This window comes from Mesoplodon densirostris, chromosome 15 (genome assembly GCF_025265405.1).
Source record: "Mesoplodon densirostris isolate mMesDen1 chromosome 15, mMesDen1 primary haplotype, whole genome shotgun sequence".
Taxonomy (NCBI): domain Eukaryota; kingdom Metazoa; phylum Chordata; class Mammalia; order Artiodactyla; family Ziphiidae; genus Mesoplodon; species Mesoplodon densirostris.
Genome location: NC_082675.1, coordinates 66,535,623 through 67,034,689, shown reverse-complemented (window position 1 = coordinate 67,034,689; position 499,067 = coordinate 66,535,623). Strand labels below are relative to the sequence as shown.

Sequence of the window (499,067 nt, the reverse complement as noted above, 5' to 3'; positions counted from 1 at the left end):
CCCTTTCTTGATAGCTTCACTTTATTCCATCCATCTGCCAATATGCCCATTTCCCCTTCCTCCTTTCTCTTCTCTCTCACAGACATAATTCACATTATTAGCAGGGCATTTTTGCAGGCAGAGCTGGGACTATCAGCCACTTTCATTAACCTGTTTATTCAGTCATTAAACAAACGTTTACTGAGTGCCTTTCATGTGCCAGCACCATTCTGGATCCTGAGACTTCAGCAAGAACAAAGCAAACCCCTTGCTCTCATGGAGATTACATCCTAGTGGAGGAAACCAGGTAAGTGTTAAGTGCTATAGGCAAGAAGTGGCAGGAGTGCTATTTTATTTTTTATGTGATAGTCAGAATAGATCTCTTTGAGCAGCTGATATTTGAATGAACCAGCCATGTGGCTATCTGGGGGAAAAACATCCCAGGCAGAAGAAAGAGCCAGTGCAAGGGCCTTGGGGCAGAAGTCTGCTTAGTGCATATGAAGCATTGCATTTGTGCTAGAGTAGAGTGAGGAGAGAGTGGTAGAAGACTAATTGGAAAGGTAGTGGGGGCCAGATGATGTAAGGCCTTGGAACCAGGGTAAAGACTGGCCTTTACTTCTGTAGGAAGCTGTTATAGGGTTTTGAGCAGAGGGGCAACGTGATACGATGTACGAGGGTTGCAGGCTACCATGTAGAGAATAGACTTCAAGGAGACAAGAAACAAGGATTCAGTTAAGAAGTGATCACAATATCCCAGGTTAGGGGTGATGGTAGTGTGGTAGCCAGGCTCCAAGATGACCCCTAATAATTCTCGATGTAGAGAATGTACACACAGAAGTATGTGTTTATGCCCTTGTATAGTCCCCTTCCACCCTGAATCTTGGGCACTATGTAAAATGTGTACATTTACTGGTTAAAAAAAAAAAGGTAGAATGAAATCGACATGTTCATATTCCTAAAGTTCAGCATTATAATTATTTCCACTTCTTTGAAAAGTTCCCTCCAAGTTTTTTTTTATATGGATACTCATTTTTACATTGTAAATACACTGCCATGTTTCTTCACCTATCACATTTACAAATGGCTACATAATAGTCTACTGTTTGTCCTATAATTGATTAAACATTAGACTTTGAGTTTATTTCAAATTTGTCACTATTACAAATTTTTCTATACAACATTCATTTGAATTATTTCCTTAGAGTCATGCAGTTCCCTGGAGTGGGATTTTTGGGTCAAAGGGGATGAACATTTATATACTTTTGCTTTCAAGCACCACATTTGCAAAAGAAGTTTTTAGAGTTGCAGACTCTTTAGGGAAATGTTTTCAGGGCCAGCTGGTATTCTCCCTGAAGGTTTAAAATGTATTTAAGCAAATTGTTTGCTAGAATCTCTGAGAGGTTTTTTCTTTAACCTTTCTACCCATTCATCCACTCTTAACCTCAGCTCTGGGAATCTAGCTCCTCCTTTGGATCCTTTCGAGCCTCCCTGTGGCCAACATTAATCTCTAATCCAAAAGTGGGAGTGGGAGTCTTGGCCACAAAAAAAAGAAAAAAAAAAGACTATCATTGAAGTTTTGTTGAAAATCAACTGACCGTTAATATAAGGGTTCATTTCCAGACACGCTACTCTGTTCCATTAATTTGTCTGTCCTTACACCAACACAAAACTGTAGTGATGATCACTGTAGCCTTTAATAAGGCTTGAAATTGGTAGTGTAAGGCATCCAATGTTGTTCTCTTTTTTTCCCGCCCAAAATTGTTTTGTCTGTTGTAGTTTCTTTAAATTTCCATATAATTGTTAGGATCGTCTTGTCAATTTCTACAAAGATGCCTACTGAGATTTTGATAGAGATTGCATTGAATCTATAGATCAATTTGGGGAGAACTGCCATCTTAAACAATAATGAGTTTTCCAACCCATGAAGATCTATCTCCCCATCCACTGAGGTCATGTTTAAATTTTTAAGCAATGTTTTATGGTTTTCAGTGTGCAGGACTTGTGCCTCTGTTGTTCAACTTATTCCTAAGTATTTCTCTTCAATGCTATTACGAACAGAATTGTTTTCTCAAATTCATTTTAGGATTTTTCATTGTTAATATATAGCAATGTGACTGATTTTTGTATATTGAACTTGTGTCCTGTGACCTTGCTAAACTCACTTATTAGTTCTTGTAGGGTTTTTTTGAGATTGTGTAGGATTTCCTACATTCAGGATCATGTCATTTGCAAATAAAGACAGTTTATTTCTTTCCAATTTGGATGCCTGTTGTTTCTTTTTCTTGCCTTAATTGCACTGGTTAGTGCAATAGCAAGTATGATATTGAATAGAAGTAGAAAGCATAGACATCCTTGACTTGTTCCCAGTTTTAAGGGGAAACGCTCATTCTTTAACCATTAAGTATGATGTTATCTGTAGGTTTTTCATAGATGCCCTTTACCACAGTGAGGATGTTCCCTTCTCTTCCTGTTTTATTGGGAGTCTGTATATAAAGAGGTGTTGGAGCTTGTCAAATGCTTTTTCTGTGCCTGTTGAGTTGAACATGTGGTTTTTGTCCTTTTGTTCTATTAATATGGTAATTTTTCAGATATTAACTAACCTTGCATGTCTGGGATAAATGCCACTTGGTCATGGTTTATGGGGTTTTTTTTATTAAGTTGCTGCATTTCATTTGCTATTTTTTTTTTTTTGTCACTGTGTTGATCTTGGTCTGTTGTGTATCTTCCATCTAGGTCTCTTGTGATGTTGTCTGGGTCTGGTATCAAGATATTATCAGCCATATAAAATGAGTTGGAGAGTATTCCCTCTTCCTTTATTTTCTGAAAGATCTGTGAAGGATTGCTATTATTTCTTCCTCAAATGTCTGATAGAATTCACCAGGGATGCCACCTGGGCTTTCTCTGTGGAAAGATTATTTTTTATTGCTAATTCAATATTTTTACTGACTTGGGTCTAATCAGATGTTCTGTTTCTTCTTGAGTCAGTTTTGGTAATTTGTGTTTTTCTACAGATTTGTCCACTTCATCTAAGTTGTCTAATTTAAACACATAAAGTAGTTCATAAAATTTCCTTATAATTATTTTAACTTCTAAAGGGTCTGTAGTAATGTGCCCCTTTCATTCTACTTGGAATTTGGGGTTATTTTGCTACTCTGTGACCAGAAAATAACTGGAAATTATGGCCTCTCCATCCAGTGTCTTTCCCTGCCCCCAACCCAGAATAACTCTCTACCAGAGAGCATTGTACTTTGATGATTGAAGCAATGTTTAAAAACAAAAGTAAAAATCACTTATTGTTAAATTATGCTGTTTATCTTTTTCTTATTTTTATGTAAAGGAAACTAGCCTTCATCATACAGATGCAAACATTTTTTTCTAGTTTTTTTTTCAGAGCTATCATATCGGTTTGTTTTTTTTCCCCCCCAGATCAATACTAGTATCATTTGATTATCCCAGTAATATTTTCATTCAGATTGCATTGGGTTTATAAATTAGTTCAGGGATACTGTCAACTTTACAATGTTGCATTTATTCAAGAAAATCCACTAAACCTTGGTGAGAATGGTGGGAGTCCATGGCATTTTGGCCTGGAGCTGCCTCCAGACCCCCCTCAGCTGCATGGACCAGTGGTTCTATCAGGGCAGAGTAGGTTGTAAGGACCTCCCTGCAGCCTCACTGCCAGAGGGGGTTGACTTGATTGACAGCAAATTTGGAAAAATCCATGCTTGGGACATTGTCAAAACAAGAGCAATCTTGGTAGCAGTAAATCAGGGAATGCCAACATCACAGCTAGCTTGAGACTGTGATACTGGTGGGAGCAAGCAACAGACAGACCAGCCAGAACTTTCACAGGAAGATCTGGGGAACATGACAGCTATTATGGGCTTTGATAAGCTCCCACATATTCTTGGTGATATGGAAACTGCTTAGACAAAAAACTACATGCATGCTTATGAGAAACCTAGCAGGCCCTCATAGTCTACTGATCCTTGGCCACACGTGAGGCCTTGCACATACAAAAAGTAAAAGCTGGGGTGAATTTGCTAATGGCCTAAACTTTGAATGTGTTCCCCACCCCCTTACACAGATCCATCAGCAGAAGGTGGAAGCCTTACTAGCTCAATCACTTACTGACCACTGCGGTGACCCAGGGCAACCCCTGGGAAGCCATGCTTAAAACTAAAAAGAGGAATTTAAGAAAATGAGCAGAGACATCAATGTTATTTTTCCAGGTGGTATAAAGGGTCGAATGAAGTCAAGTATGTGTAAATGACTTGATTGACTATAAAATGTTATACATACGTGGGCATTATTATCGACTCCATTCACCTAGTGCAGGGAAATCAATAAGAAAAGATAACCCGGTAGAAAAATATACGAAAGACTTGTGCAGACACTTTGCAAAGGAGGATAGGAAGATGGCCAATGAACAGCGGAAGAGATGCTCAAAATTATTACTCATCATGGCAATGAAATTAAAACTACTGTGTGTCAGGAAGGGGCATATTTCCCCCTTTATCCATCTTGAGTTCTTGTGGCTGGACTAATAATAAAATTGACACAAGACAGATTAACAGAAGAAAAACAAACAAATTTTAATTCGTGCACACAGAAGTCTCATAGAAATGGGACCTAAGATGTGGCCAAAGCAGGCAGCTTTCGTATCTTTTAGATAAAAACAATACATTTGTGAGAAATTGACAGGACAAGGAAACTTAGGCATTGGGTGCTTAATTTGTGAAGAATCTAACTAAACAGAGTTTGGGATTGGGGTAGTAAATTCAAGAAGTAACAAGTTTTGTTTGTTTGTTTGTTCAGGCTTTGTTTGTTTGTTCAGGCTTCTTGGCCTGAATGCTGTATCTCTGGTGATAGGGTGTCCTTTTACCTCCAGATGCCAGGAGTACACCTGTTGTCGAACCCAAGTTCGTGTGCCTGATGCACAGTGAGGCCAAACAAACCGAAATGTTGGAGTTTGGAGCAGAGAAAGGTTTATCGCCGGGCCATGCAAGGAGAAGGGGTGGCGCATGCTCAAAAGACCCACACTCCCCAATGGGCTTCAGGGAGGCATTTTTAAAGGCAAGGTGAGGGAAGGGAGCTGCTGGGTGTGTGACTTGCTCATGCACAATTCTCTGATGGTGAGGTAACAGGGCCATGTCACAGGGGTTAACATTGTCAATCCTCAGACTCCAGTAGCTCTGGGGACAACATGCTCATGGTCATCAAGTAGTTAACTTCTTCCATTTGGTGGGGGTTTTAGCATCTATAAAATGACAGTTCTCCTGGCCCAACTGCTGTTTTTGTCACTGTGTTCACATTCTTTCAATCATTAATGCTTGAGCCAGGCTTTTGTGACTCGGGAGGCCTGGGAGACTACGGCTTTTCTACAAAGCAGAGGCAGGCAGAGGATATGGGGGCAGGAGTCTGTCCCAGGAAAGCCCCATAGGGTCCTGCTCACTTACACACCTTTCACATGAGAGATTTATTTCCTACTTTCAGGGGGACAGAGAGGTGGGTTCGATCTCCGGGGCCATGGGGTGCAGTGGCTTGAAGCAGAATCTTAGTTCCCTGACTGGGAATTGAACCCAGGCCACAGTGATAAGAGTGCGAGGCCCTAACCACTAGACCACGAGGGCCAGCAGGCTTGAAGCAGGACCTCTCTCCTTGATTTCTTTGAAGAAAGAATTCAGTAAAGAGACAGAGGCAGTGAAGCAGGTTAAGTGTTTATTAGAAGCAAAGTACGTGTGGAAGAACACACAGGCGGGCTTGGAGTGAGTCATGCGCTTTTGGGGTGGCTTAAATTGCTTATTTTGGGGAAGTTTTCTGGGTTCCCTCTGGCCAATCATCTTGCTCCGTGCCCATATTTGGTCTGACTCAGGGCCCTCTCTGATGTCCGTGCATATCTTTTAGCCAAGATGGATTCCAGTGCAAGGGTTTCTAGGAGGTTGGCAGGACATATTATGGGCTGGCATCCCTTCCCTTCCCTGACTCCTGAGGATATGTGGTCTGGGAGGTCTCCTTGACCCAAGAAAAATGTGGTCTCCTTATCTTTTACTCAATCAGAGTTCTGCTTCTGCTGTTATCTTCATTTTGAAGTGTCAACAGGAGACAAGTTCCAGCTGTTCAGCCTGGGGCCCAGCTATCTCCTGCCTCAGGTCAAAATGTCCCTCTTGCATCAGTCATTTCTTAACTAACTTTAACTCAAAACAATCAATATACCATTAAGTCATATGTTGGGATGGCCAGCCTTGGGCCTTAACACGGGCAACAACTCCACACACTCACCAAAGTGGGTAAAATGAAAAAGACAGGCAAGCATCAGTGAGAATGTGGAGCAACTGGAACTCTCATACACTGATGGTAAGAATATAAATGTAAACAATCACTCTGGGCTGCTAAAGCTGAAAATATACGTACACTGTGATCCAGAAATTCCACTCCTAGGTATTTACCCAACAGAAATGCATACGTATATGCAGAAAATGACATATATAAGATTGTCCACAGCGGCACTATTTGTAAAAAGACCTAAATTAGAACTAGTCCAAATGCCCATCCAGAGGAGAATGGAAAATATCAATACTATACACAATGTATATGAACAAACTTTGCTACATGCAACAGTATGGATGAGTCTCATAGCCACCCACAATGATGAGCAAAATAAGTCAGACATAGAACAACATGTGCTATGTAGTTCCACTTATGAAAAGCTCAAAAGCAGGCAAAACTAATTTTTGGTGTTAGAAATTAGGTAATTACCCTTTTGGAGAGAATGAGTGGAAGGGGCACTTGGTATTAGTGTTCTGTTTCTTGATTTGTGTGGTGGTTATTCAGTGTGTTCATCTTGAGAAAATTCTTCAAGCTATACATTTAAGATTTATCTACTTTTCTGTATGTGTGTTATACTTTCATTAAGAGTTAAAAAAAAACAACCTTCACAAAATAGCTACCATTGGTCATTGTGCTGGTTTCTGGAGGTTTCCACACTAAATCTAATGTTTGGAGACTACTATCATGTGTCTTACCATTTATTCTCCAGGTAAACACTTCTAATTTGTCCATCTACTCCAGACCCTTCATCATCAGTTTGCCCTCTAGTGGTCTCACCTCATTTTTCTAGGTTTGTATTGAAACAGGATGCTCAGAATTAGATAAAAGCAGTCCAGAAGAGGTCTGCAGAGCAGAATACAATGGGACCATCACCTCCTTCAATCCATGCATTATACTTCATTTAATGTAGCGCACAGGTGAATGTCCACCCTCTAACCACAATTGAAAAAATGTAGGCGTAATTGTCTTGTCCCTGGAAGGCCCTACCTGCCTGTTATAAGCAAGGTAGTGAGAAGCCACGTTTAATACTTCAGAGGACAAAGTATTTTCACTAACTTTATCACCTTCTATTTGCATATAAGTTACCAGAGTGCTAACTACTGGTGACTCAACTTAGTTATTAATGAAGACCTGGCAAAGCTGCTCTCTGGCAACACTTTGTTAACAGTTAATTTGAATTACTTTATACATTTATAAACAGCACTTCATTTCCTGAGTCATTCTGACTTTTTCCTTTTTCAGGTTGACCTTGCCCTCTATCTTTCAGTTCTAATTAAAAAGATTAAATAATGACCGCTAAACGTTACATAGGGCTTACCGAATACTAGCTACTACCCTACTGCTCTTTACATGTGTTTACTCATTTAATCCTCATGACATCTTTTTGAGGGAAGTACTATTATTTTCAGACCCATTTTACAGCTGAGGAAACTGAGACATGGCAGGTTAAGAAAACTTGCCAAGGCTACAAGGTTAGAATAAATATTTGATCTTTGTTCCCAGTTCCTGGCACAGAGCCCCTAAAGTCCTTGGGATTTCCTGAGTGATAGGAATGCCTTTTGTTTTCCACAAAGAGCCCCTTTTGATCACACCTGAGTTTATGCTAATAAGGTGACTTAGGCCCCTAGAAGCCTCAGGTTAGGGCTGGTCACCTGAAAGACCAAGTGATTAGAGGATTGGAACTTTTAGCCCCACCCAGAAAGGGGAAGGGCTCCAGAGAAAGGGGAGGCTAGAGACTGAGCTGCAAAGCAGATGTTTGATGTTCGGAAAGCTCTGGCTGGTGAACAGACGGAGGAGCTGGGAGGGGGGCGCCCTCAGAGAGGGCGTGGAAGTTCCCCCTCCCCCATACCTGGCCCTGTGTATCTCTTCTATTTGGCTGTTCCTGAGTTGTTTCCTTTCTAATAAACCAAAAAATGTAAGTAAAGAGTGTTCCTGAGTTCTGTGAGCAGTTCTAGCAAATTACTGAACCTGAGGAAGGGGTCGTAGGATCTCCTGATTTATAGCCAGTTGGTCAGAAGTACAGGTGGCCCAAGACTCGTGGCTGGCCTCTGAACTGGGGGAGCAGTCTTGTGGGACAGAGCTTTTAATCTGTGGGGTCTGTGCTAACTCCAGGTCGTTAGTGTCAGAACTGAATTGAATGGTTGAATGTTGGTGTCTGGAGAATCACAGAATTGGTGGCGGGTGTTGGAAAAAACCCCAGTCAGTGAGTGATGGTGCTGGCATTTGAAGGCCGTCTCATCTCAGAGCCCATGGCTTTCAGGCTCTCTGCTTTACTGCCTCCCCACAACAGGCAAAACTCAATGAATTACAGACTTTTAGAGCTTAAAAACCTACCACAGATACTTTAATTAGTTTACTTTGCAAATGAAGAGCCAGAAGTCCAAAGAAATCTCCTACCTATCTCTTGGTTCAGCACTTTTTCCGTTATATAACAGCATGATTTCTTACCAAAATCCAGTTTGTTATCAAAGCACCCTTAGTCACCAATATGCCCTTTTTCCAGGCTTGCAGTTCAGGCAATATATAGCATGAGACTATTTTCACTCCATTTCCATCACTTTGTGGTCTCTATCCAAACCTTGATGTTTGCTAACATAGCATTTTGGTGCAAATCCATCAAGTACATTTATGCATACACATTCCATAAATTACACAAGGGCATGAATATTTTTCCTTCTATAAACCATTCTTCTGATATTTTGATATATATAATATAATATATATATATATATAATATATATATCATATAAACTGGGCAAACAGCTTCTCAGAATATAGATGAGAGTTGCATCTAATAAAAAGAATAGTTTCCTATATAGAGAAGCCCCCAAGGTAACTGGAAAGGGTATTTTATCACACCTAGTACAGGTCACAGTAAAAGATGTGATTCTGTTTATGTCTCCTGTGAAGCTGTTGGCTGGATCTTGGGCTCTGAGAGCCAAAATTCCTCCAGATGTCAATTCTTTTGTCTAAAGTTCTAAGATGTGTGTTTTGGATAGAGGCTGAGGGTTATTAGCTTAGTGCTCCCAAGTATGGTTATGTGGGAATTTTATCTGAAATGACTTTGTAGACATGGTTCTGGGAAAACTGATAAAACAAGACAATTTCACGCTAAGTCTTTGCCCAAACGTGCCATTAATCAGCTGTGTGACCTTGGCAGGACTTTCTGGGCTACAATTCTCTTGTCTAAAAACTGAGGGGCTTCTTGAGCTAGAAGGGACCTGAGAGTGTGTCTAGTCCAAATCCTTCACCTTATAGACGAGAAAGTGTCTGGGGTTTGGTGACCTCACAAGCAGAACCCATTAGGAGGACTTGGATGCAATTAGCTTCTTTGGTAGGTGACCCAGGAAGCAGAAGAATGGGGTGGTCAGAGTAGCAGGGGAGGAACCAGGAGAAGAACGTGGTACAGGGTGGTTATCACAGTAGGCAACTGGGTCTTAATCCACTCGGGAGCCTTCTGAAGAAATGTGTAGGCCTCACAGGTATATATCCTGCTCCAGGTGGAGGCTGGGGCATTTATCACTCCCATCCCCTTTAGTTGAGGGGTGCCCCTACCGGCATTGACTTCCCCACCATAGATGGGAGGCTAAAGAGGCTGTGAGAAAGCCCTGGGACGATAAAGCAGAATGATGCAGGGCCTGCACCTGAGGCAGACCCTGGTGTCCTGGACAGAGCCATGGCTGGAATCTGAGAGGCAAAGGGAAACAAGGCCAGAGAAGTTATGACTTATGATTTGACCTGCAGCACACAGCTAAAACTATGTTTTTTTTTTGGGGGGGTGGCATATTTTCCAGGTGTGTGTATGTTTTCTTTCCAATTAGGCACTGTCGCTTAAAGCAGGTACCAAGTGTTAGACAACTCTGATGAATCCAAGCTTTCAGCAAAAGGTCTGCCCAGAGCAACCCCTCAGAAAATATTTCCTCATTTGTTCTGGGGGAAAAGAGGAAGGCTAAGTGGCCAGAGTGAAAGGGTGACCATAGAGCCTTCCTTCTGATTCTTCAGCACCCAGACCTAAGAGGGCCAAACAAGGCTAAAATGGGATAAGACCAGAGGGACAGCCCTGAAATGGCCAGCAGCCAGCGGAGCTGACAGGAGGCAGAGAACTGTGACGGTGAAGAGGCCAAGGCAGACCTGAAGCGGTGGGTGCTGGGCCAGAAGATGAGCCATCGGAGGTAGCAAGACTCAGACATTTCTACAGCTCCCAGCTCTGGACAGGAAATGGCTTTAGCTTCCAGAAGCACAGACATTGACATGGAACAGGCAAAGGCGTGTAAGGTGTTTGCGCTCTCTCTCCCCTCTGGAGGAGCTGGAATTCACAGACTCCCATCTTGACCATGCACCCAAGGCTGGTGACCATGGCTCTCATCTGCCTTTTTAAAAAAATTAAATTTATGACTTCCGGGTAAGATGGTGGAAGAGTGAGATGCGGAGATCACCTTCCTCCCCACGGATGCACCGGAGGTGCAGCTACACGTGGAACAACTCCTACAGAAGGCCTGCTGAGCGCTGGCAGAGGACCCCAGACCTCCCAAAAGGCAAGAAACTCCCCACATACCTGGGTAGGGCAAAGCGGAGAGATTCCCGCACAGAGGAGCGGTGCCGAGCGGCACTCACCAGCCCGAGAGGCTTGTCTGCTCCCCCGCCGGGGTGGGCGGCGCTGGAGCTGAGGCTCGGGCTTCGGTCAGAGCGCAGCGAGAGGACTGGGGCTGGCGGCGAGAACTCAGCCTGAAGGGGGCTAATGTGCCACAGCTAGCCGGGAGGGAGTCCGGGAAAACTCTGGAGCTGCCGAAGAGGCAGGAGACTTTTTCTTCCCTCTTGGTTTCCTGGTGCGCGAGGAGAGGGGATTAAGAGCGCCGCGTAAAGGAGCTCCAGAGACGGGCGCGAGTCGCGGCTGAAAGCGCAGAGCCCAGAGACGGGCGTGGGACGCTGGGGCTGCTGCTGCCGCCGCCAAGAAGCCTGTGTGCGAGCGCAGGTCACTGTCCACACCGGCCTTCCGGGAGCCTGTGCAGCCTGCCACTGCCGGGGTCCCAGGATACAGGGGCGGCTTCCCTGAGAGAACGCACGGCGCGCCTCGGGCTGGTGCAACGTCACGCCGACCTCTGCCGCTGCAGGCTCGCCCCGCACTCCGTGCCCCTCCCTCCCGCCGGGCCTGAGTGAGCCAGAGCCTCCGCAGAGGCTGCTCCTTTAACCCTGTCCTGTCTGAGCGAAGAACAGACGCCCTCCGGCGACCTACACGCAGAGGCGGGGCCATATCCAAAGCTGAGACCCAGGAGCTGTGAGAACAAAGAAGAGAAAGGGAAACCTCTCCCAGCAGCCTCAGAAGCAGCGGATTAAAGCTCCACAATCAACTTGATGTACCCTGCATCTGTGGAATACATGAATAGACAACAAATCATCCCAAATTGAGGAGCCAGGAGTCAGTGCTGTGCCTCTGAGGTGGGAGAGCCAACTTCAGGACACTGGTCCACAAGAGACCTCCCAGCTCCACATAATATCAAACGGCGAAAATCTTCCAGAGATCTCCATCTCAACAGCAGCACCCAGCTTCACTCAACGACCAGCAAGCTATAGTGCTGGACACCCTATGCCAAACAACTAGCAAGACAGGAACACAACGCCACCCATTAGCAGAGAGGTGGCCTAAAATCATAAAAAGTCCGCAGACACCCCAAAACACACCACCAGACGTGGACCTGCCCACCAGAAAGACAAGATCCAGCCTCATCCACCAGAACACAGGCAGTAGTCCCCTCCACCAAGAAGCCTACACAACCCACTAAACCAACCTTAGCCACTGGGGACAGACACCAAAAACAACGGGAACTACGAACCTGCAGCCTGCAAAAAGGAGACCCCAAACACAGTAACATAAGCAAAATGAGAAGACAGAAAAACACACAGCAGGAGAAGGAGCAAGATAAAAACCCACTAGACCTAACAAATGAAGAGGTAATAGGCAGTCTACCTGAAAAAGAATTCAGAATAATGATGGTAAAGATGATCCAAAATCTTGGAAATAGAATAGACAAAATGCAAGAAACAGTTAACAAGGACCTAGAAGAACTAAAGATGAATCAAGCATCGATTAAAAACACAATAAATGAAATAAAAAATACTCTAGATGGGATCAATAGCAGAATAACTGAGGCAGAAGAACGGATAAGTGAGGTGGAAGATAAAATAGTGGAAATAACTGCTGCAGAGCAAAATAAAGAAAAAAGAATGAAAAGAACAGAGGACAGTCTCAGAGACGTCTGGGACAACATTAAACGCACCAACATTCGAATTGTAGGGGTTCCAGAAGAAGAAGAGAAAAAGAAAGGGACTGAGAAAATATTTGAAGAGATTATAGTTGAAAACTTCCCTAATATGGGAAAGGAAATAGTTAATCAAGTCCAGGAGGCACAGAGAGTCCCATACAGAATAAATCCAAGGAAAATACACCAAGACACATATTAATCAAAGTGTCAAAAATTAAACACAAAGAAATCCTATTAAAAGCAGCAAGGCAAAAACAACAAATAACACACAAGGGAATCCCCATCAGGATAACAGCTGATCTCTCAGCAGAAACTCTACAAGGCAGAAGGAAGTGACAGGACATAATTAAAGTGATGAAGGAGAAAAACCTGCAACCAAGATTACTCTACCCAGCAAGGATCTCATTCAGATTTGATGGAGAAATTAAAACGTTTACAGACAAGCAAAAGCTGAGAGAGTTCAGCACCACCAAATCAGCTTTACAACAAATGCTAAAGGAACTTCTCTAGGCAAGAAACACAACAGAAGGAAAAGAACTACAATAACGAACCCAAAACAATTAAGAAAATGGGAATAGGAACATACATATCAATAATTACCTTAAATGTAAATGGACTAAATGCTCCCACCAAAAGACACAGACTGGCTGAATGGATACAAAAACAAGACCGATATATATGCTGTCTACAAGAGACCCACTTCAGACCTAGAGACACATACAGACTGAAAGTAAGGGGATGGAAAAAGATATTCCATGCAAATGGAAACCAAAAGAAAGCTGGAGTAACAATTCTCATATCAGACAAAATAGACTTTAAAATAAAGACTACTAGAAGAGACAAAGAAGGACACTACATAATGATCAAGGGATCGATCCAAGAAGAAGATATAACAATTGTAAATATTTATGCACCAAACATAGGAGCACCCCAATACATAAGGGAAATATTAACAGCCATAAAAGGAGAAATCGACAGTAACACAATCATAGTAGGGGACTTTAACACCCCACTTTCACCAATGGACAGGTCATCCAAAATGAAAATAAATAAGGAAACACAAGCTTTAAATGATACATTAAACAAGATGGACTTAATTGATATTTATAGGACATTCCATCCAAAAACAACAGAATACACATTCTTCTCAAGTGCTCATGGAACATTCTCCAGGATAGATCATATCTTGGGTCACAAATCAAGCCTTGGTAAATTTAAGAAAATTGAAATTGTATCAAGTATCTTTTCCGACCACAATGCTATGAGACTAGATATCAATTACAGGAAAAGAGCTGTAAAACATACAAACACATGGAGGCTAAACAATACACTACTTAATAACGAAGTGATCACTGAAGAAATCAAAGAGGAAATTAAAAAATACCTAGAAACAAATGACAATGGAGACACGACGACCCAAAACCTATGGGATGCAGCAAAAGCAGTTCTAAGAGGGAAGTTTATGGCAATACAATCCCACCTTAAGAAACAGGAAACATCTCGAATAAACAACCTAACCTTGCACCTAAAGCAATTAGAGAAAGAAGAACAAAAACATCCCAAAGTTAGCAGAAGGAAAGAAATCATAAAAATCAGATCAGAAATAAATGAAAAAGAAATGAAGGAAACGATAGCAAAGATCAATAAAACTAAAAGCTGGTTCTTTGAGAAGATAAACAAAATTGATAAACCATTAGCCAGACTCATCAAGAAAAAAAGGGAGAAGACTCAAATCAATAGAATTGGAAATGAAAAAGGAGAAGTAACAACTGACACTGCAGAAATACAAAAGATCATGAGAGATTACTATAAGCAACTCTATGCCAATAAAATGGACAACCTGGAAGAAATGGACAAATTCTTAGAAATGCACAACCTGCCAAGACTGAATCAGGAAGAAATAGAAAATATGAACAGACCAATCAAAAGCACTGAAATTGAAACTGTGATTAAAAATCTTCCGACAAACAAAAGCCCAGGACCAGATGGCTTCACAGGGGAATTCTATCAAGCAATTAGAGAAGAGCTAACACCTATCCTTCTGAAACTCTTCCAAAATATAGCAGAGGGAGGAACACTCCCAAACTCATTCTATGAGGCCACCATCACCTTGATACCAAAACCAGACAAGGATGTCACAAAGAAAGAAAACTACAGGCCAATATCACTGATGAACATAGATGCAAAAATCCTCAACAAAATACTAGCAAACAGAATCCAACAGCACATTAAAAGGATCATACACCATGATCAAGTGGGGTTTATTCCAGGAATGCAAGGATTCTTCAATATACGCAAATCAATCAACGTGATACACCATATTAACAAACTGAAGGAGAAAAACCATATGATCATCTCAATAGATGCAGAGAAAGCTTTTGACAAAATTCAACACCCATTTATGATAAAAACCCTGCAGAAAGTAGGCATAGAGGGAACTTTCCTCAACATAATAAAGGCCATATATGACAAACCCACAGCCAGCATCGTCCTCAATGGTGAAAAACTGAAACCATTTCCACTAAGATCAGGAAGAAGACAAGGTTGCCCACTCTCACCACTCTTATTCAACATAGTTTTGGAAGTTTTAGCCACAGCAATCAGAGAAGAAAAGGAAATAAAAGGAATCCAAATGGGAAAAGAAGAAGTAAAGCTGTCACTGTTTGCAGATGACATGATACTATACATAGAGAATCCTAAAGATACTACCAGAAAACTACTAGAGCTAATCAATGAATTTGGTAAAGGAGCAGGATACAAAATTAATGCACAGAAATCTCTGGCATTCCTATATACTAATGATGAAAAATCTGAAAGTGAAATCAAGGAAACACTCCCATTTACCATTGCAACAAAAAGAATAAAATATCTAGGAATAAACCTACCTAAGGAGACAAAAGACCTGTATGCAGAAAATTATAAGACACTGATGAAAGAAATTAAAGATGATACAAATAGATGGAGAGATGTACCATGTTCTTGGATTGGAAGAATCAACATTGTGAAAATGACTCTACTACCCAAAGCAATCTACAGATTCAATGCAATCCCTATCAAACTACCAATGGCATTTTTCACAGAACTAGAACAAAAAATTTCACAATTTGTATGGAAACACAAAAGACCCCGAATAGCCAAAGCAATCTTGAGAACGAAAAATGGAGCTGGAGGAATCAGGCTCCCTGACTTCAGACTATACTACAAAGCTACAGTAATCAAGACAGTATGGTACTGGCACAAAAACAGAAAGATAGATCAATGGAACAGGATAGAAAGCCCAGAGATAAACCCACGCACATATGGTCACCTTATCTTTGATAAAGGAGGCAGGAATGTACAGTGGAGAAAGGACAGTCTCTTCAATAAGTGGTGCTGGGAAAACTGGACAGGGACATGTAAAAGTATGAGATTAGATCACTCCCTAACACCATACACAAAAATAAGCTCAAAATGGATTAAAGACCTAAATGTAAGGCCAGACACTATTAAACTCCTAGAGGAAAACATAGGCAGAACACTCTATGACATAAATCACAGCAAGATCTTTTTTGACCCACCTCCTAGAGAAATGGAAATAAAGACAAAAATAAACACATGGGACCTAATGAAACTTCAAAGCTTTTGCACAGCAAAGGAAACCATAAACAAGACGAAAAGACAACCCTCAGAATGGGAGAAAATATTTGCAAATGAAGCAACTGACAAAGGATTAATCTCCAAAATTTATAAGCAGCTCATGCAGCTCAATAGCAAAAAAACAAACAACCCAATCCAAAAATGGGCAGAAGACCTAAATAGACATTTCTCCACAGAAGATATACAGACTGCCAACAAACACATGAAAGGATGCTCAACATCTTTACTCATTAGAGAAATGCAAATCAAAACTACAATGAGATATCATCTCACACCAGTCAGAATGGCCATCATCAAAAAATCTAGAAACAATAAATGCTGGAGAGGGTGTGGAAAAAAGGGAACACTCTTGCACTGCTGGTGGGAATGTGAATTGGTACAGCCACTATGGAGAACGGTATGGAGGTTCCTTAAAAAACTACAAATAGAACTACCATATGACCCAGCAATCCCACTACTGGGCATATACCCTGAGAAAACCATAATTCAAAAAGAGACATGTACCAAAATGTTCATAGCAGCCCTATTTACAATAGCCCGGAGATGGAAACAACCTAAGTGTCCATCATCGGATGAATGGGTAAAGAAGATGTGGCACATATATACAATGGAATATTACTCAGCCATAAAAAGAAATGAAATTGAGCTATTTGTAGTGAGGTGGATGGACCTAGAGTCTGTCATACAGAGTGAAGTAAGTCAGAAAGAGAAAGACAAATACTGTATGCTGACACATATATATGGAATTTAAGAAAAAAAAATGTCATGAAGAACATAGGGGTAAGACAGGAATAAAGACACAGACCTACTAGAGCATGGACTTGAGGATATGAGGAGGGGGAAGGGTAAGCTGTGACAAAGTGAAAGAGCGGCATGGACATATATACACTACCAAACGTAAGGTAGATAGCTAGTGGGAAGCAGCCGCATAGCACAGGGAGATCAGCTTGGTTCTTTGTGACCGCCTGGAGGGGTGGGATAGGGAGGGTGGGAGGGAGACGCAAAAGGGAGGGGATATGGGAATATATGTATATGTATAACTGATTAAATTTGTAAAATTAAAAAAAAATTAAATTTATTTATTTATTTATTTATTTATTTATGGCTGCGTTGGGTCTTCGTTGCTGCGCACGGCCTTTCTCTAGTTGTGGCGAGCGGGGGCTACTCTTTTTTGTGGTGCACGGGCTTCTCATTGTGGTGGCTTCTCTTGTTGCAGAGCACAGGCTCCAGGTACACGGGCTTCAGTAGTTGTGGCATGCAGGCTCAGTAGTTGTGGCTCGCGGGCTCTAGAGCTCAGGCTCAGTAGTCGTGGTGCACGGGCTTAGCTTCTCCGCGGCATGTGGGACCTTCCTGGACTAGGGCTCGCACCCGGATCCCCTGTGTTGGCAGGCGGATTCTTAACCATTGCGCCACCAGGGAAGTCCCCTCTCGTATGCTTTTGCTGTGCCACTAGATGCCTTCAGCGGTGAGACTCCTCAGAGCTGGGAGCAGGTTAGCCAGGGTGATGTGGAGAGAGTGGGGTTGAGGGAAAGACATCTTGTCCCTTTGTGTCTTCTGGACACTGAGTAAAGGGCGCTCCTTTGGTGGCAGATTTCCCTCTGCCTCCCCGCAGGACTTCAGTGGGTTTGGGGCTGATCAAGGACCACAAGGCGGCCATAGCACACACAGCTTCTGTTGGGTGGTGCTTGGACAGGGTTGCTGGAGAGGTTACTCCTCACAGCACAAGACCATCCAGAAGCCTGCAGAGATCAAGGGCCAGCATCCGGAAGGGCAGGAGGACAAGGGACCTCCCAGTGGGGAGAGGGACCGGGCAGGGGCTTACATGTCTAGGTGATGCTGCTCAACAGCATGGTGGGGATTCTCTGGGTGCAAGAACTCCCAGGGAGCCCTAGCATTTGGGGCCTTATTACTGCAAGGTCCTATCTCATCGACAGGTAATAGCTGTTGGGTGAGGTTTCATGGGGTTTGCAAAGCAGGCAGTCTCTAAATGGCTAAACATTTGTGTGTCTGGGCTGTTTTTTAAATAATTGGATGTGTAAAAACTTAAGTGTGACACTGACAGGCTTTTGAACTAACAGGTCTCCGCCTGCAGTGAGGAAGTACATAACCTAGGGGCTAAGACACAGAGGCCACGGTTGGCTGTTTTATATAACATTCTCTGAGCACCAGGAACCCAGCTATGCAGAACTGAGAGTTACTGTTCCCCCAAACAGACACCCTCCCTCCTCCTCACACGCAGGCACTTTTCCCCACTGCTCTGCCTGGACTCAGAGGGTCCACATGCCCCTTGGAATTCCAACCTTTCCTTCACCGTGAGCTCAACTCAAACAGCATCTGTTGTGTAGTCCCCCCGGACTCCCTGGCGGTGTCCTGACTCCTTGCTCACCCCCAGCTCTCTATTGCTCTTTTCTATCACAGGGTGCAGTTTAGCTGTGATAGGCCTGTGTCCACTACTAGACTATGAGCTGTTTGAGGGAAAGAGCCAGGTATGAACTGAACTGTGTCTCCCCAAAATTCATATGTTGAAGCCTTAACCCCCAGCGTGACTCTATCTGGAGATAGGGCCTTTAGCGAGGTAATTAGGTTTAATGAGGTCATAAGGGTGGAGCCCTAATCCGATAGGGCTGGTGCACTTATAAGAAGAGGAAGAGACACAGGGATTGCCCTCTCGTTGTGCACGAAGAAGCAGCCATGTGAGGACACAGCAAGAAAGTGACCATCTTCAAGCCAGGAAGGGAGTCCTCATCAGAAACCAACATGTTGGCACCTTGATCTTAGACTTCCAGCCTCCAGAACTGTGAGGAAATAAACGTCTGTTGTTTAAGCCACCCAGCCTGTGGTATTTTGTTATGGCAGCCTGAGAAGACTAATACAGAGCCCTATCTTTTTCCCCTGAAAATCTCTCACAGCACTTAGAACAGTGGTACATGGAAACCCCTTAACAAATGTTTGCTGAATTGAACTCTAGTCCTCAAATGAATGAGGCATGCATGGTGCTGGTGATGCCCTGGGTCTGGAATCTCTGACAAACCCAGTGGCCAGCCCTTCTCCTTGCACACTGTAGGAGAGAGACCAGCCTGCCAGTCTCCTCTGCAACTGAAATACCCACAAAGCTCTGAGACCAGAAAGTCTGATGCTAAGCCTCATTTAGCAGCAAAATCTGAGCTGAACAAGTATGAAACTACTTAAGATTGTCCCACTAGGTTTTACTACAGAACTATGAATGATTTTGACTACTGAGCACAACCCCAGCTCTGGCTAAATGCATTATAAGATTTATGGCTTAGGCATCTACTACATTTCTAAAATCTAAAGACTTCAGAATTCCAAAACATATTTGGCCCCAGACTTTGGAATAAAGGATTGTGGACCTGTGCTGTATAAAGGGGTTAGTACCAAGCCCACAAGTGTCAACTTGAGGAAGACCATGGGATGCACTGCTTATCCGGTGTGTAAGTAAACTGCAATGGCTCTTTGAACAGAATGAGAAATGACTAACCTAAACTGGGAAGTTGCTTGGTTGGAATTAAAACGTTGGTTGATATGCACGCTACAGATGCCGACATTGTTTTTGAGCAGCTTATTCCATCAGCCTACAAAATATGCTGAGTACAGTTTTAAAAGATGCACATTACCTAGGAAAATAGCAGCCGTGTAGTTTAAATTCCAATTGGCTTTTTATAAATTGTGTTTAACAACTGGAGAAATCAATAAAAATGAAATTATAAGAACACTCACAACTATTCATTATGACTATCAGCATTGCTACTACAAATAATATGAATAAAAAATTAATCTGCTGAATTTACAAAGTCAAGCATGTTTTTAGCAGAGCATCTCAAAGTGTTTAGTATCTAGACTCTACAAAGCCTACAATATAAGACTGACACTGTTTCTTCCCTTGAGGAGTTTATAGTCTTGTTGAAGGTCAAGACCCAGACACAAGAAATAATTGTGAACAGTACAAGGCAACATATAATCCAGTGCTGCATTAAATATAATTAAGTACGTGGAACAGATTTACTGCTAAGCCTTCTTAAAGGCTCCAGAATGCCTGTGCAGCTTCGGCTGATGGGAGGCCCCTGGTTGGAAGACAGGCTTAGAAAGTGTGTCTTGAAACTGCATTTGAATAGCAGTGCACTGCCTCTGCTTAGATTTTATGGGGTTTTTTTAAAAATTAATTTTTATTGGAGTACGGTTGCTTTACAATGTTGTGTTAGCCTCCACCGCACAACAAAATGAATCAGCCATACACATATAGATATCCCCTCCCTTTTGGACTTACCTTGCATTTATGTTTTTTTTTAAATAAATTTATTTATGGCTGCGTTGGGTCTTCATTGCTGTGTGCGGGCTTTTTCTAGTTGCGGTGAGCAGGGACTACTCTTTCATTGCAGTGTGAGGGCTTCTCATTGCGGTGGCTTCTCTTGTTGTGGAGCACAGGCTCTAGGTGCACAGGCTCAGTAGTTGTGCCTTGCGGGCTCTAGAACGCAGGCTCAGTAGTTGTGGCGCACGGGCTTAGTTGCTCCGTGGCATGTGGGATCTTCCCAGACCAGGGCTCGAACCTGTGTCCCCTGCATTAGCAGGTGGATTCTTAACCACTGCACCACCAGGGAAGCCCCCCATTTATGTTTAATTGGAGGATCTTGGAGGAGCCTTTGGCAAGTTGGAGAAAGGTGGTACCAGCTAAGTCATGCTTCAGAGCCACACCACTGCTGCTATGGGTTTTTGGCAAAGCGAAAGGTGAACTATGGCTGGGGCAATCAAGGAAGCTTCCAGGAAAAGTTGGCACTTGAGCTGGACTTATAGGTCGTGTGGACTATAGATGACCTGGAGAAGGAAGAGGATCTTTGGAGAGGAGTCTGCTGGGGGCAGGTCATAGTGAGAAGTGGACTCGACTCAACTAGAGAATCTGTCTTGGGGGCAGGAGGTCAGAGAGTTCTGAGGCAGACCAAAAAGTCCCATTTTCCAAATGAGAAAAAGGAAAATCTGCTAAACATCACCAGATTCCAATAGAAATGTATTGCCTTAGAATTTCAGTAACTGCACAACCAGCTTAGGCACGCTTCATGAGCGGACACCTCACCTCCTTTCCCACTAGGGGCACAGTCTTGGCGGTACGGATAACACCGTGTGACGGAATCATTTGGAATGTTGACCTCAGCAAGAGGAAGGTGCATCAGTACGTGACAGGCAGTGGGTGCCTGACAAGCCTTGGCAGCTTTGAGAGTTGGGGCCTGGGTGTTGGACTGACTTCCAAAACCATTTGAAAGGTCAGAGCTGAGGGCAGCAGGGGCAGCCCTCACCTTGACTGCTGGGGAATTAAGTGAGATGCTACAGGAAAGGGTTAGTGCTCAACAGACGGCAAGTGCTATAACTCAACATCAGAAGGAGTGCAGACCCAACACGTATCCTATCCTTCCAGTGAAATGAAGTAACTTCCCAGAAGCGCTCTGTTTCTATTCCAAGTCAAGGTACTTCTGGTCTGCAAGAAGAGCCTGGCTTTCTCGAGAATCTATCATCTTTCTAACACATTATTATTACTTAACAGTAACCGTTCGTACGTGTTTGCTGTTTTACAAGCATGTCCAGTTTTACTTGTCCTCACCATAGCCACAGGCATTTGACAGGGATTTTTCTTTCTTTTTTTTTTTTGTAACTGAGATATAACATTCATACAGTAAAATTTGTGAAGCACATGGTGTGGGGAATGTTTACACGTTTGCTCCTGTATAACCAGCAGGTCAAGATAGGGAACATTTCCAGAATCCTGGAGGTTCTCATGCCCCTTCCCAGTCAAGGCCCCCTCAGAAATAACCACTACTCTGATTTCTATCATCACCCATTAGTTTTGCCTGCTCTTGAACTTCATGTAAATGGAGTCTGCTATCTTCCACTTAACATAACGTGGATGTGATTCCTCCGTGTTCTGCACACATACCGATAGTTCACTCTTTGTCCTCGCTGGGCACTACTACATTGTCTGAATGTACCACAATTCATTTATCCATTTTCTCGTGGGCAGACATAATTAAACTAAGTTTACAAAGGAAGAAATTCAGGGCCAGAGTGACTTAGTCCCTTAGACCCTAAGGTCAGGCAGCCGGGAAGGTCAGGATTAGAACTGGAGCCATCTGTCTCCAAATCCAGGGCTCTTTCTAACGTTCCACTTTGGAGCGGCAGTGTTTTCTAGAACTTTTTTTTAAGGTTTCAGAATTTTGAACTACTTAGTTCAAACTGCTGAACTAAGGAGTTCAATCAAAAAATAAAAGCAAACAATAAAATCCCCATTTTGTTGGGAATCCCCATGTGAAAATGTAGGTAGGTACTCAGGATGAACACCATGCCCATGGCAGGCTTTGAAGAAATGCTTAATGGTCCCGATTCACATGGAAGAAGTCCTGGAGTGATGGATTCAGTCCTTCAGCTCTCTGTGTTTATAGTTACAGTCTGAGTGAGACAGGAGGAGGAGTACCACTGTTTCCCTACAGAACACTCTGCACATGGTTGGCTGGTCCAGGGTGTGTGTGTGTGTGTGTGTGTGTGTGTGTGTGTGTGTGTGTGTGTGTGAATTTAGCATGCTGGTAATCGTGAAATTCCAAAGTCCTGCTGTACACATAGGCACACACCTCTCCCTGCATCCCTGCATTGTAAACCCAGACACATTGCTTTTCCCCTGCAGGCCCCAGGCTCCCAGGACCTGGCTGTGGCCACACTTGCTCTTTTTTTCAAAGGGCTAACTGCAGAGTCTTGCTCCAGCCCTGGGAAGCCAGTGTCTGGCACCTGACAGGAGGAGAGAAGCTGGACGCAGCTCAGAGTGATTTGTGGGAAACTGGGATGGGGAAAATAGAGCCAGGTAAGGATTTAGAGCAATTAAACAAAATAACAAGTCACTTCTTTGTAAATGCTGCAAATCAAATCCTAAGTCTAGGGCCAAGAACCAGAGAACTTTCTGTTCAGCAAACAGGTTACGGAGGGAACCACTCAGACTGAATGTGCTTTCTCCAAAATGGGTGCTAAATACAGGGGTCTGCACTGTCAGGAAGAAGAGAGTCTTTTCCATTTATTAGCAGAGAAATTACATTTCTTGTAAGAGGTGTCACCCAAGCCACCTTGGCTTACAACAGTAAAACATTCAAAATTCAAGTTTTCTCTCTGGCAGTCGTGTGTCCACTTTCAGACCCCCTTCCCCCATGACATCATCTCTCCTCTCAGCCCAGCACCCAGTGGGCAGGGTCCCCCTCCATAACCGCCACCCCTGGACATGTCTGTCATGACTTTTTCTCCCACAAGGACACATAGCTACCTCCCCTCCCCTCATCCACAACCAGCTCTCCTGTCTCTCTTTTCTGACCCCAAACTCAACTGTTCTCATATGTACAATGCTCTCCCCTCACCAGAGTACGTTCTGGCAAAGTAACCTCTGAGATGGCTACCACCCAGGTTTGGACTGATATCTCCATGGACAAACCTTAGAGCTTCATGCCAGCAGGAGACCCCTGCAGCTGGGCATTCAGGTGGTTTCCAGTCTTTTGTTATTTCACATCATGCTGCCATGAACGAACTTATGAGCGTATCAGGAAAGTGTATCCCTAAAGTGGAATTTCTAGGTCAAAGGAGACGTGCATTACTATCTTTGATCATTATTGCCAAGCAGCCAGCAATTTTCCCATCCACACTACTGATTAACTTTAGAAGAGGAGGGGCTGATTGATGGGAGGATGTTATAAAAGGGAAGGATGAACCTGACCCTGTCATGTTTCTTCAACTTTAAAAGTATTAAAAAATGTTTATTGAGGTATAGTTGATTTACAATGTTGTGTTTAATTTCTGCTGTATAGCCCAGTGATTCAGTTATACATATATATATATATCCTTTTTCGTATTCTTTTCCATTATGGTTTATCACAGGATATTGAATATAGTTCCCTGTGCTATATACAGTAGGACCTTGTTGGTTATCCATCCTGTGTATACTAGTTTGCATCTGCTAATTCCAGCTTCCCAGTCCTTCCCTGCCCCACCCTCTCCCCCTTGGCAACCATAAGTCTGTTCTCTAGGTCTGTGAGTCTTTTTCTGTTTCGTAGTTATGTTCGTTTGTGTCATATTTTAGGTTCCACATATAAGCGATATCATATCCCTAGGTCCATCCATGCTGCTGCAAATGGCATTATTTCATTCTTTTTTATGGCTGAGTAATATTCATTGTGTATATATGTACCACATCTTCTTTATCCATTCATCTGTCGATAGACATTTAGGTTGTTTCCATGTCTTGGCTCTTGTAAATAGTGCTGCTATGAACATAGGCGTGCATGCATCTTTTCAAATTAGAGTTTTGTCTGGATTCTTCAAATTTTTGTATATGTTTCAAGTCATACTTTTAATACTAGAATATTTGTTGACACATCTGAAAGGATCAAAAGACACAAAACTAGACAAGTCGGCGGTGGTTACAACACAGTCATCGCTGCAGCCACACAATGTGTCAAGGTGTCTGTAAAAGCATGCAGGCCAGCCCGTGCTGCGTATGCTCTCCTGCTTGGGGTAGATCACTTGATTGCACCTTCCGCACGCTCAGCCTGCAATGTGCCAGCAAACGTGTTCGCTCATTTCTTACCTCTCAACCACAGCAAATGGCATCCTGTTCATGAAAGTGTGTCTCTCCAAACAAACATCAGTTTTACGTGGTAATCAGAATTCGGTGACCCAACAGTGACAGTTCACAATGCTACCTCAGTGTGGCATGGGACACTGATTAAGAACCACTCACCCAAAAGCCAAGCAGATCCCCCAGTGGGGAGCGGGGCGTATGGGAGGGTGCCAGCAGCGGGTCACAGGGATCTGACAGGTGAGGAACTCCCAGCATTGGGAATCTGGCAGTAAGATGTAGGCAAGTCCAGGCATCCAGGGGGAACTGCTGCAAATATTGGGACAAAGTCCTGAGACCTGGGCTTAAGGATGGGGTCACAGATCAAGGGAAGACTGTGGTGGGTGAGGCTGAGTCTCATCCCAGGAAAACCAGGATATGATGTAGGGATTGGGTAAAGATGAGGGGACTAGGACAAAACAAGGATTCGGTTCCTATAACCAGAATGTGACAAGGCTTGGTTGTAAGGAAGCATCCCAATTGCTGGAACCGGGGTGCAGTTCAAGGCAAGATGAGCATTTAAGACTGAGTTGGACTGTTTACTGACTTTGGGCTTCAAACTGGTGGCGGCTCCAGGGCCAAGCTTGCCTGCTGGTGGTAGCTGTGAGGAGTGGGGAGCCAGGAGCTGGACAGTTACTTCTGCGGCCACTTGTGGAATAAGCTTTAAGACCAACTTGAGCAGGAGTGGCAAAACACTTGAGTCAAAAGACGGCTCTGTACGTGAGAATTTTACAGCCTGATTTATGGAGTAACACATGTTGAAGGAGAAAGTAGACCGTAAACTTTTAACTAGAGATGAAATCCTAAATGATACGCCTTCCCACACTGCAAAGCTGCCAAGGCTGGGAGTGCAGATATTATGGGAGGTGCTGGCAGGTGGCTGCTGACAGATGGCCATGGAGAGGAGGAACCCCCTCTCATGCGTGGGCTTGCACAGGACCAAAACACCGGCAGTGTGATCACTGCTCAGTCGGTGCTGTCACGAGCCTGGACACTCTCCTTGGGGGAGGGGCTTGCCTGTCACTTTTTTGTCTCAGTGATAGCAAATGCCTGGCCCTATAAATCCTTGTGGAATAAATGGTGAAGACAAGAAGGAAGCCTTTGTCTCCAGCCCCATGTCTTTGTCTTCATGGGACAGAACAGCCACTGGACAAGGACATCCTGAGATGTCACCTTTTATGGGATGAGTTCTGTTCCCTTCAAAAAATGATACGTTGAAGTCCTAATCCCCCCAGTACCAAAATGTGACCTTATTTGAAAATCGGTTCACTGCAAGTGTGATTAGATAAGATGGGTCACACTGGAGTATGTCGGTCTTTAATCCAATGTGACTGGTGTCCTTATAAAAAGAGGAAAGGACACAGAGGGACACGGACACACTAGGGAGAAGGCCATGTGATAATGAAGGCAGAGATTGGAGGGATACAGCTGCAAGCCCAGGATGCCAGGTTTTGCTGGGAAACCACCAGAAGGTGGAAGAGGCAAGGAAGGGTCCTTCCTCCCTTACAGGCTTCAGAAGGCTCTTGGCCCTGCTGACACCTAGATTTGGGGCTTCTAGCCCCCAGAACTGTGAGGCAATACATTTCCATGGTTTTAAGTCACCCAGTTTGTGGTTCTTTGTCCTGGCAGCCATCCCTAGGGAACTAATACATCACCCAGACTACCTCTTCATGTTGGAAAGAACCAGAATTAAGTGAGGCTGCCCCTAGAAGAGAATAAAACAGCTTAACATTCGTACAAGGCGGGGGGAACAATAAACAAATACATATGGACAAAATATAATATGCTATACTGTGATAATGGCATAGAGAAAAATAAAGGGGGGGGGGCGGGACATGGAATGACAAGGGGCTGTGTAGGTTTAAATGAAGCAGACAGGAAAACCTCATGGGAGAAGCCCTGAGGAGGTGAGGGGGTGAAAACCATGGAGACGGAAAAGACACCCAAGGGAGACTGGCCGTGAGGTTTGCCAGGGCGGGCAGCTGGAGCGGAGCGGGGGGGGAGCAGAGACAAGGCCACTGCGTGGAGGACCCTGGCTGGTACCCTGAGTGAGACAGGAAGTTGTCAGAGGGCTGTGCACGAGCAGATCTAGGGGACAGAGGAGAGATTTGTGCGTTAGGAAGCGCGCAGAGGCGAGCAGGAGGCCAGAAGGAGAAGGATGGGGTCGCACCCCATGAGGACTCTGGGTCGGGAAAGAATGGCAGTGACGACTGGGCAAGAGCCAAAGAGCAACACAAGACTCAGAATCACAGGCATTAAAATGCAAACATTCACATGTGATGACTTGTTCCTGCCTTTCCCTTTACAGGTCTGTATTTTAATAGTAGATGCCTAGAAACACAAATCACCACCAGAAAAGGATGAATCATTTTCCCAGGACAGACCACAGGCCAAAGTATCTCTTAATAAGCTCAGAGGTGGTGGGAAAGGGGTGTTTTCTGCAAAGCTGGAGAGTATACATGTAGCTAATTTGAATGATGTGAAGTTTCAATATGAAAGGTGTTTTCTGCACTCTGACAGGAGTGCAACTTGTCTGTGCTCTGTAAACAGCTCTTGTTAAACTGGTAAAATTGGAAATAGCTAGAGGCTTCCTTCGAGTCTAATGTTCCATCTGGATTTGTCTCTGTGGGTCTTTTCAGCCACTGGACGCCCTCCCCCCACCAAGCCACAGAGGGCAGCTTGACAGTCATAATAGAGGGAACCTCACCTGGGTGCCTGCATTTTGTGTCCACCCTGACAAAAATGCTTCAGTCCCCAGGCAGAGGCTCAAAGCAACTAACATTTATTGAGCATCTACTATGTGAGGGACACTCTTCTGAAGTCTGGAAGTTCAGCAGTGAATAAGATGGACACGGTTTCTGCTTTTATGAAGCTTATATTGGTTGGGAGGAAAAGATAGACAGAAAATAATAAGAATATGAATAAGGCAATTTCAGAGTGTGAAGTGATTAAACGAAACGGGAGGGTGCTATCATAGGCCGGGTGATGAGGGAAGCCTTTCAGATTCGGTGTTATTTGAGGTTAGAAAAATGAGAAGCAACAACATTTAAAATAGATAACCAACAAGGACCTACTGTATAGCACCTGTATAACACAGGGAACTCTGCTCAATATTCTGTAATAACCTAAATGGGAAAAGAATTTGAAAAAGAATAGATACATGTGTATGTATAACTGAATCACTTTGCTGTACACCTGAAACTAACACAACATTGTTAATCAACTATACTCCAATATAAAATAAAAAAATTTTTTAATGAATATAAAAAAAGAAAAAGAAGAAACAGTAGACTTTCTATGCTACTATAAAAGTTTGCCCATTATAATTCTATAATGTGATGAAAAAGTATTAAAATCAATGGAATGTGGATGCCAAAAAAGAAAGAAAGAAAGAAAAATGAGAAGCAACAGCCTTGATGGTTGGGGGACCAGGACTAGGGTGTGGTGAGTGAGGCACTAACCTTGGGTGCAAAACTTAAGGGGCACCAAAAACTCAGTAATCATGATAAATAATATTTGTAAAAATCAAAATTCATGCCAAAAATCCATGAGGAGTGAAATTTCAAAATTTTAAATAAAGGTCCGACAGTGCTGGGCTGGGCCAGATTAGAGCCTGAGGCCAAAGGCAAAATGTGTGTCCCTATATACACGTTTTAATGTATTTCTTTAATGGTTCATTTTTTTTCCAGAGGTAGATTTTGAAACTATTAGTGATAAGTTTGCTTCATTAAAGCCAGATTAAGTAAAAGAGTATATTCTGTTTAGGGGATTGTTATAGTAAAAGGTTAAGTCAGCAGGCTTGGGGTGCTCAAACACTACACATTCCAAAGAAAGGACTGGTCCTTGATCAGCTCCTGGGAGATAACCTATAACAACTCATTTGAACATTGGTGTGCTAATTAGCCAAGACTTGGTTATTGATTCAGAGATGAATAGCAGAAGAACCTGTAGGCTATGTATGGGATGTGGCTTTTTCTGATATGCCAGCTGACCAAACCCTGAAATGTAAATTCGTGATAGCATATTATCTGGCTACCCCTAGAATTAAAATTCAAAATAAGTACATGTACTGAAGCATTTCAAAGTATATTAAAAATATTGTCAATCCCAGGTACCAAATAGAATAGAAACATATACAGTGTATCCATGCAGTGGAGGAAGGCTTCATGGAGAAGGTGGGACAGGGGGTAAGACCAAAAGCAGAGGTTTAGTAGCTCTGCTTTAGAATTACCTGGGAGTGTAAAGACCACACCCCTGGGAGTGTAAAGACCTCAGCTGGAGATTCTGGGATGAGATACAGGGATCAGCCCTTTTGAAGTGGTTCCTAGGTGATTCTAGCGTGTAGTCAAGCCCAAGAATCATGGTCTCAAAGGATGGGTAGGATTTGGAAGCAGACAGCATATTCCAAGCAGTTTTTATTAATTTACAGGGTTGTGTAATTAATACAAGCCCTGAACTCTATCCTTAGCCCACCCTCTGGTTCTGATTCCCTCTCAATCTCAGAACAGGAGAAAGTCTCATCTGGAATCAGACAGAAACTTGAGCCCCACAGTGAGATCTCGGTTTAATGGTTCAATTTTATTAACGGGCGAGAGGGGGTGAAGGGTATGTTTTGTGAGCAAGGCAAGTGGGTAGAGTTTGTGAGTGAAATTCTCTGCTACTCAAGCAGGACTCGTGAACCCCTATCCACTTCCTAGTTCTTCCCAGAAATGTCCAGGCCAAGAGCAGCTCAGCCACCAATCAGCAGTGTGACTTTGGGCAGGTCTGTCTCCGCTGGGAGCCTCAGTTTTTTCATTTGTAAAATGAGAAGGTTGGATATTGATCTCTTTAAGGCTCTTCCAGTTATGACTTTGGAAGATCAGAAAATTATGGAGTATTGAAAATGAGAGAAAAAGCAAAAATAAAACTAGCCGTTGGGAAAAATGTCCAGAAGGGGGCACAAGATGCTAGGGCTAAACTATACATGTCCCTGGGAATCCTCCGGAAAGGGATCCTTCAGCTGCTTACTTGAGAGCAAGTGACGGTGAGATGAGCAGTGATTGGAGGACTAGAGTCTCAGGGTTACGTTAGGGGGGGTTTATAGCCTGTGGGCATGCAGGTGGTTACATTGTGTTTACTCAGAGCCACACCACCTCATTTTTCTCCTGTTTCCTCTCCATCCAAACTCCAATAGATTGGTCACTCCATCCTGGGGCGGGGGGAGTGGGAGGGTCATTACAGTTATTTATTCAATAGCCCTTGGGTCTTGGAAGAGCTTCCATGACCAGAAGTTTTGGAGATTCTGGGAAAGTGTAAACTCCACTCTTTTCTCTCCCACTTCGCGCAAGAAAAGAACCCAACCCTTTTGCGGCAGAGTCAGGATGCCCAGTAGGAAGCAAAGCCTTTCATTCCATTTAGGATTAAAGTCAAGCTTTAAATGAAACCCCCCTAAAGGGAACACAGGACTTTGGGTCTCGCTGAGTGGTAAAGCATTGCTATCAAACCTTCCCACGGAGCAAGCTTTGACAGGGGGAGGTTTCTTCGCCTGAGGTTATCAATACAGCATTTGTGACAACAGCTCTAAACTTTGTTTGATGTCGTGAGCCAGGTGTATGGAGGGCAGCCACCAGGGCACAGCCACTGACTCCCAGGGGTGGTGCAGCTCACCCCCACCCAGTGGCAGAATCTACAGCATCCTTGGCAGTGATAATCCAGCCTCTGCTTGAATTCCCCCAGGGACCGCAAGCTCCCTTTTCCATGAGATGCCTCTCTTAGACAGTCTTTATTAGAAGTTGTTCTTCATGGCTGTGCAATATCTACCACCCAGACACTTCCTCCCTGTGGTCTGGCCTCCAGGAACCAGACCCAGCCTAATCCCTCTTTCACATGACAGATTTTCAAGTGTTTGAAAATAGTGTTTTTTTTGTTTTTTTTTTGGTTTTTTTGCGGTACGCAGGCCTCTCACTGTTGTGGCCTCTCCCGTTGCAGAGCACAGGCTCCAGACGTGCAGGCTCAGCGGCCATGGCTCACGGGCCCAGCCGCTCCGCGGCATGTGGGATCTTCCCGGACCGGGGCACGAACCCGTGTCCCCTGCCTCGGCAGGCGGACTCTCAACCACTGCGCCACCAGGGAAGCCCAAAAGGTTATCTTTAATAAACTGTCAGGTGACAATGACTTAGTTCCTCCTTCAATTTTGTTGATAACAGAATTGGAAACCACCTAACCTGAACAGAATGTGTGGTCCCTTCATCAGAGTCACTCACTCTCAACAAGGAAGTTTTCCAATTGTCCTTTGTTTGGTGCCCCGAAGGCTTTTGCTTCCCCAGGAAAGCACCACCCCACTATTCAGGAGGATTGAGAAATGTGTTTTCTTCTGCAAAGTGGGAGAAGAAGTGAGAAGGGCCATCTGAGATGAGCCCCCCAACTCAGGCTTGTTTTCTGGCAAAGTCGTGTTTAGAGTTGCCACTAGATATGGACACTTGGGATCTGGAAATTGATTTTCTTAAAACAAACTATGGACTAACAACTCCTTGAAAAGTCTTGGCATACACCGGTGGACCACAAACCCCAGTTTGAAGATGCTGCCTTAGCAGGTAAGAGCATTTGGGAGACCAACCTACCATGAAGGGCAGGAGAGCAATTGCTAGGTTGAAGTTCTTGCTAGTGAGTCAATCATCACAGGACGCTTTTTGTATGTGATTTTATTAGTCATCTATTGCTGCATAACAAATTACCCCCAAACTTAGTGGCTTCAAACAACACACATGTATTACCTCACAGTTTAATTTAGACACAGCTTTTCTGGATCCTCTGCTTCTGGGTGTATCACGTGGCTGCCCTCAAAGTGTCAGCTGGGGCTGTGGTTCTTCAAGTCGAGTCTGAAGACTTGACTAGTGCAGAATCTGCTTCCAAGCTCACGCACTGAGCTCTTAGGAGAATTCAGTTTCTCGAGGGTCTGAGGCAACCCTTAGTTTCTTGCCACCTGGGTCGCTCCATAGGGCAGCTCACAATATGTCAGCTTGCTTCATCAGAGCAAGCATGTGAGAAGAGCCAGAGAAAATTCCAGCAAGACAAAAGTCACAGTCATATAACCTAATCATGGAAGTGATGTCCCATCATCACCTTTGCTATGTTTTATTTGCTATAAGCAAATCATTAGGTCCAGCCGACACACAATTCACCTACTATTTCTTGAGTTCTATTTTGTGCAAGGCATTGTGTTAGGACATGCAGAGGATACAAACATGGGTCAGGTGTGGTTCCTGCCTTCAAGGCCCTGAGAGCCTAGTGTTGAGGAACCAGGGATATTAGCACACACATGGCACAGGCTGCAGTGAGGGGAGCTTCTTAAGTGCAGATGAATGTTTTGGAAGTTCAGAGTTCTTCCTCATTTGTATATGATGGAAAGCCCCATCAGGAAGGAGGAGGAAGGAGACCAAGGCACTCCCAATGGATGTCTTCTCTTTACTTTGAGACGCCATGGAGCACAGAGCAGTGTTTCTTAAAGTATGAGCTCTGTACCACTTGGGGTACTTATTAAACATGAGGACTCATGGTCCACATGTGGACCAACTGGAATAGCATCCCCTGGCATCCCCTTCATCCTGATACCCACTAACGTTTGGGAACCACTGGCAAGTGCTTAGGCTCTAGAGTGAGATAGAGTTGGGTTGAATCCTGGCTCTCTGACCTAGAACATCTCCCCCCACCCCCCAGCCTCACTTTGCTCATCTGTCAAACAGAGTTAAGGTCCAAACATCCTTTAAAATGTTGCTCTGAGGCTCAGACAAGATCACAGAAGTAAAGCACTTGGCAGGTTTCCTGGCACAAAGTAAGTTTTCAAATGTCTTTATTATTATTCAAAGGAGGGAAAGCCCATATCTGATTGTGGGGTTAGAAATCCACAAAGCTCTGGCCAAGAGTAATATACTCCTCAAGGATGTGATTCAGCTCAGTCAGCATGAATTTCAATTTGTGCCAGGTATGATGAAAGCCAGAAAGTTGGAACTGGGTTGGGGGTGGGAAGAAAGGATGGTAACATGAGTCGCAGGTTGGTCCGAGGGCCTAGCGGAATCGCTAACATTGCCTCTCTGGCAGGTGGAAAGGTGGGTCTAAAGGTTAGAGTTGGATTTGAGAGTTAACATTGCAGGAAGAGGTGAGATAGGGGGCATGGCTGAGAAGAAAGGTGAGATCTGGGAAATAGGCCACAGTTTTACTCAGGAACCAGGAAGAGAAAGCAGAAGGCGTGGTTAGCGAGGCTGGGAAAACAAGAGGAGAAAAAATGAGAGGACAAGGGAGGACAACAATGCGGGGAGAGTCAGTTACCACCCCATGCTTCAGAGGGAGAAGGCAATTTCAATAGGACGGGGCTGAGAGGGAGCGGCTTAGGAAGGAATTAAAGCAGTGACTCTTTTTTTTTTTTTTTTTTTTTTTTTTTTTTGCGGTACGCGGGCCTCTCACTGTTGTGGCCTCTCCCGTTGCGGAGCACAGGCTCCGGACGCACAGGCTCAGTGGCCATGGCTCACGGACCCAGCCGCTCCGTGGCATGCGGGATCTTCCCGGACCGGGACACGAACCCGTGTCCCCTGCATCGGCAGGCGGACTCTCAACCACTGTGCCACCAGGGAAGCCCAAGCAGTGACTCTTAACCTTGACTGTCATTAGAACCACCTGAAAACTCTTAAAAATCCCTTTGCCCAGGCAGCATCCCAGACAAATTAAATCAGAATTTCTGGGGGTGGGAGCCAGGCATTTGTCTTTGTAAAAGTGATTCCAATGTGCGAAAGGTGTTGAGAACCAGTGAATCTCATGGGACTGGGCAGTAAAAGCTGCCACTTCAACAATTTAGCCGGGAAGGAGAACAGAGGAAAAGTCAAGAGCCAGCTGAGAGGGAGAGTTGCTGGTGGAGAGATGGGACCATGATGGAGCACGGTGGTGAAGCCAAGGGGATCTGGAGCTGAGGTGCGGGTTGAGCCTTAGCAAGGAGTCTTTCTTAGTCTGAGAAGGAAGAATCCCCCAGGAGGTGTGAAGACACCCCGTGCTGAGCCCCACCCCCAGCCATTCTGATTGAGTAGGTCTGCAGTGAGGCCCCATATTTTGTCTTTCTAAAAAGCTCTCAGAGGGGCTTCCCTGGTGGCGCAGTGGTTGAGAGTCCGCCTGCCGATGCAGGGGACACGGGTTCGTGCCCCGATCCGGGAAGATCCCACATGCCGCGGAGCGGCTGGGCCCGTGAGTCATGGCCGCTGAGCCTGTGCGTCCGGAGCCTGTGCTCTGCAACGGGAGAGGCCACAACAGTGAGAGGCCCGCGTACAGCAAAAAAAAAAAAAAAAAAAAGTTCCCAGGTGATGCTGATGGCCCTGGAGGCCACACTTCAAGAATTATCAGAATATAGGGAAGGAAACTACTCAGACAGATTTTTGAGGGAGAGAGACATGATGGAATCCTTTCTGTTCTTGCCAGTGATATGAAGAGCTCCCTTTGAGATCCAAGAAGAGTTGCCCAAGCTTTGGTCACTGCATTTGTCAACACTGGAAGCACAATCCTTTAGAGTTATGGAGGAACTTAAAAAAATCAGATGCTGGGGTCCCACCCTTCACCAGTGGATTGGAGTTCCTCAGGGTGGGGGTCCCTTCCTTGGAACTGTTAAAGCTCCCCAGGTGATTCTCACTGAGGAGGCATGGTTGAGAAGGGCGGCAGGTGGGTTAAATGGGGATCCTACCTTCCAAGTGGGAAGGTCTTAAATGGGATGAGTCTAAGAATCACCTTTTCCCGGGAGTGGAGCTCCGGAACAACTATAGAGATGGATGCTCTGATTGAGAACCACTCTCAGAGGCCATCCCTCATTCAGGTACAAATGCCACCTCCAAAGACCATGTCTCCTCCTACAGCTCCTGCTCTCCCTTTACTGGCTCCTGCCAATTATTTTCCTTTTTGGCTGAAATTTCTACTTTTTGTTGGAAGTGGAAGAGGGAGTGAAGCTGCCAAGTGTCACTGGCAGAAGCGACAAAAGTAAATGAGATAGGGAGCGGCAGAGGGATTGAGAGTGTGCGTGAGAGAGAGGGGAGAAAATGTGAGGCTTCCCAGAAAAGCAAACAATTCTCTGATGGGGACGGCCAGGAGCCTAGCTGGAAGCTGTGCGTGAAACGCGCAAAGTGGAGAAGAGTTACGACTCCCACGTTCTGATCAGGATTTCAGCGCAGGGAGCTGTTTGGCAGAGACAGTCTTTAGTATATCCAAAACGCCTTAGTAACAGTCTACACATAACTGAATTTTAATAATGAAAATGTTAATGCCCACGTAAAACCCAGAGAAAAATGTATGGAGCCTTTCGGCCGCAGGCATCTCTCCTTTTTTTTCCTCTTCTCCCTTCGCTGGTGCTTCCTCCTCTTTTTTTCTGGTCTCCAATGGGTCCCCGCCCAGCCTCCCAGAGCGCAGTCTGCGCAGAGAGGGGGCGCTGCGCGGCAGGTGTCGGCACCCGGCGCGCACCTGTCCCGCGAGCGCCCGGTGTCCAGCAGGGGGCGGACGGCGCCTGCTCCTCGCGCGGCCCCGCCCCTGGCCGGGAGGACCTCGCTGCAGCTGGGGGCGCGGGAGGCGCGGCCGGCCCGGTCCCCGCAGGGCTCAAAGGCGGCGGCGGCGGCGCACCGGCAGCCGCCTAGGACGCGCGCCCGCCCTCTTCCTCCCGCGCCGCCTCCCATACCTGAGCGGGGAGCGGCGCCGCGCGGCCTCTCCCCCGCCCGCCCGCCACTCCTGCCCGGCCGCCGCTGCGCCGCCGCCACCGCGGGAGTAAAGGTCGCGCCGGCCGAGAGCGAGCCGGCCGCGGCGCCTCCAGGAAGCCGGCGGGGCAGGTCGGGGAAGAGAGAAAAGAACCGAGAAACTCTCGGGCAGCCCGGGAAGATGGCGCCAGACGGGCCGGCCGTGGACTGAGAGCCGCCGGGGCCGCGAGGAGCCGGGACCGCCGCCCCCGGGACACGAGCGAGGGCCTCCCGCTGGCCACGGGGTCCGGGCTCGGCCCGGCCCGCGGGGGTCATGTCGGTCAGCGAGCTCTACAGCCAGGTGAGTGCGGGCCGCGCCGGGCCCGGGGTACGGGTGAGGGCTGCGGGGTGGGCGGCTCTCTGGGGCGCCTTCTCCTGCGGCTCCGCGGGGCTGGGAGCGGCGGGGGACGCCTCTCAGGCTCCCCTCATCGCCGCCTCCGCGCCCCGAACTTCGGGTGGCGGAGAAAGTTTGGCTGTTCCGGGAGCGCCCCGCGGTGACCGCCCGCGGCTCCCGCCCCGGCCAGGGCTGTCCCCCGCTCCCCGACGCTCTGCCGTCGCTGTCCTCGTCCCGGCTCCGTCCGGCTGAGGTCCCCGAACTGAGGGGGTGTCCCCGCCAGCTCGGAGCCTAGGGCGCGGGGACCGCCCCCCGCGGTGGTCGCCTGCTCGTGGACCCCACCTCGGTGCTCTGCAGCGTGAGCTCCCGAGGACGACCCTCTCGAGTGCCAACGAGGGGGAACCCTGAACTTGGGGGTGGGGTATTCCTCAGTTTGGGGGTGGGGAGAGAAGGGGACTCAACCTGCTGTGAGGGGCGCGGCGGCTTTTGGGTGGGTAAGCAGTGGGTAAAGGATGCTCGAGGGATCTGGAGAAGAGCCCAGGGAGGCGCTTTCTTACTTTGCCGCGGGTGGGCATTTTGAGGCGGCCCCTCTGGGTGGGCACTCAGTGGGCTTCAGTCATTGCGGGAGGGGGTCGGAGTAATGCTGACTCGGGTGTGGAGTGTGGATTTCCAGGATGTCCTCAAGGTCAGAATGGATGCGCAGGGCTCCTTCATTAGAGTTGGGAACAGGTGCGGCCGCAGGACTCCCCGCTTCCGCAGCAGTTGCTGTGATTAAAGTTAGAGACCAGCCACCGCTTCCCCAAGCGCCCACAGCCGAGCTGCAGCCGCCCGGGCCCCCTCGGGTTTCAACTTGGCGTTGAGGGGCGGTTGAGGGGGTGAGGGGCCTTTAAGCTACCCCTCCCCCCTTAAAAAAATAAGTTTTGCATGGCCGTACACCTCATCCGCCGGTTTTTCTTCTCTGTGGCCGGGACACGTTTGATAGTGCTTCGTGCCCACCTCTTCGTTTGCGGAGGGGTGCGCGGTGCTCTCGTGGGTTGTGGGTGTGTGATTCCCAGGACTTGGGCCCGGGCCAACAGGTCTGGGCGGGGGAGGAAGAGCTACTTCCGCATCCTCACCTGGCGACTGCTCAGAGCTGCCCCCGCGCGTGGGCGAGCCCTTCAGCTGGGTGGGCTGGCCACCCCTTTTCGTTTGAGGAATTTTCGAATCCCTTCTTCCTCCTGGAAGGGGACAGGGCCGAGGCGGGAAGACGCGAGGTGGCAGTGTAGGGTGTAACCTGGCTGGGGGCGGGGTCACCATAACCTGGTGCACCTGCTCCGCCCCGACCAGGTCCCCTAGCAGCGACCGCTGATGAAAGACAGCTTCTGGGAGGAAAGGATGTGAGGTTCGAGCCAGGGGTGAAAACTGTGGCGTTTCTGGCTTTGGAAGAGCACCCTATCCCGTTTACCCGTGGGAGTCTTGGGAGGAGCCCTCGCAGTTGTTTCCCTGAAGCAGTTATCCGGAACCTCAGCGGGAGGCTGGAAACCAGCGAGGCAGGGAAGCTTTGTCACACTAAAGCGCACAAAGTATACAGAGTGCACACTCAGTATACCTGCAATGTATCATAAAGTACTTTATCAGACAGTAACTAATTGCTGTATTATATGAAGCTAATGGGCAATTGAATAAACCCTTAAGTTTTGGATCCCTGATTTTGAAAAACAAGAACACTGCGTTGCTTTTAAAGACAACTTTCAGGGAAAACACTCAATTTGATTTTTAGTTAGAAATGAGTATACTGCATGTTAATTATTAGGAATGATGAGTTAGGGGGAGTGTGAGCTAACGTTCCAGTGTACTTCTTTTTCTTCTTTTAAAAAAGTATTTATTTTGGCTGTGCTGGGTCTTTGTTGTGGCGTGCGGGCTCTTCATTGTGGTATGTGGGATCTTAGTTCCCTAACCAGGGATCGCACCTGGGCTCCCTGCATTGGGAGCACGGAGTCCTACCACCAGGGAGGTCCCCCAGTGTACTTCTTCTTGACTTATGGATATAGGGACAAAAAGGGTTCACGAGGAAGAGGTCTTGGAAAGGTGCTCAAGGTGCTTAAGAAAAAAAGTAGCTTCGTTGGTGTGAGCGTTTGGCATACTTAGTCCAAAAAGGGTCTTAGAATTTCTCCCTAAGGCCCAGGAACTGTACCTCACTGTTAATGGGTTTCTAGTTCTTAATCATTTCTAGGTTTATGAATCTCAAATTGAGATTCTTCTGTGGCCCACGCAGTAGCTTCCAACCAGAGCGCATCTTGAGCAGCTGTTACTTTTTCTGGCAGAGTTGAACACACTTATGCTTTACTACGAGAAGCAGTTGTGTTGTTTCCTAACCACTACCACCCCACTTGCTAGGCTGGATTCTCAGTATGCACATGAATCATGAATTATACAGAGAAATTGTGCCAGTGACTCAGATTAACTTTGTTTCTTGGGAGAGATGATTTGTTCATTTTAGTGTATTATCAAAATATCCAGTGTTCCTTTTTATTTTTAACTTGTTAGTGGGCTTTTCTAATGTGATGAACACTGGATCCAGGCATGCACTTTAACGTATTATGCATGATGGAAATAGTGATCTATTATGCCAACAGCATTTATGAGTGGGATGGAAATTTTAAAGCCCTTTATTGATTATACCTGTTGCTTTAGTGACGTGGTAGGAAGGTATTGTTACTGGAATACGAGACACTCATGTAAGTATATAAATTAGCCTGTAAGTACTGTAAATAGTTTTAGGTAAGAATTTGGTATATTAGTCTATTCCCAGTTACCGAAGAAAAGACTTTCTTCTCTTCCTCCCTCCACGTTAACTGTTTTCTTGCTCTTCTCTTTGTCTATCTTTTCTCTCCAAATGGAGGCTTATATGCTATGTGGATTTTCTTTTGGAGTTGATTTTAGTCATTGGCAAAGGGCGCTTCCCGTAACAAAGGCACTCCTGTTTTCAGAAGACCCAACACCTTGCCTTTGAGAAATTACTTTCTTTGTACTGAGGTTTTTCTCAGTGGGTAAAGAGAATCAGAGTCAATGCCAGAGGCTTTGAGGGTGATGTCAGGGTGAGTCAGCCTCATCCACCCTTACAGAAACGTGGTGCTGATGATGGGCTCTCTTGTCACAGACGGCACATATGTGACAAGTGTTAGTACTTTGCTTCCAATCCACAGGAAAAGACAATATTGTATAAATCACATTAGCCCAGGTCCCAGGAAGATTCCCAATCATGTGCAAGCATGGTAAACATGATTTGATTATGACAGATGCAGAAAATAGTCTGATTTTTAAAGTGTAAAATACATAACCTCTCTTTCAGGCTGAATGATACAACTCTTCTCTATACAAGGGTTATTCTGGATGAAAAATTTGAACACTGCTCTCTCAGATCATGAGGTTTTCAGTATGCTGCTTTGGTTCTAGCCAGCAGAGTGACTGGGAAATCACCAGGCTGAAACCAGCACCTTCCAATAATCCCTCTCCTGGTTGGTTTTTTGTTGATAGGTGGTGTTCTAAGCTGTGGATTTTTTGAGTGCTGCTAGGAGGTGACTTTACTAGTGGACATGCCCTTTGTGTGTCAATGATGGCTTTGAGCTCAGGGGCCTTTACGAAGGGTACTGTTTTGGGGCCAGTCCTTTGGAAAGTAGCACTTGGGCTGGTGTTCTCTAACTGTCCCTCACCTGCGCATCAGCTAATGCAGCCTTCTCCCAAGTTTCAGTCTGGAAGGCAGCAAGAGGCTCATGTTCCCTCTGTGCCCACCGGTAGAGACACGAGGACCTGGAGGCCAAGGGCAGCAGATGCCGTTAGTGCTCTTCCGCCTGCCCCGTGCTATCTGTCCTCCAGCGCACTGCCTGGCGCTTGCTTACTCCCAGCAGTCAGCACCTGTGTCACTGTCAGAGGTTCCCGGAGCCTGAGCATTGATGTCCCCCAAGGGGACAGTCCTTCAACCAATGGGAGTATAACAGCTGTAGCTTCCAGTACCTCCACCTTGGGAACAGAACAGCTCTCTGGTGAGGCCCACGCAGTTCCCAGAGCTCCCGTGCACCAGGTCTCTCCACTGGGGCCTCTTGGGAGAGCTTGCTTTTCAGCTGCTAGTTTCTTCCCATTTCCTTTCTGTTGATGTGCTCCTAATATTTCATTTCATTAGCTTCAGGATGGCCACCCATTAGAAGGCTTTCTGACAGCTCCAGGCCTGGTTGGAGTCTAAGTCTATTATTATGCTTATTTTGTTCAACAGAGAGATAGCATTCTCTGGCTGTTGGAGGACCTCTGAGTAGAAACTAAAGAGACATTTTAAATTCTGGCATGTGTGTGTATGTGTTTTCATACTGTCATTTTCTGTGGTACAAGTTAGCTATAAACTATACTGCTTATAATACATAAGTCCACATACTGTCCTCCCTAAGCGATAGAGTATTTGTCACTATCCGTACAGGATTGTCAGGGTAAACTGGGATGGGTTTGAAATACTAGTTGACCTCTGTTTTGTAATTCAGTAGCTTCCCCAAAACCACATTAAAAAGCAGCCCATTTTAAAGTGAGCGGAGCATGTGTGCCCTGATGTACTTGTCTACACAAGCACATTTTGCATTGTCATTGGACAATAAAATCTAAATACACAAAGTTAACTAACAATCCAACATGACCCGTGTGCCACGAGCAGAGAGCAGATACTCACAGTTACAGACGTTCTATAGAACCATCGGTCAGGTGGGCAGTGGGACATGAGTGGGCCCGGAAGAATGAATAGGCTTTGAATACACGTGGAGACTGAGAAGGGCACTGTGAGTAGGAGATGGTAGAGTGAGTTTGAGCATGGACAGCCATGAGTAGTAACTACAGTAGTATTTTAAAACTCTTATGAAAATCTTAGCCTTACAGAAAAGCTGCAAAAATAGCAGAGTTCCTGTTATATGTTTCCAGATTCCCGTGATGTTAACACCTCATAAGTAGAGTGCAATCATTGAAACCAGGAGATGAACATTTGTACAACACTATTAACTTGTCCTCAAGCCTGCTGGGAATTTCACCAGTTCTTCCACTACTCACCTTCCCTGGGCCAGGAGCGCACGTAGGATTCCACGTTGCATTTCGCATCACAGCTGCCTTGTCTCCTCTGATTGGGGACAGTTCCTCAGTTTCAATTTCTCCTTTTGACCTTGGCAATTTGAGAGTATTGGTCAGTTATTTTGTAGAATGAACCTCAATTTGGGTTTGTCTGACGTTTTCCCATGCTTAGATGGAGGTTATGAATTTGTGGCACAGAAGTGATGTGCCTTCCTCAGTGCACCATCTCAGGAGATTTGTGATATCAGGGTCTCATTACTGATGGTGTCACTTTGACCCCTTGGCTAAGGTGATGTCTGTCAGTTTCCTTTTCTTGAAGACTGGTATTTAGAAACTAAGATCTGGGTGCTAGGTGTGCTTATTACTGTTTATTAAATAGTCATTTAGGGAATACTGAGCCTAGAACTCAAATGTTTGATTATGCAGGCAAGGGAAGAAGAGTCATATATGACCTTGAAGTTTCCAGCTTGAGGATGGACAGAAATAAAAAAGTCGAGATGGGGCGAGGATAATGCTTGATAGTGACACGTTTAGTTAGGGGTGACAATGGTTTGTCTAAGTGGAAATATTTACATCTGAGGATGTATGAACGAGCTTAGAGGAGAAATGGGTTCTGGGGTTCTTGCAAATAAAAGATGCCTGGGTATTTGCTTTCCTCTAAGAAATGCAATTGTCTTAAAGCATGATTTTAATAAAGATGAGATCATGGCCTTGGCATGGGCAGTCTGGCCTCTTTGGTCCTGATCTTGCTGTGGACCACACGGGGTAGTGCAGTTACACATTATCAACTCTATGACACTTCGGAGCAGATACTTTCTGAGCCTTGATTGCTTAATCTGAAAAATTGGCATGGTACCTGCATTATAAGGTTATTGGAGGATTATGTGACCTGACATACGTGAAGTGCCTGCCTAGTGCAGTGTCTGGCACACTGTATGCACCTGGCAACTGTTCATCAGCTTATTTCCCCCTTCAGTCGTGATGCTGGATGGTGGCCTTTTCTCCTAACCCTCTCCTGCCATCCTGCAGGGGTATTGGTCATAAGGGGACTTGGCGAGAGAGAAAGGGAAGAATTGCTACAAATGCATAGCTACCTGAGCAATAGACACCCAAGGCATGGGGGAAAAGGTTCCTATCCCCCACGGCCCCCTGGGGAAGGAGAAAGAACAGTTTGAAAGAAGCTTGAAATTTAAGCTGTGCTTCCCGGTCTCCTATTAGAGCTTTAAAGGAAAATGAAAACAATTTTTCACCATGTTCTTTTATTATTTTTTTGTTAATACAAATGATTATTGAAACCATTCATACAATGCAAGAAAGACAAAGGCTCTGTAATCCCATTCCCAGACAGCTCCTCTTAACCACTGATGTATACTAGACTAGCACCCAGTGTCCAGTAGGGTAACCACATGTGACTGTTGAGCACCTGAGGTGAGGCTGCCCTAAGCTGGGATGAGTACACGCCAGATTTCCAAGATTGAGTACAAAATATGAATGTAAAATATCTCACATATGCTTTTTTATGTTGATTAAATGTTCAAATAATATTTTGGATATAATGTGTCTACTAGAAAATTTAAAATTCCACATGTAGTTTGCCTCATTTCTGTTGGGCGGTACTGCTTTAGACTTAGGCATGATGCAGTATATACTTATTTGTATGGCATGATCCTATTTTTTATTTTAAATCTTAATCTACGATGGCTTTTTTCCTCCCTGTGGCATATAAAGGCAATTTTACTATTTTAATGGCTGCATAATTGGGCACTGTATGGTTGTGCTGTAATGTTTTTAACCATTCCCATTTTGATGAACATTTAATTGGTTCCAATTTTTTGATATTGTGAAAAATGTTGCAGAACATTCTTGGAACCTTTCCATATTTTTAGGATAAATTCCCCAAGGTGGAATTCCTGGCATGCAGTTTTATGAGTCTTCATCAGATAAGGCCAGTAGTCTCCAGAAAAGAACTAGTCTGTTCCTTCACCCCTCCCAGGCACTGATCATTGTTTCCTCTTTTTAAATGGACACTGAACAGTTTATTTTTGTTTAAAGTTGACTTACATTGGAGGATTGAGCACGTTTTCATATGCTTGGTGTGTTCATTTGTAGTTTTCTTTGTATTTCCTCTGTTAAGACATTATTTATAACTCTGTTTTTGCTCATTATATGATTATACTTTTAGACATAGGAAGTCGTGGAAACCAGAATGTTCAGGATAAAATATTACAAATACATATTTTAAATAAGGCACCTTGGCATGAGTTTCTCCTTCGCTTGTTTGGAGCTTACGCATCTCTCAGCCCTACAATTGGAAAAGCACTGGTTATGATAGGTACCGTTTATCAACTGCTTTTGAGCCACGTCGTTTCTAAGAGCTGTGTGTTCACTCATTTAATAATAACACCGTGATGTAGGCACCCCCATCATCCTCATTTACAAATGACGGACCTCTGCCTTACTTGTCCAAAGCCACACTCCTCGTCTGACCACTCTGCGGCCTTCCACGAGGTTCTGTCCCAGTGATGGTGGGTCTGGAACATCATTTGTGCATAAAAGAGGCCCTAACATGGAATGTCCTTTCTACCAGCACTACCCTGCCCGCCAGCAGCGGGGAGAAAGGAGAAAGTTAAGTCTCTGAGTACAGAAAAAGGGCAGATGGTCTGACCCGTAGTTCTCCCCTCGGGGATCTGCTGCTTTGCCTTCCACCACCACACGCAGCCCCTAGACAGCCTGGTGCTTCTTAAAACTGCCCTACATTTAGGCAGAACCCTTGTTTTTGGCTCTCCTTAGGCCACGTAAGCCCCGAAGAAGGGTCACATCTTCAAAAAGGGGTAAATATAACAATCAAAAGGTGTACATGAAACTCAAGCAGTGTAAAATTATTTGATTTTAAATCTAACCCTCCTTCGTCCCAGGGCACTGGTCTGCTTTCCAGCACTTTCCCTGTCTCCATCTCTTTCTGAAGCATCTTCTTTCCTAGCCTGCTTCATGTCTGATGGGCGTTTCGTTCCCTTTCTGAGCTAAGATCAGGGAAGTAGGTCTGAGACTCCTGGAAGCTCTCTCCCATCTGCCCACTTAGCTGAAGGTTTTCACATTTATGGGTGTGCCCTGCTCACTTCCTATTGGCTGGACAGGTGTTTGGAAAATGAGCTCACCTTCACTCAGGATGTCAGCTTGACCATCAGAGACAAGGCCCCTTCCTCCAGCATATGAGGGGAGAGCCTTACAGGAGGATACCCAGGACCCAGACCATTGCCTATTACAACTTTAGGTTCTTATCAGGGACTTTGTCAAAGCACTTTAGAAGCTCCTCCAAGCAGGAGCATTTTAGGTTTGATATGAGGAGGAGGTCCTCAAGTTGTCTGGGTCCTGGTGTAGGTGAGCACTGGTATATCTTGCTAATTTGTTGTGGGAAGATCAAGCTTATGTATCTGAGCTCCAAGTTAATGGCATATAATGTTCCTCTTAAAGTTTATTCAAGGGCCTATACATTATTACTCTCCTTTGAACAATTCTAATAGTGACATGGCCCCTGTAGGCTTTTCTCTCCTTTGCTGAAGTTTGGGGAGGAATGAAGAGGCCCATCAGGAAAGATACTTAATGATTTTCCTGTAGAACTTTTGCCATTATAAAACTCAAACGTGTAGTGGCATGAAATCCTAAAAGGAACGAGAATACCCAGATGCCTTCTGCATGGGATTCAAAGGCTTGGCTTATAATCTCTTCGGCACTAAGCAATTCAGGTCCCCTGGCTTAGAGACTCCACAAGAAAAAAGGTTCTGGGCAGTAGGATGTCAGTTCTACTGTATTGTGACCTGGCTACTGTGTATGTGTGGGGTAGATGAAAAGGTAAAATATTTGAATTGGTAACTTGTGCTGTATTCAACTATCTTTGTGTGCCCTGGCCTTTCAGTTTAGACTCTGGTTTAATTCCCTTCTGCTAACTGCCCACCCGGACCCCAGTGCAGTCCCACAAATGATAAGATGCATGCTCAGAACACATTACCTGACTTCATATGATGCCTGGCTTAGGTACCACTTAAGGTGTTTCAGAGAGGAATCCACACAGAATTGACACCATTTTTATGAATTTCTGAAATCACCAAAATGAACAGTATTGGTGAAGGATATACATGAGATAAAATGAGTAAAAACCAGGGAATGGGGGAAAAGGCAACTAGAATAGTAGGTATCCGGGGAGGGTGGGGCTGGCGGGGGAACAGAAGTGGGAACAGCACTGTAAGCGGGCTACGAGATTTCCTGACGGGTTCATGGGTATTCATTTTATTGCTGTGCTTTATCAATTACATATTTAAAAAGGTGATTCTGCAGAAAGTTGGGTGAGTTACAAAGCCAAATTTAAAAAAGCTTTGAGATTGTAGGTAGTTTTAAAATGTGTTTCGGGCCTCCCTGGTGGCGCAGTGGTTGAGAGTCCGCCTGCCGATGCAGGGGATACAGGTTCGTGCCCCGGTCTGGGAGGATCCCATATGCCGCGGAGCGGCTGGGCCCGTGAGCCATGGCCTCTGGGCCTGCGCATCCGGAGCCTGTGCTCCGCAACGGGAGAGGCCACAACAGTGAGAGGCCCGCGTACCGCAAAAAGAAAAAAAAAAAAAAAAAAAAAAGAGGATTAAAATGTGTTTCACTGCGTGCAGTTGATGGTTGGGTGTGTATATTTGCCCAGCTGCTCTCGTTGAAGATGTAGGTTGAATCTTGCTCACATCCCTCACTTTTCCCAAGGTAGGGTTTTGCGTACTGTAAGGACTCAAGAAATGCCCTTGAATTGGTTTAAAGACCATCTGTGCTCCCTTCCTGTTTCCAGGCCATAGCCCTTCGAGGAAAGCCCTTTCTGCACCAAGGAACCACATGTACCGTCATGTTATCTGTCATTTTGGCTTAGAGTACCTGCTGGCAAGCCCATCTGTATCCTCTGGCACTTGCCTAAATCTATGGAATGTAGAGCCCCTGTCAGGAGATAATTAAATGTTGTTTTTCTTTTTTATTATTGTGCGCCAAGGCTTGGCACGAGGTATGAACGTGGGTTAACAGCAAAGCAACATTTGTGGATATGAACGCTAATATAACTGTCTTGTTTTGGAATATCCTAAATTCACACAATTTTGATCACTTATGTATTTTTTTGCTCTTACCTTCCTAAGGTTATCATTTACGTTAAAAGCATAATCATTTTTTTTCACTTAACTCAAGCTTTTATTAACAGTCTCATCGAGACTCATGGATATTTGCATGATTAGGTGGGAGTGAATATGGACTCCATCCTTCATGCGAGATCGAACAAAGCAGGCAACAGTGAATCAGGGAGGAAAAATCGGATCGAGTTTGTTTCAGTCGTCTTCTCTCCCACAGGAACAATAATAATACTCATAGTTTTCATCTGAAGAGTCATACCATCTTTTAGGTTCATCACTCGGCCAGCACCTGTACAGAGCCCTTTCTGCCTGCAGTGATGTGTCACAGCGCATGCATGAGGCAGAGAGGAAGAGCCCGTCCCTGCAAAGTAGTCTTTGACCTTGAGTTCTTCCAGTTCATTTGTTGTATGATTAAGTATTAAGGAGGTATTTGTACATTAAAAGGAGATAAATTGCTCTATCTTGTTTCATCAGATTTAATCAAATTCTTAATTTGCTTACACTTGCTAATGAGAGCTAATGTTTATTTGTGAAATAAGGAAAATGAATGTCTCCTTAGCGACAAACTAGTGTTTCTTTGCTATCAAGCTGCTTACTTTTTTAATGGTTATTTTACCGTGTATACATGTGTGTAACTATGTAACAAGCCTGTGTGCACCGAAATGGTAGGAATACCCTTAAAATGTGATTTTTATGATGAACACGTCAGATCCTACCTGTATGAATGCTGTTTCCTTCAGGATGTTCCCTTTGGCAGAGGTACAAGGATACTGGAGCTCATCAATACTTCTTCTGAAATTGGCTTCATATCTGATGATGCATTCTTTTTCCTTTGTATGGTGGCAAAATCTATGCCTGGAAGGTAGGCTTTCTTTTCTGGAAACATCCAAGAGTTATTCAAAGAACTAAGCCGGTTGAGTAAGGTAGGAATTCACTGACTTATATTTCTGTTACAGGCCAAGTGTGACTTGCAGGTACTGCTGACAGTTGTGTGTGGCCTCTTACTAGCTGTCCTCCTCAGGAGAAGTCGTTGGGCTTCAGATGCTCTCAGTGATCAATCAGTATAGAGCCTCCCAGGCTGTTAGAAAAATACTCATTTGAATGTAGCAGTTCTGGTTTTTTTGGTTAAAAACTTGAAGGCTCACCAAATTTTATAGTAACACTGATTTATAGTCCCATTTAAATATATATGTATGTTAACTTATTACATGGCATATAGTTGCCTCAGTGTTATGACAAGAATAATAACATTAATAAATACTTACTGATTTAAGAATCAAATGGAAAGCCCATTCCACCCAGTTTCCTAAAATGCTCTTTTGAAAGTAGATGGAAGGATGATCTTTTTTAAAAAATTTTTTAAATTTTTGGCTGCGTTAGGCCTTCGTTGCTGCACGTGGGCTTTTTCTAGTTGCGGCAAGTGGGGACTGTTCTTTGTTGCCGCGTGTGGGCTTCTCATTGCGGTGGCTTCTCTTGTTGCGGAGCATGGGCTTTAGGCACGCAGGCTTCAGTAGTTGTGGCGCACGGGCTTAGTTGCTCCATGGCATGTGGGGTCTTCCCGGACCAGGGCTCAAACCCGTGTCCCCTGCATTGGCAGGTGGATTCTTAACCACTGCGCCACCAGGGAAGCCCCCCCCCAAACTGCTTTTGATCTTCTTGGGTTGAAGCGCAAACAGGGGTATGCCTGGGGGAAGGAGCACTGTAGTTTTTTTAACACCCCAGTTCCCCATCTGTTCCTTCCCTTTCCCATGCTGCCAACTTCTAATAGCAGTAGTGATTCTGTCCTTGTGTGTTGAGTTCTGTATATAAATGCAGTGTTGTAGAGATGACCCCTCCCCGTGCCACCTGGTTCCCCTTCCCTTTTTCCCCCGGTCGTGGCCACTCATGGAAGCAGGACTAGTAAGGGACCTTCAATTAAAAACAAACAAAAAACAAAGGAAAGAAGGACATTCTGACACATGCTAAACATTGATGAACCTTGAGGACATTATGCTAAGTGAAATAAGCCAGTTATAACATGACAGATCCTGTGTAATTCCACTTACGAAGGTATCTACAGGAGTCAAATTCATAGAGACAAAGCAGAATGGCAGTTGTGGGAGGGAGGGGAGAGAGTTGTTTAAATGGATGCGGAATTTCAGTTTTGCAAGATGAGAAGTTTTGGAGATGCCTGATCGTGATAGCTGCACAACTATGTGAATGTGCTTAATGCCACCGAGCTGTACATTTAAAAATGGTGAGGATAGTAAACTGTGTATTATACCACAATTAAAAAAAAACTCCGGAGAAAAAAGGGCAGGGAAAATATGGTGGTCAACAGTATAACCTTTAGACTCGATAGACCTGGGTTTTGAGTATTGGTGTCCTGTCTGTGTCACCCTCGTACCACCCCCCCACCCCCGGCATTTACCAGCTGTGTGGCCTTAGACAGTTGCTCAACTTCTAGGCTTCATTTATCTGTAAAACAGGGGTAAGAAGCTAGTACAGCCCTCAGAGGCTTGTTGATGAGATAAAATGAGAACACGTGAACTGTATTAGTTGGTTCTAATCCTGTTGCTAGGAGAAGGTCTTGTCCTTGGGAAGCCACAGTCCAGTGCAGGACGGTGTGGGGTGAGAGCCTGAAGGGCTGGGAAGGTTGCTGTGGGTGCTGATTCACTGGTTCCGACTCCTGCATGTGGGGCGGCCAGCCTTGGATTGGGTCCTCTCATTTAGCAAAGCGCCAGCATTGGTGGAGAAGCTCTAGGGCTGTGCACATGCTTTTCCTCTTTCAGCTGTGGGGAAGGAAAGAACAAAAGGAGTCTTAAAGTCCTGGCTTTGTGGACCACCTATCACCTCAAATCTTCAACCCTAGCACTCCACACCTAACTGTTCTATAGCTTAAAATTGTGGGATGCCCCCGATCTTACCGGGAGGAGCATCCCACCTTGACACCGCTAACAGGATGCCTGTACCTATCTTTTGCTCTCCCTGGCACTTGGCGGCTGTCTATATCTATCTATTGCTCTTCCTGGCACTTGGCGTACTAGGCTATTTTGGTTGCAAGGGCACTTCAAGATGTAGGCTCTACTCTAAGGATGCCCTCTTAGGAACCAGGCTTAGCTGATCTGAGCAGCCTGGCCTCAGACATCAGCACAGTATTAGGGTACCAGAAAGGTGCTCACCCTTTCTGAGACTTCAGGGACCAGGTTATCCTGTCAGCAGCAGGGATGCATGTCCCTCCACACCAGTGCCATTGACGTGAGTCAGTTACTCTTGGCTCTGCCCTTTTCCCTGTCTTCTTACTTCTGCCTTGGATTAAACACCCCTTTCTGAATCTCCAGTTCCAGTTTAGATTGGCTGTACTATCTGCTGTTATTCCCGTGTCACTAATGACAAACGCTTTAAAGCTTTTGTAGAAAGCAGACTCTTGATTGGCTGTTCCTAGGCAGGTACACCTGGTCCAAAGAACTTCTGAAGATGCATCATCACTGGGAACCATATGTCTCCCTCAGAAGAGGCTGTGGATGTTACAGGCACTAGAGCTATGGTTTTTCCACTTACAGGTGCATCGGAATGACCCAGAGAACTAGCAAAAATGTAGATGCTGCTTCTCGTCCCTGTAGAGTAGGATTTGGGGGATTGAGCCTGGGATTGGTTTCGTTTTTTGCTAGGTCATGGCTATTTGTGGTACTTGGATCCTTCTGCTTGAGTTTCTAATCTGGCTTTTGACTATTGTCAATCCCTGCCTTGGTTTCTGGTGGTGGTTTCCACATCTGACCTGCTATTAGACCCTAAAAATAATGCTGGGATGTGGGCTTTAACATCTGCTATAATAGTCCAATAATAGACTTTTTTTTTCCTTTTTGGATTTTGTGTGTCTCCTCTGCTAAAAGTATTCTATGTCTTTTTTTTCTCCAAGTGCTTCCTCTACTTCCTCCCTCCTCCCTTGCCTCACATTCCTTAACCTTCTGTAATGCATCCTTAATAAAAGCTCTAGGGATTGCCCACTGCATTAATATCCCTGAAATCTGACCGGCAGTATGAAACCACTGCCAGGCTGCTAGGGTTACACAACACTCAGCCATGTAGAGAGCCCTTACTGAATGGGGCAGACGCTAAGGGTATCAGTATGAACTGTGCTCAAGTCGCAGCGTGAACCATCGCAGAAATCAGAAACTGCCTTAAATGCTGGCCACAGAATAATGTGTCCAGGGCTGTAAATAACTCCAGCAGCCCTGGAACTGTAGCCTATATCTAAAACGATGTAGCTAAGTGCCAGCCAAATAATTAGTTAGGCTATAATTGTTTTCCACTTTATCTCACTTAGTAAGTCAACTCTTGGCTTAATGCTGGAATTTGAAATCTCGCCTTAACGTTTCTTGTGCTTTGCCCGGGGCGGGGAGGGGGTCAGTGGTTGCAATTTCCTGATGAGCTATGCTTATGCATCTCCGTTTTTTCCTGTGAATTTACAGGGCACCTTAAGAAATTATAATTTTTCAGTTATTCGCTGTGGTAAACAATGGTTAGAATTTGAGTTCATGGCACTGAGATGGGAAGTTGGATCGTTTTCAGTCACACACTTTCTGGTTTAACAGCGTTACACAAGTGGGAAGTAGCACTGATGCTACTCTGTGCCAGTTTGGGCTGTGAACTCTGAGTCTGAAGCTTTATTTTGCGGAGATGTCCATTTTCAGCTCATCATGATGTCCAGAATTGCCCTCGCCCACAGCTGAAATGTCTTCCATTCTTGGTCTCCATTGGTTGGGCAGTATTCTGTAACCGATACAAGTATTTGAGACTCTTCTTGATGTCAGGCACAGGGCTGGATGTAAGAGGCACATGGTCCTCATTAACTTACAATTATATTCCATGTAATAAGCGCCATCCAGGAGTGGTGAATGAAGGAAGTGTCTTACCGAGAGGGCAAGAGTGGTAGGACGTGACCCCCGTGTAGTAGGAAGTTGTTGAGGTTCTTGGGCTGTCATGGCAGCTCTTAAGACAGCGGTTTAGGAGGAAGCCTCACCTCTTCCCTCCTGTCAGTCCCTCAACGGGCCCTTCTGTCTCCTGCCTCTTAGCGTGGGGAAGGGCATATCCATCCCCTGCCCCAGAACCACACTTCATTGGGTAGTGATGAAGCTCGGAATCGCATCACCCGGGGGCTTCCAGCCTCCAGAGCTTTTCCTTCTCTGAGCTGTGTCCTCTCAGAGCTCACTGGAATGGGAGCCCCATTTGTCCACTTGGAAGACTGCTTTTCCTCCCTCCAGCCTCAGGGGCTCAAGTCTGCAGGTAGGACAGCTGGTTGGATGTAGGGGACATCCAACCAGCTGACTGGATGGGAAAGGGTAGGGCTGAAGTTTGGTTTGTGTAGCCTTTTAAGATGGAGAAAACATCAAACGGTGATGTCAAAGAATGATTCCCATAAATTACCATGCCATTTGAGGAGGAAGGCGAAGATGAGAGTATATAAAATCCAAACAAACAGAATGTTTATAAGCTGTTATAAGGGTATGTTTATTGTACTCTTCTTTCTAGAACATAAAGATACAGTGTTACCCAAAGTATGGAAGAGTATTTGCATGAATCTTTTCAGAGCTGCCTCTAACGCTGAGCTGAACCTTTGCAGCTTATTCCTGAGAACACAGTTAATTTAGTATCAACTTGTATCCATAAAACTTGGATTATCTTGATTTATGTAACTGTTTTAGTTTTACTCTTTTCACATTGTTTTAAGTGGGTATCATACAAAGTTTTTTCAAAGCTTGGTGTTCATCATCTCCCTTAAAAAACAGTACTTTTAATCTTAACAAATAAGTGTTAACTATGGTTTGTCTGGTGCTGGTGCACTAACTTGACTTAAGGTGATTCAAACATAACCAGAAATACAGGCAAGAAACCTGTGCCAATAACTTTTTCACCTGGGATGATAAACAATGATCATAAGAGTGCACAGTTGTCTTCTAGGCAAAAAATTGTAGTTCCTTAAATTGTTGCAGCCTTTAGAAAAGGCTGTGGATTTTATGTACTATAGTGAGACTGCTATCACATTCACCTCTTTACAACCTCTTTCTTATCAAGACAATGATTTACAATAGTGAGTGTTCAAAATGGAAGTTTTGCAAAGTTCTGTGTGGACTTTGTGTGAACTGTGCCAGTGGTGGTTCTTGGTTGGCCGTCATGAAGGATCAGCCTGGATTGAGGATGAGGTGTGGAGGGGAGGGTGAATTTGAAGATGGGAGAAGACAGATGTCCCTTGAAGAGGACTGAGTCACGGTGGCACCATCCTAGAGCTTCGGTAAATCTGGCTCACGGATACACCGCAATATCAGGTATTCAGCATGTGTGTGGGCAAAGGCAAACAATTGCCAAGAAACCAGCCAACTGGAAAACAAAACAAAAAAATCAGTTGTGTGAGTCATCACCCTGCTTAGTGAGGATGTGCATTGGGGCGAGGGTGAGATGGAAGGAGGGAATCTGTTTCCTGAGGCAGCTCGGAGCCTCTCAAAGTGAGAGGCTCTGAAGCGAAGGGAGCCTCTTGAAGCATCTCACTGTGATGGACAGTGTGAGAGATTTTCAAAGGTGATTTTGGTACTGCATGATTTTTGCTTTATTGTTGACCTCAGAATCAAGCTTCCTCACCAACCCCCCAAGATGTGACTCCCCTGTGTTCTGATGTTGATGACATATTTTTAAGGGATCTCTAAATATAGAGCTAGAGGTAGCTGCCTAGAAGAGAAAAGTGCCTGGAAACTACGGCACATGAAGAACGGCTGCGGGGCCCCAGGCATAGAGGCCAGAAAAAAGGAGATATAATCCTGAAATGTATAGGGCTGTCGTGTGGAATTCATGTGTTTCCTCTCTGAGTTCATCTGAGGATCACAGTGATCATCAATGGGTATGTGCAGGGAGGTGAGTTGAGCTCGGGGTCCAGAAGCGCATGGCCCCCAGTAGTGCAATGGGCTGCCTTGTGTGGAAGTGAGGGCTTCATCTCTGCAGGTATCTTAGCAGGCTGGGCACCATCCAGCAAAGGATGCCACGGGGGGTGCCTTAGAATGGGAATTTGACCCATACGCCCTTAACTTCTTGCCCACCTTGAAAGGTGGCTAACAATGGCTGCTTCTTGGGAAGGAAAAATATAAAACTAAGGTGAGAAGGAATAATTGCAAATAAATAGTAAAAGGAAAGAAGGAGTAAGCCACTTGCGATTCCACTCATCTATAAAAGGAAACCTAAAGAAATTTGTTTTCTGATTTTTGTTTCTCTTAGAGAAATAGGTTTCCAACTCACTTGAATTTATTCTAAGAATGAGAATTACAAAGCTTTAATTGATTCAGTACAAAATAGTTTAAAATGTGCTTTAGTTCCATGTTTTGGTGGTGGTGATTCACTGGTGGGAGGTAGAAACGCAGTGTAAGAGGACCACCTGTTACCTTTCTTTTAGGAGGAAGCTGTGTGTAGGTTGCAGGTTTGGATGCATACAGGAAAGCGGTGAGAATGAATGAAGGAGATCAGAGGAAGGGCGATCAAGGTGGAGGGGGAGTGTGAACGTCGAGGTAGGTGGGCACAGTGTGGGCTCTGCCGTGGGCTGGGCTGGTGCTCTGTGGACCCCTTTGCAGAGAATATTGCTCTGGTCAGTCCTAGAAGAAAGGCAGCGTGTAGCAAAGCGGGGTCACATCCCCTGAGAGGCTGGCTGGGACCTGATTTGCCTTTTTCAGATGTCAGTTTCTTATAATGCTCTGGAAGCTGCTGATTTAGCTCCTACTAGTGACAGATCAAAGACGTGCTGATGTGGCGTGTCTGGCATGGCTGGCTGCCTTCTGACTCCTCTGGCCGTCACTCTGCTTGTCACTTGACAGGAGCCCTGGCAGGGGGCGTGTTCCTCTAGGAAAAGGGCCTGCTGTCTGAGGTCAGGTGTCTTCTGGTGTCGCAGCATGTCTGCATCAGGCACATCACTAGCACCCTGTGTGAGGCATTTGTATAAGCAACTGAAAGAGAAATATCTATGGTGAGAGGCACAGAGCCCAGTGTGGTGTGCTGGAGAGAGCACGGGACTGTCCGCTTGGAGTAATGCCTTATGTGACACTAACTGCCACTAAATAGTGGCACTTGCGATGACCTGCCCAAGTGTGACAGTGTCACGTATCTCTCTGGACCTGGGTTTCCTCACTTGCTGCAGGAAGGGCGTAGGACCAGATCTCTTGCGTTTCTTCCCTCTCTAAGATTCTGTGAAAGTGTCAATCTCTGAGTCCCGATCTGTATGTTTAAAAAATAACAATGCTGGGGCCTCCCTGGTGGCGCAGTGGTTGAGAGTTCGCCTGCTGTTGCAGGGGATACGGGTTCGTGCCCCGGTCCGGGAGGATCCCATATGCCACGGAGCGGCTGGGCCCATGAGCCATGGCCGCTGAGCCTGCGCGTCCGCAGCCTGTGCTCCGCAACGGGAGAGGCCACAACAGTGAGAGGCCCGCGGACCGCAAAAAAAAAAAAAACCCAAAAAACAATGCTGCCTCTTCCAGATTTTTTCCTGACCCTCTCAGAGAGTGAAATTGTTCAACCTGGAAGTATGAATTTCTGAAAGTGACTGTCTCAGAATGAAAGACCCTTAGGAGCAAAGTTGTTTGTTGCTCTTCCTTTTTCTCCCCATGCTCTCCCGTGGTCCAGTAGGTGGCGTGATCCAGTTAATCCTCCAGGGTTTAATCCTTAGGCCCCAGATCCAGGCGTCTTCCCCTTAACACCCAGTCTGCCTGCAGGTCCTGTTGACTCAACTTCCAAACAGAACCTGGAGCCTCACTTTTCACCCCCTCGCTACCGACCTGTGCAACCCCCAGGTCTCTGGCCTGGGTAGTGGCAACAGTCTCCTCACCGGCTCCCCTGCTTTTTCCTCTCTCTCCTTCCAGTCTGTTCTCCACACAGTTGTCAGGTCATTTTTGTAGAATGTCACTTGGATTCTGTCACTCCTTTGCTCGAAACCATCCAGCTGTTTCTCTTTGCGTTTGGAAGAAAATCCAACCCCCTGCTAGGCCTGCCTACAGGGCACAGTACGTAATCCGGTTCCTGCTTGTCCTGATGCATTAGTGTTCCGTCTTCCTCACTGGCTGGCTCCATCCCTGCTGGCCTCCTCCTTGTTTGCTCATTGAACACTGCAGGCTTCTTGCCACCTCAGTGCCTTTGCCCTGGTCCCTCTCCATTGATGTTCTCTCCCAGGTCTTTGCGCGGGTAGCTTCTCATCATTCAAGCCTCTGCTGAGTCAGGTCCTCAGACTCCTTCTCTGTCACCTACTCAATCCATTACCCTGTTTTATTTTTCTCTTTGTGCTTTTCAATACCTGGCTCTTTTGTTGGCTTGTCTTCCTTAACTAGATTCTGGTCCATGAGAACGGCAGTTGCTTGCTCATTGCTGAATCACCAGGGCCTAGAACATGTGTAGCACATAGAATGTGCTTGAGAAACGTTTTTTAAACAAATAAAATGACATTACACTAAAGATGGACTTTATAAAGTTATGCTGCAATTGGCCGACTCCCCTAACCTGTGTTACAGATTTTTCAGGATTAGAATGAGGGAGATGGACCCTACGACTTGAGTAGGAGAGTCCTGCTTGGGTACTGAGCCTGGCCAAAGCTCAGTGTGCTAGGACGCCCTGTACAGGAATATATTGGGAATTCCAGTTCCCTAGGCCTGGATATCAGTGTGCTTTCTCTTCTGGCCCAATCTCTTTGCCTTCATTCATTCATTCCCTCAAACTAACATGTTGGCATGTCCTAGTGCAGTTTTGCTTTAATGAGCACAGGCCCCCAGTGGTCGTTAGAATGAAGGTCTTTGCTGACTGAACAGATTTGAGCAGCCATCCTGGTTAGATCCCCTTTAGAACCCACGTGTATTTTTTGATAAATAGGCACAGGAGGAGGATCTATTGCTGCGTTTCCAAATCTAGTTTTGGATTTGGTTGTTAGACGAGGAGCCTCTTCTGGTTCTTCCCCTGTGATCTCTCTCAGGTTTGCTTCAAAGGTGAAAGGCGTGGGTCCGCGCTCGGCACTCACTGAACGGGAACCGTTTGTGATGGCTGGTTACCTGTGCAGGATCATCCACACCCCCGTTGTGACTTCTTCTTTTTTTTTTTTTTTTTTTTTTTTTTTGCGGTACACGGGCCTCTCACTGTTGTGGCCTCTCCCATTGCGGAGCACAGGCTCCGGATGCGCAGGCTGAGCAGCCATGGCTCACAGGCCCAGCCTCTCTGCGGCATGTGGGATCTTCCCGGACCGGGGCACGGACCTGTGTCCCCTGCATCGGCAGGCGGACTCTCAACCACTGCGCCACCAGGGAAGCCCCGCTGTGACATCTTGACAGCAGTTTGGTCTTAACACAACCCCTCCCCCACGCAGCCATGTGCCTTGGGCTGAAAAAACACTAGAACCCATGAGAATTCTAGACTTCTTGTCCTGAGAGATAGAAGCATCTTTCTGTTCAAGCCCGTTTGAAGCTTCTCGTAGCCAGAGCATCATGACTGATATACTGTCAGTTGATCACTGCCTTGTATGGTCCACTCTCTCCCATGGGCAGGATCAATCCACTCAGCACCTTCTGAACGTGCCTTGAGCTTTTCTGCATCCGTGCTGTATCTACCTGGAATATGCTTTCCCTCTCTAAGTTCATTCTTTCAAGACCAAGTTCAAACTTTAGCTTTTTCCATAAACCCTGCCTACTTCAGCCTAAAGAAAATCTGTTCTCCGTAATCTGAAGCAGTGACTGTAAGCGCTCTCCATCCGTAAGTGCTGTTTACCTGTCACTTGGTCTTGGCACTTGCTCAGATCTTCCTCTTACGCCTCTGCTTCTGTCATTGGTCTGCACTGTTGTTTATTTCTTGGGTGGCTGTTTAACTTTTTACGTATTTGCCTTATCTCCTTAACTTATCCAGGAGGACAGAGACCACGCCGAGGGCCTGACACCGTGTTATACATAACAGGCACTTGCTACTTGCTGATTTGAAGAGCAGGGCTGTATGGAGATGAGCAGCCAAGCATTTGCGATTCTGGTATTTCTGCAGAGTTTTGAAGGGCCGGGAACATTCTAACTGAGGGGGGACTGGCTGCCAGGAGAGTCTCAGGGAGGCAGGTGCGGTCTACTAGGGGGGCAGTATTTTTGTACGCCTTCACTTCTGAAACAGGAGCAAGAAGAGGATGATGGAGGAGTGCTGAATTTCCTGCACACTCTTCCATTAGGTAAAATGTATGCGTTTCTTCCTGCTTACTCTTTTCTGACCTCGTGTTCTAGCCTTTTACAATCTTTTTTTCAAACATCTTTATTGGTGTATAATTGCTTTACGATGTTAGTTTCTGCTGCATAACAAAGTGAATCAGCTCTACATATACATATATCCCCAAATCTCCTCCCTCTTGTGTCTCCCTCCCACTCAAGCCTTTTGTAGTATAATCTTAAAGCAAGACAGGAAATATTAAAAACTGATAGTGCTATTAACGACATACTGTGTGGTTTAGGTGAAAGAACACTGGATTGGCAGTCAGGGCTCAGAATTCTTGTTACATTTATGCCATTTCCTTGCTGTGAGGACTTGGGCCAGTGGCTTCATCTCCCTACACTTTGTCTGCTTACGTGTGAAATGGAAGCAGTTGGGTTTTCCTCACAGTACTGTTGAGAGCAAGAATGAAATGAAAATCATGGTACGAAGGGAACTTTAAAGAGTAAGGAAGGAGTACTAGACCAATAGGAGGCGTTATGAGGATAAAAGTGAGTTGTGATTAGAACAATGCAATACAAATTGATGGCTAGGAAATAAAGTTGAATTATAAATGAAATAGGTGTTTACAGACGTCCCCAGTTTATTGCCAGGTTAGATTCTGAAAGTTACTTTAAGTACAGTGTCAGTCTGTTCAGGCTGCTATGACCAAGTACCATAGGCAGGTGGCTTATAAACAACAGAAACTTACTTCTTTCAGTCCTGGAGGCTAGAAGTCCAAGATCGGGGTACCGGCATGGTCAGGTTCTGTTGAGGGCCCCCTTCCAGGTTGCAGATGGCTGTCTTCTCCTTGTATCCTCACATGGCAGAAAGAAGGTGAGAAAACTCTCTGAGGTGTCTCTTCTAAGGTACTAATCTCATTCATAAGGCTCCATCCTCATGACTGAATTACCTCCCAAAGGCCCTGCTTCCTTGTACCATCACTTGGGAGGGTTAGGATTTCAACATATGAATTTGGAGGGGATGTAAATATTCAGGCCATATCATTCAGCATTTAGGATCTTTCTCATAGAGACAGCGTTCTAAGTGGTGATCCAGTTGAAAAGCAAGCACTGAAAGCCTATTTAACTCATCCTATTTCCAAAGCAGGTGCTGCTGTGGTACACAGATTGTGCACAGAGCTGTTTCTCTGAGAAAATGCCTTTGAAGACGTCTCCTGTCCCTCTTTCATTGCCTGTCCGTCAGAGTCCTGCCTCTAACCTCACTCTTCGTCGTGCTGAGTGTGGGAACTCACCGGACTTTATTAAAAAAAATTTCTTTTTAACTTCTTATTTTATATTGGAGTATAGTTGATTAATAATGTTGTATTAGTTTCAAATGTACAGGAAAGTGATTCAGTTATATGTATATCTCTTCTTTTTCAAATTCTTTTCCCACTTAGGTTGTTACATAATATCAAGCAGAGTTCGCTGTGCTATACAGTAAGTAGGTCCTTGTTAGTTATTTATCTTAAATATAGTAGTGTGTACATTTCAATCCCAAATTCCCTAACTATCCCTCACCCCTCATCCTTCCCCCGGTAACCATAAGTTCGTTCTCCAAGTCTGTGAGTCTGCTTCTATTTTGTAAATAAGTTCATTTGTATCATTTTGTTTTAGATTCCGCATATAAGCCATATCATACCATATTTCTCTTTCTCTGTCTGACTTGCTTCACTTAGTATGATAATCTCTAGGTCCATCCATGTTGCTGCAGATGGCATTATTTCATTCTTTTTAATGGCCGAGTAATATTCTATTATATATATGTACCACATCTTCTTTATCCATTCCTTTGTCAATGGAAACTCACGCGACTTTAGGTGGAGATGGACCTGCTGTTGATTCTGGCCAGGCTTTCCTTAGTGCCTGTGGCTGCCCAAAACACACAGCTTCTCTGCTACCTTGTCCCTGGAGCAAATCACTGCTTTTCTGTTAGTTTTTGGTAGGTTTTTCAGTTAGTGATAATGGGAAGATAGGAATGGAGTAGTAGTTCTCTGCCTATTCAGTATGTTAGTCATGATTGCTTTGGTTGTGAGTGACAGAAAACCCTGCTGTCGTGACTTGAACCATCATGGGGTTTATTTTCCACCATGTATACCAAGAAGTGTTGAGGTGGGTAGCCCAGGGCTGATGTAGCAGTTCTGCCTGTTTTACTGCTCTGCTCTCTTTACTTACCTTGAGACTTCACCCTCATGTCAGCATGCCTGCATTGCAGGCAGAAAGAAGGTGGAAGGGTGAAAGGCAAAAGCTGCCTTTTTCTGTTTAAAAAATATATATATATACATATATATATATAATATTGATATATATAAAACTTCATTTTGAAACCATTTCAAACTTACAGAAAAGTTACGAGAATGATCCAAGGGATTCCTGTATACCTTGGGTTTCAAGTTTCACCAGGTGACCCAGTAATGTCTTCTATAGTAAAGTAAAGGGTTCAATCCAGGATTACATGTTATACCTGCTGCTCGTCACTCTATCAGTGGTTTCCTTCAGTCTAGAATGTTTGCTCAGTCTTGCCTTGGCTTCATGACTTGGACATTTTTGAAGGTTACGGCCCAGTCACTGTTAGAAAGGCCCTCCATTTGGGGTAGGTATTTTGGGCCAGATACTGTGATGACCACTGCAGCCTCTTGGGTGGCACATTTTGTCTGATTTGTCCTGTTTCTGGTGGTGGTAACTTGGATCACTTCTTAAAGAGCGTGTCGGTTGGGTTTCTCCTCCATGAAGTTACTTTTTTCTCCCTTTTGTAATAAATATTTTGTGGGAAATGCTTTGAGATGATACACATTTCTTTTTTCACCTGATTTTCATCTACTAATCTTATCGTCTCAATGTCTCTTACATTTATTTTTAATATTGTGGTTGCCACATGATGACTTGTTATTACCCTCATTCCTTCTCCATTTGTTTGTTGGCTTCTGTTGTAAGGAAGCGCTTTCTCTTCTCCCTATACATATCCACGTATTCACTTACCTGTATGGGCTTGTGAGCGTGTATTTTGTTCAGTGGGTTATAATACGTGATGGTCATTCATTTCGGTGTTTAGATTGTCCCAGATGAGGTCCATGGGTACTTCTTTACACTGACGTCTGTGTCCTCTTGACACATTCGCATCACTTTTCACCACAACACGTTCCAGACTCATTTTGTGTTTCTCTGCCCAAGCCCAGAATCAGCCATTTCTCTAAGGAGGTCTGGTTCTTTTAGTGGAGAGTGGCGCTTAAAAACCAATTTCTGGGCACTGAGTGGTTGCTCAGGAGTGTTGCTGCCCCCAGGTCCTTTAAGGAGGACAGAGCTAGGAAATGATTGTGTATACACACACAATCCCATACGCACATGTACACTTAGGTTGTTTTTTAATTAATTTATTAAGTTTTGGCTGCGTTGGGTCTTCGTTGCTGCGCATGGGCTTTCTCTAGTTGTGGTGAGCAGGGGCTACTCTTCGTTGCGGTGCGCGGGCTTCTCAGTGCGGTGGCTTCTCTTGTTGCAGAGCACGGGCTCTAGGTGTGCGGGCTTCAGTAATTGTGGCACGTGGGCTCAGTAGTTGTGGCTCACGGGCTCTAGAGCACAGGCTCAGTAGTTGTGGCGCACGGGCTTATTTGCTCTGCAGCATGTGGGGTCTTCCCGGATCAGGGCTTGAGCCCATGTCCCCTGCATTGACAGGCGGATTCTTAACCACTGCACCACCAGGGAAGTCCCAAGTGTTTTAACATAAATAGAAGTCCACACCAATACCTTCAAATCCAGGCCAGCCTTGCTTTCCATATTTGTACTCCCTTTCTCTGGGGACTTTGCTTCCAGAGTCTCAACCCTGGGCTGAGCCTGGCTGGAGGACCCCCACTCACTTGTATCTGGGCTCTGACTTCAGATCTCTGCTTGGGCCTCACGCCTTCCCTCTAGGCTACCTGCTTGTTCAGGCCTTGTGGCTTAACAGAAAATCTTTACTTTGAGATGACTGTGGATTCACATGCAATTGTAACAGATAATGCAGAGTGATCCTCTGTAGCCTTTAGTCAGTTTCCCCCAATGGCAGTGTCTTGCAGAACTATAGTACAATGTCACAACCAGTATTTTGTCATCGATACAGTCAAGATACAGGGCATCTCCATCACCACAGGGATCCCCTCCCCCGTCTCCACCTGCCCCCACCCCCTTTTTAACCTCTGACCACAACTAATCGGCTCTCCATTTATAATTTTGTCAGAATATTATGTGTGGAATCATACAGTTTGTAACCTTTTGAAATTGGCTTTTTCTCTCAGCATAATTCTCTGGAGATTTATTTATGCTGAGTGTATTGATAATTCATTCCCTTTTTATTACTGAGTATTATTCCATGGTAAGAATGTACCACAGTTTAACTGTTCACCCACTGAAGGGTATCTGGGTTGTTTCCAGTTAATGGCTATCACCATAAAGCTGCTGTAAATACTGGTGTACAGGTTTTTGTGTGTGTGAAGGTAAGTTTCCATTTCTGAGAAATGCCCAGAAGTATGGTTGCTGGGTTCCACGGTTGTGCGTGTCGAGGTTTTAAGGAACTGCCAGACGGTGTGAATGAGCCCATTTCTCCACATTGTCAGTATTTCAGGTTATTTTTTTTAAATAAACTTTTATTTTAGAACCATTCTAGATTCACAGAAAAATTGTGATCCTAGAGTTCGCTTGTACCCTGTTGCCTGGTTTCCTCTGTTAACATCTTGTGTTAGTATGCTACATTTGTTACCATTAATAAACCAGTATTAAAACATTGAAGTCTATACTTCATTCATATTCCCTTAGTTTTTACCTAGTGTCCAGGCTGGTCCTGGTGTAGCTGAGGAGCCGGGGGGTGGGGAAGCCCCAGCTTATTGCGGAGACTGCTGGGGAAGGGGAATTGGGGGAGGGGCCCCTAATGGGGGCAGCTGGCCCTTCCAACCTGAGAGACAAAGGAGATGTAGGGATATTCATGGAAGAGACGGACTGTCTTCTAAAATGCCAGGTGTCAGGAGTGTCCTTCCTTCCCCGAGTCTTCTGGAACTGCAGGCCTCTAAAAGGACCTCAGTAAATCACCTTGTCACCAGATTTCCCACTCTACTTCCTTAGCTGTTGAACAAGTTTGACTTGTAAGGATGAAGGCCCTTCGGTGTGTTCTGGCAGTTTGAGGAGAGGAAGGCAAATGGAGAGGTCCTGCCTTCGATGCTTTTAGAGATAGTAATGAAACCCAGAGGATCATTCTTAGCTGGGCTGGTGCCTTAGGGGTTAGCACTTTAATGAGCAATTTATCAATGCAGTGCTGAATAATTTAGAATTAACAAAAAGCCAGCCAAGGCCCCATGTGGTCCTTCATGTAAGTGCAATCTAAATACCATAGAACCTTGCTTTATGTGAAATTTTACAACTTTCGCTAATGGTTTATTTCTAAGTTGTTAGTTTAACCTAGAGTGTAAGCCCCCAGGGCAGCAGTGGCCTTTATACATAGGTTTTTACAAATGATAAAGTGGTTTTGCCTCACAAATGGGGCCAGATGGCAGATGGGCTTGGCTTTATTTATTTTGGAGACTTGAACATTCAAGTTATATATATTGCTTTAAAAAATCGAAAGGAGCCCTAGGCATAGGAGATAGTCTCTTGACTATGGGTCATTGCCTGTCTCAGCTGGGGAAGCAGGGGGAAAGAGGGCTTCTTGGAGGGCATCAGATTTCCAATGAGATCTTAAAGAGCCAATAGGATTTGGGTCAGAGGACAACAAAGAGGAAAAGCATTTCCATGACCTTTCATGGCGTAATCCAATTCTGATTTGTATAGCTATTTGCCTCCAAAGACTTATTTGTCATGTGCTATAGATCAAGCCTCTAGAGGTTGGGACAGTTGACAAATAATCTCTAGATTAAAGAGGGAGGTTGAATAGTATGGAACAGAATGTGGAACTGAGGGAGGGTGAATGAAACGGATGCCAGGGGTCCTTACACCCATCACATCGGTAGCTCAAGGCTTCTTGTTTCAGAGGTCAGTACTAGAAAGTCTCATACCTTAAAAAAAAAAAAAAATCATCCTCAGTATGTGGAGACGTGATACCAACACACTGCAGGAGGGCACAGTAGTGGCCTTTGAACTTTCAAACTGTGAGTGCATACAGGGCAGTGAAAGTAGAGGGAACCTTGTGCAATACACAGAAAGAATTTTCCTAAGAAAATATAGTAAATTCTTTGGTCTTTGTTCAAACATACCCACTGGGGCGTGCTTGCCAGGGTAGCAGTCACTAAAAATGTGCTTAGGGGATTTAGTTAACTTGTGTAGGTCTTTCATATCCTTTCCAGGGAGTTCTTCCTTTAAAACTTTCTTGGCTTCTTTTATATTCACTTAAAAGATTGAAACCATTGATGTCGTATATGCATTCAAGATTGGCAGTTCTTTCCAGATGAAATAAAACTTGAGATCCAAGATGGTGATCTTCATAAAGTAAAATGTTGCATACTTGTACTTGGTTTTGCTAAAGATGGAAATGCAGTAGGTTACACCTGGGGGGAAAGCTCCCGTGTCCCCCCCACCTTGAGTCCCTATCAGTGGTGTTTTCATGAGACATTTAACTCAATCTAATCTCCTGATGAGGAATGTTATGCAATCAAAATTCTGAACTAATAAGAGGTTTCTCTTGGTAGGGGTGGGAAGTGGGAGTAAGGAGGGAAATTTTACTTCATATTTTATGTACAAAGCAGTTCAAATTTTATTTATTTGCAATGAGCTTGTAATTCTTAACTTGGTACACTCTAATTTATTATAACTTTAACTTCTGTTTAAACATCAGGTTAAAAAAATTGAACAGATTTGCTTATACGTGTCTTTTCTGTGGCTTAACTGAAAGCTAAGCATGGCCATTTCATAAATTTTTTTTTTGTGTGTGTGGTACGCAGGCCTCTCACTGCTGTGGCCTCTCCCGTTGCGGAGCACAGGCTCCGGACGCGCAGGCTCAGCGGCCATGGCTCACGGGCCCAGCCGCTCTGCGGCATGTGGGATCTTCCCGGACCGGGGCACGAACCCGCGTCCCCTGCATCGGCAGGCGGACTCTCAACCACTGCGCCACCAGGGAGGCCCTCATAAAATAATTTGGGCTTCTGTGACCAACACTGCCCACTAGTCAGGTGAACACACCTGGGGGATCACTCATAAAATGTGTGGCCAGTAAGTCCTGGGGCCAGTGTGTGTTCTGGGGGAGATATGAATGGCATGCTACCTGATACCTGGCAAAAGGTAATGACTCCTCTGGTAGCTGATAAAAGGACAGTGACAAGTTGTGGTGAGAGTTGAACCATGACTTTGGGAGAAAATGTTTGCTTGTGGATGAACCATCCAAACCTTGGGGTGCAGGAGAGCCATCTGCCAGCCTTGCAGCTTGAGGGAACCATCTACTGCCTTCCATCAGCTGTCTCCTTACTCTGAGTGGGAGGAGGAGAGCCCGGCTGGTGCTGACTTTCCAGTTATTTTAAATGTTAATCAGTGGCATTCTGGTAGATGTGTGTCTCCTGAGTTGGTTACCAGTTAGCCTCCCTGGTCTGTAAACCTGCAGCCATCCCGTCTGGGGGTCCCCGTGCAAGGTGAGGGTCATGCCTGGCACACCAGAGATGCTTCAGAACTCTGCCAGGTACCTGATGAACCGCAGCCTCCTCCCGCCGCTACCGCCCCCCCCCCACCCCCGCCCATAGAAGGGCTGGGGGGACCTCCAGGGAGCAAAATACAGCTTGTGATACAACAGCGCTGAGTTGACACCTGGTCTTAACATTTCTTAACTCGGCTTTGGCTCCAACCAGAAGGTACATTTTGTATTTGTCCCTCTTGATAGAAACTAAATTAAAAAAAAAAAAGAAACTAAATTTAAAAAAATCATCACAGTTTGAAAATCTGGTTAATTTTATTAAACAGATCTAATTCCACAGGGAGCATTGAGTCACAGACATTCTGTATAATGTACATAGATACCTTATCGAGGGGACCTTTCCCTTAAATGGAAGTCCTGTTAAATGGGGCAGGGAGTGCTCAGCTGTCAGCTAAGCTACCTGTCTTCCTCAGGGGATTCACCAATTGCAGGTGGGATGTGTTGGCAGCTATGTTACTAGTGCCATTGGCCTGGCTAGGGCGTTCCTGCTTGAAGAGATTACCACCTATAATAAGGTGCAGACTTCAGAAGGCACATTTGAGGTCTGAATAGAGAGTGAAAGTGAGACCTAAGTAACTAACTCATAAAGATCACTAGAATACAAGTAGTAATGCAGAAGGTACCCTGCTTAGGAATGGTGAGTCCCCTGACAGCCAGCTTCTGTGGTCCAAGTCCTGCATGAGGATCTATTGGCTTTTTCATCTAACACCTAAAACCATCACTAAAAACCACCTTGTGGTTTCAGGCAGAAGAGAGACACTTAGTTTCCTTGAATGTTTCTTTGCCTTGAATGTTACACCTGAAATAGTGTGGACTATTTTGTGATGCTGTTTGTGTTAAAAATAGTAGGTTCTGTTCCTGCCCACACGGCTATCATATGAAGTTTATAGAATTCAGCTCTGGAAGGGACGTTAGAGGCCATCTGATCTGTGTTTTGGGATCTCAGAGTGCATCTGAGTCTGCACCATGCTCATGCCTCCTCTCTCCTCTTGTCCCTGTTATAAGCAGAGTAGCCACCTAGAGTCTAGGCCGGCTCCATGGGTTACTTGTTCCTCCTGCTGCAGCCTGAACGGTCCTGGTTTGTGAGAGGTGCCTGGTCTCTGCTGAATGAAGTGCTTTTTAGAAGGAGATGCTGACCGGACCTGGGACTCTGTTTTTTTTGTTAGGAAAGGTGCTCACAGTCCTATCAGAAATGCAGTGCAGAGAGTTTCCCAAGGTATCAGGCACCTGGGCTGCGGGTGGGGGACTAAAGATAATGAAATAAGATAGGAGGGGAAACTAAGATTATGTGCCCCAGGAGAGTCGTCTAGACCTGCTGCCAGGGCATCCCCTCCTCCCTTGACGTGATGGGTTGAGAAAGTAGAATGGCCTTGCAAATGAAGTGTGCAGGGCTGGGCCGACATTGGACATTGCTGGGGAGGGAAAAACCAGAACATGCGTGGGGCCCCTGCTTGCCAATCTCCTGGGAGAGTGGTGGGCACGCAGGGGAAAGACGTCTCTCTGGGTGAGTGGGGGCCAACCTCGTTAACCCCTCACTCTAGTTCTCCATCAGGGTGGATTAATTCTTATGCGTGACTTTTCCTCGTTTTGGAGAGTAAACAGGTGGGATGGGGAGAAAGGAGTAAATATAAGCAGGATTGGCTGGGCTTCTCATTCACTGGAGGTCTCACTACATGAGGTCTTAGATTATCTTGTGTCTTGGAAAGCTGACACCCTCGGTAGCAATCTGTTTCGGAGGATCTGCTGATTGCACTGCGTTCCACGCACTGTGTCCCATGAAGTCATTTTTGTTATTACTTACAGTTGCGTGAACACTGACCAAAAAATCATTGAAATGTGAAACGTGGTTGCCTCGAGCAGTTTGTAAAAGGGGATCTCTGCCAAGGGCCCTTTGCTTTGCCTGTGGATGTTGCTGTTAGTACCCGGACATGTGAGGGGGAGAAGCTGCCCTGGTGGAGCGGGATCAGCTGTGAGAGGTTGCACAGCCAGGAGACGCATCTTCCAGTCGCTTGGGTGGTGCCCTGCTGACCTCTGGGTTGCAGACGATGCCGCGTCTTGAAAGGCTGGCACAGTGCAGGGTCCGTGGACCCTCCGTGGTCTGATCTGATGTCCTCCAGCATCAGCCCATGAAGGGGTTGTACTTAAGGGGTTGATGTGATGTGGTTGAGGGCTTCTAGAATATGCCACAGATTTCCTGACGATCTGGGGTTTGCCTTCTCTCATGGGTTCCTCAAGGCTGTGGCTGAGCAGTGTTGGCAGTCGTATACTAAATATGCTCTTTAAAGGCAAGGCGTCCTTTATGGAAAGGCTGTCCTCACTAGGAGATTACATGGGCTTTCCAGATTGTTTAACAGCATATTAGACATTCTTCTGCTGTCCTTAACTTGCAGCATCAAAACTGGGCACAGGGATTCCTATTCTGAGTGGTGGTGACATTCATCAATATGCTAGCGCTTGGCAGGAACTTGCTTGTGATGGGGTGGTGAGGGGAGGTTCCGAAGGTGGTTTTCCTCTTGCAGTTGCTGTCGAAGAATGTTAAGTGCGGAACTGTTAGAACCCGATTCAAAGAGAGTTTGGGCCAGGCAGAACAGTTTCAGAAAGGCCCCCTGCCTGCAAGATGGACAGAATTTGAGAATGTGTGAGGCCTCTTTGCCAGGGGCAACCTCTCGGGAAACACTGCAGCTGGAAAGGTGGCCATCGGCCTGGCCTGCAGGCTACCTTGTATGTGGTCATTTCCATAAACCAAAAAAAAAAAAAAGAAGATGCCAAACCAGTTCAGCAAAAATCTGGTGGCCCTGCCCTTGGCTAGTTTCCTCAGCCTCCCAGCTTTCTCAAGTGGGCATCTTTTAATTCTGAACAAAACAAAACACTTCATGTTCTGTTTTTCCTTTAGAAACTTTCACCTCTGCCTTTGGTTTCGCAGCTGGGAGGGGCTCCTGTCCCAAGAGCTGTGTCTGACAGTGTTCTGGACCCCGGAGCTCTTGGCCTTTGTGTCCTGGTTGCCCCATGGCGGGGACTCTGCCCACAGATGCTTTCTGGGGTCACTGATGTCTCTACGTCAGAGGCTGAGGGAAGCTGAGGCGTCAGGGCTGCACGTGTGTTCTGCAGTCTGATTTTTTTGAGGGAGAGGTGGGATCTGATAAGAGCAGTGACTCTTGGGCTCCCGGAAACCAGGCCTTATTACCATCTCCTTCCTCTAAATCCCTTCCGTGTCTGTGGTCTCGTCACACAATTGAGTGTGTGGGTGTGTGCTCTTTGGGTGGGGTGAGAGGAAAGAGGGTTCTTTGTTTAATGTGAGTTCATCTTTTTTCTCAGCCAGATTGGGAGCTCCACAAGGGGGCAACCGTGACTTTTAGTGCTTTGTGCAGGACCCCCAGATGGTGAGTCCTGTACTGTAAGAGGGACACAGACAAAGTGAAGCATATCTTGAGGAGAAAGGCCGGGACGATGAGGGAGACAGGAAACCAAACCATGTGAGAAATGGTTGAAATGTTTCAGGGCTTCTTCTAGAGAATGAGTTCAGAATGGGCTGCTGTTGGTAGTTGGGTGTGGGCACTGGGTGTGGGCACTGGGTGTGAGCACTGTCTCCACATGTTCTGAGCTTAGCGTGGGACTGAGAGTGCAGTGGGGAGGGACGGGGAGAGTTGATGATTTTGAGGATTTACTCTGTGCCAGCCTTTAAGATCTGTCATTTCCTCTCCATGAGGTCACAGCTGTGACTAGTGGGTGAAAGTCTCAGGGAGAGAGATTCCAGCCCAGTCTAAGACATGACTCTCAGAAGACTGGAATGGTCTACCGAGCCGCTCCCTTGCACTCCCAGCACTGGGAGTGCTCACACGGGAGCTGGCTGGCCTTCCGTGGGGAGCGCACCCGCTCCATGGCTTGTCCACAGGATGTATTCAGTTAAGACCATTCTTTCCTGAGATAGTCCTTACTTTTTCAGACCCTACTGTTGCTTTTACTTCTGTCTTTACATTGGATATTCTTTTTTTTTTTTGGCATACCTCATTTTATTGTACTTCATAACTTCATAGTGCTACATTTGGTTTTTTTTGAATTTTATTTTTTTATACAGCAGGTTCTTATTAGTCATCCATTTTATACATATTAGTGTATACATGTCAATCCCAATTGCCCAATTCATCACACCACCAACACCCCTCCCCTGACACTTTCCCCCCTTGGTGTCCACACGTTTGTTCTCTACATCTGTGTCTCAATTTTTTCCTGCAAACCTGTTCATCTCTACCATTTTTCTAGGTTCCACATATATGCGTTAATATACGGTATTTGTTTTTCTCTTTCTGACTTACTTCACTCTGTATGACAGTCTCTAGATCCACGCACGTCTCTACAAATGACCCAATTTCGTTCCTTTTTATGGCTGAGTAAGATTCCATTGTATATATATACCACATCTTCTTTATCCACTCATCTGTCGATGGGCATTTAGGTTGCTTCCATGTCCTGGCTATTGTAAATAGTGCTGCAATGAACACTGGGGTGCATGTGTCTTTTTGAATTATGGTTTTCTCTGGGTATATGCCCAGTATCATATTGGCTTCTTGCACATAGCAATATGTATTTAATCTTCCTCCATGTCTTTTCAAGACTTGAGAGCTCATTTCTTTTTGGTGCTAATATTCCACTGTCTGGATGTACCACAATTTATCCACTCACTCTCTTAAGGATATCTTGGTTGCTCCCAAGCTTTGGTAATTATGAATAAAGCTGCTATGCACATTCATGTGCAGGTTTTCATGTGGACATAAGTTTTCAACTCATTTAGGTAAATACCAAGGAGCACAGCTGCTGAATCCTATGGCAAGAGTATGTTTAGGTTTTGTAAAAAACAGCCAAATACTTAACGTCATTTTCATCTACCAAACAAGTACATAAAGTTCACTGTTTCGCAATGTTAAGGCCCACATCTCAAAGTAAAGGTTATGCCTTTAGCTTTACTTACCTAGGTATAAAGTGCCCCAATACATTCTAGGAAAGAGTGTCCACACTGCATCTCAGTATACAGCGTTTCCATTTTGATGACAGAGCCAAAGGTTAGGAGTCTACCTTGACATCTCTTCCCATCACCTCTCCCATCCCAGCCGCTGCCAAGTTCCATCACTTCTACTCAAGTCCAAGTCCAAGTCCAAGTGCTATCTTTCACCTAAGCCATAACGACCCCCTGTAACTGATCTCTCCACCTCAACTCCTGCCTCCCAACCACTCTCCACAATGTAGCCAGAATGAGTAATTAAATCTATATTGAATTGTGCCCCTCCCCTCTTTAAAATCGAACAATTGATTCCCTTTGAATATAGGATAGATCCAAATTTCTTACCTCACCAAAAGGCCCTAAGTGACCCTACTTAGGCCTATTTCCCTATCTTCATATAAAGCCCCCTCCACTGTTATTTACAGCATTCCTGCCCCTCTGACCTTTCCTACAGTTCTTTCAACATGACAAGCTCTTCCCTACCTTGGGCCTCTGCACTAGCTTTTCCCTCTGCTTGAAATAGACTTTCCTCCCCAACTCCAACTGAGCTCCTTTCCCTCAGGAGCTTCTTCTCATCTCTTGCTTTCTAAATGAGGCCACCCTCTCAAATCTGAAATAGGTGCTCCTATTATGCTGTGCCATCCTCTTCTGTTTCACTTACACCACCCATCAAATTGATCATCTCAGATTTATCTGTGTTCTGACTTCGTGTTTGTCCCGCCCACTAGACCAAAAGCTATGAGGGTAGAAACCATGTCTGTTTTGTTTACAAGTGCATACCCAGTGCCTGATACAGAGTAAGCACTTAAGTGATGGTTGAGTTAAAGAACTGATTGAATAAATGTGGAACTTGGTTTTTTGGTTTTTTAATTCTCCATCAGAATTCACTAAAACTCTACAGAAGAACTTTGGAGATTTTACTATGTATAACAAAAGAAGTTCCCACAACTAAATGCTGGCATTCTCATAGGTGGAAATAAAGGGTAGCAGAAGCATATCTAATGTGGAAGGGTGCACACAAAGCCATTTCCCTGAGAACATTAGTTCTAGGGACCAGGGACCAGGAAGGAAGGGACCAGAAAGTAGTGAGTTCAAAGTCATCAGTAAGCGAGTTATATTAGTTTGATACGATAAGGTCTTCTTGGAGCCATGTGTCTAAAGCAGAAACAGTCTCTGGCATATCAGATACACAGATATTTACGGCACAAAAAAGGTGGGGAAAAGAAAGATCCCTGAGTCTCCCATTGGCTCACACGTGGGTACTGCCAAGAACCTCGAGACCCTCAAGCAAATTTGCCCTTTGCTACACCAACACCTCAGCTGGGCAGGTGAGCCTCTACTTCCTGCTCTTATATATTTAGACTTTCCACCTCCTTTTCTACGTTCTTGGCAAAGCCATTTATGACCCTTAGGAGCCAGAATTACGCCTTTCCCTTGTGTGAAGTTCTTACTATATGTACTGTTCACGCAATTTACAATTTAATCATCAATTACCTTTGTAAATGGACAAGCAGACTCCTATAATAGGGAATGTACCTGGGGGAGACCCCTCAAGATCACCTGGTCCGAAGTCCTCATTTTGAAGGGAAAATCCCAAGGCCCAGGGAGGTGACAGATTTAGCCAAGGTCAGAGTCCAGGGTTGAGAGCACTAAAATGGGAATGTCAGTTGCCCAGCTCCCAATCTAAGCCTGCCTGGTCACTGTCTCCCCAAGGAGTCAGTGTGCTCTGAGGAAGGAGCTATGTTATCAACCTCTTGGCCTATGGAGAAGCTTGCTGAATATCTGATGACTAGGTTAAGAATGATAATGTGTATGCGTCACCATGAAGTTCAGTTTACACATAAACATGCACCATGGTGTCTGCTCTTATCCTCACCATTACTCACATTTCCAGAGAAGAGCTGGCTGCACAAAGCACTGTCAGTTCCACAGGTCCTCTCATGCATGAAGACTAACAGCCACAGGAGACAAAGAGAAAGTTTAAACTCATTACCCTGGGTAGACTCCCAAGGAAGTAAGATGGGTTTGTCTAGAGCTGTCATTCACTTCTGAAAATAAACAGACCCTAGTTGAGATCCAGTCAGCCTCAGTCAGGTGAACCAAACCCACACCTAAGCACAGGCAGAGCTCGCCTGACCTTTGGAAAGACCTAAGAAATCAGGCACAAGTTTTGGTGCAACATATATTCCTCCCTCCCTATGTTGTCAAAAAAAAAAAAAAAAGATGCTTTCCTCTACTTTCTGACTCAGATATGTAATGATTTCAGTCCTTGCAGAAAACTTTTCATACATTCCAACCAGCTGGCATTTTCAAGGTGCTTCCACATGCTTATTATCCTCCTTGACCCCCATAACCATTTTCCAAGGCTGGGCCTAAACTTGGAACCCAGGAAACCTCAAGCAGAGAGAGGTTAAGTGCCATCCAGAGTCACCCAGCTCAACAGCAGCAGAGCCCAGGCTTCCAGCTCCCGGTTGCTCTCAGAGCCCAGCACATGGTCACATCATCTGGCTTCTCACAGAGGGATGAAATTGGGTCATCTGTAGAGATGTGGATGGACCTAGAGACTGTCATACTGAGTGAAGTAAGTCAGGAAGAGAAAAACAAATATTGTATATTAACGCATACATGTGGAATCTAGAAACATGGTACAGATGAACCGGTTTGCAGGGCAGAAATAGAGACACAGATATAGAGAACAAACGTATGGACATCAAGGGGGGAACACCGCGGTGGGGTGGGGATGGTGGTGTGCTGAATTGGGAGATTGGGATTGACATGTATACACTGATGTGTATAAAATGGATGACTAATAAGAACCTGCTGTATAAAAAAAAAACCAACAAAAAGCCAATATGAAAAGGCTTCATGCTGTGTGATTCCAACTATAAGCCATTCTGGAAATGCAAAATTATGGAGACAGTGAAAAGATCAGTGGTTTCAAGAGGTTAGTAGGAAGGAAAGGATGGCTAGGGCAGTGAAACTCCTCTGTGTGATACTGTCATGGTGGATACATGTCATCATACATTTGTCAAAGCCCATGAAACATAAAACTACTCTGTATGATATTGTCATGGTGGATACATGTCATCATACATTTGTCACATAAAACATTGAGAGTGAAACCTAAACTCTGGTCTTTGAGTGACGTTAACAACTGATGAGCCTGCGCTGACATGTGATGTACCACCCTCGAGAGGGTGTTGATCGTGGGGAGGCTGCGCGTGTGTGGAGGCAGGAGGCACATGGGAACCCGCTGTACTTTCTGCGCAATTTGGTTGTGAATCTAGAGCTGCTCTAAAAGTAAAGTCTATTTAAGGCGGTGGAAGGCATAGGAGATTGTGGTGCTTGTGTACCGATGGTAGATGTCTCCTAGAAGTTGATTTTAAATACGAAATATGTCTTCTTTTCATCCATGTTAAACAGTTCTGGGAGTCCAGTGGACTGGCTCTGGGTATTTGAGTTCTGGTTAATTTGACTTTGAATTGGAATAGTCTGAAGGCTCTGTTGAGGCTGTGGTCCCAGAAAGGCATGGAACCTCACTGGAACCTCTCTGTTTGTGCATGACCACAGCAGGTGCCATTTTATTCATTTATTTCCTCTTCTAGTTCCTCCTCTTGACCTGTTAGTATGAAAGGACTTGAAGTTAACTTTTAAAAACACATTAGGGACTTCCCTGGTGGTGCAATGGTTGGGAATCCACCTGCCAATGCAGGGGACACGGGTTTGAGCCCTGGTCCGAGAAGATCCCACGTGCTGCAGAGCAACTAAGCCCATGTGCCACAACTATTGAGCCTGTGCTCTGGAGCCTGCGAGCCACAACTCCTGAAGCCTGGGCGCCTACAGCCCATGCTCTGCAACAAGAGAAGCCACCACAATGAGAAGCCTGTGCACGGCAAAAAAGAGTAGCCACCGCTCGCCGCAACTAGAGAAAGCCCACGCACGGCAACGTAGACCCAACGTAGCCAAAAACAAAACAAAACAAAAAAACCCCACACATTAAACTTACCTCGAAGTTACCTCTGACACTGCGATCCTTCCTATTTCATAAAGCATTTTTAGATCTAGTTTGTCTCGGTTTCTGAGATTCTGTTTAGTGCTCAGAAATTCTACCTCTCATGAACTAGTCAGAGAGGAGATCACTTTTCTGATTGGTAAAAAGACAATTGCCAAGTTTTTTTTTTTGCGGTACGCAGGCCTCTCACTGTTGTGGCCTCTCCTGTTGCGGAGCACAGGCTCCGGACGCGCAGGCCCAGTGGCCATGGCTCACGGGCCCAGCGGCTCCGCAGCATGCGGGATGCTCGCGGACCGGGGCACGAACCCGTGTCCCCTGCATTGGCAGGCGGACTCCCAACCACTGCGCCACCAGGGAAGCCCAATTGCCAAGTTTTATGTAAACACACTTAGCTTTTTCCTCTTCCTTTTTGCACCTGCTCTGATAGAAGAAATAGGATGAAACGACTCACTGCGTGTATTGGGAGAGCCGGGCAAGGCAACTTAATGACTCTTCTCTGAATAATTTGGGAGCATCAGGACTCTTTCATTAGAATGTAAATAAACTGCTGGAAGGTGGTTAGAAGCAGTGGTGAGTGTACAAACATTAGGAAGATTTTAACTCAAAATATTGAGGGTGAGATGAGAAAACTTTTACTCAGGGATTACCAAGATACATAGCTGGTTGAATACAGGCACTTGTAGTCCTTTTAAATCTTGCCCTAATATGGGTCGTATTTTAAAAGATTGTAAGAATACTGGTTAAAGTTATATTAAGCTCTACTAATGAAGAGCTTTGTTTTAGTTAAAGGCTAAATTTATTTAGTTAAATATATTAACTAATATATGGAGTTAAATTTATACTAGAAAAGATAATTCTTAGCTCACTGTGCGTGCATGAAATGAAGTCTAGTTGTTTGTGCCACATGATTGCTTCTTACCTGGAGTGATTGCAGCTACTGTTTATGGAGTGTCTCCTCATGTCAGAGACGTATACATTGACGCATATAAATTTGGAAAAGTTTTTCTTTCTAACTTTTATTTTTTACATTCGTCTGTGAGTTAAAACCACTAGAAGAAGAGCTGCACTTGGGGTTAAGGTCTGTCTGCTCTACAGCAGACCTTTCCAGTCTATTCTGCTACCTCTTTACTGTGCTACAAGCAAAGTACTTGGAAGACAGACTTGTGAGTGCTGGCCTTATAAACCTAAGTGTACAACTTAATAGCTAGTGTCAGGCAGGGTTGTATTGGAACCACCTTGTACAGGTGAGAATTTACTCATTAATTCCAGGGCCTCAAACAGCCCTTGCTGTGACTAATTCCAGTCACTCCTACCTCACTGTGGCCTGTCCCAGTTAGAAGTGCTTATTAAACAAGCTAATGGATTATTAATCTGTGCTTTTGCTTGTTAAGCAGTTTGAACGAAATGCCCTCATGGTACTTCCAGATAATAGGTAACGTGAACTCAGACTGATGTTTGTAGACTAGAAACAAGGTACCGAGATGATTGAGGACTCTGCCCAAGGTCTTTGAGCCACACCTTGACTTTACCACTTGAACTCTGCCTGCTTCTCCCCAACATGCTGGCCGGCTCGGAGTTACCATTACTAATCAAGGAAGGCATGGTGGAGCGTTAACGGTTCAAATTTTAAGAACCAAGGGGGCCAAATTTAGCATACAGAAAGGGGACTGTTGCCCTCAGTGTCATGTGGTCGTGGATTGCCAGACGTTTCTTGTTGACTTTTTTGGGTAAGCTTTAAAATTTTTCACACAATCAATATAATCTGGTAAAAATACAAACAACATAGGGATCTCTGGAATAAGAAGTGAAGCCCGCATGCCCATTTCCCTCTTTTCTCAGAGGCAACCTCTCTAATTCTCCAGGCATGCACATCTACACACACACACACACACACACACACACACACACACACACACACACACGTGTGGAGGTTCCACATAAATAGGGCAGGCTTTGTGAGGTGCCCGCACACCCATGGGGCCCTGGCCATGAAGGGACCCTCGTGTTCACAGAGCCTAGGGAAGCTGACTGCCCTTGTTGGGGTTCAGCCAGGCCCTTGGCCTCACGGGCATCTTGCTGTACCAGCTGATCATGTGCTTCCTGACAGTGGGAAGGTACGGATGGTGGTGGAGATGTGCTCCAAGGCTGCAGGAGTTGGGAGGCAAGGATACTGTGGTCTTATACACAGGCTTTCCTCAAATCCCCACTCACAGGCTGACCTGGTTTTATTCTTATAAGGAAAACAAAGTATTTTTCCCAGGTTGCTGCTGTGCTTATCAGTTGCCAGAATATATTCCATCTTTTAGGAGTTTCTAATATTCTAAGTCCTGCATTATTATTAAGATAACATTTCTCATTGCACACGGGGTCCCTCCTAGCTTGAGAGTCACTATTTTGAAGTGAACACTTGGGGCATTATATTTTGGTGCCTTACATAAGACATCCTTAGTTTTAACCTCCCAAACAATGAACATGACCATACTCTTTTTACTGAAATTAGAGTGTATAAAATACAAATGTGCCATGTTATACTTTTGGGTAAGCTGGAATGTTAGGTGATTAATTTGTGCCAGAGGACGTTGATATTCTTGTGGAAGACCTAATCAGAAACTCACAATTACTTGATAGCCCTGACAACGAGACGACTACTTCAAATCTGCATTACCATGCTACTGGTAATAATTTTAGTTTGATTTCCTGCATTTTTATAAGGGAAATAAACTCTAGTTGCTGCTTGCCTCAGAGTGGAATCCAGAATTCACCCATGTATGAACAAAGGGCGTGAGTAACTTTCCGGTGTGACGTTATTTTTGTTTTTTAGTTTTGCAGAATACGTGTTTTTGAGGAACACCAACTAATATACATAGATTTTTTAAAAATAAATTTATTTATTTATTTATTTTGGCTGTGTTGGGTCTTCGTTTCTGTGCGAGGGCTTTCTCTAGTTGTGGCAAGCGTGGGCCACTCTTCATCGCGGTGCGCGGGCCTCTCACTGTCGCGGCCTCTCTTGTTGCGGAGAGCACAGGCTCCAGACGTGACGTGCAGGCTCAGTAGCTGTGACTCACGGGCCCAGTTGCTCCGCGGCTTGTGGGATCATTCCCAGACCAGGGCTCGAACCTGTGTCCCCTGCATTGGCAGGCAGATTCTCAACCACTGCGCCACCAGGGAAGCCCCTATACATAGATTTGATACCCACTCTATGTAGGTTTTAAGAACCCCAGTATCAGAACTTAGGAAATGATTATTTTAGCTTTTCTGAGTCTTAAATTCAAGGTATAAATCACAGTAAAAACATTTTAGGCAGGTTTCTTTGGTCATTTGAGCCTGTGGGTGGTGGTGTACAGGGATCACCTGTTCTCATGTGGTTCTTACCTGGGAAAACTTGTGGTGTCAAGACCTGTGGGCAGTCAGTCTTGTGGTAATTGGGGTAATGGATAATGCTTTAAGCTCCTTTCTGGTCTCAGTGCTTAAGGTTTTAGTGAAATCTGAAATAAAAATCGCTAAAAAGCCGTCCTTTGGAATCATGCTGAAAGCAGTGGCTCCTCATTTGCTAGACTATACCTGTCATCTGTCATCTCTCTCAATGTAGGAGGGGTGTCTTTCGTTTCTTAATCCAGACTCATCATCCCTGAATGTTCTGTACAGGTTCCAGTGAGGGAGTACTTTCTCTGTGGGTCAAGCCCTGGGACACCCAGGGAAGCCTCTGAGATTCTGTGAAGCAGCTTATGCTGTATGATTAAGCAGATGGCTTTAATTAATTGCCTGCCACCTCAGCAGGAAATGAGGGGGGGCTCAACCAGGACACGGGATCAGCGGGCTGTGCTTTCCACAAGGCCCTGAAAATCGAACTGCTGTATATAACGTATTGGTCTTCAGCTGAGGAATTGCGGCCCGGAGAGGACTTCGTCGTTATGATGACTCAGCTCTCCCGTGTACATAATTCTTCATTCCAATTACCGCTCTCAGCATACCTCCAGCTTTCTTAGATCAGAGGCCAGGGAGGATTTGAACTGGGTGGGTGTTCCCCTGGAACACGGGCTCTCTGGGGGGGGGGGGTTGGTTTGGTGCATCCCTGGAGCTGGAAGGTAGGCTGAGGAAACTGGAACCCAGGAGTTGGTGGGATTCAGAGTGGACCCTTCCCCAAAGAAGCTTAGCAGCTCCCCCAACAATGCCAGGTGACCAGGTCAGAGAGCTGATCTCCCTCACATCCCTTGAAAATTATGTACTCCAGTGGTCCAAAACAGAGATCTCTGACACAGTCCACTCCTAGCTCTTCCCAGGCTTTTTAAGAAATCAGGGTTTCAGAAGGGAAACGAACACATATTTAACTCTTACTAGGATCAAGTGTTTTCCCTGTGACGCCGAACATTTTCTTTTATTGGACTTCGCATATGTGTATAATTGTGGCAGGGGAAAAATAATGAACTAAATCAGCAAATACAATAGTATAGTTCAAAAAAGGAAAACAGTAATGAATTAACATTTTCAAGTCATATTAATGCCTTTTTTTACAAAAAGGAAGAGCAACACATTAAGAAACACTTGCAGATGAGTGGACCTGTGCGGTTCAGAGTATGATTTGCACGTGGAATGATGGCCTTGAGGTCACTCGAGCTGGATCTGACGGCAAAGCCCACCAGTATCCAGGAAGGCCTGGTAATAGAATTGTAGGATTATATCTTGAATCATGATCCTTGGGATCTAGGCTCTTCACGAGGGAGCGGAGACCCAGAAGGACTGACACCTCTGGGTGAAGTAGGGGAAGAACTGGTGGTGTCCAGTCCACTGTTTACAGGAAGAATTCATGGTGGGTATAGTGTGATGGAAATTCCTTATCCTTGGAATGTCAGGCTGGCATGCCAACCCAGTCTGACGTCTTGGCATGTTTCTTTATTGGAGCTGTTTTCACTGTGTGTGGAGGTATGGTGGGTGGGAGGGAGGTGGTGGTGGGGGGGGTTAGGAAGAACAATAAAGCAAAAGCACAGCTGAACCCTGGAATAAAAAGGAAGCCAAGATGTCTCTGAATCAGATCCAAGGAAAGACTGGAAGCTTGTTTTAGGAGGCAGTATCCAAGGCAGGCATCCAGGGGTCACAGGCAGGCCCCTGAAAGCTGAACGTGAAAATTTAACTTTAAAACCTGGTGCACCTACTTTCTAATGACTGTGAGCCTTTTAGGGGCACAGTGTATTCATATATGGAGGGCACCTGAAAGCAGAGGTGGGCAGGGGGCAGGGGGCTGTAGAGTCGTCGTAGTCTAGCTTTATCTCTGGTTATGGACTGTGGCATTTTTCACACCCATCAGTGCTGGTAACCGTTTCCACCTCTTGTCTACCCCACAGGATCCTAGGATTTGGCAGCATAGTTATTGAGTTCCTTAGGAGCAGATCCCTAAGTATTTCGTGTTTATGTGTCAGTGTGCCAGATATGCGAGAGAGATGAGGGATAGAGCAGGGCCTTTTCTAAAGAAGTTTCTGATCCTGTGGGGGAGATTAAACCCACAAATACAGGACTGTGTGCCAAGTGCTGTGACAGAGGCCTGCACAGGGCTCTGATGAAAGGTATCTCAATGAATCGAGCCAGGGAAGGCTTCCTGGAGGAGGAGACAATTGATCAGAGACTTAGAGGACACGGTAACTAGGCAGAAAAGGGAAAGGTGTTCTGAGCAGTGGGAAGAGCATGTACAGAAATAAGAAAGCAATGTGCACTCAGGGAAGTGGCAATGGTCCAAAATGTCTGGGGTCTCAGGGACGGGGGGCAAGAAGTGGTAACCAGTGAGGTGGGTGAAGTTGTTGGCACTGGGGTCAGAAAAGGTCTTGTGTGCTACCTAAGATGTCTGGATTTTACCTGAAGCAGTGGGGAGCCATAAATGGAACTTAGAGTCAATTTCATCACTAGGATGTAGGGTCCATGCGCATGGGGACAATGTTTGTTTGGTTGACAGCTGTATCCTCAGGGCCTTGAACGGTGCCTGTCACACAGTAGTTGCTCTGTGAAGACAGTGAACTTCATGAGCTTTGTATAGTAAACAGACCCATGTGCCGTGTGGTGGGTTGGAGGCGTTAGCAAGGGTGCTCATCAGGAAGTCACTGGAGTAATTCAGGTGACTCAGGAGGGAGCAGTAGTGGTGATGAGAGGAGAAACCTGCTTTGAGAGTGGTTCCAGGAAGACGTGCGGACTCACTGGGTGGGGCAGGTACAGGGAAAGAATCAAGGATGGCTCCCAGGATTCTGACTTGGACACTTAAAGAAGGGAACCCAGTGTGGGGAGGAAGAGGGGAGGGGGAGGGTGGTGAGTTGTTCGGGGCAGGTTGGGTTGAGAAGTCTGTGGAACAGCTGGTGGTCCTGATCCTTGGTCCTTCAAGCCTTTGGACATCCAGTTCTACAGCACAAGAAGGCACTCCAGGCTCGAAATGGGGATTTAGGGTTTCATTAGGGATGAGGTAGGATGGAAACTGTGTCTGTAAGCTGTCACTTCCCTGAGTGTGTAGATAGAGATAAGATGGCGACCCCCAGTGGAACCCTATGACATGCTGATGCCGGAGGACAATACGTGCAGGGGCCCGAGGGCGGGGAGCAGGTCGCGCTCCTGTTGAGAAACAAAAGCACGAATCACATGAAGTAAAAAGTCCACCCCTTCCCTTTCCCACCGTATACCCTCCCCAGAAGGAGCTACAGAAGACATTTTGTCCTGTATCCTTCCAGCTGTTTTCTGTGCCTAAACAAGCCTAAATATGTGTGCTTTTTATTTTTATCCAGACGGATTTGACTTCTGTAACATCCCCTTCAATTCTAAGAGTCTATGAGTCATGCAGAAAAGCATTTAGAGAGATCCCATAAAAATACAGGTTGAGTCTTATGGCTGAGTTAACTCAGATTTAACAGCCCTTGGTGAAAGTACGGAATTTTAAGTGTTCTCCAGAACAGCAACATCTAGATGATTTGGTGGTGTTTGTGCTTCTTCACTGAACACATGTGGACGCGGGGTGGGGAGCATAGCCCTCCACTCCGCTTCACTGCCTGGCTCCTTCCTACGTGCTGTTTGTGTTGTGGTGCACAGTGCACTGAGGTTGCCAGGCGAGCCCGGGCTCCTGGCTGCATTGAACTGAAGCGGGTTCACGCAGAAGGACTCCGGAGGCAGCGAGGTCACCCGAGGGCAGGCCCCAGGTGTGCTTGTTTCTAGCCATCTGTATCCCCATAAGAAAAGGGCTTTCCAGAGGAGTCCTTCTTCTTGGCCAATAAGACTCTGCCATTCACACTGGCCGTGTGACCTTGCGCAGGTGACTTCATCTCTCTGGGCTTTGGTTTTTCCCTATCTAAAATGAGAAGCTTTGGACTAAGATCTCTAAGCTTGTGTCTGGCACAAATATTTCATGACAGCTGGCCCATCTACCTGCTATAAGTTAGACCGAGTGAAGGTTGAGCATGAAAGTATATTGAAAAACGACCGCATACCATGTAATTTGCCCTCAGTAAATCATTATTTGAGCTACTGTCTTACATCACCTTTTCTACCTTCTAGGGAAGTGGTATGGTCATTTGTATAGCGGGAATGGCTGCTCCTTTAATTTAAAAAGCAAAGGAGAAGTTAAACAAATGTAAAGAGCCACGCAGAAAGTGTTTGGAAGTGTGTCGGGTTTTCGTAAATGGTTTCCTCCATCAATGTCAGAGGCACCAGTGAAGGCCAATGGTGTAACAAGTCTGAAGATTTAATTATAATGGCTTTTGAGTTTTTTTTTTTTTTTTTTTTTTTTCCTTTTTGCGGTATGTGGGCCTCTCACTGTTGTGGCCTCTCCCGTTGCGGAGCACAGGCTCCGGACGCGCAGGCTCAGCGGCCATGGCTCACGGGCCCAGCCGCTCCGCGGCATATGGGATCCTCCCAGACCGGGGCACGAACCCGTATCCCCTGCATCGGCAGGCGGACTCTCAACCACTGCGCCACCAGGGAGGCCCGCTTTTGAGTTTTTAAAACACCACCTTAGTGGAAAACCATTCATTTTTTTTCTCCCCTGATATGCCTTAGTATCCTTCAAATGACATTTTTTCTTTGTTTGCAGAAATCTTTTTTTCTGGGACTGCCACTGTTAAGTTAAATTCCAACCTCTATGACTTTGGTTAAGGCTGGCTGGATAACCTTTTTAGAGATTTTGTTGTTGTTAGAATACATTTTTTAAACAAATGGAAAAATACACTTTTTATGACAAATGAAATACGTTTCGAAAGCTCTTTCCGTCAACATTTTAAATTTAAATACCTCAATTTCGGGGATGATCCTAGGGGACTGCTGCTCTTAAAACCTTTAAAGACACCTGAAAGTAGGTCACTTTGTAGTCATTCTAAGTTTTGCATCCTAGCGGGAGCTTCAACTTCCCTCTGTGCTGAGCAAGACGTGAAAATTCCGCAGAAACTTTCTCCTGCGGGAGGTACTTAATTGCGACCTCTCCTGGAGTTCCCTATTTTAAGGTAACTAATAGGTCTGTTGAAAGTAAGTATCAAGCCCTGATGTGTCCTTGACACTGAGGGATTTGAGGGCCTGTGGGCTTGGGTCCTGCTGCCGGAATCTTTACCTGGTACTTGGACTCAACCAGCCCGTGCATGTGAAGTGATTCGGGGGAGAGGAGTCTTTGTCCTCTGAAGGCCTGGTGGATGTGTGTGGGGTTTGTTTGGATGAACTGTGTGCATCTCTTAGGTCCTTTCTAGGTGTGGCAAAGAGCTGTAAGAATTTATAATCCACGTGCTTCTTCTTGTAGACCCTTGTTGGTTATCTAACCTAGTGTTTCACTGGGTTGGAATACCAGCATCTCCCTTCGTCCCAGGCCGTGCTTATGTGTCACTGAAGAATCCATTTCTCTTCCCCTCAGTTCTCTTGAGGGTTGTTTCCAGGTTTATTTGCTACCGTTCTGCACGTATGTAGCTCATGCAGAGCATCTTCCAGAAACCTCTGCTATATTTCCCATTGGAGTCCCGTTTCTGGATGGGAGAGTGAAAAGTGAATGAATGTCATAAAGGCCCAAATTCCCATCACAGCTGTGCCTCTTGTCAGCTTCCGTTTGGGTGAGAGGGTGATCATATTGTCTGACTGGAGGATTGTTTCCTGAATGCCTACTGTGTGCTCAGCCCCAAGCCAGACTCTTGTGGGAGCAGCGACAGGGCAGAAGGTGCTGAGCAGATCACCTGAGGGCTCTAGGCGCATGCGTAGCAAACAGTAGGCCAGGGCTGCACACTGTCTTTCCCTTTTGCACATTATGTTTTGACTTTACCTCGTGTCCTTCCCATGGCACCTGTCAGAAAAGGCTCTTGCTGTTTGTGCTTTTAGATACCCTCTAAGGAGACCTTCAGGGATTTTCTGGACCTGGTGCTAACGTTTCAGAATTTTTTCATTCTTATTCCTAGCCTTCATGTATCCAGATAAATACTGATGTAACTAGTCATGTAGAATCCTTACCCCCAAATGGGTCAACTGCTCCATCTCCCCTTCCTGGGGCTGCTGTCAGCCAGGTACTGTCGAAGGCTGTGGTTCTGAGCCCGTGGAATGCTCACACTGCCACAGTGGTTCTTGTCTCAGTAGCTGATGCTTCCTCCTGAATCCCACCTATGGGGCCACTCCTGCCCTCCAGAGTTAGGGAGAACACCTGTCATATTCTACACAACAGCTCTTCAGGTGTTTTCAAGACAGAAAACAACCTTCCCAAGGCCCCTCCAAGCTATAAACCTGTCCATGGGGGCTTCCCTGGTGGTGCAGTGGTTGAGAGTCTGCCTGCCGATGCAGGGGACACAGGTTCGTGCCCCGGTCCGGGAGGATCCCACGTGCCGTGGGGCGGCTGGGCCCGTGGGCCATGGCCGCTGGGCCTGCGCATCCGGAGCCTGTGCTCCGCAGCGGGAGAGGCCGCAACAGTGAGAGGCCTGCATACTGCAAAAAAAAAAAAAAAACCAAAAAAAACGAAAAAGACACTGTCCAGTCCCCTCCACTATTCTTCACTTAACAGACCTTCACTACCCTCTCCTTCCTATAAGTACTCGCTAGTTTGCCAGTGACCTTCTTTATGTGTAGTTGGTGCTTAATGTGTAGTGCTCAGGGCTAGCTCCTGTTCCCTTGATGGATTGGAACAAGCAACATAAAACTTAATAGAAATGTTAAATGCTTCATTTAGGTTAAAACAGTTCCGTCACGCAAGTACCAAATTCCCCTCGGCTGGACTGAAGTCTGTGTGAAGAAGTGATGAGGTTTTAGTTGAGCTCATACTGAACTGAGTTGGTAATTCATCAGGAGTTTCTGTGATTCATCTTTTTTTCATTCTTGAAAAGAGACACTTACCTAAACATATGTCGTCTGGCGCTTGTCTTCACTGTGATTTCTTACAACTAAAATGATGATGTTATTTCACATGGTAAATCAGTACACTTGGACTTGTCGATGAAGGCGAAGTGGAGGGTACCTTGTTGCTGACTGTGTTAGACTCAAGTTACCACTTAAGCTCTTGGTACAGCTCTCGCCATTGTGTTGACTTATGTTGGAATAGTCTTTTGGAGGCAAGGGACTAATGACCTCCTGTGATGGGGCCTTTGGACATCTGGCACTGACATTGCAAAGCAAGGTGGACATGTGAAACCAAAACATTTATTTCTGCAACTGTTCCGCCTTACCCTTTGAACTCAGTAGAAAACATCCCCTATTCCTTGGTTTTAGCACAAACCCCAAACAAATAACATAGAATAACATAGACCCCAGAATTCCTACTCAGAACCCCTTCATCCTGTCAGAGACTTGGATGAAGCCATTGTTTCTTTGGTTGGGAAATGGATGTAGCAGAGTTTGGCTTGTTCACTGATATCTGGTGTTCCTCCCCTTCTGACCACCCGGTAGAATTGTACTTCCTCACCCAGGTGAACTTGGGCATGACCACAGGGCTTGGTTTGGCCAAGAAAATGTGAATGGAAGTAACTTGTGATGTTTCAGGTTGGCACACTTTGCCAGTCTCTTTTTGTCCCCTCTGCCATGGTAACCAGCGCTATGCCAGGTAGGAGCTGCTCTATCGGCCTGAATTCCAGAACGAGGCTGATGTAGATCAGAATCCCCAGCCAACCCATGATGAACACAGAGCAGAAGCAAGAAGCAAATGTTTGCTGTGTGCCAGTGAGACTTGGGGTGGTTTGTGACCACAGCAGAACCTAGTTTATTCTGATGGATACGTCAGATTAGCTAGCAGGCTTCCAGGTTAGCTTCCCCAAAGGTAGCTGGCGAACGACTCGGTGGAGTCCAGAGCAAGCTAAGTCCTGTTGGTGCTGGAAGTAAAATGGATTTCCCACAGAGAAACTATCATTTTAAAGAAGAAAAGGAATGTGGAGTTCTTTTTCCTCCCTCCCACCCTTCCTCCCTCCCACCCTTCCTTCTTTTTTTTTTTTTTTTTAGCTTCCAACTCATTGTCACTGCCTTGCTCTCTACCCCCTTTTAAAGAGAGGTGTGGTAGGGAACAGTGGGCTGGCTTCAAATCTAGGAGGCTGACTGGTTTCTTCGCTCTGTGTTAATGGGTCAGTATATCTGACTTTATGCCTGAAATGACAGTGGGCCGTTTCCCCTCTGCATGTGAACAAATTTAACCTTGCCCACAAACAGGTCTGGCTTTTGTCATGGTCAAACAATGTGATTCAGGGTAGGGGCTGGATAGTCCAGAAAGACCAGTATGATTTGGGGTGGGAGCTGCCCACATCTTAGGATGGGGTGTGGCCATGCCAGAAAGATCGAGAACGATTTAGGGGGGGTACTTTGAGCCATGCCCAGCGTGGCTGGAGATCAGCCTCACAGGCAGTTGTCTGGGGAAGACACCCTGTTTTCCTTTACTTTCACTCAACCACTACACGTGCAGCACATTTGACACCAGATGTGTAGGTTTTTTCCCCACACTGACCAATTCTCAGACAGCAGCTGGGTGTCCAGCAATTAAATTCAAGTCTGACACTGTCTACCTGGAGTTGGCATCAGATCCCACAGGTTAAGGGCTCAGTTCCACACGGCTGCCCCCACTTCAGACGCCAGTCTCAAGTGCTAGGTTGTGAGCTGTGCTTCTGACCAAACGGCTGTAAATCAGGTTTTCCACGACTCCCTCCTTGGGTTTGATAATTTGCTAGAAGGGCTCATAGAACTCAGGGAAACACATGTCCTGGTGTATTATAGAGAATATAATAAAGGATACAGATGAACAGCCTGATGAAGCGATATATAGAGTGAGATCTAAGAGGGTCCTGAGCACAGGAGCTTCTGTCCTTGTGGAGTTGGGGTACTTCACCCTCCTGGCACATGGATATGCCCATCAGCCCAGAAGCTCTTTGAACTCTGTGCTTTAGAGATTTTTTTCAAGGCTTTGTCATGTAGGCAGAGCTCAATTTCCAGCCCCCCTCTCTCTCTGGAGAACAGGAGATGGCGCTGAAAGTTCTAAGCTTCCAATTATGGCTTGGTCTTTCTGCTCACCAGCCCCCATACAGGAGCCCACTAAGAGTTACCTCATTAAAACAAAAGGTGGTCCCATCACTCAGGAAATTCTAAGGGGTTTAGGAGGAGCTCTGTGTCAGGAACCTGGGCCAAAGACCAGATATTAGGAACTGGTGGCAGAAACCAATATATATCTTTATTGTTTCACAGCAGTCAGTCATGCCTCCATAATGAGCCCCAGTAAAAACTCTGAACACCAGGGCTTGGGTGGCCTTCCCTGGTTGACAGTGTTCTGTGTATATCGTCACACGTCAGTGCCAGGAATGGAATGCAGTTGGTATTTCTCTGACTCTGCCCCACATGTCTCTTCCTTCGGCTGATTTTGTCTGTATCTTTCCCTGTAATAAATCCTAACAGTGAGGACAACAGCTTTCAGTGACTCCTACTGAATTATTGAATCTGAGGATCTTTGAACTTGCAGTTGGTGTTGGAAGTGAGGTTGATCATGTGGACTGTGTGTCCTCCGACTGGACAGTTGACCCTAATTCTTGGCACTGTCCCCTTTGCTTCATGACTCTTCAGGAGTTCATTAGATCCTATTTCTACTTCTCTGCTGACTGGAAAGGATCAGTTTCCATTCCTTTGAAGGCTGTCTGCTGTTTTATTTTATTTTATTTTTTTTTTGTGGTACGCGGGCCTCTCACTGTTGTGGCCTCTCCCGTTGCGGAGCACAGGCTCCGGATGCGCAGGCTCAGGGGCCATGGCTCACGGGCCTAGCCGCTCCGCGGCATGTGGGATCCTTCCAGACCGGGGCACGAACCCATGTCCCCTGCATCGGCAGGCGGACTCCCAACCACTGCGCCACCAGGGAAGCCCTGTCTGCTGTTCTGATTGCAAATCTCAGAAAGGAAGGACTGAGAATTTTCTGTGATCTTGGAGGATTTCCATCCTATAGCGGGTGTGACAATAGACACACTAACCACTCCAGTCCCTCTGACTGTGGAACAGCTTCACATGGGAAATAATTTGCCTCTATGTTGCCTGACAGACCCAATGACTGGATAACTCTTGTCAATTAAAAATTAGTTCCTGTGCATGAGGCATCACTTCAGTTTTCTTCTCTGTTTATCCCCTTAGCCCTGTGTTTGGAAAGCGTTCCTACCATTTTGTTTTAAAAAGAAGATAAATATGTTGCTTTCCTTGGGCATCTTGCAAATAGTAAGCAGTCACTCATTTTCCCAAAATGGTAACTAATAAAGATAGCCTAGAGAAAGCAGCATAAAGTCATTTTAAGTCTTCAATCTAGAACCAAATGTGAAATTTTTGGGTCTCTTAACAGTTATAGTGAACCTAAATGTCACACATAGCAAATAATAGGAGTGTAAAATTATACATCCAATAACCTAAGTTGATGCCATTTTCTTTGTAGTTCAGCTGATTGGCTTTTTAGTCTTTTTCCCTAGGGTGGTTTTAACTGTAAAAAAAAAAAAAAAACTGGAACTTTCTGAATGATCCTTCTCAGCAGAAAAGAATGGACTCCCATCAACTACGATATATGTTTAATTTATTATATTGATTCTTATTTATTCAATCTGTGTAATACATTTCTGTAGATTTCTTTACGTATATAGTTTCAGGAGCTGTGAAGAGAGTGGGTCAAGTCGCTGGCGGGCTGGGAGCAGTGGAGGTGAAAGGGAGCAGTGTCAGGTCAAGTTGTGTTGGAATCACCTTGGCTTTGCCTTGGAGCTGTTGGGCTGCATCTTCTCAGGAAAGAGTGAAGACACGGCATAGATGGGACTAGCATGGATCCTCACTTAAATCCAAGGCCCTTGTTACTTGCGTCTTGCCAGTGGTATGGTTTCAGGAATGCTGGGACCACTGTTCCTGAGGAGCTTCTGTCACTCACCTGCAATCTTTTCCATTGACAGTCTGTAACTTGGCTGCGTTTAGATCATGACAGTGAAGAAAGCAAATTCTAAAAATGCCAGGTTAAGCTGGAAATCATAGTTTGATGTTCATGGGTCATTTTTGATGAAGATCAAGAGTCTTGATCTGCTAGGGCCCAAACCAAGGGATTTTTTTTTTCTGGCCCCATATGGGCCCCCTTTATACAATGGCTGAGTCATCTTCATGCACTGTGTGAAGCTGGGAGAGGGTCCTGGCTACAACCCTGTGGATCCCTCTATACACCGAACACCCTTGGAACTAACATTGTCTCCGAGAAGAAGAATCAGAGGACAGGAACAGGGATTTTGAGAACAGCCTTTCCAAAGGCCCATGGACCTAAATATTTCCTGTACTCTGGTCTGCCCAAAATGCTGCTGAGAGTTCCTCAAATTAGCTAAGCATTTTTACATTATTATAAACAAGTTATTTGGGAAGGGTAACCAGGAATTTATTAGCATGCATTAACTTAGCTTGTTTATTGGTTGAGAACAGGGTCCTAGCAAAATGGAAATAAAAGGTACTTGTTGCGGGTGAGAGAGCTGTGGATCCACCCTGGGCTGGCCATTGTCATGGGCCTGGTGGCACAAGGCCCCTCACTTCTCAGAACTGATATCCCAGGTCTCTGAATGTTCATCTTTCCGAGGGAGAATGGCTGGGGTTTGGTATTTAAACAAATTAAAACAAATACAGGGAAACTTTTCCTCTGAACCATCAGGAAATAGAGTAATAGTTTCTTCATTTTATGGGCAACTAAGAGTTTACTTAGGCATCAAAGTGCTTCATAAACTTCATAAGCTTCATAAGCTTCATAAACTTTACTTTGGAGTAAATAGAGTTTACTGAGCATAATTTCACCTTATTTTGTTGATGACTCAGGATTTGTCCAAAAAACCCAATATTTCAGTGTGGTTTAGATGAGATTCCTTCACGGTCTGATGAGGGCAGGCTGGGCCTTTTATCCTTCTTCTAAATGGAACCAGAATTATTTAGCATTCTATTCCTGTGCTGTTCTTTAATTTAGTCTTCTCTTGAACTAACCGCTCCTCTGCAGTCTCTGGTCCTGCTCCCAGCAGCACGACTCCCATTTGCTGCCTCTCCTGTCCCCACTGGGTTTACTTCACGTGTTCCCTTTCTCTCCATAGCTTCTTGCCATAAACAGTTAGTTTCCTGGGTGAGAAAAATGGCAGGAAAGAATGCTGAATCATGACATCTCTTTTGTGGCAATAAATGACAGTTATTCAGCTCATTATGGAAAATATTCCTTTTAACACTGATGTAGTACTAAGTTACATGTAGAAATATACATGTGTACTTTTGACACATGTCTCCAGAGGCAATTTATTAATAGACAAATGGACAGGGCTGCATCTATCCAACTTCCTCATTTCCAGCTGAGAGAACAGGTGGAGTTTGGAAGAACAGGACCTTGTCTATGCTTCTTTACTTTTTGTGTGACCTTTGGTAGATGTCATTCTGTTATGCCAAGGCGGCTCTGAAGGTTCGTTCTATTTCCCAGTCATCTTTGAGTCTCCTAGGGCCTTGCACAGTGCTGGCACACAGCATGCTGAGGAATGTTTATTGAAAATGTGAGTGTGGATTTCCCCTTTTGGTGGATAAGACTAAGGGCCCTCCAGAGGCACTGGGAGTGCAATGGTATGTATATCTGCAAAATCTTTGACTGGTAGATAAACTGCCTTGTGGCCACTGTTCTTTTTGTAATTGCTTGAAACTTGTTTTCCCTTGAATTAGCTCATTCCAAAATATCGGTGCCTCTATTATAAAGAGCATCTTACAAGAGGCTATGAGGGATATAAAGGTAAGAATTAGCCTTCCTCCCAGGTCCTCACCACCCCCTCAAAGTGTTTTATCTTTTTGGGCAGATAAACTGTTGATACCAATTGCTGTAATACATGAATGCCTACAACAGGGCCTCTGAATGTTTTGGCAATTGAAGATGGAGAGATCGTTGTGGACTTGGGTAGTTTGGGGATGGTTCATGGAGCTAATTAAACACCTATGTGCCAGGCACTGTACCAGGGGCCTTAAACCTTTATCTCCTTTGATCTTTGCTCTAATCCTCCAAGGTAGGAAGTTTTCTTGTCATTTACATTTGAGAGAACTGAAACAGGAGGATATTAATTTCCCAAAGAGCCATAAGTGGCAGGGTTGGAATTTGTCTCGGACTCTAAGGCCTGTGTTCCTTCCGTTCTCTGCCCTACCTATTCTGGGTGCACTCAGAACTGCCCTTCACACACACACACAAACACACATGTGCACGTGCATACACACTGGCCTTCTGGAGGTCAGTTTTGAGCTCAGCCTTGGAGTATGATTTAGATTTGAATAGGCTGAGAAGAATGAGCAAGGGCCTTCCCAGAGTGGGGTTGGGGGGAATGTCATCGCACAAGCTTTCTATTTGTCACCTAATGTTTAATTGTATCCCACCTGGAAATTACAATCGCGACCCCATTTGATTCTTTCTTATTAATTTGCATGGATATAAAACACAAAAAATATAAATTAGTTGATGCAGTCCTTTCAGAGTCTGAAGGCAGATAGATAGTAATATAGGTGTAAGGCTTTCTTGGCCCCTAAATTGTGTATTCCAGTTGAAATGGTTTCTCTAGTTAAATGGCAAGAACACAGGAGGGTGTCTTCATGGACACGCTGTGTGACCTTGGGAGCATCACCTGAGTTATCGGTTTCATTCTCTATGAAGCCCCTGAATTAGCTGACCTTGTAAGGTCACAGATGAGAGGCCATGTGATGCTGTGGAAGAACCTTTCAGTGTGGGCTCTGAAGATCTGCTTTCAAGCTCTGTGACTAGATTCCTAGGATGATAATGAACATTATCTAGCTTATGGGGTTTTTGTATGGATGAAAAGTGATGACATGAAAGCACTTAAATGTAAATGCTGGCATACTGTAAAACTGTTAGTCCCGTCACAAACACCCACCAGAGGCCTGCTACGTGTCCTTAACACCTAGCACTGTGCAGCATTTCCTCCCAAATCCATGGACAAGGTATCCAAGTTATTTCATAGCAGTTTCTAATAGGATCTAGACGTTTCACAGCCTGCTTTTAAAATAGTGAGGCTAATGGTGTGTAAGGAGTCCAAGTTATTTTTAACATCCCCGCTATGTTTAAGAAATAAACAGAAAATTATCCAACTCAGCAATTCAAAAACGCATTCTCTCTACTATCTGAGAATGCTTGAGCCAAACTGAATTTTTAACACTGTCAAGCCCAGGGAGGTGGCTTTGGAGCAGCCTGGAATCCCTGTCCCTTTATCTAGTGGGTTCTAGTCTGCCGAGAGAAAGGTGTGTGTGTGTACAAGTGGGAGTGAAGTAAGCTTTAAGTGGGGTTTTGACTCTGGCAGAGACAGACATGATCAGCTCTTGGTATTGTTGAATTATCCATTCTCCCTTTGTCATTGCGCAGTTGCTGTCTTTTAGTTTCTCCTAAACTTTGTGTTCTGGCCCCACTTGTCAACTAGTGTGCCTTGAACAACCTCAAGCAGGCTTCCTTGAAGGGAGGAGAAAAGTGAAATTCGAAGGAAATGTGGCTATTTTGTTCTTGCCAAAGGGTAGAGGGAATGAGAAGAGGGAGATGGTTTCAGGAATATAAGGCAGAAAACAGACATGAGGGCAGAATTTTGCTGGAAACTTGGTCATGAGGACTGTTGTTCCCCTGCGTTTTTCTGGGTTGGTGTATAGATCTAAAGAGGGAAAGGGGAGGGCGTTGTCTTCTTGGAGGAAGGCATACTTTATAATCAGGCAGAACAATTCAAAGCAGCCTTTATAGTAGCTTCTAAGAACTTAATTCCAGAGCTCAGGGTCTGTGTCTAAATGATATATTGAATGCAAAGAGAGCTCCTGAGTAAGCTGCTGGAGGCATTGACTGACTCTAGGCATTAAGGGAGATAGTAAGGTGGCTGAGGCATAGTCTTTCCTTGCAAAACGCGTACAGTCTACGTGGGAAACAGAATTCAGGAAGAGAACATATGAGGGGCTTCTTGAGGAACTTCCAGGGCACTATTCCCCTTGGCAGGAAGCTGGGTTGTCTCCACCTTGACTTCTGCAGCCCATGCAGCAGCCCCAGGCAGGTGAGAGGAGGACCCTGGGCCAAAGCTAAGAGTGCTTGTGTGCAGGAAACCATGAAAACCCTGGAACACCAACCCCGAGGCTGCTACTTCTATTTATTCCCAAATCACTGTTTTTACTTATTTTTGCTTATATTTCTTGTCTCCTCAGCCCAAACCCTCTTTAAAGTGTAAACAGCAAAAAGGTGTGTTAGGTAATGTATTGACATAGTTCAAGTTTCCAGCAACTAAGAGGAATGTGGTGATACGTTTCTCTCCACCTTTATCCCCAGTCAGGCATTTCCTTTCTCTGGAGGTGACGGATGGGATCTGGGATCTCATTTCTTGGGGATTATATACACATACACACACATATGTATATGTGTGTGTATATGTATATCCTTATCTATATATAAAATATAGTATAATGTCTACTTTATATTTTATATGTAGATAAAATATGTCTCTTATCTATATAGATATCAGTTTGCTTGCAATTACATGTATATAATCTCTCTACCCCTACCCTTGAAAAATATTTATTTCTCCCATTTTCCCCACAGCTTTATTGAGATGTAATTGACATTTAACATTGTATAAGACTGAAGTGTACAGTGTGGTGATTTGATACACGTGCTGAGAAATGATTACTGCAGTAGGGTGAGTTAACACTTCCATCACCTCACATAATTACTATCTTTCTGAGAGCATTTAGGATCTACTCTTACCAACTTTCAAGTATACACTACAGTATTGTTAACTATAGTCACCATGCTGTCTGTACATTAGATCCCCAGAACTTATTCATCTTATGACTGGAAGTTTGTACCCTCTGATCAACATCTCCCCATTTCCCCTACTCCCCAGCCCCTGGCAACCACCATTCTACTGTTCCTAGGAGTTTGGTATTTTTGGATTCCACATATGGTGATATCATGTAGTATTTGTCTTTGTCTGAGCCTTCAGGGTCCATCCATTTTGTCAAAAATGGCAGGATTTCCTTCTTTTTCATGGCTAAGTAATATTACATTGTAATAATACACACACACACACCACATGATCTTTATCCATGCATCCCTTGGTGGATACTTAGGTTCTTTCCATGTCTTGGCTATTGTGAATAATGCTCAATGAACATGGGAGTGGAGATTATCTGTTCAAAATCCTGTTTTCATTTCCTTTGAATATATACCAGAAGTGGGATTGCTGGGTCATAAGATAGTTCTATTTTTAATCTTCTGAGGAACCTCCATACTATTTTCCATAGTGGCTCTACCAGTTTACATTCCCCCCCAACAGTGCACAAGGATTTCTTTTTCTCCACATCCTTGCCAACACTTATCTCTTGTCTTTTTTATAATAGCTATGCTAACAGGTGTGAGGTGATATCTCATTGTGGTTTTGATTTGTATTTCCCTGATGATTAGTTCCTTTTCATGTACTTGTTAGCCATCTGTATGTCATCTTTGGAAACATGTCTATTCAGGTTCTCCACAGATTTCTAAATAGGATTATTATTTTTTTTGCTATTAAGTTGTATGTTTTCCTCATATAGTTTGGATATTAACCCATTATTTGATAAATGGGTGGCAAATATTTTCTCCCATTCCATAGGTTTCCTTTTCATTTTGTTTCTTATGCAGAAACTTTTTAGTTTGACATAGTACCACTTATTTTTGTTTTTGTTGCTTGTGCTTTTGGTACATATCCAAAAAATAATGTTGCTAAGACCAATGTCGAGAAGCTTCTTTCCCATGTTTTCTTCTAGGAGTTTTATGGTTTTAGGTCTTATGTTTAGGTCTTTAATCCATTTTAAGTTAATTTTTGAGTGGGTTATGATAGGGGTCCAATTTCATTCATTTGTTATCAGTTTTCCTACCACCATTTATTGAAGAGACTATCCTTTTCCCATTGAGTAGTTTTGGCTCCCTTGTCAAATATTAGTTGATTGTATATGTGAGGGTTTATTTCTGGGCTCTTTATTCCGTGGGCTCTTTATTCTGTTCCATTGGTATATATCTATTTTTATGCCAGTACCAAACTATTTTGATTATTGTAGCTTTGTAATAAACTTTGACATCAAGTATGTCATGCCCCCCAGCTTTGTTCTTCCTTTTCAAGATTGCTTTGGCTATTCAGTATCTTTTGTGGTTCCATCTAAATTTTACGATTGTTGTTTCTGTGAAAAATGCCATTGGGATTTTGATAGGGGTTGCAGTTAATCTGTAGATTGCTTTAGGTAGTTAAGGAATTTTAACATTTTAACAATATTTTTCCAATCCAAGGACACAGGATATCTTTCCATTTATTCGTTGTCTTCAATTTCTTTCATCAGTGTCTTAGTGTTCAGTGTACAGAACTTTCACCTTCTTGGTCAAATTTATTCCTAAGTACTGTTTCTGATGGTATTGCCAATGGGGCTGTTAATTTCTCTTTCAGATAGTCCATTGTTAGTGTATAGAAACAATTGATTTCTGTTTCCTGATTTTGTATCCTGCAACTTTATTGAATTAGATTATTAGTTCTAACAGTTTCTGGTGGAGTTTTTAGGGTTTTCTATATATGAGGTCATGACGTCTGCAAACTCAGACAATTTATCTTCTTCCTTTCCAATTTCGATAACTTTTTTTTTTTCTGGCTAGGACTTACAGAACTATGTTGAATAGGAGTGGTGAGAGTGGGCACCCTTGTCTTATTCCTAATCTTAGAGAGGAAAAGATTCCAGCTTTTCACCATTGAATATGAGGTTAGCTATGCATTTGCCAATATATGGCCTTCATTATGTTGAGGTGTGTTCCCTTTATACCCAGTCAGTTAAGAGTTTTCATTATGAAAGGTTGTATTTTTGTCAAGTGCTTTTTCTGCATCTATTGATGATTTTTTTTTTTTTTTTTTTTTTTTTTTTTGCAGTACGCGGGTCTCTCACTGTTGTGGCCTCTCCCGTTGCGGAGCACAGGCTCCGGACGCGCAGGCTCAGTAGTTGTGGCTCATGGGCCTAGTTGCTCCGTGGCATGTGGGATCCTCCGAGACCCGGGCTCGAACCCGTGTCCCCTGCATTAGCAGGCAGATTCTCAACCACTGTGCCACCAGGGAACCCCTCTGGCTATTTTTAAGATTCTCTCTTTGTCTTTGATTTTTGACATTTTTATGTCTTGGAGAAGATCTTTTTGAGTTGAATTTGTTTGGGAATGTATGTGGTTCACGAACTTGGGTGGCCAGATCTCTGTCCAGATTTTGGGAAGTTCTCAGCCACTTTTTCCATTAAATTAGCTTTCTGCCTCCTCTCCCTCTCTTCTCCTGGGACTCCAGTATTTCCCAGGATGCTTCTGCTGATGGCATCCCATAGTTCACATAAGCTTTCTTTACTCTTTTTCATTTTTATTTCTTCTTCTCTGATTGGATAATTTCCAAGGTCTTTTCTTCTACCTTACAGATTGTTTTTTTTTTTTGCTTGATCCATTCAGCTGTTTATGCTCTTAATTACATTTTTCAATTCATTCTGTTCTTCAGTTCCAGAATTTGTTTGGTTCTTCTTTATGTTTTCTATCTTTGTTAAACTTCTCATTTTCATGTCCTGTTTTCCTGTTATCATTGAATTGTCTTTCTTGTATCTTGTTGTCTTGTAGCTCATTGAGCTTCCTTGAAATAGCTATTTTGAATTCTTTATCAGGTAAACGGCAGATTCATGTCCTTGGGGTTGGTTACTGGAAGGTTACTGTGATCCTTTGGTGTTATGTTTCCTTGGTTTTTCATGTTCCTTGAGATCTTAAGTTGCTGTCCTCACATTTGAGGTGGTAGTTACCTCCTTCAGTCTTTACTGACTTCTGGAGACAAACACCTTCTGTCAGCCCTGCTAGGGATTTTGAGGCTCTCAGAGCTATGGAGACATGTGCTCCACATTTCTTCCTCCCTCTTGTGGCAGAATTCTTAAGCTTATACGCCTTCTTATATCCTGCAGTGTTCCAGGACAGGTGCTGACAGCCTCCTTTCTGCTTCCCAGGGGCGGTGCTAGGGCTCAGATTGGTGGTCTGTCCCTGGCCTGCAGACTCGCTGGGTTTGAGTGGGCTCACTAGCCATCTACTAAAGTTTGCTTGCACTGCCATCAGGAGCGTGCAAGGGGAGCTGACCACGGGGTTGGGGTGTGCATGGGTGGGGAGTTTGGAGTGCTGGGGCTGCCTGTGGGCCAGTTGGCGAGATCCATGGGCAAGGTGTCCCCAGCGGCTTGTGGGCAGGCTTCTTAGTGGAGTCTGCAGCCTGGTGAGTAGGATCTGTGTCCCTTTAACGCCCTCTGAGAGTCCTATCTGCTGCTCTGCTAGTCTCTTCCTGCCTCCTAGACTTAGTGCTCTGAACGGGGCAGGAGAGAAATGAACCTCTTTGGAATCATCCCACACAGCTGGGGAGGCTGGATGCTCATGCATCTCACCCCCCATCTCATGGGAGAAATCATTGCTGGGCCTGTCCTTCTTGGCACTACGCTGTGCTGCCTTGGGAGAGGGTGATGTGAGTAAAGTCACACCGGTCCTCTTACCTCTCCAAAGCGTCCACATGCAGATTTGTTGTTGTTGTTGTTCCAGCGGTATGCTAGAACTTCTCCACTGGACTTTTGGATTTCCTTGACTGCTCTCATCTGCATGTGATTCTGCAGTGTTCTCCAGCGGTGGCTAGAGCCAGTTCATGGGCCACTTCAGGGTCCACAGCTGGGACCGAGGTCTGTAGGCTTATTCCCTGACACTTGGGTGGGTGACGCCTCTCCCAGGTCCCTTGGCTTATGGTGCTGGACCCCGCAGCTCCCACAAGGCATTTCTGTCTGTGGATGGATGGATGCCAGATTGTTGTTGGGGTGGGGGAGGGGGGGTATAGGACCAGAGGATATCTTATTCGTCTGTCTTGCCGATGTCACTCCTCTCCCTCCGTCTGCAGTCCCCATCTTCTCTTGTATGTTTGGCAGCTAAAGACACTGTAATATACTTGCTTTTTTCCCCTTAACAATGTATCTTGAAGATTCTTGCGTTTTTGTGGTTTAAAAATTCTTTTTTATGGCTCCATGTCAGTGGATCTCAAACCTGATGTGGACAGACTCACCTGGAGAGATAATAGTAAACGCAGGAGCCTGGGCTCCTGGAGTCACGCAGGGCCTGGCCCTTTCCTGTTGACCACGTTCCCCAGGTAATTCTGAAAAGGCCAGAGGCGGGAGAAGCACTGCTCTGTGGTCTTCTCTTGTGTGGCTGTGCTGTGAAAAATCAGGCAGTTGCCAATTTCTGGAAACCCTGAAAGGGTATTGGAGCTGGACTTTAACACACCAGGCAGTGGTGGGGAGGGATGGAGTGATTTATGTGTTTATGCAGCTACCCTTGGTTCTAGGTTCTGAGGAGCAGTGTAGGTTGTACATTCCTTGGCAGTTTCTACAGTTGTTCATACCTGCCTTCTGGGTTCCATTGCTGAGGTCCACAGCATATGAACTTTGAGTCTCTTCTACGTCTCTTTCCACCTCTCCTTCCCTTTCCCTTTCTTTCAGCCTCCCTTTCTCAGTTGTGCCGAAGGGATGCCACTCTCCTTCCCCCACTGCCAAGCACTCCTGGAACTCTTATTCCCAGGGCAGTGGTTGGAGGGAATTGTTGTAATCCCCCAAACGGCTCTTTTGTGTGACTGTAGAAAGTAGAAATAGGAATAAATGATTATTTAAAAAATAAGTGAAGCTTGGGAAATGTGATTAATGCAGTGGTATCAGGGGATTTACTGAAGCCGAGCATTTTTTTACATCCTTTTGAGTAACTATTCCAGGTTAACAGCTGGGTGTGATCAGAGCAGGTTGCTGTTCCTTGCACTGCTTTGTCCAGTCTCTGAGGGCCTCCTGCCTCGTGCAGACCTGGGGAGCCCTCTGGAGCATGGGGCAGGCCTGGTGTGGGATGTGAGGGAGGGATGGTGCTTTTCAGTTATCACTGAGTGTTGGACAGGATAGTAGAAGTCATCTTGATCTTTGAAGTTTTAGTTTCACTAACGGGAACCTCCTCTCTAATACCTGATAAGCAAGTATTTACATTTCTGAAAAGGCAAATGATGAAAATCGCAGACCATGGACCGGACTTCGCTCTCCCTTCCGAATTTCGTAATGGGTTATTATAGAGGATTCTGACACATACGCTTGCCATTGGTTGCTCACAGATACCTGGAGATGATGACTGGTGCTGTTGCAGGTTCTTTCAATACTTTGGACTAGAAAGGAGACTCCAACGTTAGTGTCACGCAAAGCAGTGAGCATTCTCCTGACCTCCTTTTTGATCTTGGTCTGTAGTATCTTCTTTGTGCTTATTTTTACCTTTGTCCAATTGAGCAGAGCCCCCACATAGAGAAAATAGAGAATAAAGAAAGAAGATTAGGCTTGTCTTGGGTTTGATGCGTCTCCTTTTGCCTGGGATATGGTGGTGCATTTTGGAGTGCTTTTAAGGGGGCGTGAATAAGGAATCACTTGAAACTCACTCCTCCTTGCTGAGGTTTTTGCTTTTTCAAGAAGAAAACAATTAAATCCTGGATTAATTCTGTCCTCAGCAGCATAGGCTGGTCTTGGAGAGTCTCCTTCAAGACTCGTTAAGAAATAACTGTGACCGTGGGTCTCTACAAATTAGTAGAAAACACCACCCCCAATTGATTTAGGTTAAGACTTTTAAATACATCTGAGTGACTGGCTGCACTTGTGGGTATAACCACGGTGCTGTGAGAAAGATGTGAAGGAAGAAAATGTTAATGATTTTAAGGGATTAAAAGGTGTTTACAGGGCTTCCCTGATGGCGCGGTGGTTGAGAGTCCGCCTGCCGATGCAGGGGACACGGGTTCGTGCCCCGGTCCAGGAAGATCCCACATGCCGCGGAGCGGCTGGGCCCGTGAGCCATGGCTGCTGAGCCTGCGCGTCCGGAGCCTGTGCTCCGCAACGGGAGGGGCCACAGCAGTGAGAGGCCCGTGTACCGCGCGCGCACACACACACACACACACACACACACACACACACACACACAAACACACAAAAGGTGTTTATAAAATTTACTTGCCCTTCAAGTTTTAGCTGAGGTACTTAAAGTTCCTGAGTTTCACACCCCCACTTAACTCCTTTTAAACATAAATTAATGCCTATTTCTTCTTGCCGTTTGCTCTATGACAGCTCGCATAATCTGTTACTGAGCAAATCTGAGCAGGCCGCCCTAGTCCCAAGAAGAGAGATGGTGAAGAAGGGGGATATGTGGCAGAGATAAGCCTCTTACTGGGTACAGTGACGTGAACATTAATGCTCATTTTCTTCCCCAGCCTACAGCAGACTGCTATTAGCCAGGCTTGTTAGTCCTAGGAAGAGCATTATCAATTATTAGCATTATTAATTGGCATTGAACCATTATGATGTGCGTCATATCACAGAACCTGACATATATATTAATCTTATACTCAGTCCTTTCAACTGTGGAAGGAGGGGAGTTTCTGTTATCTCTATTTAACATCTCAGAGAATTGAGGCCAGAGAGGTTTAGTAACTTGGATAAGGTCACACAGCTAGGAAGTAGCAGAAGCAGGATTTGAGCCTCGCATACACAGCCACTACATTCTTTTCCCCCAAGCATGTTCTGATGTTCACTGTTCTTATATTTCTGGAGGATTCTTGAAGGACAGCAGTGGACACTCTTTCAAAGCAGAAAGTGGATGGTGGTTTCAGGGATAGTTTTCTGTCCTTGATTTTGTGGGATAATATCGAGTCCTTGATTTTGTTCTTAAAGTGGAGAGGAGGTATTGGCATGCTAGGGGAGGGGAGAAAACAGGAAATGTGTTGTTTGCCAGTGCCCGCTGTGGATGCAGAAGCCCCTTTCAATAAAGAATTTTGAAAATTATTATTTGTTGGGGAACATGGTGTTGGTGGGGAAACTGCAGGTACAGAAGCTAAAAATGTTGTCTTCACAAAAAGTTCAGGCACAGATCTGATTGTGGACTGTGGTTGGTTTGGTATTCAGCCTGCTGAATAATTAGAGTGATTCATAGTTCATGCAGAGTGTGTGTTTGGAAGTCCAGCATTGCTACAAATGATAGAGGGGAGGTGGTTTTCCCCTGCTGTTTTGAAACTTGTGAAATGTCACATTATCACCTCCTGTCATGGTGACAAATAGGTTTCTGCACTGATCTCAGTATCCAGCTAAATGCTTTGAAATTGCCTGTTGCCCCATGGGTTTTGGAGCTACAAATGCTTTTAAAGCACTGCTCAGCCTACCTTTCTATCAAAGAATAGAGCACTGTGCTGAGTGCCATGGCAGTATTTCAATGCTTAGGGCCAGTGTCAGAAAGGAGGCTTATTTGGTGGGCGTTTACAGGAGGTGGCAGGTGGGCTGGGGGCTCAGCACCTTTTACTTTTCCGTTGACACTGATTTTGCATGTGGTTTGAGACCATTTCCCATAGGGCTTTGGCTGCCGGTCTTATAGTCCTACTGACATATTCAAAGATTCATGGTGCAAGTTGTGCATGAATGGAGCGAAATGTCTCTTGTAGCTAAAGCCTGGGTGTGATAGACAGGGAGTTGGAGGGTTGGAACTTGAAAAATACTGCTTTTTCAACATTAATATATTGTGATCAATTATGAGGACTCTCAGGTAATTTCTTTCCAGTAATAGTTAATAGAGCAAAACTTTTTTTTTTTTGGCTGCATGTGTTTATGTGTATCTTGATTCCATGTCATTCCCTTATCAGTATACTCAGGTATTTTAGGATGTTCTCTTGAGAGGGTGTGGGTGGGACAGTGTTAGGACCAGGAGCTAGAAATTGCTCTATCTCTGCACATGCCTGTGAGAGTCTTTCTCAGGCTGTGAACCTCACCTGGCATTGATGCATCCCTGGAGGAAAATAGTTCAAGCACTGCTCCAAAGAAGTAGTGTTCAGTCCTGTCTATCTCACTCTGCAGCTTAGTAATCGGTTGTAAATCGTCACATATGACAGTGGTGGGAGGAAGCAGGATGTGAGGGTAGGAGGAGGAAAGCAGGCATCGTTTGCTTTCTCCACTAGGGTTGTCCGTGAGGCTACAGGGTGGGAAGTAGGGAAAGGCAGAGGGAACAGGTGGGAGGAGTCACTGGGGTTGAGGCCTCCAGAATGAAGCACCAGGCCTTGCCCAGCACAGCATGGGGGTTATAAGGAAAAAGTGTTGGCCCCCAATCTTACAGTTTAGATGGATAGATCAGATGAACGTGTCAAGCAGCTGGTGATAAATTGATGCTAAGTTATTACTGAGCTGTGAATCAGAGTTGACCTGAAGGCACAGGGTCGAAGGCTCACTGCTCCATCGACAGGCTGGGGGTTTAAAGGGTTTGGGTCTGTAGCTCGTGGCATATGGGTTTGGGATTATGTGGGGTGGGGTGTATGAGAGTAGTTTCACCTGCTTTCATGAAGCGGGAGAAGTGCCTCCTGGACATGTCTGGAGGTCGTTTGCGCAGAAGTCTAGTAGTGGAGTGACTGAGAATTACCCATCAGCCCACTTGAATTTTCAGGAATTTGTGCTGAAAACGAGGACGGGTGATGGAAAACAGAAGACCTAGAAGTACTATTTCAGGTGGGCTCTCACGTGGTGCTGTGTATCCATGGCATCTGTGCATGTGGTGAGTGCCACAGCAGGGCCCTGGGAGGTTAGGGGTCACAGAGGATGCTGTCTGAGAGGGATTCACTGAGGTTTCTTGAGCTGGCAATAGCCCCTCAGCAGCCCTCACTGAGGGCTGACCTGTAACTGACTTTCAGAAGCACTTTCCTCTTGTGGGAATGTATGCAGAACCATATGTATCCTTGACTCAACCAAAGATATTGTCAACTCTGGAAAATTACTTATCACTGGGCATGTTAAGAGGACCCTAGAAAGAAACTTAAAAGATGAAAGTGAAGATTTCACACCATGACTTAGAATCTGTAATGTTGGAGCTAGGGAGAACCTTAAGTCATCTCACCCAATGTCCTCCTCTTACAAATGACAGCACTATAGCTGGAGGAGGTCAGATGACTTGCCCAAGGTCACAGAGAAGGTTAAAGGGCAGAGCTGAGACTACAGTCAAGGCTCACTCGTGGATCGGTGCTGTGGTCTTCCTCTTTATTGTGGTCCTGCATTCTTGTCCCGAATTCTTGTTTCTACTTTCGTCACTTGGAGTCGGGGGCAATGAGAAAATGCTCAGGCTTCTCTGGGGACACTAAAGGGAGGAGGCCGTCAGTGCGCCACAGGGTGGGGGAGCAGGCAAACCAAATGAGCATGACTGGGTAGGCTGGAGCCAGTGGCAAGCTGGGAGAGGATGAGCCTGGGAATAATTACGTGCGTTCCAACCAGTTTTTAATTGTGGTCTGGTGATTTCCTGTGGGGCAGTGTGGTAAGCAGGACACTATTCCCCAGGCTGAGTAGCTGGGTGTCTTTCAGAAAAGGACCTAATTGGTCATTTAATATCAACACATTCATTGGTTGACCATGCCGCCATTTAACAGTAACTTAAGGAATATTTGTATCTTTTTAGGGGTCATTAAAAGTAATCTTTGTTTTCTTATAATTTTAAGTAAGCTTTTTATAGAAATATATGCTTTTTCTGTCTACTTAGTGTGTCACAGGCAAGCGCAGGGGGCCTGACTTTTGCCTCTGATCCTTGGTGTTGGGGATAATACACTCCCAGCATGTCTGTTACCCAGGGGCGCACAGCCCAGTTCTTTCCCCAGTGTTGGATGTTTGGCAGTAGCATTTTGACCATCACCCAGAGTCTGCTAGTTGATGGGTGCATCTTAGAGGGATGTGCCTAAATCTCCTTATAACCCCCTGTAAAGCTTGGCCCTGAACAATTTCGCCTGATTTCTTCCTCGCTGTGAAGATGAGAACTGGATTCCATTCAGTATGACCGTGGTCTCTCCTCCTGTAGCCTGACTTTTTCTTTAGTATCAGGACTCCCTTTCAGGTCTGAGTTTCGATGCCGTCCGTTCTATGATTTAACACACTGAATGATTAATACTGGCCAGCATAGCTCTTTGATGTTTGTAAAGTGCCATGACCTACATCATCTCAGTTGATTCTCACAAAAAGCCCTGTGACCTGAGCAGAACATGCTTCTCATCCAGCACTTATAAGAACTGAAGGTTGGGGGCTTCCCTGGTGGCGCAGTGGTTGAGAGTCCGCCTGCCGATGCGGGGGACGTGGGTTCGTGCCCCGGTCCGGGAAGATCCCATATGCCGCGGAGCGGCTGGGCCCGTGAGCCATGGCCGCTGAGCCTGCGTGTCTGGGAGCCTGTGCTCTGCAACGGGAGAGGCCACAACAGTGAGAGGCCCGCGTACCACACACACACAAAAAGAACTGAAGGTTGGGGGAAGAGGTTTGCCCCATGCTCCATAGCTGGAACATGACAGGCCTGGGGCCCGGGCCCAGGGCTCCTGATTGCTGGGCAGAGTTCCTTCTGCCATGTAACTGTTCAGCTTGGGGTAGATGATGCCTGGCGTTCCAAACAGAGCGGGAGGGCTGCAGAGTCCGCCAGCAGCCGATGGACTGGGGCAGAGGGACAGGTGTGGAGGAGCCTCTACTCAGGGTCCTAGGGCCCCAGGGCAGCTGCAGTCAAGCCTCACAGAGATGAGTTCATTCAGGATTCCTGAAACGTTTGATATTAGCAAGCACGTCACAGTGACTTTATACAACTAGTCTTTTGCAAACTTGAGCAGATGAGAAATGTCCAGAGAGGGGTAGGTGGCATCCTGTATAGACGGTTTTGTTGGTTCATCTGTACCACTCTTCGGGCCGGCTTAGAGTTTTTCTCTAGTAGGGTGGGAGGGGTGACACACTCTGTGTGCTTCCCTATGACAGATAAGCCCTATAAGTTGTTTGTGATTTTAAAAAATCCGCTGAGGGTGCTTTTTGTTTCCTGATTTGTGTCAGTGCCCATCAATTCAGGTGAGGTAGATACCTCTGGTTCTCATCTCCTTGTCTCCTTCTGAAGGAGCCTTTGCCAATGCCCAGTAAGACCTTCTGTAGCAGCCACGAAAATGAACTGTGTATGTGCACTTATCAGGGTAACTTCCAGAAGCTACGGAGGTTGTCCAGACTCTCCTCTGGAAGCCTAAGGATGTTCTCAGGCATGAGCCATCTCTGTTGACGCTCATCCATCAAATTCTACACGGCAACTGGGGAATTATTCCCTCCTCCAGGAAGACTTAATTACAAGTCCAAGGGCCTTCTGCTGGATAATCATTAACCAGCAAAGCTCTTTGCTTTGTTGAATAAGTTCTTGAAAAAGTCACAGGAGGGCTTCCCTGGTGGCGCAGTGGTTGAGAGTCCGCCTGCCGATAGAGGGGACGCGGGTTCGTGCCCCGGTCCGGGAAGATCCCACATACCGTGGAGCGGCTGGGCCCGTGAGCCATGGCCACTGAATCTACATGTCCGGAGCCTGTGCTCTGCAATGGGAGAGCCACAACAGTGAGAGGCCCACGTACTGCAAAAAAAAAAAAAAAAAAAGTCACAGGAGAGTTTTTTTTTTTTTTTTTTTTAAGATGGGGCTGATGTATTTTTAATTGTACTTCCAGCATTAACCAACATTTTAAAATCAGATCACTGGGTAGCTGACAGCTGATTCCAGCCCAGCCTCTGAGCAGCCTGCCTGGCCCTCAGCCTCGCTGGGGTTGCATCTGCATTTCTGTTTTTGAGGAGCTGCTCTGGACATGCTGAGTGTTCAGGTGGTCTGGTGAGCTTTGTGCTGCTCATCTCCTGGGAGCTACCTGGGAGCTACCTCGGAGGGGTTTGCAGGAGGATGGCAGGCGGGAGGGGGTCATTGAAAAAAATTGGTTAGGTTTGGTTTCTGTTTTTCTGCTGAAAGAAGCATATCATGTTCATTTTAGAAAAATCAGAAAAGCCAGGAGACAAAATAAAGCCTCTCCTCTGACCTTTCTTGTTGGGAGAGGTTTCTGTAGTATTAGCCCTGTTTTTTGCCCCTTAGAGATGGAAGGTAGAGAATATTAGGTTGTACTTCAGCACTTTCTAAAGAGCACAGATTTGGGAGACAGACTGTTGCGTGGGTTTGAATCCCAGCTCCATTTCTTACTAGTGACCCTGGGCAACTTACTTCACCTCTTCAAGCTTCGGTTTCCTCATCTGCGAAATGGAGATGATACCTTCCAGTGCTGCGAGAATTAAAGGAGTTACTATGTGGAAGGCACTAGGCAACAGGACCAGACACATGGTAAGCTCTCAGAGTGCAGCTGTTATTATTACAGCTCCAGTATTAACTTGCTCGTGGATCATTTGTCTGCTTGCCCTCAAGTCGAATGGAGGATAACAGCTCCAGTGATTTGAGCTTTCTGCTTTATCAGAGTTTGATATTTCCGGTTCCCTTTCATATTCAGGCATGGAGCATTTATGGTCTCTTTGTTACAGTGGTTGTGCATGACAGAGACTTAACATAGGCAGAATCTTGCCCATGATAGAGTTCCCTGGAGGGAAGGGGATGCCCTGAGTTTGTGGGGTGACTGCTGTTATGGGTTTGTGACTATGGGGTTTCAAGCATCAGTTGCAGGAATTGCCCCTCCAGAGTGTCCTGCTTTGGCTACACCTCCCATCCCCTGGTCCCCACTCAACAGCCTTCACCTCCGCCCGCACAGGGCAAGACCTGGGTGTTTCCTTCAACATGGCTGAGTGTTCCCTGCCACCTGATCTCACCTGAGCTGAACATGACATCCCCGGCAGTAGTGGGGAGGCTAAGGGTGTGCGGCAGTGACTCATCCCTGAGATTTAGCAAGTTGTTTTTAGGCGCCGGGGCCTAAAAACAACTTGCTATGGAGGCGATTCTCTGCAGGTTTTGTCATTAAAAAACCTGCTTTTCCAGTGGACTACAGGCTGATTTGGTGCTTTCATCAGACTTTACACCAGGGCAATTTCCACTGGTGCCTGCCCCCTCAAGGGGCCACTTCCTGCCATGATGTTTTTCATTTTATCTTCACAGTCCTCCTCTGAGGTAAACAGCTTGGTTCTCCATTTCACAGATATGGAAATTGTGGTCCAGAGGGGCTGAGGGACTTAGGAAGTGTTAAGTGATCTCAAATTATTAGGTGCTGGCAGGTGGCCTTCTCTCTGGGCTGTTTGGCCTTTGTACCTGGGCAGGGAGTTGAACTGCTCCCAAGCTCTTGATTAAGTCACAGGGAGTGTGAGAGTCTTCCTGCTTTGAAAGGAGTAAGAGATTTCCTGTCAGCCTGCCCCTACACACTGCCATCTCCCTCCCTCCCTCCCTCTCTCTCTCTCTCTCACACACACACACACACACACACATCTCCTCCTACCTGGACAAATATAGTGGCCACCTTGCTGCAATCTTTGCTACTCTTATCTCTGTAAGATTCCTTTTCCTAAAGTTCAGCTTTTTTTGTGAATCCCAAGATAACAGCATCCTGCCTGTCTGCCTGCATGGAGGTTCACATGCAGAATCCACCAACTGTCCTCAGGTCACCTGGTCTACCTCACAATCCTCATTCCTCTGTTTGTCCCCTGTCCCCTTCAAAGCTACTCTGTCATGTCCTTCCTTATTCATTTGTTCCCACCATCTTGCCTTTTTTCATTCTGTTTCTTAGACTTCTGGAAACTTTCTTCCCCCTTCCTCTTTGCCAAGCCAATGATAGTGTATTTAGTCTGGGTTCTCCAGGGAAACAGAATCAGTAGAGGGGTGTGTGTGTGTGTGTGTGTGTGTGTGTGTGTGTGTGTGTGTGTGTGTAATAGGCTTATGTGATTAGGGAGGCTGAGTAGTCCCACGATCTGCTGGGTCCTGGAGACCCAGGAGAGCTGATGGGTGGTTCCAGTCTCAGTACAAAGGCCTGAAAACCAGGAGAGCCAATGGTGTATGTTCCAGTCCAAAAGCCAGCAGACTTGGGACCTGGGAAGAGCCAGTGCTTCCATTTGAGTCTGAAGGCAAGGAAGAGCAGATGTCGCAGCGCATAGGCAGTCAGGCAGAAGAAATTCGCTTACCTGGTCTTTTTGTTCTATTTGGGCCTTCAACTGCTTGGATGAAGCCCACCTGCATTAGGGAGGGCAGTCTGCTCAGTCCAACAATTCAAATGGTAATCTCATCCAGAAACACCCTCACAGATCACCAGAATAATGTTTGACCACCTATCTGGGCACTACGTGGCCTAGTCAAGTTGACACATAAAATGAACTATCACATGTAGTGATCCCTGAAGCCTCATTTAAATCCCACTTGCTCCACAGCATTTTTCCTGGCTACATGAGCTGACATTCGACTCAGCCTAGCTGGATTCCTCTTACTCTTGTTGACTCCACCAGAGCTCAGAATGAATGGCACCCACCCCTCCATTCTTCTTTAATTATTTTTTTCTGAGTATCTCTTGCCTTCTCCACCATGTTTGAAGGACAGATACCTAAGTTCTACCACTTTTGTCTTCCCTATGGGGTGGAGTGCTGGATCTATGCCAGTTGCTCAATCAAATGCTTGTTTCCCAATGGATGAAATGAAGGATACCGAATTTGCCTCCTGGGATTACAGACCACCATGATGGGTTTGGAGAACTTGGAATCTTTCTTCCTACAGGCAACCAGAGAAGGGATAGCCAGTATTTGGTATACCATAGGTATCCAAATGTTGTTGAGATGCTTGACATTTTCATAATGTGCTTTTGGATTGTTGTAGATTCCATGGCATGGTGGGGAAAACAGTAGACTCCAACCAGCTACATGATCGCAAGCAACTTGCTCTTTGCCCCATTTCCCATCTGTTAGCTGGAGATGGGTTGGTCTTGCCCCACCTGCCTCTTGGGTCTTGTGAAGATGGAATAAGGTAATAATGATGATGATGATAGCTAACTTTATTTTTATATATGACAAGCACTGTTCTTAAAAACACTTTTCACATGGAAACTCATTTAATTTCATAGCCCTATGAAGTGTATACGTTCCCATTTTTGTGACCAAGGTCTAGAAAGATTTAATAACTTGGTCAAGGTTACAAAGCCGGAGAGTGCCACGGCTGGGATTATAACCAGGAAGGCTGGTTGCACAGCACTCTTACCCACTGTGGCATGCCATAAGATTGTGTGGAAGGGCATTGGAAGGAAGCTTGAGAGCCCTGTGGCTGTTGTGAGACTCATTTGAGCAGGTCCTGACAATGACGAGTGTGTGACTGCTGTCTGCCGGGGAGTTTGCCAGGCCTGGTCCACGTATGATTTGAGAGCAGGAATGTGTGCAGCAGCTCTCATCAAGGCCGTTGGTCACCAGAATGACACGTTGGATTCGCTACAGATATTTCAGACAACTTGGGATCCTGCTGCTTCCCGGACAGTCTCCGCTGCAACTCCCCTGTGATTTGCCCTCTGAGTTCTGGTTTCACCTTTGTGGCCTGTGCCTCAGTTGAAATTAAACAACCACTGGTGTCTGTCTCCTCAGTGGAAGGAAGGCTCTGTCAGGGCAGGAGAGGCGAGGCTGTAGTGTTTACTGCTGTGTCCCTGGTGGCTGGTGTGGCACGTGGACAGGGGGTCCCCATCTTGAAAATGAACGTTACAGTAACGGGCCTCCCTAATAGAGTTGCTTTAATCGTGGTAAGATACACGTGACAAAATTTACCATCTTAACCATATCTTAATAATTTTTCATGGTAGAGTTTGGTGGCGTTAACTACCTTCACATTGCGTGCAGCCATCACCAACATCCGTCTCCAGAGCCTTTTCAGCTTCCCAGACTGGAACTCTGCACCCCTTACACACTAACTCTCTATTCCCACTTCCCCTCATCCCTGGAAGCCATCATTCTGCTTTTTCTCTTTAGGAATTTGCCTATTCTAGGTCCCTCATATGAGTGGGGTATACAATATGTGTCCTTTAGTGTCTTGCTTATGTTACTTAGTGTAGTATCTTCAAGGTTCATCCATGTGGTAGCATGTGTTAGAATTTCCGTTAAGTTTGGATAATTTTCCATGGTAGGTATTAGACCACTTGCTGTTTATCCATTCATCTGTCAGTGGACGTTTGTTTTTTTTCCCACCTTTTGGCTAGTGTGACTAACGCGGCTATGAACTTTGGTGTGCAAGTATCTGTTTGAAATCCTGCTTTCCATTGTTCTGGGTATCAACCCTATGAATAATCATAGGGTTGTTTAGAAGATTAAATAACCTAGTACTTGTAAAGCTCTTAGAACAGTTCCTGGAACACAGCAAGCGCTAAATATAAATATTTGCTAAATAAAATTCAAACTCTAGGTGTCCTCATTTATTTCGATGAATCCCTTAATTCAGGCAGTTTCTTTTCAGTTTACTATTTAGAAAGGTTTACAGCATCGTACCCTCGCAGAAAGGGGTAAAAGTAGTTTTGTGACGCCCTCCAAGCCCACCCAGATGGCCAGGCGTCCCTGGTGCCTGTTCCTACAGGAAGGAGTTCAGAAGGGACATGCCTTTGTCAGCCCCTGTAACCTCAGAGCCGTGGAGGCTGGGGGTGGAGGCTGGGTTTCTGAATGCTCCTGTTCTGTCTGCTCATCGGGTCCCTGATTTGAGGCTGGTTTCCAGCGCTGCGGTCTCTTTGTTAACCTCTGTCGTGTTGCCTCTTTCCTCTTTTAGTCTGGAGAAATTAAAGTAGGGCTTTTCCATTCTTACTTGGATGTCTGTAGTTTATCAAGAAGGCTAGTATAACATTCTTGAAGTAGGTTCACTTGAAGTTTATCTTTAAAAAGTAGCGTATACCATTCAAAATGATCAAGCAGCAGGAGAGATGTGCCAGAAGCAAACAGTGATATATGGAGTAAGTGATGGGAAGGACGCCATGGTAAAGGTTTGATACTCGGCTCATAGCTTTATGCATCTTCTGGATTGGAGATTTGCACAGGGCTTCCTTGTAGTTCATACATGTACCTTTCCTTCTGGTTTCAAAGCATTTTCTGGTTCTGTGGTATTCCTATCGTTCAAGAGAATGTTTTTTTCCTCTTTAATATTCACTTGAAAACAGAGGTGAGAAAAACGTCCACACTTTCCCTAAGCCTTTTAATAAACCAGAAGAAAGAACATGGTGATGGCTTCCATAATGTAAATGTTACTATGTCTTGAGGGCATAGGATGGGGCTGCGTGGTGCTTGGGACAAGATACCCAGTCTCCCCTGTGGGCATGAGTGTTCAACTGAAGAAGCCACATTTTGATGAAAATATGTTTTAGCACTTGTGTCAGAAAACTCGTAAAGAATCTCACAGTTTTACTGGGAAGTCTGTAAAGCTTTGAGAATAAAATTGTGGTTGCTAGAACCTCTGTTATCAAAAACCAGTTTAAGGGCTTCCCTGGTGGCGCGGTGGTTGAGAGTCCGCCTGCCGATGCAGGGGACTTGGGTTCGTGCCCCATTCTGGGAGGGTCCCACGTGCCGCGGAGCAGCTGGGCCCGTGAGCCATGGCCGCTGCGCCTGCGCGTCCGGAGCCTGTGCTCCGCAACGGGAGAGGCCACAGCAGTGAGAGGCCCGCGTACCACAAAAAACAAACAAACAAACAAAATTTAAAAAAAACAACCAGTTTAAGTAGGCAGAGGGGATATCTAGTGTTGCAGAATACAAGGAAATCTCATGGTAATCACAGGTCATAATGTGGTTTTGCTGAATTTTTAGATGGTAATTCAATTAAATTTACTAAGTAGAGCGAAAAGCGCAAGTAACATGCTATGGTGGAAGTGGTCTTACTTATATTTACACAGTTCACGGGCCAGTTACTCAAATGACTGACTGAGCTTGAATGGGAAAAAAAAAACACATTATATTCTGTGCATGGCTTATGTCTGTGTGTTGTGTATAGGCACAAAAAAACCCTACTTAATGATACAAATGGTCCACAAGGTGATGAGATACATGAGGGCAGGGATCAGTATTGAGCCCAGTGCCTGGCACACAGCAGACTTCCACTAGGTATTTGCGAAATGCCTGAACAAGCAGGGACACATTTACATCCTACTATTTGAAAATAGAAATATTTTTATCTTCCTATAGAGGCTTTAAAAAAATTTACTGAGGTGAAATTTATGTAATATACCGGTGACCATTTTAAAGTATCCAATTCAGTGGCATTCAGTACATTCACAATGTTGGGCAACTACCACCTCTGTCTGCTTCCAGAATGTTTCCATCACTTGTGAAGGAGACCATGTACCCATTTCTCCCTTCCACTAGCCCTGGCAACCACAAATCTGCTTTCTGTTTCTATGGATTTGCTTATGCTGGATATTTCATATAAATGGAATCATATGATATATGACCTTTCATGTCTAGCCTCTTTCACAAAACATAACATTTTCCACTTCCCTTGCATTGTAGCAGGTGTCAGAACTTCATTTCTTTTTATGGCCGAATAATAGTCCACTGTATGGATCTACCACATTTTGTTTATTCTTCCTCACCTGATAGACATTTGGGTTGTTTCCACCATTTAGGCCATTGTGCACACACAATGCTGCTGTGAACATTTGTGGAAGAGAATTTGAGTACGTGTTGTCAGTTCTCTTGGGTGTGTGCCTAGGAGTGGAATTGCTGGAGCATGTGGTATTTCTGTGTTCAGGTTCTTCAGTCAACACCAAACTATTTTCCACAGCAGGTGTGCCATTTTACTTTTGAATCAGCAATATATGAGGAATCTTATTTCTCCACATCCTTGCCAACACTTGTTTATTTTCTATTTTTTAAAAAGTTCTAGATATCATAGTGGATGCACATTGGTATTTTATTGTGGAATTGACTTGCATTTTAGGGCTCTGTTTTAAAAATAAGCAACACAAGGAAGAACCATATTTTTACTTCTCTCAAGGCAGACTTCCTGCAAGGAGTGAATTGTGTGATCAGGAGACATGTGATTTGGTGATGAAAATTGCCATGGAGTGAATGCCTTCTCTGTACCAGTATTCTAGTGCTTTGTGCACACTGTTCAGTTCTCAAATCACCCTTTTTTTAAATGTAAGGAAGCAGAGGCCTAGAGAGGCTAACTTATGTGTCTAAGGTTGCATAGCTGCTAAGTAGCAGCTTTGAGGTTCAATTCAGGGCTGCCCATCTGACGCTAAAACTTCCCAAGAGCTCATGCTCTTTCCATGGGGAGTTTGAATCTTGGGAGCAGGGAAAAGAAACTAAAGATGGTGTCCATTTGAAATATTTTAATGAAAAGCAAAGTCCTTACAGTCTGTGATCAAAAAGGACTGATGCTGGTGCTTGTTCGGGGTCCTGGGAATCTGCGGTGTCTGATATATTCGTGAGTTGCGGCCTCAGGTGCTGGTGTGTGCCTGGGCTGGAGGCTCCTGAAGAGAGTGCCTGCTTGTGTTTGTGGGGCTACAGGGTCTCTTTCTTGCCTCAGGGACTCTGTTAAGTAGAGACTTTGTAATTACATGGAAAGATGAGGATGAGGCAAGAATGCTCAATGATGAGCATAGGGCAAGCCCCAGCTACAGCCAGTTCTGAAGAACAACTTCCATTAGGTGATAGCTGGTTCTCAGTAAATGTTGGCTGAATTAAATTGAGTGCAAGTTCCTGAAAAAAATAAATATCAGACTGAATCCTATTATAAATGCACAGGAACCTGATGATATTTAAAAAAAGAGTCCTCTGGTGAATCCTGTTGTACATAACCCTTTGGATGTATCTTTTAGGTAAATCTGATTTTCACATGTTGTTTGTCTAGTGTGAGATACACCAGCATTGGGAATTTACTTAAAAAGGTCATTGATACCGTAACTGAACTATCTTACTATATACAGATAGTTCATGTATTCTAACAAAGTTTATTAAACCACTTTGGTGATGGACACTGGGGGTAAAGAAATAAGTGAGGCCTCAGGATGCTTATACATCTAGAAGGGGGGACGGAGATACAAACTGCAAACTACAGACCATGCAGGTACACTAGGGGTGCATACTGGGCACACACGGTGGGGGCTGACAGTGCCACTGGGAGAGTTCAGAGGGGGCTTCATGAAGGCACCTGCAGGGGAGCAAAGGGAAAGAACTCTCAGAACAGAAAGGCTTTGCAGTGTGGGGACCCAAACTAGGCCTAGAGGAATTTGAAAAGTCCCTGGGGAGAAGGGAAAGCATTTCAGGTATGGGGAGTGGCGAATGCAGAGGCCCAGAGAAGAGAACATACAGCTAAATTGCCAGTGGGTTGCTGCACTGGCTGGCTTTTGGGCTGGAGGGCAGGTCAGAGGTGGACAGCAAGAAATCCTCAGTTGCTGAGTCTGGCCTAGAAGTTCCTAAAATTTGTAAAGCAGAGCATGGGTCAGTGTCACCATCTGCTAGCTACTCAGGAAGTAGCAGTGCTCATAAACTATTCTTTTTTTTTTTTTTTAAATCATCTTTATTGGAGTATAATTGCTTTACAGTGTTGTTAGTTTCTGCTGTATAACAAAGTGAATCAGCTGTATGTATACATACATATATCCCCGTATCCCCTCCCTCTTGCATCTCCCTCCCACGTTCCCTATCCCACCCCTCAAGGTGGTCACAAAGCACTGAGCTGATCTCCCGGTGCTATGCAGCTGCTTCCCACTAGCTATTTTACATTTGGTAGTGTATATATGTCAGTGCTACTCTCACTTCATCCCAGCTTACCTTCCCCCTACCTGAGTCCTCAAGCCCATTCTCTATGTCTGTATCTTTATTGCTGTTGTGCCCCTAGGTTCATCAGAACCATTTTTTTTCTTTTTTTAGATTCCATATATATGTGTTAGCATATGGTATTTGTTTTTCTCTTTCAGACTTACTTCACTCTGTTTGACAGACTCTAGGTCCATCCACCTCAATAAAAATCACTCAATTTTGTTTCTTTTTATGGCTGAGTAATATTCCATTGTATATATGTGCCGCGTCTTCTTTATCCATTCATTTGTTGACGGACACTTAGGTTGCCTCCATGTCCTGGCTATTGTAAATAGAGTGGCAATGAACTTGTGGTACATGATTCCTTTTGAATTACTGGGTATATGCCCAGTAGTGGGATTGCTGGGTCATATGGTAGTTCTACTTTTAGTTTCTAAGGAACCTCCATACTGTTCTCCATAGTGGCTGTATCAATTTACATTCCCACCAGTGCAAGAGGGTTCCCTTTTCTCCACACCCTTTCCACCATTTATTCTTTGTAGATTTTTTGATGACAGCCATTCTGACTGATGTGAGGTGATACCTCATTGTAGTTTTGATTTGCATTTCTCTAATGATTACTGATGTTGAGCATCCTTTCATGTGTTTGTTGGCAATCTGTATATCTTCTTTGGAGAAATGTCTATTTAGGTCTTCTGTCCACTTTTGGATTGGGTTGTTTGTTTGTTTTTTTTGATATTGAGCTGCATGAGCTGCTTGTATATTTTGGAGATTAATCCTTTGTCAGTTGCTTCATTTGCAAATACTTTCTCCCATTCTGAGAGTTGTCTTTTCATCCTGTTTATGGTTTCCTTTGCTGTGCAAAAGCTTTTCAATTTCATTAGGTCCCATTTGTTGATTTTTGTTTTTATTTCCATTTCTCTAGGAGGTGGTTCAAAAAGGATCTTGCTGTGATTTATGTCATAGAGTGTTCTGCCTATGTTTTCCTCTAAGAATTTTATAGTGTCTGGCCTTACATTTAGGTCTTTAATCCATTTTGAGTTTATTTTTGTGTATGATGTTAGGGAGTGTTCTAATTTCATTCTTTTACATGTAGCTGTCCAGTTTTCCCAGCACCACTTATTGAAGAGGCTGTCTTTTCTCCACTGTATTTTCTTGCCTCCTTTATCAAAGATAAGGTGACCATATGTGCATGGGTTTATCACTGGGCTTTGTAACTGTTCCATTGATCTATATTTCTATTTTTGTGCCAGTACCATACTGTCTTGATTACTGTAGCTTTGTAGTATAGTCTGAAGTCCAGGAGCCTGATTTCTCCAGCTCCATTTTTTTTCTCAAGATTGCTTTGGCTATTCGGGGTCTTTTGTGTTTCCATACAAATTGTGCAATTTTTTGTTTTAGTTCTGTGAAAAATGCCATTGGTAGTTTGATAGGGATTTCATTGAATCTGTAGATTGCTTTGGGTAGTATAGTCCTTTTCACAATGTTGATTCTTCCAATCTAAGAACGTGGTATATCTCTCCACCTGTTTGTATCATCTTTAATTTCTTTCATCAGTGTCTTATAGTTTTCTGCATACAGGTCTTTTGTCTCCTTAGGTAGGTTTATTCCTAGATATTTTATTCTTTTTGTTGCAATGGTAAATGGGAGTGTTTTCTTGATTTCACTTTCAGATTTTTTATCATTAGTGTATAGGAATGCAAGAGATTTCTCTGCATTAATTTTGTATCCTGCTACTTTAACAAATTCATTGATTAGCTCTAGTAGTCTTCTGGTAGCATCTTTAGGATTCTCTACATATACTATCGTGTCATTTGCAAACAGTGACAGTTTTACTTCTGTTTTCTGATTTGGATTCCTTTTATTTCTTTTATTTCTTTGATTGCTGTGCCTGAAACTTCCAAAACTATGTTGAATAATAGTGGTGAGAGTGGGCAGCCTTGTCTTGTTCCTGATCTTAGAGGAAATGCTTTCAGTTTTTCACCATTGAGAATGATGTTGGCCATGGGTTTGTCATATATGGCCTTTATTATGTTGAGGTAAGTTCCCTCTGTGCCTACTTTCTGTAGGGTTTTTTATCATAAATTGGTGTTGAATTTTGTCGAAAGCTTTTTCTGCATCTATTGAGATTATCATATGTTTTTTCTCCTTCAATTTGTTAATATGGTGTATCACATTGATTTGCAGATATTGAAGAATCCTTGCATTCCTGGGATAAACCCCACTTGATCATGGTGTATGATCCTTTTAATGGGCTGTTGGATTCTGTTTGCTAGTATTTTGTTGAGGATTTTTGCATCTATGTTGATCAGTGATATTGGACTGTAGTTGTCTTTTTTTGTGACACCGTTATCTGGTTTTGGTATCAGGGTGGTGGTGGCCTCATAGAATGAGTTTGGGTGTATTCCTCCCTCTGCTATATTTTGGAAGAGATTGAGAAGGATAGGTGTTAGCTCTTCTCTAAATGTTTGATAGAATTTGCCTGTGAAGCCATCTGGTCCTGGGCTTTCATTTGTTGGAAGATTTTCAATCACAGTCTCAATTTCAGTGCCTGTGATTGGTCTGTTTATATTTTCTATTTCTTCCTGGTTCAGTCTCAGAAGGTTGTGCTTTTCTAAGAATTTGTCCATTTCTTCCAGGTTGTCCATTTTATTGGCATAGAGTTGCTTGTAGTAATCTCTCATGATCCTTTGTATTTCTGCAGTGTCCATTGTTACTTCTCCTTTTTTGTTTCTAATTCTGTTGATTTGAGTCTTCTCCCTTTTTTTCTTGAGGAGTCTGGTTAATGGCTTATCAGTTTCGTTTATCTTCTCCAAGAACCAGGTTTTAGTTTTATTGATCTTTGCTATCATTTCCTTCATTTCTTTTTCATTTATTTCTGATCTGATCTTTATGATTTCTTTCCTTCTGCTAACTTTGGGGTTTTTTTGTTCTTCTTTCTCTAATTGCTTTAGGTGTAAAGTTTGGTTGTTTATTTGAGCTTTTTCTTGTTTATTGTGGTAGGATTGTATTGCTGTAAACTTCCTTCTTAGAACTGCTTTTGCTGCATCCCAAAGGTTTTGGGTTGTCCTGTTTTCATTGTCATTTGTTTCTAGGTATTTTTTGATTTCATCCTTGATTTCTTCAATCATCTCTTGGTTATTAAGTAGTGTACTGTTTAGTCTCCATGTGTTTGTATTTTTTACAGTTTTTTTCCTGTAATTGATATGTAGTCTCATAGTGTTGTGGTCGGAAAAGATACTTGATACAATTTCAATTTTCTTAAATTTACCAAGGCTTGATTTGTGACCTAAGATATGAGCTATCCTGGAGGATGTTCCATGAGCACTTGGGAAGAATGTGTATTCTGTTGTTTTTGGATGGAATGTCCTATAAATATCAATTAAGTCCATCTTGTTTAATGTATCATTTAAAGTTTGTGTTTGATTATTTATTTTCATTTTGGATGACCTGTCCATTGGTGAAAGTGGGGTGTCAAAGTCCCCTACTATGATTGTGTTACTGTGATTTCTCCTTTTATAGCTTTTAGCATTTGCCTTATGTATTGAGGTGCTCCTATGTTGGGTCCATAAATATTTACAGTTGTTATGTCTTCTTCTTGGATTGATCCCTTGATCATTATGTAGTGTCCCTCTTTGTCTCTTGTAATAGTCTTTGTTTTAAAGTCTGTTTTGTCTGATATGAGAATTGCTACTCTAGCTTTCTTTTGATTTCCATTTGCATTGAATATCTTTTTCCATCCACTCACTTTCAGTCTGTATGTGTCCCTAGGTCTTAAGTGGGTCTCTTGTCGACAGCATATATATGGTTCTTGTTTTGGTATCCGTTCAGCCAGTCTATGTTGTGTCTTTTCATTAGAGCATTTAATCCATTTCCATTTAAGATAGTTATAGATATGTATGTTCCTGTTACCATTTTCTTAATTGTTTTGGGTTTGTTATTGTAGGTCTTTTCCTGCTCTTGTGTTTTCTGCCTAGAGAAGTTCCTTGAGCATTTGTTGTAAAGCTGGTTTGGTGTTGCTGAATTCTCTTAACTTTTGCTTGTCTGTAAAGGTTTTAATTTCTCCGTTGAATCTGAATGAGATCCTTGCTGGATAGAGTAATCTTGGTTGTAGGGTTTTCCCTTTCATCACTTTAAATATGTCCTGCCAGTCCCTCCTGGCTTGCACAGTCTCTGCTGAAAGATCAGCTGTTAACCTTATGGGGATTCCCTTGTGTGTTATTTGTTGTTTTTCCCTTGCTGCTTTTAATATGTTTTGTTTGTATTTAATTTTTTGTAGTTTGATTAATATGTGTCTTGGTGTGTTTCTCCTGGGATTTATCCTGTATGGGACTCTTTGTGCTTCCTGGACTTGATTGTCTATTTCCTTTCTCATGTTAGGGAAATTTTCAGCTATAACCTCTTCAAATATTTTCTCCGACCCTTTCTTTTCTTCTTCTGGGACCCCTATAATTCGAATGTTGGTGCATTTAATGTTGTCCCAGTGGTCTCTGAGACTGTCCTAAATTCTTTTCATTCTTTTTTCTTTATTCTGCTCTGTGGTAGTTATTTCCACTATTTTACCTTCCAGGTCACTTATCTGTTCTTCTGACTCAGTTATTCTGCTATTGATTCCTTCTAGAGAATTTTTAATTTCATTTATTGTGTTGTTCATCACTGTTTGTTTGCTCTTTAGTTCTTCTTGGTCCTTGTTAAATGTTTCTTGTATTTTCTCCATTCTGTTTCAAAGATTTTGGATATCTTTACTATCATTACTCTGAATTCTTTTTCAGGTAGCCTGCCTATTTCCTCTTCACTTGTTTGGTGTGGTGGGTTTTTACCTTGCTCCTTCATCCGCTGCATATTTCTCTGTCTTCTCATTTTGCTTAACTTACTGTGTTTGGGGTCTCCTATTCGCAGGCTGCAAGTTCATAGTTCCCGTTGTTTTTGGTGTCTGACCCCAGTGGGTGAGTTTGGTTCAGTGGCTTGTTTAGGCTACCTGGTGGAAGGGACTGGTGCCTGTGTTCTGGTGGGTGGGGCTGGATCTTGGCTTTCTGGTGGGCAGGGCCACGTCCAGTGGTGTGTTTTGGGGTGTCTGTGAACTTAGTATGATTTTAGGCAGCCTCTCTGCTAATGGGTGGGGTTGTGTTCCTGCCTTGCTAGTTGTTTGGCATAGGGTGTCCAGCACTGGAGCTTGCTGGCCATTGCGTGGAGCTGGGTCTTAGCCTTGGGATAGAGATCTCTGGGAGGGCCCTCACCAATTGATATTATGTGGTGCTGGGAGGTCTCTCGTGGTCCAATGTCCTGAACTCGGCTCTCCCACCTCAGAGGCTCAGGCTTGTCACCAGGCCGGAGCACCAAGACCCTATCAGCCACACGGCTCAGAAGAAAAGATGAAAGAAAATAAATAATAAATTTTAAAAATGAATAAAATCATATTATTAAAATAAATTTAAAGAGTATTATAGTAAACAAATTTAAATAGTAATAACAATATTAAAAAAAGAAGAGAGCAACCAAACCAATAAACAAGTCCAGCAATGATAACAAGTGCTAAAAGCTATACTAAGATAAATGTAAAAATCAGAAACTAGTTATTCGCAGACAGCAAACCCCAAGTCTACAGTTGCTCCCAGAGTCCACTGCCTCTATTTTGGGATGATTCGTTGTCTATTCAAGTATTCCACAGATGCAGGGTACATCAAGTTGATCGTGGAGCTTTAATCCGCTGCTCCTGAGGCTGCTGGGAGAGATTTTCCTTTCTCTTCTTTGTTCACACAGCTCCTGGGGTTCAGCTTTGGATTTGTCACTGCCTCTGTATGTAGGTTGCCCTCAGGCATCTCTTCCTCGCCCAGACAGGAGGGGGTTAAAGTAGTAGCTGACTACAGGGCTCTTGCTCATTCATGCCGGTTGGTGGGGGCGAGGGAGGGGTACAGTAGTTATAGGTGGACGGCGGGACGAGCGCGGCGGCAGAGGCCAGTGTGACGTTGCAACAGCCTGAGGCGGGCCATGTGTTCCCCTGGGGAAGTTGTCCCTGGATCCCGGGACCCTGGCAGTGGTGGGCTACACAGGCTCCTGAGCAGGAGGTGGGGATAGCGACCTGTGCTTGCACACAGGCTTCTTGGTGGCTGCAGCAGCAGCCTTAGCATTTCATGCCCGTCTCTGGTGTCCGAGGTGATAGCTGTGGCTCGCACCCGTCTCTGGAGCTCACTTAGACGGTGTTCTGCCTTCTGTGGGCACACGGGGAAGGAATCCCCTCTCCTCGCGCACCCCGAAACAATGGTCTTTTGCCTCTTAGGCAGCTCCAGACTTTTTCCTGGACTCCCTCCCGGCTAGCTGTGGTGCACTCACCCCTTCAGGCTGTGTTCACGCCGCCAACCCCAGTCCTCTCCTTGGTATCTGACCTCCGAAGCCCGAGCCTCAGCTCCCAGCTTCCACCTGTCCCGGAGGGTGAGCAAACAAGCCTCTCGGGCTGGTGAGTGCTGGTCGGCACCGATCCTCCGTGCGGCAGTCTCTCCACTTTGCCCTCCGCACCCCTGTTGCTGCACTCTCCTCCGTGGGTCAGAAACTTCCCCCTCACCCAACCCCCAGTCTCTGCCATTGAAGGGGCTTCCCAGTGTGTGGAAACTTTTCCTCCTTCACGGCTGCCTCCCACTGGTGCAGGTCCCGTCCCTGTTCTTTTGTCTTGGTTTTTCCTTTTTTCTTTTGCCCTATCCAGGTACATGGGGAGTTTCTTGCCTTTTGGGAGGTCTGAGGTCTTCTGCCAGCATTCAGTAGGTGTTCTGTAGGAGTTGTTCCACAAGTAGTTGTATTTCTGATGTATTTGTGGGGAGGAAGGTGATCTCCGCATCTTACTGCCCTGCCATCTTGAAGGTCCCCCCCTCAGCTACTCTTGTGAAGGTGGACCAACCTCAAGGTATTAGCTAGTAGGTGGACTCGCCTGAAAGCAGAGGCAGCCCCTTACCCTGGCACAAAGCATCCTCCAACACCCAGCCAAGCAGGGATGATCTCTGTCTCACATGTGAAGAAATGAAGGCTCACATGTGAAGTGACCTGCTTAAGGCCAGGCAGCCTACTTAGAGGAGGGCCTGGGCTGGATCCGGGAGCAGATGACACCAGCTGAGGAGGGTGGTGGCTGGTGGAACCAGCCAGGGGTGCTTCCTTAGGACGTGACCCATTGGGACCTCATGAGGGTTCTGTGGGTCCCAGCAACAAACTCCTGTTGCCCTGAGAAGTGAGTGGTCTCTCTCCTACCCACCGTCTTCTTCCGTTTCGTCTTTTAGTGAGTCAGGGAAGGGTTTCAGGAAACGGACTCCAGAAACCTAGACAAGCTCTTGCTTCTTGGTGGAGGGAAGATGATTTCCTGTTAAGAAGCTGTGTGGGGCTTCCCTGGTGGCGCAGTGGTTGAGAGTCCGCCTGCCGATGCAGGGGACACGGGTTCGTGCCCCGATCCCGGAAGATCCCACATGCCGCGGAGCGGCTGGGCCCGCGAGCCATGGCCGCGGAGCCTGTGTGTCCGGAGCCTGTGCTCCGCAACGGGAGAGGCCACAGCAGTGAGAGGCCCGCGTACAGCAAAAAAAAAAAAAAAAAAAGAAGCTGTGTGACCTTTGGGGCATGGACTCTGTATGAAGCCTGCCTCAAGCAGACCCGGCCTTCAAGCCTCCAGAAGAATGCTGATGGTGAAGGTCGGGAAGCTGACCAGTTTCGGACGTCCTGCTGTGTCTCCAGAAGGAAAGTCAACTGCAAAGCAATGCTCAATGAGCCTTTGTTCCTTCTCTCCATCATCAAAGTAGAAGTGACTTGCTTAAATATTTAAGAAATTTAGCAAATGTATACACATGCACAATATTGTTTGTGGAGTACACAGTGATATTTCTCATTTATACCTTTTTGAAGGCCCTGTGTGCTAGAAGCTAGATATTTTAAGAATTATATTTTTGGCGAACCCAACATTCATCTTCAGAGGTATGAGAAAGGTCTAGTCAACTAGCTCATATAAAATATTTCTACCTGTTAGAAGGCATCCAAAGCAAACTAAAGATTTTTGCTTTCATTGGCAATATCCTGACTAGCTAATCCAATTTTTTTTTTTTTTTTTTTTTTTTTGCAGTACGCGGGCCTCTCAGTGCTGTGGCCTCTCCCGTTGCAGAGCACAGGCTCTGGACACACAGGCTCAGCGGCCACGGCTCACGGGCCCAGCCGCTCTGCAGCATGTGGGATCTTCCTGGACCGGGGCACAAACCCATGTCCCCTGCATCGGCAGGCGGACTCTCACCCACTGCACCACCAGGGAAGCCCAATCCTGTTTTCTTTTAGAATTTTCTAAGAAGCCCTGGGAGAAGTAATTGAAAAAGATCAGAAGCGGAGCTCAGTGATGGGCCTGCCTTAAGCAGGCTGATTGATATTGGTGGGTTTTTTTCCCTTTAATACCCCCTCCCTTAGCGGGGAAAAGAAGATGTGTATAAATGCTTTAGCTGGAGATCAAGAGGACTAATTCTTTGCTGCTCGCTGACTCTGGGCCTTGGGGCAAGCCACTGCATCTCTGGGTCTTTCTCATCTTTAGAGTGAAGAGATTGTCCTTTCCGGCTGAGTTTCTCTGTGACCCTGTCACGGGAACTGGGCGGGCCATTGAGCAGAAAACTTCTGTAGCCCATGAGATTACTCTATCTGCAGCGACAGCAATCTGTGAATCCACATATAAAACATTTAGGGAGATGGAATGCAGCTGTTGGTGTAATGAGTAAGGAGAGAAAATAGAATTTGTTGAGGATTAAAAAAACTTAAAGCTGAACGATGTGAAAGCCCATAGGGTAATTGCTACTTGGCTGTATGTTCACAATTGGCATAAGTACGTCCCAAGGGCCTCTTGTGTGTTGGAGAACAGCACTCCTCAAAGTGGTCCCCTCTGCAGAATCACCATCACCCGTGAGCTTTGTAGAATCCAGCTTCCTGGGCCCACCTCAGACCTGTTGAACCAGGAAGTAGAGGGGATCCCGGAATCTGTTTCAACAAGCCTTCCAGGTGATTCTTTGTGCTAAAGTGAGAGAAACACTGTTCTGGAAACACAGCATTTGAGGAGCACTTAGGGGTCACATATACTTGTAGGGGTCATGCATACTTATAGATGAAGAAACAAGCCCAGGAAGGTCAGTGGCTTCCCAGGAAGGTCCATAGCTGACTCAGGCTTTGTCAGGGAGTTAATAGATGAGCTGCAGCCCAGGCCATTCCTCTTCCTAGTATGGTCTGTGACCAGCAACCTCAGTGGCACCTGGGAGTTTGTTAGAAATGCACATGCATGGGTCCCAGGCCAGACCTATGGACCAGAATCTCTGGGGGTTAGTATGTTTTATCAAGCCCTCCTGGAGACTCTGAAACCCTGGCACTCGTCTCGGCACTCTGCTCTTAGTAGTTGAGCACTTGTCACCAGAGAGACACTTTAAGTGCTAACGGCTGTGATGACCCTGTCTTGAGACTGTGTTATTGGGACTCAGATGGAAATATGTGGTCCTACCTACATATTTGTTTTTCTGTAGCAGCAGCCTAGGATCTCCTGGTCTCAGGGTGACCACCTGTCCTGTTTTGCCTGAGACGGAGGGGATTTCCCCAGACATGCTGAACTGGGTAAGTCCCAGACAAACTGGGACAACTGGGCATCCTAGCTGGTCTCAGGGTTTAGGGAAAAAAAGTTGGTTGTGTCCTACGGAGTTGGAATCATTTGACAAACATTTTCTTGACTGCATTGAGCGTAGGAGGCTGAGGTGGTAATAAAAAGGCCATTTTCATTAAGCCTGTGGTAATGTATTGCTGTCATTGCTGAAGCCCATTATCCTTTTCTTTCTTTCGTCTCCACATGGAAGCTGGCAGTGCAGGAGCACAGTTGTGGGGAGGAGATGGGACGGCCCAGCACTCATTTTTTGTTCCTTTTGTACAGTAAGTGGTTATCACGTGGCATGCCACGTGGTAGGGATATTATATAAGCCAGGGAGGGGCCTGTTCTGTGGGTTCAAGTCCAAGGCAGGGAGGGGTCTGAAAGAGGAAGGGATGTTCTTAGTAACAAAATCATTTCATTTGTCAGCTGAAGCTGGGAAGCTCTTGGGCATTTGCCAAGTGTAGCTTTTGTTTGTCTCCTGCTCTGCTGGGAGTGCCGGGGCCTACGGACAGAGCAAAATGGCCCTATTTTCTTCATGCACTTACATTTTTCTGGGCTTTTCAGAACGTTTAAGAAGCAAGTAGGTATTCTGATTCTCCCATTTTATAGATTATAAGGTTTTGGTTCTAGAGAGGAAGAAAACCAGACTCCCAAGGAGAAAGGGGGTGATGGTATACTGTTTAGAGTTATATAGTCCAAAGTTTTTCAGATTTTATTACTGATGTCCCTAGAGCTGTTTCTTGTACTGGGCTCAGGGATCATGGAAGCTTGCTCCTGATCCATGAGTGGGGCTGGAAGTGTCGTCCCAGGCCTTTGGAGACTGGTTTTATGCAAAGGTGTTTATTTTTTTAATTTATTTATTTTGGCTGCGTTGGGTCTTTTTTGCTGCGTGTGAGCTTTCTCTAGTTGCAGCAAGCTGGGGCTACTCTTCCTTGCGGTGCTCGGGCTTCTCATTGTGATGGCTTCTCTTGTTGCAGAGCATGGGCTCTAGGCGCGCGGGCTTCAGTAGTTATGGCACACGGGCTCAGTAGTTGTGCCGCACGGGCTCTAGAGCGCAGGCTCAGTAGTTATGGTGCACGGGCTTAGTTGCTCCGTGGCATGTGGGATCTTCCCAGACCAGGGCTCGAAGCCATGTCCCCTGCATTGGCAGACGGATTCTTAACCACTGTGCCACCAGGGAGAAGGCTGTTATGGGGACATATCTCTCCACGTGTTACCGGGGGATTGCTAGTGAAAGAAAAGTAGCCCCATCTTTCGTGGAGTGATACCAATTGTATGTCCTGTAGCTGAGAACTTTGGTCTCTTAGGACCACAGGAATGTGGTATGATTATGCTTAGGATTCTGTCCTAGACTTTCAATTTTTGTTAATTAAATTTGTTTGACCCATTCTCAATCATCTAGGAAAACATTATCTCACTTATTAGAAATCCCTATATTTTAATTCAGTGTCTAAGTCCTGGAGACATGGGGAAGCTGGGCAGGACATGGAAGGAGTAGTGATGTTGCATTATTTCTTCCTCTTGTCATCTCTGATTAGTTGTAGCTGGAAACATTCCAAGCCTGTTTTTTTCCCCAGAGTAGATGGGGATCAGGTAATAGTTATCTTTAAAAAGGAAACAACGCCCCTAAAACATTACATGTTAACTCACCCTTGTATACCCATGCAGAATCCTCACCAGAAAATCTATTCACTGCTCCTAAAAATCCCCCAACATGTTACAGGAACAGATATCTGATCATGGTGATTTAAATATTGGAGTAGGTTATTTAGTAGTTCTAGAATGTTCTGTAAGGTTTTGAAGCCAGACTGATGACTAGGCTTCAGCAGTCAACTGTCAGGTCTGTGAGGATAGGGACAATGTTTTTTTTCCTATGGTCTTTCTAGAGCCTGGCACAGGGCATGGCCATGGTAGGTACTCAATACCTATTTGATAAAATGGGCATAGAAGTTCTCTTTGAAAGAAAGAGGTTACATAACCGTCAGCCTCCCTTAAGTAAGGCTAGTTGAGTCTAGCCTTAAGACTGAATTCCACAGACATCTTTGGAAGATTAGCCAAGGGCCCGCTCCCATCTGAGTGTTGTGAGGAGTGAGGGGGAAAGGCCTGAGGGGGAGAGAGTAGACTGCAGTGAGCAGTCTAGGCTGTCACCCCCCCTCAGGGTCAGTGGAGAGCCGTTGTCACTCGTAGGACAGGTATGGTGGAGCAGAGGGCAGGGGCACAGGTGTGGAGTCAGGTGTAAATGACAGGGAAGTGCACACTGAGGTGTGGCGCCTGCAGTGGGCCTGCAAATCATGGAGTCCGAAGGGGTGCTGGCAGTGACATCGGCTGTGTTCCCCTTCTGTACTGGTGAGGAAACTGAGGCTCAGAGCAGGAACGCGACTCATACAAGATCAAACAACCTGTTCGCGGTTGAGTCCAGAGTAGAACCTGGGTCTTTGGCTTTTAGTCCTTTTTTTTCCCCCGGTATCTGTGATTTTCAGATGCCCTGTGGAGCAACAAGGAGCCTCCTGGGTGAGCAAAGGGGGCAGGCAGGCAACCATGTATATCTTCTCTGAAGGAAGGTTCTATCGATATTTATCCGTAGATCTCTGAAAGCACGGCATGCACCAGCTGTTGAAGTAGCGCCGACATTGCCGGTCGCCCTGGCACCTCCCAGCCTTCATGATCATCACATTTTTGCTCCCAGATGCGGTGACACTGATCCCCCGAGAAGGATGAGCTCTTATTCCTGCTCTGGTCCTTCAGCTCTTTGCCAGGTTCCCTCTAGGGCAGTGTGAGCTGAGGCTTCTGAAGGAGTCAGCTGATGCGTGAACATGCTTGTCCAGCTTGGACAAATGTCTGAACTGGGAGTGGGTTATGTAACTTTATTACATAAACCTGATTCTCCCCCAGGCCTCAGTTACCCCTTAATTAGAAGCCAGCTGCCCTCAGAAACCTGGCTGCCCCTCTGGGCTCTTGGAGTATTGTTTGGGTACCTGTCACATGATGAGCCTTTCTAAGTGATATCTTGGTGACCTGGACGAGTTAGTGCAGCTTTGGAAGGTGCACTGAGAAGTCTTAGGCAAGTCAGCATTGCTGTGACGTTCCCGCACGTGATTTTTCTGCGGATTCATTTTTATCATTATTTTCCAAAAACATCAGTATGATAGTTTGGAAATTTAATACATGGTCCTTCACTAGGGATAGTTTGAGAAGGTCTAAATCATCTAAAGCCTTACCTTGAATTTAGTCATCATAATAGTTAACACACATAAAGCATATGCTCAGTTAGGCTTTATGGTAATTGCTTCGAACGTGTTTTTTAATGCTTGGGATCACCTTGTGAGGGTGGTACTCCAGGAGATGAGTATCCCTGGCTCCCAAATGCAGAATCTGGGCCTTGGGGGCCCATAGCCCACCCAGAATCAAATGGGTGGGAAAGGGCAGTATGGGGCCTTGACATCAGGTCTGCTGCCTTCAGAGCGTGGCCTGTGCTGAGCCCCTGAGCTCCTGAGCTGAGCTGGGCTTGGGAGGGGCTCGCGTGCTGGTCCACAGGTTTGTTCCCCGGGCTGAGCTGTGGCCCTGCACTGCCCTGGACTTCATGGCGGAGGAGGGTCTGCATCTCCCACTCTTCTTTTTTTTTTTTTTGCAGTACGCGGGCCTCTCACTGTTGTGGCCTCTCCCATTGCGGAGCACAGGCTCCGGATGCGCAGGCTCAGCGGCCATGGCTCACGGGCCCAGCCGCTCCGCGGCGTGTGGGATCTTCCCGGACCAGGGCACGAACCCGCCTCCCCTGCATTGGCAGGCGGACTCTCAACCACTGAGCCACCAGGGAAGTCCTCCCACTCTTCTTTTGCCTTCCTCCTGCCTCGCTGGTTTGTGCTCATGGAACAAGTGGCAATGAGAAGACTGTTTCTTGGACTAAATGACAGCAGTTGCCACTCATTCTTACTGAACATGTCTTTTTTTTTTTGGTCTTAATGTAATGCCTTCTGCTGAGGTTTTGGGGAAGACAGACCCCCCCCCCCACCCACAGAAATGGATTCTGTAGGTGCAGGTGCCCATCTATAAGAGATGGCAGTTGGCACTTTTGCCTTCCTCTTTTCTGATGCCAACTGTCCCTTCCTCTCTGTCAGTATGTGGGACAGCAGGCCTGCTTGAGGAGAGTGATCGGACAGTGGGCAAAGGCCTCGTAGGAGTCCAGTAGCTGGAGGCTTGGCCCTATGTGAGACATGGGCTTCCTTTCTCTTTCCTTCTTTGGGCAGCTGTGACTTGACTTCTGTGCATTCTCCAAATTTTATGTAGCATAAATTCAGTATTAGAATAACATACTTTAAAAAAACCAAATTCTACCACCTTTTCCTTATACCTGTGCCTCAGTTTATTCATCTGTAAAATGGTGATAATTGCCACTGCTTGCTTCATAGGGCCAAATGAAGTAACAGCCTGGTGTGCTGGGTGTTTTAACGAGAGGTGGCAAAGACCACGAAATCAAGCTCAAGTGGCAGATAGATTTTAATGCTATAAATGGGGCTGTGAGATGGAAGTTTAATCTTTTGCAATCTGATCTCATTTGTTCAGTCTCAGGACTTAGCTTGGGAAATCGATAAAATGAGTTAATTGTGTGTTCTCTTTTTTCCATTGGTGTAGCAGCTCTTTAGGCTTTGGACAAAAGCTAAACTCCCATGTACTTAAAGAAAAATAGCATTTGAGATGCCTGGGAGATAAGAACAGCAGCCTGAGTTGCTCTCAGCCGGGATGATAATGAAAGCCAGGCAGGAGAGTGGGGAAGAGGGGCATTTAGAAGGCGCTCCCCGATGAAGTCTGCAGTGATAAAACCCCTGCACTGACTTCAGTCTTCACGGGTCCCACAGCACTTATCTCTGGGTAGTCGATGCATTTTTGGACATTCTTTAATGTACAGAAACAAATTGCAGTTTCCTATCTGAACCTGATAATTATGAGGCCACACTTGATGTTCAGACTTAAAGAAAAGGAAATAGCAGCTCTCTGACTTGAATAGTTAAACCATATCAGAGCCGCGAGTGTTCCATAGCCCCGTGATGAGCTTTTTCTCTGAAGTTCGTTTGTCCCTAATCTTTAGCACAAATGTAAAATGTAGTTGTCTGCCTCCAAATCATGGTGAGCCTTGCAGTAAAGTCGGCAGAATTTGTTACAGCAGCAGCAGGGAGGCATCAGTGACTCTTGGGAGAGATCAGGCTTCTGGTTTTATGCCAAAGCAGTGCTTGAAATGGCTTTAGAATGGTAAGCTTCCTGAGGGCAGGGGCTTTTGTCTGTTTTGTTCACTGTTCTATGCCCAGTACTTAGAACAATGCTGACCACAGCGGTGCTGAGAAGATATTTTTTGGAGGGAGTGGATGGGAGCTTTAGAAAGTGCCTCCTTACATTCAGCAGTGTTGGTAGTGGGCGCAGGGGGCTAGAGGCACAGCTGAAACAATCTCATTGGGAAACAACTATTAAATCCTGGTGATGGGAAAGGGCTCTAATGTACATTATTCACAACCAGCCACTCAGCTTCCATGTAACCTTAATTAAATGAAATGATTTGAAAGTGTAATGTTGGCAGTAATATGCTTGGGTGTTTGAGATTGGGTGATTGCATTGCATTAATAAATGTCTTAGTGAAATAAACGACCCAGTTTGTTGTAGCGAAAGTAGAAAGCCACTCAGTTGGGTGTTATACTGTTGCAAATTGGTTCATTTTCATAAGTGTCTTGACAATGGGGATTTGATTATTGTCATTAGTCATTGTTATTTGTTATCTTGGATCAAACAGTTGAGCTTCTGCCTGCCAGTTTAGAAACATCCAGTTCATTGGGGAGTTTATCTCTCTGATGGAAGTATGTATATGGGGTATTTGGGACTGGAAGGGCCTGATGTCTGCTTGGGGCAGACAGAAAAGGGTTTTCACAGGGAATAACTATGTCAAGTATCACACACAGTGGGTGGTCAAAGGAAGACACTGCTGCCGGTGCTCAGCTGGTTAAGGTGCCATGGTGTCTTCAAGCCTGGGTGCATGGGTGTCCCCTACTGTGTGTCTGCCAGTGGAGTCCAGTTTGGTGGGTACAGGTGGATGGGTGGCTTAGTAGGAGTCCTATCTTTGCCTCTTGGTGAGACATCTCAGTGTTGATGCTATACTTACTGTGATGGGTCATTGTCGTGTACAAAGGACTCCGTGTTTATCCTATAGCAGTGTTTCTCAGTGAGGCTCTTGGAGCCCCGTAATAGAGTCAGTTAGGTTGTGTGACATGTGGACTTGTAGAACCATCCCAGATCCTCTGGAGAAGCACTTTGGGCCTCTTTATTTTGCTTTCCTCCATGGAAAAGCCTTGGTGGGCTTTTGGGCCTTGCTTCCTCATTTCCATCTTGTCTCCTCTCTGTTGTCACTTCCATGGAAAGTCCATCTCTCACTACTCTGTCTGAAATAGCACGCTTGGTTCCCCCAGTTGGGTTGTTTCCAAGCCCCTTACCATGCTTTACTTCTCTCTGTAGCAGCTATCTGTGTATCTGATTTTGTCTCTCTCGTCTACTGGAATGTGAGTTCTCTGAGTGCAGGGATCCTGTCTTTTCCTCCTCTCACACCCCATTGCCTAGAGCCTGCCTGGCAAATAGTAGGTGCTCCATAAATACATCGCATGAAGGTCTCCAGATGACTCTTGTGTATGCTCAAGTTGCCTTATAGGAAGAGGGGGAATGAGTTGGTAAGAGATAGTTCTTCAGTAGGTTAAAGAAATGGTGGAGGGCTTCCCTGGTGGTTGGGAGTGGTTGGGAGTCCGCAGTGGTTGGGAGTCTGCCTGCCGATGCAGGGGACACGGGTTCGTGCCCTGGGCCGGGAGGATCCCATGTGCCGCGGAGCGGCCGGGCCCATGCTCCATGGCCACTGGGCCTGCGCATCCGGAGCTTGTGCTCCACAACGGGAGAGGCCACGACAGTGAGAGGCCCGCGTACCACAAAAAAAAAAAAAAAAAAAAGAAATGGTGGAAAAGGCTAGAAACTCAAGCCCTAATGTTAATAAGCTTGCAGTTTTACCTTAATGAGATAACTTTACCAGTGTGAACCGCAGAGAATTTAAGGGCCTTAATAACTACTGGTGGTAATTGCAAAACTTTCTGCAAACATACGGCAATAGATGTAACAATAATGGCCGTTATAGATCTTAGTTATGACTGACCCCTTAAGGAAGATAGGGTTTTAGCAGATTCCTGGTTCTTTTGAGTTCTGTCTCAACTAATTTAACCCAGAGAACATGAATTTGAGGGAAAGATGCAGCCTGTCTTGAGAACTCACACCAGGGCTTGCAAAGAGGACACAACCCAGAAGGATCTGTTCTTCTGTCTACTAATTTAAATTATAGTCTTGAAGTCAGGTGCATCTCTGTTTCAATCTATGACTAATCAGTGCCCTTTTCAGGGTAGGGACTTCGTGGTTTTATGAATAGAATTTGCTTCTGTAAAATAATCAGTTTAAATTCTTTTATTTGACAACTTGAGCAAGAAACTCTACTGATTGTAAATGATGGTAGTGATGCCTTTAGCACTGGCCTCACTGCGTCCCTTTGAGTTGGTAGTGGTTAAACTGAGGTGCCAACAATATTGTGAATAGAAGGCACAGCCTCGGTTCCCACACTACTAATCTTGGAGCTGATCTAATCTGAGTATTATTTCTTTCTTCTTTTTGCCATTTCCTTACTTAATAGGATCTCCACCAAAGAATGAAAATCTTAACAGAGCTGGTCCAGAGGCAATATGTGACATAATCCTGAGGAGAAATCTCAGTATTGTAGAAACCTCATTATTGTGAGCATTTATTTAAAAGTAGCTCTCGTATCTGCTGCTATTCTGTTAGTAGTGCACTATGATTGTAGGATCTTTTTCCGATGTGTCTGTGTAGAGTAAGGCATTCTCTAATCTGAAGCCAGAGGTGTTTGGCTTTGTGTTTTCTCCCTTTACCATATTTTAAACTGTATATATGTGTGTTTGTGTGTGTGTGTGTGTATAATATATATATATATATATACGTGTGTGTGTGTATATATATAATTTTGTTGTTGTTGACATTTTCAATGTCTTCCAGGTGGTTAATATAACCCATCCTCACCAATCTGTGCTACAAACATCTTTGGAAATTCTTTACTAATGGAGTAAAGGTTTGGTTCCTTAACTTCCATCTTCAGTAGATCCTATATGGGGTCTGCATTTACAGAGGGACTGGTTTGAGTGACACATGTTTAGGGATTTAAAAAAAAGAGCACATTTGACTGACCCAGGAGAAGAGGCAAGGGTGGATTCAGAGCGTTGCTTTGGAGTCCTACAGATCCAGGGTCAAATCCTGGCTCTGGTGATTTTTAGTACGCTTGGCAGGGTGTTTAATCTTGCCAGTTAATTACCCCACTTTCTTAGGTAAACTGAGAGTAAATACTATTTTATTCATTCAAATACCAACTGCTGGGGATACCTAGAGCAAATGGTGGGCGATGGCCCCGGCCCACATGGCGCTTACATCAAAGTGAGGCAGACAAACAAGATAAAGTATTTAGTTCCTAGACACTGTTAAGTGCTGGGGTGAGGCGGGGGTGGGGAATGAAGCGGAGAAGAGAAACATGCGGCAGGGAGAGAGGAGTGATGTGCGATTTGAGGCTGTGCTGAGATGTTCGTTCCCCTTTGGGTGAAGACTTGAAGCAGGTGAGGGAGCAAGCAGGGTGGAAATCTGGAAGAAGAACATTCCAGACAGAGTAACAGCAAGAGCCCAGGCCTGAGGTGCAGTGGGCCTGGGAGTTTTGAGGAACAGCAAGGAAGCCTGTGGCTGGAGCTGAGCTGGGAGAGTAGGATGGGAGCCCAGAGAGGGGCACAGGCCAGATCGTGTGGGCTTTTGGAGGGCATTGCAAGGCTTTGGACTTTTACTCCGAGATGAGGAACGAGTGGAAGATTTTGAGCAGGACAGTGACACTATCTGTCCTCATTTTCACACGACTTTAAGGTTCTTTTGAGAATTTGCATTTGTGTATGAAGGGCACCTGGCATGCAGTAGGCGTCCTGTAATACGATTCACTAGAATGCTGCCGTTAGTAGGATAAGGACGAAAGCCTTGTTCTTGTCCGCTAAGCCCTGCCACCTTTGAAAAAGTCACTATCGGTGGACCTGGTGTGGGTAAGGTTGGCAAGCTGCTGATCTGGAGAGCATGTTGTACAGGACTTAACTCTTCTGGGGGCGTTTTTCAAGATTTCTGGCTGCTTCTCTCCCTACTTGGGTGCCCAGCATTCATGGTTCTTCCCTCTGGTCCTGTAACACATTCTGCTTTAATAGGAAGGTATGTGGTCTGTTATTTAGACTCTGGTCTTGATTGAGTTGTCATGTGCCTGTGTATTGACTTTAGAAACTTCCTCATCGTGGTTTTTAGAGCAGTGGAAGCTGTGGATGGGAGAGGTAAGTGTAGGCAGGGTTTCTAGGGCCTTAACTAGTGCCAGTGACCAGTTAGCCCTGGCCCATGTAGCTAATCTCAGAGTCATCAGCCCAGTGACTTTATTCTTCTTGGAACCTTGGTCAGAGAGAATCAAGTTCTAGCACGTGGGGACCCTTCAAAGCCAGGTGCACTGTATTGTGTGAAAGGAAAGAAAAGTGTACCTCTTCTCTTACAGGAATAGCCCAGCTCTGTGCTGGAAGCAACACATGGAGCCTCATGTTAGACTTGAATAATTCAGAACTGGTTAGGGTGAAGGTTATTTATCAATTTCTGTCTGTATACCTGGTATCAGTAGCAGTAGAGTTACTACTTATTCTTATTGATTCAGATTTATTAGCAAATAGCAAGACTTTATTTTTAGGACCTGATTTGTGTGCCACTAAGGAAGCACTGTGGATTGCTGAGGATTTGTGTTTGTAGGAGGCCCACCTGCAAGATTCCCCATTTCTTGGCTTTTTAGAAACATCTGACCAGTGAAGCCTGCTTGGAGAAGTGGTCATGTTCCTACCTTGGATACTCAGATATTTTCATTACAGTCATGTTGAAATTGTGTGGAGTCAGTTGATTCAGTGTTGATGTTAAAACATAGGAGAGATACCCTTCAATATTTAACATAGATCAACACGTTGTTGTGTATTCATACAATGGACCAGCACACAACAGCTAAAACAAACTTGAGCTACACACAGTAACGTGAGTGGATCCCACTTTACGCAGAGCCAAAGAAGCAAGACACAAAGCAATACAAACTCTATGCAGTTCAGCTATAGACAAAGCTCAGCTCTGTCATTCAGAGATTCTTATGTAAGTGGGAATTATTTGAAAAGAGGTTAGTGGTTTGCCTTTAGAGGGAGGGGCACTAGTGTTCTTGGCTGGGGCTGTAGCTACACAGATACTTCCTAATAGTTATTCTCTATGTGTGTGTATGCTGTGTGAGCTATAACATACACAACTTTAAAAGTACATGAATACCTGGAGAGAATGCCGGAATCCCGAGGCTGGTTGCTGGCACTAAAAAGCTGTGTGACCAGAGCCAGTCTCTTAACCTCTTTGTGTTTCAGTTTTGTATCTGTAAGTTGAGGGGGTGGAATTGAATTTGGGGTCTTGTCCAATTTTAGTATCGAAACTCTTTCTCAAACCCAGTCTTAACTGAAGCTCAAGATGAAAGAAGGTCGTGGCATGATGGGTTGTCTGAGCCCCCATACCTCTGGTCTTGGGTGGTTCTTGGAGCCCTGGGAGTACCCTAGAGTTTGAGGAAACCCTGGACCAGGTGACCTCCAAGATAACCTCCAGCTGTGAAAAGTACATGATTCAGAATCGGGGCAGCCTTGGTTCCCATAATGGGTTAGTTCCCACTGCTGGGCTGTTTAGGGTGGAATGTTCTCCTCCCTTTGAATCCTCCCTCAGTGAAGGCAGCAAATTGAGGCTTGGTCAGCGAGCATTTCTCCAGGGCTTGCTGAATGGGGTGAGGGAGATGGAGGGTTACGAGACCACACCTCACCCACGAGAAGCTGGGGAGACAGACTTGTCTGACAGCAGACCTTGAGCTCGTACTGTGAGCTAGGTCTTGAGGATGCAGCAGTGAATAAGATGCTCTGCCTTGTCAGCCTTGCGTTTAGTGGGGGATGCAGACCTGTTGCCTGACAGCATTGGGTCATGGGGCCTGTGAAAGGGGCAGTGCGGAGGAGGAGGGTTGTATACCTCAGGCTTGGGAATTGGACCGTTTCTCAGGGGAAGTGAAACCCAGGCTGCAGTACCTGCAGGTGGGAGTAGCCAGACAATGGGAGGAAGGGGTGGGAGAGCGTTCCAGGCAGAGGGAGGGCCTAGGGGAGAAAGAGCATGGTGCAGTCAGGGAAGCGAAACCAGTGTTATTTCCAAGGTGGAAATGGTTAGAGACCTTGTAGATGCACGAGAAGTCGATCCTGAGAGCCATGGAGAGGTCATTGAAGAGTTCTGAGCAACGGAGGGAAATGATGAGATTTATATTTTGAAACATCACTTTGGCTGCACTAAGGAGGGTGGATTGATGTGGGGGCCAAGCTAAAGGCCAAGGGTCCCCTGCTCAACCCTAGTGAGAAAAGGGGCTGCCTGAGCAGAGGTATTGGTGGGGGGCACAGAGAAATGGTGAACAGATTCAGGAGAATCGGGGATCTGCTTGAATGAACAAGGCAGAGGGGTAGTCAGTAGAGTGTCGAGGCTTTTTACCTGGGCTGCTGAGAGGATGGCACCCCTCTCTGAGACAGGGAACAGAAGCAAGGGGGCTTTGGGGCTCCAGAGTGGAAGGAGATGAGCTCACTTTTGAACAGGATGAAGTTGGAGAGTCTGTAAGAAACAGCTGGAGAGGATGACTAGGGTGGACTACATAAAAATGGGCCAGCTTGTGAGAGTCTTTGAGAGTTAGCCTAGAGCTCTGTTGTCCTGCCAGAGTCACCAGGAGGAGCTGGCCTGGGAGGGCCGGGGTGGCACTTAAGGAAGTGACTCGGTGGCTTTGTCCTTAACTGATGTGTTTTCTCATGTTTCTGGGATTCTATGTGGCTGGTCCAGAGCTCAAGGTTAAGGAGACCTTGCTCTATAGCCACACTGTTTTGGCTGATGGAAAGTAATGGTTTGAGACTCCAGGTTGTAATGACATCCTGGCTCCCACATTCTTTCGATCTTCACAACTGACAGTCCCTCCAGATCCCACATCCATCCTGGCTGCCCGCCCAGCTCTGATATACCCTGGGACCAGCAGCTGTTTCTCTGCTGCTTACCATGCAGCACACCTCTCATTTATGCCCAAGTGCTAGTGACTGGCCTTTGTCTTGTTTCATCATCCAGCCTCATCCTGGTCTGAATTCCTACTTTTTTTTCACACCTCAGTCTGTAGGGAAACAGTTCTTTTCCTAAACCTCAGAAGACAAGTCTTTGCTTCCTACTCCCAGATATCCCCGTGTACCCGCTCTTCTTGAGTCCTCCTGGTGTGTGAGTCCTGGTGGTCCTCAGAATGCTGCATTCCAGCCTTTCCAGCCGAGCCTCAGCCTGCCCACAGGTGCTGCTTCTCTGGCGTTTTGTGGTTCTGGGATTGCCGGTGTTTACTGTGCATTCTGGTAGGGCTCTTGTCCATCTGCTTCCAGTTAGAAGATTAATAAGGGTAGATGCTACTTTTGGAGTCCACATCTGTCTGTGCACTCTTTGGATAAAAGAGTTGACCCCCAGGGCCCTGCAGAGGCCTGGCATGCTGATAACATGGCAGCCTGTCACCACGTTGGCTTGATTTTCACCTCTTACCATCTGTGTTGTCAAATAGCTCCATCTCCACATTAGGTGTAGGATTCAAAAGCTGTGTGTCACCTGGGTTGCCCTCTTTCCTTTTCTCTTTCCAGATCTTATTTGTCTGATACTTTCACCCCCTGTTCTTATTTCTGCAGGCACTAGATGCTCAGGTGCTGCTTGGTTTCTACAATCACGTACTCCTAAGAGTATGCCACTACCATGGAGAGTTTCAAATAGATTTCATAGATCATGGGCCTTTTAGTCTCTTGGAGGTGCTCCTGCTTGGTGCTTGTGCTTGTGACTCCAGCGTAAAAGCCTGATGTGGCGAGAAATCCTATTGGCTCTCCTTCCTGGAGTATGGTGGCTGCTACTGCCCACCTCTGTTCTTGATCCCTGTTTTCCCGAGTGTGGTCCTCTGAGGAGTAGGGGGAGTGACCTTCAGCCTCTGTTCAGAAGCTGCAAACTACTTGTGTATCCTTAACATTTTTTCTGGTTGTAACCTGGTTTCCATCGGAGTATGCGCCTGTGAGGCCAGGTAAAAAGGTCAAAACTGTAGTGTTACAGAAATAAGTTCAGTGTCAAGGAGTGTGAATTATCATTTTTAAACTTGGGGAAAGGCCGTGAAAGATTTGTGTTTACTTAACTGAAGCTTAGGAGAGCATGGTCTGGGCTTCCCTGGTGGCTCAGTGGTTGAGAGTCCGCCTGCCGATGCAGGGGATGCGGGTTCGTGCCCTGGTCCGGGAAGATCCCACATGCTGCGGAGCGGCTGGGCCCGTGAGCCATGGCCGCTGAGCCTGCGCATCTGGAGCCTGTGCTCCACAATGGGAGAGGCCACAGTGGTGAGAGGCCCGCGTACGGCAAAAAAAAAAAAAGAGAGCGTGGTCTATAATTCATTGTTATTATTGATATTATAAATGAGGAACTTGTTTCATTATTGTAGGAAATGCAGGAAATGCCTTTTTTCCTGATTCCCACCCTATTTGAGCATTACTCTTCATCCAAAGAAAGATAAGAACCATCACAAAGATGAAAAATTTAATTACAATTTTTCATGGTGCCGACCTAAACTAAGTCAAATTTTAAAAAAAACAAACAAAACTGGTACTTTTACTAAGGAGGAGATTCTTACTACATAACATGTAAACCGTATTCCAGAATGATGCTTCCTGGTTGCTCTACCCATTTGGAGCTCCATGCTCTGGTGGCAGATTATTAGTGAGGACCCACCAGATTTCAAAGGGCCATCTGGTTATAATGTTAGAAAGAGTTGTTAGGAGTTTGACTGGAATCTTTATAAAGAAAAACCACAAGGATTGAGATGTAAGGGTTTTGAATAAGAGTAAGATTGTGAGATGCTGACAGTAACTTCCAGGGAAGGGAGGGTTGAGCTAGAGAGTCTTTGTCTCCTCAGCCTCTGTGGTTTGGGTTGACAGAATATCCACACGAAAAACTAGTTAGAGGTGGTGGCTTCAGGAATGGCTAGGCAGCGCTCCGGTAGGCTCAGATTCAGGACTGTTGGTAAATTGTTGAGGTCATGATGTTGCCAAAATGCCAAGATGGCTCTGAGTCTGCACAGCAGGCCACGTGGTCTGCTGACCAAAAGATGCTTACAGGAAGCCCAAGGTGAACCTGCAGTCCTGAGCACAGGCAGACAAGGAGGGGTGGGGCAGGAGAGAAAGGAGAGAGGGCAGAGTCTGTTTCAGGAGTGTAACAACTCCACCTGCTGATAACATCCAGTCCTTTGGACTAACTACTCTTCTCCTTTGAGAGAGGAATGAGTTTGGGGCGAAGTAAGACAGAAGACTGCCTTCTCACTGCTGCCTGGAGAGGGCAGAAAAGACTCTTATGGGCTGAAGCAGAAAATGGGGAGAGGAAAGAAAGGCCTTTGAGAAATTCTGGACTGGCATGGGGCCATGCAGTTCTTTTGCCTTGGTGATTTGGGGAAAAGCTCAAACTATAAGTGTGCGTGCAAAACACCTGGGGATATTTTAAAATGGAGATTCTCATTCATTGGGTCTGGGTTGGAGATTCTGCATTTTTAAGAAGCTCCCAGGTGTTGCTGCTGCTGCTCCTGGTGTGTGAACCGTACTTGGAATGGCCAGCTTCAGATCCATTCCTCTGGGCCATGCTGGACTGGGTTACTGCTATAACAGCCTTTGCCCTGTATCAAGGTCACTTACTAATTGCAGACTCTTCCTCTGGCTTAGTATTCCTAATATGCGGCCATCTCTACATCTCTAGCTTCTCAGTGGGTCTATGCAATGCTGGACCATTGGGAAGGTTTGTTACCCGGCTTTTCTTCATCTGGGTTACATTCCTTCTGCGAATTCTCTCTGAAAGTTCTGCCTTTCTTTCCCCACGTTAAAACTGGGGGAGTGGTTTTTTAAGTTCCTTTTTTTTTTTTTTTTAAACTGTAGTGTGTGGCAATCAAGATTGCCTTAGGACTTAAAGTGAAGATTGCATGCTACAGAGATGATAAGGTCAGGGACTCAAGAATGCCTGACTACTGCCTTGTAAGTACCTGTACTCTTCCCTGGGACCCTCTTAAGGAACAATTACCAAATACTAAACAAAGTTCCACTCGATTTTGATTGGCCCCAAGCCCAGTGCCTTCCAAAGCAGAGTTCTGGGTTAGAGCATTGCAGTGTTTTGGGTGGTGGAAATGGCCTCAACTCACCTGAGCCACATCCGTGTCTAGGGGTCTTACCATGCTCTGGTTGTGTCCCCTGCAAAGCAAAGACAGGAGGGAGAGAACAGAGAGGGCCTGACATTGAGGAGCCTTTATCTCCGGTTCAGTTTTGCTGATCCCTGGGCCTGGAGGAGACAAGGTGAAGAGAAGAGAGAAGCACCATGTGTCACCTTAGGCCACCAGTGACCATGTCCTCGTAGTAGTCAATGTCCTGGATCTAACCAGTTGGTATTATGTGCTTTGGGAGAGGAGTGAGGAATCAGGTGGAGAGGGTGGTAGGCACCTTTCATACTATGCAGGCCATTTCCTACTGGGACGTAATGTAAGGATAGCTCTGTGTACGGTAGCTGAAGTTTTCTTGTCAGTGGGCATATTGCTGCGCGGTAGTTAACACCTCAAAGATGCTCAGTGAAGCTGGGATTCCCATGTGTGAAAAGACATTCTCTCAAGCCCTCACATGAGCAGCAGAACCAGCATCATGCATCATTGTCTTCAGTGTAGCAGCTCAGGGGAAAACAAGATCCTGATTTAGCAGAAGCATATGTCACATAAAACACTTTGCTTTAACTATGACAAAGTGAAACTGAATTAGTCATTTAAGAATTTACTCTAGTGAATATCCAAACATGTGCTAATTGTACAAGAGGAAACTTGCTGCTCCCTTGCCGTCATTGGACCACACCTGCATGTGGTTTTATGTTCTTCCTTAAGTTCCCAGCGAGGGCTTTGCTAAAACATCTGGGCCGTGAATCTTGGCTCTGAGTTTGGGAGATAACCACTGGGTTATGGGTGGTGAATCCCTGAAGGTGGGCTTAGGACACTGAGGGCCTGTGTGGACTATGGAGCCCTAGCCCTATGTCCAGTGTCTTCAACCAGCCCAAGGAGCTCATGGCAGGCACATGGGGCCCTGTTGAATATTTGTCAGTATTTAGTTAGCCCTTTTGGTAGAGGATAACATTAATGTGTCCAATGTTGGAGGCGCATTAGCATCAGTGAACCAAGTTGGGTTTGCAGGGGAAAAATAACTGCAAGATACCTTGTATTCCTCAGCTAACCATTCTGCGAATGCACATAGGGGCAATTGCTGAAAGGATGTGCAGCTCCAACCCACCACTTAAAAGCAGCTCAAAGCTCAGCCAAAAATGTCTGTAGACCTCACCAAACGTCTCCTGGGGGATCAAGATCACCCGTGGTTGAGACCTTCTCACTTAGGGTAAGGTCTTTGCGTTCTGGGATGATCCCTTGGAGGCAAGAATCCCAAGAGTCACCTGCATTTTACTCACTTAAGAGGTAAGGCTGCTGGCTCTGTATCTAAGCCAGGACTTTGGAAGTGGAAGGAAACTCAGACACCTTGTCAAGCTTCTGTTCTCTCATGTCTCCCTTGGACTCTCCTGTGTGTATCACTGTTGCTGTACAACCAGTCCTGAAGCATGGTCTTCACATGTCACTGATCTGTCCTGGAGCCTCTGACAGCCTCTAGTGCTGAGAAGCCTCCCAAATCTGCCTTACCCGACCTGTCCAAACCCATTTCCCACTATTGCCTGACATGCATTTTCTGTTTCAAGTAGGTTTTCTTTTTCCTCCCCATATTTCAATTGTTTTTATTCTGACCATTAGGTACAAAAGATAAGGACATAGAAAATGTCTCAAGTTGGAAATGTGCAACTTCAAACTTCATTAAGGAACTCCAGATTTAGACATGCTGGAATGTGTGTTGCATCCATGGTTAGAGAAGGTGGATTAAATGCAGACAAAATTGAAAAGTTGTGTTTCAAGCCTAAGCAGTTACTAAGGGTCACTCTGCTCTTAGAGTTGTGCTTGGATCATTCATCTAGAGGTCACTGCTATCTATGCTTCACATTCATTCAGCGGAGGATAAAGGTGTACAATACTGACGGTCAGTTGGGTGCTGAGGGAGGTACTTAGGGGGCAGATGGCCTCGGTGTCCTCAGGGTTTTTCATCTTTAGTTGCAGGGCCTGTGTGGGTCGGGTTCCACGTTCTGACCTGCTCCCCTCTGGTGAAGATCTCTTCCCTGAGCCATTCCTCAGTTGACTTCTGTTGGTACCTGAGTTACCCGTGCCGCAGGAGCAGGTAGTTGAGAGTTATTGCACTGATCATCCAGGAGAGCTTACTACGTTGTCTGCCTTATGTTACCATGGTCTTCATTGGTTTACTCCTGTTTCTAAGTGTTTGGCCTTTTCCTTCTGTTTCAATCGCACCACCTCTGGCAGCCTTTTCCAGTTAATCCAACCCCACCCCGTTGCACTTCCAGTCTGTACCCACACTGTTGGAGGCTTAACTGTTTTTCAAAACTGAATTGTAGTTTATAAGCTGCTTGAAGTGAGGGATGGTTTTTCCCCTTTATCTGTGTTTTCTTTATGATGATAGCTAGCTTGGTACTTGGTACATATTTTAATATTGATTTCGATGGGGTCTTTGGGACATGTGATATGAATGTTATACTTTAATTGGAATCCAGAGAATGTGGCAGCTAGGTTTGGAGCCTGTTCTCCAAAGCAACAATTGCCATTGACACCTTGGCCCTTAAACAGTTTGAGCAATAAGGAAAGAAACAACTGATTTTAAGCAAAGTAGTGTCTCTACCACTCTGAATATTGACTGTTAAAGTATACCTCTAGGTAAACACACAAACTGACTTGCTCAATGGAGAATGTTAGCTATAATAAGCAAATTACATTGTGGAGAAAGTGTCCATTAATTTTGCAGGGAATCATTTACTCTGATCTTGACAGGTGGTCTCTTGCCTGGACTTCAGTGGGGCTGGTCAGTCTTGTCCTTTCCTGGCTCACACCTCTAGCCTCTTAGGCAAAAACTGTATGTAGTTTCCCCTTTGTTGAGGATTGAGTATCAGTTTCGTGACTGCTGACTTTCCTTTGCCAATCCCAGGTTGTGCTGTCTTCAGTTTCATGTTTCTTTCACTGCTCCATCTCAGTTTCACCAGGGCCTGTGATCTACTGCCCTGGTTTCTTTGTTGGCATTGAGTCCTTTGGCATCTGCAGCTGCTTCATGAGCTGTCAGGGGTTTGCCTGTAGACATTTCAAGGCTTGGGACTTGTGTTGGAGTTTTACTCTCCCTCCCTGACCACTGGCTTGTGTCATTTGATGATGCCTAATTTGGAACCTAAAGCTTTTTGCCTGTTATATCTTCAAATCCATCATGCTTACTGCCTGGATAATAAGCCCTATATTCTGCTGCTATAAAGTGATGAATGATTTTTAACAAATATATCAGAATTTACATTTACATTATTATTTTAGGACTATTCTAACCACACGGCTATTGCTCAGGAAGTTTTGGAAGTTCTACTTGCATTCAAGCCATCTTATAATTTACACATGGACCAAACACATTTCATCAGTACAACTAACTAAGTCTTTATTGAGCACTTTCGATGAGCCAGGTAGTGCAGTAGGTCTGAGACTCAAAAGAATGGTTATGGCTGCTTTTGTGGAGCCTACAGTCTGGTTGATATAAGTGTATGGGCAACCCTGGGACAAGCGGGATGCATTGGCATGTGATGAGGGAGGTGACATGGATTCAAGAGGTTCATCTGTGTGGAATGGGTGTGGGAGGAAAGTCAGAGAAGGCTGAAGTCATGAAGAATGGGGAGGATTTCAGGAGGATAAGATAAGGGAGGGAGGGGCCTTCCAGGAAGAGGGAACCATACCAACAACCAGGAAGTCCAGGGCTTGCTCAGGAAATGGGATAATTCCATTGGACTGGCTGACTGCATGTGCAGAGACAGTTCCTCATCACACCGGCCCCGTGGGTGGGTGCCAGGTGAGGCTTCAGGGTCTGGGCTGGCTCAGCAGGGGTCTCCCAGAGCATCTGAGAGCAGATGTTGGTCAGAGATGAGGGGTATATTGTGGCCAAGCTGAGGAGCCAGCATAGAATCCAGTGTTGGGCCCCTGGGCGAGTGGGAAGTTAGAGACTAAGAGGAGGTGGGAACAGGACAGGAAGTAGGAATGCAAGGCAGGGTGCGGGGGTGTGTGTGTCAGTTTTTAAGGATATTCAGTGTGAACGAGGCCAGAGGCAAAGGACTTACACTCATATAGAAGTGGGGATGATGCTGGGGAAGTGGGCATCTCATAAAGGTCAGACTGAACAAAGGAGAGAGTGGAGACAGTGGCCAGAGAGCACCAAGGGCCTTGAATAACAGCCTGAAAGAGGCTCTGGGAACCACTGATCCTTCTCAAACAAGGAGTGAAAGGCCAGACCTGTGTTTTAGGAAGGGGGATCTCCTAGCTATTCGTAGGATGGGTTGGAGAGGAGAGAGCCTGAAGGCAAGGAGACCATAGCACTTGGCAGCCTAAGTTTAAAGGCTAAGAATGCCTGAACCAAGATGATTCAAATGGGGAAAGGGAAAGGGTTGGTGTGGGAAGCAGGTGGGAAAGGGTTTGGTGACGGCTTAGGTGCTGGGTGACCGTATGTCTTTGTTTGCACCAGAGATGCACGGTTTATGCCTATTGACCTGGCATAGATGAATCATATGAAGCTGCCTTTCTGTAGGTCAAAAATGATCCCAGGTGGCCATTTCATATGCATCAACCTAACATTAAAAGGGCTTCCTTTCACTCTTAGAAGTGTCCCAGTTTGGGTAGTAAATTACTTGGTCATCTTAGTTAGAGGTCGGGAAATGAGGCAGAAGAAAGTTTTTTCCGAGGTTCTGAGCTTGGTGACCAGGAGAGTAGCCAGAAGTAATTAGAATTGGGAGGTGGGTGATACTGTCCTATCTTGTTTCCTAAATTTGGGACTGACTCACACCTTACTTTCAAGTAATTCCATTCTCACTAAAGATGGAACACACTTTGACCCCTGAGGATATGTGAAAACCTACAGCCCGTGAAGGTGGTTCATGTAGAAACCATAACAGCTATTGTTTGGGCTCTTGGAAAACTACTTTGAATGACGTGACTCACATCTGGATGAGTAAGTTCTGGTGGGTGCGTTTGCACACAAGCCCCGCTGAAGTATGGACACTCCTCATACGGGTGGTCAGAGTAAGCGATTGGTCAGCCTAGGCCCCAGGGTTCATGCCCTTCTGTTTAGTGTTTATAGGCTCTGTTTCCCCAAGGCCAGCCAGCCTCGCAGATGCTGGTCCTTATTCACAACGAGGGCTGGGCATGGGTGTGTCCATGGCTTGGTGCAGACCCACCACCTGTGTGAGGACGGAGCCCCTCTCACTCATGGAGCCCGGTGCACGTGCCTCCTTCATTATGGAAGCCAGTATCAAGTGTTGGGTGGAGAATCAGAAATGGCACTGTGATAAAGCTGCTTTTAGCCTTTTTACTCTTAAGATCTTGCTTCACTCCCTTTATTTCATGGGTTAACTACAGGCCCTGGTGTGCTGAGGAGGAAAACGCAAGTGTGAGGTTGGCCAAAAGGTTCGTTTGTTTTTTTCCGTAAGATGGCTCTAGTAGCACTTAGTTGTCTTTAACTTCATTCGAAACAATTTTGTTAGATTGTATGTGACAGTTGTCACATTAGCGTGCATTTAAAAAAAGACATCAAAATTGGTGAATTTTTGTGTAGCCATTTTAATATTGAAGGTAGAAGAAAAAAGCAACATTTTTGGCATATTATGCTTTATTATTTCAAGAAAGGTAAAAACGCAACTGAAATGCAAAAGATCTGTGCAGTGTGTGAAGGTTATGTGACTGATCGAATATGTCAAAAGTGGTTTGCAGGGTTTCGTGCTGGAGATTTCTTGCTGGACGATGCTCCACAGTCGGGTAGACCAGTTGAAGTTGATAGCAATCAAATCGAGACATTAATTGAGAACATTCAACGTTATACCATGCGGGAAATAGCTGACATAATCAAAATATCCCAATCAGGCGTTGAAAATCATTTGCACCAGCTTGGTTATGTTCATCGCTTTGATGTTTGGGTTCCACTTAAGTTAAGTGAAAAAAACCTTCTTGACCATATTTCCACACGCGATTCTTTACTTAAACGTTCCATTTTTAAAACGAATTGTAATGGGTGATGAAAAGTGGATACTGTACAATAATGTGGAATGTAAGAGATCATGGAGCAAGCGAAAGGAACCACCACCAACCACAGCAAAGGCCGGTCTTCATCCAAAGAAGGTGGTGATGTGTATATGGTGGGATTGGAAGGGAGTCCTCTGTTATGAGCTCCTTCCGGAAAACCAAACGATTAATTCCAACAAGCACTGCTTCCAGTTAGACCAACTGAAAGCAGCACTCGACAAAAAACGACCAGAATTAGTCAACAGAAAACACATAATCTTCCATCAGGATAACGTAAGACCGCATGTTTCTTTGATGACCAGGCAAAAACTGTTACAGTTTGGCTGGGAAGTTTGGATTCATCTGCTGTATTCACCAGACATTGCACCTTTGGATTTCCATTTATTTAGGTCTCTACAAAATTCTCTTAATGGAAAAAATTTCAATTCCCTGGAAGACTGTAACAGGCACCTGGAACAGTTCTTTGCTCAAAAATATAAAAAGTTTTGGGAAGATGGAATTATGAAGTTGTTTGAAAAATGGCAGAGGCTAGTGGAACAAAAGGGTGGATACATTGTTCAATAAAGTTCTTGTTGAAAATGAAAAATGTGTCTTTTATTTTTACTTAAAAACTGAAGGCACTTTTTGGCCAACCCATAATTACTCCTGCTTCCGTTTCACAGGTGGAATTGCTGGCCATGCCATGGCATCAGTCTCCAAAGGATAAATGGCTTTGTCAGGCAGACCATGATAGTAGAAGATAGTTTAGTGGGAGCACAGTTTTTGAAATGGGTACACTACAGAGGGTCCTGTTGTGAGAAATGTTATATACAAAGTGTTGAAAACTGTCAGGTTTACCCTGGGAGGGGGAAGGGTAAGCTGGGACGAAGTGAGAGAGTGGCATGGACATATATACACTACCAAATGTAAAATAGATAGCTAGTGGGAAGCAGCCACATAGCACAGGGAGATCAGCTCAGTGCTTTGTGGCCACGTAGAAGGGTGGGATAGGGAGGGTAGGAGGGAGACGCAAGAGGGAGGAGATATGGGGATGTATGTATATGTATAGCTGATTCACTTTGTTATAAAGCAGAAACTAAGACACCATTGTAAAGCAATTATACTCCAATAAAGATGTTAAAGAAAAGAAACTGACAGGTTTTTTATTACTGGACAGGTCCACGGACAATAGGTCCTAGTTCCAATTTTTGGTGGCCTAATAGTTACAGAAAGAGTCAGTACCCCATCATGGGCATTGTGTGTTATGTACCAGGTGTGTGGATGAAGAATTCTAAGAACACCAGAGTACTCAGTCTGTGTTAAATCTTTGATGAAGACAACACTGATCTGCATAGAGTTTTTTTTTTTTTTGATAAATGTTCCCATAGGACAGTAGTATAGATTGAGGGTTAGCTCTGTAGTTTTCTCCTAGATGGCTTCTCCCTTCCCTTCATAATGAACTACCCTTTTCTCTTTATTTCATCATGAAATCTTTAGTGTTTTCATTGAATTCTTTTTGACTACAAAAGAACTCGAGTATTTTAGAAAATTAGGAAGATGCAGGAAACAATAGAGAGAATCAGGGTCATTCCTAATCTTACCACTCTTCCCCTTAACACGTTTCCTCCTTCCTTCTTCTAATCCCACCTGCTTGGAGATAAACTGTTAGGTTTTGGTGTAAACTTTCCAGACTAGCCTTTTGCATGCACAAACCATGTATCCAGAGATCCATGTTTGTTTGTTTGTTTAACAAAATAAACATCATACTGTATACGTTTTGTGACTTTTTCATTTAATATACCTTGATTATCTTTTTTGTGACTTTTTCATTTAATATACCTTGATTATCTTTTTTGTGACTTTTTCATTTAATATACCTTGATTATCTTTCCAAATCGTACGTATTCGTCTACTACTGCATCTTAGTTACTACAGGATTCACGTGGATGACTGTACAATATGTTTCCACCCCATGGTTGATGGAAATTTAGGCTGATTCTCAATTTGTACAGTTATAAACCATGGTGCAGTTAATATCCCTATTTATTTACTTCATCATCGGGCTAGTGTTTTCGTAGGAGAGAACTCCTAGACATGACCTGACTAGGTCAAGTCGCCCTCCAGGTTTAATCCATTTTGCTGTGCTGTGTTCTGCATGACTGTGCCTGTTTCCTTACCTCTTGGCATTACAGGTCTTTTAATATTTTGCAAAAACGTTTAGGTTAAAAAATGGTATCCTTCTGTTTAATGGTCATTCCTTGAATCATGAGTGAGGTTGAACATCTTTTCGTATGTGGATTGGCTCTTTGAATTTCTTTGAATTGTCTATTGATAAGTTGTTAATATTTTGTTCCTGATTTATAGGAGCTTTGAGAATAAGGTATTAAACCTTTCTTCGTACATTTGAGAATTTTTTTTTAATATTCACTTATTTATTTGGCTGCAGCAGGGCTTGGCTGCGGCAGGGCTTAGTTCCGGCATGCGGGATCTACTTCCCTGACCAGGGATCGAACCCGGGCCCCCTGCCGTGGGAGCACGGAGTCTTAACCACTGGACCACCAGGGAAGTCCCTTGTGAACGTTTCTTATCTGTCATTTTTTTTTTTTTTTTCTTTTTGCGGTATGCGGGCCTCTCACTGTTGTGGCCTCTCCCGTTGCGGAGCACAGGCTCCGGATGCGCAGGCCCAGCGGCCATGGCTCACGGGCCCAGCCGCTCCGCAGCATATGGGATCCTCCCAGATCGGGGCACGAACCCGTATCCCCTGCATCGGCAGGCGGACTCTCAACCACTGCGCCACCAGGGAGGCCCCTGTCATTTGTTTTTAAATTTGTTTATGGAGAGTCTTTAAAAAGAATGTTGTCGGGGATTCCCTGGTGGCGCAGTGGTTGAGAGTCTGCCTGCCGATGCAGGGGACACGGGTTCGTGCCCCGGTCCGGGAAGATCCCACATGTCGCGGAGCGGCTGGGCCCGTGAGCCATGGCTGCTGAGCCTGCACGTCTGGAGCCTGTGCTCTGCAACGGCAGAGGCCACAACAGTTAGAGGCCCGCGTACCAGAAAAAAAAAATAAAAATAAAAATAAAAAAATAAAAAAATAAAAAGAATGTTGTCAAATCTGTCAGTCTTTTTCCTTTATGGATTTTGAATTTTATGTCATGCTTATTTAGGCTTTGGAATTCTTCAAGTATTTTTGGAGCCCAACAGTCTTGATATTTATTCAGTGATGCAGTAAGTTAACTAACATTAGAGTATCTACTTGATGCGTTCTGTTCCTACTTATTACAGCATCATTTCTTCCCCCCATTAATTTCATTTTGAGCTCCTGTATGTCAGAGGCATTCATTCATTACAGCGGCTTTTTAGGAAATTGAATATCCCCCTTTTGGAAAACCTGAGAGTTATGGTCCAGCTAAGCATTTGACCAGCCTCTTCCAGGAACCTCATGGTTTCCATGGCACCTTTATAACCCTTTTATAAGGATCTTTGAGCAGACAGGGTGCTTTTTCGTTAAAAACTGACTCAGCCAAAGTCATGGGTTTCAAACACATCCTGCTTTCCTGAGGTTTGTTAGAACAGTGCCCAGAGGCAGGAGCTCCACACGCTAATCTCCCTTCCCCTTTAAGATGTGTGACCTTGGGTTTGTCACTTAACCTTTGTAGAGTCCTCTACGCATTTTTCAAATGCAGGACTCAGTCATCCCTTTTAATGCCTCTCCCGTCACTGTTTCTTGGTTTCATGATTCTTTTGAATTTCAGCTTAGGGCTGTGTCTCTGCTACTGTGGTTTTCTTGTCTGTCATTTCCCTCTTCTGATTGTTTCTTTCCATCTTTTGAGCCTCTTATTTGAAATCCCTTCAAGGCAGGCAGTTATTCATTTGGATTCTTCTCTTTGTTTCTGCAGGCCCTTAGATGTGTCTGCCTCATTTCCTGGACTCTGTCTTTGCAGCTGAAATTAGAAACCTGAAGAAGCTTAGCAGATGCTAGAATCTTATGAAGTAACAGGCCCAAAATAGCCCAAGTCCACTGGTAGAGGGCTTGGCTATAATTCCAGTGACAGCTCCTGATGGGGCATACCTAACCAGGTCCCCTGTTTCTCCTAGACTTTTGAGGATGGCCTCAGTACATCCTCACCCCCTTGGCCAAACCCTTGACTTTTGTAGTCCCATTTCCCCCGTTTTTTCCTTTTAGTATGTTAATATTAAAGGGTTTGGGAAAATTTCAGTACAAACCTGTGTGTAAATGGGAGTTTAAATCTACAGAAGCTGCAAGCAGTCACTGAACATAAGTTGGGGCTGGGGGTACTCAGCTGTGGGTAACAGGGTGTGGTGATAAGTCAGGTGGCCCTTGGGCATGTGGCTCATTTGATAAACAAGTGGCTGCCTGTATACCCTGAGAGCCTCCTGCACAAGGAGAGAAGCAGCCTGGAGTGATGGAAAGAAGGCAGAATAGGAGCCAGATTTGAACCCCCCCAGTTTGGGGGCTACCAGTTGCTTTTTGTTTTAGGTACATCCCTTAACTTCTGAGTCTGCCCACTTCATGGGACGGTTGTAAGGATTAAGAGATAAGATTCGTGTATGCTGCCTACTAGGAAGCGCTATCTATAAATGGTAATGATAGCTTTTTAGTACTTGTGGTGGTGACGGAATTACCAAGAATACAAGGATGGGTATGAAAATAAGTTGAATATGAGTAAAATCTGTAAATGTAGTAGGAGACTTTATCTATAAAGTGCTAAAGAACTTGGGGAGCGAGAGCTTCTATCAATCTGTGGGTAGGAGGGGAATGCACAACATTTATATACTAAATACTCATTGATCAATCAGAGCTGCTGTAAGATGGGCTGCCAGATATTTAACAATTCCTTTATAAACGTCAAGTGCATTTGAATGATAGGATAGGACTTTGTCCAGTTTTCTTTGTCCAAGTAGTGAGTGACTGCAGTGTACCCACATGCACAGGTGGAGCCCTTACTAAGAATTCCCTTTTCCTGGTGGCACAAAGATACCCAAGAACACCTGTTGATATATGATTTGAATGCACTTCCTCATAGAAACATGTTTACTATATTTTGGGTATATCGGCTGTGTGAGCTGTCCTGGGAACTTACCACTTCTAGGGTGGTTTCTATGGAAAAAGTGAATTCTGAGTTACAGACTTAGAACTTAGAATACAGCTTGTTTGAATATTGATAAAGAAAACTCTCACTTAATGCTACAGGAGGATGTGGGACCATGTTATAAGTGAAGTGGTGATACAATGAGGTTTTCCCTAAATGGATCCAAGAGGTAGTAGCCACGCTGTGTTGCATTGTAACACGCGCCAGGTCAGTTGTAGGAAGACTTTGGTACCTAAGAGGCTAGGAAGCTATTCTGCTTTGATTTTAAACATTACATTTTGAAATCTTGGTTTAAGAAAATAGCCTTAAAAGAAGGATAAAAGAGGAAGGGGCGGCATCAGTAGTAGGAAGAGCAACCCACCCGTGGGGGGTGGTGGTGGTGATTTCCTGGCTTCCTGTAAATGCTGGCTGTACAGCTTATGAATGTTGGTTGTTGAATTCTAGATGGATGTGGAGACAAACCCAATAAGGGATGTTAGGTAACATCCCACAGCTGTTGTTTCCTGGATTCCCTGTCCATTTGGGCTATTGTAATAGAACACCATAGATTAAGCGACTTTTAAACAACAAGAATGTATTTCTCCTTGTGGAGGCTGTGAGTCCATGATCAAGGCACTGGCAGATTCGGTGTCTGGTCAGGGGTGCTTCCTGTTTCATGGATAGCCATCTTCTCTCTGTGTCCTCAGATGTTGGAAGGGGAGAACTCTGGGCTCTTCAGCCTCTTATAAGGGCACTGATCTTGTTCATGGGGGCTCCACCCTCACGACCCAGTCACCTCCCAAAGACCCCACCTCCAAACACCATCACATTGGGAATTAGGTTTCAACATAATGAATTCTGGAGAGACACAAACATTCAGTCTGTATCACCCTGTCAGCAAGCAATGGGTTCGTTCTCGTGGGCAGACCTGAAGTCTGTCTTCCATGAGTACCCTTTGTTAGTTTCCTTCAGAGGAGAAATTTTGGTTTGCTTTTTATATTTCTAACACTTGAATAAGGGTTCCTATAACTTGAGCTTTTGATAAACTCTAAAAAATAGTACTTAAAAAGGAAACTGGTATGCCTTCTGGAAGATTGCTTTTGCTAGTGTAATGGACAGGAATAATAAAGATTAGCCAGGAATAATGGACACTTTAGAGAGACTTTTTCTCCCAAATGATATTACCAAGAAAGGGAGCAATAGAAATCAATCAAAAAGAATCTGTCAGGCACTAGCATATGCTTCTACTGGATTGAGGATTTTGGAAGAACCAAAGATATATAATACACAATGCTTCTTCAGAAGTTTATCATGTAGATAAGATAGATATGCAAAACAATGACTGGAAAAGACAGTATGAAATGAAATACTTTGCTACAAATCATTTTTGGAAGATGGGGGGATATAAATTATACATACATGAATCCATGCATTTTAAATGGCAATGTGCACAAATGCATAATACAGACAATTGGAGAAATTTAGTAATTTCTGAAGTACAGGCTCGAGCTGGTCTTTGAAGAGGGGCAGGACTAAAGGGTTATATGAGAGGATATGTAAAACTGTAGATTAAAAAAATTCACTGTTCTATTTTATTCCTAATAAGCTAACCTGGGGTTACACAGAAAGGAACATAATTTTTGTTTTAAAGATTTTAGTCACCTGAAAAATATTTCATCTGTGTGGTTTCACCGGTGTGGCCACCTGTGTTTGTGGTGTGATACATGGTGGTGTGGTGGTCTGTGGTGGTGATACATGGACTCCACATCACTTATTTTTCTGATGTGTGTGGTAGCTGTTCCCTACATATCTGCCAAGTGAAGTTTTCTGAGACTCAGTTCTGATATCACCTTTATCTGGTTCAGAAACTTTCAGTAGGTTCCTAAAGCTTGAATTCCTCCGCCCCTGGAAAGGTGTTCTGGGTTCCTCCATGGTCCGCTACAATCCTGACTTCCCAGCCTTTTCCTTCTGCCTTTCTCTTCACACCCAGTCCACAGCCAGCCTTACTGCAGGCGCCCCCTCACCCACACAGCTTGCTGTGTGTCCTACATGTGGGTCTCTTCCTGGTAGTCCCTGTCTCTGCGTGTTCAAATCTTGCATGTCCTTCAAAGCTTTGCTCAAATGTCACTACTTCCATAAAGCCTTCTTATCTTTCCAGCTAACAGAATCCCTGCCACCTCTGAGTCTGATGGCATCCAACCCACCCTGCTCTTGTGGCCCTTGGTATTTTCTCCTTTGTATTGTTGGTTTCTGAGGAAGTTTTTGTCCTCTCCCCTGCAGAGAGGGCAGAGTGCCAGGCCCTTCTCATCTTGGTTTTTCTGAACCTAACATCAGCTGTGCTTTCCACACGAAAGGGTTTACCTCCTGAGAAAAGGTGCCTCATGAATCAGAACTGGCATCTCCAGTACTTACCCTGACTAGTAAACACCTGGGCCTCTTTGTTGCTATACTTACGTATTCATTTGGTGGGTTTTGCTGATGTGTGTATAGATGGTGGATGCATGCAGACAAGCATAATATGATTCTGTTAACATTCTGCTTTATAATGCAGTCTCTAAGATGTCTTTTTATCAAAGGGAGTTTCCCGGGGAAGCTGTGGGGTGTAAAGAGGCAGTCGTTTGGAAACATCAGAATCCTACCCAGCTGTAGATTAAGGAAGCTCTCTCAGGATGTGGGGAGAAAGCTAAATGCCACGATGTGTCCCTGCCCACAAGATTGTATGGTGTTGGGTAACGTCTCTGCCTGATTGTTGTATTGTTCACAGCTGTCACACACACACGTGCCAGCTGTGCTGTTCTTGTGGATCTCTTGCATGATCTGCTGTAGAGGGTCACTATTCCCAGTCCGTCTAATTTGGGGATATTGGTAGAGCGATTTTGTGTTTGGTTATCTGTTGCTGCGTACAAGCCACCCCAATATTTAGTGGCATAAAAACAATAGTCTAGGGCTTCCCTGGTGGCGCAGTGGTTGAGAGTCGGCCTGCCGACTCAGGGGACACGGGCTCCTGCCCCGGTCCGGGAAGATCCCACATGCCGCAGAGCGGCTGGGCCCGTGAGCCGTGGCCGCTGAGCCTGCGCATCCAGAGCCTGTGCTCTGCAACAGGAGAGGCCACAACAGTGAGAGGCCCGCGTACTGCAAAAAAAAAAACAAAAACTAAAACAACAAAAAAAGACAAACAAAAAAAACGATAGTCTATTTTCAGCTCAGGTTTGTGTGGGTTGAGTCACATGAGTGCCCTCTCCAGCTCATCTGCTTTCGTGGCTTCAGCTTCCACCTGTAAACGTAAGACTTCTAGGCTCATTTTTTTTTTAATAGACTATTTCTAGTGTATGATCTATTTATTTATTTTTATTTTTTAAATTTATTTTTGGCTGCTTTGGGTCTTTGTTGCTGCTCACGGGCTTTCTCTAGTTGCGGCGAGTGGGGGCCTCTCTTCCTTGCAGTGCGTGGGCTTCTCATTGCGGTGGCTTCTCTTGTTGCGGAGCACGGGCTCTAGGCACACGGGCTTCAGTAGTTGTGGCTCGTGGGCTCAGTAGTTGTGGCTCACAGGCTCTAGGCGCGTGGGCTTCAGTAGTTGTGGCGCATGGGCTTAGTTGCTCTGCGGCATGTGGGATCTTCCCAGACCAGGGCTCGAACCCGTGTCTCCCGCATTGGCAGGCGGATTCTTAACCACTACCCCACCAGGAAAGCCCTCTAGGCTCACTTTTGAGCCTTTGATCCCTTCTTGAGCTCTAGACATAAATATCCAGCTGACTGCTGGCATAGTCCGCAGGATTCCTCCAACCTTTGCATTTCCACAAGGGAGCTCTTTATCTTTGACACGGATGTGAAAATTATGTTGTTTCTTTTTAAGTCTCCAATGCCTGCCTAGTATATGGCACACACAGTAGACACTGGGTAATACTTGATGAGTTAGTATGTGAATGAACACTTGTGTAGGCCCACCAGTAGGAGAGTGGGTAGATAATGGTACACACGCAGTGGAATACTGAAATGAGTGAACCAGATCTACTTGTATCAACAAGGATAAATATCAGTGGTGAGTAGAAAAAATAAAATTATGGAGTATTTAGTATATGCTACCCATTTATCTAAAATATCCAGCCCCAAATATTGTGCATTTCTGGTTATATATTTATGTGGTCCTGGTATACTAACATGGATGTGAGGGCAGCGCTCCACTGTCAAGATAATGGCTATCCTTTGGGGGTTAGAATGGGGGCAACTGCAGGGGGAAGGAACCCTCAACAATAACATTAAATTTGTTTTAAAAAATCCAAGGTGAGTAGGAATAGGCTATAAAACATTAACTGAGTTTTGGAGATACGGATGTCTGCTTTAACTCCTCTGTACTTAAAAAAAAATCTTCAATATATTAATTTTTTTTTCAAAGGAAAGACAGTGATATACCAGAGGTCAGCAGAAATAAATGTAGTGAGCCTCACTGAGAAGTTAAGCAGGGACTTGATGAGGGTCACACTTCTGTGCCAGAGATTAGAACCCAGATGACGTGGCCCCGCCCAACTGATCTTTCCCCTCTCCCATGTCATCACATTATATTCAGACCTAGAATGTTTGGTAAATATGATTGATCGTTTTCCATTCACGTTGATATTGACTGCCCATTACCTGTGTTAGTCAAGCTCTGTGCTGGACATAGGCTAGCCAGGGAGCATTCAGGGTCTGGCTTGTTATTGCCACTGTTCTGACATCTCTTTAAGGAGGATCTCTGTTGCCATCCCTATAACACCAGTGGGTCTCACAGATGGTTTAATACATACTCACAACAAAGGCACTATGTATGATCCCAGAGGGCTGAGGAGAGATGGGCCAGCATTGAGAAGTGCTGGTCCACTGGACTTGGTGCCTCTGAGGCCTAGGAACCATGTCTTACTTGTCCATGCATCTGTCCTGGCACCTGCCACCTTGGTGCTTAAATATTTATTTGAATTAATGGATCCGGGAATGTTTTATTAACGTGGCGTTGTTCATCAGGATGCAGATGAGACCTTCTCCCTGTATGCTGAGAGTAAAATATGATTTATTAGGTTTAGAAAAGTAATAACAGAGCCTGGAAAGAGACCTTTCACCTGGAAGGGGTTTTCTGGGAGCAGCTGTTGGAGGTTCCTTTGTGGGTGATCTTGCAGTTCTGATCTGAGACCCATGTGCTCGTGGTGGCGCCTGGCTGTTTTCCTCAGCTTCCCCAGGGCTGGTGGCCACGGCCCCTTTCCTGGCACCGTTAGGCAGGCAGCTTGATTCACAGTGCTGCCCTCCTCTTCCCCACCCCCACTGTGATGTGAGGTGTTTCACTGTCCGCTCAAAAACAGCATCCCAGGGCTTCCCTGGTGGCGCAACGGTTGGGAGTCTGCCTGCCGATGCAGGGGACACGGGTTCGTGCCCTGGTTCGGGAAGATCCCACATGCCACGGAGCGGCTGGGCCCGTGAGCCATGGCCGCTGAGCCTGCGTGTCCGGAGCCCGTGCTCTGCAACGGGAGAGGCCGCAACAGTGAGAGGCCCGCGTACCACAAAAAACAAAACAAAACAAAACAAAGCATCCCAAAGACTGCTGGCAAGTACAAAGGACCACATTCCCACAGAAAGGTAGCCGAAGCTTTCTGGAGACATTGCAGTTTATGGGGGGTGGGAATGGATACGATAATTCTATTCTCTCTCTTCCCCCTTCTCATGCCAACTGTGTTAACTGTTGCGGTGCTCAGAGCTGAAGTAGGAAATGCAGCTTCTCAGAAAAGAACTTAGAACAAGGCAAATTTCTCCTCCACTGGGAGTTGTTGCCCTTCCCTGTGGGCAGCAGCTCTGTCATGAACAGCCTGCCTGTGTTAAATGATCTTTGTGCACTTTTATGGGTCATTCCATCACCATATAACTTAAGGTTTTGACTAGTTTGATGACCTCAATTTCATATTACGTGTAATTTCCAGAAGGCAATAATAAGTGAATGGCTGATGTCCTTGGGAAAAATAACTAGATAAAATATTCATTGTTTAGCCTGGGAATGGAGATGGGGCTGGTTATTAGCTAATCATTACTCCAGGTGTTAGAGATTTAGATTAGAGTTTGTGAAGTTCTAAAGAATATATGATGTGTGACTGCTTTTCCTGTTATGCTAATTAAACTAACATGCCAAGCTTACAAGTTCGTATGTTGGAAAAACTACCACTGACCACTCGTAATGAATTACCGGGACAGAATAAGCAGTAAGGACTGAGAGAAGTGATGTTATTCCTTACCGACAGCAGGTAACGCGGGCATGTCACAGTTATGAACGGGGAGGTGGGCGACAATGGACTGAAGCCCAGCCTTGGGGTTAGAAGACCTAGGTTCCAGTCCTGGCTCTGTGGTTTCAGGGGAAAAGTGGGCAAAGTCACTTAAACTTGCTGAGGCCTCCCCCCTCCTCTGCCCCTGTACTTTGCCAGAGATGAAATAATACTCTACTTACTTCTCAGAGGAGTTGTGAGGTTCAAACTAAAGTTTAAGGTCCTCCAAACTATAATCCAGTTCTGTTGTCTTTACCATCGTAGCAGGCATCAGGATTCTCTGGCAGCACAGTTGACCCTTGAACAACAGAGTTTTGAACTGCGTGGGTCCACTTATACATGAGTATTTTTCAATAGTAAATGCTACTGTACTGCATGATCACAGCTGGTTGAATCTGATGATGCCGATACAGAGAGCTGACTATAACTTATATGTGGATTTTTGACCGTGCAGAGGGCCAGCGCCCCTAACCCCTGCCGTTGTTCAAGGGTCAGCTATATAGATTTTGTCACAAGTTCCCAGAAGGTAAGAGCATGAAGACGTGGGGAGTCGCCAGCAAGGCAGAGAACTGCTGTGTGAGTGATGAGTTCCCCAGCCCTGAGGGTATTTAAGCCTAAATTGGGTAACCGTCTTCCTGCCAGAGATTCAGAAGGGATTTGAAAGTTGAGTAGGCAGTTCCTTTCCAAGGTCCTCTCCCTCTCAGATGATGTGGTTTAGATTCTCTATGGACACATTTTTCTATTTATCAATCTTATGTGAGGCATAGAAAACATAATGGTTGCAAAGAGAACAATAAAGGTGGTTAAAGCAGAGTTTAGAAAAAAAACAACTGAATATAACCCAGGAAGAGAAATCTACGAGAGGACAAATATTCCACTCTCTCAGAATTGACTCTTGATTCATCCTGGATGATGGATTAAAAGAAACACAGATCTGTTTTTTCCCCTTCCCATTTTACAGATGAGAAGATTTGAGGCTGAAGAGGAGGGTGTGTGCTGGTAAGCACTGGCTAACAGGTGCCAGGCATTGATCTTAAAAACACTACACATTACTCATGGAATTCTCCCACCTACCCTACGGGAGGGACCTGATCATAAACTGATGCCCAGGGAGGTTATATAATTGGCCCAAGTCACACTGCTACTCTGTGGCAGGCAGTCTGGCTCCAGAGTTTGTTTTACTGTGGCACTTCCATGGTGGTTGTTCAGGGAAGTTACAGGCATATTCTGTAATTTGCTTTTAATTATGAATCTCCGTTGTGGTGTACTGGAGTGGTGTGCCTGAGGATGAATGAGTTTGAGATTCCTGACCTTGGGGATCAGTGTGGGGACTCCCACTGGGGGGTGTACCTCCTTTCACTCCCAGTGGTATGTGGCCTTGGGGACCAGCCTTGTAACTGAGCTCACATCTTTGTAGAACGGCTGGCCAGATGTGGGAAAACCCTCTGAGGCTGTGAAGGAAAGTGGAGTTGACGTCCCCAAACAAGGAATGAATTCTCTGCTTTGTCTTTGCTTCTCCAGTGACCTGACGTCCCATGTTGCATGCAACATGCCTGCCTAAACTGGCTGCTTCAGGTCTGAAAATCTTTCTATTGTATTGGGGTGATGGCTTCAGGTTCTTAGCGAAAGTAAAATGAATTTCAGTGACTAATGGTCTCAGCTCTTAGGAGGCACAGAGGTTGGGGAGAAGGTATTGTGAGTGAAATATGTCTTAATCTTACAGTTAATATTAGGCCAGACATTTCCTTGAGGTAGAAGGGATGGAATAAGTTGTGTGTGTTATTAGTATATTTCACCGATGTCTTTGCTTTAAACATAGTACAGAGTGAGGCCCTTGATCTGAATTGGTTTGAGTTTTTAAGAATGCATTTTAAATGTAGATAGGCCCTAATAATATCAGTAGGTTAAAATATTTCTTTGACCAGGTGTTTGGAGTTTTAGGATGCAGTTTCCCACTGGGAATATTTTTGCGGGTGTCTGTGTTTCTAGGTCAGTCTGTTTGGTCCATACTACACTTGAGCTGTAATATTCCCAGTGTGAGACTGAGTGAGGCCTGAGCCCTGGGGTCTGCTCACCACGGTGTATAGGGTATGGTTCCTGCTTTAGGGGTGACGGTGATGTCTGGCATTTTGCCTACCTCCTGTTGTATTTGACCTTTTCAAACCTCCTCCAGCTCTTGGTGCCTTTGTGGACCCAGAGCCCCATCATACTTGGGTCGCCTTGACAGTGGTGAAAAGACGTTTCCTTTGAGCAGCTGTTCTCAACTGTTTTCCTCCAAATGGCAGTGAACTGATTTGTTATAAGGGCGTGAATCACCAAAATACCATGTTCCTCTTAGAAGTGTATTTGTGTTTTCAGAAAATATTATTAAACCAAATGAATCACTGTTTGGTAAAATTCCAATAAACTTCAATAATTGGGTGATTGCGAAGTGAGAGAGTGGCATGGACATATGTACACTACCAAATGTAAAATAGATAGCTAGTGGGAAGCAGCCGCATAGCACAGGGAGATCAGCTCGGTGCTTTATGACCACCTAGAGGGGTGGAATAGGGTGGGTGGGAGGGAGACGCAAGAGGGAGGAGATATGGGGATATATGTATATGTATAGCCGATTCACTTTGTTATACAGCAGAAACTAACACACCATTGTAAAGCAATTATACTCCAAAAAAGATGTTAAAAAAAATAATGGGGTGATTTCAATTCTGTAACCAAGAATTTGGGAAATGTGAAATAAGAGATAACAGGGCAAGAAGGACCATTAGACTAGCCTTAAAGCCTTCTTCCTTCCACAGTTGCTTCTATGCAGTTGTGACTTTCTAGATTCCGGATTTTATTTTCTAAGAAAGCTTAGAGAACAGAGGGGAAGATAAAGAAGTTTGCAGGTGTGAATCGTAATATTAGATGTTACCTGCACTGAAAAAAATTGCCCAGAAATAAGACTTTTTTCCCCATATGGGTCTTTATATCCCAGGACATGTGATTTATGTACTTTGATCAAGAACAAGCCAAAAACAAAAACCCCAGGCCAGCCCCAGAGCATGGTAACGCATTGTTTTGGAGAGAGCTATTTTATTTTATTACAGTGCAGGGATTGTACACCTTCACAATGGGGCTGTTTTCCTCTCGTGGTGTTTTCCCCTTTCCCACCACCTGTACAATAACTGGTGGATGAATCACCTGTGTGTAGAGAGTATGACTCAGTTAGCAGCATCCCGAGCCATCAGTTAGCTTTTGTTGGCTATTATAAAGTTATTTAAAAATAGCAAGTGTTTGTTCTCCTAAGAGTTGAGGATATTCCCATTTGGGAGAATGGGCTGCAGGGTCCCTTAGGCTCTGGGAATAGGTTATCTCCGCCCAGCACTGCCATCCAATCCCCTGGTGAGTTTGGATTAGGATAATTTATCCCAAGGGCGGCTGGCCCAGTGGAGGAAACCACTGGAGAGGTTGACCTAAATGCAGGTTTTGTCGGCCTGTTGAAAGGTGAAGCAGGAGGAAGGGGATGCTGGCAAAGCCACGTTAGAGCACAGAGTGGTGCTTTCTTGGAAGGCATGTTTGAGTGTCAAGTGACTCATAATTTTCTTCCAAGTTTAGCTTGCCACTGGTTGCGTGAAAATATTTTTCTTAGCTGCCGCCTCCTGATCATTTTTCGGTTTAATGATCAGATTCAGTGTTTTAAAGAAACAGCAACTTGAAATGTAGGCCCTTGGACAGACTAGGATGGGCAGACAAGTGATTCATGATCAAAGACCCCTCAGATACCTTCTCCCTTCTCCATGGACACCTCATCACATTGACTTTGACCCTGTGCCTGTTGTGAAGTGTTCTTAACATGGGAACTTGGTTCGTCCTAGTGTTTTGCACAGTGGTTTGTACTTGGCAGTGTTCCATAAGTGGTGCTGTTTAGCACGATTCCAGTGAGGATTTTGATCCCATTGTCTTATTCTAACACCTGATACTTCAGGAGACTTCCACTGAAGGTGGATGGCCTACAAATGGCCTGACTCTTGGGGGAAGCAGTGGGGCAAGTCATCATTAGCCTCCCCCCACTGAATTTATGAAAATGTCCACTTTGGAGTAACCTGTGCATTGAGAACTTTGAAAGGACAGGTGGGAGTTAGGAGAGGCTCTCTGGCAGGCTTGCTGGGATGGAGGTGGACGCTTTGATGGCTCCCTGAGAGGTGAGGGCCTTAAGTCCTCTCCGCTGCTTCACAGGTTTCCTCCTTGAGCCTAGATGCAGAGCCTGTGAGGAAGGGCAGTGTCTTGGACCTTTTGGGAGGCTGTGACAGAATATTATAGACTGGGGAGTTGAGGGGGGGTGCTTAAATAACACGTATTTAATTGTCACAGTTCTGGAGGCTGGGGGTCCCAGATCAAGGCACCAGCAGATTCTAGTGTCTCGTGAGGGGCTGCTTTCTGGTTGACAGTCTTCTTGCTGAGGCCTCACATGGTGGAAGGGCCAGGTGGTGCTCTGGGGTCTCTTATAAGAGTACTAATCCCATTCCTGAGGGCTCTACTCTCATGACCTAGTCATCTCCCAGAGGCCCCACCTCCTATACCATCATATTGGCCTTGGGACTTGACGTGAATGTGGGGCAGGGGGACAAGCATTCAGTCTATAGTAGGCAGTAAACTGGGGGTAGTTAGCCTGGTTGACCTTGTCACAGCACCAAACCACTGTAGTGTCAGGCTGTTCCCAAGGGCTTGCTGAGACACTGCACGGTACTGTCTTCCCTCGTGTAGACTCACACAGGCAAAATCAAGGGCAGGCATGCCTTTGGAGACTCCCCAGCTGGACCATTGCCCAGGGGTGAAGTAGCGAATGCTTTGCCCCAAACTTAGTCTGATTCCACCGATACAGAGATTGACATCTGTCCCATGCCTTGTCTCGATGCCAACTCCCTTGAGGTCTGGCCTCTCCAGAGACCCAAGGGAACAGCAAATGGCTGTACAGAAAAGGCGGCAGTCATTCGTGTGATCATCCATTCGTGGTCTCCAGTGTCAGTGAGGCCGGCAGGTATTTAAAAGTGAATGAGTTTCTGTATCCCAGGGCTACAGAGAGGGTCACACCCAGAGGGGGGAACGTTAGGAGAACTTTCACTAGGCAGAGCTTCTAGCTTTTAGGTGGAGGAAGGCAGTGATGGGTCCAAGGGATTCTGTTACCCCCACCATCTCATACCTGGGGGTACGTGGCAGCATTCTGCGGAGGAAAAGAAGCGACGGGCTAAGTGTGGCACCTTTTCCTAGAATGTGAATTTTAATGAAAGATTCTAGGGAAAACTGAAATGATATAGACATAAATGTGCCTTAGAACCAGAGTATGCTGGGTTGGGTCTTTGGTACCCTGGCTTTTTCGTTTCCTTAGTGCAGAAGGCTATTAACATCCAAGTAAGTGGATCCCTGAGCTAGCTTATTGTAATCTTGACCCATATATATATCAATTCTGAATGGAAAGGAGGTGGCAGTTAGCGGGTCCACCAGTGCTAGGAATTAATATACTTTTCTTGATTTCCTTTTTATTCCTTTTCCCTTTTCTCCCCTCCTTCCACTTCTTCCCCTCCTTCTTTGGGCCTCCATCCTATTGAGGCAGGTCATACGTCTCTGATTCCTAGTGCCCCTCGCTCTCGGGGTGTCGGGAGGGAACACAGCATGTGCATTGCTACCTCCTCGAGTGCAAAGCTGGCAATTGGGCTTATCTTCCGTTCAGTTCCCACGGCCAGAGGAGGGTCTTGACTTCACCCGGAGTGCTTTCCTTTAGGCAGTGGATGAGCTCGGCCTCTGGGTGAAACATCTTCGGCAATTAAAGAAAACATCCTGCCCGCCCTTCCTTCTGATGGCTTTATTTGATATGATTTTTCAAATCATGAGCTCATCCAGGAGGCGTCAGTGGGAGGCTTAACAGAGGTTATCCTGGAGGTATCCTTGGATTCACAGTGCAGTTTGCAGGTGGACTTGCTGAGCCAAAGTCCAGCCCTTCTGATCGTTCTGCAGTGTGGCCTGCCCCGGCCTGACGTACCTTTCCTGGTAGAGCCTCACTTTGCCACTGATATTTATCTTTAAAAACGGGGTGATGGTGGCAGGAAAGAGCGCTGGGAGCCCGAAGTCATTGGCCCAGGTTTCTGGCTCCATGCTCGTTTTATGGAAGAAAGCTTGTCTCCTCAATCTGAATTGAGTGTCACAGCTTGTTTAGAGAGAGCTAGGGCTTCCTGTCCTGTGTTCCTCACTCCCCTTTTGGCCCTTGTTTCCTTGAATCCAGAAGCCTAGAGCTCTTGGTCTGTGTTGGGGAACCACAGTGCAGTGTGTATGGCAAGGGAAGGCCCTTAGACATCCTGGGATCCAGGCTTTGCTGGATGGCCTTGGGCAGAGAGAGATGCACCTTCAGTGGGTTGCAGCCCCCAGCATTTACAGATATGAGGGGTATAGTGCTTCACTGGAAGAGTGATGAAGATTAAATGACAATGGGTAAAACATTACCTGGGGAGATGACTGACTCGTGGTGGTGATCAGAACAGTCGGTCCCTTTCTTTTTGCAGCTGTGGAGAAGGGAGATGATAGACTGGTCCACGCTATCGGTGGATCAGTGATACTGCTTCTGTGTATCAGCCTCCCTCACCCAGCTCTTCACTATCCAGGAGATGCTTAAAACTTGGATTGCTCAGTGTCCCGGCCTATACCTGAGAGATCTTCCTGCTTCTCTATCCTGTATTTTTCCTATCTCCCCAGACCCATGGAATCCAGAGAACTCTTTCCAGTCTGAACCTTAGCACTGGGGCAAGGTCAACGAGAATGCTCCCATTTCTTCCAGAGTCAAAGCACCTGTAGTACACATGGTTTGTAGCTCAGATTTGGTTCCTCTGCAAGTTTCTGAGCACCTGTCATATATCAGGCACAATTGGCACTGGAGATGTAAGCTCCAGGAGGTTAGAGACCTATCTGCTTCGTTCACTGTTATGTTTATGAGCCTGACACAGGCAACAGATGAACAATATCATTTCAGATAAATACTATGAAGAAAATACAATAAGGGGTATGGTAGAAAGTGCCTGTTTTTAAGTTAATTGTTCAGCAGAGTCTCTCTAGAAAGGTGATATTTAAGCTGAGAGTCATGACAAGGCAGAGCCATGTGGTGGAAGGGACTGCAGGGTGGCAAATTCAAAGGCCCCGAAGACAGTAAAGGAGGCTGGATTGCAGTGTGCTGGGGATGGAAAGGGATGGGCCTGTGGAGAGGAGTGCAGGGTTTGACAGCCTCGATGAAGAACTCAGACTTTATTCTTTTTTTTTTTTGCTGTACGCGGGCCTCTCACTGTTGTGGAGCACAGGCTCCGGACGTGCAGGCCCAGAGGGCATGGCTCACGGGCCCAGCCGCTCCGCGGCATGTGGGATCTTCCCGGACCGGGGCACGAACCCGTGTCCCCTGCATCGGCAGGCGGACTCTCAACCACTGCGCCACCAGGGAAGCCCTCAGACTTTATTCTTAATGTGATGGAAGACTTTAAGCGGGGAGTGGCATCTCATGTGCTTTGTCAAAGAAGCACTCTGCCTGCTGTTCAGCGAGTGATTGGTGAAGGTTGAGAGTAGAAGCAGAGGAGACCAGGTAAGAGGGGGCAGGCACAGCCCAGGAGAGACGGGAGGGGCGGGGTGAGATGGGAAGTGTCAGATCCAGGGTATCTTTTGGAGGCGGAGCTAATGGACTTGCTGATGGGTTGGATGTGGATGTGAGGGAAAGAAAGGCAGCCGGGACATCTTCTAGGCTTTTGGCTGAGCAATCAAGTGGACGGAGGCATCATCTTCTGAGATGGGAAACACTAGGAAAGAAACAGGTGATGGGTAGGGTAGGATTCTAGAGTTCAGTTTGGTCTTTTAAACGTTTAATGTACGTATTAGCTACCAAAACAAAGACGTTAATAAGTTGGACATGTGGATCTAGATCTCAGTGGACTGTTACTTATATGAGGGTTATAGCTGCAAGATCCCATCAGGGGCTGCATGTGTTGTGCGTGTGGGTGTGTGTGTAAGGAGAGAGCCAAGTAAGAAGCCGGGGCCCTGCATCATTTACAGGTGGGCGGAGTCAGTGAACTAAACAGTGAAGAGACCAGGGAAGGAGAAAGACCAGGAGTGTGGTCAGCAAAGCTGAGTTGTTTTGGAAACCTGCCTTCTAACAGCGCATTCACGAAGCGGAAGACTTTTCATTCTGAACGCACCTTGGTTTGATTTGGTTGCTTGGCTTCCAGAGGTTCTTGGCTTTTATCTTGCCTGTTCCATCTGGGTGCAAGGTACTGTTAAGTGGTTAAATTGATATAAATTATTTACTGGTCTATCTTTTAATGTTTTTCTTCTGCCGTCTGGATACCCTCTACACAGTGCCGGGCTCAGGGGCGGGCGCCAAGAATAGCAGTGATGATAATTAGCATTTGTATAACGCCTGGTAGCTGTAAATGTACTTTGGTACTCACCATCCAACTACTCGTACACTTGCTCTGGCTGCTTCTGGGGAAAGGATCAGGTGAGAATCCCTTGGCTAGGAATTAAGTCTCTACTATGACACGACTCTGACCTGCCTTTTGAACTTCCCTCCCATCACACCTGCCCACAAGTCCCTGGCTTCAAACCAGCCCATGGCCTTGCACTTTCTTGCCTAGACTGTCAGCCCTGTCCCACACCTGCTTCTGGTCGTGCGGGTCAGGTTCTCTTCAGGGACTCCAGCAAGAGAGCGCTCCCGTTTCTGCCTCTCTGAGGGCTGGTCCCACTCACTCGTTTAATTCTGTGTTAATTTCCAGTAACTCTGCGTCTTGCCACTGACCTTTAATTGATGGTGAATGTTGCCTTTTTTATGCTTTGTCTGCTTAACTGGGCTGTTAGCTCTCCAAGGGCAAACACATGCCTTAGAAGACTTCCTTCCCGTGGCGTGCCTGGTAGTGTCATCTTCTGCCCACGTGAGGGGTTTAATATCTGGAGTTTTTCTCCTTGGACACCCTTGTGCAGTCAGACAGGCAGTTCTTACAAATAAGGAAAATGAAGAGGAAGCGGGCCTTCCTTGGGAAGGACGTGGCTCATCCCGGGTCACACAGCAGTTAGTGACAGGACTGGGACCAGCATTCAGACTACCAACTCCCATTTCCAACCTTCCTTCAGACCCTACTCCCTGAGCACCAGCCCATTCACTGTCTACTGTTGGCACCTACGTAGGCTGTGCTGCTCTCCCACCAGCTTACAGTGCTCCACAGACTTTGGACTGAATCCCTGAAGCTTGTAAGAGCCTTGCTGGACAGTGGCCTCTGTCCTCTTTCCACACAGGTCAGAGGCAAATGCTAAGCACTATTTAACCTTTTTTCTTTTATAATGGTTTTTGGTTATATAAGCTACAAGCGTGTGTTTGCTGTATTTTCCCCCAGCAGTCACAGCCTGCCTTTCCTTCATAGCATCTGCTCCTGCAGGGCTGATATCAGTGTTTTCTGGAGCCCACGGAGAGGTTTTGAGGGTTTCCAAGGAGACCTTGAGGACTTCTAGTTACTTCTCTTTCCCTTCAGGCCAAGCCTTGTGGGGCTTGCTCATTCCTCGTTATGGAAGATGAATTGATAGCCTGTGTGATGCAGTGCATTCTGGATGTCAAGTGTTGATTTGTCCCTTGTTAACAGACAGGGCATGAGTCTGGGACTTTGTGGAATGTCCCTTGGATGCTCCCCTACAGCGGGTGGACCTGGGCTAAGGATCCTGCTCTCAGCGTTCTTCCATTTAGCTTTAGAGAAACACAAAACAGTGCATTTACGCACACATTGCATCAGAGCTTTCTGATCTGCAGGGGCCTGAAATTCCCACAGAACGAGTTCTGACAGATAAGACTTAAGAAGTTGCAGGAGGTGGATGGACCTAGAGTCTGTCATACAGAGTGAAGTAAGTCAGAAAGAGAAAGACAAATACCGTATGTTAATGCATATATATGGAATTTAAGAAAACAAAAGTCATGAAGAACCTAGGGGTAAGACAAGAATAAAGACACAGACCTACTAGAGAATGGACTTGAGGATATGGGGAGGGGGAAGGGTAAGCTGGGACGAAGTGAGAGGGTGGCATGGACATGTATACACTACCAAATGTAAAATAGATAGCTAGTGGGAAGCAGCTGCATAGCACAGGGAGATCAGCTCGTGCTCTGTGACCACCTAGAGGGGTGGGATAGGGAGGGTGGGAGGGAGGGAGACGCAAGAGGGAAGAGATATGGGAACAGATGTATATGTATAAACTGATTCACTTTGTTATAAAGCAGAAACTAACACACCATGGTAAAGCAATTACACTCCAATAAAGATGTAAAAAAAAAAAAAAAGAAAATCTGAACTGGTTTCTGTAGAAAAAAATAATGAATAAAAAATAAATCATATTTCTAAAAAAAAAAAAAAAAAAGAAGTTACAGGAGCTCTGGTTGTGCTAACTCTGCAGACAGAAGTGCAGTGTCGTCAGACCTCAGCACTGGAGTTCGAAGACAGAGCTGCTCTTCCGCGTGCCTAGATATTCTCAAGCTGGGTGACGGCCCTGAGCTGATAAGTTATTTAAATAGGACTATATGTAGTGTTCCTGGCAGGAGAGAAGCTCTAGTTTCTTGCTATGAGAATCAGGAATATACAGTGCTAGGGTTCATCCATTTATCCAGCACGTACTGAAATAGTTTCCAGGCACTATCCTATGTGCATGGCACGGAAGATAAATGACATTTTATTCCTATGCCAGAGGGAAGGGAAACATCTATACAAGTGAATGTAGTACAGTTAAAGGCTGTTATAGTGAAAACACAGAGAGGGACCAGTTGGGTCAGCAGGAGCAAAAAGACTCAACAAGGAGGGTAAGATTTAAGCTGGACCTTAAAGGTGAATAGCAGTGGGGAAGGTGGAGGAGGGGAGGAAGACGTTTGAGGCAGAGGAAAAAACAGAGCAGGAAAACTTGCGAGGTATTTGGAAACACAAGGTTAGTGAGGCTGGAGTGCGGGAAAGGTGCGGGGGAGGGTCGGGGTGTGGCGGGAAGAGTTGTTTGGGCTAGATTGCAAACCATCTGAATATGAACTTTATCCTGTAAACAGCATGGACATTTTAAAGCAGGGGAATGCCTTCATGGGGGGGGGTATATTTTTTAAGGATGATAACTGTAGAACAAACGTTCTCAACCTTGGCACTGTTGTTGTTTCAGTCTACATCACTTTCGTTGGGGGGTGCGGTCCTGGGCACTGTAGTAACATCCCTGGCCTCTACCTACTAGAAGCTAACAACACCCTCTCCCCCCGACCCCAGAGGGACCACCAAAAATGTCTCAAGGCGTTGCCAGATGTCCCCTTGGGACAAGTTTTTACCCCCTAACCACTTTGGAGAACTGCTGCTGCAGAAGCAAGCAGCCTAGAAAATCAGCTGGAGTTGGGAGATTGGCGTCAGGCAAACCAATTAAAAGTAGATGGTAATATTTCACATAAAAGTCGAAGTCCTGAACTGAGGCAGCAGAGCAGGAATTGAGAGGACGTGCTGAATTCAAGGGAGCTGTCAACAGTGTCTGGCATGTTCTAGGAGCCTGAACAAGTGGGGTTGAGCTAACAGGTCTTGATTGGGATGCCTTAATTAAGCTTTGAATATTGGGTATGGCTTGGAGGGGTGGGAGGAGCCCTGGCTGGAGAGTCAGCTCTGTTTGCTGGGTCCGTTCTTTTTTAGGGGCCTGAGTTGGCCAAGTCCCTTAACATCCCTGGATCTCGGTGTCCTTCTTCGGTAAAATGTGTCTGAGACCACCTGTGCCTCTATCGCGTGGAATTCTAAGACTCCACCTTTGTGAACGCTCTTTGAAAACAGCAGTCTGCTTTCTAAATGAACAGTTGTTTTCTCTCTGTACATGCTTAGGAGCGAGGGCAGTGGGGATGAGATTACACAAGGCACAAATGGAAAGGGAGGAGATCACGGATGCCTTGTCCAGCTGTGGGCTAGCGGAAATGAGGCTGGGCTTCGTTAAGCTCGTGAAGCCCGTGAACGTGCGATGGGATGCTGCCATTGGGCAGGGAGACGTTTGCTTGCATTTTGGTGATTAACATCTCGGCTGTGAGTGGTGGAACTCTGTCATAACATGACGCTGTTCTTCATCCTTCTCTCAGCAGTCAAACAGACTCTAGAACTAAGCATCAACCAAAATATGAAGGTGCTGTGTTGAACACAGGCAGATGGTGGATACCGCAGGGGAGGAAGGGCCAATAAGTGGTCTGTTTTAAACATCTCATGATTATTTTTTACCAGGGAACTTGTCGTGTTTCACTTGTTCCCTTTTGGTTCCAGGACACTTTTTTTTTTTTTTTTTTTTTTGCGGTATGCGGGCCTCTCACTGTTGTGGCCTCCCCCGCTGCGGAGCACAGGCTCCGGACGCGCAGGCTCCGGACGCGCAGGCTCAGCGGCCATGGCTCACGGGCCCAGCCGCTCCGCGGCATATGGGATCCTCCCAGACCGGGGCACGAACCCGTATCCCCTGCATCGGCAGGCGGACTCTCAACCACTTGCGCCACCAGGGAGGCCCGGTTCCAGAACACTTTTAACTCTAGAGATCAGTGTGCTCTTGGGCTAGACACTGATTTTTCTGGGGGCCTTGTCTGCCTCCTTTGCTAAATGAGGAGAGAACTTTATTAACCTGAAAACAAAGCACTGAACTGATGGGCTCCTATAGTCTCTGTGATCAGAGGGAGGCCCTTCTGTTGAACCACAAACCGTGATCTTTCCCTGGATGTAATGGAGGCTGAATTTTACCGTAGGCAGCCCTCTTACTGGGAAGCAAGAAGGTGATGGAATGATAAATGCAGCATAGTGTTTAGTACTTTTTAGTTCAGCCTACTTATTGAGAAAACCAAGGCTTGGAGCTTTGAATGATTTGTCCAAGACAGTTCTGCTGTTTGGTTGCTGAGGGAGGTCCGTGCCCCTTCGTACCCTGCCACCAGACCAGCACATTGTCCTCCACAGACACAAGTGCCTTTTGCTGGACATTTCCAGCTCTGGGTTCTTGGCTGTCTTGGAAAGAATAACTGTGACTCAGCCTGTGTCCAGAACCAGAGTGATTGCTTTTCTTTCCTTTTCTCTCCTTTTGGACATTTTCAGCTCATTTAAGGTGGGGACTGCTTGCATCGGTTACCTTCGTTGGAGTTTTGGTTGTCTGGTTCTTATGTTTCCTCAGGCCCTCATCTGTGCTGTGCTGGGTCTCCCAGAAGGCCCTGGAACTAGGTACGTGGTCGGGGCCACTGGGAAAGGCTAGAGCTGTAGACCTGGGCTGCATCCCTATTTTAACATCTATATGGTACTGGAAAGAATACGGTGTGACTCGGGCTTTGCCCGGAACCTGGATGATTGAACACCTTGCAGGTGTACCTGTTTTAAGACCTGGGAAGTACAGCTGTGAAAATAGAGTGTGCACACCTGTTTCAATACCAACCATTAATCCACTAATGCATTTTCCAAAAGCTTATTGGTTTTCTATTATGGAAGACATTTGTATGCAAGTGAGAATTTTGTTGAAGAATGGGACTTACTCATGTTGCCCCAGAGTTTCTAGGCAACTCTAGATTTAAAATGTTTGCAATTTCAACATGTTGTACACATAACTTTTCTAGAACATGCTTATGGTATACTTGGTAAGGCACAAAGTACCAGCAAGACTGGAGTACTTCTTTGTCACCTTCCCCTATGGGTCACTGTGTTATTAATAGTAGTAATGATAACTCAGACCCTCAACAACAGCCTTTCCAAGCAGCACCACTCACCTGATGGTATATATATATATATTGTTAACATCTTTATTGCAGTATAATTGCTTTACAATGGTGTGTTAGTTTCTGCTTTATAACAAAGTGAATCAGTTATACATACACATATGTTGCCATATCTCTCCCCTCTTGCATCTTCCTCCCTCCCACCCTCCCTATCCTACCCCTCTAGGTGGTCACAAAGCACCGAGCTGATCTCCCTGTGCTATGCGGCTACTTCCCACTAGCTATCTACCTTACGTTTGGTAGTGTATATATGTCCATGCCTCTCTCTCACTTTGTCACAGCTTACCCTTCCCCCTCCCCATATTGTCAAGTCCATGCTGTAGTAGGTCTGTGTCTTTATTCCCATCTTACCCCTAGGTTCTTCATGACCTTTTTTTTTTTTTTCGTAGATTACATATATATGTGTTCACATATGGTATTTGTTTTTCTCTTTCTGACTTACTTCACTCTGTATGACAGACTCTAGGTCCATCCACCTCACTACAAATAACTCAATTTCGTTTCTTTTTATGGCTGAGTAATATTCCATTGTATATATGTGCCACATCTTCTTTATCCATTCATCCGATGATGGACATTTAGGTTGCTTCCATTTCCTGGCTATTGTAAATAGAGCTGCAATGAACATTTTGGTACATGACTCTTTTTTTTTTGCAGTACGCGAGCCTCTCACTGCTGTGGTCTCTCCCGCTACAGAGCACAGGCTCCGGGCGCGCAGGCTCAGCGGCCATGGCTCACGGGCCTAGCCACTCCGCGGCATGTGGGATCTTCCCGGACCAGGGCACAAACCCGTGTCCCCTGCATTGGCAGGCAGACTCTCAACCACTGAGCTACCAGGGAAGCCCCATGACACTTAGAATTACGTTTTTTTCAGGGTATATGCCAGTAGTGGGATTGCTGGGTCGTACGGTAGTTGTATTTGTAGTTTTTTAAGGAACCTCCATACTGTTCTCCATACTGGCTGTATCAATTTACATTCCCACCAGCAGTGCAAGAGTGTTCCCTTTTCTCCACACCCTCTCCAGCATTTATTGGTTCTAGATTTTTTGATGATGGCCATTCTGACTGGTGTGAGATGATATGTCATTATAGTTTTGATTTGCATTTCTCTAATGATTAATGATGTTGAGCATTCTTTCATGTGTTTGTTGGCAATCTGTATATCTTCTTTGGAGAAATGTCTATTTAGGTCGTCTGTCCATTTTTGGATTGGGTTGTTTGATTTTTTTGTTACTGAGCTGCATGAGCTGCTTGTAAATTTTGGAGATTAATCCTTTGTCAGTTGCTTCATTTGCAAATATTTTCTCCCATTCTGAGTGTTGTCTTTTCATCTTGTTTATGGTTTCCTTTGCTGTGCAAAAGCTTTTCAGTTTCATTAGGTCCCATTTGTTGATTTTTGTTTTTATTTCCATTTCTCTAGGAGGTGGTTCAAAAAGGATCTTGCTGTGATTTATGTCATAGAGTGTTCTGCCTATGTTTTCCTCTGAGAGTTTGATAGTTTCTGGCCTTACATTTAGGTCTTTAATCCATTTTGATTTTATTTTTCTATATGGTGTTAGGGAGTGTTCTAATCTCATATTTTTACGTGTACCTGTCCAGTTTTCCCAGCACCACTTATTGAAGAGGCTGTCTTTTCTCCACTGTATATTCTTGCCTCCTTTATCAAAGATAAGGTGACCATATGTGCGTGGGTTTATCTCTGGGCTTTCTATCCTGTTCCATTGATCTATATTTCTGTTTTTTTGCCAGTACCATACTTCCTTGATTACTGTAGCTTTGTAGTGTAGTCTGAAGTCAGGGAGCCTGATTCCTCCAGCTCCATTTTTCGTTCCCAAGATTGCTTTGGCTATTTAGGGTCTTTTGTGTTTCCATATAAATTGTGAAATTTATTGTTCTAGGTCTGTGAAAAATGCCAGTGGTAGTTTGATAGGGATTCCATTGAATCTGTAGATTGCTTTGGGTAGTAGAGTCATTTTCACAATGTTGATTCTTCTAATACAAGAACATGGTATGTCTCTCCGTCTGTTTGTATCATCTTTAATTTCTTTCATCAGTGTCTTATAATTTTCTGCATACAGGTCTTTTGTCTCCTTAGGTAGGTTTATTCCTAGATATTTTATTCTTTTTGTTGCAGTGGTAAATGGGAGTGTTTTCTTAATTTCACTTTCAGATGTTCCATCAATAGTGTATAAGAATGCCAGATTTCTGTGCATTAATTTTGTATCCTGCTACTTTACCAAATTCATTGATTAGCTCTAGTAGTTTTCTGGTAGCATCTTTAGGATTCTCTGTGTATAGTGTCATGTCATCTGCAAACAGTGACCACTTTACTTCTTCTTTTCCGATTTGGATTCCTTTCATTTCTTTTTCTTCTCTGATTGCTGTGGCTAAAACTTCCAAAACTATGTTGAAAATAGTGGTGAGAGTGGGCAACCTTGTCTTGTTCCTGATCTTAGTGGAAATGCTTTCAGTTTTTCACCATTGAGGACAATGTTGGCTGTGCATTTGTCATATATGGCCGTTATTATGTTGAGGAAAGTTCCCTGAATGCCTACTTTCTGGAGGGTTTTTATCATAAATGGGTGTTGAATTTTGTCGAAAGCTTTCTCTGCATCTATTGAGATGATCATATGTTTTTTCTCCTTTAATTTGTCAATATGGTGTATCATGTTGATTGATTTGCATATATTGAAGAATCCTTGCATTCCTGGAATAAACCCCACTTGATCGTGGTGTATGATCCTTTTAATGTGCTGTTGGATTCTGTTTGCTAGTATTTTGTTGAGGATTTTTGCATCTATGTTCATCAGTGATATTGGCCTGTAGTTTTCTTTCTCTGTGACATCTTTGTCTGGTTTTAGAATCAGAGTGATGGTGGCCTCGTAGAATGAGTTTGGGACTGTCCTCCCTCTGCTATATTTTGGAAGAGTTTGAGAAGGATAGGTGTTAGCTCTTCTCTAAATGTTGGATAGAATTCACCTGTGAAGCCATCTGGTCCTGGGCTTTTGTTTGTTGGAAGATTCTTAATCACAGTTTCAATTTCAGTGCTTGTGATTGGTCTGTTCATATTTTCTATTTCTTCCTGGTTCAGTCTTGGCAAGTTGTGCATTTCTAAGAATTTGTCCATTTCTTCCAGGTTGTCCATTTTATTGGCATAGAGTTGCTTGTAGTAATCTCTCATGATCTTTTGTATTTCTGCAGTGTCAGTTGTTACTTCTCCTTTTTCCTTTCTGATTCTATTGATTTGACTCTTCTCTCTTTTTTTCTTGTTGGGTCTGGCTAATGGTTTATCAATTTTGTTTATCTTCTCAAAGAACCAGCTTTTAGTTTTATTGATCTTTGCTATCTTTTGCTTCATTTCTTTTTCATTTATTTCTGATCTGATCTTAATGACTTCTTTCCTTCTGCTAACTTTGGAGGTTTTTTGTTCTTCTTCCTCTAATTGCTTTAGGTGCAAGGTTAGGTAGTTTATTTGGAATGTCTCCTGTTTCCTAAGGGAGGATTTTATTGCTATAAACTTCCCTTTTAGAACTGCTTTTGGTGCATCCCATAGGTTTTGGGTCGTCGTGTCTCCATTGTCATTTGTTTCTAGGTATTTTTTGATTTCCTCTTTGATTTCTTCAGTGATCACTTCGTTATTAAGTAGTGTAGTGGTTAGCCTCCATGTGTTTGTATTTTTTACAGATCTTTTCCTGTAATTGATATCTAGTCTCATAGCGTTGTGGTCGGAAAAGATACTTGATATGATTTCAGTTTTCTTAAATTTACCAAGGCTTGATTTGTGACCCAAGATATGATCTATCCTGGAGAATGTTCCATGAGCACTTGAGAAGAATGTGTATTCTGTTGTTTTTGGATGGAATTTCCTATAAATATCAATTAAGTCCATCTTGTTTAATGTATCATTTAAAGCTTGTTTCCTTATTCATTTTCATTTTGGATGATCTGTCCATTGGTTAAAGTGGGGTGTTAAAGTCCCCCAGTATGATTGTGTTACTGTCGATTTCCCCTTTTATGGCTGTTAGTATTTGACTTATGTATTGAGGTGCTCCTATGTTGGGTGCATAAATATTTACAGTTGTTATATCTTCTTCTTGGATCGATCCCTTGATCATTATGTAGTGTCCTTCTTTGTGTCTTTTAATAGTCTTTGTTTTAAAGTCTATTTTGTCTGATATGAGAATTTCTACTCCAGCTTTCGTTTGATTTCCATTTGCATGGAATATCTTTTTCCATCCCCTCACTTTCAGTCTGTATGTGTCCCTAGGTCTGTAGTGGGTCTCTTGTAGACAGCATATATACAGGTCTTGTTTTTGTATCCATTCAGCCAGTCTGTGTCTTTTGTTGGGAGCATTTAATCCATTTACATTTAAGGTAATTATCACTATGTATGTTCCTATTCCCATTTTGTTAATTGTTTTGGGTTTGTTATTGTAGGTCTTTTCCTTCTCTTGTGTTTCCTGCGTAGAGAAGATCTTTTAGCATTTGTTGTAAAGCTGGTTTGGTGGTGCTGAACGCTCTCAGCTTTTGCTTGTCTGTAAAGGTTTTAATTTCTCCATCAAATCTGAATGAGATCCTTGCTGGGTAGAGTAATCTTGCTTGTAGCTTTTTCTCCTTCATCACTTTAAATATGTCCTGCCACTCCCTTCTGGCTTGCAGAATTTCTGCTGAAAGTTCAGCTCTTAACCTTATGGGGATTCCCTTGTGTGTTATATGCTGTTTTTCCTTTGCTGCTTTTAATATGTTTTGTTTGTATTTAATGTTTGATAGTTTGATTAATATGTGTCTTGGAGTGTTTCTTCTTGGCTTTATCCTGTATGGGACTCTCTGTGCTTCCTGGACTTGATTAACTATTTCCTTTCCCACATTAGGGAAGTTTTCAACTATAATCTCTTCAAATATTTTCTCAGTCCCTTTCTTTTTCTCCTCATCTTCTGCCACCCCTATAATTCGAATGTTGGTGCGTTTAATGTTGTCCCAGAGGTCTCTTGAGACTGTCCTCAGTTCTTTTCATTCTTTTTTCTTTATTCTGCTCTGCGGTAGTTATTTCCACTATTTTATCTTCCAGGTCACTTATCCGTTCTTCTGCCTCAGTTATTTTGCTATTGATCCCTTTTAGAGTGTTTTTAATTTCATTTATTGTGTTGTTCATTTTTGCTTGTTTCCTCTTTAGTTCTTCTAGGTCCTTGTTAAATGTTTCTTGCATTTTGTCTATTCTATTTCCAAGATTTTGGATCATCTTTACTATCATTATTCTGAATTCTTTTTCAGGTAGACTACCTATTTCCTCTTCATTTGTTAGGTCTGGTGGGTTTTTATCTTGCTCCTCCATCTGATTTGTCTTTTTCTGTCTTTTCATTTTGCTTAGCTTACTGTGTTTGGGGTCTCCTTTTCACAGGCTGCAGGTTCAAAGTTCCTGTTGTTTTTGGTGTCTGTCCCCAGTGGGTAAGGTTGGTTCAGTGGGTTGTGTAGGTTTCCTGGTGGAGGGGACTAGTGCCTGTGTTCTGGTGGATGAGGCTGGATCTTGTCTTTCTGGTGAGCAGGTCCACGTCTGGTTGTGTGTTTTGGGGTGTCTGTGGCCTTATTATGTTTTTAGCAGCCTCTCTGCTAATGGGTGGGGCTGTGTTCCTGTCTTGCTAGTTGTTTGGCATAGGGTGTCCAGCACTGTAGCTTGCTGGTCATTGAGTGAAGCTGGGTGTTAGTGTTGAGATGGAGATCTCTGGGAGATTTTTGCCATTTGATATTACGTGGAGCTGGGAGGTCTCTTGTGGACCCGTGTCCTGAAGTTGGATCTCCCACCTTAGTGGCACATCCTTGATGCCTGGCTGGAGCACCAAGAAACCAGGCGGCAAACACAGAGTAGCTGAATACAGGCGAGAAAGCACTTTAGGAGTCACATTTCCAGACGATCCGGGGGCTCCCACCGTGCGGCTGCTCGGCGGGTCTGGATGGAGAGGGAGGGGACATGAAGGAAATGTTCTGTCCTCCAGTGTATAGACTGGGGCGAGGCTGTGTGTGTGTGTGTGTGCGCATGTGTGTGTGTGTGTGTGTGTGTGTGTGTGTGTGTGTGTGTCAGAGAGAGAGAGAGAAGGACGGAAGTAACCTAGGGGAGGACACGTGGTGCTCGTGGGCCTGGGAGCTGCCAGCCAAGGCACCTCACCTGATGGTATATTAATACTGCTCAGGTGAGTTGAAGCATCAGCAGGCAAAGGCTTCCACTTGTACATCCAAAATTAGCTCCAACAGTGAATTACCCATGTACAGATTGAACAGGAAGTACCACTGGTCCCCTCACTCATTTCATACCTTCTCCTCAAATGGTTTTTCATGATGATACCTATTTGGGGGCAGGGAGGAGTTTTTGATTGAGATGACCCACATTCTCTCGTTTTATACTTGAGATGAACCTTTCCCACCCATAATCCTTAGGAATAGAGCATATGAACGGGGCATTTCACACCACCCACATCTGTCCTTCACTTCCTGTTCTAAAACTCTCCTAAGTTTTCTCTGTTTAGTAACATAGGGTCAGGTCAGCAATTTTTTCAAGCTGCAGACTCACTTTTCAGCTGGACCAGAAGTGACATTTCAGCACAAAACTTCATCTGAATTGGTCCCTAAAATGCAGTCCTTTGACATAGAGGTAATGAGTTAGCCATGATCATCATAGAGACTCTATGGCTATCCCACAGTAGATTTGTTTGATATTAACAGTGGATAGAACTCTCCAAAGAATGATTCCGTTCCAAATAGGCAGGATGCATTATTGATGGTGGCTGCTCAGTGATTCCTCTCAGAACCAGGGTGGAAAGCAGAGGCATCATTGTCAGGACTTTGGTTAATGGTGACTTAAACAGCAGATACCCACTTAACTTCCTAGCTGTAAAGTCACAAGCAGTTTCATGGCTGCTACTCAGTATGCGTCTGTTGGTTGTGGAACAATTTCTCCCTCTCTCCTGAGGTCTCAGAAGTTTAGATGCTATTATTGCGCCTGTTTGCTGATATACCAGATTGAATATCCCCTCTTCATTCTTAGTGTCAGACTTTTCCACTCAACTCTCTGAAACTGCAAATAAGCTCCACATGACAAAACACAGTGGAAAAGATTGGGTGACATGGTTGAGAATGAAATAGAATAATAAATGAATAAAGAAGATTCAAAAGCTGAATAAGTGTATCACTAAAAAAGAGAATGGTGGAAATGGCAGCTTAGCAGTATGGAATGAGGAAGTCCTGAGTGAATGAAGTAATAGGAACACCCAGGGGTAGAATTTCAAGGACGGTTTATTTGGGGGGAGGGACAGGATAAATGGTGTTGTTGATTTTGTGTTCATCGTGAGTGCTCACGTGAGGACCAAGGGAAAGGCACGTTGGAAGATTTAACTACACTCGCATATGGAGAATTCTTTTTCCTTATATATCAATCTATAAGTACTGATCTTTTTTCTTCCAGTTTTATTGAGATATAGTTGACGTACAGCATTGTATAAGTTTGAGGTATATGGCATAATGCTTTGATTTACATACATCATGCGGTGATTATAAATTTAGTGAACATCCGTCATCGCATAGATACAAAATTAAAGACACAGAAAAAAATTAAAATTTTTTTCTTGTGCTGAAACTCTTAGGCTTTACTCTCTTAACAACTTTCATATATAACCTACAGCAGTGTTATATTACGTCGTACATTATATCCCTAGTACTTATTTATCTTATAACTGGACGTTTGTTCCTTTTGACTGCCTTCATCCAATTCCCCCTCCTCTCAACCCCCCTCCTCTGATAACCACAAATCTGATCTCTTTTTCTATGAGTTTGTTTTTGAAGTGTGATTGAACTACAACATTGTTAGTTCCTGTTACATAACACAGTGATTCGATATTTCTATACATTTCAAAATGATCACCATGGTAAGTGTAGTTACCATCTGTCACCATACAAAGATATTACATAGTTATTGACTATATTCACCACACTGTGTATTTCATACCTGTGACTCATTTATTTTGTAACTGGAAGTTTGTATCTCTTAATCTCCCTCACCTATTTCTTTCCTCCCCCATCCCCTCCTCTCTGTTCTTTGTGTCTATAATGCTCTATCTGTTTTGTTTGTTCATTTGCTTTGTTTTGTAGATTCCACATATAAGTGAAATCATACAGTATTGGTCTTTCTCTGACTTATTTCACTTAGCATAATATCCTTTGGGTCCATCCATCTTGTTGCAAATGGCAAGATTTCATTCTTTTTGTGGCCAAGTGATATTCCATTGTGTATATACATGCCACATCTTTTTATCTGTTCATCTGTTGACGGGCACTTAGGTTGCTTCCATATCTTGGCAAGTGTAAATAATGCTGCAGTGACCATAGGGGTGCACGTATCTTTTTGAATTAGTGTTTTCATTTTCTTTGGATAGATACCCAGGAGTAGAATTGCTGGATCATGTGGCAATTCTATTTTTAATTTTTTGAGGAATCTCCATACTGTTTTCCACAGTGGTTGCACCAGTTTACATTCCCACCTATACTGCACATGGGTTTCCTTTTTTCTACATCCTTGACAGCATTTGTTATTTGTTGGCATTTTGTTGATAGCCATTCTGACAGGTGTGAGTTGATATCTCCTTGTGGCTTTGCTTCATATTTCCCTGATGATTAGTGATGGTGAGCATCGTTTTACGTGCCTGTTGGTCATCTGTATGTCTTTCTTGGGAAAATGATTATTCAGATCCTCTGCCCGTTTTTTAATTAGGTTGTTTTTTTGATGTTGAGTTGTATGAGTTCTTTGTATATTTTGGATATTAAACCCTTATCGGATATATTGTGTGCAAATATTTTCTCCTATTCAGTGGGTGGCCTTTTTGTTTTGTTGATAGTTTTCTTTGCTATGCAAAAGCTTTTTATTTTGATGTCACACCATGCACAAAAATAATTCAAAATGGTTTAAAAACATAAATTGAAGACCTGAAACCATAAAGCTTTTAGAAGAAAACATAGGCAGTACATTCCTGGACATTGGTCTTAGCAATATTTTTTTGGATATGTCTATTTAGGCAAGGGAAACAGAAGCAAAAGTAAACACATGGGATACCTCCTCATGTTTAGAACCCTTGCATTGGCCATGGATAATATAAAAAAACAATGTGGCTCCCCAGCACCTTCTGCATCTTTCCCCAGTGTCATTTTGAGCCCTTTCCTCCTGCACTGTGTCCCACCCAGACTGGCCTTCTTTCGTCCTTCAGTGAGCACTATTTCTTCCTGTTCTAGGCTTGTCACACAGATAACCTCTCAGCCTAGAACACTCCTCCCTCCTCAATATGTCTAGCCAGCTCCTTGGCCATCTAGGATTTAGCTTGAATCTTGCTCTTTCAACAAAGCCTTTCCTGATGATCCAGACTAGGTTAGGGCCCCCAACTACATGCTTTGAATGTCTGTGCTGTCCAAGCAGTTATGACCATTGCAGTAGACTAATTGCATAATGTGGTCTGACATCCTTGAATATAGGGACATGTCTTTTTTTTCTGTGTCCCAGCACCTTGCACAGTGCCTGTCATGTGGCAGGTGTTCAGTAAATACTGATGGATTAATGAATGGACTAGAGTCTGTGTTCGGTCGGGGGGCCTTGTAGCTTACATGGGACATGTCCCAGTTGAAGAATATTTACTGAATAGCCTCAAAGATGAAGTGTTTGAATACTGGCGGCGGGAAGGCCAGAATGCTTTATCCTGGGAAAGGAAGGTTGGGAGCTGGCTTGAGTCCAAATGCAAGTGTGTAAGGCATTTAAGTTCTAAGATAGATGATCTCTTAAAGACAAAGCAAGAGCAGAAGTTTTCTTCAGAAAAGAGTAGTGTCCCAATGCTTTCTCAGTTATTTATTTTTGATCAGTGAAGTTCTGTTTGCAGAAGCTAGCTTAGCCTGAAATGACTTCAGTCAGTGCTGATTTTGGTTTCTTAGAGAGGTCTATTAATGGAACAGGGTTTAAATTAAAAAATGGAAGCAAACAAACTTAACTTTGCCTTGGTGAACATTTCTAGGACTGTGACTTGCTAATAAGCATTGTGTTGAGTGTAAACTATTAAGACTGTTTCTTTGGGAAAAACAATATAGTAGTCTTCGACTGTGGAGATCAGGAGTATATACTTGCAGGAAGGAGGAAAACAACTGCCCAGTGAGGGCATCATATATGGATTTTAAAAGTTGAGGTATTTCAAAGAGCTTAGGTGAAAATATGAAGATGGTGTGCTCTGGAAAACTGTCTTAAATGACTTAAAGATTTGTAATAATATGATTATGGAGTATTTAATTTACATACTAATTTTCCCTGTACAGGGAGAGTACACAGTCTAGGAGCGGTAGTCATGTTGCTGAAAGTGGAATTCCAACAAAGCTTTAGCTTCTTGAGAAGATTCAGACATATATTTAGCTGCATGAAATGTACTAGCTTTGAGTAAATCTTTTCTAGCTTCTTTAGTAGCAGGTTAAATGGATTTAACATTGCAGGCTTACAAAACCGGCTTGCCATCAACACACCCTTTTTAAATAGGGAAATTTCAGTGGTCTTTCCAAAACTTCAAAATTAACACATTGCTTTATGGCTATTTCTAAGCCTCTGGTATCACTGTAGCTTCCATCAAACACATGTGCTGCTGGTATAAACTGGATGGATAAAATGACTTGGCGATGCCCTCCAAACACTAGGCGCCTCCCATCTTGTCCATTTGTCACTGAAGGACATACTGCTTATTCTGTTAACATCTGCAGGGCAGTAAACAGGTAAATTGTTTCACCAGCCACATGGAGACTTGGGTCTGCATTAGCAGATATAGAATGTGGATCAAGATGTAATTGTGACTGATGATGTAATCAGATATCAGAAAGCGTTGAATCTCTCCTCAGAAGACTGGGTTGAGATGACATAGTGCCATAAGCACATAAGATAGCAAATATAAAAAATAAGATGTGATGGTCGGTGCAGGAAATAGGTTGATGGACCTTCCTTTTGTTATATTTGACTTTTGTTTCATTTAAATGACAGGAAGTGTTGGGTTTTATTATAACTTTGCTGTTTAACGGTGCACTTTATATGTTATAGAATAAAGCTCACTTCTCTGGTTTTGTTCTATCCTTTTTACCCCAAGGATGCTGAGTGGCTTTTTGCTATCCCAGTCTCTCTGCATTAAGTTAAAGTTCTTCCTGGCATTTGGACTAGCTTGGTTCTCTCGTTTAGGAAAGGACATGGAACAAGTTTGGAAGAGTTCTGGGTGGGGTCTCAGGAACCTATCTCATTGGCCCAGAATTGTACATGGATTTTCAGTTACTTCTTGGCTCTGGACAAACAGAATATTTACATATAATTCCCTCTGGCTGTAAGTTATAGGGAGCTTCCCAGTGCAGAGCATCTGGGGAAAAGGGAAGGTTATTACTGGTGCAGGAAGCCTTTAATGGGAATGAGTAAACAGGGAAACCAGGAGGCTGGCCTTGGTGCTGGCGGGGTGGGGTGGGGTGGGGGGAGGTAACTAACTCAGGAAGTTGGAGCTTCTATGTTCCCATGACACTTTCTGTGCATGTGGTTCTGTTGGGATTATTTGGTTGTGTCTATGCTCTCCTACAGGGAGTTCTCCGTTGTCTCTATCCCAGGGCCCAAGTTCCTGCCAAAGTAACAATAACTCCTGTCACAGATGCTGTGCTAAATGTTTCATTATATTGAATCCTAATAGCAACTGTAATACGGACAATATTTCTCCACTCTACAGATGAGGAAACAGCCTGTGATGGGGGTTGAGGCTAGTACCTGATACCTGCATCTTAGCCTCCTACTCACGTGTCTCCCATAGCAGGAGCCCGGTCAGTGGGAAGGGAAGATGCCCAGCAACATGCTGCTGGGGATGTTCTTGACTTCGGCCCCCCAGCTTTGGGGGACTAATCACCACCGCTGGGTTCAGGATGCAGTTGGTATCTGGGTCCATGAACATGATCTTCAGACTTCAATAGATGTGCAGAGGATTGTGGGAGATTCTGCTAGGATGTGGTACAAGGCCTAGTCTTTGCCCTCCAGACTCTTTACATGCAAAAGAATGAAATGTGACCCACCTCCTGCTATAAGGGCCGTTGGGTAAGCTGTCTTCATATTTCCTACAACGTGACAGTACCCTGCCAGGCACCACACCACTGGGGAAACTGCTCTTGTGATGGTGCCGAAATGAAACTGTCGGCTTAGGGAAGTGTGTTGTCTTTCTTTTCCCTCCAAGAACTGTTGCTTTAGCAGGAGAAGCTTCGAAATGGACACTTACCCCCACAGATGATCACTTATGACACTTTGGAGAAGTGTTTAGGTGTCTTCCTAACCTCACTAAAGAACTGAGCTATGAATAGCCCCATTTTCAATGAGGGACCCATGATTTTTGGCCTAGAGGGTTTTGTAGTCTCTCAGCACTGTGGTTCTCAGCCTGCCGTCCTAGCACTTTGTAGCTGGACTTGGGCAAGCTTGGGGAAGCAGCTTGCTGTCCTTTTGCTGTGTGTGATCCTTCCTGCCTTGGGCGGCATCTGAGTTCCAGGTCTCACCTCCTTACCTTTTCACAATTATGTTTTCCCTTGAAACCCACAGCCTGTCCACTTATTGTAACAGTGCTGGGAAGCACTATTGTTTGTTGATGCCCCTCTCTGTGCTGGATCTCAGATTGGTCCTGTATGGAGAAATTTGGTGGCTTCTGTGCTCCTTGAGGGATGGAAGTTGACCAACTTGATCTTGCATCTTCTCCAAATGAGTTCTAGAACAAAATTCATGCCCTGAGTAAATCTGTTGACTGGTTTCTCTGTTTTATCAAAAGGACTCCCCTCCCACCCCTAACCAGAGCCTCGCTTTCAATCACAGAGCAGAGAGATTTGAGTTCCTGCTAACCATGACGTCATGTCAGTGCTGGGGTACAGCCGTGAATAAGGCCGACAGTGTGCCTGCTCTTTGTCCCCTAAACACAGGTAGGAATGGGCAGTGAGTCACCAGGTTAGGCTCTGGGGTCCCCTTTCATCCATTCCCGGGGGTTTGTGCCCAGACTGCCTTGCTTCAAGTCAAGACTACATTGTGACCAAAACTTCAGTCTGATTCTTAACTCCAAAACTACTTAGTGGCTTAACTTGGCATGTCATTGTCAATGGGTGTTTGCACTTTTTTCATGTGTGATTATAAGACACTTTAACTGTATAAAATACGTACTCAGTGGGACCCGGGCTGCTGTAAGAAAGTCAGTATTCCTCCATGGCTGGGGGGAGACAGTGGAGGACTTAGAGTCTGAGATCTTCTCTTTGATTCTGCCCTGAACTTGGCTCTTCCCTGTGAACTTGGGCAAACTGCCCAGTATGTTTTACCCTCAAATTTCTTCTTTGTGAAATATTAGCAATAACCCTGCTCATCTTATTTCACTTTCAAAACTAAGATGAAATGATTAAATTACTTATATTAGTGTAAGATTATGGAGGTTGCATTATTAATAATTCTATGGAGTGAATGTTTCCCATGTTCCTATTCTCTTTTCCCTAAAGTCCACTTTGGTTCTGAGGCTCACTCTGAAACAGTGATTTTAACTCTGATGGCACATTCATCACTTGGAAAGCATAAAATGAAAGTACAGTGCTTGGGGCCTACTCTCAGACTTAATTATTAAGTGTGGGACATGGGTATTGGGTCTTTTTTTTTTGTTTTTTTTTTAAAGATCTGCAGATAATTCTTAAATGCCAGCCGGCGTTGAGAGTCACTCCTCTCAGGGTTGTGAGGTTGAAGTAGTCTAGATCCAGTTACTGATTTTAAGGCAAAGCATGGCTACCTATGTATGATGATTTGCAGGACATCTGAAGGATCCCAGTAACGTGGAACACCTTGGGTTTGTTTCCTGTTCCCTAGTTGTCTGCAGGATCCCAGGAGGATTCTGCCTTCTAGGCTGCACAGTGTCTGATACCATCCCCACTGTCACTACTGCATTAGGTACAGTACCAGTACTGTGGGATCTCATCTAATTCTTAGGACGCTTCATGAGGTTGGTCTAACTTTTGCCCAGATTGCTCAAATGAGGAAACCGAGGCTGAGACCCATTCATCACCTTACCCAACCTAATGAGTGGTGGTTGGAATTCTTACCCAGGCTGTCTAGCTCTTGAGCCCGCACACTTAACCACGGTACTGCACTGCATGATGATTAGTATAACTGGGTAAGTGCTGCACTCTCCTCAGTGGTATACTTACACTTCAGCAGGGGCTTTCTGCACATAGTGCTCTGCTGAGGATAAAGAATCCTCGGGCTGGACTTTCATGTTCGACCACAGGCCAGTGGGGAGAGGCCTCTGGGCACATGAGGGTCTGTGCTGCCCTGCAAATCAGTTACCAAATCAAACCACAAGGACTGCTGTTTTTCAGACCTGCCTGCACGTTGGATGCATCTGGGGAGCTTTAAAAAAACACTGCCTGGTTCCCACCCCCAGAGATGGATGTAATTGGCCTGCAGGGTTGCCTGGCTGGGGAAGCTTTAAAAGCTCCCCAGGTGGTTCTCCCCTGCGCCAGGGCTGAGCGCTAGTGCCAGAGGCAGCCGCTCCCTCCAGCTGTCCGTCAGAGCCGCCTCTGTGCCTGCTGCAGGGATGGGAGCAGTGAACTCCGCCTGGAGAACCGCTCTCAGTACTAGTGCATTTCATTTCAGAGAGGCATCTGCCTTCTCCGGTTAATACACAGGGCGCTTTCCAGAAGAAAAATCAGTTTTTCTTGGACAATTAGGTCAGACATTATTTTCTTTACTTTGATATGATGGGATTAAGTATTGTTAAAACAGCGTAGTGACAAATTGAGTAGTACTGTAATAGGATTCTGTGAGGGAGCTTGTGTTTCCTACAGTCTACTGCCTCCAGGAAAGTGGGTAGAGGTCGGATTTGTTTGAAGGAATTCCCTGAAGGTGAGAAAAAATGAAGAGGCAACACAGAACCTGGGTTCTGGAAAGTTTCTGTCTGGCTCATAGAGATGATGGCTTTCTGTGAAAAGAATATATTTTATCTTACTGCTTTCCCAGATATTAGAAGTGAGAACCCATGTCAGGAGAGAGTGTGCAGGATGCTGTTTGTATCATCTGCAACCAAAACAGTTTTTGTTTTTTAAATTGAGGTGAAATTCACATGACAAAAAATTAACTATTAAATGAACCATTCAGTAGCATTGAGTACATTCACAATGCTGTGCAACCACCATGTCTATCTAGTTGCAAAACATTTTCATCATTGCAAAGGAAGCCCTTCCTGTACAAATTCTTTCTATCTCCGGATTAGAGACCTAAATGTAAGACCGGGCACTATCAAACTCTTAGAGGAAAACATAGGAAGAACACTCTTTGACATAAATCACAGCAGGATATTTTTTGATCCACCTCCTAGAGTAATGGAAATAAAAACAAAAATAAACAAATGGGACCTAATGAAACTTAAAAGCTTTCGCACAGCAAAGGAAACCATAAACAAGACAAAAAGACAACCCTCTGAATGGGAGAAAATATTTTCAAATGAATCATTGGACAAAGGATTAATCTCCAAAATATATAAACAGCTCATGCAGCTCAATATTAAAAAAACAAACAACCCAGTCCAAAAATGGGCAGAAGACCTAAATAGACATTTTCCAAAGAAGATATACAGATGGCCAGGAAGCACATGAAAAGCTGCTCAACATCACTAATCATTAGAGAAATGCAAAGCAAAACTACAGTGAGGTATCACCTCACACCAGTTAGAATGGGCATCATCAGAAAATCTACAAACAATAAATGCTGGAGAGGGTGTGGAGAAAAGGGAACCCTTCTGCACTGTTGGTGGGAATGTAAATTGTTACAGCCACTATGGAGAACAGTATGGAGGTTCCTTAAAGAACTAAAAATAGAACTACCATGTGACCCAGCAATCCCACTGCTAGGCATATACCTAGAGAAAACCATAATTCAAAAAGACACATGTATGACTGATTCACTTTGTTATAAAGCAGAAACTAAAAAAAAAAAAATGAGAGAAAAAAGAAAGAAATAAAAGCCACTTGCTAATAAAAAAAAAAAAAAGACACATGCACCCCAATGTTCATTGCAGCACTATTTACAATAGCCGGGTCATGGAAGCAACCTAAATGCCCATTGACAGATGAATGGACAAAGAAGATGTGGCATATATATACAATGGAATATTACTCAGCCATAAAAAGGAACGAAATTCAGTCATTTGTAGAGACGTGGATGCATCTAGAGACTGTCATACAGAGTGAAGTAAGTCAGAAAGAGAAAAACAAATATCGTATATTAACACATATATGTGGAACCTAGAAAATGGTACAGATGAACCGGTTTGCAGAGCAGAAATTGAGACACAGATGTAGAGAACAAACGTATAGACACCAAGGCGGGAAAGCGGTGGAGGGGGGTGGTGTGCTGAATTGGGAGATTGGGATTGACATGTATACACTGATGTGTATAAAATGGATGACTAATAAGAAAAAATGAATAAATTTTAAAAAAACAACACAAATTCTTTCCATCTCCACAGCTCAGATCACATCTGTCTTCCTCCCTCAAGTCTTTTTTGTTTAATTGAAGTATAGTTGATTTACAATATTGTGTTAGTTTCAGGTGTACAGCAAAGTGATTTGGTTATATATATATATATATATATATATACCTTTAAAATTCTTTTCCATTACAGTTTATTATAAGATACTGAATATAGTTCCGTGTGCTATACAGTAAATCCATGTTGTTTATCTATTTTATACATGGTAGTATGCATCTGTAAATCCCATACTCCCAATTTATCCCTCCCTGCATTCCCCTTTGGTAACAGTAAGTTTATTTTCTGTTTGTGAGTCTGTTTCTGTTTTGTAGGTAAGCTCATTTGTACCGTTTTTTAGATTCCACATGTATGTCTCCCTCAAGTCTTTGCTGGCTACTGTGTTCCTTATCTCTCCTTCCTCTCAGTTTGTGTGTCTGTTTTCTTGTCTGTTTACTTTGTACTGATCATGCCCCACCTTGTACTTGGTTACAGGGGCAGTGGATCTTCCTTGGTCTGAGTGGAGGGGCTTGTTGGCTCAGTCAGCACATAAAGCAAAACTTGATTGCGGTTAAAATTGCCCTTGGAAGTCCTATAAATAACTCAAGTGCGGCATATGTGACATTGGGTGAACAGCCCTGCTCAGTAACTCATAGGCACCTTAAGCCGAGAATCTATGAAGTAGCGTAACGACGGGGAGGCCTGCCTGCAGATGTCACCCATCCCGTACCATCACGATACAGGGTTTACTTCATTCTTGTTTAACAATGAACTGCTGTGATCTCAATGCATGTCCACATGTGTCTTCATTGTGGGGATGGAGGGCACGTGACAGCATCTAGCACAGAGTGGGTACTCAGATGTTTACTGGATTTGAATCTAAAGCTTGCTTGATCAGATCTGTAATGCACACTAGCCTTTAAGACGTTGTAGGAGAATCTGGTCACCTGTTTCCTCTCTAAGTTGGCATTTACCATCATTGCCCTCCCTGCTCTTGCCTTGCCTGCCCCCCCTGACTGATTCGCTGTTACTCTCCTTAGGAATTGGTCATACCTCCCCCTAGAGTATATTTTTTGTATGAATTATCTATCCAACTAGACTGTATGTTCCTTAACGTGAGGGTATAGATCTTCATGTTTATACTTGGTTACATGGTACTTATCACAGTGTTTTATGTATAAACCAGGTGCCCCATAAACACACCTTCTCTCTTTACTGATTCCTGTCTCAGTAAACATTTCCTGAGCATCTACTACATGCCAGGGATACAGAAATGCCCCATGGTGTATCTGAAAGACCTTGGAGTAGTAAGAGGAAACTGACGTGAACGAAACGACTGCAAAAACCATAAAGAGAGTTGATCATAGAAGAGTTGATTGCGGCAGTCCAGAGTTGGGAAGGGCTCCCTCTGTAGTGCACAGGGAAGGAAGGGTTCAGTGAGGAGACGGCGCTGGAACCTGGACTCTGCCCACATAGACAATGAGGAAAGGACATTCTAGGCTGAGGAAACTGCATGTTCAAAGGTAGAGGGCAGCAAACCTTTTCTGTAAAGGGCCAGAGGGTAAATATTTTAGGTTTGGGGGCCATAGGGCCTATGTTACAACTGTCACTGATATGTGGAAGCAGCCACAGACAACACGTAGATAGAATGTGTCCTTGTGTTCCAATAAAACTTTACGGACACCAAAATTTGACTCAAAGAGTTTTCATGTGTTAGCATATGATTATCATTCTTTTGATTTTTTTCCCCCAGCCGTTTAACCATTTAAAGACTATTCTTCGCTCATGGGCTGTATGAAAACAAGTGGCACACCAGATTTGGTCCAGGGCTGTAGTCAGGGAAGAGTGAGATATTGCAGGAGCAGAACAGCAGGTACTTAGCTGTGCCCACTCTGATGCCCTGGGGGTGAGATTCTGCATTTCTAACCAGCTCCCAGGTAGTGGTGAGGCTGAGTTCCTCATCTGGAGTAGCAAGGAACTGAAGTATCAGTAGGGTCCCCTTATGCCCCTGATGCTCTGATGGATTCTGTGGGTTTAGGACAATATAGATGACAATTTTCTGCCTACCAGGTGTTTTCAGTCTGCTTAGAGAGAAGAGATTTATGTAAGTAGAAAGGTAAATGGACCCTCCCAGAGGGAGAATTAAACAGCAGCAGAGCCAGGCAGCGAGGTTCCCCAGTGCTGGGTGCAGTGAACTGTCCGGTGAGAGGCATGTAGACAGCAGGGTTAAGGCCAGAGGAGCCCCCGTGTGAGCTGGGACTGGGCTCCTTGGCTTCCAGGACATCACGCAGCTTGACAATGTCCACACATCACCACCTCCACTCGCTTCCTGTTGGCATTTCCCCTTTCTTCTGTTGTTTGTCACTCTGTTATCTTGAGCCTTTCCTGATACCACTTTACACTGAGTGGAGACTTGGCTTTGAATAGAGCTTCTTGGGTGCGCTGTCCTCCCTCTGACTGGAAGGTGAGTCCTGGCGGCCTAACTCAGGGACAGAAAGTGTAGCGAAGCTAAGGAAAGTCACTCACTTGAAGCTGGGGGACAGGAGCTTAAAAGTCCCCACAGCTGGATGGATGGTGGGCTTCAATGGTAGAGGACGAGGTAAGTTAGAACACCTGAAGGGAGAGATGTTGAAACGCTCAGTTTTCTCTGGAGATACCTCCAAACCTTCTTCATGTATTACTTGATAGCACTCCGATACTCTAAAGCTCTAGAGTACCTTCCTCTAAAGATATAGGAATACCTTGCTGTAATGCAGGCTCAGAGGCAGAGAGACAATCCTGTGAACTTGATTCATTGTAAAACCAAAAACAAACGACTTCGGCTTTGTACCCTGAGCTGGGGTATCAGCGATGCAAGTTGGTGGTGGTTTGCTTTCCCATTAACCGGGGTTCTGAATCTCTTGCCTCACGACTTTCACTCCTCGATCCTGAATTAGAGACAAGTGTAGCAGGGGCTAGGCCTTGCTTTTTAAAAAGGCCAGTGGGGCTTCCCTGGTGGTGCAGTGGTTGAGAGTCCGCCTGCCGGTGCAGGGGACACGGGTTCGTGCCCCGGTCCGGGAAGATCCCACATGCCGTGGAGCGGCTGGGCCCGTGAGCCATGGCCACTGAGCCTGCACGTCCGGAGCCTGTGCTCCACAACGGGAGAGGCCACAACAGTGAGAAGCCTGCGTACCACAAAAAAAAAAAAAAGAAAAAGAAAAAGAAAAAAGGCCAGTGATCACGTGGAGCAAAATGCTGTAAAAAAGCAGGACCAAAATCAAGTCAGCAACTGACCGGCCACAGGGCCTGTGCTTTGCTGTCCCTCCACGGGGGGAGGTGTGTTGTGCTGGCCCAAGCACGCATTCTGGCTGGCCTCTGGTCTTAAGAACTATTAATTTCAGGAGTATTAATTTTGCTAAAAATATTCTGTGGCCATTTTATAGATATATATATATGATTATACATAAATACAAATATACAAATATAATTATATATAAAAATTAAAAAATATATATATATATATATAATGGGGGGGGAGTATGTGCCCGTGTACACAGACAGCTTCTCAAGCAAATAGGCCCTGTGGAAATCGCATACTTATGAGACAAATACTGAGAAAATGTGACTGACAGAGGTAAGGAGCGTGGTGCCGAGAGGGACAGCCACTAGTAGATGCTGCCGTTTGGTGCATCAGACCCGTGGTTCTCCCCAGCTGCACATTACACTCACCTTGGAGCTTTCATGTCACCTCAAATGCTGCGTGGGTCTGAGGTGAACCCCGACTTGGTCTTTTCAAGGCTCCCAGGTGATTCTAATGTGCAGTCAGGGCCGAGAGCGCCCAAGTGACATTGATAGTGCCTCCCACTCACCAAGTGCTGCGTTCTTCCCTGCCAGGATTTGGCCAGCTTAATGACCTTGCGGATGCTCGATCCGGATGGGGGCTGGGGAAGGATGCATGAGATTTGTGGGTATGTTTGTGGCTTAAAGAATGCACAACTAAATTGAGATTGCTGACAACTCAGGAATATATTAACACAGTTTCAATTTGCTGACCACTTTCACTTGTGCAGGAAAATGGCTTTGACCCTGAATGCAGAATATCAAAGCAGAGATTCCCAGGCTCTGAAGACTTGCTACATTGTCTTGTTGGGTTTCGCATGTGTTGTCTTAATCTTTGTTTGCAGCACACTAGACACTCCCTCTGACATTGCAATTTTGTACCACCTTTTGAGATAATGGTGTAAAACTCTGGATATAACCAAATCTAGGCTTGGCATTCCCCTGGTAGAATTCGAATTTCATTGATCTGTGACATTCTCTTAGGATCTAGAAGGAGTCCTCTGTAACCAGTCCTGTGAGTTGTCTCTTGTCATGGTATTGGATCACCTTGTATCTTGAAATGAGAAGGGAGGGAAATGTGTGCAGGTGACTTTAAAAGTTCTCCTGAGGGCCCCTCAGAGAGAGCATACCTGAAAGCTGCTCTTAGCATCTAAGTTTCTTCTCTTTTAATCTTTCAGTACACAAGGGTCTGGATCCCTGACCCCGATGAAGTGTGGCGCTCGGCTGAATTAACCAAGGACTACAAGGAGGGTGAGAAGAGCCTCCAGCTCCGACTGGAAGATGAAACTGTGAGTGCAGTGCTGGGGGTGGGAGTGCAGAGCTCTCCTGAGCAGGGCTGGATGCTATATTGTGGCTAGAGCGTGTCCTGCACGTTGGAGCTTCTGAGCCCCTCGCATCCATTTTGTTGCTGTTGATGGTAATGTAAGTGAAAGTTTAAACCATGAAGCTGCTGAATGGATGGCCCATTACAAACAAGTGCCCATTGGTGTTAGCAGCTGAGAGATGGCAGGTGACTGAGGCAAGAATCTTCTCCATGGAGTGGAGGGCACAGGAAGCTTCCCTCCGTGGGGTTGAGGCTCAGTGGGAGGTGAGGGGGAGCCACTTACCATAAGATCCAGTGCCTGGTACAGTGGTTGGAGTACTGGCTCTGGACCCAGCCTGCCTGGGTTGGGGTCCTGGCTTGGCCCTTGCTAGCTTTGTGCCCTTGAGCAAGTTAGCAATTTTTCTATGCCTATTACTTCATCTGTGACATGGGGGTGATGGTTTGTCTAGGGAGCTCCTTAGAATAAAATGAGTTACTATGTGGCATGTACTTAGAGTCATGCCTGGCAGGTAAGCACTCATTACATGTTATTTGCTCCAGTGAGAGTTTTTTTTTTTTTTTTTTTTTTTTTTTGGCTGCGTTGGGTCTTTGTTGCTGCGTACAGGCTTTCTCTAGTTGTGGCAAGTGGGAGCTACTCTTCTTTGCGGTGTGCGGGCTTCTCATCGTGGTGGCTTCTCTTGTTGTGGAGCACGGGCTCTAGGCGCGTGGGCTTCAGTAGCTGTCGCACATGTGCTTAGTTGCTCCGCGGCATGTGGGATCTTCCCGGACCAGGGCTCGAACCCCTGTCCCCTGCATTGGCAGGCAGATTCTTAACCACTGCGGCACCAGGGAAGCCCCAAGAGTTTTTTCGTTAGTTGATTTTCAGGGTGGTTTCGCTCAAAAGGAAGACAAGGTAGTAACCAGGAAATTGTGTTCCTTCTAGAAGATCTGATTCAGTTTCCCTTTTCATGAGCCTTTTGTCACTACCCTTCCCTGTGATTTGTGCATTTCACAAATATTTGAAGGCTTGCACTGTGCTGGTCATGGGGGTTTATGGGTGATCGGTTATGGCCCTGCCATTCGTGGGGGCTCAGTGCTGGAGGGCACAGTGAACGTGAACACAGAAATACAGGAAAGAGCCTAAGCAGGCTGCAGTAGGCACAGAAGCAGCAGACGGGGTACAGGAGGAAAGTGAGGAGGGAGCTGAGGTGAGGGTGTCCGGGGGAGGGGCTGTGGAAAGGAGCCAGCATTGAAGACTCAGGCCCGGGTGGGCCGAGGGGAGCGTCCCAGGCAGGAGTTGTGCACCACAGCCCCGAGGCCTCAGTGTGTCCCCTTTGAGAGTGTGGAAGGAAGGGAGGCCAGTGCACCTGGAAGCCACTGCAGAAGGGGACAGATGGGCTAGCCTGAGGCTGAGGATGCAGGTCGTGCATGCAGGGTTTACAGTAGGGGAGACTGGGAGATGGACAGGCTTTGAACCAGGTGGCCCAAAAAATCAAGATTTGGCTTTGGAATGGGTCAGGTTTGAGGGGCTGCAGAGCAGGCCTGGCCTGGAGTGATTATTGCCTCTCTGTGAACTGCAGGAGCATTGCAAGTTTGTCCCCCATCACTTAGCCTTTGATCATTTACTGTCTTACTGTTTTTCCTTCTTCCAAGCTCTTTGGTCCTGTCTTTCTAGGTAGTAATGACCTGCTTGAGAAATGGACCTTGTCTTAATGCTTTGCTCACATGTACTTAACAGTGGCTGGTGATTAACACATCGATTAGTAGGAAGGTTGAACGTCTTCCCCCTCCTAACTTCTGTTTTGTATCAACTTTGAGCACATCCCTTGGTAAACCTGGGACAGTGAGTTGGTTAGTTTGTTAAAAGCTGTTAACACTAAGGTGTGCTCACCTCCCCTTCCCCTTCCTGGCCGGTAGACTTTGCCAGCCTCCTCTTGGTTTTGAGGTGAGAAACAAAATTCCCAACAGATGGAATCCTGTTTACCATGTTGAATAACTTTCCACCCCACACCCAAAACAAAATGAAATTAGTTCACCCACGTGAATGGTGTATCTTCCACTCCAGCAGATTTCATTTCAGTTGATCTTGTAAGTGGGTGGGTGTTTTTTTAAGAGTTGTACTAAGGGAGTGTCTGCTGTGTTGCTAAAACAGAGCAGATGCTTGCCTCCCCAGTGGAGAATGAGTTCTGCCCTGCGTGACTAATCCTGGCAGCTGCCCAGGACCCCTCCCCTGCTACACGGCCATCAGCTGTAATCAGAAGAGATGGCTGGGGCTGGAGGTTAGCAGTTCTGGAGAAATAATGGGCTCTGAGCATCCGACTCTGGCCAGGTCGCTCGTGGGCTGTGGTTTGTCCACTGCTGGCTCTCAGCTGTCATTAGGAGCGACTCAGCTGAGCTGTGGACCAGAGGCAGGAGAACAGAAGTTGGATGGCTGGACTCTGAATGTTTGAAGAATCTCCTCTGTAGCTAAAAGCATCCTTGATGTACCAGGTTGGCTGAAAAATCCACCCCGGAGTCTCTTTCCCCGCCCTCTGCTCCTCCCTCTGAAGTCCAATAGTGTGGGTTTAACTGTATCAGCAAAGGTTGAAAATAAACTAGTTCTCTTCTAAAACAGTAAAGTTCTTAACCTATGGCTTCTACCTTAGCAGTAAGTAACCTGTGTGCTCTTCTCTGCTCAAGGTGGTCAGGCCCCCCAGTGTTCCTCTAAAGATGTTTCTTTTCCCCTGTTGCTTGCTTGCTTCTTATTTATTTGTTTATTTATTTGGGTAAAATATACAAAACATGAAATTTACCGTGTCAACCGTTTTTAAGTGCACAGTTCAGTGGCATGAAATACTTACCCATTGTTGTGCAGCCATCACCACCATCCATCTCCAGAGCTCTTTTCATCTTGCAAAACTGAAAGTCTGTACCCATTGAATACTAACTCCGTATTTCCCCCTTTACCTGCAGCCCCTGGTAATCCCTGTTCACCTTTGTCTCTGAGTTGGACTCTTCTAGGTACCTCAGAGAAGTGGAAGCATATAATACTTGTCCTTTTGTGTCTGGATTGTTTCAGCCCAATGTAAGATGTTTTCTGTTTAAGCCAGTGAGAAGATGGGAAACTTCTTGGGGGAAAAGCATCGTGTCTTCTCTTTTTCTCCCCATGGCTGTGAAGGGTGCAAGGTATCTAGGTGTGCCAACCCTTAGCACAGTACCCCGTTTAGACCGGGTAAAGCACCTCAGCGTATGCAGACCTTGGTGATAAATGCAGCTACCTAATTCTTTGCGCGGCGTGGAGCTCTGCCTGGCAGACCTTCTCTCAGTTGCCCCCACTTCCCTTACAAACTGCTCAGCTCCTGCCCTCTACTGGCAGGGAAAACTCTCCCCGTTTCCATGGTTTTGCGTTTAAATTCTGTTGTTCCAAACAAGTTTGTATCCCATGTCCAGGGCGAGTACTCCCTGTGTGCAAGGCCCTGGCAGTGTTTATGAGCGAGAGGAAGGTGGGGAGATGTGAGCTTCAAGAAGAGCAATGTGGGGCTTTCCTGGTGGCGCAGTGGTTGAGAGTCCGCCTGCTGATGCAGGGGACGCGGGTTCGTGCCCCGGTCTGGGAAGATCCCACATGCCGCGGAGCGGCTGGGCCCGTGAGCCATGGCCGCTGAGCCTGCGCGTCCGGAGCCTGTGCTCCGCAACGGGAGAGGCCACGATCGTGAGAGGCCCATGTACCGCAAAAAACAAAACAAAACAAAGAAGAGCAGTGTGCTCTATCTGTGTCTCTGCATATCCAAGCCTGCTAATGTTTCTGGGGCCAGGGCAAGAATGGGGATGTAGCCTACGTCTGTTTAAATATTAAAAGCATATTTTATCAGAATTATGTAGGTAAAATCTGACATTTCTAATTCTTGAAAAAATAAAGCATTTAATATATTAAAAAGAAAGTACTTGAATCTCTACTATTCGGTCTCCATCTAGCTGCCAGTATAAAGAACTGCTACCTTGCGTTGGGCATGTCATGTCTGTACCTACATATGAACAAATTTAAGAGGAATGTGACTTGTTCAGTACTGCAGAGTGTTCCTCGTACGTCAGGTTGGCAGTGGTTGCAAATACTGTACTAATTTGTGAGCACCTCTGAAACCACAATTAGAGTGTGCAGGGAAGCAAGGCACTGGATGGTCGACCCAACTGGGAACCGGTGTTTCATTATGTGAGAATTCTTTTTTCATTTGTGCTGTCTGGAAGGAAGGATTAACAAGCTAGTTTGTCTTTCCTTTTATCTAAACGTCTTTGCTGCCCAGTGCCTCCCCACCCTCCAAAGCAGTGTCTGTCTCTGACATGGGTGATGTTATAGCCCACCACCCTTCAAGGGGCCTGGACACATTTGTCTTATTTCAAGGACACAGGGCAAGAGGTGTGCAGAAGCATTTCCCTGGGGCCTGATGGCGTTCGTCACAAGAGTGTATGTTGAGAGTTGCAGGTCTCACTGTGTCAGCACTGAACGCTGATCCCAGGTGACAGAGGTACCATGTGTTCTTTAATAAGGTTATATTTTGCATTTGTGATGTTGGAGCCCTTTAAGATGCACGGTCCAGGGAAGGGCCCCTCTTGCTCAGGTCTAAGGATGGTACCAAACATATCAGGGTATTATAGCAAGGAAAGAGCAAACATGGTTCTTCAAGTCAAGAAGCGACAGACTCACAGAAGAGCTAGGACTGTTGTCCTTACACATGGGTATACTCAGACCACATACCTTGAGAGTGCTCACAGAGCTCCCATAGACCCCGTGCAGATTAAGTGCCAGCTGCATGTACATCTGGCAAAACCGCAGAGCTAAGAGTATTTGGTAATACTTCTCTGGTACCAGTAAAGCCTCTTGGTGCACGTGACTTTGATTATTTATTTTTTCTTTTTGTTTTACTGGTTTTTCCATTCTTTCTTACTTTTGTATTTGTTTAGGGATCATCTAATACTTCTTTTTTTTTTTTTTCTTTTTTGCGTTACACGTGCCTCTCACTGTTGTGGCCTCTCCCGTTGCGGAGCGCAGGCTCCGGACGCGCAGGCTCAGCAGCCATGGCTCACAGGCCCAGCCGCTCCGCGGCATGTGGAATCTTCGCGGACCGGGGCACGAACCCGTGTCCCCTGCACCGGCAGGTGGACTCTCAACCACTGCGCCACCAGGGAAGCCCAAGAAGATTCTTTTTAAGAAGGATGCTCTTTTTGGAGACTGGAGAAGATGGAGCTGTAAGATTTAAACACAACTATCACAGAATAAGACACAGCAGAGCATTCATTAAGTGAATGTTTTTTGTATTCGTTTAGGACATAATGTAAACTGGGCTTTTAGTATGTGTTAAATGAACCTGGAGCCACACACTTGCTATTACAGTAAGTGTAAGTGGATTCAAGCTTTGAGGTCTCCTATTTTCCAGGAGGATATCTCCGAAAGAGAACACAGAAGAGAACACACCCACATCCACTGACCTAATAAGTTAAGTACTTTAGACCAATAAAGTTGGAAGGGCCCTTAAAGATTGTTGGGACCAGTCCTCCCATCTTACAATTAGGGAAGCTGTTGTCTGTGGAAATGAAGTGATGGACTCAACACCTCAGAGCAGTTAAGTTCAGTGGTTCTCAAGTTTGGCTGCATGATGGAAACCCCCGAGGAGCTAAAAAATGTTTGCAAAGCTCCAGCACAGCCAGACTTCTTAAATCAGAGTTTGGAGATGGGACACAGCATAGTATCTTTTTGCAAGCTCCTCATGGGATTCCAAGGTGCAGGAAGGGTTGAGAGCCACTGCTTTAGTTGACAGCCAGGACTTGAATACAGGGTTTAACTCCTAGTCGGTCTCCATTTCTGTGAGCCATGTGGCACCTCAGGGTCAGTACCAACTGCTTGCCTGCTGTTAAGTCTATTTTTACCAGCTTATCTTTTCTCTAGATGTTCTGCTTCTATGGGTAGATAAAGAAAAGTTGTTTCTCCTACTCTACGATATATGCTGATTAGTAGCTCCAAATCTTTGTGTTGGGATTTGTCATTTGAAGATGTTTTTATGATTCTGTTCTCTTGCTGTGGTACCATGTAACATGGACATGAGTTGAGGTATGGGAGAGGTCATGAAAAGATCAGACATTTCATCCAACTGGTATTTTTAAGCACCTAGTAAGCGTTATAGAATCACAGATCTACTGAGTTTAGAGCAACACTAGACCAACACTCTCCAAGAGAACATTGTGCTACAGTGGGATGTTCTCTATCTGTATTGTCCAGTATGGCAGTCACTAGCCACATGTGGCTATTGGGTCCTTGAAATGTGGGTAGCCTGAGAAACTGAAGTTTTAATCATATTTAACTTTAATGAATTCAATTTAAATAACCATCTATTGGCAAGTGCAGGTCTAGACCAATCCTCTACCTTATGCCACCCTCTATATTCTCAAGTGTTGTCCAGTATCATTCGCTAGATGGTGACCAATTGGAGACCCCCACCTGTTCGTGATTCCCAGCTCCTGGCCTTGGAGAGGAGAAGGTCCACTCCAGGTGTGTGACCGAGCATTAATTTTGTGAAGGGTTTAGTTAACGTTCAGCCTCCTCTTTACCTCCAAAGACCCAGTTATTATGCAGTGAAGTCTTTTGTGCAGAAAGTTCAATGTCTCTGATCGTGTCATAAACCCTTTAATTTCAAATAAAACCATATTAACCGTAAGTGTTCAACCCTAGCAGCACTGTTAGAATCAAATACCTGTTAGAGAAAACAATGTGTTCTTAGGGCTCTCATTCCCTCCCTCCCTCGCCCTGGATATACACAACCCCAGAAGTCTGTAGTTTTGGAATGCTGAGCTTGCAGCTCTCACTTCTTTGCTGCTGCTCTGGGCATTTTTATTCCTTATCAGTTTTACTGTAACCAATACCATTGGTTTATTTTTGGACCATGTTTTCACAAAACTGCCTATGCCTTTCCCTCCACACGCTTGGGGGGAGAGTCTTTTGAGGGGAGATTCATCTGAGAAAATATGGAATGCCAGCATTTCTGCCTCAGGGTTTAAAGATACCAGGCTCAGGCCCCAGCTTTCTGATCTGAAAAATGAGAGGTTGTCTGGGGGAGCTCTGTGGCTCTGCACCGGGCCGTCTCTGTGCTGCTTACCAGGGAGGCGGGGTGGAGAGCCATGCGGGAGACCAGAGCAGACGTGCTCCTGCTGGGCAGAGGGACATCCGCATTGGGAAGTCTTTCAGAGGGCTCAGGGAGGAACGTCTGGTTAGAGTCCCAGTGACACCACCCACTCTGCTGGAGATGAAGCGGGTAAGGGAACAATTCTAGAGTTTAATGAAATAAAAATCAACTCTCAGCGGTCTCCATTTCCCCCTTGTTTCCCACCTCTTGGAAATTTTATCTGCATCTTCATGATAGTTGTTTGCTGGTCTCCAGTATGAAGTAAGTTTGATAAGAATAAAAGAGCTTTTTCACAGAAAGAAAAGAGCCTTGATTAATATTTTAAAAATCCCAACAACAGGAAACTGTACAAAAGAAAACCTCACTAACACAGGTAACCATTGATATTTTGTTGGGAGGTTATTCCAGTCAGACTTTAATATACAGTTTTAAATAAATGGAATCCTATTATAGATTTCATTCTGTAACATGCCTTTTGTTAGATGCAGCAGAATGCTGTGGGTGCTGCCTGACCGTAAATATCGGGCTGTGTCGTGCTTTACTTCTGTATTTACAGCTTTGAGAGTTGATACATTTGCTCATTTGTAAGATTGTTTCCTGGGGCCAAGGAAGAATATATTTATGAAAAATTCTGACAAGGTGTTGCCACCTGCCCTCCAGAAAAGTTAAATCAGTCTGAACCCTTTTTGCCCACAGCCGTTCTGGGTGTCAGTTTTTATGTACTTTTGCTTAGCTGATGGATAGTGGTGCTAATAATCTTTTATTTGCATCTCTTTTGTTAATGGTGAAGTTGAATAGTTTTTCACATATCGTCCATTTGTAGTTCTTATTTTGTGACTTGTATTCCGTGCACAATTTTCTGTGAGGGTATTGGTTTTCTTTTTGATTTCTTACTCTTTGGATGTTAAGAATATTCTATTAAATAATGCAGAATAACTGTTCCCTTCTCTCAATTTACTCTACATATGGTGTGTTTTATGATGGTTTTAAAGTTTTAGGTTATAGTCAAATTAATGAATATTTCCCTACATTGTCCTGTCTTTTGTCTCACCCCTTAAAGGTACTCCTTTCAAAGCTTTTACGAAGATTTGCCCACATTTTCTTATTGGTTTTCTTTTTCTTTTTTCATTTAATTTCTGTTTTCTTATTGGTTGGTTTTCTTTTTCTTTTTTCATTTAATTTTTTTTTCATCTAAAATTTATTTTAATATGAGGGAGAATAGAACACCGTCTCAATTTTTTTTTCCTAAATGGCTGCAAGTTTACCTACCACTACTGAAAAATCCCTTTTAACATTTATTTGCTATTTTAATGTCATCATGAATAAATTACCCATATGTGCTTGCATTTATTTCTGGACCTGCTGTTATGTTTCGTTTATCTGTCTATTTTAAAACCATTACCACAGTACTTTAATTTAAACCAATGCCATAGTAGCTTTAATAATATACCTTAATATCTGGTAGTACAAGTCCCTCTAAAAGTGGGACAGGAGAGAGCACTGAAAGACTTGTATAGAATAGTGATTCTTAAAATATGATCCATAAGGACTTCCATGGTGGCTCAGTGGTTAAGAATCTGCCTGCCAATGCATGAGACATGGGTTTGAGCCCTGGTCCGGGAAGATCCCACATGCCACGGAGCAACTAAGCCCGTGTGCCACAACTACTGAGCCTGTGCTCTAGAGTCCACGAGCCACGACTACTGAGCCTGTGCCACGACTACTGATGCCCGCGCGCCTAGAGCCCGTGCTCCACCACAAGAGAAGCCACCAGAATGAGAAGCCCGTGCACCTCAAGGAAGAGTAGCCCCCGCTCGCTGTAACTAGAGAAAGCCTGTATGCAGCAACAAAGAACGAACGCAGCCAGAAATAATTAATTTTAAAAATATATGATCCATAGGCCACCTGTACAGAACTACATGGGGATTTTTAACAACTGATATTCCTGGTCCCTGCCCAAGAGCTGCTGAACATAAGTTGTGTTGAGGAAACTTATTTATTTATTTACTTACTTACCTAGCTAGCTAGCTAGCTAGCTAGCTAGCTGCACCGGGTCTTACTTGTGGCATGTGGGATCTTTAGTTGCAGCATGTGAACTCTTAGTTGCGGCATGTGGGATCTAGTTCCCTGACCAGGGATCAAACCTGGGCCCCCTGTATTGAGAGCGCAGAGTCTTAGCCACTGGACAACCAGGGAAGTCCCAAGGAAACTCTTTTTACAAGCTCTCAGATGATTTTTAAGAACACCATAAGAAACTTAACACTCAGATAAAACATGGTAAGCAACAGTCAAGTTCCTTCTGTTTAAATGTTAAAGAACACTACCTTTTTATTAATTACATCTTTTTTTCACACACACACACACACACACACACTGTATTTTATTTTTACAAGAGATAAACTGACATCAAGCATTGTAAATGGATGACCACAACAAAAGCAACAATGATTGCAATTACCAAACACGAAACACACTCATACTATGTCATAATATTGACATTCAGTCCAGTAATCCTCCACTGTAACAGCTCCTTTACTTTGTAGTGAAAATTGATTTGTATATTTTTTGCCTCTGAGTCCTTGTGGGATTTTTTTTTATTCAAACAGAAAGTCAAAAAAATTATAATCATCCTCATCAGTTCGCTTAGTCCCATGTAATTAATTTTTTTTTCATCGTGATCTTTTGTTAGCACTTTTATGAATTCATCAGTTTTCCATTAGAGTTCTGAAAATGCTTATTCATTCAGTTCAGCAATATAGTCAGTTACCAGAAACATGTACTTGTCAGAGTCTTTTCCATGAATTCCTTGAAGATGAAACCCTTTTATAGGAACATACTTGCAAAAGCATCAGAGTACACCCAGAACTGTCTGTAAATGACAAAAGACTTAAAAATGACCATGGTTAAAGATTTGATGAAAGTTCATAATAATGCAATTGACAAGGAAATTTAGTTATTTATGAGATACACCTTTTTTTTTTTTTTCCCTGCGGTACGCGGGCCTCTCACTGTTGTGGCCTCTCCCATTGCGGAGCACAGGCTCCAGACGCGCAGGCTCTGTGGCCATGGCTCACGGGCCCAGCCACTCCGTAGCACGTGGGATCTTCCCGGACCAGGGCACGAACCCATATCTCCTGCATCGGCAGGCGGACATTCAACCACTACACCACCAGGGAAGCCCTGAGATACACATTTTAAAGTAATAACTAGAATTAGGACTTATAACATTACACCGGAACATATAAGATTTTTAGAAATTTCATGTAATGTCTGAAACATTTACATTAACATATTTCCATACAAATAACCCAAAGAATGTTTAGTATTAGTTGTTTTTTTGTTGTTTGTTTATACTACAGGTTCTTATTAGTCATCAATTTTATACACATCAATGTATACATATCAATCCCAATCGCTCAATTCAGCACACCACCATCCCCCCCACCACGGTTTCCCCGCTTAGAGTCCATATGTTTGTTCTCTACATCTGTGTCTCAACTTCTGCCCTGCAACCCAGTTCATCTGTACCATTTTTCTAGGTTCCACATACATGCATTAATATATGATATTTGTTTTTCTCTTTCTGACTTGCTTCACTCTGTATGACAGTCTCTAGATCCATCCATGTCTCAACAAATGACTCAATTTCGTTCCTTTTTATGGCTGAGTAATATTCCATTGTATATATGTACCACAACTTTTTTTTTTTTTTTTTTTTTTGCGGTACACGGGCCTCTCACTGTTGTAGCCTCTCCCATTGTGGAGCACAGGCTCCGGATGCACAGGCTCAGCGGCCATGGCTCATGGGCCCAGCTGCTCCGCGGCATGTGGGATCTTCCCTGACCGGGGCACGAACCCGCGTCCCCTGCATCGGCAGGCGGACTCCCAACCACTGCGCCACCAGGGAAGCCCAACCACAACTTCTTTATCCATTCGTCTGTCGATGGGCATTTAGGTTGCTTCCATGATCTGGCTATTGTAAATAGTGCTGCAGTGAACACTGGGGTGCATGTGTCTTTTTGAATTATGGTTTTCTCTGGGTATATGCCCAGTAGTGGGATTACTGGATCATATGGTAATTCTACTTTTAGTTTTTTAAGGAACCTCCATACTGTTCTCCATAGTGGCTGTATCCATTTACATTCCCACCAACAGTGCAACAGGGTTCCCTTTTCTCCGCACCCTCTCCGGCGTTTGTTGTTTGTAGATTTTCTGATGATGCCCATTCTAACTGGTGTGAGGTGAGACCTCATTGCAGTTTTGATTTGCATTTCTCTAATAATTAGTGATGTTGAGCGGCTTTTCATGTGCTTCTTGGCCATCTGTATATCTTCTTTGGGAAATGTCTATTTAGGTCTTCTGCCCATTTTTGGATTAGGATGTTTGTTTTTTTAATATTGAGCTGCATGAGCTTTTTATATATTTTGCAGATTAATCCTTTGTCAGTTGATTCATTTGAAAATATTTTCTCCCATTCTGAGAGTTGTCTTTTCATCTTGTTTATGGTTTCCTTTGCTGTTCAAAAGCTTTTAAGTTTCATTAGGTCCCCTTTGTTTATTTTTGTTTTCATTTCCATTACTCTAGGAGGTGAATCAAAAAAGATCTTGCTGTGATTTATGTCAAAGAGTGTTCTGCCTATGTTTTCCTCTAAGAGTTTTATAGTGTCCGGTCTTACATTTACGTCTTGAATCCATTTTGAGTTTATTTTTGTGTATGGTGTTAGGGAGTGTTCTAATTTCATTCTTTTACATGGAGCTGTCCAGTTTTCCCAGCACCACTTATTGAAGAGACTGTCTTTTCTCCATTGTATATCTTTGCCTCCTTTGTCATAGATTAGTTGACCATAGGTGCGTGGATTTATCTCTGGGCTTTCTATCTTGTTCCATTGATCTATGTTTCTGTTTTTGTGCCAGTACCATATTGCCTTGATTACTGTAGCTATGTAGTATAGTTTGAAGTCAGGGAGTCTGATTCCTCCAGCACCGTTTTTTTCCCTCAAGACTGCTTTGGCTATTCGGGGTCTTTTCTGTCTCCATACAGATTTTAAGATGATTTGTTCTAGTTCCGTAAAGAATGCCATTGGTAATTTGACAGGGATTGCATTGAATCTGTAGATTGCTTTGGGTAATATAGTCATTTTCACAATGTTGATTCTTCCAGTCCAAGAACATGGTATATCTCTCCATCTGTTGGTGTCATCTTTAATTTCTTTCATCTGTGTCTTATAGTTTTCTGCATACAGGTCCTTTGTCTCCCTAGGTAGGTTTATTCCTAGGTATTTTATTCTTTTTGTTGCAATGGTAAATGGGAGTGTTTCCATAATTTCTCTTTCAGATTTTTCATCATTAGAGTATAGGAACGCAAGAGATTTCTGTGTATTAATTTTGTATCCTGCAACTTTACCAAATTCATTGATTAGCTCTAGTAGTTTTCTGTTGGCATTTTTAGGATTCTCTATGTATAGTATCGTGTGATCTGCAAACAGTGACAGTTTTACTTCTTCTTTTCCAATTTGTATTCCTTTTATTTCTTTTTCTTCTCTGATTGCCATGGTTAGGACTTACAAAACTATGTTGAATAATAGTGGTGAAGTGGACATCCTTGTCTTGTTCCTGATCTTAGAGAAAATGCTTTCAGTTTTTCAGCATTGAGAATGATGTTTGCTGTGGGTTTGTCGTATATGGCCTTTATTACGTTGAGGTAGGTTCCCTCTTTGCCCATTTTCTGGAGAGTTTGTATCATAAATAGGTGTTGAATTTTGTCAAAAGCTTTTTCTGCATCTATTGAGATGATCATATGGTTTTTATTCTTCAATTTGTTAATATGGTGTATCACAGTGACTGATCTGCATATATTGAAGAATCTTTGCATCCCTGTGATAAATCCCACTTGATCATGAAGTGTATGATCCTTTCAGTCTGTTGTTGGACTGTTTGCTAGTATCTTGTTGAGGAATTTTGCGTCTATATTCATCAGTGATATTGATCTGTAATTTCCTTTTTTTTAGTATCTTTGTCTGGTTTTGGTATCAGGGTGTTGGTGGCCTCATAGAATGAGTTTGGGAGTGCTCCTCTCTCTGCAGTTGTTTGGAAGAGTTTGAGAAGGGTAGTTGTTAGCTCTTCTCTAAATGTTTGATAGAATTCACCTGTGAAGCCATGTGGTCCTGAACTTTTGTTTGTTGGAAGATTTTTAATCACAGTTTCAATTTCATTACTTGTGATTGGACTTTTCATATTTTCTGTTTCTTCCTGGTTCAGTCTTGGAAGGTTATACCTTTCTAAGAATTTGTCCATTTCTTCCAGGTTGTCCATTTTATTGGCCTAGAGTTGCTAGTAGTAGTCTCTTAGGATGCTTTGTATTTCTGCGGTGTCTGTTGTAACTTCTCCTTTTTCATTTTTAATTTTATTGATTTGAGTCCTCTCCCTCTTTTTCTTGATGAGTCTGGCTAAAGGTTTATCAATTTTGTTTCTCTTCTCAAAGAACCAGCTTTTAGTTTTATTGATCTTTGCTATTGTTTTCTTGGTTTCTATTTCATTTATTTCTGCTCTGATCTTTATGATTTCTTTCCTTCTGCTAACTTTGGGTTCTGTTTGTTCTTCTTTCTCTAGTTCCTTTAGGTGTAAGGTTAGATTGTTTATTTTACATTTTGATTGTTTCTGGAGGTATGCTTGTATAGCTATACACTTCCCTCTTAGAACTGCTTTTGCTGCATCCCACAGGTTTTGGAGCGTCGTGTTTTCATTGTCATTTGTCTCTAGGTATTTTTTGATTTCCTCTTTGATTTCTTCAGTGATCTCTTGGTTATTTAGTAACATTGTTTAGCTTCCATGTGTTTGTGTTTTTTACGTTTTTTTCCCATAATTCATTTATCTCATAGCGTTATGGTCAGAAAAGATGCTTGATATGACTTCAATTTTCTTAAATTTACTGAGGCTTGATTTGTTACCCAAGATGTGATCTATCCTGGAGAATGTTCCGTGTGCACTTGAGAAGAATGTGTAATCTGCTGTTTTTGGACGGAATGTCCTATAAATATCAATTAAATCTATCTGGTCTGTTGTGTCATTTAAAGCTTCTGTTTCCTTATTTATTTTCATTTTGGATGATCTGTCCATTGGTGTAAGTGAGGTGTTGAAGTCCCCCACTATTTTTGTGTTACTGTCGATTTCGTCTTTTATAGCTGTTAGCTGTTGCCTTATGTATTGAGGTGCTCCTATGTTGAGTGCATATATATTTATAATTGTTATGTCTTCTTCTTGGATTGATCCCTTGATCATTATGTAGTGTCCTTCCTTGTCTCTTGTAACATTCTTTATTTTAAAGTCTATTTTATCTGATATGAGTATAGCTACTCCAGCTTTCTTTTGATTTTCATTTGCATGGAATATCTTTTTCCATCCCCTCACTTTCAGTCTGTATGTGTCCCTAGGTCTGAAGTGGGTCTCTTGTAGACAGCATATAGATGGGTCTTGTTTTTGTATCCATTCAGCAAGCCTGTGTCTTTTGGTTGGAGCATTTAATCCATTCATGTTTAAGGTAATTATCGATATGTATGTTCCTATGACCATTTTCTTAATTGTTTTGGGTTTGTTTTTGTAGGTCCTTTTCTTCTCTTGTGTTTCCCACTTAGAGAAGTTCCCTTAGCATTTGTTGTAGAGCTGGTTTGGTGGTGCTGAATTTACGTAGCTTTTGCTTGTCTGTAAAGCTTTTGATTTCTCCATCGAATCTGAGAGAGATCCTTGCTTGGTAGAGTAATCTTGGTTGTAGTTTCTTCCCTTTCATCACTTTAAGTATATCATGTCACTCCCTTCTGGCTTGTAGAGTTTCTGCTGAGAAATCAGCTGTTAACCTTATGGGAATTCCCTTGTATGTTATTTGTCATTTTTAACCTTGCTGTTTTCAATAATTTTTCTTTGTTTTTAATTTTTGCCAATTTGATTTCCGTGTGTCTCGGCATGTTTCTTCTTGGGTTTATCCTGTATGGGACTCGCTGCGCTTCCTGGACTTGGGTGGCTATTTCCTTTCCCATGTTAGGGAAGTTTTCGACTATAACGTCTTCAGATATTTTCTCGGGTCCTTTCTCTCTCTCTTCTCCTTCTGGGACCCCTATAATGCGAATATTGTTGTGTTTAATGTTGTCCCAGAGGTGTCTTAGGCTGTCTTCATTTCTTTTCATTCTTTTTTCTTTATTCTGTTCGGTGGCAGTGAATTCCACCATTCTGTCTTCCAGGTCACTTATCCGTTCTTCTGCCTCAGTTATTCTGCTATTGGTTCCTTCTAGTGTAGTTTCCATTTCAGTTATTATATTGTTCATCTCTGTTTGTTTGTTCTTTAATTCTTCTAGGTCTTTGTTAAACATTTCTTGCATCTTCTCGATCTTTGCCTCCATTCTTTTTCGGAGGTCCTGGATCATCTTCACTATCACTATTCTTAATTCTTTTTCTGGAAGGTTGCCTATCTCCACTTCATTTAGTTGTTTTTATGGGGTTTTATCTTGCTCCTTCATCTGGTACGTAGCCCTCTGCCTTTTCATCTTGTTTATCTTTCTGTGAATGTGGTTTTTGTTCCACAGGCTGCAGGATTGTACTTCTTCTTGCTTCTGCTGTCTACCCTGTGGTGGATGAGGCTGTCTAAGAGGCTTGATGGGAGGGACTGGTGGTGGGTAGAGCTGACTGTTCTTAATGACATCTTTGTGTTAATTACATGTGTACAGGTAGTCAGTTATATATCCTGTCACTAAACGTATTTTGTGTATTTATGTAGTCTATGTGCTATGTATGCTGAGAGTACAAGGATAACACCTTGTTTTTGAGATTTGACTTTAGGATGTGTAGTTATAGTCCCTAATTACAACACACACACACACACACACACACACACACACACACACACACACACACACACACACACACACCCCTCAAGCTCCTATTATACTTTAGGTTAAAGTAAAATTACTGCTCGCAGTTAGGTTGGGGAAAAATATGTGTACAACTTGAATGGAATTATGGAGAGCAGTTTGCTAGTTGTAAGGTAATCCAAAAAAAAAAAAAAAAAGGTGAGTGCGTTGGATGATGGGAGAGAGAGTAAAGAGACAGCAGCGTCAAACTGGTCAAACCAAAGAAGCTTTCCTGGATGGGAGAAAGAACAGTACGGCAACCAGTACTAAAGACTCAGTGTTTGTGCATTGAGAAGCCGAAGAACACTTTATTAAATCTACCTGTGCTTCCTGAAGTTTTCATGTCATTCAGTCTTTTACCTTGATACACTGGGATTGTTATCAGCACATTGTCTACCTGAGCTTGTCACTTATGGCAACACAGGTATTTTGTTCAACTGGCTTTGTTTAAAACGTCTTATTTATCTTCACTTATGATCATGTTAGGGTAGCGATCCTAGCCAACAAGACAGGACATTGAATACCGGCTAAATGCTTCATAACTCTGCCTTTTTGTGTTTGTCACTTGCCTTTCCTTAGATTCGGGAATACCCCATTGATGTCCAAAGCAACCAGCTTCCCTTCCTGCGGAATCCAGATATCCTGGTGGGAGAAAATGACCTAACTGCCCTTAGCTATCTACATGAGCCTGCAGTTTTACATAATTTAAAGGTCCGTTTCCTGGAGTCCAACCATATCTACACGTACTGTGGTAAGTGGGGGTATCTATTGGCTGTGTGTGTTTGAAAGTGCTTACAATCTTTAGACTTTACGTGTTAAATTCCAGTGGTTAAGAGTCCTACTTTCACTCTCATTATAAGTGCCTCTCACCTGAGACCCTTGAAATGTTTGCAGTCAGTGAATGTGGCTTAATTAGGCTGCATACCTCTCTGTGGGAGGATTGGTGTTAATCACAGCTCAAGCAGGGAAGACATGGGCCACACCTTGTGGCTTGATGGTCAGGCACCGTCCTGGAATCAGTAGGAAAGCAGTAAATCCGTCCCAATGTGCTAGCTCAGGCATTTGCTCTCACTGTGGAGTGCACCGATGCAAACATACAGCTGGCTTGTTTTTGTTTCTTATTGACTTTTTTTTTTTTTTCTGAGGTACTCGGGCCTCTCACTGTTGTGGCCTCTCCCGTTGCGGAGCACAGGTTCCGGACGCGCAGGCTCAGTGGCCATGGCTCACGGGCCCAGCCGCTCCGTGGCATGTGGAATCTTCCTGGACTGGGGCACGAACCCCCATCCCCTGCATTGGCAGGCGGACTCTCAACCACTGCGCCACCAGGGAAGCCCTTTATTTACTTTTTATTTTATATTGGAGTATAGGTGATTAATAATGTGTTAGTTTCAGGTGTACAGCAAAGTGATTTAGTTATACATATATGTCTATCTCTTCTTTTTCAAATTCTTTTCCCCTTTAGGTTGTTACATAGCATTGAGCAGAGTTCCCTTGCTATAAGTAGGTCCTTGTTTGTTATCCATTTTAAATATAGCCTTGTGTACATGTCAATCCCAGACTCCCTGACTATCTCTCCCCACCACACTTCCTCCCGGTAACTGTGAGTTGATTCTCTAAGTCCGTGAGTCTGTTTCGGTTTTGTAAATAACTTCATTTGTACCCTTTCTTTAAGATTCTACATATAAGCGATATCATACGATATTTGTCTTTCTCTGTCTGACTTACTTCACTCAGTATGACAATCTCTGTCCATCCATGTTGCTGCACATGGCATTATTTCATTCTTTTTAATGGCTGAGTAATATTCCATTGTATATATGTACCACATCTTCTTTACCCATTCTTCTATCGATGAACATTTAGGTTGCTTCCATGTCTTGGCTATCGTAAACAGTGCTGCAGTGAACATTGGGGTGCATGTTTTTGTTTTCTGCTTGAGAAAGGGCTGCCTTTCTGTCTGACCTTCTCACTTGCCCATGTACAAACATGTGTATGATGAATATTTGTTGAATTCATGATCAGAAACCATGACAAATGTTTTTTTAAATTTATTTTTTAATTGAAATATAATTGATTCACAATGTTGTGTTAATTTCAATATCTTGGTTTATCCCAGGATATTGAATATAGTTCCCTGTGCTATGCAGTAGGACCTTGTTATTTATCCATTCTATATGTAGTAGTTTGCATCTACTAACCCCAAATTCCCAGTCCATCCTTCCTCCACCCCACTCCCCCTCCCCCTTGGCAGCCACAAGTCTGTCCTCTATATATATGAGTCTTTTTCTGTTTCATAGGTAGGTTTATTTTTTGCCATATTTTAGATTCCACATATAAGTGATATCATATGGTATTTGTCTTTCTCTTTCTGACTTCACTTAGTATGATAATCTCTGTGTGCATCTATGTTGCTGCAAATGGCATTATTTCGTTCTTTTTTATGGCTGAGTAGTATTCATATATATATATACACACATACATATACATATATGCACATACACACAGACACACCCCACATCATCTTTATCCATTCATCTGTTGATGGACATTTAGGTTGTTTCCATGTCTTGGCCATTGTAAATAGTGCTTCTGTGAACATAGGGGTGCATGTATCTTTTTGACTTACAGTTTTGTCTGTATATATGCCCAGGAGTGGGGTTGCTGGATCATGTGGTAATTCTATTTTTAGTTTTCTGAGGAACCTGCATACTGTTCTCCATAGTGGCTGCACCAACTTACATTCTCACCAACAGTGTAGGAGGGTTCCCTTTTCTCCATACATCTCCAGCATTTGTTATTAGTAGACTTTTTAATGGTGGCCATTCTGACTGGTGTGAGGTGGTACCTCACTGTAGGTTGTTTTTTTGTTTTTTTGTTTTTTTTTTTGGTACGCGGGCCTCTCACTACCATGGCCACTCCCACTGTGGAGCACAGGCTCCAGACACACAGGCCCAGCAGCCATGGCTCACAGGCCCAGCCGCTCTGCGGCATGTGGGACCCTCCCAGACCAGGGCACGAACCCGCATCCCCTGCATCGGCAGACGGACTCTCAACCACTGCGCCACCAGGGAAGCCCCTCACTGTAGTTTTGATTTGCATTTCTCTCATAATTAGCGATGTTGAGGAGCTTTTCATGTGCCTATTGGTTATCTGTATGTCTTCTTTGGTGAAATGCCTATTTAGGTCTTTTTTAATTTTTGCCATTTTTCGATTGGGTTGTCTGTTTTTTTGTTGTTGAGTTGTATGAGCTGTATGTATATTTTGGAAATTAAGCCCTTGTTGATTGCATTGTTTACAAGTATTTTCTCCCATTCTGTAGGTTGTCTTTTCTTTTCAGTTTTTATGGTTTCCTTTGCTGTGCAAAAGCTTGTAAGTTTGATTAGGTCCCATTTGTTTATTTTTGGTTTTATTTCTATTGTCTTGGGAGACTGACCTAAGAAAACATCGGTATGATTTATGTGCCATGACAAATGTTTTAAAGAAACGTCCTAAAATTTCTCTCACATTTTTCTTGAAATTTCTCAATTTCCCCCATCCCAAATTTTGGCTTCTCTTTTTTAGACTATCATTAAGTGGTATGGTGAAAACAAGAACCCTATATATATTGTCGTTTGAGGGGCAAAACATTTTAGGATCTGGTTGCAGAGTCAGCTGAGGGCTTCTTTGTGGGGGGTTGTCCCATTTGTACTTCAGTACCTTGGTCTTATTTGTGATCCTAGGTGAGCCCTCGGGGTCAGGCTTCTTTTCATTGTGATATCCCACTTTGGTTTGGAATTGGCCAGCTGGCTGCTAAGTTAGGGTGAGCTTTTATGCCAGATTTCGGGAGCTGGAAATACCATGTTGATTTCAGTGCTTGAGAGAGTTTCCCAAAGCTCCTTTCCCCCAGTTGTTAGTGAGAGTTTTATTTGAAGGAAGCCCTCAGTAAGTGTTTTTTTTTTTTTTTCAACAAGATTTTTGAAAATCTCCCTTTTTGGAGAAAGGGATAAATGACCACCAGCTTCGCTTTTTACAGGCATTCCTTCTAAGAGAGGTCCGGGTGTCTGTATGTATTTATCCAAGCGTACTTTGGCTCCTCCAGCTTCAGCTTTCAGAGTGACTGATGTAACGCAGAATTCTAAGTCATCAGGAAGCACTCTTACCTGCTGTGGAGGGGTCTGAGACATTTTAGGAAAATGTGTGACCTCAGAGTATAATATCAAAATTTGAATGGAATGAACTAGGGTTTTATACACCTCTCAGTAACCAGTAGAACATGAGAGGCTGTTTTTAAGGCGAATGACTTGGAGAATTCTCTTATTAATTGGAGTTTTTCTCAGTTCTGGGCCTTATTTTTCATTCCAGGTTGTATTTTCAGGAAAACTTTCGTCTGAAGAGGACTTTGTCTTTTTCCTCTCTTTGCCCTTTCTTCTTTACTTGGGTAATGTGGTTTATTAAGTTTCACGTTTCTTTCTCTCTCTCTCCCTCTCTCTCGTACTTTTTCCCCTTTTAATAGACTTTACGTTTTACAGCAATTTTAGGCTGAGAGCAAAACTGAGTGGAAGGTACACAGACTTCCCATATAACCCCTTTCCCAGCACATGCAGAGCCTTCCCCACTATCACCATTCTTCTCAAGAGTGAAACATTTGTTAAAATTGATGAACCCACAGAGACACATCGCTATCACCCAAAGTCCATAGTTCACATTAGGTCACTCTTGGTGTTGTATGTTCTGCGGGTTTAGACAAGTGTGTAATGACATGTAGCCACCATTATGGTATCATAACAGTAGTTTCACTGCCCTAAAAGTCATCTGTGCTCTGCCTGTTCATCCCTCTCTCCCCGCTAACCCCTGGCAACCACTGAGTTTTTATACTGTCTCTATAATTTTGCCTTTATAGAATATCATATGGTGTAGTCACAGTGTGTAGCCTTTTTGAATTGGCTTCTGTCACCTAGTAATATGTATTTAAGTTTTCTCCATGTCTCTTCATGTCTTGATAAGTCATTTCTTTATAACACTAATATTCCATTATTCAATGTACCACAGTTTGTCCATTCACCTACTGTAGAACACCTTTGTTGCTTCTGAGTTTTGGCAATTATGAATATAGCGGTTATAAACATCCACGTGCAGGTTTTTGTGTGGATATGTTTTCGACTCCTTTAGCTAAATACCAAGGAGTGTGATTATTGGATCATATAGTAAGATTATGTTTAGTTTCATAAAAAACTTCCAAAGTGGCTGTGCCCTTTTGCATTACCACCAGTGATGAAATAAGAGTTTCCTTTGCTCCACATCCTCGCCAGCATTTGACCTTGCCAGTGTTCTGGATTTTGGCCATGCTAATAGGTGTATAGTGGTATCTCATTGGTGTTTCAATCTGCATTTCCCTAATGACTTACGATGTGGAGCATCTTTTCCCATGCTTATTTGCCATCTCTATATCTTCTTTGGTGAGGTATTTGTGTAGGTCTTTTGCCTATTTTTTAATTAGATGGTTCATTCTCTTACTTTTGGGTGTTAAAAGTTCTTTGTATATTTTGGGTAACAGTCCTTTATCAGATATGTCTATGGCTTGTCTTCTCATTCTCTTGACTGTGCTTCTTTTCAAACACCAGAAGGGAGCACAATGTAGGAGCTCTCCCATCTTGGCAGTGACCCTTTCCATTCTTGCCTTCTCTTCCCCAAATGACTGGAAAAGCTCACATTTTTTGTACCCATCAGTGGTTCCCTTGAGATCCAGAATATGTTTATGTGAAAGAAAAAGGCAGGAATTTGTCTTATGTTGAATATTGAATTTGTTTTTTTCTCACTCTTCACATCCTCAAATATCAATTTACCTTGTCCTTCCGTAAAATATCTTCAGGGTGAGAGGATTTGCTAACTCTTCATTCAACATGTAGTTATTGAGTCCACCACTGCAATATGTCCTTTTGGGGACACAAAATGGGAAAAATAGTGAAGTGAAAGATAATGCATGATATAGTGTGATGTGAGACAATAAAAAATAGCCAACACTCAGTGCTTACTGTGCAAATCTGAATGGTGTGAATGTTCTCTCTATTAATCATTTTACCCTGAGGATAACCAGGGAAATGCAATTATTATCCCCATTTTGTGGTCTAGGAAACTAAGGCACTCAGAGGTTAAGTAATTTGGCAAAGTCACACAATTAATAATCAGCTGATGCATGGCACAGGGAGATCAGCTCTGTGCTTTGTGACCACCTAGAGGGGTGAGATAGGGAGGGTGGGAGGGAGACGCAAGGGGAGGGGGATATGGGGATATCTGTACACGTTTAGCTGATTCACTTTGTTATACAGCAGAAACCAACACAACATTGTAAAGCATTTATACTCCAGTAAAGATGTTAAAAAATAAATAAATAAAAAATGAAAAATAATTGGCTGAGCCAAGATTTGACATTACGATGTGTAAATCATATTTCCTGTTCGCAAGTTGTTTATATTTTAGTTAAGACAACCCACATACAAATGAGAAATTAATAGTCCCTCTTTTAGATTTTAATTCTGAGAGTTTTTTTTTAAGCCTGACACCTGTTGGCAGGGTTAAGTACCCTCTTCTTTCTGATCCTGCAACACTTTGTACATGTCTATTTTATGAATTCAATTTGTTGAGCATTTGTGCGTGCGTGTTTGTGTGTGTGCACGCGTGCCCATGCACATGTGCTTATTCCATGCTCTAGGGCATTTGGAGGCCTGGCCTGTCATTCTTTTCTCCATCAGGGCCTAGCAGAGTGCCTGATAAACACACATACGCCTAGATTTAGTTGAGTGATTGGTTAAGACTCATTCTGTTCCTCTTTCCTTCTTTAGTTCTGATGCATATGAACAGGGGCCTGTAAAGCTCGTCAGGAGGCCATTGTGCTCTCAGAATCTGACTGCATTTTCTGTTCGCAGGGATCGTGCTTGTTGCCATTAATCCTTATGAACAGTTGCCAATCTATGGTCAAGATGTCATCTATGCCTACAGTGGCCAAAACATGGGGGATATGGACCCTCACATCTTTGCTGTGGCCGAGGAAGCCTACAAGCAGATGGCCAGGTAAGAATAACCTCAGCCCAGAAGTCCTCCTGGGTAGTCCGAGGGAAGAAAAGGGAGTTTCTACCTTCTTCGGCTGCTTTTTCTTAGTGGTGGAGTGGTCATTCTGGGATTGAGAAAGAGTCTTGGGAACCAAACCAGCTCAGGTTCTTTTCTTACCATGTTTCCTCATGTCTTCATCTTATTCTTGTGAACCTGAACCTTGGCTTGGAGGACAGTGGCTCCTTAGACTTATTTCAGTTTTGAGCAATGCAGTTAATGCCTAGTGTTTCATGTCTCCTTGACTTTCTTTTGGCCTTCTCTCCTCCCCTCCAGGTGTAATGAATCCATTTTATACCATCACCGTTCATTTTGCAGAACTCACTGAAGGCTCTCTTTTGAAGGAACCAGGACTCTGACAACTTCTTGAGATGCCAGGCATTTGGGGAAGAAATAGAAATTTCAAATTAGCAGTTATGCATCATGGTTTCGGGTTTTTAGCCTGGAAGTGGAGTTCTGTTTAGGCACTTAAGCAGGTTTGATTTTCGAACTCTGAAAGATAGGTACAGGTCTGTTTTGTCAGAAGGTGGGCTAGGTGAGTGTATCGGTCAGGGTTCTGCGGGGCAACAGAACCAATATGGAGTGTGTGTGTGTGTGCGTGCGTGCGTGTGTATGTAAAGGGAGGGATTTTTATTTTAAGGAATTGGCTCATGCAGTTGTGGAGGCTTGGCATGTCCAAAATCTGCAGGCTAGGCTGGCAGGCTGTAGATCCAGGGAAAAAATACTGTATTTTGAGTCTGAAGGCTTTCTACTAGCAGAATTCTCTTCGGTGGGGATGTCAAATTTTTTTCTCTTATGATCTTCAACTGCTTGGGTGAGGCCCACCCAAGTCTACTGATGTAGATGTTAATTTCATCTAGAAAAGAACACCTTCATAGCAGTATTCAGACTAATGTTTGACCAAATGTCTGGGAACTGTGGCCTAACCAAGTTGACACATAAAATTAACCACCACAGTGTTGGTCTTGAACTGTCAAGATATAGTATAGGGAAAGATAGTTTTACCAAAGTTTTGGTGGAAATGCATTTTTCCAATTAACAGAAAAATGCTGGATCCTTTCAGCTAAATCTTTTTTTGCCACCTCTAGAGAATATCTTACAGAGCTAGCAGGAAAGGTAGGAGTCCTTTGTGGGGAGGAGGGCTGCTTAGGCTAATTTAGTGAGAGGAGTGAGAAAGAATCCCATTTAAGGTGGTCTGTGCTTCGGTGGATATCAGAGTGTAATTTTCAGCCCAAAGAAAGTTTCCATGAGGAAAGACTGTTATATAAGTTTCCTTACTAATTTATAATGTTTTATTGCTGGCTGTGGAGATCAGTATGTAAAAGGTCTGCTTCCTTATGGATACACAGTGACCGTATTCAATATAAGCAGTGATTGGAGAACAGCAATACAATAAGTAGAATGATCTACAACCATTTTATTTCTCCCAAATGTGATAGATTGTGGAGCTAAAATGGTCATGACCTTTGATCTCTCTGATGCCATAAAACGACCACATACTATGTTCATCTGCTATCAGGGCTTGACCTGGAGTCGCTTAGCTTGGTAAGCTGTTGAGGCACACACCTCTGGACTGAAGTGTAGTTCAAGGTCAGATCACATGTGGAGAAGGATGAGGGGTAGCGTGATGCAGCACACGGCCTCGCTCAGGTGTATGCACAGTGGAGGGGGACCTGGGGTCTGGACAGGCTTCTACGTCTTGGGAGAATCACTTAAGCCAAGTCATCATTTGCTTCATGTGAAGAAGATTATCCTTCCTCCTTTATGGATGGTTTCTTTATGGCTCTAAAATGGAAGGTGAGTATGGCCTGGTTCTGACGACTTCCTACCATGCTAAAGGTTCTGCCAGCTCCCTGAGACTTGTCCTTTCATGGATGTCATTGATGTTTGTTTTTCATCCCATTCTCCTCTCCTAGCCAGTTGCACTTAGATGGATCAGAAGTTGCTGTTCTTTATCAGACTTCTTGAGGCTCCCCTACAGCTTTGAGAAACATCTAGCCTCCACTTTTATCCATACCGTAGATCCTCTTGATTAAATACCTACCTTCCTTTCCATGCCGGAAGCTGTACTCTTGGGTTATTTCACTTGTTTGGGTCCTTGTTCACACCTGTTAGAGGGAAAAGGCAGGTGTGGGCATCCAGGGTGGTGGTGATATGATCTTGCCTGTGGTAATGCATTTGATGATTAAGGGGTTTGGATGTTAAAGTTGGACAAGGAGTTGCTTCCTCAAGGATTTTCTTTAAAGTGCTAAGGTTTATAATCGTTTTACCCACTGAGTCCTAGGGTGTAGCCAAATAATTTTGCTGAAATTCTTGTGCAGTTTTTGCTCATGAACGTGCATTAGAAGCATAAGGCCAGCACACGTGGCCACAGGAGAGAGAGCTATTTTTGTATAAGTTCTGTTGTCAGCAGCTCATGGTTTCTGCTATTGATCTGAGAGGCATATTAGAAGCACCAGCAGAATCTTTGCAGGGAAAGAGGGAGACCCACTGGTCAGATGCAGGGACGGTTTTTGCTGCATTTCCATTATGGGCCTTCTCTGTCAACTTTGAATACTAGAACACGTTCATTTAACAATACTTGCCAACTGGATTGTGCTCTTCCTGACTCATCAGTAGTTTTTGAATTAATTGTTATGTGGATCAAGTAGCCACAGTCTAACACAGTTTGCTTTGAATCTGAGCCTCCATAAACGCTGGGCAAAATAAAGGGTACCAGAAACTAAAGTGAATGACTCCCAGTCTTTGGTGGCTCTGAGTCAGTTGGCCTTGGACTCAGCAATTCTTTCTCTTGATTCACTGGACACTGGATTTTCTTTCTTCATGTCGTTCACACTGGGACACTCCAATTCTTGATGCTTTGAGTGTGCGGGAGGAGTCTGTCAAAGCTCGAAGGGATAAATCCAGACCTTCATCCCCATCCTGAGGTTTCCATCCAGAATCTTGTGCTGGATGGAAGGGTTGAGGAGACACAATAACAAGATGATTGGTTCATTGTCCCTATCCCTGTTGACTTCAAGACTAGGCTTGAGAGTAAACGGAGATTCACAGTGAATAAAAAGGCTAAGCTAGTATAAAACATCAAATTCGTGAATTCTGTCTTCCACATAAGAAACTATAGTTCCTGTGAGAAAGGAGACTGACCGCTACTTTATTTCTGCTCCTCCCTTGTTCAAGATCCAAAATGCCCATTCCCTCATTTTTACCTCCCCTGATTCCATCCTCAGCTCCTGGGTTAAGTCATATCAGCCAACGTTTGTGAAGCATCAGTTATTTGATAGGCTCCTTCCCGAATGAACACTAAGAAATGTGAGACCACTCCCCACTTCTTAAGGCGCCAACAGTCTAGTCTGGTTGGAGAGAGAGGACACAGTAGGCCAAAAAGCCTGTAACTGCAGGAAGTGTAAATTGAAGCCATGTTCAGCGTTGTTTGAATTGAGTTTGGAGATGATTGTCACACCTGGGCCAAGAAAACTGTAGCATTTAAGCTGGATCTTGATGAATTGGTAGGATATGTAGAGTGAGAAGCAGAACTCTAGATGGGTGGATTAGAGTGATCATTACCCTAACAGTGGGGCATCAAAAAGTACGGTCACAGGGCTTCCCTGGTGGCGCAGTGGTTGAGAGTCCGCCTGCCGATGCAGGGGACACGGGTTCATGCCCCGGTCCAGGAAGATCCCACGTGCCGTGGAGTGGCTGGGCCCGTGAGCCATGGCCCCTGAGCCTGCGTGTCCTGAGCCTGTGCTCCGCAACGGGAGAGGCCACAACAGTGAGAGGCCCGCATACCGCAAAAAAAAAAAAAAAAAAGTACGGTCACAAAACCACAGTGACATAGTGCTTCACACCCCCTGGCATGTTTGTCATCAGAAAGCCATAACAACAAGAGTTGGCAAAGATGTGGAGAAATTAGAATCCTCATACGCTGCTAGTGGGAATGTAAAATGGTGCAGCTGCTTTGTAAAATAGTCCAGCAGTTCTTCAAAAGGTTAGACAGAGTTACCACAGGACTCAGCAATTCTACTCTCATGTATGTACCCAAGAGAAATGAAAACATGTTCACCCAGAAACTCATCCACAAACATTCATAGCAGAATTATTCACAGTAGCCAAAAGGTGGGGAAAAAACTAAATATCCATCAACTGACCAATGGATAAATAAAATGTGGTTATAGCCATACAGTGGAATATTATTTGGTACATGAAAAGGAACAAAATACTGATACAGAGATGAACCTTGAAAACATGCTAAGTGAAAGAAGCCAGACATACAAGAACCCATACTGTGCGACTCCACTTATATGAAATGTCCAGAGTAGACAAATATAGAGACAGAGGTAGATTAGTATTTGCCTAGGGCTGGAGGTTTGAGGGGAATGGGGAGTGATTGCTGATGAGGATGTCTTGTTTTTTTAAGTGGTGGCGATGGTGGGGGCCGGGTGATGAAAATTTTCTGCAGCTGATTGTGTGGGTGGGTGCACAGCTCCGCAGATGCCCTGAAACCCATTGAATTGTGTACTTTAAATGGGTGAATCGTGTGTTCGGTGAACTGTATCTCAAAAAAGCTATTATTCACAAAAGGCATGGTTAGGGAACCAGCACCCAGGAGAGCTTAACCTATGTGGTAAGTGCGTCTGCGTTGGGGTTGTGTGGACGGTACAGTTAGAGGCAGGGTGGCAGGGTGGCCAGACGGTGGAGGCCTCTGAAGGCCGGGGTGAACTTTGAGAGAAAAGCGTGTTCTATTAACAAAGGGTACAGAGATGGTAAAACGACTCTTGGAAACCCTGGATTAATCAAGTGAACCATCTGCCTTCAGGGCAGGGGGCTTCTCAGGGTAGTTATGTTGACATGCATCCTGAGTCTCCACGATGGGGATGCATTATGCTGGGTTTGCAAATCATACTTAGACACAAAACTGTCTTCAAGGACTCTTTGGGAAATGCTGGCCTAGAGCAATGGAGACATTTTAGAGCTTGTTCGATAAAGAGATGGTATGACACAAGGGATGTTCAAAGACCAATTTTTCTCTGATGGGCCCTATTTCAAAATCGCTTCCTTCTCTCCATATTGCTATACCATTTCCAAGGATGAGAACACCTTCTCATGAGTAGTTGAGATTCTTGCGGAAATACCTTGCCTGTTTCAATGACCTCTGTGTAATGATTGATAGTAGATGCTGAAGCTGGAATTCAGACCTGGTCTCTTTGCCCCAAAGCCCTTTGTACCTGCTGAGAAACTGTACTCCCTCAATCACTGGTGCCTGTCGACTGGCCCCAGGTAGTCTTCCCAAAGCAGAGCAAACTCTGGTCCTCAGGGCCATGAGGACCGAAGGATAGACCTTTTGCCTTAATGTTTCAAAAGTGTTTAAATTCCAGAGTGAGATTAGAGTTTTGGTGTATTTTGTAGCTCTGCTGGTAGGAGTGGGCCACCTTGTTGTACTCCCCAGGTCTGATCCTTTTTTTTTTTTTTAAGCTTTTGTGTTCTTTCCTGAAAGAGAGTGGGGACACTGTAGAGCAAATTCATTTGCTTGGGTAGCCAAGGTAATAGAGCACGCACATTTCCATCTGGCTCTGCTGTTCTGCTGAGCTGTGACTAATAGTGAAAGATGGGACCGCTCCTGTTCGGGGTCCCGGGGAGGGGAAGTGCAGCTCGGCCCACCTGTGGCAGCCGATTGAAACCTGCCCCCACCTGTGGGAGTGCTCCAAGAGAAATCCTGACTCTGGAGATGTGTTGCAGAAGGGAGAGAGGTAATGAGAAAGTTCTACACTTTCCATCTTCGGAGGTCAAAAAAAAAAAAAAATAGAATTGACAACTTTATCTTCCTGGTCATTGGGGTGGCATACTCTGGGATAGACAAGAACGGACTCAGGAGATTTCAGCATCTCTTTTGGGCTGCAGACTCTGTGGAATTTGGATCTTTGGGAAAATAATTTTTAAAAAGAACTGCAGGGGCTTCCCTGGTAGCGCAGTGGTTGAGAGTCCGCCTGCCGATGCAGGGGACACGGGTTCGTGCCCCGGTCCGGGAAGATCCCACATGCTGCTGAGCGGCTGGGCCCGTGAGCCATGGCCGCGGAGCCTGCGCGTCTGGAGCCTGTGCTCCACAACAGGAGAGGCCACAACAGTGAGAGGCCCGCGTACCGCAAAAATAATAATAATAATAATAATACAAAAACTGCACATAGGTGACCGAAATTCACACTTTGCTTTGAGATCAAGTTTTAACTAGAATGATGTCAGTTTCTTCCTTCCTTTTTGATGTAAGGTAGTTTATTATTCTGGGTTGTATAGTTTGGGGAAGTTTGGGCTGTGAAGTACTTTCTGATTGAGCCTCATGTTTTCAGTGTTGAGAGCAGAGCCAGGTTTTGTTTCTCTGTAAGGTGTTTGCAATACGGGAGTGTCCAGGGGTCTGTCCCTGGCGAGGGCTCCCCCACCTACTGTGTGTCCTTCACACACCCTTCGGGGCCTGTGGTTCTCAGTGAGTCCACCCTGTAAGGAGAATAGTGACATCACCTCAGAGAGGGATTTGGACCTGCGAGAGGTCATGAGGAACCTTTAAAACCCATTGAGTGCTATAAAAATTGGGGGAGCTGATGTTAAATCTGACGGACAGCTTCCTTGGCTGTCGTCGAATACAACAAGTGATGGCATCGCTGGGGAGGTCAGTGGTTAGGGAGCAGCGACTTCCTGGATTTTTACAGTAAAGTCTGAAGCTGTGACTTCATTTCTCCCTGACTTTTGGATGCAGTTTTTCATTCCTTCCCATTCATTATGATTTCAGGTCAGGACTAGGTTGCTTTAGGACAAGGTATAGGAGATGTTCAAGATGTCTGAACACAGGAATGACTTTGTCTCCTCTCTGCCATTATCTCTTATTTCTCGAACATGCCCTGGGTAGTTAGTTCCCTTTGTTCAGATTCTTTCCAGGGTGCTGCCTTCCCCAGGCTCTTCTCCTGCACTTACTCCTCCCTGCTTCCCTCGTCTCCTCTCCATGCCCCCCTGCTCAGCCATGCCTGTACACCCCTCTCCCTCCCCACGGGGTGCCCCAGCACCGAGGTCGATAGCATCATTTGATCCTTTATAAGCTCTTAGACTGTATAGTTTCTTTATATTTCTACCCACCCTGTTTAAAATTCTAGTTATATTACTTAGATTTGAGTGTAGGGGAAAGTTAAGTATGCAGTGAATGTGGCTAATTACGACACCCCTGTATTAAAAGAAATTGATGGTAAGTGTATATTGTCATCTCCTTTTAAAATTGTGAGTTTAGAAAAGAATAGGACTGGACCATTTCCTTTGTCTAACTTCTGTGACACTGCAGAGGTCATGAATGTTACTATAGTCAAGTCCCAAATCAAAAATCATGGAGCTCAAAGATACTTCATTTTGTTAGTAACCGCTTTTTATCTTACCTGGGGAATGGCATCATCTTAGGAAAGGGCCCGCAGTCATTTGGTAGGAACTGGCTAAGCTGTAGGGACGCTGGAGACCGCATTCCAGCAACTGGTCCTTTGGGTGCTGCTTGACCATTCCCAGTCCACGCAGCGCTGTCTCTCAAGCGTGTTCCCTTTTTAACAGCTTTCATTGTCGGGAATTTCTCCATCACGCAGCACTCCACTCGTCTCCAGTCGCCTTCACCCGTGGCTCTGAGCTCTGTCCCGAGCAGCCACACAGGACAGTGAGCATTGCCTTACGCGCGTGGCAGCCCCCTCCCTGACTCTGGCTGAGCATCCTGGCTCCCACAGCCATTCCTTCTGAGCATAGCTTTCAGCCCCTGTCCCACTGTGGGTCGCCCCTGGACACCCTCCGGTCTTTCTGTCTGATATCCGTGGTCTCTGTGTGCAGTCTGCCGGATGAGGCGAAGAGTTCCTCCTTACAGAGAGTTTCTGTTACAGAGCTGACAATTGCAGTGACTTGGCAGGCGTTTCATATTGCTGATTTTTACTGTTTGCAAGCTGTCAAATTCCTATTTCCCCTCTCCCTGCCCACATATGCACAAGAATTATTTTATTACCACTGTAATGAGGTTTCATTGACTAGCAGTAATAAGCTGCACCTGTTGAAAGTGCAGTTACATTAAATTGCACATACAGTTTGACAGATTTTGACATATGCCTATACCCACGAAACCATCACCATGATCCAGTTAATGAATATTCCCTTAACTTCGAAAAGTTTCCTTGTGTTTCTTTGAAATCCACCCCTCCACCACCAGGTAACCACGGATCTACTTCCTGTCACTATAAATTCAAGCTCCTTTTAAGATATGTTTCCCTCATTCTGCAACTTTGCACAATTGATTTTTTATATGCTGAGCAGGATTCACAGTTACCTGTATTAAATTTCACCTTTTGTCCCTGTGTTCCAATATTCCAGGGTATCTCTTTGAATCTTGATTTTTGCATTTGATATTTTAAGTCTCCCTGGCTTGATGCATGTACAAGTTTAACAGATCTTTTGCTTCCGTCCTTATCTGTCGATGAGGAGGTGTTAACCCAGCTGGATTTCCATAACGTGCTGGGAGCAGTTCTTTTACTAAGAACTGATAATTTAATCTAATAGAAATAAAAACGTAGGTCCTTACCTGTATTTTAAATCCTGTTAAAACCTGTGCACACCAGGTTGGTCAGGCGTGATTTTCAGGGGCTCATGTCTGAGGAGGTGGGCACGCCAGACCCCAGTTAGTAGCCCAGCCTCACTGCTTCCTTCCCGTGTTTCACCTGGTCACGTTCTTTCACCTAAGCTTCCTCCATTTCCTCAGCTGAAGCAAGAGGATCCGTGTGTGTACGTCCATCCTCGGGTTATTGTAAGAAATAACCGGCCCCTGAGCAGCCGTCCCACGCCGGGCAGGACCCAGTGGACGCGCTCTCGAGCTTCCTCCCGCGCTGTCGTTACCCAGCCTGGTTCTGCTGTCAGAGTCACACTCGTCACCTCACACGGGCTGCTTTCAGAATTCATGGTGGTGCTGACATGTGAATAAGATTTCGTTTTACACGGTGTCTGAAATAATTTTCAGTGAAAAAAAGCTGGTAAAATATGAAGCCTAGCAGGATGAAACGACATTTCTGTTTACATCATGATAATGCCTTCACACCATGTTAGCTACTCTTTTTTTAACTGCGTATCTTTACCTTTATATCCCGAAAGACAGAGTGGCCGTGGACCTCATGTGCTCATGTGCCCAAGTTTAGTAGGAGAGGAAGGTGCCGTAAAGCACAGCGGCTCGGCGTCCAGGGACAGGACTGCCTTGGCTCTCAGAACAGAGGAGCCGTGTGACCTTGGCAAGCCACCTAACCTTATTTTGCATCAGTGCCTGTGTCTTTAACATGGGGATAAATAGTGTCTAAATCACCAAATTGTTAGAATTAAATTAGCTGATAAATGAAAAGTGCTTAGAATGATTTCTGGCACAGAGTAAGTGTTCAGTAAGTGTCTGATACAGTGGTGGTGGTGATAATCTGGTGATAAATAGTACTGATGATCTGATAAGTAATGTCATTATCATTTCATAGTGTCCAAAGGAAAGAGGTTCTGGAAGGAGCCATCAGGGCTGAGCGGGATTCCCTTTATAGGTCGCCCTCAGAGAACAGATGGTCCTTCAGGCCCAAGGGAATAGTAGAAGGCTGGCCATTCCACGTGATTAGCCATGTTCTTTTGGACTTACAGGCTTGTGTTTGAACTTAGAATTACAGAAGTTTATAGGTTGCTGCTCATCTGTCTAGAGGAAATACAGCATCAGTGGCACTATGTCTAAACCTATTTTTTGTCATATACAGAAAACCAGCAGCTTTGAGTTTTGAACTTAAAGTGAAGTTGCACTGTTACTCACTCAGCAGCTCCTAGAACAGTGTTAGAATGTGGGCACCACTGCCCTTTGGTGATGGAATCTGTAAGCTTAAGCAAAAGGAAAGTAATACAATACACTGCAGGAACCAAGTGATTATTCGATTGCTTTTATAGGCAGTTGCTTGAGAGACAGCCTGCCTGATCTCACTAACTGAGCGTGTGGTGGAGGCCGGAAAAACAGCTTTTCCCGAGTGGATGGAAGCGAGACTCGGTCACTTCTGGTCCCTGCGGTGGTGCATCATTTGGTTAGAGCAACAGTCTGCTGGGGCGCATTGGTTTTTGGGAGATTCACTGGCATGTGGGAAGAAAATATTAGAACTTTATTTTTCACAATCTTTTAAGGTTTAAAATTCTGTTGGTGTATCTCTTATAATATGCACAGTGTATTAGTACAGTAGCACAGAAAGTAATTTATGAATACATATTTCAGGGAGAGCTTGCTCACAGTTTTCCTAGTAGATAGGGGAAAAGAGAGGACTAGTTTCCTGTCCAGGGCAGTGTCTACACCCATAAATGCAGTTGTCTTTGTGGACTAGTTCATGGTCCCCAGAGGAAATCTGTCCCCTGGCCCCGTAGTTCTTATCGGTGTGCTACAATGGAAAGAAGGTGAGAGAAGGTGGCTGGCTCAGTGCAGGCCGTCCCCGTCATAGAAGACATATAAGGAAAACATGGCCGTTATTCCTCTAGCAGTGTCGCTTTCCTAGACTGAGTTAAAAAGAGCACTGCTCTTCTAGTAGCTTTCTGATTACATCAGAACATAGGTTCTTATGTAACAGTGGACAGTGTTTTGTCTCAAAAAAGAAAAAGAAGAAAGCCTTGGGGAGGTCCTTTATAATGGAGATAAATTGTTAGAGTTGAATTTTAGTACTGGCCTTGCCCATGGAGGGAGTAAGCAGAGGTTACCCCAGACGGCTCCATTTCAGAACCATGGAGAGAATCCCCCCCTACACACACCTGCTTTACTGAACCAGAATTTCAAGGGTGAAACCAAATTATCTCTTTAAAAAGCTCTACAACTGATTCAGAGAGGAGCAAGTCTTTGGACAAGCGTTTGGAAAACTTTTGGAATAGATGAGTCTCTGTGATTTGGGGGATTCAGAGCTGGTGCTCACAAAAAGAATCCGTGTCACAAGCTTTAATTGTCTCCTCAGTCTTTAAGCTCTGTTTTGTTGCTTTTAGCATCTCAGTATGAATTAAGGCTCTGAGAGTGAACTTTGATCAAGGAAAGAAGTTACAGAATTTGAAAGCCTGTTAGAAGGTAGAGGATCCTCCCAATATAGCAGATGCCTAGCTTTTCCTGCCGTGATTCTCAACCCTGGCTGCACAGGAGAATCGCTAGGAAGGTTCCAAGCTACCCATGTCCAGGCCTCACTCCCAGAGGTTGAGTTAATCAGATGGTGCTCAGGTGGTGATATAAACACTTGCACGTGCTGTCTTCGTGAAGCAGGGTTGAGAACTTTGCTGAAACCACCTGTGTAACTCAGGCGATCCACCTGGTCTTTGTCAACAGCAGAGTGCTGGGAAGTGAAGGGCCTCTTCTGTGCACGGGTAACATTGTAGAAAGCCTGCAGGCCATGCAGCACGTCCAGGACAAGGCCCTGTGTTTATGTCCTTTAGAAGCACAGTGGACATATATAAAAGCAAATGCTTTTGAGTCCACCTGGCTCCTGTCCCCATCATAGATCAATGATTTTGGAAGCCAGAGGAGGGGCACCTACAGCCAAAAGATGATGGAAATTAATTCGGTCCTCTGTATTCCCAGAACTAGAGAACAAAATGCCTCATGATCAATGACCTGCCTTTAAAAAGGTGTCCCTTTTGGTTAAAAAGGAAATTAACGTTCTTCAGAAGAGCAAGTACCAAGAGTACTTAGAAGTATGGGATGTCTTTTTAGAAGATGCCGTGTAGGGCTTCCCCGGTGGCACAGTGGTTAAGAATCCACCTGCCAATGCAGGGCACATGGGTTCGAGCCCTGGTTCGGGAAGATCCCACATGCCACAGAGCAACTAAGCCTGTGCGCCACAACTACTGAGCCTGCCCTCTAGAGCCCGCGAGCCACAGCTGCTGAGCCCGCATGCCACAACTACTGAAGCCCACATGCCTAGAGCCCATGCTCCACAAGAAGAGAAGCCACCACAATGAGAAGCCTGCGCACCTCAACGAAGAGTAGCCCCTGCTCGTGGCAACTAGAGAAAGCCCACGTGCAGCAATGAAGACCCAATGCAGCCAAAAATAAAATAAATAAATAAATTTTAGAAAAAGAAGAAGAAGAAAATGCCTCATACCTAGTAGGAGAGGGATGAAGAGCAGGGGGACATCCTAGTATCCAGCGGCTTCCGATTAGTTATCCTTAGTAGCTAGCAGTACTGTACCCCTAACCGTGTGGTTACGGAGAGGTTACTGGGGACCTGTTAATATAGGTGTGTGAACTGTGTGGAGTCTACCTGCGTTTAGCTTAAATGTGGAGTACCAGTCTTCAGTTAAGATATTGAGGATCGATATATGCTCACTCCAGTTGGTTTTGCTTCCCCACTGGGTCGTTGGGCTCCTAGAGTTTTATTCCATTTGTCATTGCACATATTGATCCATCATAATTGCCTGATGTGTAGGAACTCTAGCTCAGCAATCCAAAGCAGAGATTTTTCTTCCCAGTTGTATGAGGTTGTCATTTCTACAATGCTGTTCATTTTACTTCCTTGTATTTGTAGATATTCTTGTTTTATTTTGCGGAGTATATGTTCATGAAATGCATAGAATAACTAAGAGTTCCCTTCTTGGAGCTGGAAGCCTTTTGAGGTCAAATCTTCTGGGATAGGCGTTCCTTTTCAGCATCTTCAATGTTGTGGTACCCAGTCTTTCTGGAAACTTCTAGTCCCCCTCATTCCACTGTTTGAAACTCAGAGGTGAGCAGGTATCTTACTGTCACTTACTCCCACCCTAGTTCCTGCCTCTTTTCTGGAGCAGCCACCAGAACAGATTGGTCTGGGAATGCACCTTTAGTCTTTTCTCCTCTAAGCTAGACTCTTCCTGGTCTGGCTAGTGTTCCTCATGTGACGGTTCAGAATTCTGATTGACTTCCTTTGAGTATATTCCAATTTTTCAGTATACCCCATGAAATGTGGCATCCGTAATTAAGCCAAGAGTGTAGATCCAGAGTGACCAGAGAAGGAGTCCGTGGCCATCTCCTGTTCTCCTGGGATATAAATACTTGGGGGCTGCATTAATAGAAATTTACTAATAGTTTCTTGCTGTGATGACTGATAATGAATCAACCAAAATACATCCACACTGTGGCCTGGATGATGATCACAATTAGGTACAACCATTGTGAGGTATGTTGTAGACCCACCCACAGTGGTTGTAGACCCTGTCCAGATCACATTGCTAAGTGGCAGTGTCCATTTTAGCATCCGGGTTTTCCTAGTCTCCTGCGCTCTTTCCTCTCTCCCTCTGAGTTGGGCTGATGATGCATTGTTTTTAGAACTAATCAAAGATGTCCTTGCTATCATGGTACTAAGCCAAAGTGACTGTTTCACAAAACACTGCAGAGTTTCTCACTTAGGAAGTCTGTAAGAAGAGAATGAGTGGTTTGCTCTTGAAGAAGTCGTCTGGAAGACACTTCTAAGTTTTGAGGAATAAGAAGCAAATTCTGCTTTCCATCATCATCATCCTAGGAGTCATCCCTTTCCTCCTCCACCAGTACTGGCATGTTGTCAGTCTTAAATCAAGGATACCAAAGCTGAACTTGGGCTTTCCCCTTGAGGCTTGGCTTCTTCCTTAGGCTGGTCCAGGGTTCCCCTAAGGCAGGAAGTGGGGGGTAAAGAGCCCAGGTTAGAAATGACACTGCCTGCCTCCCTTGGTTCCACTGTGTGCCTTCCTCCAGGCTCTTAGCGCACCAGAAGCCTCTCCCGGTTCCCCTCACTTCACATCCTGAGTTCTCTTTGTCTGTGATTTACAGTGAAACTGATGTTCACTTTCCCCCAGGCCTGGCTCTTGATTTTGGAATGGAAATTTAACAAACTTTTAGTTCATTTCTCCACAGCAGCAGACAGAATTTCAAGACAATTACCATGCTACCAAGACAATTAACATACTTGAAAATCACGTTCTGACAGTCAAAAGATGAACTTGGGCACTTTTCCTTTGTCTTCGCCTTCCTGTTGTAACAATCCTAATCCTCCCGAGACAAATTAATACTTTGAGTTGAGGAAGGAGAATGCCATGTAAAAGAAATGTAAAAGAGAAAAGTTTATTAGTGTATCTCAGAAATATTTCCCTACTTTATTGATAGGCATGATAACAACACGGAATGTTACTTAAGATCATAAGTGATGTATGAGCATTACTAAATCATTGTTGCAGCACTAACTAAATTTTATAGGTTTGTCAGGGGAACCACAGAAGTCATGCATTTTGCCTAAGGCACACAGCAGGCAGTTGGCAGAGATGATATGAACCCGGGCCCCCTAATACCAAACCCTGTGCTCTTGACCACTTTGATACCCTGCGTCCCCAGAAAAGATGATTCTTGGGTTTCTGGCTTGGGAAACTGGGTAGATAGAAGTTCTATCTGATGAGACCAGGAAGATGGGGGAAGGGAGTAGGAGAGACACTCTGAAGGGTTGAAAATGAGTTTATTTGGGAACTGTTTCATTCAGGATCCCCCACCCCTGACATCCAAATAAAGCTATCTAGTAATTGAGTCTATGATGGAGTTGAGAGGTCTTTGCCTATAGGTGGGACTTAAAGCCTTGGGAGTGGATGATGTCATCTTGGGAGAGATTGTTGAGAAAAGTTCTCAGATCTAACCCTGAGGAAACTGAGCATTTGAAGATCTGGTCTGAAGAAGAACCTGTAGAGGGTGATGGTCACCCCTTCTTATGGGTGATGGGGTTTATGCCTCCTTCTTGGGGGCAGTTGGAAATGTGTGTAGGATTTTTGTTTGGCACAGACGGGCTGGGGGTGTGGAGTACTGTGCGGATTGGGCAATGCCCTGATTGGCTTACTGCCTCGACTGGGTGTCCGTTAGGAATCTGGAACAACCTGAAGCAGGCAGGGCCGTCCTGTGCATCTAGGAATTGCCTTCCATCGCTCTGCCCCAAGTGCTCAAAAGGATCTTGAACGTTCTTTCTGACACTCACATTTATGTTGCCCTTTAGTTTTCAGGCCTTCTTAAAATCTCCCTATCTCGTGGCTCCTCACTTGAAACTCAAGGAGTGCGGAAGGATAGGCTGTTGAGAGCTGAGACCTTGAGGGGCTTGGCCAGAGTCACCAAGCTCATGAGTGCCAGAGCTAGTGCTGGAACCAGTTCTCCTGCTGCTGCTCCAGGGCTCCCGCTGTTCTCTTCTCCTTCTGTGTCTCTGTATGACTGAATCTGGAGGACCTGGCTTTCTAGCTGAACTTCTGCAGGGATGCGGGGCTTGTACTAATGAATTTGCTCCATCTCATGGGAAGTTTTCATGGTTGCTGAATGACAGTGTCTGCCGGGAGACCTGTTGGACGCCTGGACTGTTCTCTGTGGATGACCGTAGAGCAGGTGATAATTCATCCTTGGTGGATTCCCGTGTATGTACTCTGAGTGCGGAGCCAGCAGTGGGTTTCAGGCAAATACATTCTTTGCTTTTCCCTGTTCTTGTCATGTCTCTGCGCACTTGACATGCCCCATCTCTGTGTATGTGGGCAACTTCTAGGTGGACCTACAGGAATGCTCTGGGTACCAAAGTTTTCTGCCCTGGAGATGACAGCCCTCTAAATTCTCAGAGTAGACAAGTAACTACGTGGTATTAATTAGATGGCTGACCAAAGACTCTCCTGCCTAAGAATGTCTATCTCCCTGGCCTGTCACTTTATTGAAAGTGTTACCCTACTTCTCAGCTATGACTCAAAAAACTATTAAAATATACATAGTATCGGAGAGAGAAAATGTCATATATGTCACAACTTTCAAATGTCACTCGAGTCTAATGCCTTCGATTTCTGCCACCACAGCCTGAGTTCAGGGCCTCATATTCCATTTGGGTCACGGTTGCAGTCTCTGAATGGGCCTCAGTCTCGCCTGTGTTTCTTTTTTTTAACTCCCAAGTCCATCCTCCACGCTGCTGAAGAGGAGCAAGTGTGTGTGTGTGTGTGTGTGTGTGTGTGTGTGTGTGTGTGTGTGTGTGTGTGTGTGTGTGTGTGTGTTCAGGTAAATGATTTCAGAATGTTAAAATGCTGATGGGAAGGAGCCAGTTGGGGGAGAGAGGTTGCCAGCTGGGAGGGATTTGGGAGACAGGGAAACGGGATAACCGGTAGAGTGGAATCCTGGACGTGGGACTGGGATCTAGAGCTCAGATGATGACATTTACCTCCAAGAAGGTAGGATTTTCCAGTTGTTAGAGCAAGGGAGGGGAAGAGCTGGGTGCTGCTGCTGCAGGAAGGTTGGTGGATGTGGTGGCAGGAAGTTGAACTGTTCGAGGCCTTTTCCCTCCATTGCTAAGACTCCTTTTGTCCTAGCACATGATAGGTACTGACATGTTAGATGAATAACATGTGGATTTTGTGGTATCTCTCATAATGTAGATGTGCCTGGGGGAATCCCTGGGATAGGAATAAGTCACATGTACCTGGGGAGAAGAAAGCTTGAACCGGAACCTGCCGTGTGCGCCGTCAGCTAACTGATGCCCAGCTGCTGCAGAGGCAGGTGGGCGGCCAGATGAGGTGACCGTCTCTCAAGGGACAGATGACTAAGGGGGCGGCGACGACCCTGCAGCCTTTTCCAAGGGCCCCGTGGCAGGTGCACTTGGTGATCCGGCATGTGGTGTTGAAGACACAGTCACTGGTGTCACGGCTGTGGCCCTGACACCTCCACCTGGCCGGTGGCCGCAGACTCTGACTCACCCAGGTTCCCTTGCACTTGTCCCAGGTGGGATAGAGAGACGAGGAGAGAGAGAGAGAGAATCAGACTTTGACAGCTGCAAAGATGCTTAGATGTTTTTCCGTCTCACTCGTTTATTTTACAGAAGATGAAATTGAGTGCCAAGGAGGAGAGGGGACTTGTTAAGCCCTGCATTGAATTTGTGCTGAGGCCCCACGGTACCAGACCCCAAGCCCAGGGCTCCTTCTAAGCTTCAGTGGAAAGGCCAGCTCCCTGGGCCACAGTCAGACCCGCAGATCTGCCCGGGGGCGGGCGGGGGGTTGTGGGGTGTGTGTGTGTGTGTGTGTGTGTGTGTGTGTGTGTGTTGATATGAACTAAGGATGACCTCAGGCCCAATGTTCCTTGTGCTTGACCAAGGTGGACATCAGATTGAGTCATATGATGAATGTGAGACTTTTCTCAAAGAACTGAGTTCTAAACTGTACAAGGAATGAACAATCTAAGAAATGAAAATATTAACATCTTTTATTTTTAAAACTTTTTAAGAACAATTTTAGTTTCACAACAAGATTGAAAGGAAGTACAGAGATTTCCCATATACCCTCTGTCCCCACACATGTATGGCCTCCCTCTTTATCCACATCGCCCACCAGAGTGGTCCATTTGTTACAACTGATGAACCTATATTGACTTGTCATAAGTACATAATCAAAGTTCATAGTTTAAGGTTCACACTTGGCGTTCATGCTTGGTGTTGTATACTCTATGGGTTTGAACAAATGTATAATAACATGTATCCATCATTATGGTGTTGTATAGAGTAGTTTCACTGTCCTAAATAGACCTCTCTGCTTCACCTATTCATCCCCCCCAACCCTGTCAACCACTGATCTTCTGACTATCTCCATAGTTTTATCTTTTCCAGAATGTCATAGAGTTGGAATCATACAGTATGAAGGCTTTTAAGATCAGCTTCCTTCGCTTAGTAATATGCATTTGTTTCCTCCGTGTCTTTTCATGGCTTGATAGTTCATTTCCTTTTAGCGCTGATTAATATTCCATTTTCTGGTTGTACTACAGTTTATCCATTCACCTGCTGAAGGACATCTTGGTTGCTTCCAAGTTTTGGCAACTATGAATAAAGCTGTTAGAAATATCCTTGTGCAGGTTTTTGTGTGGACATAAGTTTTCAATCAGTGTAACTTTTAAAGGAAGCTGCTACATGGAAATGTAAAGTTCTTCCTGGCATAAGGAAGGTAGACTAAAAAGGGTAGAAGTATCATCAAGCAAAAGGATATGAGTGCCTGAAGGAAAACACTCTTAAAGCAGCCCACTTGAACTCGTATTTGAGGTCAGATGCAAAAAACCAAAACAAAGGCACTACCTAAATAGTCATACTAAAATCCCCAGATCGAATTCTCTGTTAAGAGGTACTTAATTTTCCAAAATTGAAAATTTAATGTTTCGGTATTTTTCAGGAGCTAGACTGCAAATCAGTTGACTGCAAGGGGTACCAGTTTGTTTTAGTGTTTTATTTGATAAATATTTGAAGTAAAAGGTGTACTGTTTTATTTGTCAGATAAAACACCTCAGAATTAAGGGATTTTTACTCCGTTTTAGCTGATTAAAAAAGACACTAAACATAACTCACTGGGGAATAAAGCAATTGGGATTGTTTCTGAATAGTATGCTATGTCTCATCTTTTGACACAACAGTTAGATTCTGATCAGCTCAAAGTAAAGGGGATTTTCAGTGCCTATCCTTCAAACAAACCCGCAAAGCTACTGTTATAGTCCAAGAAAAATTAAAACATGTCCACACTAAACACTGTACATGAATATTTCTATTTACCCATAATGGCCAAAACGTAGCAACAACCCAGATGTCCTCCAGCTGAAAAATGAATAAACAAAAGTGGTGTATCCATATAGCAGAATATTGTTTGGCCATAAAAGGGAGTGACACATGCTACAACACGGATGAACTTGGAAAACATTATGCTAAATGAAAGAAGCCAGTCATATATGGTTCCCAGTCACATGAAAGTTCAGAATAGGGAGACCAGGAGAGACAGAGAGTAGATTAGTGAATGTCTAGAGTTAGGGGGACTGATGGGAAGTGACTGATAACGGGCAGGGAGCTTCTTTTTGGAGTGACGACAGAATCCTAAAGTTTATTTTGGTGATGCTTGGACAACTCTGTGAACATAATAAAAACCATTGAATTGTATACTTTAAATGGGTGAATCGTATGGTATTTGAATTATATCTCAGTAAAGCTGTCTGTTACCCACCCCACCCCCGAATTAATAAAAGGTAGAAAGCAGATTTAGAGATGTTATTTCAGAGGAGAAGGTGGACAGGAACTACATTTCTTAGGTGATATCATTTGATACTATCATACTAGACTTGATAAAATGAGGTTGAGACAGGTGGGAGGAAGACAGGGAGGCAGCTGTGAATAATGTTATGTTGTGAAGAATCCTGTCCAAAAAGATTTGTTTGTATTTCAGTAGGTACGCACCACCTGGAGAAGAATTCAGTATCACACAGGCTAACCAATATGCATATAAATCTACGTTTTTATTTAAAAGAGAGGGTTTCTCCAAGTCGTAAGCTAGATTTATAACTTTAAACTTCATTAAATATAAAACAAGGATTTAAAAAGAAAGCATTTAGGACTTGAGTTCATATAGGACTAGATCCAGGGCTAATATATAGCCTGGTGGAACTGAGAGTCAGGGACAGCAAAGAAATGAAGCAAGAAGAGAAGGGGATTGAAGAAGAAACATTTCAGCAGCTGGGCAGTAGGGCCCATCTCAAGCTCAAGGTTGCCCCACTCTCTGATCTTGCTTTCCTGGGTTCTGAAGGCCTTGCCCATTGCCTGACGCCTCCCATCTTTGGCCCTTTCCCTATGTCCCTTCTCCACTAGTCAAGAAGCCTGAACGTGGCTCAGCAAAATGCACCAAGTTGTGGTTGCTGAGCAGGTTGGCCAGGTAAGCTCCCCAGTCGTGGAGCCTGTAGTACTTCCAGGACTGGAGGTGACCATGGTATCAGCAAGAATGTTAATATGCTCCAGATCAGCATTTGATGAATATGGGATGGAGCACAATCATGGCACTCAGACCAGAGAAGGAAAACATGCTGCTTCCAACAGGAGCATTTCCTTCTGTAGACAGTGCTTGCTTATGGCGGGGGGCGCAGGGAGGAGGGCTCTAGTAGTTGAGAGAGAACACGGTGTGGCTGCATGTGCCCTCAAAGATAACTGGTAACTTACTCCCAGGAAGCTGGGCTTCCCTCTCCCTGGGCACACCTGCTGCTCCAGTACAGCATTTAACTTAAAATTTAGAACGCGTGTGGATCTTGATAAAGGACACTAAAAATAACACTAAAAAATATTTAACCATTTGGTATTTTTGCAACTTATGAGGGACTTCTCACAACCATTACTGAAAAGAGCCAGATTTCAGCATTTAAGATTACTAAAGGAAATCCTGGAAATTTTTTTTTTTTTTTTTTGCGGTACGCGGGCCTCTCACTGTTGTGGCCTCTCCCATTGCGGAGCACAGGCTCCGGACACGCAGGCTTAGCGGCCATGGCTCACGGGCCCAGCCACACCACGGCATGTGGGATCTTCCTGGACCAGGGCATGAACCCATGTCCCCTGCATCGGCAGGTGGACTCTCAACCACTGTGCCACCAGGGAAGCCCTGGAATGTATTTTTTAAAAGAGTAAAACAGCAAGCCAATTCTGGTGCTGGGAATATTTGAGTATTGCTTTAATTACGTTACCCAGCCCCCCAAAGCCTGCAAATATTCAGAACCCAAAATCTCCCCAAAGTCAATTGTTTGCATTAAAACAGTCCCTCTGCTCGTGGGGAGATGCTGTTTTGAATTTTTGATAAAAAAAGGAAGTTTATTCTGACGGAGGTTCTTTTCCCCTCAGAGGGCAAGGTTTTTACATAATTACCTTGTACCCTCAAAATTGTCCTTCAAGGAAAGACAAGGAAAAGCTTCTCTAAGTCTTTGGTTCAGCTCTCCAGTCCCTGTCCCCTGAACCCATCGAACAGCTAATTCCTGTCTCTGTGCTTCTCTTCTGTTGCTGCAAACTTCCAGCTCTTGGTCAAGATCCGCCTTAAGGCCGTCAGCGTTGACATGTGACAAGATTCTCTAGGGGTCTTTCTCTAAGGTCTCAGCCCTCTTGGATCTTACCCTTCTCTAAAGTTTCAGACTAGTGGTGGTCTCTTCCACTTATTCCAGCACAAATGCTGCCCTCTGTTCTCTGTGCTGGGTGGCCCTCTGAGTGTCAGCCCCTCAAGGGAGCTGTTTTCATGTACTTATATGCCAGTCATCATGGTTTTGTCCTCCCTTTCTTGATGCTGAGAGGTTTGTAGGCACTCAAGTAAGGGTTAAAGATTCCTGACTCGGAAGTTAAACTCTAGTTCTTGGGTTCTTGCCCACGTTGACACACCACCCCTGTTGAAGGGCACGTGGGCTCTAACCTGTGGGAAGTGTTCAGTGCCACACCCTCTGCTGGGCTTGGCAGTGGAGGGGGAAGGAGCAACGTGGGACTTTGCCAAGGAAACGCTGGCTTTGGATAAATTCCTTCTGCTTTGTACCCGTTATTGTGCTTGTAAAGTGGGTGAAGGAGTGTTACCTGATCTGCCTCACGTTGTCAGCAGAAGGGTAAACTGAAGTTTTAGATGTGATCATGTAGTAAGATAGAACTGATATTGACTATTGTGAGTTTTGATTATCCCCGTTATGTAGGTTTCCTATTTTGTTACCTCTTGGCCATTTATATCTGTGCTATATTAAAAGGCCTTGAGAGAGGACAGGGGGTGAGCAGTCAATAGGAACTATCTGTTAGAATAAGATCTTGGTTACTCTCTGACCCAGCACTCTAGCAGAAGGATCCAGTGATCTCCAGAAGGTAGCCGATTTTCGGCCTGAAGCTGCTATTGCAGAAGTTCAGGACTTGATATAAGTGTACAGTTGACTCTTGAACAACAAGAGGGTGTGCATTTGAACGCTCTGTGCATTTGAACGTCCGCATGTAACTTAGAGCTGGCCCTCCCCATCCACGGCTCCTCCGATTGAACCTACCATGAGTTGTGCATTTACTACTGAAAAAAAAATCTGCGTGTTAGTGTTCCCACTCAGTTCAAACCTGTTGCTCAAAGGTCAGCTATAGTCTTTTCACCTATTAAAATAGTTTCATCTGCCATCTCAAAATCTCAAGGAGTGCAGGTGGGGAAGATGCCCTGGCTGACCTTAGAGGCCTGAGGAGTGGGGCTGGCACATTTAGACCTTCACGTAGGATTTCCCAGATGAGACAAATCTAAGACTGTATCAAAAACCTATGTGGGCTGAGAGAGGGGAGTAGCATTTCTCAATTTTAGTTTTGTTAGAGACATTTCTGAGAGCTGGCGAGTTTTCCTGACAGCGTAATGAATAATTGACTTGCTTTCCATTATTAGGTTTTCTTCAGCCCATTAAAGTGAGTCTTTCTTTTGAGGACTCAGAACTGTTTAGGGACTCAGTGGGTATCCCAGGATGCACAGACTTGGGACGTTGTACTAAAGAGACCCATGAATGTGAGTGCACTATTGATAAATAACCAGAGCGACCATTCATTGTGCATTTGCTCTGAGCCCAGCAGTTACATGTAGATAATACCAACATTATCTGCTAAGCCATGAGGTTGGTTCTGTGTTTGCTTGAACGCCTTCAGTCTGAAACAGATTGTTTTATGAAGCAGCCTCTCATATGGTTAAACACCTGGTGTGGTAGAAAGAATGCTGGGCTGGATGTCCAGCTGGGGCTCTGCAACTTAACCTAGAGTGGCTTCCAACAAATCATGCAGCTTTTTTTGCCTCTGTTTCCTCCATGGGGGGAGAGGAAAGTAGCAGCACCAACTTCCAGCTAGATTTTCAGGGCAGGTTTCCTGGAAGATGGCCTTTTCATTGGTCCTGGAGGGATAGATAAGATTTGAGTATGAAACTGAGGGAAGGAGGGACTTCGCTCGTGGCGCAGTGGTTAAGAATCCGCCTGCCAATGCAGGGGACACGGGTTCAATCCCTGGGCCAGGAAGATCCCACATGCCACGGAGCACCTAAGCCCGTGCACCACGACTACTGAGCTTGTGCTCTAGAGCCGCCGAGCCCCAACTACTGAGCCCATGTGCCACAACTACTGAAGCCCGCACACCTAGAGCCCGTGCTCTGCAACAAGAGAAGCCACCGCAATGAGAAGCCCGGGCACCGCAACGAAGAACAGCCCCCCACTCGCCACAACTAGAGAAAGCCCACACGCAGCAACAAAGACCCAACGCAGCCAAAAATAAATAAATAAACAAATACATTTTAAAAAAAAAGAAAGAAAAGAAACTGGGGGAAGGAGACTGAGAGAGAATTCCCCCTAAAGAAAAATACAGTGAGAAAGAGGTATAAAGAAAGTGTGGCTGCATGTGGGAGAGCATGAATAGTGCCATTTGACTGCACCTACAAAGGTTCTGTTTCTTGGAGCTGACGGCAGCTTCCTTACAGCTTGTAATTGTGGTGCTGGTTCTGCCGGTGGAGGCTGAAGCTCATGGGGTCGGGCTGATTCCTCTGCTGGCCCCGGCTGCAGCCCCGGCTCAGATTTCTCACAGCTTGGCTGCTGTTCGCTGACTGCGGTGTTTTCCTAGTCTCCCGCTCTTCACAGTCCTGTGTGTCAGTCTGTCTCAGTGTGGTCCGCTGGGCATGGGGTCCCACGTGAGGCTGGAGAGTGCAGAAGGTGGTGGGAATTCCACCTCCAACCTGGGGCAGCTCCCTGGGCCACCTGGGATGCAGGCAGCCGAGGAGAACCTTTGGTCCGGTCAAGTGAAGCCCTTCCCTGTGCCCTATTCCCTCAGGTTCTACTCTGTACCCTCTTTGGGTGATGCTACGAAGTGACTAAAAGCAGGAAGTGGAAGGAGCGAGGGTGTGTTTACACTAACAAAGAGGATGGTGAGGGTGGAGACACAGCAAAGTAAACAACCATCAAGAGCTCTTTTTTTTTTCCTTCTGTTGTACGCGGGCCTCTCGCTGCCGTGGCCTCTCCCGTTGCGGAGCACAGGCTCCGGACGCGCAGGCTCAGTGGCCATGGCTCACGGGCCCAGTCGCTCCGCGGCACGTGGGATCTTCCCGGACCGGGGCACGAACCCATGTCCCCTGCATCGGCAGGCGGACTCTCAACCACTGTGCCACCAGGGAAGCCCAAGAGCTCTTTTATAAACTAGAGCTCATTATGGAAACAGGTAACTGAAGTGCTCCACATTCAACACCTTGGCTACTTTGTCATAAGAGACTGCATTTCATATCAAAGAAAACTACAGAGAAAAGCAAATGCTGCCCTTTATTCTCCAATTCTGTACTGCCTGAGAGTCCTATACACATATTCCTTGCCTGCTTAGATCCCCCGTTGAAGGGAGAAGAATGGAAAAGCTCTTCCTTTATAGATCTGTTAGCAGAAAATGGATATTGATCCTGGAACTTCTGCTAGCTTCCCACTTGTGCCACTGACCCCCCTGCTGACCTTTGCCCTCAAGAAAGGCATGACTTCTCTATCCTATATCAATCCCCCTATTGAGTATGCCTTGGAACCTTAGTTTCCACTGCCTTTATCTGCAAGTTGCAGAGACTTGCTTTGCCCTGCGTTTCCCTGGTTCCTTTATCACGTCTTTTTCTTCAAAGCTTTACCACCCTGCTTAACTGATGCTTAGGCTCCAGTGCATTGTAGTCAAACCCACACCTGCATGGTCCCCCTTACTTCACTTGCCTTTGGGACTCTTTAGTTTATGGCTAGTGGGTCATAAGTGAGATTCCTAAGGCAGTCAGCTTCCTCGTGGCTCAGGTCTGTGGGTTTGTGCCTGGCAGTAGTGGTCTAATTTTTCTAAGCTGTGTAGGGAAAACACTGTGAAGGTGGAGCATTTATTTTTGTAGCTGAGTAAAGCCTACAGCAGAATTAGTCTACCATGTTTAATGATGTTCATAATCATTGTGCTACACGATAATTTGGGCATAAATATTAAATACCTGATACAGATGACAGCAATTAACAGTTCCTTTCCGTAGCCAAACTGTCTTTGGCATTCTGTTTTTCCACCTACAGTATCTGTTCCTTCATCATGAAATACTGAATGCCTTCTGGGCACCAGACTCTGGTTTGTCCACCGTCTGCCCTAGGGCCTGGCAGTTCCTGACACTATCCAGTGCTGAGTACCTGTCCTCCTCCTTTCCCACCCCCACCCGGTGCTGAGCATTTCATACTTGAAAGGTTGGACAAACGGTTTCTGGGCCACGAGGCTGGGGTGGCTGCATTCAGGAGAGGAAGGGTCCAGAGAAAGCTGAACTCAGTGAAGAGTCCCTCTGAACGGAGGCCTGTGAGAGCCTTGTGGCAACTGGAGGCGGGGAGACGGGCCCACAAACACTGCCTTTTGAACCAGCTCCTTACACACTGGAGTAGGCTCCCCAAAATAACCAAGGCAGATTCAGCTTCAGGCCCAGGTGCTATATAACTTCATGGCCACATAAGAGAATCATGAAATTTCAAACCAGCAAAGGGATAATGATTCTCAGGGTGCCCAGAGCAGCAGCATCCGCATCACCCAGGAACTTATTAGAAAGTACATCTCAAAATCCTTGCATTCCCAAAGGGCGGTGTTGGACTGTTAAGGACAGTCAGATGCAGACAGTGTGAGAGTGCCATTTAGTCTTCGAGTAAGCTTCAGTTTTAAGGCCTGTAAGTTTATATACCAACTTTATGGCTTAAGCTACAGTGTTTTCCAGTGGAGGGAGCCTTGCCCCATATCCTAGGGGTCTCTGAAATCTGCCTCCCACTTCTACCAGCACACTTAATGGTGTTTCTGATTGGCTCTTGGAAAATGCAGCAGGACTGGTGAAATGTAAGCATGGTTTCCTTGAAAGTCGTTGTCATTAATGCTGTGTAAAGAGGCAGGATTTTGCAATCAGGAAAAGAAAAGAAAAGAAAAGAAAAACACTTTGAAAAGAGGTTCAGGGGTTCCTAACCATTTTTGTTCCATTTAAAACATTTAAATGTATCAAATATAATATGTACAATTACAAAGGACTGATTATATTGACATTATCAAAATATTTTAGGAGTTTGTGATAAATAAAAGGCATGGTTAATGCATTAGTGGCAGATCTAATAATAACCATCATTTTGAAGTAGTGGTGAGTGTAAATATTTAATGCTATCTGCAGCAACTGTAATATGCTGTCAGAGTCACAAGTTCTTCCTGTTCTCGCTGTTTTTGACTATATTCTTTTGTTTTCTTTATTTTTTTAAATTGAAGTATAGTTGATTTACAATGTTGTGTTAGTTTCTGGTGTACAGCAAAGTGATTCCATTTTATATATATATATATACACACATATATATATATGTTCTTTTTCAGATTCTTTACCATTATAAGTTATTACAAGGTATTGAATATAGTTCCCTGTACCATATAGTAGAACCTTGTTGTTTATCTATTTTATGTATAGTAGTGTGTATCTGTTAATCCCAAACTCCTAATTTATCCCTCCCCCCTGCTTTCCCCTTTGGTAACCATAAGTTTGTCTTCTATGTCCGTGAGTCCATTTCTGTTTTACAAATAAGTTCACCTGTATAATTTTTGGCTATATTCTTAACTGAAGGAAATGTTAAAGTTGTTAAAATTTAGTAAAAACTAAATAAAGATGTGCTTTCTTTATTCCATTTACGTTCACGGATCCCCCTGAATTGTGTTCATGGGCCTGTTGGGAATGTGTGGGCCCCAGGTAAAGAACACCTGAAGTAGGGATAGGGCAAAGCTGTCTCCTTCCCCCAGCTATAGGCATTAGCAGGCAGCAGCAGACTCCTTGTAGTGTGTGTACATCTGCGTGCTTCTAACCAGCCTCCACTGTTATTTCAACTATGTGGGTATCAACAGTGTAAATCCAATGAATGAGGAGACTCTACTTTGATTTCTAGGTGATTTATCATAAACCATTAGCTGGAGCGTAGAGTTAAATGTAAAGGCTCCTATTGTTTGCAGCCAGGAAAAATGGTTAATAAATTCACACATTAAGGACTGTGTAGCCTCTGAGCCTCTGTGTAGCTAATCGTCGTTTTACGTTCAGTGTTACATGGTATTAGGCTGATATCAACCATGAATAATTTACAAGGTATTTGAATTTCTACGAGTACCTGAACATATCTATATAGTGACCCGTTTAATTAAGCTGTTGAGAGGTGGTTCTTAACCCTAGCAGAACTAATGTTGTAGCAGAACATCAGAATCACTTGTGGAATTAAAAAAAAAAAACAAATATCTGGGCCCCACCCCCAGAGATTGTGATCCAGTGGGTCTGCTGTGGAATCCAGGAGGGAGAGTTTCATAAGTTCCACAGGTGTTTCTAAGGTACAGCCAGGGCTGATGAACAAATGATGGTTCTTTGCAGTCAAATTGTTGCCAGAGGCCGTGACTTGCCTGTTGGGGTCTTAGTGCCCTAAACTTCACCCTCTTCCCTGAGCACTGCTTGTGCTTTCCCACCCTTTGCACAGCCTGACACCTCTGCCTGGAATGGCCTCTTGGAATAGATCACCAAGGGCCTGGAATGCTGAAGACGCTGAAGGCATCCCACAGGCCACAGTGTCTCATGAGAGTGTGCTTAGCGGGACCTACATACAGTCAAATGAGGATTTTGGAAGTATCTTTCCAATGGCAATGAGGAGAATGGATTGAGAGTAGGGGCTAAAATAGGCCCAGGAGGACCAGTTATGATGCTGTGGAAGAATCCCGGAGAGAAAGGATGAGTATCATTGTCCAGAGGGCAGTTGTGCGTATGTGCTTTGCTCTTGGCAGACAGCTGGGTTGGAGAGATATATCTGAGTGTGGACAACTTCTGGGTGGCAGTTGTAGTCATGAGGGAAGATGAGATCACGTTAGAGGCAACCTGGAGAAATGAGAGGAGATGCTGAAATTGACTTGCAGGGATGCCCTAATATGTATGAATGGATGAGGCAGTATTTATACGAGAAATCGTAAAAGACCTTGTATCTTACTGGTAGCTTGGCAGAGAGAGTGCAGTGTAGAGAAAGAGGATGAGCTTTAGACTGAGGTGCTCAGATGCACCTGGCTTCAGATACTAACTAGCCGGACTACTGACCAACGAGAAGCCTTTTTTACCTGAGTATTGCTTGAATGTGTTCCTTCGCTGCACAATAGTTTCCAGCACCAAATGAAATAGAGCTTGAAGAGCGTTTATTTGGTTCTGTAGGGTACAAATATGTGTATATCCTAGTTTACCCACAGCTAATGATAACAAAATAAACAAAATAATTCTGTAAAGTATAAAATCACAGGAAACATTTGCCTCTGTGGCTCCCCTTCATCTAAACCCACAGATTTCTGAGTTTGAAGGTATATCTTCAAAATTAGCGGGTAGCTGCCGTTGACGTGGAGTATCGCACAGCTCAGCTATAACCTGGATCTAGAATCACAGAGTTCAGGAATAGCAGGAGGTCTTAAGGATCATCTTCCAGCCCTTTAGTTTAAAAGTGGAGAAGTTGGCACATCCCCGTTCATGCCAGGGAGCCCCCCACCCAGTTTGTCTCAGTCTGCCCTGCTTATCTTCCAGTGAGGGGTGGGCTTGACTGAGTTCCCAGAGGTTCTTTCTGGGGTGCGTTCACATCTGAGAGGAGACGGCCTCTCCTGGGAACAGCGAGTAAGTGGAAGGAGATGGATTCATTTTGCTACTACCTGTATCACACTACACCTAGGAGGTTTATAAATAGAACTTAACACTCGGAAGGCCACTGTGAAATTGAAGTGGAAAAGTGATACTTGGATATGAAATGCACTAAGTACTTAGCTCCTGCACTGTAAGAAGGTTCAATTTCATCTTACTGAGTAGACACTTAGGACCCTGACTGTTAACTACCAGTTGAGCGGTTTTCCATGAATATTTATGGCAGCCTTCTTGCATGGCTTGAGTTCTGGGCTGTGAGCACACAACGCTACCTGGGGGGGTGGCAGTGTAGGACATTCGTGCCTGCTGGCAGCAGTGCTCAGGGATGCTTGTCTGCCTCCCTCACACCTAGAGCCCCGGGCCTGCGTGGGCCGTGAGCCTGGAGGACCCCTCACATAGGTGCCCTCCCTCTAGCTGGCCAGGACATGTGTCTTCCTTCCCACTTGGAGCCAGGCTTTCTTGTTGGCAGGCTTCATAGAATCTCTAGCTTGGAGCTTTCTTGCCCAGCCCCTTCTCACAGCAGGACTGTTCTTTCTAGTGCCCCAACCTTGAGAGGAATCTTTAACTTTAGACTCACTGTAACTGTATGGCTCTGTTTTGAGCCCAAAACTGCCTCACTGTAATTTTCTGTACCCTTCTCACCTAACTTTACCTCCATCCTAACCTATCTCTGTCCCCAAACCTTACTTTTCCCTCCCCACAGAACCCAGTTTTATTTCTGCCAATCTGATTCTGCCTTCTACCTGATGTTACATGACTTCCCCCATTCTAATGGGGTTTTGATATCATTTTGTATTAATATAGTTGTGTTTGTATCCCTAGGCATCATGTTTCTTTTTTCTTGTTGAGTTTCTAAAGAAAGTGTCATACCATATATAGTACTGTCATTTTTTTTTAGTTGGCATTGCTTCTAAGATTCATTTTCATTGTTTTCTCTTTTTTTTTTTTTTTTTTTTTTTTTTTGTGGTACACGGGCCTCTCACTGTTGTGGCCTCTCCCATTGTGGAGCACAGGCTCCGGATGCACAGGCTCAGCGGCCATGGCTCACAGGCCCAGCCACTCCGCGGCATGTGGGATCTTCCCGGACTGGGGCACGAACCCGCGTCCCCTGCATCGGCAGGCGGACTCTCAACCACTGTGCCACCAGGGAAGCCCCTTCATTGTTTTCTTAGTCTGTCTCCCAGTTATTAACTCTGTCCCTGGTACTAACACAAATATCTTTGTTCAACAGAAATTCTTGATTAAAAATTCTTTGTATCCCCATTCTCTGGTGCAGTTCTTTTTCTTTTTTAACCATAGTAGATGGCCTGCATTATGATGATGGTGTTGAAAATATCATTAGAGACTAGACAGATATAGACAGACAAGAGACAGTAGATTGATTATCCCATTAGTGAATAGATTATATTCTACTGACACACCTAAATTTTCAGGTGATTTGTTACTGGAGGAAGAAACAGTGGAGGGCCTTCATGATGTGTTCAGAGACAGGGCATCCTTCCCACTGCACCTTAGCCAGGCTTTCCCTCCCTCCTGTTTTGCACCTCCACTGTGTGTCCGGGTTTTTAGTGGGTTTTGTTCCCACCTCTTCACCTCTCTCAGGGAATGCCCAATCCAGGGAAACAGAGTCGCACCTGCCTGAGGCTTGTGGCCCCTCCTGTCAGCCCCCTTCCCATGGGCGAGCGGGGAAACTGAACTCAGGGCAGGAACCACCAAGTTTGGTTTGCAGGCAGTAACTTGCACATCTCTAGGGGGCACCAGACCCTGGCCTCAGCCTATATAGACCACCATACATGACAGCCCTTACTAGGGCTCTTTTCTTGACACAGTCCAGGTGCTGGCCTGCCCATCCAAGCCCTGCATCTGAGTTTGGCCGTCATGGAACTTACCGTCTAGTGGGGAAGACAACGGTAGAAGGACTACTAAGTAGATCAGTAAAGTATTGGTAAATTGTACGCTGAATACTATGAAAGTAGGGTGGTCAGGGGAGGGCTTCTGAAGAAGTGATGTTTTAGCTGAGGAGGTGATGCTGAGCCACCCAGCACTGAGGACACCTGATTCATGTCTAATGTCTTAACCGAGGCTAGATTTGTTAGCGGGATTCACTAATGGATGCTTGATTATACATGAAGGGGCTGTAGTGGTGATACAGAGATGTCACAGCATAACCCAGTGGGAAGTTGTACAGGGGTAAGGAAGTCTATGTTCAAGTTTGCACTTGGTGTCTTACTAGCTGAGAACTCTGGGAAGATCACTCGGCCTTTCCAAACTTCAGTTTTTTCCTCTTTAAAATGAGAAGTCTGGCACCAATAGTCTCATGAGTCCTAAGCAAGAGATAACATGGCCGAGAGTTTTGTACACCATTCGAGCATGATGTGAGTAGGTGGTGGTCATTAATTACAGTGAAAAATAGTAAGGCGTTTGCTGCCATCAGAATATGATTGAGTACCAGGCATTAAGAGTTGTGAGGTCAAAGAAGGGAAAATAAGTTTGAACTGGAATAGCTTCAGACAGCTGTAAAGGAGGAAGGAATAAAGAAACAAGCCCTGTGTGGCTTGAGCGTCATGAACAAAGGGAAGAGGGGCACGTGATAAAGCTGGAAAGGGAGGTGCTGGTTCACGGAGGGTAATGAACATGATCCCAGAGCTGGGATCTTGGAGGCAGAGGGGTGCCATTGGACGGCTTAAAGCACGGGGAGAGGTTTGATCCCATATTCACGAAAAAAGATCATATTAGAAGGTTGCCTTACAGGGCTTCCCTGGTGGCGCAGTGGTTGAGAGTCCGCCTGCCGATGCAGGGGACACGGGTTCGTGCCCCGGTCCGGGAAGATCCCACGTGCTGCAGAGTGGCTGGGCCTGTGAGCCATGGCCTCTGGGCCTGCACGTCCGGAGCCTGTGCTCCACAACGGGAGAGGCCACAACAGTGAGAGGCCTGTGTACCACAAAAAAAAAAAAAAAAAAGAAAAAAAAAAGGTCTTACAGAAGGATGACAGTGAGGGTTAGAAAGCTGCTATTGCAATGCTTGTCAGAAATGATGATGGCTGGGACAAGGAGGTCCAGAGACGAGAGCCGTCTGTACTGGGAGGTGAAGTCAATAGGGCATGCTGTCTGGAGGGAAAGGGAGGAATCCACAGTGACTCCAGGTTTCTGGCTGAAGTGGGTGAGTGGAGGCTGGTGCCACTTACACAGAGAAGGCCTGGGTCGGGGCACAGGAAGTGACGGTGAGGCTTCGGCCCCAGGAACCCTGCAGGTTTAAGGTTAAAGCAAGTGCCCGCCCTCCGGGAGCTCTCAGTTCAGGGACTGATGTGTGGACGCACTGTGGCAGTTAGAACAGGGGGTTCCAGGTGGGAGGATGGTGGGGCCACAGCCGTCCACAGGTGGAGGGCCTGGCCTCATTGTCACAGCCGGGGCTTCTCTCCGTCAGAATCGGCTGAAGCAGTGCTTTCCGGATGGTTCTGTGTGCGCGTTGCTGATGGGGAGGCCACGGGTGATGCGTTATTCTCTGCAGGAAACCTAAACAAGACAACGCTTCAGCGGGGTGTCCCCGCAGTCCCCGCAGTGTCTCCCTGGCTGATCAGTGCTCTGCAGTGTGGACCTCAGGTGCCTGGACAGCCGCCTTTTCCACTCTCCAAAAATGGGGACGGGGAGGGAGGTTGGCCTTGCTCAGGGAGCTTCAAGTGCTGCAGTGATTTGGTGGGAAACTTTTACCAGAAGAGCAGGTGGCTTAGCAGCGATTAAGTCCCGCCTCTCAGATGTCAAAGACAGGGATCCCGTGTGAACCAGGGAGAGTCTGTGGCGCACGTGTTGGTTACTGGTGTTTTACCTGGAAGCTGGAGAGTGGCTGGTACCTGACCGGGAATCCTGTGCTCTTGCCTGGCGCACAGGCCTTCAAGGGGCTTTTCCTGCTTAGGGTGGTGCTGCCTTCCTGAAGACAGCCTGGGCCTGAGTAACGGCTGGTATTTCACGGCATGAAATGCCATGGCCATGGGTTAATTTTTCTAAATACAGGCAGACCTTGTTTTATTGCCCTTTGCTGTATTGTGCTTCACAGATAATGCCTTTTTTTTTTTTTTTTTTTTTTACAAACTGAAGGTTCATGGCAACCCTGTGTCAAGCAAGTCTATCGGCACCATTTTTCCAACAGCATTTCACTTCAAGTCTCTGTGTCACATTTTGGCAATTCTTGCAGTATTTCAAACTTTTCCACAATTATTCTATTTGTTACCGTGGTCTGCGATCAGTGATCTTTGATGTTACCATTGTAATTGTTTTGGGGTGCTGCGAACCACACCTATGTAAGAGGGTGAAGTTAATTGGTAAATGTTTTGTGTGTTCTGCCTGTTCCTCCAACCAGCCCTTCCCCCATCTCTCCCCCTCTCCTCGGGCCTCCCTATTTCCCAAGACACAATATTGAAACTTAGGCCCGGGCTTCCCTGGTGGCGTAGTGGTTGAGAATCCGCCTGCCGATGCAGGGGACACGGGTTCGTGCCCCGGTCTGGGAGGATCCCACATGCCGCGGAGTGGCTGGGCCCATGAGCCATGGCCGCTGAGCCTGCGCATCCGGAGCCTGTGCTCTGCAACGGGAGAGGCCACAACAGTGAGAGGCCCACGTACCGCAAAAAAAAAAAAAAAGAAAAAAAAAGAAACTTAGGCCAATTAATAACCCTACAGTGGCTCTAAGTGTTCAAGTGAAAGGAGTCAGTTGCTGCAGCAAACTTCACTGTGGTCTTGTTTTAAGAAACGGTCACAGCCGTCCCAGCCTTCAGCACCACCACTCTGATCAGTCAGCAGCAGGACACCCCCCCCCAAGCAAAAAGATTACAGCTGGCTGAAGGCTCAGATGGTGGTTAGCATTTTTTTGCAATAAAGTATTTTTAAATTAAGGTATGTACATTGTTTTTTTTAGACATAATGCTATTGTGCACTTAATAGACTACAGTATAGTGTAAACATAACTTACATGTACTGGGAAACCAAAAAATTCATGTGATGCTTTATTGTGATATTCTCTTTATTGGGATATTTGCCTTATTGTGGTGGTCTGGAAACGAACCTGCAATATCTCCAAGGAATGCCTGTAAAGGGAACCTCACTGGGCTCAGGAGAAAAGGACTGACTGAAAAGCACATGGACCCAAGTTGTCAGCTAAGTCATGTCTGTAACTCGGCCGAATGGATGGAGCCATACCTTGGCTGTGTTTTTGAAGGACACCGGGTAGAATTCCACGCTCATAAATATCTCCCCCACAACCAGCCTTAAGTAATGGAAGTTTGAAACTGAGAGCTTTTCCCCACCCACACTTCTGTTACAATTTTGATCACGGAATCATCGAATGTCAGAGACAGATTAAATCACTGGGGGAGTCCATGTCACAACCTTGTACTTTACAAGATGAAAAGACAGAGGCCCAGAGAAAAGAAGTGACCCAAGGTCACACAGCAAGTAAAATGACCACACAGGGCCTGACATCAATATGGGATGAGAGGTGACAATGCCTCACAAGTGGCACAAAGCAAATGACGTGAGACTTTAGAAGGCAGAGAAGTAATTGCCTGCTGGGCTGCCTGAGACAGGTCAGACTTCAGTAGAAGGGTGTATGTTGAAGGTGATTTCAGGTAGGGGGAAAACCATAAATGGCAGTGCTGGGAAAGTGTGCAGTTTCAGAGACTGACGCGTAGCTCATTTTGTCTGGACTATAATACCCTCATCTTATACAAAGCGTAGAGATCATTTCATATAATCTTGCAGCAAATCTGTAAGATGGGCGTATCCTCTGTAACGTGGTTAAGGCTTACAAAGAGCCTGCTGATGGCTGAACCAGGACTCAGACAAGATCCTTAGACCAAAAGCCTGGTGTTCTGTTCTTAGCACCATAACATGCCGATGCTTGTCAAGGGTTTTAGCGTTGGGATGTGCCTTGTGGAGGAGTTCAACTAAGGAGTTTGGACTTGATGCGGTAAGTCATGAGTAGTTAACTGTTTTTGAGCGGGGAGAGCATGATTAGAGCTGTGCTTTAGACAGTTAATCTGGCAGGAATGTTAGGATGAATTAGAGACCTCGGTCCCTAAGTCAAGGTGACCACCTAGAAGAGCATGAGCATGGTTGGGGATCAAAGTCATAAGAGACTGGACTGAGATAATCTGAGGGTCAGGAAGTCAACTCCCTTGCTCAAAGTCAGACAGCTAACCAGTGCACGTGAGGTTCAAAATCAAGTTTGTTTTTACTGCCCGTATTCTGGTCTTGTGTTCTCTAGTTGAGTTGGAAGCAAAGCTAATACGGGTAGAACAGACTGAGGATGCTGTTGCACATCATGCCCAAGGCCAACTTATGGGCCGTTACAAATAGTGTACAGATACGTAATGTGTACCCGGCCATATAGTAGACTAAGAATGGGAGTAGGTAGGATGTGCAGAAGTGCAGTGGAACTAAATAAAAATCATCAATTTTAAAAAATATTTTAAGTTGGTCTCAGTAAGGGAAGTTGTTCAAAGGTCTTTGTTGGTCTAAGAAGAGTTGAATTTCCCTGACTTTAGTCTTATCAGCATCAGTTTGACTATCCACCAAATTAGGTGGGAGTTAGCGCTGATGGTCGCTGCCCAGACGCCCTCATGCCCAAGAGGCTCAAGTGTAAAGATCTGAAACACTTGGGGATGTTTATAACCCCTGATAATAGTTTGGCCACGTATATGCATTTTCATCAAAACACCAAAGTTAGCTTCCATGTCCTGCCAGTTTTCTGTTTCCCTGCCTTTGATTCCCTCTCTGTGTGAGGTCCTGACACTTTGTTGTCACGTGAAGTGGCCCTGCCTTTTTGCCTTTCTGGCCACTTACACGTGGAGTAGCCTGCTTGGTCCTCAAAGTTTTCTGCCTCTTGTATGAGTCATTCTCTTTCCTGAGCAGTGTGTGACTTTTCAGTCATCTCCCAGTGATGCACAGGGCAATGCCCATCTTGACACAGCAGGTGAAAAGTGACAGGTGTCACTGGTCTGTGCCACCTTTTTTGTGCCAGATGTAGTATGTTACCTGGGTCTCTTCGCAGTTCAGTGCCCTCTGTGTGCTGCGTTGCCACAGGGTGCCTGGCAGTGCTCACGACCCCCAGCCCCCCACCAATCTGATTAATTCTCTCCTGGCATCTACATATTGTTCCCAGGGATCCTTATTAAGTTATTTGGACAGTATATACCTCCCCATTTGATGTGGTTCTCTGTGGAGGACCAAGTCTTAGACACAACCTGTGCTCATCCTTTTTAGGTTAAACATACAGACTTTGAGCAAAACTCCAAACTTTTGGGTATGGCTCCTGCAATTTAGTTCTCCTTGTTGCAGATTCAGGTAGTTTTAAAGGTGGCATCAAACTTGGTTCTCTTTCATAGGTCTAAAGCCCAGCTTGTTAGACGCTTAGTCCCTTGGGATGGTTGTGCTTCTGAGCAGTTCTCTAAGGAGTTGATTATGATGGTATTGAGAAGAGGAGGGGTGATACCTGTCCTGGTCCCCAGGGTCCAGTGGATGTCATATAAAATTTAAACAACAAATGAGAATGGGAACTGTAAGCATCCACAGGCTTCTTGAGAGGCCACCTTTCAGTATGAAGTTTTCACAGAACCAAGGAGAGGAGAAACACACTCTCATGACAGTGGTATCCTAGAACTACAAGGGCTCTCCGAAAGCCACTTCTTGTTCCATCCTCCAAATACTAGGTGAGATTCTATGTAACTTTTCAGGTAATTGGTTGTATAGCCAATTTGAAAGATGAGTTTTTTCAGCTTCATCTTCTCAATAGCATCTACTTGCCACCTGTATTCACTCAAGTCCCTTTCCACTTAGTGATGGGGTGTGTGAGCTGAGACTGCTCAGCTCTCCACTGACCTTGAAAAGCAGCTGAAGGTTAAGGTTTCTTCAGCCCGGCTACCACACCTGACTCTCCCCCGGGGGCCCCCCTTTCAAACCGGTTTTTGTCTGTCTTTCTAGTTCACCTCTAGTTGACATCAGTGTCCTCACACCACTTTTTTCAGCTTCTCAGCTGTTGGCCCAGAAGCAGGGCCAACATCCATTCACCTGTGCTGATCAGGTACAGTCTACCTGTGCTGATAATTACCGAGGTGGGGCAGGCCATTCTTTCTGTAGCCAGCCCTGCCCAGGAAGCCACAGGAGCTGGTGTTAGGAGTACTGAGCTGGTGCCAGGAGACCTGTGTTCTGAACCTGACTTCACACTCCTCGGTTTCTTCACCTGGAAAGGAAGAGGGCTGGTTGATCCCTAAGTTGGCTTCTCCTCCAACATAATGTTTTACCTCGGGTGTATTCTCTGTGCCAGGCACTGTTAAATGTACTGCAGATTGAAAGTGAAGTGCCTGCCCTCCTCCTGGCAGTGGATTTGTGGGCTGGAGGTAGATGGCTGAGTATAGCTCTTACAAGCAATTCGTTTCCCAAACTCGTGGCCCAGATGTTTGTTCTTACTCCCTGCTTGAACATCCATGTTCCTTGGAGACCAGATAGGCTGCTGTTTTCCATTACTTGTCTGTCTCCTATCTGTCTCAAAGAGATACAGATACATTTAATCTGATGTAGAGTATCTGCTCTCTGCCTCCCATTTAGTCTGACTGAACTCCCTCTTATTGCAATCGATAGCTGTTTTATCCAATTTCTGGGAAACTTGAGGCAAGATCAGCCTGGTGGTTAGTAGCATGCCCTTTGTGGTAGATCTACAGGAACAAAAATGTTCAGAACTGTGTCTGCTGGCATGCTAGGCTCAAATACAAGAGGAGAAGAAAAGAACCTTGCTCTTGAAGAAAGTGGCACAAGATGGGCATGTAACAGAAAGGCGAGATTATGTAACTGAAAGTGTATATTTATGTGAGTTCTCAGGGGATGTCTATGTAAGGGAGTGGTCTCTGGGGTACTGCCTCCAGAGAGAACTTGGGAGAGTGACCCGACGGCTACATCCTCATCCCCTCAGGTCATAAAATAGGATTTGTAAGCCCTTCTCCAAGCTTCTTTCTCCCTCTTTGAGATCTTGTGCAAGCAAGCGTATGAAGGAAGGTGGGCTGTTTTTACCCTGCCCCTCACATTTACTCCTGAACGAGGGAGGGATGCTCCTGCTTGGGTTCACGCCTTTGTCAACAGTGTCATTGGAAGGCGACGGTGTCATTGGAAGGTGACCATGCCCTTCCACGGCCAGCGACTGACCAAGCCTTTTTACTTTGCAGAGATGAGAAGAACCAGTCCATCATAGTCAGCGGGGAGTCTGGAGCCGGCAAGACCGTGTCGGCCAAGTACGCCATGCGCTATTTCGCCACGGTTAGTGGCTCGGCCAGTGACACCAACATCGAAGAGAAGGTCCTGGCTTCCAGTCCCATCATGGAGGTAAAGCCATCCAAATGTCCTTGGCCTTGGCTGGAGTCCCTTCTGCTGGCACTAAGACTGCTGAGTGTCCAGCCTCGCGTGGCCGATCACAGAGTTCTTGGAAGCCACTCACATGGTCAGCATTCATGCCTCTCCCCAAGAACCCGTTGTCCACGTTGTCCACTGCTGAGGGAAGAATTTCAAAGGTACCCCTAAAACCACAGATTTGGGAATATTCTGACATGGTAGCCCAGGTCCCCAGTATTGGATATAGTGACCTCTTCATGTTTTCCTTGTTCCTTGACTCTGCTGAATACTGTTGTGACAGTCCTCCCCCATCTGCCGCCATCTCTGCTGTGTTCCTCCCCCCTGCTGCCATCCTGTGTCAGCAAATCAGTGTCCCACCAAAACCATTTGATGCTATGAAGGTCTGCTGAATCAGGAGGGCAGTCTTCACGGCGGTGAGGAGGCCTAGATAAAAGATTCCCCTTTCTCCCAAAAAATATTTGGACGTTTTATCTTTTGGGGAGAGATAGAGTCAAAAGCTATGTGACAACACAGAATCTGTTGAAGATCCTCAGAAAATGTTACCTTTGTTGGCATGGACGGGTCTTGCCTGTCTCTTCACCACCCCGACCTCCTGGCTGGGTGGCCTCAGAGAGGCCAGTGCAAGTGCAGGGCCAGAGATATTTCCAAAACCGTAGGTCTAGCTATAGTAAACCATGTTACAGGGTCAGAACTCCATCTCTCTTTTTCTTCTGTTCCTTATAAATGCTTCATTCTCATGGAGTTGAGCTAAATGGCTGCACAGTACCTGAGCCAGCTTTGATTTCCTGCCTTTGAAGCTGAAGCTCTTCATTATTGTCTGGGCTGCAGTCTGGTAGGAGTAGGCCCTTCTGCAAGACCCGAACAGCCCCTTTGTTTTAGTAAGAAGAAATTCGGTTGAGGCCAAAAGCTGCCAAAACAGCATCAGGTTCCTCTGCACAGCCTTGAGCCCCGTCGATTAAGACACAAAGCACCGGTGTGGTTGGTCCTTCAGAGTATTTTGGAGCTGGGGGAACAAGAACCTGCCTGGACCTTCCCAGGTCCCCTCTCTCCTTCCTTTACCAAGTGCAGGAGTAAACTGAGTGTCAGTTCATAGGAGCTCGTTGATTATCCAGGCAAACTCTCCTGCCTACAGAGTTGCATTATCCAGAGAACTTTTACTCTCTGCTGAGTAATCAGACACACTGTGTTCACTAAGAATTAGACAAAAGCAAGTTTTGGTATCTCTTCTTATATGAATTGGGAAATGGTCCATACAGTTGAAGGCATTTTTACCAAACAGATAAAAACAAACAAAAAAACACTTCTATTAGATTACAGTTGTTCTTAAACTTGACTGTGCATCAGAATTGCCTGGAGGCCTTGTTAAAGCAGATAGCTGGGCGCCACCCCCAGAGTTTCTCATTCAGAAGGGCCTGAGAATCTGCATTTCTCACAAGTTCCTAGGTGATCCTGATGCTGCGGATCTGGGTCCCACACCTGTTTGAGAACCATTTATTGAATAAATATTAAAAAAAAATAGGAAGGAGTCACTGGAAAATATGGAAGAAAAGGGAATAATCCCCCATGATCCTACAGCCTGCTAATAATTTTTCCATATTTTGGTATATTTCCTTCCAGCTTTTTCACTGAATATCACAGTATATGCCTTGTCCCCATATCATTAAGCTTTTTACAAACTTACTGGCTACAAACATACATTAATAGATGGTTTTACCATAATTTAACTTCCTTTTGTCAGACATTTAGTTGGTAGCCTCTTTGCTCATAGCATTTATTCTAAGCCCCAAGGTGGCGGCCTGGCCATGGCCTGGATTCAGGAGACGATCATGGACTTGAGTCCACGCCCACCTTGGGCCGTCTACTGCACTTAAATGGAGGCAGCTAAGAGCACTCTGCGATGAGCATCACGTTTCATCTTAGGTGGGAGTGAGACCAGGATTTCAGCTTTTCCTTTGCCTCTGAGTTTCAAAATTCAGTTCATCGTTTAGGTAGCAAAATTGCAGAGACACAGAGTGCCTCTTCTTTTATTAATTAATTAATTAATTTATTTACTTATTTACTTACTTACTTATTTATTTATTTACTTATTTACTTACTTATTTACTTATTTACTTACTTACTTATTTACTTATTTATTTACTTATTTACTTACTTATTTATTTACTTACTTACGTACTTACCTACTTACCTACTTACTTACTTACTGTACGCCGGCCTCTCACTGTTGTGGCCTCTCCTGCTGTGGAGCACAGGCTCCGGACGCGCAGGCTCAGCGGCCATGGCTTACGGGCCCAGCCGCTCCGTGGCATGCGGGATCCTCCCGGACCGGGGCACGAACCTGCGTCCCCTGCATTGGCAGGCAGACTCCCAACCACTGCGCCACCAGGGAAGCCCAGTTCATCTTTTAGGTAGTAAAATTGCAAAGACACAGAGTGCCTCTTCTTTTGGAGGTAAAGTACGTACTTACTCTGGACAAAACAGGGAAGGGAAGAAACCTGTTTGGTCTCTGGTGACTGAACACGGTTCTTGTTAGCCAAGATAGGGATTTAGTGAAGACAGGTCACCATATTATTAAGCAGGTACAAGACACAGGGGGGATGTTTTTTTTTAATTTTATTGTTTTGTTGTAATAAAACATACATAACATAAAATTTATCACCTTAACCATTTTAAGTGTGCAGTTGAGTGGTATTAAGTACATTCACAGTGTTGTGCAACCATCACCACCATCCATTTCCAGAATTGTTTTTTAATCATCCAAACAGAAACTCTGTACCCATTCAGCAATAACGTCCTATTCTCCCCTCTATTCAGCCTCTGGTAACCTCTATTCTAATTTCTGCCTCTTTGGTGTCTCTCATACAAATGGAATCATATGACATCAGTCCTCTTGTGTCAGGCTGATTTCACTTGGCATAATGTTTCCAAGGTTCATCCGTGTTGTAGCATGCATCAGTACTTTGCGGTTTTTTTTAATGGCTGCATAATGTTTTGTTGCTTGTATATACCACATTTTGTTTATCCATTCTTGCGCTGATAGTTGGGTTGTGTCCACCTTTTGGCCAGTGTGAATAATGCTGCTGTGAACATTGGCATGCACCTGTTTGGGTCACTGCTTTGGGAATGTTTTTTAAATGACCGTGATCTGAAATGATCTAATGTTTTCAGTATCTGTTATAGCTTGAGTAGGCTGGTGGACTGCTGGGGAGGCATGGAAGAAATGTGAGAGCAACATGCACACCCCTAGAGAAGGAGGAGTGTGTACATGAACCAGCCTAATCTTGCATGATGTCATGTAAACAAATGCTACAGTGGTTTGAGCTCAAAACATTAAATTTCTAAAGTTGTGCAAATTAGTACTTTGGAAATTATGTGGGTAAGTCCAGAGGGCTCATTCTGTCAAATACAGAGTTTTGTTATCATAGAGACTATCCCTTGAGCTGTTATTGAGTGTTACATTTGAGAGAAGTATTGGACATGAACATGGGAAGGAAGAATTATTGCCAGGAAGAACTCTAGGTGGAATTAGAGTGTTGCCAAGCAGAGAAAGAGCAGCTTCTGCTCTGCCAAAACCCAACTTTTTACAAGTTCAGAGTCTTACTTGGGCCCTTGTGTCAGGAAGCCCAGTCAGCTTTGCGGCTCCTCAGAGGGTTACAACCAGTGCAAGTCATGTTTTAATCAGGGCACAGCTGATTACTGATGACTCCAGTCCTGTCCCGGGGAAGGTTAGCACCTCTCAATAAAGCAATCAGTTATGGTCATGTCATCACCTCGTTATTTCTGCAGGCCAGCAGCTGCAGATGCCTCCTAGGGAGTCGGAGAGTTGAGGGCCATCTGAGGAGGCGGAATTCCCAGTGGGCTGCGCTAAGTGGCAGTTGTTTGAATTAAAGGTGACTTGAGGATGGATTGGGATTGGCTGGGGTGGATTGGGATGATTTTATTGTCAGCGCCAGAGCTCTCTGACCCCATTCTGTTTAAGAGCTTGTCAGCATCCTGGGAGTGATTTGTTCACAAGTCTGCACTGATTAAAAAGATATTGCTAGTCAAGAGACTGATAGAGCAGGGCCAGAACCCAGGCCCAGCCCAGAGGGGTCACATGGCTTCTTGGGCTGACTGGAGTCTGCAGGCATACAACTCTAGGAGCCCCAGAGACTCCCCTCAACCTGGGAGAAAGAAAGGGGGCTGGGGGTACAATGAGCAAAATTGACAGAAACTAAGACCAGTTACTATGTAATTTTCAGGGTTTGACTTTTTTTTTAAGCTGGAGAAGCAAGAAGGCCTACAACTATTAACCTATTCATACAAGAATCTGCCCCCACCATACCTTACCTTCTCTTCTTGTTTTCTCTCATGTTTCAACACACTCTAGCCATTCGTCACTTGTTGGGGCTCTCACATACCCCTGTCCCTTTGTCTACACTATATTTATAAATAAAATTCCTTTTCCTTCCCCACTGGTAAAATTCTACTCACCCTTTAAGATCCACTTCATCTTACACTTCTTAAAGTGTTTCCTGTTCTGCCAGCATTGGCTAATTTCTCCCTTCTCTGTTTCCACACTGGTTGATATGCATCTCGGTACTGTATAATCCCAATCATATTGAAATGATTTGTTCTAGTCCATTTTTACTTTACTACATATTTGTATATGTATAAACCAGACAAAAGGTAGTTCTTTTATATCACAGAAAAATGGTATATTCTGTTAACCACTTTGCAACTTGCTTTTCACTGATTGTTTTTTTATTTATCCATGCATCATGCTCTAGTTTAGTTTAACAGCTTTTTAGCATCCCATTTATGAATATTCCACATTTTATTTATCTCTTCCTCCTATTGGTAGACATTTAGACTGTATTTTTTATTGTTAAATACAGCCTGCATTAAACATTCTTTTGCCCACCCACTTGTACACTTGTGTGAGTTTCTCTAGGTAATATCTAGAAGTACAGTTGCTGGATTATTAGGTCCATATATGTTCAATTTTACTAGATATGCCAAATCCTTCTTGAATGGCTGTTGCAGTTTACATTTGGACCAGCAGTGTGTGAGCGTTCCTTCTTCCTCACATCCTCATCATTATTTCATAGTATCAAAGTTCTTTAGTTATTGCCACTCTGGACTGTCATTTTTGTCTACATTTCTCTGATTTCCACTGAGGTTGGGTATCTTATGTTTATTGGTCATGTGAGTTTCTTCCATGCATTCCCTGCATACATCATTCGTTCATTTTCCAAATTTTAACTCTTTGTATCATAACTGTGTCTTTTGTTGGACTGTGGACTCAGAATCAAAGCCTGGGTTTTTATCATCTATAACAACTGGATTTGTTTTCCTCATGCATCAAAATGTTTTCTAAGTCAATAAGCAACAACAACAAAAAACCTAGCAAGGGTTTAAAAGATAAAGAACAGCATGCAGGTCCTTCACACATGTGTAGACATTGGAAGTTCTTCACACCCAGAGTGGAGTTTATGGGTTTGGTAGTAATAATACAAACAACCCCTTCCCTTTGTGGGTACCATTATATACTTTCAAAGTACTTGTAGATCCATTATATCACTTCTCAAAGTGGCCTAGTGAGGTCAGGAGGGTAGACCTTTCGGCAGTGATCTTTAGACTGTTGGCAAGCTTTCCCTAAGCTACCACAAGGAGTGACCTCAGATATGGTAAAGGTTCTTGTTGCCATTTTAGAAATGACAAAATTTGAATTTTTTGAAATTTTGGAATCGAGATTTTGTGTTGGAAACTAGATAATCCTTCAGAATTTTACACAAACTGGCCTTTGCTGATTGCGCCCTCCTGATGTTGTTAACATGTTCCTTTGGCCTCTGTATATCCTTTGAAAGGGTAGTAAAATTTAGAGGCTTGATTAGATTTAGGTTTGTCTGTTTGCTTGTTTGTTCTTAAAATCCAAGGACCCTTTATTGGTGGTGGTATGTATTCCCGTCAAGACGCACAGAATATTTAGGTGTCTTTTGGTGATGTCAGCAGCCAATGCTTATGCCTAGATCTATTAATTCATCAGGAGTTACAAAATGATGACGTTCTCATTCTATTTTTCCTCTTGCATTTATCAGCTGGAATAAGTTTAGGAAGAGAAACTTCTCCTTGCCAGCTAGTTAATGCTGATAGAGTTTACACAGGGAAGTTAGGATGGATGTTTGATTCCTTATCTACTGGTTGTCAGAGTAATGAGTTGGTTCCCTGCCATCCTCTGAAAGGCTTTTCTCCCCTTTCTTATGAAAAGGTAAAAGTGAGGATTCATGTCTTTGTCTTTATCCTTTGATATGACCTGGCTGTTTGAGATGTAAGAAGTTACCCACATGGGTGGCAGCTCCTGTCTGGTGGTGAGTAGTTTGGAGAGTTGGAAAAGGACTGCGAAACCAAGTGGAATGAACACAGACTCTGGACTCAGTTATATCTGAATTTATATCTTGGTGTTGGCACTTCCCAGCCAAGTGACCCTGGGCACACTGCTTACCCACTGCTTACCCTTTCTGAGCCTAAGTTTTCCCATAAGTATGAGGAAAGTTGATAATGCCTCTCCCCTGGGATTCTTGTCTAGATTCAGGGAAACTAAAGGGGTCCCAGCCCAGGACCTAGCTTGTGATGGAGGCCTGGGAAACCATCCCTTTTACCTGCATTTTAGGGAATACAGCCCTCCTTGCCACGTTTCAAGCAGAATAGGCTCCCTGAAGTCTGACAGTGGCTTGTCACATGCTGCCTTGAAGGATCAGGGCTCTCTTGGAAGTGGGTGCAGTGAAGCCTCTGCTGAGATGATGAGGTTGGTGGATGCTGAGGGGCATGAGTGGTGACATAAACTCCTCGGATTAATCATCTTTTTTTTTTTACATGGATCATCATAGCATCTTTATTTTTATTCTTATTTTATTTTATTTTTTTAGTTTCTGCTTTATAACAAAGTGAATCAGTTATACATATACATCTGTTCCCATATCCTTTCCCTCTTGCGTCTCCCTCCCTCCCACCCTCCCTATCCCTCCCCTTTACAGGTCGTTTCAGCTTGGCCAGACTCCAGCCTCGCCCTGACCTTAGGGGCATGTTCCATGCTCCATGGTTCCCTTCAGAGCAACGCAGTGTACTGGGGTTACACTTTCCCCACTTTCCTACAGAGGTACACACTGTATATGTGATGTATAGGTTGCTGTATACACTTTAAACCCTAAAAGAAAAAAATATATATTCATGACCCTAACAGGAGATTTTAGAGACCTAAAGAGGCAAGTGACCTTCGAGGACAAGGACTTAAAATTCTTATTTCACAGGAAAGAAAACCAAAACCCAAGTTCATCTATGCTTCCATTCACTCAGATGTTTTGAATGCCTGCTGTGTGCTGGGCACTGGGGTGAGTGTGGGAGGTCCCATGGGGAAGCACACGTGCACATCCCGCCCTCACGGAGACAGGGTGGTGTCTCGTGGAGATGGGGGTTAGGGAAACAAGGGGACGTGCAGAGTGAGGCCTGGGGGAGCCCATGGCGAGGGAGCTCCCCTCACTTATGAGGCCAGGGTGGGCCTTCCTGAAGAAGCCACATTTGAGCTGAGACCAGAAAGAAGTGGAGGGAGCATGGGCAGAGAGTGTTCCCAGCAGAGGGAACCGTGTTTGTGAAACTTGGGGTGGGGAGGTGGGGAGGAGGCAGAGAGAACACAGGACTTTTGAGAAAGAAAAGCAAGTTCAGGATCGTAACAGGCTGGAGACAGAGGGCAAGAGTGACGAGAGGCCAGGCTGGGCTGGGTCCCTCAGGGCCTCCGAAATCGTGATCTTCTCTTAGCCTCTTTGTGCCTTAAATTTCCTAGACAACTGAAAAGTTACAGTGGATATTTTTCAAGTGTTGTAACCACCTAAAAAGTAAACATGTGAAAGGGGTTTCAGTATTAGTATGTTCATTACCAACCCATCAGCAATGTGATGTTTTATAGAAAGTGAATAATCACACAGTGAGAACAGTCATTTAGCCACTTGTCTTTTAAATTATTGTCTCGTGTTTTGAACTGTGTCCCTGCTGCTGTGTAAGAAATAGTACCAAGAGGTTGATGGCTTCCTGATATGTCCTAGTGATGATGTGTGTGTCGGGGGGAGGGGGGCGTTTGACATTTGGTCTCTTTCTAGGAAGCACCATTTAACAGTTGGGAATGATATTTGACATTTGATCAGTGGAGACCTGATCAAAGTGGATTAAGCCCCAGAAGATTCATTTTTCTCACAGAAAGTCTAGAGCTCTTGGGTGCTGGCATTGATTTAGTGGCTCAAGGATGTCAGAGCAGTGGTTTCTGTGATTCTCTAGACCTTTCCCTCGTGGTCCCAAGGTGACTGCTGCAGCTGTAGCCATCACATGCACATTCCAGGTAGGAAAAGGAAGAAGAGAGGAAGGTCAGTGGGGTGCACCTTCCAGCTGCTTAGTCCCCTTTAGAGAGACCATCAGTCAACTCATCACTCTCAGTGGCCATCGTTAGGAGTAAGGGAAGCAGGAAAATGAAGTTGTTTTGTTTTCTTTTAGCTCGACCCATTGTCATCCTAATAGTAGAGAGGTTCTAGAAGGAAGGAAGACGGAGGGAATAGAGGTGCCGCCGTGAGCATACAGTCCTGAAATTTAAGAAAACCCGCCATGTTGTGCACACTTTTTGTTTGTTTGTTCCGCACAGGCCATTGGGAATGCTAAAACCACTCGCAATGACAACAGTAGCCGTTTCGGAAAGTACATTCAGATTGGCTTTGACAAGAGGTACCGCATCATTGGGGCCAACATGAGGACCTACCTTTTGGAGAAGTCCAGAGTGGTCTTTCAGGTGAGCCCCGAGACTGGACCTTCTTGTATTTTTTCCCATGGATTTTTACTCACTCCATGTTCTGCTCCCTGTGCCCAAAGAACATCTCATTGTTTGAACCTGGATTTGGATGGGCTTGTTCTTTTGGTTTTCTTTTTTTTTCCATTAATAAGTATTCATTTATAGGCATCAGACCTGAAAAATTTTTACTCAGTATTGATATGTTTCAGTGAGCATTGTTTTTATTTTATTTCTTTATTTATTTTTAAATAAATAAATACCATGCTTGTACCATGCAAGCACAATATTTATCTATCTATCTATCTATCTATTTATTTATTTATTTATTGGCTGCGCTGGGTCTTTGTCGTGGCACGTGGGCTTCTCTAGTTGTGGCGTGCAGGCTCAGTAGTTGAGATGTGTGGGCTTAGTTGCCCCGAGGCATGTGGGATCTTACTTCCCTGACTAGGGAGTGAACCCACGTCCCCTGCATTAGAAGGTGGATTCTTAACCACTGGCTCACCAGGGAAGTCCCAGGGCATTGATTTTAGATTCAGTCAACAAACATATATTGTTTGTTATGTGCTAGCCCTGTGCTAGTCACCAGAGATACAGTGAAGAATAAGACTGTTGTGTTCTTTGTGGACTGCGGAGCCTTGTGATCAGGGAAATGTCATATAGGGTCTGTGGATTTCAACTTTCACCAGGAATCTTATTTGGTAAGTTATATTAAAAAAACAAAAAACCTACTTGACCACATACTTCATTTCCTCTTCAAATAAATGGAGTTCTCGCTTCTCATGGGACTCAGTTCCTCTTTGCTCGCCTTTTGTTCCCTCCTTCCCAACTACTCTTTGGCCTCTTGGTGACCCTCTTCCTCCTCCACCCTGGCCTTCGGTGGTGGTCATCGCAGTTCACAACCCCGAGAGTGGTTCTCTCCACCTCCAGCTTTGGTTGGACTACCCCACATCCTTCATTTCACTGCATCAGAGCAAGCAGCCTGCTGTGCTGGCCGCGGCTCTGGCCAGACTCCCTGTGGGCTTTCCTCTTCCTTGCTGCCCTTGCTCAGGCCTCCTGAAGCCCCCGTCCCATCCACCACCACCACGACCACTCTGCCAGTTTAAGGCAGGTCTGGCCCCATTGTCCCCTGGAAGTCCTGTCTCAGTCGTGGACCTTTCCTGACCGCCCCAGCCCGACATGATGGGCAAGGGCATAGCTTTTACTTAGTTCCAAGCTTCCCAGAGGAGAAAGGGAGCCTGCAGCAGGGAAATGACCGTCAGCCCACCATGAGCCAGGCAGCTTGGTTATCTGAACAAGTGCTGATCCACCGAGCCATCACTTGTGGGGTAGCAGTGATGTTCTATAGAGGAGGAAAAAGAAAACCCCTGTGTTCTGCATAAATCAGGAGGTAAAAGTCCTCTGGTTGGCAGAAGGCCCCATAATGGTGAATGAAAACCTGGAGGTGGGAATTGAAGGCGGCAGGGGCGTGAAGGAAAAGCCTTGACCTCTGTCACCCTGGAATTAGAATGGGCGAGGGGACAATCTTGGGGGTCCCTGCCCCTAACACTGCTTCACTGTTTTCCTCCTCAAGGCAGATGATGAGAGGAATTACCACATCTTTTACCAGCTCTGCGCGGCTGCCAGTCTTCCGGAATTTAAAGAGCTCGCACTAAGTAAGTAAACGGGCTGCGTGCCCGTCCTGGGGCTGGGCTGCTGCTGCCGCAGGTGTGCATCTGGGGGCTCTGAGGGAGAAGGTGTGCGCGGCGCAGCGCCCTCTGTCGCGGGTTCTTAGCTCTGCCTCACCTGTGGGCACAGTCCCACCCTCTGTGAGTTTCACGCCCACGGGAAATGAGAGGATAAGAGGCTGGGGCTGGAACAGTGTTTTGCAGAGCACAAGTGAATTGACGTGCATTATTATTTTGAAAAATATGTTTTCACTCTAGACGCCCTGAGAAATGTGTCTCAACCACGAGGATCTGGAGATTTAGCTAATGCGCATCACTTAATTGTGGCCGGCGTGTTTTAAGTCATAGTTAAGGATTGAGACAAAGAAAAAGAAGGAAGGGGGTGAGGATAAAGCAGGGGTAAGATGGGGTTGGCTCAAGGGGCATGTTGATGAATCCCGGGAGGCCCCACAGAAGGTGAGAGAGGAACTTAAAGAGTTTAACTGGACCGCTGAGCCTCAGCCGGGCAGCAGTGCTCCGATTCCTCGCAAGCAGGCGCTTGCCCACATCCACCCTGCAGCCCGGAGGCCAGAGCGGAGCAGCCAGAGTGGGGTGCCAGGGGCCTGCATCAGCGTTTTGCTGCCATCAGGTAGGAAGACAGCCTTTCAGTGGGTCCCAGTCACCCTCCGTTTCTGTTGTTGTTGTCTGCTAAGGTGCCTGGAGACTGTTGACTTGGAGCTAGTGGCGTTGAGAGCCAGGACAGAGCCAGAAGGGTGAGCAGGCTTTAGTTCTTGACCCCGTAGCGTTGTAGCCCTGCTCCTCGGGCCTGGAGCCTTCCCCGTTCTGTGTGCGCGGCCCGATCTTGGAATAGTGACTGAGTCCTGTCACTGAGTCCTCCAGGCCACCTGCTGGTGGATGCGTGTGGTGAGGGCACACCTCGGGGCCATGCAGCTTCCCTGTCCCTGGCCTGTCATCTGTATTTTGGGAGCTGTGGGTAGGTCCAGTACTAGCAGATGGTGTCCAGAGCTGGGTGTCTAGACAGAGGTTAATTGGCTTTTGTGCAACTGCGTGTCTAGACAGAGGTTAGTTGGCTGTTGTGCAACTGTAAGAGAAGTAGACTGCTGAGGCTTTACTGTCCCAGAGCGAAATCCTCACCATCTTAAGGACCCATCACCAGATCCGCCTCTGAGCACTCCAGCCTATGCTCCCAGAAGGTAAAAATACATCAAGTAGTTCAAACCTTGGTCTGCCCTCCTCACTCTCTGCTTGACTTGCATATGGATTCTGGTAGCACTCAGTGCCTGTACCATGCAGTTTAGCACTGGCTCCTCCGTTCATTTATTAAACCCCATGCAGGCAAATTAGTCCCCGGGGATGTAGTGTTGAAGCAAACGTTGTGCGTCCTGCCCTTGCTTCGCTTACAATTACAATACGGAGTGAGAAGGCTATGCTAAGGCGAAGTGCAGTTGAGGTGGGTCAGAAGCTGCTCAGGGAAAGTCATGTTAAATGGGGTCCCAAAGGAGGAAGCCTTGGATGATACACATTAGGCTGGTTTTGTGCTGCTGTACTCTAGCTGTTCCGTGCTTGCAGGTCTGATTCTCCCCAGTGAAGTCGTAAACTCCTCGGACAAGGAGTGAATGTACAAGCCTTGTTTGGTGGGCACTGCCCTGAGCTGGCAGCTTGGGGCTCTCATGCTGGCTTACAGTCACAAGGGATCAGGAAGGCAGGCCACGTTAAGGGCCACTGCCATCCTCCCCGCTCCTTCCACAGGCCCAGCTGGACTTCTCAGGGCCAACCTGCGGGAGTTGAAAACTTTTTTCTTAGGGTCAGTTTTATAGAAAATGAATGAATGCTGGTAAGATCCATCTAGCTATATTTGGACTGTTTTATCCCAAACGTAACTTTCAGGTAATAGGAAAGAAATCCTCCTCCCCACCCCACCCCCACTTACAGGAGTGCATTGAGGAGGAAAATGACTTTTCCTTACTCCGTGTTTCAGCAAGGTGCAGGCTCCTTGGGCCCCTGGCTGGAGCAGTTGAAAACTACCCGATTGGATCCATTTCTTGCATTCTTACCTGCGTGTGCCCTCTGAGAGCATCTTGGAGTGAAGTGAAGAGCCTTTGATAAGCTCTCGTGCTCAGGCATGAGGCTGTCTTCTGCCTTGTGGGTAAATGGGCTGTGAGCCCTGAAGCTTGACGTTTATAGTTCCACAGATAACCCTGGTTGAATGGATGGAAACATCAAATAAATGAAGGACTAGCCAGCGACTTCTAGTGAATATTCAGACCTGCCTCCCCTCCTTCCCTCTTTTCTTCACCTAAACTGTGCTGTTCAAATGCACAGAAATCTCTGTAAGACCCCTTGGCGGAATTTTGTGCACTTGTCTTGAGAATGAAGTGGACAGATGTGCATACAGCCCCACTTTTCTCTGCCCTGTGGTTGGTGGTCTGTTGCATTAAAATGACCTCGGGATGAGGTTTAAAAAAAATAATACAGTGTTACAGTGTGAATAAATGATGGTAAAAAGAGGTATAATGGACCACATTCCCTTAAATGCAGCCTTCACGTAATGAGGAATAAATCCTTTCTTCTTTTTCATTTCCGTAGCTGCATAGATACAGTTTTATAAACACCCTCTCTTGCCTTGCACAAGTCAGAGTACAGCCTCCCCAGGTGAAGTGCAAACCCTGGGCCGTGGCCTTGATGGTCCATTGCTCTAATCACTGGCTTCACGACCCTTCTGTACACTAGTCTGATCCAGTGAGCCAGTTACTAGGGGATTTTGTGATGTATATCTCCTTGGGAATTCTCAGTAAAGAGAGAGACCCAAACTGGAGGACAAGAGACCCATCTCTGGGATGGGATGATTGGCTTCATGGGCCTAAAAGGAGAGCTGAGATCCAGGCAGGCAAAGCAAATAGGAGAAGAGTGACCGCATCCTGTTGGGACGTCTGTCTTACTAAGAGGGTCTGGGAGTGACGTTAACAGAGGTGATTGTAGCCTTAAAGCAGATGGAAGGAGATGATTATTTTGATTGGATTCAAATCATTCAGTAGAGAATGCTGTGATTGGCTGGGGTGGCCCCTGCAGTGATGAACCTGAGCAGGAAGAACTTACTCTGCTGGCCTGTGAGTTTGGGAACTCAAAGCAGGGAAGGGTGGGAAGGTCTGTTTCACTCAGAACATCAGGCACTGGGGCCCTGGCCTTTGACAATGAAAGGTCTTTGATAGATGCTGAAAATGCCTCCTTCCCTCCAATATGAAAGCTTAGTGTTCTTTTTGGAGTCTCAGGTGACTCTAATGTATCAACTGATACTTTTGATTATGATGTAGGTTGTATTTATGGCTAAGTCATGGGATGTCATAGATAACCATCTCCTTAATTGGGTGATCAAGGAATGGGCTCACAGGCCTGGCCAAACCCTGGGTGAGCCTGGGAAACCCCTTAAAGCCCTATGGTGCCCAGTTTGCCTGTCTGAAAAATGGGAGTAAATATACACTTGGCCCTTCATATCTGCGGGTTCTGCATCTGTGGATTCAACCAAGTGAAATTCGATCCATGGTTGTGGAGGGCTGACTGTACTGTACCATTTTATATAAGAGACTTGAGCATCCGTGAATTTTGGTATCTGTTGGGGGGGGGGGTCCTAGACCCAACTCCCTGTGCATACAGGGGGACGACTGTATTCAGCCGTCTTCATGTGGCCGCAGTACAATATCATCAAATGAGGTGTTTTGAAAGGTGAGTGTAAAGGGAAAAAAAGAATTGATGCTTTTACTAAACCGTTGCAGCTGTTACCTTACTCTGTGCCAGAGCTTCCAGGATGATTAGATATGAAAGATCCAAATATGCCATTTTCCACAAAGACCTAACGTGACTTGCTTCGTCAAAATTCTTTTCTGCTGGGGCTGGGAGTGAGCTCAGGGCCGAAGTCCTTCGTCTCCCATTTCAGCTGCCTGCAGTCATCAGAGTGGGTTGAAGTGACTCCTCCAGGAAGCCTTCCCTCCTACAACATGACCCATGTTCTGCTGTGCATTCCCATGTGCAGTGTTGCCTGTTGCTTGTGTGTGAGACTGGGGTTTGGGGCTGAGTCCTGCCCCTTCCTAGCTGGGCCTGGTATCGTGGACTTGACCAGTGGGAGGAATTGGCGGAACAGTGCTGTGTGGCTTGGAGCATAGGATCAAGGTGGGAAGTGGGAGAGACCAGGAAGGAGACGTCTGCAGGGCCATTGACGGCATGAACAGGGGTAGAGCTGAGGAATGACAGTAAGGAAGCCGGTGTATCTGGGACACAGAGGTGGGGATGGAAGGACTAAGCGTGAGTCTGGAGTGGTCGGAGGAGGCCACTTCACAAAAGGTCCGGGAGGCCCTTCTAGGGTGTCTGACCTTTGCCTTGAGGGCAGTGGAACAGGAGGGTGTCTCCAAAGGGCCTTAAGTAGGGAGTGGTGTGATTAGAGTTACCAGAAGTTTAAAGGAAGATTTAGAAAGGACAGGAGCAGAAGCAGGGAGAAGGGCTTAGAGTCTTTGGCAACAGTCCCCAGACAACAGATGCTGGACAGGTCAGACCCTGGATAGTGGCAGTCGGGCTGGAGGAAAGAAAGAGACTCCAGAAATTCTTCGGAGATCAGATCGGGAGGACAAAGTGTTGCAGGAGGGCTGGGGGTTGCAATGAAGCTGCATCTAAGCATGTGTAGCTGATGTGCCTTCAACCGTATGTGCCCAGGTCAAGAGAAAATCATTCAACTGGTGTTTTCAGGGGAGGAGGGAGAACAGCCGGTGTCCAGTTTGGGCCTCTTATCAAAATCAAACATTATACACTTAGAAATACCAAGCATTGGACAGAATTGTACCACACGGAGCGGAAAGTTGAAGTGATGTTCGAGGGTGATTTTGATGAGGTGCAATGGTTGCCTTAAATGCTGGCTCTCAAGCCCTGTAGTTCAGATACTCCCCAGGGCTCGTTGCCCTTTTGCCCTCTGCTGAGGGTGGCTCTGAATTCTATGACGGAACCTGGGCCCCTCCTCACTAGTCATCCCCAGGCTGTTAGCAGAGGCCTGACGGAAGAGGAAGTAAGCCCGGGCATGAGAGTCTCAGCCTGCATTTGTACACGTGCTTAAATAGCTCCAGGTGCCCCAACGTGTAAAACAAACAAATCGTGTCACTCTGGGCACATCGTTGCCCCTCATGTGTCAAATGGGGTTGTCAGACTAAGATTATTGATGGTCATGGACGTCTGGTTCTCGGGTGGGTGTACGTTTTCCTGTGTCTATCAGAGCCTTTTAAGAAACAAGTCTGTGGTGAATGCTACTGTGACTTGAACTTGCCATGACTTTTATGTTCCCTTGTTTTTCACGTATCAGTTTTAACACAAATGCAGCAATGGGTTCTGTCACTGTGTTGTACTTTTCTGTCTTTTGTTACTCAGTTTCTCTCCCACTTGCCTTTGTCCCTAAAGATGATATTTGAAAGAGTTCCACATCCAGCTGGGAATAAACTCTGGCCCGGGTCAGCTTGCTCAGGGAGCGGGCATCCTCATGGGGCATATGGTCTGTGGTGAACCTGGGAGGAAGCAGCCCTCCCGTGCCTGATGCCTCACCTCCTTTCCCACCACAGCCTGTGCCGAGGACTTCTTCTATGTGTCACAGGGAGGAGACACGTCCATCGAGGGTGTAGATGATGCTGAGGACTTTGAGAAGACGCGACAAGCCTTCACACTCCTTGGTACGGAACCTGGGGACGGGGAGAAAGGCCCAGAGGGTTGATCGCGTGGAGAAAAAGCGTGGCAATGTCCCGCTTTGCTTGCCAACCTTCGTGAGCTGGTGCGGAAGCCCTCTTGCTCTTGGTGAATATCTTCATACTCTTATCCCATCCCAACCCTTGGGCTCCAAAGCTTATGGCATGGAACTTTGGTGCCCTTTCTTTCTTTTCTTTTTTTTTTTTTTTTTTTTTGCGGTACGTGGGCCTCTTACTGTTGTGGCCTGTCCCGTTGCGGAGCACAGGCTCCGGACACGCAGGCTCAGCGGCCATGGCTCACGGGCCCAGTCGCTCCGCGGCATGTGGGATCTTTCCGGACCGGGGCACGAACCTGTGTCCCCTGCATCGGCAGGCGGACTCTCAACCACCGCGCCACCAGGGAAGCCCTGGTGCCCTTTCTTAACAATAGGATCTGAGAGTTGATCTCTGAGGCATTGCCAAGTACTCCTTTTCACTCCCTCAGGGCATTGACACCAGTGGATGAAAGCCAAGAAGAGCCAGTGTCTTTTTGTGTTGAGGGTTTGAGGCAGTGTGTTCCAGCAGAAGGAACATGCCTTAGGGACCGAAACCACCCATGTTCTACAGTCAGGGTCTCCAAGTGGGAAACAGACTGCAAAGGTCTAGTAGCTCTGCCATACGTGCAGTGTTATTTCTGTTGTTGCTGTTTCCATGTAGAACTTAGCAGTGGAATCCATAAATCAAGACCTCTCTGTCCTTCTGGGTCATATAAGACAGTAGAGCTGGAGAAAACTGCCCCTTTCCCCAGCCAGTTTTGGGGGAAAAGAGCCCCCAAGTGGTAAAGTGGAAGGCAGTCTGTGCTTAACTGGCAAATAGAAGTGGTAAATTCCTGGGACCTTCAGCCAGAAAAGGGGAAGCTTGGGAAGTTAGCCTGAAATCCACAAAGTGGCTCAGGAGGACCTGGTACTTTTCCCAGCCCTTCCCTGACAGACATTCGGCTTCTGAGTCATGTGACCAACCCAGAGCAGCATTTCTTAGGTTCTTTGGGAATCAGGGAGGTTTCATCCAATGTCCAAATAGAGCATGGCCAAACAGGACACACCCTGATCTCCATATGGGGAGAAAGTCAGGACTTCATATGCTGAAATCTGAGTGCTGTTCACTTCTCTGGATAACTGGTGAATAGATGTGGTTTGCCTTTTGTACCCATGAGACAGAAATCACACTGGTTATTCCAAAAGAGAAAAATTACTATAATTGTTAACAAGAGCAGTAGTAGATAATTAACTATAAATAAGAGGATTTTAGGGGTCTAGAAATAGTGGGTGTAAAAGAACTGTCTCGGGGGCTTCCCTGGTGGCGCAGTGGTTGAGAGTCTGCCTGACGATGCAGGGGACGCGAGTTCATGCCCTGGTCCGGGAAGATCCCACATGCCGCAGAGCGCCTGGGCCCGTGAGCCATGGCCGCTGAGCCTGCGCGTCCGGAGCCTGTGCTCTGCAATGGGAGAGGCCACAACAGTGAGAGGCCCGCGGACCGCAAAAAAAAAAAAAAAAAAAAAGAACTGTCTCGAAGGTGAGGAGGAGCAGCCAGTACAGGAGCTGTTGACTAGGAGAGCCCCCCATGCCAGGCTGAGATTTCGAACACTTCTAGGAGGATGTGGCTGCCCCAAGATCAGGAAGCCCTCTGGTGGTAAAGGAACCTGCCAGAGGGTGTGGGCCATCCCTGGTCTGTGTAAGCAGCCTGTAGTGCCCTGGGGTGTGGTGGAGCCAGAACTTCTCAGAAGCAGCTGCTAATGGGGGAGCATGGCCTGAAGACACAGCTGGAACTCACCTGGCAGGTGGCTGGGCTCCTAAGATGAATACTGGTGACTGTGGAGGACCAGAACCAGGAATAGAAACGGCTTCTTGCTGCTCTTGCCTTGTAAAGTCCTTGCAGTGCCCTCCCTCTCTTGACCAAGTGTGACATGCCACCAGCAGGCCAAGGGGAAATGTTTACAGGGTCTAGCACCTGTGTGACACAGCAGGGCAAAGAAGGGCAGATTTGAAGCTGAGAGATGATAAACTGGGTACAGGTGTCCCTGAGTTCCCCAGCACCACAGAGCTGTTTTATTCTCCAGCGCTGGGCAGCAGGTATAGAGGAGACTTGATGTTGAGGAGGATAGCAGTCGGCTAAGAAAGGAGAAGGCCCCTGGAGTGCTGGTGTGAGCAGTGGGCATAAGCTGATCCAAGGAGATGGTTGTTCCCTCCAAGGCCCTAAGGAGACTAGGTACTTTAATTCGCAAAGCAAATGGAATTTTTAAAATTAATTATTTAATAAGCCATTCTTCCCTACTCTTTAATAAACATGTCCATTTTTTAAATTCCAGAGGTTGGCAAACTTTTTCTTAAAGGACATGATAGTAAATATTTTGGGCCCTCTTGGCCATACGATTTCTGTAGCAACTACTTAACTTTGCCACTGTAGTGCGAAAGTAACCATAGACAAAATGTAAAAGGAAAGATATGACTGTTCTAATAAAATTTATTTACAAAAACAGGCTGTGGGCTATGAGCCTTTCAGATTTAGTGTTTGATTTTTTTTTATTTGTTTTGTTTTGTTTCTTCCTGTAAAGAGGTACTGCTTATTCGGAGAATCCTGTATTAAAAAGGGACTTTCTGGTCAGTATAGCATAGGAATCTTAACTATCATTAGGATTCAATAGTCAGTCATCCAATATCTAGTACTTAAATTCGTACTATGACAGGGTGGTTAGGTCTTTGGAAATTGACAAAGCATTGGTTCCTAAGAATAAGAGAAGGGGAGAGGAAAGTGATATATCCCTCTCATCCTGTGATGAGCCCAGCACCCACTTCCTGACTAGTTCTTCTGTGGGACTTACTTGAGAGCACTCTACAGTGCTTTACTCCCTGTACAGGTGCATAACCGTCCAGCCTCCTGTCTTGTCCTGGGTTTCAGCCTCTGGCTTTAACTGGTCTTAAATCTTTTGCCACTCTTACTCAGTTACACTCAGGACATGTGCCTAAATTGTTCACCCTCTGGCTGTTTTTTGGATTATTAGTTTAAGTAAAGCCAGATGTTTGAACAACGCATGCATTTCTATAGACATTTGCAAGGACTTCCATCTGCGTAACAAGTATCAATACAGTCATTCTGTCACTCATGTTTCTGAGCACCTACTGTGTGCCAGGCACTGGGGATATAATGATGAAGCAAGAACAGGGATTCGCTGTGATTTTTTTTAAGTTTGTGTATTTTGAAGATGTTGTGTAATAAAAAGTAAATCCCTGACCCTATGAAGTTGACACAGTAGTGGTCATCTAACACTATTAAAGTCTAGAGTTAATTTGTCTAGTTCATGCTTGGATTGTCCACTTTGTTGATTATCTGAGTAAAGTTTTTAATCCTAACATGGCACATCTTTACTCCCATTTATATAGGTGTCACTGACTTTTTTTTTTTTTTAAGCCTGAGTAAAATATTGCCTTAAAAATAAGTAACTGCAGCTGGGGAAGAATTTGGAGAACAACTGTATTATCTCTTAAACTGAATGGTAGGTCAACTGGTGTTCATTATATTAGTCTGTAGCCTTTTTTTAAGTCTGAAGTATTTGGTAATTCAAAAAGAAATGATAATGCCTTAAAGCTAAATATAAATTTTAAGAGAGTATCCATGTCTTTGATAACTTACATGCATAAATAACAAAATCGACAGTAGATATCCGCTGTCAGTGGCTCCAGAGTAGGTGTGTGTGTCTATAACTGACGGAGCATATAGTGTGGTAAACAACAGCCCCCAGGGGACCAGCCAAGGGCCAGCTGGCCGTCCAGCCCCATAACAGCACCCCCAGGAGAAATTTCTCCTCTTCTTTCTCCGTCGGCACTTCAGATGTGTGTCACAGATGTTTGCAGGATATTATGTTGGGAGAAAAATGACTGCAGATAAATGACCATTCTTATTAAACTCATAAAAACATCCATAAAATGTTGGTCGAAGTGAAGTCCAAAGTTGGTCTGCTTGATTGCTGCCTCTCCTTTGCTCTTGGAGAAGTGAAAATGGTAGCGTGACCCATCTGGTTTGATCAGGACAATCACCGTGAAGATATTTCTCTTTTAGTCCAAGGAGCCCCTTTGCCCTCTGAGCTGTTACTGTGAGTGGTAATTACTTGGTGAGGAGCCTGGATCATTTTGGGAGTCACTGGCCCAGAAAGGAAAATGAAACATTTTTTCTTAAGTCCTTAAAAAGAGGGTAAAACATCCTTTCTATCCTACCGTGGATATTGAGTGTCATTCATTCTTTTTTTTTTCCCCAGGAGTGAGAGAGTCCCATCAGATAAACATTTTTAAGATAATTGCTTCCATCCTACACCTTGGAAATGTGGAGATTCAAGCCGAGCGCGATGGTGAATCCTGTAGTATATCAGTAAGTTGCCCACCAGCACTAGAGATAACAAGTACACAATTTACTCTGTTCATACAGTTTTATACAACTGAAATGCCTTTACTCTTAGAGGACATTCATAGGTTATTTATTCTTAAGAGTAATGGTTTCTGGTCCCTTGCTGATAATTATTTAAAACAACAAATCCTTTTCAAATCAGCTGCTGTCAAGTTTCTGTCACTGAGAGCAGGGAATTTAGTGGTTACTCAATAAATTATTATTATTATATATATATATATATTTTTTTTTTTTTTGCGGTACGCGGGCCTCTCACTGGCGTGGCCTCTCCCGTTGCGGAGCACAGGCTCCGGACGCGCAGGCTCAGTGGTCATGGCTCACGGGCCCAGCCGCTCCGTGGCATGTGGGATCTTCCCGGACCGGGGCACGAACCCATGTCCCCTACATCGGCAGGCGGACTCTCAACCACTGTGCCACCAGGGAAGCCCGATAAATTATTTTTGATGGTTTGATTTCCCAAGTACCTGAGGTCCCTGGAATTCTACAGTCTTATCAGCTCATGAGTACTTTCAGTCTGTGCTTGCAGGGATATGAAGGAGTGTTGGACACTGTCTCCAAGGAGCTTACAATCTAATTGGGTGGACAGGACAGATAACCACAGTTGTCAAGATTTTGACAGTACAAAGGAGAATACTGAGACATCTCTATGACAGTATTGCAAACTATGAAGTGCTCCATAAATGCTCTTAATGACTTACTTTCTTGGTGCCCAGTGTAGTACCTTATATGTGGTAGATAAAAAATGTCTAAGTGGGTGGGTGGGGGAACACTGCCAGTTACAAGTAGTATAGACAGCATGTTGCGTGCTCTCTGGTATGTGATGGTGTTGGGCTGGGCTAAAAAACTGATATTCTGACCTTGAGTAAGGAATCTGCAATTGTTTCTTTCTTTTATGCCTCTTTTGTGTCCATTTATGGCCAAGTCCTGGGAGGTACAAAGTATGATTCTTGCTACCAAGGTCTTAGAATTTAAATAACTGCGGAAATACAGAAGACAGCACTACAGAATATGAATGTGGGCATGTGTCCAGGCCACGCACAAGCTGATCCTTTTTCAATTGTGCAGACATTTGTTAACCCAGTTAAACCTGGCCCTGCCTTGAGGGAGAGGAAGTCCTGAATGGTAGCTGGCGTTTGGCCGAGCTCATCACCCCCATTACACCTACGAGAGAAATAGCCTTGGGTTTGGAGCCCCTGGCCCCATCCTCAGCACGGCGTCTGCAGCCTCATGAGAGGATCACCCGCTGGGCCCAGTGTGAAAGCAGGGAATGCTGGAGCTGGGCAGTGCTCGGTGCCCCGGGATATCGGCGTGTGTGCATGTGCCTGTCTGCATGTATGTGCCTGTGTGTGGGTGTGTGTGTGCGTGTGTGGCGGGGCAGTGTGGTTGGTCGTGGTGATGCTGTGAGACGGATTGAGGTGGGCAGAGGAGAACCTGATGCCTTGGTGGGGTGGCGGATGGGCCTCTAGTGCAGGCCAGACACTCTTTAGGGCCAGTGAAGCATTGTCCCTCTTGAGAAAGGCACAGAGGGTCTGTGCCTCCCCTCCCAGCACGTCCCCATAAATGTCCCCCGGTTCCTTAGGGCAACCGGGGACAGGTGAGATTAGGAACGTTGGCATTGAAGCACTCCTGATTTAGGCTGGCCAAATGCAGGAAAGCTGACAGATTTCCCTTGGCCTCCACCCTCCCCTCCCCCAGTCTCCTCCTTCTCAAGGTCACATCCTGGTCACATCCCCCATCGTGGGTTCTTACAGCGTTCATGCCTCTCCTCCATATCTCTCAGTGTGGTTGTAATATTACATTTATTATGTGATGATTTGCTGTGTGTCTCTCTCCCTCATGAGACTCCAAAGTCTATGAGAACGGGGACTGTTTGCTCGCTGTTGTATCACCAGCACCCAGCACAGTGCCCAGGACTTGGTAGATGCCCAGTAAGCAGACGGATGGATGATGGAGGCTCCCTAGGCTCAGGGGTGACGCAAGTGAGCAAATAGATGAGCACGGGGCGGGGCTGATGGTGAGGCCCGAGGACCAGGGCCAGTGAGTTCCTGGGTGCCTGTGGCTGTGGGTTGAGTGAAGCCAGGGCCTCTTTGGAGAGCCAGGACTTGGGCTTATCAGGGGAGTGTCTCTCTGATCTTAGAGTTGATCTTCCGCACCAGCCTCTGCAGGGACCTTCGGGTGAGAAGGAGAGTGAACGCTTACTGGTGGTATTTGATCGACGCCCGTTTCCCCCACTAAACTCCAGGACAGTGTCTCCTGTGCTCACTCTTCTAGCCCTGACACACACTGGCACCCACTGAGTATGTGTGTAAAGACTGTGTGAAGGAGGACTATCAGGGCACACTTGGGGAAGGGGGGGATGGAGGGCACAGATGGTGCTGGAGGGAGGGGAGGATGCCTGACAGGTGGAGGCTTGGACACCAGGCCCTTCCTCTCAGAGACGACAGGAAGTCAGAGGTTTTTGAGCACAGGTGCGTGGTCTAGGCTGGTCTCATATTGTTCTCCAGTTAAAGGCTGTGTCAAGAGCTAATTGAGAGTGAGAAATTGGAGTCAGGGCTGCCGGGGTTCAAATCCTGGTTCTACCACTTACTGATAGTTTCTTACCTTTCTGTTTCCTTATCTGTGGGCGGGGGTGATATGACCCACCTTGGCACAGGGCTCGAGGGCTTGAGTTCTCGACTGTTATCATCATTGTTGGCAGAGCCAGAGTGGACCTTCTGAGCATCTGTCTCCCTTCACAGGGTTGGAAGGACTAAGGCCCAGAGAGAGGAAACTCTGTCTCTAAGGTCATAATGACAGTTCGTGGCAAAGCCCAGCCAGCGTTCTTGCTCCACACCACTGCCCGCCCTGCCACTTCCTCTGGACGGGCTGTCTTCCACCGGCCTGACGTTCCCCACCCATGCCCAGCACGCTGCTGGGCACACAGTGTGTGCTCGCTCGAGAAATGCTTTGCTAAATGGTGGCTGGTGCAAGGATTTTGGTTTATGCCTTGGGTGCGTAGGGTGGACCTCCTACTGTGGAAGGGGTGTCTGTCCAGATGCAGTGTGCCTTCTGCTTGGTAGTTGTTATTTTTAATTAAAGCATGAAAATATGTTCCATAACTGCCAGAGTTACCTTGGAGACGCAATAGCATGCAATGACTCGGACACCAGAGGCAATTTGTTTCTTGAACTTGGCAATATGGGCCCACAGAACTCATCAGCTGCCTCTGATGCTGGCTGTCTTTAATGGATTTAGCATCATTTAATTAAGCTTACGTGTAATTGCATAATGTTAAATCAGTTTCAGTTAGTACCTTTAATCAACATCAGGAGTGGGTAATAGATGGGCAGGCCACTCCCTGCTGCAGCTGATGGGAACCTGTCCCATGGTGATGATTGAAGAGTTCCAGAACTTGTGGAACTCTGTGTGTGTGTGTGTCTGTGTGTGTGTGTGTGTTTACAGAGGACGTTAACAAGCCGGTTCCACCACGTTCAACCTACTGTCACTCTCACAGCCCCCCACTTTTGTTGAGTAAAGCCGGTTAATGGCCTTTGTAACTATTACTCCAACTCCACAAACCATACTCTGGAAAAACTGGCCTTAATGATTTTTGGAGGTTCTTTCCTACTCTGACATTTTATTATTTTGTAATTGTGTGTATTTGGGTAGATGGATTTTAAGTATCTGTAGGAGGGAGAAAAAATGGCCTGGAGAAATGGTACAGTTATCTGTGTTAATTTTCATTGAACAAGCCTGCATTTACGTGGTGGCAGCCTCATCAGAAAATGATTCCCACAAGCAATTCAGGGCCATTAGGAGGTGGCACATGACATTCTAGAGGATTCCCTTTCAGCCTCGGAGTTATTAAGCTCTCCAGCAGGCTCACGGCTGGGTTATCAACTTCCTCTGGGGCATTTAGATGAGGGAATGAATAATGGGCAAGAAGAACCTCTAGAGGAAAAGCAGGTTTTCTGTGGGGTGTTGTGAGTTGGCAGCAAGGGGGACCCAGGACACCTACACACTTGGGCGAAATAAGACCAGACTCTGTGGGTGACTTGGTTGTCCGGGGCTCAAGGGCAAGGTGATGTGATTGGTACTTTGGGTAATTGAGGGTCAAGATGAAATGCAGCTGGCTACCCGGGTGCATTCTTGTACTTCTCTGGGGCTCAGTTTCTTACCTGTATGGCGAAGGGACTTATGCTGGAGGCATCCCTAGTTTTCCCAGCTCTAAACATGAATATCAGTTACAGTGTTCCAAGTGATCTTCCCAAGTCAAAATTTGTTCCTTATTTTTTGCCATTTGTCCCAGCTTTCCACCTAGATTCACTTTCTTTCCAAGTGGCAAGTGCTTAAAGAATATAAATAAGTTCAGTTATGTGTTTAGTATGACCGGGGCTAAGATGAAAGCAAATCTGCTTGGAAGCTTAGGACGGTGTGATGTCAGTGTGCTGTCATCGTCCAAGGGGTCAGCTCAGGGCTCGTTTCCGAGCGCACTGCTCTAGACCACATGCGAGCCCAAGGTAACACTCAAAAGCGAGGACCTTGGGCTTCCCTGGTGGCGCAGTGGTTGAGAGTCCGCCTGCCAATGCAGGGGACACGGGTTCGTGCCCCGGTCCGGGAAGACCCCACATGCCACGGAGCGGCTGGGCCCGTGAGCCATGGCCGCTGAGCCTGCGTGTCCAGAGCCTGTGCTCCGCAACGGGAGAGGCCACAACAGTGAGAGGCCCGCGTATCGCAAAAAAAAAAAAAAAAAGTAGTGAGGACCTTTCCGGGGCTGTGGATTGAGCACTGCACGTGGAACTCTGCAGTTGGAAGCTACATTCACTGTGATTTTGCCTCTGGCTCCTTATTCTTAACGGATTATCTGTTCCTAAGTTATCAGTTCTCATCCTGCACCCTTCACTCCGGAGCCCTCTCCTCCAGTTACCCTTCGGGCCCTGGCAGGGGAGGAGGGGACAGGGAAAGTGGAGAGCTGTTTTGTAAAGCCCTGCTGATGACTTGTTCATTAGCAGGTATTATCAGTTTGAGCAACACTCTTTGGGCCCCAGTTGTCACCTAGTGGTGTGAGAGTGCATGAGGTGGCTGGGGCAGTGGCTAGGGATGAAATGGGGTCCTGGGGGGCCTAGAGTTGGGTTCCTTCCCTCCCTAGAGCATGGTGGTGGGCTGTCCTCCACGCCCCTCCTGAGCCCTTCTCCCATGTCTCTTCCAGCCCAAGGATGAACACCTGAGCAACTTCTGCCAGCTGCTGGGGGTGGAGCACAGTCAGATGGAGCATTGGCTGTGCCATCGCAAGCTGGTCACCACCTCGGAGACCTACGTCAAGACCATGTCCCTGCAGCAGGTGGTCAACGCGCGCAACGCCCTGGCCAAGCACATCTACGCCCAGCTGTTTGGCTGGATAGTGGGGCACATCAATAAGGCGCTGCACACCTCCCTCAAGCAGCACTCCTTCATCGGCGTCCTGGACATCTACGGGTAGGATGGTGCCTGCTGCCGCCGATCGCTGGTGTCTTCCTGCTGGCATTTTAGAGCCAGCGGGGACCTTGGAGACCTTCCTGGTGGTTCTCAACCAGGGGAGTGTGAAATACGGGGGAAGGGGGCATTTTTGGTTATCACAGTGACTGGGTCTCTGCCGGCACTTGGTGGCCCAAGGCCAGGGATGCTAGGTGTCCTACAGTACAGAGGACAGTCCCGAGGAAGAATGGACCCTATCAAACACCAGTAGCTCCCCCACTGAGAAACCCCACAGACATCCCTTTGTCCTTTTGGGAAACTGAGGCCCAGAGATGGCAGTGTCTTGTCCAACATCAGACTGGAGGTTTCTGTGAACTTAAATTCAGGTTTTCTACTTCAGTTCTGTTTTAGTTAAAACTATCATGCGACCTCATTCACGATGTCACCAGTCAAGGTGATTGTTTTTAATACTGTAACTGTGCCCAGTGCTGCGATACAGATTGATATTGTGTGTGGTCATCCCTGAAATTTCTGTGCATTTTAGAATTCTAGCCTAGTGGAAAAGACGGCTACTCATAACAGTGTAACTTACAGGGAGAGGCCACCTGGCAAGTAGAAAGTGTACTTCACTAGGCCCTAGGAGACTGGCTTTCTGACTCATTGCTGTCCCCAGCTAGCTGAATGACCCTCTACAGATCACAGCCCTTCTCTTCTTTAGTTTCTATAGCTTGAAAGGAAGTTTTGAGCCGCAAGTCTCTCTTAGGTGCATTCCAGGTCCTTCTAGAATTGCTTGAAATTATATGCACTGGGTTGAAACCTTACCTGCACTTCTTTTATGATCAGTGTCCTGCCCTCTTTAAGCTAATAATAGATGAAATCCTCCTGGATCTTCATATCATAGAGGTCATGGTTTCTGTCTTAAAATAGAACTTTGGACGCTTAGCAGTGCAGAGCTGTAACAGCCGTGATACTCTGGTAGATACGACTGCTCAGTGGGCTGACAAGCTGGTGCTCGCCTTATGTTCAGGCTGTAGTAAAGGAAAACCTCCTCTAGAAGCGGCCGCTTTCCCGTGCAAAGATAGGCTGTCCCAGCTCCGTCTCTGCTGCTCTTGTGCATCACTGGGCTTCGAATCAAATCATGTCACATGCTGTGGCACTAAACTTGGTTTCTGGCATCACAGAGGCTTCCAGAACATGCTGAAGAGTTAAGTCACACGCACGAGCTACATAATACAAGAGACAACAGAAGAAATTGTAACAGGGTCGGTTTGAGGGTTTGGACACTTGGTGCTGTACGAGTTTCAAGGCAGAAGAGTGCACGCTTGTTGGCACAGTCAGGAAAAGCTTCACGTGGAAGGTGAGGCTTGAACTTGATCTTTCAAGGAGAGAGTAGAACACGGGCCGTTGGGGGAGACCCTTTGGGACAGGAGCACAGTCCCGAGGGTAGGAAAAAAGCCACCTCCTAGGTGATGAGGAGCACAGTGGAGGATGACGTGGGGGGAGGCAGGAGAATGCCTCCTCCCCGGGCTCTCCAGGATTCTAGCCGAGTGACTGTGGACATGGCAGTTCTCTTCTGCTCCGTCGAGTGCCTGCTTTTTGACTCAGCCCTTCCAGTCGCTCTGGGGAGAGCAACATAGAACAGTCTGTGCACCGTGGAAACATACTACCGAGCTGTCAGTAATTAATTCTGTGTCATTCATCCCTCCGCCACGAGTATTTTCAGGTAATTGGGTTTCAAAAAAACTGACCTTTAGTGTTACATTCTGATGGAGGAGCTAGAGAAAGTCAGGATGCAACATCTGACCTGGTTCCCTTAATCTCCCTGGGCAAGAATCTATTTTTACTGAGTTCTCAGTGTGGGAAGATTAATGTGGAGACTCACTGTTCCCGTTGTTGTTTTTTAACATCTTTATTGGAGTATAATTGCTTTACAACGCTGTGTTAGTTTCTGCGGTATAACAGAGTGAATCAGCTCTATGCATACCTGTATCCCCATATCACCGCCCTCTTGCGCCTCCCTCCCACCCTCCCTATCCCACCCCTCTAGGTGGACACAAAGCACCGAGCTGCTCTCCCTGTGCTATGCGGCTGCTTCCCACTAGCTATCTATTTTACGTTTGGTAGTGTATATATGTCCATGCCACTCTCTCACTTTGTCACAGCTTACCCTTCCCCCTCCCCGTATCCTCAAGTCCATTCTCTACATCTGTGTCTTTATTACTATCCTGCCCCTAGGTTCATCAGAACGATTTGTTTTTTTTGATTCCATATATATGTGTTAGCATACAGTATTTGTTTTTCTCTTTCTGACTTACTTCACTCTGTATGACAGACTCTGGGTCGATCCACTTCACTACAAATAACTCAATTTTGTTTCTTTTATGGCTGAGTAATATTCCATTGTATATATGTGCCACAACTTCTTTATCTATTTGTCTGTCTATGGACACTTAGGGTGCTTCCATCTCCTGACTATTGTAAATAGTGCTGCAATGAACATTGTGGTACATGTCTCTTTTTGAATCATAGTTTTCTCAGGGTATATGCCCCGTAGTGGGATTGCTGGGTCATATGGTAGTTCTATTTTAGTTTTTTAAGGAACCTCCATACTGTTCTCCATAGCACCTGTATCAATTTACATTCCAACCAACAGTGCAAGAGTGTTCCCTTTTCTCCACACCCTCTCCAGCATTTATTGTCTGAAGATTTTTTGATGATGGCCATTCTGACTGGTGTGAGGTGATACCTCATTGTGGTTTTGATTTGCATTTCTCTAATGATTAGTGATGTTGAGCATCCTTTCATGTGTTTGTTGGCAATCTGTATATCTTCTTTGGAGAAATATCTATTTAGGTCTTCTGCCCATTTTTGGATTAGGTTGTTTGTTTTTTTGATATTGAGCTGCATGAGCTGCTTGTAAATTTTGGAGATTAATCCTCTGTCAGTGGCTTCAGTTGCAAATATTTTCTCCCATTCTGAGGGTTGTCTTTTCATCTTGTTTATGGCTTCCTTTGCTGTGCAAAAGCTTTTAACTTTCATTAGGTCCCATTTGTTTATTTTTGTTATTTCCATTTCTCTAGGAGGTGGGTCAAAAAGGATCTTGCTGTGATTTATGTCATAGAGTGTTCTGCCTATGTTTTCCTCTAACAGTTTTATAGTGTCTGGCCTTACATTTAGGTCTTTAATCCATTTTGAGTTTATTTTTGTATATAGTGTTAGGGAGTGTTCTAATTTCATTCTTTTACATGTAGCTCTCACGTTTTCCCAGCACCACTTATTGAAGAGGCTGTCTTTTCTCCATTGTATATTCTTGCCTCCTTTATCAAAAATAAGGTGACCATATGTGCATGGGTTTATCTCTGGGCTTTCTATCCTGTTCCATTGATCTATATTTCTGTTTCTGTGCTGGTACCATACTGTCTTGATTACTGTAGCTTTGTAGTATAGTCTGAAGTAAGGATTCCTCCAGCTCCATTTTGCTTCACAAGATTGCTTTGGTTATTTGGGGTCTTTTGTGTTTCCATACAAATTGTAAAATTTTTTGTTCTAGTTCTGTGAAAAATGCCATTGGTAGTTTGATAGGGCTTGCATTGAATCTGTAGGTTGCTTTGGGTAGTATAGTCATTTTTACAATGTTGATTCTTCCAATCCAAGAACATGGTATATCTCTCCATCTGTTTGTATCGCCTTTAATTTCTTTCATCATTGTCTTATAGTTTTCTGCATACAGGGCTTTTGTCTCCTTAGGTAGGTTTCATTCTTAGGTATTTTATTCTTTTTGTTGCAGTGGTAAATGGGAGTGTTTCCTTAATTTCTCTATCAGGTTTTTCATCGTTAGTGTACAGCAATGCAAGAGATTTCAGTGCATTAATCTTGTATCCTGCTTTTTTACCAAATTCATTGATTAGCTCTAGTTGTTTTCTGGTAGCATCCTTAGGATTCTCTATGTCTAGGATCATGTCATCTGCAAACAGTGACAGTTTTACTTCTTTTACAATTTAGATTCCTTTTATTTCTTTTTCTTCTCTGACTGCTGTGGCAAAACTATGTTGAATAATAGTGGTCAGAGTGGGCAACCTTGTGTTTGTTGTTCCTGATCTTAGCGAAAATGGTTTCAGTTTTTCACCATTGAGAGCGATGTTGGCTGTGATGTTTGTTATATATGGCCTTTATTAGGTTGAGGTAGGTTCCCTCTATGCCCACATTCTGGAGAGTTTTTATCATAAATGGGTGTTGAATTTTGTCGAAAGCTTTTTCTGCATCTATTGAGATTTTCAAATGGTTTATATCCTTCAGTTTGTTAATATGGTGTATCCCATTGATTGATTTGCATATATTGAAGAATCCTTGCATTCCTAGGATAAACCCCACTTGATCATGGTGCATGGTCCTTTTAATGTGCTGTTGGATTCTGCTTGCTAGTATTTTGTTGAGGATTTTTGCATCTGTGTTCATCAGTGATGTTGGCCTGTAGTTTTCTTTCTTTGTGACATCTTTGTCTGGTTTTGGTATCAGGGTGATGGTGGCCTTGTAGAATGAGTTTGGGTGTGTTCCTCCCTCTGCTATATTTTGGAAGAGTTTGAGAAGGATAGGTGTTAACTCTTTTCTAAATGTTTGATAGAATTCACCTGTGAAGCCATCTGGTCCTGGGCTTTTGTGTCTAGGGAGTTTTTCAATCACATTTTCAATTTCAGTGCTTGTGATTGGTTTGTTCATATTTTCTGTTTCTTCCTGGTTCAGTCTTTGAAGGTTGAACTTTTCTAAGAAATTGTCTATTTTTTTCAGGTTGTCCATTTTATTGGTATATGGTTGTTTGTAGCAGTCTCTCATGATTCATTGTATTTCTTCAGTGTCATTTGTTACTTCTCCTTTTTCATTTCTAATTCTTTATTTAAAAACTTTTTTAGTTTTTATAAACTTTCTTTTTTTAATTTATTTATTTATTTATTTTGGCTGTGTTGGGTCTTCGTTGCTGCGCGCAGGCTTTCTCTAGTTGCGGTGAGCAGCGGATACTCTTTGTTGTGGTGCACGGGCCTCTCATTGCAGTGGCCTCTCTGTTGCGGAGCATGGGCTCTAGGGCATGTGGCCTTCAGTAGTTGTGGCTGGTGGGCTCTAGAGCGCAGGCTCAGTAGTTGCGGCGTGTGGGCTTAGTTGCTCCGCGGCATATGTGTTGGGATCTTCCCGGACCAGGGCTTGAACCCGTGTCCCCTGCATTGGCAGGTGGATTCTTAACCACTGCACCACCAGGGAAGCCCTCTAATTCTGTTGATTTGAGTCTTCTCCCTTTTTTTCTTGATGAGTCCGGCTAATGGTTTATCAATTTTGTTTATCTTCTCAAAGAACCAGCTTTTACTTTTATTGATCTTTGCTATTGTTTCCTTCATTTGTTTTTCATTTATTTCTGATCTGATCTTTATGATTTCTTTCCTTCTGCTAACTTTGGGGTTTTTTTGTTCTTTCTCTAACTGCTTTAGGTGTAAGGTTAGGTTGTTTATTTGAGATTTTTCTTGTTTCTTGAAGTAGGATTGTATTGCTATAAACGTCCCTCTTAGAGCTGCTTTTGCGGCATCCCATCAGTTTTAGGTCGTCGTGTTTTCATTGTCACTTGTCTCTAGGTATTTTTTAATTTCCTCTTTGATTTCTTCAGTGATCTCTTGGTTATTTAGTAGTTTATTGTTTAACCTCCATGTGTTTGTATCTTTTACAGTTTTTTTCCTGTAATTGATACCTAGTCTCATAGTATTGTGGTTAGAAAAGATGCTTGATACGATTTCAATTTTCTTAAATTTACCAAGGCTTGATTTGTGACCCAAGATATGATCTATCCTGGAGAATGTTCCATGAGCACTTGAGAAGCAAGTGTATTCTGTTGTTTTTGGATGGAATGTCCTATAAATATCAGTTAAGTCCACCTGGTCAAATATGTCATTTAAAGCTTGTGTTTCCTCATTTATTTTCATTTTTGAGGATCTGTCCATTGGTGAAAGTGGTGTGTTAAAGTCCCCTACTCTTACTGTGTTAATGTCTATTTCCCCTTTTATGGCTGTTAGCATTTGCCTTATGTATTGAGGTGCTCCTATGCTGGGTGCATAAATATTTACAATTGTTATATCTTCTTCTTGGATTGATCCCTTGATCATTATGTAGTGTCCTTCTTTGTCTCTTGTAATAGTATTTATTGAAGTCTATTTTGTCTGATATGAGTATTGCTACTCCAGCTTTCTTTTGATTTCCATTTCCATGGAATATCTTTTTCCATCCCCTCACTTTTGGTGCGTATGTGTCCCTAGGTCTGAAGTGGGTCTGTTCTAGAAAGCATATATATGGGTCTTGTTTTTGTATCCATTCAGCCAGTCTGTGTTTTGTGGTTGGAGCATTTAAGCCATTTACATTCAAGGTTATTATCTACATGTATGTTCCTGTTACCATTTTCTTAATTGTTTTGGGGGGTTTTTGTGGGTCTTTACTTCTCTTTTGTTTCCTGCTTAGAGAAGTTCCTTTAGCATTTGTTGTAAAGCTGGTTTGGTGATGCTGAATTCTCGTAGCTTTGCTTATTCTTAAAGCGTTTGATTTCTCCATAGAATCTGAATGAGATCCTTGCTGGATAGAGTAATCTTGGTTGTAGGTTTTTCCCTTTCATCACTTTAAATATATCCTGCCACTCCCTTCTGGCTTTCTGAGTTTCTGCTGAAGATCAGCTGTTAACCTTATGGGGATTCCCTTGTATGTTATTTGTTGCTTTTCCCTTGCTGCTTTTAATATTTTTACTTTGTAATTAATTTTTGATAGTTTGACTAATATGGATCTTAGCGTGTTTCTCCTTGGATTTATCCTGTATGGGACTCTCTGCACTTCCTGGTCTTGATTGACTATTTCCTTTCCCATGTTAGGGAAGTTTTTGACTATAATCTCTTCAAATATTTTCTCAGACACTTTCTTTTTCTCTTCTTCTTCTGGGACACCTATAATTCAAATTCTGATGCATTTAATGTTATCCCAGAGGTCTCTTGAGACTGTCCTCAATTCTTTTCATTCTTTTTTCTTTATTCTGCTCTGCGGTAGTTATTTCCACTATTCTGTCTTCTAAGTCACTTATCCGTTCTTCTGCCTCTGTTATTCTTTTATTGATTCCTTCTAGAGAATTTTAAATTTCATTTATTGTGTTGTTCATCTCTGTTTGTTTGCTCTTTAGTTCTTCTAGGTCCTTGTTAAACGTTTCTTGTATTTTCTCCATTCTATTTCCAAGATTTTGGATCATCTTTGCTATCATTACTCTGAATTCTTTTTCAGGTAGACTGCCGATTTCCTCTTCATTTGTTTGGTCTTGTGGGGTTTTTCCCTTGTTCCTTCATCTGTTGCATATTTCTCTGTCTTCCCATTTTGTTTAACTTACTGTGTTTGGGGTCTCCTTTTCACAGTCTGAAGGTTCATAGTTCCTGTTATGTTTGGTGTCTGCCCGCAGTGGGTGAGGTTGGTTCAGTGGGTTGTGTAGGCTTCCTGGTGGAGGGACTGGTGCCTATGTTCTGGTGGGTGGACCTGGATCTTGTCCTTCGGGTGGGCAGGGCTGCGTCTGGTGGTGTGTTTTGGGGTGTCTGTGAACTTAGTATGACTCTAGGCAGCCTGACTGCTAATGGGTTGTGTTGTGTTCCTGTCTTGCTAGTTGTTTGGCATGGGGTGTCCAGCACTGGAGCTTGCTGCTTGTTGGGTGGAGTTGGGTCGTAGTGTTCAGGTGGAGATCTCTGGGAGAACTCTCGCCGATTGATATTACTTGGGGCAGGTAGTTCTCTGGTGGTCCATTGTCCTGGACTCGGCTCTCCCACCTTGGAAGCTCATACTTGACACGCGTCCAGAGCACGAAGACCCTGCCAGCCACACAGCTCGGAAGAAAAGGAAGAAGAAGAAGAAAAAAAAAAAAAAGAACAAACAGATACTACCCCAAACCAAATGGCAAAAGCAAAACTAAACAGACAAAATCACACAAAGAAACATTTACACACACACTCATTAAAAAAAAACAAAAAAAATCCCAACAAAAACAAACAAAAAACGAACAGACAGAACCCTAGGACAAATGGTAAAAGCAAACCTAAACAGACAAAATCACACAAAGGAACGTACACATACACACTCACAGAAAGAAAAAAAATGGAAAAAAATTTTTAAATAGTAAGAAAATAAAAAATAAAAAAATTTAGAAAAAAGGAAGAGAGCCAAATCAGTAAACAAATCCACCAATGATAGCAAGCACTAAAAACTAAACTAAGATAAATGTAACACCAGAAACAAATCAGATGCAGAAAGCAAACCCCAAGTCTACATTTGCTCCCAAAGTCCACCACCTGAACTTTGGGAACATTCATTGTCTATTCAGGTATTCCACAGATGCTGGGTTTATCAAGTTGATTGTGGGATTTAATCTGCTACTCCTTAGGGTGAATAGAGAAATAACCCTTTCTCTTCTTTGTTCACACAGCTCTTGGGGTTCAGCTTTGGTTTTGGTCCCTCCTCTGCATATAGGTTTCCCTCAGGTGTCTTGTTTCCCACCCAGATAGGAGCAGGTTAAAGCAGCAGCTCATTAGGACTCTCTTGCTCACTCAGGCCAGGGACAGGGAGGGGTATGGTAGTCACAACTGGAATGTGGGCCACGCCTGCGGCAACAGAGGCCACCATAACGTCACAACAGCCTGAGGCGCGCAGTGTGTTCTCCCAAGGATGTTGTACCTGGATCACGGGACCCTGCCAGTGGCAGGCTGCACAGGCTCCTGGCGGCGGGTGTGGGTAGTGACCTTTGCTTGCACACAGGCTTCTTAGTTGCAGCAGCAGCAGCGTTAGCAGTTCATGTCTGTCTCTGGAGTCTGAGCTGATAGCTGTGGCTCACTCCCGTCTCTGGAGCTCGCTTAGATGGTGCCCTACCTTCTGTGGGCACACAGAGCAGGAATCCTGTCTCCTCGCACACCCCGAAACAGTGGTCTCTTGCCTCTTTGGCAGGTCCAGACTTTTTCCCGGACTCCCTCCCTGCTAGCTGTGGCGCACTAGCCCCCTTCAGGCTGTGTTCATGCCGCCAACCCCAGTCCTCTCCCTGGGATCTGATTTCTGAAGCCCGAGTCTCAGCTCCCAGCCCCCGCCTGCCCTGGCGGGTGAGCAGACAAGCCTCTCAGGCTGGTGAGTACTGGTTGGCACTGATCCTCTGTGCGGGGATCTCTCCGCTTTGCCCTCCGCACCCCTGTTGCTGTGCTCTCCTCCATGGCTCTGAAGCTTCCCCCCTGCCACCCTCTGTCTCCACCAGTGAAGGGGCTTCCTAGTGTGTAGAAACCTTTCCTCCTTCACAGCTCCCTCCCACTGGTGCAGGTCCCTATTCTTTTGTCTCTATTTTTCCTTGTTTCTTTTGCCCTAGCCAGGTACGTGGGGAGTTTCTTGCCTTTTGGGAGGTCTGAGGTCTTCTGCCAGCATTCAGTAGGTGTTCTGTAGGAGCTGTTCCACGTGTAGATGTATTTTTGTTGTATTTGTGGGGAGGAAAGTGAACTCCATGTCTTACTCCTTCAACACCTTGAAGGTGTCCCCATTGTTAATGGCACGTAAAAGTATTATGACTGTAGTGCTACTGATATGTACAATATCATGCCTCAGTTCTGTTATAGGTACATACTGTCTTAGCAGTGCCTTGAGCTTAAATAGATAGCTCCTCCCTTCTAAGGGATCCCCAGCAAGAGGCTTTGCCTCTTGGTGTTGGTGGTGGGGAAGGCCTCTGTGGGTTGGGCTGCTGGTTCTGCTGAGTCTGGAGGTGTTAGCTGAGCCCCTGCAAGCTGGGATTTTGTGTTCATATTTGCCATTCAATTTTTATAATTGAGTTTATTTGCTCTAAAATCCTGTGCCCGCCCAAAGGGGAGAAATAGATCATAGGGAAGACTTGTCTTTGGTGTGAAGGTGCACTTGTCCGTGGGTGGATGGGGATCCGTAGGACTCCATCTCCTATTTCTGGTGCCAGCTCCTGACCTGTGTGTCTCCTTCCTCCCCATGTGGCTGTGGGTTCCTTTGAGAACATCTGACAGCTTTCCAGCGAGGACAGGTCCCATCGCAGGGGGGCTGTGCAGCCTGCGGCCCTAGATAAGCACTCTCGGGGAGTTTCCTCCCCTTTTGCTTCCTTCTGGGTGCGCTATGCTGTTTTCTCTTTTTTTAATCCTTGTTCCTTCTCAGAAGCTAATTTACTTTCTCAAACCTTGTCATAAAGCGGTCATACTTAGAAAGCAATTCACCTCCTCCTGGGGAGAGAGAAATGCCACGCACGGTTCCTCCTCCGTCTGCTCAGTCAGTGCCGGCTTCACATGCTGTGGGCAGAGTTCAGGATGGCAAGTTAGATAAGGTGGGCTCAGCGTTAACCAGCTGCTGTCTAACTGAGCCATTTGTGGCCAAGTAAGCACTTACAGACCACCCTGAATGTACATACGCCGGCTCCTCATCAGTTCTGGTCTGCCGAGAAGTCATTCTCTTTCTTTTCTGGTAAGAAGGTATGTAATGAACGCTTAGGAGACTAAAACCAAAAACTTCACAGGAAAGCAGGTGACTTGAATCTGGAGGTACTCTTTCTGATCCATCAGGTTAGTGACACCATTTCTTAATCTGGGAGAAAGTGGCAGCATTTGGTGGAAACTGGGATTTGCATTGAACTATTTACTGTCATCTCCCTTTCCCAATCATGGTGTTCTTCTGCCTTGTTTCCTTTGGGTTTCAGACACCTTCCAGCTATCTTTCAGAAACCTTCGGAAAAGATACCTTTCAGAAACCCACTGAATCTTTTGTTTTCAGTTACTTGAAAGTGGGTGTCATGCTTGATACTCTACCTCTGTTGCCCTAATGACCTCCTCTCATTTCAAACTAATTCCTGTTTTTAGGCTTTATTTATAAACAGTATGACTATGGGAAGCGATTCTTCCATGGCATCTGAAGACTCCAGCATTTTTTTAATATTTTGAGTTTCCTACCCAAATCCCTGACCACCAGACTCTGGAGAGGGAGGAGACCATCTATCCCAATGTCTCACTCGTTGTTTCTCAGCCCTAGATGGGGATACCTTGATACACATAGAAGGTGCCCTTGAGATGACCTAATGTTTTTAATTTTCTTACTCCTCCTTGTCACCTGTGAGCAAAAGAGAGCATGTGGAAGCTGCAGAGAGTGGGAAGGAGGGTGGGGTGAGGTTTCTGAATACATTAAACCCCACTGATTAAGAGGAAAGGAATAAGGAGTTATCTTCCTCTCTGAATTAGGTTGGGAATGTGCAAAGCAAGCAAATAAGAGTGGGAATTGCTGCCCCCTCCCCTACCAGTAGGTGCTGATTACTTCAGCTGGGATGACTGTCCGTAGATAAACTGTAGCACCTAGCTAGAGTGTTACTGGGTCACCAGTCAAGCTCATTCTAGAGACAACTGGAAGGAGTTCCATAGTATAAATGAGCCACTCCAGATTTTTGTATAAATGTTTAATATGTTACTATAGAATCAGCAGCTAGAGTGAATAAACAGTCACTTCTGTATACATAAGCAAGCAGTGTGTGACCCAGCAGCATACATGCATCCCTCGCCGTATCGTGATGTTCTGAAGGGTAGTTAGTTCAGATGGTAGAAAAGGCTGTGAGCGCCTAAGTAAATTGCTTGGGCCACAGCTGCCTTCACCACAGCTGTGGTGAGCCCCCTGCCCAGAGGCCCTTCTCTCAGGCTCTCCTGAACAGTTCCAGATACCCAGTGTCCTGGTAGAAGCATGCCTTCCCTACATCTTGCTCCCCTGCCCCAACTCCAAGCAGAGCAGGCAACACCCAGGGCAATTTAACCAACCCAAGCCAAGCTCTTTTCCTTAACTAAGGATCTGTGAAGCTGCCTGCAAGGTATTTCTTACCAGGCAGGGGATGGAAATTAATAGGAGAGAGCCAGGCAGCTTTTGGCTGGGGTTTCCTTTTCATGTCGCATTAACCAGCATTTGCCTCTACAGGCTTGATTAATTACAATCGTAACCCTTTATTCCTCTCTCCTCCTCGAGGCAATGGGAAATAAATGGTTCCAGTTTGGGAAAAATACACATTTATTTGTCTTTGACCTGAGCCTTCAAAATGCCAAGATAGCAGGAGGCTTTGGCTATGGCCAGCTCATTCTTGAAGAGGACAGTTGGCCTAGGGGACTTAGGGATCAAGGCAGGGATAGATTCATGCCTAATGCTGAGCAATAGTGAGGGAGAGGCTGCCGAGGGACGTTTGGGCCCCAGGAACAGGAAATGGGGTTTGCTGGGATTTTATATCTTCCTCAGTTCTTGTGTTACTTTCTGTGTCTCTTATGGTATTTCCTAACTTTAAATTCGCATCCAGCTCTATTCAGTGCTTTTTAATGATTTAAAAAGTATTTTTAAATTGTAGTTTTAAAAAAACACACAATATAAAATTTACCATCTTAACCGTTTTTACGTATACAGTGCAGTAATGTTAAGTATATTCACATTGATGTGCAATAGATCTCTAGAACTTTTTCACGTTGGAAAACTGAAACTATACATTAAACAACTCCCATCTTCCCTCCCCCAGCCCCTGGCAACCACCATTCTACGTTCTGTCTCTATGATCTTTTTTTTTCCCTTTTTTATGGTATGCGGGCCTCTCACTGTTGTGGCCTCTCCCGTTGCGGAGCACAGGCTCCGGACGTGCAGGCTCAGCGGCCATGGCTCACGGGCCCAGCCACTCCGCGGCATGTGGGATTTTCCTGGACCGGGGCACGAACCCGTGTCCCCTGCATTGGCAGGTGGACTGTCAACCACTGCGCCACCAGGGAGGCCCTTGTCTCTATGATTTTGACAATTCCACGGACTTCGTGTAAATGGAATCATAGTTTCTATCTTCTGGGACTATCTTATTTCACTTAGCATAACGTCCTCAAGATTCAACCATGTTGTAGCATGTGACAGGATTTCCTTTTTTTGTAAAGGTGAATAATACTACATTGTATGCATGTACCACATTTTATTTATCCATTGATGGACCTTTGGGCTGCTTCTCCCTCTTGGCTGTTGTGAAAATGCTGCAATGACCAAGGAAGGGTGTGCAAATATCTCTTCTTTTAGACTTCTTGGATATATAACCAGAAGTAGGATTGCTGGATCATATAGTAATTCTATTTTTAATTATTTGAGGAACATCCATGTTGTTTTTTATAGTAGCTGCACTATTTTACATTTTTACCAATAGTGCTCAGGGGTTCCAGTTTCTCCACATCCTTGCCGACACTTGTTGTTTTCTGGTTTTTTTGATAGTGGCCATCCCAGTAGGTATGAGGTGGTATCTCGTGGTTTTGATATGCATTTCTCTAATGATTTATGATGGTCTTTTCATATGCTTCTTGGCCATTCATATATCTTCTTGGAGACATGTTTTAAGTTCTTTGACCATTTTTATTTATTTATTTTTGTTTCCCACTTTCTTTTTTAATTTTTGGATTGTTTTATTTACTAATTTTTTAAGGTACATTTTTACACCCAGTAAAATGCACATATCTTTTTTTTTTTTTTAGTTTCTGCTTTATAACAAAGTGAATCAGTCATACATATACATCTGTTCCCACATCCCTTCCCTCATGCATCTCCCTCCCTCCCACCCTCCCCATCCCACCCCTCCAGGTGGTCACAAAGCACCGAGACCATTTTTAAATCAAGTTATTTACTTTTTTTTTTTGAGTTGTAGGATTTCTTTATATATTCTGGATATTAACCGCTTTTCAGAAATATGATTTGCAAGCATGTTCTACCATTCTGTAAGTTGCCTTTAATGATATATTTTAAGTAAATTTCTTAGGCTCACCATTTGCCTTCATCATTTTGATGGAAATTCTTTTTTTTTTTTTGATGGAAATGCTTTGTGTCTTTGTTATGTTTTGTTTTCTTGGTCTCACTCTTCAAACTAGACTTACAGATAATTTCACAATCCTAAGTTATTTCTTTGGAGATGACTACCCATCCCCTCTTTGTCTAGTATGGAAAGGTTTCATGGAGAATGGAGGGGGAGAAGTCAGTGATTGCATTTACCCTGCAGCCTGTGAACAGTGACCCAACCTTGGACAGCCCAGAAGATTCCAGGACATGTCTTCTTCAGGGTAGACATGCATAGCTGGCCCCAGTGTCCTCAGATCCAGCAGATCACCCGAAGCAATTGGGTTCTCCCTGGAATCTCTGAGTCTCCCAGGAGAACCGTGTCACTCAGAGTGCTCGAAAGTCAAACTCAACCTTCCAGAATTGCTCTGACACAGCCCTTTGGAGCATGCCTGGAACAAACACCACTACATAGTCGTAAAGCTTGGATAAAGTCCCATTTCTCTCTGTCCATGCCAGCACCCCCATGAACTCACCCTCCTTTGAAGTCTTGTAACACATACAATCTCTACTAGTTGGGAGGTTTCATATACTGGTTTCATGTTATCCTCCTAATAGCTCTGTTGGGCAGGATCCATGACTTGCTCTTCTTTGCAGCCCTTACAGTTCCTGGGACAGTTGACTGATGGATTGGGAGAGGGTTACCATATGGTGGGCATCTTCCTGTCCCACATTAGATTTTCAGACATGGGGAAGAGCCGGGAATTGGAGCACGCTGCAAACTGAATGGACTTAGGTCCTCCAGAAGAACTGCTCTTGACACTGGGATGTGAGCAGTGCCTAGAACTGTGCTGTCCCTGAAGGACAAGTCCTGTGTGGGGACATCTGGGCACAGAGAGAAGCACGTGAGCAGAATCCAAGTCCTGCCATTCTTAGGTGCAGCTAGCACCCCGGGATTGTTTAGTAAAGAGAGCAGAAGGATTGGCCTCCCTAATAGACTGCAAGGTGCCCTTGTGAGGTTTCATGGGCTTCAGGGGGGAAAGAGACCTTGAGAGGACTTGTTTTGACTTTTAGTACTCATTCCCTAGAAGCCCCCCTCTATGTCTAACCTATATCACATATCTTCTCTTTTGACCTTTGGCAGAAGGATAGAGAGAGGTCTTGGTGAAATAGAAAGACAAGCCTGAGCTAAGAAAGTCTAGTTCCTCTGACCTGTGCTCCAGGGGAAGAACTGTTTCCCAACCTTCAAAGCATCTCATTGCCTCTCTACTCTGGAATGAATGGCTCGTGGAGGTTAATAATTAACTCAGAGTGCCGGGTTGACTTCTTTTTATTGCAGTTTCACTTTCCCACAGATACTGCCTTATTTTTCTAGAGGTGCTTGTATCCCTTACCCCATCCTGAAGTTGGGTAGGATGAGAAGGGAATTTTTTACTTTTCTACTACGTTTCTGAAGATAAGGGAACATTGAAGTAGGGGTGATAATTGTACCACCGTGAGTACAGATCTCAGGTCTCAGCATCAAATCTTATTCCATGTTTTGACTTTCCTCCCACCCAAGGATTCTGGTCTAAATATTCTCAACATTGATTTTAGAAGATAAATCCAATTCTCTCTCGTATATAAATTTCTTTGTGATATTTTAATCTTGTGGACTATAAATTGATCCACTGTGTTTATTTTAAAAAAGTCATCTCTATTGATGGCAAGAATTACTACAAATATAATTTAATTTAGAGAAGTTGCCCTATCTCCCTATCTGTGGTTTTCTGAGGTCAGTCATCTTAGACATTTTCCAAGCTACCCAAACCCCTCATTCATGTCTGGCCCTCCAGCATTACAGTACTTACACTAGACGGCAGAGGAATTGTTACCAGATAATATCTTAGAAATAGGGAAATTATGAGCTAATTTCAGGCCCTCTCAAATTCATGAGAATATTCTTTGTGGAGTGCTACCAATGTAAACCTTTAAAAAATGACAAGTGGGAGATATTTAAATCCTTTATCTATGGAGCCCAGTACAAGCCCAGCAAGCACACGCAAGTGCTGTTATCTGGCCGATTGCTAGGGTGGCTCTTTTTATCTTCCTTCTAGGTTTTATTAATTAAATTTCCCCTGGGATTTGGCTGTCATCAGCAACCTTTCTTGGGGTGTGACGGGATTATAGGGGGAGGAAATGAGGTCCTAGGAGACATAACTCGGGCTATAGGACCATCCTCTGGGCTGGGAGGACCCTAATCCAGGGTAAGGACTGGCAGAGCCAGTGCCTCCCTCCTGCATGGTCTGGAGTGCCTCCAGCTTGGATTTTGCATCTTTGATCGTGTTTTATTGACCTAGAATTACTTCTCTTCTGTGGGCATGACCAAAGTCTGTGCTTTAATGTGGTTGTCTCCAAGTAGGTGATTCCCTTGATCTCAAGATGATTTCCCACTTCTCCTCGTCTTATACCTTGGTGGGGGAGCTGGGCACAGAGGAGGAGAAGCCTCATGTTTTCTGGGCACTGAGCCAACCCTGTTGGGCATCTGATGCATTTATTTTTGCTGGTTCTGCTGCTTATGGTGCTGCCTTTCCACCACCACTACCATCCCCAACCCCACCAGGGGCAGCTCCAACTTTTCTATTAGGGAGTGGTAGTTCAGCCTGTTTGGAAGGGCTGGCATTAATTTTATGTAAGACTGAGAAAATTCAGTCACCCGTACAAAGAGTGAGAGGGCTAGCGATGTGAAGTTATGAAGGCTGAAGCCTGTGTCCCCAACCTGGGGTCCCTCGGTGTCCCCCCTCTCCCGCTCTCCACGTGCTCAAACACTTCCTCCCCTGGGAAGTTTTCCTCTTCTCCACAGCCCTTCCTAGTCATCTCTTCCTTCTTTATGTATGTATTTATTTATGCTCATAATCAAAACTTTATTGAAAAACACATCAAAATAGGAGAGCATTGTTGTATACCTTACAAAATTAAACATAATTACATCATCTTGGTAGATTAACTAGAATTACTAAACAGATAAGGCTTTCTGTGATAGGACACAAATTCAAGAAGTTGCGTGGATCATTAGTGGTGCTTTCTTCTACATGAACACCCTTCTGTGAGTCTGGCCTTTCCTCCCATCAGCTGGCACAACACTGTTGAACAACCAACACAGAGCACCACTGTCTGAGCATGGCTGAAAACTGTGGTAATCCTGTAGCAACCTGGACATTTTACATCCATAAAGAATTTGGACTTAGAACCAGCCAGGTTTTTTTAATGTTTTTTCTTTTCTTCTTCCAAGGAAGGATGCAGTAAATCTCTAGCCAAAGGCATGTTGAGGCTTTAGCAAGCCCAGCCTGTCCAAAGCAGCAGCACTCACCTGGGCTCATGGTGTCCTCTTCATTCTTTCTTTCTTTCTTTTTTCTTTTTTAATTTTTTTGACTTATTTATTTTTCATTCTTCCTTAAATGGAACTTTTATTCCTTTCTGAGTTAATGTGGTCTCAGAAATCACTCTCTCTGGGTTCAAATATTGGCTCTTCTGTCTACTGACTCTCTGACTTCAGACAGGTTATCTAATTTCTTCAACAGTAAGATGGGATTGGTAATAGACCCGAGCTCTTGTTTGTTGTGGGTGTTCAATGAGCTCATGAAGCATCTGGGGCTTGGTGCTCTATAGGTGCTCATTTATAGGGTCCCTGCCAGCTCATTCAGCGTGGTGCGTGAGTGAGAAAAAGGTACCTCTTCCTCCTCCAGTTCTTCCCCTTCTTACCCCCTCAGCCTGATGCCTTTGCTCTGCGAACATGGTGGCCCCACTAACTTGTAGCTAAAGCTGCTGATGCTATAATAATGCTCCTAGCTTGGTGGGTGATCACATCCGTTCAGTTGTACAGGTGAATCTCATCTCCACGCACCATTGGTCATTTGAAGTCCTCTCATTTCCACCTTCCTTAATGTCTTTAGAACCTTCCCTTTACTTGGCCACCGCCAGCCTGATTGGATCTTTCCTGAATTATTGCTCCAGTAATAACTGCCTTACTCGACCTCCTGCATTCAGTCTTGCACACCTTCCCACAAATCACAGTGTTTCTAAGATATAAGTATGGTTTTCATTTCTTTTTTTTAATATATTTTATTTATTTTTGGCTGCATTGGGTCGTTGCTGTGCGTGGCTTTCTCTAGTTGCGGCGAGCGGGGGCTACTCTTCACTGTGGTGCACGGGCTTCTCATTGTGGTGGCTTCTCTTGTTGCAGTGCATGGGCTCTAGGTGTGCAGGCTTCATAGTTGTGGCACACGGGCTCAGTAGTGGTGGCTCACAGGCTCTAGAGTGCAGGCTCAGTAGTTGTGGCTCACAGGCTTAGTTGCTTTGTGGCATGTGGGATCTTCCCAAACCAGGGCTTGAACCCATGTTCCCTGCATTGGCAGGTGGATTCTTAGCCACTGCACCACCAGGGAAGCCCTGGTTGTCATTTCTTAATTTAAAATCCTTCAAATTTTCCCCATTTCTCCTAGTGAAATCCAAACCCCTCAAGTGTAGCATACAAGGCCTGCAGGCGGGACTGTGCCTGGCTGTGCTGTGCCGTGCCGTGTCTCATCTCTTTACCTGCCCTCCTCTCTGCAGGCTCCACCTCTTCTCCAACTCCCTTCCCCAGCAGTGATCGAGCCATATTGCAAACAGTTGAGCAGTTGATGTCAGTGTTGATGATCTAAAGTATAAAGAGCTCAAATAAGTCCATTTTTAAAGTTAAAACCCAACAAATATTTCACCAATCACAGACAGTTCACAAGGTACAGACAACTAGTACACACACACACACACACACAGAAAAATGTTGAGCTCTATCAATAATCAAAAGATGCGAAAAATCAAAGAGGAACATTCTTCGCATAATAATTAACCAAAGATTTTAAAAAGTTAATCTACCTTACTGACCAAAGATCTGTGATGCATTAATACTCCCAGTGAGGGGCAGTGAGAACGTACCTGATTGGAGCACAAGGGAACTTTTGGGGTGATTGTGCTGATAAAAATGGTTCTATATCTGGATTGTGATGGTGGACACAGGTAGTATAATATTTATCAGAAACTCATTGAAATATATCTTTCAAATTGGTGCATCTTATTGTACATAAACTCTAAGTCAAACATGAATTTAAAAACAACATTATTAACCAGGATTAGGTGAACAAGGTGCTATCATACATAGGGAGGCTGGGGTGGAGGGTAGGGTGATAACATCAATTGGCTCCATCTTTCTGGAAGGCAATTTTCTTCTACCATTTAAGAAAACAAACTCGAACATGGTAATTTTCCTTCTAGAATAGCATCCTAAGGATCATGAATTCAAAGATGTATATCCAATATTTGTCACAGCAGTGATAGCAGCTAAAAACTGGGAAAAGAACCAAAATGTCCTGCAATAGGTGATTGGTTAAATTATGATTCATCTGCATGGGGGCCACTGCCAGCCCAGGAGAAGCCTTTGTGTGAATTGGAAAAAGGCATCCCTTCTGGGGCAAATGCTGCCTCCCAGACTTGAGGGGATCATCAGCTAAATTCTGGCCCCACTGGTCCCCTCACCTGAGCACCTATACAGTCCTCAGGCCTAAAGCAGCATCTATGATCCATACGAGGGTCCATGAGGCAGACATTAAAACTGATGTCTTTCGGGACTTCCCTGGTGGCTCAGTGGTTAAGAATCTGCCTGCCAGTGCAGGGGACACGGGTTCGATCCCTGGTCTGGGAAGATCCCATGTGCTGTGGAGCAACTAAGCCCGTGTACCACAACTACTGAACCTGCACTCTAGAGCTCAGAAGCCACAACTACTGAGGCCTATGCACCTAGAGCCCATGAGCTGCAACTACTGAGCCCAAACGCGGCAACTACTGAAGCCCGTGCACTCTACAGTCCATGTGCCGCAACTACTGAGCCTGCATGCTGCAACTACTGAACTCCACCTGCCTAGAGCCTGTGCTCTGCAACAAGAGAATGCAATGAAGAGTAGCCTCTGCTCACTGCAACTAAAGAAAGGCCACAGGCAGCAACGAAGACCCAGTGCAGCCAAAAAACAGACCCAACGCAGCCAAAAAACAATAAATAAATAAATAAATAAAACTGATGCCTTTGAAGAACAATGGCATGGGAAAACGTTGAATAACGAATGGGGAGTTAAATGACAAATATAGGTATAATTTTACATATAATTGTACTTTTCTTCAAAAACGTAAAATCGCTAGAAGGAAACATACCAAAACGTAACTGGTGGTTAATGTGAGTGATAGAATCATGGGTGACTTTCTCATTTTTACACCTGCTTTTTCTGAATGTTCTGCCATCAGTACTGTTTCTAATTGCGAAAAAGATGTACATTCTTACTCTCCTACTTAATAGGACTCTGTCATGCTGATGCCGGCAACAGTGGTCTCTTTGGGCACAAGAGCAGATGGGCCTTGTGTGCTGGAGTTAAGGCTAGAGCCGGGTGGGAGCAGGGGACGAGGGCTGCCTTGCTGAGGTCCCAGTGCTTCCTTTGGTAAAAGGAGATGCCTCTTACTTTATCCTCTGCTCTTTCCATTCTGCAGGTTTGAGACGTTTGACGTGAACAGCTTTGAGCAGTTTTGTATCAACTACGCGAATGAGAAGCTCCAGCAACAGTTCAACTTGGTAGGTTTTTCTGGACCCGGACATGTCGGGTGGGGAAGACCTCTCTCCCCACCAGGGAGTGACAGACAGCCCGACCTACTTCTCTTCTGTCCAGGGTCAGTGGGCTCGAACTCTGCCCTGACCTGCCCTTGGTTTCCTGGTGGTGCCCCAGCTCTAGGCAGGTGCTCCCCACTGCTCAGAAGGAGGTCAGTGATCCTCTCCTTGGCTTTGACTCCCGCTCTTTTTGACCCCGAGCTTCTGGAGTATTTGAGCAATTGCAAGCCAGCTATGAGGCTTCTTGCTACTGGTTGAGGTATGACAGTACAGATGATTATTGGAGTGTCCTAGGGAAGGGTTCACATGGGAGTGAGGATCACCTAACTGAGCTTTTTTCTTCTGAATTCATGACTGTGACTTGTGCCTAAACCTTTTCTAGCGAGTATGCACCATCCTCCAGGGCTCAGAACCCATGTGGTTGAAGCTCAGGGGAGTTGAAAGTTAAGGTGTGTCTATAGTTCACTAACCTTGACCTTTCACTTCTTACACCAGCATGTATTCAAGTTGGAGCAAGAGGAATACATGAAGGAGCAGATCCCTTGGACCTTGATTGATTTTTATGATAACCAACCTTGTATTGACCTCATAGAAGCTAAGCTGGGCATCTTGGACCTGTTGGATGAAGAATGTAAGGTAAAACTGATGATGCTCTCATTGAATCAGTTCAATTCTAGGCTTGGGGTGTGGGGCAGAGGACAGCTCTGGGGTGCAGGGGAACATGTGAGATCTCAAAGCTGGAATTTCATCTGTGATTAGCTGACCTTTAGTTTGCTGGGAGAAGCATTGGTGTCTATTCTGCATACTAGAAGATACCAGAAGGTAACACGTTGAGCATGACTGGCAGGTATTGCTGCATTGGTGAACATATGCCTCTTTTGGCAGAGACTGGGTGTTATGGATTGGCATGATGTGTTGGTGGTATGGATTTGGTGCCCCAGATCACCGACGTGCTGAGAGGACCCCGACTTCTAGACAGGCATCCCAGAGAGTGCAGGTCAAGAGCACAGGGTCATCTTTACCATGCCAGATGGCTTGGGAGCGATAAGAGCCCCATGATTGGTAGCAGGTGAAAGCTGTAGATTTCCCCCATGTAGCTTGTCATGGATGCTACTTGCTATAACAGGAAGAGTCCTGAGTTGCCAGCATGGAGAGAAACAGGCAGCCTTGGAAATGTGGGGCAGGGGAACTGGGTGTTATCAATCACCTAACTACTTTGGCCTTTGGTTTTCTGCTCTATGAATTGAGGGGGGTTGGATCTGATGATCTTCAAAACTTCTGGTTTGGTGTTTGGTGATGAAGGGGTAAATATATGCCAGCTCCTCCAGTGATGGAAACTCTAATCAAAAGGTGTAGAAGCCACGTGGTTCTCAGTATTGAAACGGAAGAGCCCAGTTGCGTTTACTTTCTGGTCTCCCATGTCTTCCATGTAAAGGGTGGCTTGTGGCTTGATGATTTAGGGGGAGCAGATGTTTCCCTTCCAGAAGGACTCTCCAAGTTTCATTACTTTGAAAGTGAGAAGGAACAATGAATAAGACAGTGGAAGACAGAGTGAAAATACACTGAAATCCACAGTACATTTTTTTTAGTGGTGAGAGTGGGCACTCTTGTCTTGTGCCTGATCTTAGAGGAAATGCTTTCAGTTTTTCACCATTAAGAATGATGTTGGAGAGAAACCAAGATGGTGGAGTAGAAGGATGTGCTCTCACTACCTCTTGCGAGAACACCAGAATCACAACTAGCTGCTGGACAATCATCAACAGGAAGACACTGGAACTCACCAAAAAAGATAACCCACATCCAAAGACAAAGGAGAAGCCACAATGAGACGGTAGGAGGGGCGCAATCACAGTAAAATCAATTCCCATAACTGCTGGGTGGGTGGCTCACAGACTGGAGGACACTTATACCACAGAAGTCCAGCCACTGGAGTGAAGGTTCTGAGCCCCATGTCAGGCTTCCCAACGTGGGGGTCCAGCAACAGGAGGAGGAATTCCTAGAGAATCAGACTTTGAAGCCTAGTGGGAATTGATTGCAGGACTCTGACAGGACTGCGGGAAACAGAGACTCCACTCTTGGAGGGCACACACAAAGTAGTGTGTGCATCGGGACCCAGGGGAAGGAACAGTGACCCCAGGGGAGACTGAACTAGACCTACCTGCTAGTGTTGGACGGTCTCCTGCAGAGGCGGGGGTGGGGGAGGCTGTGGCTCACCGTGGGGACAAGGACACTGGCAGCAGAAGTTCTGGGAAGTACTCCTTGGTGTGAGCCCTCCCAGAGTCTGTCATTAGCCCCACGAAAGAGCCCAGGTAGGCTCCAGTGTTCGGTTGCCTCAGGCCGAACAACCAACAGGGAGGAAACCCAGCTGGACCCATCAACAGTCAAGCGGATTAAAGTAGTACAGAGCTCTGCCCACCAGAGCAACAGTCAGCTCTACCCACCACCAGTCCCTCCCAGCAGGAAACTTACACAAGCCTCTTAGATAGCCTCATTCACCAGAGGGCAGACAGCAGAAGCAAGAAGAACTACAGTCCTGCAGCCTGTGGAACAAAAACCACATTCACTGAAAGATAAACAAGATGAAAAGGCAGAGGGCTATGCACCAAATGAAGGAACAAGATAAAACCCAGAAAAACAACTAAATGAAGTGGAGATAGGCAACCTTCCAGAAAAAGAATTTAAAATAATGATAGTGAAGATGATCCAGGACCTTGGAAAAAGAATGGAGGCAAAGACTGAGAAGATGCAAGAAATGTTTAACAAAGACTTAGAAGAATTAAAGAACAAACAAACAGAGATGAACAATACAATAACTGAAATGAAAACTAACTAGAAGGAATCAATAGCAGAATAACTGAGGCAGAAGAACGGATAAGTGACCTGGAAGACAGAATGGTGGAATTCACTGCCGTGGAACAGAATAAAGGAAAAAGAATGAAAAGAAATGAAGACAGCCTAAGAGACCTCTGGGACAACAATAAATGCAACAACATTCGCATTATAGGGGTCCCAGAAGGAGAAGAGAGAGAGAAAGGACCAGAGAAAATATCTGAAGACATTATAGTCGAAAACTTCCCTAACATGGGAAAGGAAATAGCCACCCAAGTCCAGGAAGCACAGAGAGTCCCATACAGGATAAACCCAAGGAGAAACACGCTGAGACACATAGTAATCAAATAGGCAAAAATTAAAGACAAAGAACAATTATTGAAAGCAGCAAGGGAAAAATGACAAATAACATACAGGGGAACTCTCATAAGGTTAACAGCTGATTTCTCAGCAGAAACTCTACAACCCAGAAGGGAATGGCATGACATACTCAAAGTGATGAAAGGGAAGAAGCTACAACCAAGATTACTCTACCTGGCAAGGATCTCTTTCAGATTCAGTGGAGAAATCAAAAGCTTTACAGACAAGCAAAAGCTACGTGAATTCAGCACCACCAAACCAGCTCTACAACAAATGTTAATGGAACTTCTCTAAGCGGGAAACACAAGAGAAGAAAACGACCTACAAAAACAAACCCAAAACAATTAAGAAAATGGTCATAGGAACATACATATCGATAATTACCTTAAATGTGATTGGATTAAATGCTCCAACCAAAAGACACAGACTGGCTGAATGGATACAAAAACAAGACCCATCTATATGCTGTCTACAAGAGACCCACTTCAGACCTAGGGACACATACAGACTGATAGTGAGGGGATGGAAAGAGATATTCCATGCAAATGGATATCAAAAGAAAGCTGGAGTAGCAATATTCATATAAGATAAAATAGACTTTAAAATAAAGAATGTTACAAGAGACAAGGAAGGACACTACATAATGATCAAGGGATCAATCCAAGAAGAAGATATAACAATTATAAATATATATGCACCCAACATAGGAGCACCTCAATACATAAGGCAACTGCTAACAGCTATAAAAGAGGAAATTAACAGTAACACAGTGAAAGTGGGGGACTTTAACACCTCACTTACACCAATGGACAGATCATCCAAAATGAAAATAAATAAGGAAATAGAAGCTTTAAATGACACAATAAACCAGATAGATTTAATTGATATTTATAGGACATTCCATCTAAAAACAGCAGGTTACACTTTCTTCTCAAGTGCACACGGAACATTCTCCAGGATAGATCACATCTTGGGTCACAAATCAAGCCTCAGTAAATTTAAGAAAATTGAAATCATATCAAGCATCTTTTCTGACCACAATGCTATGAGATTAGAAATGAATTACGGTGAAAAAAACATTAAAATGACAAACACATGGAGACTAAATAATATGTTACTAAATAACCAAGAGATCACTGAAGGAATCAAAGAGGAAATCAAAAAATACCTAGAGACAAATGACAATGAAAACACGACGCTCCAAAACCTGTGGGATGCAGCAAAAGCAGTTTTAAGAGGGAAGTTTATAGCTATACAAGCCTACCTCAAGAAAGAAGAAAAATCTCAAATAAACAATCTAACCTTACACCTAAAGGAACTAGAGAAAGAAGAACAAACAAAACCCAAAGTTAGCAGAAGGGAAGAAATCATAAAGATCAGAGCAGAAATAAATGAAATAGAAACAAAGAAAACAATAGCAAAGATCAATAAAACTAAAAGCTGGTTCCTCAAGAAAATAAACAAAATTGATTAGCCAGACTCATCAAGAAAAAGAGGGAGAGGACTCAAATCAATAAAATTAGAAACGTAAAAGGAGAAGTTAAAACAGACACTGCAGAAATATAAAGCATCCTAAGAGACTACTATGCTCTGTGCTCAACATAGGTGCTCCTATGTTGGGTGCATAAATATTTATAGTTGTTATGTCTTCTTGGATTGATCCCTTGATCATTATGTAGTGTCCTTCCTTGTCTCGTGTAATAGACTTTTTTTAAAGTGTATTTTGTCTGATATGAGTATTGCTACTCTGGCTTTCTTTTGATTTCCATTTGGATGGAATATCTTTTTCTGTCCCCTCACTTTCGGTCTGTATGTGTCCCTAGGTCTGAAGTGGGTCTCTTGTAGACAGCATATATATGGGTTTTGTTTGTGTATCCGTTCAGCCAGTCTGTGTCTTTTGGTTGGAGCATTTTATCCATTCACATTTAAGGTAATTATCGATATGTATGTTCCTATGACCATTTTCTTAATTGTTTTGGGTTTGTTTTTGTAGGTCGTTTTCTTCTCTTGTGTTTCCCGCTTAGAGAAGTTCCCTTAACATTTGTTGTAGAGCTGGTTTGGTGGTGCTGAATTCATGTAGCTTTTGCTTGTCTGTAAAGCTTTTGATTTCTCCATTGAATCTGAATGAGATCCTTGCTTGGTAGAGTAATCTTGGTTGTAGGTTTTTCCCTTTCATCATTTTAAATATATCCTGCCACTCCCTTCTGGCCTGCAGAGTTTCTGCTGGAAGATCAGCTGTTGACCTTATGGGGATTCCCTTGTATGTTATTTGTTGTTTTTCCCTTGCTGATTTTAATATTTTTTCTGTATTTAATTTTTGATAGTTTCATTAATGTGTGTCTCAGTGTGTTTCTCCTTGCGTTTATCCTGTATGAGACTCTCTGCATTCTCCAGACTTGATTGACTATTTCCTTTCCCGTATTAGGGAAATTTTCAGCTATAATCTCTTCAAATATTTTCTCAGACCCTTTTTTTTTTCTCTTCTTCTTCTGGGACCACTATAATTCAAATGTTGGTGTGTTTAATGTTGTCCCAGGGATCTCTGAGACTGTCCTCAATTCTTTTCATTCTTTTTTCTTTATTCTGCTCTGTGATATTTATTTCCAGTATTTTATCTTCCAGGTCACTTATCCATTCTTCTGCCTCAGTTATTCTGCTATTGATTCCTTCTAGCGAATTTTTTATTTCATTTATTGTGCTGTTCATCACTGTTTGTTTGCTCTTTAGTTCTTTTAGGTCCTTGTTAAATGTTTCTTGTATTTTCTGCATTCTGTTTCTGAGATTTTGGATCATCTTTACTATCATTACTCTGAATTCTTTTTCAGGTAGACTGCCTATCTGCTCTTCAGTTGTTTGGTCTTGTGGGATTTTATCTTCTTCATCCGCTGCATATTTCTCTGTTTTCTCATTTTATTTAACTTACTGTGTTTGAGGTCAGAAAGCAGGCTGCAGGGTCATAGTTCCTCTTACTTCTCTCACCCAGTGGGTGAGGTTGGTCCAGTGGCTTGTGTAGGCTTCCTGCTGGAGGGGACTGGTGCCTGTGTTCTGGTGGGTGGGGCTGGATCTAGTCCCTCTGATGGGCAGTGGCCACGTCCAGTGGTGTGTTTTGGGGTGTCTGTGAGCTTAGTATGACTTTAGGCAGCCTTACTGCTAATGGGTGGGGTTGTGTTCCTGTCTTGCTAGTTGTTTGCATGAGGGGTCCAGCACTGGAGCTTGCTGGCCCTTGGGTGGAGCCGGGTTTTATTGTTGGGATGGAGACCTCTGGGAGATCTCTCACCAATTAATACTACATGGGCCCAGGAGTTCTCTGGTGGTCTAACGTCCTGGACTCAACTCTCCCACCTCAGAGGCTCAGGCCTGTCCCCCAGCTGGAGCACCAAGACCCTGCAAGCCACACGGCGTGGAAGAAAAGGAAGAAGAAACAAACAAACAAGAGACAAAACCCCGAGACAAATGGTAAAAGCAAAACTAAACAGACAAAATCACATGAAGAAACATACACACACGCACTCACAAAAAGAAAAGAAAATAAAAAAAGAGAATGAAGAAGAGGAGAGCAACTAAACCAATAAACAAGCTCAAAAACTAAAACAAATACTAAAAAGTAAACTAATAAATACACAGAACCAGGAACAAATCAAATGCAGAAAGCAAACTAAAAAAATGCAATGAAAGCATAAAGCAAACACACAAAAACGATAACAAAAAATGTAAAGACAAAAGAAAGATTAAAACAAAAGGAAAAAATACAAAACAACAAAGTAGTAAAGTAAAAATAGATAATATAGTTTAAAATAAAATGAAAACAGCGCAAAACAAAGAAAAAAACAAACACAAGGAAAAAACACAATATAACAAAAAAGTTCAGTAGAAAGAAGAAAAAATAATGAATAAAATTAAAAATATATTAAAAATAAAAGCATAAGAAAGAAAATAAAAAATTAAAATTAAAAGAATAATCATAAAAAAAGAACAATGGAACAAAACAAAACAAACAAACAGACAAAACAAAGTAGTGATGTTTTCCTGGGGCCTCAGCTGTCAGTGTCCGTGTCCCCCCAGTGAGCTGCAGCCAATCCCTGCCCATCCAGGAAGTCTTCTGATACTTCTCAGTAGGTCTCTGGGCCTGCTGTGGGCATTGTTGGGCCAGCTGAGCCCCTGATCTGGCCTTCCTCCTGTGTGTACTTGTCCCCAAAGTTCACAGCCTCAATTGTGGGAACACTTGTTGTCTATTCAGGTATTCCACACATGTGGGGTTTACCAGGCCAATTGCAGGGATTTAACCCCCTGCTCCTGCAGCTGCACAGAGAGATTTCCCTTTCTCTTCTCTGGTCGCAGAGCCCCTGGGGTTCAGCTTTGGCTTTGGCCCCACCTCTGCGTGTGAGCTGCCCTCAGGTGTCTGTTCCCCTCCCAGCCAAGAGGGGGTGAAAGCAGCGGCTGTTAAGTCTCACTTGCTCACTCAGGCCGGGGGGAGGGAGGCATACAGCAGTCACAGTTGGAATGTGCAGGTGTGCCTGCAGCAGCAGAGGCTGGCACGAAGTTGCAAGAGCCTGAGGTGGGCTGTGCCTTCTCCCGGGGAAGTTAGTGCTGCATCGTGGGACCCTCGGCAGTGGCGGGCTGTACAGGCTTCCGGGAAGGTGTGGGCAGTGACCTGCCTTGCACACAGGACCCTTGGTGGCAGCGGCAGCAGCCTCTGGGTTCCGAGATGAGAGCTGCGGCTCACGCTCACACTCGTGTAGGCGTTGCCCTGCCGTCTGTGGGCACACGGAGCAGGAAGCTCCTCTGGTGGGCCTGCCTTCTTCTCCCGCAGCCCACCACAGTGGATTCTTGCTGTCCAGCAGGCCCAGGTTTTTTCCCGGACTCCCTCCCAGCTAGCTGTGGCGCACTAGGCCCTTCAGGCTGTGTTCACGCCGCCAACCCCAGTCCTCTCCCTGGGATCCGACCTCCGAAGCCCGAGCCTCAGCTCCCAGCCCCCGCCCGCCCTGGCGGGTGAGCAGACAGGCTTCTCGTGCTGGTGAGTGCTGGTCGGCACCGGTCCTCTGTGCGGGAATCTCTCCGCTTCGCCCTCTGTAGCCCTGTTGCTGCGCTCTCCTCCGTGGCTCCAAAGCTTCCCCCAGCCCTACCAGTGAGGGGGCTTCCTAGTGTGTGGGAACTTTTCCTCCTTCCCAGCTCCCTCCCAGAAGGGCAGGTCCTGTCCAGATTCCTTTGTCTCTTTTTGTTGTTGTTTTTTCTTTTGCCCTACCCAGTTACATGGGGATTTTCTTGGCTTTTTGGAAATCTGAGTTCCCCTGCCAGCATTCAGTAGGTGTTCTGTAGGACTTGTTCTACATATAGATGTAGTTTTGATGTATTTATGGAGAGGAAGCTCATCTTCACGTCTTACTCCTCCGCCGTCTTGAAGGTCCTCCCCACCATATTTTTATCTGATGGTTTTCAGCACATTTTCAAAGCTGGGGACTTCATCTGGAGTCCGATTCAGGAACAGGTAATTCCTCAGTGTGGCAGAGGTGAGCCTTGTCTTGCTCCACCTGTGAGGTTGTGGTGAAGGTGATAAGAAGTTGTCCCTGCCTCGAGTCGCACTGGCTCAGTGACAGAAGTCACAGCCCAGGCCCTCCAGTCTCCCCTCCTGGTGTTCACCACTCACTCATATTCCTGGCTCAGTGTCCACGGCCAATAGCTCCCTTCTGACACTCGGGGAACACGCTCCCCTCCCCCGTGTGATCCTCTGTGATCCTCTCCGTAACCTTCCCAGCTCCACACCCCCAACCCATGTTCTTGGTCCCGTTCTGACCTGCTGAGCCAGCGCAGCCCCCCAGGCCCTGGCTCCAGGAGGGCTCCAGCTCTTCATTCCCCTACCCAGTTGTGAAGTCCAAGGTCATACAGGGCTTGTTCTGCACTTTTCTACCTGGCTCTGTGCTGAAGCGCTGACTACACCAAAACCACGGCCCCAGGGGCCTGGCCTCTCCTTTCACCTTACACATGACTCTCACAGGAACAGCCCAGTGCCTCAGGGTGACTGAGTCTGTGAATTCAGCAGCTGTCTAATCAGTTTTCCCTGATTTCTCCTGCCTTTGGCAGGCAATCCAGGGCTACTTGTGCGTTTGTTTTGGCTCACAGTTTGAGGTTCTCAGAGGTGCCACTACCCTAGGGAACATGTCCCAGAAATGTCAAGTCACAGTGGTGAGAACATGGGTCCCAGTGCACAGTGAGAGACCTCAGACTGCCGTCCAGAGAGTGGGACCCGGGCCTCTGGGTGAGGGAGTGGGGGGCACTCAGAGCAGCACTGGGCCGGGCAGCAGGTGGTTCTGGGAGTGGTGGAGGAGTGCTTAGCAGTGCAGCCGAAAAGTAGGCAGTGGTTGCAGGGAGGGCCAAGGTGCAAATATTCAGCAGTTTTGAAAGTAACTTCCCCAAATCCCTAGACTTTGAAGCCTTGGGTATCCCCGGGGCAGTAGGGATCCCCAGACCTTTCTGTTCAGTCTTCCTACAGAATGCACGCTGCCTATGTTACTTTCAAGAAGCTAAGGGGAAGTAAAATCCGGCTGTGTTTATAGGGACGGTCTCTGCCTTATGCTCTGTGGTGCCTTCTGTTTGGGTTTGTAAAATTAAGTGATTTAAGTTGAAGACTGTATCCAACTCAAACTCCTGCCAGACACCCAGAATGTATTATGCACGTACTGTATGTCTGGTCTTGAGGGGAAGACCCTCAGGAGTGGAGGCAGGGATCTCCCTGCCGGCCAGCAAAGGGTGAAGAGGGCCAGGATGGTGCTGGGGAAGAGCTCGGCCTGAGTGAGGCCGAGGGGCCCGCAGAGGGCTGTGGGCAGGGACCAGAGCCCAGCAGGGGCAGCGGAGTGACAGCACAGTGACCTCAAGGGCAGGGCAGGGCTCACCGAGTCAGAAAGAGTGCTGAGCTGCACGCAGCCCCGGCAGTTCTGTTAGGTCCTTGCTTCCCCATCCCTGAGGCTCCTTCGAAGGGAAGGTCTGAGGATAAGCCTGGGTTTCCTGCTAGTCAAGCTGGTGGGGACTCGGAGTGTCCCGTTGGATGGGGGGTAGTACTGTGAACGTGACACTTTCAAACTCACTGGCCGCCAGTCACAAGTATAGCAGGGGAGGCAAGCTGAACAGCAAATTAGGGAATAATACAAAACCCCACCATGTAGTCACCATCTTCCGCCAGGTTTAACCACTCTGGGAATTCGGGGTCATTCAGCATAATCTGATTCACCTTCTAGTAACAGATGGATTTTTAACCAACAGTTATTACTTTTGTCAAGTCATGAAACTGCAGTTAAAAAGGGTGCATGTTGCTGTATGGAAATCTTACTGTAAATCTGACTTTAGAAAACAGGGCAGCCTGCTGCACCCTTCTAGCAGCACCCATGGCTGTGACCTAAGCAGGTTAGGGATTCCCATGGAATTGGTCGTACCTGGGCAGCTTGCGTTTCTCGGGAGCCATCCTGTTGGATGTGGAACTGCCTCAGATACACTCTGCAGGGTGAGAAAGAATCAGGTCGTGCTGTGAAGAAGTGGGTTCTGTGACCCCCATGAGACAGGCCACGAAGCCAAATGAAGTCAAAAGCAGCCATCGGGAAAATCACTTCTCCTGGAGAAGACACCTAGTGGCAGGCGGGACCAGTGGGCTGAGATTTAGATGAGAAACGTGGATTCGGGGTAGCCATGGACTGAAAGGGGCAGCACGCAGGGTGGGTCTCCTCAGCCTGTGATGGGCGCCAGAAGCTGCACAGGAGGCCTGGGGACCAGGACAGCAAAGTGCTCCAGATTCCTCCAGGTGGAAAAGCTTCCTTACAGTCATGAATTTATCGTCAGACCCAGACTAAGCTGCAAACTACAGCTGCTCCTCAGTAACCACGGCCAGGGGAGAGGGTGTTTGCTTGTGGAAAATGATAGTTTCCAGGCTGCTCGTAACAAAACTCTCCTCCCCCAGCGCTAAGGCTGCTGCGGATGCTGTGGACATAAGCGTGCCTCCGCCAAATTCAGACCCCGAGTTCCCTGCCCTCCCCATGTCTCGGTCATCAGTCCCTCCCTCTTGGAGGAACAAACTGATTAGGGGTGATAGGATTTGAGATGTCAGTGCATGTTTTCTCATAAATCACATACTTGCATTTTAGCAGGAATTTTGTGAAAATGATGCTTTGACCCCTGGAAGCAATTCTAGTGAATGATACAGACACCGTCTCAGGTTGTAGAGACTGTGTTAGGGACCCACAAAGGAAGGCCTGGGTCGGGGAGGCGAGCTCTGCCCTGTTGACTAGGATTCTCTGTTTCATGGAACCCAGCCTGCGGAGCCGACGGGGATGGACCTCGCTCGACGAGGCAGGAGAAGGAAAGCAGCCTGCAGACGGGGAGGTGGATACCCTTGTGTTTCCTGACCTGGGCAAGGCTGCTCTCATGAGAGTTTACTGTGGATCAAGACCAAGGGCTTGTGGTTTGCTAAGACGTCGCCCCAGAGGCCACGGCTTGTGAGCAGCTTTGAAGCCTGTGGTGGAGGCCAGGGAAGTGCCTTTCCCGCATTCATCCACCCTGCGAACCCCATGTTCCCTTCAACACACCTCTGAGGGGGTCGAGCAAGCACTGAGATCATCTCCCCGGATGACAGGGAAATGGAAACACTGAGAAGAAAGTTTCAGGGGGAAAGCATGCCCTGGGCAGCTGTGTAAGGAGGGGTCACATGAGGGGAGAGGGGTTCTGAGCAAAGGGAATGTCACGTTCACAGAATATGAAATGGTCCTATCTGTCCAGAGAGAGCCCATGGTGGTGGCAGGCGAGGGTGGGAGGAGGAACCGTCCAAGGATAGGAGGCTCGGCCTTGCCTGCGCAGCGAAGGCGTTTGGACTTGACTCTGGGGGCTCTGGGGGTGGAAGGGTGTGAAGCGGGGCAGAGGTGTGATCAGGTGTGGCTCACTTTTCTACAGGTCTCCCTGGCAACTGTGTGAAACGTAAGCTGGAGAGAGACTGGAGTCCGCAGTGCCCTGGCAGCGCTGTGCTTGTCCAGCCGGGGGGAGATGCTGAGGGTCTAGGCGAGGAGCGGAGGGGCTGAGGAGGGGGGGCAGCAATGGTGAGGGCCTCGGAGGCCCTGCATCTGGCAGCGAGTTGTTGCTTAGAGCAGTTTCAAGGAAGTTGTCTGGGCCGAAGCCTGATTTCAGTAACTTGAGGAAAGAATAGGAGGTGAGGCAGTGGAGATGGCACGTCTGAATTCCTTTCTGGAGGCTAAGCTGTGAAAAGGAGGAGGCGAGAGAGAGGAGAGGCGGGAGAGGCTTCCGGGAGAGGGAAGCTGGGCGGATCCAGGTCTCCAGGAGGCAGGAGTGCGTGTGCAGGATGCCGGCTAGGGGGAGAAGCGCTCCCTCCTGTGAGAAGGGCCCGAAGGATCGAAGGGCTGTGGATGCAGCTGCGTTTCTGGATGTAGAGCAGAAATTTGAAGTTTCCTGCTTGACGGCCGGCCTCCCTATGAGGGAGGAAACGAGGCATCTGCTAAGATGCAGCAGGGTTAGAAGCTGAAGGGAACAGAGGAGGAGAGGACAGGGTGTCCTACAAATACGGACGAGCAATACCGAGTGCGGAGGTGTGTTTACTGAGGTCAGAGACCATAAAGTGAGATGTGGGAGTTGTCGGGGTCCACTCTCCCCTTCAATGTGGGCACAGTGTCTTAATCCATAGCAGTGATGCTCACAGTGAAATTTGATTTTATTTTCTGGCGGCCATACTAAATTATATTAAATTATCAGCAGGAGTCGATTAAGGGAAGAGCAGCTGACGTGTGATCTTAGCCAGCCCCCCAGGTGTGGGAAGAGACAGGATGGGTCGTTGAGTTGTTCTAGAATTAGCGTCTCGCTGAGCACGCGGAGAGGCTGTTTTGTGGGGGTGGAAAAGTAAAGGCCCGGAACTGGCCTTGGAGGAGATGGCTGCCAGGTGGGGAGGAAGGAGCCACCTCCGCCTAGAACTGTTAGGACAGCAGAGTCCTGGAGGCCCAGCTATCACAGGAGGATTCGGGGTTGATGGGGGCAGGGTCATTTGAGAGGGCATCAGGGAGCCCACGGAGGTATGGGATGGAGTGAAAGAGTGCCCGGGGAGGCGGCCGTGGTGGCAGGGGCCCCGGGAGACGGGACAAGGAGCAGAGATGGAATAACTGGCTTTGGGGTCCTTAGCAGTCAGCTCTTGTCAACTGTTGGGCTGGGGCAGGCTTTGGCCCCTGGCGATGTCCCAGGCCAGTGATGACAGCCAGACATCTTCAAGAGAGAGTACAGTTTCCGACAAGGTTCCAAGAGCACCTTGGTGAAAAGTTGTCCTGGGCCACAGGGTGTATACCCCAAGCTGTTGAGGGGCTTAGTAAGTCTGAGGACTTTCATTCCCCTCTCCCCCGCCCCCATGTTTTCTCTGTTTTATTTCAATGACAAAGAGTAAAGTCAGGTTTAATGCATTTTTAACAGCTTTATTAAGATAGAATTAATGAACCATACAATTCACCTATTTAAAATACACAATTCAGTGTTGTTTAGTATATTCAGAGTCATGCAGCCATCACCATCACAATCAATTTTAGAACATTTTCATCATCCCCTGAAGAAACCCCTTAGCAGTCACTCTCCATTCCCCCGCAGCCCTAGGCAACCACTAATCTACTTCCCATCTCTGGAGATTTGCCTATCCGGGACATTTCATATAGATGGGGCCTTCACTTTTTGCTGTGACCAGTGGCCAACAGAGCAGATCAGAGGGACTTGCCCTCTGAGGGACAGTACCCACCTGGATGAGGACAGAGCTGGGGTCCAGGCTCCTGGTCCAGTGCCCTTGGAGAGGAGAGTAAGGAGGCTCGCATGAAGCTGCTGGCAGATTCTTTTTTTTTTTTTTTTTTTGCGGTACGCGGGCCTCTCACTGTTGTGGCCTCTCCCGTTGCGGAGCACAGGCGCCGGACGTGCAGGCTCAGCGGCCATGGCTCACGGGCCCAGCCGCTCCGCGGCATGTGGGGTCTTCCCGGACCGGGGCACGAACCGGTGTCCCCTGCATCGGCAGGCGGACTCTCAACCACTGCACCACCAGGGAAGCCCTGGCAGATTCTTTTTTAAAGGATTTGATTCGCTGCATATTCCAGAGCTACTGATAACCACAGTCTATTGTAGATTTTATCAAAAGACAAAATTTGCTTTCTATCTCCTACGCCTGTTCTAAATCTACTTTTTGGAAAGATTTTTGGAAATAACTACCTCCTGCCTAACCCTGCCTTAGTGGTTACCTTTAAAACTCTCTCATCAGGCAGGAAAGCATGATAGTGAGGAGCACATACTCTAGAGCCTGTCCTGGTTTGAACCCCAGTTCTGCTACTTCCCAGCTGTGTGACCTTGGGCAAGTTACCTAACCTCTCTGTCTCAGTTTCTTCACCTGTAAAATGTATACAGCCATAGTACCTAGCTCATTGGATTATTGCGAGGATTGAATGAGTTAATACATCGAAAATGTATAGAAAACTGCCTGGCAGTAAGTTCTTTGGGCATGTGCTTTGATTATTATCTGAGATTCTTAATGGTTGTGAATTCCTGCTGGCCCTTATTTTTAGTCAAGGGTGGGGGTGAGAAGAGAGACTGACCCTTGTCAGGGAAAATGTATACCTATGACCTTGATTCCTGGCCTCCCTTACTCATTGATTTATGCAAGTCTGAATTAGAGACTATGTGGAATTCTGGAGTCTGTAACAGAAGTCCAGTTTCATTGTCAAGACAAGACAATTTTGATATTGGCAAATATAAGTGTTGACCAGGTGAGGCTTCTCATCATAGCCCTACCCTTTCTGCTCTGTCTTGCCCGGTTCTGCCAGTGCTGGGTCCATTGTGCTCCTGTTCTCCAGCCTCGCCTCCTGACAGCTCCGCCAGGCTGCCCTCTTGCTTCCCCCTGTACCTGGTGTTTCTAAACACAGGATGCTTGGAGACAAATATAAAACTATATATATATATATATATATATATTTTGTGTGTGTGTGTGTGGTACGTGGTCCTCTCACTGTTGTGGCCTCTCCCGTTGCGGAGCACAGGCTCCGGACGCACAGGCTCAGCGGCCATGGCTCACGGGCCCAGCCGCTCCGCAGCATGTGGGATCTTCCCGGACCGAGGCACGAACCTGTGTCCCCTGCATCGGCAGGCGGACTCTCAACCACTGCCCCACCAGGGAAGCCCAAAACAATATATTTTTAAATGCTGAATTAAATATATTTTATTTTGTCTGCCCAACACAATTAATAGCCTCCTTCAAGAAGGAGTTTTCTTAAAACTCCTGTGGCACTTAGCACTGGATATTCAATACTAGTTACACCAAGTTGGATATTGAGAAAAATCTGTTTTCTTACAAAGTATTTGAGAAATTTGTTCTCAAATGTGTAAGCATTTTTCGTATGACACTGGTTTTATTAATTTACTAAACAAAGCCCTTTTTAAATGGCTAGTGCAAGGGTCACCTTCAACCCTGCCTGATCCAAATATACAATCTAAACGAATGAAAAGGGCAAGTCAGTTGGTGGCCCATAGCTGAGGAAGGTGCGTGTGCAGTGATGCTGAAGGATGACGGGTGGTGGGGAGCACCTTCCCATCAGAAGAGGTACCCTCTTTCTTGATAATTTGAGTTGTGGTTACAGTGACTCCGTGCTGTGTTTTCAACAAAGCAAGATGTTTTTTCACTTCTGAAGCCGTCTCTAAAGATATTAAAAGAGGCCGCCCTTCAGAATTATTAATGTAGTAAATCCCTAACTTTAAATTTGGGGGACGTAGAGGTTAGTACTGCGTAGCTCAATCACCAGGTACTTAGCATCCAATGCATGGCTGGAATCCAATTTTAAGTTCTTTGAGGGACAGGAAAAAAAACAGTAAGTCATACTTCCTGAACCCAACAAGCTTACTTTACAGTTTATAGAGACAAGACAATACACAAAAACCAAATGATGAACAATATTAGGCACAGTGCATGTGTAAGAGCTAAATTGGAAGAATTCCAAAGCGAGATCAAGGGTGGTCAGGAAAGTCTCCAGAGAAAAGGACAGACTTGATCTGAGCCTGGACACTGGTATTCAGATGACCCTAGAGAGAGACAGTGGGCTTTCCTGCTGCAGGAGTTGACCTGAGTGAGCAGGAGTTTGGCCCTGGAGGTGGATGTGGTGTGTTCATGACCCTGAAGTCACTGGCCCCACCGGAGCAAAGAAGCATCTTCACATTTATCCTGTGGGTTATGATTCTACTCCTGTGACCTTGGCCTCCACCCTCTTCCTCTCCCAATTCTTCCAGCGTCTGCCAAACAGCAGGTTCTTTGAGGCTCAGCGCACCCCTTCAGGGGGCCAGCGTACAGGGCATGTTGAGAGCATGCCATGTGGGATCCCAAGTGTTCACGGTTGAATCTGCTTTCCACGTCCAGTTAGGGTCCAGGTCTGAGAGCTGAATCCAGCCTCATGAGGTCAGCTTACTGGCGGACTCCATCACTCTGCCTTAACTCTTGGCTTCCTTTTTCCTCTTCACAAAGCACCTGATTTTGTGGATCCACAGGTCCCTAAAGGAACTGACCAGAACTGGGCTCAGAAGCTCTACGACCGGCACTCCGGCAACCAGCACTTCCAGAAACCCCGCATGTCCAACACCGCCTTCATTGTCGTCCACTTTGCAGATAAGGTGGGTCTCCTCTTGGTGGGCCCGGTGCTCCATGAGCCCCGTCCAAGGTGGACTCGGGGTTCCTGGGCTAAGAGGGAGCTGACCTTTGAATTCAGAGGGCCTGGAGTCTCTTGGGTGGGGCCTTGTCTACTCTTCTGGAGCCTGAGAGAGAAAAGAAAAGAGTGATCCTTCTTCAGGTAGCTCCTTTCCCAGCAGCTGGCGTAAACCTAGAATTTCTCTACGTGGATTGTGTTCTGTGTGCGCTAGCCCAGTGCTTCTCACATTTTCATGTGTGTGCAAGTCACCTGGGGTATTGCTCAAAGGCAAGTTCAAATTCAGTTGATCTGGGGTAAGGCTGACAAGCTGCATTTAGAGCACCCAAAGGAAGCCTTCTATTAAAGGCCATCTTACAGGAACTGCTTTTTAAAAACAATATGGTTTTCTGCAAAATGAATATTCAACTCCCTCTATGTAAACCCTGATCACATCTTGGGTTTGCATTTTGGATGAGAACATCTGTGGGTTTCCCATGTACGCACAGCTCTTTTCAGAAAACACTGTGGATGAGCTGAAACTACTGGAGAAGCTGCTGAGCGTCCTGGGTCAGGCTGGAGCACTAACTACCATTTCTGTTTCCTGCCGTGGCTCCAGGTGGAGTACCTTTCAGATAGTTTTCTGGAGAAAAACAGAGACACGGTGTACGAAGAGCAGATCAACATTCTGAAGGCCAGCAAGGTAAAGAGCGTCGGAAGCAGGGAAACAGAGGTGGGGTGTCCACGGCCAGAGCCAGACAGGGTGTGGTTGGTGCCGTCCCCACTCTGGAGGGGCCGAGGCAGAGGTGCGGGGCAGGGGCAGGTGAGGGTTCTGTAGGTTATTTCAGTCTGAGAATTTGAGGACGGCCTGATGGAGGGAAGAAAGCAAGGGATGGCAGAGGTGACTAGGAAAGATACCATCTAATGGAAGGACAGGGGGGCGGGGGGAACAGGAGAAGTGACAATCGGAGAGACGTTGGTAGGTATAACTGTGAAAACATTGCTGGCATTCATTGGGTCATTTGTCCTCCACCTCCTACATGCAGATGTAAAAGTACTTAAACCCCTTCAGATCCTAGTATAAGTGCGTTTAATTTCTGCTTAGCAGTCTGTGGAACTTCCCTATGGCCAGAAACTTAAATGGAATAATAGGATCCAAGGGACACTTAAATCTACAATTTTGGAATGTTACTTTCTGTTATCTCTGGAATTTCAGTTATTTCCTTCGAGCATGAAGAAAAGATAGCCAATATTGTGTCCATTCTACAGGTAGAGGGAACAAGGCACTGATTCACCTAAACAAATATTTGTTAAGCACATACCTTGTGAGGCACTGCTCCTAAATGCACCTTGTACAAAGGTGAATAAGATAGATTCTACCCTCTAGGTGTTTACATTCTAGTGGGCAGAAAAACAAGCATACAGTACCTGAAAAGAGAGGAGGTTTGGCTGGGGTGGGGGGTGTGGGGAGCACGAGCCCCGCCGTTACAGAAAGCCACCCCACCGATGCAGGTGCCGTTGCTGGCTTCAGCCCTTCAGAGGGAACCCAGAAAAGGACTCTCCAGGATTTAGGAGGATTTCTACCAGACCACATGGTACTGAACTCACTGCAGAGGCCTGATAACTCTAGAAATGGCAGATTAATTTCTCTTTGTGATAAGCTTTAGATGAATGCAGTAGGGTGAGGTGATGGAATGGAGAAAATACACCCCGCAAAATGGACCCAGGCACCTAAAGGCAAGTAAATCATGTGGCCCTGAGGCCAGGGTTTTAGGGAGGATTTGAGTCAGTACCAGCGATGTGGGTGGCCCGGGGCAGACCCCAGCCCCCGTGTCATCTCCCGATATCTGGAGCATCAGGGAATTAGTCGTCACTAAGACAAATTTGCTTTGGGTAAATGTGCATGTCAGTGCAAGATTAACCCCTCGGCTTGCCAGCTGTCCAGCCCTCTAGTCCATGGTAGTTAACGTGACTTTTTCCATTCTTTGCAAGGGAGGTGGGGAACGGGAGAAAAGCCACAGGGAGAGAGTAGAAGTGGATGGTTTGAGCCCTGAGGAGCACGTGTCCTCATTGTGTGCGTCTTAGAAGTTAGACGCCTGTGACCTCCTGTTACTGTGACACTGGCCTTAGAGGGCTGAGAAACGTTTGTTACAAGTTTCTCCTTTCAGGTGGGAGCACAAGTGAGGGACATGCAGCGTCTGGTTCTGCCATTAATTTTTGTCTTAATTTGAGTGTCTCTTAGGGATCCCAGAATCTAGAAGGGAATCTCTCACACTCGCTCTCCAGCAGATCATCTGTTATTAGTCACTGAGATTTTTTTTCTTATTTTTATTTAACAAACTTTATTGAATATTTGTGTGGTATGTACTTAACCTTACAGAACTTACAGTCTAGTGAAAAGATATAGAGTTTAATCAAAAATTTGGGTAATGCTGTGAAGGTCAAGAAGAAGGTTCTATGGAAAAGAATAATAAGAATGTGCTGGGAGTCCCCAAGGTCACCCCCAAATTGAACCATTTGCTAGGAAGACTCAGAGAACTCAGCATGCTGTAGTACTCATGGCTATGATTTATTACAGCAAAAGGATACAAAGCGAATCAGCAAAGGGAGAAGGTGCATGGGGTGAAGTCCAGGGGAAGCCAGGTGCAAGCTTCCAGAGTCCTTTTCCGCTGGCGTCGCACTGAATATACTTAATTCCCACAGCAGTGAGTTGTGATGATGCCTGTGACCTGTCTACCAGAGCCGCTCACCTGAGCCTGGGCATTTAGGGTTCCCTACTGAGAGTCAGTGACGTGGGCACCCTTTGCCTAGCACATACCAAAATTCCAGACTCCCAGAAGGAAAGCAGGTTCGTTCAGCATAAACCATATTGTTTGCATAAACAGTTTAGGCTCAGTGAGCCATTCTTATCACGGACTGCTGAAAACCCTCTCAAAATCCACATTTCCAGACGCCAGCCAAGGGTCAACCTTGTAAGCAGGCCTTTCTAGGATGGCAGTCTCAGGCCTGCCGTGTTAGCTCTTTTCTAAACAGGGGTATCATTGTAGATTGGGTTTTTATTAGAAATGAAATATAGGCTTATAAAAATTCAAATAGTATAGAAATATGTAAAATGAGAGTATTCTCTCCCATTCCTGACCTCCCTTTTCATGAATTCCCATAGCTAGATCTTAGATCCTATAAGTAAACCCATAGTTTTACTTAAAGTATTTTTATCTGGGGGGAGACCTATTAGCTGATGATACAAACATACTGGTACATCTTTTTAAGATTGAAATGGGGACTTCCCTGGTGGCGCAGTGGATAAGAATCCACCCGCCAATTCAGGGGACACGGGTTCGATCCCTGGTCCAGGAAGATCCCACATGACGCAGAGCAACTAAGCCCGTGTGCCACAACTACTGAGGCTGCGTTCTAGAGCCCACAAGCCACAACAACTGAAGCCCATGCGCCTAGAGCCCATGCTCCACAGCAAAAAGAAGCCACTGCAATGAGAAGCCCATGCACCACAAGGAAGTGTAGCCCCCGCTCACCACAACTAGAGAAAGCCTGCACGCAGCACCAAAGACCCAACACAGCCAAAAAAATTTTTTAAAAAAATTTAAAAAAAGATTGAAATGAATTGCATTATACATTATCCTCTCTAATTTTTCACTTACCGTTGTATCTTGGCCATCTTTCCACATGAGTACATATCCACTTCTTTTCTTTTTTTAAACAGCTGTTGGTGTTTTGCTAATTCAAATAATACTGCATGGAATGCCCTTTACATATATCTTTGCTTACTTGTATAGTTATGTCTGTAAAATTTTAGAAATGGAATTGACGGTTCAAAGAATGTACACTTCAAAAGTCTAGAGGTATTGCTAAGTTGGAGTGTAAAGTAGGTCTGTGATCTACTCTTAAATGGTACTAACTTCTTTCTGTTCCCTGCCCACCTGCCACAACTCTAGCCTCCCCCTTCACCAACTAACATTTCTAAAGAACCAGTGGTTTATGTTTCTAAGACGCACTTAAAAGCAGAGAGAAAAATAAAGACCTGGAAAGATGCAAGCCTATGGTATCCAGTTAATGCCCAATTTTTTTATTGGTTTTCTTCTCACTAAGCATAGCTAGATCTTAGATCCTGTAAGTAAACCCATAGTTTTACTTAAAGTATCTTTATCTGGGGGGAGACCTATTAGCTTTTTTCTTTTGTGTGGCATCCCTGATAAGAAATTAACAAATTATTGTGAAAAATTAAGCAGTATGGGATGGAAGACTACCATATACCCTATCAGCCAAAAGGATGTTTGAAGAACTTCCACTAAGAGCAGCGAGATAAAATGGTGTTAATGAGAATGTAATTAGTAAAGCCAGTTACATTGCCTAAGAGGCTATAATATAGCTAATTGCTTTCTCAGCCATCAGAGAGCTATAAATAGAGACTTAAGAGATGCCTCTTTAAAACACGATTTCAGGTTAACAGACTGATTTGTTTTAGATGCTAAAGGTGGAGGGTTTTCTTTCTTAGTGTTTACTGTAAAAAGCAATATTTTATCAATCTGAAAAAAAAATCTCGAAAGGAGAATTTTTTTCTTCTGGGGCAGTGCTGAGTGTAAGTCAGAGAGGTGGGCAGTGGGTCCAGAGTTTATGCCAGCAGGTGCTGGGCAGTGAGGGCCACGCTGGGGTTAGGCAGGCAGCCCTGATGCCACCTCTCCACACCATCCCAGCGGAAGGGATCTTGAGACCAATGTGGTCCAGAGGCCAAGTAGACCATATTAGCCCAAAACTGCCTACCCTGGGCCATGACAGTCCTGGAGGTCCAGGAGTCAGGATGGAGTAGCTCCAACAAGGCCCAAACTCCATCTCCCCCCATCTCTCTTCTCCCTCATCTTCAGCTCATCAAGGGTGACAATGCATGCATTCCATTGCTTTCCGTGCTGCTAGCTTCCTTACAGGTTATACACACATTTCATTTTGAGCAAACGCATTTGCTTTAAATTTTATCTTAATTTATTTTTTATATAATAGCCTTTGAGTCAACATACTATATAACATTTGCTTTTAAGTGTTTTTGGAATGCTTCCTGTTTAAAATCAGTTTGTACTGGTAGTTAAAACGCCTCTACCAACATTTAGAATAAATAGGTAACTATGTAAGAGAGAACTTTAGTCAGTAAAACAATATAATCATTCTCTGCAATCCAGGAAGGTCCCCCTTTCCTTCTTTAAACAAATGAAGTGCTGAGGCTTTTCCTCCAAATCCTCTTTAAAACCCCTTTAAACAGAATATTTCTTACCTAAAAGTTTGAGATTTTTTCCCCCCAGAGGGTAGCATTTACCATGTAAAAGAATTGATTGAAAGGAAAATGTGTTTGTTACTTTGTTTACAGCCATAGCTTTTAAAGATAAGATTCTAGACAAGAGATTCCAATCAAATGGTTATTATAGTGTGTCTTATTTTAGTTTCACATGTCTGTTTTAAAGAAAAGATATTTTATGTTCATATAAGTGGAAGTGAATAGGTGTGATTTCCAAGGTAACAACTATAGATCTTCCTCAGGCTTTTAAAATCTATATATACAAATATATACAAATAGATCTCTATATATGTATATATGTATATATATATATATACAAATAGATCTATATATATAGAAATAGATATATAGATATAGATATAGACATAGATATGGATATATATAGATATATATATATAGATAGATACAAATAGATCTATATATACAAATAGATCTTCCTCAGGCTTTTAAAATCTATATATAGACTTGAATAGCAGAGAACATGAAAGCCAGTACCTGTGGACACTTTGAAATAAGTGACAAAGAGTATCAGGGAAGTACTTGGTTTGTTTGAAGACTTTATCTAAGTGTTTTCAAGACCGAAGGGAGTAAATTTTTAGAAAGGCCCAGGTGGAGCGTGTCTCTGAGGGCTGCCCTAAGATGAACTGTAGCACTTCCATTACTGGTCGGTCAGCTGGTAAATAGACTTTCCAGTCACTCTAAGAGCAGAACTGGAGTTAGTCAATTAAAAAAAAAATTTTTTTTCTCTCACTCAGAAATGTGTTCCTTTGCGTGAATCCTTTTTCAAACAAGAGCTTGGTAACTCCTTTTCCTTGGGACTTGGGGACACTCCTGGGACAAGGAGGTCCGTGTCTGGCCCAGCCCCCTTGTCCTGGTCTTTTACTGCTGCCTGCAGCCTGAGGTTGCACATGGTGCCTGTCGGTCCTTCAGCCCTGTGGTCAAATTAGATGTCTCTGTGCGTTTACTGAGTTTATCATACAAATTCTGTATAGAATGTCAAGCCTGCCCCTCCTCCCTAAAGTCCCAAAAAACTCATCTTCTTCTCCATCCCAGGGACCCTACCACTTCCAAATGCGGTCTCAATAGCAGGGACCTACAATTAAAACATAACTTATAAAATAAAATTCAAATTCTACAGACTAAACCTTGGGTGTTCCCAAATCATAGCACAATGCCAGTGTAGATTAAAATCTGCCTTGAGTTCAAGTTTTCCTTTTTTGTTCTTAAGTTATAAATCCTTTAATATGTCAAATTAAAAGAAAAAGGCATAGCTTTTCTGATTGAAGCAAGAGAAAGGGGCTTACGTTTTAAAATACCCTTATAATTAAATCCGATTTCAAAGTTCCTCCTGTGGTTCTGATACATGCTCCTGACCTTAGAAGTTAACAGATTTTTCACAGAAAAAAGCTACTACTAGCAATTTCAGTACATTAGACCCCTTAAACAGTGTAGTCATGCAGTTGGTAACTTCTACCCAAGACTCAAACATCTTGGAAGTCTATTTCTGAAAGTATATGAATTAGAATAATTTAATCAGTTTATATATTGTTTAGACTTGGCTGACTGAATCACTGATGCCTTTAGAATGTGAACCTGGCTTCAGCCTCCCATTAATTATTTCCCTATGGAAATTTCTAGGCACCACTCTGCCTGGGCACCTGACCTTTTCTCACGTGTGCCTTGGGTCTCTGGCACCAGTTTACAGAGTCCCCATGCCTGGGCTGTCCTCTCCCCCGACCCCTCCAGCCCCTACCCCTGTTCTCAGTTAATATGTGTGATGGTGGCTCTCTGCCATGGACAGTGAGGACCAGCAGGTCTGTAAACAGGGGGTTACTGGGTATGGTTTGGATTTAGAGAAAACTGGCTGTGGGGTAGAATGTGTTTGTATGAATGTATGCCTGGAGGTAGGGCACTCGAGTTTTGTAGGTGACTCTAGTGAGTTACCTGAGAGAGCTCAGGTAGACCTGAACCAGGGCAGTGACATTCTGGTTGATCGAGAAAGGACTGCTGAGACTTAACCACGGACAGAACTTGGTGATTGATGGGGATGAGAAGTAGGGTGATGGCAGGATCTCTAACCTAAATGTTGAATTTGGAGTTTCCAGCGGAACACCCAGAGGGAGGAGAAGCAGGATATTTAGCAGATGGTTGGAACTATGGACCACGGTAGTGGAAGAAAATCAAGATGGAGAGATGGGCTTGAAGGTGATAGTTGAAGCCATGGGCATGAAGGATACTGTCCAGGGAATGAGTGTTAGAAAAATTAAGTGGTGAGGGTGAAGTTTTGGGGATCAGCCACTCAAAGGAGAGACGTGCAGAAGATGGACCAGTGAAAGGTGCTGGGAAAGAACACACTGGGGAAAGTAGGCAGAAAGTCGGAGGAATGTGGACCTGCTGAATCTCAGGGAAGAGGTCTTCAGAGAGGAGGCCCAGCTCATTGCTTCCAGCCCTGGCTCATCCATTAACCAACAGCCCTAGGCGAGCTGATGCCGCCTGCCGTGGTTGCTGTGGGGCGACTGGGGGTTGAAGCAGGGTCTGGTAGGTCCCTCCTCCCAGAGCTGTCTTTCCTCACCTGCCACAGGAAGTTGAGGGTTGATCTTTATGGTTCTTCCAGATTTAAATTCTCTGATTCTGTTTCCTCTTCAGCTCAAAAATATAACTTCCTCAGGCATCTGTACTTTCACAATGTAGACAGATTTTTCATATATGTATATATATATATACCCCCAATAAAAATAATAAAACTAGATCATTTATGAGTGCTTATTCTATGCCGGGCACTCTTCTCTGTACTCACGTGGATTATCTCCTTTAGTCTTCTCTTCAGCTCTCATCCTCCATCAAGGGTGAAGGCTAGGAGGCTGTAGGTTCAGCAAGCCTAGGGCTCAGAGCCCAGCACAGACCTCGGGTGGTACCCAGTTGGCACAGGCTGAGCCTGGGAGAGGCAGAAATGAGTGGATGGAAGTGATCTGGGAAAGGGTGGTGGAGGAGGCAGGGCCGGACCCTGAGAGACGGGGCTCTCGGGACGAGCAGGTAGGAGAAGGAGGTGGGTGTTTCAGATAAGAATAACAGTGAGCAAAGGTGGGAATAACAAGTGTGGTGGTTTATGTGACAGTAAAGTGATCAGCTTCATCTAGAGACTGTCATACAGAGTGAAGTAAGTCAGAAAGAGGAAAACAAATGGCATATAGTATCGCTTATATGTGGAATCTGGAAAAATGGTAGAGATGAACTTATTAGCAAAGCCGAAATAGAGACACAGATGTAGAGAACAAACTTATGGTTACCAAGGGGGAAAGGGGGGGTGGGATGAACTGGGAGATTGGGATTGACGTATATACAGTACTATGTATAAAATAGGTAACTAATGAGAACCTACCGTATAGCACAGGGAGCTCTACTCACTGCTGTTTGGTGACCTAAGTGGGAAGGAAATCTAAGAAAGAGTGGATATATGTATACGTATAACTGATTCGCTTTGCTGCACAGCAGGAACAGCATTGTAAAGCAACTATACGCCAATTAAAATTAATTTAAAGAAAAAAGGGGGTGAGTGGGATCCGATTGCAGAGCCCCCGGAAGGCAGACTCAGGGCATTCAGAATCGGCGGGAGGAGATGGGAGACAGCGTCGTTATGGGGGCTGTGGGAAGACAGGTGCAGGGGATGTGACGGACCAGAGCCTGGATGCTGAGGCACAAGCATTTGAGCCTCTCTTCTGTTGGGACTGGGAGTGGCTCAGGGTTGGAGAGTGGGGCCTGGGGCTCCTTTTGTTCCCTCCCCACATGCAGGCATGTGGTAGTGGCCTTACAACACTTGATTCTATCCCCAGCATCCACTTCCCCAAGGGATGCTGGCAGGACTAGTTTTGTAGGGGATGGGGGAGGGCTGGGACTCTGTGTCCCACCTGCCCCTCATGCATGGTGTGATCTTCACCCTGGTACACACAGTGCATTAACAGAGAGGAATTCTTATTTAGTCTCATAACAACTCCACATAATGGGTACATTCTTATCCCTATTTTACTGATGAAGAAAATAAGGCTTAAGGAAGTTAAATAACTTTACAAGACCCAGTAATAATAAGTATGGAAAAATTTAAACAGTTTTCTTAGAACATAGCTACCTTCTACCACACCAGAAGGGAAAGAAGTTTTGTCCATCTTTGTAGGTAAAGGTTAAGTGAGATTGTCTGGGAAAATTACTTTTTTCCTTTCTTTAAATTGAGATATAATTCTTGTACCAAAAGTTCACCCTTTTGGGCTTCCCTGGTGGTGCAGTGGTTGAGAGTCCGCAGTGGTTGAGAGTCCGCCACGGGTTTGTGCCCCGGTCTGGGAAGATCCCACATGCCGTGGAGCGGCTGGGCCCGTGAGCCATGGCCGCTGCGCCTGCGCGTCCGGAGCCTGCGCTCTGCAACGGGAGAGGCCACGACGGTGAGAGGCCCGCGTACCAAAAAAAAAAAAAAAGTTCGCCCTTTTAAATTATGTAATTCAGTGGTTTTAGAATATTCACCAAGTTGTACAACTATCGCCATGCTAAATTCCAGAATATTTTCATCACTCCCAAAAGAAACTCTGTCCCCGTCAGCAGGCATTGCACTTTGCCCCTCCCCTCGCCCCTGGCAAACCGTATACTACGTTCTGTCCCCTGGACATTTCCTGTAAATGGAATCACACACTATGTGGTCTTCTCTGTCCGGCTTCTTTCACTTGGCATGTTCCCAAGGTTCACGCAGGTTGTAGCACGTATGAGGACTTCATTCCTTTATAGTTTTTGTTGAGTGATATTGCATTGTGGGTATTCACCATAGTCTGCTCATCTGTTCATCAGTTGATGGGCATTTGGGTTGTTCCTGCTTTGTGGGCATTAGGAATAATGCTGTGCGTGTGTAACGCTCTTAGGAATAATGTGGACGTGTGTTTCCAGTTCTCTCAGGCGTGTATTGGAAAGCTACTTGGAAAGAGTGTAAGCTGCCTGAAGTCCAAGAACCCTTGTTCTCTTCTTCCTGTGTTTGTTTCTAGTTCCCCCTGGTGGCTGACTTGTTCCATGATGGCAAAGACTCTGCTCCTGCCGCCGCCACATCTTCAAAGATCAGTGTTCGCTCTGCCAAACCCCCCCTGAAAGCCTCCAACAAGGAGCACAAGAAAACCGTGGGCCACCAGGTCAGCCCCAGGCCTCATGGCGGGAGCTGTGGGCCCTGGCACGTGTAGCGGGGCTGCCTCTCTGGAGACGAAGGATGTAGGTGCAGAGTCAGAGGGAGGCCAGAGTGGCCGCGGCATCCGCATCCCCAGCACCCAGCCCCGTCTTTCTGTGCCCTTTGAAGAAGGAAACTGCGAAACCTTCTCTTGAGGGAACTGGCAGGAGAGAGAAAGAGGATGACTCCAGCCCCACACCATGCGTCTAATCCCCGTGGGGATTGTAGATGTTGCCGAACCACAGACACCTGTGGGCGAGGCCAGGGGTCTAGAGGTGCAGTTGTTGAGGGAGGGGTCAATAGCCTGGGGACCCAAAAACTGAGAAACAGCTCCTGCTGTGGGATTTTATGTCCAGTGTGTCTCCCAAGAGAAGAGAGTGCCTGCTGAGCCCCTGGCAACCACTGACCTTAATACTTCGATGGATTCCCGGCTCTGAGCATTTCCTATAAGGCAGTAATTCCCGGGATGCCCGGGCACCACGTGTCAGGGCTCCAGGGCCTCACGTTCAGGACTCACGGGCCTCCATTCACAGCGATGGTCCCTCTCACGCTCTTAGCACTTGCTCACCTTATCTCATCTGATCAGGTCACTGAATGAGACGTACCCGGGCGGTCTCTCCCCACGTGCTTTGAGGAGCCCCGGTGCTGGGGACGTTGGAGGGCCTTGGTTTTGGTCATGCAGCCAGGCAGCTGTCAGAGCTGGAGTATGACACCAGGTCCCTGGGTGTCCCCCTGTCCTGGGTTAAACAGTAATGATCTAAGCAATAAGAGCATTGACAGATATTACCACCAGTCTGTGTGTGCTCCTTTTTGTTCCTTATTCAGCCACAAAGCGGAAGACAAATAAATCACCAGTCACTGATCTTTGTATCCCCAGTTCCGCACCTCCCTGCAGCTGCTCATGGAGACCCTGAACACCACAACGCCGCACTACGTCCGCTGCATCAAGCCCAATGATGAGAAGCTCCCCTTCTGGTGAGTGCCAGCCTCTTCGTGTGGCCTTACAAGTTCAGGTGCAGCAGGGGAAGGCACAGCCTCTCAGAGGTCTGCAATCTTCAGCAGGATGAGTAGCTGATCCTGCACTCCCCACTTGGTTTATATGCCGAATACAGGTTGCACCTGTCTGCCATCTGGAGGATTCAGGGGTATGAGAAGATCCAGTTCCCCATTCCCCTGTTGCTTACAGTGGTGTTGAATGTGCCCACGAATCCGAGAACCACTTAGAAGTGTGCCGTTAAATGCAGACGTAGTGCGTCTCACAGTGACTGCTCAGTTCAGAGACAGGAACATGTCCGGAGTGGTCAGGGAAGGCTTTCTTTATCTTTTTTTTTTTTTTTTTTTTTTTTTTTGCGGTACACAGGCCTCTCACCATTGTGGCCTCTCCCGTTGCGGAGCACAGGCTCCAGACGCACAGGCTCAGCGGCCATGGCTGACGGGCCCAGCCGCTCCGTGGCATGTGGGATCTTCCCAGACCGGGGCACGAACCCGCGTCCCCTGCATCGGCAGGCGGACTCTCAACTACTGCGCCACCAGAGAAGCCCAGGGAAGGCTTCTTGATTGAGGAAACATAACCTCAAGCAGTGTGTCAATGCAGATGGTCCCATTTCTCACACCCCCTCTCCTGCTGGGCTTGCGGAGTTACCCACACTTGCTCACCTTCCCCTCACTCTAACCCACATTCTGCCACTACGCCTACCTTCAAAATTTTCTTCCATTTCTGTCACCACTCACATGGTTGACCTCACCCAAATCTGGGTAGCAGTGACTCTTCAGTATCTTTGTCATTTCTGGGTTGTGCCGGATTCCAGCCAGCCTTTCTGCAGGCCTGCTGCAGCTTCATTGGCCTCCTCACATTCAACGTGTGTGACACCAGACTCATCCTTTCCCCCTTGAATGTTTCCTTTTTACTTAGTCTCTGTTGTAGTAAATGACATAATGATTTCCTGACATCTCATCCACCCACCAAACTTCGTTCTTCCAAACCAGAAACCTGAGGTCTCTCTGGACCGGTGCTGTCCAGTAGAACTTTCTGTGATGATGGAACTCTTCTATAATCTGCCTTGACCAACATAGTAGCCACTAGTTCTTGCAATGTGCCTGGTGTGACTGAGAAAGTGAATTCTTAATTTCATTTTAATTACTTACAAGTGGCTGGTGGCTTCCATATTGGACAGCATGACCCTTGATTCTTCCCTCTCCCTTACTCCCCAGCATCCAGTCGTTGTCAAAGCCCCATGGAGTCTACTTGAAAATTTCTCACACTGGTCTCCCTCGTCTCTCCCTTCCACTTTGGCCTTGTTTCAGACTCTCTTCATTTCTTGCCTGGAATACTGCCCTGCGCCTTTAGGATGGTCTCTCACTCACCTCTGTGCAGCCTCTTCTTCTGTTACCCCGAGCCTCCACATGTGCTATTCCCTCTGGCCGGAGAAGGGATATTTTTAAATTTTTCAAGCACTCTCTTCCCATCTTTCTGATTTCCTTTTTGGTCCTGGCATAATTTCTTTCTGTGAAATAATTTATTTTGGCAACTCTGACTCTCAGATTGAATATCTGAACTGCCTTCTGCAATTTGTGTCAGTTAATAAAGCTTGACTTCCACTTATGCTGAAAAAGGTTAGGAAGACAGCGTCAAATCAGCCTTCTCTGAAGCGTGCTGACCGTTCATTCTTCTCCCTTCCTCCAAGTTTCCGAGACACGCTTAGGAATTCCCCCCGTGGGGCATCTGTTTACCAGCTGCCTCCAGAAGAAAGGAGGCTGTTAGAAACACAGCATGTGTGAAAGACTTAGATTATGTGTGAAGGTCAGGAGCGGCGTGCTGGGCCCGGGAGACGAGAGTCCAGGGCTGCCGCCAGCTCTGCCCCCCAGCCAGTGCGACGCTGGGCAGTTCATTCGTCAGACCGGACGCCCGCCATGTGCCGAGTTCTCATGCTGGGTCTCCCCTCCCAAGTGACAGAAGACACTGGGGACTTTCAAAGGGACTTTCTAGTCCTAATATCCCATTTTTCTAAGACCCTCCTTTTCCTTCAGGACCAGAATCTTCCTCCTAGTAAAGAAAATGGGGGGAAATACAGAACCAAGTCAGAAAGCCTGGATTCTCTGCTACCAGTTATTTGGCTAATCCCAAACTAGTCCTTTACCCTCTTAGTCTCATTTCCTCATCTGTTCATTGTGGTTAAAGAAATAATTATCCTGATGGAAGAAGTCAAGGAGATAACGGGGATTATTTGTGACAAGTATAAAAATGTATGCCATTAAAATATATGACGTTGTTGACATTCTGGAAGGAAAGTGCTATACCCCTCCTCCCATCCCCTAAAACTAGGCTTTCTCAGCCTCAGCACTCTTGACATTTTGGCCCAGGGAATTCTTTGCTGTGGGGTGTCCTGTGCGCTAGAAGAAGCTTAGCAGCATCCCTGGCCTCTACCCACTAGATGGGAACATCCCTACTATTGTGACAACTAAAAATGTTTTTTTTTTTTTCTTTTTTTGCGGTATGCGGGCCTCTCACTGTTGTGGCCTCTCCCGTTGCGGAGCACAGGCTCCGGACGCGCAGGCCCAGAGGCCATGGCTCACGGGCCCAGCCGCTCCGCGGCATATGGGATCCTCCCAGACCGGGGCACGAACCCGTATCCCCTGCATCGGCAGGCGGACTCTCAACCACTGCGCCACCAGGGAGGCCCACTAAAAATGTTTTAAAGCATCACTACATGTTCCTTGGAGGGCAAAATTGCCCCCAGTGGAGAGCCGCTGTCCTGCACTGAATGCTTTGTTAGCATCTCTCTTTTTTTTTTTTTTTTAGTTTCTGCTTTATAACAAAGTGAATCAGTTATACATATACATCTGTTCCCATATCCCTTCCCTCTTGTGTCTCCCTCCCTCCCACTCTCCTTGTCTCACCCCTCCAGGTGGTCACAAAGCACTGAGCTGATCTCCCTGTGCTATGCGGCTACTTCCCACTAGCTATCTACCTTACGTTTGGTAGTGTATATATGTCCATGCCTCTCTCTCGCTTTGTCACAGCTTACCCTTCCCCCTCCCCATATCCTCAAGTCCATTCTCCAGTAGGTCTGTGTCTTTATTTCTGTTTTACCCCTAGGTTCTTCATGACATTTTTTTTCTTAAATTCCATATATATGTGTTAGCATATGGTATTTCTCTCTACCTCTTCCTGTATTCAGAAACCATCTGTCCTGAGCACTGGGCTAGGACAGGTGGAATGACAATGAATAAGACGTAGCCTTCATCCTTAAGGAGTTGCCAGCCACACATAACTGTTGACCACATGGAAGGAGTGGCTGTCAGTGGGTCTGTAGAAGCCACAGCAGCACAGAGATGAGAGGGCATGAAGTGTCCAGGAAGGAGGAGGTGGCCTAGGGTGTGTGTGATCATCTGGGGTGGCTCGTCAGAGGAACTGGCCAGGTTTCCTGAAGGCCAGTCCACTGATCTTAGAAGCGGGCGGTCCTGAGCACCTCGGAGTCCTGCGTGTTGCGTGCACAGCACCGCAGAGCCCCAGGCAGCCTGTGCGGAAATCAATCAGGTGGCGCCATGGGAGGAGGTCTCACTCTGCGTCCAGCAAGCTGCCGGCTCTCCCGAACCTGCACGGTTTATTGAGAGAGGAGAGTATAACCCTGCATTTCAGCAGTTGGATCCTTACATATCTTTGGTAATTTTTCAGTCCAGACTTAGGTGTTGCTTGTCTGCACTGCAACCCTCCCAAATTGAATAGGTGGAAGGCCTGGTCTTCACTCCAGTTACTGGTAACTAATGCAGGGAGGCGGACTGAGAGAGTTTAACAGTGAGTTTTCTTTACTATCAGGGAGATAAGATTAAGGTACAGAAGGCTGGCAAGCTTTACGTGTCCCCTGCCCTCCCTCCTCCCAGAGCGCAAGGAGCAAGAGGCCTTCGGCTTGTAGCCGGGCTTCAGAACAGCCAGAAAGAAGTGGAAATGCTTATTCCTCATCGCAAATATAAATGACTAATTCTAGTTCAGCTTAATTCTTTCTCCACGAAGACTCCCTGATTACCCCAGCCGACCTCAACATCTTTCCCTCCAGTTTCTTTCAGCACTTTTACCACCTTTATCACATACTGCCTTGTGGTTTACTTCTTCTGTACACTTCTCTCCTCTTCAAGTGTGGACACTCTTAGACAATCCAGACCATGTCTGACTTTTTATTCCAGTGTCCTGCTCAGTATATGTGTAGGACATACACGTACACCCAGACATACACATACACATATACCCAGAATAAAAACTGGGTTTTCAGTGCTAAACGTAGCATTTTAGGGTGGGTGAGTTGTTGAAGTCATGGCTTGTATCTCTAAAGACAGGAGGATAAAGTTCTTCATCTATAGGATTTGTCACTGGGCAGCTGTCATGATAGGAGCTAACAACACGTGTGCCCTTGCGTTCTGCCAGGCTCTGTTGTCCCTGCTGTCATGGGCCATTACATGTCATCTTCACACTAACCCTCTAAAAGGGATACTTCTGTGATCCCCACTTGACAGATGAAGATACTGCCCTGCAAGGTTATGTGACTTGCCCCAAATCACACATGCAGCTATAAGTGATCACGTCATGATTCAAACCCAGGTCTGCCTGGCCTGAGACACTCCCCCTTTTAACTCCGGAGCCAAATAATGCCTGTGGTGCCGAGTGTATACGATTTGGCCGTTGAATTAAGACAGACGCCCCTGTGTATGGAAATAATGAGGGAAGGCTCTGTAGAGGAAGCAGGAATGAGCCTTGGTGGGTGGACGGAATGCAGGGGGCCGAGGAGAGGAGTATCCCGGGTGAGAATAAGAATGTGCACAGAACTGAAGATGCTGAGATGGCTCATGTGCTGCCAGTCACTGTCCTTCAGTCTGTGCTTGGCCCCTGACCTTGAGCTCCAGGGTGCCTGTGCAGGACGGGGTGGGCTCTCCCTCTCCCCTGGTCCATCACTTTGCCGTGTGGCACTCACTGCTTGTCTTGTGTTTTTCAGCTTTGACCCGAAGAGAGCAGTGCAGCAGCTCCGAGCGTGCGGGGTGTTGGAGACCATCCGGATCAGCGCAGCTGGCTACCCGTCCAGGTACCGTGGCCCCTGGAGCCTGGCTCCCCAGGGAACCCTCTTCTGTGCTGTCCCCCGAGACAGAGCCTCCAGAAATGTTCCCCAACACTGAGGGCTCAAGCAGGGTGCTGACAGACAAAAGAATTTCAGTTTGGGCTGAGAAATATGGGTGTCAATAGTAACAGCCTCCTGGACAGCTTTTCAGATTTCAACTTGGCATTGGTCTGGGTGTCAAGCTGGCTGGAGTTGCCAAGGGGGTTTCTCCTGTGCCCAAGTCCTACCTTGTCCTCTTTACCTTTTGCTTGTTTGTTCTTTATTGTGGTAAAATACACTAACATTTACCATCTTAATCATTTTTAAGTGTACAGTTCAGTGGTACTAAGTCCATTCATATTTGTACAACCATCACCACTATTCATCCACAGAACTCTTTCATCTTGCAAAACTGAAACTGTACCCATTAAGCACTACTCACCATTCCCTCCGTTGGCAGCCAGCATTCTACTTTCTGTCTCTATGATTTTGATGACTCTACACTGATGATTCATGGAAGTGGAATCATGCAGTGTTTGTCTTTTAGTGCCTGGCGTATTTCACTTCTCATAATGTCTTTAAAATTCATCCATGTTGTAGCATGTGTCAGAACTTCCTTTTCTAAGGCTGAATAATAGTCCCTTATATGTAGAGACCACATTTTGTTTATCTATTCATCTGTCAATGGACCCCTTTACCTTTTAATATAGAATCAAATATATGATGAAAAATGTCATTTCTTTGAGTTAAAAGACTGCTATCATGATCTGATTTGCATTGTGGATAGGCCATTGAGCCACCCCAATGTCTGTTGAAGCTGTGCCAAGACCGTGGATCCCCTCTGCTGGACACTGGCCTGAAATAGGGGTGCTAGCAACCAACTAGCCCCCGTGAAATCAGATAAGCCAAACATCTTCTGCCAGGAACTGGAGCCGAACAGAGCACTGTAGCAACCCAGAGCCTGTGGTATTTTCCACAGGGACCCACCTGTCTGAAGAAGGTCCTCTAAGTGTCAGAAGGAGGAAGGAGCCAGAAATGGGGAGGAGGAGAGGCAGCCCAGCCCCTCTCCTGCCATCTCCACCTGGCACTTTCCCACTGCAGCTGAGGAAACATTTATATGCAGTGGTCAGTTACCCAGAAACAACTTAACCATCAACGGCTCCCAGATGTTACACCTGGGAAGGAAGTTGCTGATGGAATTAGGAATTTGCATTTGACCTGGAAAGTGCAAAGAACTGTCACTAATCTGCAACATCCACGCAGCTTTTCAAAACCCAGCAGGTTCAGGCATTGCTCAGAACGATCTGCTCCAGCTGGGGGTGGAAGGCTGCTATTACTGTCTTTCAACCACATATCTCTTCTTAGAAGACAGACAAGGAGTGTCCTGGGGCTCCATCTCATTTTTGGCCCTTGGGGTCTGAACACAACTGGCTGACTACTCCACGATTAATGAGGTGGGCCGCGCTTGCCCTTCTTAGGTGAAGGCTCTGTGCTCCTTCTTGCTGCCCTGCAGCACCCACATCAGCCTTTTGACTGAGCGGAAGGGGCTCAGGCTGCGGGCACAGTGGTTCAATCTTGAGTTCAAGTATTGTAGCCTGGCTGATTGGACGGCCTTTCAGTGATGCTCCAAGCACAGGGTTCAGACCAGGCATAGTTTGTTCCACTTAAGAACTTGACAAGGACGCTAGGGAGCTGTCGAGCCACTGGTTTTCAAACCGTGTTCTACTGGCAGCCAGGCCCCACTCTGGCTCCTGGCTCTTCTATCTGCTGGGCTCCCAGAAAGGTCTCTTTAATCCCCCATCTTTAGTCCAGCGTCTCTCAAAAGTGCATCGCAACCCACTAGGGGGTCAGGAAAGCAATTTAATGGGCTGTGGCTAACATCTTGTTTGTTTAACGAAATAACTTCAGATGGAAAATAGAAGGTGGCAGTTTGTAGTAGAAAGTGTGCTGTGGCCTGAGCTCACTTTAGCTATACGTATAGGTGTGGATGCTTCCTGATTTAAGATGCACCTTCACCAGGGAGGCCCCGAGAAGGAAGTGAGCTGCCCAGGGTCACCAGCTGTCTGTGCTCGGGCTGGACTAGAATCACCCTGCCCTGCTCTGCCGGGTGGTGGTTGGCAAACATCTTAACTGCTTACGTCAGTGAAGCGTTTCTTCACTGTTCTTCCAAACAGGTGTCTCGGAGGAGTGAGGGGGCAGGTGGGGTCCTGTGGGCTGGGCCCAGGCTGGAGGCCTGGTGTGGAGCTGCTCCCTGCCCTCTCCAGCTTGTAAATAAAAGACCACACTACAGAAGCGCAGCCTGGACTGGAGCCCTCAGAACCTGGTGGTTGGACCTTGGGCTTCGGAGTCAGGCCTAGATTTCAGTGTCAGCTCCCAGACTCCTAGGCTGGGTGACCACAGGCGAGTAAATTAATCTCTCTGAGCCTGGGTTCCCTCATCATTTAGTAGCATGATCATACTTACTTCATAGACTGTTGTGATAAATGAGGTAATGCATCTGAAGTCCTCAGCACAGTGCCAGGCACATAAGCATTTAATAACATATTTATTCCTCATCCAGATATGAGCGAGAAGCTGCATCCTTCTGGGGTAATTATCGGGGTAGGACATGTCTATATCAGACATTTCTAGCTTTGTTTTTGTGAAATCCTGATGTGCCTGGTCGCCTCAAAAGAGCATTCTGGAGTTCTCAAAACTCTCCAAGCAGTTGAAAAGGTCTAAGAATTGTCTAAAGTACGTCAAAGCAGAGTAGAGCTGAGATGTCCCATGTTAAACTGTTGAGGGTCCCTGTGCGGGAAACTTAGGGATCACGGGTCCTCACAAGCATACCTGTGCCGTACAGTGCAGAGGTCTGGAGGTAAGCAGAGAAACCCAGGCGCTCATCTTTGTGTGTAACATATAATGGGTGCTGATGGTGGGCCTGTCCAATGGGAGGCGTGAACATTGGGACCCTGTGAAAATGAGATAGTCTGAGGTAGATGGAAGCTTGGGGACCTGTCTCAGTATACAAGGAGCCACCTGTTTCGCCAAGAACTTTCTAACAGAATGACTTGTTTAATAGTAGGACAAATGACTTGCAGAGGGCATGACCCTCTTTTCTTGGAGAACGTCAAGGAAAGGCTAGAAGTCTTTGAGTCTTGACATGCTTAACTGTAGACCATGCTTCAGGCAGAGGCCCCTGCACATCTTTGTCACCTCTGATTCACCCATGGAGCTTCCTCGCAGCCTCACTGTGAAATCAATCGGAGTGACAGCGTGTGCCACCCGCTGGTTTTGCTGACACAGTACAAAACCATCTGTTTGGGAGGTGGAAGAGGAAGGGGAGAGCGTTTTACTCCTGTGGTCTCCCGTGAGGTTTTGTAGCATGAGAAGCTTTCCTTGCCTTCATGGTATCCCTTTCTCCTGTTAATCTGTCCTTCCACAGCACGTCTCATCCCGTGTCGAGCATCTAGCTCCATGCCGATTGCTCTGAGGGAATTAAGGATGTAAGGCATGGCCTCTGCCCACCAGGAGCTCACAGTCTAGGAGGAGTGAGTGGTACACGCCTAAAGCAGTTAAAGAACAACTAACTGTTGTAGGTGCAAGTTTAGGAGGAAACATGGCTTCATGGAGGAGGTAAGACGTGAGCTGGGCCTTGAAGGGTGAGGAGGATTCGGATTGATGCGGAGGCCCGGGAGGTTACTGCCAGTCAGGGTGCAGCGTGAGGTCCGGGTCTGGAAGGGATGGTAGGTTGCTCTTCCTGTCCATTGACGGGGGAGATCAGCTCAGTGCCTGTTCCCCCTGCTCAGTCCTCCAGTCTTAGCGTGCCAGGGATGCTTTTTGCCTCATCCAGACAACCCCTTCCTTGGCAGCCAAGAGAATGCATTCCCTCCAAGTCTTTCGATTCATATGGAGAACCACTTCTCCTGCTGTTCATTCCACCTGGCTGCAGGCAGAGTTGCCAGTGAAGTGGAGATGCCCACAGACTTGCTGTCCTCTTACGGGGCAGCTGATGGGTGTCTTTCCCTTCCTCCCTAATTGTTTCAGACTTATTCCCAGCAGATAATTACAAGGGCATCTGTACCTTTTGCTTTTGTAATTGCAAAACACAGTTGGATGTTAGAAAGGTATTGTAGGGAAGGAAAGAAAGCCTGGCATTTTCTGGTATCACAGAAAATGTTACTTAATGCTGTGATTTAAATGTTTGAGATTACATCCAGAACACTGCGTTCCATATCCTCCTATTTGCTGTCTTAGCAGATTTTGCTGAATGGTCAAAGAGAGGATTTCCTCCCCAAACTGCCATTTGAAATACCAACTTCAGGAAAGAGGCACCATAGTGTTGTGCCACTTTTGTTAGTGTTGAGACGGAGTTGAATCATCCATATTATTTCAGTTGGATCCTAACTTCTCCCCACCGCCAAGTCACAGCACCTCGGGTGGCATTTATTTGGAAGTGAGTGGTGAGGGGGAAGGTCTGTGGGCCAAACCACCACACCCGTAGTCTCTGACTCTGCACATGGCCTGATTTTCGGTACCTGCCAGCCTTGGTAGCCACATGGAGTGACCTCGCTGGTTTAAAACAAAATGCTACCTAACTGCTTCATCCAGAAGCCTCGTGTGTGTCTGCTGTGTCTGGGGGTGAAGTGAGTGAGGTTTAACGGATACTGTGTGCCTGTCAAGGTGTTTGCCACTGAAGGAAACACACGGGTGTCACGTGTGCTCCCTCAGTGTAGAGGTGAGCAGTCATTTTGTTGACCTGACTTGAGGAGCCCTTCGTGGGACCAGAGGGCCATCACAAAAAGACTTCAGCTGCCTTGGCTGCTGAGACTCAGTGCAGCCAAGTGATTTCCCGTGCATGAGCTCGTCAGGCAGCCGTAGCTTTGCACAGCTGTCTCCAAAGGAAACTTGAATGGTTTCTTTGATTACGGGGATTACAACTTATAACATTTTCCTACATTCCTCCTACTTCTATGGCCACAGGGCAGGTATCACTTTACAGGGAAGAAAATGGCAAAGGGAAAGGGAACGCATGGTCCAGGGTGGCAGGGACTTGAGATGAAATGTCCAGAGGGCTCTTCCCCAAGGAGCCCGAGCCAAAAGCAGGCCTTTTGAGCTGGGATCTCAGGCCAGGTTCCTGCATCCAGCCTACCAATGCCCTGGGTGTGGAACTCTTAGCCCTGTTCTGTAATTAATAGATGCCAGTGCCCGCACAGTCCACCAAGCCAGAGAGGATGAATGCAGAGTTGCTGGCCAGCAGCTGCCTCTGGTGCTCCCTCACCCCGGTCTCAGGCTTCAGTATACCTGTCTGGTTTTATCCTCCCTAAGAATTATGGCCCTCTGTGAGTCTGATTTAAAATGAAAATGAATCATTCAAGTTGAAATGTGACAGTGGCTGAGAAAAATGTCCATGATCACGTCCATAAAGCACCGTGATAAATGCGCTGTCCAGGAAGACAAGCTCGTCCCCCAGCACCTGACTCCCAGCAACCCCCCAGGAGGTGTCTTACGCCTGTGCAGTCACCTGTCTCCCTCCTCGGGGGGCTTCAGAGCAGCTTTGTGTCCTGGAGGAATTGTGAAGCAAATTCCACTTAAGCAAAACAAGCGTGTGTGTGTGTGTGTGTGTGTGTGTGTGTGTGTGTGTGTGTGTGTGTGTGTGTGTGTGTGTGTGTAGAGGGGAGCTGTTTGAATATGCAGTATTTATATCCTAGGAAAAAAACTCACTGTAACTCTTTTTTTTTTTTGTGGGTTTCTCAGCATCATTTATTTAAAAACTACTTTTTCTACATTTGATTGCAAAGGAACTTCCATTGTGAATCAGGTGACCCTGTATGTGTTACTTTTATTAATTTTTAATAGTTTTTAATGTAGAATTCTTGTTCATGTAACTCTTCACTCTACCTCACAGTCGCGTCAGAAAAACTCATTGGTGCTTTCCGAAAAGACTTCCACTCCTTCCCCAGCTTCACCCCCCTGCCCCGTAGGGACTAAATAGCATAGGATTGGAGAACTGGATGGAGGCTTGAGAAATTGCTTGGTTCACCTTCCTAGTTAATCATGATTAAACAAACAGACACATAGCTACTTGCCTTCCTTTTAAAAATCCTACCAAGAAAGAAGAATGTAGAACTTATTTTGGAGCAAAATAATTTTTTATCTCAGCTCTTCCTGCCCTTAGTTCTGGCCCTTTCTCCCCTGAGCGCTGTGCTCATTTCAGGGGACCAGGGTCTGACGCAGGGTTCTTGACCACAGCTGCACATCACGGTCATGTGTAAGCATTCCCAGAAGCCAGGAGCCGCTTCAGACTCAGAATCTGCCTTCGACAAGATTTCCCAGGTGATTTTTAGATGCATCCTGCCCTACAGCTGTCGCCCAGAGGCAAGTGTTGGCCCCCCAGTAAATCGCAGCCACTTGACTGTCAGGGCAGTGCCGGGACTGCGTAGATTTGCCTCTGTCCTCACCTGGCGTCTCGGCTCCAGCATGGAGCCAGTGGGGAAGGCTTGTGTCTCCCTTCCCCTGCAGTAGGGTTTAGCGACCTTCAGACCCAGGGCCACCTTTGGGTCTCAGCCTGTGTTCCCCTGAGAGGCCCAGGACGTACGTGGGGGATAAAGGGAGAGGCAAATACGGGGTGTCCGTGGCGGGGTGAGCGCCCTGTCACCTTTGCACTGGGAACCCATGCATGACTATCATCTTTCTATAAACTTGCCTATTCCGGATATTCCGGATATTTCATATAAATGGAATCACACATGTGATCAACATGTGGCCTTTTATGTCAGGTTTCTTACACTTAGGATCATATTTTCAAGGTTCATCCATATTGTAGCATGCATCAGAACATTATTCCTTTATAATGTTTAACACTATTTTAATAAAAGAATACACCACATTTTATTTTACCCATTCATCAGTTGATGGGCATCTGCATTTTTAAAAAAAATTTTAATATCTTTGTTAGAGTATAATTGCTTTACAATGGTGTGTCAGTTTCTGCTTTATAACAAAGTGAATCAGTTATACACATACACATATCCCCATATCTCTTCCCTCTTGTGTCTCCCTCCCTCCCATCCTCCCTATTCCACCCCTCTAGGTGGTCACAAAGCACCAAGCTGATCTCCCTGTGCTATGCAGCTGCTTCCCACTAGCTATCTGTTTTACGTTTGGTAGTATATATATGTCCATGCCACTCTCTCACTTTGTCACAGCTTACCCTTCCCCCTCTCCGTATCCTCAAGTCCATTATCTAGTAGGTCTGTGTCTTTATTCTCGTCTTGCCCCTAGGTTCTTCATGACCATTTTCTTTTTTTCTCTTTCTGACTTACTTCACTCTGTATGAAGTCTCTAGGTCCATCCACCTCACTACAAATAACTCAGTTTTGTTCCTTTTCATGGCTGAGTAATATTCCATTGTATAGATGTGCCACATCTTCTTTATCCATTCATCTGCTGATGGACACTTAGGTTGCTTCCATGTCCTGGCTACTGTAAATAGAGCTGCAATGAACATTTTGGTACATGACTCTTTTTGAATTATGGTTTTCTCAGGGTATATGCCCAGTAGTGGGACTGCTGGGTCATATGGTAGTTCTATTTGTAGTTTTTTAAGGAACCTCCATACTGTTCTCCATAGTGGCTATATCCATTTACATTCCCACCAACAGTGCAAGAGGGTTCCCTTTTCTCCACACCCTCTCCAGCATTTATTGTTTCTAGATTTTTTGATGATGGCCATTCTAACTGGTGTGAGGTGAAACCTCATTGTGTTTTGTTGTTGTTTTTTTTTTTTTTTTTTTTGTGGTACGCGGGCCTCTCACTGTTTTGGCCTCTCCCGTTGCGGAGCACAGGCTCAGCAGCCATGGCTCACGGGCCCAGCCGCTCCGCGGCACGTGGGATCCTCCCGGACCGGGGAATGAACCCGCATCCCCTGCAGCGGCAGACGGAGTGATCTAATCTCATACTTTTACATGTCTCTGTCCAGTTTTCCCAGCACCACTTATTGAAGAGGCTGTCCTTTCTCCACTGTACACTCCTGCCTCCTTTATCAAAGATAAGGTGACCATACGTGCGTGGGTTTATCTCTGGGCTTTCTATCCTGTTCCATTGATCTACATTTCTGTTTTTGTGCCAGTACCATACTGTCTTGATTACTGTAGCTTTGTAGTATAGTCTGAAGTCAGGGAGCCTGATTCCTCCAGCTCCATTTTTCATTCTCAAGATTGCTTTGGTTATTCGGGGTCTTTTGTGTTTCCATACAAATTGTGAACTTTTTTGTTCTAGTTCTGTGAAAAATGCCAGTGGTAGTTTGATAGGGATTGCATTGAATCTGTAGATTGCTTTGGGTAGTAGAGTCATTTTCACAATGTTGATTCTTCCAATCCAAGAACATGGTATATCTCTCCATCTATTTGTATCATCTTTAATTTCTTTCATCAGTGTCTTATAATTTTCTGCATACAGGTCTTTTGTCTCCTTAGGTAGGTTTATTCCTAGATATTGTATTCTTTTTGTTGCAATGGTAAATGGGAGTGTTTTCTTAATTTCACTTTCAGATTTTTCATCATTAGTATATAGGAATGCCAGAGATTTCTGTGCATTAATTTTGTATCCTGCTACTTTACCAAATTCATTGATTAGCTCTAGTAGTTTTCTGGTAGCATCTGTAGGATTCTCTAGAGTATCATGTCATCTGCAAACAGTGACAGTTTTACTTCTTCTTTTCCGATTTGGTTCCTTTTATTTGTTTCTCTTTCTGATTCCTGTGGCTAAAACTTCCAAAACTATATTGAATAATAGTGGTGAGAGTGAACAACCTTGTCTTGTTCCTGATCTTAGAGAAAATGGTTTCAGTTTTTCACCATTGAGAACAATGTTGGCTGTGGGTTTGTCATACATGGCCTTTATTATGTTGAGGTAAGTTCCCTCTATGCCTACTTTCTGGAGGGTTTTTATCATAAATTGTTGAATTTTGTCGAAAGCTTTCTCTGCATCTATTGAGATGATCATATGGTTTTTCTCCTTCAATTTGTGTAAATGGTGTATTACGTTGATTGACTTGCATGTATTGAAGAATCCTTGCATTCCTGGGGTAAACCCCACTTGATCATAGTGTATGATCCTTTTAATGTGCTGTTGGATTCTGTTTGCTAGTACTTTGTTGAGGATTTTTGCATCTATGTTCATCAGTGATATTGGCCTGTAGTTTTCTTTCTTTGTGACACCTTTGGTTTTGGTATCAGAGTGATGGTGGCCTCGTAGAATGAGTTTGGGAGTGTTCCTCCCTCTGCTATATTTTGGAAGAGTTTGAGAAGGATAGGTGTTAGCTCTTCTCTAAATGCTTGATAGAATTCGCCTGTGAAGCCATCTGGTCCTGGGCTTTTGTTTGTTGGAAGATTTTGAATCACAGTTTCAATTTTAGTGCTTGTTATTATCTGTTCGTATTTTCTATTTCTTCCTCATTCATTCTTGGAAGGTTGTGCATTTCTAAGAATTTGTCCATTTCTTCCAGGTAGTCCATTTTATTGGCATATAGTTGCTTGTAGTAATCTCTCATGATCCTTTGTATTTCTGCAGTGTCAGTTGTTACTTCTCCTTTTTCATTTCTAATTCTATTGATTTGAGTCTTCTCCCTTTTTTTCTTGATGAGTCTGGTTAATGGTTTATCAATTTTGTTTATCTTCTCAAAGAACCAGCTTTTATTGATCTTTGCTATCGTTTCCTTCATTTCTTTTTCATTTATTTCTGATCTGATCTTTATGATTTCTTTCCTTCTGCTAACTTTGGGGCTTTTTTGTTCCTCTTTCTCTAATTGTTTTAGGTGTAAGTTTAGGTTGTTTATTTGAGATGTTTCTTATTTCTTAAGGTAGGCTTGTATAGCTATAAACTTCCCTTTTAGAACTGCTTTTGCTGCATCCCATAGGTTTTGGGTTGTTGTGTGTTCATTGTCATTTGTTTCTCAGTATTTTTGATTTCCTTTTTGATTTCTTCAGTGATCTCTTGGGTATTAAGTAGTGTGTTGTTTAGCCTCCATATGTTTGTATTTCTTACAGAGTTTTTCCTGTAATTGATATCTAGTCTCATAGCGTTGTGGTCGGAAAAGGTACTTGATACGATTTCAATTTTCCTAAATTCACCAAGGCTTGATTTGTGACCCAAGATATGATCTATCCTGGAGAATGTTCCATGAGCACTTGAGAAGAATGTGTGTTCTGTTGTTTTTGGATGGAATGTCCTATAAATATCAATTAAGTCCATCTTGTTTAATGTATCATTTAAAGCTTGTGTTTCCTTATTTATTTTCATTTTGGATGATCTGTCCATTGGTGAAAGTGGGGTGTTAAAGTCCCCTACTATGATTGTGTTACTGTCGATTTCCCCTTGTATAGCTGTTAGTATTTACCTTAGGTATTGAGGTGCTCCTATGTTGGGTGCATAAGTATTTATGGTTGTTATATCTTCTTCTTGGATTGATCCCTTGATCATTATGTAGTGTCCCTCTTTGTCTCTTGTAATAGTCTTTGTTTTAAAGTCTATTTTGTCTAATATGAGAATTGCTACTCCAGCTTTCTTTTGATTTCCATTTGCATGGAATATCTTTTTCCATCCCCTCACTTTCAGTCTGTATGTGTCCCTAGGTCTGAAGTGGGTCTCTTGTAGACAGCATATATACGGGTCTTGTTTTTGTATGGACATTTGAATTATTTGCACTTCTTAACAAGTATGAATAATACTGCTCTGAATATTCATGTACATAGTTTTGTATGCATGTGTATCTTCTTTCTCCTATTTGTACCTAGAGGTAGGATTGCTGGGTAATATGATAACTCTTTACTCTTTCAAGAAACTGCCACTGTTTTCCAGCATGGCTGCACCATTCTACATTCTCAGCAATGGATGGGGCTTCCCATATCTATACATTCATGCCAACACTTGTTGTTGTCTGTCTTTTTTATTATAGCCATCCTAGTGGGTGTCAAGTGGCATCCCACTGTGATGTGATTTGCATTTCTCTGGTGATTAATGAAGTTGAGCATCTTTCCATGTGCTTATTGGCCATTCGTATATCTTCTTTGGAGAAATGCTATGCAAATCACTTGCCTATTCTTAAATTGGGTTAGTTGTCTCTTTGGTGTTGAGTTGTAGGAGTTCTTTACATATTCTAGATACTAGATCCTTATCAGATATATGACTGGCAAATATTTTCTCACATTCTGTGGGGTGTCTTTTCATTTTCTTGATGGTGTCCTTTGAAGCATAAGAGCTTTTCATTTAGCAAGAGGCCAGTGTATCTGTTTTTCCCTCTGAGATTGTCTGTCCAATCCAAGGTCACAAAGATTTACACCTGTGTTTTCTTCTAGGCGTGTTATAGGTTCAGGTGTTTGACCCATTTGGGGTTAATTTATGTGTAATGTGAAGTAGAGGTCCGACCTCATGCTTTTGCACACAGATACCAGTTGTGCCAGCACCGTTGGTTGAAAAGACCATATTGACTCTTGGTAGGCAAGGTAAGGGGGTATCACCCCATTTTAGGATGACAGAACAGATCCCTTAAGAGTTAAATGATCAGATTAAATCCTCACAGATAGAAAGGGGTGGAGTCGTCATACCACATGGCCAGGGGTTAAGGATGCCTTCACTTGTGAGTCTTCTACAAAGTGCCCTCTCCTCGGACTTCGTTCTCCTGTGTTCCTTGGAAAATTTTGTCCATCCTTGATACAGTTCCAAGGAAAACTCCTTCATGCAACATCATTTATTTCTCCGCTGGGTTGTTTCTTCAAAAGGGAGAACAAGAGAAGAGTATGGTGCTTGGTGTCCATCATGAAAATTGTTTCTGCAACTCGTATCTAGACAGACTCTGTTGGTCCTGCTTAACGGGCATCTCAGCATGGCTAAACACCTCTGCCCCACAAATGTCTGCTGGCCAGTGTGTGAAACACTGGAGGGGACCAGCCCCCCCATCCCCCAGCCCCTGGGGCTCACAGGCTCCTGAAGGTTCTCAAACTAGAAGAGAAGCATGACCCCTTATGTTCCATGTCGGCATGACCAGGATCTTTGCCTAAGTTGAATGTCACAGGGCCGTGAGGTGTGTCAGAGTACAGGTTAACCCACCTAATCCTGACCTGAAAAGCCCTGATGGATTTGTCACCTTTTTCTTAGGGGTCCTTGTGATAACCTGACATGCCATCTCCAGGGATTCCTCTTGTGGCCTGACATCAGAGAAGTTGTGTGACTTAGCCTCATACTCTGGTCTTACTGGAGAGATTCAGAGCTTGTCTATACCGGCCAGTCCCCGCATGGGGAAGCCTGTCCAAGAGAAGGAAGCAAAGTGCTGCCACCTTTGCAGATCCACCCCGTTGTACACACTGGTCCATTGGGGCCCTGCAGGCAGGCGTGTTCTTCTGTGGGGCGTCCCCACGTGTAGATGTTAGGTGCGGTATCAGGCTCCAGGTGGGAACTCAGTCAAGCAGAACATCACCCCACTGCATGTGCTCCACCACACACTGTCTTGAGGCCTGAGGAGCTTGTAACGAGGAAGCACCTTTCCAGACTGGTGGGCTCTGCTGAACCCTTGACCTGGGGCAGCTCGTCCACCGTGCCTGCTTCCACTTCTTCCCAGGAGCCGTCACAGGTCCTGGGCTTTCCCCACACCCAGCTGTGACCGCTCTACCGGTTGGTATGCCTGCTCCCCAGCAGACCAGAGACACATAGGGTGAAGTAGGCCTCTATTTCTGAGAAAACACGATATTAAAGTCTGGGACATTCAGCCAGACCCCTGGCATGTGAGTGTGAATCCAGAGAGAACAGGGCTGGGTGAGTCCTGTCTCTGAGGCCCCTACGGCTCCACATAGCCCAGGGTTGGGGCCACAGTTGAGGCCTGGAATACACTTAGGATGGGAGCTCTTCTCCCACTGCTAATATGGAAGAGAATGGAAGAGCAGCTGGGCCCAGGGTGGGCTTAAAAGACGCTCGCAGGCCATCGGCCACAGAGATGCCTGGGAGAGGGTGTCTTCCGGGCCACCCAACGAGGGTGGGGGGACCGGGAGGAAGCAGATTCACACTGCAGAGGCGGATGGCAGTCATGGTCCATTGTTCTTAAGGTTCCCTGGACTAGGACTGTGTTCTGTAATACACATTCCACAAATGTTTGGGAACATTTTTGCATATCTTGATGAAGGGATGATGGGTAACGGTGGAAAGATGCTCTGTGTCCTGGGGAACTGTCCCACACACTGAGGAAGTGTCTGCCCCAGAGCCACTCCTGCCCTCCTTGAGAAACTCTGGTAGAGAGAAAAGTTTAACACTGGGTTCCAGCCATTTTAAAGCTCAGAAAATACCGAATTTTTAAGATGTAGTAAGTGACTGCGGGTAAAGATACCATGCGTGATAGGTGCTGGGAGGTTTAAAAAGAGTATCAGAAGACGTATCTGAGCTTGGCCGAAGAAGGCACAAGTCCAGCAGAGAAGCTAGCATGTAGAAAAAAATATCCACAATACAACGCAGAAAGCTCTGTGTCCCACAGGGAAATGGGAATACTTCAAATGCTATGAGAGAGAGAGGTTTCGCGGTGCATAAGCTCCAGGGGAAACCTTGGGTACCTGTGGTGATAATAAGCGGTCTTTCCTAACTTCTACATGGGCACAGAAAACCTCCATCCAGATGTTCCTGCCAAATCAGAGAGTCTTGTTAAGAAATTCTACTTATGGAAAAAGAATCACATATTCGATTTAGATTCCCTTGGAAGGTTTTCCTCTTACGGATGAGGGAGCCTCTCCTGTGAAGATTTCATTTCTAAGAGCACAGAGGTCCACAGAAAACGGAATCCACATTTGATTCTGGGTCCTTTGGTGAAGGACACATACATGCCCGGACCCTGTAGTGGTACCCCATGAGGGAGTGCCCACCCAAGCCCTTCTCTGTGGAAGGGCTGCTTTCTGCACTCTCCTCCCCAATTGGTGTCACCTTGATGCAGGCATCTGAGGTGGCCTTTTAAAGAAAAGGGGCAGGGCTTGGATGGGAAGGGAGAGTAACTTAGGTCGTTAGGAAGCATTGCAGCTTTCCAAACCCGCCACCTCCGTGAGCTCACTGGCTACTGAAGTCCTGGGAGGTACTCGTGAGGCGGGTGATGTTCTCTCCACTTGCAGACAGGGGAGGTGAGGTGTCCAGTCTGTGACTTGCCTAAGGTCACACTGCCAGTCAGTGTCACAGAGGGCTTCTCTCCTCCCGTCCTCCAAGTTTTTTCTGTATTGGGGTCACATCTCCCTACTCCCTCGTTATCTCTGGAGGCTGTAACCTCCCTGAGTTATAGAACTGTCAGCAGTAAGTGGTTTTCAAATTAGAAGCATTGAAGGTTTTTAGCCCAGTGAAACGCTGCTCTAATTATTTCCCCAGAGAAATTGCAAACTCATAGTGAGAAACAAGACAGATGAGGACATGGCTAACCGAACAGCAGGAGGTGGAAAGTGGCCTCAGAAAGCCACGGGGAAAGTGCTGAGCCACCTTGAAGGGAGAGCCCACACCCCGCTGGGCGGGCAGGAAGGAGTGCATGACCCGGGTGAAACACTGATGGTGGGCGTGGGGAGTAAGGACACTTTTCATTCTCTTTGATTCTTGCCCAGATCCATCTTGCCCCACGTGGAAGTATCAGTAAACAGAATGGTCTATGTTTAAAACTTGGGGGCTGGTGCAGAAAGAGCCTGGAAAAAATTCAACAGCGTTTGCATGTATTAAAACCAAAATGCACGTCTAATTTGCAGCTTATCCATCCAGCTCTCTGTTCCTGGGCCGCTAGTATTAGGTCGGTCAGGGCTTCGGAGTTTTCTTGACATTTACTGTGCCTGATTGAAATCATTGAAGCAACATTTAGCTGGGCAAATAACCTTAAGTGTTTCCATTTTTAAAGCCTCCTGGTAGAGATTTCCAGTAATTAGGTGGGTTTCGTTCATGGTCCCAAAGGGCACAGAGCAGCAGAAATGCTACCTGGGCCCGATAACAGCACCCTCCGCCCCCCACCCTCCTGAAGGGGGGAACCCACACATCGTGAGCCCGTGGAGCAGGGCCATGCGCACACCTGGTCAGCTCTGAGCAGAACAGATGCTGTCATTCCCCTGTGACCTTGCATTTGTGACAGACAGGACCCATTGAAAAGGTAAAGGGCATGGAAACAAAGTATATTAGTGGATGTCAGGGTCTGGGGGGAGGGGAGAACAGGGAGTGGCTTATAATAGGTGCCGGGTTTCATTTGGGGGTGATGGAAATGTTCTGGAATTCAACATTGGGGATAGTTGCACGACTTTGTGAAGGTACTAAAAAACTATTGAATTGTATACTTTTAAAAAGGTACATCTTTACGGTATGTGTGTTATATCTCAAGCTGTTATTTAAAAAAAGGTAAGGCACAAGCCATTTTATGTAGAGAAAAAAAGAGATGGAAACAAAAGCCGTTTTGTTATTTGTACCTTCTCTGAGATCCGTGGCTGTGTTGCTGTGTTAGAAGTCTTCCACCAAACCAGACGAGTGTTTACAAAGGCAGGGAGAGGCTCTGAGCTCAGTCTGTTTTCCTTCTCGTCCCAGGGAGTGGAGATGGGTGGCCTGGGAGGGAGGGGGAACCCAAGGACCACACTGGCATGCGACTGTGGAGGGCAAGGGGAGCAGCTCTAGAAGAACCTGCTTCCAGGACAGTGTCCACCGCCCGCAGTGGCCCCTGATATTCCACAGTACTCATTTCTTTGGATAAAATTTCTAAGGGATCCCTTTTAAAAGCGAATGTGCTCCAGGAGAAGGGATGCAATCCGTTTATTCTGTATTAATACTTTAGAATGAGGGAGATTGAATAACTGGACAGTCACTCAACAAGGCCACAGGTGATGGTAAATGGTAACACACGATCTCCAGGCAGCACCTACATGATTTCCAAATGGGCCATGTGGACAGCATGTGGACCTGAAGACAGAGTGTGTGTGTAGCATCTCCTGATGCCTCTGAAGGGGTGAGCATCTCTTGATGCCTCTGAGGACTCAGAGGGAGTGGGGACAGATAGGCCGAATTCGCCTTCAGAGGGACTTAGACTGCAAATTCAGAGTCTCCTTCGAGTAGGATTGTGCTGCGACAGAACATGAGTTCCATGCAATGGCTGTGAGCGTCCCCTGAAAACTGAGATGAGAAGCGAGGAGAGTATGAGCATCGTGTGAATTGAGGTAGCTTTCGGGAGAAAGGGTCAGAGCTTGCCTGGAAAATCATGTCTTTGGTCATTGAAAAGACTGCATTTGTTTAAGTAGAGATCTCCTCAGAGGCCAAGGGATAAACTTAAGGCTCTCTTAAAGATTTCCTTCCAGAATGTACCAGAACAGCACTTACTTAAAAGGTAGTGAAATTATAAGTGCTCTTTATTTTATGTGCACTGATGGACATTTTCTTTACAGTGGGCCTGCGTTACTCTAATAAACAGCGGGGGTGGTGTGGAATCATAAAGTCTACTTGCGGGAGAAAAATGCCTCCTTCTAAACTATACCAACGTGTGTGAACAGTGTATCTCCAGGGCTTAGAATATGGCCTCTCTTTATTTGCTAACGTATGCTTTCCTGCATTAGAAAGTTTTCAATGAGCTATATTAGTTTTAGTTTTATAAGAAGAAAAATCAAGCTGCATTCCAGGTAAGGCTCCCCCATTCCAGCAGCAATGGAGTGGAGCTCCACGTTTTGGGGCAGAAATCCCCTGTGAGTGGTTCTGCCTCTGGTCAGCCCTCCCAGAGGAGCCTCCAATGCTTCCTTTTTCTTTCAGTCTTCCAGCCATGATTCTATAACTTAACTACACACTGAAATTCTCAGAAGGCACCAAGGGAGAACAGAATGCCCCGGAACGTGTTTTGCTGCTCTGAGAAGGGCTTTGTGCCAGGCATACTGACCCCATGGGGCGCTGTCTGAGATCACCCATGGCCCTTGTGTGGCCGAGAGGCAGGATGTGTCCCCTGATGCACCGGTTTTCCCTCCAGGTGGGCCTACCATGACTTCTACAACCGGTATCGGGTGCTGGTCAAGAAGAAGGAGCTCGCCAACACAGACAAAAAGGCCATCTGCAAGTCTGTGCTGGAGAGCCTCATTAAGGTGAGCTGGGCACGGCCGACTGCTGGGCTCCAGGGGAGGCTTAGCCGCGGTGCCCTGGGAATAGGGGGGTGGGGGAGGTGTTAACTGCCTTTTTGCTCTTCATCCCTCATATGGAAACTGTCCTGAGATATTAATCCATTTGCCTGCGTCAGCAACTGTAAAGGAGAAGCCCTTTCACCTGCCTGGAGAACTTTCTAGCCTTTCCCACATCACATCTCACATAGAAAATGAAATTGTTTATACAGCACGCTGGGGGTCATGATGAGGCTGCTCCTGGCTACAAGCTGCTGGCCGGGATCTCTGGCTTCCCCAAAGCCTGGGGCTCCACAGCTCAGCCCGACGGCACCAGTGCACCCACCCGGGGGCTCTGATCTGGAGCCCGGGCACAGCCTGGAAGCCAGCGGAGGGGAAAATAGCTGCGCTTCTGGTAGCTTCCTCACTGCAGAGCCGGCCTCAGGCCCACCCCCAGATGCTTGTTTTAAATAAGGCAGTGGATTTCATTTTATTTGAAACAATCTGAACTCAACAGCTGACACTTGGGACTGGAGAACTATAGCAGAGCTCTTGGGGGCCTTTAGTGAGGGGCAGATCCTTGAATATTTCTTAGTTCCAGAGTATCCAGGGATTACAGCAGAGTATGGTACTTCATGGTCTCAATAAAGGGCTAAATTATATCAAAAATCTTCCTTTAAGAAGGTAAGAGAATTACATCTAAATTTTTTAATTTCTAAGTATTGTTTTGCTAGGAATATCTATTCACCTGGAGTATAGCTCATTGCCAGATGATCAGCTTTTAAGGCCATATGTTATTTTGTGAAAGTGACACAGTCACCCTCACCGTTGTCTTAGCAGCTCAGGTCTGTGGCGGTAGACAGTGCAGAATACGGTGCTAAATATTCCATAGAGAGTAAGAGGATGACAGTCTCGTTAATTGAAGGTTGCAGTTGGTTCTTTGGACTCTGGTTAATTGAGGTTTTTGCTGTGGTGTATCTGTCAGTGTTTATATTTCAACATGTCCTCTTTCAACGGGTGAGAAAAATGTGTTCAAGGTCAGCTGATTCTGGTTGACGTGGAGCGTCGGGAGTCTTCCTTCTCTACTGGTACCAGGAGCCTCTTCGTGTAATCAAGGCTCACAAGTAGCCCGCTCTGCCATGGGGCTGCCTTCTCCTTTCTCCAGACTGTAGTTCCACACTTCCTCTGCCTTCCCTGGATTTCTCCAAGCTTCTAGCAGAACTGCTGCTTCCCAAACAGAGGGTACTCTGGAGGGGGCCCAGGTCAGACGGGCTGACTCAGCTTCCCCCACTCAGCTCCCCTCCAGCTAGCAGGACCAAGTACCACTGCCCCGTCCTGCTCTTGATACGCTCAGGCCACTGGCTTGTTAATGCCCAGCTTCTGTGCCAACTCAGCCCTCCCGGTTTCCTCAATCCAGCACTCTCTGAGCCCATACCATGCTGTCCTGTGTCTCCTTTCTTTCAGAGGATGGTCTTTGTATTGACACTCTCCCCTAGTTATGAGTACTGAGCCTGACACACAGAAGTAACTCACCAAACATTCATGGAATGAGTGAACAAGTGAATTCCCTAAAGTATGTGAATACGTGCTGTTTCCTCTGCCTGAAGTGCTTTTTCCCTCTTTTACCTGTCCGGCCAGGTTTTACTTTCCCTCTAGATTGAGTTCTAAAATGCTTTCTGGTCTTTGAAGCCTGTTCCTGGCCTCCCAGACGGAGTTAGTCACTGGCTAACACTTCTCAACTTCTGTCTTCCTTTTTTTTTTTTTTTTTTTTTTTTTGCGGTACGCGGGCCTCTCACTGCTGTGGCCTTTCCCGCTGTGGAGCACAGGCTCCGGACGCGCAGGCTCAGCGGCCATGGCTCACGGGCCCAGCCGCTCCGCGGCGTGCGGGATCCTCCCAGACCGGGGCACGAACCCGTGTCCCCTGCATCAGCAGGCGGACTCGCAACCACTGCGCCACCAGGGAAGCCCCTGTCTTCCATTTTTGCATTTCTCCCCTTGTATTGTAGTTAAGGGCTTCTTTTTCATTTCACCAGACTCTGAACAACTAAATGGCAAGGGCCCCACTGTCATTTGTTCCCAGCACAGTAACTGGTCATCACAGGAGCTCTGATGTGAGCTCTTTTGCTCTTTGTGCAAGTGGCTGCATGGGTGACATGAGCTTGTCCTGATGAAACCTGCCACCAGTAGCTCACAGTTACTAAGCACTTACTAGGAGTCAGACACGTTTCTAACTGCTTCACACACTTCATCTCATCCTAACATTTCCTTACGAGAAAGATACAACATGATGCCCATTTCACAGCTGAGGAAAACTGAGGCACAGGCAGCTGATATAAATTGCCCAAGGTGACTCAGGAGCCCCCACAGTCTAAACCACATCACCCACTGAGTCTGACTGATTAATTAATGTCACTGTATAACTACCCTTCCTAGAGATGGAATAGGATCAGTGCATTAAGACTTCCCTAGTGACCTTCTATTTCCTTTTTTTGTTTGTTTATTCCCTTTTTTGGGGACCACATCTTCTGGTCACCAATGCTAAGTGACTTGGGACTTCAAGCAACTGAGACTTGGCAAAGCCACACGTTAGCCTAAAATGGCACATGCCAGCTCCCTGCCCTCTCCAGGAACATGCCTAGTACATTTTACTTTATTTTATTTTATTTATTTATTTTAACATCTTTATTGGAGTATAATTGCTTTACAGTGGTGTGTTAGTTTCTGCTTTATAACAAAGTGAATCAGTTGTACATATACACATGTTCCCATATCACTTCCCTCTTGCGTCTCAGTCCCTCCCACCCTCCCTATCCCACCCCTTTAGGTGGTCACGAAGCACCGAGCTGATCTCCCTGTGCTATGCAGCTACTTCCCACTAGCTATCTATTTTACATTTGGTAGTGTATATATGTCCATGCCACTCTCTCACTTTGTCACAGCCTACCATTCCCCCTCCCCACATCCCCAAGTCCGTTCTCTAGTAGGTCTGCGTCTCCATTCCCATCTTACCCCTAGGTTCTTCATGACTTTTTTTTTTTTAGATTCCATATATATGTATTCACATACAGTATTTGTTTTTCTCTTTCTGACTAACTTCACTCTGTATGACAGTCTCTAGGTCCATCCACCTCACTACAAATAACTCAATTTCATTTCTTTTTATGGCTGAGTAATATTCCATTGTATATATGTGCCACATCTTCTTTATTCATTCATCCGATGATGGACACTTAGGTTGTTTCCATGTCCGGGCTATTGTAAATAGAGCTGCAGTGAACATTTTGGTACATGAATCTTTTTGAATTATGGTTTTCTCAGGGTATATGCCCAGTAGTGGGATTGCTGGGTCATATGGTAGTTCTGTTTGTAGTTTTTTAAGGAACCTCCATACTGTTCTCCATAGTGGCTGTAACAATTCACATTCCCACCAACAGTGCAAGAGGGTTCCCTTTTCTCCACACCCTCTCCAGCATTTATTGCTTCTAGATTTTTTGATGATGGCCATTCTGACTGGTGTGAGATGATATCTCATTGTAGTTTTGATTTGCATTTCTCTAATGATTAATGATGTTGAGCATTCTTTCATGTGTTTGTTGGCAATCTGTATATCTTCTTTGGAGAAATGTCTGTTTAGGTCTTCTGCCCATTTTTGGATTGGGTTGTTTGTTTTTTTGTTACTGAGCTACATGAGCTGCTTGTAAATTGTGGACATTAATCCTTTGTCAGTTGCTTCATTTGCAAATATTTTCTCCCATTCTGAGGGTTGTCTTTTGGTCTTGTTTATGGTTTCCTTTGCTGTGCAAAAGCTTTTCAGTTTCATTAGGTCGCATTTGTTTATTTTTGTTTTTATTTCCATTTCTCTAGGAGGTGGTTCAAAAAGGATCTTGCTGTGATTTATGTCATAGTACATTTTAGAGCAGAGTGATTAGGAGAGAAGCAGTGACGAAGGTGGCCTGTAGGCCAGGCAGTAGGCACTTACCAGCCACATTCATTGGCCGGCAGCCACGGGGCAGGGGCTACATCATGAAGTTGATCATGAGTGATAGTCTCATCTTGCAAGGATTGTAGGAATACCTCCATCTTTAGCCTGAATTTTTTTTTCTTTAACTCCGCAAATGTGTATTGAGTTCTTCCTATGTACTAACCTGGAGTGGTCAGTGTGAGGGTTATTGAAAGAGTGTACTAGGTGGGCCCTGCCCTCCAGGACAGATGGTCATCTAGTGTTGGTTACAGACGTCACTGGCCGTCATGCAAACCTGAACCTTCATCCTGACAGTGAAGGAGCTTATTAACTAGCATCTACTGAGACCCAGAGAGCATGAGGAAGTATGTATGTGAGGAGCGTGAGAAGGAGATGGTATTAGAGAAATGGCGTGGTCTCGTAAGAGACCTCTGGCCTGGGAGTCCTGGGTCTCGGGTTCTATTCCTTGATATTTTCAGTGAGACCTTTGGCAAGTCACCTCAACCTTCTAGGCATCTGTAAAATAAAAGCAGTGGCTTGGGGTAGATTGCTAAGATTCCTTTCTACTCCCTCAGTCTCTGATTACTGGAGAAGCGTTCTCCAAAGATAACCTCTGATCGGTATGTGAAGAGTATAGCCAGTTCTAGGGGTTACAGAAAGCAGGCCTGGGGTAGAAGTTCTCAAGACACCTGGGGGAAGGGGAGTGCAGCCATCAGGGCAGTGGGGATGGCTGTAGCAGGCAGGACCTTCAGAGAGATCCTCATTTGTAAAAACTGTGGCTCTGTGAACCAGACTGCCCTTTCCCTGGTGGTTTTTTCCAGAATAGGAAACGGAGCCTGTGTACTGTGGTTCCTGAGATGCAGCAGGCACCCCCCAGGCTCTAGCTCTGCTAAAGGCCTAGTAGCCAGGCTTGTCCCCCGACTGTGAGGGCTGAGCCCCCCTCACTGAGGAGGAGTCTCCCCAGCCAGGGCAGTGGTGCAGGCAAGGCCTCGGCCGCTTCAAAGCTTCCCCGCCCAGTCCAGCCCCTGTTCCTCCCGGCGTGAGCTGAGGGCCCTGAGCAGATGTGGGGATGAGAACCGGGTTCTCGCAACTCACTCCTCCCAGCTTCACCGGCAGCCCGACCATGGAGGGGACAGTCAGTGACGATCTAGCCAGATGCTGTGTCCCAGCTCAGCCACGGCTCAGGCAGCCTGGCTTTCCTGTGCATGGAGCCAGGTTCCTGTTAGCCATCCAGGGCTTGGCCGTGAAGAGTGGTGACTCAGCATTATTTCAGAGCCATTTGTCAACATGAAATGTATCCTTGTGTGTGTGTTTTCCTTAGACCTTCGCTCATTATCTCCTCCTTAATTATGGTCTTCATGCCAAGTGAGCAAAATTAGATGAAGTTTATTTACAAAGAGTGCTCAGTTATCATGAGTTACCTATCGAATATTCTAGCCCAGGCTCATCCGCATACACATGGCTGGGTCATCTTCCCTTATCCACCAGGGTGAGCGCAGGGAAGGGCAATTAACTTTAACCTGAATAGATGTAATTAAAGATAGTAATTATATGTCTGAAAAAACCTCACAACGTAGTTAGAAACCAAATAAAATGTATTTGGGGGTTATTTGCAATATATTCGTAATTTCCCACACCTGCCTCCTTTCACTTCATTCAGGCCTTTGCTTAAACATCACCTCCATAGAAATGCCTTCCTCGATTAGCCTATTTCAACATCTCCATCCCATCCTCCAGCCCTTAGTTTATTGTCTTCGTAATCTTCAGCCCTGCCTGAAATGTACTGTGTCCTTGTTTGCTTGTCTGGCTGCCCTCACAGCGATGTCAGTTGCTGGCGGGCAGGGATCTTTTTCACGGCTGCATTCAGTGTCTGACCAGTAGTAGGGACAGGCTCGGGGTCTGTTAACACACTAACTCTCAGCATTTGTTGAAGGAGCAGGGGCATGTGACACCTGGCAAGGGAACTGTGCATCAGAGGACCTGGGGTGGTAGGGGGCTTTCCCTTCCTGCTCACGGATGGTGAACCACCTCCCCTCCTTGCCTTATAAAGGATCCTGACAAGTTCCAGTTTGGCCGCACCAAGATCTTCTTCCGGGCAGGCCAGGTGGCCTACCTGGAGAAGCTTCGGGCTGACAAGTTCCGGGCAGCCACCATCATGATCCAGAAAACCGTCCGGGGCTGGCTGCAGAAGGTGAAATACCGCAGGTTGAAGGCAGCTACCTTAACTCTGCAGAGGTACTGCCGAGGACACCTGGCCCGTAGGTGAGCTGAGCCGGGGCACATCTAAGGTAGCAGATTGGCGGTGAGGGTGGAGGGGCAGGGGGCTGGGACCAGCCCCGAGCTGGCTGGCCTCTCTCAGCCCCGGTAGTTAGAGTGGTTCCCGCTGGGCCCTGTCCGCATCCGGCTTCCCCCAGCGGCTGGGCCGCTCTCTCTCCTGCCCATCTCACGTGAGCGTGTAGTTCTAGTTCCCAGGTCTCTTGCCTCCCCCAGTCCCTGTCCTAGGCTAGCACTGGCTGGTTTTCCCACAAAACCTCCATTTGCCCTTTGCTTAAACGCTTAAGTAAAACCATCTTCTTCTAGAAAGAGAGACAATTTCAGCCTTTCTGTCACAGTTAACATACACTCAGCTTTGTGATTTATACCACCAATTTCAAAATCCCTTGGGAGTTTGGTAAATAGGGCTGGCAAGACCCAGGGAGGTCCCTTCTATGAGTTCTTGCACTCAGCCAGCACAGAGAGGGCGAGACTTGTCTGACCACAAGCAGCTACCTAGGGGCAGAGCCTGAAGCCAGTTGGCTGCCCTGACCCAGCCCAACACCATGCAGAAGAAGCTACTTTACTTTAAACGTCCCCTCCTCAGTGATGTCATTGGGTTGATGAAACGCTAAAGCGGTATAAGCATCTCCAGAGAGCAGAGGGATAGGCGTGGAGGACACCCCCGCCACGAGACCCATCCCTGGACCTTTACACAGGTCATCAGATTTTGGACCCAGCCCTAGTTCAAAATCAGTGACCTCTGCAGATCTGGATTTCCTTGGAGAAATGACAGTAACTGCCAGGAAGCCTTGCATTTGGAAGCCAAAGTTTCAGAAGTGGCTGCTCAGGCATCTCTGCTCGAATATATAAAGCAAGCCCAGAGCAGGCACCCTTTGTACCATAAAGTTAGAAGGTTACTCCAGCTCCTGTCCTTGCTGTTAGCTGTTTATCCGAGCAGAACTGGAGATGATGAATGCCATTAATTTACCTGTGAAGAGCTGAGAGATGGTCTCTGGAACAAAAGCTACAGAAATGAGAAGGTTGTCAGTAGTATCAATACCAAGTCATCATCCACAGTCAGGGCACCGCTGAGCACCCTTGTGCCGGGGGCTCTGACATGGGCAGCGAGCTGGCCTGCATTCTCCCTGCAGGGTGTTTGTATTCTAGAGAGACTGCTCAGGGAGAGCTGGACCAGGAATCGGACTCATTGCAGCAGGTAGAGCAGGGCCGAGTGGGTCACCTCCCACTCTGGAGCTGCGCTAGATGATTTCCAAGGTCCTTTCTAGCTCTTGATATTCTGACTCTCTAGTTGAGCATTTGCTATGAGCCTGATACCAAACAAAGCCCCAGAGGAGGGTAAAAAGTGTTGGACTGACTTTATGTCTGTCTTGAGGGGTGAGATGGAGAATGCGGAAATGAAACAGAGGAAAGTAGATGCCCATGTGCAGTGCATCCCCAGCAGAACGGGCTGGGAGATGAGAAAACAAAGAGGGGTCGCTGCAGGTCTGAGAAGGTTTTATTCATTCAGCAAATACTTACCATGTGCTACTATGCCAGGCCCTGTACTGGATGTAGGGGTACAAGGATGCTTGAGACACGGCTCCTGACCTCTCCACACCCGATGAGCCCCAGGGACCAGACGGGGGTGTGAACGTGTGATGTCGCTGAGGACTGCCCAGGTTGCAGGAGGGGCTGGCGGGTGGGGGAGTGGACAGATGAGGATCAGAGATGATCAGACTTAGACTGAATTGTAAATATGTGGAAAGACGTTTTGCACACCACGGGGGAAGCCAATTCTGCTGTTCTGAGCTGAGCCTCAAGTCCCCAAGGCCTTGCTACAGTCAGTAACGGTGATGAGAGTTGGCTTGCCCTTGTGGTGTCCAGGCAGGGCCAGGGGGGGAGGACCTCGCATTCGAGAGGGACCCAGAGGCCTCCATCAGCCTGGCCCACCGCTCTCTCCCTCCCCAGGCTGGCCGAGCATCTGCGGAGGACCCGGGCGGCCGTGGTGCTCCAGAAGCAGTACCGCATGCGGAGGGCTCGCCAGGCCTACCGGAGGGTCCACAGGGCCACCGTCGTCATCCAGGCCTTCACTCGGGGCATGTTTGTACGGAGAATCTACCACCAGGTGTGTAGCCACCCTGAGGGACTCAGGCTGTAAACTCAGAACAAAGCAGCAGCACATGGGTTGGCACCAACATGAATGTTTCTTGAGCGCGTCTACCTTTTTTCTAAGTAATTTCACAGCTCTGTTCTCACTGAATCCTAACCAAAGTCTCATGAGATGTAGTGTCTCAGAAGTTCTCCAGAGAGACAGAACTGATAGGAGATGTGTGGATCTGTGTGTGTGTGTGTGTGTGTGTGTGTGTGTGTGTGTATTTATTATGAAGAAGTGGCTCATGCAGTCATGGAGGCTGAGCAGTCCCCCATCTGCTGTCTACAAGCTGGAGACCCAGGAAAGCCAAGGGTGTAATTCAGCCCGAGTCTGAAGGCCTGAGGACAAGGGAGCTGATGGTGCACATCCAGTCTGAGGGCAGAAGGAGATGAGACGAAATGTCCCAGCTCAACAGTGAGGCAGGAAGGAGGCGATTCCTCCTTCCTCCACCTTTTGTGCTATTTAGTCCCACCGTGGATGGCATGATGCCCACTACACAGGGGAGGGCAGTCCTCTTCGCTGAGCCCACTGGCTCAGATGCTTCTCTCTCTGGAAACATCCTCACAGACACACCCAGAAACAGTCTTTAACCTGAGCACCCCGTGGCCAGTCAAGTTGACACATATTAAGTATCACAGGTAGGAAGGGTGCATATCATTGTACCCCTTCAACGGCTGTGAGATGCTCGGAGCAGCTGACTCACCTGCCCAAGGGCACTCGGTCAGCCCATGGCAGAGCCTGGTGACCTACCTGGGGCTCACACAGACTTGAGACAAGTGGGCAGTATTGGGAGTCATCAGCCTAGCTCCTTCATTTAACTGGTTAGCAGCCTGAAGCCCAGTGAGATGAGGTCAGGAGAAGGACCCTGACCTCCTCCCTGCCGGGCCATTATCCAATGAAGCTGAAAGACCCAGGTAGGTAGCCCCAAGTCAGGACACACCCCATCCACCAGATGAGCCCCGCACAACTGAAGCTCAATGCTAAGATGAAAGATGGATTGGAACGAAATGTCTAAAATGGTCTTTTGTTTTCCTAAAATGAACATCTACCTCATCTGTGATCAGAGAAGGTGTGATTTTCTAAGTAATAAAACTATAAAGCGTTACATTGATAATGAAAAAGCAAACGTGGTTAGGCCCCAGATGGAGCCCACCCGGGCCAGTGGGAAAAGCTTCTGTGAATATTCCTGGGAGATTGGTGACATCTGTGTGGTGTCACCATGGATAGGACAGGTGGCATTTCAGAGGCACTAGGGTTTGAACCCAGCTCATCTCAGAGCTGTGATACTGGGCATGTTAGTCTTTCAACATGTTTATTTATTCATTCCACAAATATTTATTTGCAGGGCATTAGAGTGAGAACACTGATGATGCTTTAATTTTCTGAGTGGTTCTTTAACTGGATAGGAAAAAAACAAAAACAGTGAATTGCAAGCCAAGTTTGTAATTGTAAGCCATTTAACCCACTCAGCAATCTCACTTGACAGTGTCACTTCATCTCTCCCGCTCACCGTCACCAGGAGGGGATCCACATCTGTTGAATGGGGGGCTTATCAGCTGGATAATCCTTAAGCCCCTCCAACTTCGAGGTTTTTAGACTGTGGTTTCCTAACCAATAAAAAGTTAAAAAAAAAACCAGAAAACTAGAAAGGAGAGTTTGACAGCTGATTTCCTGTAGGTACACAGGCTGCCAAACTTAGTTACAAGTTGTTCTATAAAATAAATGGCCACCAAAGCCCTAAGCCATAGGGAGGCTGTCTTCTCACTGACCTTGGCTCTCTCCCCAGAGCAGTACATGAGCCCCTTGCTCCCGTCCTGCAGTGCAAACCCACCAGGTGTGTGCTTGTCCCCTGCCAGGTCCTCAGGGAGCACAAGGCCACCATCATCCAGAAGCACGTGCGGAGCTGGATGGCTCGCAGGTCCTTCCAGCGGCTTCGGGGCGCAGCCATTGTCATCCAGTGCGGCTTCCGGAGGCTCAAGGCCAAGCAGGAGCTGAAGGCCCTCAAGATTGAGGCCCGCTCAGCAGAACACCTAAAACGCCTCAACGTGGGCATGGAGAACAAGGTGGTCCAGCTACAGCGGAAGATCGATGACCAGGTTGGTGTCTTGAGCTCCCACCCAGGGGGTGGGACTGTGGGGAGACTCCACGGGCATGTTTGAGAGAGACCCATGGCTTCCCCAGGGAGCTCTCATTTGATCACCACAAGACTTCATGAGGCCATTTTACAGATAAGCAAATTGTGGATCGGGGGCATCAAGCACTTGGCCAAGGTCACAGAATTAGAAAGTGCCAGAACCAGCACTCCAGCCCAGGTCTTCTGATCCCACAGCCATAACGAGGGTGATGCTGGTTTTTTTTTTTTTTTTTTTTTTTGCGGTATGTGGGCCTCTCACTGTTGTGGCCTCTCCCGTTGCGGAGCACAGGCTCCGGACACGCAGGCTCAACGGCCATGGCTCACGGGCCCAGCCGCTCCACGGCATGTGGGATCTTCCTAGACCGGGGCACAAACCCGTGTCCCCTGCATCGGCAGGCGGACTTTCAACCACTGTGCCACCAGGGAAGCCCGATGCTGGTTTTTTTAACCCCAAATGTCACTAAAGTGTCGGTCCTTTCCTGTGTCGTGGCTAAGATGGGTTTCCAGAGTTGAAAGCAGGCTCACTGGTACCTTGCTCATGCAGGGTATTAATGGCCTCAGGACCAGGCTCTTGCAATGCCCTGGAGGGTTTCAGGTGCCTCTTGAGAAAGGAAAGAAGAAGAGGGAGCAAAGGAAGGGGGGAAACATGCTGAAGGCGTGTGGTATGGGGTGTGGAGGAAGAGAGTTGGAGTTGGGCCACCAGGCAGTGCTTTGGCAGTCACTGATTTTATTGTATGTATTCTATGCTAGGCACTTTTTTAAGCTTCTCATGATCCCAATAGGGCAAGAAAATTAATGAGCCATTTTACACCTAAACCAGCTGCCCTAAACAGAGCCCAAAAGTGGTTAAATGTTCCTGCCTTTCTGTTCTTGCAAAAGACAGCTTCTGGAGAAGAAACTGTCACCCTGGGTGTCTGTCTCTATGTGAGTTCTACAGGTGTCTTATTTGGCTTGGCTCCCTAGTGGGGAAGCAAGACAGAAAGCTCAGTGCAGGGTGGAGGACACTCAATACATACCTGGCCCTGGTTGGCCCACAGCGATAGGTCAGGTCAGGGAGGAAGACATATCTACCCAGAGCATCAGGAGTGGATAGGAAAAGGTCTGTACTCTGGGATCAGCCATTTGGAAAACACAATCACAAGGAGGACCTAGGGTTGTATTGTTATTATCATTGCCATTATTATTATTATTATTATTATTATTATTATTACGGCTATTGATGACTGGCCAGGAAAGACATTTGCATAGTCAAATTGTGCCAATTAACCTTCTGAGCAAGGTGTAGTCAGAGGGACGAGCAGATTTTGTTGGCACTGCTGCACCCTGCCAGGAGCCCCATGTACTGCCTGGCCACCTTGGCCCTGGGTTCCAGCCATAGGGCCCTGCATTGTCATTGCTGATTTCTCAAGTTGACTTGAGAGGTTAAGAATAAATCTGGTATTTTATACTCCATGTGCTGGAACATCAAAGAGAAGCAGATTTAAAAGGCCTATTTTTAAAAGAGCTTTTTGCCTTCAGCTTCCTGCTTGGCAAACATCTGTGAGTCGTGGCAGGTGTTGCCCTGTGTGCAGAGGGTAAGGAGAAGAGGCGGGGGGAGGGGGTTAGATCTTGCTTTCTTGTGTCCCTCCCCATGTTGCCTGACTGTGTGCTAGGCGCTGTTCTCATGTGTTAACTCATTTGATCCTTACCACAACCCTGTGAGATTTAACATTAGTCCCGTTTTAAACAGGCACAGAGAGGTTAAGTAGCCCGCAAGGCCACACAGCTAGTCAGTAGCATGGCTCGGATTGAAACCTGGCAGTTTGGGTCCAAAGAATGTTCTGCCGCCTCCAACCAAATTTTAGGATATCTGCGTATTAGGGGATTCTTCAGACATGTGAGAATTCCTCAGAACAAGGAAGACCCTTAGCTTTGTTTGGGGTTCATTCGCATAGACAGCGTCGTCCTTGGACAGTGGGGTGTGTGACCCAGTGGCAAAGGACATGCTTGGTGCTGTGTCTTGAGAGGAGTCATCAGCGCAGTCCGTGGCACCAGGGCTTGTTTTATTGCAGCCTCTTAGCAGGCAGGGCTAGCCTTTGTAAGTGAATGGGTTTCTGTTCTTTCTTTATGGCTGGAGACAACTCAGGCGGCTGCTCCCCGGACACACAAGGTTCTTAGCCAGGAGGAAAGGATACACGTGTGCCAGGAACAACATAGGTGAAGGCATCCCAAAGTATTTGTCCGAGCAGCATGAGGTGTAGTGGACAAAGTCCCAGATGGATGGAGGTTTGAGTTCTGTCTCAGTTATACTTGCAACCAGAGCTGACAGTTTGGGGTTATGGCCGAATCTCTCATTAGGCCTTGAGTTCCTCAGAGACAATTGGCCTAAGATCTCTAACTTCTAGCTCAAAAATTCACTGATGCCGGGGCCTCCCTGGTGGCGCAAGTGGTTGAGAGTCCGCCTGCCGGTGCAGGGGATACGGGTTCGTGCCCCGGTCTGGGAGGATCCCATATGCCACGGAGCGGCTGGGCCCGTGAGCCATGGCCGCTGAGCCTGTGCGTCCGGAGCCTGTGCTCCGCAACGGGGGAGGCCACAACAGTGAGAGGCCCGCATACCGCAAAAAAAAAAAAAAAAAAAAAAAAAAAAAAAAAAATTCACTGATGCCATAAAGTGGCTAGTAAAGTGGTTCCCAACTCCAGACTGCCATGAAGAATCACCAGGGGGAGCTTTTTTTAAAAAGTATCCCCACTGCCAAGAAGTCAGCAAAGGAGGAAACTGAAAGATAAAACCAGGGTAAGGTTAGTGCCCAGAATTCATGTTTAAGGTTTTGTGCACCCAACTAAAGAGACAAGATGCAAAATTTGCACGAAGCTCCCAAGCAAACAGAAAGAAGGGAACAGGATCCCTTGAGAGCTGTTGAAAGAGTTTAGGAGGGTTTGGAGCTGTCCGTGGTGCTGGGACAGTTTTCCTGAGGGTTTTCAGAATCTGTGATGTAATAAACCACATCCTTCACAATATCCTTCAGCAGTAAGTTCAGTGACAGTTCCTGGGATGATTTCTTGCAGTGTTCCTGGTGTAGGCCTGTGGTGTGACATTTTTCAGCCAAAATGATGTAACCTATGAACTTGGCTCTCTATCAATCTGGCTTTATTCAAGCATAGCGTGTAGAGTGAGAAGCCCAGTTGAGGTAACAATATTTTTTACAATGAGGGTCAAGTTCCTTAGACCTTTATGAGTATAAGGCTATATTTAAATATATTTTATTTCATATATGAAAATATGATGCAAATGTATGGATTCAGTCAGTAACCTCTATATTTATTTATTTATTTATTTATTTATTTTACAACATATTAAGATTCTTTTTTTTTCCTATTTAAAAAAAATTTTTATTGGAGTATAGTTGATTACAATGTTGTGTTAGTTTCAGATATACAGTAAAGTGGATAAGTTATACATATACACATACCCACTCTTTTTTAGATTCTTTTCCCACATAGGTCATTACAGAGTATCGAGTAGAGTTCCCTGTGCTATACAGTAGCTCTTATTAGTTATCTATTTTATATACAGTAGTGTGTATGTGTCAATCCCAATCTCCCAGTTTATCCTTCCCCTCTTTCCCCCCTGGTAAACATAAGTTTGTTTTCTACATCTGTGACTGTTTCTAAGACAAATATCATATGATATCACTTACATGTGGAATCTTAAAAAAAACTTATTTACCTTTTAAATCAGTTTGATTCAGTGTACTTAGTATGCACTCAGTAAACATTAGTTAATATTTTTCATCCATGTACATTTGAAAAATCGTATGTGACAAGTCACAGTTTTATGTCCTTCTGTGCCTCAGTTTTCTCAACTGTGAAATGGAGATATTAATCAGCCTTACTACATAGGGTTTTTGTGAGGAGAGAATGAGTTAATAGATGTGAATCATGTTGTACAGTGCCCTTGAGCAGTGGCGCAGAGTAAGCATCCTCTCGGGATGTCTGAGGAGCTCGAGGAGAACAGGGGTCCATATGGAAATCCCCAGCCCCCTGCTGTCAGGGAAGGGCCCTCGCTGGAGGACAGAGCTGGCCAGGTCTCGGGTCACACTGACAAAGGCAGCTCCAGGGAGCCTGGCCTGCCATCACAGGGAGGGTTTCCGGGGTCTATGAGAGAGCAAGTGCCCCTCACCACTCCCTGTGCCAGGCTTGGCTGCGCGGCCATGGGTTCCATGGCGTAAGGATGAGGCAGGAAACTGCTGGGCCCTTCTGGGGTCCTCCTTTCTAAAACCATGCCTCCGGAACAGGAAATGTGCAGCTGTTAGGAATCTCCCACCCACACCCCAGGCGGCCAGCAAAGAGTTCGGAGCATCTCTCCCAGGGGGTCCCTAGAGAACTGAATGATGAAGAAGCTGCCCTTTATCAGGAACCAACTGGGTGCCGGGTCCCAGGGAAGCCCTTAATCTCCCTGAGCCTTGATAAAACCCTATGAGGAAGGAGTTACAATTATCCATCTTTCACACCTGAGGAAGCCAGGCACAGGGAGGTGGAATGACCTGACCACACGTTCGCGGCTGATCAGGATAGAGCTGCGGTCTGAGCACACGTCTGTCTGGGTCCAGTCTCTTAACGTCCCAGCTTCCCAGAGCCTCGCCTCAGCGTGTGTGTCAACGAAAGCAAAGAGCTGGCCTCCTAGACATGTTATCTTTGTGTGAGGGTCCTGGGGTGTCATCACTGCCCATAGCAGGATGTCACCCTCATGTCGTGTGCCTCTCCGCACCCCACACCTGCTCCATCTAGAGGCCTCCACAGCCCCGTCCTCCTTCCCACCTTCCCGGGGATCTGACCCAGGCTGCAGCACCTGGAGGAACCTCACTTCCCGCCCAGAGCAGAACAAAGTCAAGGTGGCTAGTCCAACACGTGTTCCCTCCCTGAACCCCACCCCCCTTGTGCAGAGACTCTTCAGATTCCTGGGAGACCCAGACCTGGGTGGGCAGTGCAGATGGCACAGGCATTTTTAAACAGATGCTATCTAATTGGATTTCTTATTTGTGATTACTCAGAGCAAGGCTGACTGCCAGACCAGACATAAGGGCGTGTCAGGTAATAACTGGGAGGCTTCCACGACTGTGGGAGGATCTTTCTGTGCTGGATCAATGAGGGAAATGTACCGCTTGGACACCAACAGTGGGTCTCAGCCTTCAGGTCCCATGGTGTTCATGGTGTTGTACTGGGTCCAACAGCTGTTCTTTTGCTACTCCTTGCTGCTTTCCATGAAGCTTCATTGCTGGTGTGAATTAGTCATTGGTTCCTGATGCCCCAGCTTGTTGGTAGTTTAGCCAGTAGCTCTGTTCTACTTGGAGCTCCTGCAGAGAATAGCAACGAAGACTTATCAATGACTGTTGGTTGCTTGCTTGGTTATTGGGAGAACCCTACTTCCTCCACTCCACTTTCCCTGCTGACCACTTTGAGCTGATGTGCTCAATTACAGCACCGCTTTCTGCCCATGTTTACACTAGCACTTGACACTGGCCCTGGGTCCTCAGGGCTTCCTCTGTGTGAGCTCATCCACAGTCTGCCTCCCAGTCCCCCTCCGTACCTCTGCCAGGCACCGGGGGGAACGCTTCTCACTTACCTATTGCTTGAGTGGGTACATGATTGGGTACCTCGTCGGCAGGGACGGGTTCTGCCAGGGCGTCAGTTTCTGGAGTCAGAGTCTTACAGGATAAGCTGACAGGTGGTGGGAGGGATCCCTAGGCCCCATGGAGGACCTCCTTGGAAGAGGGGATGCTGAAGAGGTCCTTTGTCTCAGAGCCAGCGATTAGGTTGCAGCTCTTTGTGCCGGGGAATCCAAGGACAGGAGGGCCCAGCGCAAAAGAGCAGGGAATCCTGAAAAGCAAAGGCTGCAGTTCCAAGAAGCCAAAAACATTGTTCCTGCAACTTAAAAACCGGGCGTAAGATCTCTCCAGCCGGACACAGAAGGCTAACCACTGTCGGCCAGCGTCCAGCTCTGTCGCAGCTCCTAAACACTCCTTGAATGTCAGTACTGGTGTTTTTTCTTTTCCTTTATTTCTCCTAGGTTCACAATAGAGTTTTGTTAGGGAGATGCCAAGAAAGCACTCGAGCATTTGGTGATTGTGAGGTTTAATACCGCCTTGGAAGTCCCTTTGTTAATTGCCTTCGTGTTTGTTCCTGTCCCACTAACCTTGCTCTCCGCCTCTGTTTCCTCCCTCCCTGTTTGCTGGTGCCCTTCCAGAACAAAGAGTTCAAGATGCTATCGGAGCAGCTGTCAGCCATCACCTCCACACACGCCACGGAGGTAGAGAAGCTGAAGGGGGAGCTGGCCTGCTACCAGCAGAGCCAGGGTGGGGACAGCAGCCCGCAGCTGCAGGAGGAGGTCGAGAGCCTGCGGACAGAGCTGCAGAGGGCCCACTCAGAGCGCAAGGTCCTGGAGGACGCCCACACCCGGGAGAAGGATGAGCTGAGAAAGGTGTGTCGAGGGGCCAGGGGGGCAGCTGGGTGGTGGCTGGCTTACGGAGCACCCCTCCGAAGTGGTTTCTTCTTCCAGCTGTTACACTGCCATGGACTTTACTGGGGCTCATGCCCAAGACTGAGCATCCCTCTGTGTCTAGATGTAAAGTGCCACTGCTTTGGGGGAACCCACACAAGCACGTGTCCCTTCACCTGACAAGTGCTGATTGAGTTTCTGCCATTACCTGGACATGGTGGCATCCCCTGAAAGGTTACACACACGTGCCTTTGGGCATGTTCCTTATAGTCTAGGACTAGCCACTGAGTCCGCTCTGCAGTCCGAGTTCCTGTTGGCAGGAGAGACGGTACAGAGGTAGTGGCCTTTCTTCTTAACGTTGCCTGCAGGGATTAGGGGCAACCTCTGGGCATCCCTTCCCATAATCATAGTGCTTTGGGGAATTTGCCTAAAGTTTAAGTGTTGATAGTTTCAGCCTGACTAATCTCCTCTGGTTGGTGTGTTCTGTAGGTTTACTTTCCACCCCCATAAAACGGGATTGGACCCCACTCCCCCATCTCAAATGTCAGGATACAGAGATTCCCTTCTCCACTGCCAAGATAGCTGTTCAAACCAGGGAAGTCCCACGTGCCCCTGCGGAGCCTTCCACGGTCTCAGGACACTGCTTCTCTCCCCCATCTTTATGGCAACCCGCAGCCACAGGGAAGATGGCACACTGCCCACTTATTTAGTTCCTGTCCATCACTGGAGAGTCACGATGGGCTAAGAATCTAAGAGGGAAGGACTCGGTGTTCCTAACATTGAAATAATAATTTTCAGTGTTTAAAAATTGGGGCACGCTGAATGCTGCCACAGAAAGCATCCTGAGGTAGACACAGGAGTTTCCAGATTCTCATCCCTGCATTGCCATTACCAAGTGCATGCAGGAAATCTCACTGGCCTTAGTTCCCTCATCTGTTTTTAAAAAAAAAAAAAAAGAAAAGAAGAAAGGTTGGTTTAGATCATTTTTTAGGCCCCTTCTACTTGCAGCTAGTCAGCTCCATGAGATGGTATTTGATGGTTTCTAGAAGGAAAAAGAACCTCCCTCAGCCCTGCTCTGTAGTGCCTCTCTCTTCCTGTGCCCAGTTACCTTCTCCTGGGCTGAGCCCTCAGGCACAACCGGGAAATAGGAGGACTGCCATCCACCTGCGGACCCAGCTTCTGCTGGGCTTGCCTGCGTCACTTCCTGTCCTGGGCAGAACTTCCCCACCGTCAGCCACCGCTTTCCCCAGATCCCAGGGGTTTCCCAGAGTCAGAAGGGGGATCCACACGGGGATTAGGTGACGAGGAAATTGAGACATAGGACTTACCGCTGCAGGCAGCCTGGCACAAAAGAGGCCACCCTGCAGCCTGTTGCCCAGATAAACCTGCCAGTTCACCCACCACGCCTGGAGTAGACTTCATTCTTCGGGGTAAAGCACATACTTAAGGAAACTCATGTTACTATGTAGCTACAAGCCTGTAACCTAGAAAGCATGGAATTCCAAACTTGTTGTTTATGGATCCTTGCTAAGAGATAGACAGTAACCCTTGTATGTGAACAAAAGACAAGATGGTGAAATCCGCAGGCAGAGAGAAGAGGCCAAGATTAGAACTGGAAACTCTTGAGATTGGTGACCCTGGGAGAAAAAGAAAAGCAGGTTCCCTGCACATGGGTGCTGGTCACATGAGACGCTGGGAAGTCTGTTAACCCAGCAGATCACAAAACCGGGGTCTCCGCCTCCACAGAGGGCACTTGACTCATGGACTCCCCAGGCTCCTTCTCTGCTTCCCCTGGGGCACTGTGATGTGGGGACTCAGAGTACTTTTAAAGTATCCACGTCTCCGTCCAGGGAACCTAAGGGTTTATAATACCCCGTGAGCCAAATAAGGAAGCGGGCTGCCTCCTCCTCTCCTTTGGAAAAATTGTTGCTATTGAAGTCTGGACCTGGGTCTTAAATATCAATACAATGAGAGCTTGGTCCTGGCAAGAAAAAAGAAAAATTCAAGGACACTGCCAAAAAGGGAATAGCAGGCACAGAGGCAGAACAAGAAAAGCACCTTCCCTGACTCCAAATATAAGCAAGTCCCAAGCTGGTAACTTAAGAAACTGGCGTGAAATGATGAAGTGCGATGTCCCATCTTTTTCCAGGAGGAGAAAAAGTGGAAGCAGATTTTTCTCTTTCTCTAAGGTCTTCCAAAGGTTTATTCTGGTGGCTGTGGGGTAGGGCAGGTAGGGGCTGGCTTTTTCCCCCTCTGGTTCTTCTCTGCCTAGTCTGGGTTTAATATTTATCAAAGGTACCATGTCCAGTCTTAACAAACGCTGAATAATCAGACAGTTGGTTTCTTCTCCGGCTCGTCCAGCAGCCTGCTCCTTGCTGAACAAGATTGATGACGGGCGAAGCAGGGAGGGAGCTGGCTGCTGGTAGATGTTTGTTTAATGGATTTGATATTTCTGTCAGCAAATGTTGTATTGGAACTGGCATCCTGGTAAACTCGGGGCTCCCCGCTTCTGACAGCATTCTCATTGTCAGGCCACATGGCCATGCTGCCTCGGACTGTGGGAGGCCAGGCCTCCCTGGGGGCAGAGCCTGGGCATGACGCACCCCCATCAGCTGCAGAAGTTAGCTGACAGTTGTTCTATTAAAGGTGTCCTTGTTGGGGCCCCTCCCTGGAGTGGTCTGCACCTCGGCCTGGAACCTCCTTTCCTGTTAGCTGTGGGATGTGTATTTTGTTCCTTCTTAAAGCTATCAGTGATCCCTGCGCTGACGGACTCGTGCAGCTGTGCTGTTTCCTATCCCTGATGAAAGAGACATGAGTCCCAGGGCTGCCCTTGACACAGAGGCAATGGCTTATTATCCAGAATCTGCTCTGCTGGTGAGGCCAGCACGGCCTGGCTCAGAGCAGGGCTGTGGGTGGGTGAGAAAGAGCAGCCCACAGCTAGGTCCCTGGCTCTGAGTGAGGGTCCTTGACACGTGTGAGCCCCGCAGGCCTTGAGTGTTCAGGCTGGTGCAGTTGGGGTTCTGTGTTGTATTGTGTCATCGGCCACCAAACCACCAGCGGATAGTTACCTTGGATAGTTCCAATGTAAAGGTTTTGTGTTTTTCCAAATAGAAGTAAAAAGATCTGCCTTTGGGGGTAAGGGAGTTCTCACAGTGGAATGTTTTGAGTCTTTCCCCACCAAAGATACAGAACAGGACTTCTTTGGCCCATTAAGACGCAGAGTTGTGCTACCAGCAGGCTTCATGGTTCACAAGGAGGCTGATGGTTGTTAGAAAGAGGACCCCATGCCGTCTCATGGAAGGACATTATCTCACTGCAGAAATCATGGAAGCTCACAGCCCTTCGTTTATTCAGTAGTTATTTATTGAGTGTATTTGTTAGGCACTGTTCTGCACACTGGTGCAAAAGTAAGCAATTTGAAAAGTCCTTCTCATTCTTAGGGAGTGTAAATATTTGGGGGTTATGGGAGAATATACAGATGGGAATCAAATACAAATTATCCCTCATGCGCAATAAAGAGAAATAGGGGCTTCCCTGGTGGCTCAGTGGTTGAGAGTCCACCTGCCGACGCAGGGGACGCGGGTTCGTGCGCCGGTCCGGGAAGATCCCACATGCCGTGGAGCGGCTGGGCCCGTGAGCCATGGCCGCTGGGCCTGCGCGTCCGGAGCCTGTGCTCTGCAACGGGAGAAGCCACAACAGTGAGAGGCCCAGGTACCGCCAAAAAAAAAAAAAGAAGAAGAAGAAGAAGAAAGAGAAATAAAGCAGAGTAAAGGGATAGAGAGGAACCTTTGGGGCCAGGGGAGGTATGTTTCGTTCAGACTCCCTCTGAGAAGATACGTGAGTGAGGTGAGGAGTGAGCCATGGGGACTTCTAAGGAACAGGTGACAGCAGGTGCGTCAGCCCTGAGGTGGGAGTAGGCTGGGTGGGTTCAAGGACCAACAAGGAGGCCATCGGGCTGAGGTGGACGGAGCAAGGAGAAGGGTAGGAAGGTGGTGAGGTCCCATCGGGAAGGGTCTTCTGACCTTGAAGGCAACATTGGCCGTGAGCCCTCCAGAGAGATGAGCAAGTCTGTCTGATGCACTTGGTCCCTGAAGCACACACCAGGTCCCTCCCGCCCCGAACGCCTTCCTGTAACTCTGCTGTCAGAACCAGGCGTTTGAGGCCTGCTCCAGGCTTTGACATCGCTGTCCTTCATATGTCAGCCTTCTGACCTGTCAGGATGCAGGGTGGCCTAGTGGTTACGAGCTGGACCAGGTCTGCTCAGGGCCACAGCCGGCTGTTGTTTTCTACTAGAAGACTTGCATTTGGCTCTTTTTACAGTGCAAAAACCCAACTTGAAAAAAATAAGTCAAAACAAAACCAAAAGCCCAGAGCTACATTGTATCCCCAAACATTATCACTAGTAAAGGCAGTTACTTAACTGAGGCATTTGTTTCATTTAACTTACCAGGGGCTAAACTAGCCTGATTTACACCAGTGTTGGTTCTCATGATCTGTCCCCAGTCACCTTTTAGAGGTAAGAAACACTCCCAAAAATATTGCCGTACAAGAGTTAAAAGACCCCTCCACCAAAAAAAAAAAAAACGGAGCTGCTGAATGATGTTTAATGAGCGTCCACAGCTGGCGAAGGTGTTACTTATCACGCCGAGAGGACACACCTGCCTGACTCTCTGTTCTTAGTGTCTCCCCCTGCAGCCTGCGTCCCTGACAACAAACGGAAGGCCATTTGGCTGCAGAAGTTTGTCACCCACCACTACGGCCAACGAACTCTCCGTATGCTAGCTGGCTGGGGAGACTGGGGATGGCCAGCACCTGGGGAAGTGTGATTGGGGGAGCACTCTCTGCCCTCCCTGGGATGTGGAGCTGAGATGGGGCCCATCCCTCCTGCTGTGCGCCTACCTCCAGAACTGCTCAGGCAGGCAGAAAAGCAAAGCTCCGCAATGCCACTTTGATGAATGGCTTAGAATAACAAAGCTGAGTTCATCAGAGGCCTGTCTTTTGGAATCAAAGCCTTGGAGGGAGACAGAGGAAAGAAATGAGGTGCCCCGCACAACAGAAGATTTTAGTGGGTACACGCTCATAACCGTGGCTGCCCCGCCAGCTGGAGTCTTGGCTGAGATTTTATTTTATTTTTGTTTTTTTTGTTTTTGCGGTACGCGGGCCTCTCACTGTTGTGGCCTCTCCCGTTGCGGAGCACAGGCTCCGGACGCGCAGGCTCAGTGGCCATGGCTCACGGGCCCAGCCGCTCCGCGGCATGTGGGATCTTCCCAGACCGGGGCACGAACCCGTATCCCCTGCATCGGCAGGCGGATGCTCAACCACTGCGCCACCAGGGAAGCCCTTGGCTGAGATTTTAGATCACAGGTGGCTGCAGTGAAGCTTCATGATCTTCGCCTGCATTCAGAGGAATGGAGGTTTCAGGTCCAGCCTCGTGGTGGTGGCATGCGCCCTCTACTGGGCAGACGCTCCACTTCAGAGGGACATTGCCTGCCTGTAGGACGCTCAGAGGACGGTGATGAGCACTGTGAGTGATCTTGGAAGCCGTCTCGGGACCACCTGCTCTGTGAGCTGCCCGTGTATACAGAAGGTGGTTTAGGGAATTGAAGTCCTAGTTCCATGGAGGGTCTGGTTACTTCACAGCCTGATCTGAACAGCCACCCACCGGGGTCCACTGGTTCAGAGGTTGCAGTCTTGCTTCTCCGAGGGGGACTGGAGTCCTGCCCTCCTGACTGTGGCACCAGGTGGGGCTTCACTCTGGCTGCACCCTGGGTGGGCTCTTTTTTGTAGAGGTTCACACCACGTGGTTTCTTCTGTTGGTTGTTTTCAGTTTGACTTTACTTGTACACCTAGAAAAGGGAAAGCTATTTTGAGTATTTACCAAGCTAATTTAAAGGCACACGTGAGGTCATTGGGTGGTGAACTGCGTCCAATAACAGCAAATTAGATGAATTTAAAGAACGCTTTTTTCCTGTGCCTCCTGAGCCGAATTGAATTATTTGATTAAACAAGCTCATGTCTTCTAGATGTTTTAGTCAACTATAAACACATTTTAAAAACCAAAAAACAACAACAACAAAAAACCCTTTAAAGGAGTCCTGATTTTTGCATGAGGAAATCTTAGGCTCCTTAACTGGATCTGCAGGGCAATTCATTCGTTCAACAAGCGTTAGGTGGCCGCGTCGGGCCGGGTACTGATGAGGCGACAGCCTGGAACGTGGCCCCCCTGGGTCCTGCTGAGGCCTCTGGTCCAGGCTGAGCAGGTGGGTGAGGAAACCGAGTGTCTGCCAGGGGGCAGGGCCTTAGTGCCAAGGCTGAGAAACCCTGCTTTACGACCTGCCATGGCCCTTACCTGTTTTCTCACTGTTACCCACCTGTTCCTCATGCCTGCTAGGCTGGGCCCTCTCTGTGCGCAGCTATCTTGAGTCTTGTTCATTTTGCATCCCCTAGCCCCTGGCAAGGCTCCTGGTACGGAGAAGCGCATCAGGAACTGTCTGATGGATGAGTGACAGCCTTGCCCTGTGTCACCCCCTGGGCCAGAGCTAGGCTTAGCAAGTGGGAGCCTTTGATGATAAAACAGCATCCATCTCAATGCTTTTTCTTTTATACTTTGCCCTCACCAAGTCAGGTTTACTCTCTGTAGACATGAAACATCAGTTGTGTTCATTATAATAAAAAAATACATTGTCGACGAAGATAACAGTTTGGTATAATTAGTTACATGAGTGTATACGTATTTACCAGCCTTATCTCATTTGATATCCTGTGGGGAGGCAGAACATGGTCCTTTGCCTGATCCTCCATAGAGAGAGTTCGTGACCATGAAGGGGGTAATAATCTGCTTGGTGGGAAGGGGTCTGCTGAATATGAAGACGTAGTGCCGGTCGTTCTCGACCTAGAATAGCGTCAGCATTGCACTCACTAGTCAGAGCCTCATTCCTGTAACTCTCAGCGGTACATCTGCAGATGAGCTGACGAGGGAAACTGAGTCCATCTGAACTGAGGTTGAGAAGGAGCTGCAGTGCCCCGTTGCCAGGATGGGACAGTGTCCTGGAAGGTAGTTTTGAGCCACATTTTGAAGGAGATTGAAACCTCCTTGAAGTTTGAAGGAGTCGGGTCATGTTAATGGAGGGTTAGCAGATGGCTTGGAGCTTTTGCAAGCCTCTGCCAGTCCTGTGCGTCTGCTCTTCTCTGTAAGGATCCTTTGAGAGCACGCCGCCTGCAGACTATCAGCAGCTCCCCAGAGGGGCCAAGGCACCTAAGCGGGAGTCACTGCCTTCTGAATTCCTAAGGGGAGAACAACAGACCTCCGTCCTGGACTCCAGCCTTGGTGCAGTTCTCTCCTGACCCTTTCTACGTGATGCTGGGGGTTGGGGGGAGCAGTTCTCTTAACTCACCTCTTGGTGCCTTAAGCTTATCTTTAAAGCCAGGAGGAAGGGAAGATGGCCTTGAAACATAACCAGTTGGAATTCAAACCCCTCCAGGGCTTCTGCCCTTTAGCCAGCCTCCCCGGGGCCTCCTTTCCTGCTTTTCCTGCCACGGGGTCTAGCAGCATTTCAAGGGAGTGCACGTGGGTCCTCTGGGATCTGTGTGACCCTCTCTCCCCTTGGATTCCATGCCACAATCTCCTAGGTAGCAATTCTGGTAGGTCACCATCTAGTCTCAGCTACTCTGTGCAGGCTTGTTATCACGTGTTCTGTTATTGTACTGAGGATGGCATTTTGAGGCTCTTTCTACACAGGTCGGGAAGAAGCCTCTCCCCGGTAGGTCATAAAATGTACCAAAGATAGCCAGAAGCTATTTCTTCAACCAAAGGGAGCGAGGTTGTTTATGCTCATCCCTCAGACCAAAACCTGGGAGCCTGTCTTACGCTCATTTTTTTGTCTTTTGCCACACCTAGCACAGGGTACTGTGCTTAGTAAAACAGCAGCTTCATTGAACATAATTCACATCCTTTAGTTGAAAGTCAATAGCAAGGCTCCTTCCCTTCCCCAGCATCTGAGCTGTGTGGGTCCAGTGAGACACACATAGGCAGGGGCGGGTGAAGACCAGGGATAATTCTTCATTGTGAGCTTTAGGCTTGCCTGAGACTCAAATATGAGAGCTCAGAATTTACCGAGACACGGAACTAAATACAAGAAGGCCAGTTATCATTGTAAGATCCTGAACACAGCGTATGACCTTGGCGTAGACTTTTCATGAGGTTTCTGTGGGCATTGCAAAACCATAAACAGTGGTAAACTCATCTGCCTTGTTCTAATGGGATTTTTCTTTCAGTGTACGATTTTAATCCCCAAATGAAAGCAGCTTTGGCCGATTCCATTTTCTTTAGTAAAAAGAGCATTTAAACTTAACCACCTGAAGTTCAAACCTCACAAAAGGAGCCTTTCCTCTGCCCGGCTTCACAGGCAAATATTTTTCCCCCTGCTCTCTCTTTCAGCGAGTTGCAGACCTGGAGCAAGAAAATGCCCTCTTGAAAGATGAGAAGGAACAGCTTAACAACCAAATCCTGTGCCAATCTAAAGGTAGGTACCAAAGTGCAGGACTTTTCCTTTTGGATTTTAAGTTCTTTTCCACACTGATTTTCCCCAGAGATTTCTACGAAGCGTGTAGTCAGTCAGGATGCTGCAGTGGGGAAAGGGTTTCAACAGGAGAGAGATGAAAAAGAAGGGTGATCTTTAAGATCCCGCGGCCGACATTTGGTTTCAGGAGTTTTAATCACCTGAGTGCACAGACTCACCCAGCATGGTCTTTAACTGTTTTAAATTTCCCTTTAAAAATTGTTTCTTTCCACTGATACGAATCATAAGTTTTAGTGGGAGAAAAGCCCACCCATGTTACCTTTTTGCCTTCCCTCCTCCCCCCAACCTCACCTTCGGCCTTATCTCCTCGCATCTCCTTTAATCTCTCTGCACAAGAACCTGAAAGACCAGGAATAAGGAAGAAACTCTGGAACAGAACCTGGGTTCTTCCAGCATTGCTGCCAGCAGTTGCTATGACAGTTGTTGTAAGAGAGAGTCTGGCACGTTAGCCGTGCGAGTTGTCGTGTGTGCAGCCGGCTTCTCTCCCCAGCCCCTAGGGGCAGAGTGGGCCTTCCCCGCTCCGAAGACTGCAGCCGAGCCTTGGGAGCAAACCTCCCTGGACTCTGCAGAGGGTGAGGTCGCCGAATAAACTCGCCAAGTATCTGTGTTGTGAGCCTGTTGTGGGCAGCCTTTTTTTAAATTAGTTTCTGCTTTATAACAAAGTGAATCAGTCATACATATACATCTGTTCCCACATCCCTTCCCTCTTGAGTCTCCCTCCCACCCACCCTCCCTATCCCACCCCTCCAGGCGGTCACAAAGCACCAAGCAGATCTCTCTGAGCTATGCGGCTGCTTCCCACTAGCTATCTACCTTACGTTTGGTAGTGTATATATATGGGCAGCCTTTTAACAAGAGTTTAGTCAGCAGGCACGAGTGGTCACGCTCCAGGGGAAGCCATGCCAAGCCAGCGTGCAGCTCCGTGCACTTGCTTTCCAGATGAATTTGCCCAGAACTCCGTCAAGGAAAACCTCCTGATGAAGAAGGAGCTGGAGGAGGAACGCTCCCGGTACCAGAACCTCGTGAAGGAGTATTCCCGGCTGGAGCAGAGATACGACAACCTCCGGGACGAGATGACCATCATAAAGGCAAGGAGGGCAGTTCCCCCGCTCACCGGCTCTGCAGCCCTTGTTCTCGCGCCGCTGCCCCTGCAGTGCCGACTGGCACAGCGATGCCCGGTGGTCGGTGCTGCACGAACAGTGTCGCCTCCCCGTGTCAGTTCTCACCCCTCCCGCGGGTAGATCTCACACAAGCAAGTAGCTGGGCAGGGAGTCCTTCCCGAGGGCAGCTCCTTTCCCAACTTTGGGGTCTTACGAAGATCTCGGTTAGGACTTGAAGGAAAATTCCACCCACGTAAATGTGTTCTCTTTCTTGTTTCCTATTCTGGGAGAATCCCTGTGTGGAAACAGGAATGGCGTGGGGAGCTCAGGCTGCGGGCAGGCCTGCAAGGGTCTGACGGTTTCTCCTAACCCTCGATGCCACACAGATACAGGGGAACGTTTTCATGTTTTACCATTTGTCATTCTCTTTTACCCCATGTAACTATTCCCTCCAGAAAGGCGTATTCAAACGAGACTGAATAAGTTAATTGCGTAGGAACCCAGAAGAGAAGCTGAGTAGGAACATACATAGAAATCTAAAATTTTCCTACCGCGGTCAGTTTTTACTCTCAGCGCCCAGTCAGATGCAAGGGGGGAAAAGAGCAATTTTTAAGTGAACAGTATAAAGGATAAGCTCTATTTCTAATATGCTTACTATTTTCTGAAACAGAATTGGTGGAGTGCAGGTTGAAGCAGGGGCCTTGAGGGGCCGGTGTGCAGTGTTCTCTTCAAGAGGGGGGCGGTGACAGGACTGTCTGTGTACTTCAGGCTGTTCGGGCGTTAAGGGTCTTTTCCCCAGGACTTTTCAGAGAAATTGGCCCAATGTTAGGGATTTGCATTTCATTTACAGGGAACACAGACCTGCTGTAGAGGTGTGTTCTCTTCCAAGTGTCATTTTGTTGCTTAGCTGGACGGATGTAAGAACTGTAGGTGACATTTCTCGTGGGAACAGCTCTGTTTAGCCGTCATTCCAAGAAACAGTGGTACCTATTCTTGTTGACAAAGGAGGCAAAAGTCCAATTCTAGAGTCTGCTGTTATTTGAAAAATAATAGTTCTTGTTAACATTAGTTCATTATGTGTTTTCACATGTTTCTCCCTAAACAGCAAACCCCAGGCCACAGGCGGAACCCATCAAACCAGAGTAGCTTAGAATCTGACTCTAATTACCCCTCCATCTCGACATCTGAGGTCGGAGACACAGAAGATGCCCTCCAACAGGTGGAGGTGAGTAAGACAGGCTCTTGGCTGTTGTCTGTGCTCCAGAGGGAGGGTCTGTGACCTGTATGGAGCTTCCCCCACCAGCACTGTTCTGTTTCTGGGACCACAGTTCCCCGGGCTCATTCCTGACAGCAGGGTCACTCGAACTGCAGTGGACTTATAGACGGTTCTCTGGAGTTAATATTTACTGTGCAAGGCAATACATTATTGTTCCCGCTCTCCATAAAGGAAGATCCCTGATACCTCTTGCAAAATTGAGGACCTGTTGCAGAGAGGTGAAATAGCTGGAACAGCTGAGTCGTTAAAAGAGATATAATTTATCATCCCCATTTAGTATCACAGCACATATAGTAATATCAACAAGAAAGTTTCCCTTCCTGACTTAGAAGCTGGCTAAAACTCAGAGGACAGCAACAGATATTTGAAACAACAGATATTTGCTGAGCGAAATGTATCTCTGTCGGTAATAGCCTCTTAGAGTCACACAGCAGTCTTTATAGTCTGTGTGTAATTTTATCAAAGGTACATAGACACACAGTTTTTCCTCTGGCATTTGAAAAGCAGAAAATCACAAGCACTTAAAACCGTATGAAGCACATGAAGATAGATGTGGAAGAGGGACGGTTATAAAAACAAATGTGCTTTGATCACATCCTTGTGCCAGGCACTGCTGGCGGGTACTGGAGAAACAGCAGTGATCGAGCCAGAGAACGTCCCTGCCCTCATGGAGCTTGTCTGATGGAAAGTTAGACCCTAATCAGTTGACGGAAGAAGCTTATAATACAATTGCGAGTACCGTTAAGTGCTGTAAAGGGAAGTGAAGGATGGTGAGAGATGGCGAGAGATGGAAGGATAGAAAAGGAGGTCCTCCAGGTAAAGGTCTGGCTGCTGTACAGTTTGGTGTGGTTTGCTGCCTGCTGTATGCACTCAGTAAGCATTTAATAAATGCTAGCTTAAGGCCCTTGGTTTTGCTTTGCAGTCTCCTAAGTCTGGGTCCCCCAGAGGCTTTGGTCAGCCTGAACTCCAGATGCACCACCCAGGTGTTTGTGTATGTGACGGTTTACGTGCAGGCCTGAGCACTTCCATCAGTGGATTTATTTTCTTCCGGGAAGCTGAGGCTGGTTCTTGGGATTGGCCAGAGCAGCATTCATTAAGTGCTGGCTGAACCAAATTATGGTATCCCTTACGTACAAACATGTACTTTTAAGATCCATGTGGATATGCCTGTGCCGATACATGTTTGTCCACGCACACCCACACGTGACAGACCCTGGAGGACAAACCCAGGCATGAATCTGAAGGAAGAAATCTACCGGGAAATTGATGCTGCAGGATCCATTGGATAAATGGGTTCCCTGGCAGGACAAGTGTTGATTTTGATTCAAGGTGCAGTCAAGTGGTGTTCGATAGCACATTTAACGGTGATTAGTAAGCACATGGATCCTTCATCAGGAAGCATTATATCCTGAGTTTTACAACTTCTCTGTGTGAGACCATTTTCCAGAAATTAGCTCTTTTTTTAACTTCCAAATAAAAAGGCTGTGTCTTTATCCATTTGTTCCTAGAGTATATGATTGGTCATCTTAGGTGGCTCACACAGGAGGAATATAAGTGGCTGAGACTCAGATGTTATATAGACAGAAAATGAGCCTGGAGCACCAACTTTAATATGAGAATGATCGTTGGTTGGCGTTGGCTTTGTCTCAGAGGCGTGGATTGATGTTTGGGAGGGAGAGGGAGGACAGACAGCCGGTGGAGCCAGCTGACCCTGGGGGCGCCGTGTGTTCCTAAGGCGTCTGTGCTATTAAAACCTCTTCTTCCTGCTCCCTGTCTTCCTCGGAAGGAAATTGGCCTGGAGAAGGCGGCCATGGACCTGACAGTCTTCCTGAAGCTGCAGAAGAGGGTGCGAGAGCTTGAGCAGGAGAGGAAGAAACTGCAGGTGCAACTGGAGAAGAAAGAACAGCAGGACAGCAAGAAAATCCAGGTGCGTGAAGGAGCTGTGAGCCCGCAGGGCCGCACCCTGAGGGTGCTGGCGTCAGAATGACCCAGCTCACTCCTGCCAGGGCTCATGGGGTCAGGTGTGACCACGAGAGGTCATGCTGGGGCTGGGTTTCAGGGAAGACCTTCATCTTGTCTTGATGGCGTGTTGAATCTTCTCTGCAAGTGCCCACATCACGCCAGTCGGACAGGAGTCAGCTTCCCCAGTACCTTCAGGGTAAAGAATTTCCAGTGGTGAAGCCAGCAGGGAGCCTGTGTCATTGTCACCCACTTGCAAAGAGAACCAGGACGTAATTAGAGTATAAACACAGTTGACCTTCGAACAACTCGGGCTAGGGGCGCCCAACCCTCTGCACAGTTGAAAACTCACCCGTGACTTATAGTCGGCCCTGGTCCTGCATCTGAGGATTCAACCAGTCACAGATTGTGCAGTGCTGTAGTATTTACTATTGAAAAAAATGCACGAATAAGTGGACCTGTGCAGTTCAAACCCATGTGATCCAAGGGTCGACTATACAGGCCAAAGTCAAATCTTAGAGAAAATCAATGCCTGTTTGTACCTGGAATCTGGTGTGGACTTGAGTTTAGTCCCATTGGGTCAGGGGCAGACCAAGTTTGCAGTCACCCAGGACTGAAGCCTCGCCTCAATCTAAATTATCATCAGTATCTTGGGTCTTGAAAAGATATTTTTTGAAACCTTAGTGTCCCCAGATGTATCACTCCATCCCAAGGACCCACTGGGCACCTATGCTATGCTCAGCACTGTGCTGGTGCCGGACTCACAGTAGGTGTTCAAAGTGTTTATTAAATGAGGGAGATACAAATGGAAGAGAAATCCCCCTGCTGACTAGATTATAAATTCGAGGAATGTGGAATCTAGGTCAGGAGGACCAGACATAACACGGGTGAAGAATAAAAAATCACATCGGTAGCACTCAAATAACTGCCAGGTTGGGTACAAACAGGTTGATGCTGTAGGAACAGAGAGCAAGTGGTCCTCCACTTGCTACAAGGACGGCTTCTAATGGGATGTGAGGCCTTTTCGGACATGGGTCACATCATTAGCTGACCTCACTGTGGGTTTGTGAAAGGCCTTGGGTCTGTTCTCAGGCTTGAGTTGCCCCTTGCGGGGTTCGACCCCCTCCCTGCATCCTCAGCCCTACCCCCACCCCACCCCTCCCCTACACGCTTTCTCCTTTTGTAACACCCGACTTCCCTTTCCAATCAAATGTGATACAGATGTTGATCGGTATTACTGGTAAATTCTTGGGTTTTTTTCCTGAGCAGTAAGTGGGGAGGTAAATCTCGCTGATGGATTTAAATCTTTCAGGTGGATTAGATTCAGAATGGGGGGTGAAAGGATTAGGTTTATAAATGACTCATTCAATTAGAAGAGAATCTGCCCTGACAGGCGAGCACAAATCAAATAGATGAAAAGCTGCACAGACGTCAGACAACGCCTGACGTGAAAGTTCCTGGCTGCCCAGCTGTCCCTGAAGGCTCACTCGCCAGGCTCTGCAGAAATGCCAAATAATTTTGGAATCTCGGCTTTAGGACTTCTGCTTGTCTTGAAACCAGATAGAAAGGGGTATATCTTTCATTAAAAAATAATCACTGAGCAAAAGTTAGAACCGCAGGCTTGGCTCACAGCCCTGTAACGTGCATTGAGGATCTCTGTTTAAGAAGAATGACCTTGTTTCTGCCAGAGTTTGGTAAGAAAGGCAGAAGTGGTCCAGAGGAGAGTATGGAATCCCTCTGCAGAAACCCTGAAACTGAGCTTTCAGAGATCATGTTCTTGGATCTGCCCTGGGTCCCAAGAGAAATTCTGAGCCACCTAGGTCTTTGGTCTGGAGTGATATGGCCCAGGTCTTGGCTATAGAGAGAGGCCAGGCTCTGGATGAGGAATGACAGGGAGGGCTGTAGGGAGCCTGTCAGTGAGGGAGTCACCAAGCCTGTCATGAGGTGGGGCCTCTGGGACAGTCCATCCATGTGTTTGACTTCCCATCCATCTGGCTGCCTTTCCCCGGGCCTGGCAAAGTCACCATGGCTGTCAGGGGGATTCCAGTGGGCTGTCCACTTAGAAACATAACTGCTGGTCCACCCTAATACAGCTCCTCAGATTTGGATAGATGATCTCCATTTTCCAAGAACCTAATGCACTTAACAATAATCCATGGTCGTGCAGCAAGCCCATGCTACGTAGAACACAGGTGCAGGCCTCTCCCCAGGCCAGCGGGTCATGAGCTGACCCTGAGCAGTCACATCCCCTACCACTGGAGACGAAGCAGAGACTGGTAGCCTGGAGCGTCGCTTTCCCAGGTTGCAGACTGGAAACAGTGCAGCCAGTGTCGCAGTCCTTGACCTGGAAAGGGCTGCTCAGATGCAGCCCCAGTCTCCAAGCCTGGGACCCCCCTAATCCATCCACAGCTGGACTTCAGGTTAGCTAGCACTGTGGATATCTAATTAAGCACTGTCAGGTGTTAGCTCCAAAATCCCATCTTATTCAGGGACTGTCACCCACTACGTGAAATCACCCCTAGCAGTTAACCATTTGTGAAGGTATTTCTACCCCTCCTCATTGGACAGGTCAAGTCCAATAGCTGCCAAACAATGATAGGAGTCATTGGCTCGGCTGAGTCCTCATGGGCTAGTGTTCCTTTGTTGCTGTCCACACCCACCAGCTGTGAAGCTGTGAAGTCAGACAGCGTTCGTGGTGCTCCGTAGCGGGCCAGCTGTCACACTGCCTATTGTAGAGCGACATAGAGGAAGCAGGCTTCTCCACAAGGTGCTCAGAGTGACCTAGTTGGGAAAACAATACACATGTGCACACACACACACTTCCCCCCCACCACCAAAAAAAAAACGAAGAGGGGCTCTTCAACCTCATAATAAGTACATCATTATTATATGTTAACCTTCCTAATAAGCACACAAGTCTAACGGTGCTGGTTTCCTAGGACTGCTGAAGCAAAGTACCACGAACTAGATGGCTTAAAACAACATAACTTTATTCTCTCATAGTTCTGGAGACCAGGAGCCAACAATTAAGGTGTCCACAGGGCCAGGCTCTCCTAAAGGCTTTGGGGACGATCGGCTCCATGCCTCTCTCTGAGTGTCTGGGCTGCTGGCGGCCCTGGGCAGTCCTCGACCTGCAGCCGCGAGACTCCAAGCTCTGCCCCCATCTTCAGTTCACGTGGGGGGGGGGGTCTGCCCTGTGTGCGTGTCTTCTCCCCTTCTTATAAGGACACCAGTCGCGTCAGACAAGGGACCATCCTAATGCCCTCATCTTGACTTGATTATATCTGCAAAGGCCCTATTTCCAAACTGGGTGACATTCCCAGGTACCAGGGCTTAGGACTTCGGTGTATCTTTTTGGAGACATGGTTCAACCCATAACACAGTGTTATTTGTGTTCAACCTGTAGGTGCTTGTGAAGATCGTGTGAGTAAACTTACGTAGGGGATGTGGGCAGGCAGGAGGGAGCTCCGTGGTGGCCTGAGGTAGTGAGCTGCATCTTGGCAGAAAGGAGGCGGACATACAGAGGGTGGGAGTGCCGGGCACAAGCAAGGGCAAAGCGAGCACGTCCTGACCGTGGTGGGAGATCGTCCTGTGGAACAGCTGCCTTGCAGCCCGTGCTCACCTCCTTGCCTCTTCATCCATGCAGGCGGAACAGCCAACTAGTGACTTAGATTTGGACCAGGATGCAGATCTAGCCTACAATAGTCTGAAGGTAAGATTCTTGGAAGACAAGCTTCCTTAACTCACCCTACGGAGGACGGATGATGGTGCTGGGCAAGGGCAAGTCCAGTCCTGAGCTTCTGTCTACGAATAAGTGGAGCCCTAAGCCCACAGTTTCCCCTTCCTGCACTTGAGTTTCTTCATCTTTGAAATGAAGGAAAATTTGTACTTACCCCAAACACCCCTGACACAAAATGTATGAGTTTTCCACATCAAGCAATTCTCCAGTTCTCTGTGGACACCAACTAGGAGTCCTACAATTAAATTCAACTGGGGCACAAACTTCCGAGGGTTAACACAGACCCTGCTGGTTAGGGGCTCAGCCCCACAGGGCTGCCCCCTCTTCAGGTGCCAGTCACATCGGTGGGTCCCCAGGACTCTGCTACGATCATGGGCTCCCATGCCCCCCTCCTCAACGTTTGATAATTTGTTAGAATGGTTCACAGAACTCAGGAAAGCATTTTACTTACTATTACTGGTTTACTGTGAAGGGTACAACTCAGGAAAGGCCAGATGGAAGGGGTGTGACGCATGTGGGAGGGGACTCGGAGTGTCCAGCCCTCTCCAGACACCTCCACGTGTTCATCGACCGGAAGCTCCCAAACCCTGTCACGGAGAGGTTTTGTGGAGGTTCCGTTACACAGGCATGATGGGGTTAAATCATTGGCCGTTGGCGTTGAACTCAATCTCCTGCCCTCCTCCTCCCTTTCCTGAGGTCAGTGGGTGGGCTGAAGGCTGCAGGGCTCTAACCCCAGGCTTGGGTCCTCTGAAAGCCCCCATCCTCCAAGAGTTACCTCAGCATAAACTCCAGCGTGGTTGAAAGGGGCTTATGATGATGAATAGCAGAGGACACTTCCCTCACCTCATTGCTCAGGAAATTCCAAGGGTTTAGGAGCTCTGTGCCAGGAACCAGGGACTAAGACCAAACATAACAGAAGATGTTCCTCTCACCTCTAACACTAGGAGGTTACAGGAGTTTAAGAAGCTCTTCCAGGAACCAGAGCCAGAGACCAAATATATATTTATTATTATGTCACATGTATCTTACCTACCTGATACAGTTTCAGTTAAAGTAAAATGTGCCAGTGGAATGGACTTACTTTGAAAAACAGTCCAGACCAGCATGGAGATATGTAAGGCCGAGGGCTCTCCCAGCGTGTCCAGCAGCAGGTGGCCAGGTGGAGGGTGGAAGGCCTCGGGTCTGAGGACAAGCGGGCCTGCATTTACTGCAGCGATGTGGCGGGTGGGCAGGGATGGGTGGGAGGTACAGAAAAGGGGCATTAGATGGAGCATTCCCACTCCCCTGTCTTTCCCAGAGGCTTGGGAGTTGGGAATGTATCCAGTCTGCCAGGGCCACTCAGCCTGGTCCCATTTACAGGACTGCAGATTACTCTGGTAACAGCCATATTGCTCAGGAAAACAGCCCTGAGTCATTCCCACAGCTTTTTGAACAAGTAGGGCCACACTAATGGTATAGGAAGAGGGTGCTAGGTAGGTTTTTCTCTTTTGAATTATTGATTAGACTTACTTTCTCATGTGATATTTAAAAGATTTAACACCTTCCCGGGGGCAGGGGAGTCTCTTGCTGTGATAAATGCCTGTTACGGGGCTTTCTGTACTCCATCCTTCAGCTTCCTTTCCTGAGGGAGGCTTAGCCCCAAAGGAAGGAAAGGAACACGGGATCTTGTTAGGCTATCGGGGCATCAATCTCACCCCTCATTTTAAAGATGATAAAATGGTCTATCCCAGTGGTTCTCTTAAGAGAGGTCCTGGGACCAGCAGCATCACTGGGAGCATGCTAGAAATGCAGATTCTTGGGCTTCAGCCCAGACCTGCTGAATCAGCAGCTCTGGGGTGGGTCCAGCAATGTGGGTTTTAACACACCCTCTGGGGATTCTGATGCCCACTCAACTCTGGTCAGAGCCAGAGGAAACTTCAGCCACCATCTGGTCTCAGTCCTTTGAACCACACCTGAGAAAGCAAAGGTTCCAGGGGTACAAAGTTGTACCTCAAGCCAGAGTGAGGACCCAGGGCTCCTGCCTCCAAGCCCAGTGCTCCTTCACCAGGCAGTGCCGGCTTGTCCTGGGAGTGCACACGGCTGGCAGAAGGAGAATCACCCAGGCTCTGAGTGGCGTCTTAACTCCTGAACTTAATAACTAGACGCACCAGTGATCACCACACCCCAGGGCCCTTCTCATTTCTGCAGAATCACTTGTCTCCACGCCTGGTCCCAAATGTCCCAGCAATGACCACGTGTGTGGTGCAGTAGTGGACCAGCCTCTAAAGTCACTGTGAGCCTTCTCTGCTCCATCCTCAGCTTCCTCGTTCATTAAGTAAAAGGGTTACAGCCAATGATCTCCTAGCTTTGTGATCCTGTGGCTCTGTGATGAATGTGTAGCCAGTGCCCAGTTATCCATGTTCTTGGTTTTCTGTGGGAAATTTTGAATCCCATATATTCCAGGGCCCTATCAGCAATTTATGTGTAATTATCAGACTTTAAATTATCTGACTTCATCTCAAACACACAGTTAAATATTTTACCTAGAAAATTGTAAATACATTCCAAAACTGAGTTTCAATGGTATTTTTGACTCTGTATACAGGCAGTGTTTTCTCTGCTAGCACTGGCAATTGGCATCTTTCCGTATGACCAAAGCAATGTTCTTGGTCTGTTCTCCAAAACACTAGTCCATGTGATGCTCCTTAGAAGGAAGGGGCAAGGAGGCCTCTCTAGACAAATACGTTTAGGATATCAGGCATTTTATATTCTCTCTTGGAAAGTCAAAATATACATTAACATATTAGGGTTCCAGGAAGTCCTGTGTTAACAACATGTTTAAAATTGTTAACCCAGCACTTCCACAAAGAAGGGTTTCATAACCAGATACACCTAGAAATTCGAACCCTACCGAATCACTTAGAGGATTGCAACCGTACAGGCATCATGTCAGATCCTTGGCACAGGTAACTTGGGGGTCTGGGTTCAAGTCCAGGCCCCAGCTTTGACCGCTTGCTGACGTAGTCAGAACGTGTACTGTGTGTCCCGTTGTTAACACGGGAAGGTTGCCCTTAGCTTCCCAGGTGGACGGGGCAGGTGGTGCAGGAAGGTGGAGGAGGAGGCCCCCCGGGGACGCTGCCCGGGCTCCAGGGAGTGATGAGTATGTGGCCGGGCTGCCTTCCAGAGGCAGGAGCTGGAGTCGGAGAACAAGAAGCTGAAGAATGAGCTGAACGAGCTGAGGAAAGCCGTGGCCGACCAAGCCTCAGAGCACAGCGCCGCCGACGGCACCCCTGACACTTACTGCCTCCTGCTGAACCAGCTGAAGCTGGCCCACGAGGAGCTGGAGGTGCGCAAGGAGGAGGTGCTCATCCTGAGGACCCAGATCGTGAGCGCCGACCAGCGCCGCCTGGCTGGCAAGGGCTCGGTGAGCAGAGGGGGCCGCGGGCGGGGCATTGGGGCCACGCTAGGGGGAGAGGTGTTTTTCTTACGTTTCTTTACGCAGGAGGGCCTTCAACCTAAAATAGCAGAGTCTTTTAGAGTCTCCTCTAAAAGTAGAGGAAAGTACCTGCTGTCCTCGCAGCATGACTTTTCACAGGAGACTTTGCTGGAAGTTTCTAGGATCTTCTGAAGTTACTCAGTAGGAACATGTTCAAAGGGAATGAGGCTCAGAATTAGAGTAAACCTGGGCCGCGGCCTGAGCAGCGCCCTTGGCCTGGGTTTTCACCTCAGGTCTTGCCCCTTGCTATGTACTTTGTTTCCCAGGTAAAGAAAGTCTTCCCTCTCTCTCCGCTCTCCCAGGGTGACAAGTGCAACTTAGCGTTTGTTCCTAATGTTTCCCCCTCTTGCACAGATTGAGGAGTGGGCGGGAGGGGCCGCTCTGGGTGTGGGCCCAGGGGCGGGGGAGCTGGGGCAGGTGGGCAGCACTGAGTGTGCAGGATTCCAAACTCAGACAGATCTCAGTCATCTCCTCCGCCTTCAGGGGGCTTTCTCCTCCAGGGACACCATCCTTGCCTCTCCCTCCCCCAGCCTCCCCTCCACCCTCTCTGCCTTTCACAGCCAGGCCTCTGACTGTGACTGTGATTCTCTCTGACTCTCCCAATGTGATTTTTTTTTTTTTTTTTTGCGGTCCACGGGCCTCTCACTGTTGTGGCCTCTCCCACTGCGGAGCACAGACTCCGGACGCACAGACTCAGCGGCCATGGCTCACGGGCCCAGCCGCTCCGCGGCATGTGGGATCCTCCCGGACCGGGGCACGAACCCGTGTCCCCTGCATCGGCAGGTGGACTGTCAACCACCGTGCCACCAGGGCAGCCCCCAATGTGATTTTTAAAAGTCACGTTCCTGCCGGGGATTAACTGCTATTATCTGAAGTCTTCTGCTGCCTTTGTCTTTTCTCAAAGGCTCGTTTTTCTCCCTCTGTGTATAAAGTCTTTTCATGACAATTGTTTGTATAACCAGAGTTATTTATTTTTTAATCTGGGACGTTCCAGGAGCCAAACATCAATGCCAGAACAAGTTGGCCTAACAGTGAAAAGCACGTGGATCAGGAAGACGCTATCGAGGCCTATCACGGGGTCTGCCAGACGAACAGGTAAGCCCCACCTTGCAGTCACTATGCCTGGAGGGGGCGACAGGGAAGGAGCCCTGCCCAGCCTGGTACGTGAGGGCCACTCCTCAGGCATTGACCTTGTGCTCCGCATCAGGGTGTTGGTTTTTATAGGAGATAAATGAGGAAGAGCAGCCTCGGTGAGTCCCAGGCGCTAAGGAAGCCTGCTGTTAGCATCAGCGAGACTCCAGTGAGCACCCCTGGAGCATCCCGAACCCAGATCCTCTGAAAAGCACTGGGGAAGGGAGCTTCCCTGGGAGGTTGGACAGGACGAGAGGGAAGGACTGGCTGGGAGCGACTTTTCTCGTTGAAACAGAAGCAGGTGCCAAGTGAGCCCGTCTGAGTAGTAGCAGAGGGGCTGCTCCAGCTGTTTGCCCCGTCTGCCCACATTACTCAGCCCAGCTGGTGGATGCACGCGACACTGGGCCCCATGCCCTGTCATTTAAGACATGGAACCCAGGCCAGGCACTGCAGAGATTGGATGGGAGAATGTGACCACTACCATACTGGCTAGGAGATTTCCCTGGACTTTAGCCTGGACTAAATTCCAGGACTTTCCCACTTCTGGTCCCCCCTCAAGGGGGAGCTACGCGGGGTTAAGGCAAAAGAGAGTGACTGAGGGAGGCAGCAAGGCCCCGGGACACAGGACAGAGCAGGGCCCCCGAGGTAGTGCAGCTGAGCGCTTGGGAGTGTGCACTGGGGTTCCATTCGCTTCCCAGCTATTTAGGGACACTTCAAACCGCTCAGTGCTCCGTTTCCTCACCTGTGAACCGGGGACGGTCGTAGCAGCCTACCACATAGGGTGACGGAGGTTAGGTGAGTTAGTCCGTGCAAAGCCCTCAGAGCAGTGCCTGCCCGTGATAAGCACGCAGTAAACATCAGTGTTGCTATAGCCACTCTTATTACCTGTGCCTCTGTGGGCACTTGTAAAACCGGAGCTGGCCTTTTCCCTGGCTACCTGTCTCTCTCCCTGAATGTTGATCAATCATTAAGCATTAGTTTAAAATGGCTAAAGACAGCAAGTGCATCCAGAAAGTTGTCAGTAGTGGGCGCTGGGAGTGCAGCATGAACCTGTTTGCAGGAGTGTCACGGAACGACGTGAGGACTTCCCAGGGCTTTGATTCCCAGATCTTCTCACCTGGCCCCTCTTTCTGCGGATGAGAAAACTGAGCTACTCAGGCACACGACGGGCCTGTAACTGAGTCAAAGTAGAATCCAAAGGCCAGACTCCCAGGCTGGGCTGCCCCCAGCCCACTGTGTAGGTGATCAGAAGGTGAGGGTATTTTAGCAGGCCCCCAGGCCTGAATTTCCCAGGAGGAAATTCAGTTTATTTCAAGAGGAGGCAAAGAAGGAAATGAAGGTGAATCTCTGAATGCCAAAACTGAGTCAAGATTTAGTCATTTTAAATCATCTTGGGTGAAGATAAGAAATGAGATGAATAAGAAAAAGGAACACAGGTGATATTTTAAAATTTTTTAAAAGGAAGAAGGAAACTGGGAACTTGGTCCTGACAAGCGAGTGTGCTTATCTTTCTGATTTTCATGGACCATCGCTGTTATCAGCCCGCTTTTTGTTCATCCAGATGGTTGTTAGGCATCCAGACCTAAGTATAGGTATTCCCAGGGGATGCTTAATACCCTGGATTTGTCTTCCTTTGCAGCAATAATGATGATGGTGATAAAATAAAAATAGCTTTTCTTATGTCTTAAAATAATTCAGTTCCCAGCAAACCCAGCGTACAATAGGGAATTAATAGCGTGTGACACCGAGTTAAGTATAGAAAGGAGCCTCTGCCTCGGGGAAGGGAAGCCAGAGGAACCAGTACCCCAGTTGCCCCACACCTGGAAATGACATTGGTGGGTTTGTCTCTCTTCCAATTCCTTGAATCCCAGCAGCAAGGGAGGACAGCAGTGGGCAGGCTGGCAGGGCAGGAGGATTAGGATGTGATTCCTGGAGCCCAGACAGCGAGGAGTCCTTTCCAACAAGGGCTGCTCCCTGCAAAGGTGCTTTGAAGACAGTTGCTTTTCCTGTAATGGAGAGTGTTCTGGTTGAAATGTAAATTGTATTATACAGGGATGATTTTGGAGTTGGGGCGATTGGAGAATCTATGGTCTCCCTAGAAAAACATATACACTGAATTTTGCTTTGATTTCTGGAGGGAGTACAGACACACACCCCCACCCAACCACAGCCCCTCTAAGAGTACTGGTCTCCAAGTTCAGAACTTTTTCACTTGCTAACTTTCATAGTTTATAGAGTTCGTTTTTGATCTTTGCAACTGTGTCTTTTGTTTTCAAATTTGGAGCGAGAAGCCAGTGTTGAGGGCCTGCTCTGAGAATAGCCACAGGACTATGTAAAGCACTTCTGCTTCCAAACGCAGAAGTAAAAGAAACCAGCAACGTTATTACCATTTTATAAATGGCAGAACTCGGGTAAAGAGAAGGCTGGTCCGTGCCCCAGAGCTGGGCTGCAGCAGACAGGCTGGGTGTTTGGAGAGGCCGTCTTCTCAGGGCTGTCTGGAACCAAGTGCATCAGGGTCTTCCAGGGAGAGACGGGCAGGTGGGCTGGGAGACAGAGGTTCCTGCTGCTCTCGGGCTGGCCTCGCCTCTGGGCGTGCACCCAGCTCACAGAGCTGCGTGGGGGCAGGGGTGTGGCCAGGGCTCAGGTCTGGCTCCAGGAACATGTTCCTTTGGCTGCTGGCCCATTCCACCCAAGCCTTCCCAAGTCTGTGGAACTCCAGAGCAAGACTTAGGGTGCCTTCTTGGACCTTTTCTCAGGTCCCAAGAAACCTCCTTGCAGGCCCTCTCCACCCAGCAGGTGCTGGGAAACTACATGAGGCCCTGGGCACAGAGAGCAGGTTTGCAGTTGCCACCTGGGCTTGGGCAGCTGACCCTGGGGTTATTACTCACCCCCTAACGGGCCTGCACAGGAGGATGGAGACCTGGTCTCACCAGGAAGGGGTGTGTGCAGCTGCTTTCGGGTGGCCTGGAGTTTGCGGTTCCTTGGGCCTTGAGCCCCAGCTGCTGCAAGCTGTCCTGCTGGGCAGGGCGAAGGAGAGGCAGCTTGACTGCCCAGCTTCTCTCACAGACCCAGCTCAGCTGCTCTGAGAAGCTCTCAGCTTTCTCCTGGGGGGTGATCATTCCCTTATGTTCCCCCAAATTCTCTTGGTCCTGAGCCGTCGGCACAACTTCTGTCTGCTGTAATTCCATGGCATAACCATATTTATCCACGAAGAACCCCCTCCTCTGTGGCCAGGCCTGTGGTCCCAACAGTCCTCTTGCTCCCGGCATCGGGTTGCTGCCCCCCATTTCTCAGACATCCCGCATCTCTTGGGCAGTTGGGTAGAAGGTCTGGGTGGGAAGTAAAGAAATGAGAACATCCATGGAGCACAAAGCGGTCTTTGTAGAAATGGGACACCGAGCTGGCTGGAACTTTGCCTGTGTCTGTCCATGCGGCGGCAGGTCCTTCCGCTGGGCAGAGGGCCGGTCGTTGGGTCCTAGGTTTCACAGTCTCTGCAGAGGGAAAGTCATATTTTCTGGTGCGCGCCATTTCCAGTTTTAGGTTGTATACGGCCGATCTAGAAGACACCTCTCCGATGACACAGCTGAGCACTTTCACTCATGGTGAAGGAGGAGGCCGGGGCCGCGTGGGTGATTGGCCCGGGCAGGAGCTCCCTAGCCGAGGGGAGCCGTTGCCTGGGCACTGTCAGAGGCTCTGCCCGCTGCTTACTCTTGTGTGTGTCTCTGGCCTCTTTGGGAACAGGGCTCAGCACAGGGGCACCTACCTACACGGGAAGTTCTCCATGAATATGGGTTGGTATTAAGTTACATCAAGGACTTAGCTTTATTTTAAAATGTAATTTCCCGAGAGCTTGTTTGGGAGTTTCCTTCTCAAACCACTAGGGGGCGCTCCTTCCCCGGCCCTCGCTCCCAGTGGTGTGGAGGAGGGGGAGGGAGACCCCTTCAACGGGAACAAAAGATGGGCCTGGAGTTGGTTGACTGGTTTTTTTTCTTCTTCTTCTTCTTCTTTTTTTTTTTTTAACATCTTAATTGGAGTATAATTGCTTTACAATGGCATGTTAGTTTCTGCTTTATAACAAAGTAAATCGGTTATACATATACCGATATATATACATATATGTTACATATATACATATATGTATATATGTTTGGTATACATATATACCGAACATATATACATATGTTCCCGTATCTCTTCCCTCTTGCGTCTCCCTCCCTCCCACCCTCCCTATCCCACCCCTCTAGGTGGACACAAAGCACCAAGCTGATCTCCCTGTGCTATGTGGCTGCTTCCCACTAGCTATCTATTTTACATTTGGTAGTGGATATATGTCCATGCCACTCTCTCACTTCGTCCCAGCTTACCTTTCCCCCTCCCCGTGTCCTCAAGTGCGCCTGATGTCCTGAGCCCCATGGGACGACTGGGCTGCACGGCACTCTAATCTTTGTGCATGATGCCTGGATGTTATTACAGAATTAGGAATGCTAACTTCCTCACCGCAGGGCTCAGCAGTACACGCGTGCCCCCCTGCAGAGGGAGTCTGCTGGGAGCCGTAGGAGTGCAGGTACCCTCAGAGGCCTGGCAGCCCCTCCTCGGGGTCTGGGGGGCCAGCCAGCATAAGCCAGGAAAGGGCTTGAGGCCAAGGCCAGGAGACAGGGCACCTGCATTCTAGCCTAGGTGTCAGTGTCAGGCAACTCATCTCCCCCTTGGTGTCCCTGCACATGTGGAAATGAGATAGTTGGAGGAAGGGATCCCCGAGGGCCCCTTCAGCAACGACACACCCACCTCTGGGCCTGACCCAAGGATGACTCGAACTGTGCCAGGAGTTATTCCCAGTGACCCGCCCTCTGGGTTAAAGCACTAGCTCCGTAGTCGCTAAAAGGCCCTGAGTTCAATGTAAGTGTTAACAGCTGGGAAGGGAAAGGCCTAAGCTATCGGCTCCCCCCTTCGCACAGCCCAGGCCACATGTGGATTGGCAAGGATAATGGGACACACAGACCGGCTGAGAGCTAAGCAGGGCGGGGACAGCAGAGTCTACAAGCAAAGGCCGTATCTGGGGAAGCCAGGCCTGTGTGAGGTCCCAGGGCAAACACCCAGCCGGAGGGAGAACAAGCATTACCAGGAGGCAGAGGCCACGGAGTGGCTCCCAAAGCACACTCGTCACTAGCTTTCCCTCTGCTGCTTTTCATTGACTCCAGAGCTGGGCCTGCTGTCTGTGTGACCAGCTGTGCCCAAGAAGCAGCCTGGGAGAGCCCCGCAAGGGCTGGGCCCTTCCTCGTGAGGCGGAGCTGGGGGGAGATGTAGTGGGGGGCTGCACCCCCAGACCTCACACACAGCCTGACAGCAGAGCATGGCCCAGTGGCTGACCATGTCCAAAGGTGCTCCTGGGGACGATTGTCTTCCTCCTGAGGGTTAGGAAGGGGTTACTGGTCCCGATAGCAAGCAGTGTGAACGCAGCTCCTGCTTCGTGATTCCTGCCAGGAAAGCTGGGATCCAACCAGCAGGAGCAGAGGCCTCTGGGAGCAGGGACTGAGGGGCCGAAATCTAGTGGGGACAGCAGGGCTCTGCCTGCCGCCCACCACCCAGTCCCGCTGGCCTTCGAGGGCCTCACGTGTGCCCGGGGCTGTGTAGGGTTGGGGAGGGTCCATGCTGGGGGAGTCTGTGACATGTGCCTGGTCTCCAGGAGCTGCGCTGCTGGCACTGGGCAAACACGGGGCAAATGGAGAGGATAAAATAACTCGCAAATAGGAGGCGTCTGGCCTCCTGCTTTCCCAGTTGAGTAAATAGGAGTAATGCAGTTGGGTCCCAAGGTTAAGGGGAGAAAGCTCAGTGCTCAGCATGCTGGTTATTATTAGCATAGTTGTTATTAACTGTTCCTTTTTTTTTTTTTTTTTTTTTTCTTTGCGGTACACGGGCCTCTCACTGTTGTGGCCTCTCTCGTTGCGGAGCACAGGCTCCGGACGCGCAGGCTCAGCGGCCATGGCTCACGGGCCCAGCCGCTCCGCGGCACGTGGGATCCTCCCGGACCGGGGCACGAACCCGCATCCCCTGTATCAGCAGGCAGACTCTCAACCACTGCGCCACCAGGGAAGCCCTGTTTCTTTATGCAAGACTGCAGTGAGGACAGGAGTTGAGATGCGTTAATACTTTTCTGCCCTTAAGAAGTGACAGGAAGGAAACACACATTGAAAAGCAGGCAAAATATGTGGTCTCGTTCCCTGTCCTCTCGGAGCCAGATGTCCCCAAGGTGCCGCCCTGCTGCTCCCCAGATCCGGCATCTGGGAGGCCGCCGCCCCCGCCCTGTACAGTTAGCCCCTGCTCAGTGTCTGCACCTTCCACCCCGCGCAGGTCCTCTCCTCCCTGCCCTGTTTGCATCGCTCCTGATTCTCCCTTTCTTTTCCCAGTCCTCCTGGTAGTGGGAAGGGCCGTGGGTGAGCACAGGTGAATGCCTCTGCCCCGCCCATGCTGCTGATAAGCCGAACAAGTGCCACCCTCTGCTCTGTCCTCAGGAGCATGCTTTCCGGCCTGGGGTGATCAGTGATCCCACAGGAGGAGGTGCCGATGATGGGAGGGAAAGGAGGGGAGCTGGGCGTTCTGGAGCCTCCCTTCCTGCCTTTCCCCACCTTGGCTGTGGTCTCTCTTCCCCGGGCTCTCTGCTGCCCTCTCTCCCTCTACACTGGACGCCCTGTTTTTCTGTCCTTTATTTCTAGCAAGACTGAGGATTGGGGATACTTGAATGAAGATGGAGAGCTCGGCTTGGCCTACCAAGGCCTAAAGCAAGTTGCCAGGTCAAATTGTGCCTTTCTTCCTGTGTCTGCTCTGTTCTGTCCGCTTGTGTCTATGCTTAATTGTTTTTCAGCTGGAGTGGAGGCAAGGGCACAGTTTGCGGGGGTGAGACGGGGAGGGGTGTGGGTGGGTGGCCCCTTGCATCGTCGTCTGTCACTTTGTGTGAAGGCTGCTTGTTTGTGGTAACACTAGATGGCTCACTGGGACCTTAGAGTCCACCGGCTGCAGCTCACCCACTCTGCAGGTGAAGGAATAGACCAGAGGGAGTTAACATGGCAGCAGGCGCACAGCTCTCTAGAACGAGGGGAACTTAATTCTGTGGGTTTCTGAGTCTGTGCTACTTCCGTGCTACATATTGACCATCCTGACTGCAGGATCAGCCAAGAGCATCGGCTGCATTTGTGCTGCCGGCCGTGCTCCAAGCACAGGGGTCCTGGCAGCCTGCCCTCCAGCACGTGTGCCAGTCGCCATTGCAGTGACTGCCTGGACCTCATAAGAGCTGACCAGCCCAGCGCCCAGTGTGCTTCAGGGTCGCCATGTCTGACCCTCACCGCACGCTCACGGGGCAAGGACACTGGGGCTTGCAGGGTGTGAGGAACTTGCTGCTTGAGCAGAAGATCCAGAATGCGAACCTGGTTCCATTTGCTACTGGAGCCTGAATCCGTAACCCTTTTGGCCATCGGCCCTGGGTGATCAGCTTAGCAAAGGAAGTTAGACGTGCGCAGAATTAACACAACCTGGCGATCACATCGCACGTTTCCTGCCAGCGCGTGGCTTTTCAGGGCTGTGGCATAGCTTCGTGCACTTGAGATTCCCAACAATAGGCTTCTTTCCCAGAAGAGGAAACAGGCTGGGCGAGGTGGCATGAGTGCTGTGCCCAGCACCCTCGGCCTGATGCCGGCGGGCTGCAGCAGGAGCCCGGTGCCTCTCACATCATCTCCCGAGTTCTGCCTGCTGATGACGTCATGGAGGTCCCGTTACACTATCAAGAGCCTCTCTTCTTGGCAGAAGAAGGTTGAGGTCAGCTGGTTCTCGAGGCAGCATGTCTCCTGGCTGTGGGTTCAAACATGGCCCCACCTGTGAGCAACGTGACATCTGGCTTCATTTCCTCTCTGGTAGAATGTGGATCAGAATCAGACCTGCCTCCTCGGGTCATTGCAAGGAATAGATGAAGGTGAAGCACTTTGCACGTGCCTGCCACGTAGAAAGCATGGAATAAATATTAGCTGCTACTTGTATTATAGTGGCTATTTTGGAGTAAGATCAAATTCCTGTCCCATCTAGAAGTTTGTTTTATTTTGGGTTGGGAGGGGGAATAGGATGCGCTTTAATACATAAAGAAATGAATGCATTACTAAAACAAAGAAGGCACAGCCCTATGCCTCAGGAGATCCAGAACCAGATCTGCCACTGGCAGTGGCCTCAAACCTCTCTCACGTTTAGTTTTCTCACCTGCTTAGGCAGGGGTTCTCCGACTTTGCACAGAACCCTGGACTAAGTCACCCAACTACAGTCTACATGGAGGGTAAGAAAGGTGTGAGCAGCAAACTCACAGTGCAACCCGGAAACTAATCCTTTGGGCAGAGTTCCTAGAGCCCAAGCGTTCCATTAAATTTATAACTTACTGGTGATTTCTTTTAGTTTATTGTAGCCAAGATTGGATGTTATCTAAATATTGTGTGACCCTAAAAATGCTGGTTCAATTACCAAGTTACTTTCCACAGTCCTCGCATTGTTGTTTTCCTTTGGTGATGCTGCCTGTGATGAATGGGTGAATCAGTCGTACCTCCGTCATTTCTTCATTCATTTGTGTCACTTTGCTGAGAAGCCCCTGGGGCCAAGCACCGCACCTGGTGCCACTGTGGAGCAGACCGAACACGGGCTCGCTTCCATCCGGGACTTCCCGGTGTAGACTTTCCCCTCTCTCTTGCTCCCTTGTAGATTTGCTCCCTCCTGTCTTGTGGGAATCATCTCCTCCCAGAACGACAGCAGAACTGCAGAAACATGGAACTGTCTCCTAGGCACTTCCACGGTCCTGACTCTGCTGAGCTCTGGTCACAATCTTTATCTGCATCCCAGGGAGAGGGTGGGGTGACCAAGTCAGGAGGCTTTGGATGAAAGTTTGTTCAAGTAGTTACGCCCAAGAAGACAGCATCATAGTCATATCAGTAATTAACTTCCTGAAGAGGAGGCTGCTTCGGAACCTTCCTTAATTCCTTACCCATTCCCTCATAATAGAAGGTGTCTCCCAGAATTGCCCAGAGAGTCTCCCGAAGCTTCTCCCCAACCTTCTCCAGATCTTCTCTAGGTCTCTCTGCTTCTTGTCATGACAGCAGTTGATCTTAAACCTCCCCCCAGATCATTTGCAATTAGTCTTAGTTTCTGTTTTGACTGGGGGAAAAATGTATATAAAAGGCCAGAGATGAAGTGGGTATAAGGTAAATAAAAAGAAGGGATCTTTCTATAGAGAACAAACGTGTGGACACCAAGGGGGGAAAGCGGCAGGGGGTTGGGGGTGGTGGTGTGATGAACTGGGAGATTGGGATTGACGTGTATACACTAATATGTATACAGTAGATAACTAATAAGAACCTGCTGTATAAAAAATAAATAAAATTCAAAAATTCAAAAAAAAAGGTAAAAAGAAAGGATCTTTCTAAAACTTGCAGAGAATCTACTAAAGGGAAAATATGCAAGTAATACAGCTAGTTCCGTCTACCAGAGTTGTCTTAGCAAGGAGATTCTTGTGAACTTTGGGCAGATATGGATGCTTTTATTGAAAAGATGCTATAAGAAATTTATTTCTGCTGATGATATTTTGACATGGAGACAGTCTCTCAATCCCAGACCAATAGGCTGTGCTCAGGAACAAAGAACAGAGGGATGAGGGTGGTTGAGAAAAAGGCCGAAGGCCGGGGGTGCTGTGTGTGGCCTTGACTCCCTGTCGTCCCAGAGGAAGGCTGGCCCGCTTGCCTGCCCAGCCCCGTGGACCTGCTCCCCTCCGTGTCCGTCCCCTGTTGGTTTCATGCAATTGCTGCTGCTGCTGCTGTGTCCCTGCTCGGCTGCTGCCCTGTTGCGTGTCCATGTGTGGCCCCTACTTGGGGGCACAGACACAAGCCACCCGGTTACCTGCCCTCCTTCCCGGGTGCAGGTTGCTGGAGGCCCAGCTGCAGGCTCAGAGCCGTGAGCACGAGGAGGAGGTGGACGGTCTCAAGGCCCAGGTGGAGGCCCTGAAGGAGGAGATGGACAGGCAGCAGCAGACCTTCTGCCAGACGCTGCTGCTCTCCCCAGAGGCCCAGGTGGAGTTCGGCATCCAGCAGGAGATGTCCCGGCTGACCAATGAGAACCTGGTGAGTCGCCGTGCCCCGTGGAGCCCAGCTCCGGGAGGTCACGTTCTAGAAGAAAAGGGGACCAGGAGTGGCCTTTCGCCAAATGGACAAGGTTCATGTGCTTGGCCCTGTGGTAGGAGTAGAGAGTCTAGAAATCTACAGTCAGCACGTGTTTGTGGAGCTATTTTATTTATCTGTTAATGTATAACTAACCTCCCCAAAACTTAGCAGCCTGGAATAGCAACCACACTTTCTGGGTCAGGAATTCTGGCAGGGCTCAGTGGGGGTGACTTGTCTCTGCTCTCCTGTGGTTGGAGGGGGCTGGAGGACGCGAGACAGCCTCAGTCCTGTGTCTGGGGCCTCGGTTCCCCTCCACGCGATCTTCTCTCTGCACACATGTGGCCGTCTTTCATTGGACCACCATGGGCTGCTTTACGCGGCAGCTGACTTCCAACAGGATGAGCTGGGAGGCCTCTTAAAGTCTAGCCCCAGAACTGCCCAGGGTTGCTTCTGCCACATTCTGTTGATTAAGACCAATCTGGGCAGATTGAGTGATGGGGATGGACTCTTCCTCTTGCTGGAGGGGAGGAATGGTTGGTAGCCATCCTGGCAGTAACCAAAGGAGCCGGGCAGATGCCAGAGAAATGAAAGACAGTCTCTGTCCTCAGAGAGCTAACAGGCTAGTAGGGGAAGCAAGACATGTTAAAAAAAAAAGAAGAGAAAGAAGATGGTGTTTCCAAAAGCATGATTGTACATGGGATTAACAAGCATTACAGAAAAAGAATTGTAGGGGAGGCTTGACCTGAGGCAGGAGGCACTAAAGGGACGTCACCCGTGCAGAGGAGGAAGGAGAAAGGGAGTCCAGATGTTTTCCGAGGTTCCACAGGGGCATGTTTGCTTCTGTCTCCTGCGTCACTCCTAGTCACAGTGTCTCTGACGGTCGTGGAGCTTCCTGCCTCCACTGCCCAGCTGGGTCAGGGTGACAGTAATGCTGTTCCAGGTCCCAGGGGCTGATTTTCTCCCTGTGGTGGTGGCTGCTAGGAGTTAGGCAGCCACTGAGGGGCCCAGGCCAAGAGCCTGTTTTGCTTCTGGGCCCCAGGTAACCTCGCTGGCCTGCAGGCTCGTCCAGCTGACACCTCCCCACTGCACTCTCATGCCTTCACCTGTCCATTCCTTCCCAGGGCACCTCCCAGCTACCTGGGGACCCTGAGGCTGAGGGTCTCCTGGGGGTTGGCATGGCAACCTGAGGAGGCTTGGCCTAGAGAACTGTGGGTTGGGCAGGGCGCCAGGCAGCCTGAGCCCAGAGGAGTCTTCCGTCCAGGCTGAGAGAACACTGTGACCCATCTCCCACTTCATGGGTCCAGACCCGGAGCCTGGCCTCCTTGATGGCTGCCTGTGAGCCAGGCTGGGCCCCGGATCCCACCCCTGCCCTCCAGGGCAGGATTAGATCTGTTCTCACACTGCTTCCTCCTGCTTTTAGGACCTTAAAGAACTGGTGGAAAAGCTGGAGAAGAATGAGAGGAAGCTCAAAAAGCAACTGAAGATTTACATGAAGAAAGTCCAGGACCTGGAAGGTAGGGTGTGAGTACGGGTGTCGTGAGGCACAAGCGTGCTCGGCCACCCTCAGGGAGGGGGCTGCCTGCCCACCCCAGACACTTCCACTTCCCCCACCTGCTGCCGCCCCTGCCCAGGGCAGTCCCGTGACAGAATCACGCAGACCCCAGGAGCTCACCCAGTCTCAGTTTGCCGGAACCTGCACTAACGATCCACAAACGTAGCAGGTGTTTGGGTGCTGACTCAAGCTATGCGGGGAGGGGCAGCTGAGACAGTGGCCTCTGGTCCTGCGTTCAGAGGGCTTAAAGCTGGGAGGCAATACCTTCTGGTTCGAAAGAATGTTCCATAATATAAAGCCCCAAACCACGGGGGCCCTTCTCCACGCTGCAGTACTCAGGGAGAAAGGTCAGTTCTGTGGTTAAACTTCCCAACTGGAATCTGGCCCAGAGAAGTCAGGCAGAGATTTAACTCAGTCTCCCAGAAACCCCCAGAATGTTCTCTTTCCTTGACTCCCCACTGCAGATCTAATCATGTCACTCCCTACCCTTCTTGGCACATCCTGCCTTGCTGGGAACCTCTCTTTGTCCCCTCACCACCTGAGGGGGTGGGGGAAGGATACCCCCCCATCCTTCCACCTCAGCTCAGGAGTTACGTCCTCAGGGTTCCAGTCCCCTCTTTTGCTGTCCTGACACCACACAGCTACGTCACAGTTCCCATCATAGGTATTGTTTAATCACCTGCTTGTGTCCACCTGCTGCTCTGGACGAGGCTGTAGGAGGGCAGGGCTGTGTCCTGTTCAGCCTTGGGCCGTTGCCCCCATACCCCACATGCCCTTCTCCATCTTTGGATTTCTCTTTTCTGTTCCTAGAGTTTTGTTTTGTTTTGTTTTGTTTTTTGCGGTACGCGGGCCTCTCACTGTTGTGGCCTCTCCCGTTGTGGAGCACAGGCTCCGGACACGCAGGCTCAGCGGCCATGGCTCACAGGCCCAACCGCTCCGCGGCATGTGGGATCCTCCCGGACCGGGGCACGAACCCGTGTCTCCTGAATCGGCAGGCGAACTCTCAACCCCTGCGCCACCAGGGAAGCCCTGTTCCTAGAGTTCTTAAACTCCTGGTCACTCAGGCTTTTTCTTCTCCCCCACCTCCTCCCCTCCCTCTTTCCCCCTCCCTCCTTCTGTCCTGTCCCCTTCCTCCTTCTCTCCATCCCTCCTTCCTTCCCCCTCCCTCCTTCCCTCCCCCTCCCTCCTCCCCTTCCCTCCCTCCTTCCTTCCCTCTCCCTCCTTCCTTCCCTCTCCCTCCTTCCCTCCCCCTCCCTCCTTCCTTCCCCCTCCCTCCTTCCCTCCCCCTCCCTCTCTCTCCCTCCTCCCTTCCCTTTCTTACAGCTGGGTGGAGAAAAAGAAACAGCTCCCCAGCCGGATGGTTGTATATCCTGCACCTCACATCCTTCCCGAGTTTTCTCTGGTCCAAAACCTGCCCGTTGCCATTTTGGGTGTTTCCCCAGCCCCTGTCCTGAGTGGCCCCCAGTGCCTGATGCTAAGCTCCTCTGGTCACACTTGGAGTGTGGCCCAGGCTGCAGGGACAGACCATGTAAGGAGTGTGACAGCCCAGAGAACCCAGAACCCTGGGGCCCCAGGCCCCAACCCCTCCCACCCGAAATGACCCCGCCCCCGGGCCTGAGCCTGGAGGTCTCAGTTCATCCTCCATCCCTCTCTCCTGTTCAGCTGCCCAGGCACTGGCCCAGAGTGAGAGGAGGCGCCATGAGCTCAACAGGCAGGTCACCGTGCAGCGGAAAGAGAAGGACTTCCAGGGCATGCTGGAGTACCACAAGGAGGACGAGGCCCTGCTCATTCGGAATCTGGTGACAGGTCGGGCCCTCTGTGGCATCCCACCCCCAGCCCCTCCTCCTGCAGCTCCTGCACAGCCCCCATACCACAGACACCCCCGCCCTCTTCCTCCTCCCCCATCCATCCCCCAGCCACTCTCACCCACCACCTCAAGCTGCTGCACTTCTGACCAGCTCCCAGGTGATACTGATGCTGGGGCTAGTGTGTGGGCTGCCCCCGGGGCCGCATGCAGGGCTCTTGGGAGCTGCTCTCCTTGCCAGCCCGGGGCCTGGTTTACCAGTTGTACCAGCTCTGACCCCTCCGGTCTTATATCCCATCTGGCTGCAACATGCCAGCCTTCCTGCTCTGTGTGCAGCCCAGTTCATCAGCTGCCTGCAGAGCCGGTAGGAAGAGTCCTGGACCAAAAAAGGAGGGATCTTTGGTGGTCTGGTCCTCTGGCCCCTGAGCTACTAGCTCCAGTCTCCAGTCTCTTAGTTTTCCCATCTGTAAAATGGGGATGAGGATACTGACCCCGCCCACCCCACACTTGAAATATGACAAAGGTGAAAGTGCTGTGTTAAAGCTGCGAAACCCTTCTCGAATGTGAGGAATTCAAAGAGGTGGTAGCTTTTGCAAGGGTATTTGGAGTTCAAATAAGAGGTAAATCTTACTTTAGAGAAGTGTACGTTTATGGAAGTCCCAGTCTGCTGAGCACTGGGCCAAGGGCTGCAGGAAGAATGGAGCATGACTTCAGCCTAGCACAGATTTTGCTTCAGCTCTTTGTTTTGGGTATTTTTAGTTGCTGAGTATTTTGCTCTTTTTATAAAGGTTAATTTCCCCACAATTGCCTGACTACTAAATGTGATGTAAGTTCACCTCACATTTCCTTAACCAGGCTGCATCTTGTTCAAACACCGTTAGGAATGAGCCTTTAATCTCTGATGAATGAAACTCAAAGTTCAGAGCATCAGAGCAAAAAGAATAATAACGGTGGAGGCTGCTTGTGCCAGCCAGTGGGTGGCTCCCTCCCCCGTCATCGCTCAGGTGGCCCCAGGCAAGCTCATCTGCTAAGCCGCCTGCACACAGCACCTGGTCACCTTCCCTCCAAAAGACCCTTCCACACGAGCACCAGGATTCCACTGATCACGGCTCAGGCACCCAGTGTTGGCTGGTTACTGTGGACGATGGAGAAAAGTAGAGCCATGGTCCCTGCCCGCAAGACGCTACCATTTAGCTGCTACGGGACTCAAATCACGATAGAAAGTTCCGAGGCAGGACAAGCTATCTGCAATCTTCATACGGGTCAGCCTCGAAGCAAGAAGCTGTAGGATGGAGGTCTGGGCCTTAAAGCACATTCTTCTGTATAAATGTTATTGGCATTCTAATTAGACCCAAAGGCCAATCCGCAATCATCGGTTAAGCCTAGGAGATGCCCAGATGTTAACCAGGTACCTGTAGTATTATGGCCTGTAGGTGTATTTGAGGCCGGGTACCCACTGGAGAAGCTGGCAGCACATGTACAGCCCCAAACCTAGGCGGCCCTGACCCTAGACGGCCCTGGCCCTAGACGGCCCTGGCCCTAGGCGGTCCTGACCCTAGGCGGCCCTGACCCTAGACGGCCCTGACCCTAGACGGCCCTGACCCTAGGCGGCCCTGACCCTAGACGGCCCTGGCCCTAGACGGCCCTGACCCTAGACGGCCCTGGCCCTAGGCGGTCCTGACCCTAGGCGGCCCTGACCCTAGACGGCCCTGACCCTAGACGGCCCTGACCCTAGGCGGCCCTGACCCTAGACGGCCCTGGCCCTAGACGGCCCTGGCCCTAGGCGGCCCTGACCCTAGGCGGCCCTGACCCTAGATGGCCCTGACCCTAGACGGTCCTGACCCTAGGCGGCCCTGACCCTAAACGGCCCTGACCCTAGACGGCCCTGGCCCTAGACGGCCCTGGCCCTAGGCGGCCCTGGCCCTAGGCGGCCCTGACCCTAGACGGCCCTGACCTTAGACGGCCCTGGCCCTAGACGGCCCTGGCCCTAGGCGGCCCTGGCCCTAGACGGCCCTGACCCTAGACGGCCCTGGCCCTAGGTGGCCCTGACCCTAGACGGCCCTGGCCCTAGACGGCCCTGACCCTAGACGGCCCTGACCCTAGGCGGCCCTGACCCTAGACGGCCCTGGCCCTAGGCGGCCCTGACCCTAGGCGGCCCTGGCCCTAGGCGGCCCTGGCCCTAGACGGCCCTGGCCCTAGACGGCCCTGACCCTAGACGGCCCTGGCCCTAGGCGGCCCTGGCCCTAGACGGCCCTGGCCCTAGGCGGCCCTGGCCCTAGACGGCCCTGACCCTAGACGGCCCTGACCCTAGGCGGCCCTGACCCTAGACGGCCCTGGCCCTAGACGGCCCTGGCCCTAGATGGTCCTGGCAGAAGATCTGAGAAGTTCCCCCTTCCCCTCCCCCAGCCCCCCTGCAGGTGGAGGGGAGGTGGCCTCCCTCACTGCCTTTCCAAGCCTAGAGGTGGCTCCTGAGGCCTGGGCTGGGTGGAGCTTGGGGGTGGCGGTCATGAGGGTGTGGGGTGAGGCCTGGGGGTAACAGTGAGCACGCCTGGAGTCTGAGGCCCGTGGCCTTGTGCCCGGGCCTCGTGCTCGCCTTTCATCTTGCCTCTCGCTGGACCTTTCCTCCTCCTGCTCTGGGCCCCCACCAAGCACTGCTGCTCTCAGCCTGGTCTGCGCCTCCCCGGGCCTCCTCTGGCATGGAAAGCAGTCTGACAGCTTCTCCCTGGCCCTCCAAGAGCTTTGGCAGGAAAGGACCAAAAGGCTGAGCAGGAGTCTGCAGTTCACGGGGAGGCCCACCGGCCACTTCCGGTCCTGCCAGAGCCCACGGGGTGGCGGTTTAGAGGAGTTGGGGGGGAGGGGAGGGGGAGCAGCTGTCCCTGAGCGTGGCCAGGCTAGCGCTGGCCGAGAGGGAGGCGGCGGCGTGGGGAGGGGCGAGCGGCTGTGGCCGGTCCGTGGCCTGCTTGACCTGCTGCCCCCGAGACCGTCCGGGCGGCGGGCGCTGCCACACGGTTGCTGAACCGAGCGCCGGACGCGCTAGATGTTGCTGCAGCTCTCCCAGCCCCTGGCACGCGGGCTCTGTGTGCGGGAGCCGGCCTCGCCTTCTTGCTGCCGCAGGGCCCGTGTGTCCCCCGCGGAAAGTGCTGGTGCAGAGGGGTGGGAAGTTCTCGCCCCGGCCGCCTGGTGAGGGAGCCAGCTCCCGTCTCCAGCCGGCCTCGGGCCGCGAGCCCTTCTTACCGTGTGTAAACTCAGGCAGGGAGCCACCTGTGGATTCTTTTCCTCCGTGTTGCAAGGACGAGGACTGAGGAGGCTATTGTAAACAATTAGGAGCATGATTTGTGTTTGTTTGGGGTTTATAACTATAGTTTCTGAAACTACCGGTAGTCAAGGTCCGAGGGAATCTGTGTATCAGGGCAGCTTCTCCCCTGCTCCTCCCCCAGCCCCCATGAGGAGCTACAGGAAAATGTTAAAATTATTGGTCCTGCAGGCCAGGATTCTTACAGCCCCGAGCATCGGCCATACATCTAATTCTTGCTCTTTGTTGCCGGTAGACCTGAAGCCCCAGGCGCTGGCGGGCACCGTGCCTTGCCTCCCTGCCTACATCCTCTACATGTGCATCAGGCACGCGGACTACGTGAACGACGACCTCAAGGTGCACTCCCTGCTGACCTCCACCATCAATGGCATTAAGAAGGTCCTCAAGGTCAGTGTCCAGGCTGAAGGTGGTGGTGTGTGGGGAACTCGGGGAAAACAACAGCTCCCCGTTGCTTCTTTCTGTCTGCGTTTTGTGATCGCGAGTTCTCCAAAATCTCCAGCTCTGAAGGTGAATGACACCTGACCTCTAGATAAACAGGATACCAGAATATTTCACCCTTTACCTTGGATCGCTGATGGTGAGAACCTGCCAGGCCAGCTGGCCCAGTGCTCACAGTAGAGCCCAGGGCTGCTGGAGTCAAGCTCGTCTGTGTCACTTGGCTTTGTAGTCGTCAGCTGTAGAGGCAGCTTGTCCCCCACGTGTGTGGACCACTGATCAGGGGACCAGGGCTGGGTCGTACATCATCCCCGGGAGTGGAAGAGCAGTAACGCAGCCTCGTGGGGACGGCTGTCTTCTGTGTGACTGTGATTAGTAAGGGCCCGCTTGCCATTGGATCTGCTTTGGGCCTACTGGGTAAGAGAAGGAAACGTGGACATGGAGGGACCAGGTAGGCATTTGACCAGATGGGAACCACTTACTCATAACCAGGAGCGTCTTTTTCTTTTCACAGAAGCACAATGATGACTTTGAGATGACGTCGTTCTGGTTGTCCAATACCTGCCGCCTCCTGCATTGCCTGAAGCAGTACAGCGGGGATGAGGTGAGTGTAAGATAAACGCAGTCCCCTAAAGTGCACTGAAACACCGTCGAGGTGCCCCGTGTTCTTCAGCAGTTAGGCCCTCATTGCCTTGGGCACAGCAACACGTGTTCCACTTCAGAGCACCTCAGATCTCAGGTCAGAATGGAGGGCAGAGGTTTCGGTCATAGAAGGCATCTCTGTTCTGTCCAGATGTCATTCTGAGCTGCTTTGTATCCCTTGAAGAGAGGGTGTGAGATCTTTGGAGCACCTCTGGGACCTCAGGCTCTGGGCGTGCCTTCTGCACCTGTTCACTGGAGGCAGGAATAAGGCAGGCCTTGAGGACCCCAAGGGCCCCTGGAAAGCACCCTGAATGAATAAGTGGATTTGTAGGGAAATGAATTTATGTAACCCATCCATCATCTGAGAGCCCTCAGGACTCCCCCTGAAAACGCTGTGACCTTAATTTTCTGAAGCAGTCCTAGAAGAGCCCCATTTCTGTGAATGCTGGCAGAAAGCTCAATTGTCTGGGATGTCAGATTGTCTCCTAAGCCAACCAATTAGTTTGTCCATTTTAAGACAGACAGAGATGGTCCAAGAGAAGAGGCGCAATGTAATTGAACTACGTCTGTGCAAACTGACCCTGAGGCCCAGCTTCGAGCTTCTCACCAAATTCAATTCCTTGGCCTGAGGCCCAGCTCACCCCATCACTTAATGTTCTGCTCTGGACCTCTAGGGTCCAGCTTTATCTAGAACTCACCATTCCCACTGCTGGTCCTTGAAAGAACTTTTCCCATGCTCTGCATTCAGCCCAGTGACCTAGTAACATACAGCCCATTTTCATCCTAATTTCTCCGGTGAGAATCCCAACTCGTCCCAGGCACTGCCCACTCCCAGTGCCCTGCAGGCCTCCTTGGCTTTCCTTCTCCCCTTCCTCACATATCTCACTCTCCACCCTCCCCAAGGCCAAGACAGTGTGAATCAATGTAGTGCAACAACTTTGAAAGCTTTCTTCCATCTTTGTGCCAGAACAAGTTTTCACAGACTCTTCTCCCTGGGGTAATAAAAGGGTATGCCATGCCACTCAGTGTTGCCACCCTTGGAATGGGACTTGACTCCATCTCTCTCCTAGAATCAGAACTTTGATACAGCTGCTTTTATTATGAAAGGGAGTGGGTTAAATATTAAAGAAATAGTGTTGACTGTATTATTGGAAGAAATGGGCTTCATTTCAAACCAGATGTCCTCTATTCCATAACCCTAATATTATATACAAGCTTTTACTTTAAGCAGAGAACTGCATTTAAGGTTATCTCATTGAGAATCATCACCTGACCCAATGTTGTCTGTACCCTGCAGGGAACATTACATAGGGCTAGGGAGGACCAAGAACTCCATTACGTTAGGCTATTGTTTCACGTGCTTATATTCCCAGGGACAAGACTTGAACCACAGCGTAACCATATCTATGTAGCCTAAATAACAGCTATCTTGTTATCCCCTCTTCTGCCTGCTTTTTTTTTTTGGCTGTGTTGGGTCTTCATTGCTGTGTGCAGGCTTTCTCTAGTTGCGGTGGTGTGCGGGGGCTACTCTTCCTTATGGCGTGCGGGCTTCTCATTGCGGTGGCTTCTCTTTGTTGCGGAACATGGGCTCTAGGCATACGGGCTCAGTAGTTGTGGCTTGTGGGCTCTAGAGCGCAGGCTCAGAAGTTGTGGTGCACGGGCTTAGTTGCTCTGCAGCATGTGGGATCTTCTCGGACCAGGGTTCTAACCCGTGACCCCCGCACTGGCAGGCGGATTCTTAACCACTGCGCCACCAGCGTAGTCCCTTCTGCCTGCTTTTGTTTTCTTTAAAAATTGATGTGTGATTTGACAGTATGAGAGGCTTTGCTGGGGATAGTTACCCTTTTGAAAACATTGACCTTTTGGCTGCTCTTGGTTCCCCTTGGCCTGAATACAGAGAGACATTGGTCACATGAGTCCTTCTGATATTAGCAACTCTTTGAACTTGCATGTTACTTCATCTTGTTAACATAGAAAGCTAAGAAGACATAGTGCTGTAGCTGTGGAATCGTTTCAGTTCATCCATTAATTCTGATACCCAGTGATAGAATCCACATAAATTTCTCATTTTAAAAACATATACTCTGACCCAGGTACTTCTTTAAGGACTGTGTATAATCTAATATTTTAGGGTAACTTGGTATATTGGGAAGAGAATTGGGTAAAGAGTCAGAAAGCATGGATTCCCTCTTTCCCTGGACCTGCTACCAACCTTCACTTTGCTACCTTAGGGAAACTTCAGGGATTTGGACTAAACGACTGTGGCCTTTTTAATTAAGCAGTTTCGAGTCCTCTGTCATGCTTAGCTTTGACACTGCCTTCAAATCTAAGAGCCATCACTGAGGCCTCAAAGAACTGACAGGGTCTGGTAGAACATCCTACTAGCAGACAGAGCCTGATCGGGCCCCACAAATAGGGTATTGAGAAAGTGACTGGAGGCCCAGAAGGCCTGCTGAGCACGGCAGGCCACGGAGCCTCAGCACAGCACCCATCTGCCTCTACAGGGCTTCATGACTCAGAATACAGCAAAGCAGAACGAGCACTGTCTTAAGAATTTTGACCTCACTGAATACCGCCAGGTGCTGAGCGACCTTTCCATTCAGATCTACCAGCAGCTCATTAAAATCTCCGAGGGCCTGTTGCAGCCGATGATAGGTAAGCCGGCACAGGAGATCTCCTGAGCTCATCATGGGATCCGAAGTGAGGGTAAGCACTCCCTACATTTAGGGCACCAGATACCTTAGGTGTGGCCTCCAGAAAGCCAGGACCTTCCAGTGAAGGAAGCTGAGGAGGTGTGTGCCATCTACTCAAAAGCAGTTATGAACTTTTCAACACCAGCCCATCAAAGCATGTGATGCTTGGGTAGTAAGAGTATAGATCACTTTTCCTTTATCTTTCTCTGTAATATACTGTATTTTTTCCCCAAAACAATTTCCATAAGTAATAAATATAAATTCAGAAAGTGTAAATGCATGTACAGTGAAAAGATATAATCCGCTTGCCCATATATATATATACTTTATTCATGGAAAAAGGAAAGCATTAAGTATGTTCATATAAATGAACACAGTAGTAAACACTCATGCAATCAATATTTATTGAACATTCTGTCCAAAGCAGTACACTTGGGCACTTAACATGAAATCAGATTTGAAAATAAGAGCAGTTATTTTTTAAGTCACAAGAAAAGTGACACGTATATGCATCACTCACTGTGCTCCTTAAAGGCTGTTGAGGAAGTAGTCTCCTGGACCATGTAAGTAATTCTTTCCCCAGGTTCTTACAACACAAGTAGGTTATAAGAGAATTCCAAGTAGGACAGAGTCCTACATGCCATCCAGAAATATATCCCTTGGGATAAGATTCATTCCAAATCCTTCTTCCTGTCTGAGACTCTTCTTATGAGGCGCCAGTTTATTCTCACCAGACATAGGGAGAACTGGGGATGTTTCATGACTCAGAGAAGATGATGGTTAACAGCATCAGACAGACCGGGGTTCAAATCCTGGCCCTGCCACTTCCTAGCAGGGTGACTTTGGGCAAGTTATTTAACCTCTTTATGCCTCAATTTCCTCATTAGGAAATGGGTTGTTGGAAGATTAAAAGTGCCTGACCTGTAGTTAAGTGCTGTGCAGTAAGTATGACAGACCAGCTCACCTAAGATTTACATGGTCGGTGGCTGATGGAGAAAAGCTATTTGAACAACTATAGGATGATCTCAGGGTCCAGGCCCAGGTCAGTGGCTGGGCCCTGACTACACCCAAGTTGCTCAATTCTGGTCTCTCAGCACAGAAGCCAGTACAGAATTAAGTTGGTACGTGCCTTTCACCTCTGTCCCATCACCAGTAAATTTAAGCGAAAATTTGGTCCACAGGTTTAGTCCAAGATTTCTATGTGGAAGTCCTATTCTGTGTAGAAATCAACAGGTTAGAAATTCCATGCCAAATGCTGCAAGTTCCTGAGCATGTCGACCTTGTTCACCTCTGGGTGGGATCACTGACAAAGCCCTGAGTACTGTGTGATCTCAGTGACCCGAAAACAGATCTTCTTTGGGAACATGCAGCTTCTCTAATCATGCTTTTCTTTCAGTGTCTGCCATGCTGGAGAACGAGAGCATTCAGGGTCTGTCTGGGGTGAAGCCCACGGGCTACCGGAAGCGCACCTCCAGCCTGGCGGATGGAGATAACTCCTACTGCCTGGAAGCCATCATCCGCCAGATGAATTCCTTCCACACAGTCATGTGCGACCAGGGCCTGGACCCCGAGATCATCCGCCAGGTGTTCAAACAGCTCTTCTACATGATCACCGCGGTGACTCTCAACAACCTGCTTCTGAGGAAGGACGTCTGCTCCTGGAGCACAGGCATGCAGCTCAGGTACGAGAAGCGCCTTGGCCTGGCACACGCCAGCTCTAGTCAGGCACGGGACACTTGTCTCTGAAAATGAAATCCAAATCCAACTGATTGTCCTTGTCACAGTTAGTATGTGACTCAGATCCATCACCTTTTTATTGGTTGGTGAAATTCATCACACGCTGAGATGGTGACCCGGTAAACAAATTAGTTCAGAGCTTAAACACGTTTACATACTTTAATATAAAGATTGTAAATATGAGGTGGATAGGTCAGAGAGGAAAAGTAATGACTTAAGAGGCATGGAGGCTCACAGAGAAGTACAAACATGTTTGCGAATGTTAAATGCTAAGTGGTTTTAATTCAATATAGTTAATGCCTTTTTTTCTCATTAACTTAGTACAGGCACTTTAGGTACTTCATCTTGGCTTGATTTTAAGCACCCACTCATTTCACAAAAAGTTATTGAGTGCCAGGTACTTTTCACGCTTCTGCCCACGTGAGACAATTAAGATGAGGAGACTGATAACACTAATGGCAGCTGGCCTACAAAATAAACACAGGAGGTGAGCTCTTCCCAGTGAAGTAGGAGGCCAGCTTTAACAGAGCTCACTCTTCCTGTGTCTAAGGTACAATATAAGTCAGCTGGAGGAGTGGCTTCGGGGAAGAAACCTGCACCAGAGGGAAGTTGCTGAGACCATGGAACCTCTGATCCAAGCAGCCCAGCTCCTGCAGTTAAAGAAGAAGAGCCCCGAGGATGCAGAGGCCATCTGCTCCCTGTGCACCGCCCTCAGCACCCAGCAGGTGTGGTCACTGTCAGCCGAGGGCCTCAGAGCAAGCCCAGCTTCCACTGCAAGTCTGTTCCTGCCGGTGGTTGTTTCTTAGTGTGGCACTCCTGGCCCTTCTCTGCTCCCAATGATACTGTCCTGAAGGTCCAGAGGATGGGATGTTCCTGGATGAACCAAAGGCTACTTCGGTCTGTGAAACAAGATGCCACGGTTTCCCAGTAACTCTCTGGTGTCTCTTGCTTACATAGAAAGATAAGGTAGTCAACCCATAAAACGTCAAGCTTAGGCACACACTTTTTTTTTTTTTTTTTTTTTTTCCTTTTTGCGGTATGCGGGCCTCTCACTGTTGTGGCCTCTCCCGTTGCGGAGCACAGGCTCCGGACGCGCAGGCTCAGCGGCCATGGCTCACGGGCCCAGCCGCTCCGCGGCATATGGGATCCTCCCAGACCGGGGCACGAACCCGTATCCCCTGCATCGGCAGGCGGACTCTTAACCACTGCGCCACCGGGGAGGCCCGGCACACACTTTTTTAAACGCTTACAATGAAGTCTGGAATGTCTCTCACCTAGAAACTTAAATTTCTTTCAGGAAGCGGCAGCATTGGCGTTTGGCATTAAACTGTTTTCTTTACAGCTATGACTCCGTTATGGCCCTATTTTCACTTAGCATCCATTTACATGATTGTAAATAAAGTCAGTGAGAACCTAGAGGCATTTCAATGTTCCTTTCCTTTTCCCCTCAAAATTGTATTTGTACTAGGACTCGGTTGCAGAGATATTACCAGTCTGTAAAAAGATAAATCACCTTGCCCTCCATCATGAACGTGCCTATTTAGAAATGGGCCCGGGGCTTCCATGGTGGCGCAGTGGTTGAGAGTCCGCCTGCCGATGCGGGGGACACGGGTTCGTGCCCCGATCCCGGAGGATCCCACATGCCGCGGAGCGGCTGGGCCCGCGAGCCATGGCCGCGGAGCCTGTGTGTCCGGAGCCTGTGCTCCGCAACGGGAGAGGCCACAGCAGTGAGAGGCCCGCGTACAGCAAAAAAAAAAAAAAAAAAAAAAAAAAGAAATGGGCCCGCCACAAGGTGGTAGTGCAGAATGAGACCAGCATGAGGAGATCAGATTTTCCAAATTAAATCATGCACCTTCTCTCTGCCCAGCACCTAAAGAACAGCAAAATCCAAACTCAGCATTGCAAAGTAAACATACATTTCCTTACCTCCTCCACTAACGACTAAGAGATGAGATCCCAAACTCTTAGGAAAACTGCTTCCTTCTACAAGCGTATTGAAAGTTTTGAAACTTTTTAAAATTTTGCTTTCACAAGTTTACTCCTAGACTGCAACTGGCATCGCTGTGCCCCTGGGCTGGCTACTTCCGCCAGACAGTTGGTAGCAGACAAAGGATTAGCTTCCACTTAGACAGGAGTAAAATCTGTTCCTTCATAAGTGATTTTGGGGGTGGGGGGAGGTAGGAAGGCTTTCTTAAGACCTTTGTTATATAAGGTAAGATACCCAGGACCCTTTTAATGAAACCTTTCAATTACTCGTGGATAAGAGGCTGAGTGCTTCAGGCAGCAGTTTCCTAAAATCCTCATTACTTTATAAGCCATGGAGCATAGGGGGCGGGGTGGGAAAGTATACGGGAGAGAGGAATGGGGTAAGAGAGCTCAGATCTTCCAGGCAGAGCTTCCGGACTCTAGTTTACTAAATGTAGACCCCTAAACATCAGTCCAGCTGTATCTAAACTGTGGATCTTGCCTAAAGAGAAGTGTCCTCCTGTGCCAATGTCATATGTTCTTTAAAATTCAAAAGTTGTCTTATGTTCATTTAGTTCTGTGCTAAACTTTTGTTTTTATTCCAACAGATTGTCAAAATTTTGAACCTTTATACTCCCCTGAATGAATTTGAAGAACGGGTAACAGTGGCCTTTATACGAACAATCCAGGTGAGTTTTAAAATATTAATCAATTTTATAAAGTCCTAGTCTAAAATAAAAGAATTGGTAGTTTAGATTTTAACCTTGCTTCTCTTTATTAATGAAATACTGGTTACGTTACATTTTAGAAGACCTTACATTTTTAGGTGTTCTCTTTAGGTAAATATGAGCCACACCACCCATGAGTAACTTATCATATATGCACAGAAGACTGAACTTCAATCATCTCTGCCTCTCAGATTTTAGACATTGTCTAAGTATTTCATTTGCCACTAGCATGTTACTAAACTATAGCACAAAATGAAATTAACAAAGTAAGCAGAATATCAACCCTACCCACAAATGGAACTAAGAAATACTCTTTTCAGAAAACAACTAGAGCTCTTAAATCTTGACTCTTAAGGCTTACAATATTTGCCCTTAGGAATATGCTTGAAACAAAACGTTTCAGGGAAATGATTATTTAAATCTGTCTTAAGAGTATGGGAATTTTTACATAAAGATGAGCTGCCTGGGCTTCCCTGGTGGCACAGTGGTTGAGAATCTGCCTGCTAATGCAGGGGACACGGGTTCGAGCCCTGGTCTGGGAAGATCCCACATGCCACGGAGCAACTAGGCCCGTGAGCCACAACTACTGAGCCTGCGCCTCTGGAGCCTGTGCTCCACAACAAGAGAGGCCGCGATAGTGAGAGGCCCGCCTGCCGCGATGAAGAGTGACCCCCGCTGGCCACAACTAGAGAAAGCCCTCGCACAGAAATGAAGACCCAACATAGCCATAAATAAATAAATAAATAAACAAAAAGACCCCAAGATCACTATTTCAAAAAAAAAAAAGATGAGCTGCTTAAGCTGAGCCCTAGGTGATCTGGGCTGAGTGCCTAACCTTTGTGGGTGCTGTAGCAGACAGCATGTAAATGATGAGTCACATCAAGATTACTCAAAAAAGGAGCATTTCTCCCATTAGTATATGTGGGTAACATTTTGAGGAGACCTAATACTTTCTCAAACTTTTAAACAACCTCTTTAGCCAGTGAAGTAATTGTCAATATGAAACAAGGATAAAAAGAAATGGGGAAAAGTAATCAGAGGAAGAGGCAGGAAAAGAATAAATTAACTTGAGCGTCATGTATAAGTAGAGAATAGAGGCTGAAGATCAAGGGAGGGTGTTCTCTTAAAGGCCGTGGGGGAAATGCAGTGGTTTATTAAAGATCTGGATCACAGAGGAGCAGGCAGAGAGTCACCAACACGGATATTGTACAGTCAGCTGCTGAAAAGACTGATGACAGAAGCCATTGCGTTCTCTGACCCACTACTGTTTTTATGGAGAGTTGAGAATTTACACAAAGCAAAGTGCAGATTTAGAAAGTCTTTTCTGTCTTTAAATATCTGAAACATACATTAGAGGGAGAGCTGTAACTGCTTATAAATTGGCACTGTTGACGAGAAGAGTTCAGGCCAAAGGTCAAAGAATATGAGCCAAGTCAGACTTGGGTTTGAATTAAGGAAGTAGGGAAAAGACAATGGAAGTTGGTCAGGTATTCTCTGGAGACATGTACAGTCAGATTCTGAGTCTTCCTTAGCAGTCAATTCCCATGTCCAGCAATTCTTTCAAAAAATGGTTTTTTGGTTTGGTTTGGTGTTGTTTTTCTTGCTAGAGTTTTATGTTCTGTTTCTCCCTAGACAGTGCTCAGAGGAAAGGCTCGGACAATCCATGCCATCCTCCTGTAGTTGAACCTTATGTAGGATAAATGCAAGTTGCTTATTAAAGCAAACCATTTGCTTGGGTGGTGAGGACAGGATATGCTGACCTATAAGAATGTAAATTTAAGGGGATTGTTAAACACACCAAAGGATTCCCACCAGTAAAGCATGAGGTATATACACACAAAGGAATATCAGTCTTGTATTTTTGTATGTTGAACCACCCTTGCATTCTGGGGATAACCCCAAATTGGTCATGTTTATGTTTGTTAAGTCTAACTGGTTTATAGTGGTGTTCTTTGGCCTCTGTTTGCTGTTGATCTTCCATATGGTTGTTCTATCCTTTATTGAAAATGGGGTATTGAAGTGTCCAACTATTATTATAGAACTGTTTCTCCCTTTAATTCTGTCCATTCTTGTTTCATGTATTTTGAGCTCTGTTGCTAGGTGCATGTATATTTGTAACTCTTATATATTCTTGATAGATTGAGCCTTTTATGAATATATAATGTCCTCCTTTGTCTTTTGGAAACTTTTTTTATTTAAAGTATATTTTGTATGACAATAATATAGCCATTTCAGCTCTTTTCTGATTATTTGGAATGTCTTTTTTCAAACTTCTACTTTCAATCTTTTTGTGCGTCTAAACTGAGTCTCTTGTAGATAGCATATCATGTTTTTTCAATCCATTCTGCCAATCTCTGCCTTTTAATTGCCTTTAAATTTACATTTAAAGTATTACTGATAAAGGATTTACTTCTGCCATTTAGCTACTTGTTTCCTGGATGTCTTATATGTTTTGTGTTTTTCAATTCTTCCATCACTGCCTTTTTGTGTGTTTATTTCTTGTAGCGAGTGTATCATTTTGATTCCCTACTTTCCTTTTCTGTATATTTTTTAGTTATTTTCTTAGTGGTTACTGTGGTGATCACTATTCACATCTTTAACTTATAACAACCTAGTTTAAATAATACCAACTTAGTTTCAATAGTACACAAATACTCTGCTGCTATACATCTCCATCCCTCTGCCTTTATATTGTTGTCACAGATCACATCTGTTATACATGTGTACCCATTAACAGAGATTTATAATTATTTTCTGCATTTGTATAAATCATACAAGAAGAAACGATGCTACAAACCAGAAGTATAATGCTGGCATTTACATTTACCTGTGTTGTTAGCTTTACCAGTGTTCTTTATTTCTTCTTATGGCTTTATTTCTTATGGCTTTGAGCTACTGTCTAATGTCCTTTCATTTCAGCCTAAGGACTTTCTTTAGTTACTGGTAACCAGCTCCTTCTGCTTTTGTTTATCTGGAAATGACTTAGTTGTCCCTCAGTATCTGTGGGGGATTGGCTCTAGAACCTCCATGGGTACCAAAACCTGTGGATGCTCAAGTCATTTATATAAAATGACATAGTATTTGCATGTAAACTATGCACACCCTCTGTACACTTTAAATCATCTCTAGATTACTTATAGTACCTAATACAATGTAAATGCTATGTAAATAGTTGCCAGCATGTATCAAATCCAAGTTTTACTTTTTGGAACTTTCTGAAATTTTTAAAAATATTTTTGATCCATGGTTGGTTGAATCTACAAATGCAGAACCCATGGATACAGAGGGCTGACTGTAATTCTTCAATCTTGAAAGATAGTTTTGCCAGATATAGAATTCTTGGTTGACAGAAAGAAGAAATTTCAGGACTTCAAATATATCACCCCACTGCCTCTGGCTTCCATGGTTTCTGATAAGAAATCCACTTTTACTCTTATTGAGGATACCTTGTTATGTGATAAGTCACTTCTCTCTTGCTGCTCTCAGGATTCTTTCTCTGTCATTGGGGTTTGATAATTTGACTATAATGTGTCTCAGTGTGAATCTTTTTGAGTTCCTTCTGCTTGGAGTTTGTTGAGCTTCTTGGAGATATAGAGAGAGATGAATATATCTTTCATCAGATTTGGGAATCCAGCCACTATTTCTTCCAATAATTTGCTGTCCCTTTCTTTCTGGGACTCTTATGATGTATATGCTGGTACACTTTATGGTGTCCCACAGGTCCCTCAGGCTCTGTTCACTTTTATTCACCCTTTTTTCTGTCCACTCCTCAAACTGAAGAATTTCAATTGCTTTATCTTCAGTTTCACTGGTCATTTCTTCAGCCTGCTCAAGTCTGCTGTTAGACCCCTTTAGTGAACTAAATGAAAAATTTCATTTTAGTTTTTATACTTTGCCTATATCTGGCTCCAAATAAAGGGAAAAGGAGATGGGCTCTATCCCTTTAAATCTTCCAATTGATGCTGCTGGAGGGAGCCACTGCATCCCAAGAGAGCCAAAATCAAGGCAGGCATCTGTGCCAGTCCTTCAGGGAACTGCCAGACTAACCAAAGTGCACAACCCCAGATTTCTGAAAGACAAGATCTCACTACCTACCCTGGCACCAGCCAGCTGCTCCAGGACTGTGGGTTGCTATCCCTACAGCTACAGTGGGGCTGGAGAATGGGGGATGGTATCTGATGCACACTGATCTCTTAGCAAAGATCAGCAGGCTCTCCCTTCATCAGGCACTCTCCTGGTTGTTTTAAGTGTCCAATCAGGTTCCAGAGTTACAAGATAGTTGATGCCAATTGCTTTTTTCTAGCTCAGTGGTTGCTTCAGTGGAGGGACTGACCCCTAGAGGTTCCTGCTCTGTCATTCTGTGTGATGCCAGTCTCCCCATTCCTTTTTACAGATGAGGAAACTGAGGCAGAGAGAGGTTCAGGAACTCACCCAGGGTGGTGCCATAATTAGAGCTCAGGTTATCTGCCTCCAGAGCCCATGGCCTTAACCACTTCACCATACTGCCTCGCCACATGATTTGCACCTGAACTATATTTTTCTATTCTCCCTTAGATGGAAAATTTTTAAAGAATGCTAGAATTGGGAGAGGAGTTAAAGTCATATGATCTCCAACAAGCCTAAACCAGAGCTTCGCTCCCTGCTAAATACCTCAGGGAGAGGGAGACCACATTCTCCTGAAGTCCTACCCAGTTATCGTAACAGAAATATTCCTGTGATTCATTTTTGTGAGTTCACCAAACTGGCTATTTTTAGGCATAGGAAGTACTTTACGTCATCTTATTCTTCCCCACAGGCACAACTGCAAGAGCGGAATGACCCTCAGCACCTGCTGTTAGACTTCAAGCACACGTTTCCCGTTTTGTTCCCATTTAATCCATCTTCTCTGACCATGGACTCAATCCACATTCCAGCGTGTCTCAATCTGGAGTTCCTCAATGAAGTCTGAAAATGCACGTGCCAAAGCTCGATTGCCAGTGAGAGCAAGAAGGAAGTATACAGTACAGTAAAGTGAATTTAAGGATCTGTTAAATCTATAAAGTAGATCACATCAGAGGTTGAGAACCTGTGCAGAGCGAACTCTACAGAATAAGACACATCTGTTATTTTATTTTGTACCTACTGCTCAGAATAAAAACACTTGAAATATGGAAGATTTTTTTAAAGTATGATTTCGGTCTAAACAAATATACGTCATGATCTACAGACACCAAGCAGTCCCCATGGGCCATATAAAAGATGCCAGTCTATAAAATGGAAACTGCCTAGTTTTGATCTTTGCACATAGCTGGAGAATGCCCAAAGTAAAATGATATTAAACATATGTAAGTCACATAAACTGCCTTCAGAGGACTTTTAACAAATAATGGTACTAATAACCATGACACTGTCACATAGTGAGTGACATTTCCCCCCGTCAACAAACCGTAGGTTTGGATGGGTTTATGGGGAGATGTTTTGAGGACAAATATACAGACCTGGGCCTTCTGAGAAGTTTCCCAAAGATATTTTTTAATGCCTGGTGACACAGACAATGGTGTAATTGACCTCCAGACTAAACAGTTTGATTATTGGTTTCTGAAATAAAATTAGAAGACTCAGTCCCTAACATACTCAAACACACTTGTGTAGTCATGAATTTACGGAATAATTACACTAAAAATGCTGCAGTCCCAAACGTAAAATGTGAGCAAACAGAAAGATATTCTTTACGTTTCCAATGCTAATCCATGCACTTCCTGAGTCAATGAAACTTTCACAAAAATCTATGTAAGCTAAATGTTAGAAAAGAATAACAAGTCTTATTTATAGATTAAAAACCAAACAACTCAGTATAAAAGCCTTTAATCCCTTATTGTAATTATACCTCCAAAAAGAACATTACATAAAGCGCTAGTAATTCCAGATAACTAAAAGAGTAAGGAAAACAAACTTCATCTTGAGGATCAGACTATTTGAAAAGCCTTTTTTAAAAATCAGTTCAGGTATTATTAAATTATTATCCAAAACTTTTGGGTGTTTGTGTGTGTGTGTGTTCTTTTTAAAGGGAGAGAAGCTTATGTCAACGTTCCCTTTTCAGGTTATTTTCAACACTTTTCAAATTTACCACAAAAAACTGTAAATATCTCTGCTTTGAAATAAGGATTTAAAGAATATTCAATGATAATATTACAATGAATTTTACAATGAATTGTAAAGAATAACGAATATTCAGTGGGTTTATGGGGAGATTTAAAGAATATTCAGTGATAATATTACAATGAATTTTATGTGTTTGCTACTTTTATAATTTTTTGTCTCTTCTAAAGCAAGCATTCAATTAGAAAATCCTACATGTTGTTTGCAGCCTTTTACTATTCTTTTCATATTTCTGGTAGATAACAGTATGCTGCTCCCATGACAGGAACAGATGGTGTTTGCAAATCATAGAAGAGCCTCTATGTTGCATCAAGAAGAAAAAATTTCTCCACAGAGTACAAGTAGAGCCCCCATACCCCGCCACCTTCTCTTACTCAGCCTCTCAGCTTAAAAGGCTCTTGGAAACACAACACACTCCCAGCCCTAAACAATCCTGTGCTCGGAGCTCTCCTCGCCCGCTGGGCAGGACAGGGCACAGCCCCCGGGCGAAGGCTGCTGCCCAGCACGTCCCAACCCGTGTCCTCGGCATGATCCCTTCGACATCCCTGACCACACCCTTCAACAACCCACATGCTGACTAGCTTTGGAAGGCCAGTCTAAACCAGTGGAGTCCGTGGCTGCCTTTTTTAAAGTTGTTTATTATGTGTAACTTGCTTTTTACTGCACTTTAGTTTAAAACTTGGCTTCATGTAAGGCCTGTTCTTAATCTTCGAGAACCAAAACTGCCTTGTTAGCGTGCTAAGGAGTGTAAAAAGCAGTGATTCCATAAATGTAACGGCTTCCTGTCCCTACGTGCTGTCTTACACCCTCATTCTCTCCGTCCCTCTGGGTTACTCCCTCTGCTGTCACTGGCTAATCACTGGGTGCCAAGGACTCCCTGAATGAAAGCTTGGCAAGTGGAATAAACGGGGTGGGGGAGCCTTGTGAACAGTCCTCTACTTAGCCTAAGAAATGCAGGTTTAGTTCTCCTCTTCCAAAGGTAAAGGTATTTCACTGGAGCTGTACTTAATCCATATATACTTAAAAAACAAGTACTCTTTTATAGACACCAGGACTAAAGGAATATAGTAATCAGTTACTTAATGTTTAGATCTGCCCCATTTAATGTAACACTTGGAAACTGGAAGAAGCATCTTTAATATGTTAGCATTTTTCTTGCATTTTTTAAAAAGTTCAATTCATTTTCCAACTTCATGAAATCAATAATGACTTTTAATTTAAATAACTTAATTCAACGTAAAGTTTTGAATTCTAAACCAGACATCTGTCTTTATATTTTAATATTTAAAATTTAGTTGACACTTTTCTCACTATGTGCCTTTAGCAGTTACTAAGGTAACTGACATAAATTCTCTGAAATAAGTGTTTCTGTGGGACGAATTTTCATGTTCAACATAATGTCCTGGTGGTGTTTTGATCTATCTTTTGAAACATGAGAAGCATTTTAAAGATTACTTAAGAATCAAATACTTAGATTAAACAATTTGTATTTTAAGTATTATATGAGATCTGTTTACCTAGAGTAATGTGTGTTCATTGCTGAGGCTGACAAACATCACCTACATGCATATCACCTACATTCTCCCTGTGCCATCACAGCTGCAGTTAGACATATGGTACCCAGCAAGCAGATCAGACCCAAAGGAAAATAGGCTTTTCCCCGCTTTTTATGAAGCATGTCAATAGGAGTTTCTTCCCTTTCCTGTACTAAATTTTAAAGCTTTTGTAAAAACAAAACAAAACAGACAAAATGAGGAACTTGGAAAACTTAGAAAAAATTAACACTGCTACCATCAATTCATCAAATATTTACTTAGAGCTTCATTTAATGCATTAAGATTATAGTAACAAATACATTAGAATCCATTTCTTTTACATACAGTAAATTTAATTGTTTTCATTCATTCTAAGGCACCAAGGGCATCCTAAGTTGAAGCACTTGTATAATGCCAAATGACTAAAGTTACTAAACTATGACAGCATGGGGCAGGACACTGTAGATTTTCCTCATAGTATATTTCTCTGCAGTTTCTCAAATTATTTGCTGCATGACCCAAATAGCCATAATTCACTTTTTGTACACATCGGTACCATAGAGGATTGGGGAATATAGAAAATTAGAGGTTGATGCCAATGCCATAGGACTTTTTTCTTATTATAAAGGTCATTAGATACTAAAGATTGTTTTTCCTAAAACAATTTCTAATTTTAATAAAGGGGGTCAATCAAAAAAGAAGTTAAACTACTTTCTAAAGTGATAACAGTATCAGAATAATCCAGATTCGAATATAACATTTTGCTCCCAACTGATGTTTGGATGAAGGACTGCTTCACTGAAGGGGATCCCGTCCCATTCAGGCGTGAATCTAACAATGGAGAAGAAATACTACTAATAAAAATACTTTTCCACTTTGAGCAAATCTGTAAACTACACCTTTGTTTATAAAAATTGCTTGTATTAGTTACTGTAATATTCAGCTGTGGATAAAAATTTGTGGAAATAAATACTTTTGAAAAAAGTGGTGTGACAAATTTAAATGAAATTTAAAACTCTAACTACACATTGGCTGAAAAGTTAATTTTTAATGCTTAAGAAACTATTCAGGGGCCTATATTCAAAGATGCTTCATGATCATTTAAACCAGGGTTTGGCAAAGTACAGCCTGCAAGTTGGGGGTAGAGAGAAACTTTCCCTATAAAATAAGACTTACTGGGCCTTCCCTGGTGGCGCAGTGGTTGAGAATCTGCCTGCCAATGCAGGGGACACGGGTTCGAGCCCTGGTCTGGGAAGATCCCACATGCCGCGGAGCAACTAGGCCCGTGAGTCACAGTTACTGAGCCTGCGCATCTGGAGCTTGTGCTCTGCAACAAGAGAGGCCGTGACAGTGAGAGGCCTGCACACTGCGATGAAGAGTGGCCCCCGCTCGCCACAACTAGAGAAAGCCCACACACAGAAGCAAAGACCCAACACAGACAAAAATAAATAAATAAATAAATATTTTTTTCAAAAAGACAAAAAAAAAACATGGCTGCTTCCAGGAGAGAGAAAGCAGAGCAGGGATCCAGACCATGTTTAAAAAATAAATAAATAAATAAGACTGACTGAGCTACACAATTCAAACAAGGCAGTTTTGGTGTAGTGGATCAATGGAATAGGACAGAGAGCCCAGAGATAGACTCATATGTATAACTTTGTAGAGGTGGCATTACAAATCAGTGGGGAAAATATTTACAAGATCTGTATGGAGGATCTTATATATAAGTGAAAAACATTAACAATAACATTTAAAAATTGGAGAAATATATTTCACAGATAAGAAGACTCCATACCACAAAAATGTCAATTGTCCCCAGGTTGGTCTATAGATTAAAATCCATCTCACTACAGGTTTTTTTGGTGAAAATTGACAAGCTAATTCTAAAATTTATATGGAAGAGCAGAGGCCCAAGGATAAGGAAGAGGCTCCTCAAGACAAAGCGGGAGAGCTTTCCCTAATACGTACCAAGACTTACTATAAAACTTTAGTAATACAGATGAGTGAAATTGGCACAGAGATAGAAAATTTGACCATTGGAGCAGAACAGAGAGCCTAGAAACTGAACATTTGTATGGAAACGTTGGTAGACTATTTATTACCTAGAGGAGCACACACAAAAATCACCTGGAAATCTTTTTAAAAATTCACATAACCAACCTCACCCAAATGTACAGGATAAGACATCTCCAGGGAAGGTGCCCTTAAACACCCATCATTAGGGAGCCCTACTGAAATATTTCATGATACAGAAATGTGTTCACAACATACTGATCAGCTGAAAAGTTACCTCTGGAACCCAACTTCCAACTTAAGGATGGACAAACTTCTTTTCTGGGTGGCTGGTGGAAGAATAACCTCTCTTCAGGAAAGCCTCCACCTCATTCCCAGAGAGGTTAGGGCCTATCTTCAGGACCTCAACAGGAAAACTGTGCCAAGAGCCGAATTTCAGACAACATACACTTATGTAGTAACAGTTGAGAAAGAACAAAGCAGCCGACATCTGGGTCCTGGTCTGACACTTAGAGGTAGGTCTGAGTGGTGGCCTGGTGCTCCCAGCTAGGCCCTGGTGATCTTCTGCACACAATCTTACAAAACCACATCAGACAAGCTCACTCTGACTAATGAAGGGAGACAACACAAGACTACTTCACAGTTTTGTCTAAACACAAACACAAGATCTCTGTGCAAACCACACGATACCAAACACCCCTCTCCTGGCTAATGGGTGACTGCAGCTTCTTCACCAGTTGCAGCTTTAGTCTAGCTCCAATCTTCCCTCCTTCTAGATAGGATCATGCTGAAATAGCTAATCAAAGACTTGACCCTACTTCTGAACAGCACCCAATCCAGAGTGAACCTCTGCATCTCTGGACTCCCCAAATCACCTAACCAAAGCCTGACATCCAACACCCTCTCACTGAGCTGCCCCTTGCTTCCCCAAGGTGTGCCCTTGATGTGCAGACTTCCTGTTGCAACAGCGTTAAACCCAACCTGTTCACAGACAGGTGTGTGCCAGGAGGAGTTTGGCTGAAGGGATCAACACAGTGTTGTCCCCTTCCACCAATATTAGCGTTTTGCAGGGTAAACTTAGAACCAAGGAGGTACTGTTACTGAACCAAACTTGGGTCCGCTCGCCTGCATACAGTAAAGCCAATCTACCAACACGGGGCTGTGGAGAAGGAAAGTGCAGTATACTGCGGGGCTAAGCAAGGAGTATGGGTGGCTAATGCTCAAAAAACCTGAACTCCAGATGGATTTCAGGGAAAGGCTTTGAAAGACAGGGTAAGGCAGAGGGTCTCAGGGTACCTGATCTGCTCCTAGACATTCTTCTGACTGGTTGGTGGCGAGGTAATCAGGAGTCAACATCACCAACCTTCTGGTTCCAGCTGGTCTGGGGTCTATGTGCTTGTGGGCAGCACGCAGTTAACTTCTCCCACCTGGTGGCGGTTTCAGTATCTGCAAAACAGCTCAAAGGACTTGGCTCAGAATATTATCTATAGCCCTTGAGGAGGAACTAAAGGTCCTTGACTTTGTTTAATGGCTAAACTGTTATTATTTTTGTCTTGACTGTTTTCCTTTGTTTCTGCATTTTCTCATTCTCTGATTAAGTTTGCTCTTTGGAACTCAGGGAGGGCATAGGCGGTTAAAGTTTTTCTACCAACAAGAGGCAGGTGGATGTGGGGGTGGGGGTAGGGGGTGGGTCTGTCCAGGGAAGGACCAACAGGGGCCTGCATGGTTACACCTCAGGTTATACAGGTTATGGCAGGTACCTTGGAGATACTGCCAGTTTGGTTGCAGACCACTGCAATAAAGTGAATATCACAATGAAGTGAGTAACATGAATTTGTTGGTTTCCTAGTGCATATAAAAGTTATGTTTCCACTATACTGAAGTGTGCAATAGCATTATGTCTAAAAAAACAATGTACATATCTTAATCTAAAAATACTTTATTGCTTAAAAATGCTAACCATCATCTGAACCTTCAAATCTTAAACTTTTTGCTGGTGGAGGGTCTTGCCTCAATGTTGATGGCTACTGACTGATCAGCGTGGTAGTTGCTGAAAGTTGGGTGGCTGCAGCAATTCTGATTGACATCTATACACTAATATGTGTAAAATAGAGAACTAATAAGAACGTGCTGTATAAAAATAAATAAAGAAATAAAATTAAAGAAAAAAAAAGACAACAATGAAGTTGCCACATCTATTGACTCTTCCTTTCATGAACGATTGCTCGTAGCGTGCAATGATGTTTGATAGCATTTTACCCACAGTAGAACATCTTTCAAAATTAGAGTTAATCTTCTCAAATCACTATGTATGGCAGCTATAGCCTTACAAAATGTATATCTTAAACAATAAGACTTGAAAGTCAAAATGACTCCTTGATCCATGGGCTGCACGATGGATGTTGTGTTAGCAGGCATGAAAACAACATAAATCTCATTGTACCTCTCCATCAGAGCTCTTGGGTGACCAGGTGCTTTGTCAATGAGCAGTCATATTTTGAAAGGAATCTTTTCTTCTGAGCAGGAGGTCTCAACAATGGGCTTAAAATATTCAGAAAACCATGTGGTAAACAGATGTGCTGTAATCCAGGCTTGTTGTTCCATTTATAGAGCACAGGCAAAGTAGATTTAGCATAATTCTTAAGGATCCTAAGATTTTCAGAAAGGTAAGTGAGGATTGGCTTCAACTTCAAGTCACCAGCTCCATTAGCCCCTAACAAGATAGTCAGCCTGTCCTTCGAAGCTTTGAAGTCAGGCATTGACTTCTCCTCTCTGGCTATGAAAGTCCTAGATGGCATCCTCTTCCAATAGACAGCTGTTTTGTCTGCATTGAAAATTTGTTGTTCAGTCTAACCACCCTCATTAATTATCTTAGCTAGATTCTGGATAACTTGCTGCAGCTACTACATCAGCACTTGCTGCTTCACCTTGCACTTTGATGTTATAGAGACAGCTTCTTTCCTTAAACCTCATGGACCAACCTCTGCTAGCTTCAAACTTTTCTTCTGCTGCTTCCTCACCTCTCTCAGCCTTCACAGAACTGAAGAGAGTTAGGGCCTTGCTCTGGACCAGGGTTTGGCTTAAGGGAATGTTGTGACGGGCTTGATCTTCTATCCAGACCATGAACACTTCTGTATCAGAGATAGGCTGTTTTGCTTTCTTATCATTGTGTGTTCACTGGAGTACCACTTTCAATTTCCTTCAAGAACTTTTCCTTTTCATTCACAACTTGGCTAAATGTTTGCAAAAGGCCTAGCTTTCAGCCTATCTTGGCTTTCCACATGCCTTCCTCACTAAGTTTCATCATTTCTAGCTTTTGATATAATGTGAGAGATGTGTGACTCTTCCTTTCACTTGAGCACTTAAGAGGCCACTGCAGGGTTATAAGTTGGCCTAATTTCAATACTATTGTGTCTCAGGGAATAGGGAGACCTGAGGAGAGATTGAGAGACAGGGAAACAGCCAGCCAGTGGAGCAGTCAGAACACACACAACATAATCGATTAAGTTTGCCATCTTATATGGGCATGGTTTGTGGCACCCCAAAACAATTACAGTAGTACCAGCAAAGATCACTGATCACAGATCACCATAACAAATATAATAATCATGAAAAAATCTGAAATATTGTAAGAATTGCCAAAATGTGATGCAGAGACACAAAGTGAGCAAATGCTGTTGGAAAAATAGCACCAGTAGACTTGCTCCAAGCAGGGTTGCCACATACTCAATGAAAAACAAACCAAAACAAAACAAAAAAAATGCAATAAAGTGAAGCAGAATAAAATGAGGTATGCCTGTATTACTAAATGAAATTCTAAGGCTTGCTAAGGATATAGACACTGCAAATAACCTTCAAACAGGTAGAGGAACAAAGACAAATACACCTGACCTTTGAATGGGGGGTAGGAGAGCCCACCCTCCATACAGTCAAAAGTCTGTATATAATTTATAGACAGCCCTCCATATGCTCAGTTCCCACCTCTGCTCATGCAGTACAGTAGTATTTACTACTGAAAAAATTCTGCGTGTAAATGAACCCGTGAACCCGTGCAGCTCAAACTCATGCTGTTCAAGGGTCAACTGTATATATCCTTCACTTAGGTTTGTGACAACATCTTAAGCTATTTGGAACACACCTAGACCTGGGGTAAACTTAAAATAAGTTCAGCAAATCAGTGTCTGTATTATTTTCTGTCTACATTTAATTTCTGATGTTCTTGTTTGGCAACTTGAACTTTCTGTAGAGTAGGTATTTGTTATAAGGACAAAACCACATCCAAGGTAATAACTTCTTCTTAATTAACAAAATTTGAAGTTATCACTAAAGCAGTTAGATTAACAATGAGCACATACATAACTTGCCCAACTACTCAAGATTAGCAAACTCACCTGTCTCATTTATTCAAAGTCAAGGCCCTCTGTATCCTTGGGTTCTGTGTCCATGGATGCAATCAACTGCAAATCAAAAATATTTGAAAAAAATTTTTTCCAGAAAGTTCCAAAAGCAAAACTTGAATTTTCCATGCACCAGCAACTATTTACATAGAATTTACATTGTATAAGGTACTATAACTAATCCAGAGATTGCTTAAAGGAGAATGTGTGTAGGTTATATCCAAATGCCATGTCATTTTAGATAAGGGACTTGATTTTGGTATCCTCCTGTAACCATTCCCTAAGATACAGAGGGAAAACTCTAGGCGTTTGTTAACATTGTCCTAGCCCCTACCAACTCCACCAATTTTCCCAGTTTCTGTTACTGAAACTTCTAAAGCCATTGCTGCATAAGCTACCATTGAGCATTATAGGAAGTTTAAGCACAGGAAAATTATCCACAAAATGTAGAAGACAGGGCTGAGGCTGGTTATTTCTGAAATCCTAATGAAATCTTAACATTAGAATTTACAGATTTACAATAGATTCATTGATTTCCAGTCTTAACGCTGATCTGCTCCTCTTTTTTTTTTTTCAAAAAAATACTTACAGAAAGAAATAACAGGGCATTTCTAAAAATACTGAGAGCTAAATGTCCTAGAACATTTACGTCTCATGAGGGCCCATGTCTAGATTTTAAGAATTATAAAATAACTAATTTTGATATAGATATTTAGTGTTATACAATATATACTTGGTTATATATGGTTAAACATGAAAAGAACTAATTATAATTTATTTCCGGTAATTTTGCATCTTTATTGAAAGATACTTTTCCTCCCAATTTTTATTTTGAAAAGTTAAGTAACTACTGAAGAGTTGTCAAAATAGAGCAATGAACAACCGTATACTCTACCTTTAGGTTCCCTAATTGGTAATACTTTGCCGTATCTGCTATCTCTCTTTCTCTGCCAGTGTATTTGTATGCATTTTTTGAGTCATTTGGTAATTAGTTGCAGCATCACGACTCTTCACCTCTACATATTTCAGTGTGTACCTCCTAAGAACAAAGAACGATCTCTGCCATATCTACAATATAATTAACATAATCAGGAAAAGTAATGTCAATGCTACCGTCTCATGCAACTTATAGAAAGTTCCCCCAACTGTCCCAATTCTGTTCTTTAGAGCTGTTGTTTTTAAATCCAGTTTCCAATTAAAGATCCTATGTTACATTCAAATGTCACATATCTCCTCTAATCTAATACTATTCCTGGCCTTTTTTGTTTTTCACAACAATGACATTTTTTTAAGAGTTCAGGCCAGTTATTTTGCAGAATGTCCCTCAATCTGGATTTGTCTGATTGTTTCCTTATGATTAGATTCAAGTCAGACTTTTTTTGGAGAAATCCTACATAAGTGAGGTTGTGTCCTCAGTGTATCCAGAGGGTGCATGATGTCAGTTTGTCCCATTACTGGTAATGTTAAGCTTGGTCACTTGGTCAAGGTAATACAAAATTTCTCTAGTGTATGGATAACTTTTCCTCTTCATGATACTTTGAGATTATGTAAATATCTTTACATAGAGTTACATGTTTTTTATATATGTAAAACGTTTACCCAATGGTTTTCAAAATCCATCCATTTTCATGACATTTTTAATTACAAAAAACTTAGGAAATTTGGGAAGACTTGCTGCTGGTGATCTGTAAGGTATTGAGTGGGAAACTGTGATACTTAGAGTGATGGTATCTTAACTTTTCTTAATAAATATATGGGCCCCGGAGGAAGATGGCAGAAGAGTAAGACACGGAGATCACCTTCCTCCCCACAGATACATCAGAAATTCATCTACATGTGGAACAACTCCTACAGAACACCTACTGAACGCTGACAGAAGACCTCAGACCCCCCCAAAAGGCAAGAAACTCCCCACATACCTGGGTAGGGCAAAAGAAAAAAAGAATAAACAGAGACAATAGGATAGGGACGGGACCTGCACCAGTGGGAGGGAGCCGTGAAGGAGGGAAGGTTTCTACACACTACAAGCCCCTTCGCGGGCGGAGACTGCAGGTGGTGGAGGGGGAAAGCTTCGGAGTAGCGGAGGAGAGCACAGCAACAGGGGTGCGGAGGGCAAAGCGGAGAGATTCTGGCACAGAGGATCGGTGCCCTCAGGCACACACCAGCCCGAGAGGCTTGTCTGCTCGGCCGCCGGGGCGGGCGGGGCTGGGAGCTGAGGCTCAGGTATCGGCTTTCAGTCGGAGCGCAGGGAGAGGACTGGGGCTGGCGGCAGGAAGAGAGCCTGAAGGGGTTAGTGCACCACGGCTAGCCCGGAGGGAGTCCGGGGAAAGGGTCTGGAGCTGCCGAAGAGGCAAGAGACTTTTTTCCCTTTTGTTTCCTGGTGCGCGAGGAGAGGGCATTAAGAGGGCTGCTTGGGGAAGCGCCGGAGACAGGCGCGAGCTGCGGGTAAGGCGCGGACCTCGGAGACGGGCGTGGGACGCTGGGGCTGCTGCTGCTGCCGCTGCCGCTGCCGCCGCCGCCGCCGCCGCCGCCGCCGCCGCCGCCCCGCGGGGCCTGTGTGCGAGCGCGGGTCACTGTCCGCCCCGCCTTCCTGGGAGCCTGTGCACCCAGCCACTGCCGGGGTCCAGGGACCCGGGGACGGCTTTCCCGGGAAAGCGCACGGAGCGCCTCGGGCTGCTGCAACGTCACGCCGGCCTCTGCCGCCGCAGGCCCGCCCCACACTGCGCGCCCCTCCCTCCCCTCTGCCTGAGTGAGCCAGAGCCCCCGAATCAGCGGCTCCTTTAAACCAGTCCTGTCTGAGCGAAGAACGGACGCCCTCCGGCGACCTACGCGCAGAGGCGGGGCCAGGTCCAAGGCTGAGACCCGGGAGCTGTGAGAGCAGAGACAGGGAAATCTCTCTGTGCAGCCTCGGAGGCAGCGGATTAAAGCTCCACGGTCCATTTGATGTGCCCTGCGTCTGTGGAGTACATGAATGGACAACGAATCATCCCAAATTGAGGAAGTGGACTTTGAGGACAAGATTTAAGACTTGCCCCCCTTTTCCTCTTTTTACAACGAATTATCCCAAATTAAGGAGGTGGACTTAGAGAGCAAGATTTCAGACTTCTCGCCCTTTTCCTCTTTTTACAACGAATTATCCCAAATTGAGGAGGTGGACTTGGAGAGCAAGATTTTTGATTTTTCCCCCTGCTCTCTTTTTGTGAATGTGTATGTGTAATCTGTGTAAGATTCACTCTGTATAGCTTTGCTTCCACCAAGTGTCCCAGGGTTCTATCGGTCCGTTTTTTTTTTCAATAATTACTTTTTAATTTTAATAACGCTACTATATTTCATACTTTATTCTATTTTACTTTACCTTCTCTTTCCTTTTTTCCTACTTTCCCTTCCTCCCTCCCTCCCTCCGCTCCTTTCCTTCTTTTTCTTTCCTCCCTCCCTCCCACCCTTCTTCTTTCCACTTTCTTTTTCTTTTCTTCCTGCCTCCCTCCTGTCTTTCTTTCCTTCCTCCCTCCCTCCCTTCTTCCATTCACTCTTCCTTTTGCTTTCATTCCTCCCTCCCTCCCTCCTTTCTTTCCTTCTCTCTTTCCATCCTTCCTCCCTCCCTCCTTTCTTTCTTCCTTCCTTTCCTTCTTCCTTTCTTTCCCTCTCTCTTTCTTTCTTCTACTAATTCTTTCTTTCTGCTTTTTCTCCCTGTTATTCTGAGCCGGGTGGATGAAAGGCTCTTGGTGCTGCAGCCAGGAGTCAGTGCTGTGCCTCTGAAGTGGGAGAGCCAACTTCAGGACACGGGTCCACAAGAGACCTCCCAGCTCCACATAATATCAAGCAGCGAAAATCTCCCAGAGATCTCCATCCCAACACCAGCACCCAGCTTCAGTCAACGACCAGCAAGCTACAGTGCTGGTCACCCTATGCCAAGCAACTAGCAAGTCAGGAACACAACCCCACCCATTAGCAGAGAGGCTACCTAAAAACATAATAAGGCCATAGGCACCCCAAAACACACCACCAGACGTGGACCTGTCCACCAGAAAGACAAGATCGAGCCTCAACCACCAGAACACAGGCATTAGTCCCCCCCACCAGGAAGCCTACACAACCTACTGAAACAACCTTAGCCACTGGGGACAGACACCAAAAACAACGGGAACTACGAATCTGCAGCCTGCAAAAAGGAGACCCCAAACACAGTAAAATAAGCAAAATGAGAAGACAGAAAAACACACAGCAGGTGAAGGAGCAAGATAAAAACCTACCAGACCTAACAAATGAAGAGGTAATAGGCAGTCAACCTGAAAAAGAATTCAGAATAATGATAGTAAAGCTGATCCAAGATTCTATTTCCAAGATCCATAATCTTGGAAATAGAATAGACAAAATGCAAGAAACAGTTAACAAGGACCTAGAAAAACTAAAGATGAATCAAGCATCGATTAAACACACAATAAATGAAATGAAAAATACTCTAGATGGGATCAATAGCAGAATAACTGAGGCAGAAGAACGGATAAGTGACGTGGAAGATAAAATAGTGGAAATAACTGATGCAGAGCAAAATAAAGAAAAAAGAATGAAAAGAACAGAGGACAGTCTCAGAGACCTCTGGGACAACATTAAACGCACCAACATTCGAATTATTGGGGTTCCAGAAGAAGAAGAGAAAAAGAAAGGGAGTGAGAAAATATTTGAAGAGATTATAGTTGAAAACTTCCATAATATGGGAAAGGAAATAGTTAATCAAGTCCAGGAGGCACAGAGAGTCCCATACAGAATAAATCCAAGGAGAAATACGCCAAGACACATATTAATCAAACTGTCAAAAATTAAACACAAAGAAATCATATTAAAAGCAGCAAGGGAAAAACAACAAATAACACACAAGGGGATCCCCATCAGGTTAACAGCTGATCTCTCAGCAGAAACTCTACAGGCCAGAAGGGAGTGGCAGGACATAATTAAAGTGATGAAGGAGAGAAACCTGCAACCAAGATTACTCTACCCAGCAAGGATCTCATTCAGATTTGATGGAAAAATTAAAACCTTTACAGACAAGCAAAAGCTGAGAGAGTTCAGCACCACCAAACCAGCTTTACAACAAATGCTAAAGGAACTTCTCTAGGCAAGAAACGCAACAGAAGGAATATACCTACAATAACGAACCCAAAGCAATTAAGGAAATGGGAATAGGAACATACATATCGATAAGTACCTTAAATGTAAATGGACTAAATGCTCCCACCAAAAGACACAGAGTGGCTTAATGGATACAAAAACAAGACCCATATATATGCTGTCTACCAGAGACCCATTTCAGACCTAGAGACACATACAGATTGAAAGTAAGGGGATGGAAAAAGATATTCCATGCAAATGGAAATCAAAAGAAAGCTGGAGTAGCAATTCTTATATCAGACAAAATAGACTTTAAAATAAAGACTATTAGAAGAGACAAAGAAGGACACTATATAACGATAAAGGGATCGATCCAAGAAGAAGATATAACAATCATAAATACTTATGCACCCAACATAGGAGCACCTCAGTACCTAAGGTAAATACTAACAGCTATACAAGGGGAAATCGACAGTAACACAATCATAGTAGGGGACTTTAACACCCCACTTTCACCAATGGACAGATCATCCAAAATGAAAATAAATAAGGAAACACAAGCTTTAAATGATACATTAAACAAGATGGACTTAGTTAATATTTATAGGACATTCCATCCAAAAACAACAAAATACACATTTTTCTCAAGTGCTCATGGAACATTCTCCAGGATAGATCATATCTTGGGTCACAAATCAAGCCTTGGTAAATTTAAGAAAATTGAAATTGTATCAAGTATCTTTTCCAACCACAATGCTATGAGACTAGACATCAATTACAGGAAAAGATCTGTAAAAAATACACATGGAGACTAAACAATACACTACTCAATAACGAAGTGATCACTGAAGAAATCAAAGAGGAAATTAAAAAATACCTAGAAACAAATGACAATGGAGACACAACGACCCAAAACCTATGGGACGCAGCAAAAGCAGTTCTAAGGGGGAAGTTTATAGCAATACAATCCCACCTTAAGAAACAGGAAACATTTCAAGTAAACAACCTGACCCTGCACCTAAAGCAATTAGAGAAAGAAGAACAAAAAACCCCCAAAGTTAGCAGAAGGAAAGAAATCATAAATATCAGATCAGAAATAAATGAAAAAGAAATGAAGGAAATGATAGCAAGGATCAACCAAGCTAAAAGCTGGTTCTTTGAGAAGATAAACAAAATTGACAAACCATTAGCCAGACTCATCAAGAAAAGAAGGGAGAAGACACAAATCAATAGAATTAGAAATGAAAAAGGAGAAGTAACAACTGACACTGCAGAAATACAAAAGATCATGAGAGATTACTATAAGCAACTCTATGCCAATAAAATGGACAACCTGGAAGAAATGGACAAATTCTTAGAAATGCACAACCTGCCAAGACTGCATCAGGAAGAAATAGAAAATATGAATATACCATTCACAAGCACTGAAATTGAAACTGTGATTAAAAATCTTCCATCAAACAAAAGCCCAGGACCAGATGGCTTCACAGGCGAATTCTATCAAACATTTAGAGAAGAGCTAACACCCATCCTTCTCAAACGCTTCCAAACAATATCAGAGGAAGGAACACTCCCAAACTCATTCTACGAGGCCACCATCACCTTGATACCAAAACCAGGCAAGGATGTCACAAAGAAAGAAAACTACAGGCCAATATCACTGATGAACATAGATGCAAAAATCCTCAACAAAATACTAGCAAACAGAATCCAACAGCACACTAAAAGGATCATACACCATGATCAAGTGGGCTTTATTCCAGGAATGCAAGGATTCTTCAATATACGCAAATCAATCAATGTGATACACCATATTAACAAGTTGAAGGAGAAAAACCATATGATCACCTCAATAGATGCAGAGAAAGCTTTCGACAAAATTCAACACCCATTTATGATAAAAACCCTGCAGAAAGTAGGCATACAGGGAACTTTCCTCAACATAATAAAGGCCATATATGACAAACCCACAGCCAACATCGTCCTCAATGGTGAAAAACTGAAACCATTTCCACTAAAAACAGGAACAAGACAAGGCTGCCCACTCTCACCACTCTTATTCAACATAGTTTTGGAAGCTTTAGCCACAGCAATCAGAGAAGAAAAGGAAATAAAAGGAATCCAAATAGGAAAAGAAGAAGTAAAGCTGTCACTGTTTGCAGATGACATGATACTATACATAGAGAATCCTAAAGATGCTACCAAAAAACTACTAGAGCTAATCAATGAATTTGGTAAAGTAGCAGGATACAAAATTAATGCACAGAAATCTCTGGCATTCCTGTACACTAATGATGAAAAATCTGAAAGCGAAATCAAGAAAACACTCCCATTTACCATTGCAACAAAAAGAATAAAATATCTAGGAATAAACCTACCTAAGCAGACAAAAGACCTGTATGCAGAAAATTATAAGACACTGATGAAAGAAATTAAATATGATACAAATAGATGGAGAGATATACCATGCTCCTGGATTGGAAGAATCAATATTGTGAAAATGACTCTACTACCCAAAGCAATCTACAGATTCAATGCAATCCCTATCAAACTACCACTGGCATTTTTCACAGAACTAGAACAAAAAATTTCAAAATTTGTTTGGAAAAACAAAAGACCCCGAATAGCCAAAGCAATCTTGAGAACGAAAAACGGAGCTGGAGGAATCAGGCTCCCTGACTTCAGACTATACTACAAAGCTACAGTAATTAAGACAGTGTGGTACTGACATAAAAACAGAAAGATAGATCAGTGGATCAGGATAGAAAGCCCAGAGGTAAACCCACGCACATATGGCCAACTTATCTTTGATAAAGGAGGTAGGAATGTACAGTGGAGAAAGGACAGCCTCTTCAATAAGTGGTGCTGGGAAAACTGGACAGGGACATGTAAAAGTTTGAGATTAGATCATTCCCTAACACCATACACAAAAATAAGCTCAAAATGGATTAAAGACCTAAATGTAAGGCCAGAAACTATCAAACTCTTAGAGGAAAACATAGGTAGAAAACTCTATGACATAAATCACAGCAAGATCCTTTTGGACCCACCTCCTAGAGATATGGAAATAAAAACAAAGATAAACAAATGGGACCTAATGAAACTTCAAAGCTTTTGCACAGCAAAGGAAAACATAAACAAGACCAAAAGACAACCCTCAGAATGGGAGAAAATATTTGCAAATGAAGCAACTGACAAAGGATTAATCTCCAAAATTTATAAACAGCTCATGCAGCTCAATAGCAAAAAAACAAACAACCCAATCCAAAAATGGGCAGAAGACTTAAATAGGCATTTCTCCAAAGAAGATATACAGACTGCCAACAAACACATGAAAGAATGCTCAACATCATTAATCATTAGAGAAATGCAAATCAAAACTACAATGAGATATCATCTCACATCAGTCAGAATGGCCATCATCAAGAAATCTAGAAACAATAAATGCTGGAGAGGGTGTGGAGAAAAGGGAACACTCTTGCACTGCTGGTGGGAATGTGAATTGGTACAGCCACTATGGAGAACAGTATGGAGGTTCCTTAAAAAACTAAAAATAGAACTACCATATGACCCAGCAATCCCACTACTAGGCATATACCCTGAGAAAACCATAATTCAAAAAGAGACATGTACCAAAATGTTCATTGCAGCTCTATTCACAATAGCCCGGAGCTGGAAACAACCTAAGTGTCCATCATCAGATGAATGGATAAAGAAGATGTGGCACATATATACAATGGAATATTACTCAGCCATAAAAAGAAACGAAACTGAGCTATTTGTAATGAGGTGGATAGACCTAGAGTCTGTCATACAGAGTGAAGTAAGTCAGAAAGAGAAAGACAAATACCGTATGCTAACACATATATATGGAATTTAAAAAAAAATGTCATGAAGAACCTAGGGGTAAAACGGGAATAAAGACACAGACCTACTTGAGAATGGACTTGAGGATACGGGGAGGGGGAAGCATAAGCTGTGACAAAGCGAAAGAGAGGCATGGACATATATACACTACCAAACGTAAGGTAGATAGATAGTGGGAAGCAGCCGCAGAGCACAGGGAGATCAGCTCGGTGCTTTGTGACCGCCTGGAGGGGTGGGATGGGGAGGGTGGGAGGGAGGGAGATGCATGAGGGAAGGGATGTGGGAACAGATGTATATGTATGACTGATTCACTTTGTTATAAAGCAGAAACTAATAGAAAATATATATATAAAATAAATAAATAAATATAAATAAATAAATATATGGGGGGCAAACTGAATAGAACCTCACTTTTTCTCTTATTGAAGAACGCTAATACCCTTATCAATAGTTCTACAGACCAGAGGCAATTACTCTGCATTTGGACTATTAGAAAGTTTTAATGGAAAAACCCATAACTTTTAAAGATCAGTTTACTTCCTCCACCACTGTATCTCACACTTACAAATAATCCACTGCACATGTTTTCTGATTTTTATTTTCTTCATTACAAAACACACATTTGACTGGCTTAAGTTTATTGAGTGTCAGCTTGAGATAAAATGTGTTGGTTTTGGCTCACCTAATGAATTCCATTTTGGTTTCAATTTTATTACGTTACTAGCTTTGAAACATAAATCAAGTTCTAATGCTCTAATGGTACCAGCTCTGTACCATCCTTGGAAGAATTAAGAAAATAATCATTCAAATCATTTTCTGTAGGAGCCATGGTTGAGAAAGGCTGAGCATCTAGTAGTGACACATTGCCTCACTTTTCCACCTACCTGAAACCACACTTAACCTCATACCCCTAGATCCTTCCCCTGCCAAAAAAAGCAAATAAATCTTTTAATCCAAGCCACCATATGCAAGTATGTTACTTTTACCAAAGTTTCAACTACTTTATTTCTTCCACCGAGGAAGATTAACTTAACATTCACTTCCTTTCCTGTTTTCTATAACATATACCTTAGTTAATGATACCCATCTCTTTTTCTACCTCTGCTTCTACGTTCCACATGCCATAAGCCCTGGACAAACAACATGGGCCTTGGGCTTCTGAGAATCAAGAGCTCAAACCTATAATTCAGCAAATCTAGATTTGAGGCCTTGGCAAATTCTTTGGTTTCTCTGGGTCTAAGCTTCCTCATTTATAAAATGAGAAAGGAAAAACTCTTACCTATTTCATGGGGTTGCGGAATGTTCCTTAATTTGGGTTTGTCTGATGTTATATGAATTGTATGTTATTCTGTTTTATATAACAATTATCATATTGCCTGAGTATATGAATTATAAACAGCATACATAAGTGCCTGGTGCATGGTGGGCGCACGATGCTCATAGATGGTAGCTTTTATTTTACTATGCTTTTTGCTCATCATCCAGAATATGAAGGTGAAAAAAAATCATCAGGTATGTGGGAAGCTTTGATTTATTCAAAGTCCAAATTCCACTGGCTATATACACTTCTTGTGAAAAAGGAGCATACATATTTTTTAAAGTCAATAGCCTCAGAACTCATGTATTGAATTGACGACTGTCAATTTCCTGGATTTGCTCAAATCAAAGCAACAGAAGGAAGAAAAGGAATAAACCAGAGGGTCAAATTACAATAGATGGTGAGTAAAAGGGAACAGTGGATAACTGGGAGAAATGGGAAATGAAGGAATTTTCTGTAATGATGGACATGTTCTAAATTATATTTTGAAAGCTGAGAGTAGTTTGCATTAAAAGAGTATATGCACTTGTGAAACTCATCCGATTTAAGATTTGTACATTTGACCCCATGGAGATTTTGCCTTAAAAGAACTGTAAACAAATACTGACCTCCTAACATGAGTCATAGTATTTCTGGGTGAAGTGTACTAAGATCTGCATTAAAAAAAAAAAAAAGATGGTTTGATGGAAGAACAGATGGAGGGACGTGATACAGCAAATATGGCAAAATGTTAACAACTGTAGAATACAGGTGGTGAATATATGGATGTTCACTGTAGAAGTCTTTCCACTTTCCTGTATGTTCAAAAGTTTTCATAATAAAAACTTTGGACTATAAAACAAACAAATAGGGACTTCCCTGGTGGTGCAGTGGTTAAGAATCCACCTGCCAATGCAGAGGACACAGGTTCGAGCCCTGGTCCAGGAAGATCCCACATGCTGCAGAGCAACTAAGCCCATGCACCACAACTACTGAGCCTGTGCTCTAGAGCCCGTAAGCCACAACTACTGAGCCCACGAACCACAACTACTGAGCCCGCACACCACAACTACTGAAGCCCATGCTCCTAGAGCCCATGCTCCGCAACAAGAGAAGCCACCGGAGTGAGAAGCCCGCACACCGCAACGAAGAGTAGCCCCTGCTCGCCGCAACTAGAGAAAAAGCCCGCGCACAGCAACGAAGACCCAACCAGACAAAAATAAATAAATAAAATTAAACAAACAAACAAACAAACACAATGTGAGAGGGCCACGAAGACATTTGAAAAGCAGGATTCTAGGGTGGGCATTGCCTGACAGCTCACAGAACACCTCAGTGCCTCCCACCACCCCTTCCCAACTGTGTGGTCCGAGCGCAGGTTGGAACAGAATTTCCAGACACAAGGCAGAATGTGAGGAAGATAGAGTTTATTAAAGAGAAGGGTCGCTGCAAGAACAGCTGGCTGAAGACACCCAGAAGACGGCAGAAGAGTAAGACGTGGAGATCACCTTCCCCCGCACAGATACACCAGAAATACATCTACACGTGGAACAACTCCTACAGAACACCTACTGAACGCTGGCAGAAGACCTCAGACCTCCCAAAAGGCTCTTGGTGCTGCAGGCAGGAGTCAGTGCTGTGCCTCTGAGGTGGGAGAGCCAACTTCAGGACACTGGTCCACAAGAGACCTCCCAGCTCCACATAATATCAAATGGCAAAAATCTCCCAGAGATCTCCATCTCAACACCAGCACCCAGCTTCACTCAACGACCAGCAAGCTACAGTGCGGGACACCCTATGCCAAACAACTAGCAAGACAGGAACACAATGCCACGCATTAGCAGAGAGGCTGTCTAAAATCATAATAAGTCCACAGACACCCCAAAACACACCACCAGATGTGGACCTGCCCACCAGAAAGACAAGATCCAGCCTCATCCACCAGAACACAGGCACTAGTCCCCTCAACCAGGAAGCCTACACAACCCACTGAATCAACCTTAGCCACCAGGGACAGACATCAAAAACAACGGGAACTACGAACCTGCAGCCTGCAAAAAGGAGACCCCAAACACAGTAAGATAAGCAAAATGAGAAGACAGAAAAACACACAGCAGATGAAGAAGCAAGATAAAAACCCACCAGACCTAACAAATGAAGAGGAAATAGGCAGTCTACCTGAAAAAGAACTCAGAATAATGATAGTAAAGATGATCCAAAATCTTGGAAATAGAATAGACAAAATGCAAGAAACATTTAACAAGGACCTAGAAGAACTAAAGATGAACAAGCAACGATGAACAACACAATAAATGAAATTAAAAATACTCGTAGATGGGATCAAGAGTAGAATAACTGAAGCAGAAGAACGGATAAGTGATGTGGAAGATAAAATAGTGGAAATAACTACTGCAGGGGCTTCCCTGGTGGCGCAGTGGTTGGGAGTCCGCCTGCCGATGCAGGGGACACGGGTTTGTGCCCTGGTCCGGGAGGATCCCACATGCTGCGGAGCGGCTGGGCCCGTGAGCCATGGCCGCTGAGCCTGTGCATCCGGAGCCTGTGCTCCGCAACGGGAGAGGCCACAACAGTGAGAGGCCCCCGTACCTCAAAAAAAAAAAAATAATAACTACGGCAGAGCAGAATAAAGAAAAAAGAATGAAAAGAACTGAGGACAGTCTCAGAGACCTCTGGGACAACATTAAACATACCAACATTCAAACTATATGGGTTCCAGAAGAAGAAGAGAAAAAGAAAGGGAGTGAGAAAATATTTGAAGAGATTATACTTGAAAACTTCCCTAATATGGGAAAGGAAATAGTTAATCAAATCCAGGAGGCACAGAGAGTCCCATACAGAATAAATCCAAGGAGAAATACGCCAAGACACATATTAACCAAACTGTCAAACATTAAATGCAAAGAAAACATATTAAAAGCAGCAAGGGAAAAACAACAAATAACACACAAGGGAATCCCCATCAGGTTAACAGCTGATCTCTCAGCAGAAACTCTGCAAGCCAGAAGGGACTGGCAGGACATATTTAAAGTGATGAAGGAGAAAAAGCTGCAACCAAGATTACTCTACCCAGCAAGGATCTCATTTAGATTTGATGGAGAAATTAAAACCTTTACAGACAAGCAAAAGCTGAGAGAGTTCAGCACCACCAAACCAGCTTTACAACAAATGCTAAAGGAACTTCTCTAGGCAAGAAACAGAACACAAGGAAAAGACCTACATTAATGAACCCAAAACAATTAAGAAAATGGGAATAGGAACATACATATCGATAAGTACCTTAAATGTAAATGGACTAAATGCTCCCACCAAAAGACACAGATTGGCTGAATGGATACAAAAACAAGACCCATATATATGCTGTCTACAAGAGACCCACTTCAGACCTAGAGACACATACAGATTGAAAATAAGGGGATGGAAAAAGATATTCCATGCAAATGGAAACCAAAAGAAAGCTGGAGTAGCAATTCTCATATCAGACAAAATAGACTTTAAAATAAAGACTATTAGAAGAGACAAAGAAGGACACTACATAATGGTCACAGGATCGATCCAAGAAGAAAATATAACAATTGTAAATCTTTATGCACGCAACATAGGAGCACCTCAATACATAAGGGAAATACTAACAGCCATAAAAGGAGAAATCGATAGTACAACATTAATAGTAGGGGACTTTAACACCCCACTTTCACCAATGGACAGATCATCCAAAATAAAAATAAATAAGGAAACACAAGCTTTAAATGATATGTTAAACAAGATGGACTTAATTGATACTTATAGGACATTCCATCCAAAAACAACAGAATACACATTTTTCTCAAGTGCTCATGGAACATTCTCCAGGATAGATCATATCTTGGGTCACAATTCAAGCCTTGGTAAATTTAAGAAAGCTGAAATTGTATCAAGTATCTTTTCTGACCACAATGCTATGAGACTAGATATCAATTACAGGAAAAGATCTGTAAAAAATACAAACACATGGAGGCTAAACAATACACTACTTAATAACGAAGTGATCATTGAAGAAATCAAAGAAGAAATAAAAAAATACCTACAAACAAATGACAATGGAGACATGATGACCCAAAACCTATGGGATGCAGCAAAAGCAGTTCTAAGGGGGAAGTTTATAGCAATACAATCCCACCTTAAGAAACAGGAAACATCTCGAATAAACAATCTGACCTTGCACCTAAAGCAATTAGAGAAAGAAGAACAAAAAACCCCAAAGTTAGCAGAAGGAAAGAAATCATAAAGATCAGATCAGAAATAAATGAAAAAGAAATGAAGGAAACAATAGCAAAGATCAATAAAACTAAAAGCTGGTTCTTTGAGAAGATAAACAAAATTGATAAACCATTAGCCAGACTCATCAAGAAAAAAAGGGAGAAGACAAATCAATAGAATTAGAAATGAAAAAAGAGAAGTAACAACTGACACTGAAGACATACAAAGATCATGACACATTACTACAAGCAATTCTATGCCAATAAAATGGACAACCTGGAAGAAATGGACAAATTCTTAGAAATGCACAACCTGCCAAGACTGCATCAGGAAGAAATAGAAAATATGAACAGACCAATCACAAGCACTGAAATTGAACTGTGATTAAAAATCTTCCAACAAACAAAAGCCCAGGACCAGATGGCTTCACAGGCGAATTCTATCAAACATTTAGAGAAGAGCTAACACCCATCCTTCTCAAACTCTTCCAAACAATTTCAGAGGAAGAAATACTCCCAAACACATTCTACGAGGCCACCATCACCTTGATACCAAAACCAGGCAAGGATGTCACAAAGAAAGAAAACTACAGGCCAATATCACTGATGAACATAGATGCAAAAATCCTCAACAAAATACTAGCAAACAGAATCCAACAGCACACTAAAAGGATCATACACCATGATCAAGTGGGCTTTATTCCAGGAATGCAAGGATCTTCAATATATGCAAATCAATCAATGTGATACACCATATTAACAAATTGAAGGAGATAAACCATATGATCATCTCAATAGATGCAGAGAAAGCTTTTGACAAAATTCAACACCCATTTATGATAAAAACCCTGCAGAAAGTAGGCATACAGGGAACTTTCCTCAACATAATAAAGGCCATATATGACAAACCCACAGCCAACATCGTCCTCAATGGTGAAAAACTGAAACCATTTCCACTAAGAACAGGAACAAGACAAGGTTGCCCCCTCTCACCACTCTTATTCAACATAGTTTTGGAAGTTTTAGCCACAGCAATCAGAGAAGAAAAGGAAATAAAAGGAATCCAAACTGGAAAAGAAGAAGTAAAGCTGTCACTGTTTGCAGATGACGTGATACTATACATAGAGAATCCTAAAGATGCTACCAAAAAACTACTAGAGCTAATCAATGAATTTGGTAAAGTAGCAGGATACAAAATTAATGCACAGAAATCTCTGGCATTCCTATACACTAATGATGAAAAATCTGAAAGCGAAATCAAGAAAACACTCCCATCTACCATTGCAACAAAAAGAATAAAATATCTAGGAATAAACCTACCTAAGGAGACAAAAGACCTGTATGCAGAAAATTATAAGACATTGATGAAAGAAATTAAAGATGATACAAATAGATGGAGAGATATACCATGTTCTTGGATTGGAAGAATCAACATTGTGAAAATGACTCTACTACCCAAAGCAATTCACAGATTCAATGCAATCCCTATCAAACTACCACTGGCATTTTTCACAGAACTGAAAAAGTTCACAATTTGTATGGAAACAGAAAAGATCCCGAATAGCCAAAGCAATCTTGAGAATGAAAAATGGAGCTGGAGGAATCAGGCTCCCTGACTTCAGACTATACGACAAAGCTACAGTAATCAAGACAGTATGGTACTGGCACAAAAACAGAAATATAGATCAATGGAACAGGATAGAAAGCCCAGAGATAAACCTACGCACATATGGTCACCTTATCTTTGATAAAAGAGGCAGAAGTGTACAGTGGAGAAAGGACAGCCTCTTCAATAAGTGGTGCTGGGAAAACTGGACAGGGACATGTAGAAGTATGAGATTAGATCACTCCCTAACACCATACACAAAAATAAGCTCAAAATGGATTAAAGACCTAAATGTAAGGCCAGAAACTATCAAACTCTTAGAGGAAAACATAGGCAGAACACTCTATGACATAAATCACAGCAAGATCCTTTTTGACCCACCTCCTAGAGAAATGGAAATAAAAGCAAAAATAAACAAATGGGACCTAATGAAACTTCAAAGCTTTTGCACAGCAAAGGAAAACATAAACAAGACGAAAAGACAACCCTCAGAATGGGAGAAAATATTTGCAAATGAAGCAACAGACAAAGGATTAATCTCCAAAATTTATAAGCAGCTCATGCAGCTCAATAGCAAAAAAACAAACAACCAAATCCAAAAATGGGCAGAAGACCTAAATAGACATTTCTCCAAAGAAGATATGCAGACTGCCAACAAACACATGAAAGAATGCTCAACATCATTAATCATTAGAGAAATACAAATCAAAACTACAATGAGATATCATCTCATACCAGTCAGAATAGCCATCATCAAGAAATCTAGAAACAATAAATGCTGGAAAGGGTGTGGAGAAAAGGGAACACTCTTGCACTGCTGGTGGGAATGTGAATTGGTACAGCCACTATGGAGAACAGTATGGAGGTTCCTTAAAAAACTAAAAATAGAACTACCATATGACCCAGAAATCCCACTACTAGGCATATACCCTGAGAAAACCATAATTCAAAAAGAGACATGTACCAAAATGTTCATTGCAGCTCTATTCACAATAGCCCGGAGCTGGAAACAACCTAAGTGTCCATCATCGGATGAATGGATAAAGAAGATGTGGCACATATATACAATGGAATATTACTCAGCCATAAAAAGAAATGAAACTGAGCTATTTGTAATGAGGTGGATAGACCTAGAGTCTGTCATACAGAGTGAAGTAAGTCAGAAAGAGAAAGACAAATACCGTATGCTAACACATATATATGGAATTTAAAAAAAAATGTCATGAAGAACCTAGGGGTAAAACGGGAATAAAGACACAGACCTACTTGAGAATGGACTTGAGGATACGGGGAGGGGGAAGCATAAGCTGTGACAAAGCGAAAGAGAGGCATGGACATATATACACTACCAAACGTAAGGTAGATAGATAGTGGGAAGCAGCCGCAGAGCACAGGGAGATCAGCTCGGTGCTTTGTGACCGCCTGGAGGGGTGGGATGGGGAGGGTGGGAGGGAGGGAGATGCATGAGGGAAGGGATGTGGGAACAGATGTATATGTATGACTGATTCACTTTGTTATAAAGCAGAAACTAATAACAAAAATAGAAAAAAAAAAAAAGAAAATCTAGAAACAATAAATGCTGGAGAGGGTGTGGAGAAAAGGGAACACTCTTGCACTGCTGGTGGGAATGTGAATGGGTACAGCCGCTATGGAGAACAGTATGGAGGTTCCTTAAAAAACTACAAATAGAACTATCATATGACCCAGCAATCCCACTACTGGGCATATACTCTGAGAAAACCATAATTCAAAAAGAGTCATGTACCAAAATGTTCATTGCAGCTCTATTTACAATAGCCTGGAGATGGAAACAACCTATCCATTCATCAACAGATGAATGGATAAAGAAGATGTGGCATATATATACAATGGAATATTACTCAGCCATAAAAAGCAATGAAATTGAGCTATTTGTAATGAGGTGGATAGACCTAGGGTCTGTCATACAGAGTGAAGTAAGTCAGAAAGAGGAAGACAAATACCGTATGCTTACACATATATATGGAATTTAAGGGAAAAGAATGTCATGAAGAACCTAGGGGTAAAACAGGAATAAAGACACAGACCTACTTGAGCATGGACCTGAGGATATGGGGAGGGGGAAGGGGAAGCTGTGAAAAAGCGAGAGAGAGGCATGGACATATACACACTACCAAACGTAAGGTAGATAGCCAGTGGGAAGCAGCCGCATAGTACAGGGAGATCAGCTCAGTGCTTTGTGACTGCCTGGAGGTGTGGGATAGGGAGGGTGGGAGGGAGGGAGACGCAAGAGGGAAGGGATATGGGAACAGATGTATATGTATAACTGATTCACTTTGTTATAAAGCAGAAACTAACACACCATTGTGAAGCAATTATACTCCAATAAAGTTGTAAAAAAAAAAAAAATAGAACAGCTGGCCGACTTTCTGGTAGCCAGGGAAAGCCGACCCTGAGCGTCGGTTGCTTGTCTGGTTTGTTTGTTTGTTTTAACATCTTTATTGGATAACTGGTTTACAATGGTGTGTTAGTTTCTGCTTTATAACAAAGTGAATCAGCTATACATATAAATATATCCCCATATCCCCTCCCTCTTGCGTCTCCGTCCCTCCCACCCTCCCTATCCCACCCCTCTAGGTGGTCACAAAGCAGCGAGCTGATGGGAGCCAGCAATCCCACTACTGGGCATATACCCTGCTTGTCTGTTTTTATAGCCAGAGAACAAAGGGACTTCTGGGTCACCCGCTGATTGGGTAGGATCTGCATGTTTCCAGTGGGATGAATACCTTTCTGTATATGGTATGGAAAAGGAGCAAGGCATGCTTCTTGGAAAAGCTCAGAGATGTTGCAATGGTTGCTGCATGACAGAGTGATAAGGGTCTGGTAACTCTCTGTTCCGGCGATGTTGGCCCTTTTAGCTAAATCTTGTTCTTTTTCCTTGGAGCACACCACACCGACCACGCGAATCAAGTCCGAGGCTGCCTGGCTAGCCTCCGAGCCCTGGCGCAGGGGATCTGACCCTTCTCTGCCCGGGTCGCCTCCTGCTCGCCCGGTCTCAGTCCGTTCTCAGCACACACTCCATCACCTGGTTCCCAGAACTCAGATTGCGCAGTGGTCACGTCATCATCGACCAGGGCTCACAGTTACAGCGGCAGAGGCATCCCTAACCTCCCTCATCCGTAGCCTAACCGGCTCACCCTAATCTCCCAGCCCCCCGTTCCCTGGCCCCATTTCGCCTGACAAGTTTTCATAATCCTCTCAGGCTCCGCCAGCGGCTTCGCCAGCCATTGGGCCCGATCATATAAGGAAAATACTGCGGCTTCATCCGGAGCTGCATCGTGGACCCGGGGGCGCCCCTGCCCTACGCCACTCGCTACACTCCACGCCTGCCAACCTCCCCGGGCCTATCCCCCTCGCCGGCCCCGCAGTCTAGGCCTCTGCCGCTGGTCTGCACAGCCGCTCTCCCCAGCCTGCGGGAGTCCCCCAGCCAATCCCCTCCCGCCGTTTTCCGAGCCTCCCACACTCGACTTCCGGTCCGCCGGCAGCGCCCGGCCGCACCCCACCTCCTTCAAAGCAGTTCCACACTTTCGGCCGTCTGGTCACACGTTTAAGAAAATTCAGGAGTGGGGATGAAGAAGCACGTTAATTACCTGTTGGGGGTAGCGGGGCGTATAGAGGCCGTGGATAGGATGGACAGGGTAGAGTCAAATCATTCTCTTGATTGGGAGACAAAGTCTTTAAAAACAGCGATATGAGGAAAAAAATCCGCTTGCGAGGAACGTTCTCTTGTCCAAGGCCGGTCTCCCCGGGAGGTTTTGGTACCCTTGGTTCCCACGGGGTGGCGCAGAGGGCCGCGTCCTGCCAAAAGAGAGAGAGAGCCCTGGCCGAGCGGCGCGAAGTAGGTAAAAAGGCGCGGCCGAGGCCAGGCTGGCGCCGCCCCGCGCGCTTAAAGACCGAGTGCCCGGGGCGGTACGTCAGCGTCGCGGAGGAGGACCCCTGCGCTGCCGCCCGCCGCCATGGCCCTGCTCCGAGGTGACCCCTACAGCCTCGCCTCTCTCGCCCCTGGCTGGTGGGGGGATGGGGAGGGGCCCGGTCCCGGCGGGGAGTCGAGGCCTCCTAGGCAGTAAAGGGGACTTGATAAAACCCCAACCCGAAAGCACTGTTTGGGTTCAGGAGAAAACATACTTGTCAAGCACTAGCGACAGTGATCTCCCTGCAACTTCCAGCTGAGAGCAGAGACCACGGTTTGCTTGCTTCTGACCTTGAAGGTCATTTGCCTTCGCGCGGTAGTGACCCACCTAGTTCGAGGTTAGCTATTTGGAAGACGGGCGGCGCCATAAGCACGAGGCGGCCTGGGGCGGAGGGGTGCCTTTCCCAGGAGCACGGCGGCCTCGGACTTGGTCAGAGGGTGGGCGGGGCTTGGGGGAAAGGAAGGAATGTTGTCTTGGAGTTGGCAGGGCATTTCTGTTCCCCCACAGTGCTTGGTGGCGATCTGTTGGAGAACTTTCCTTAATCCCTTTCCCTTCTATTCTTTCGAGTGACTCCAGAAGAGTGCAGTCATTGAGTACATAAATTCTACAGTTATTAACTTAAAAAAATATATGTGAACTCCCTTTTCATAACAAATGGTCGCAGTTTGTTTGGAATAAGGATGAAAGCTCATCCTTACTTTATGTGTCCTTTGAAGGACCTTCAGATGGAACACTTTATATATCAAGGCCCCGGGCAGAAAAACACTTGGCAGGATCTAAGAACCAACATTCTGGTGGTCCAGGGCCCTGTGGGCTCTGTGAAGGAGGTGGGGTTTTATTCTAAATTCAAAAGGAGGCAATCTCCTACCTTAAAGTAGAATAACAGGATCTGATATCCCATCTGCCCCCATTTCCTCAGGGCTATGAGGGTGCCTATGTAGCAAGAAGGAGAATTTAAGAGCATTTAAGAATCTACTGCAAAGGTCCAGGCAACAGCAGATGATGGTTTTGACTCAAGTGGGGGACAGTGGAGTTGGGGGAAAGGGGGAGGAATGATCTGAGATAGATTTGGAGTTGGAATTGACAGAACTTGGTGATAGGTTGGATGTGGCAGGTCAATGAGAAGGAAATGTCAAGAATGACCAGGTTTCTGGTTTGAGGATTGTGTTCATGATGATACTCCTTACGGAGTGAGGAAAACTGGGGAAGGGACAGCTTTGTAAGAGAATATTGAGATGCTCAAGTGCAGATATCAGGTAGGCAGTTGGTTAGGGGGATCTGGAGCTCAGAACAGCCAAAGTGACATGTGAACAGTTCAAGTGAGAAATAGGTATTCTGAGACAAGAGGATTTAATTTAACTTGTCAGTGCTCTTTACAATTCTGAATTTAATAAAGCAGCATATTGATTTTTTTTTAGATGAGGTATTCAGAAAAGCCAAATTATTTAAAAGCTGCATGGTCATGAGCTATCTTCTTTTAAAGGAAATGATTTCTCTGTATAAGTGTATAAATACCACTTTATTTTAATACAGACCCCTTTGAAAATTTGATGAAAACTATGAACCCAGTAAGGGGAAAGGATGTACACCAACACCTGCATTAAGGAAGTATGAAGTTTATAAATTTGGGATACCATTCACTATGGTGTTAAAGTTAGTGATCATATTTTTATCCATTTCCCTGTTTTACAGGGAAACTGTAAACTGTTTTACAGGGAATGTTTCCCTGTTTTACTGATGTCCAGAAAAGTAGAATGGCTTGTCTCTAATGGTAGTTAGTGTCTTGACTGTTATTGGTTAGTTAGAATACATTACAGATACGTACTTCTCTCAAGTAGCATACTAGGTGCTTGCAGGACTAGTGGGTAAGAGAGAACGTGCGACTGATTCTTGTGGGGAAAAGGACACATTTGAACGGGAGCAAAATTGACTTTGGTAAAGATTGTCATTAATTTATCAGATTTCTGTAGAACCAATACCCCGAGTTTTTATTAGCACCAATCCCAGGGCTTGGTAGAAGGGTTGCACTCAACAAATATTAACTCTTGGGCTTCCCTGGTGGCACAGTGGTTGAGAGTCCGCCTGCCGATGCAGGGGACACGGGTTCATGCCCCGGTCCGGGAAGATCCCACATGCCCCGGAGCGGCTGGGCCCGTGAGCCATGGCCGCTGAGCCTGCGCGTCCGGAGCCTGTGCTCCACAATGGGAGAGGCCACAGCAGTGAGAGGCCCGCATACCACCCCCCCCCAAAAAAAACAAAAAACAAATATTAACTCTCTTAATGCTCCTTAGCTTTGCTGGGAATGTTTGTGCAACCCTTCAAAGCAGGTGAGTTGGGCAGGCGGGGGTGGGGGTCAGGGAGCTTCCAGATTAATCCTGAAACTGAAGTGGATACAGAAGCAGCAGTTTTCCTTGTTAGCTTTGGTTGCTGTCTGCAGTTGCTGTAATTAAATGAGTAAATATTTGCCTAACAATGTAATAGAAAGGAAGGCAGAATTCCTCTTTCTCTTCTAGTGTTATTTTTCCTCTGTGGTCACATCTGCCACATTGCCAGGCCCTTTCCTGGTGTTTCTGACTCACTATGCTCTGGATTAATATGTCTTTTCATTGTCTTTCAGTAAAAATCTTTAACCTCTGAATTTTCAGAGCCTTTTAAAATACACAAGATCTTAGCTGGGTGTTAACAATTGTTAAGTTTTAGACCTTTCAACTTCCACATAAAATCGACATCAGATCAAATAATTATTACCATGGTATCCAGTTTATGAAATTACAGGAAAAAATCCTTTAGATTGTCTAGTCTTTGTACCTGCACATGCCAGATTATTTTTAAAAATACACTTAATAGCTTTTTCCCCATTCAAAATAATTGTATTAGTTCAGTTTTAGCCTTGTTCATGCTAACCTTTATAGCCTGGGAGCTTCAAGTAAGCAGACGTGATGTAAGGAAAGGGGAAGTTCTTGCTTTTATTTTCATTTTCACACATGCACACTCTTTTGTAGATTTCTCATATTTCACCATGCGCACTCCCCACACAAAAATGCTTTCTTAGATTATGAAATACAAGGAAAAGACTCATGACAGGAAATTTATGGAGAAGCAAATGAAATGTGCCTTCATTGTTTCTGAAAAGTCAATGTTCAGTTCGAATCATTTTCATGTATGCAATATATCATTTTTTCTGGCTTTTGAGATTTTATCTTTCGTTTTGAGAAGTTTGACCGTGATGTGCCAAGATGAGTGAGTGTGTGTGTGTATTTTGCATTTATTCACTTTGGAGTTTACTGGGCTTGAATTTGTAAATTTATCTTTTAGTTTTATAAAAAAAAATTGAACAGAAAGTACAGAGCATTCCCATATACTTCCTCGCCTCACTCCGTTATCCCCTATTATTAGCAGCATTAATGTGGTACATTTGTTACAATTGATGAACCAATACTGATATATTATTTTTAACTAAAGTCCACCGTTTACATTAAGGTTCATTTGTTGTGTTGTATAGTTCTATAGGTTTTGACAAATGTATAATGGCATGTATCTACCATTATAGTATCATAAGGAGTAGTTTCACTGCCCTAAAATTTCCCTGTGTTCTACCCATTAATTTCTCCTTCCCTACCACCCCCAACCCCTGATAACCGCTGGTCTTTTTACTGTCTCCATAATTTTGCCATTTCTAGGTGTCATATAGTTGGACTCATACAGTGTGTAGCCTTTTCAGATTGGCTTCTTTCACCAGCAATATGCATTTAAGTTTCATTCATGTCTTTTCATGTCTTGATACCACATTTCTTTTTAGTGCTGAAGAATATTCCATTGTATGAGTGTACCACAGTTCATCCATCCACCTACTGAAGAACATCTTGGCTGCTTCCAAGTTTTAACAATTATGAATAAAGCCGCTATAAACATTTGTGTACAGGTTTTTGTGTGGACCAAAGTTTTCAACTCACTGGGGTAAATACAAAGGAGTGTGACTACTAGATCATATGAGTGGAGTATGGTTAGTTTTAGTTTTGGAAGCAACTGCTACACTGTCTTCCAAGGTGGCTGTACCATGTTACATTCCCAGAAGCAGTGGGTGAGTTTCTTTTGGTCCACATCCTCACCAACATTTTGTATTGCCGGTGTTTTTTGGATTTTAGCCATTCTAATAGTTGTGGGATAGTATCTCATTGTTAGTTTAATTTGCAGTTACCTAATAACATGATGTCAAACATCTTTTCATATGGCTATTTGCCATTTGTATAGTATCTTTGGTAAGGTGTCTGTTCACATTTTTTATGCATTTTTAACTGGGTTGTTTGTTTTCTTATTATTGAGTTTGAAGAGCTCTTTGTATACGTTAGATACCAGCCCTTTATCAGGTAAGTATTTTGCAAGTATTTTCTCCCAGTCCGTGGCTTGTCTTTTTGTGCTTTTAGTAATGTCTTTTGAAGAGCAGAAGTTTTCAATTTTTTTTTTTTTTTTTTTTTTTTTTTGCTGTACGCGGGCCTCTCACTGCTGTGGCCTCTCCCGTTGCGGAGCACAGGCTCCAGACACACAGGCTCCGCGGCCACGGCTCGCGGGCCCAGCCGCTCCGCGGCATGTGGGATCTTCCGGGATCGGGGCACGAACCCGTGTCCCCTGCATCGGCAGGCGGACTCTCAACCTCTGCGCCACCAGGGAAGCCCCAGAAGTTTTCAATTTTAATAAAGCCCAAATTTTTCTTTCATGGATTGTGCTTTTAGTGTTGTATCTAAAATGTTATCACCAAGCCAAACCAAAGGTCGTCTAGATTTTCTCCTTTGGTAGCTTCTAGGAGTTTTATAGTCTTTGAATTTTTTATTTAAGTCTGGGTTCCAATTTGAGCTAATTTTTATGAAAGGTGTAAGGTCTGTCTACTTCGTTGTTCTTGTTGTTTGCATGTGGATGTCCAGTTGTTCCAGCACCAGTTATTGAAAAGACTATCCTTTCTCCATTGAATTGCCTTTGTTCCTTTGCCCATGTTTTTTGTTTTGTTTTGTTTTCCCCAATCATCTTTTTCCTCTGTTCTTCAGATCAGGTAATGTCTATTTATCTCTTTCAAGGTCACTGAATCTTACTCCTTTCACTTCCATTCTGCTTTTACACCCATTCGGTGTATATATTATTTCAGATATTTTTCAGTTTTAGAATTTTCACTTTGGTTCTTTTTTTTAAGCTTTTTTTTTCTTGTGGAGATGTCCTATCCTTTATTATAAACAAAGTTTTCTATACATCCTTGAGCATAGTTATGATAAACAGCTGCTTTAAAATCCTTGTCTGCTAATTCTAACATCTGAGTCATCTTGGGGTTGGTTGCTGTTGATTTTCTTTTATCTCAAGAATGAGTCACACAGGCATATGTCATTTTATTGCACTTTGCAAATACTGCGGATTTTTACAAATTGAAGGTTTGTGGCAATCCTGACGTTGAGCAAGTTTATTGGTGCCATTTTTCCTACAACGTTTGCTCACTTTGTGTCCGTGTTACATTTTGGTGATTCTCGCAATGTTTCAAACCCTCCATCAGCAAAACGATTACAACTCACTGAAGGCTCAGATGATGGTTAGTATTTTTTAGCAATAAAGTATTTTTTAAATTAAAGTATGCACATTTTTTTAGACATAATGTTATTGCACACTTAACAGGCTACAGTAGAAGCATAACTTTTGTAGGCACTGGAAGACAAAAAAATTCGTGTGACTTGCTTAATTGTAGTAGTCTGGAACCAAACCTGTAATATCTCTTGAGGTATGCCTGTATTTTCTTGTTTCTTCATAGGTGAATACATTTTGGATTGTGTGGTGGACAGTGCAGGTGAACCATTGTAGAGACTGGATTCTGGTACTTTCCAAAAAGTATTGACTTAACGATTATTTAGTTAACTATTTTTGCAGGCAGTTAATTTGGCTGAACTCAAACTGTACACTTTGTCTCCCCTGTAGAGGGCAGTAGCTCAGATCTAACTAATTCATTTAGGCTTAGCTGAGGTGGTTGTAGTTGTCCCCACAGGTTCATGATTCAGGATTCAGGATTCAGCCAGATATTTGGGCTCCCCACTGTGATGCTTTTCTTTCACAGATCCCCCCCCCCCTCAGTTTCCAGTATCTGTGATTGCCATAAACTCAGTTCTCTGATTCTTCAAGCCAGCAAGACTTTGAGTTTCTGAATTCTCACCATTCTATTCTATTAGGCTGCTGGCCTTCAAGTTAGAGGTTATAAATAACTTGGACACTCACCCTGTGCTATTCGCTTTTCCCATATCTACTCTACATCTGCCTACTTTTGTTCATTCTCCAAGGACTTGAGGAAGCCATTCTTATATATCGTCAGTGTCTACTGGAGAGTTGGTCAAATAGGGGCATATTAGGCGATGACCAGAAGCAGGACTGTACCAAAATTAGGAAGAAGGCAAGCAAAGGGGAAAGAAAAATGAAATAAAGCAAACACCAGTATAAAAATAGGCAGAGACTATTAATCAAGGAGGATTAGAGGATGTTTACAGGAAGGCATAGTGGCCCAGAATAACCCATCTCAGAGGAAAACATTTGTAGTGCACCAAACCAATATTTATGGCCTTTTGTAAGTATCTGAATATTTTATCTGTAAAGAACTGATTGGATCTGTTCTAAAGTATAGTTATATATGTTGCTCCTAACATTCTTTTAGACTGTTAAATTTCTCAAAGTAGGAATGAAAGAAGAGCTGGAATTTTTTTTAGGATAGATTTAGTTTGTTCCATGGAAAGAGATCTCTAACATAAACAGGAGAATTGTACCCAGATAACAATAGTGGTATAATGTTTGCATGGTCTCAATTATAGGTCAATATCTGGGTACAAACCCATTGTTAAAAGTCCCTTAGTTTCTTGGCAAGATGTGGAAATGTGTGCTCAGATTGTCTTTGGGAAAATTTAGTTAGTGTATAGGAAGCATCAAGCATGAAGTCCATCATACAGTAAGTGCCCCTGTATGTTAGCTGTAATATTTACCTTGCAGAGTTGTTGGGAAGATTAGATACTATATGACAAGTGATGAGATGTCTAGTACTCAGTAGGTGCCTAGTAAATGTTAGTGTGATGAAGCTGCTGTAACCGATGTTGTTACCCAGTAGGCAGGCTTTGCATTTCACAACTCTAGTGGGTGCCACTCATATCATAGTCATTGTAGATTTGTTAACCATATATATATATTTTTTGGCAGGTGGCAGTAGAATGCCTTGGGAAGGGACAATTTGTATTTATCTGTACAGGGACACCAACTGAACCAATAGTGATACTGCAAATTTGTAGTCTTTGCAATAATAGATGTATAGATAATTCCTCTGTATCCTTTGTGGTTAGGTCAGATGTAGGAAACTTTGTTACATTCTAACTGACACATTATAAAAGGATATTAGCAAATGAGAGTGTCTTTAGAGAAAAACAACCAGAATTAATGTTAAATAAAGAACTGTTGAAAGAATGCTTTTTGTGTATTTGGGAAAAGTGTCATTAGGTCTGGGGAATTTTACAGGTTAGCTGACTCCAGATACTGGAGGGGCTACCCATGATAAAGGTCATCTGTTTTGCTCATTTTATTCTAAGAGTAAAAGATAATAGTTCACATTATTTGAAATTTGTAATTTGAGTCATCCTCTGACTCTAGAAGCAGTGACATATGTAATACAAATTCAAAGCAGTGCATGTTCTAGAAGCTATATAATCTGTCTGAGTTTGGAATGCATTTGGATAGAACTACGATTGGTAGATGGAAGACTTGGTAAGCCAAGCCAGCTCAGTATGAGAAAACAAATCGTTAGGTTATGTTGCCTATGCACGGGCACACTGCTTCACACAATGGAGCATGCCTTCTTACTGAAAGTTCTTTAGCAGAAGTTAGAGAGGACTTCTTGTCAGGAATATTCTAGAGGATGTTCTTATAGGATGAGTGGTTGGCCTCAAATAACCTTAAGGTACCTTCTAGTTGGGAGATTCTTTGATTCTATGACTAGGCAATATACTCCAGCAAATAGAAGAAGCATTTCGTTTTAAACAAATGTTTCTAGCATTGCAAATCATCAGATTATAAGAATGTCATCTAGCCAAAATGGATTTACATCGTAGCCTGCAGTACAGTTCTTGGTGCTAGCATGTAGGTATTGATCAAAATGATAACTTTTAGTACTGCTTCTGTGAGTGTGACCCATTCTATGTATTATTATGTGACAAAGATTTTTAGTTATTTAATTGAAAATTGTACTTTACAATAAGGTTCACAATTAAATTATTTAAAGCATGTTAGGGACACTGACTAACCTGTAGTTGCTCATAAATCTCTCCTCTTTGCAACAGGTGTGTTCATCGTTGCTGCTAAGCGGACACCCTTTGGAGCTTATGGAGGTCTTCTGAAAGACTTCACAGCTACTGACTTGGCTGAATCTGCTGCCAGGGCTGCCTTGTCTGCTGGCAAAGTCTCGCCTGAAACTATTGACAGTGTCGTTGTAGGCAACGTCATACAGGTTAGTAGGGCTGAAGGGACATATTCATTCCTATTGCTTTCTTTTATCAGTTTCTAAAAATAATTCCTTTAACATGTTGTAATGGTGTACTATTTAATAATAGTTGAAGGTATTCATAATTTGAGGAGTCCTCTGATTCCAGAAGCAATGGCATATATAATTCAAAAGGACATATATAATTCAAAAGAACATATATAATTCAAAAGAACATATATTCAGAAACTATATATCTATTTGGGATCTGTCTGGGACTTGGGATACATTTTATTGCTTCTTAAATAGCAAATTAATTTCCTTGACTTATTTGAAGTAAATTGGTTCTCTCTGTGTGCCACTAAGGAGGGTAGCAAACCCAAGCAATGCAACACATCTCCCATAATTTCTTACACACAGTAGGAGCTTGGTCAGTGTTTTGTGGGAAATGAGAAGCTCCTTTACCCTCTACCTTGCTATGTATGGTATACAAAATAGATGATTCATTTGCAGTAATTGAAATCTGAATATTCCTTCAAAGTGTGGCCATGAAGTAGGGACTGTCTTACTCTTCCCAGGCCTCATTGGTGGGACGGAGGCTCTACACTGAGTGCATTGCCACTGACAGTACTGGGGCCCTAACCACTGTTCTCCTGACTCGTTAAGGTGGTTCCAGACTGAGAAGGGTGAGGCAGGCTGAGAAGACTTGAGGCTACTGCCACCTCCTGCACTGAGCGCTTTCAGCTCTTAGAGCTGGGATAAGACTCAGAAGAAGGTGCACAGTTGTCCCTTGTGAATAATGCTGCTTTGAACATCAAGTACAAGTTTTTGGGTGGACATAGGTTTTTATTTCCCTTGGGTATATACCTATGAGTGTAATTGCTAGGCTATATGGTATCTCTACATTTAATTGTTTCAGAAACTTTCAGACTGTTTTCCAAAGCAGCTGAAACATTTTACATTCATACCTACAGTGTACGAAGGTTCCACTTTTGCCCCATCCTTGTCAACACTTGTTATTGTGTGTCTTTTTATTATAGCCATTCTAGTGAATATGAAGTAGTATCTCATTGTGGTTTTAATTTGCCTTTCCCTGATAACTGATGATGTTGACCAACTTTTCATTAGCTTGTTGCCATTGCCATATCTTCTTGGAGAATGTCTAATTCATATCCTTTTCTCATTTTTTAATTGGGTTATTTGTCTTTTTATTATTGAGTCATAAGTGTTCTTTATATATCCTAGATATGAGTCCCTTAACAGATACATGATTTGTAAATATTTTTCTATATTTTGTTATCTTTTCATTTCTTAATAGTGTCTTTTGGAGTATGAAAATTTTAAATTTTGATGAAGCCCAATTTCAGTTGTTGTTGCTCAGGCTTTTGGTGTCATTATCTAAGAATCCATTTCCATATCTAAGGTCATGAAGACGTATCCCTATGTTGTCTTCTAAGTTTTATACTTTTAGCTCTTACATTTAGGCCTTTGATTTATTTTGATTTAATTTTTATATATGTTTTGAGGTACAGGTCCAAGTTCATTCTTCTGCATGTGGCTATCCATTTGTTCTAGCACTATTTGTTGAAAAGACTATTCTTTCTCCCATTGGATGGTCTTGGCACTGTTATTGAAAATCAGTTGACTATAGACACGTGATTTTATTTTTGGGCTCCCAGTTCTCTTCCACTGATCTATATTTCTATCCTTTTTATGTCAGTTCCACACTGTCTTGATCATCATTGCTTCTTTGTAAGTTTTGAAATCAAGAAATGTGAGTCCTTCTACTTAGTTATTCATTTCAAAGTTGTTTTGGCTATTCTGGGTCTCCTGCAGTTTGATAATTTTAGAATCTGTTTACTCATTTCTACAAAGAAGTCAGCTAAGATTCTGATAGAGATTGTTTTGAACCTGTAGGTCAACTGAAGGAGTATTGCCATGAACATGGCATGTTTTTTCACTTGTATAAATCCTCTTTAATTTTTTCAACAATGTCTTAGAGTTGTCAGAATATGTTTTGCACTTCTTTTGTTAAATTTATTCTTAAGTATTTTATTCTTTTAGATGCTATTGTGAATGGAATTGTTTTCTTATTTCATTTTCAGATTATTCATTGCAAGTGTATAGAAATGCAGCTGATTTTTCAAAAAAAGAAATGCAATTGATTTCTATATATTAATTTTATATCCTGAAACCTTGCAGAACTCATTTATTACTTCTAATGGTTTTCTAGTTGATTACTTAGGATTTTTTATATATAACGTTATGTCATCTGAGAGTAGAGATAGTTATGCTTCTTTCTTTCCAATCTGGATTTCTTTTATTTATGTATTTATTTTTCTTGCCTAATTGCTCTGTCTAGAACCTCTGATGTTGAATGAAAGAGACAAAAAACGAATATCCCTGTCTTGTTCCTAATATTGTGGGGAAAGCATCCAGTCTTTCACCATTAAGTATGATTATATGGGTTTTTCTAGATGCCCTTTATCAGGTTGAGGAAGTTCTCTTCTTTTCTTAGGTTATTGAATGTTTTTATCATGAAAAGGTGTTGGATTTTGTCAAGTGCTTTTTCTATGTCAATTGAGATGATCATATGATTTTTGTTTTTTATTTTGTTGATACAATGAGATATATTAATTGACTTCCAGGTGATGAAACAACCTTACATTTCTGGATGACCCTTACACTGGTCATGGCATATAATTCTTTTTGTACATTGCTGAATTCTGTTTGCTAGTATTTTGTTGGAGATTTTAATATCCATATTCATAAGAGATATTAATCTGTACTTTTTTGTCATGTCTTTGTCTGGTTTTGATATCAGGATAATTCTGGCTTCATGATGAGTTGGGAAGTGATCCTTTTCTATTTTTTAGGAAGAGTTTGTGAATAATTGGTATTAATGCTTCTTTAAATGTTTGGTAGAATTCAGTAATGAAGCCAGTCTGGGCTTTTTTGGTGATTAGTGTTTTGATAACTAATTAATTCATTCTTCACTTGTTATAGGTCTATTCATATTGTCTGTTTTTCTTTGAGTTGGTTTCGGTAGTTTGTGTCTTTCTAGGCACTTGTCCTTTTCACCTAAATTATCTAATTTATTGGCACACAACTGTTCATGGTAGTCAATTCTCATTATTCACAGTACTTATGTTTTATATAGTTGCCGTGTACACTGAATTAGCAACTATTGAACCACTGCTCCCAGGGGAAATGACAGGGTGAGGTTCCTGTGAGCCTCCGGTCACAACATTTTTGTTAACTGATCAGTACATAACCTTGTTTTATATATGTTTCTATTTAAGGACACCGTATTTAATATATATTGTTGATTCATTAGCATTAAACTCACAGCCAACAGCACTATCACTCATGCCTGAATGAAGTTTATCTAACACATATTTTCTCTGTGAGGCACATCACTGCCTTCTTGCACTTAGGGATACTGGAGAGCAAGGACTTCAGCATTATATACTTGGGGGCCATTTTAAACAGTAAAATCACCCACAAGAAGCACAAAAATGCATAAAACTAAATAGACTGCAGGAAGATTACTGTTTCTAGGTTGAGAGCTAAAGCAAAAAGGCAGAGTGTCCCCTTGTTCAGCCTTAGCTAGGAACGTGCAGCTAAAATTTTTCTCCACTCTGCACATGTCTGCAAATGACCACAAAAGTGCTGCAAGTATTGATTTGGGGGGTTACAAATAAATTTTAGCAAGTAGGTGAATTTGCAAGTATATAATATACACATAATAAGAATCGACTATATTTTGAACTTATATATTTATGCCCTGCCTATTTTGAGAGGTGTTAAAGTTCTTGGTGTTAAAAGCACTAATGTACCTTTATTGTAGAGAGAGCTAAAGCAAATTTGATAAAACGTAAAGAATTGGTCCATCACAGTAACTTTAGGGTGTTCATTGTACTATTCTTGTAACTTTACATTTTATCAAATTTGCTTTAGCTTTCTCTACAATAGAAGCTGTTGTTATTGTTAAAAAGAAAAAAACGTTGTTTCATCCCTTCTTACTCAAAGTGTGGTCCTTGGACCAGCAACATTGGCCTCACCAGGGCAGTGGTTAGAAATGCAGAATCTCAGGTAGTCCTAGACCTATTTATTGAGAACCTACATTTTAACAAGATGCCCCAGTGTGCATTTTAAAGTTTGGGAAGCAGTGGTCTAGTCCCACCTCTTATTCTGACCATTGTTCATCTCTCCCCTTCCTAGGTCAGCCAACCTCAGCCTTGGTTACACATTACAATCACCTGGGTGCTATTAAAAGTAACTACTGATGCCTGTGGCCACCTCCAGCCTTTCTGGTTTAATTGGTTTGGTTAGGAGCTTGAACATCACTGTGTTAATAAAGCTTCCTCGGTTATTCCACTGTGCAGCCAAGGTTGAGAACCATAGCCTCTAATGCTTCCTCTGTTAAAGAACGTACTACTTCGAGATAGCGTATTCCATTTTTAAACAGTTCTAATTGTTATGAAATTCTGTGTTCTACTGAGGATTTAATATAAGGATTTCTCATACTTTGTTTAAAATTGAGTTGGCCGAATTACAGGTTTTATTCAAATCATTAACATGTATTATATAAAATATGCTGTACCTGTATGCATTGTGTCCTACCTACCTTAGAGCCATATAATTTTTGAAAAATTGTGAACATTTTACTATATTGTGTCCTTCCTCTTAATTCCTAGATATATAGAGGAAATTCTTTTTCTTTTCCCTCTGTTCCAGACTTCTTCAGATGCTATATACTTGGCAAGACATGTTGGTTTACGTGTGGGAATCCCAAAAGAGACCCCAGCTGTCACTGTTAATAGGCTCTGTGGCTCCGGTTTCCAGTCCATTGTGAATGGATGTCAGGTATAGGCAACATCTTATTTAATTCTCTGAAAATATTAATAGTTATTAGAGGAAATGCCTCACTTCAATATAACACTGTAGGTTTTTAGTTTTATAGTACTTATTAGGAGAGGTCAATATTTAATTTTTCTTGGAAATATTCATAGAAAATAGTTTCTTAAAAGCTAGTAATGAACCTTGAAAACATGCTAAATGGAATAAGCCAGTCACAAAAGGACAAATACTGTATGAGTCCACTTATATGAGGTCCCTCAAGTGGTCAGATTCATAGAGACAGAAAGTAGAATAGGGATTGTTGGAGCTGGTGGGGAAGAGAGGATGGGGAGTTAGTGTTTAATGGGTATGGGGTTTCAGTATGGAAATGGAAAAAGACTTCTGGAGATGGATGGTGGTTGGTTGCATAACAGTGTTAATGACCTGTATACTTAAAATTGGTTAGAATGGTAAATTTTATGTTATGTGTATTTTATCACAATTTTTAAAAAGCTAGTCATGACTGTCATTCTTATTGAGTGCTTCCTATGTGCCAGACACTGTGCACATAGATTTACATTCAGTATCTCATTTAATCTTCACAACTGTCCTATGAGGCAAGAACTATTCCCATTTTACAGGCAAGGAAGCTGATTATTAAAGGCATTAAGGTTACTAAGTTGTAGAGGAAGAATCTGAACCCAGATCTGTGAGAGTGCCAGGCAAGGCAGTTTGAAACACTGAATAAAGACTCTAAGATGAGGAAGGGAGTTGGAGAATTTAGAGGATGATAAGAAATGTATTTTATTACAAAGGAACTGAATGATACTGTTGGTAGAAGTACAAACTAGCATAATCTCTTCAAGGGATAGTTGGGCAAATACATTTGTTCCCTTGAGCATAAGGAAAAGGGATATAGTAAAATCTAAGTTGTCAAAGTCTTCATGTTATTACAAAATAAAAGATAAAACTTTATAATGAATAAATCACTTTCAGGTTAATTTATTTCTGTAACAATATATCAGGTAGTGACCCTGATTTTCCTAGCAATCATTTTAAACATCAGGCTCTTGGAGGGTTTTTTGTTTTTTGTTTTTCCCTCCAGATTTAAAGTGATTTATTTTCAAATAATAAAAACATAACATGTTCATTATGGGGATTTTAGAAAAATAGAGAAGAAAAAAATATAAGTACCCTAAATTCCTACCTCTAGAGAAGGTCACTGTGTGAATTTTAGATATATATTTAAATAAATAATTGGGTACTTAGATTACATAATTTTTTACTTCATATCTCAACTTTTTTCTAATTCTTTCTTCTTCAGTCATTCCTGATGACTTTTGGAAGACTCCTTAGACCCGGTCTTTTTCCTTTTGACTTAGGGATGAGCAAATTACAGTCCACTGGCAAATCTTGCCTGCTGCTTGTTCTTCTACAGCCTACAAGTTAAGAATATTTTTTCATTTTTAAATAGTTAAAAAATTAAGTGAAGAATAGTATTTTATGACACGTGAAAATTATATGAAATTTAAATGCAAGTGTCCATAAATGAAGTTTTATTGGAACACAGTTACACTCATTTTATAACTGTGTTATCAATGTTTTTCTGTTAGATTACAAGATTCATAAACCTCTCTTGTTTCTGGAACCTCTCTCAGGTTAAGCTTTGAGGAAGAGAATCAGTAGCCATATTAGTTTGCCATTTAATTTAAAATTGTACATTTATCTTTAACTGGCAAAAACTTGGTTAATTATTGGTACTGAAAAAGTTCTCGCTTTTGTTTAATTTTTGTTATAGGCATTTTTAATGTCTACATAAAACCTCAGAGCTATAACATTGTTAATTATGCTTATTGTTGAAATAACACTGAGGTAAATGTTTTGATAGTGTACCCATGTAACAAGGGGTTTATAATATTTTAATTGTATAGATTTTAGTAATCAGAACTTTCGCTGGACATTTGATACAGAATTGAAGTACAGCTTGGCTCATTTTCTAATCAATTTTGTTCATTTATAAGGGGCAAAATCAACTTATTTTCTTGTTTCTCTATATTACTGGACAGTCATTCCTCAAATTTCAATAAGCTTCAATTTCATTTCCTGAATTCAGCCTCTGGGGTGCTGCACAGCTGTTGTAAAAATAACAGCAATTACATGTACAACCAGTGCAATGAAATATCCAGGAGCATGTTGAGTGTAGCTGCAGACAAGTGATTGAAAAGCTGCAATGTGTAACATGCTGTTTTTCATGTAAATGTACAAAAACTAGTTATATGAATTCACCTTTGATTTTCTTTGAGAACTTATACAGAACGTTCCTAAAACATACATTTACAAACTTTACAATATGTTAAATAATTTATGGTTCAGGTTCATCTGTATACTGCCTTTTTTTTTCTTTTAATTATAACCATAGACAGCCGGGTACACAAAAGCTACAGATCACCACAATGAGATTCATGCAAATCTTGAATTCTTAAAGGATTTTTTTTAAGATTAAACTTTCTTTTTAACCCATTATATAATAAAGAGAAAAAGCTGACTAAGATAGATGACTCCATAAATCTCTCTAATTATTTCACACTAAAAATAAAATTTGAGTCTACTTTATTAACAAAAAAGCAAAGGTACATGCAGAATCCTCAACTATAGCGTGTATTATCACACCACAATGTTAAATGTAGCTATTTTCACTGCACAACTTTTGGCAGCTAAAGCTGCATATATTATCCCACATGGATGATAGAAGGAGGCCAATCTTAACATATGCAAAGGAAATTCACAGCCTCAATAATATTCATTGTGATAGTTAATAACTCTGAAATTTCAAAATATTTTCTATTTTTTCTAATCTGAATCATCATGAATCAGGTTCCAATTTTTTCTCTTTTAGTCCTTAGCGAAAATAAATATTAGCTGCCCCCTGGTGAAAACTCATTCTTTAACTCGGTCTGTAAAATAACATCTTGATCTTGATGAAAATGAACTAGGTCTAAATATACAGCTTTGGGGATTTCCTCAACTCCTTTTCATTTTGTCAATGTCTTTTTAAATTGTGGAAGTCAAGTATAGACTTTGTTCTGAGCCATATGACTTGGAATTTTGTTCAAATGGAATCAAATTTGAATTAGGAACAAATTAATCTAATCTTTTATTACAGGTATAGGCATACTACATACACAAGCTTCCATCATTGTCAAATATAGTAACATAATGCTATGGATGATAACTAGGATTGTCCTATTCTGAATCCATATAAATGAATGGTCTGCTTGTTTTGATATAACAAAATGTGGAAAATGTCTTAAAAATCGCATTTTCAAAAATAGATAGAAATATAAATCTAGTTAATGTAATATATATTATAGCGGAGTAGGAGAGAATCAAGATGATTAAATGTTTCTGTAACCTCAAGGTAAGATTTTACTCCTCTGCCTAACACTACTAAATTCTTCCCATTAAAACACAGGAATATTGTTATTACTAAATTTTCTAAGGGACTAGGCTAAATGCAGTTTCATCATTAATGTTATATTCATATTAAAGTATGACTCTAAGAAGAATATTGCTCTGACTTCTTTTAATACTATTGTTCCTGAGCCCTTAAGTCTTAAATTTCTGGTGGTTTCTTCAAGGCACTTAGATTTTATACACTGTCTTACTAAATATTGGGAAACAACACCACTAATAATGATTATTACTCTTGATTCCTTTGTGCTTGGAAAGAAAATTTGTGTGAAATTGCCTTTGAACAACTTTCCACCAAGGAAATCATGCTTTTAGGCTTTTGTTGCTATTAATTTTACCCTTTCTTCATCGTACTTAGCTCATATGTTTTGCTTTTTCACCAAGCTTATAGCAAAGATGAATTGCTTGGCCAATTATCATATATGTGATGGCAGGACTGGTAAGACAAGAGTGGGAAAAAGTATATAAGAAAAGAGAATGGGGGCTTCCCTGGTGGCGCAGTGGTTGAGAGTCCGCCTGCCGATGCAGGGGACACGGGTTCGTGTCCCAGTCCGGGAAGATCCCATATGCCATGGAGCGGCTCGGCTCGTGAGCCATGGCCACTGAGCCTGCGCGTCCAGAGCCTGTGCTCCGCAATGGGAGAGGCCACAACAGTGAGAGGCCCATGTACCGCCAAAAGAAAAAATAAAAGAAAACAGAATGGCATAATAGAGAATGAAAGTGGTGCTTATATATTGATAACTATATCCCTCCTTAAATGAGGTTGACATTATTACAGATCAGACAAAGTTTTCCTTTGCTACTGTCTGTATTTTATCACAGCTATAAATTTTGAGACCTTACGTGATTTTCATCACTATAATGGGACAAAAGATTTTATATTCACATTCTTGGGTTGGAGTCCATTTTGCTTTATAAAATGGGTGTATTCAAGATCGTTATTTATTTATTTATTTATTTGAACGTCTTTATTGGAGTATAATTGCTTTACATTGGTGTGTTAGTTTCTGCTTCATAACAAAGTGAATCAGTTATACATATGTTACCATATCTCTCTTCCCCCTTGCGTCTCCCTCCCTCCCACCCTCCCTATCCCACCCCTCTAGGTGGTCACAAAGCACTGAGCTGATCTCCCTGTGCTATGCGGCTGCTTCCCACTAGCTATCTATTTTACGTTTGGTGGTGTATATATGTCCATGCCACTCTCTCACTTTGTCACAGCTTACCCTTCCCCCTCCCCATATCCTCAAGTCCATTCTCTAGTAGGTCTGTGTCTTTATTCCTGTCCTGCCCCTAGGTTCTTCATGACCTTTTTCTTTTTCTTAGATTCCATATATATGTGTTAGCATACGGTATTTGTTTTTCTCTTACTGACTTAACTCTGTATGAAAGACTCTAGGTCCATCCACCTCACTACAAATAACTCAATTTTGTTTATTTTTATGGCTGAGTAATATTCCATTGTATATATGTGCCACATCTTCTTTATCCATTCATCTGTTGACAGACACTTAGGTTGCTTCCATGTCCTGGCTATTGTAAGTAGAGCTGCAATGAACATTTTGGTACATGACTCTTTTTGAATTATGGTTTTCTCAGGGTATATGCCCAGTAGTGGGATTGCTGGATCGTGTGGTAGTTCTATTTTTAGTTTTTTAAGGAACCTCCATACTCGTATGCATAGTGGCTATATCCATTTACATTCCCACCAACAGTGCAAGAGTGTTCCCTTTTCTCCACACCCTCTCCAGCATTTATTGTTTCTAGATTTTTTGATGATGGCCATTCTGACTGGTGTGAGATGATACCTCATTGTAGTTTTGATTTGCATTTCTCTAATGATTAATGATGTTGAGCATTCTTTCATGTGTTTGTTGGCAGTCTGCATAACTTCTTTGGAGAAATGTCTATTTAGGTCTTCTGCCCATTTTTGGATTTGGTTGTTTTTTTGATATTGAGCTGCATGAGCTGCTTGTAAATTTTGGAGATTAATCCTTTGTCAGTTGCTTCATTTGCAAATATTTTCTCCCATTCTGAGGGTTGTCTTTTCGTCTTGTTTATGGTTTCCTTTGCTGTGCAAAAGCTTTGAAGTCTCATTAGGTCACATTTCTTTATTTTTGTTTTTATCTCCATTTCTCTAGGAGGTGGGTCAAAAAGGATCTTGCTGTGATTTATGTCGTAGAGTGTTCTGCCTATGTTTTCCTCTAAGAGTTTGATAGTTTCTGGCCTTATATTTAGGTCTTTAATTCATTTTGAGCTTATTTTTGCGTATGGTGTTAGGGAGTGATCTAATCTCATACTTTTACATATACCTTTCCAGTTTTCCCAGCACCACTTACTGAAGAGGCTGTCCTTTCTCCACTGTACACTCCTGCCTCCTTTATCAAAGATAAGGTGACCATATGTGCGTGGGTTTATCTCTGGGCTTTCTATCCTGTTCCATTGATCTATATTTCTGTTTTTGTGCCAGTACCATACTGTCTTGATTACTGTAGCTTTGTCGTATAGTCTGAAGTCAGGGAGCCTGATTCTTCCAGCTCCGTTTTTCGTTCTCAAGGTTGCTTTGGCTATTCGGGGTCTTTTGTGTTTCCATACAAATTGTGAAATTTTTTTCTAGTTCTGTGAAAAATGCCAGTGGTAGTTTGATAGGGATTGCATTGAATCTGTGAATTGCTTTGGGTAGTAGAGTCATTTTCACAATGTTGATTCTTCCAATCCAAGAACATGGTATATCTCTCCATCTATTTGTATCATCTTTAATTTCTTTCATCAGTGTCTTATAATTTTCTGCATACAGGTCTTTTGTCTCCTTAGGTAGGTTTATTCCTAGATATTGTATTCTTTTTGTTGCAGTGGTAATGGGAGTGTTTTCTTGATTTCACTTTCAGATTTTTCATCATTAGTGTATAGGAATGCCAGAGATTTCTGTGCATTAATTTTGTATCCTGCTACTTTACCAAATTCATTGATTAGCTCTAGTAGTTTTCTGGTAGCATCTTTAGGATTCTCTATGTATAGTATCATGTCATCTGCAAACAGTGACAGCTTTACTTCCTCTTTTCCTATTTGGATTACTTTTATTTCTTATTCTTCTCTGATTGCTGTGGCTAAAACTTCCAAAACTATGTTGAATAATAGTGTTGAGAGTGGGCAACCTTGTCTTGTTCCTGATCTTAGAAGAAATGGTTTCAGTTTTTCACCATTGAGGATGATGTTGGCTCTTGGTTTGTCATATATGGCCTTTATTATGTTGAGTTAAGTTCCCTCTATGCCTACTTTCTGCAGGGTTTTTATCATAAATGGGTGTTGAATTTTGTCGAAAGCTTTCTCTGCATCTACTGAGATGATCATATGTTTTTTCTCCTTCAATTTGTTAATATGGTGTATCATGTTGATTGATTGGTGTATATTGAAGAATCCTTGCATTCCTGGGATAAACCCCACTTGATCATGGTGTATGATCCCTTTAATGTGCTGTTGGATTCTGTTTGCTAGTATTTTGTTGAGGATTTTTGCATCTATGTTCATCAGTGATATTGGCCTGTAGTTTTCTTTCTTTGTGATATCTTTGTCTGGTTTTGGTATCAAGGTGATGGTGGCCTCATAGAATGAGTTTGGGAGTGTTCCTCCCTCTGCTATATTTTGGAAGAGTTTGAGAAGGATAGGTGTTAACTCTTCTCTAAATGTTTGATAGAATTCGCCTGTGAAGCCATCTGGTCCTGGGCTTTTGTGTGTTGGAAGATTGTTAATCACAGTTTCAATTTCAGTGGTTGTGATTGGTCTGTTCATATTTTCTATTTCTTCCTGGTTCAGTCTTGGCAGGTTGTGCATTTCTAAGAATGTGTCCATTTCTTCCAGGTTGTCCATTTAAGTGACATATAGTAGTTGCTTGTAGCAGTCTCTCATGATCTTTTGTATTTCTGCAGTGTCAGTTGTTACTTCTCCTTTTTCATTTCTAATTCTATTGATTTGAGTCTTCTCCCTTTTTTTCTTGATGAGTCTGGCTAATGGTTTATCAATTTTGTTTATCTTCTCAAAGAACCATCTTTTAGTTTTATTGATCTTTACTGTTGTTTCCTTCATGTCTTTTTCATTTATTTCTTATCTGATCTTTATGATTTCTTTCCTTCTTTGGTTTGAGGAATAAAAAACTTTGGGTTCTTCTTTGTTCTTCTTTCTCTAATTGCCTTAGGTGTAAGGTTAGGTTATTTATTTGAGACTCTCCTTGTTTCTTGAGGTAGGATTGTATTGCTATAAACTTCCCTCCTAGAACTCCTTTTGTAGCATCCCATAGGTTTTGGGTCATCATGTTTTCATTGTCATTTGTTTCTAGGTATTTTTTGATTTCCTCTTTGATTTCTTCAGTGATATCTTGGTTATTTAGTAGCGTATTGTTTAGCCTCCATGTGTTTGTATCTTTTACAGTTTTTGTCCTGTAGTTGATATCTAGTATAGCATTGTGTTCAGAACAGATACTTGAGGCTACTTCAATTTTCTTAAATTTACTGAGGCTTAATTTGTGACCCAAAATATGATCTATCCTAGAGAATGTTCCAGGAGCACTTGAGAAGAAAGTGTATTCTGTTGTTTTGGGAACGAATGTCCTAAATATCAATTAAGTCCATCGGTCTAATGTGTCATTTAAAGCCTGTGTTTCCTTATTTATTTTCATTTTGGATGATTGGTGAAAGTGGGGTGTTAAAGTCCCCTACTATTTTTGTGTTACTGTCGATTTCTCATTTTATGGTTGTTACCATTTGCCTTGAGATGCTCCTATGTTGGGTACATAAATATTTACAATTGTTATATCTTCTTCTTGGATTGATCCCTTGATCATTATGTAGTGTCCTTCTTTGTCTCTTGTAATAGTCTTTAATTTAAAGTCTATTTTGTCTGGTATGAGTATTGCTACTCCAGCTTTCTTCTGATTTCCATTTGCATGGAGTATCTTTTTCCATCCCCTCACTTTCAGTCTGTATGTGTCCCTAGGTCTGAAGTGGGTCTCTTGTAGACAACATATATATGGGTCTTGTTTTTGTATCCATTCAGCCAGTCTGTGTCTTTTGTTTGGAGCTTTTAATCCATTTACATTTAAGGTAATTATCGATATGTATGTTCTTATTACTACTTTCTTGTTTTGGGTTTGTTTTGTAGGTCTTTTCCTTCTCTTGTGCTCCTTGCCTAGAGAAATTCCTTTAGCCTTTGTTGTAAAGCTGGTTTGATGGTGCTGAATTCTCTTAACTTTTGCTTGTCTGTAAAGGTTTTAATTTTTCCATCGAATCTGAATGAGATCCTTGCTGGGTAGAGTAATCTTGGTTGTAGGTTTTTCCCTTTCATCACTTTAAATTTGTCCTGCCACTCCCTTCTGGTTTGCAGCGTTTATGCTGAAAGATCAGCTGTTAACCTTATGGGAATTCCATTGTATGTTATTTGTCGCTTTTCTCTTACTGCTTTTAATATTTTTTCTTTGTATTTAATTTTTGATACCTTGATTGAATAGTGTCTTGGCATGTTTCTCCTTGGATTTATCCTGTATGGGACTCTCTGTGCTTCCTGGACTTGATTGACTATTTCCTTTCCCAACTATAATCTCTTAAACTATTTTCTCAAACCCTTTCTTTTTCTATTCTTCTTCTGGGACCCCTATAACTCAAATTTTGGTGCTTTTAATGTTGTCCCAGAGATCTCTGAGACTGTCCTCAATTCTTTTCATTCTTTTTTGTTTATTCTGCTCTGAGGCAGTTATTTCCACTATTTTATCTTCCTGGTCACTTATCCATTCTTCTGCCTCAGTTATTCTGCTATTGATCTCTTCTAGAGAATTTTTAATTTCATTTATTGTGTTGTTCATCATTGTTTGTTTGCTCTTTAGTTGTTCTAGGTCCTTGTTAAACGTTTCTTGTATTTTCTCCATTCTATTTCCAAGATTTTGGATCATCTTTACTATCATTACTCTGAATTCTTTTTCAGGTAGGCTGCCTATTTCGTCTTCATTTGTTTGGTCTGGTGGGTTTTTACCTTGCTTCTTCATCTGCTGCATATTTCTCTGTTTTCTCATTTTGTTTAACTTACTGTGTTTGCAGTCTCCTTTTTCCAGGCTGCAGGTTCATAATTCCCATTGTTTTTGGTGTCTCTCCCCAGTGGGTGAGGTTGGTTCAGTGGGTTGTATAGGCTTCCTAGTGGAGGGGACTGGTGCCTGTGTTCTGGTGGGTGTGGATGGATCTTGTCTTTCTCTTGGGCAGGGCCTCATCTGGTGGTATGTTTTGGGGTGTCTGTGAACTTAGTATGACTTTAGACTGCCTCTCTGCTAATGGGTGCGGTTGTGTTCCTGTCTTGCTAGTTGTTTAGCATGGAGCATCCAGCACTGGAGCTTGCTGACCATTGGGTGGAGTTAGGTCTTATTGTTGAGATGGAGATCTCTGGGAGAGCTCTCGCCGATTGATATCATGTGGAGCCGGGAGGTCTATGGTGGTCCAATGTCCTGAACTCAGCTCTCCCACCTCAGAGGCTCAGGCCTAACACCTGGCCAGAGCACTGAGTCCCTGCCAGCCCCATGGCTCAGAAGAAAAGGAAGAAAAAAAAGGGAAGAAAAAAATAATAAATAATATAAAAACAAATAAAAATTTTTAAAAATTAAGAAAAAAGAAGAGAGCAACCAAACCAATAAACAAATCCACCAATGGTAACAAGCACTAAAAGCTAAACTAAGATAAACATAAGAATCAGAAATAAATCAGTTGCAGAAAGTAAACCCCAAGTCTACAGTTGCTTCCAAAGTCCACTGCCTCAGTTTTGGGAACATTTGTTGTCTATTCAGGTATTCCACAGATGCAGGGTTCATCAAGTTGATTGTGGAGATTTAAGCCGCTGCTCCTGAGGCTGCTGGTAGAGATTTCCCTTTCTCTTCTTTGTTCGCACAGCTCCTGGGGTTCAGCTTTGGTTTTGGCCCCACCTCTGCATTTAGGTCACCCTCAGGCATCTGTTCCCCACCCAGACAGGAGGCGGTTAAAGCAGCGGCTAATTAGGGCTCTCTTGCTCACTCAGGCCGGGGAGAGGAAGGGGTATGGTAGTCATAATTTGAATGCCAGGCGAGCCCATGGCAGCAGAGTCTGGCATGACATTGTAACAGCCTGAGGCGCGCTGTATGTTCTCCTGGGGAAGTTGTCCCTGGATCTCAGGACCCTGTCAGTGGCGTGCTGCACAGGCTCCTGGGGGGGTGTGAGTAGTGACTTGTGCTTGCACACAGGATTCTTGGTGGCAGCGGCAGCAGCGTTCGCAGTTCATGTCTGTCTCTGGGATCTGAGCTGATAGCCGTGGCTCATGCCCATCTCTGGAGCTCGCTGAGGCAGTGCTCTGCCTTCTGTGGGCACATGGGGAAGGAATCCCCTCTCCTCGCACACCCCAAAACAATGGTATCTTCTGTCTTAGGCAGTTCCAGACTTTTTCCCAGACTCACTCCCGGCTAGCCGTGGTGCACTAGCCCCCTTCAGGCTGTGTTCATGCAGCCAACCCCCATCCTCTCCCTGGGATCTGACCTCTAAAGCCAGAGGCTCAGCTCCCAGCTTCCACCCACCCCGGTGGGCGAGCAGACAAGCCTCTCGGGCTGGTGAGTGCTGGTCTGCACCGATCCTCTGTGTGGGAATCTCTCCGCTTTGCCCTCCGCACCCCTGTTGCTGCACTCTTCTCCGTGGCTCCGAAGCTCCCCCCTCCGCCACCCCCTGTCTCCGCCAGTGAAGGGGCTCCTAGTGTGTGGAAACTTTTCCCCCTTCACAGCTCCCTCCCCGAGGTGCAGGTCCCGTCCCTATTCTTTTGTCTCTGTTTTTCCTTTTTTCTTTTGCCCTACCCAGGTACGTGGGGAGTTTCTTGCCTTTTGTGAAGTCAGAGGTCTTCTGCCAGCGTTCAGTAGGTGTTCTTTTGATGTATTTGTGTTCTTTAGGAGTTGTTGCACATGTAGATGTATTTTTTATGTATTTGTTGGGAGGAAGGTGATCTCCACGTCTTACTCCTCTGCCATCTTGAATGTCTCTCTCCTGGAGGGTTGTTCTTTGCTGCTTTTCTTTTTCTTTTTTTTTTTTAATTTTATCTTTATTTATTTATGGCTGTGTTGGCTCTTCATTTCTGTGCGAGGGCTTTCTCCAGTTGCATCAAGTGGGGGCCACTCCTCATCGCCTCTCACTATCGCGGCCTCTCTTGTTGCGGAGCACAGCTTCCAGACGCGCAGCCTCAGTAATTGTGGCTCACGGGACTAGTTGCTCCGCGGCATGCGGGATCTTCCCAGACCAGGGCTCGAACCCGTGTCCCCTGCATTGGCAGGCAGATTCTCAACCACTGCGCCACCAGGGAAGCCCCTTTGCTGCTTTTCTGAGAAATGCAAATAGAAAAAGTTGGAAGAATGAAACAGGTTCTTTTTTATGAGTCCTTTAGGTTAACCTAGTTCTTATAAATCTGTGGTCTCCTTCAGATTCATCCATTAATAGGGTAAATTTTACTTTTGCCTTTTTAAAGGATTTATTCTTTATTACCTGCTGGCAATCTGTACATTTATATCAGACATTAATATCTATGCTAATTTTCAAGATTTGTATTGAGTTAAGAATTACCATTCCTTGTCAAAATGTAGGTAGGATTTGTTACTTCTGCACAAATGATTGAAGTCTGTTTGGGTTTTTTTGCTCCTTGTATCTTGGGAATGGATATTTTAGCATTTGCTTTGCAATTACTTTACAAATATTTCCCTATGAGACACTGTAATGTGGAAGTTTTACTGTTAAGCAAGGGTATGTTGCTTATTAGCTTTACTATTGGTTTACTGCTTAATACATACTTTTAAGTACATACTTCTGTCCCAATAAAAGGTTTCATTGTTGTCATTCATTTGTTTTTAAATAGGAAATTTGTGTTAAAGACTCTGAAATTGTCTTGTGTGGAGGAACTGAAAGCATGAGCCAGGCTCCCTTCTATGTCAGAAATATTCGTTTTGGAACTACGCTTGGATCAGATCTCAAGGTTGGAACCATCAAAATTTTTAAAGATTATTTCTTATGCTATTGTACTATAATTTTAATAACAGCATTTTGGGGTAGAGAAGAATTTTTAAACCAATTTTGTTAATAGGGGATTGGCAAAATATGAATGATTTGAAATTTGTAAACTATTTCATAGTTGTTAATTTTGACATTTTAACTCACATAAAATTAGACTTTGTCTCGGCACATCTTTGGTAATGGCATTAACACCTGGGGAGATGGAGGAAGGGAAGGAGTGGATTAAAAAGATGGGCAAAGGTTGAATTAATCTCTCTATTTAATAATTGGTAAACCAAATAATTAAATCTTTACCATGATTTATGGAAATTTTATTTCTGGAGCAATCTCCATTGAATCGATTTCTTCTTTATCACAGAAAACATTCTCCTCAAATATAGTTTATAGTGTCCCAAATCAGTCAGATAAAAAATGGCCCTTTGAGAACTGCCTGAGTAGTACTGAAGAAAAGTGATAGGGACATCCCTGGTGGGACAGTGATTAAGACTCCACGCCCCCAATGCAGGGGACCCAGGTTCGATCCCTGGTAGGGAACTAGATCCCACACACATGCTGCAACTGAGAGTTCGTGTGCCACAACTAAGGAGCCCACCTGCCTCAACTAAGATGTGGTGCAACCAAATAAATAAATATTAAAAAAAAGAGTGATAGTATGCTGTCCTTCCCACATCAAAGGGCTGATGACATTGTATATTCTTAGGATTTCCCAGTTGTAATCATTGATTTATCCCATTCACCTAGTTTCTCACCTTGCCTTTTTGAAAGTGAAAGGAGTATGACTTAGAAAATATGAGGTAATATTTAAGATACCTAATATGTTTAAGAAAACCTTTGGGAAGACAGGTCAGTGACTCAAAAGGTGACAAGGCAGTCTAGAAGAAACAGGTGGAGTACATTTATCAGAGACTTAACTAACTGGATAGCAAATACCAACCATTACTCAAGGAGCCTATTCCAGGCTCTTTTCAACCTTGTAGTAACAGCTGATTGAACCAGCTGTTCCTGCCACAGAAGGCATGGGATGGAAAAAGAGCACAGCCGTACGCTTTTGTAAGGGGCTTGTAACTGCTTTACAAAGGTGGCTGCAGGGAAGTGTTGCACGAGGACTCTGAAGTTTCTTACAAAATGGAACCACAAGGGTTGAAGCTTTGATTGTGGGGTGAGTTCCTGTGTGTGTCACCCTGCACACTTAGCACTGTTGGCTCTCTTTAGACCCCTGCATTTAGAGAGGAGGGTGTGTGCATTTTATTATGGTGTTGGATGGTTTTAAAAAAATGTCTCAGAACTGAATATAAATCAATACTAAATGCTTATCAGAAAATCTGATTTTACTATTTTTATTGGAACTGTTGATTATTTAAATTTAAAGAAATGATAGCATATCACTTTCAAAAGATACGCTTTACAGATCATTTTATTAATTTCTTTTAATAGCTGGAAGACTCTTTGTGGACAGGATTAACAGATCAGCATATCCAAATCCCAATGGCTATTACTGCAGAGAATCTTGCTGCAAAACATAAAATCAGCAGAGAAGACAGTGACAAATATGCCCTGCAGTCACAGCAGAGGTGGAAAGCTGGTCAGTGAAATTGTTTATTATAAATATCTATAGAAAGAAAACTAGGAAAGATTTTTATCGTTTTAGATTATAAAGGTCATATAATAATATTAGCTTAAAATTATACCTTTAGAAAACCACAGTTTTTCATTATTCCTTTTTTTTAATGATTAAATATTCTACAATTTTAAATTAACTGGGTGTTTCTCTTTTGAAGTATGTGAATACTGCTTAAAAAGTAGTATGGTTAATTGGCCCTATCTGGACACTTGAATTTTGCCCCAAACTGGTCAGCAGAAGACTCTGAGGGTTGTGATACACTCCATCAGAGATCATGGCTCACTGGGACAGCTGGGACAGAGAGGATGTCCTCCCCTGAGAGGCATATCATATGCACAAGAAGGGGATGATACATTTGGGAAAGACCCATTGGGTATCCTTTTACGACTTCTCTCTCCCATTCCTAATTGAGAATCCTTGCGCCTGACTCAGAGACTCAGAACTAGTCCAAGGCCCTAGATGTGGTGCCATGGTGCCCTTGTGTAATACTGCACACTGCTGGTGAGCCAGTCCAAAACGAGCAAGGTGACAGCCATTCTTTTATCAATATAGTGGTTGAAGAAATTTGTTAGTCCTCTGAAAAGGGTTTTGAAAACTAAACTGTTATAAATGAGCAGAAACTCTTATTTAGGGGTATTAAATACTTGGAATAGTGAGGATAAAGTTCATTTTGGCATTTCAAGAGGGATAAGTCTAATGGAGCCAATCCAACTCATCCTCTGTTTTTTAGTTACACATTTAAGTGAAAGGGTATTGGTGTAGAGGTCAAGCGTTATCAGCCTATTTCTAGTTTAGCCACATACAGTTTTTCTGACTTCAGTCAAGTCATTTGTTCACCAAGTATTTATTCACTGAGCTAATAACAGAGATAAAAATATTTGCCTTCCCTTTTTTCCTAACAGAGTTGTTGTGAGAACCAAATAGGGAAAGTGTTAGCCTGCTATAAAGTGATATCAAAATTAAGGTGATATTATTCCTGGCTTACTCTGTTTCTGAAGCTTTATATTACTATTGTCCAGTCCAGTCAGTGGAGGTGGAAGTAGGTAAGCTGTTTTACTTAGAATTGTGTCAGTAATAGCACATATAATTTCTTCAGGTTGCCTGTCATTAAATTTCAGTCATAGATTACTTGGTGACATAGACAACTTGGTAACTTTTTTTCTAATTGTGGTAAGAACACTTAACATGGGATCTATCCTCTTAATAAAATTTTAAGTGTACAATACATTATTGTTGACTATAGGTACAGCTTGGTAACTTTTTAATTACTTCATGTCTCACCCAGAGAAGTTAAAAAAGGGCATGAAATCCATTCAGTGCCATTACACCTGTAGGTAACAAACACTAATAGTCTAGCAGTACCTTGTAAAAAAAATCGGAAATTGTAATTTTAAAAAGGTACAGAACGCATCTGCATAGATGATAGATAGTATGTTAAATCCTCCAATAGGCAAGGTAAGTTATGTAAGTAATAAAGGCTTATATTAAAATAGATTGAGATGTACTGAAATATAGGGACTGAAATTAAACTGAAATATTAAATTAAACTGAAATATAGGGACTTAATTAAATTAAACTGAAATATAGGGACTGAAATATTAAATTAAACTGAAATATAGGGACTTTCCTGGCAGTCCAGTGGTTAGGACTCTGCGCTTCCACTGCAAGGGGCACGGGTTCCACACCTGGTTGGGGAACTAAGATCCTGCAAGCTGTGTGGTGCAGCCTAAATAAATAAATTGAAGGATATATTTGATTTCATTTTTCTGCTTTCTGTTATTTTTTTCCCCTTTCTTATGAATAGTCTTTCTACTATTTCAGCTAATGATGCTGGTTACTTTAATAATGAGATGGCACCAATTGAGGTGAAGACAAAGAAAGGAAAACAGACAATGCAGGTAGATGAACATGCTCGGCCCCAAACAACCCTGGAGCAGTTAAATAAACTTCCTCCAGTGTTCAAGAAAGAAGGAACCGTTACTGCAGGGAACGCATCGGTAGGTAGCACCACGGATTATCTTGAACTCTTCCTGATGTGTTCATTGCAAAATAATCATGCAGTACCTTTTAGATACCTTTCATGCTAGTCTTTGCTTATCTAGCTTAAGCTAGTAGTGTTCATATTCTATTAATTTGGGTTTTCATAGTCCAAAATAAAATATTTTAGCCAGGAGCCGTTATATAATACGTTTCCAATTTCTTAGTCTTTTCAGAATGTTAGAAGGAAATCTAGCTGGCTTATTATTTTAGTTTTACTTCCTCATGTATACAACTCATCAGATTTCTTCTTACATCTACCCACATCTGGATATAAGCTTTTTCTTGACATTCTTTCCTATTTTCCCTTAGTGAGGTTGTATTCTGTGCCTAAAACAATCTCTTTAATCCAGCAGTGTGCCACTAATACTACTTGTATCCCAAATTGTGGCACCGCTTCCTATGTATTGCCATAATCCTAATACCACTCCATTAGTTCGAACCTTGATTAACTATATTCTTTTACCCTCTAGTTAACATCTGTTTTTGTTTCCAAGGGGATTTCTGATGGTGCTGGAGCTGTTATCATAGCTAGTGAAGATGCTGTTAAAAAACATAACTTCACACCACTGGCAAGAATTGTGGGCTATTTTGTGTCTGGATGTGATCCCACTATCATGGGTATTGGTAAGTTTGTGGTGAAACAAACTGGTTCTGTTACATTTCTGAAGATAAGGCTTCTTTGGCATTCAGATTCCTGAAACAGTAGCCAAATCAAGGGCAGTTGTAGAGAAAAGGAGATTGTTAATCAATCATTTAAAGAACTTATCTTTATGAAAAACTGTGCCAGGCATAATAGGAAGATCAAGGCCATGTAAACTCCTTGTGGGCAGTAATCGTGTCCCGTTGTCCATTTGAGATACATAAAATTAACACACGGTAAACAACATAGAAGGATTATGAGGTACTGATAAGACGGAAGAAAACGTGAGATGGAAAAATCATGGGGTGAAATAGAGAAGATACACACCCCACTGGGTGTTTTACACATGGTCCTTAATATATCTCACTTAATCTTCCCACAACTCTAGTAACTGCTTTGTGAGTCTTTTTTTTTTTTTTCTTTATTACAGTCTTAAAAGCTTACTAGCTTTCAGCTACCCGCTGTCAGCAAAATATAACTTTCATCTTAGAAATGGAAGGTAGCTTGAAAAATTAAATATCTGTATGTTGATATGGCATTTATCATTTTGGTATCTAGGGCAGTGGTTCCCAACCCCAAATGATGATCAGAATCTACCCATAACCCTACTCCACCCCAAGGTTTTGTTTCAGTAGGTCCAGGGTAGAGCCTAGGAATGTGGGGTTTTTTCCATGTACCTTGATTGTTTTGATGATCAACCATATTTATTTGATATAGATGAGTAGTTATTTTATAGTTTTCAGTTTAACCTCATTTAAGAGGTTCTGATACATTTTGACATAGTTGGTGAGCAAGAAAATGTAGTTTTTCTTCCTTCTATTTCAGGGCCTGAATGTTTGCCCCGTAGTACAATAAATGCCATTGAAATGCCTCTTCAGCCGGGGCAGCTCTTGCTTTATCTGTTATAGGGTTTCATTTGTAGAAAGGATTCCAGTGCTTCACAAGAAGTGAGTTAAAAACCAGCTCAAAGCACTTCTGATGAGATGCTTATAGCCCCCAAAGGTACCCAAGGTTACACAGCTGTTAGTGGTAGGAGCTAGTACTAGGAGTAAAGTGTCCTTTTCCCAAAAAGAATACTCTACCTTCCTGAGTCCCAGTAAATAGCAGAGTGGTATGGAAACAGTCCTTTAAAAATTAGCTTGTGGAGACTTCCGGGTAAGATGGCGGAAGAGTAAGACGCGGAGATCACCTTCCTCCCCACAGATACACCAGAAATACAGCTACACGTGCAACAACTCCTACAGAACAACTACTGAACGCTGGCAGAAGACCCCAGACCTCCCAAAAGGCAAGAAACTCCCCACATACCTGGGTAGGGCAAAGCAGAGAGATTCCCGCAGAGAGGAGCGGTGCCGAGCGGCACTCACCAGCCCGAGAGGCTTGTCTGCTCCCCCGCCAGGGCGGGCGGCGCTGGAGCTGAGGCTCGGGCTTCGGTCAGAGCGCAGGGAGAGGACTGGGACTGGCGGCGAGAACTCAGCCTGAAGGGGGCTAATGTGCCACAGCTAGCCGGGAGGGAGTGCGGGAAAACTCTGGAGCTGCCGAAGAGGCAGGAGACTTTTTCTTCCCTCTTGGTTTCCTGGTGCGCGAGGAGAGGGGATTAAGAGCGCCGCGTAAAGGAGCTCCAGAGACGGGCGCGAGTCGCGGCTGAAAGCGCGGAGCCCAGAGACGGGCGTGGGACGCTGGGGCTGCTGCTGCCGCCGCCAAGAAGCCTGTGTGCGAGCGCAGGACACTGTCCACACCGCCGTTCCGGGAGCCTGTGCAGCCTGCCACTGCCGGGGTCCCGGGATCCAGGGGCGGCTTCCCTGGGAGAACGCACGGCGCGCCCCGGGCTGGTGCAACATCACGCCGACCTCTGCCGCCGCAGGCACGCCCCGCACTCCGTGCCCCTCCCGTGCCCCTCCCTCCCGCCCGGCCTGAGTGAGCCAGAGTCCCCGAAGAGGCTGCTCCTTTAACCCTGTCCTGTCTGAGCGAAGAACAGACGCCCTCCGGCGACCTACACGCAGAGGCGGGGCCAAATCCAAAGCTGAGACCCAGGAGCTGTGAGAACAAAGAAGAGAAAGGGAAACCTCTCCCAGCAGCCTCAGAAGCAGCGGATTAAAGCTCCACAATCAACTTCATGTACCCTGCATCTGTGGAATACATGAATAGACAACAAATCATCCCAAATTGAGGAGCCAGGAGTCAGTGCTGTGCCTCTGAGGTGGGAGAGCGAACTTCAGGACACTGGTCCACAAGAGACCTCCCAGCTCCACATAATATCAAACGGCGAAAATCTTCCAGAGATCTCCATCTCAACACCAGCACCCAGCTTCACTCAACGACCAGCAAGCTACAGTGCTGGACACCCTATGCCAAACAACTAGCAAGACAGGAACACAACACCACCCATTAGCAGAGAGGCTGCCTCAAATCATAAAAAGTCCGCAAATACCCCAAAACACACCACCAGACGTGGACCTGCCCACCAGAAAGACAAGATCCAGCCTCATCCACCAGAACACAGGCAGTAGTCCCCTCCACCAAGAAGCCTACACAACCCACTAAACCAACCTTAGCCACTGGGGACAGACACCAAAAACAACGGGAACTACGAACCTGCAGCCTGCAAAGAGGAGACCCCAAACACAGTAACATAAGCAAAATGAGAAGACAGAAAAACACACAGCAGGAGAAGGAGCAAGATAAAAACCCACCAGACCTAACAAATGAAGAGGTAATAGGCAGTCTATCTGAAAAAGAATTCAGAATAATGATGGTAAAGATGATCCAAAATCTTGGAAATAGAATAGACAAAATGCAAGAAACAGTTAACAAGGACCTAGAAGAACTAAAGACGAATCAAGCATCGATTAAAAACACAATAAATGAAATAAAAAATACTCTAGATGGGATCAATAGCAGAATAACTGAGGCAGAAGAACGGATAAGTGAGGTGGAAGATAAAATAGTGGAAATAACTGCTGCACAGCAAAATAAAGAAAAAAGAATGAAAAGAACAGAGGACAGTCTCAGAGACCTCTGGGACAACATTAAACGCACCAACATTCGAATTATAGGGGTTCCAGAAGAAGAAGAGAAAAAGAAAGGGACTGAGAAAATATTTGAAGAGATTATAGTTGAAAACTTCCCTAATATGGGAAAGGAAATAGTTAATCAAGTCCAGGAGGCACAGAGAGTCCCATACAGAATAAATCCAAGGAGAAATACACCAAGACACATATTAATCAAACTGTCAAAAATTAAACACAAAGAAATCATATTAAAAGCAGCAAGGCAAAAACAACAAATAACACACAAGGGAATCCCCATCAGGATAACAGCTGATCTCTCAGCAGAAACTCTACAAGCCAGAAGGGAGTGGCAGGACATACTTAAAGTGATGAAGGAGAAAAACCTGCAACCAAGATTACTCTACCCAGCAAGGATCTCATTCAGATTTGATGGAGAAATTAAAACGTTTACAGACAAGCAAAAGCTGAGAGAGTTCAGCACCACCAAACCAGCTTTACAACAAATGCTAAAGGAACTTCTCTAGGCAAGAAACACAACAGAAGGAAAAGAACTACAATAACGAACCCAAAACAATTAAGAAAATGGGAATAGGAACATACATATCAATAATTACCTTAAATGTAAATGGACTAAATGCTCCCACCAAAAGACACAGACTGGCTGAATGGATACAAAAACAAGACCCATATATATGCTGTCTACAAGAGACCCACTTCAGACCTAGAGATACATACAGACTGAAAGTAAGGGGATGGAAAAAGATATTCCATGCAAATGGAAACCAAAAGAAAGCTGGAGTAGCAATTCTCATATCAGACAAAATAGACTTTAAAATAAAGACTACTAGAAGAGACAAAGAAGGACACTACATAATGATCAAGGGATCAATCCAAGAAGAAGATATAACAATTGTAAATATTTATGCACCAAACATAGGAGCACCTCAATACATAAGGGAAATATTAACAGCCATAAAAGGAGAAATCGACAGTAACACAATCATAGTAGGGGACTTTAACACCCCACTTTCACCAATGGACAGGTCATCCAAAATGAAAATAAATAAGGAAACACAAGCTTTAAATGATACATTAAACAAGATGGACTTAATTGATATTTATAGGACATTCCATCCAAAAACAACAGAATACACATTTTTCTCAAGTGCTCATGGAACATTCTCCAGGATAGATCATATCTTGGGTCACAAATCAAGCCTTGGTAAATTTAAGAAAATTGAAATTGTATCAAGTATCTTTTCCGACCACAATGCTATGAGACTAGATATCAATTACAGGAAAAAAGCTGTAAAACATACAAACACATGGAAGCTAAACAATACACTACTTAATAACGAAGTGATCACTGAAGAAATCAAAGAGGAAATTAAAAAATACCTAGAAACAAATGACAATGGAGACACGACGACCCAAAACCTATGGGATGCAGCAAAAGCAGTTCTAAGAGGGAAGTTTATGGCAATACAATCCCACCTTAAGAAACAGGAAATATCTCGAATAAACAACCTAACCTTGCACCTAAAGCAATTAGAGAAAGAAGAACAAAAACATCCCAAAGTTAGCAGAAGGAAAGAAATCATAAAAATCAGATCAGAAATAAATGAAAAAGAAATGAAGGAAACGATAGCAAAGATCAATAAAACTAAAAGCTGGTTCTTTGAGAAGATAAACAAAATTGATAAACCATTACCCAGACTCATCAAGAAAAAAAGGGAGAAGACTCAAATCAATAGAATTAGAAATGAAAAAGGAGAAGTAACAACTGACACTGCAGAAATACAAAAGATCATGAGAGATTACTATAAGCAACTCTATGCCAATAAAATGGACAACCTGGAAGAAATGGACAAATTCTTAGAAATGCACAACCTGCCAAGACTGACTCAGGAAGAAATAGAAAATATGAATAGACCAATCACAAGCACTGAAATTGAAACTGTGATTAAAAATCTTCCAACAAACAAAAGCCCAGGACCAGATGGCTTCACAGGCGAATTCTATCAAGCATTTAGAGAAGAGCTAACACCTATCCTTCTCAAACTCTTCCAAAATATAGCAGAGGGAGGAACACTCCCAAACTCATTCTACGAGGCCACCATCACCTTGATACCAAAACCAGACAAGGATGTCACAAAGAAAGAAAACTACAGGCCAATATCACTGATGAACATAGATGCAAAAATCCTCAACAAAATACTAGCAAACAGAATCCAACAGCACATTAAAAGGATCATACACCATGATCAAGTGGGGTTTATTCCAGGAATGCAAGGATTCTTCAATATACGCAAATCAATCAATGTGATACACCATATTAACAAGTTGAAGGAGAAAAACCATATGATCATCTCAATAGATGCAGAGAAAGCTTTTGACAAAATTCAACACCCATTTATGATAAAAACCCTGCAGAAAGTAGGCATAGAGGGAACTTTCCTCAACATAATAAAGGCCATATATGACAAACCCACAGCCAGCATCGTCCTCAATGGTGAAAAACTGAAACCATTTCCACTAAGATCAGGAACAAGACAAGGTTGCCCACTCTCACCACTCTTATTCAACATAGTTTTGGAAGTTTTAGCCACAGCAATCAGAGAAGAAAAGGAAATAAAAGGAATCCAAATGGGAAAAGAAGAAGTAAAGCTCTCACTGTTTGCAGATGACATGATACTATACATAGAGAATCCTAAAGATGCTACCAGAAAACTACTAGAGCTAATCAATGAATTTGGTAAAGTTGCAGGATACAAAATTAATGCACAGAAATCTCTGGCATTCCTATATACTAATGATGAAAAATCTGAAAGTGAAATCAAGGAAACACTCCCATTTACCATTGCAACAAAAAGAATAAAATATCTAGGAATAAACCTACCTAAGGAGACAAAAGACCTGTATGCAGAAAATTATAAGACACTGATGAAAGAAATTAAAGATGATACAAATAGATGGAGAGATGTACCATGTTCTTGGATTGGAAGAATCAACATTGTGAAAATGACTCTACTACCCAAAGCAATCTACAGATTCAATGCAATACCTATCAAACTACCAATGGCATTTTTCACAGAACTAGAACAAAAAATTTCACAATTTGTATGGAAACACAAAAGACCCCGAATAGCCAAAGCAATCTTGAGAACAAAAAATGGAGCTGGAGGAATCAGGCTCCCTGACTTCAGACTATACTACAAAGCTACAGTAATCAAGACAGTATGGTACTGGCACAAAAACAGAAAGATAGATCAATGGAACAGGATAGAAAGCCCAGAGATAAACCCACGGACATATGGTCACCTTATCTTTGATAAAGGAGGCAGGAATGTACAGTGGAGAAAGGACAGTCTCTTCAATAAGTGGTGCTGGGAAAACTGGACAGGGACATGTAAAAGTATGAGATTAGATCACTCCCTAACACCATACACAAAAATTAGCTCAAAATGGATTAAAGACCTAAATGTAAGGCCAGACACTATCAAACTCCTAGAGGAAAACATAGGCAGAACACTCTATGACATAAATCACAGCAAGATCCTTTCTGACCCATCTCCTAGAGAAATGGAAATAAAGACAAAAATAAACACATGGGACCTAATGAAACTTCAAAGCTTTTGCACAGCAAAGGAAACCATAAACAAGACCAAAAGACAACCCTCAGAATGGGAGAAAATATTTGCAAATGAAGCAACTGACAAAGGATTAATCTCCAAAATTTATAAGCAGCTCATGCAGCTCAATAGCAAAAAAACAAACAACCCAATCCAAAAATGGGCAGAAGACCTAAATAGACATTTCTCCACAGAAGATATACAGACAGCCAACAAACACATGAAAGGATGCTCAACATCTTTACTCATTAGAGAAATGCAAATCAAAACTACAATGAGATATCATCTCACACCAGTCAGAATGGCCATCATCAAAAAATCTAGAAACAATAAATGCTGGAGAGGGTGTGGAAAAAAGGGAACACTCTTGCACTGCTGGTGGGAATGTGAATTGGTACAGCCACTATGGAGAACAGTATGGAGGTTCCTTAAAAAACTACAAATAGATCTACCATATGACCCAGCAATCCCACTACTGGGCATATACCCTGAGAAAACCATAATTCAAAAAGAGACATGTACCAAAATGTTCATAGCAGCCCTATTTACAATAGCCCGGAGATGGAAACAACCTAAGTGTCCATCATCGGATGAATGGATAAAGAAGATGTGGCACATATATACAATGGAATATTACTCAGCCATAAAAAGAAATGAAATTGAGCTATTTGTAATGAGGTGGATGGACCTAGAGTCTGTCATACAGAGTGAAGTAAGTCAGAAAGAGAAAGACAAATACTGTATGCTGACACATATATATGGAATTTAAGAAAAAAATGTCATCAAGAACCTAGGGGTAAGACAGGAATAAAGACACAGACCTACTAGAGCATGGACTTGAGGATATGGGGAGGGGGAAGGGTAAGCTGTGACAAAGTGAAAGAGCGGCATGGACATATATACACTACCAAATGTAAGGTAGAGAGCTAGTGGGAAGCAGCCGCATAGCACAGGGAGATCAGCTCGGTTCTTTGTGACCGCCTGGAGGGGTGGGATAGGGAGGGTGGGAGGGAGACGCAAAAGGGAGGGGATATGGGAACATATGTATATGTATAACTGATTAAATTTGTAAAATAAAAAAAAATTTAAAAAAAAAAAAAAAAAATTAAAACTTCCGTATAGGAAAAGACATCATGAAAGAAGTGAAAGTCAGTCAGTAAACAGGACAGGGTTCTGAAATGCCACATGAGATGATGAAGTTCTCTTAATACAGAAAGAAGGCCCCCAGGAGTTCTGGCTCACTCTCTGCAGAGTGGCCTTGGACAGGTAGATCAGTATTTACAGACAGAGAAAGATGTCCACAGATTCAGGACATATTCACTCTTATTCATTTGTTCATTCATTCAACAAAAAGTTACCAAAAGTCTAGTATGTGTCAGGTACTATTCTAGGTGCTGGGCATAAAGCAGTGACGAAAAAGCCAGAAATCCCCCAGTACATTCTAGTGGGGGAAACGGACAATAAATAAAGCATTCAGTAAGATACATGGTAAAAAAAAAAAAAAAAAAAAAAAAAAAAAAAAAAAATTAGCTTGTGGCCTAGCTTATTGTTACAATTGAGTGTAATGATTCTAAGTTAATATGAACACATTTAGTCATGCTGACTGTGGTTATGGTGACATGGAAGTATGTACCATGGTTTTACACCCTCAGCTTTTAGTTCTGTGTACCTTTCACCCCTGTAGGATACTTCACCCCCTGACCATGCTGGATAACTGATGCTCTTCTATCGACTACCCATCCCATTTTCATGTCTTAGAGATACAAAGAGAATCTGGAATTAGATTCTGTATTAAATCAGTAGCCAGTATAGAACTGATGCTTTAAGTCGAAAAGTGTTAATTGGATGGCCCTACCAATCAGCAGACTGTTGTCCAAGAAACTTTTTAACTAGGTGACAAAATTAATTACATTGTATTTAGATTGTGTTTTGCTGTTCTTATAAAGACTGATTTCCCATTTTACCTTAGGTATGTTTGTGAAACTTGATACAGAATATTTGACTACTTGAATTCAACAAAACACACCACATATTTTTCTTTTTAGACATTTATGGCAATTTCATTCTCTAAGATAGAGAAGTAGATACTCATCCCTAGCCAGATTTTTTTTTTTTGGAAAGAAATATCAATTTACTTAAAAATTATGAGAAGTATTAAATTGTCATTAGTGATCATCAGAAATCTGGGAGCTAAAGTTTATTTCAAAAGTTTTGTAAGGTGGATTTGCATTTCTTCAGTGGGGGTTATATTTTATTTCAAATCTCTGCTTACCATTGGAGTTATAAACGTCTCCTTGCTTTAGATATCTTTTCCCTAAAGTGCCTGGTAGCTTCCTATCTTACTGTGCCCATATGGAGATACTACTGCTGTTTCTTGCCTTTTGTCCAAATGGGCCTGAAAATTCAGAGTGTAGCCACAGTCACTTCTATACTGGGAATACATATGATTTGTATCCCAGGAGAGCACTCAGTCTGCCTTACCATTTGGTATTAAGAATGATCTATACATGGGAATTCCCTGGTGCTCCTGTGGTTAGGACTTGGAGCTTTCACTGCTGTGACCCGGGTTCAATCCCTGGTTGGGGAACTAAGATCCCACAAGCTGCACGAAGCGGCCAAAATTTTTTTTAAATAAAAGCTAAAATTAAAAAAAAATACATTAAAAAAAAGAGCAAAAAAACACCTATGTGTGTATGTACATACATGTGTATATAAATTTGTGGAACCAATGAGCTTTGATCTCTCAATATTACCATGAGGGAAATAGGAGTTCATTAATAAAGGAAGACTTTCTAGACAAAAAAAAAAAAAAAAAAAAAAAAAGAATGATCTATACAAAACCCCATATGACTCCTTGGCTGTTTGAACTCTTAAAGTCACTTATGGTAGACCTTTTCATGTTAAGTCTCTCATCTACAACTTGCATAAACAGCTTTTCACCCTGGTCCCATTTCCTGTTTCTTTATTGTCATATCATTCAGTATTGTGTGCTATCAGGGTGGCAAGATTTTCAGCTACTAACTGTCACTTTATTTCTTCCTTACTTACCTGATTAGTAAAGAAGGAGAAATTTGATACTTATAAGATGAAATTGGGTTTTGTTCTTATATAGGTCCTGTCCCTGCTATCAGTGGGGCACTGAAGAAAACAGGACTAAGTCTTAAGGATATGGATTTGGTAGAAGTAAGTGTTCTACTTTTTTTACAGCACAGATAAACCACCAACTTCTATTGCATAAATGGCTTTAGTTTGATTTTTATAGCTCTTTTTGTTTTAGTACCATTAAACTTTCCAAATGATGTGAATCTAAATAAGTATTACTTTCATTACATGCCTGTATTGGCATATAATCAGGCCGTACCTGATTTAAATGCCTTATTTATAGTTGAATAATTAAAAGAGCCTGATTTCTTCTACTAAAGTATAAACTCTTGGAAACTTTTTATGACGTCGTAAGATTCTACTACATTTTAGACTATTAATGTTCCTGTTGAATTGAATTGAATGTTATATAAGGTGGGTGAGAAATAAGTAACTTTAACCTTATTTTATGGATTAAAGTGAAAAAATACAGGTAAAAAATTGACCTAATATAAAAACAATAATCTGATCCCAAATCTAAAAGATTATTGCACTTCTGCCAAGTTAAAAACCACCCCCATCCCCCAAACTTACCTTTGGCTTTTACACCATAGTGTGGCTTGATTTGGAATGCACCTATCATAATTTTTGGCATTGGAAACTTAGATATATTGAAAGAGTGATTTGTTTAATGTTAGTTTAAAACAAAGGCATCTTAAATATTTAGTAAAATTAAAAGAAAGGATTAAGAAAATGCTTAAAAATTGATTATATACATTCTACATTTGGGGAGTATTTGAAAATTTTAGGTAATTAAGCTACTTGATATTAGGAAATAACTAATATAACAAAGAAAATCTCTCTATTTAAACTAATAGAGAAAGGGCCTTTTCACTCTAGGCACATGTGTGACATCCTCTGTGATAATCTCTCACCAAGTAACTGTGGTTTCAGACGAATGGTTTATCCTTAAATCTCTTCTTCCATTCTTTGCTGGTCATAGCTCAGAGCTTCAAAGGGGGCTGCTTAATTACCATATTTGTATTAGCAAATAAGTACCATTAAATTTCTGACTTTAGATTTCACACTTAAAACTCTTGAAATATGTCAGCTCCGCAGAGCTGTTCGTCACCATTTATAGATGTATAAACACTCAAAGACATAGCTCTCAACACCGTGACATGATTGTCTTTGGGACTTCTGATGATCGTAAGGTCGTTTTTCCTAGGTTCGAAAGCCTAGTTTCACAACATATTCTAGGTTTCTTAGTACCTCCTTAACCATGACTATATAAAATGGAAAAATAATGTTGGATCTAAGGACAAAAAAAGGACCATCTTGGGAGAGGACAAAATATAGTAGAAAAGAACACAAGGCTGGATTTTTATCCTAACCCTGGAAAAGTTACCTTTCTAAAAATCCGTTTCCTTATCTATAAAATTCCCTAGCTAAGGTCATATGAAAATATAGTGCTATAAACATGAAATAAGATTATTCTCATATGCAGCCTTGTTAAGTATAATACAAGAATATGATACTTTTTACTTCTGGCCACGTTTCAACATGGTTGTTGCTACGCTCTCCTCCACGGCTCTGAAGCTTCCCCCCCACCCATCCCCAGTCTCTGCCAGTGAAGGGTCTTCCTAGTGTGTGGAAACCTTTCCTCCTTCACAGCTCCCTCCCAGAGATGTAGGTCCCATCCCTATTCTTTTGTCTCTGTTTTTTCTTTTTTCTTTTACCCTACCCAGTACATGGGGATTTTCTTGCCTTTGGGGAAGTCTGAGGTCTTCTGCCAGCGTTCAGTGGGTGTTCTGTAGGAGCTGTTCCACATGTAGATGTATTTTTGATGTATTTGTGGGGATGAAGGTGATCTCCGCATCTTACTCCTCCACCATCTTGAAGCTGTCCCCCCTGACGGTTTATTCTTTATTGTCTATCAGTTTCTTGGAAGTGTGGCTAGTAGTACTGAGTAGTAGTAATAATAATAGAAACTATTTATTGAATACTTGCTTGTGTCAGATAATACACTAAACACTTAATACCCACGATTTCACTTAACCTTAACAATAACTCTTAAGATGATACAGCAGTCACATTTTACCACTGAAGTAATTTGAGTGTCAAGAGAGTTTAAAGAACATCCATATAGCCAAGATTTGAACTGTCCATCTAGCTGCAGAACCTGTGGGCTTTCTACAGTATCCTACTGCCTCTAGTCCAGTATCCATTTATAGTATCACTGAGGATTTCTTTTCTCTGAGGGATGCATTACACTTAAAGTATCACTTAGTAAATATACCCATTTTCAAACCTGTTATCTTTACAAAGAATGATTGAAGATAAATTAAAATAACCTTGCAATGTAATTTAAGTAGGAAAAAAAACAGGATAATTAGCCATTGACAGGACTGGACAGTTCTCAGTTAGAAATAAGTTTGTGAATAAGGATTTTTATTCGTGTTTTGATTGTTTTAAGGTGAATGAAGCTTTTGCTCCCCAGTACCTGGCAGTTGAAAAGAGTTTGGATCTTGACCCAAGTAAAACCAACGTGAATGGAGGGGCCATTGCTTTGGGTCACCCATTAGGGGGATCTGGATCAAGAATTACTGCACACCTGGTTCATGAATTAAGGTACATGCTAGAAATTGTTGCTTTTCAGATTTACCATCTTTTGTGTAAATGCATGAATTTAGGTTTCCCCAGAACAATCCAACATTTTTCATTCTTCTTCGTACCGCCTTGCACTACTTCTCACCAGGAACAGGTTATTTGGATACCCCTTTTTCAGTAGACCTTATAGTTCATTCAGTTGACTTGTTGGTGCCTCTGCTCTTGGGATGCTTGCTCTTACTCACATTTGCAGTGCAGCCACTCAGCACGTGTTCACTGAGGGCCTAGTGTACATCTGGCCCCATCCCTGGTGCTGGTGCAGAGCAGCAAGCCCGTGATGAGGCCCTGGTTCTCATGGCACTTGCATTCTAGTGCCATTTATAGGAGTGAGACACAATTATTTAAGAAAACGAAATACTGATCTAGGTGCTGTCATTTAAGAAACCTAGGCAAACTGACAGTTTGGGTCTGAGCTAAGTTTTTCCTTCACTGTTTCCAGGGTTCCAGGAGGAGCCTTCTGTGTGTTTGATACTTTTCAGTTTTAATAGAAGAGCTCCTCCTTCTGTACTGTGTATTTTGGATCATTTTGCTGTGTTAGTAGAGAAATTGCAAACAAAACCAAATATGTCAGGGCAGAAAATCACTCTGCCCCCCTGTGAAGTTAAGGTAAATGGGACTCCTATTTCACTTAATGATTGAGATGAATTGAGTGATTGATGTGCACAAAAAATAATTCCTTGATGGTTTCTCAAGGTTATTCTATCAGGACTGAAGAATGAGAGCAGATGGTACTTTAAAGGTGTCTGATTTTTATGAAAGGGACGTGAAATATTTCTAAATTATCTGACCTTTCATATGGACGAACTTCAGTAATTATACTTATTCTAAGGTTCGTAAAAATCTAAAACAAATAAATCAAAGGGGCTGAGTATTTACTCCCCCTTCTTCAACTTCCAGTTTATCCCAGTTACCTCCTGTCCTCACTCCTTCCTCACAGCAGCCTAAGCTTTTATATTTGTTTCAGCCTCCCTCTTCTGTGTTACTACTTTTTTTAAAAAAATAAGAATATCCAGCTTTCCAAATTCTTTCTCCTCTTTTCTCCAATACTGAGGACTGGAAAAAAGATTGAGCTGATGAGCAGAATAGGAATGAATAATGCAAATGTGACCATTATAAATACTATGTACTTAATTATCTAATTCTGTACATTCTTTATTCAAGTAGATTTCAGCCACTGCTTTCTTTCTTAGGCGTCGGGGTGGAAAATACGCTGTAGGATCGGCCTGCATTGGAGGGGGCCAAGGAATTGCGGTCATCATCGAGAACACAGCTTGAGGAGAGCAGGGAGCCTGCCCTGGTCCACGTTCGCATGACTTGGCCAGGCCACAGTACGCCAGGTGACCTTTAGAGAAGCTGTGAAGGTCATGCCATGCCCTGCACTGAGACTGATTGAGTTTGGTCAAGGAATGGTGAGGCAAAGATGCATTTATCATGAACAAGAGCCCATGCCAGAATAAATTATCTCAAATTTGTACCAAATATGCTGCATTTCTGAACTAAAATCCAACTATAGAAGGCCTTAAACGGAATTGTATCCTTGCCAAACAACCACCACTTATGTCTTAGATAATATGATTGCAGGGAAATTGAATAAATTCTGCCTTAACTTCAGCTAATCCTTTCCTATCGTTTCTTGTATTTTTCTAAATTTTAATTGAGGTAAAATACACATAACATAAAATTTACCATCTTAATCATTTTTAAGCCTATAGTTCAGTGGCATTAAATACATTCACATTGTTATGCAACCATCACCACAATGCATCTCCAGAATTCTTTTCATCTTGGAGAACTGAAACTCTACACCCATTAAACAACTCCCCATTCCTCCCTCTCTGCAGCCCTTGGCAACCACCTTCTGCTTTCTGTCTCTATGCAGATGACTCTGACAGGTCCCTCATATAAGTGGAATCATACAGCATTTGTCCTTTTGTGCCTGGCTTATTGCACATAGCATAATGTTCTCAAGTTCATCCATGTTGTATCATGTGTCAGAATTTTCTTCTTTTTTAAGGCTGAATAATATTGCATTATAGATAGATAGATAGATACCACATTTTGTTTTTCCTCTCATCTGTTGATAGAAATTTGGGTTGCTGCCACCTCTTGGCTATTGTGAGTAATGCTGCTCTAAACATGGGTGTACAGATATGTATTCATGGCCTTGCTTTCAGTTCTTTCGGGTATATACTGAGAAGTCGAATTCCTGAATCATATGATAATTCTGTTTTTAATATTTCAAGGAATTGCCATACTGTATTCCGTCGCAGCTATACTATTTTACACTCCCACCATTATTGCACAAGGGTTTAAATTCTTCCACATCCTCACCAATACTTGCTGTTTTCTGTTTCTTTTTTATAATAGCCATCTTAATTAGTACGAGGTGGGAGGATTGGTTCAAGATGGCGGAGTAGAAGGATGTGCACTCACTCCCTCTTGTGAGAGCACTGGAATCACAACTAACTGCTGAACAGTCATCAACAGGAAGACAGTGGAACTCACCAAAAAAGATACCCCACATCCGAAGACAAAGGAGAAGCCACAATGAGACAGTAGGAGGGGTGCAATCACAGTAAAATCAAATCCCATACCTGCTGGGTGGGTGACTCACAGACTGGAGAACACTTATATGACAGAAGCCCACCCACTGGAGTGAAGGTTCTGAGCCCCACATTGGGCTTCCCAACCTGGGGGTCTGGCAACGGGAGGAGGAATTCCTAGAGAATCACACTTTGAAGTCTAGCAGAATTTGATTGCAGGACTTTGACAGGACTGGGGGAAAACAGATTCCACTCTTGGAGGGCACACACAAAGTAGTGTGCGCATCGGGACCCAGGGGAACGAGCAGTGACCCCATAGGAGATGAAACCAGACCTACCTGCTAGTGTTGGAGGGTCTCCTGCAGAGGCGGGGAGTGACTGTCTCACCATGAGAACAAGGACACTGGCAGCACAAGTTCTGGGAAGTACTCCTCAGCGTGAGTCCTCCCAGAGTCCGCCATTAACCCCACCAAAGAGCCGGATAGGCTCCAGTGTTGGGTCGCCTAAGGCCAAACAACCAACAGGGAGGGAACCCAGCCCCACCTATCATCAGACAAGCGGATTAAAGTTTTACTGAGCTCTTCCCACCAGAGCAACAGCTGGCTCTACCCACCACCAGTCCCTCCCATCAGGAGACTTGCACAAGCCTCTTAGATAGCCTCATCCACCAGAGGGTAGACAGCAGAAGCAAGAAGAGCTGCAATCCTGCAGCCTGTGGAACAAAAACCACATTTACAGAGAGACAAAATGAAAAGGCAGAGGGTTATGTACCAGATGAAGGAACAAGATAAAACCCCAGAAAAACAACTACGTGAGGCTTCCCTGGTGGCACAGTGGTTGAGAGTCCACCTGCCGATGCAGGGGACACGGGTTCATGCCCCAGTCCGGGAAGATCCCACATGCCGTGGAGTGGCTGGGCCCGTGAGCTATCGCTGCTGAGCCTGCACTTCCAGAGCCTGTGCTCCACAACGGGAGAAACCACAGCAGTGAGAGGCCCACGTACCGCAAAAAAAAAAAAAAAAACTATGTGAAGTGGAGATAGGCAACCTTCCAGAAAAAGAATTCAGAATAATGACAGTGAAGATGATCCAGGACCTTGGAAAAAGAATGGAGGCAAAGATCAAGAAGATGCAAGAAATGTTTAACAAAGACCTAGAAGAATTAAAGAACAAACACCTAGAAGAATTAAAGAAAAAACAAACAGAGATGAACAATACAATAACTGAAATGAAAAATACACTGGGAGGAATCTATAGCAGAATAACAGAGGCAGAAGAATGCATAAGTGACCTGGAAGACAAAATGGTGGAATTCACTGCCGCTGAACAGAATAAAGAAAAAAGAATGAAAAGAAATGAACACACCCTAAAAGACCTCTGGGACAACATTAAACACAACAATGTTCGCATTATAGGGGTCCCAGAAGGAGGAGAGAGAGAGAAAGGACCTGAGAAAATATTTGAAGAGATTATAGTGGAAAAGTTCCCTAACATGGGAAAGGAAATAGCCACCCAAGTCCAGGAAGTGCAGAGAGTCCGAGGCAGGATAAACCCAAGGAGAAACATGCCAAGACACATAGTAATCAAACTGAGAAAAATTAAAGGCAAAGAAAAATGATTGAAAGCAACAAGGGAAAAAAAAAACAGATAACATACAAGAGAACCCCCATAACGTTAACAGCTGATTTCTCAACAGAAACTCTACAACCATAAGGGAGTGGCATGATATATTTAAAGTGATGAAAGGGAAGATCCTACAACAAATATTACTCTACCTGGCAAGGATCTCATTCAGATTCGATGGAGAAATCAAAAGCTTTACAGACAAGCAAAAGCTAAGACAATTCAGCACCACCAATCCAGCTCTACAACAAATACTAAAGGAACTTTTCTAAGTGGGAAACACAAGAGAAGAAAAGGACATACAAAAACAAACCCATAACAATTAAGAAAATGATAATAGGAACATACATATTGATAATTACCTTAAACGTGAATGGATTAAATGCTCCAACCAAAAGACACAGGCTCGCTGAATGGATTCAAAAACAAGACCCATATATATGCTATCTACAAGAGACCCACTTCAGACCTAGGGACACATACAGACTGAAAGTGAGGGGATGGAAAAAGATACACCATGCAAATGGAAATCAAAAGAAAGCTGGAGTAGCAATACTCATATCAGATAATATAGATCTTAAAATAAAGAATGTTACAACAGACAAGGAAGGACACTACCTAATGATCAAGGGATCAATCCAAAAAGAAGATATAACAATTGTAAATATATATGCACCCAATATAGGAGCACCTCAATCCATAAGGCAACTGCTAACAGCTATAAAAGAGGAAATCGACAGTAACACAATAATAGTGGGGGACTTTAACACCTCACTTACACCAATGGACAGATCATCCAAAATGAAAATAAATAAGGCAACACAAGCTTTAAGTAACACAATAGACCAGATAGATTTAATTGATATTTATAGGACATTCCATCCAAAACCAGCAGATTACACTTTCTTCTCAAGTGCACATGGAACATTCTCCAGGATAGATCACATCTTGGGTCACAAATAAAGCCTCAGTGAATTTAAGAAAATTGAAATCATATCAATCATCTTTTCTGACCACAACATTATGAGATTAGAAATCAATTACAGGGAAAAAAATGTAAAAAACATAAACACGTGCAGGCTAAACAATACGTTACTAAATAAGCAAGAGATCACTGAAGAAATCAAAGAGGAAATCAAAAAATACCTAGAGACAAATTACAGCAAAAACACAATGATCCAAAACCTATGGGATGCAGCAAAAGTAGTTCTAAGAGGGAAGTTTATAGCAATACAAGCCTACCTCAAGAAACAAGAAAAATCTCAAATAAACAATCTAACCTTACACCTAAAGGAACTAGAGAAAGAAGAAACAAAACCCAAAGTTAGCAGAAGGAAAGAAATCATAAAGATCAGAGCAGAAATAAATGAAAGAGAAACAAATAAAACAATAGCAAAGATCAATAAAACTAAAAGCTGCTTCTTTGAGAAGATAAGCAAAATTGATAAACCATTAGCCAGACTCATCAAGAAAAAGAGGGAGAGGACTCAAATCAATAGAATTAGAAATGAAAAAGGAGAAGTAACAACTGACACTGCAGAAATACAAAGGATCATGGAGATTACTACAAGCAACTATATGCCAATAAAATGGACAACCTGGAAAAATGGACACATACTTAGAAAAGCAAAACCTCCTGAGACTGAACCAGGAAGAAATAGAAAATATAAACAGACCAATCACAAGCACTGAAATTAAAACTGTGATTAAAAATCTTCCAACAATCAAAAGCCCAGGATCAGATGGCTTCATAGGTGAAGTCTATCAAACATTTAGAGAAGAGCTAACACCCACCCTTCTCAAACTCTTCCAAAATATAGCAGAGGGAGGAACACTCCCAAACTCATTCTACGAGGCCACCATCACCCTGATACCAAAACCAGACAAAGTACAAAAAAAGAAAATTACAGCCTAATATCACTGATGAATATAGATGCAAAAATCCTCAACAAATACTAGCAAAGAGAATCCAACAGCACATTAAAAGGATCATACACCATGATCAAGTGGGATTTATCCCAGGGACACAAGGATTCTTCAATATATGCAAATAAATCAATGTGATACACCATATTAACAAATTGAAGGAGAAAAACCATGTGGTCATCTCAATAGATGCAGAAAAAGCTTTTGACAAAATTCAACACCAATTTATGATAAAAACTCTCCAGAAAGTGGGCATAGAGGGAACCTACCTCAACATAATAAAGGCCGTATATGACAAACCCACAGCAAACATTATTCTCAATGGTGAAAAACTGAAAGCATTTCCTCTAAGATCAGGAACAAGACAAGGATGTCCACTCTCGCTGCTATTATTCAACATAGTTTTGGAAGTCCTAGCCACAGCAGAGAAGAAAGAAAATGAATACAAATTGGAAAAAAAAGAATTAAAACTGTCACTGTTTGCAGATGACATGATACTATACATAGAGAATGTCACCAGAAAACTACTAGAACTAATCCATGAATTTGGCAAAGTTGCAGGATATAAAATTAATGCACAGAAAAGTCTTGTATTCCTATATACAAAAGATGAAAACTCTGAAAGAGAAGTTAAGGAAACACTCCTATTTACCACTGCAACAAAAAGAATAAAATACCTAGGAATAAACCTACCTAGGGAGACAAAAGACCTGTATGCAGAAAACTATAAGACACTGATTAAAGAAATTAAAGATGATACAAACAGATGGAGAGATATACCATGTTCTTGGATTGGAAGACTCAACATTGTGAAAATGACTCTACTACCCAAAGCAATCTACAGATTCAATGCAATCCCTATCAAATTACCAATGGCATTTTTTCCAGAACTAGAACAAAAAATCTTAAAAATTGTATGGAGACACAAAAGACCCCAAATAGCCAAAGCAATCTTGAGGGAAAAAAATGGAGCTGGAGGAATCAGACTCCCTGACTTCAGACTAGACTACAAAGCTACAGTAATCAAGACAATATGGTACTGGCACAAAAACAGAAATATAGATCAACGGAACAGGATAGAAAGCCCAGAGGTACACCCACACACCTATGGTCAACTAATCTATGACAAAGGAGGCAAGGGTATACAATGGAGAAAAGACAGTCTCTTCAATAAGTGGTGCTGGGAAAACCAGGTAGCTACGTGTAAAAGAATGAAATTAGAACACTCCCTAACACCATACACAAAAATAAATTCAAAATGGATTAGAGACCTAAATGTAAGACTGGACACTATAAAACTCTTAGAGGAAAACATAGGAAGAACACTCTTTGACATAAATCACAGCAAGATCTTTTTTCACCCACCTCCTAGGGTAATGAAAATAAAAACAAAAGTAAAGAGATGGGACCTAATGAAACTAAAAGCTTTCCCAGATCAAAGGAAACCATAAACAAGACAAAGAGTCAACCCTCAGAATGGGAGGAAATATTTGCAAATGAAGCAACTGAGAAAGGATTAATCTCCTAAATACACAAACAGCTCATGCAGCTCAATATCAAAAAACAAAAGAAAACAAACAACCCAATCAAAAAATGGGCAGAAGACCTAAATAGACATTTCTCCAAAGAAGACATACAGATGGCCAAGAAGCACATGAAAAGCTGCTCAACATCACTAATCATTTGAGAAATGCAAATCAAAACTACAGTGAGGTATCACCTCACACCAGTTAGAATGAGCATCATCAGAAAATCTACGAACAACAAATGCTGGAGAGGGTGTGGAGAAAAGGGAACCTTCTTGCACTGTTAGTGGGAATGTAAATGGATACAGCCACTATGGAGAACAGTATGGAGGTTCCTTAAAAAAAACTAAAACTAGAATTACCATATGACCCAGCAATCCCATTACTGGGCATATACCCAGAGAAAACCATAATTCAGAAAGACACATGCACCACATTTTTCCTTGCAGCACTATTTACAATAGCCAGATAATGGAAGCAACCTAAATGCCCATCGACAGACGAATGGATAAAGAAGATGTGGTACATATATACAATGGAATATTACTCAGCCATAAAAAGGAATGAAATTGGGTCATTTGTAGAGACGTGGATGGATCTAGAGACTGTCATACAGAGTGAAGTAAGTCAGAAAGAGAAAAACAAATATCGTATACTAACTCGTATACGTGGAACCTAGAAAAATGGTACAGATGAACCGGTTTGCAGGGCAGAAATAGAGACACAGATGTAGAGAACAAACATATGGACACCAATGCGGGAAAGTGGTGGGGGAGGGGTGGTGATGGGATGAATTGGGAGACTGGGATGGATATATATACACTAATATGTATAAAACAGATAACTAATAAGAACCTGCTGTATAAAAAAATAAAATTCAAAAAAAAATTAGTATGAGGTGATATCTCACTGTGGTCTTGAGTTGCTTTTCCTAATTATTAGTGATGTTGAGCATCTTTTCCTATGATTGTTAGCCATTCATATATCTTTTTTGGAGAAATATCTAAGTCCTTTGCCCACTTTTTAAATTGAATTTTTTATTTTTTGTTATTGAGTTGTCCTGTATTTTTAAAAAATATTTTGAAACCCAGTTCAATTTGTGTGTTGAGTGACGTTCATAATTCATTCTGAGATAAATGCCCAAGGAGCAAAATTACTGAATTTAGTCTTGATATTAATAAACAATATCATATTAGATTGATTTTTCCCTTGAATAAAGACAGTGCTGATTATGTATTATAACTCCTCAAATACATTTGAATCAGAGCATAGCTTCCTTGAGGAAGATTTATGTTCATTTTAAGGACCATATCTGTACATGGAAAATGTGGAGTTGAGAAAGGCTACAAGTCAAGTCTCAGAAGAAGGCCTGTGTCACCCCTTCTCCCCCACCACCAGCACTTCCCAGCAGTCAGAAAGGAATGTTGTCATTAATGTTTATTACACTAGCCAACTAAAATGGGGAAACTGAGTCAGTAGAAAGTAGCTGTTATAAACCAATGGGTTTATGCTGAAATTTAGAGAAGCCACAGACTGAAGACAACGAAGTTTTGCCTGGATTTCATCCCCCTCCTTTAACTTTCCCAGTTTACCTAAATTATGTCCTGTTCTGCATACCTCTCCCCAGGGGACATTTGGCAATATCTGGAGGTGCATTGGTTGTCATGACTGGGGAGGGGGTGCGACTGACACCTGGTGGGTAGAGGCCAGGGCTGCTGCTAAACATCCTGCAACACACAGGACAGCCCCTCCAGCAAAGGATGATCAGGCCCCAAAATGTCAGGAGGGCTACTGTTAAAAATCCTCCTTTAACCCTGAATCCAACCATTCCCTTCTCATGTCACCTCCCCGTTCTGTTTGTTCATACACATACATGGGTACATGTATACACACACACACACATTTTAATATGAAAGTATTCAGCTTTCTAAATTCTCCTGCTGAGACTATATATAGACCAATATTGAGGATCGGGGGAGAGGCCGGGAGGGTGAGATGAATGTAGCAATACAAATATGACTGCTACTAATTCTTCAAAGCATAAGCCCCTCATAAACACAGGATGTCTTCAGCATATCTCAAGGATAAGCCTCGTCTCTCTC

The 499,067-nt window shown here is 44.9% G+C and overlaps 2 protein-coding genes, 1 long non-coding RNA gene, 2 other non-coding genes and 1 pseudogene across 12 annotated transcripts; 2 read left to right on the top strand and 4 right to left on the bottom strand.

Annotated features, from left to right (window-relative positions):
• The first annotated feature begins 35,687 nt into the window (after positions 1-35,687).
• MYO5B (myosin VB) lies at positions 35,688-417,804 on the top strand. Its single transcript, XM_060119082.1, has 39 exons — positions 35,688-35,886; positions 191,212-191,322; positions 207,960-208,131; positions 214,283-214,427; positions 252,121-252,277; positions 260,970-261,113; positions 262,684-262,765; positions 268,369-268,476; positions 272,777-272,886; positions 278,111-278,376; positions 298,744-298,825; positions 299,354-299,494; positions 315,578-315,700; positions 316,331-316,414; positions 326,032-326,172; positions 327,082-327,179; positions 332,189-332,275; positions 349,254-349,365; positions 355,389-355,600; positions 357,563-357,719; positions 359,603-359,842; positions 366,104-366,337; positions 374,793-374,877; positions 375,874-376,022; positions 377,140-377,259; positions 379,097-379,237; positions 382,916-382,981; positions 386,172-386,411; positions 387,478-387,578; positions 397,552-397,750; positions 399,210-399,303; positions 401,004-401,147; positions 404,694-404,845; positions 405,408-405,497; positions 408,040-408,190; positions 409,625-409,910; positions 410,516-410,690; positions 412,539-412,619; positions 417,454-417,804. The coding sequence occupies exons 1-39, from the start codon at positions 35,860-35,862 to the stop codon at positions 417,604-417,606; spliced, it is 5,460 nt and encodes a 1,819-aa protein (XP_059975065.1). The 5' UTR covers positions 35,688-35,859; the 3' UTR covers positions 417,607-417,804.
• LOC132502898 (small ribosomal subunit protein eS27-like) lies at positions 295,246-295,497 on the bottom strand (annotated as a pseudogene).
• On the bottom strand, positions 408,619-447,228 carry LOC132502853 (uncharacterized). 8 transcript variants are annotated; one of them, XR_009534527.1, is made up of 6 exons: positions 447,148-447,228; positions 446,500-446,729; positions 426,736-426,801; positions 423,641-425,776; positions 421,508-421,658; positions 420,664-421,162 (listed from the first exon to the last, which is right to left on the bottom strand). It is a non-coding gene; the product is annotated as an uncharacterized LOC132502853 (long non-coding RNA). The 8 variants fall into 8 exon arrangements; XR_009534528.1 differs by lacking the exon at positions 447,148-447,228 and adding an exon at positions 447,035-447,125; XR_009534531.1 differs by lacking the exon at positions 447,148-447,228 and adding an exon at positions 447,035-447,125 and having other exon boundaries at positions 446,500-446,707.
• LOC132503369 (small Cajal body-specific RNA 18) lies at positions 445,900-445,982 on the bottom strand. The gene has a single exon (XR_009534609.1). It is a non-coding gene; the product is annotated as a small Cajal body-specific RNA 18 (non-coding RNA).
• LOC132503317 (small Cajal body-specific RNA 17) lies at positions 446,060-446,200 on the bottom strand. The gene has a single exon (XR_009534571.1). It is a non-coding gene; the product is annotated as a small Cajal body-specific RNA 17 (non-coding RNA).
• ACAA2 (acetyl-CoA acyltransferase 2) lies at positions 446,728-490,959 on the top strand. The gene is made up of 10 exons (XM_060119081.1): positions 446,728-446,881; positions 455,157-455,323; positions 460,037-460,165; positions 472,499-472,615; positions 474,088-474,235; positions 476,096-476,271; positions 476,809-476,938; positions 486,710-486,780; positions 489,155-489,309; positions 490,539-490,959. The coding sequence occupies exons 1-10, from the start codon at positions 446,866-446,868 to the stop codon at positions 490,621-490,623; spliced, it is 1,194 nt and encodes a 397-aa protein (XP_059975064.1). The 5' UTR covers positions 446,728-446,865; the 3' UTR covers positions 490,624-490,959.
• Positions 490,960-499,067: the final 8,108 nt, after the last annotated feature.

Excerpts from the sequence above, each read along its gene's own strand:
- MYO5B (XM_060119082.1), top strand. The coding sequence starts at position 35,860 with ATGTCGGTCAGCGAGCTCTACAGCCAG. Across the intron at positions 387,579-397,551 it reads GGGGTCTGCCAGACGAACAG|GTTGCTGGAGGCCCAGCTGC; the intron begins GTAAGCCCCACC and ends TCCCGGGTGCAG. Across the intron at positions 397,751-399,209 it reads GGCTGACCAATGAGAACCTG|GACCTTAAAGAACTGGTGGA; the intron begins GTGAGTCGCCGT and ends TCCTGCTTTTAG.
- ACAA2 (XM_060119081.1), top strand. Across the intron at positions 474,236-476,095 it reads ACAGCAGAGGTGGAAAGCTG|CTAATGATGCTGGTTACTTT; the intron begins GTCAGTGAAATT and ends CTACTATTTCAG. Across the intron at positions 476,939-486,709 it reads TCCCACTATCATGGGTATTG|GTCCTGTCCCTGCTATCAGT; the intron begins GTAAGTTTGTGG and ends GTTCTTATATAG.